Genomic DNA, 475,001 nt, shown 5'->3' on the forward strand with positions numbered 1-475,001 from the left:
CAGAAAATCATATCTGTTGTGCCTCTGGAGGTTCGGAAACCACATTGAGATTCAGGCAAAATTCTCTCTGAGATAACTTGGAGCCGGTTTAATAGAATTCTTGCAAGAATTTTACCTGCAGTTGGCAAAAGCGATATACCAGGGTAGTTCCCACATAGACTACAATCGCCTTTCTTGAAGATAGTGATGATGGTAGCATTCTTCAAGTCGTCAGGTACTTCTTGAGTTTCCCAAATCAACAGGATGAGTGTGAAAAGTCTAGTCTTCAAGGGTATACCTCCATTTTGTATCAGTTTCAAAGGGATGTTATAAGGACGAGGAGCCTTTCTTGGCTTTAGTTGATTGAGTGCTTCGTTAAAGTCTCTGTATGCGGGTGGAACTGCCATCCATAGTTGTTGGGACTGCTGAGGTACATTATGAACAAAGTCCTCAGCGACACTGTAGGCACGATTTAGAAGCGCAGAGAAATGTTCCTTCCATCGCTCTAAAATTTCTCCATTAACAGTTAAAATGATGGAGTTGTCAGCAGTCTTCAGTGACCCCATGAAGATAGAATTGGACCATATATCTACTTTATGCCGGCATAGAAATTTTGCAGGTTACGGGCATCAGATAGTCTTTGCAGTTATTCTTGATTTCCCTGATTTGTGCCTAACATTTTCCTTCAAGTTCCAAGGAATGTGGTCTTTACATTGGAAGACAGATCTTGAAGATAGAATAGATGGCTTCCCATTTGGCATCGATCAGACACTTTCTTCATTATATTTTCATGAAACCAGTTTTGCCTTTTTTCCTCACAAAACATATTGTTTCTTCAGCTGACTCAGTGATGACCTTCTGAAGCGTGGCCCACTCCTAGTTTGTACTATCACTGCTGACTAGCCAGTTTGAGACTGCATTTCTGTAATTTGTAGCAATGGATTCAATTTGAAGTTAAGAAATACCAAATTTCTTTCTGGGCAGGTTGTGGATGGATCTTTTTGGTTTGCGACTGATTGAGATTCTCAACCAGCAAAAAAGGAGCTTATGATGTGTCCAGCAGTCATCAATGTTTCTTGCGGTCCTTGTAACAAGGACATCTTTTTATTACATTGCCTGGTGATGATATAGTCAAGGATGTGCCAGTGCTTTGAGCGAGGATGCATCCAAGTGGCCTTGTAGCGATTAGGCAGGCGGAACTGAATACTAGTAATAAAGAGTTCATTTTCAGCACATGAACCAAGGAGTAGCAGACCATTGGCATTACAGTTGCCAAGTCCATGTTTTTCCATCACATTGCCCCATAATTGGTGATCTTTACCAACTCTGGCATTGAAATCGCCAAGTAGTAAGAGCTTGTCTCTTGGTGGTACTTTGGTGATGGTAGTGCTCAGCAGGTTGTACAAATTGGTCTTTAGCTTCTACATCAACATCCAAAGTGGGAGCATATGTAGAGATGATTGTCATAGATTTAGCTCCAGAGAGTGGGATTTGGAGAGTCATGAGTCTTTCGTTGACAGCAGTTGAGTTAGCTGATAATCATTCATCAATGTGGTCTTCACAGCGAATCCAACAACATGAATGTAGTGTTCTCCTTCATCTTTTCCCTTCCAGAAGATTGTGTAACCTGAGCTGAACTCTGTAAGTTTACCTTCGCTGGACAGCCTGGTTTCACTAAGGCAGCAATACCAATGTTCACTCGTCACGGGTGACAAGCGCTTTTCTTTTTTCAGGTCTGTTATTGTCTTTCAAATCAAGTAGGATTCGAACATTCCAGGTTACTAAAATCAAAGTTTTCTTAATTTTTGTATTTCGAGCGCATAAGGAGTGACCCACTGGGTGCGGCTTCCCAGCCGGCTGAGAGTGCGACTACCTATGTTTAGCCCACATTTTCTAGGGCCTTCCCCATTCACGGTGGGCAGCGGTGATCCTAAATAGGCCTGCCCTAACACAAATGCAGGACCGAATTCCTGAGTAGTCACGGGGTCTCAGAAAGACGACCATCACACTAGTGGCTTCCAGTTTTGCCCGAAAACCTGCCTCTACCATCGGCGTTGGATTTGAGTTGAAGGGGGTGACAGCAGGAAAAAGTGCCACAAGCAGGATTTTGATTAAGGTGGATCGCAGTTCGCAAGGAAGTGACCCACAGACTAAGATCTCAGAAATATACCCTGCGGCAAAAATGAAATGCGATGTGCAGGTTCTAGTACCACAACTGCAATGGACTGCCGCAGGTTCGAAATACCATTGAGTTGCACCTTCACAGCCAGTCTATCTGGCATGGCCTCATCCGCCTCTACGACTGTTGAGAACCACAAAAGGGAGGTTCCTCCGTACATTTTGCCATCGGGCCTAAAACACAGATGATGGGTTCCATTGTCATTTCCTACACTGAGGAGACCATCATCCACCCAAAACCATTGGCCCCTACGAGGTATTGAGTTATTTACCGCCGCTCAACACTCAGCGTTAACAATTTTTACAGCTGGTTGCCAAACCAGCTAACCCTCCTCCTTTTCCATTACGGACTTAGGTCTGGACAATGGTGGAGTTTAAAAGTGACTAGTAGTACATTAAAAACAGTATGTCCTCGAGACTCGCTGGTGATTATGTTGACATATTCATATCATTCTTAAATGTTAAGGTGTTGTGTTTCTTAAACGTAGCTAGTAGAGCTGGTGGAACTCCTCTCAAGTTGAGATAGAGAAGGTTCCCAGAAGTGTTGAATAGAGGACTACGGAGAACCTGAGGAAATGTATGGTGTTGAATGGCATTAGCAGACGTGCGATTTTTCATCGTTCTTCCTGATCTCCCAATCAGCCCGCCTGGTGGCCATGATCGTTAAGGCGCTGAAGTCTAAAACGGTCTAACACCGAGGTTAGCCGGTTCGAGTCCCGCTGGTCGAAAAAATTTTCACCATCAGAATGTTGGCCGGCAGGGTAGGGGAGGTGGTGGTATACAATTTCTAATCACTAGATTGCGTGCCAAAAGCCTGGATTAAATTCCAAACCTCTCCGCAGTGCTCATATGGAGTGAGGGCATATGACGCTGTTGATGGTGATTCGTCCGTCGGGTGGGGACGTTAAGCCTTGAGCAGACCCCTTGGTGCTATTCGACAGGAGTAGGCTATGTGCCGGCACCGGGTTTCACCCTCTCCCTACTATCATATATCACGTCATTCATTTCATCTCCCATTAACTCCTCTGATGAGGTTGACGTCAGGAAGGGCATCCGGTCATAAAAAACCGCCACGACAAATTCATCTCACCTCATACCCGACCCCGTAGGGAAACGGGACAAGGGTTGGACAAACTTCCTGATCTCCCGATCATCGGGACGAATCTCCTGATTTTCAGAGCAGTATCAGTAATTTTCGTATTATTTTAAACTCCTGCGAATTTCCTCATATCGATATATGGCTTGAGTATGGCTGGTCGATAGTAGTTCTAATAATGATACCAGATGGCAGTACGGGGCACAGTGGCCAGTCATGTGCTCCTCTTTGGTATATAATACCGTCATTCTCTTTACAAGCGAGTAACCTAACCTCAGAAGTAGCACGCCATAGTCGTCTACTCGGGCCAGGACCTGCAGAAGTGCTCGTGTTGTGTCTTAACATTTGTTTTGGCCAAAATGTTTAAAAAGAAATATGATGCCGTGTTTAAAAGTGCTTATAGGGAAGAGTTTCCGTGTTTGAGTGAATCCAGGAAGGGACCAACGTTCACAATCTGTACTATATGTAGGTGTGATTTTTTAGCTGTGCATGGCGGGAAGTGCGATATACTCAAGCATATGCAAACAAAAAACATAAGGAGAGTATCCAGTGTGTGGAATGAAACCAGAAACTGAACTCTTCATGTAAAAACCAAGATGTAAATCCCGTGACGAATGCCGAGGTGTTATTTACGTCATTTATCGTAGAACATAACCTGCCTGTAAATTGTACCGATCACGCGGGACCTTTGTTTCGCAAAATATTTCCTGATTTGGAAATCGCTAAACGATATGGGTGTGCTAGAATGCAAACAGCGGCTATCATTACAGAAATGTGCTTGGAAGAAAGGGCGAAAACTGTATCACATTTGCAGGTGAAAGCATTTTCTGTTGCAGCTGATGGTAGCAATAAAAGCGATTTGAAAATATATCCCATTGTTGTAACATTTTTTAGGCCTAAATCAATGAAATTCCGAGTTGTCTACTATCTGTGCCTAATTTATAAGGGGATGCTACTAGAACTAACATTTACAATCTTTTGCTCTCAACTTTTTGGGAATTCTGCATTCCATTAAAAACTGCCTAGCTCTTGGTGCTGATAATACTCCAGTAATGGTAGGATTAAAGAATGGTGTGGCAGGATGTTTGAAGCCGGAAAATAGTAACATAATCATCGTAGGTTTTTCTTGTCACCTAATTAATCTTGCTGCAGAGAAGGTTGCGGCGTGCTTGCCCGTAAATGTAGATGAAAGTATAATTGATATATTTTATTATCTGGAAAGGAGTTCAAATAGGAAAGAAAAGTTCAGAGAATTTCAGACTTTAAACAACACAGAGATCAGGAAAATTCTGAAGCACGTGCCTACTCGATTGTTATAACTAAGAAGGGGTTTAGACAAGATTTTGCTGCAGTAGGACCCTTTGGTTACTTTATTCAGGACCGGGTGAGTTGGTCATGTGGTTAGGGGCGCGCAGCTGTGAGCTCACATCTGGGAGATAGTGGGTTCGAATCCCACTGTCGGCAGCCCTGAAGATGGTTTTCCGTGGTTTCCCATTTTCACACCAGGCAAATGCTGGGGCTGTACCTTAATTAAGGCCACGGCCGCTTTCTTCCCATTCCTAGACCTTTCGTGTCCCATCGTCGCCATAAGACCTATCTGTGTCGGTGCGACGTAAAGCAAATAGCAAAGAAAGAACCTTTATTCAGGAGCGAAATTGTGAATAAGGATTCTCAGATGGGAATTTGAAAACTTACAATATTCCTAAGCACAGTTTAAGTGCAGATGTTTGTCTTAAAATGTGAAGGATTGTCATAACATTTCACCACACTCCTCAGTTAAAAGGAAAATCCAGTCATCAGTTTCACTAAAAAAAAGTGAAACTATTGATGACACTAAGAGCCATGCATTGTCACATGAAGAACGACTGTTCATGTGCCTTTCATCGAAGTTACATAAATTTTTTGCCTTTTTCTCTCGAGTTTTATGGATATCTTTGAGAATCCAAACGTCAACCACTGGGCACAATTCTTCCAATCATCAATCACTACTGATCTGCATTTAGGGCAGATTCCCTATCTGTTGTTTTCCTAGCCTTTCTTAAATGATTGCAAAGAAATTGGAAAATTATTGAATATTTCCCTTGGTAAGTTATTCCAATCCCTAGCTCCCCTTCCAATAAATGAATATTTGCCCCAATTTTTCCTCTTGAATTCCAACTTTATCTTCATATTGTGATCTTTCTTACTTTTAAAGACACCACTCAAACTTATTCATCTACTGATATACTCCCACGCTATCTCTCGTCTGACAGCTCGGAACATACCACTTAATCGAGTAGCTCGTCTCCTTTCTCCCAAATCTTCCCAGCCCAAACTTTGCAACATTTTTTGTAATGCTACTCTTTTGTTGGTAATCACTCAGAAAAAATCGAGCTGCTTTTCTTTGGATTTTTTCCAGTTCTTGAATCAAGTAATCCTGGTGAGGGTCCCATACACTGGAACCATTCTCTAGATGGGGTCTTACCAGAGACTTATATGCCCTCTCCTTTACATCCTTACTACCACCCCTAAATACCCTCATAACCATGTGCAGAGATCTGTACCCTTTATTAACAATCATATTCATGTGATTACCCCAATTAAGGTCTTTTCTTATATTAACACCTAGGTACTTACGATGATCCAACGCAGTAATTAAAATTGAGAGGACTTTTCCTTTTTGTGAAACTCACAACATGACTTTTAACCCCGTTTATCATCATACCATTGTCCACCGTCCATCTCACAACACTATCGAGGTCACCCTGCATCCGCTCACAATCTTGTAAATTATTTATTACTCTGTACAGAATAACATCATCTGCAAACAGCCTTATATCTGATTCCACTCCTTTACACATATCATTGATATATATATATATATATAAGAAAACATAAAGGTCCAATAATACTGCCTTGAGGAATTCCCCTCTTAATTATTACAGGGTCAGATAAAGCTTCACCTACTCTACTTCTCTGAGTTCTATTTTCTAGAAATACAGCCACCCATTCAGTCACTCTTTTTTCTAATCCAATTGCACTCACTTTTGCCAGTAGTCTTCCATGATCTACCGTGTCAAGTGCGTTAGATAGATCAATCTCAATACAGTCCATTTGGCCTCCTGAATCCAGGATATCTGCTATATCTTGCTGAAATCCTACAAGCTGAGCTTCAGTCGAATAACCTTTTCTAAAAAAACTGCCTTCTGTCAAACCAGTTATTAATTTCACAAACATGTCTAATATAATCAGAAAGAATGCTTTCCCAAAGCTTACATACAGTGCATGTCAAACTGACTGGCCTGTAATTTTCAGCTTTATGTCTATCACCCTTTCCTTTATACACAGGGGCTACTATAGCAACTCTCCATTCATTTGGTATAGCTCCTTCAACCAAACCAATGTAGCTCTTCAGTCAAGTATGCCACACATCCACTTATTGAAGTCAGTTTTGGAGGAACTGTTGAAGAATGTGATGGCGAGGTTTGTGAAACCACATGTTATTATAAGCTCCTCCTCTCTCCTTGATGTAGATTATCATACTCCAGCAAATCAAAACGACGATTGTGATCCGATGATAGGGAACTCTGCGTTTGTTTTAGTGAACACTTTTGAAGTCTGAAGAAAATTGCATATTCTTTAAGTCTGTTAGAAAGTGTTTCTCTTCAACATGTGACTAAATTGGACACAAATTTCCGTTCAAAGATGAAGTTTATTTAATGCAGAAGATGCAAATATTTCTGCTATAAGTAAGGGATCATTTTCTAGCCTTAGATTTTTTATTAACAAGATTCCGAACGTTCTGACTAGTGAAGCGGAACATTTAGTTAAAGAAACTGATATTCTGCACTCCCAGTTCTGTAATTTTCAGCTCGAAGGAACAGACCTGGTAAAAGGAAGAATTGATGTTCACTGGGCATTGGTAGGTCAGATGAAATCAGCTGATGGTGTACTTAAATAAGGTGATGCTATTTTATCAATTCCACATAGCAATGCAGAATGTGAAAGGATTTTTAGCATAGTCACAAAGACAAAAACACAGTTCAGATCCTTGCTGTCTGAACAAACTTTGGAGAAAGTTTTAACCTCAAAATCAGTTCAGCAAGAAAAGTGCTTTGAGCAAAAATTTAGTTCCGAGTTTCTGAAGAGGGCTAATTCAGCTATGGGTGTGTTGAACAACAATTAGGGGGCTGTCACACAGGCTCGATCGAACGACTGCGATCAACCGACTAAGAAAACAAACCTACAGAGGGCAGTGGCACCAGTCACACAGCATCGATCGTCAGCGATCAACTACGAGCGATGAAGATCGACTGGTTTGTGAAAACAAACGTGTCCGTTTTTCAGTCGCAGTCGTTCGATGATGGCGGACGCAACATAGTCATCTGTTGATGAAATCGAAACATTAATTTGCTTAGGGGGCTGTCACACAGGCTCGATCGAACGACTGCGATCAACCGACTAAGAAAACAAACCTACAGAGGGCAGTGGCACCAGTCACACAGCATCGATCGTCAGCGATCAACTACGAGCGATGAAGATCGACTGGTTTGTGAAAACAAACGTGTCCGTTTTTCAGTCGCAGTCGTTCGATGATGGCGGACGCAACATAGTCATCATCTGTTGATGAAATCGAAACATTAATTTGCTTAGTGTATGAAAACAAAGTGGTGTATAATCCTAGACTCCCTGGATATAGTAATAGGGAGACCGTGAATTTTGTATGGCATTCTATAGCGTCGAGAACTGGGACAAAAACTGGTAAGTAATTATTATATTTTTACGATTATCTTATGAATAGTGTTATCTTAGATTATTTATTGATAAAATATATTATACGGAATTGATTGGTAAAAAAAGTTATACTAGGAGAACTAGTAATTATCATTCTTGTAACTTAATTGAAGAAATGTTTGGAAAACATAAGCAGTGCTTTCCTAACCTCCATCTCGTACCGGTACCTAATGAAATGAATAGGCCTACCATTGTTCGCTTTAATGACAAATAAGTGTAGGCCTATGCCATAAGTAGGTCTAACATGTATATTTTCTTTGTCACAATATTCTGATTCATTGTTTCAGGAAAAAGTTGTGCCAAAACAAGGCAAATTCTGAAGGCTGGATATCGAACTTGGAGAGATAACATCCTCCCTCTCCTCCCAGGTTCTGCTGTACAGAAAACATAAAATGGGTCTACTTCAATGCTCTCAACTTTCTGGAACTCTTCATTGCTGGAAAAAGGTACAATTCTGTAATATTTATTTTTAAAAGTAGGCCTACACTACAGACCAGTGTTATAGTTGTGAAAGAGTGAGGGGAAGATTCAGTCTGTAGGCCATAAGTTCCACCCATCTGTTCATTAATTTATCAGATATAACTGAAAGTAATATAATATAATCCAACCTAACAATCATCTTACTAAAATAATTATTGAAAGTAACAATTTCTTAAGCAGAAGGCTTGTGTCCAGACTAAAATATAGCTCCAATTTAGAAGAATTGCATTAATATGTTGTTCATTTTTTTCAGTTCTGTAACAAACACATCTATGGAAGTGGCACCTGATGTGTGAGAGCCTTTTCACCAAGCTGAAATAGAGGAGGAGGAAGCAGAAATAATTTGTGTTGGAGGGGTCTTACTCCTACAGATCAGAAATTACTGAAGGGACTTCAACTTCCAGTCCAGTGGCTTCTGCTTCCACAAACAGCTCTGCCAGCAGTTAAAAATAAAAGAAACAGAAATGTGAAAGTGACAGTGACAGTGATGTGTTAAGTGAATATTTAGAAAAGATACTGAAAACTGAAAAGAAAATGTAATCAGTGTTATTTTTAGTGTCTTTGTGATGACGTGGAAAGAATGAGTGTACTAGGTCGAAGGGTTTTCAAAGTTAAAATTCAGGAAGTGTTGTATACAGTGTTAGATCAAGAAAGAATCAAATAAAATTTATGTTCTTGAGAAATGTTCTACTTTTTTAATTAAATCAGTTTTTGTTATACTTATCTATCAATATTTATTTGAATCCTCAGTGAGTTATGTGTATTAACACCTGATGGGAAAGAACCTTAACTCCAATTTTTTAAAATTATTAGCATTATTACAACATCTTAATTTGTATATTTTATGTGGTAGAACATGTATGGTTTACAAGGAAAGGAGTATTTTGAAATACATGTAGTAGGTCCCTTCTGTGTGTATGTAGTAAGCAGTTCTACAGCACAGGTGGTCTGAAACCAGACCGGCGTATTGATAGTTCTGTCCAAGAGCTGACTTCCTTCTTTTGGTACCTATACTGTTGATCACAACTGCAAACTCATTGCATTAGGTATGTACAGCACAGGTGGTCTGAAACCAGACCAGTGTAAAGACATGAGTAGTTTTGTCCAGGAGCTAACTGTCTTCTTACAGAATACTGTTGAACACAACTGCAAGCTCATTGCATTGGGTTTACTGCATCTATATTCAATGTTGCCTACTATACTGCCATCCTGGAAGAATACACATCCTAAATACCTATTTGAAATTATCTACCTGTTCCAATTTTGTATTCTCAACCTGACATTCAGTTCTACTACTCGTTCCTACTGCCATCACTTTAGAATTGAAACGACTAATTTTCATGTCATATTCATTGCATCCTTTTTGAAGTTGCAAGATATTAGATTGCACAGTTTCAATAGACCAAGTCGTTTGCATAGGACAAAATTCTTACTAGAGTTATACCTGACAGAATCCCTCCCTGCCACCTTATACCTTTGTAACTTAGGTAGCCTTTATCTCCTCATTCCAAGTACTCTCCTGCCATTGGTACCTGTCTGCACCAGCAATCGCTACTTTCATATCTGTTACCGTACTTATAATTTATTAATAACATATAGGCCTACAGGGGGCATCAAGGTAGACCGATTATTTTATTTCTTGTGCTGTAGATCCATATAAACAATGAAAAACAAAGATTTGTAACTATTTTGACAGGTGTTTCTACCAAACTTTTGTAGATTTTAATCTACAACATAAAAATCTGTATTTTGTGGGATGTGATATTAAGGGGATATGATGGCAGAACATGTACATATTTATAAAAAGTATATCCATATGACAGTTACATGCTTGTAACAAAAGGTTGAGTAGATTAATTACCCCGTAAGTCAATCCAAGATCTTAAAAGACCCATACACCCTACTCTGTCAAACATTAATTTATATAATTGGTATTTACAAACAGTTTTGACAGGCAATGTAAGATATAGCAAAATTAAATCATTTACCACCTGAGCAACAGGCCTAAATAACACTCTTCACTTCTAAAAATAGAAGGCAAGGTGCTTGTTATTAGCACCTATTATTTTTTGCAGTGTTTGGTTCTCATTTTGGGTTAAATTGAAGGCAAAGTTTTCATTTTCCTTGAACTGATTCATAAGGAAAGTATTTCAGGATGGATAGATAGGCTTGGTAGTGTTCATATCAGTAAAGAAGTTACATATGAACAATACACAGAAAGGCAAAATCAACATTGAGGTAAGAAAGAGAGTCCTACCAGACCTTTGCGGAAAAAGTTGTTACTCTGTACCAAGGAGTAACTTGGATGGAAGTGCAGGATTTATATTAATTGGTTTATTATTGTCAAGTGAGCAATTAGAGCAGCTTGCCAGTGCGAAGTTTGGGGGGACAGTACTTTATGCTTAGTGATGAGGGTAATAAACAAGACCTTGTGTGTAATTTACATGTAGTTGTGACAAGTATCAGTCTATTACACTGCCAACTTATTAGAACAATATTCCAGAAGCTTTTCCTATAGTTATTAAGCTAGTGTAGAGCACTAGCCTCACCTGAACTCCTCAAGAAATGTACACATATGTGAATACACAGAACCCCAAAGAGAATTTACTTTGGAAGAGATGTCCATAGACAACCTTTCTTCACAGCCATTTGGTAAAATTAGCTGCTTTTGAAGCTGCTGTAGTCTTCAATTATATAAATTAAGACAGGATTGTCATTCTTGCAAAGTTTGGATATGGACCTGGATTCTTTGCACAAAACACAGTAGGCCTACAGAAATTCAGCAACATCTTTGTCATGAAAGCAATATGATACTATTCTGAACATGGCACAATAACAAAGAAGACGAGAGGCAACAAGAGATTTGCAGAGGATCATGAGGGAGAGAAACAGTGTAAGGAACTCCAATACTTTTATCATTTTCACAATATTCAGAGCATATGTGCATTTTTTTTCTTTCAAAATTATTTACAGGATTGTAATGAAACTTGACACATTATTTCTACATTAGGTAATGTAAATTTTGACTGGAAGCATTTCTTGATATGTCTATTGTTTTGGTAGGTGGGATCTCACCAAGTGGTATGGAAAAAAAAAGCTGTTAACCTCCATCTAATAAACACCTCAAAATATCATTTGAAAAGACAGTAATTATGCTCCAAGATCCAGCATCATTAAAACAAATAAGCATAAATGGTATTAGTCTTATATTTGAAGTACAATGAGCCACTGTTGTGAGGCTTTTGTTGGAACTTTCACCCTGTCAAGAATTCTGGCTGTAGTGCTCTATGAATGGCATCACATATAATAGGAACAAATCCACTGATGTATTGTGAGCAATTCTAAATCTGTATGAGTCACCAATGTCCAGAAACCTGTAGGCCTAAATAAATATATTTCCACTGGTCATTGTAGCACCTTCAAATTATGAATTCAAATTGATGTAGCTACATAACCGTTTTCAGTCCTTTTTTATCAATACTTTATTAGAATCCTACAGAATGCAAAGAAATGTACCTGCCACTAATCCTTTATTTGATATATTTTGCCACGGACATACAGTAGTTGTTTCGGAGGTGGACATCACTTCTGACTTTAAACCTAAAAAAATCGTTGTGAATATTGAATTTAACGATAGTGTCAGCCTTTCCTCAGAACATATACTTTTCCTGTAATTTGTTTGCCTGATATTTATTAGTGACTACATTTTTTCCTCTAATTCCTTATACCGTAATTATTGATGAACATTCGGTACTAGTTCCTGAATTTTTCTTCGTCATTCCACAACGAAGGCACACTTTGGTGGAATTCTCCATGGCTCTTTACCTTGTCCACTGCGATCGTCTGGTTCTTTCCTTTCTCCTAATATATTCATAGGTTAGAATCATATTTCCACCCGAATTATCGCTTTCACAACACATTCTTTTTCTTCCGTGAATATGAATACGTCTGTAGCCTGTACGGTACTGGGCGGGAATATCAGCTGTTTCCGTGCAGTCGATCCCTCTCGATCGATGAGCAGTGTGACAAGGTAAATGAATTTAGTCGTTAGTACTCGATGCCAGTTGGTCGCTCTTGATCGTTCGATGCCCTGTGTGACAGCGGGCTAATTAGTCGTAATGTGATCACCATGTTGAAGGATGAGAAGTCACATGTTCTTACATTTCAGGTACGTCCAGTATTTAATAAAATATTCACATATAAATGATGAAATATATATGTAGGCCAAACAGAATTGTTAATGTATTGAGTTATGAAGAATTAGTACATGTTCTGCCGTCAGTGATGTGTCGTAATACGTCACGATTCGCTACCAAATTTCTTCTGATTTTTTTTACTTTTGAAAGTTGGCATGTCTGCATTAGGAAAGAAGTCTAAAAAGAGAACATAAAGAATTAGGTAGAAGCCTTCGAGCATACAAATAGATAGAGGGGGCGCTGCCAGCAGAACGTGGCGCCAAGATACAAATCAGCTGATGTTGGGCACGTATCGTAAATTGCGCGGGCCATCGGTGTAAGCGGGGAGATTTCAAGGATTCATTGTCGACAAACTAGACCTTTTCTATGCAATTTTGATGTGTTACAAACATAAAAAAACACGTATTTTCGTTTATGTGATAAGTGAATTACACCAGTCTGAAAGAATATAGCAAAAATAGTCACTTCTTGCTCTGCTTATAATTGCAGTCAGAGATTTGAAAAGGGGAGTAAGATATTTTTTCACGGGTAAAGATTAAAATCTGTAACTGAAAAGACACTGTCTTGATTTCGTACAGTATCTAGGCTGCCAGGGAAAACGAGTATAAGTCAGAAAATGACTTGTACTCTTCTCCCATACATAGATATTAACATGTTTACTTGTACCGTTGGGACCAAATGAAATATTAGGCCTTGGTACATATAGTTTAGTTATGACTTATAACTACATCGTGGACATATCTTACTTTGAACTTTTTTGACATAATCGTTTTACTTGGTAGCCTAAATTTATTTCTGGACCTCACAGCACAGTCGTAAGTCGAGCACCCTGACTACGCGGCTGAGCCGGATTTCCGGACATAGAAAGTTCTAATTCCGGTGCTGACTGGCCATCCTTAGAGTAGTGGTTTTCCAATACTCCTTCCAGGAAAATACCAGGATGGTACCTTGTTTAAAGCCCCCCCCCACCAACCTACCTGAATCCTAGACCTTAAAAACTAGTTACACACACTAGGTTATCAGACAAATTCAACAAACACCTGAGGATGAGGGGATGATGGCCAATATGTCCCAAGCCACTCAAATGAAGTAACATCATCATTTATTTAATGTAAGGTATAAATGTTTGGGGAGGGGGAATAATATTGGGTTATTGTGGGATACATTGCTGGATATCACCCTCTAAGCATAACTGATTATGTTATTAACTTATTTCAGTTTCCCTTCAGACCCCAAATTGCTGAAGAAATGGGTCATGAATATGAACATAGAGGGTTTTCAACCATCAAAATTTAGTAAACTTTGTTCAAAGCATTTTGAACCTAGCTGCTTCGACAAAGAGAGGTTTGGCCATCCATTTCCACTGAAAGGATCAGTTCCAACTGTTTTTGAATTTCCAGAACACCTGAACAAACATTCCAGGCATCGTAAGCCACCTAAAAGTCGAAACACCCCTTGCACTTCATCTTTACTTCCAGTAATTGAAAGTAATGATAACTGAGCAGCATGCTCCATCCACTGAAAACATTCCCAATACTAGTTCTAACATTCCTGGCAAATCTAAAAAAAAAGTATTACATTGGTGATTTTGAAGAAAGTGACATGAATTCCCCCAAAAAGGCAAAGAGATGTCTCTTCAATGCACACAGCACAATTTGTTCTCAAAACCTACTGAAACTAAAAACAAGAATTAAGAAAATAAATAATTAATTAAATTCATTGGTGGCTCATTTACAGAAGGAACTAATGATAAATGAAAATGCTGCAGCAATGTTAAAATTCAGTAAAACTCTTTTATATTCAGTACATTTGTTTATTTTTCCAGATGTGTGCCACATGCTGAAATTGGTGAGGAATTCTTTGGCTTCTTTTGGCACAATTTTTAACAGTGAAGGTAATGCCATAAAATGGACATATGTAGAAAAACTAGTGGAAATACAACTAGAAGAGGGATTAACACTTGCTACTAAGATTCGTAGTGCCATATTAATTGGGAATCGGAAAAGATGAAAGTCAAATTAGCAGCCCAAACTTTGAGTAACAGTGTGGTTCAGTTACTCAGGTATTTGAAAAATTCAGGGTATGATTTATTTGAAGACTGTGAAGCTACAGCTGAATTTGTAGACATTTTTAATAACTTATTTGACAGTTTGAACAGCAGGAATATATTACAAAAGGGATTTAAGTGTGCATTCTCTCCCAAAACAGAGGTTTTTATAAAGGATTTCCTCAGCAAGGCAGAATCATACATCATGCAGCTATTAAAATCAAGTTCTTTAGACTCTTCTGTTCTTCACTCAAGAAAGAAGACTGGATTTCTTGGATTTTTGGTGTGCATTAGAAGTTGCCTTGGCCTCTATAAGTATTTAGTCCTCAGTGAGCAGCATAAATTGAAATACCTGTTATTGTACAAATTCAGTCAGGACCACTTGGAGGTACTGTTCTCTGCCATTAGAAGGAGAGGTGGTGAAATCAATAACCCTACTGCTGCTCAGTTTAAAGCTGCGTACCAAAGATTGCTGGTTCGCCAAGAGGTTAAAGGAGCAGATTCAAGCAACTGCATTGCCTTGGATCAAATTAATATATTGAGTGCATCTAGCTCCGAGCCCAGTTCAGATTTACAGTGTCATGCAATTCTCGCAGTATCACAGGATAGGGTTGCAGATATCCCACTAATTCCAGGTTTTGATCATGACTACTGTACTCATCCAGCATTTGAACAGTTGTCCCCATATGTGAGTGATGTGACATACCGGTATATTGCTGGATTTGGAATGCACTATGCTTGAGTGCTCTGAGGAGTGCCACAGAGAACTACACAGACTACGCTTTAATCAAGGAGAAGATGTACTCTGGAGATGAGGGATTAATCGTGCCCTCCTAAGATGTGATAGTGTTGTGTAAGGTGACTGAAAGTGCACTCAGAAATATTAATGTACTAAGGAGCAAAGAAGTTTGTTGAGGTCAGTGAATGGAACCTTGTTTTATTGTATAAAGGACCATTTACTTGAGCAAGAACTTGCACAGAGCCATGAAATTGACTTGGTTAAGTTAATTGTGAAGTATTATGTCAATTCCAGAATGCGACATGAATGTGCTAAGGAAAAAGAGAAAAGAGACATGAAAAAAAGTAAGAAGTGTATTGAACAAATAGATATTGTTCAATCATCAGTGATTTAGGACAGTATTGTGAAGACATGCAGTTCTGTGGTTTTCAAAACATTCCTGATCAGCAGCCTGGAGAAGAATGGTGAATAACTTACATGTAAATATTTGTTTCCTGCGTTCTATCAGCCATTTGGGTATTAACTGTCTGCAGCTGTTTTGGTGACTTGTAGCCTACATGACTTCCTGTCTTTCATCATATTGTACATTTTGAGGATAGTTTTGTGAATGTTACATCTAATTAGGCTTAACTAGCCTACCTCAGTTATAGTTTGATATAGCCTGAGTATTTAGAACAGCTGAACAACATTTGGTGTGTGTGTGTGCTTTTTCATATCTGATAGTGGCTGATAACCTAGATGTTAGGCCCTGTAAAACAATAATTATCATCATGCCTAAATGTACATCTGCAAACTAAATGTGAAGGTCTGTGAATAAGTGTGATGATGGTGATAGCTGTTTTTTTAAATAACAGAACCTTGAGGTTATCACCTGCATTATTGGTAATTTCAAACTTTCTTTGACCCTAATTATTATAGGTGCAGAGGGGACGATTGCGTTATTATCGGTCACGTTTCTTGATTTATAATGCTTAACCAGCATTAAATCGGCCTTATTAGAAATGCAGGTTATTGGTATGTTTGTTGAGTTTATTATTTGCAGCACTGTGAAAATATTTTTAAAATAACTATTTCAGACGAATATTACGGAGAAGAATTAAACTTGTGAAATTAGGAGAACTAAAATAGTTTAACAACGTGAGACCTATTCGCATCACCGTATCGCTTAACTGATACATAAACACATCAGAATATCACACATATAAAATGATACTTAACATTTTTCATACAAAAAAGGAATGGAAATATTCCTAGGGGATTGCATTTATCACCATCTTCAATAGTTTAAATCAATTAATCATAAGGAGCACGCTTAAATCGGGATTTAAAAACACTCCGCAATGCTCTTCTTATGGAAGACCGCCTTGTTTTGCCCTACATCAGCTGATCACTCAGAGCTTGATGTTGGTGCCACGCTTGGCCGGTAGAAACATACGGAGCGCCCTCTCTATCTATTTCTATGCTCGAAGGTAGAAGCTAGAAACAAAAGAATATTAAGTTTAATTGATATAAATATATAAGTACGCGCACCCCTGCTGGCCCCATTGTATGGGTGAATGCACTAGAGAAACTACTGTCAATATCAAAGGGTAAGAAGGGTCCACCTATCAATATACTGCTGCTCCCTCTCAACAATCAGTCTGGTGTTGGTATCCGTACCAAGTGCATGCAACTTACGAAGAACATAGGGACATTCACTTCAAAACAAATTTAAAAGTCACTACAACTGATGAAAAGGAATACCTATTCAAATTACGAATGTTCCCCTTAAAGCTACATAAGTCATTACCCATATTACTGAACAAACATAAATTATCAATCAAGTTGCTCGTCTACACAGATAAGGAATCCAACTCTCAGATCAACTCAAGAACATTGGCTACTGTAGGAATGACGAAATAGTTTGGCATCAACCACAGCAGTTTTGATGTGTTATTTAGTTTCAAGTTTGAATATGTTGTTCGAACCTCATCAATGTTTAAATTAAGATTGTAAATTGTGTCATACCCGAGTGTTTATATTATTATTGATTATATGTGTGCTTATGACTTCCATTGGAGCATGGCTGAAGATGACCCAATATAGATGGGTCGAAACTAGTCCTAGTTTTATAAGACAATATACTGTACATTCTAATGGTATTGAAGATGTGGACCCTTCCTACCCTTTAATAGTGATCAATTGTCAATACGGACCATAATGAAATTCATAACTTATGACTAGTGAAACTATGCGAGGACTGCCAATAACTGGACTGCTGCAGTAAACATCAACTATTGGGAAGGAAGGAGGGAAGTGTTGCTGAGGGACGAGTAGACTGGGAAAAAACAATCTTCCTGTTTCTATTTGCTGGAAAAATATTTTGTTGATTCCTTCAAAAAGAATACTAAATTTATCAGTTATTTCATTGAGATTATAATTAGGGTTGATCTTCTGATCAATATGAATATAGATATTTTCATAAATATTCATATTCATTGATTGCCTTTATTAATCATACATAAAATTGCCAAGTCTTGGTTTATAGATGAAAAAGAATGATTAAAGTCTGACATATGAACACTTATGGCTCACTTAATTTTACTTATGACTTTGGAGCAATCCTGCCTTTTACAAAACACATCTTTCTGTATTTCTTTGACATCAAGAACAAAGTTTTCTAAGGACTTGTAAGTTAAAATAATATCGAACTTCTAATGCAAACCTTGGACTATCACTGAAAAACAATGTTTTATATAATTATAGATTATAATTTTCATGTGAGATTTTTTGTTTTTTTATCTTTCAAATATTTTTGGAAATTGTTCATGATCTTCATAAAGCTGAAGATGCCCTATGCACACAACCATTGAGAACCTGTGAATAGCCATTGGCAAACATCAGAGAGATTGGGTTCATTATTTCCCCCTATTCCTCTTGGCATACCGGTGTGCAGTGGACGAGGCAAAGTGATGCACACCAGCAAGGACATTGTTTGGAAGATTTAGTGTTTGACCTACACAAGGGATCATCCTGCCCTGATCGACCAATACTGCCTAGATCTGGCAAGAAAACTGGAGGATGTATACGCCACTGTCTCGAAGAGATAGAGTATAAAAAGCGAATGAATGAAGGCACAATACGACCAACAAGCAGAAGCAACCAGTTATCATGAGAATGACCTAATTTGGCTGTATAATAAGGAAGAGAGACTTATTTCCCAAGCTACAGAACGTGTGTGTGAAGGCCCTTACCATGTTTTGAAGAGAATAAATGACATCATCAATCACATACAATGGAGCTCAAGATGCAAGTTGAAGGTGGTGCATCTGGACTGATTGCGCCTTACCAAGGAACAGCTGAAGAGAATAACTGGTCGGAATGATCAGCTTTTGAACGGGAGCAGTGTTACATGATCATGCAATTGTCAGTCCTCTGGAAGCCCTCCTCCGGTATTTCTTGGAAGAAGTGAGTGAATCAGTATGGGGAGGTTACGGCCAGCTTGAAGACATAATAAGACAGCCAGTGCTTCTATTGTGGTTTTTGTCTGGTGTCTTAGTGAATTTTCTGGAAGGCAAAACTAGAACGCTCCAATTTTGACTGCACCCCGAAAATACTAGAACTTCCATCACTGGATATATAAAAGCAATGATGTTGTGGCAAGTGTTGACTAGTCAGTTATGAGTCATGATCCAGAAGTCCAGAGTGTGGAGCGGTAATGTGAATTGGTTGTGTAAGTTATAGATCTTGCCTGGATTTAACACAAGTGTGTAGTGCACAGTTGTGCATTGTGATAGCCAGCGGATGGAGATTCAAATCTGTCTACATGGAACTTCTGTGTAAAGTGTCTGCTCAGTAGCGTAGCCACGATTTCACTTTGGGGATGGGGGGGGGGCACTCATGGAGAATTTTATTTTGATAGGTGTCCAAATTTCCAGAGTTTAGGTGGTGTAGAAAACATAAAAAGGAAATTCTTGTCCTTAGATCCAAGTAAAAGTGGCGGATTCCGGAAGCTAATAGTAATCTTCTTATTCTCCTCTTCCCCCGCTTTTCCCACATCTATGGGGTCGCGGGTGCGAACTGTGCCGCACATGTGGATTTGGCCCTGTTTTAGGCCGGATATCCTTCCCGACGCCAACACTATATGGATGGATGTAATCACTGTTGTGTGTTTCTTTGGTGGTTGGTAGTGTAGTACGTTGTCTGAATATGAAGAGGAAAGTGTTGGGACAAACGCCTAGTCCCCGAGCCAGAAGAATTAATCAGACGCGATTGAAATCCCCAACTCGGCCAAGAATCGAACCCGGGACCCTCTGAACCAAAGACCTCAACAATGATCATTCAGCCAATGAGTCGGACTCCGGAAGCTAATATTAATATTGTAATGGAATTACAATTATTACTCCGTGGGGTACAAGTACTCTGCATTATATTTATGCGCCGTGACCATTGTCTGCATCTCTACGAAAACAAATATCGGAAGGAATGATCTTTCTTAATGGCTAATGGTGAGACATCTAGCGGTCAACTCAGAACTTGAGTGGAGAGCTCACTAAGCGGTGCTGCTATCTGGTCGCGACAAGTGAAGTATGAGGTCGACAATTAAATCTTAGCAGCAGTTGTTTGGATTTTGGCATTCTTGTGGATGAATGGAAATAAGACGCTTGCTTCTGGAGCGTTTTCTTGTATAATATTGTCAAGAAGAAGGAAGAATGATCGTGGGACTAGATCCGGGGTGATGTTTTCCCAATCTGGGCGTTAGGCCTGAAGAATTTGAGTTATTTTTTGATATTGATTTTGATTCATGCTATCGTCCGACCTTGTAAGTTAATCTAACCGTTTCTGTACTGTTAACCTACCGAAAGGTGAGTGCTGTAATCACGCTATGGGACGTGGACACCTTTAAATGTAAGGATATGTAAGAAAGTCTACAGTTGATTTTGAACTTTTCGTGGTTGTTTAAAATTTAAAAATTGAGAATCGGGTCTTATTCAATCTACCTTATTTTCATACCCTCGGGGTTTCAATTTTAATATATGGATGATATTATTTTTTCCTTTAATTCAGTTATTTCTAATTTTCATATCTGTAAAGGTATATTTACGTTGAAGAGCTCTCAACTAACCTATCATGTAAGTAGTCTCTGAATAAGCTTATATTGCTTGAATTTCATTTCCTTAATGTCATAATAATTATATTAATTATTTGAAATATTTTCAAGACATCTTGGCCAAGTATAAGAAAGAAAAGTGTTTTCAGGGAAGGCTTATCTAATGAATTACTCGGTTTTCAAATTCTCATTTGATTTCGGTGGTCGTCATCTGTTTCTCTTCGATGTCATAGAATGCACACGTGACATTTTGCCTTGCAATGTTGAAACTGACATTTGAAGGTCAGATGATTATTATTATTATTAATGGTTTTGACTGTCATCTGATTTTGGGGAATGAGCTTGACTGCACGCAGATGTGTTACTGCTGAGATTGATTTATTTTATTTGAGCTGAGTTACCGCCCCTTGGGTGATATTGGAGTAGTTTGTTCTACTTCTGACTTTATTGCATGTTCTTGAATTATTATTGATTCGATATTTGAAATTGTGTGATTTCTGCGGGTTATGACCTTTTGCGGGGCAATTTATTTAACCGAGATACTTCATCAGAAGGTTCTTCACTGTTCAATTCCTCAGAAATCTTGAGATTTTCAGATTGTAACGATTTAATTTAATCTAAATTAACCTTCAACTTACAATTATTAATTTTTCTGTGGTCTTTTCGTTTTCTTTTAAGAGGTTGACGGCAGAAGTTCAATATTCCTTATTCTTTTAATTAATCTAAAAAGGTCGGAAGTTATAAATTATTTGGATAATTAAAGTTTGTTTCTCAAAATTATTGACGAATTATTATTTCAGCCAAGTTTAATTAATTAAGCTTAATTTAAGTTGATTCACAAGACCTCTTGTGTTCAGTGCTTCCACAATCGGCGACGTTCTTTTCTCTGGATTATGGTATGTTTTTCTGGTTTTATGTTAATTTAGTATCTTATCTGAAGACGTGCCAACACTCTTGCTTTGTATATCTTGTGTTGTGGGAAATATACGTTATATATAAAATGCATAATAAAAGTACATTTGTTAAAACTCCTAGGGTGTCTGGACTCCTTGGATGACAACCCCCTCCCGGCTACCTCTGTTACTCCCATTCCAACATAATTGCAGCATTTCATATATTCCGAGTACAAGTGAAATGAATGCAAGAATAAACAGTGTGAGTAAAGATGCAATATTCTGGTTTAAAATAAATACGGTAATGTTATTATAATAATGGTCATGTGATAAGCAATAAAGAAGTGACATTTTATACAAATAATGCGGCAAAGAAATACACACACAAACACACACGTTGAATACAGGTTTCTCGCCCTACTTGTCCAGGGCTAGATGATGAAGCGAAGAGAATGATGGCCCACCATGACTCGTTTTAAAAGTTCAATCCCTAACTGATCTAGAGAAATGTAAAATTCTTCTGTTATGTTAGATGAGTATACCAAACCAAATTTCAACATAAATGAAATTACACAAAAAACTAACATCAATACAGTCATCCCTGCCCTAAAAAAAATGGTTACCTTAAAGGCCGGTCTCCACTGATTAACATTTAACAACATGTTAAATGTTAAAAATGTTAAATGTTAACTGGTGACACCATCAACATGTTAAATGTAAAATGTTGAACGCTGTTTCATTTAACATTGTGTCCACATTTAATGAACATGTTAAACTTGACCTTCTTTGTTTGTATATAGGTAGTTCATCATATCAAATTTCCGGTAATTCATTTAGGCGGTGTCTAGTATTTTCAAACAAAGACAATGGACTCAGATGAAGAGGATTTGTTATTGCCACTGTTGCTTCTTGTTATGATTTACAAATGCACTCTTATTAGACACATTTCATCCCCTCATCCTGCTCACTGCTTCAAAAGCAAACCACTTTGAAGAATAAACTTCGTCCGCTCCCGCCCCCCCCCCCCCGGCCGCCTTCCGATTTTTCTGTTGTTTTTTTTCTTTTGCAATACTCGACTGTACTGGGAGCGGAGGGACGCTAGTTTCTTTTTTTTTTTCGATGCACTCGCAGGAATAATTCTAGATAATTTAGAGTTCCTGGAAACTGTCGGCTTTCTTCGCTTTATCTCTGTATTCCTTTGATGAGACATACCACAAACAAGGCCTTTCTATTATGTCATTTATTAAGTATAAAATATTTTTTCTCCACTCCATTTCTGACTATAAATTTTAGTATAGTGCAGAGAGAACGATACGCGTGTGCGTACCGGTACTGTATTTGTAGCTTATAACAAAGAGAATGAGTGTTGCGGAGTGTTGTAACTATAATCCTACTTCACGAGAAGCACTTCGTTTGCGTCGTTTGGTTATCTGTTGACATGGAAATGGCAAGGAAGTTGCCGAAGCTGTCCCAACATCTCACGAACAAGTAATTGACTTGACATGTTTTCCACTTGGAGCGGAAAACACGCCAACATGTTAAAAGTGTTAACCTCAACATTCTGAGTTAACATGCAAAGTCAATTGGAAGACACAATCACAATATACATGTCAATTGTAACATGTTAAATTTAACATGTTGGTGTTAAATGTTAATCAGTGGAGACCGGCCTTAAGATAATCAATAAACAAAACATGACACGCGACAGAGAAACATCAAATGACACATCTAGTTCCACCCCTACCCCACAACAGCAACTCTCCCTACCCCTCCTACCCTTCCCCACACAGCAGTTAGTATGAGCCCAAGACGGACACGAAGCAGTATACAACGGGCTCGCATATCAAACACAACTCAACCACACCAATAACAGTAAGTACATATTCAAATTAGCACACACATTCCTTAGACATTCCTCCAACATAAAATATCACTCACAGCTCAATTTTATCTGCCACAGATGATTATAACATGACTGCACAACTTCAGATGGGAAAGGAGCCACCACTTTGAATCCAATGCCACTCAAATTTTACAGATGTCACAGGACAACATGATTCAATTTTAACATAAAACTACAAGATTCAACACACAGCAGAGCTGAATTAACACATTTTATCTTAATTGTATCCATACACCTGGCACTCTTTTTAAACTTGAAAGTGCTTTATTCAATATATATACTTGAAGACAAAATCTTTTTTATACATATAATGTGATAATTTTATAAGCAAATCATATCATTCAAGCTCCAAAAACATCAACCAAGTGTACAACTACGAAAATAAGACTTGAACACAGAACTTAACCGATGAACTGAATAACATGCAAGACACGAACATTCATGTGCATGAAGTGTTCCTATATGTATTGTTTTTATCTTACATACTTATAAGCTAGTTTTTAGTGGAGATAGTGTTTTACAAACTAATTTTAAGACTTAAAGCATATCATATAGGCATACAATTGCATTGTCACACATAGAGACACACACGCCAGTTCCCGTTTTGACATGCCCCATTTGGACGAGACCAAATAGTTGTTATCATATGGCATTTCCCAGACAATGTAATCTTAATCATACCTTCATGATCTATATGTATATGTGAATGTATTGTTCAGCTGAAGATGACCCTATGCTATGTAGGGGGTCAAAACCGGTACTGTAGCATAATAAGCGCAATAAATAAGTACTGATAGGTGAAAGTCCTTTCCTATTTCTAATTGTGTAGTTCGTTAATACGGATATGAAGATCATAGATTACGATAAAGAATTCATCGGGATTGGAGTCTTCAGTAGCAAAAGAACATGAAAGTCATTTCGAGGAAGTAAACCTTGCAAGGCAGAGTATTTCAGTCCAGGTACTACTCTCAATCTCATGTACTCTGCCTATTTCAGATGGCTGACCAAGAAGAGGAAGAAAGCCAAAATTTGAAAATCAAACGCAACAACGCGAGAGAAACTGAATGCATTTCGTTCGATTTGGAACAGACATTGCCACTCCCGAGAATACCGAAAAATATAGTGTTTTATAAACGCCAACTTTGGTTGTATACCTACGGTATTCATGATTCTAAGGACAAAGGATTTCGTTACGTGAGGGTGGAAGGAGATACTGGAAGAGGAGCCAAGAAATTGGATCGTGTTTAAGAAAACACATACTCGCTCATGTATCACCAGAAACAACACATTTGATACTTTGGTCAGATTCATGTGGCGGCCAGAATCGAAATATAAAAATAACTTTCTTGCTGAAAACGATTTTAGAAGAACATCCTAGCCTACTGACTATCATAAAACGCTTTCTAGATCCTGGCCACAGTTTCCTGAAAAAATGACTCGGACTTTGGTGATATTGAGTCTGCTTTGAGGTTCCAGCAACGTCTCTGTGTGCCAGAAAATTAAATTAAAATAATGAAGTCTTGCAGAAAGAGAAATCCTTTACAAGTCCTTCAGATGGTAAAGGAAGATTTTGTAGGTACGTCAGCAATAGAAGGCGCAATCACCAACAGGAAGAAAAGCATTGAGGGTGAAAAGGTAAACTGGTTACTGTTCAAGGAAATCCAGCACAGGAAATCAGAGCCTCTGTCAGTTTTTGTGAAAAGTGATCTAAGGCAGGACACCTACATGGAAATAAACATTGGGAAAAGGACTGACTATTATAATTTGTATCATTCAGTTATGAAATCAATCAATACTGATCTGCATTTAGGGCAGTCACCCAGGTGACAGATTCCCTGTTTGTTGGAATAACTTACCAAGGGAGATGTTCAATAAATTTGCAATTTCTTTGAAATAATTTAGGAAAAGGCTAGGAAAACAACAAATCTCTAACTCCCCTTCCTATAAATGAATATTTGCCAAAGTTTGTCCTCTTGAATTCCAACTTTATCTTCATATTGTGATCCTTCCTACTTTTTTAAACGTCACTCAGACTTATTGGGTACTTGATTCCCCTGCATACTAATTTTTGTCAGCTGTAAATTGCGCCCAGACTGTCTTAACACACACACACTCAGAAATACGACGATCAATACGACGAAGAAAGTTGAAAATCCGCAACTTATATACCCTCAGGGAAGGTTCGAGAGGATTCTGGACTAATCCGGACGCACCATCTCAATTTTATTGGCAAATTCAAAAGATAAACTCAAGAAGCCTGTGATAGGCTGAAAAATAATTACAGAAAATTCCTAATTGGTTAGATTCAAAACTAGCGGAAAAAGAGAGAAGTGTTGCAAACCTAAAATTACATAAATAACCAAATGAAAGTTGAGAAAACCTATAAACACAACATTTCTTTCAATAAAAATTGTTCTTCCTTGCACCAGATTGCGTGATCTCAGTTTTGTAATGACATCTATGGAGAAAAGTTCAAACTCCTTGAAGTAAACAAACACAAAGCAAATAAATTCAGTCAGTTTAGGCAACTTCACAATAACACAATTACTCAATACTTCCATAGTGACATCTGATTAATGTCCCAAATTTCTGTAGTAGCAATTTCACGTTTTCGTCGATAGAGGAGTTCATAAAGGCGCTTCTTTTGAATTTGCGGGTTGAGGTGTACCTCCCAGGACAATAACTATTGCTGGATTTCTCGTTTGTTATAGTCTATGTATCATCAACATAATGTAACGTGACCTAAGATCCGAAAATGTTCCAAGTGATCCAAGTATATATTGGCTAGAATGCCTGAGGCCGGGGCTCCCACGGGGAGGCCTTCTGTTGGTATATTTTGTTGTTAAAAGAAAAATAGTTATGATTAAGCACAAATTTCAGGATAGTCATAAAATCCTCTATGTCCAGTACACTAATGCGTTTATGTTCTAATAGGTTCGTTTTAATGATCTTGATAGTTTCTTCTATGGAGATGTTGGTATACATGTCTTTGATGTCGAAAGAACATGTAACATAAGAAGGAGCTAGTTTGAAATCCTTAATTGTCTTGCAAATATCAATCACACTTTTAATATAAATTTTAGTGTGAAAAACATCATTTTGTGTTAAAAACTTGTGAATAAACTGAGAAGTGTCGGCCTCCGGATCCCAAGACAGCGGGTTCAAACCCGGCAGAGGTAGTCGGATTTTTGAAGGGCGGAAAAAAGTCCATTCGACACTCCATGTCGTACGATGTCGGCATGTAAAAGATCTCTGGTGACACATTTGGTGTTTACCCGACAAAATTCATTAAATCTCAGCCATAGACGCCCAAGAGAGTTTCGGTTTACCCGGTCTGCCATCTAGTGGGGGCCTAGAGTAAAACGGAACGTCGAAATTGACGAGCAGACAGCCAGATGGCGTCAAATTGAAATGTCTGCACACGGTAGCTGAGGCCATACGATTATTATTATTATTATTATTATTATTATTATTATTATTATTATTATTATTATTATTATTATTATTATTATTATTATTATTATTATTATTAACTGAGAAGTTTTATAAGTGGGGATCTTGTGAAAATTGATTATGGGTCTAATGGGTACGTCCTTTTTTGAAGCTTGGGCATGGCCTTTGCCCTTGGGAGTCCTGGGTTCATATTTACAAGTTTTTGTGCTTCCTGATCATTTAGAAGGAAAGATATTTGCTTGAGTATTCCTTTCAAACTTCTTTGTGTTCGTGTGGTAGGATCTTTATCTATGACCTTGAACTTATTATTATTGGAGAATGTTTTGGACTTTTCAATGTATTCAGTTTTATTTAATGTGACTACTATTCCTCCTTTGTCTGCTTTTGTTATGATTATATTACCTTGTCTGATTTACCGTAGTATTATCATGGGCCATCTTTAATCCATTAATTAGGGAAGGATTTTTTCTTTGCTTCGTATCTCAAATCGTTTTGGACTTCAGCTTGGAGAGTCTGTATAGCCACTTCAGTTTCTGTTAATGTTAGGATTAAATCCTTACCTTTGTTGATGCTGTGCCAATTAAAATTTGGGCCTCTACTTAACACTTGTAATTCCTGTTCTGTGAAGGCTGCTTCTGACAAGTTTTTAACTGGGGGTGGATGTCTTTCTTGGTTAAAGATTAATTTACACTGTGGCTTGCTTTCTCTTTTGGGATCATTACTTTTAAGGTCCTCTAAATTCTTATTAAGAGTTAATTGTTTCTTTTCCATTAAAGTATTTACTTTATCCCTACTGTGTTTTAGAAAGGAGTCCCATTCTAGCGGCAATAAGGCTGCTGAAGCTGAGAGGTGTGCTAAATATAATTCACGATTAAGGAAATGTTTCTTTTTGTCATGAATTTATTTCTCTTTTTATCCAAATCTGATTAACCATTTTTTGTTGCATATTGATTCTGAACGTGCATTATTCTTTTGGGTCCCTTTTAGAAATCTTGGTACCAAGTCATTTTTTGAGACATTCTTTGAGAAACATTATATCTTTGCGCTATTTCCTGCCTAGTTAGCATTTGTATTACAAAGTATCTACTTATGTCCATATCGATATGACAATCAAAGAAACATTTTTTATCCACCTAATCGATACTTTATTTGCCTTTGGCAATTTTTTATAAAATTATTAACAGTACATGTTTCGACTGCTTTGCAGTCATCATCAGCTGTATTTACATAAGCTTAGATGTAAATAAGGTAAAAATAAGCTACTTAAGGTATCTTTGCACATAATTTTTATATGATTTTTATCATACCTAAGTCTGCGTATTGGGTTTTTCATGTGTAGATATTACCAGAATATATAGATGTCATAGGCCTATGTAAGAGAGATTGGGTTAATTTTTAGTTTGAAAAGTTTCATTGCAGAGGCAAGGGATAGCTTGGATAAATGTTGTATGTCCTGCATTGCTCTAGTAGCTTGAATTACCCTTTCTTTGATGTGGGTAGTGAAAAATTTTAAAATTTATTGACATTTACTAGTTGAAACGTGTATCTGTACATTATCTCCTCCTACCAATCTTCATCCTTTGCTGTGAAATGTATCTGTACATTATCTCCTCTTACCAATCTTCATCCTTTGCTGTGAAATTCAAGGGACTCTGTTTTCTAGAGGTTAATTTCCAATTCATTGGTCATTGTGCACGTTGTAAGATGTTAAAAGATATTCCAGTTCTTCTTTGATGTAGAAGGGCCATCCACATATGTATAAATATTTACTTTTGTGGAACTGGCAATGCAACTTATATCTGCTGTAACCATATTTTAAAAAATGCAGCTTAGAGGATTCCCCTGTAGAACCAGATTGATTGCTGAATTAGTTGTGATAGAATAACACTATCACAGGGCAAGTTGGGCATGCGGTTAGAGTCGCACAATTGTGAGCTTGCATCCGGTATATAATGGGATCGAACCCCACTGTCTGCAGCCCGGAAGATGGTTTTCCGTGATTTTCCATTTTCACACCAAGCAAATTCTGGGGCTGTACCTTAATTAAGGCCATGGCTGCTTCCTTTCCACTCCTAGGCCTTCCCTATCCCATTGTCGCCATAAGATCTATCTGTAACGGGCGAGTTGGCCATGCGGTTAGGGGCGCACGGCTGTGAGCTTGGATCCGGGAGATTGTGGGCTTGAATCCCACTGTCGGCAGCCCTGAAGATGGTTTCCCATTTTCATACCAGGCAAATGCTGGGGCTGCACCTTAATTAAGGCCACGACCGCTTCCTTCCAACTCCTAGGCCTTTCCTATCCCATCATCGCCATAAGACCTATCTGTGTCGGTGCGACGTAAAGCCACTTGCAAAAAAACTGTATCGGTACGACATAAAGCAAATAGTAAAAAAATAACACCGTCATCAATTACTACATTATTATTTTGTAGTATGTTGGTAGGCTAACTACACTGACTGACAGAGCAAATGCAACACCAAGAAGGAGTGGTCAGAACTTTATGCCAATTGCAGGGTAGACTGACGACACTGAGGTATGCTCATGATGTGAAATGCGCCGCTGTGCTGCGCACGTAGCGAACGATAAATGGGACACGGCGTTGGCGAATGGCCCACTTCGTACCGTGATTTCTCAGCCGACAGTCATTGTAGAACGTGTTGTCGTGTGCCACAGGACACGTGTATAGCTAAGAATGCCAGGCCGCCGTCAACGGAGGCATTTCCAGCAGACAGACGACTTTACGAGGGGTATGGTGATCGGGCTGAGAAGGGCAGGTTGGTCGCTTCGTCAAATCGCAGCCGATACCCATAGGGATGTGTGCACGGTGCAGCGCCTGTGGCGAAGATGGTTGGCGCAGGGACATGTGGCACGAGCGAGGGGTCCAGGCGCAGCCCGAGTGACGTCAGCACGCGAGGATCGGCGCATCCGCCGCCAAGCGGTGGCAGCCCCGCACGCCACGTCAACCGCAATTCTTCAGCATGTGCAAGACACCCTGGCTGTTCCAATATCGACCAGAACAATTTCCCGTCGATTGGTTGAAGGAGGCCTGCACTCCCGGCGTCCGCTCAGAAGACTACCATTGACTCCATAGCATAGACGTGCACGCCTGGCATGGTGCCGGGCTAGAGCGACTTGGATGAGGGAATGGCGGAACGTCGTGTTCTCCGATGAGTCACGCTTCTGTTCTGTCAGTGATAGTCACCGCAGACGAGTGTGGCGTCGGCGTGGAGAAAGGTCAAATCCGGCAGTAACTGTGGAGCGCCCTACCGCTAGACAACGCGGCATCATGGTTTGGGGCGCTATTGCGTATGATTCCACGTCACCTCTAGTGCGTATTCAAGGCACGTTAAATGCCCACCGCTACGTGCAGCATGTGCTGCGGCCGGTGGCACTCCCGTACCTTCAGGGGTTGCCCAATGCTCTGTTTCAGCAGGATAATGCCCGCCCACACACTGCTCGCATCTCCCAACAGGCTCTACGAGGTGTACAGATGCTTCCGTGGCCAGCGTACTCTCCGGATCTCTCACCAATCGAACACGTGTGGGATCTCATTGGACGCCGTTTGCAAACTCTGCCCCAGCCTCGTACGGACGACCAACTGTGGCAAATGGTTGATAGAGAATGGAGAACCATCCCTCAGGACACCATCCGCACTCTTATTGACTCTGTACCTCGACGTGTTTCTGCGTGCATCGCCGCTCGCGGTGGTCCTACATCCTACTGAGTCGATGCCGTGCGCATTGTGTAACCTGCATATCGGTTTGAAATAAACATCAATTATTCGTCCGTGCCGTCTCTGTTTTTTCCCCAACTTTCATCCCTTTCGAACCACTCCTCCTTGGTGTTGCATTTGCTCTGTCAGTCAGTGTATTTTAGTAATTACTGGCATGTGGTTCTTTCCTAAATGTATTGTTGTCTGTTAATACTATCAAATGTTTTGTAAAGTCTGTGAATACTGTATAGCTTTCCTTTAGCATGTCTCAAGTCATCAGAGATGTAGTCTCTCGGAATGCCGCTACATCCAGTAAACTGGCAACTTTTTCCTTGTAGAAAGATCTAGTCCTTATTTGTCAATAGTAATGCTACCGGCAACAGTAGATTATGTGTATTCGTTTGTTTCACTTTTACTTTTTTATTCTTTTCAGGAAGAGCTGAACTGAAGATCATAAGAAATGATCATGCATACTGTGTCCCTAGTCCACGCAAAATGAAAAGAATGTATGACAATGAAATGAAAGAAAATGCCAATTTAAAGGAAAAAGTGAAATGCCTTCAACAGAGCATTAATAGAAAGAGGAGTAAAATAATTAATTACCAGCAGCTAATTTTAGGACTTAATTATCGCGAGGAGATAAGAAGATTTCCTTTGACGCTACATTTTTATTCCTCACGAGCCTATCAGTACCTGTTAAACTTCCTCATCCAAGGACTCTCCGTCGTTGGGCATCAGTTCTGGATGGTAATTTTAGTGAAAATTACACAGGAGGTAGAGGGAAGTGGCAATAAAGAATCTTGTGTGGGACGGTAATCAAATTTGTGGTTATGTAAGTTAAGGGCAGGGTTTTATTGGAAATGATGACTGTCCTTTGGCCGGGGAAGTCCTTTTTTTTTACGGTTACGGCTTTAAATCGTAACTGGAAGATACGTGTTAGTCATTGCCTTGTAGATGGCACACAGCTTCTATGAAAGCTAATTTAACAGAGCAGTATCTCATGAAATTGCATGAAACAGGAGTCAGTATAGTAAGTGTAGTCTGTGCTGGAACACCTACAAATAAATCTGTTATGCAGAAATTAGGTGTAACTTTTTCTGGTGATAATGTACCGTGCTGGTTCCATCACCCACCTTTTCGGCAGAGAAAAGTGCATTGTTTTTTTGATGCTGCATATATGTTAAAGTGAATGCGGAACTTGCTGGCTGAAAGGGAAGTTCTTGTTGACGGCACTATTCAAGGAGGTGACGATAAGATTAAATGGGAGTATTTTTGTAGTCTAGTTACTCTCCAGACATTTAGCAGGTCAGTGGGTTGTGCTATGTCTTTCTGTAATGCATTAGGGTTTCAGGAATTTGCAGGATGTGAACCCACTGTTAAATGTATTAAGATTATTGATTTAATATTTGATATCTTGAATTCCTGTCATCCAAAGCGTAAAGGCACAAAATCTCCTATTTCCAGAAAGAACAGAATAACTATCTGCAATCAAATTAAGAATATTAATTATCTACAACACCCGAAACTTTCAGATGGAACACTTGTTTGCAACTCAAATCGGAAAATGCTGATTCATGGGCTCATTGTTGATCTTGTGGCTGTTAAGGAGCTGGCTGAGGCATATGTTTGGAATGATGACCCTATTATGAAATATGTTCTGACGTGTAGGTTGAGCGAAGATCATTTGGAATTTTTTTTTCTTTACGCTCTAGAGGTAGGAACAGGAATAATCCAAATACTTTGCAGTTTAGGTCGGCGTATAGGAAATGTTTGATTGCATGTGTGCAGCCATCTGAAAGTGCAAATTGTGAACTTTTTGACTGTAATGTCCTTGTCCCTACCAGTGGTATCAGTTCTCTTCAGAATACAATTGACAACCGATTTATGTTAAATGCACTGGAACATGACTATTTTAGTCGTAACTATGATTCAATTAGTATATATGTTGATAATGTAGTTGAGTACATTGCAGGGAGTATAGTTCGTCAGGCATCTAAGAAGTTGAAATGTTTACAATGTTTGGAGGTTCTATTGGCTAATAGCAGTACATACAGAATTAGATTAGCAGCAGAAAAGAACGTGGATGGTTCTCTTATGAATCCATCTCAAGATGTAGTAAAACTATGTAAAATTGCTGAGAAAGGTTTTAGAAATAATTATGAACTACTGGGAAAGCATGAAAGGAAAGTAATGTTAAAACTTCAGACTGAGGTGTTAAGTTTGTTGTCAAATTGTCCATTTTTCGAATTTGATCAAATTTCACTGCAGTGGAACCAGGTGAGGTATCTCATTATGCCTCGCTCATTAAATTAATTTTGTATCAGTATTTTACCTGCAGACTGCATCATATTTGTAGAAGCAGATCTGAGAAGGAAGGAAGGAAGGAAGGAAGGAAGGAAGGAAGGAAGGAAGGAAGGAAGGAAGGAAGGAAGGAAGGAAGGAAGGAAGGAAGGAAGTGAGACAGATATTTACAAAATTAATATTATTTGAAGTGCAGTAGCTTGGCCTGTACCATGTGAAATGAGATAGATTTCCTTTTTCTGTAATATCTTCCATGCTCTTCCAGTCTTTGTCAAAATACAGGCAAAGTTTATTAATTCTTTATGAAATAAACCGGTACCAGTCACAAGTTCTACAGAGGGATCCAAAAAAATGTAGACACTTTATGATAGTTAATATCTTTGGAACAAAATGACATATCATTGTGATTCTTGCACAGTAGCGTAGTCTATTGTATTCTCAACAAATGATGATCACGTGAATGGCACAGCAATCTTGGCGTGCATTTTCCAGCAGATGACAGTGCGGCAATGAATGAAGTAAGATTGTCGTTTGAACAACGCAAAGCCATGTTGAAATGGTACTGGAAGTACGAAAACATGATGGAAGTACAGCGGCAATGGCGTGATGTGAACGGAACTCGGCCACCAACACGTACAGCAATTTATCGTATTCGGGATAAAATTGAAACCGACGACACTGTTCAGGATGTGCATAAGAAAAGGTCTGGCTGAACAAAAACATCAACAAATCCAGCTTCCAGCGCTGCTGTGTTGCAACATTTTACCAGGTCACCTCAAAAATCTGTGAAGTGGAAAGAGTATGCTCCATGCTATGAACGAGGACGACCCGGATCGAAGGATGGAGTACTGCGAATGGTTTGAAGGCATGCTTCGCGAGGATGAACGGTTTGCAGGGATGATTGTCTGGTCAGACGAGTCATAATTCAAACTGAACGGTACTGTAAACCGCCACAACTGCGTGTACTGCGCTCCTGAAAATCCTCACGTTCACGTGGACAACATATTAATCTACCTGCTGTTAATGTGTGGTATGGTCCATAACCGCGCGGTTCGATTGGCCTGTTCTTCTTTCAAGGTACTGTAACTGGTGAGGTGTATCTTCATATGCTACGAACATCAATTTTGCCTGCCTTCCAAGAGGTGTTTGGAAATGAAAGATATTACCTACAACAAGATGGCGCTCCGCCTCACTACCACAGAGATGTCAGAGCCTACTTGGAGTGTTGAGTACTCACCACGGCCTTCAGATCTTACACATTTTGACTTCTACGTATGGGGGGTGTTGAAAAATGAAGTTTATTGACAGAAGCCGGCTACACTGAACGAGCTATGAGAAGCCATCGAGGCATCCTGTGTGGCTATCACACCGGCAACGCTGACAGCCACAGTTCGGTCAGCAGTTCAGCGGCATCAACGTTGTTTGGCTGGTAATGGGGGTCACTTTGAACATGCAAAATAAACTTCCCTCCGTGCAAGGATTGTAAGGTGTGTCATTTCGTTCATTAATATTGAATATCAAAGAGTGTCTACATATTTCTGGACCCCTCACTCTGAAAATGAAATGAAATGGCATATGGCTTTTAATGCCAGGATGTGTCCGAGGACTTCGGCTCGCCAGGTGCAGGTCTTTTGATTTAACTCCTGTAGGCGACCTCCGCGTCCTGATGATGAAATGATGATGAAGACGATACATACACCCAGTCCCCGTGCCAGGGGAATTAACCAATTATGGTTAAAATTCCCGACCGAGCGGAATCGAACACGGGACCCATGATCAAAGGCCAGCACGCTAACCATTTAGCCATAGAGCCGGACACTCTGTAAAGATTTGCTCAAAGTCTTCGAAATACATAGGGGTGTAAATCATTTAAGAAAACTTGTGGCTGGTAACAGATTTTATTATGTTATAAGAATAAATTCTTGGACGAGGCCTTTCCTAAAAACATGGTTATGTTTAACATTAACATTATTTCTTTTCTGAAATACTTTGAATCAATAATAGCTCCATCTATTCAGTAGAGTGAATGTGTTCAGTTTTCATGCACCTTTATAACAGAGACTGTCATGTTTTTGCTCAATTTCATCTTTAAATCTGTAGTTTCTTAAACCATACACATCAACACAGTACCTGTTCATTTCCTTGACTGAAATGTGTGTGAAATTAGAAACTGCTCTAGATTTCTAACAGTCAAACTTTGAGATTCAGCTGATTGAGAAACCGATTGCGTGTTTTCTTTGCAACTCTCTTAGCACTTTCATGCACTTTTATCGGTAATGTTCTGTGACTACTTTGGGATGTTTCTGTTATTCCAACGACTTGATGTTCACACTTAAATTATTGTTGCCTTTCAGAGTTATAAGTAGTAGTGATGGGCAGTCTGAGACTAGGTCTCGAAATTTCTAGAGATTTCTCGAGACTAGCGCAGGCCAAGACCAACTACAATATCTCAGACCTTAAACGACCTATCGAAACTGTCCAGTATGGCGGATATCGGCGTGTTAGCATGAGTTTATTTTGATTGTGGAAGTTGTGTTGTTGCTCAATAATTACGTGGAATTTGAATATTATAAAGCGTAAATTTTATATTTTATATTATTATATATTTATAGCCTCAAAGAAGCTATGGAGCCTCTTTCAGTGCCGCAAGAAGCTGTTTATTCTTAAAAAGCTTATTTATTTAAGCAATTTACGTGGTGATTAGGTTATTGTTCTAGTGTTCTTCACTAAAAGTGTTTTTCTATATTTTCAGTTAACTGTGCAGTATGTGTATAGTTTAATACGATGGGTCGTATGTGCTGTGTGCCTGGATGTAAATCCAATTATAAGGGTAGTGAACAAGTTTCAGTGTTCAGATTTCCGAAAGACCCAGTATTAAGGCAAAAATGGGTTAGGTGCATTCACAGGGAAAACTTCGAACCAAATGATAATAGTGTTGTGTGTATTAATAATTTTGATCCTAAATGTATTGTTAGGGAAGACCTTATACCCATAGAAGGTGGTGATCCAGTTCGAGTGCCACGCAAAGTTCCAAAGTTAACTACGATGCCTATCCTAGTATTTTCCCCAATCAGCCGACATACCTGACTACAAAAGTAAGCCAGTCCCGGAAAGATCCGGAAATTCGTAAGCAAGAGGTACGATTGAGAGATGAAAACAATTTTCAACAGTGGTGCAAAAATGATATAATTGATAATTTCCAGTGTTTTACAACTGAGGTGCGTAAGCGAAACCTAACCCCATTTCTTGTAAGTGAAAATGAGGATTATGTTCTCTTTTATAAATTACAAGAGGATGATGTGTCATCAATTCCGGTAAGTTTTAAAGTGACGAGTTCTTTAGATGTTCAAGTGTACCATAGGAACATCACTATACCTAATCAACAGTTCAGATGGATTTTGGAGAGTGAAGGACAGGAAGGCTTGAAATGCAACAGATGGAGCAAGTTTGATTCATTGGTAAGTCACCTTGGACATTTTTCATATTCTAGTGTTACTGTTAGTGAAAGACTAATTATGTTAATAAATTTTGTAAAAGATGCTCTCAGAGTGGACAGTGACTCCAACAAACTGAAGGTTAATAAAATAAAATTTGTACTAGAGCAATTGGAATTATGTGAAACAAATCAGGTGCGTTATTCCGCAGAATTGTTAGTATGGGCTGCAACTATTTCATTTTCATTCCCTGGTGCATATCATTTCCTCAGATTTACAAATGTGATGACTTTGCCTCACCCTGTGTACTTGAGGAAATTTTTGACTAAAATAGGTCCAAACTGTCCAGGCACTGGGCCTTCACAGAAAGCATTCTTGCAAGAAAAAGTAAAACTTCTTAAGGAACATGAAAAAGTAGTAACAGTGATGTTGGATGAGATTTATGTAAATTCTAAGTTCTCGTATAAGGCTGGTAGGATTTATGGAGTGGCTGAAAACTGTTCGCAAGTAGACCGAGCAAGTACCATGCAGGTTTTCATGTACTCTTCCTTATCTTCTGTTGTAAAGGATGTGATAGGTCTTTTCCCTGTGAAGAACATGAATGCTGACACCCTTTTAAATCTAACTAATGAAGTTATAAAAGTGATGCACGAAGTAGGACTTGATGTTGTTTGCTTAATATGTGACAATCATAGGACCAACAGGAAAATGTTTGAACTTTTATGTGGCGGTTCCCTAAAACCGTATATACCTAACCCGTTCGATTCATCAAAGAGCATATTTCTTTTGTTTGATAATGTACATTTATTGAAGTGTATTAGGAACAATTGGTTAAATAGACCTGATGAGACCTTTAACATCCCTAATGTTCAGGAAATATTTGATGCGATTGCTGGCATATCGAATATTACTGACGGTGCAGTTAACTGTGAATACACCACTGTTGCAGCCAAGTTTTCCGATTTCAAGGACTTATTTCATTCTGAAAAAAGTATGTTACTGAAGTTGGCACCAAATTTATGCAGGAAAGCCCTATATCCATCTTCCATAGAGAGGCAGAATGTTACACTAGCAGTTAATATTTTCAATCTAAAGAATATCGCTGCACTGGAAATGCTAAAAAATCAAGGGGTGGAGATTTCAATTGGGACTGTACAGTTTTTGAAAGTCATTTGTAAGTGGTGGAATATTTGCAATGTGCAGCACCCAATGAAAGGGACATATACTCGAACTGATGATGCCTATCCTATCAGTGGCCCTGATGATCTGAAGATTTCATTTCTAGAGAGTTTTAAACTTTTTCTTGATATCTGGCACATATCAGTCACCGATGGCAAACTGACCCAGGAAACTTATATTGCCTTGACCCATACGCTTGCAGCAATGGTTGGGTTGTGTAGGTACCTCTTCAGTAAATATGATTTTTCATACGTACTTACTGCCAAATTGCAAAATGATGGATTGGAAGGAAGGTTTAGTGCCTACAGACGGTTAAGTGGATGTACCTACAATGTATCAGTAGAGCAGATTTTAGAATCTGAGAGGAAACTTAAAGTACTGGGTATACTGAAACTTAAGTCTGCACAGCTTGGAGAGTTTTCTTTGAAAGATTTCTCATTGGCCATTAATAAAGGTGCAAAGGTAGAAAACAACATTGAAAACTTAGAAACTTTGGAAACAGCCCTAGGAGATTTGGACAGTATTGTAATTACTCCAGAGACACGCAACATTTTGGTTTGTATTGCAAGCTACACTACTTTTAAAGTTACTGAAAGATTAGGTAGTAAATGTTCTGATTGTTTGCAAGCGTTGCAGTCAGAAGAAGAAATGAGTGAACTTTGTGATGAAGATTTATATTCCTACTTTACTCTGATAAACCGTGGTGGACTGAAGTGCCCCTCACCCGTTCTTGTATTTCTGTGTTCTCAGATGTTCAGACTGTTCCAGGTTCTGATTAGTGAAGTTTATGAACTGGACTTTTTAAAATTAGACAGTCAGCAGTATGGTTTGTTAACCTTAGGCATGCAGCTAAGTGAGTGCATAATTAGTAACTGGGATGATGTCTGCAAATGTGGTACCCCATTAAAATATCTTATTAAGAAGTGCATCAAAATTATCTCTAACATTTTTATAAACAATTATATTCAAGTCTTAGAAGAAAACAGTGCTTCTAAAGACATAGCCAGGAAACTAGCAAGCCAAAAATCGAAAAGGAAAGTTGATGACCCTAATGAACTGAAACTGCAGATACGCAAACAGATGAAACTAAGCAGCAAGTAGTTGCATGCTCCAGTAATAAGGTAAATATTAAGTTATCTCTATTTTTCTGTGTTTATTATTATTATTATTATTATTATTATTATTATTATTATTGAAATTTTGTATGAGAAATGCATTTGTTTGAATGGGTTTTTTTTACATAATGGGCTGTGAGTACTTGTGATGTTGCATGGTATTTAATGTAAGGTTAATAATGCTATTTGTTGACCTATTTATCTTATTTGAAGTCCGAAGTTTCATATGTGAAAATATTTTATGATGTGTCTGTTTCAACCTGACGTTTATAAAGTAATTCTCCCACTGAAATTACAATTGGATTTACAATAGAATTACGCGATAACGCTACTTTTGGTGTATAATTATTCACATTTTGAGTTAGTTACTTGCATTTCATGACGTTCGACTTGTGATGTTTCCTTTAGTTAGCTAGGAATGAACACGCCTAACCTACTCCTCAGCCTCTCACGTCGCCCACCGATGTCCGCCATATTTTTTCTGTGTTACGGTCTGATGTAATTGTAGTTGGTCTTGCGCAGGCACAATTTCTCGCGAGAAATTTCGAGAGATCTCGAGAGCGTTTTCCCCGCATTGTGCGGCGAGCAGCATGTCGTTAGGCCTACAGGTGTCGGAGCTGAACGTTGTTCTCCATTTCGTAAACACGTGTCAACAAGCGACTAGGGCGTTCATTTCTACCGAGGTCTATTTTGACGCAGTATAACATAATTATAAAGGATACACATTCTGGCATTGTATAAACTGGTAGGTAAACGAATGAGTGGGTTAAATACAGAACCTTGCAACTACTGTAGATACACGTTCCTGAATACTAGAGGCGTGCATTATTCGAACTCGAAACAAGGCAAGATGCGCCTTGCTGCATATGCAACCACCATTACGCATGAGTGAAATATGTAATCTAAAATGCTTCATTTTGCTCCAGTTCTTTCGACAGGTAGATTTACATCGTTATCAGACCCCACATTCAATAACACGTGACCAATGCTTGTGTTTACCGATATTTTGGTGACAAAGGAAATAATTCCTTACAATGTTATAGAGTATTCCCGACATAATTAGGTACTTCCATGTATGATGGCGCAATGTGAAACTGTACTTGTTGTACGCGACAACTTGAAGACGATGTCCCAAACGCAACGTAAGTCGTGGATGTCGGTTATTTTGAAGAGATGTCACATAGTACAGGCCTCTGTGTTGCTTGTTCAAAAGAAGTAAAATACGTCGGCAGAAAAATTTCTGGGATGATCCGACACTTAAAAACATATTTTATACATGAGGAGGAACAGTCAAAGAACATCTCTGGCCCGGTCTGAATCACAAGAAGCTACCCTGCCGACGATTGTGAGGCATCCAGGTAGGTTTACATCCTAATAACAGTTATTAACACATTATGCGGGTCATTCCGCTAAGACGTCCGCCTGAAATTACTCGTGAACTGTTTAAGGTACTGGCATTCTGTCTTCACTTTCGTTAATGGTATTAAGGAGCTCATAGTTCAACATGCAGTGCTTTCCTAGGCTTTTGACAGAATTTATTGTCACACACGTTTCCATATGAGAACTGCTGATGATAACTATCAAGCTTACACTCGTAGTTACTGGGACGTCGCACAGCCCGCAGCACACGAGAATCGGTCCCGAGGGAAAAGAATTGGAGCAAAATCGGGCATTTTAGATTACACGTTCCACTCATGTGTAATGGGGGTTGCATAAGTAGCAAAGCACATCTTCCACGTCGCAAGTTCGAATAACACACGCCTCTAGTATCCAAGTAGGTGTACATCCTACCTACAATTATTCACAAATTATGCAGGGTTATTCAGCTAAGATGGTCACCCCAAATATTAAGATACGGACATTAGTTTTTCACTTTCGTTAATGGTATTAAGAGGTTCATAGTTGAACATGCAGTACTTTTCCAAGCTTTTGACAAAATTTATTCGCTCACACGTTTTCATATGAGAACGTAATTTCACGCAATAACTGCCAATGATATACTATCAAGTTTACAGTCGTAGTTACTTGCACTACAGGAGGATCGGTCTCGAGATCTGTGACGTCAGTCTCGAGATTCTCGCGATAGCGTTGCCCATCACTAATACGAAGTATTATGCTGAGGATAAGTGGCCTCCCCAGACTTTCTTTGCAGGATTTAATTGGTTTTTGAATATATAGGGAGGTCGGTAACAAAGTGAACCCGGTGCATGAGCATTATAAATATTGGAATACTGATAAATAATACCATATTCCTCACTGTTGTCAATTTAGCAGCTGCCAGAGTTAGCAAATCAATCACCTCATGGGCAAATTCAAATGGACTTTAGGAGACGGTGTTGGTAAATCTGCACAAGGTTAAGACCAGCTCGACAGCACCAATTGATGAATCGATGCCGACTGGACGGCGGTCGAACACTAACTAGGTTTGCGTTACAGTGTGAGTTCATGTTCACTACTGCTTAATGAACATTTCCTATTGCCCCTCAGGTACCGATCAGCATCGAACACACCATGGATTCAGCTGGTGTCACTTTAGCATACTTGCTATGATGCAATACTGTCCGCTCAGAGTTTCATAGTCTAATTCCTCCCCTGGCGAATTTTTTTTCTTCAATTGGTGCTTTCAAGCAGTATCAAGTCACGTGCAGATTCATCAATACTGCCTCATATAGCCCATTTGAATTTGTTAGCGAAGTGTCCTTCAACAGCTGATAAAAAGAAGTGAGATACTAAATTATTTTTTTCAAAATATTTATCAGGTTGACCAACACTCAAATGCTCATATTCCCGGTTCATGTTGTTTTCGACCACCCTGTGGTGTCTCCTGTATTTATAAAACCAAACAAAACCAAACCCCACGGCACTACAGCCCTTGAAGGGCCTTGGCCTACCAAGCGACCGCTGCTCAGCCCGAAGGCCTGCAGATTACGAGGGGTCGTGTGGTCAGCACAACGAATCCTCTCGGCCGTTATTCTTGGCTTTCTAGACCGGGGCCGCTATCTCACCGTCAGATAGCTCCTCAATTCTAATCACGTAGGCTGAGTGGACCTCGAACCAGCCCTCAGGTCCAGGTAAAAATCCCTGACCTGGCCGGGAATCGAACCCGGGGCCTCCGGGTGAGAGGCAGGCACGTTACCCCTACACCACGGGCCGGCTCCTGTATTTACATCCTGTAGGAATTACCTGGCAGCAGTATAAAGTCTTATCAGAATGCTTGCAGGGAATGAAAAACATTGCACCCATGAGGAGCTGAATAACTGGCTACTGTACGTCTCTGTCACTACCTGACTTTTTCCTCTTTTTTCGATTGCCCTTATGTCACACCGACACAGATAGGTCTAACGGCGACGATGGGATAGGAAAGGGCTAGTAGTGGGAAGGAAGCGGCCGTGGCCTTAATTAACGTATGTCCCCACCATTTGCCTGGTGTTAAAATTGGAAACCAGAGAAAAAACATCTTGTGGGCTGCCAGCAGTATGGTTTGAACCCACTACTTCCCGAATGCAAGCTCACAGCTGCGCTCTTCTAACCACACGGCCAACTTGCTCAGTCTCGTTTTCTTTTTCCTATTGCCTGTATTAGGTTCACTTATTAAAACAAGAGCAGAAATTTCAAGCAGCCTGGACACCAGGCACCTCATTGCCACAATGTGGTTATCCAATTGCAGTCCAAAAGACTCAAGTGTTCTCCCTAGGACCATTTTAGTGGGCGCACCGCCCTGCCGTTTCTACAGATCGCCCGGCTAACATAACCTAGATACACGCTAATTACGTAACATTAATACATATTTAAATCATTGCGTGCTTCAAATTAAACTGTAAAACTGTTCATTTAAATAATAAATCTTCATTATTGTTAGCATAGTTGCATCAATTACTCAGAGTTTAAATGTTTAGCTTGACTATATCGTAGTATCATGCGCGGGCGGTGTTTGGATTATGTGGAATCGCATGAGAGCACTCGATTCCTCATGACGTATGGCACTCCACATGCCCCGGTGTTTGATTATGAACGAGCTGTAGAACGCTAGAACATCTTGTTCGAGATAATAACACAAAAATAGTTTACCTGTCTGATATTACTGTTAATGCCCTATGTGGATCAGTGGTAGAGGTACCGGGTTCGAACCCGGCAGAGGTCGTCGGATTTTTGACGGGCGACCCTCCATGTCGTATGATGTCAAGATGTAAAAGATATCTGGTGACATATTTGGTATTTACCCGACAAAATTCACTAAAATTCGACCTTAACACCGAAGAGAGATTCTGTTTACTCTTCCATCTAGTAGGCCTAGAGTACCGGTACGGAACGTCGAAATTGAAGAGCAAGCAGCCATATGGCATCGAATTAATATGTTTGCACACAGTATCTGATGCCGTATTATTATTATTAATAATGCCCTGAGAGGAATAAAACGAAATGTTTTCTTATTCATTTTTACGCAGTTTTCCCCGCCCGGCTACTCATTCCTGCCATCCGGCTGACGAAAATTTCTGGGGAGAACACTGACTGTTACCTCAAAGCTAGGTGTAACCGAAAACATGCCTGTTTGATTGAAATCTTGCCTTTACTTGATTTTCTAGCAAAGAATCATGTTTAAAATCGAAGTAACTTCACAGGTTGAAAGTCCTTAATGAACTGAAAATAATGCTATACATTAATGTTTTTTTCAAATATTTTTGGGAGAAAATATGATTTGAATGTTCGCTCCCCGTGTGCATTTAACAGTTGGTTATTGGCAAGTGTAATGTAATTTTTGTTTGTAATTTTTAGAGTATGTATATTTGATACTTTCATGTTTGCTGTAATATTTTCATTTTATGTAAATACTGTATTGCTGAATGTACTTAATGCCAGTGTATTCCGATTGCTTTTGTAATTAATTATAATGTATATAGATTGAACCCATGACCTTTGTGCCCTAAGAACATTATGCATAAATTGACAATTTAATTAGAAGTTCGATTCTTGATGGCATGGATTTGACACGTGACGAGGGGGTGATTACCTTCGGTCCCACGCTCTGGGATACGTGATGTCAGCCGCACGTGTCAACGGCCAAGAAAATTTCTATAAATTTCTGACTTAATTAAACTGTAATTACAAGAGTTTTGAAAGTGTCTACATACTCGCTACATTTCTGGCGGTAGTATTCATGGACATTTAACATTTATACGGGTTCGATTTGTGGGATAATTGACCTCCTAATTACAGTTTAATTAAGTCAGAAAATTTATAGAAATTTTCTTGGCGGCAAAGGGAGATGCCCGGGTGTTTGGTTGTGTTCGTGGTGGTGGTGGTTGAGGTGGGCTCAGCCGAGCCTGCCTCGTGTGGGTGGCGTGTTGAGGCTGGGTTGGGCCGATAGATGTTTCTGTGTTGCTATCGGCTTGGGTACTTGGTTTACGTACCCCGCCTTTCTGAGCCTTGCGGCTGGGGTCTTGACTCCATGAGGAGATAGTTTTCTTGAGTGGAAATAATTGTATCAGATAGGATGGTTAAGGTACCGAATAAATTTGTAAAGAAAGTAATTCGTGTGCGGAAAGAAATTGCAGTCCATCGTGTGCGCTCAACATACAAGTGAAGGGTATTTTTTATGCCTTATTTCCAGGAAACCTGAAGAAATAAAATGATCTGTAAAGCCAGAAATATAAAAATGGCTAAATAAAAATGCCAGGGTCGCAGGTGAGCCTTACGATGAATACTGGTGTAACTACATAAGGTATGCGACTTTCCATCTTACTACCTATTATATCTTGTTCCATGATCTCTAAATGTGTATCTGAACGGGGACATACGACGCAGTGGTCACCCCTATGTGTTTTTTTTTTTTTTTGTAAATGTTAGAATACGACTAAAAGTGTCATTTGATTTATTTTCCACTTGGATAAATTTTTCAAGTCTTGCGAGTGCCGTATAATGTAAAAAGTTATTGAATAGGGTTTCGAAGTGATATCACGTCCAATCTAGATCGTCATTTCCGTGTGTGTGTACTGCCTATATTTTGTGATGTCAAATTAAGATGTTCATTCGACGTAACATTTTTCTGTCTGTAATTTTGACGTAAATAATATAGAAATCCATGGTTACTCATATTCAATCGAGTGGAAGCTCGCTGTCGGGTGAGAATCTAGTGTGATGAATTTGGTCACGGAGAGAAACGGTTTTTTTTCTAGGCCCATTTTAAACTGTGTCTGACTGGCAATAAAAAGATCTAGTAGAATTTTTCAGTCGTTTTCGTAAAAAGCCAGTTATTAAATACGATATCATTTTATGCGAAGTATTCATTATTAATGCATTGTGCGATATTAGACGTCGGGATTTCTAGTAAGGATTTTATTCCGGTTCTTTTGTCGATGATATTTGTGAATGGGGAAATAGAGGTTAGTGGTCGTGTGAGTTGAGATGAGATTTGTGAAAGAGGGTGTAGACCTGTCAATGAAGCTGGGACTTATGAAAGCCCGAGGAATATGTTGGGAATGGAAAGCAATATATAGAAATCCATAGCGGTATTAATTTGCGACGCGTATAATTATTGTGGGCATCTTGAAGTATAATCTATGTGCATTTTATTGGTCAGGAATATCGTATTTTGTAATTAGTCTTTTGCGAAGTTAAACGTTTCATTCTTTGAGGTCAGTCAGGCGTGATGAACAGATGTTCCATATCGAGATTGACAGGCAGGGAAGGGTCGTTTGTAGCTGAGACAGCCAGCGGATCGAAAGGGAAACGGGTTGTAGCGGGACATGTAGTGGTTTACGTGTAGGATTGAGATTTCATTCGTGGCGACGGAGATAAATAATTATGAAATCTAGTTGAAATGTCCATCCGGGAATAACGTGCGAGTTGTTGGATACTGTGAATTTGTTTAATTGGGGACGTAATGAACATTTGAAACCACGAACTTAGAGTATAAAGAGTACTAGTAACCAAATTCAGGGTTGCCCAAAATATAGAGCGATGGTAGTGATGATTGGTTTGTCTGTGAGGGGTGCGCAAACTTTCTATATGTTATGACGAGATATGACATCGTAATTATATGGCGAGTTGCTTTTGGTTTGTACGTAGATTATTAGGATATCCAAGTGTTAATAATGGCTAGGATTAGATTAGATTTAAAGTGTGAGATCATGAGACAAGATATATAAACTGGACATGAATGATGTAATTCTTTTCCAGATAATGGGAAGCAACAGATAAACATCGATAGGATTTAATTTTTTTTTTTTTTTGCTATGGGCTTTACGTCGCACCGATTTAAAAAATTGTGTGATCACAATTGCGTAGGAATTTGTGAAGAAACCAGAGTCCGCGGAGATAGAATTTTGTTCTTTAAGATTTCATTAAATCATTTAAATTTATTTAATTATTAAATTCAGTGAAACCGCATTTTGAAATAACTTTAATCAAGCGAATAACTTGGAGATGCATTCTGGAAATTTTAGTTTGTTTTCTGGGGAACATTTAAATGGTAAAGTAACAATTAAGGGGACATATCCGAAGGAAATGGATTTTACTGCCAAAAAGTTTGTGAGCATTGTTATTGTTGTAATTATTTAACTTTGATTAAGCAGTGAATGTGCTGGGAATAGTAAAGTGGAAACTTGGTCTTCAAACGAGGTCATTTAATTGTGTTTAGCCTTCAGCTTAGAAACTTGGATGGTTGAGGAGTCATCAACCTCAGTGACTTAGATTAGGGCCATATGCCACTGTAGCATCATTTTCCTTGCGGTCATCATCCACAATGACTTTAAAGTAACAGACGTTTACATGTCGGTCCATGACATAAACGCAGGTCACATCGATTCAATTAAGGGTCCATGTTGTATAACCTCTGTGTGGCACACACCGATTGGACGGCCTTAATTATACCCAGAGTCCAGAGTTCGTGTTACGAGGGCTGGACCATAACGAATCACTATGATGGTACAGGTGGTCTCACATGGAAGCCGAATTTAAGGATTTCCAGACTTTCTTTTCTTTAATAAAAAAAAAAAGAGACAATGGTTTCTATTAAGAATGCCCATCAGGCAGACACGTCAAAGGCTCACCAGTGTTCTAACCTTATATGCAATAAAATGATTGTGGTGTCCGGTGGACACGTGTAATTTCAGCAATACCGTTGACATATCAGAATGCTTCAGAATTTCCTGAATAAAATTGGAATCTTTTAAACAGACCTTTCATTCAAAGTAGATAGATTAGAATTACTGAACCCTACCTTTACCTCAGCACAGTGGCGGCTCCTGGTTGTAAAGTATGGTGAAGAGCTATTACCCGTTCGGTTTTTCCCTTGGACTCAGCGAGGGATTCCACCTCTCCTGGAGCTTCAGACTCTGGGTCGGGGGATAAAACTGGGGAGGATGACCAGTACCTCGCCCAGGCGGCCTCACCTGCTATGCTGAACAGAAGCCTTGGTGGGGGATGGGAAGATTGGAAGGGATAGACAAGGAAGAGGGAAGGAAGCAGCCATGGCCTTAAGTTAGGTACCATCCCGACATTTGCCTGGAGGAGAAGTGGGAAACCACTGAAAACCACTTCCAGGATGGCTGAGGTGGGAATCGAGCCCACCTCTACTCAGTTGATCTCCCGAGGCTGAGTGGACCCCGTTCCAGCCCTCGTACCATTTTTCAAATTTCGTGGCAGAGCCGGGAATCGAACCCCGGCCTCCCGGGTGGCAGCTAATCACACTAACCACTACACCACAGAGGAGGACAAGATTTAGGAACTACGTGTTGTTTTTGGTTGTTTTGTAGTCGTACCTCGTACCTGTGACTGGCGGAGGGTCCAGCACGTGACCACGATTTATTGAATTTAATGTTTCGTCATGACCACGAAAAGCTAGTTCTTGCTTACTTAAATAGAGCACTGCATCAATTCCCAACTGAAGGAAAAGCTATTTAAATGTACATTTTCACTGAACTGTACAATTACAATATACTGTCTGGCATTTCCCTTCAGGACATCAGAGATCGTATTTTGGTTTGTTTCCAATGTCTTGAAATCTAGCTGCCGTATTTTATGTTCTGCAGAGTCTGAGTGCTTATGTAAAGAACGTGTTATGTTCAAAAGGGCTGAAAATCCTTCTTTATTCTAAACGTTATTTTTATTGATAAAAGGCAAGCAGGCCCAACAAAACAACTTCTGTAGAGCTGGAGAGGAGCACAACCATGGAAAGTCCTTAAACCACGATCGTTTGAAACTAAGATTGTAAGATTTACCGGAATGTTTCACTTCTTTTGTAGCACAAATTTGCAGTGATTCAGTAGGGCGATCAAAACGTAAAACTTCATTCTGATCTTCGTTTCTCCAATGTGAAAATGGTGTTTCTAATAAAATACACACTATGTCATAAACAGGATACATGTTTAAATAAAACAGCACAACACTACGAATGAACCACGAGGCGTAAGTACTCGTACATCACACAGGATGACGCAGCGAAGACAAAATATTTCGATCTTCCCGCAACTTCACTTGTACATTTCGCAGCGAGTCGAGTACGCGGGTGACGTCACGGTTGTCATGACAACCGCCAAGGCCAGGCGGCACTTGGGAGGTAAAGCCAGCTGCTGAATCTCTCGTCTTCACACAAGCTCACGCGCCGTACTGTGGGTGACCAACAGCCGGCGCTTTCGTGAGTTTCCCTGGTTCTCATCAAGTAATGCAATCTCTTGGTGCTCCAAACGCCGTACAAAAAACATTTTCTTTCCGTAAAACCAACAAATGTCATAAGAAAAGTAAATTTTTTTAAAAAAAATTCTGATAAAAAACAAATGGTGAAGTGGCACTTCACCTACTTCACCTGAAAAGCCGCCCCTGCCTCATCAAGTGACGAAGAACCCGATACGACGCAAGAGACAGATCTCATGAACTTTGCTGATAGGTAACAAAGTTAGGTATCCCTAAATATAGACCAAAAGGGTTCAATATATATATATATATATTATATTGTTAATGGCCCTGTAAAAACACACACCAATCAAAAATGTTCAGTGGATACCAGATTCTGTTGCTTTCAAGTAAAACCGATATCATATTGCTTCATGTGAAACTTAGAATAATAAGCACAATGAAAACATACTCAATAACTTCGGATCCAGTGTGAAAATGAAAACACTTGATATGTAACTAAATCCCACAAATTAAAGACAGTTTTTAATGCATCCACAAGTCAATAGCATGTTTGTCCTCTACGAACCCTGCGGCACTCTTAAATACAGCGAGACATGTTCAGTACCAAATTATTGAACTTTTCTTGGGGCAAACAATCCCACCTCTTGATGGCAGCATGTTTTAGGACCTGAATCGTTAGTTGTGGATGTTGATGGTTTGAAATTGCCACTCTAAGAAGAGTCCATGCATGCTCTATGCAGTTCATGTCCAGGGAAGATGCTGACCAGTTCATTCTGCCAATCACATATCCTTCCAACTATGTTCACAGCTGCTGCACGGTGTGGATAAGCGTTATTGTCTGATAGAGTAAATACATCTCCTGCAATCTCTGCAAGATGACTTGCTATGGGTCGGATTGTACACATCAGCCTCACGTTGAAACCACTGGTGAAACAATGCCTGTCCATGATAGCGCCTAACCTCCAAGATGTTGGTGACATTCTACCGAGAACGATTCATTGTAACGTTCGTTTCTTGCCCTCCACACACACGGGGGAGTATCATGAAGGTGTAAACCAATCCCCACTTCATCAGTGAATCACGTTCCGGATCATTGATTTTGTGCCCAAGTCTGATGTGCTCTAGCCCATCGAATGCAATCCACTGTGTGGAGGATTCCTGAGGGGGTTATCTTGACTAGTTCCCCACCATGGAGTCTTCTGTACACAGTTTGGGTACTCACAATAACTCTTTTGTTATCTCAAAGCTCGTGCCACAGAGTAGCAGCTGTGTGTATAGGGTGTTTCCGTGCTGAAATTCATATATATTGTTCTTGAGGTGGTGGCGTTTTTGCATGAATGGCCTACGCAATGCCCATCTGTTACTGAATGGGGTCTTGGGAACTTTTTCCACAACTTGGAACCAACACTTTGATTCATGTCAACAATGTTATCGTCAGCTTATCTAGTGTGTTGATGCGATCTGCCGTAGACAGTGTAGGATGAGGTATTTCAGTTCATAGAAGCGAGTCACACTGACAAGTTTGCCTGTACACCACTTCAGTTCTAGTGTACTGGATTTGTTTACCAATTCTAAGTCAAATGCCCGTAGCTGTGAAGAAGGCAGGGCTACCATGATTTAAACAATGTACGTAATAACAATTATGTTGGCTGATGCAGGTCTTTTAACTTGATGCCTGTTAGGCAATTTGCGTGTCTGCGAGAACGGGGCCTTACCTATGATGAATTCTAATGCTGAAGACGGCACACACAAGCCCATGCCCCGAATCACGGGAATTAACTATTGAAGGTTTACACCCCGGCCCATCTGCGAATCAAACGCGGACCCTTTGGACCATGCTAACTATTTAGTCATGGAGCTGGACAATGTACTTTATAAATATTTAAATCCATTGCCAGTCACAATTTTTACTGAATCTTCACAATGCATTTCAGAGTCTAACCATAAATACAGCATAATCAATGTTACATTGGTAGGCAAACGGCAAATATCCTTAACATTTTTTGAAGAGTATACTATGATTTTTTCTTTATGTAGTAAGCAATTTTGTATTGTTACTGCCTTTCTAAAAATATATCATAGACTTTAGTGATTTCCTAATGAAGAAAATTGTGTACTGTTCATTTTTCCTGCACCTTGTGTCCTTGATTCATTACGATGCCCATTTGTTTTTGACCCTTAAAATACTGATAAGCCTGTGCTTGTGGGTAGGTTGTCAGCTGTTTCACATTGTCAGAATCAGGATTAAAGTTGATAACCTTCGTTCAGTAGGTTCCAGTCATTTTAACACGGTTGTAATTCACATTTTATTTTGAAATAAGTTCACGGTCCAACTAACACCTGACTTGGAACCATTTTGCAATATGAATATCTGTATATGAAGCAAGCAAATATCTTCCTCTTTCTGAAAAGTACTTTTTGCTTGAACATTGACTGTCTCTGTGACATTCTGTATGTAAAACTAGCAGTATCTCGTTGAAGTACTAGATAGGTGTACCAAATAAAACTGCATCTCTTTATTAATAATATTTATACATAAATGCAGACAGATGTATCAGTTGTAAGAACACAAGCTGACTGACTCACTTCCTCCTGAATACATTACATTAAAAAAGCATATTGATCAACACAGAAAATCTAAAAATTTCACAAGACTCTAAATCTCATGATTTTAAGATTACCAAGCTACAGTTTCATTGAAAATCTTGCATGTCACTGGCTTAAGATTTGAATGGCAGCTGCAAAGGTGAGTGAAAAACTGTTATGTCATAACTGAGCCAACGGGCAATGCTCAAAATGAGCAGCATGTCCCTAGTCCCTACAATAAACTGTAACGGTACACAGCTGTAAAATATGAAATTATGTTACAATTATGGCCATCAGTCTGATGACTTCTGCTTAAGTGGTTTGATATTTGCAATTAACTAGAGTAAGTAGTAGGAAGGAAAGTCATAATGTATTAGTAGATTATTATAAAGGCACCATGCTTTCACTGGGGATGAAATAGGAAAAAATGCTAATCCATTACATGATGTTATGTGGTCTCTGGAGAGGCCAGAAGCAGGCAGGACTTTCTAGTTTATGCTCATGAGCGACTTGTGCATCTGCGTATGATGAAGGTACGGAGAGGATGAAACCCGGTGCTGGCACTTATCTTACTCCTATCAAGGCGTCTGTGCAAGCCTGACATCCCCATCCAACTGATGAAATGAAATGGCGTATGGCTTTTAGTGCCGGGATGTGTTCGAGGACTTCAGCTCGCCAGGTGCAGGTCTTTTTATTTGACTCCCGTAGGTGACCTGCACGTCACGTCATGATGAGGCTGAAGTGATGATGGAGACGACACATACACCCAGTCCCCGTGCCAGGGGAATTAACCAATTACGGTTAAAATTCCCGACCCTGCCGGGAATCGAACCCGGGACCCCTGTGACCAAAGGCCAGCACGCTAACCATTTAGCCATGGAGCCGGACTCCAACAGATGAATCACCATCAGCAGAATCATATGCCCTCACTCCAAATAGAAACTGCCCTAAATGCAAATTAATGGTGACTGAAATTCAGGTCTCCACAGCTAGCACACCAGTAGTTGGATTGGTTCGTTATGATCTATATTGCATTGCAATAAATGTACCAAAAAGAACTACAGATGAAGGCATTTTTGTTCATGGCTCAAAATTGTTTTACATTGATTTAACATGGTATACGTCATGGTACCTCGGACGTATTTACAGTATGTACTATACGCCAATATCTGAGATACACTGAGAATCTAACCCTAGGTCAGGTTTGATATTTGTCCGATAGGCATTTGTCTTGTCCATCAGTTCAACATCATCACTTGTAAGGTTGGTGGTATATAGACAGCACGCGTAGGACCCTGGTAAGCACGGAAAGAGTACACATTTCTGCTACTGACCATATTCAAATTGTGCCACAGATGTGAAAGTGTGTGTCGCTAGTGTTGGAGTGAGAGTGATTTCTCCAAAATTTTAAGAAGTTTCGGGGAGAAATAAACTGTTGCTGGTCGACAAAGTGAAACAACTCGCTGGAAGAAACAGTATTTGTTACTTTCGGCATGTCATATGCCCATGGTACTGCTACCTTATTCCATCCGGATCTTCAGAGATGCACTGGAGTGAAGGCGTTAGATCGCCCAGGTGACAGCTTCCCTATGAATAGTATACCTAGCCATTTTTTCAATGTTTTCAAAGAATTTGGAAATTTATTGAACATTTCCCTTTTGCCCAAGTCCTAATGTGCCGTACTATTCACAACTTTGAATGTATGAGCGACAGAAGGTTGCCTTTGTAATAAACCACCTAAATGATGACCAGGCAATTTATAATGTTTTAAAAGATAGGCCTATGTCTGTTTAAGAGATTTAAATGGCCATGCTCGTAGAGGCGCGCAGCTGTGAGCTGGCATCCGGGAGATAGCGGGTTCGAATCCCACTGTCGGCAGCCCTGAAGATGGTTTTCCGTGGTTTCCCATTTTCACACCAGGCAAATGCTAGGGCTGTACCTTAATTAAGGCCATGGCCACTTCCAACTCCAAGGCCTATCCTATCCCATCGTCACCATAAGACCTATCTGTGTCAGTGCGACGTAAGCCAACAGCAAAAAAAAAAAAAAAATATATATATATATATATATATAAAACCATTTTTCTGGAGAACTTTTAAAATGAACATGAAACAGCAGTTTTACTTGCAAAGAAGGAAGTACATTCCTTATTTTGTAAAATAAAAATACATTTATGAGTCGGTTATTGATAGGCACAACGAGTTATAAAGAGGAGTCCTCTTTCTAACTCATTGGACTGGCCTAATGTACATTTAATACCAGGAATAGGTTTATTGCATCTAATGTACATTTAGTGTATGTATTTCGTACTTTCAGCGATTTCTGTTCTATTATTCTCATTCTCCATGTGTTGTAATGCTGAATGACAGTGTAGGCCTAATCTGATTCCTTTCGTAATTGTGGAACTGTACTGGAAATTTGTTGATTTCTCTTCTTTGTTCAATACGTAATTATGTATGCACTTGCAGAATACATTATGCTCTTTTGAGTACTTTCGTAATGAAGAAAATGTGACTATTTTTCGTGCACTTTGTATTCTCAATCACCAACGAGTTGCAGCTCGATTGCCACGCCCACTTGTTTTAATCACTAATAGTATGGCAGACGCGGCGTTCAAGATGATTCAAATATGGCAGTCGAATAGCCACTCTATAGTCCTCTTTCTAGCTCGTTGGTTATTCCAATCCCTAACTCCCCTTCCCATAAATGAATATTAGCCCCAATTTGTCCTCTTGAATTCCAACTTCATATTGTGAACTTTCCTACTTTTAAAGACACCACTCAAACTTATTCGTCTACTGATGTCATTCCATGCCATCTCTCCACTCACAGCTCAGAACATACCACTTAAAGAATAATACTAGATTATAAATTCCACATATTCAATACAAAGAATAATATTCCACCTATTCAATGCATTTCGGTATGAACCATAACATGAGATTTGTAACATGTAACATACCACTTAGTCGAGCAGCTCGTCTTCTTTCTCCCAAGTCTTCCCAGCCCAAACTTTGCAATATTTTTGTAACGCTACTTTTTTGTCAGAAATCACCCAGAACAAATCGAGCTGCTTTTCTTTGGATTTTGTCCAGTTCTTGAATCAAGTAATCCTGGTGAGAGCCCCATATACTGGAACCGTACTCTAGCTGGGGTCTACCAGAGACTTATATGCCCTCTCCTTTACATCCTTATTACAACCCCTAAAATACCCTCATAACCATGTGCAGAGATCTGTACCCTTTATTTATAATCATATTCATGTCATTACCCCAATGAAGATCTTTCTTTATACTAACACCTAGGTATTTACAATGATCCCCAAAAGGAACTTTCACACCATCAACACAGTAATTAAAACTGAGAGAACTTTTCCTATTTGTGAAACTCACAACCTGACTTTTAACCCCGTTTATCATCAAACGATTGTCTACTGTCCATTTCACAACATTATCGATGTAATTTTGCAGTAGCTCACAATCTTATAATTTATTACTGTGTACAGAATAACATTGTCTGCAAAAGCCTGATCTCTGATTCCACTTCTTTACACATATCATTGATATATATAACAAAACATAAAGGTCCAATAATACTACCTTGAGGAATTCCCCTCTTAATTATTACAGGGTTAGATAAAGCTTTGCCTACTCTAATTCTTTGAGATCTATTTTCTAAAAATTTAGCCACCCATTCAGTCACTCTTTTGTCAAGTCCAATTGCATTCATTTTTGCCAGTAATCTCCCATGATCTACCCTCATCTTAGATATGGCAATCACGATACAGTCCATTTGACCTCCTGAATCCAGGATATCTGTTATATCTTGCTGGAATCCTACAAGTTGAGCTTCAGTGGAATAACATTTCCTAAACCCAAACTGCCTTCTATCAAACCAGTTAATTTTACAAACACTTCTAATATAATCAGAAAGAATGCTTTCCCAAAGTTTACATACATTGCATGTCAAACTGACTGGCCTGTAATTATCAGCTTTATATCTATCACCCTTTCCTTTATACACAGGGGTTACTATAGCAACTCTTCATTCATTTGGTAAAGTTCTTTCATGCAAACAATAATCAAATAAGTACTTCAGATATGGTACTATATCCCAACCCATTGTCTTTAGTATATCCCCCAAAACCTTCCAGCTGCTTTTCTAGTTTTCAACTTTTCTATCTTACTGTAAATGTCATTGTTGTCATAGGTAAATTTCAATACTTCTTTAGTATTAGTCACCTCTATCTGGACATTATCCTTGTAACCAACAATCTTTACATACTGCTGACTTAATACTTCTGCCTTTTGCAGATTCTTGTTAATGAATAAGGATCGGAATTGATACGAACGAACAAAGAAGTCCTCTATATGAACATATACTTAGATATACGGAATCATTAGAAAGGAAGCAAACGAGCTTAGCAATAAAACAAACAAGTATGACATCTCTAAGTCACAGTTAGCACACCGCTCCTCGCGAGACAATAACAGAGACGACACGCCCTTGACTCACCTCTCCCCGCCGAACCGCGCTAGCAAGCAGGCTATAACACACTGCTACTATACCAGATCGAGGACGGAGGAAACAGAGCCACACCCAAGATAGTGGGAAGACGTGAATCCAGACAGGGGTAAGTTAGAATTTTTGAAAACACTACCCTCCTTTTATCATAAGAGATCATTCTCAATGCAACACTTTCGGTAAAAGCATTTTTAATCAGTGGCGGTGGGCTCTCAGGAGCACGTGAACACCCAGTTTTATTACATATTTACGCATTCATTCTTTTCTTTCGACCTGATTTCGACAATCGATCGAAAGCATTCGACAATCGACTTATATCGAAGCTCCGTTACACCGACAGTTGTTCGTTTTGACTGACAGTGCAGCGAGCACACTGGATAATGAGCTATTGTGCTGAAGACTATACGCATGCGCAAAGCAGATGACGTCATGGTTTTCTGCACTGATATTCCCATTAGCGAGGAGCACAGTAAGGTACGTGCCTTGTCGTCTAGAGCCACCCTCAACCCAGTGGCAGTATTACAGTTGACCACAAGGGTCCGTCACCTCCCCTATTATGGTTAGCCACAGCCTCCCAGGAGCTACTATTGCATTACATAACCGGCAGATTTTGCTAGTACCCTAATTCTGAATAGGCATTTTGGTGTCTGTTCAGACTCTTTTCCAGAAAGAGAACTGAATATAATGGCGCATATGTATCCCTGCCTAAATAAGACACAGCTGAAGACTGAACTAGAAGTATAATAAAATTCTTCCGGGCTGTTATGCCGTGGTCCACTCCTCTCGCTTCTCCCAGACGTTTCGACTACTGCTGCGGTAGTCATCTTCTGTGGCGTCGTGTAGATACGCTCTCCTGTATCCCGCTGGCGACTGCAAAAGTTGTTTGGGAAGCAGCTGTATTTATATGTAAGTGTGTGGTCTCCAATTGGTTCGCGCTGTGCAAACCGACATCTGATTGACTATCTGAAAGCACGACCTCCGATTGGGTCGCGCCGAACAGCTTGACGTTTGGTTGGCTATCTGAACACACGACGCGACCCAATCGGAGGTCGTGCTTTCAGATAGTCAATCAGATGTCGGTTTGCACAGCGCGAACCAATTGGAGACCACACACTTACATATAAATACAGCTGCTTCCCAAACAACTTTTGCAGTCGCCAGCGGGATACAGGAGAGCGTATCTACACGACGCCACAGAAGATGACTACCGCAGCAGTAGTCGAAACGTCTGGGAGAAGCGAGAGGAGTGGACCACGGCATAACAGCCCGGAAGAATTTTATTATATTGACACCGGCCGTGAAAGCCTTCATACATTAATGACCCACCTCTACGGGGAGGATATTTATCGTTTAAGTCGTCAATTTGAAACGCTTCGCAAGAAGAAATCCCATCTACTGTGCTCTCTTACATTTTTACTCCGCTGCCGCGACACATGTGTTATTCCACAATTTCTTCGACAGAAGAGACTTTTTTCAACTCCTTCGGCACACAGAATTTATAACAGGACTGAACAAGCCCTTCTTAGGGAACGTATTCATTTTACTCGTAAAGAACTGGCCCTCAATGATGAACGGCTTTTATCACTACATTTGACGACAGGCAACTCGATGCACTGGAGTGACTGGGACCGAATTGACAGGATTACTTACAACACCATGGAACATCAGGAGAAGAAGGATACGCTACGGCAGAAGAAAAAGTACCAACGCGTAAGTGGCAATATGAGGACGAGGGATCCGATCGACAGAGTGGACACTGCTCGGACAGTCGTTAATTTATCTAACCGTTCTTTAACAGAAGATGAAACTACTGTTCTTGCAAAAGGAGGCAATTTTGCTGTTACACCGGCGACCATCCCAATAGAAGATATTATTTCCAACATAGAATCAGGAATACGTCAGTTGCCGCCAGAGGTTTCCGAGGAAATACGTCACGACTGTTCCAAGATACTCTGCAAGGCCAAGTTACCTAAACGTAATCTTAGCAAGAAGGAGGGGCTTGCTCTAAAGGATTTAAAAGCCGACGAAAGTATTATCATATTAGCAGCTGACAAAGGTAATGCTACTGTTATCTTGAACACCATGGATTATGAACATAAGATCAAAGAACTTCTTGATCCATCGATCTACAAAAAACTTCCCCGTGACCCGACTATGAGTATCCTGCGCAAGACCAATACTCTCATTAAGAAATCTTCTATTTCACCAGAAGAACAGAAGAAGCTGAAGAAATCAGAAGCCTTGTGTCCAAGACTATATGGTCTTCCTAAGGTCCATAAGCCAGACGTCCCTCTTCGTCCCATCGTTAGTACCATTGGCTCTCCAACGTATGAAGTCGCAAAATATTTAAGCAATTTACTGAAACCTTACGTAGGGACTAAGGACTCGCACATCAAAGACTCGGCCCATTTCATAAACAGATTGCGACACTTGCGAGTACAACCGGGAGATATACTTGTTAGTTTTGACGTCGTCTCGCTGTTCACTATGGTACCAATCAAGGATACTCTTGAACATATTCAACATCTCTTTGCAGAGGAGACAATAGTTTTATTTGAACATGTACTTACGACGACATTTTTCCAATGGAAACATGAATTTTATGAACAGACAGACGGTGTTGCCATGGGAAGCCCACTTAGCCCTGTTATTGCTAATTTTTATATGGAGTTCTTTGAAGAGGAAGCCCTGCAGACTGCTGTAAATAAACCCAGCTGTTGGTTCCGCTTTGTTGATGACACTTTTGTAATATGGGGACATGGAGAGGAGGCACTTGACGGTTTTCTTACCCATCTGAACAGTATTCATCCTCGTATACAATTCACTGTGGAGAAGGAAAAGGATGGAGAATTAGCTTTCCTGGACGTGCTGGTGAAGAGGAAGAATGATGGATCCCTAGGGCATCAAGTATACCGAAAACCAACACACACAGACCGATATTTAAACAAAAATTCGAATCACCATCCTGGGCAGAAGCGCGCCATGATGAAGACTTTGGTGGATCGCGCCCTTCGTGTCTGTGAACCAGAGTACATCGAGAAGGAACTACGGCATCTTGATCTAGCCTTACAAACTAATGGCTACACGGTACAAGAGGTCAGGAGAGCACTCCACCCCAGAAGACAGCCAGCGAATAGTAAGCGAGAAGAACCCAGGAAGAAAGGTATCGCTTATTTGCCGTATATACGGGACGTCACGGATCGTATTGGAAGGCTCCTTGAACGTCACGAAGTTAAAACCATTTTTCAGCCGACCCAACAGCTACGGAACATGGTACGTTCTGCCAAAGATCCACGTGACCCTTTAACATCTACTGGGGTCTATAGGATACCTTGCAGCTGTGGAGCTGTTTATATTGGCACGACTGGCAGAAGTGTCAATACTCGCCTGACGGAGCACAAAAGGAATTGTCGCTTGGGACAATACGACAAATCAGCAGTAGCGGAGCATGCACTGCTTGACGGAAATCATGAGATCCGTTACGAGGATACTGACATACTGGCCACAACATCCCACTTTCACGCCCGTCTCTACAGGGAAGCAATCGAAATACATAAACATCCAGATAACTTTAATAGAAAGGAGGAAGGACTGAAACTCAGCAAGGCCTGGTACACCCCTTTATATAACGTACGGCCGAAGTTTACTAAGATCAGGGACATTACAGTCAACCAACCAGAGGATCCATTGCTCGACACGACCCAATCGGAGGTCGTGCACTCCGAGATCCAATCAGACGACAGACTTCTCGGAGCGACCCAGTCAGAATCCATGCCCGGCGCGAACCAATCAGAGGTCGTGTGTTCAGATAGCCAACCAAACGTCAAGCTGTTCGGCGCGACCCAATCGGAGGTCGTGCTTTCAGATAGTCAATCAGATGTCGGTTTGCACAGCGCGAACCAATTGGAGACCACACACTTACATATAAATACAGCTGCTTCCCAAACAACTTTTGCAGTCGCCAGCGGGATACAGGAGAGCGTATCTACACGACGCCACAGAAGATGACTACCGCAGCAGTAGTCGAAACGTCTGGGAGAAGCGAGAGGAGTGGACCACGGCATAACAGCCCGGAAGAATTTTATTATATTGACACCGGCCGTGAAAGCCTTCATACATTAATGACCCACCTCTACGGGGAGGATATTTATCGTTTAAGTCGTCAATTTGAAACGCTTCGCAAGAAGAAATCCCATCTACTGTGCTCTCTTACATTTTTACTCCGCTGCCGCGACACATGTGTTATTCCACAATTTCTTCGACAGAAGAGACTTTTTTCAACTCCTTCGGCACACAGAATTTATAACAGGACTGAACAAGCCCTTCTTAGGGAACGTATTCATTTTACTCGTAAAGAACTGGCCCTCAATGATGAACGGCTTTTATCACTACATTTGACGACAGGCAACTCGATGCACTGGAGTGACTGGGACCGAATTGACAGGATTACTTACAACACCATGGAACATCAGGAGAAGAAGGATACGCTACGGCAGAAGAAAAAGTACCAACGCGTAAGTGGCAATATGAGGACGAGGGATCCGATCGACAGAGTGGACACTGCTCGGACAGTCGTTAATTTATCTAACCGTTCTTTAACAGAAGATGAAACTACTGTTCTTGCAAAAGGAGGCAATTTTGCTGTTACACCGGCGACCATCCCAATAGAAGATATTATTTCCAACATAGAATCAGGAATACGTCAGTTGCCGCCAGAGGTTTCCGAGGAAATACGTCACGACTGTTCCAAGATACTCTGCAAGGCCAAGTTACCTAAACGTAATCTTAGCAAGAAGGAGGGGCTTGCTCTAAAGGATTTAAAAGCCGACGAAAGTATTATCATATTAGCAGCTGACAAAGGTAATGCTACTGTTATCTTGAACACCATGGATTATGAACATAAGATCAAAGAACTTCTTGATCCATCGATCTACAAAAAACTTCCCCGTGACCCGACTATGAGTATCCTGCGCAAGACCAATACTCTCATTAAGAAATCTTCTATTTCACCAGAAGAACAGAAGAAGCTGAAGAAATCAGAAGCCTTGTGTCCAAGACTATATGGTCTTCCTAAGGTCCATAAGCCAGACGTCCCTCTTCGTCCCATCGTTAGTACCATTGGCTCTCCAACGTATGAAGTCGCAAAATATTTAAGCAATTTACTGAAACCTTACGTAGGGACTAAGGACTCGCACATCAAAGACTCGGCCCATTTCATAAACAGATTGCGACACTTGCGAGTACAACCGGGAGATATACTTGTTAGTTTTGACGTCGTCTCGCTGTTCACTATGGTACCAATCAAGGATACTCTTGAACATATTCAACATCTCTTTGCAGAGGAGACAATAGTTTTATTTGAACATGTACTTACGACGACATTTTTCCAATGGAAACATGAATTTTATGAACAGACAGACGGTGTTGCCATGGGAAGCCCACTTAGCCCTGTTATTGCTAATTTTTATATGGAGTTCTTTGAAGAGGAAGCCCTGCAGACTGCTGTAAATAAACCCAGCTGTTGGTTCCGCTTTGTTGATGACACTTTTGTAATATGGGGACATGGAGAGGAGGCACTTGACGGTTTTCTTACCCATCTGAACAGTATTCATCCTCGTATACAATTCACTGTGGAGAAGGAAAAGGATGGAGAATTAGCTTTCCTGGACGTGCTGGTGAAGAGGAAGAATGATGGATCCCTAGGGCATCAAGTATACCGAAAACCAACACACACAGACCGATATTTAAACAAAAATTCGAATCACCATCCTGGGCAGAAGCGCGCCATGATGAAGACTTTGGTGGATCGCGCCCTTCGTGTCTGTGAACCAGAGTACATCGAGAAGGAACTACGGCATCTTGATCTAGCCTTACAAACTAATGGCTACACGGTACAAGAGGTCAGGAGAGCACTCCACCCCAGAAGACAGCCAGCGAATAGTAAGCGAGAAGAACCCAGGAAGAAAGGTATCGCTTATTTGCCGTATATACGGGACGTCACGGATCGTATTGGAAGGCTCCTTGAACGTCACGAAGTTAAAACCATTTTTCAGCCGACCCAACAGCTACGGAACATGGTACGTTCTGCCAAAGATCCACGTGACCCTTTAACATCTACTGGGGTCTATAGGATACCTTGCAGCTGTGGAGCTGTTTATATTGGCACGACTGGCAGAAGTGTCAATACTCGCCTGACGGAGCACAAAAGGAATTGTCGCTTGGGACAATACGACAAATCAGCAGTAGCGGAGCATGCACTGCTTGACGGAAATCATGAGATCCGTTACGAGGATACTGACATACTGGCCACAACATCCCACTTTCACGCCCGTCTCTACAGGGAAGCAATCGAAATACATAAACATCCAGATAACTTTAATAGAAAGGAGGAAGGACTGAAACTCAGCAAGGCCTGGTACACCCCTTTATATAACGTACGGCCGAAGTTTACTAAGATCAGGGACATTACAGTCAACCAACCAGAGGATCCATTGCTCGACACGACCCAATCGGAGGTCGTGCACTCCGAGATCCAATCAGACGACAGACTTCTCGGAGCGACCCAGTCAGAATCCATGCCCGGCGCGAACCAATCAGAGGTCGTGTGTTCAGATAGCCAACCAAACGTCAAGCTGTTCGGCGCGACCCAATCGGAGGTCGTGCTTTCAGATAGTCAATCAGATGTCGGTTTGCACAGCGCGAACCAATTGGAGACCACACACTTACATATAAATACAGCTGCTTCCCAAACAACTTTTGCAGTCGCCAGCGGGATACAGGAGAGCGTATCTACACGACGCCACAGAAGATGACTACCGCAGCAGTAGTCGAAACGTCTGGGAGAAGCGAGAGGAGTGGACCACGGCATAACAGCCCGGAAGAATTTTATTATATTGACACCGGCCGTGAAAGCCTTCATACATTAATGACCCACCTCTACGGGGAGGATATTTATCGTTTAAGTCGTCAATTTGAAACGCTTCGCAAGAAGAAATCCCATCTACTGTGCTCTCTTACATTTTTACTCCGCTGCCGCGACACATGTGTTATTCCACAATTTCTTCGACAGAAGAGACTTTTTTCAACTCCTTCGGCACACAGAATTTATAACAGGACTGAACAAGCCCTTCTTAGGGAACGTATTCATTTTACTCGTAAAGAACTGGCCCTCAATGATGAACGGCTTTTATCACTACATTTGACGACAGGCAACTCGATGCACTGGAGTGACTGGGACCGAATTGACAGGATTACTTACAACACCATGGAACATCAGGAGAAGAAGGATACGCTACGGCAGAAGAAAAAGTACCAACGCGTAAGTGGCAATATGAGGACGAGGGATCCGATCGACAGAGTGGACACTGCTCGGACAGTCGTTAATTTATCTAACCGTTCTTTAACAGAAGATGAAACTACTGTTCTTGCAAAAGGAGGCAATTTTGCTGTTACACCGGCGACCATCCCAATAGAAGATATTATTTCCAACATAGAATCAGGAATACGTCAGTTGCCGCCAGAGGTTTCCGAGGAAATACGTCACGACTGTTCCAAGATACTCTGCAAGGCCAAGTTACCTAAACGTAATCTTAGCAAGAAGGAGGGGCTTGCTCTAAAGGATTTAAAAGCCGACGAAAGTATTATCATATTAGCAGCTGACAAAGGTAATGCTACTGTTATCTTGAACACCATGGATTATGAACATAAGATCAAAGAACTTCTTGATCCATCGATCTACAAAAAACTTCCCCGTGACCCGACTATGAGTATCCTGCGCAAGACCAATACTCTCATTAAGAAATCTTCTATTTCACCAGAAGAACAGAAGAAGCTGAAGAAATCAGAAGCCTTGTGTCCAAGACTATATGGTCTTCCTAAGGTCCATAAGCCAGACGTCCCTCTTCGTCCCATCGTTAGTACCATTGGCTCTCCAACGTATGAAGTCGCAAAATATTTAAGCAATTTACTGAAACCTTACGTAGGGACTAAGGACTCGCACATCAAAGACTCGGCCCATTTCATAAACAGATTGCGACACTTGCGAGTACAACCGGGAGATATACTTGTTAGTTTTGACGTCGTCTCGCTGTTCACTATGGTACCAATCAAGGATACTCTTGAACATATTCAACATCTCTTTGCAGAGGAGACAATAGTTTTATTTGAACATGTACTTACGACGACATTTTTCCAATGGAAACATGAATTTTATGAACAGACAGACGGTGTTGCCATGGGAAGCCCACTTAGCCCTGTTATTGCTAATTTTTATATGGAGTTCTTTGAAGAGGAAGCCCTGCAGACTGCTGTAAATAAACCCAGCTGTTGGTTCCGCTTTGTTGATGACACTTTTGTAATATGGGGACATGGAGAGGAGGCACTTGACGGTTTTCTTACCCATCTGAACAGTATTCATCCTCGTATACAATTCACTGTGGAGAAGGAAAAGGATGGAGAATTAGCTTTCCTGGACGTGCTGGTGAAGAGGAAGAATGATGGATCCCTAGGGCATCAAGTATACCGAAAACCAACACACACAGACCGATATTTAAACAAAAATTCGAATCACCATCCTGGGCAGAAGCGCGCCATGATGAAGACTTTGGTGGATCGCGCCCTTCGTGTCTGTGAACCAGAGTACATCGAGAAGGAACTACGGCATCTTGATCTAGCCTTACAAACTAATGGCTACACGGTACAAGAGGTCAGGAGAGCACTCCACCCCAGAAGACAGCCAGCGAATAGTAAGCGAGAAGAACCCAGGAAGAAAGGTATCGCTTATTTGCCGTATATACGGGACGTCACGGATCGTATTGGAAGGCTCCTTGAACGTCACGAAGTTAAAACCATTTTTCAGCCGACCCAACAGCTACGGAACATGGTACGTTCTGCCAAAGATCCACGTGACCCTTTAACATCTACTGGGGTCTATAGGATACCTTGCAGCTGTGGAGCTGTTTATATTGGCACGACTGGCAGAAGTGTCAATACTCGCCTGACGGAGCACAAAAGGAATTGTCGCTTGGGACAATACGACAAATCAGCAGTAGCGGAGCATGCACTGCTTGACGGAAATCATGAGATCCGTTACGAGGATACTGACATACTGGCCACAACATCCCACTTTCACGCCCGTCTCTACAGGGAAGCAATCGAAATACATAAACATCCAGATAACTTTAATAGAAAGGAGGAAGGACTGAAACTCAGCAAGGCCTGGTACACCCCTTTATATAACGTACGGCCGAAGTTTACTAAGATCAGGGACATTACAGTCAACCAACCAGAGGATCCATTGCTCGACACGACCCAATCGGAGGTCGTGCACTCCGAGATCCAATCAGACGACAGACTTCTCGGAGCGACCCAGTCAGAATCCATGCCCGGCGCGAACCAATCAGAGGTCGTGTGTTCAGATAGCCAACCAAACGTCAAGCTGTTCGGCGCGACCCAATCGGAGGTCGTGCTTTCAGATAGTCAATCAGATGTCGGTTTGCACAGCGCGAACCAATTGGAGACCACACACTTACATATAAATACAGCTGCTTCCCAAACAACTTTTGCAGTCGCCAGCGGGATACAGGAGAGCGTATCTACACGACGCCACAGAAGATGACTACCGCAGCAGTAGTCGAAACGTCTGGGAGAAGCGAGAGGAGTGGACCACGGCATAACAGCCCGGAAGAATTTTATTATATTGACACCGGCCGTGAAAGCCTTCATACATTAATGACCCACCTCTACGGGGAGGATATTTATCGTTTAAGTCGTCAATTTGAAACGCTTCGCAAGAAGAAATCCCATCTACTGTGCTCTCTTACATTTTTACTCCGCTGCCGCGACACATGTGTTATTCCACAATTTCTTCGACAGAAGAGACTTTTTTCAACTCCTTCGGCACACAGAATTTATAACAGGACTGAACAAGCCCTTCTTAGGGAACGTATTCATTTTACTCGTAAAGAACTGGCCCTCAATGATGAACGGCTTTTATCACTACATTTGACGACAGGCAACTCGATGCACTGGAGTGACTGGGACCGAATTGACAGGATTACTTACAACACCATGGAACATCAGGAGAAGAAGGATACGCTACGGCAGAAGAAAAAGTACCAACGCGTAAGTGGCAATATGAGGACGAGGGATCCGATCGACAGAGTGGACACTGCTCGGACAGTCGTTAATTTATCTAACCGTTCTTTAACAGAAGATGAAACTACTGTTCTTGCAAAAGGAGGCAATTTTGCTGTTACACCGGCGACCATCCCAATAGAAGATATTATTTCCAACATAGAATCAGGAATACGTCAGTTGCCGCCAGAGGTTTCCGAGGAAATACGTCACGACTGTTCCAAGATACTCTGCAAGGCCAAGTTACCTAAACGTAATCTTAGCAAGAAGGAGGGGCTTGCTCTAAAGGATTTAAAAGCCGACGAAAGTATTATCATATTAGCAGCTGACAAAGGTAATGCTACTGTTATCTTGAACACCATGGATTATGAACATAAGATCAAAGAACTTCTTGATCCATCGATCTACAAAAAACTTCCCCGTGACCCGACTATGAGTATCCTGCGCAAGACCAATACTCTCATTAAGAAATCTTCTATTTCACCAGAAGAACAGAAGAAGCTGAAGAAATCAGAAGCCTTGTGTCCAAGACTATATGGTCTTCCTAAGGTCCATAAGCCAGACGTCCCTCTTCGTCCCATCGTTAGTACCATTGGCTCTCCAACGTATGAAGTCGCAAAATATTTAAGCAATTTACTGAAACCTTACGTAGGGACTAAGGACTCGCACATCAAAGACTCGGCCCATTTCATAAACAGATTGCGACACTTGCGAGTACAACCGGGAGATATACTTGTTAGTTTTGACGTCGTCTCGCTGTTCACTATGGTACCAATCAAGGATACTCTTGAACATATTCAACATCTCTTTGCAGAGGAGACAATAGTTTTATTTGAACATGTACTTACGACGACATTTTTCCAATGGAAACATGAATTTTATGAACAGACAGACGGTGTTGCCATGGGAAGCCCACTTAGCCCTGTTATTGCTAATTTTTATATGGAGTTCTTTGAAGAGGAAGCCCTGCAGACTGCTGTAAATAAACCCAGCTGTTGGTTCCGCTTTGTTGATGACACTTTTGTAATATGGGGACATGGAGAGGAGGCACTTGACGGTTTTCTTACCCATCTGAACAGTATTCATCCTCGTATACAATTCACTGTGGAGAAGGAAAAGGATGGAGAATTAGCTTTCCTGGACGTGCTGGTGAAGAGGAAGAATGATGGATCCCTAGGGCATCAAGTATACCGAAAACCAACACACACAGACCGATATTTAAACAAAAATTCGAATCACCATCCTGGGCAGAAGCGCGCCATGATGAAGACTTTGGTGGATCGCGCCCTTCGTGTCTGTGAACCAGAGTACATCGAGAAGGAACTACGGCATCTTGATCTAGCCTTACAAACTAATGGCTACACGGTACAAGAGGTCAGGAGAGCACTCCACCCCAGAAGACAGCCAGCGAATAGTAAGCGAGAAGAACCCAGGAAGAAAGGTATCGCTTATTTGCCGTATATACGGGACGTCACGGATCGTATTGGAAGGCTCCTTGAACGTCACGAAGTTAAAACCATTTTTCAGCCGACCCAACAGCTACGGAACATGGTACGTTCTGCCAAAGATCCACGTGACCCTTTAACATCTACTGGGGTCTATAGGATACCTTGCAGCTGTGGAGCTGTTTATATTGGCACGACTGGCAGAAGTGTCAATACTCGCCTGACGGAGCACAAAAGGAATTGTCGCTTGGGACAATACGACAAATCAGCAGTAGCGGAGCATGCACTGCTTGACGGAAATCATGAGATCCGTTACGAGGATACTGACATACTGGCCACAACATCCCACTTTCACGCCCGTCTCTACAGGGAAGCAATCGAAATACATAAACATCCAGATAACTTTAATAGAAAGGAGGAAGGACTGAAACTCAGCAAGGCCTGGTACACCCCTTTATATAACGTACGGCCGAAGTTTACTAAGATCAGGGACATTACAGTCAACCAACCAGAGGATCCATTGCTCGACACGACCCAATCGGAGGTCGTGCACTCCGAGATCCAATCAGACGACAGACTTCTCGGAGCGACCCAGTCAGAATCCATGCCCGGCGCGAACCAATCAGAGGTCGTGTGTTCAGATAGCCAACCAAACGTCAAGCTGTTCGGCGCGACCCAATCGGAGGTCGTGCTTTCAGATAGTCAATCAGATGTCGGTTTGCACAGCGCGAACCAATTGGAGACCACACACTTACATATAAATACAGCTGCTTCCCAAACAACTTTTGCAGTCGCCAGCGGGATACAGGAGAGCGTATCTACACGACGCCACAGAAGATGACTACCGCAGCAGTAGTCGAAACGTCTGGGAGAAGCGAGAGGAGTGGACCACGGCATAACAGCCCGGAAGAATTTTATTATATTGACACCGGCCGTGAAAGCCTTCATACATTAATGACCCACCTCTACGGGGAGGATATTTATCGTTTAAGTCGTCAATTTGAAACGCTTCGCAAGAAGAAATCCCATCTACTGTGCTCTCTTACATTTTTACTCCGCTGCCGCGACACATGTGTTATTCCACAATTTCTTCGACAGAAGAGACTTTTTTCAACTCCTTCGGCACACAGAATTTATAACAGGACTGAACAAGCCCTTCTTAGGGAACGTATTCATTTTACTCGTAAAGAACTGGCCCTCAATGATGAACGGCTTTTATCACTACATTTGACGACAGGCAACTCGATGCACTGGAGTGACTGGGACCGAATTGACAGGATTACTTACAACACCATGGAACATCAGGAGAAGAAGGATACGCTACGGCAGAAGAAAAAGTACCAACGCGTAAGTGGCAATATGAGGACGAGGGATCCGATCGACAGAGTGGACACTGCTCGGACAGTCGTTAATTTATCTAACCGTTCTTTAACAGAAGATGAAACTACTGTTCTTGCAAAAGGAGGCAATTTTGCTGTTACACCGGCGACCATCCCAATAGAAGATATTATTTCCAACATAGAATCAGGAATACGTCAGTTGCCGCCAGAGGTTTCCGAGGAAATACGTCACGACTGTTCCAAGATACTCTGCAAGGCCAAGTTACCTAAACGTAATCTTAGCAAGAAGGAGGGGCTTGCTCTAAAGGATTTAAAAGCCGACGAAAGTATTATCATATTAGCAGCTGACAAAGGTAATGCTACTGTTATCTTGAACACCATGGATTATGAACATAAGATCAAAGAACTTCTTGATCCATCGATCTACAAAAAACTTCCCCGTGACCCGACTATGAGTATCCTGCGCAAGACCAATACTCTCATTAAGAAATCTTCTATTTCACCAGAAGAACAGAAGAAGCTGAAGAAATCAGAAGCCTTGTGTCCAAGACTATATGGTCTTCCTAAGGTCCATAAGCCAGACGTCCCTCTTCGTCCCATCGTTAGTACCATTGGCTCTCCAACGTATGAAGTCGCAAAATATTTAAGCAATTTACTGAAACCTTACGTAGGGACTAAGGACTCGCACATCAAAGACTCGGCCCATTTCATAAACAGATTGCGACACTTGCGAGTACAACCGGGAGATATACTTGTTAGTTTTGACGTCGTCTCGCTGTTCACTATGGTACCAATCAAGGATACTCTTGAACATATTCAACATCTCTTTGCAGAGGAGACAATAGTTTTATTTGAACATGTACTTACGACGACATTTTTCCAATGGAAACATGAATTTTATGAACAGACAGACGGTGTTGCCATGGGAAGCCCACTTAGCCCTGTTATTGCTAATTTTTATATGGAGTTCTTTGAAGAGGAAGCCCTGCAGACTGCTGTAAATAAACCCAGCTGTTGGTTCCGCTTTGTTGATGACACTTTTGTAATATGGGGACATGGAGAGGAGGCACTTGACGGTTTTCTTACCCATCTGAACAGTATTCATCCTCGTATACAATTCACTGTGGAGAAGGAAAAGGATGGAGAATTAGCTTTCCTGGACGTGCTGGTGAAGAGGAAGAATGATGGATCCCTAGGGCATCAAGTATACCGAAAACCAACACACACAGACCGATATTTAAACAAAAATTCGAATCACCATCCTGGGCAGAAGCGCGCCATGATGAAGACTTTGGTGGATCGCGCCCTTCGTGTCTGTGAACCAGAGTACATCGAGAAGGAACTACGGCATCTTGATCTAGCCTTACAAACTAATGGCTACACGGTACAAGAGGTCAGGAGAGCACTCCACCCCAGAAGACAGCCAGCGAATAGTAAGCGAGAAGAACCCAGGAAGAAAGGTATCGCTTATTTGCCGTATATACGGGACGTCACGGATCGTATTGGAAGGCTCCTTGAACGTCACGAAGTTAAAACCATTTTTCAGCCGACCCAACAGCTACGGAACATGGTACGTTCTGCCAAAGATCCACGTGACCCTTTAACATCTACTGGGGTCTATAGGATACCTTGCAGCTGTGGAGCTGTTTATATTGGCACGACTGGCAGAAGTGTCAATACTCGCCTGACGGAGCACAAAAGGAATTGTCGCTTGGGACAATACGACAAATCAGCAGTAGCGGAGCATGCACTGCTTGACGGAAATCATGAGATCCGTTACGAGGATACTGACATACTGGCCACAACATCCCACTTTCACGCCCGTCTCTACAGGGAAGCAATCGAAATACATAAACATCCAGATAACTTTAATAGAAAGGAGGAAGGACTGAAACTCAGCAAGGCCTGGTACACCCCTTTATATAACGTACGGCCGAAGTTTACTAAGATCAGGGACATTACAGTCAACCAACCAGAGGATCCATTGCTCGACACGACCCAATCGGAGGTCGTGCACTCCGAGATCCAATCAGACGACAGACTTCTCGGAGCGACCCAGTCAGAATCCATGCCCGGCGCGAACCAATCAGAGGTCGTGTGTTCAGATAGCCAACCAAACGTCAAGCTGTTCGGCGCGACCCAATCGGAGGTCGTGCTTTCAGATAGTCAATCAGATGTCGGTTTGCACAGCGCGAACCAATTGGAGACCACACACTTACATATAAATACAGCTGCTTCCCAAACAACTTTTGCAGTCGCCAGCGGGATACAGGAGAGCGTATCTACACGACGCCACAGAAGATGACTACCGCAGCAGTAGTCGAAACGTCTGGGAGAAGCGAGAGGAGTGGACCACGGCATAACAGCCCGGAAGAATTTTATTATATTGACACCGGCCGTGAAAGCCTTCATACATTAATGAACTAGAAGTATTGTATATGAGAAATGGCTTTCAGAAAGATGATGGGGCCATTCCCATGTTGCAGTTTCTGCTTGACAATGAACTAGATAGGGACACATTTCCACAAGTATGCGAATTACTCCGAATTGTTCTCACAACCCCAATTACGACAGAGGAGCCTGAGAGGTGTTTTTCTACTTTCAATACGAATTAAAACGTTTCTGAGGAACACCATGACTGGAGAACGACTGTCAGCGCAGGCTATTCTTGCTATTGAGAAGAGATTTGTCAACAACATCAGTGACTTCAATCGTAAAGTGATTGAGAAATTTGCGCGATTGAAAGACAGAAGGATTGCTTTCCTGTACAAATAATCAGCATTTACGTGAGTTGCTAATCTAAATCCTATCATTTAAATAAGCATGATCTAGTATTGTTGGTTGTACTGCATGCTAAATTGTTCAGAGTAGTAGCTATAATTTGCAAAATGAGAATAATTACCATGTGATACAGTAGAACCCTAACTAACCGAGATAATGTGGAGACTATTGGGGTCAATTCGGAAATAATTATTTTAAAAAAATTACCGGTAAATGCGGTACACGTTCCTTCTATGCTTCTCGTCATACCCAGGTGAACTTCGTGCTGTTTAAAAACCAGGAATAGTGCTCGCATCCTTCAGTGTTCGCAGTGCAGTAAAGCTATTATGAATTTTGCTATTGTTCTACACTAAGACAGCCGGCCCGCGGTGTAGGGGTAATATGCCTGCCTCTTACCCGGAGGCCCCGGGTTCGATTCCCGGCCAGGTCAGGGATTTTAACCTGGATCTGAGGGCTGGTTCGAGGTCCACTCAGTCTACGTGATTACAATTGAGGAGCTATCTGACGGTGAGATGGCGGTCAAAAAAGCCAAGAATAACGGCCGAGAGTATTCGTCGTGCTAACCACACGACACCTCGTAATCTGCAGACCACCGGGCTGAGCAGCAGTTACTTGGTAGGCCATGAGGTTTGGTTTGGTTCTACACTAACACCCAGGTGAAATTCGTGCTGTTTAAAAACCAAGAATAGTGCTCGCATCCTTCAATAATCTCAGTGTAGTAAAGTTATTGTGAATTTTACTTTTGTTCTACACTAACAAATTAGTCTCGTATAAAATGTATCCTCGGTTACAGGGGTTCTACCAAAGTATTTGTGAAGAAGGAACCGTACAAGGAACTGTTAGTGAAATGATTTATGTACCTATGTTACTCTTTTGCTGATTTGAGACATGAACAGAAATGTTGTGAACCTCCTAAAAATTTTGTCACGAGCCGCCACTGTTTTTAATTATTCCCACTTATTTTCTGCCGGTTGCAGATCATGTTGCAAGCTACCCAATTATATGATCTATGGATATAATAACCATTTAACACATCCCAACAGTGAGATGCAAGGACATTCTGGAATCTACCCTTTAGCAATAAGAAAAACTCAAGCTAATCAGCTTTTTCCACAAGCCTTCAAGCACAATATCAATGGGACTAAAAAAAAAGAAGATTTTAACTGATCGACGGGATGTCGACATATGATTTTATGAATATTTTAGTTAAGAATGTATTTTAATTATACTTCAATAACATCTTAAGTAGTTGGCTGGTGAAAAGGCAACCAGTTTTTTCAAATACGCTTCCGAACAGAAGCAATCAAAGACACTTAAAGACATTTTTATCTTCTTATAGGAGGAAGAAGATTTAACAATATTTTAGTTCAGAACTAGTTATTAATCTTTTAAGCATTCTTCCCCCCCCCCCCCCACTACCATCCTACCCCAATAGACAAAAATTTAAGTTTCCCATGTAAAGTATAAAGTCTACCACGACAACATATAATGTGCTTATTTTTACCTTATTTACACCTACGCTTATGTAAATATAGCTGATGATGACTGCAAAGCAGTCAAAACATGTATTGTTAATGAAAATGAAAAATTGCCAAAGGCAAATAAAGTATCAATTAGGTGGATAAAAAATATTTCTTTGTTAGATTGTCATATCGATACGGACATGAAGTGGATAGTTTGTAATACTTTGCTCTAACAAAAGAATTCGTCATAGATAATTTATTCCTGAAACATGATTTCTGAAACACATGAGTGTGTTCTTACATATTAGCTCACACTTCACTTCTCATTCCGAACACAAAGTTAAATTTTTTTTTAACGAAACGGATTTTGAGTTTTTTTGACATTCCAGTCATGGGAGCTGCATTATGGGCAGGCAAGTGGTGATGAATGGCAAATGGTATATCTTGAACTGGATAATTACAATCTTGTGGTTCTATGTCAGTCCAGTTCACACTTACTCCTTCACCGGTTTCTTCAAATACTGACGTACTGCCAATAACATCCTGTCACCTGCATCAAGTTGAGCATCACTCCTGTTTTTAGAATTTCCCATCACTTCCCAAGCACCTTGTACTTTGCTGTCACTTTCAGGAATAATTTCCTTTTTGGAATTAACACTATAATCAGTCACCATCAGTACTGTCACAAAGATCTTTGAAAATAAAGTGCTCGATTTCAGAATCATCAACAAAGCGGGCTGCCATCTTGATTCTAAGAACATATGAAAGTACTGTACATGCACCTCTACAGCTAAATAAACTTCTCCAGATCAATGCTTGTTTTTCAAGGACTTTCTAAAGTGAAGATAAAAGTACCAGTATTCAGCTGGTATCTATATTAGTGCCATCTGGTGTCCAATTATAAACCTACAGCAGAAGAGACACTGTCTCTCAAAGACAATTGCACTTGACAAAAAAGTGCACCGTCTTCCAGAAAGACAGTCCGCAGTTCTAGGGTTAAGATACCTGAAGCAGCAGAAAGGAAAGATCCTTCCTAAGAGAAGCTGGGACCTCACCAACCTGCTCCAAAAAGCATTCTTACTTATCTAGAAGAATAAAAAATCAAACAGACTGAAAGTACAAAATGCAAACATTCCTGTGCTATTGGTGAGCTGCAATCAGCTGAAGGCAATGTTCATATTATCTCTGATAGAGGTTGCATGATGTGAGGCCACAGGGTTACAAGATTAGGAGAAAATAAAAATGTAGTTGAAACAGGCATGGCTGCTCCACCAGTTAGTACTTGCAGCCACCGAGCAAATTGTTGCACTGTTTGGGTCATATGATTTCCCATTTTAACACCAGGCAAATGCTCGAGCTGCACCTTAATTTAGGCCACAGTCTTCTCCTTCCCACTCCCAGCTCTTTCCTATCTCATTGTCACCATATCACGTATCTGTATTAGTGTGACATAAAGCAAATAGTTAAAAATAACGTCAACTTTTCTCCAGTAATAGGGCTATAAAAAGAACCTCAAAGAAATTCTTCCACCTTTTTTCTGACACCTAGTTTGCGATCCCTATACAACGCACCCAGCCTGTTATAAACAAGCTTTCTATTATGTTTTAGTGCTGGACAACAGCTACTGGTAAATACCCATTTTAAATCAATTACCACTGAACATCAAAACAGTTCCAATTTAAAAAAAAAGCAACTGATCTAACAAATCCAGGTTTACAACCAACCACAAAAGTTGTGATGTAAAAATGGAATAAGAATTTTAAGAATTTTATACACATTCGACAGATATCTAACATCTTGGAATATCTAAGATACATACTGGAAACAGAGTAGTACAACTTGTGTTAGATTTTAACAGTAAAACAGTTATAAGCTATAAATTTAATTTTTGTTCCATACTGAAGTGCAATTATAAAAATAAATTGACAAATATAACAAGTAAAAGATTTTTGTAATATCATTTACTTGATATATTGTATTGAAAAGGTGGACCTTGTCAATTTATTCTTACAGTGGAAACAGTATCATAATGGTACAAAGGGAACAATCTCTGGAAAATAAAGATTTCAAAATGGAAGGATTTTTCTCGATATAACACTCATTTTAATCTTATAAACAACATATTAGTTTGTTCACACAATAACACAAAGCATCCTTATTAAAATAATTAATGGAGTTCTTTGATTATAAGAGAACATTTATTTTTCAAGTTCAACTTGTGTTACGAATCTCACAGTGTAAACTAAAGTTCATAACGGTATAAAACTGAAATTAAATTATTTATTCACAGGCTATACTATGAGATGATATTAACCGAAAGCTTAACTTCTCTGCATAAACAATGCATTTATGGAAAGCCATCATCGTCATCTTCAGCCATTTCCTTAGCAAGTTCCATATCTTGCTGCTCCCGCTCTCTGCGTTCTTCGGCTGATTCCAGGTCTTTACCATATGACTTGGGAGGATAGCGCATGGCTTTCACACTTTGATTATGAAGGTCCAGGCAAAATGAAATACGCTGATGAAATGCCAATTGTGGTTCACGAGTGCAATAGATATCTGTGGTCTCTTTACTTCGCATGTATCCTCGTTCAGGATCAAGAGTAGCTTCAATAACACCATCACGAATTGCCTTGGCAACAATAAATTCAGCATCTTCAGGAGAATCAAGTCCTAACTTCCGAGCAATGTCAGCCGGTGCAATGCGAGAGTATGACAAGCCAACAGAACGAATTGCAGTCTTGATGACATTATGTCGCAAACGTAAAATGAGGGTGAAAGTGTGATCAGATCGAAATTGTGGGCCAAAGTTTTCAAGCACTTCTCCAAATCGTTGCAGATTACCCATACGGACTGCCTGTGTAAGCTGGAAGTAGGGAGCCAAGGACCTCCGAAGCGCAGCTTGTCTGAAAACTTGTCGTTCTGGTATATCACCCAACAGAAGTTCAACAGTAACTGCCAACTTCTGAACAGTTTGTCTAAAACCCACAGCTGCATTTTGAGGAGCTTTGCGCATAGCTTGTACTAGGTGTTTATGTGCTGCTGAATACTCTAACCGAGCTGCTTTGATACGGCCAAGGTAATAGAAGAATCTGGCCCATTCATTGTTACTTGCTGTTTCAGGAAACACTGACTTAGACACTAACTTATCTGCTTGGTCATACAGACTATAATGTAGGTAATTTCTGAGCAGACAATTAATTAGCACAGCTTGTCCTTCAAAGTCATTACGCAATGTAGCTGTGCGCAACCTAGAGTGGAGAAAGCCTCTTATTTTCTCCAGTTGATTTGTGAGCTCATAACAACGAGAATGATAGAAATAACATTTAGCTGCTATAAGATCTAATGTGCGGCGATTATGAACAGTCACTTTCTGCATGAGTAGGTCAGAACACTGAACAGCTTCATTGTATTTGTGGCTATCAATTAATTTCAGAAGTAGTAATAAGTGGATGTATGCAGCCACTTCTGGCAGGAGAGGAGCAGTTGAACTCTTACCGGTACGAACACGATGGGAACTGGAACCATCTGTCTCCATGGGTTCATCAACAAATACCAGCAACGACTCCTTCTCTGGTGCCGAGTGAGAGCAAAACCATGAAATAACACCCCTCAAGACATTCGCATTTAGTTTCCTCCGTGTATTTGGCAGCGAACGTAACACTCTTAGAATGAATCTGGGCTCTTTGCTTTGAACAGCCTTTTCAATTTGCCTTGCATGTTCCCGGATATCCTGGATGCTGAGAAGGTCTGCATCTTTCTTGGCATCTCCAGTATCTCCGTCTCCTGAAGGACTGTCAGCATTTTTCATTTCCACATCCACACTCTGCTCTGCTAAAGCAACCATTTCTTCTTCTTGTAATTAAACTCCAATTCCTAATTATTTGCAGTCTGAAACAAAAATAAAAATATTCAGAATATGCAGTCTGAAGCATAATACACAATAAAGGAAAAGTGAAAATGAAATAACAAAACTAGATTTTCCTTGCAGTATTTTCTTTTTGGCATTCCACCACAAACTTGTGCAGTCACTGCATTTTAACAATAATACTCATTTGGACCAATAAGGAATGGCCAATTACTATTTTACTATTTAACATTTAATTTTCAAGATAAGCAAGTAATATCTATCAAGTAACTTTTTACCACAATATACTGATGCTATAAAAAATAGTGCAGGGAAGACGATGGTCATCTTGCCATTAACCAACAACAGCTTGCTTCATTACTGCCCAATTAGAAGTTAATAATCTAGTATCATTTATCTTAAGGGTACAGCACTGTCAACCACTCCACTCTGAGTGGGTATATTAACATTATGTCTACAATGGGAACTAAATTGTAATTTAAAAAGAATGGGTTTAGGCATTTTTCATTCATTCTGTTTTAAACTGTTGTCACACTCCAAATTCTAAAGAGTGGGTCATACAACAGCTAACAAAACCAATGAATGCCAGTGAGTGAAGATAAATTTCAATTTAAACAAATGAGGAGGTACCAAGAGTGACAGAAAAATTGGCCTATATTTCTGAGGGAACTCCATCAAAGCAGAAACCAGAAATGCCACATGATGTTATTCAGTCATATCTAAAGTACAGCCCTGGTTTCAAAACTGTAATGTTTAACAAATCATATGATGAAACTCCTCAGCAAGAGACTGATATCACATTCTGAAAACTATTTTTCTAGAGTGAATTGGTCACAAGAGAATGGATTAGTTTGTTCATTCATATCAACCACCACAAAGTTTTCAAAAACTAGTTTTCTGGAGTGATTTGGCCACAGGAATGATTTAGTTTGCTCACTCGTGTCAACTATTACAAGACCAAGGCAGGAGCATCACCAAATTGTATTAGATGCATCCAAGATCAAAATATGAGGTACTCTTTAATGCCAGTTACTCAAACTGGATCATTCTGTACTCTTTCCAGTACTTAAGCCATGCTTAAGACATTATATACACCACAATAAATAATTCAAAACGTGTAACATTCAACATTTAATCTAACAACTTGAAGTTACTAAGATTTAACAATAGCAGGAACAGGTCAAATACAGGTATCCTTTATATATCTAATTGGTTCTATGAAATTGTAAATTAAGCTGTATTTAGAATGAGTGAGATAGACATACAGATTTCTTCAGGACAAAAATGAAAACCTATCACCCGAAAGCAAAATAAATTTTAAGGAATGAATGAAATGAAAGTGCATTGTGTAGTACAGTGCAACAATAAGAGGGTTGGTACAAAAAGAAAAAAAGTAGGTAGGTTATTGAGCAACTAAGCACTTACCCCATCCCTAGACTGTACTCTGTATTATTTATTTGATTTTCACTGTAATATGTGCAGCTCTCTCTCTCTCTCTCTTTCTTTGTGGATGTTTATGTTGTACTGGGTCTAATCCATTTAAATTTTAATCTCTCTTTCCACTAAGATAATTTATTAACTTGATTTCAAAATTAATTATGGAAGCCATCCGTTTAACTGATACTGGAGGCTTGCCATGTTAGGGAAAACCATGACTTTTTCTATAAAGCCCAGACAGTTCAAATATGGGTTCAAAACCCCATTCAAATCACGTTCAGTTTTTATGCTGAAATCGCACAGCTCATCCGAATATTTGTCATGAGGAAGCAGCCACCCAGCAGACATCAGTGAGGTGATTAAAGAGAGTAAAGTTCCATTGCTCCCATCCTCATCCAGGCAACCTGCGACTTAGCAGTTATCATTTTAAGAGATTAAACTATAAAATTATCATTTATCAGCCCTGCATCCCAAGAACAATTGTGAAAGATGTCCCTTCAACACAGAGCAGGCCTGGGCAACATGTCAATCGCAGCACTGATGGATTGCCCCAATTCATGGCACAATCAAGCTCGGTGAGGGGAATTTGTACGTTACCAGGATAAGGCGTGGCCTTCATTCATTGAGCATGAAATATACAACATGTTGCATCAGAAAGCATCTGTAGTGAATGTTATAGTACTTAGTTTTTTCACTTTTCATTAAAGAGAAAGATACCCTGCCTCCCGAACTTAAATACAATAAAGTTCAGTAAAAGAACAGAGGGGTGGAGACAGTCAAGTCTTTCCCAGCAGATTAAAAAGAAAGAAAAAAGACAATTACTCCAACTACATCCACAAGCAGATCTTAAATTTCCTTTCATTTTCCTAACATGTTAACTCTGCAGTAAATTCTTCAGGCTGTTGTGATGGCAAAGAGTATCATACAAATTTTTTTTTTGAGGCATGAACCTATTCATCTTAGGAACTGAATTGAAGGGAAAGAAAGGAAACTACAATTTTTTAAGGTCAAATTGCACGGATTCTAAAATTAAGCCTTTTAGGGCACTAATTGCAAAGTTAGTATAAAACATTCTGTTAAGCCTGAATTGCTTACATTGCATTCATATGTTTTAAGGGGAAAGGGGATGAATTCAATAACATTTTCAGAATTAATGTGCACTTTGTTTTTAAAAATCACAATTTCACATGTAGGCCTATATACAAAAATAATACAAGTCATATTTTGTGAAAAAGCAGGCTACATTTTGAGATGTTTCAGAGTTTCACAAAGAGTAAAAGTCCTCTCAGTTTTAATCACTGCATTGATGCGGTGAGTGTTCGTGGGAGATCATTGTAACATTGTATATTATTATGCTCAAAGCCACTCTTAAGATATGTGTGATAAAGGAGACAGCTATTTAATTCAGACAAATAAAGAAATACGAAAACATACCAAAACCGTTGTAGTTTTAGTGTGCTTAGGTGATACAGTACGTCAGTTCACAGAGACAAGAAAGGTTAAAGACTGCCTCTACTTTTCATAACAAAGTTTAAGGATAGATTGCTCATGAACAGCTGAGCTCGACACTTGCATTTGTCTTCATATCACTGTTGTCAGTTTTAACTTTTGAGCAGAGTCGTATCGCATAGTGAGCAAAATGTCACGAAAAAATGTCTGTTTTGGACAAAATCAAAACCCTTCTGGCAAAAAAAGGGATGTCTCCAAATGTAGAATCTCACGTTTGAAAGTGAATTAAATGAACTCGTGGAAAGAATGGAGTGGTACAGGGAAGAGCAGTCAGGAGGTAAAAACTTTATGAGGCTGATGAAGCCCTTAATCTATGGTTTTCTACAGTAACTTAAGATGTTTGTATCAGCAGCCCAACATTGAAATTAAAATCTGAGGAACTTGCAAAGAAAATGGGTGGCTCATTCGAAAGGGAGGCATGATATCAGGTTCAAGAAAGCTCATGGAGAAAATGCGAGCGCTGGTTTGACTGGAGCTCAACAGTTGAAAGCGAGCGGAATCCTGGAATTGCTCAAGAGTTACAGTCTGGAAGATACTTACAATCAAGACGAGACTGGATTATTTTACCGAGTCACTCCAGATGGGCTGTTAGCCTACAAATATGAACAATTCGCTAGTTCACAGAAAGCCATGGATCGTGTCACTGTATTATGTTGCTGCAATGCAACGGAAGGAGACATATGAAAGCTTTCGGTTATTTGTAAAGCTGCAAAGACACGCAACATTAAAAAATTTCAAGTAAGCAATCTGCGGGTTATGTACCACAGAATAAGAATGCATGGATGACATCAATTTTCTCGAAGTGGTTAGAGGACTGGGATTCTGAACTACAGAGAGGTTCTATAAAAATCTTGCTCCTCATGCGAAAAAGCCAAGAGAGGAGACTGCAGGTAGGTGAGAACACTGATTTTGGTTCAGCATCAGCAGAGCAAGCAGTGCTAATCATGAAAATGTGACACCAGAGGGAGCGTAAGATCCGGATCCAGCTCCTCGAATCTTCGTTAGTTCAGTCTAGGTTGAGGATTTGATGACCTGTAGATCAATATCCAGTGAAATTTTCTTTAAAAATAGCAGGAAAACTCTTGCTCAAAGATGTCTGTCATTCATAAAAGGAAAGTGGGCCCTATTTTTTCGACCTACTAACTGGTATTATACAGCATATTTCTGAGAATACCTGCAAATTATTATTGCCTGGCTCTGGATAGTGTTAGGTAATTTGAGTAATAAACAGTATCGGCATGAGATGATTAGTGATATTTGAACCTGTCTCTTTTCAGTTTTGACTATTATAAAATAAGATTATGATACAGGAGGCAAAATATTAATTAGCAGTGGGCCGTGGGAGGCCTTCCCCGGCTCTTCGTATTTGATTCAGCCTGGCCAGGCTCTAATGTTATGTGTAACTTCATATTTGAAACTGTGTTCCTGTATATGCATATACATTTATGTATCCATTTCTAGCTTGCCTTCCTTCACTAAATAAAGTATCATTCTTGATTATTAAGTATGGCTCCACCAGAGGAAGCGGATCTCTCCCACTCTGGAGCACTTCTTCTCTAAACTCATCCCCCTTCTCGTACCTCCATGTCTTTGGGCCAATTCCCCTACCCCTCTCGGGGGATCCAATCACTCATCATTCACCCGGCACGCGACCTTGCCCTTGTGGCAAGGTGACGGCTGACCGAACTGAGAGAGAACACTCTGCTCCTTGTGCTTGAAGGTGACACTCTACGGGCTGGTCCCGTGTGGAGGTTGAACTAGGTTCCACTGACATGGAAGTAAGAATCGAAATAACTGGAGTCCTCCAATATCTCATTAAGTAAGAAAGGGTATGAGGTGGTTGGATCTTCGTTTAAATGAAAGTCAAGGTATTAGATTTGCACAAAATTCATTTATAACTCTCTTTGTAAAGGTCTAGTTCATGTGATTATACAGAGCTAATGCTTCCTACTTCTTGTACTGTATTTTACTCCTCCCGTGGTAGTTTGTTTGAGGAGGCATGTTGTACCCCTTGTATGGGGATATTTAAATTGTAAGCTTGAGTATGAATTGTAAAGCCACCGGTAATGGTATTTGAGCTTACGTATGATGAAGTGACAAGGTCCTATGCACCCTCGTGTAATGCCAAGTAAGGTGTGTATTAGGTTGCATCTGTTGGAAACTAGATCAGTTTCTTGCTGTATTGAGCTGTTTAAATGTTGTTGTTATAAGTTTGTGATTACCTACACTGTAGTACTTTACTAGATTGTCAGCCACGTTATTTTCTTGATATACCTGGTGGTAATTGTATTCAATTGTATTGAATAGGTTGATCCTAATAAATTTTGGTAATATCTTAAACTGATGTAATGCAGTTATCGAAACAAAGCAAATTTAAACTATTTATATAACAAAGTTTTGGTACTATGATTCAAGTGCTTATCTGTCCAGCTCCATAGGTCCACCACTTCCTTCTCGTTCACTATGCTTGCCAATGGTGGCACAAGCAGTATGCTAAGAGAGTTGGATATAAGGAAGTAAAGGAGGTGACTAATACTAGCAAAGTACTGAAATATATATATATAAAATAAGAGTTTTGTCTGTACATTGCTCAGAATTTGAAAAGAATGGTATTTATGTATCGGTCATGTCCACAGTACCAAGGAAATGCACTTTTTACTTTTCCGTAATTTCTGTCTGTCTGTCTGTCTGTATGTATGTATGTATGTATGTATGTATGTATGTATGTATGTATGTATGTACACGCATCACTAGAAAACGGCTAGAGAGAATTTAATGACTCCAGGCCATAAATAATTTTATTCACGCTGATTGAAATGGTAGTTTAGGGGAAGGCCTAAAATTTAATTCTTAAATATTTACATTATTAGTGGTTCTATCTCATTGAAAATTGGTATGCGAAGTCGGAGAATGAGCCACTACAATCTGGGCTATAAATTATTTCATTCACGCTGAATGAAATGATAGTATACTGGAAGGCCTAAAATCTAATTCTCAAATATGTATATTATTAGTGGTCGTATCAATAAATACTACAAAACCGAAGTTCTATAGAATTAAATTTCCGACCATTTATGTCTTATACATTTTTACCGTACCAGCTATAATGCAGATATTCATGAATTTGTATTTTTGTTGCTAAGTCCATATCAACGCCGAGCTACGAAAAAATGGGTTAACAGAATTTAATGAAAATCAGTATACAGAGTTGGAGAATAAGAAACTACAGTCTAATCTATAAACAATTTTATTCACCCTGGATGAAATTGTAGTTTAGGGGAAGGCGCCTAAAATGTAATTTTTAAATATCTATGTTATTGGTCCTATCGAAAAGTACTACATAACAAAAGTTATAGAGAATACAATTTCCGGTCATTTATGTTTTATTCAGTTTTAATGTACCGATTATGAAAAGAGTGGTATTTCAGAGTCTGAAGGTAACTAAATGTGAAGTCCTACAATATCGAAAGCGTGTAACATTGATCAACAATAACATTACATTGACCATTGTTTGTTGTGATGTTCTGTATGTCTTATGCTGCCTCTCAACTCCAATAGATGGGATTACTGCTGCGTACCGAGTACAGTATAATAGCCTGCCTGAATATTGACGGGAAATAGCAGGGCAGTTAGAAAACTTTCTTCTTTAGCATGCCATTCCTCTGGTTCATACATTTTCTGATACAGCTGGTACATAACACACTGGTTCATCATAGTATTCCAGCTATTCAATCCCTACTCTGACGCGCTGTTTTGAATGAGCAGTGGGCATACTTAAGGCAGAGGCACAGTTAGTAGAGTTGCAGTAGCCCTGGTCTAGAATAACAATTAGGGCTATTCCAAATTATAGCACCACAATTCACTAAATAACTAAAAATTCAATCCTGAGTTTCTTAAGAAAAGCTTCTTCGTCTTCATTTTTATTAAATTCTACATTCATTTAATTCCAAATTAGCAGTGAAGAGGGGGTTTCTCCTCTGGCTTGAGGGAAAATTTGCCTCCAAGTCAGATAGATTTTTCCAACGCCAGTGCACTGAATTGACACTTTCCGACTAATCGGTACTCCCAAGAAACATAGGGCATAGTTTTTGCCCTGGGAGTCCACTATTCGAGCCCCTCCACGCCGAAAAGGGACGAAGAGTGTTCACGGTTCACGGGAGTCTGCGGCTTGGTCATTCCAGCTCTGGAACTTTGGACTGTTAGATTGACAGCTTAGTCCTGTTCGTTAAAAGTGAGAAAATGTGTGGTTTTTCCTTTAATCGAGTATTTCATATGAAAGTATGGTATGCACTAGCCTTGCGTCTTGGGTGGTGTGCTAAGTCCCAACTGACGAGCCTAACTTAGCACACGAGGGCGAAACGCAGGCAACCAAGAATGAGTTAGCTGGAAAATTTATAATGTCCAATAACGGACCATTATATGGGTATTATAAATTTACTCATTCAGGACAAATATTCTAGGTTCCCTATGGGAATCAACATCTACATCATTTGATGGCCAGGCAGGCATCTATTTTTGGAAATGAGACATGGCTCTCATAGTGCATTGGCACTGCTGGTGGCTTCAAATAGCCTATGCAGTGGCCTCCATGGTATGCACTAGCCTTGCGTCTTGGGTGGTGTGCTAAGTCCCAACTGACGAGCCTAACTTAGCACACGAGGGCGAGCGAAACGCAGGCAACCAAGAATGAGTTAGCTGGAAAATTTATAATGTCCAATAACGGACCATTATATTGGTAGTATTGCTTTTAATCGCGCCATTCCTACTGACGTCATTGTAATGTATGTTCATTTCAGTTGGGAAAACCACTAAGACAGTCTTTTTGAGGATGTAAAAAGGCAAGTGGAGAGTGAGTGTCTGCCATTACAGTGAAAATTTCCTAACTCAGTCTTCATATGAGAAGAGATGTTTGGTGACTTCCCCGTCATGTTTCTAGGGTAACGTTAAGAGCTATACAATTTCATACATCTAGAATTCTGTATATAATGTTGGATTTCTGTAGCGAAGCACGGGTACATCAGCTAGTTTACCTATATTTGTACAGATATTAACCAAAAAAATTCAAAAGCATCAGGAATTGATAAGATTTCTGGAGATATTCTAAAGGTAATGGGTTGGAATATAGTACCACTTCTGAAGTACTTATTTCATTACTGTTTGCATGAAAGAACTACACCAAATGAATGGAGAGTTATCTGGAGCACTGCAGAGTAAGTGAGGAACAAAAAAGCAAACGTTTTCACATTGGATAATGTTGTAATGTATGTTATCAAAGCTGTAAGCATTCATCATTAAATACTACCTGATCTACAAACATAAAATTTTTAATATTTGAAACAGGACATTATTTTGATGTATATATTCGGGGCTTACAGCAACAAGCCAATTGGTAAAACATCTGCTGCATCTAAATGCACTGGCTAGAAGAAGTATTAAGATACAAACTGCTACGGCGTTCCCCGCTCTAGGTGATGTGCACTATTACCGCCTGAATAGGGTGTGAGAAATGGGCAAGGGCTACCCACTCCAGGACGGAGTGGGCTAAAGAAGCAAGTCCAACAAATCAGGATGGCATCCATCCAACATTGGTACACGTAAGAGTCAAAGTCGAGAACTTGCTGATGTACTGAATAACTGGCACATAGACATTGCCTGCATCCAAGAAACTTACACAGAAAAAAAATTTTACATTCCAACAAGCCATTGAAAAATTCCACACTGAACTTCACTAAGCTAGTGGTTCTTGATAAATCAACCATTGCTGTTGCACACACACACCTGCATCTGCTCCAGCATCCACAAAGAAGATATTTTGGTTAGTAGGCGTTTAATGGTGGTCAAGAGTCGTGCATATTGTAATTTTCATCAAATTCAGTGCTTTCTGATGAACCAGAATCTAACCAGTCAGTCTTCAAGTTTTTCAGTCAGTAATTTTGTTACCGAGCGAGTTGACTATACAGTTCAGGGTCATAGCTGTCAGTTTGCATAACTGTGTTTTTTGAAACAACAGAAATATACAAAAAAAAACATTTAAATTATAAAAAGAGTCCACAAACGAATAACCAGAAGATCAAACAGTCATTTCTTTCTCGCAAGAGGCACAGGATTAATGTTTGTTATAATGCAATCTGAGAACTGACAGTATCCTAAAAATAGCAAGGTATCAAAAATCAGAGCTAAGAAAATATTCCTAATGTTATTCTAACAAGCTACTCATAACTTGGTACAGCATAAGATGCCTATCTGTTCAATTCCCTTAATACAGTGTTATAACAAAATAAAATAAAAAAAGCTATATTATCCGTGATCGAAGGTTTATAGAAATCAATGCACATTAACAATCCTAAAGGAAACAACCAGCCCATAGACTACTACGACCAAGAATACACAGTGCTGTATCTATTTCTGGAAGTGTTTAATGTCCAGATGAAGCAGTTCAGGATGGCAGTTTCAATAAACAGGCAAATGTTGGAGGCTGTACCTTAAATGAACTTTTTCCGACAAGAATTACAGATGGCAGAGCACCGTAGGGACTCAAGTGTTGAATCAGAGGGAAAACGAGGCACAGGCTGAAGCAATTGAACTAGCCACTTGTTATGCTGCAAATACACTGTGTGTTCATGTTTGTTTTGGCTTCAATCCTGTTTGCTGTTTCTTAACAAGACTGTTCATGTCTTGCATTATGCCTTGCACAAATTGTACTCTTCTTAACAATAGTCTTATTTTCATGAAGAGTCAGAGCAGCGAATGTCAGTGAGGTGATTACAGAAAGTGAAGTTCCACTGCTCCCATTCCTCATCCGGGCAACTTGAGAGGACGGTTTGAAAAGTTCTCGGAATCATCACTAGATGGCAGTGCTAGAGCAACGAGGTTCCCGCGTAATAATCGCACATCCTTTGTGAGTGAACACGTGGCGCGTCAGTGCTCTAGCTGCAGGAGTGTGGTAGTGATGACTCTTTGTTGTTGTTCCCGCGTAGTGATTTGTGACAATGGAAAAAACTGAGATTCGAGCAGTACTTCGTAAAGAAAGGTATGAAAGCAAAGGAAATTCATGCAAAGAAAGGTATGAAAGCAAAGGAAATTCATGCCGACTTTCAGAACACACTGGGGGACTCTGCTCCTTCATTTTCAACTGTTGCCAAGTGGACCAGCGAGTTTAAATTTGGTCGGGAGAGCTTGGATGATGATCCGCGTAGTGGACGGTCAGAAAGTGTTACGACCCCAGAATTTATCGCAAAGTGCATAAAATGGTCATGGAGGATCCTCGACTGAAAGTGCGGGAGATTGCTGAAACTGTAGGGATGTCTTCTGAACGGGTATATTATATTTTAACCGAAGAATTGGGTATGAAAAAATTATCCCCAAGATGGGTGGCACGGCTCTTGAATTGTACAATAAACACACCAGACTGGAAATGTCCGAACAAAGTCTGGCCCGTTTTCAGTGCAACCAACAAGATTTTTTGCGCTGGTTTGTGACTACAGATGAAATTTGGGTCCACTTCTATACCCCAGAGACAAAACAGCAGTCAAAGCAGTGGAAACATGCTGATTCACCACCACCAAAGAAAGCAAAGGCAGTGTGTTCAGCCGGAAAGGTCATGGCCTCAGTTTTCTGGGATGTAAAAGGCATTCTGCTGATAGATTTTCTTTACTGGCCAAACAATTACGGGACAATACTATGCAAACCTCCTAGACCAACTACAGGAAAAGATACGCGAAACAAGGCCTGGTTTGGCAAGGAAAAAGGTCATCTTTCATCAGGACAACGCTCCGCCGCACACAAGTGTTATTGCCATACCAAAACTTCATGAACTGAGGTACGAATTGTTGCCACATCTACCTTATTCACCTGATTTGGCCCCATCAGACTTTCATATATTCCCCAAGCTGAAAATTTTCGTCGGTGGACGGAGATTTTCTACAAGGGAAGAACTGACAGCCGAATTGGAGAGGTATTTTGCAGGCCTGGAGGAATCTCATTTTTGAGATGGGATCAAGGCATTGGAACATCGCTGGACCAAATGCATTAGTCTACAGGGAGACTATGTTGAAAAATAAAAGCAGTTCCACCGAGGTAAGATACTTAATTCTAGTACATTCCGAGAACTTTTCAAACCACCTACGTAGTTATCATTTTAAGAGATTAAACAATTTCTTCTTATGATAAATACCGTGCTCTTATTTTACAAGGAAACTTTGCATCATTCTGCCGCTGCCCAACTTCTGGCTTTCTCAACCGGAATGTGGCAAGCCATGTGAAAGGTGACAAAACATCCCAGCGGTTGACTACTTTAGAGAATTGTACCGGAACATGCATGGGACTGTTGCTTATGTATTACTGTGTATATACTTAGCTTGTGTGTTAAGTACTGTAATCAATTCGAGAATAAAGTATTCGGTTGAACAGCAAATTTATTTGGTGAACTGTTCCGTAAAAAAATAAATTAAAAAAAACATGTAAAGAACAACAGAAGATGTATTTGTGTTTGGATATTTTACCTGTAAATATCCTGACTCTAGGATTCCTACAAAATCTCGAGTTACGAAGTTGATGGAAAAGTGATGTACAACAGGTTCAGTTTGTGATGTACAGAGGAAGCAGAAAAAAAATATATTTTTAACCGTTCATCCAGCCGTTGAGCAGACACCTTGGTGCTATTTGACAGGAGTAGGCTAAGTGCAGACATCGGGTTTACCTCTCCCTTTCTACTGTCGTGTATCACGTCAATCATTTCATCTCATTTACTCATATGATGAGGTTGACGTCAGAAAGGGCATAAAGACTCACTACAGAGATTCATCTCGCTTCATACAGGACCCCGTAGAGAACCGGAGCAAGTGTTGGACATGTACACATACAACTATCACTAATTGCTGGAAAATACATCAGTTAAAATAATTTTTGTGATGTAATTTACATGACATTGACACAAAATCAAATAAAGACATCGGTCCCTCTCCCTAAACCGGGGTAATATAACGAGATGTGTGTTTATGGGCTAGAAGACAGCAGGAATTGTGAGCGCCACTATTAATTCATTATGGGTACCTCGAATGAACCTGTAAAACGAGTACAGATACGTAAAACACGTACTTTAAAACAGGAGGTGGACGCACAGACTGGGAGCTCAGAACAGTATAGGTGGGGAAGTTGGCGCCGTAGGTCAAGTGTCGCAGTAGCTCACGTGACAAGCGGGCGGGAAGATATGTGATAGTGGGCAGTGCTCGAGGTAGGAGGTTCAAATCCCACTTAATAATTTCCTTTAACAGCCAGTTGCCGGGGATGTGGTAAGGTTACATACTTGATAGCTTCCAAGGACCGATTTGTTTTATTTTGTTTATTTGGCCCTGTAAAAGCCGTATTGTTGCACTGTGTATAATGCTGAGTTGGACGAGGATGAGGAGATGATGGTCTGTGGCCAGTTAGCTACGGCCGGATGCCCTACGTCATACATGTCTGAAGCTTTGTAGACCACAGGTAGGGCAAAGTATGCCCCATTGGAACGATAACAACATGCGATGGCAGGTGAGTATGTAAATGCGCAAACTCCTCTCCTTCGAAACAATTCACAACACAAAGTTTGTTCACTGCCTCGAGATGTATTCCAGCGCCAAGTATGTGGATATATTACTTACCTATGGAGAGCTCGACAGAATGCATACCAGGCACAACACCTGTACCAAGAACGCTATCCGGATAGACGACAATCAACGGGCATGACATTTCGGAGTATGGAAAGAAGCCTGCGGTATACTGCATCCCTGGGAAGAACACGGCCTGTTCGAGATCATCCCTGACAATGAAGAGGTCGTGTTTGACGTTATCCAGCGTAACCCTTATACTAGCACACAGGATATGAACATCAGCTGAGCGTCTGTTATGCGGATACTGCATACCCACCAGTTTTATCCGTACCATTTGCACTTACACCAGGAGCTCTATGGTCATGATTTCGATGCCTGGGTGGCGTTCTGACAATGGATCCTACAGCATGTTGACATTGAACCTGCTTTTCTAGCGACTCTCTTATTTACGGACGAAGCACGATTCAACAAGAATGGAACCGTTAATCGCCATAATATGCATTACTGGAGTGTGGATAATCCCCATTGGGTGCGACAGACAGCTTTTCAGGTACAGTGGGGCGTGAATGTATGGTGTGGAATCATGGGTGATCACCTCATCGGTCCCCATTTCTTTGAGGGCCATCAGACCAACCAACGCTATCTGTGATGTCTCCATCTGACCAAACAACACTATCTGCAGTGCCTCCAAGATGAATTACCACCATTTTTGGAACGTGTGCCACTCCTTGACCGCTGCAGGATGTGGTTTCAACATGACGGAGCTCCACTGCACATGGCGGTGGTCGTCCAGAACCATCTCCATGTGACGTATCCTGATAAATGGATAGGAAGGGGAAGACCTGTCCTTTGGCCCACCAGATTGCCCAATCTTATTCCCCTGGATTTTTTTCTGTGGGGTCATGTAAAACAACTGGTGTATGCACAGGAGCCGGCCAGTCCTTGTCACCTTAGAGAGCTCTTCACCGAGACATGCCAATCCATTTCGCCGGAGATGTTGCAACAGGCCAGATGGTCCTTGCAACATCGCATGCAGCTCTGAATCGACCACAGAGGTCGCCAGTTCAAGCAGGGGCTGAATTAAGTGATGTGGATAACTGCAATCCTGTCACGTTTCCTTGCCTCTATCAATCCAGCTCCATACCAACGGCCCTTTTCAGGACCAAATAAACAAATCGGTCTGTGAAAAATACCGGCATTAATTAGGCCTATACAACCTTCCCACATCCCAGGCAAATGGCTTTAAAAAAAAAATACTTTCAGGGGACTTGAACCTTCTAACCCTCCAACATCGTCAACTATCACACATCCTACCGCGCGCTAGCCATGTGAGCTACTGCAACACTTAACCTATGGCGCCCACTTCCCAGCCTATACAGTACCATGCTCCCGGTCAGTGCATCCACCTCCTGTTTTAAAGTTCGTGTTCTGTGTATCAGTACTCGTTTTATGGGTTCATTCGAGGTACCCATCATGAATTAATAGTGGCGCTCACGATTCCTGCCCTCTTCTAGCCCGTAAACACACATCATGTTATATTACCCCGGTTTAGGGAGAAGGACCAATGTCTTTCAGAATTGTAGTAAATGTGAAGGAATACATAAAACTGGATCACAAGGGGCTGGGTGACCACCCGGTAAAAAGACATAGCGCCGGTCGTGTTTGAGCTCCTGTCAAGTACTTTAGAAGGCCAATGCTCTGCCAACTAAGCAATTTCGGAAATGTTTCCTAAGAGACATACTGTTCAATAATGTTAGAAAATGCAGTGGAATGCTGCATTCATGCTTTGAATTTTGTATGTTCCCAGTTTCATGCTTGAAACTAACAAAGATAAAATACTGCTCCAGTTTAACAGATATGCATTTGGAAAGTTTCTTTAGACTGGCCATCATAGCACACAACTGAGTTTGGAAACCTAGTAGATGTGAAAACACAATTTTACTGCCACACTGAAGGTGGTGCCCACCTGTCCGTGTAATTTCTTAAAACGTGTCAACCGGAAGGCTATCAAAAAAATAAAAAAATAAAAAGAAATGCTGGCAAGGTCTGGTATAGATCAAGAAACTTAGAAAGAAGTGACCCGAACAGACTAAATACATACTATCTATATAAAATAAGAGTTTTGTCTGTACATTGCTCAGAATTTAAAAAGGATGGTATTTCTGTATCGGTCGTGTCCATAAGAACAAGGAAATACAATTTTTACTTTTCCGTAATTTCTGTCTGTCTGTATGTACACACATCACTAGAAAACGGCTAAAGAGAATTTAATGAAAATCGGTATGCAGTAGGGGAATAAATCACTACAATCTAGGCCGTAAATAATTTTATTCACGCTGATAGAAATGGTAGCTTAGGAGAAGGCCTAAAATTTAATTTTCAAATATTTATGTTATTAGTGGTCCTATCTTAATGAAAATGGGTATGCAAAGTCGGGAAATAAGTCGCTATAATCTAGGCTATAAATAATTTTATTAACATTGAGTGAAATTGTAGTTTACGAGAAGGCCTAAACATTTTTTATTCTCAAATATTTATGTTATTAGCAGTCCTATCTTAATGAAAATTGGTATGCAAAGTTGGAGAATGGGCCACTACAATCTAGGCTATAAATAATACGCTGAGTGAATTGGTAGTTCAGGGGAAGGCCTAAAATTTAATTCTTAAATATTTATGTTATTAGTGGTCCTGTCGATAAATACTGCATAACTAAAGTTATATAGTATTAAATTTCCGATCATTTATGTCTTATACATTTTACCGTACCGGCAATGACAACAGAGATATTCATGAATTTGGAATTTTGTTGCTTATCGGTATGTAAAGTTGGGGAATAAGGAACTACTATCTATACCAGGGATGGCAAACCTTTACCAACAAGTGTGCCATTTTAAGTCTGGTTTATTATTCTCAACTGTTGACTGTGCCACTTGCTATTTTCCAATAAGGAATGTCTACAACCTACAACAACACCCTCCCCCCCTCCCGCAACTTCCTTTCTAAATTTCCGATTATGTTTCATTATATGTTATTTATTAACTTACTGATTCATTTATTTATTAGATACATCTCTTGTAAACGCATTTGATTGCATGTCCCGTTGTCGTATTTTGCAAATACTGCAAAAAATACAATTTTATGTATGTAAGTTCCGAGAATACCCAATATTATTTGTAAAAAAATAATAAGCTCCCTCTGTAACACACTTCGTCATTAAATATTATCACCGGGTAAGTTGGCCGCGCGGTCAGAGTTTACATCCGGGAGATAGTGGGTTCCAGCCCCACTGTCGGCAGCCCTGAAGATGGTTTTCCGTGGTTTCCCATTTTCACATCAGGAAAAATGCTGAGGCTATACCGCAATTAAGGCCACGGCGGTTTCCTTCCCACTTGTAAGCCTTTCCTATCCCATCGTCGCCATAAGACCTATCTGTGTCGGTGTGACGTAAAACAAATTATTTTAAAAATTAGATATATATTACGTTCATGTGGCGTGCCACCGAAATCGTGTTCGCGTGTCACCTAGTGACACGCGTGTCATAGGTTCGCCATCCCTGATCTATACTATAAATAATTTTATAAGACACCCTAATATCACAGAGTCGAAAGAAAACTAAATGTGAGGGCCTACAATATAGAAAGCTCATGAAATTGATCAACAATAACATTACATTGACCACTGTTTGTTGTGATATGCTTTCTGCCTTCTGTTGCCACTCATTTCCGATAGATGGGATTACTGTTGCGTACCGAGTATTTTTTTAAAATTTGCTTTACGTCGCACCGACGCAGATAGGTCTTAATGGCGACGATGGGATAGGAATGGGCTGGGAGTGGGAAGAAAGCGGCCGTGACTTTGATTAAGGTTTAGCCCCGGCATTTGCCTGGTGTGAAAATAGGAAACCACAGAAATCCATCTTCAGGACAGCCACCAGTGGGGTCCGAATCCACTATTTCCTGGATGCAAGCTCACAGCTGCGCGCAGCTAACCGCACGGCCTACTCACCCGGTCGTACCGAGTATAACAGCCTGCCTGAATATTGGCGGGAAGTAGCTGGGGAGTTAGATAACTTTCTTCTTTAGCATGTCATTCCTGTTGTTCATAAATTTTTTGATACTGCTGATACGTAACACATTGGTTCATCATAACATTCGAGCTATTCAATCTACTCTGTGGCACTGATTGGAATGAGCAGTGTGCTCACATACATAAACAACGGCAGAGGAGTGCTCACGGCTGTCTGCGGCCTGGTCATTCCAGCACTGGGACTTTGGACTGTTATATCAGCACCGTAGTACTGTTCGTTAAAAGTGAGAAAATGCGCGGTTTTTCATTTGATCGAGTATTATTATGATAGCACTGCTTTTAATCGCTACATTCCTACTGACGTTTATCGTAATGGCCTATGTTGACTTCAGTTAGGAAACCACAAAGACAGTCTTTCTGAGAATCCCGTAGCGAAGCACGGGTACATCGGCTAGTACATTCATAAAGAACAAGGCTACTAGACTGAACTGTTACCAGTTTACCAAAAAAGACCTGAAGGCATTAGGATCACCAAATCTACTTGACCGGAATGAAATCAGAAAATTCACACACACACAGGGTTTCGAGGAAGAAGAGATGACTACACAACATACATGGTCAGAGCAACGAAAACAGATCCAATCATTGTGCATGAAGGAATACTAGGCCAACAGGAAGGCTAGAAAGTGTTGATTTTGTGTGGTCCTAAGCGACCCACTCGTGAAGGAGAAGAAGATCAAGAAACTTTAGACATATAGTACCGAAATATTTTTCATCAAACTATATTGCCTGTAATAACAGCAGTACAATATCCATCTCATCCCTTGTTAACAGCATACCTTTATATAATTCTATTAATATTAATTACACTGCTCATTTGTGACCACCACTACCACCACCACATAACGGACATGACTCAACAATTCAAGTGTACCGTTATTGCCGAGATCACTTATTGGACACATCAACTGTGTTGCTAGAGGAACGAGTTGTGACATATCTCATAGTACTCAATGAAATGCATAGTTAAGAGGTATTTAGCATTTCCAAAGTGACAAAGCTTTCGGTAGGGATCTGTAAGTAACAAAGTAAGTGGGATAACATTAGATATAGCCGGGCTGAGTGGCTCAAGACGATTGAGGCACTGGCCATCTGACCCCAATGTGGCAGGTTCGATCCTGGCTCACTCCGGTGGTATTTGAAGGTGCTCAAATACGTCAGCCTCGTGTTGGTAGATTTACTGGCACGTAAAAGATCTCCTGCGAGACTAAATTCCAACACATAGGTGTCTCCGAAAACTGCAAAAGCACTATCAAAAGGGTACAGGAAAATCCACCTATTGAGACCTTATTGAAGTGCTCATTTAATTAATCAGTCATTTATTCGAATGTACAGAGAATATTTCATTTTATTAAGTACTAGTATCTGGCAGGAAACATCTACATTCAACAGCACATGTCGCAATTGCTGCAGGGAGCACGAACTCTGGTTTGTTTGCTCACCAGCTAAGTTTGGAAGGTGGAATTTCGACACGACGCACACAAAGCCGAGCAAGGGAACAACAGAACTCCAACGGACAACATTTCGGATGCCCGGGTGAGAGGCTAGGGTCGCTTATAAGAGATGTTTGAAGTAAGCATCAGGTACGTGATGTGTTGAGCCAATGAAACTATAGAGCCACCGTCGATATGGCGAGGCATGGGTCTAGGGAAGAGGTGGCCCCAGTTGAGGATACAACGGCGTCTTCGAGGACAAGTTAATAAAAACGATGACCGCATCAGTTAGTTACCCCATTATTCAGCGAGATTCTGTGCAGGTAACATCATAAGAAGACGTTTTTGTTTACGCAAGTGATCGTGTGGGGAATTGTAAATTTTTGTTGGAAGACGCACAGTCCGCATTTAATCTATTCAAGTTTTCTAATACTGGGAGAATGGCATTTCACTTACGATTACCAAAGGGAGAGAACAGTTCCATTTAATCATTTCAAAATGCATAGTAGCCTGCCTGTGTAAATAGTTTTCCGACGGCATAAACTTTACAATTTCCAGTCCAGCTGTTGATATAATGGGAAATATGTGACCTAGTTACGGGAGTAGATAAGAGAAGCGGTTCCACTACTGAATGGGAACTGGTTTCACGGTCAGTGGAATTTACCCCCGGCTGTAGGATTCTAGTAACCGGCAGGTTGATCTTGACCTAGTTTCTACATCGTGAACGAGGGGATATTTTAGATGACATCCGGAAGCAGAAGCAGCAACGGACAATACGACATCACCTTTCTACACCTCGATGGAGACAAAAGGACTGATCCAAGTCTTTTCTGAAGGCAGCAGCATCATCGATATGGCTGGCTAAACATGCGGCCATAAGTCAACGAAACAGATGAGTACAGAGTTTTTAATATAATTATGTGAGAGTGAAAGTGTTTAATGTTGCAGAAGGGGATAGGTTAGTTTGATATTTAATTTCTGTAGATGTAGCTTTGTTTGGAAGGACTACTTCCCATTTAAATTAAATGATAGGAAGCTTGTTAATGTAAATATAAATTGTAACATAAATGTGGACCGTTTGCATGAGGTCGCAGCTTGCTTTCTTACATTTCATTCTGATTTATTTAGCTGAGTGGTTAGCGTCACTTCTTTACGAGTCAGTTTCTTATTTTAGCCAGATATATATATATTGATTTGTTTGCTTTGATGTTTGAGACACAGTGTACGTCTCGGGGCTTAATTGTAATTGTAAATAAGGATTCAAATTAAAGTCAGGAAGGACTAGATTAGTGTATTATTAATGGGAGCTCATAGTATACGGAAATATGGCATCACGTTTTCTGGGATTTATTGCATGTGTGAATGAGAGTGTGTAAGATGGTGAAGTGTGGATCAACGAAGTTGTTAGCATCATCTTCACGAGTATATCTAGGTGGTAAATCAGTAATTGGTTCACGAGTTTCACGAACGCTGTTTCGTATTTCGAGTTCCGAATATTAGAATAAAATTTCTGTAAAATTTATAATTATTATTAATACGAGTTTCTCGCAATGTACGATTGAGATATTTCAGTAACTCTCCGATGTTCAGACATGACCGATTGTCAATGTGGCAATTTCGTAGTTTCAGTTTACCATATTTATCACAGAGTTGGCCACTTTATTATTCATGTTTACTTGGAGCGCGAGTGCTTTGATTTGTGACTCAGCGCAGTCTTGTTTCTTTTCATGCGAGCGAATGTTAGACGACGTCCTTCATATTTCTTCAGTTTTACGCAACTTTAGGACATGAGATATTATTTGTGTGATTTTGAGTAAGAGGACGCGTTCCTCATCTGAAAGGCCTGCATTTTCTTGATTGTGTGACTTGTCTCGGGTAGACTGTTGAGCAGCGTGTGTAAAGGGTTGGACCCTGTGGTTTTGGTATTGCTGCTTTATTTTGGGAGACGTGGATCTCCACTTTGAGTCATTCTGCTGTGTGTTAGCGAGGGTGATATGTTTGTCTACCAAGGAGAGTTTTATTTGAGCAGCCTATACTTCGTGATTTTACTGTTTCTGTCCATGTCTCTACGGTTGTGGCAGTCGACGAGAGTTTTATATCGCGACGTATGTTTCGGATTTTCTTTTATGATATAACCACGCTGAGGAATATTTGTGTCATGTCATCTCTTCCAGGTTACAACGTTGAAATAGGCCTTGAAAGGTAAAGCCTACTCTGTCATTTTTTAAATTGATTTTGTGTCATGTAATTATTTTTCAGGAACCTGTGTTGAATAGGAAGTGTTGCTTAATGTGTAACTATGTTTCCTTTTATTTTCGTTGAGGCTTTGAGTGGATGCGAGTTGCGTGAATGCCGCATGCTTTCCTTGGTGAGCCCTGGAAAATATGTTTTTGTTTCTTTGAATGTATATATTGCCATTTACATGTTTTTGATTTGTGTGGTTCCGATCAACATTGTTTGTTGTGCTCATGAGATTGCTCATGACTCGAGATGTATATTTTGTGCATACAATGTTTTACCACTCAGCGTGTTATATAGTGTACAGTTAGGTTAGTTTTGTCCCGCCTCCCCCTTTTAAGGATGAGATCACGTCTTTCTTAAGGTTAGGGACCCCACTGCAATGTTAAGTGTGCAGAAATGGGGAACGTACTCATCTACAGTTCAAAGTGTTAACAAAAAGTAAAACCAGGAGCGTGGTGCGAGCACGCAAGCCCATGTGTTAAAATTAAGGAAACTTCAAGATTTGATTTGATATGTTAAGTATGTGTGTCGGCATACACTGTAAATTTGTAATATTTTCTGATTCTCAAGATGGACTTTATCCAGCTGAAGGAAAAAAAAAAAACAATCTAAGTCATGTAATATCTGGAACATTTGATACTTTGCTATTTTTTAAAAATATTTATTTTAAAAATTTTTAATAAACAGATTTTCCTCCAAAACTGATGTCATGCTTCGCCTTGCTTTATTTGTAGTTCTAAATTGAGCTCACCATGTCCGTATTTAGTTATATGTTCCCATCAAGATCCAGGGTGTATGTATATTTAGGGCATTATTTTTATCATAATTCGGACTGAGCACGCCTGGGATCGGCTGACTAGTCTGGGGCAAATTACCTTGATGGTAGAAATGGGGACACTATGCAATCTTCCTCTACCCTTTGATAGTGATCAATTGTCAATACGAACCATAATGAAATTCATAACTTATGAGCTGTACAAGTAGTTAGCATAGATTCAGTAAATAATACACTAGAGGTAGCGGCGGTGCAACCGTCTGCGAGAGAATCACTGTAGCGAGCGGAGCATGTTGAAATCTCAGCTGTACTCATCAATGGAAATAGGGGACTTTTAAACCTGTCTGGATATAGATATGGTTTAAAATTTTTACATGTAAACATTCTCAGATACTACAGTATGTACTTGCGATGCTCCTCTCCAGAAAAAAAAAGAGCCCAAGAAGCATAAGTACAGGAGAAAAGTGTGATAAAAAGAGGACGGTATTCGGGTTCAGTCAAATAACACAAAATCAATTTACTGTTCATAATAAGTCTTCTAACAGCATACGTTTTGAAGATTGGCATGTATACTTCGCTATCATTTGAGTAAATGACCAGGACTTTGGAATAATTTTGCCCAACAACCAAAAATGACCTCTCGCATACGAAGCGAATGAGCGAGTTCAGACCTAAAAGCATTGGCAAGATTTTGGGGGTAAAGTAGACAAAATATTTTCATCGCCAGTCTAGATGCTGGCTTTCTGAACTCAAATTGGCAGGTTCGAGCCTGGCTCAGTCCGGTGATATTTAAAGGTGCTCAAATATGTCAGTCTTTTGTAGATAGATTTACTGGCACATGAAAGATCTCCCATGGGAAAAAATTCCAACACCTCAGCGTCTCCGAAAACCGTGTAAGTACTTAGTGGGACCTAAAGACAATATTATTATTGTTATTATCAATGTTCTCTAAATGTGATTACAAGTGGAAATATGGCACTCAGTTATGGTTTCAGCCTATTATGGAGTTTCAATTTAGCTTTTCCTGAAATGTATGATTTGCTTTAAGACTTTTAACTTGTAAAATCATCTCCGTTAATGGAAAGAGTGTGGTAAATTATATGATTAAAGAAAACTGAAAAAATACAACATATTTTACAATTTGCTTTACACAGACAGGCCTTACGGCGACGATGGGATAGGAAAGGATTAGGAGAGGGAAGCACCCGTGGGCTTAATTAAGCTACAGCCCCAGCATTTGCCTGGTGTGAAAACGGGAAACCACGGAAAACCGGGGCTGCCGATTGTGGGGTTTGAACCCACTATTTTCCGAAAGCAAACTTAAGCTGCACGGCCCCAACTTGCTCCGTCAATAATTTATTATGCTTGTATATAGTCCTCTATGACATTTAAAAGAATAATAATATTGAAGAAAGTAAAGGAGTCACATGATGTTGTACATCTTGTCTCTAAATTGTAAAATCTGATAAGATATGAATGGGGACTGCTACATGTATTGTACAAAGGGAAAGCAACAACCTGTATTTACAGAAAATATACTCAATAGTTTTTAATACTATAAATACACACAAAAAATGAAAAACTGAGCACAATTCCAGGCTATCATGCATCTTTTCTTACTTGTAGCAATTTGCTTTACCAACACAGATAGGTTTTACGCCGACTGTGGGACAGGAAAGGGCAAGGAGTGAGAAGGAAACGACTGTGGCCTTAATTAAGGTACAGCCCAAGCATTTGCCTGAAGTAAAAATTGGAAACGATCTTCAGGGCTGCTGACAGTGGGGTTCAAACTCACTATCCCCTGAATTCAAGCTAACAGCTATGTGACCTAAAGCCTGCAGCCACTCGCTCGGTATCATACACATTTTTCTGGATATTTGCTTTCAAAGGTATGGCTATTCAGTGGAAGGAAAATGTCATCACTTATGTTTCCTAAAACATTAATTTCAGTCTTCAAGGTACGATCCAAAGAATTTCATTCACGCCGACAGGGGAATCAGTTGCGAAGTCAGCCCAAATAGGCCAATTCACATGACAATAAGTGTCACGCAAAATATTTTATACGCACAGAAATTAATTTCAAAGAAACATAGGCTACCTGAGAAATGATATCTCATTACCCTTTAAGAACCTCTCTATGCAGACATAAGCTGCACAGGAGACGCATTTTCCTTCAGAGAAGTAAATTCTTTAATTAATCAGGAAGCTCCAGTACCGTAGTGACAGTGCCAAACATCGCTCAACTTCGCACGCGACTGCAGCGCCAGTGCTACCTCCAGTGTATTATTTACTAACTGTATGGTGGTTAGTAGGATGAAAAGCAAATAACATTACTGACACTAGATATAATATAAAAGATATTGACATAAAAGTAATATAATATTTAACGGAGAAATGATCTATTATAAGCCCCCATATGTTAATCCATTTTAAGTTATACACATTTCATACATAACCTACAAGAACTGACGAGTTAACAGATTTAATGTTATTTGAGAATGAATACGAAAGTTATAATTTACTATTATCATCAATAATATTATATTCAGATGTAGATTCCATCTGCAGTAGAAGTCAATAATAACAGATCAAAAATATTCACCACAAATACTAAAGTTATCTGCCCATCTAACCTGTAAATAGCAAGAACCATCCAGACGTCCGCCAACTGAATATCTACAACATGCTAACCTCCAGTGAATTAAAGAAATAATATTCAGGAATGTCAAGACGTTAACAAACTGTATTATACAGGTTTAGAGTAGACAAACGGAGTAATAATTAGATCGTTGAACAGAAGCGCAATACCGAATATTTTCTTGCCGGAATTGCATAGGAACATACTATAACAACTCACCATGAATTCTCTCAGATATACTCTACTTCGGTTTTTCACTTAACAGCTTTGAACCCGGATAAAATGCGATGAAAGACGGTAATAAAAAACACAAACATCCAGTACATAGGACAAAACATCAAATGTGCAGCGTAACCTCCAAAGAAAATAATTACTTGTTACCTTAAGCGGCAGAGAATAAAACCGTTGCCTACACTATATCAAATCAAGACCGACTACAATATATCAGACCTTAATGTTACTATCGATTGGGAGGAAAATGGCGACTTCGTGGGCGAGCTTTTGAGACATGTGGTTGGTTCATATCTGTGTTTACATTCTGTTAAGAGTGTTATTTTGATCCAGTTATTGAAGTATAAAGTATATGTTAGGTAAAATAGTAATCTATAACGGTTTATCAGTATGGTGTTTTGCTAGAAGTTTATTTGATGGTATTTTTAATGTATAATAGTGTTTATATTGCCGTGCTGTAACATAGCACAAAATGGGTCGTTCCTGCTGCGTTCGTGGTTGTAGATCTAATTATACCGTTGCTGAAGCTTTTAAATTCCCTGAAGATAGATCTCTACAGGAGAAATGAATAAGGAATATTCACCGGGAAAATTTGGAAGTCAAAGACCAAACTATCGTAGGCTATGTGTGTAACCAAAATTTGTGGTTAGGGAAGATCTTTTTCCAACCGATAATGGTGAGCCTATTCGTTTTTGTTTTCTTATTCAGTCGGAGTAATTTCATGTAAGTTGACGATAAGTATTAGTTTCTATGTAGAATATCAGTGTGTGAGTGTATTTATATGGGTCAGTGGTCACTAAGATCTGTAATTATACGCAGTCATGTGAGAATATGTTTGTTTTGATCGTGTTGTGAACCAGATTTAAATCGAACTATGGCAATACCTCTCATACATCTATTCTTAAGTTCGCTAAGGAATGAAACATTAAGAGAGAAGTGAATTAGGAACATACATCGTGAATATTTCTACAAAACAGTAGTGTGCATATGTCATCAGACAGTAAGTCTGAGATTAGGGAAAACTATTTTTCTAATTCTAAATGGTGGACCTATTCGTATTCCTCTACAAAAAAAAATCATTTAAATAGTGATAATTGATATGGTGTGTGTGTGTGCTTCAAAGTGTCGTGTGATTTAGATGCAATTGTATTTTGAAAGAATCTGTGCTTGCCTGCGGGAACATTTGGCTAGATCTTGGTGTATAACAAAACTTATAGTGTGACAGACGGAGCAATCTGTACACTGTTACACAGAAGAAATAGTGACTTGCAGGGATAGTGGTGATTATTGTTTTAAGAGGAAGTACAACTAGGCAACCATCCTCTATATAACACTAATCACAGAGAAAGAATGGAAGGGGTCGACACTTCGAAAAATGAAGGTATCGGCCGAAGGAAGACAAGGGGCACGAAGGGCATGAAAATGAAAGACTCCCTAGGAATCCATACGTAATACCGTTGGGGTCTGAAAAGAACAAGTGTTGACCAAGGGAGGTCGGATAGGATAGATGAAAGTGAGGAGCCTGGCACAAGTAAGTGGACGCAATGCAAACACTCAGCTGAGGGCCTCGTGGTCGCCAACCCACGCTCCAAAGGTCAGAGCCCCTGGGGCCTCCTTTTAGTCGCCTCTTACAATAGGCAGGGGATACCGTGGATGTTATTCTACCGCCCCCACCAACAGGGGGACTTGCAGGGATTGGCTTTGTTTGTAACTCAGGGGTTTTATTATACCAATACCTTCCGATTCATGCTGTGGATATCTATTATCTAACAGTCTACACCAAATTGTAGCTCGTCCATGTAGGTTAAAGACATCATTGTTTAGAGTCAATAGAGTTGTTTTACTCATGTTCTTCAGTGGGGAAAATCCTATTATATTTTTCGTGCCTGAACGCTTCATTGCTAAGTTTACCATCATGGTTGGAAGTGCTACTATATCATATGTCAACATACGATTTAAGAGTTTCCAGTAAGGAAGGCTTAACATCACCGGGGCTGTTCATTGAGCTGGCGTAATCATTTCGGGTGTACTTCATTTTCATCGAGTGCTGAACATTAGAAATTGTCCACCACTTCGAAACTAAGGCAACACGTTATGTTTCATAGTTCTTATGAGAGTGAATAAATTGAGGAATTTCGAACCTTAAATTATTTTTAAACATTCCAAATGATGTAATAAATATCATTTTAACAGTTTTATAATGTATTTCCATCTATCCAGCGAAGTGTAATCTAAGAGAAAACGTTATTTGACTAAGGGCCTGTACTACGACAGCCAGATAAAAGTGCGGTATAAATTTATTTGCCAGTTTGGACATTTATCTGGAAGTTCGGTTGAAACCGCGTACTACGACTTTCGTTTATGTGCAATCTGGGAAAATATTCTCGAGTATAGCTATGCCGAAGTTGGAGAGGCTGTTAACGCTCTTATCTGGGACTTAGCTCTCATCGGGGACGCTACCGTAAAGAATCAAGATGGCTACTCATGAAGATTAATCTACATCTGCATGATGCTGTGCGAAATTAAGTTGTTACAATGTAATTTATGTATATATTTATGAAGTATGTCATTCTTCCTGTCCAGCTATCACAGAATTCTAAAAGATTTCCCAAGCTAGAAAGTTGTTGCTACCGAGTATATCAGTAGTACACACGCAGTTCATCGCAACCTTCATGGGTATCCGTGGTCGTTAGGGCAGCAAAGTTTGCTGATAAGCATTTTTTCGTGGGTTCGAGTCCCAATAGTTTAACATTTTTTTACCTTGTAAATTGTAGTCGGTTGGGTACTAGAGGCGATAGCACACATTTCCTAATCATTAAAATGCGTGTCAAAAAGTGTGGGTTCTATTCCAAATCTATCCGCGACGCACATATGGAGTAAAGGTATACGACGTTGTTCATGGCGATTCGTCCGTCGAATGAGGATGTTAAGGAGGTTATATTTCTTTTACTTCATAACAACTTGCTACAAAAGTATTTACGCTAAAGTGAGATAAATGCTTGCCAGTTACTATTCCCACGTTGTATTGAAAAGAAAGAAACTAACTACTTTTTTTTTTTGCTAGGGGCTTTACGTCGCACCGACACAGATAGGTCTTATGGCGACGATGAGATAGGAAAGGCCTAGGAGTTGGAAGGAAGCGGCCGTGGCCTTAATTAAGGTACAGCCCCAGCATTTGCCTGGTGTGAAAATGGGAAACCACGGAAAACCATTTTCAGGGCTGCCGATAGTGGGATTCGAACCTACTATCTCCCGGATGCAAGCTCACAGCCGCGCGCCTCTACGCGCACGGCCAACTCGCCCGGTAACTACTTATTCAATGAGCAAACAATTTTTGAATTAATAATAAAATTAATGATCCCACGCTGCATCAATGGCATTAATTGCGAATATAAACTTTACTTTCGACGTAACGCGCAGCCTCGTAAATAGTACTAGACAAAAAAGATACATAACCTGAATCTTAACTTTTGCGTCCAGGTTACATTTATTTTCTATAACAGTTTCAGTTTCGTTATACAGTTAATTAATTTTAACATTTCTTCGTATGTGTATATTTCAGTCCTAATTCTGTTTTTGACCTGGACTTCCACATTATAGCTTAATAAAAGTCTGATATTGGACTATAGTAATACAATTTCAAAAGGAATAGAGCTAAACAAGCGAAAACACAAGGGAACACGTGTACCACCGCGCTAAATTTCACTATATTTTCAGTAACCTTATTACCAACCCAATAAAAATGTTACTACATCTTCCGCATTACAATGCCGTAGTTAAAATCCGTTGGTAGTACGCAAGAAAATATTTAACTTCTAGTTTGCAAAACTGCAGCCTACGTATCTGGCTGTTTATCTGACAGTCGTAGTACAGGCCCTAAGTGAAATTTCGAAATAATCAGCTTGTTGTTCTCTTTTGCTGTGGGGTTGTCCATCTATTCTAGCACAATATGTGTGATTCTAGTTGTTTATATATGATAAGTACTTGCTCGCGAAGCGTTTCATCGGTGCAACAGTGATTTTCCCTATGATGTTACATTTATCATGTTAAATTATCTACCACCGTTTGCAAAATATGTACGTGATCTTTTCGTAATTTCTGGCTGATTGAACCAGATATTGTGTAGCACTTTCAATGGTGTCAACACAATAATTTAATGTGACGCCGGGCTGAGTGGCTCAGACGGTTGAAGCTCTGGCCTTCTGACTCCAACTTGGCGGGTTTGATTCCGGCTCAGTACGGTAGTATTTGAAGGTGCTCAAATACGTCAGCCTCGTGTCGGTAAATTTACTGGCAGGTAAAACAACTCCTGCGGCACTAAATTCCGACATCTCCGAAAATCGTGAGTTGGTTTATCGTCGAAATGAAGTTATTGCGTGCTACTCTAACCTTCATCAGTCGGCAGCTACTGCGCCCACGACGTCCACCATCTTGGTTTTGATATTACGGTCTGATATATTGTAGTCGGTCTTGAACAAATACAGTAGAAACAAAACGCGACACTCAGCGAGATATCGAGGGACAGCTATTAGAGCTCTCTCTCTCTCTCTCCAGCGGGTAGACCTGAGAACTACTGATTCTGTCATAAGAGCACGTGTATTTGTGTGTGACATTTTTGGTGTTATTTGTGTGTTTTCAGTGAGTTGACATAATTAAATAGTAGCGTGTGTCATTCCCTAATATCTCCTCTCAACATGAGGGGAATGGAATGTGCTGTGTTTGGCTGCCGTAACTATGAAATAGAGAAGAATGCGCGGTCTTTCTTTCGCTACCCTCGTGACAAGAAAATGTAAGTAATATTGTGTTTGCATATATATTCTTCCAGTGACAAAGATATTTTTATAGTACTTCATAATCTTCCGACCTGCACGACCCATATTTTAACTGACTTAAAATATAATACGCATATCTTATTTTATAGTGCAGCAGTTAACCTTCAATACCGATGTGTTGTTGTAGGTGTGATCTGTGGGTTTTGAAATGTCACAGAAGTGATTTGGATAAGGTGTACAAGAAAGAAGGGACGTTACACTTATATAAAAATTATAAGATCTATTCAGATCACTTCCAGGCCAGCGACTTTAAAAATCCTCGACTATACAGCCAAGGGTATGTTTCACTTTTACTCTAATTGTACGTAAATATTCCTCAAAGCATCACTATCGACAACATTTTCATACTTTCCTTTCTTTTATCCCTCTTCTCAGATTAAAGCCAGGATTTTATAGATTTTCTTTCTGTTAGTAGGCTTCACGTTAAGAAAATTGTCCAGCTTTTAAATGTTAATTCATTGCATCATGTGTGTAAGGAAAGTGCCAATATTTTTATTGACAAGTGTCTTAATGTGATGATACAATGTTTTTAAATGAGAAAAAAGACAAATCTAACCATAAAAGTTCAGGCAGGAATGCTAAAGTAAAAAAAGTAATGCATAAATGAAAGCAAGCCGTTTCACAGCAGTCCACTTCACATCTTGTTTATATCTCTAACCTCAGTCTTTAAATAATAACCTTTTAAATAATTCTTCATTCATTTATCCAGAATTGCTTTAGCAAATTCGAAGTTAATATCACAATGATAATTTCATTCTAGACGTAATTTATTTATCCATTTTCGTATATGCATTTCCATTGATATTTGAATTTAGCGCGACTTTTCAGGTCAAGTCACTAGGAGCGCCACCGTCGAATTGTCTCCTCTTTTTAACAAGGCTAAATCCGTAAGTGTCGCGTATTGTCTCTACTGTATTTGGCTATAATACAAGGCCTTGAAATACACTCATGGAAATGGGTGGCATCCCAGTTCACCATTCAGCCGCTAGGATCGCGTTCTTGTCCCCTTGTATTCGCATGGCCGTATATGTCAATAAGTAAGTTATATCCTAAATAAAAAGAATTGAATGTTTTTGCGAGTATTGCCAGTACTTTACTTATAGCGCGGTGCTGCATTGGCTTGGATATGTCATTGAAGTTTCAAAACATTCCTTTTGAGGGGCTTCTTACCAAGTTTCAAAACTTTCTCTGTTCTACTTGAGTGGCTCCAAGCAATGTTGTCTAATTAAGGTCTCAGAAATTTTCATAGTAGAAAAAAAAGGTGGTTTGTCATCTTTACACTATCTACACTTAATTGCACTGTTGAACATGTCTTTCGAAAAAAAATGTACATCTTTTAGTAAACTCTCTTCGGGGCAAGTACTGCGTAGCGGAGGTGACAAATTCCGTCGTTCACTGTAGAAGTGCCACAGACGATGATTTTCGGTACCTGAGGGCTCCTCAATCTTGAAAACGAACAAGACACAATGTTGGACTTTGAGTAGCTGGAGAAGAGATTTCTAAACAGCCCTTACAGTCTGTTTGTTCTTTTGCCACACGAACCATAATGTCATTTTATTCCGTTTGGCATCGTAGGTAGCTGAAGAAGAGCTCGATGTCATCGCTGTTTAGGTTCCTCGTCAATGCATACTGCAAATGTATGCTTATGAGGTATTTTACGCAGGCCACAGTGGATTGGGTAGTCAAGATCTATGCCTGATACATTTCCCTCATGAATATTTTTTACTTTCTCTGAATGCATTTGAATTTTCTTAATATACGACAGAAAATCAATAATTAACCAACTGAGGCGTTCATCTTCAGTACTTAAAGATGCTTGTTTGTTCTCATTCCTGCAAAATGTACCATGTGAGGTGTTGCAGACGTCATGCGCATCGAACAATTTCATAAAATACCGGTACTCCATGATACAAATGGTTTATTTTAAACTGTATTTAATGCTCTCGGGACAAACTACCTCCATACTTTTGAAACCAGAGATTGTTTCAGGGGAAAATACAATATTTTTATCTCTTGCTACATTCATTTTCTCCAAATTTGTGGGGAAAATTATTTTTCTGGCTGGGTTCCTAATTTAAAATTTCTGAGTTTGAAGGGGCCTCTCAAACGATCGCCGATCACGGTAGCATTGTTTACAAAAAATGTCCAGTGACAAATTTCTGGGATCGCCCGATTCTTATGACGTAACTTGGATCAAAACATAGGAACAGAGGCCTAATTTCATCAGCTTGAAGTCGTATCTCATGCGTAATACTTCCCTTGTATAATGTTTCGAACACTGAACATTCACTGGAAACTTGTGAAACGAAATTCCACTACCTTTAAATTCTCGTGTATAAACCATGACAGGAACTGCGAATGCTTAACATCAGACGAATATTTAATACCTCTCAGTTAATAAACACGTTTAAAGGCGCGAACCTGGTAGACAGGGTGCAAGAAAGCGACCCTAGCGGCCCGGCATTGAACTTTAGTATGACCACTTCGATAGCGTTTTACGGGCCCTTGTATTATAACGTAGGCAACGAATAAAACACTTCGCTTATAACACCACTGACTTTGTTTATAGGAAGGGGAGTAAAGAGATTGGAATAACCAAATACAGTAGAGAGTCTCTACTGTATTTGGAATAACTTACCAAGGGAGATGTTCAATAAATTTCCAATTTCTTTGCAATCATTTAAGAAAAGCCTAGAAAAACAACAGACAGGGAATCTGCCACCTGGACGACTGCCCTAAATGCAGATCCGTAATGATTGATTGATTGATTGTTGATTGATTGATTGATTGATTGATTGATTGATTGATTGATTGATTGAAGATTTGATGATACTTGTTGTATAAAGGGGCCTAACATCTAGGTCATCGGCCCGATTGAAGGTTTGAAGTAAAGATGGTGTAATAAAATATCCCAAAATAATAATAGACATAATTAAAAAATTGAAATCACAACAAGAAGTTATAGGATAAACAATTTTAAATAATTGTTTAAAAAGAGGACAGACTTTCTTGTGTTAATGATCTTAAATCACATACTACTTGTTTGAAAAATTCACTTCGATATTTTTGGACGAAGATTCTGGTAATGCTGATTCCTTTTATTTCCCTTATGTTGCATGCACTCAGACACGTCATACCGCAACGAAGGAATACTACAATGCTAAGATTGCGAAGGAAGTGGCAGTGGTCTTCATTAAGGTGCAGTAGCTCGCATTTGTGAGGAAAGCAACGGGGAAACTACATCAATCCTCATTTCCCTAGTACGCCTCTTCAGTGATGCCTAGGCCATCTATGACAGCTGACCAGGACTGTCGACAGTGGGATTCGAACTCATTGCTGTATATCCCGAATGCAAGATAACAGGTTTATGCTGCGAACCACGTAGCCAACTCGCTCATTGGTAGTGGTGATGTAGGACTGAAAGTCCTCATACTACTCTGTATCGTGGGCAGAGGGGATGAGGTGATTAGGAAATTCAAAACATTGTAGGTGTAGCGTTGGACAGCAGACGTCTTGTATCATCGTTGTCCTCCATACATTTATTTTCAAAATGCCGGGAAAATGCGCTTCAATTGTATTATTGGTTTTTCTTCCTACCAGCTACTCTGTACGGTTTTCGGAGAAGCTGAGGTGTTTGAGTTTTGTCCCGCTGGAGTTCCCTTACAGGCCGATAGATCTATTGACACAAGCGTGGCGTATTTGTGCACCTTCAAATACCAAGTATGCTAACTTGGGTTCTGAAAGCCAGCGCTCTACCGTCTGAGCCATACGTCAGGCAGTATACCGTTCATCGTGTTTCGCTGTTTGGTCAGTTACTACAAGAAAATAAAAGTATGCCTGCTGCACATATGCTGGATTGCGTTATAAGCCCAGGCAACTTCATTCTGCTAATCGCCAAACACTGTGTACTATAGTAAAAAAAAAAAACTTTTTTAGAATATGACATATCCTTTGTGTTTTCTCAACAATTAATGCATAATTTATCCAGTTAATGTACACGTTCTAATTTATTAAAATTAGCGCACTGTAAGCGGAGGAAACCATATGGATGGCGATTAAACTAAAGCATTGCTATTACGCCTTGGCACCACCCACAGGACTGTAACAGCCATGTTAGCCACTCTGTAGTCCTCTTTAGCTGGTTGGGTAGCACGTAATAACTTCATTTCAACGACAATCGTCGCCTAATAATAATAATAATAATAATAATAATAATAATAATAATAATAATAATAATAATAATAATAATAATAATATTTCTTCGAGGGAATGTGGAAAATCTTCAATAAGACGCTTATGACGGCTCGCACTTCACAAGCGTATGGGACTCTAACCCAATATAAACCACACAACTTTCTCCCACGACATAGGCTATGTCGCCGACCCGGAACTTCCCTCGCATTACTTCAGAAAGTTGTCGTGCATGAAGCTTCTTTTTCTCCCTTCATTTCAATTTAATCTAATTCATAGGCATCTAAATCTCTGTTATTTTGACGCAATTTACTTCCCACATACACTGCACTTGATCCTCAGATTCCTGACTTTGCATCATAACATGTACGATGTTACAGTACAGTAGCGGCAATAAAGGGGGCGAGGGATGCCCCCCGACCACTTTGTGGAGAAAAATGACATTTTTATTCCATTTTAGCCACACAAAACAAAACATTGTAAAAAAGGTAATGGCATGTAAACCCCGTGGTCTGTTACATAACTAATTTTAAATATCGTTAAATATTAAAAATACTTCTTTCTTTCTTTCTTTCTTTCTTTCTTTCTTTCTTTCTTTCTTTCTTTCTGTATTTCTTAATCCGTTTAACCTTCAGGGTTGGTTTTTCCCCTCGGACTAAGCGAGGGATCCCACCTCTACCGCCTCAACGACAGTATCCTGGAGTGTGAGACTTTGGGTTGGGGTATACAAGTGGGCGGCCTCACCTACTAGGCTGAACAGGGACCTTGTGAGGAAATGAGAAGACTGGAAAGGATAGAAGGGGAAGAGGGAAGGAAGCGGCCGTGGCCTTAAATTAAGTACCTTCCCGGCATTTGCAGGAGAAGAAGTGGGACACCACGGAAAAGCACTTCGAGGATGGCTGAAGTCGGAATCGAACCCAGTTTAAAAATTAGTAGGAATACGCAGAACCTAGACGTCTCCGATCTTTTCCTTCCTTCTGTCATGATATTTCTCATATAACTTTTCCCACTTGTTCTTTCCTGTTTCTGCTCTTGTATTTTCCTTTGTTTATGTCATTTATGTAAATATGTGTTATATAGTATTGTACAGCTTTTATTGTGTATATTCGTGTACTTTGTAAATACTTGTAAATATATATATGCATTAGCCCTGGCACATTATTGTTATAAATCTTTAAACATTAAAGAACGGCTGAGTTGTAACATCGGAAACAGCTACGCGAAAGAATGTTCTAATCTCTACTGCTCCGTGCAAGTATGAGGGAGACAGCGAGAGAGGGGAACAAGGTAAAGTGACGTCAGCGCCACATGTTTTCCACCTCCCCTATGGAAAAGTCCAAAAATTATTTTGTAACTTCTAAACGGGTTAACACATAAAAATGAGACATACACCAACGTGAAGCCCATATTTCAAATGCATAATAACAAAAGTTTGAGATCAATCCATCCATTCGTTTAGAAGATATGACAAGTAGACGTTTATCCTACGTAACCACTCATCTGTCACTTGACAGTGGCGGCACGTGATGATAAAAATGGGTGGGGCACATTCAACATATTAAGAACACTGGGAATCAATTAAATCAATTAAATTAACTTTACCTTTTTATTTATTGTATATCAGCTCGATTCTCCTGTCTTTGGCAGTAGCAAATTCTCCAGTTACTCGATTATTGAAGTCCGGTATGGAATGTTCCATCTTCTTCTCGATCGATTACATCGCCAGTGCATTCAACCTCTCATTCCCCATGGAACTTCGCAAAAATGTCTTTGTTCTTTACAGAGTGAATGACCGTTCAGATTCAACAGTAGTCATTGGTATGGTGACAATTACTTTTAAAAGAATCATACACTCGGAAAATGTTCGTGTCATTCTATTTTCATAGAAAAATTGCAAAAGAGGCAAAGCACCGAATGCACAGCAAAGATCTTCACGACTGTACAACACTTCTAATTCGGTTCGCAATTTTGGACCGTTTATCGCAGGATACAGCTTCAGGGTCGTCTGGAAGTCATGCTCAGGGAATGAATTGCAGTACTGAGGGAAAGTTATCTATGAAAAAACGCTTAGATGCACACAGACGATTAGTGAACTAAAATCTATCATTGATGCTACTTATAATAACATCACAAACTTCCACGGCTGCCAGCATATTGCTTGAACTGTTTGCATGATCATCGCGATGTCGTTTTCTCAGTGGGTCTTCCGTTTCGTAAATTTGGCGAACATTGGCTATCGCATTAACAAAATTTGTGACAAACTGTCTCATCTTCACAGCATCAATGTCTCTTTTCTGAATGCAATAAAAGAATATTGCAACATGTGGCATAATTTTGTGATAGAAATTAAGCCAGTAGGTGAACTGAGGATCATTCAGAGTTCGAACAAATCCAGTAGCTTCAGTGGAAGATTCCCTGTCACTTGTTTCATGATCTCTGATATCTTCAAAACATTTTAGCAAATTATCACGATGTTCATAAACAGTGTTTACAGTGCGATGTTGAAAATACCATCGTGTAGGTGGAACACTGCCTAACTTCTTATGAACTGACTCGATCGTGTAATCCATTCTTTTCGGAGATCTTGAAAAAGCAGTCCCTATACCTTGCAAGTCCTGAAAAAATATTCTGCTGTGCGGGGATGAAGATGTCCCTTTCTGAAAAATTAGATTGCCTTGATGAGCGTAGCAGTGAATATAATCTGCGTTGGGATATTTTTCTTTGACAAAACTCTGAACTCCGCCCTTCTGACCGCTCATAAATGATGCTCCATCATATGTTTGACAGACTAATTTTTCAGGGAATTTTTCTACTCCAATTTCACGCAACTGTTCAAGAATTGTTGCTGCTACACCACCGGCACTTCTATCACTGATCCCAAAATAACCCCAGAACCTTTCAAACAATTTCCCTTCGATCTGGTACCTCAAAATTATCGATAAAAGTGATCTGCATGAATTGTTTGCAGTTTAATCAGCCTGGATGGATAAAAAGTCTACATCTCCTATTTCTGATACCATATGTTTCCTACAAACAGCCAACATTGCTTCCAAAAGTTCATTTCGAACGGCCTTGGATGTTCCCTTAAACACACTTGAATTTTCTAAGTGGTTCTTCAAAACATTGTCAAGAGCAGCGGTGTAATTAATCATTTCTTTAAAAACACCATGGTTATCTGAATCCTCTTTCTCGTCATGACCACGCAAGGCCAACTCAAATTCCCAACAAAATCTAATAGCATCAATGATACGCGACAAATTATATCTATTTTTGTCTACAAGCTCGTTGTGCTTTCGGATAGACACCCTATATCCATAATCGAGTTGCAACCTGATGTCAGCCTTCCCCAATACGATAAAACTCATTTCATTACCTAAATGAGTTTTCGACAAACGATGTTTCTTGCTCTTTTCTGGTAGATGTTTTAAGTCTTTCACTCCAGTTTTTGTCCATGTTTCTTCTCCGCCGAATAATATACACGGGAAGGAAAACAGCGAATCACTTATTGGACAACCACACAGCCATTCCCACTTTTCGTGCACGTTCTTATTAAAACTATGATTGTAGGTTCTATTTTTATCTTTGAACACTTGATTTATGCTCAGCTCTGCTCTTGGTCGGCCCATTTCTTTAGCTAATAATCTGTTTTCGTAATTAAGAGATTTTGTTTGTAAGTAGCTCACTTAATTCATTTTAAAAACACTTATGCTCGCACAGGAATACACTCAGATACATCACACTAATCTTCACACAATTTTCAGACATACAATGAACATCGACACCGATGGACACGATTAATCTAACAGACGTACTAGGTAAGCACAGGTTTGTTACAAACACTACTTTTGCGCGCGTTAATAATACGTATGCCGACAAGAAAGTGCAGCTGGGTGCTATCTAGTAGGCTGTAGGAGAAGTAAGTTCAAAATACGAACTAAGCTGAAGTGTCACGTCGTAGAAATACTGTGACCTGGTCAATGGAATTTGCCACAACCCCCTTCACCTACTGATGTGCGCGAGTGATGCCTGGAATCAGGGTACTCGACTCTTTCGAGTCCAGGCTCGGGCATGACGTCACACGTTCGCTCTCTCGCCCGCTCTTGGATGGATGGAGCATATGTACAAGTGGTCGCCGAGGTTTTATGGGATTGCGATAGATCGGTACGATATAAACATTCTTATGAGTGAGCAAAATAAATAATCTGAATTTGATGATGACTTGCGAAAGATAATACTACAACTACATACGCATAATAAAGCATGAAAATATCCGTTCACGGCGTCTCTCACCCACTCCACTTGGCAGGTTCGATACTGGTTTAGTCCGGTGGTATTTGAAGGTGCTCAGATATGTCAGCCTCGTGTCGGTAGAATTGCTGGAACATGAAATAACTCCTGGGTGACTAAATTCCGGCACCTTGGCATCTCCGAAAACCATAAAAATGTACGTAGTTGAATGGAAAACTCATAACATTATTATTATTATTATTATTATTATTATTATTATTATTATTATTATTATTATTATTATTATTGAAATTCACTGTCACGGTGTCCGGCTCTATGGCTAAATGGTTAGAGCGTTGGCCTTTGGTCACAGGAGTCCCGGGTTCGATCCCGGCAGGGTCGGGAATTTTAACCATCATTGGTTAATTTCCCTGGCACGGGGGCTGGGTGTATGTGTTGCTTCATCATCATTTCATCCTCATCACGACGCGCAGGTCGCCTATGGAAGTCAAATCAAAAGACCTGCACCTGGCGAGCCGAACCCGTCCTGGGATCTCCCGGCACTAAAAGCCATAAGCCATTTCATTATTTTCACTGTCACGGTATGCCTACAATCGTCCGAGGGGACAGGTGAATAGTTTATACTTACATCATACTTTCGGCAGATATAATGTAGGGTATTACGATTAGGCGTCCGGAATGTGATGTATGCAGTGGCGGCCGGTCAATACGTGCTACCGGGCTCCAGCACGTAGCTTGGAACTGTAAGGAATATTATTTATGTACAGTACAATTACCCTGGTGCCTTTTCGTTGTTTTGAGTACGATATGAATTTGTGTTTTGTGAAAATCAGGACGAGATCTGTCGAACACCTAGCGCCGTTCTCCCGGGGAACAAAGCTCGTGCTCATGTGAAGTGAGCCCTTGCCTGTAGCCTGAAGGAAGCAATACGCAGGCGCAGCCAAGCTTGCAACACTCCCCCTAGCCGGCGGAGTATACCGTAAACCGGGATCAACTTTCACTGATCCCGTCTATAGTTACTTCCTCTCCCGCAAGGGGGTAGAAGTACTCGATGTCTCCTGCTACCTTGATGTTGAACGTGGTAAGCGAGTCTGCCACTAGAGAGTAGCATCGTCTGGGGTCGAAAGTAAAGCGTAAGTGGAGGCAATCTCTCTCACACATGCTTATTAAAATATCCATCTTCCTTTTGTGTCAAAAATAAGGAATTCGTAGGTGAGTCAAAGAATATTTGACTGACCCTAAATGTTATCCCGCATTACAATGTAATTTACTCTGGTGAAATGAAATAGCGTATGGCTTTTAGTGCCGGAAGTATCCGAGGACATGTTCGACTCGCCAGATGCAAGTATTTTGATTTGACTCCCGTACGCGACCTGCGAGTCGTGATGAGGATGAAATGATGATGAAGACAACACATACACCCGATGATTGTTAAAATTCCAGACCCTGCCGGGAATCGAACCCGGGATCCCTGTGACCAAAGGCCAGCGCGCTAACCATTTAGCCATGGAGCCGGACATTTATTCTGGTAATAGGGGAGGTCTCAATGAATCAGTTGGCAGCTCTTTCAGTTGCTTTGTGCGGTTTTAAATCTCGCGGTTATATTACTGGTGCGTGTTTTTTCTGTCATTGTATTAGTGCTAAAGTTTATACGGAAATTTATCATTATTTATCCACTGCAGTATATCATCATCATCATCATCTGTTTACCCTCCAGGTTCGGTTTTTCCCTCGGACTGAGCGAGGGATCCCACCTCTACTGCCTCAAGGGCAGTGTCCTGGAGCTTCAGACTCTTGGTCGGGGATACAACTGGGGAGTATGGCCAGTACCTCGCCCAGGCGGCCTCACCTGCTATGCTGAACAGGGGCCTTGTGGAGGGAGGGGAAGATTGGAAGGGACAGGCAAGGAAGAGGGAAGGAAGCGGCCGTGGCCTTAAGTTAGGTACCATCCCGGCATTCGCCTGGAGGAGAAGTGGGAAACCACGGAAAACCACTTCCAGGATGGCTGAGGTGGGAATCGAACCCACCTCTACTCAGTTGATCTCCCGAGGCTGAGTGGACCCCGTTCCAGCCCTGGTACCACTTTTCAAATTTCGTGGCAGAGCCGGGAATCGAACCCGGGCCTCCGGGGGTGGCAGCTAATCACGCTAACCACTACACCATAGAGGCGGACCACTGCAGTATATATAAAGTGAAATTAAATTAGTGTTCTTAGTGAGGATCTATATTCCCACGATTCTATTTGCACTGATGTAAGTTGCGCCATTAGGTTAGCAAAAACAATATTTCTCGAATGAATTATTTATCTCGTAGACAGTTGTCGAAGTATTCATCTGCTTCCAAATTAATGTTGTTTTTGTTTGTTCTGAGTTATAAATTGTGAGAAAAGTTGTATTATTATTATTATTATTATTATTATTATTATTATTATTAAAAAGTTTGAAGTATGCGTTGTTCATCATGGCAATATGCAGATTTAAAACAGCGTATTTAGCTTGTTTTTTGTAGCACGTAGGACGATTTTTTCACGAGCCGCCACTGGATGTATGTACACGAAGCAAATCATCAGACAGAACGTCATTCTGTTCTCGGTGTTACCTTGGACCGGACTTTATCATTCAAACAACATCTTTTGAACTTGTCGAAGAAATTGAAAACCCGAAACAATATTATTCAGAAGCTAACTGGTACTTGGGGATCTACTGCAAACATCCTACGCTCTTCAGCCTTAGCACTGGTTTTCTCTGCTGCTGACTACTGTGCTCCAGTGTGGATTAATAGTCCGTATACAAAGTATATTGACCCACAATTGAATACCAGCATGTGTCTTATTTCTGGCAACATCAGATCAGCTCCAATTCACTGGCTCCCACTGTTGTCAGGAATAATGCCACCTGACTTACGAAGATCGAGAGCTCTTGTTCGAGAGTACAACAAGATCTGCAAGAATCCTCTGCTACCTGTTCTAAATGACATAACAGCTCTTAGTCTCAAAAGACTGAAATCACGACATCCACCCCTTTGTGATGCTGCTCTGAAGACGTCCACCAACTTCAATGCTTTGGAGGAGTGGAAAAGCCGCTGGAATAACTCTCCCGACGTGCCCCTGCATAACATCTTCAGAGGGGAAAATATTGTAAATGGATCCCAACTGCCACGTGCAACTTGGTCCAGACTGAACAGGATCAGGACAGGTCATGGAAGGTGCAGGGATTCTCTCTACAAGTGGAACTTTGTAAGATCTCCAGAATGTGATTGTGGAGCCCCTCGCCAGACTATTCCCCACACTGTAAGCGAGTGTCAACTACGGGCTTATCCAGGTAGTTTGGAAGACTTCCTATCTCCAACAGTGGAAGCACTACAGTGGATTGATAAGCTGGACATTCAGATATAAGAGATAACACTAATACCTGAAGTGAATCAATGTTTTGTGTTTTTGTGTATATATTGTATATTATGTATACAATTTCCTTGCCATACGCTAATAATAATAATAATAATAATAATAATAATAATAATAATAATAATAATAATAATAATAATAATAATAATAATAATTAACGCAATGAACAAAATACACCCTCCGTTTTGACGTTTATCATTGCAACACATGACTGTGCAAAAGGAACCAAACCGAGTGTAGTCTTTAGAAGTTGAGCGAAGGTCGAAAAATAGCGGCGGGATGTAAGCAGTACTTTTTTTGCTATTTTGCTTAACGTCGCACCGACACAGATATGTCTTATGGCGACGATGGGATAGGAAAGGTCTAGGAAGTGGAAGGAAGCGGCCGTGGCCTCAATTAAGGTACAGACCCGGCATTTGCCTGGTGTGAAAATGGGAAACCACGGAAAACCATCTTCAGGGCTGCTGACAGTGGGACTCGAACCCACTATCTCCCTATTTCTGGATTCTGGCCGCACTTAAGCGACTGCAGCTATCGAGCTCGGTGTGGCGTTAATTAAGGTACAGCCCCGGCATTTGCCTGGTGTGAAAATGGGAACTCACGGAAAGCCATCTTCAGGGCTGCCGACAGTGGGATTCGGATCCACTATCTCCTGGATGCAAGCTCACAGCCGCGCGCCCCTAACCGTACTGTGTGTTTCTGTGGTGCTTTGTAGTGTAGTGTGAATATGAAGAGGAGAGTGTTGGGACGGGCAGGAGAATTAATCAGAAGCGATTAAAATCCCCGAACCGGCCGGGAATCGAACCCGGGGCCCTCTGATCCGAAGGCTAGTACTCAGACCATTCAGCCAACGAGTTGGATAATAGCAATAAGTGATACTACAGCGCATGTATGTTTCTGAACGTCCTACTCATGTATCTTTGCAATAAATTCGCTGGCAGTAATATTGTCATCATTTCGCACAATATTATTGCACGTTTTCCTACAAGGACGTCGCGGGAAAAATATTTCATAGCTATCAACAAATCCCTGGTGGCTACTTCTGGGCTGCACAGTAATAAAAGTAATAATACTAATAATAATAACAACAATAATAATAGAACGCTGCCGTTATCGAAATTAGAAAAGATACCCACCACAGTGTGGAAATTGTCCCCATCCTACGCTCATCTTCGGTCCTACATGTCTACCTTTCAAGTCGACGGTTTGTTAGTTAAGTCATAAATGATTTGCCTATGATGATAATTATTGTCGTAACAATCAAATTATTGACGACCGATGACTCAATAAAACCAATCATCAGCAGCAAACAAATTTCAATCCACATCACAAAAATATTCTGTGCGTGACAAAGAATGCCGTGCAATCCAGGACAATAGATTATAGTTCTAAGACATGTCCACAGATATCGAAACTAGTATGCTTGGACAGTAGATATAGTCAGGGATTCGGCGGCCTCCTCCTCCCGCAGGAAATTTGAATTTTGGTGGGAGATTTGAATTTTGGCGCGAGATTTGAATTTGTAAACAAAGCCACGTGCTTTTTGACAGCTGTCATCGTCAACAACGCATCGCTAACCTCACTGCCGCCATCTTGACGGGCCTGTACCACAGTGCTGCCAACTAAACCTCACTAGCGCGAGATTTGAATTGGTAAACAAAGCTACGTGCTTTTCGAGAGCCACGTGCTTTTTGGCAGCTATCTTTTAAACAACAACGCATCGCTAACCTCAATGCTGCTATCTTGACGGGCCTAAACCACAGTGCTGCCAACTAAACCTCACTAGCGCGAGATTTGAATTGGTAAACAAAGCCAAGTGCTTTTTTGACAGCTGTCATCCACCATCTTGCATACAAACCTCAGTGCTGCACTACTTACGGCACTGGTGGTAATTCAAAATCCACGTGCTTTTTTGACAGCTGTCATCCGCCATCTTGCATCGCAAACCTCAGTGCTGCACTCTTTTCCACTTACCTTTGAAAAGTGGTGGTGGCAATTTCCACGTGCTCTTGTTTGGAAACAAACCCACGTGCTTTTTTGACAGCAGCCATATTTAATCAACAGGGCATCATGCTGCCCTCTATAGCTACTTACCTTTGAAATGTGGTGGCGGGCAATTTGAAAAATTCTATGTGCTTTTTTGACAAGCAGCCGACTTTAGTCAACAGAGCATCGCGCTGCCCTATTTAGCTACTTACCTTTGAAGTGTGGTGGTGGTAATTTCTACGTGACAGCTCTCATCTGCCATCTTGCATCGCTTACCTTTGTGCTGTACAGCTGTCATCCTCCATCTTGCATCGCTAACCTCAGTGCTGCCCTCTTTAGCTACTACCTTTGAAATGTGGTGGCGGATAATTTGAAAAATTCCGTCAGCTGTTATCCGCCATCTTGCATCGCTTACCTCAGTGCTGCTATCTTTATGATACTAAACCTTATCGTGGTGGTGCTAGGAAATTTAAAATCTACATGCTTTTTTGACAGCTGTCATCCGCCATCTTGCAACGCTTACGTCAGTGCCGCTATCTTTACGGTACTAAACCTTATCATGGTGGTGGTGGGAAATTTAAAATCTACATTTTTTTGACAGCTGTCATCTTTAATCATGAGAGCACCGAGCTGCTATCTTGCGGGTAATTTGAAAAAATTTCCGTCAGCTGTCATCCGCCATCTTTAATCAACAAAGCGTCGTGCTACTATCTCTAGCTACATACATTTAACATGTGGTGGCGGCAATTTTAAATTTTATCCAGCTGCCCTCTTTATTCAACTGAGTACCGTGCTGCTATCTTTAGCTACTACTTTTGAATTGTGGTGGCGGATAATTTGAAAAAAAAAATCCGTTAGCTATCATCATTAAATATTAGTGCATTCGCGAACCTAACCTCTCATCTACTATCTTGAAGAAGACTATACGACAAGATGTCCTTTCCGATGCTAATTAGCGCAAGATGGCGGCGGCTGTTATGGCTACCTCCTCCACCTCACCTCCTCCTCTACCTCCTCCGCTTCCTCTACCTCCTCCTCATCGTCTGTCAAGGCATAGCTTTATCGAACATGCATCGCCAAGGCAAGAGTGTGGAGCGTTAACATAATTGTGCATGTTTAGACTTGTAGATTACAAAAGAAACAAAACAAGACTAGAAACGAACACTGCACTCGATATTGTTAACTTCAACATGTGATTAGAACATTGATTGATGTGTTCAAAACACTAAATAAGTGAGCAAGACTAGAATCGAACACGATACAACATGTGTTTAGAACATGTCAGGGGATACCTTTGTTCTGAGAAGATTAGATTGAAACATAACAAGGCTAGAATCGAACACTGCACTCGATGTTGTTAACTTCAACATGTGATTAGAACATTGATTGATGTGTACAGACTAAATCGAACACTGTACAACATGTGTTTAGAACATGTTAGGGGCTACTTTGTTTTAATAAAATCAGATTCAAACATAACAAGACTAGAATCGAACACTGCACTCGATGTTGCTAACTTCAAAATGTGATTAGAACATTGTTTGATGTGTTCAGATCACTAAATAAGTGATTAAGACTGGAACAGAACACGGTACTCGATACAACTTGTGTTTAGAACAGGTCAGGGGATACCTTTGTTCTAAGAAAATCAGATTGAAACATAACAAAACTGGAATCGAACACTGCACTCGATTTTGTTAACATCAACATGTCATTAGAACATTGCTTGATGTGTTCAGGACACTACATAAGTGATCAAGACTGGAATCGAACAGTGTACTTAATACAACATGTGTTTAGAACATGTCAGGGGATACCTTTGTTCTAAGAAGATTAGATTGAAACATAACAAAACTAGAATCGAACACTGTACTCGATGTTGTTAACCTCAACATGTGATCAGAACATTGTTTGATGAGTTCAGATCACTAAATAAGTGATTAAGACTAGAATCGAACATTGTACTCGATACAACATGTGATTAGAACATTGTTTGATGTATTCAGAGCAAAAGTACAACTTCAATGATTTGCCTAGTGTAAAAATCAAAAACACACTGTGCATATATCGCGTAGCTAACTCGCTTAGTAAACGATACAACTTCAATGATTTGCCTAGTACGAAAATCAAATACACACTGTACACATATCGCGTAGCTATCTCGCTCAGTAAACGATACAGCAAAGTACAACTTCAATAATTTGCCTAGTATGAAAATCAAAAACACACTATGCACATATTGCGTAGCTACCTCGCTCAGTAAACGATATAGCAACACTTTAATGATTTGCCAAGTGCGAAATTTAAAAAACCATACCGCGTAAATAACTCGCTTAGTAAACGATATAGCAACACTTTAAATAATTTGCCTTGTCTTGTGCGAAAATCAAAAACCATACTGCGTAGCTAACTCGCTCGCCGCACTGCTAAGACGCTCAGTAATTGCAAATACTCTAGAACAGTAATAGACGTTACGTAAAAATAAAAACCATACTGCGTAGCCAACTCGCTCGGTCACTCCCTTAGTAATTGCAAAAACATCACAACACGACTAGAACACTGATATTCGCATACACGTTTCTCTTTTTTTTCGAAACACACACGGACAGGAATGTTGCGAGATACTACACCTGACATACTTACATGTTTAAAAAAGGGAGGATAAAAAATCATAAATTATTTGCAGGCATGTTGTCTCCTCCAAGCTGTAAGAGCAAATGGAAGCAGTACTGTGAGTTTCTGTTTGCTTAGAACGTGAATGGAAGTGGCATGTTATCTCAGAAAAATATACGCATGACCTTGTTCCTGCATACACGCAAGTTAGACACAATGATGGATACCGCGATTCAAATCCTGGCAACTCATGCCGTCAGGAAGGGCATCCGGCCAGGTCCTTATGTTTTATACAATTACACGTTGCCAGGAAGACTGACGATCTCGCAGGAAAGGGCTAGCAGCGGCTAGCCACCCCCTAGCATTTGCTATTTTCAGGGCTACCGACAGTAGGGGTTCGAACCCGCTATCTCCCGAAAAGTAACAGAAGTAGCGAGAATGATTGCGGGTACAAGATGTTGATGGTGATTCATCTGTCGGATGGGGACGTTAAGCCTTGTGCAGCTTCATCGACAGGAGTAGCCTATGTGCCGACACCGGGTTTTACCCTCTAAAAACCGTGTAAGTAGTTGTAAAGACGATAATTCTCGCTGAGGAACTTCCATTGTAAAAGTTTGTGTCAGGAAGCTCATCTGGGTGTATAGTCGAACATATACAGCATAAGCTGTGATCCTCGGTTACTAAGCTGGGTCAACAGCTACGGTATCCCCTGCCTGTTATCTTGGAGGGCGTAAACGGGGCGTTGAGCTGAGTTGAAGAATTAGTCATCAAGCATTGAGCTGAGCAAACATATACGGGATTATCTCCTGCCTGTTAGCGACTTCTTACGACTAGACTGAGCTAGGGTGAGAACAACACGAGACGCCGAGGTGTCGGAATTTAGTCCCCCCTTAAGAGTTCTGCTGTGTACGACTAAACTGAGCTAGGATCGAACCTAGAGACGCCAAAGTGCTAGAATTTTGTCCCTCTGAAGTTCTACTAAGCACCTTTAGACTAAGCCAAAATCGAACCTAGAGACCCCGAGGTGCTAGAATTTTGTCTCTAGAAGTTCTACTTAGCACCTTCAGACTGAGCCAGGATCGAACTTGCTGTTTTCGGAGACGCCGAGGTGTTGGAATTTAGGAGTTCTGCCATTATATCATTTCTCAGCCATGATTCAACTCCTATTACAATATCTGGTAAGTATATATCTATTAAATTACTTAATTCTATTCCTTTCTTTACAATACTTCTACAGTTGAGCACAAACAGTTTTATGTCATCCCTACTTGATTTCCAGTTCCCTGTTCCCTTAACACCGCTGCCTAGCGCAGCCTGTTTCCCTGAATGTACCTCTCTATAACCCTTCTAAACAAATTTCCTAACTTATATGTACCACTGCGGTTTAAGTGAAGGCCATCTGAGCGCAGATCCCTATCTCCTACCCACCCATTAGGATCTAGAAATTTCACTCCCAGTTTCCCACATACCCACTGCATAGTCTCATTTAAATCCCCAATCACCTTCCAGTCAGTATCCCTCCTACACAGTATTCCACTGATAACAATCTCCGCTTCCTTAAACTTCATCCGTGCTGCATTTACCACATCCCACACATCCCCAGCGTAGAGAGAGCTTGTGGCAGAATAGTTGAAAGAGTGAAAGATAATGAGACTCAATGGAGGAATGAGAGGGTAAATAAAGCATAGAAATTATGGAATAGAGAAAAAATGGAAGAAAGCATCAGGAAGATAAAAGAATGTGCAAACGAATGAAAGTGGGAAAAACAGCTGGGTTGGATAAATTGTGTCATTACTACACAAAACTGAAGTCTGTTTCAGCCGTAGCTCCTCCAAGGTCAAGTAGGAGTGAATTTTGACAACTGCAAAAATATGGGGAAGCTCCTTTATTAATAGAAAAATGGCAATCAGCTTCAAGGTTTCTGAATAATCCAATTCAAGATACATTTTGTAAATTCAAAACAAATAGTAGCCACCTTGGAGGGAGTAAATGACGTGATCACTTAACAATATTCAGAACTGTGATAAAGGAAAGATATACATTTTTTCAAAACCTTTTTATCAGAAGACAAGCGGAATATTTTAGTGATAAAGAGCTGGAAACATTTTAACAACTGTTCAAATGAATAGAAATAGTTTTTTATAATAGGCTAACTATAAGTAAATCCATTTCCATCTCATTTTACTAACCCATTTAACCAATACATTGTTTTTAATTCATTTTAATTTAATTTATAGTCACATAGTATTTAAGAAGAACAAGGTATCTGATTATGATGTACTTAAAAAGATAAACACTTAGTGAATCACTTAAGCAATGTAAACAGCTAAAGGTGTTCTAAAAAAGAACAAAACATGTACTGTGTGTAAGTAATTAATTTGGTAAAATGCAAATATAAGTATCAAAAAGGTGGAAGTTTTTTATTGTTATTAAGTCTTTGTAAATAGGATTTGATACGGAAAATGAAGCTGATTTCTTGCAAAGATCCAGGTAAGCCGGAGCAGAAGGCCCATACAATGTTGTCCCAAAATGGGAAAGAAACAAACAAAATGAATGGAGGCTAAGGCAACCACTGCAGAAAATTACATAACATCCCTAACTGGCCTAAATGGTCCACGAAGCAGTGGCTAATCATCCACTAGGTGACTAAGTTAAGAAAGTTAAGCTCCCAAAAAGGATTCACAAAATTTAAATGTTCACAGAAATTTAGTTACCAAAACAAAGTTGAGAGGAAGTTAACAAGGGTACCTTCGCCCGTGCTTCCTTAGATTTCACAAACCCATCTGGTGAAGTAAGGAAAGCGAAAAAGGCGTCCTACATGTTGTTAAAGTCGCAGCGGAGATCCTACATGCTTAATTTAGGAAGAAAAGAACATTTTAGTCAGTTACATACTAAAAGAGAATGTAGAAATCTTTCCTAACATATAATTATATGGTTGGTATCCATCCTACCTTCTCAATCCATCTCCAATTCAGCCTTTCTCCCACCTCCTAGGTCCGTACTCCTTCACAGCACCAACACAAGTAACACTGCCGCTCCCTGAATGATTTATTTAGCTGAGTGGTTAGCGTCATTTCTTTTACGAGTCAGTTTCTTATTTTAGCCTCATATATATTTTTGAATTGTTTTGCTTTGCTGTTTGAGATGCAGTGCATGTCTCGGGGCTTAAATGTAAATAAGGATTCAAATTAAAGTCAGGAAGGACTAGATTAGAGTATTATTAATGCGAGCTCAAAGCGTATGGAAATATGCCGTCACTTTTTTAAATTTATTACATGATGTATGAATGAGTGTGTGTGAGACGGTGGAGTTCGGTTCCACAAATTTTGACAGCGTCATCGTCACGACTATTTTGTATATCAAGATTGTAAATTAGTAATTGATTCACGAGTTCCACGAATGCAGTTTTGCATTTCGAGTTCTGAATATTAGAATAAATTTTCTGTAAAATTTATAATAATTATTATTTTATTACTATTATCAATGCGAGTTTCTCGAGTTGCAAGATTGAGATATTTCAGTAACTTTCCAATGTTCAGACATGATCGATTGTCTATGTGGCAATTTCTTAGTTTCAGTTTATCATATTTATTACAGAGTTGGCCACTTTATTATTCATGTTTAACTTTGAGCGTGAGTGCTTTGATTTGTGACCAGCGTGGTCTTGTTTTCCTTTCATGCGAGTGTATGTTAGACATCATTTTATATACTTCTCCAGATTCGGCAACTTTAGGACATGATATATTATTTAGTGTGATTTTGAGTAAGAGGACGCGTCCCTCAACTGAAAGGCCTACATTTTTCTTGATTGTGTGACTAGCCTCGGGTAGACTGTTAATAGCGTGTGTAAAGGGTTGGACCCTGTGGTTTTGATGTTTGCTGCATTCATTTTGGGAGATGTGAATCTCTGCTTTGAGTCATTCCACCGTGTGTTGGCGAGGGCGATATGTGCGTCTACCGAGGAGAGTTGATTTTAGCGGCCTATACTTTGTGATGATTTTATTGGTTTTTGTCCATGTCACTACATGTTGCAGTAGAGGAGATTTTTATATCGCAACGTTCATTTGGTTTTTCTTTCAGGATATAACCACGCTGAGGAATATTTTGTGTCATGTAATATTTTTTAGGATACAACGTTAAATTATATGTTGAAAGTTAAAGCCTACTCTGTTATTTTTTAAATTTGTGTCACATAATTTATTTAAGGAACCTGCGTTGAGTAGGAAGTGTTGCTTAAAGTGTAATGTGTTTCCTTATATTTTCCATCGAGGCCTTGAATGAATGAGAGTTGCGTGAATGCCGCATGCTTTAGTTTCTTTGAATGTGTATATTTGCCATTTATGTGACTTTGATTTTGTGTGGTTCCGATCCACATTGTTTGTTGTACTCATGAGACTGCTCATGATTCGGGGTGTATATATTTGTGCGTAGGATGTTTTACCACTCAGCATGTTATATTTTGTACAGTTAGATTAGTTTTTGTCTCCCCTTTTTGCGCATTAAATCATATCTTTTCTCAAGGTTAGGGACCCCCACTGCAATGTCAAATGTGCAGGAAAGGGGAACGTACTCATCTAGAATTCAAAGTGTTAACAAAAAGTAAAGCCAGGAGGGTGGTGCGAGCACGCAAGCCCAAGGTATAAAATTAATGAAACTTCAAGATTTGATTTGATATGTTAAGTATGTGTGTCGGCATACACTGTACGTTTGTAATATATTTTTGATTCTCAAGATTGACTTTATCAAGCTGAACGAAATTTGAGTTATGCAAAAATTTGGATCATTTAGTTATATGTTCCCCATCAAATCCAGGGTGTATGTAATTTTAGGGCAATTTTTTAATCACAGTTCAAACTGAGCACCCTTGGGAGCGGCTGACTAGTCTGGGGCAAATTACCTGCCGTCTGCAGTCTTACAACTTGAGCCTGCTTGCGGATTTCTTCATTACGGACTCTGTCTCTCCCTGTTTTAGCGATCATGCTACGGACAAATCTCATTTCTGCTGCCTGGATTCTACTAACATCTTTATTTCTCACGGTCCATGTTTCGCAACCATAGGTCAGGATTGGTACGTAAGAGGTTTCATATACGACTCTCTTACATTTTGTTGGTATTTTCTTGTTCCATATTGTACCGGTAAAAGATTATATTTTAAAGTAAGCAAGTATATAGTTCTCAGGGCAAAAACTGGGTGACTAGTAGCTAGGGCTCGGTACAGGAGGTAGGGTCCTATCTACAAGAAAACTTTGACTTTAACTGAACATGAGTTTATTCATATAAGACATGAAATTGCACATCACATCCTGGTAGATATAAGTTGTCTTCCACATAGTCCTATAATATGGCTCGGATTCTCCAGTTCACAAAGCCGGGCAGGTTGGAACATGTTCCAGAAGATTCCAGGGACTCCGTACAGAAGCGGCTGGACTGTCTGGGTTGGTAGAAGGTAGAGATGCCTCGAACTTTCGAGGCCCAGGTTGAACCCCAATAATCCTGGTGATGTTGCAGATAATCATTTACTACCTCAGTCCAATGTGACTGAGAGGGTTGATGTCTCCAAGGTCACTCGCAGTACTGATAAATCTGAGTTCATAAAAACCTTGGGTGATTAACCTATTAGTGAAGTCACTGGTTATATTCGTCAAGACTTTCAAAATTTAACACTCGTAAAATGATATGTCTCTGTATACGAGGATTATGAATACTTTCAAAGTTCACCACTAGCAAAAGTCTTCGTCTCTGAATAAATACTGGCAAAAATAACACAAGTCCTTTCTCATGAAACTATGACCAAATTTAAAGTTCGTCACTGGCGAAGGTACAAGCCTTTGAATGAACACGGACGAAAAACATAAGTCCATCCACATGAAAATATGAATAGATTTAAAGTTCATCACTGGTGAAATTTATAAAGTTTTGAATCAACACTGGCGAATGTACAAGTCTTTGAGTGAACATGTACGAAAAACACAAGTCCATCCACATGAATAAATTTACAGTCTATCACTGGCAAAATTTATAAGTCTTTGAATCAACACTGGCGAATGTACAAGTCTTTGAGTGAACATGTACGAAAACACAAGTCCATCCACATGAATAAATTTACAGTCTATCATTGGCGAAATTTATAACTTTTTGAATAAACACAGGTGAAATCCTAAATTTATGTTTTAAAGACGTTGAATGAAGTTAGAGTTCATCACCGGCAAAGTTTATAAGTCTTTGATCCAGTACCAGCAAAATCACAAATTTATGCTTACGGGAACTTAAAGCACATTCGGAGATCATCACTAGCAAAGTTTATAAATCACTGTTTATTAGAGGAATGAGTCTCTTAACACTCGCAAATATTGCAGGTTCAATTTATGAAGAATTCGTTCTTTAACACACGTAAATAATACAAGTCCAATTATGAATTTAGCACACGTAAATAATACAAGTCTATTTCATGAATAATTGGAAAAGTTCCAGTCTCGAACACCCGTAAATATTGTAAGTTCAATTATGAAGACTTAGAAAATGTTCTTTAACACTCGAAATATTGCAAGTCCACTTGAGAATACTTGGAAGAATTCGTTCTCCTACACTCGAAGAAAATACAAGTTCACTTTATGAATACTTATAAAATTAGAGAGTTCCTCGTCGGGACTGTCACAACACGACGAAAGTAGCAGCGAGTGTATCCACGCTGACTACTCAGCTATAACTGAGTGAACAGGCTACAGTGGGCCCTCCTTTTATTCGATCCGGGGCGTCTACATCACAATACGGCTTGACTGAATATCTCCTAAATCCCAGAATGGATTTACTTGAAACTCGAGCATTGCGACGTTCAGGTGATCCCAAACAAGATGACATATCGCGCAAGCCGCTAGTATAATTATTACGGGAGTTACAAAATTTTCCCCGTCGAACAATCTGGAAGATGTGACGTGGAATCTAGAATATACGAGTCCAGGCTGGGAACACGTGGTGTGACGGGCGGGCGGTCTAGCTAGCCCCTGTGGCTACGTCACAGCTCACAGCTGTGCTTCACTCGCTTGCTTGCCCCGCTGACGGTAAACAAACCAGGCGTGTTCAGAACATTACGCCTGATAATTAAATGTCATTTATACTCAAAAAATACTCATGTACAGGTCGTAACCGGTACAATATTATGTCTTTAACTATTTTGTAGAAGTTGGTACCTGTCTGAATTCTGTGGGAAATTTCCTTGTCTATAGAACCAGTATCAGAGATAACACTTCCAAGATATTTGAATTGATGGTTCATCTGTAGCTGTTTCCCCTCCATTTCAATGTGTCCCACTGGTTGTCCGTATCTTTTCATGACCATAACCTCACTTTTCTCTTGGCTGGAGATGAGTCCATATTCTTTAGCAGCTACTGTCCAGGAGTTTATTTGTTCTTGAAGGTCTTCTTTACAATCTACCCACAAGCATACATTGTCAGCGAACAAGATAACTTTCATTTTCTTACCTCCAGTGGTTTGGTGAACTTTCCTCTGAATCTCATTCATCACAGTGATGAAAAGAAGAGGAGACAAAACACCACCCTGTCTTAACCCAGATTTTATATCAAATGTTTCAGTCATTTCTACAGGTGTTTTGACTTTACTGCAGGTATCTTCATACAAATTCTTGATCCTCTGTGTCATGTCATCCTGTATTCCAACTTTCTTCAGTGTTTTCCACACCTTCTCTCTGTTCACAGCATAAAATGCTTTCTTGATATCCAGAAAGGATAACCACAAATCTTGGCTGTGTTCGTAGTATTTTTCCATTAACTGACGAACGGTAAAGATTAAATCAGTTGTTGCTCTCCCCTTCCTGAATCCATACTGTTCTTCTAAGAGGTTCTCTTCAATAAGGGGTCTGATCTTATTCTCCATAATTATTTCATAAAGTTTACCAACTTGAGATGTTAAAGTGATGCCTCTATAGTTGAAACATTTCTTCCTATCCTATCTCCTTTCTTGCAAATTGGAATTATGATGCCTGTTTTCCAATCAACTGGTCGCCCTCTTGGTCTTTTATGTTCAAGTTTTAGATCATACATTTGTTTCGGTAATCTGTTATCTCCCATCTCAGTCGCTGCGCTGTTATTTTATCCTCAAACATTTTATAATAAGACAGAAACATGCTGTGAATCTCTGCTTTTAAATCACGTCATATTGGATCAGGTACCAATGAATACCTATAAAAGAACTAAAGACTAATTTTTGCGCTGGTATTGATGGCATCACTGATGCAATTTTAAAGAAATGTACTAAAAATATTATTTATCCATTAACTCATTTATGTAATAGCTCACTTCTTACTGGAACTTTTCCTGAAATATTATATCTCTCTGAAGTCATTCTAGTACATGAAAAATGATGAGTTGGATAACTACTTACTTTTATTATTATTTACATTTTATGGCCTTCATTGGACCACTCTAGCCAACTTTATACAAAGAATTTTTCAGTTTCCTGTTAGCCCAGTACTTTTTCATTCTCTCTGATCTTATCCTTCTTTCTTCATCGGAAATCACCCCTCCTATTGTCTGTTTGTTGATTCTGATTTGCAGTCTGGTTTGCTTGTCTGTGAGTTTCTTGATTTTGTCAGTTTTGTTTCTTAGGTCTTCCACTGTAATTTGTAGTTCATCCATATCTTCCTTGATTTCTGTAATCCACTTAATGTTGCACTTACTATCCCATAATTTTTCTACTATTCTCCTGATGATCCTGTTCTCTGGTGTCCTGGTTAGATGTCCAAAAAATGAAATGTGTTTCTTCCTGATTGTGCTCATTACTGGTTCTATTTCCTTGTAGACTGTTTCATTAGAAGCTACTCTCCAGTGTCCATCTTTTTGTATGTTTTGTTGATGCACGTTCTAATGATTCTTCTCTCTATCTTGAGTATTTTGTGTATTTGTGCAGTGTTAGTTGTTTTGAAGATGGTTTCGCTTGCGTATGTTATTTCTGGTTGAGTGACTGTTTTGTAATGTTTCAGTTTTGTTGCTATTGACAGGCCCTTTTTGTTGTAGGTATTCTTGGTGACAGTTTGGTCAGTTTATTTATTCTGTTATGCCATGCTGGCTTTTCATTGAGGATATATGTTATGATTTCTCCGAGATATTTAAATTTATCTACAATTTTGATTTCTTGGTTTCCTATGGCAATTATGTTTATGAGTGGTGGGTCAGTAAACATGATTACTGTCTTTTCAAAAGATATGCCAAGACCAATTTTCTGTGCTATTTCCTGTAGTGATATAACTTGTTGTCTGGTTTCCTGAATATTGTTGGTCAAGAGAGCAAGGTCATTGGCAAATCCTAGTCAATTTAAACTTATGTTGTCTTTGGGTCTTCCAATTCGGATGTTCTTTGGGTTACTCTTGTACCATTCGCTCATTATATATTCCAGGGCACAGTTGAACAGCAGTGGTGACAAGCAATCTCCTTGTCTTAAGCCTGTTTTTATGATAAATGGCCCAGAGAATTCCCCTCTGAACTTGACTTTTGATTTAGTGTTGGTTAAGGTGAGTTCTATCAATTTGATTAATTTTGGATGGAACCCGAAATTTCTTAAAATTTTCAACATTGAAGGTCTATGGATACAGTCGTAAGCTTTTTTCAAGTCCATGAAGGTTATTGCAAGAGGTTTGTTTTGCTTCTTGTAATATGGTATGGCTAATTTTAAAGTGATGATTTGTTCTGCACAGCTTCTCCAAGGTCTGAATCCTCCTTGGTATTCACCTAATTCTTCCTCTAGTTGCTCTCTGATCCTCCTGTATAGGATTCTGGAGAAAATATTGTATGTGCAATCTAAGAGAGAGATACCTCTGTATTTATCTGGATTGCTTTTATCCTCTTTTTTGTGGAGTGGGTGGATTATGGCTGTGGTCCAATGTTCGGGGAACTTTTCTGTTTTCCAGATTTTTGTTAGGGCCATGTGTAAAGATGTTCGAACTGTACCACTGGCATATTTCCACATTTCTGCGAAAACTTGGTCTTCTCCGCATGCCTTATAATTTTTCAACTCTTTGAGCGCTGTTTCCACCTCTTGGATTGTTGGGGGGGTTTATGAGTTCAGGCAGCGTTTTCATGGGCGTGTCTGTATTAATTGCTAAAAGTTCCTGGGGTTCTTCACAATTCAAAAGTTTGATGAATGCTTTTGCCATAATTTCGGCATTTTCCTTGTCATTATGTGTCATTTTTCCATCCTCACTTTTCAGCATTGATGTGGGAGGGGCAAATTTTTGTACTTGTCTTCCAAACGTTTTGTAAAAGTCTCTGGAATTGGTTTTGTCGTAGTTTTCTTCTATTGAGTTGATTAGATCTTTCTGAGATTGTCTCTTGGTTTGCCTGATAATTTGTGTGAACTTTTTCCTGATATTTTTGAGGTTGGTTGCATTTTCTTCTGTTTTGTGTGTTTGAAAATTTAACCATGCCTGATGTCTTTCTTCATGAATTTTGTCACATTCTGAGGTTCACCAGGCATGTCTTTTACGTGTGTTCAATGGGGCTACATTTTCAGCTTGTTACCTGAGAATTGGAACCAGTCCTTTTAAGTTATCTGTCAGTTTTATGTTTTGTGTGACTTCTCTATATTTATCATTCCTAATTAATTGGTGTGGATCAAAGTTCCTCTTTCGTTTATTGCGTTTTGGTTTCTTTGTTAGTGGTGTGAACTTAATTTTGATTTTGACTATGTGATGATCTGAACCTATATCTACTCCTCTTAATACTTTAACATTGTAGATTTCTCTGTGGAAGGTTTTGTCCATAAATACGTGATCCAGCTGCCATTCCCCTTTTCTTCAATCAGGATGTTTCCAAGTTTTACTACTTACTTTACTTTATCAACTGGCATTTGAAAAATAGTTGAAAAGGTAATGTATAACTGACTAGTAAGTTTTACAAAAATAAATAATATACTATCAAATTCACAGCATGAATTCAGGACTGGGATGTCAACACAGACAGCCATTTATGAATGTATTAATATCATATTAAAATTCATTGATAACAAAATAAATGTAACTGGCACATTCATGGATTTGTCAAAGGCTTTTGAAATTGTAAATCACAAAATCCTTCTTGCAAAACTACATCAATAAGTATGGTATTAGTGGGCAAGCTAATAAATAGATTGCATTGTTTCTGGTTAGGCGGAAACAAATTGTCAGCTTAAAATACAAGAGTAAACACTCCACTAAATGAGCAGTTATCTGTCGAGGCCAGCATCAAATTTGGAATTACACATGGGTCAGTCCTGGGCCCCCTTCATTTTTCTTTACTATAATGACAAAATGCAGAATACTGATTCATGTGAGAAGATTTTATTTGTGGATGATATCACACTTTTAATAAAAGGTAAAACAAATCAGGCTCTCTGCAGAAGTCCGCTGATGCTGTTGCAGAACAATTATCCAATTGATCTTGAAACAATCGTCTAATAATAAATTATGGAAAAACATAAGCACTTAATTTCCATAGCACTCAGAACAGGAAACCTGCAACTATAGATATAAATTTAAATGATCACCAAATAGAAAACAACATAAAAACAAAATTTGTAGGGATTTGGATTCAGCATGGTCTCAAGTGGAATAAACGCATACAGTGTTTAAATTCAAAACTGAGCACAATGTGTTTTGCTTTATGCATTTTAAAATCTTGCACAACCAAGACAACATTTAAAAAATGCTTACTTTGCTTATTTCCATTTCCACACTTAATAAATGGAGTAATATTTTAGGGGTATGTTGCCAGATGTTTTAAGTACTTTCAGGATTCAAAAGAGGACACTTAGAATTATGATGAATGTTAAAACTAGAGATTCCTGCAGACCTCTATTCAAAACTTTAAACATCCTCCCATTACCCTGTATCTGTATCTTTGAAAGTATTCTTTTTTTTATATTTTTTTAAGAATTTAATGAATAAAGACAGTTCCCTAAAAAAGAATAGCTGGATTCATGACCATAACACAAGGCACAAACAAAACATTCATATCTTACATGCAAACACAAGCACATATCAAAATGGAACGTTTCTCATAGGAATTAAATTATATAATAGACTACCACAGGACATAAAATTTGCCCCTAAAATAAAAACATTTGAAAGACTATTAAAGATATATCTGGCATACCACTGTTTTCATTCTGTGGAGGAATATTTAAATAGGTTGTAAAGTTTATTCAATGATTTAATTACAAGAATATATAATATGTACATCAAGATATGTTATACGGAATTATTTATTTTTTCATAATGGTTTACTTGTTTTGTTTTATGCTCGACGATGCCAAAATATATATTATATGACAGAAAACTGAATCTTAATGAGGCTCATTATAGTTCAAGTTTCATTATGATACAGGTTCTCCACCAATCAGAGTTCAGATTTTCATTATGATACGTGATGATTATGATACAACTGTTTGACCAACAAAGACAGTGGAAATGACCATCAACAGAGAAGGAACAAGCTCAAATATATTTCTGGAAGGAGTAAAAATCGAATCAGCTTCCCACTTAAAGTACCTCGGAAGCAGAATCTTGAAAGACAACACTATTAGGCAGGAAATACTCAGCAGGACACAGAAAGCATCAAACTTCTACAGTCAAGTTAGAAATCTTCTCTGGGACTGGAAAAATACCACAAAAAGCGAAAACAACCATGTACCACACTTACTTCGTTCCAATCCCAATGTACGGTTTAGAGACAAAACGAAGACTTCAGTAGAATCCAAGCAACTGAAATGAGATTCATTAGAATCATGAACCAAACTACCAGAAAGGACAAGATCAGAAATGAAGTGAATAGGAAAGTAGCTGGTATTGAGGTTCCCATTACCAGTGTCATAAAGAAATGCAGACTTCAGTGGCATGGGCACATAATGAGAATGAACAGGGAAAGAACTGCCAGAAAATACTGTAACCTTAAACTCATAGGAAGAAGACCAAAAAAAAAAAAAAAAAAAAACCACCACGCTGGATAGAGACTAAGATCAGATGTGGAGGAGAGAGGACACAAATAGAAGGATGTACTGGAAGAGAAAATGTATGAAGACAGAAAGAGATGGCGAGCACTTGTACACCACACCCGTGAAACTGGAGTTGGGAAATGATGATGATGATGATGATGATGATGATGATTATGATAAAACTCTTTGACCAATTAGGTAAGGATAGCATCGCAGCTGCGCTTAACGCACTAGCTTCGCACTTGTTTCCAAAATCAAACACGTCGGACACACATATTAACATCAATGCACCTTCTACTTCCAATATTCCATAATCACACGCTTGTTTTATAAACATACTTGTGTCTTAATTATTGCCATTATAGGCTTGTTGCATAATGTACTATTATATTATAGCTTTAAGATGTATCCAATATCAAAATGTACTTTGTATACATGCATTTAATCTCATGGAGGAATAAATATACTACTATACTGTATCGTCCATTATGTTATTTTGAGAAAATAGCTCCCATGCCTGGTTGCATCGCGCATTTCTATCTACGAAATGTCAATGTAAAATTTGTCACAAATGAAACATAATAATTGCTTTTACTTAAATGAAGTGAAAAATCTGCGGTAAATTAAGAAATACCGTCATTATTAGAGAAATATGAATGCATACTTAAGGTCTGCAGACCGGACTCCTTTATGTTGTATTCCGCTGCTGGTGCCGTCTTTTGTTAATTTCTTGAGGTCCAGGGCTAGCACCGAGGAATGGGATAATTGCTTTTACTTAAATGAAGTGAAAATCTGCGGTAACTTAAGAAATACCGTCGTTATTAGAGAAATACATAAGGCTTGTTGACAGGACTCCTTTATGTCGTATTCCGCTGCTGGTGCCGTCTTTTGTTAATTTCTTGAGGTCCAGGGCTAGCACTGAGGAATGGGAGCGCTATGTCTCTGGATTCTTGTTATCTTTGTCCATATGACTAGTGGCCAGTTCAAACAGCAAAATGGGGGTCAACAGCATTCACGATGTTATTTCGTTCTTCAATGAGGCAAATGACCATGTTATAGTGATGTGGATGGAACTCTATGGAAAAACAACTAAGGACGCATTCAACAACTTGGTGCTGCACATTACAGAGAAATATCTTATGTACCACAAAAAAGTATTATTGTTGAAAGAAAAATAGCACGATCCCTGGACCAATAAATATTTTTCATTTTTGTTTGAATGAAAATAGCATGATCACTGGACCAGTAAATCACCAGTCTACAGAATTCTTCTTATGTACATTGGCCATAGCTTTTTGTCGCCTATTAAATCTTGCATATCGTGATACACTTCAGGAAATTATGCCATTGACAACTGAAGCAATGAAACGAAAGCAAAGAACTTCAGTGAACACAGACATCACACACAAAATTGTTGAAAGTGTAAGACAAACAAAAGACATGTGTGTTACTGTGAGCGTAGCACCAAAGGTATTTGTAAAGTAGTAAAGTAGGTGTATATAATATTCTCCAAAAATAAAATATTTCTTCATTTACCACAGATTTTAGACTTCAACTGTGTAAAAGCAATTATTATGTTCCATTTGTGACTAATTTTACAGTGACATTTCATAGATAGGAATGCGCGACGTAACCCCCATGCCTGTAAAGAGGTATGAATATTTCCAGCCTCCCCTTTAGGTCCTGGTAAATGAATGACCCTATTTCACCCCTAGTAAGATCACATTTATTAGCACAATGAATATTTCAAAGGGTTTCACCATCTCCTATTTCTGAGTACTCTGATTCTTCAATCTCCGTCACATGAGCACTTTAACTTTATCATCTTCTACGTGTTCTTCTTCTCAATCTACACTCATTCTGGGTGGAGGCGGTAGAATAACACTCACTGTAGCCCCTGCCTGTTGTAAGAGGTGACTAAAAGGGGTCCCAGGGGCTCTCTACTTGGAAATGTGAGTTGGCGACCATGGGCCCTTTAGCTGAGTCCTGGCATTGCTTCTACTTACTTGTGCCAGGATCCTCACTTTTATCTATCCTATTCGACCTCTCCTGGTCAACACCTGTTCTTTTCCAACCATGATGCTATTAGGTTCCAAGGACTAGGGAGTCTTTCTATTCATGCCCTTCGTGGCCCTTGTCTTTCTTTGGCCGATATCTTTATTTTTTTAAGTGTCGGACCCCTTCAATTTTTTCCCTCTGATTGGTGGTAACAGAGTATGCTTGCCCAGTTGTACTTACTCTTAAAACAGTAATAACCATCATCACCTTCTCAATCTACAGTCAGCTCAGTATCTTCATCAGGTTCACCTTCACTTCCATCAAAATGAAGCTGACAAGCAAAAACTTGCGCCCTTAACAAAGTCATTCTGATCAAATTCATTTTCCACACTTTATTAATTCTTTCCTCTTTGCTGCTATCCATTATGTTAGTAAATGGAAAAGACCCAGACAAAATCATACTATGCACTGAATCGAACACATGAAAGACAGTCAAACTCACACGGAAAGATCACAGCAAGAGTTGCGCGCAGAGATTAATTCTACATTGAAGATGAGACCCAACAATAACACTTACCACAGAGACTGAGTCTGAGGTAAAAATAAGCAATAAAACAAGCACACTTGCGAGTTGGTCAAGTTCACACTTCCCTACAAACAAAATAAGCAAATTGTGGAGATTTTCTCTGCGGTGCACTATCTTCCTGGTTAAAAACACAGAATATATACTTTTAAGGGAAAGAACAAACATGCAAAACTGTACAGCACACCGAAAGCTTATAATTTCATAAAAGGAAGTCTTTAACAGTCCTGTTTGATTATACTGCCTCGTTTTATCACCGCCATGTTTTGCAGATGTCACAGCAACAAAAATTCGGCCAATGATATGTCGTCTTGCCATAGTCTTATCAATCACAATCAAACCATCCATATGACTGATTTTGTTTTCTTCTTTGGTTGTCATCTTCATTTTTATCTTGGGATCCTAAACTGATAATGTCTTCATCACTTAATTCATACTGTTCATCGTCTTTCATCCATTCATTAACATTGGTGTTCATCACTTCTTCTGTAACTGGTTGTTGGTTAGTGTTTGTGTTGTGCACTCACTCAGTCTGATACCAATTAGAAGTCAATGGCTGGACTTGAGCCATGAAACAATGGAATTGTTTGGCGCCGATGGAAACATGATCATCATTTAATTTTTTTTTTCTTGGTTGGTCTCAGATAACAAGGAACCTTGGTAGGTCGAGACACAGATAATGTGAAACTCTACTGTAATTATGGTTGCAGAGAACACAATATGAGAGATAGGCTTCATATCAGGAGGATATCATTTCTGCTAATTTCACAAATAATAGAACCTACTTTGATAAGTAAATGGGATATACAATTCACCTATAGTATTTACTTTCCAAAAGAGTAAAGAAATTTTTTTAAACACATATAATAAAATGCATTTATTTAAGATGATTCATTTCATTCTTCATTACAACTTTATTTACTCTTAACAATAATAGTGTGGTATATCCACATTGTACTTCCGGGTATTTACATCAAATCTTATATTAAATACAGTTCTACAACAAAAATATATGCAATACTTTGTACATGAAACTGCAGGGGTTGGTTTGCACCAGGGTTGCCAGGTATCCCGAGTTTCCTGGTGAAAACCTGACTCCCGATTAAAGCCAGTCGAGATTAATAAAACTCCTGATTACCCCATAGAAAATATTTCACATACTCTGCTTTTAATTGTTTGTCCATTAGAAGAATATTTCACATAATTTAGTCCTTTCTTTGAATGCCCATTACAAGCTAATCGATGGTGATATAAAAACTGTGCTCACAATACAGTACTCCCTCAAGCTCTACAACATGAATTGAAGCATGTTACGTAATTTGTTTCCCACTCAATAGCTTTTGCAAACCAGTAAGGTAGGATGTAGTATTTGATTTTATTTTGAAATGATATATTTTAGGTTGTATGTATTATTGCACATTTTCAGAAAATATCTAGATATCATATAATTGTAATTTGACGAAGTTAATGTCTTACATTATTCAGAGCATTAGAAATGAGTTTCTACACTGACCTTGGCTGGCGATGATACTGCATATGTTGGCAACACTCCAGCCGACCCAAGTGGGATGCAATGCTGTTAAAGTGATGGTTGGGGGGAGATGGTCATTAGCTCGAGAGTCTTAAGATGCTTACTATAAAGGAGCAAATGTTTTTGGTGGAGTGGGTTTTCCAATAAGGTGACAAATTAAACCTGAGTACCTGAAAAGAATTTGGAGCTGTGGCGCCGTATTCAATACTCCAAGGAGCAGTAAACCGCCAATTGTAACGGAAGAGAAACTTTTGGATATTTCTCACAGGCTCTTGAAATTCAGTTTAAATTCATATGGAAATTGGCATAGCAGACTGGTGTATCTGTCTTCACAGCGCACAAAACAGCACGAAAGAAGCTAAATCTTTACCTATACATTTTCTGTCATTCAGGAGTTGAAGTTAGCAGATGCAGAGATGAAGATTCTTTTACTGGGAGTGATCCCTAAGGTTTGTTAATCATCATGTGTTCCAATTAACTGGTTACAAAAACAGTCAAAATACCCAACTCTGGACATCTTAAAAGTCACATACAAATCGTGAAACAACTTTGTTCTCATAAGATTGGCATGTGGATATCAATCTTATGTATACAAATTATTGGGCCTATGTTTTTTAACAGCATAATAGATTCAGAAGTTTACCGTAATGAAATCTTGCACCTGTTCATTGCGGAATTGAATGAAACAGGAAACATGGGCCCCATTCTTCCACATGACGGAGCTACAGCTCATATTTCCAATCGCTCCATGTAATTTTTAAGTGATATATTCAGGGAACAAATAATTTGATGACGGCTCTGGCCACCACTTAGTCCCGATTTGTCACCTCCTGACTTTTTTTTCCAGGGGTGCTGCCAAGTCCTCAGTTTACCAGTCTACTCCCAGAACAAATGAGGAATTAAACGTAGCCATAACAAATTTTGTGAACTGTGTGCTTGTGAAACATCAATTAAAGTTTTTGATAATGAGTGAAAACATGCTGCCGTATGCTTGGAACTTCGTTGTAAACATTTTCAACATCTGCTGTGAACCTGGTAAGTGTACAACAATCATTAGGCTTGCAATTCACTCCTTTTAAAGTTGCTTTGTTAGCAGTCTATCTTTGTTACAGAACCGTTGTGCTTATAATCTCTCTTGTGATTCACCGTGTTCTCTCAAGCTGTCCACTCACATCTGACCCTGAGCAGACACTGCTGCCACTTGAACTGTGCACTCAGAAAGGCCGCAACTGAACTGCTTGATGCGGAGAGCCTTCTAACACACTGTATAAGGGTTATATATAGGTTTTGTAAAGTCAATTTTGTGTAGAAAAAAATCCTGATTTCAATCATAAAAACCTGGAAAGCCTGGTTTACATGTTGACTATTTTGCAAAAACTGTCTTAAAAGCAGAGATTTTTAAAATCAGAGAGTGCATCAATTTCAGTCTTCAAAGTTATGCAAAATATTATACACAAAGATTAACTTGCTGCAAGACATTATCTATGACAGAAATAATATAATCAGTGGAAATTTGGACACTATGCCAAACTGAACATTTAAAAATACAGTATTAACTAGTTTTTGTATCTTAAATATTCTATCTGATGTTTTGTGTATGCATACTCTTAAAATCAAGGTAAACATACAACACATTACCAAAAAATAATGTGATATTCATAGCGTACACTTATAAACATTTGTAAATGAAAGTTCAATTCTTACAAGTTACATACAATATTAAATATGGCACGACATACTTCAACTCATGTCATATCTTGGCCTTGAACTTTCTGTGAAGTGAAGTCTTCAATGTGCATTTCAGTTGTATCTATGAAAACAAAGATCATAATGTATAAATAGCAAGAAACCAGCAAGAAATAAAATACCTTCTAAAATAATGCACATATGCATGTTGCATATGAGCAATTAAGGCTAAAGGCAACATGCTGAAACTTGATTTGGGCAGTGATGATGAGACTTGGGTAATCGAGTATTCAAGTGGGTATGGGTTACTGTTACGAAGGTTACTGGAAGTGAAAATACCTGGGTACCTGTTAAATCAGGAATGGAAATCAGAAAAACTGTTAAACAAGGAATCAGTCACACTCGATGATAAGTTGCATCCATGTATTCCCAACAATGCATTTCATTTCCTTCCCTCCTGTAATATGGCTTCTCTCGCTAAACATAGATCTCTGTACCTAGAGAATGTCAATTTACTTGTTTTTTACATACAAATCGAGTTCTCCAAAAGCATAAATTGAGGGTTATATTTTGTGTAGGGCCTATTTCTTAATTTAAAATATATATGTAGTATGATTTTAAACAACACCCAGGAGACTGGAGTGGAACATTGATGATGATGATGATGATGATGATGATGATGATGATGATGATGATGATGATGATGATGATGTATAATTTTAGTAAAATTAATCTGGCTTGTTTACAGTGTGTTTAGAAATAGTCAACTCAACTTCTCAACAGTTTCATAAACTTGTTGGAATCTTTAAGAATTGGCCCATAATGGTTTATTTTTGTTGACAAAAAATGTAATGTGCAGCTATCAGATTTAAGTGCAGGTCTAAATAATAAAATTTTGAGTAGAACTTATCCTGAAGACTAAATACATAGTCTATAATTAAAATGCAATTATTCCAACTCATTCACGGGGGACGATGACGATAACACATACTTATTCCCGATTAGGAAATTCCCCCTTTTCAAACTTGTGGACACCCAGGAGAGAAATATAAACAAAGTATTTTATATTGGTATTCATATGTCAATTATAGGTCATAGACATTACATAGGGTGCAATTTATTTTAGAATAAATTTTACTCTGTCACTTTTTGAGTTAATATACAAATGTCAAAATAAGTGGTATTTACTTATCATCATCATTATCATAGATCGCAAAACTGTAATGAACAACTACCCATGTAATGCAAGAATCAGGTCCCCAGGTAACATGGATACCGCTTCTGGGGCCGATGACTTAGATGTTAGGCCCCTCTAAACAACAAGCATTGATACCGCTTCTTAATCCCGAGTACCAAGGTGTTATCTGAACGTACTGGGTAACATTCAGGTACCCAAGTACCCAGGTATCACTAACCATAGATCCTGGATATTGATAACTTGAGTGCTCCAAGTCAAGATAAGGGATCACAGGCATGTGTCCTGAACAAAGTTTGGAAGTACATGAGGCAGTCAGCTCACCAGACTACGAATCAGTCGCACTTGTATTATGACACAGTTAAAATGCTAGAGCTCATCAGGAAGAATAGGCACTAATGTACTGTTTAAATTGGGTACAATGTCTGTAGTCTCATACTCTGGCCACAGTAAAACTCACAAGAGAACTGTACTTTACAATAAAATAAAATTTACAAGCCAATCTCTTAATAGTAAACAGCATGGTAATAGTCGTAGGAACACAATTTTACCACTGTTTCAAAAAACAAAACAAGAGTTTGGGCCCAAAATTTAACAAACTATGGAAAGGAAAACTCCATTTAAACTTATGGTTGATGCTAGAAATTTAGGAAAATTCATTAAAAAAACCAAGTGAAAAGACAGTTGATGAGAGTGTTTATTCCTCATGTTTAAGATGACACATTACTGCAACTAGATTTGTGGAGTGGACAGATTGATTAAGACATTTTTAATAACTCCAAAATAAAGATGATTTTAAACAATAAAATGTGATGGAATAATGAATTAATTTATCAATTTCAATAGTTTGCATGAACATGAGAATGTGTCAGTACAGAATTTTTACTTTCAAACGTATAATATCAACATGAACTCCCTACTGGCATTAATCCTGGTAGTGATGCAATTTTTGTATATGGGAACTGCATCATTACTGTAGCCCAACTTATTTCTAAGCTTAATAAGAGGAAATGCTCCATGCAAGTCCATTGAAATTATCCTCTTCAGTGTATCATTCCCAAGAGGCATTAGTGGGAAGCCAAGAATGGGTAGTTAAGATGCCGGGGATGTGTATCTGCACATCCGCTTCTCAGAATACACCATAAATATGAAAAAGTGTCAAGAAAGGTGGAATTTGGACCCAAGGGCCTTGGTGTGTTAATCTATCTTTAGGAGATTTGGACTTGCCTAATTATATAAGACAGATTAGTTTATTCTGATGAAATAGGTAACATCACAATATGGGTGAGTGATTACCAAATATCTGGTACGATATCTGGTTTATTTAATAAGTCAATATGAGGAGATTTACCTATCATGTTTAGGTAAACCGTGTTTGCGTTTCATTTTCTTATTGTGTAAACTCTGTAATTTCTTAACATTATGCCATTTTTATTATTATTTCAAGTTTTAATCAGGTTATGGTGGCTTATAAGCATGATGTTCGAATTTCAAAATGTCTGATATCTTCATGTAATTTAGTCTTGTGACCTAATTTTTCCATTGTGATTTATTATTTACTCCATTAGGATTACTTTTGATTTTATTCCTTTCCGCAAATTTTTCCTTTTATTGACGTTACTGGCAAAGGTGATTGTAAGGAGACGACTGTTATAATAGCTTCTTGGGAAAAGTTCATTTATCCAGTCTGCCCTAGGGCAAGAAAATTATAACTGGGAAGAGACTGCAGATTGAATCAGACAAGCTGGTGAGAACGTGCTTGGAAGATCATCGGTTAAGGTGAAAGACAACAAAGAGACCTGGTGGTGACAACCTGAACTGCACGAGAAAATCAAAGCCAAAAAAAGAAGCAAAGAAAATATGGGATACATCTAGAAGGGATGAGTAGCAGAACCTGTATAGAGGCGCAAAGAAGCCCGAAAAGCTGTGGTACTAACAAACCACAATGCTTATTCTGATATGAGCACAAAACAGAGCAAGGATAGAAGAAGATATTTGGAATTATGAAATGGAGAGAGAAAAGTTCAAGGGATTTGTACCAGTCAAAACAGAAAAAGGATAAACATGGTCAACTCCTGACGAAGGAACTGGACATCTTACAAAGATGGAAGGAGTATTTCCAGAAACTGACGAAAAAGAGTTTGAGAGGACAGACCGAACAGTCATGCCAAAGCTCGAAAAACTTGTGAACATAGTGGACAGAAATTAAATGAATCAGGCATTATCAAAAATAAAGAAGGGGAAATCTGTTGGCCCTGACAACATACCCACTGAAGGGAAACCTTCGGCAATATTGGAGTACATTTCCTTGTGCAGTAGCTACAGAGGGATCAGGCTGATGAGCCACACAATGAACGTGTTCAAGAAAGTCCTTAAAAGAAGGATCAGGAATGAAGTTATAAGTGAAGAACATTTTAGCTTCATGTCTGGACGAGGAATGATGACAAATGCTATCTTTAGCCTGTGTCAGATGGTGGAACGTTACTGCGAAGGACGGAAAGTGCTGCATATGTGTTCATCGACTTGGAGAAAGCATATGGCAGGGTTCTACGACAGGAGATATGGCACTTCTTGTGGGATAAAAGAGTGCCAAAGAAGTGCAACAGGGTAATCCAAGATATGTACACTACCAGCAGTACATATGTAAGGTGCAGGACTGGAGAAACAAAAAGTTTCAGAGTAGAAGTCCGACTCCATTAGGATCCACTACTTTGTGCCATCCTTATGGACTCAAAATCAGAAGGGACCCAATCAAAAGCCCATGGACTATGATGTATTCAGCTGACATTGTATTGTGTGCTGAATCATCTGGAGGAATGGATAATCATTGGAAAAATGGAGTTCTGCACCAGAGAGTAGAGGCATGAGACTGAGTAAGATAAAAACTGAATACATGCCATGTGGAGAAACTGGACTGGTACATCTCCAAGAGAAAGTTGTGCCAGTGACAGAAACCTTCAGCTATCTGGGCTCAATGGTGCACAATGTTGGTGAAATAGGTTTTGAGATCAGCAGAAGAGTCCAGTCTGGAGAGCGGCTATGGGAGACCTGAGTGACAAGAGCATACTACCAAACCTCTAGGGTTTTGTTTATAAGAGTATGATTCGTCCTGACTTTACTGAAAAATCATAAGTTGTCACCCTGACTTGACATATTATGGTTTGGGAACAGTGCCAATGACAAACGCCTCTGAAAGAAAGCTGGAGGTGGCAGAAATGAAAATGTTGCAATGGACACGCAGCGTGTCAAGGAAGACACGATACAAGAGTCAAGACTAAGATTGTTTGGCCATGTCATGACGAGAGGAAGTGATTTTGTGGGAAGACTTTTAGATATGCCTTTTCCCGGGAACAGAAGAAGAGGTAGGCCACATAGGAGATCGAAGGTCACCGTCATCTTGGATCTCAAAGAACTGGAGTTGAAGGACCTAGTATTCAATAGAAATGAATGGAGGAAACAGATCCACATCAGCGACCCTGTGTGTCAGCAGGACTAATCCTGTTCGAGAAGAAGAGGTGAGAAAGTTTACAGTAAATGTTAAATTCATTACGCATTACACTTTAGTAAAAACGTATTTCCAATACTGAATAATCATATTTTCTCCCTTGTTTTAACCTTGTTATTTATTATTTCCAAAAAAATTGAGGTGATTCATGAACATTCATTTTTGGTTTGATGTATTTTCATATTGTTCATGGCATTGAATTATGTATATCCTTGCCTTTACTCCTTCCGTTCCAGTCTTGGGACTTGATTGTTGCCTCTTTCTGTTGTGATGGCTTTATCTATTGTGTGGGGGCGTGGCAATGATTTATCTGATGTGATACTATTAGTTTAAATCCATATAATTTGGGGTATTTAAATCTAACTTATGATTTTAGGTCTTTTAATAAATCATTTTCTGATTTTATTCATGTTATCCTGCTAGTTTGGATTTAATGAATTCTGATACAAGACAAAAGTCATTCAAGTTAAAATTCTATCCAGAGCATTCAAACAAAATTGGTGAATGGTTTGAAAGGAATTTTTACTGAAAATCAAAGAAAGATACTCACAAACCAGCGAAAACGTGTTAATTGGACTGATGAAGACATATCTGCGGATTTTACTTTAAGATATCTAGGGAAGAAAACTTACAATTATATGAGACAAAAACTGCATTACCCTCTGCCTGGACTTTTACCGCTGGAAAAATGACTTCAAAATTGACATGTGAAAGGGGAGTGGAATGCTGTAAGATACTCTGCATATGACGAAGATTGCTGCTGCCACGTATAAAGACCACGAGAAAATTGCAGTCCTCCAGTTTGACGAAATGCGCGTTAAAAGTCCTTTCGAATAGGACCCCTTGAAGGATGAAATTATAGGCCACAGTTCACAATTGCAAGCTGTGATGGTGAGAGGACTGTTCAAGAATTGGAAGGAAGTAATCTATGCTGATTTTGATAAAAAGATGACAAAAGACATACTAGACAATTTGATTTCTCATCTTTTGGTAATGGGATAGGAAGTAATGGCATGTGTCTGTGAGATGGGCACAGCAAGTCAAGGCTTGTGGAAAGCATATGGAAGCAATGAAACAAAAACATGGTTTTTTAACCAAAGGATGTCAGAAAAAGTGTACTTCTTTGCAGATACCCCTCACTTGTTGAAACTAATTAGGAACTGGTTTCTCGACACCAGCTTCGAATTTTCTGATGGTAAAGTTGTCTCGAAGGAACCTGTGAAAGCCCTGGTTAAGAATGACAGCCACAAAATTAAAGTCAGTCATCTAAACTGTAGGGGCACAGAAAGGATGAACGTAAGAAAAACTGCAGAATTAATGTCACATAGTGTAGCTACAGCATTATGTCATCTCAAATTAGGAGATGATGCAACTGTTGCTGAAAGCACGAGTAAATTCATTGAAATTATTAATAATTGGTACGATCTCATGAATTCTTACAGTCCGGCAATTTCTGAAGTCCCTAGCAAAAATGTGTATGGTCTTCAGTTAAAACAAGACAAAATTTTAGACAAAATGTGTGGTCTTATTACCAGTATGACCTGCAAGGGGAAAAATGTTAAGCATGTGTTCCAGAAAGCTATCCTTGTGACTATCTCCTCCTTGAAATATCCGACCTCAGAAGTTCAGAATCTAGGAATGAAGTACATTTTAATCCAATGACTAAACCAAGATTCACTGGAGAATTTGTTTTCCCAGATCCGTTCTTGAGGAGGATTATCCAACCACCCTACACTGCTGAACGCTCTTTATTGTCTTCGGATGATTATTCTCAGAAATAATGCCAGTAAAATGCAGAAACACAAGAACACGCAAACAGAAACCTCTGATGAATATCTCTCATCACAAATCCTGAGGAAATGCGGAATAACATGCCATGAATTAGAATATTCTCCTGCTGAAGGCTATTTTGAAGAAGGCAAATATGACACTGTTTGAACATTTGCCAGTGAAACTGACACTGAAATGAAGGTCGAAGGTTTGAATTACATTGCAGGTTGGATGGCTAAAAAACACGAAAGCACACTTAGGTTCCCAAACAGACATAGGAGGAACATACGACAATACGTATTGTTCAGGTACCTGGATTCAAAGTCTGTCATACGGTGGTCTTACAGAGCCGACAGCTGAGTGGTCACAAACTGTATGAGATATGGAGAAACGTTCTACCAAGGACTTACAGTCCGAAGAGGGTTGGGAGTAATACAGAACCTAGTTTCTTTAATATGTGCAAGTGATCTTAATTTAAGTAGTGATCTGGTAGCCACACTTGTAAAAATGAGGACATATGCTCGTATCAAATTTTTAAACTAACGTGAGGAAAAAGGAACAAAGTGGAAGCAAACGTCTCAACATTATGGAGGAAAAAGTCAAGAAGATAAAGAAAATGAAGAAACTTACCAGTTAAGGTAAGATTCACTTTATCATAATAGAACTGTCTGTTCGTTCTTTTGTTCGCTTGCTTGTTTATTGGTCATATGTAATGCTTTGTTTTGTTTAACTCAGAATACTTTATTGGATTTCAGTAGCGTAGTGTGGCCAATAAAATCCTATTAGCAATAACCACAGTCTTGTGACACGATTAGCTCTTGTATTGTACATTATTGTGTTTGTTATCTACTATTTACAGTCAGTTTGAGCAGGTATAGGGGGCACACGAGCTAATAATTGTATGGTTAATATCTATCACAATCATTAAATTCCTTTGGAAAGCACTCCCACGATCAGAGAGCAGGTATCTGTGTGACATCACGCTCGAATTACAGATGACCGCAAGCCAGCCGTTGTGGGTAACCTGTTATATACCTACCTTGTGCCAGAGCCACTTTCAAGACAATGAAAAAACTTAAATTGCAATGATGCTCTCAATTTAAAATTAGGCAACAAATGGTAAAATGTTACATTTGGTCAACATTACTTTATGGGGGTACCAAGCTCGATAGCTACAGTCACTTATTGGGAGATAGTGGGTTCGAACCTCACTGTTGGCAGCTCTGCAGATGGTTTACTGTGGTTTCCCATTTTCACACCAGCCAAATACCAGGGCTGTACTTTAATTAAGGCCACGGCTGCTTCTTTCCCACTTCTGGTCCTTTCCTATCCCATCGTTGTCATAAGACCTATCAGTGTCGGTGCAACATAAGGCAATTTGTAAAAGAAATTATTTTTTTATGGGGTTGAATACTGGCCTCTAATGCATGCAGATCACAATTAAATGGCTGGAAGCTCTTGAAATATGGCTGCACAGAAGAATGATGAAAATCTCTTGGGTTCAACATGTCACCAACAAAGGATTATTGACAAGAGTGAACAGTAAAAGAGAACTCCTGGCAGTCATTAAATGAAGGAAGATTGCCTACTTGGGCCATGTGCTGAATGGTGAGAAATACAATTTGTTACAACTTGTACTGAAAGGAAAAATCCTCAGACAATGGAGTAGAGGGAAGAGACGAATGACCTATCTCAACAACATCAAAGCATGGACAGGAACAACAAAATTTGAATAGCTGTAATGCATCGCAGAAAATCAAGATGCACTAGCTGTAGAGATAGCCAAACTCTGGAAGACTGGGCAAGCCACACAGAAAAAGAAGAAGAAATTTCATTGGAGAAGGCATATAGGAGATGCAGTCAGAAAGGAATTTCGGTCACTACACATAATACGGATGTTAAAAGGTGCAAGCAGGGGAATAAGATCTCAAATGGGATATGTTTCAGGGGTGTGGTACCCATATAAAGATTATTTGATACAAGAACTGAAGCAAGGTACAGAGATAAGCAGCTAGGTATGTATTATAATAATAAATGTTATTGATTTTTATGTCCCATTAAATACTGTTACGGTTTTCAGAGATGCCAAGGTGCCAGAATTTTGTCCCGCACGGGTTCTTTTACATGCCAGTACACCTACCGACATGAGGCTGTCTTTTTTAACGCCTTCAAATACAACTGGATTGAGCCTGGATCGAACCTGACAACTTGGGCTCAGAAGTCCAGCGCTCTACTCTCTGAGCTACTCAGTCCAGATAGGTATGTATGAGAGAACACAGAACCAATAGTAGTGTCAGGAGCATGCTAAGGAAACTTGGGTGGAAAAGTTGATCAGGAAGGTAGAATGAGATACTGGTAAGAAAATGTAAGAACTTGGTAAGAGACCACTGTATGAGTAATTTTAGATTTTGTCATGGTTTATGTAAAAATGTACAGCATACAGGGTGTATCAGAACTATACCGACAAAAAAAATCAGGAATGCTCTTCGTGTTCTGTTAAGAACAATAGTGCAATCAGACTGGCGGAGAAAATGAGGTTACTTTGTTACTTCCAGGCGTGCAATTCAAACCAACAAACTTGCCATCTTTGCTATGCCAGAGAGCCATCCACTGCCTGTTGCTGTGCATCAGAGGAGGGAAGAAGGGAAGGGAAAGATAGAGGTGATGCTCGGTGCAAATGCAAAAGGTTATTGTTCCTTTCGCATAGTCGCTTCCCAGCCCCAGTGGGCAGTATACAGTTCGTTGTGCACAAATTGACTTCTATGCGAACCCCCTAGAAAGGGAAGATGAACTTGTACCAAAAATACAGGCAGCTTTCCAGGCCGTTCACGATACACTACACATTCTGAACAGAGTCCTAAGGTCACTACTACACCGTTAGGAACTGTGCACCGAAGTAGGAGGGGGGTGGGGGCATATTGAACATCTACTGTAATCAAACCATTGGGAGTATTGTTTCCTTTTTTCAGCATTTCATTCGATTTACAATGTTGTGAGTGAAGGAATACACAATCATAGGGTGGCACTACTGCATCTTCGAACATGTTAAATAATAATAATAATAATAATAATAATAATAATAATAATAATAATAATAATAATAATAATAATAATAATAATAATAATAATAATAATTAAAAAAAAGAACATTACTGCGACCAACAGACAAGAGGGAAAACGATCTGGTGCGTTCCTTGACTGACAAGTGTGTCTTAATTACATTATGTTCCTATACTGTGTGTGCAGATATGTCTGTTTAATAAACAAACTGTGGATATTGCCTGTAAGAGACAAGGACAATCCTGCGTGAGTCGAACGAGGATACTTGTGCATACATGCAGAGCATTATCTTCTGTCTCCATCATACACCCCACTTTCCCTCCCTACCCTTCTCTTCCTTGAAGCATGGCAGCAGCTTGTGCTCTGACATAGCAAATATGGTGAGTTTGACAATTTGAATTGCGCACCCGGAAGTAACAAAGTAACCTGATTTTCTCGAAAAGAAACATTTTCTCCACCTATCAGTTGCTTATCATAACACGAAGAGCATCCCTGATTTTCTTGTTGGTATAGTTCTGATACACCCTGTATATTTTACATTAATTTGTTTCACTATCATTTCTGCTTTTATAATTCATGATTTTGCCAATTGGGAAAATGCATACATACATACATACATACATACATACATACATACATACATACATACATACATACATAGATACATACATACATACATACATACATACATACATACATACATACATACATACATACATACATACATATCCCCCGTCGTTCCATCTATACGATGGGTTGGCGAATTAAGCCCCTCCACCAACTTCTGTCTTTGTACTTTTCTCCTTCTTCAATGTTGTCCCAGTCCCCTCCTTGTTGCTGAATGTCGTTTTTCGCCATGTCTGTATATCGCATTCTTGGCCGCTTTCTTGGTCTTGAATATTTTAACTGCAGATCATACATTTTTCTGGGTATACGATCAGGATCCATCCATTGCATGTGACCATACCATTTGAGTCTACGCAGAGTTATGTTAACCTCAATTCTGCCAACCTCAGCCATGTCTGATGTTCTCATTGCGAATTTTATCTCGTCTTGTTTTGCCAACCAACGCTCGGACGAATCTCATTTCAGCTGCCTGAATCCTTGCTTCATCCTTTTTCCTCATAATCCAGGTCTCACTCCCATATGTCAAAATTGGCATGTAATAAGTCAGATAAATTGCTTGCTTGCATTTCAATGATACTTTAGCTGTTACTGTCCATGCATTGATCTGATCCTGAAGCTCCTTCTTGGAATCTCCACATATACTGATGTCATCAGCAAATAGCATGACTTTCATTTTGTTGTCACCAACGTTTTGGCATTCTTGTTGCTGAATCTCATTCATCATGGAAAAGAAGAGAAGAGGTGACAGAACTCCACCTTGACTTAGGCCCGTAGTTATTCTAAAGGGTTCCGTCATTCGTGATGGTGTTTTGACGCAACTACTGATGTCTTCATATAAATTCTCATTTCCTTTTATTATGCCATTATTGATTCCACCACTGTTTCTCAGCACTTCCCAGTCTTTGTCCCTGCTTACAGTATCAAAGGCCTTTTTGATATCCAGGAAGGCCAGCTAAAGGACCTTATTATGTTCATATTACTTCTGCATTAGCTGACGCAGTCCAAATATTGGATCAACTGTTGATATGCCTTTCCAGAATCCGTATTGTTCCTCTGATAACTTTAATTCTATCAATGGTCTTATTTTCCTTTCTAAAATCCTTACATACAGCTTTCCCACTTGGAAAGTTAATTTAATTCCTCTATAATTGGAACATTTCTTCCTGTCACATTTCTTAAAGAGTGGAATGATGATACCTTTTTTCCAATCTGCTGGTATCTGCCCATCCTTCCATATCTTGTGAAAAAGTCTATACATCCACTGCTTTCCTGCATCACCCATACCTTATCATTTCACCACACACTTAATCAATACCTGGAGATTTTCCTGTTTTGATGTATTTCCATGCGTATATCATTCCATGTCAGATCTGTTATAGTGTCTTCCATCATTCCATCATTAACTAATCTATCTAATGGAATGTTTGTGATATCATTCACATTGAACAGCTTATCAAAATAATTATTCCATTCTTCTTTGATCTCTCTGTCATCTGTAATGAGATACCCACTATCACTAGTCAGATACAGTAATTAGCCTGTTCTTTGTCCCTCCTATTCTTCATCATTCAATACAACATTTTTCTGTTGCCATCTACATCTTCATTTAGTTTATCACTCCATTCATTCAACCATTTTTCTCTTTCTGCTCTGACAACCTGCTTAGATTCTATTTTCGCCAAATTATAGAGTTCTTTGTTCTTATCTGTTTGACTTTTGAAATATTTTCTGTAGGCATTGTTCTTTTTAAGGACTCTGTCTCTTGTTTTATCATTCCACCACGGTGTCTCTTTCCATTTGCTTTTGCCATTTGTTCTTCCATACGTCTCCTCTGTTGTCTTGACCAAGCATTCCTTGAAATTTTTCCATTCTTCTTCAACTGTTGCAGTGTCTTTTTTTGGTATTCGCTGTTGGATTTTTTCTTGATATTCTGTGGCCTTCTCTTTATCCTTCAATTTCCATACCTTTAATTTCTTGTCCTGTATGATTCTTATTTCCTTCAACTTTTTATACCTGAAACAACTAACAAGAAGCCTATGATCACTGTCAAGAGACACACTTGGGATCACTTTTGTACTCTGTGGTGGGACAGAGAACTGGAACTAAGCATTGTGTGTTGTGAAAGTAATTATTGAGTTTGGAAATGTAAATTACTATTTACCCTTTATTTGAAAATTATTGATTATAGTGTTTCTTATTATGTGTACCATTTTATTTTTGGACAGAATGAACAGTGCAAGATGCAAGAAGTATTTTGGAGTGAGTTTTGTATTCAAATTTTATGTAACTAGAAAGAAATGTAATTTAGGGAAACCTCAAGAATGGAACTTATGAACTTTATTGTTAACATTGCAAGAGTGATTAAGTGATCTGTATATCAAGAACTGTATATTTGTAACATTTGAAAAATTTTGTAAGGTGCTTTAATTTTGAAGCATCCTATACCGCACGTGCGGTTACTGCTATTGAAACAGGTGTCGCAATAGGAATATTCGAGAAATTGCTAACTATCTTAATATGACCATATATGGTCATGCAATTGGATTGGCCAAAATAACGGGCTTTTAAATTGGCGAAAAGAACGAGAATCTAGTGGAATTTGTATTCTATTGGTTAATTGTGATCGGGCCATTTGCGGTCTTCTGTCGGCTTTCGGAGTATGATGCGAGTTCTTGGCGTCATTCCATCCGACCGCTGGAGCGAGCACTTGTGCTCGAGGGCTCCCCTCGGGAACCCTTCCCCTTCTTGGGGAGCTATTTCTATGCTACTTCCATGTTTTCTGATTACGTTTGATTTTATTTAATTATTTCTGAGTTTTGGTACTTTCTCGTCTAATGTAATTTTCAATGTTTTAATTTCAACGTGTCTGAGTTTGCCCTAGATTCCCGTTGTTTTTAATTTCAATTCTTTCACCCGCACACACTGTAATTCTGCATAATCCTACGATGTTAAAACTTGTGTTTCACTAAGTTACTTATGAATCTCGATTATGTCTTGATTTTGGTTTCGTGTATCTGTATCCTTTGTTAAATTTTTTTTAACATCCTTGGTTTTAATATGTTATGCAACTGCTAATCTGTAATTCTTTTATTTGTTTCCTTTGAAGTTGTATTTTGTTAATTTTAATATAGTTAAGCTCAAGGGTGATTCTTGAGAACCTTCTCTTCTCCATAACGTCATGCTATCCTGTGGACCTCAACAGGGCTCCTGCACGTTCCACATTCCTGTCCTTAGTCGTCGTTTATTAGGCCTGTAAGTTTTCCTTCACATATGGTTTGATTTTGCGTATTTATTATCTCCCGTCATGTTTCCAGGTGTTGATGTGTAATCACCACCGCTACTGTGTCATTTTACTATTTTCCTATTCATATTATTAAGGGTCAATATTATTATTTCCACGTTCATTTTTATCTATATTATTTATTATTTTTTGGGTTCAGATTTATTATTATTATTATTATTATTATTATTATTATTATTATTATTATTATTATTATTATTATTTTCATATTATTATTATTTTTATTTGTGTAGGCATTATTATCTCGAACCAACGCTACAACTTTCACATCCAGCAACATTTCTGGTATATGTTTATCTACCATATAATCAATGATGGACTCCTGTTGCCCATTCCATCCATATTTGGTGATTTTGTGACTTTTCTGTTTGTGATACCAGGTATTACCAATAACTATGTTATTTCTCAGACAGAAATCTAGGAGTCTGCTTCCCTCAGTGTTCCTTGGTCCCCATCCATGTGTGCCCATGATGCTCTCATAACTGTGCCTATCAGACCCTACTTGGGCATTCATGTCACCAATAACAATGGTTCCTTCACCTCTAACTTGCTCTTCCAAGGATTCTTCAAATAGGTCTTTCTCTGAACTATCACAACCTACTTGCAGGGCATAGCACTGAATGATACTAATGTTCTGGGTAGAGTTTTATTTTAGATTGACTTGGGATAATCCTGTCATATTTGAAGTTTATGTCTATTACATGCTGTTAATTGAATGGTCCATTATAACACTCACTCTTAGCTGAAATTCCTCCCGACCAATATAGATGGTAACCTTCTCCGAGTTCTTTTGACCCTTATCCCTTCCACTTGGTTTCACTCAGTCCTAGTATATTAATATTCCCAATTTTCATCAAATCAACACACACTTCTATTTTCCCTGTCAAAGTAATGATATTCAGAGTTGCTACTCTGATTGTGGTCGTTGTCTTGTAGGTTTTAGTTCTCTTGCTGGATCTTGATGGAGCATCGAGCGTTGAGCTCTCATTAATATCAATACCAGGAGAACTTGCGTCCTTATTGAGTTTGTTTAAACACTCTGAGGCTTCTTTTGGTTTTGAAAGCAATTGAAATTTCTCTCTTCCACTGACTTGCTAGGACTAACGTTTCAGTTGATTTTCTGACAAGGGTTGTCTCCTTAGCCTTTGGCAGTCTGCTGCCTCACTGCAAGGCAACAGCTGATGAGTTTATGTGTCATTTCCTATACAAAGGTCTCATCTAACCTTCTAAGGGAAAACTCCTACCCCCGTAACTGTTGGTTTTCCCCTAGTTTGTCGGGTTTGGTATCGGCCGCCCAACCTTCGGCCAGACAGTCGCAGGTAGTACCGTCTACTGTCACATATGTTAGCAGAGTCTTTATTGACCTGACCTGAAGGGAAAATACTCCTTTTGCAAAATAAATATTTTTGACTTGACTGATTGAACGACTGATTTAGGGTCATGGGCCAATAATGCAATCAATCACATTACTTATGAGCCACATGTTTCAAGAGTATATATTGTCCAATATGTCATATAGCAAGCAGTTTACTTTGGATATTTCTTATTTTTTGTGCAAAGTTCATTTCAAATTGATCAGTAGTTCAAAAACCTACATCCATAGTTTTAAGAGCAGATTTTTAATACCAACACTGGTTTTAAAATTTGTAAGTCTACTATGGCTTTATTAAAATTGAAGAATCTGTTTTGAATTTCTTGTAGTTTGTTTCTGATGATAGAATTTCCATTTGCCAAAGCTTGTAAGGTATATCTCTGGGCAGATTCATCTTCTTCTTCTTATTATTATTCTTATAGCACATTTCCCACATCCTAGTGGGGTCATAGGAGTGCACTATTGCATGAAATAAATTTAATGGTTAAAAGCCCATACTGACAATGTTAAATATATTTAAGAGAAATTTCACCTTTTCAATACCTTAAAAAATGTATTTACTTATTAAAATACAATTGAATTATAGTGGAATATGTTTCGTCCCTTCTTTTGGGACATCTTCAGCCACTTATTGGATAAATATCACTCCAAAACACAAAAGACATATATCAAGTTCAAATTTAACACAGTTCGATGCTCAGTCCAATCATAAATATTTTGTAATGCTGATGTTGGTATTTTCCATTAAAATCTTTGGAAGCAAAGTCTTGATAGTAGTAAACAGTCAAAAGGTCCCATGAGGGGCTATGGAGTTAATACAATTTCACAATTTACAGTAGCTGACAAAACTGTGCCTTTAAAAACAATGATGTTATATAATGTTCTAGGATGAACAATATGTTAATTGTGGCTGATTTTTATAAAATAGTCCATAGTAAAAAAATCCAGTTTTTAGTATTGAAGATAGTCCTTACAAGCTGCGGTTGTAAAATTGGAACAATTTCAAATTAATACAGCAGAAAGTTCCTAGAAGTTAAGCTGAAAAATGACAAAATAATTCTCTAGAGAATATTCTTGAAGTAAGATGGTAAAAGAACTATTACGCTGATGGAAGATGACAGCCAGATACCCTTCCTGACGTCAACCATATGAGGAGGGATGTATTTGCCACTGTGCATCACTCTAGTGGATAGTCGTGTAATGTGTTGTATGAAGATGAGAGTATTGGAGTGAACACAAAGTCAGAGGAATTAACCGTATGCGATTAAAAATCCCAACCCAGTTCAAAGTTCAAATTGGAACCTTCCGAACCGAAAGCCTCAAAGAGCTAGATTTATGTTTTATCAACATGAAATTTAAGATTGTACGAAGTGTACAGACTAGTTCTTACATTTCTTAAAATATAATGAATATTACTGAAGTTGATAAGTGGAAGAAATTATGACAAAGGACCCCTTAGTCATTTAAGTCAATGCCTTCATTGTTTTAATTATTGTGAGGCAATGGAGGAACACATTTTAGACTGTTACATGGTGATGATGCCTTTGCTGGCGAGCCCTAGTGTTAACAGTGCACTGTGTCTTCTGGTCTGGGCTAGAGCAATTTTCTTACTTTCATTGATCTGTCTCAGTCTTATCCTTGGCTTTAACAATATGAAAGTGACTGAGGTATGAGCGATGCTAGTAATGCCTATCCTTATGCAGCGAGTCCATGCTATGAATAGTGTGAAAATGTTGCTCATAGGGTCAGTTGGTGCATGCATTTCAGTGGTCTTGGCAGACTGATAAGTAATAGCAACTTCTGCCTCAGCAAGGAAAGCAACAGAAACTACCTCACTCCTCATTTCCGTAGTAGGCCTCTTCAGTGATGCCTAGGCCATCTATGACAGCTTAAGGCTGATTCTCCACGAGCAGGTAAAACGCCGCTGTTCGCCCGCCTGACCGCTCAAACTTTTTGCCTATTCTACACGAGCGGTTGAATTGACGCCTGTAAACAGCGCCAAAAACGCCGGCGACACGCGCAGCCATTCTCCACCAGCGATAAACCCGCCATACATGGATGTCGTTGTTGGTTGTGTTGTCGGAGCTCTTCAACTACAGTTATTAGCAATATTAAAAAGTAAACCTGGTAAGAAAAGACGTTGATGGACTCACCCTGCGTTATCGAATCGACTCACCAATCGACAATTTCATTTAAAGTTGTGCGAACAAAGGAACTATCCGGAAATGTTTTTCCAATATTTTAGAATGTCAGTTGCTTCATTCGATGAGCTTTTTGAACTTATTAAGTTGCGTATTACTAAATGAGTGAAGTGGTGGTTTAGGGGAAGTCCTGAAATTTAATTCTCAAATATTTATATTTTTAGTGGTCTTATCAAAAAATATTACATAAATCAAGTTATATGTAATTAAATTTCCGATCATTTATGTCTCTTACATGTTTACCGTACCGGCTATGACAACAGAGACATTCATGAATTTATATTTTTGTTGCTAAGTCCATATCAACGCCGAACCAGAGAAAATGGGTTAACAGAATATGATGAAAATCGGTACATAGAGTCGGGGAATAAGAAACTACAGTCTAGGAAAAGGCACCTAACATGTATTTTTTAATACCTACAATAAGGTATTGGTCCTATCAAAAAGTACTGCTTAAAAAAGTTAGAGATAATGCAATTTCCGATCATTTATGTTTTATTGCCAAAGACCGTAGCCGTGTTGAAACACCGGATCCCGTGAGATCTCCGAAGTTAAGAAACATTGGGCGTGGTCAAGATTGGGATGGGTTGCCACACTGGATCCCGTGAGATCTCCGAAGTTAAGCAACATTGGGCGTGGTCAAGCTTGGGATGGGTTGCTACACGCTGTTGGTGGGGGGTAAGGGAATGGAGGAGCGGAAAAGAACTGGCCACTCCACCGCACGTAAACCCCGGCTCAGGCACACCTCTGCGGAGGTTCGGGCCTGCCTTCGAGCAGAATACACCCTTACCTTTATGTTTTATTCAGTTTCACCACATCGACGTCCGACTCGTTGGCTGAACGGTCAGCGTACTGGCCTTCGGTTCAGAAGGTCCCGGGTTCGATTCACGGCCGGGTCGGGGATTTTAACCTTAATTGGTTAATTCCAATGGCACGGGGGCTGGGTGCATGTGTTGTCCCCATCATCATTTCATCCTCATCACGACGCGCAGGTCGCCTACGGGAGTCAAATAGAAACATCTGGCGAGCCAAACCCGTCCTGGAATATCCCGGCACTAAAAGCCATACGACATTTCATTTTTACCACACCGACTATGATAAGAGTGGTATTTCAGAGTCGGAAGAAAACTAAATGTGAAGGCCTACTATATCGAAAGCGCATAACATTCATCAACAATAACATTATATTAACCATTGTTTGTTGTGATGTTCTTTGCCTCTTATGCTGCCGCTTAACTCTGATATATGGGATTACTGCTGCGTACAGAGTATAACAGCCTGACTGAATATTGGCGGGAAATAGCTGGGAAGTTAGAAAACGTTCATCTTTAGTATTCCATTCCTCTGGTTCATACATTTCCTGATACTGCTAGTACGTAACACATTGGTTCATCATAGTATTCCAGCTATGCGATCCCTACTCTGACGCGCTGTTTTGAATGAGCAGTGTGCACATTTAAGGCAGAGGCTCACTTAGTAGTAGTAGTAGTAGTAGTAGTAGTAGTAGTAGTAGTAGTAGTAGTAGTAGTAGTAGTAGTATGACCTGGTCTAGAAATTTAGGTCTACTCCAAATTATAGCACCACAATTCACTAAATAATTCAAAATTCAATCCTAAAAAGAGCCGTGTCTTAAGAAAAGCTTCTTCCGCTTCACTTTTATTAAATCTATGTTCATTTTATTCCAAATTAGCCGTGAAGAGGGGCTTTCTCCTCTGGCTTTGAGAAAGAATTTGCCTCCAAGTCAGATAGTTTCTTACCCCGCTAGTGTAGTGAATTGAGATTTTCCGATTCCTTGTTTATTGCTAGGAAACAGAGTAGTAGTTTTTGCCCTGGGACTCTCCACTATTCGACCCTGCCCCCCCCCCCCCCCCGCCCGCCCCGAAAAAAAAAAAGACGAAGAGTGTTCACGGATCACGATTGTCTGCGGCTTGGTCACTCCAGCTCTGAACATTTGGATTGTTAGATCGCAAGCGTAGTACTGTTCATTAAAAGTGAAACAATGCGTGGTTTTTCATTTGATCGAGTATTTCAAATCAAAAGATTGCTTTTAATCGTGTCATTCCTACTGACATCATTGTAATGACCTATGTTCATTTCAGTCGGGAAAATGACTAATACAGTCTTTCTAAGGATGTAAAAAAGGCAGGTGGAGATTGAGTGTCTGCCATTATAATGCTCCCCAACTTGATTTTGATTGACGGTAGGCAAGCGGGCCTATCGTTATAATGGATATTTCCTAATACAGCCTTCATATTAGAAAAGACGTTCGGTAACTTCCCCGTCGCGTTTCTAGGGTAACGTTAGGAGCTCTGGAACTTAATACAATCTTGCTCACAACATGTACAATACCCAACCGAGAATTCTGTATACAATGTAGAATTCCGTAGCGAAGCACAGGTACATCAGCTAGTAAAGAATATACTACACTTCAGGCAATTCCTATCGTGCAACAGAAGCGGGTAAACTGCTCACTGCCGCCACGTGGAGTATGATTCGCTGTTCTACCGCTAGCGGGAATAACGCCTCTGCTGGCGTTAGACCCGCCTGCCCGCTCATGAACGCGTCCACCCGCGGCGTGCAAACCGCCCGTGTAGACAACTCAACATATACCTCATAGTTCTGTTCCGCAAGCGGGTTTGTAGCGGGCGAACAGCGGCGTTTTACCTGCTCGTGGAGAATCAGCCTAATGGTGGAGCTGTTGAGGATCCAACCAGCCTTCGGGATGAGGGCTGAACATACCCACGGTGATTATGTAAAATTTGGATTAATGTCTGTTGTTGTTGTTTGAGTCATCAGTCCATAGAATGGTTTGATGCAGCCCTCCATGCCACCCTACCATGTGCCAACCTTTTCATTTCTACGTAACTACTGCATCCTACATCTACTCTAATCTGCTTGTTATATTCATACCTTGGTCTACCCCTACCGTTCTTACCACCTACACTTCCTTCAAAAACCAACTGAGCAAGTTCTGGGTGTCTTCAGATGTGTCCTATCATTCTGTCTCTTCTTCTCGTCAAATTTAGCCAATTTACAAGTAACAACTCTCATTATTGTTCCGTATTGAAGATGACGTTAGGCATAGATATCAAGGATAATTTAATAAAAAACCACCTATTCAATACTTTCCACGTTTAATGTGGTTATTCTCTACATGATTTTATGTAGACTTATTTGGTCAGGTACATGTTTCACCCATTATTTTGGGCATCTTCAGCCTGTAAACAACCTTTAGGTCAAGGTTTGGGACCTTTTAAACCAATATAAACATACCAATATATACACTATATACAATATATACATTATATACAATATATACAAACATAAGTTAATACAGTTAAGTTTTTTTTTTTTTGGTCCTAATCTATCTAATATGAAAAATGTCCAAAACTAAAATGGATCTTCTTTTCGGTAAAGAGGATTGCATATCGGGGTTTATGTGACCCCTATATCATATTAAGTTCTTGACGTACCGTGTCTCGTGACAGGATGTGTCGTCAACAATAAGTGGAGATTTGAACTGATTGTTGCTTGTAGGTTGGTCAAGATTGAAAATATAAATTTAAATTAAATGTGTTTTAACTTGGCAGTTCTATTCTGGTTAACTTAAAATGTTCAAAAATAAAAATAAAATGAAACGGATCTTCTTTTTTTAAAATCATAAGTCTTGAGAAAGGGTGATATTAAAACTGGGGCTTATTTGACCCACGATTTTCATTTTCATGTTCTTGACGTAACTAATATTTAAATGTGTTGTCATGCACAAGTGGAGATTTAAAAGCCGATTGTTGTAGGTAGACTGGTCAAGAACGTTGTGAATGAAACTGTTAGCGTCTTGACTTTGGGTCTCATGTAACGTCAAGGAATTGACAAGAGTACAATATTAAGCTGTTTCATAGTTTTAGGCTGCTGCTTAATTGAGAAGAAACTCCTAGACACTTGATACAGTCTTGTGTGAAAATTGTTCCCGTTGATGTGTTGCTTGGTCTTTGGGAGGGATCTTAAGAATATCTGTAATGAAGTAGAAAAAAATTTTTGAATTAAAAATTTAGAGCACGCGTTGTGATAAAATGTATTAAATTAACACCTCTTAACTGTAAAATGACTTACTTGTTCAATTAATACTAGATGGACCTGTCTGTTCCGGCAGCGCCTGTCTTATCACCATTTCTACTCCTGGTGTTGTACTGGTGCGGTAATGGAGGGGCGGGGCATGGAGGGAGAGTGGGCGTAGGCTGGTCTATGGGCGTGTGTGCTGTTGCTGGAGGGGAGTTTCTAGAAGCAATATGGGCGGGTTTAACTTTTGGCATGGTGGATGAAGCATTTGAGTGTGGAGATTTAAATAATTGAGGGATTTTGTTTTGATCTGAATTCACGATATTAATTAATCTAGGTGTTAATTCGTACAAAGGATTTTTAATTTCATTGACGTCGTTGAGATTTTTATTTTTATTGTAGGTTTGGTCTAAAAAGATGTGTAAGTTTTCCAGTTCATTCATTAATTTCCCTTTACCTATGCTTCTAATGATGGTAAGATCTTTCTCTATGGATGTAAAGTGATGGCCCGTTTCTCTCATATGCTGGCTCATCGCTGAGTACTTATTGTGTTTTTGAGTGTTATAATGTTCCAGATATCTCGTGTTAAAGCTCCGGCCAGTCTGTCCGATATAAGAAAAATCACATTGTGTACATGTTAGTTTATATATGCCGGACCTTGAATAATGGTTGCTATTGTGATTGACCTTGTTGTGGTTAAAAAATATGTTTCGATTGGTGTTAACTGTCCTGAAGGCTATATTGACATTGTGCTTCTTTAAAGTATTTGCGATCTGATGGACGGCTGGGTTGTTATATGTAAATGTGGCGAAACTAGTTTTTTTAGGTTTTTCTGGGATGAGGTTAGTGGACAATTTAATTTTGATTTTATTAATCAAACGGTTGACCATATCTATTTTAAACCCGTTGAGTTGAGCAAGATTCCTTATGTACTTCAGTTCAATTTTTAAATTGTTGGGAGAAAGAGGAATTTTTAAAGCTCTATAAATTAAATTATAGAAAGAGGCTTGTTTTTGGGACTTGGGGTGTAGGGATGAATTCATAATAGTTAAGGGAGAGTGTATAGGTTTCCTGTATATTCGAAAATCGAAGGTATTATGTCCGCGTGTAATAGTTAAGTCCAAAAAGTTTAATGAGTTCCTAACCTCATCCTCTTTAGTAAACTTAACATTGGGGTCAATTTTGTTTAGTGACTCCAAGATCTCGTCACTATTAGTGACATTTTTTTCGAAAATTATGAAAGTATCGTCTACAAATCTCAGCCATAAACATACGCCTTTTATTTGTGTTATAATTTTTGTGTGTTCTATTGTGTAAATATAAATGTCTGCTAAGATGCCAGAAAGAGGGTCGCCCATCGCTAAGCCTTTTTGTTGGTAAAACTTTCCATTGAAAGAGAAAAAGTTGTTGCTTAAGACAAAATTTAATATCTTCATGAATTCTTCAATTTCCATCTTACTAAGGCCGCTGTGTTTATTGATATTATCACTGATGATTCTTACAGTTTCTTTGGTAGGGATGTTTGGGTACATATTTATGACGTCATAGGAGCACATTGAGTGATTGGGTCGCAGCTTAAACTTGTTTAAAATTTCGCAAAAAGTGAATGAATTTTTTAAAGGATGTTTATTATTGAATACGTAATGTTTTTTTAGAAAGCCGTGAATGAATTTTGATACTTTATAGGTGGGGCTGTTTCTACAGTTTATGATAGGGCGTATTGGAATGTCCTTCTTATGAATCTTTGGTAAGGCTCTGGCTGTCGGAATACTAGGGTTCATGTTAAAAAGTTTTTGTTGTTCTTGTTCATTGAAAAGAAAGTTAGAACTTCTTATTAGAGTTTTTAGATTTCGCTGAATTCTCGTGGTTGGATCTTTGTTGACTATTGTGTATATTTTGTCCTTAAAAACGTCTTCTGTTTTTTGAATGTATGTGTTTTGATCTAGGAGAACTGTGGATCCTCCTTTGTCTGCTTTTGTGACAATAATGTTGTTGTCGTCTATTTTCTTTTTTACGTTCTGGATCAATTTTTTGTGGTCGAAATTTGAATATGCGTTTATTTCTTCCGTTAGTTTTGGTAGTTTCTTTTTTACCTCAAATCTGGTATCATTTTGTGTTTCTAAAGGGAGTTTAGAAATGTTAGCCTCGATCTCAGCTACTGTGTTGATAATATCCGTTTCTTTTTTCTTGCTAGGCCAGTTATGTTTTAAGCCTTTATTCAAGATCCCCATTTCTTCTTCAGAGAACTGTACGTCTGTCAAATTAACTACTGTGGGTGTATTGTTCTGTGAGGGAGCCGCTTTTTGCGTGTCTGAACTACGTTTTGGTAACCGTGATTGGGATGATTTTAATTGAGATAGTTTCTTGTCGAGAATAACTTGCTTCCTATCCAATAAAGCAATCAATTTATTGTCCACATGTAGTTGGAAAGAGTTCCATTCTAACGGATGTAAAGCCTGAGCTAACGCTAAATGAACTCTATATAACTGCATATTTAAAAGTGACTTCTTTTTATATGACGCTTTAATTTCATTTCTTAACCAAATGTCGTTGACCTTGTTTTGAACTCTAATCAAACTTTGGTTAGATATGTTTTTTCGCTGTGTAGGCTTCAAAAATTTTGGGATCAATTTTAGTTCTAGACACTGTTTTAGAAAGGCTATGTCTTTAGTTAGTTTACAAATCTTGACCTTAAGGTTGAAGTACCTATTTAAACGGTATTTTGCCTGGTTGGCTACCAAATTACAAGTAACAACTCTCATTATTGTTCCGTATTGAAGATGACGTTAGGCATAGATATCAAGGATAATTTAATAAAAAAACACCTATTCAATACTTTCCACGTTTAATGTGGTTATTCTCTACATGATTTTATGTAGACTTATTTGGTCAGGTACATGTTTCACCCATTATTTTGGGCATCTTCAGCCTGTAAACAACCTTTAGGTCAAGGTTTGGGACCTTTTTAACCAATATAAACATACCAATATATACACTATATACAATATATACATTATATACAATATATACAAACATAAGTTAATACAGTTAAGTTTTTTTTTATGGTCCTAATCTATCTAATATGAAAATAGGAATTAGATATGCAATCCTCTTTACCGAAAAGAAGATCCATTTTAGTTTTGGACATTTTTCATATTAGATAGATTAGGACCAAAAAACAACACAAAAAAAAACTTAACTGTATTAACTTATGTTTGTATATATTGTATATAATGTATATATTGTATATAGTGTATATATTGGTATGTTTATATTGGTTAAAAAGGTCCCAAACCTTGACCTAAAGGTTGTTCACAGGCTGAAGATGCCCAAAATAATGGGTGAAACATGTACCTGACCAAATAAGTCTACATAAAATCATGTAGAGAATAACCACATTAAACGTGGAAAGTATTGAATAGGTGTTTTTTTATTAAATTATCCTTGATATCTATGCCTAAATTTAGCCAAATCAATCTCCTCTCACCAATTCGATTCAGTATCTCTTCATTCGTGATTCGATCTATCCATCTCACCTTCAGCATTTTTCTTTAACACCACATTTCAAAAGCTACTATTCTCTTTCTTTCTGAGCTAGTTATCGTCCATGTTTCACTTCCATACAATGCCATGCTCCACACGAAACTCTTCAAAAACATCTTTCTAATTCCTATATTAATGTTTGAAGTGAGCTAATTTCTTTTCTTAAGAAAGCTCTTCCTTGCTTGTGCTAGTCTGCATTTTATGTCCTCCTTACTTCTGCCATCATTAGTTATTTTACTACCCAAGTAACAATATTCATCTACTTCCTTTAAGACTTCATTTCCTAATATAATATTTCCTGCATCACCTGCCTTCGTTCGACTGCACTCCATTACTTTTGTTTTGGACTTATTTATTTTCCTGTTGTACTCCTTACCCAAGACTTCGTCCATACCATTCAGCAGTTTCTGAAGATCTTCTGCAGTCTCAGATAAAATAACAATATCATTGGCAAATCTCAAAGTTTTGATTGTGATTCCCTTTCCAAATTCCTCTTTGATTTCCTTTACTGCCTGTTCTATGTAAACACTGAAAAGGAACAAACTGCAACTTTGCCTCACTCCTTTCTGGATTGCTACTTCTTTTCCAAAGCCCTCGATTCTTATCACTGCAGACTGATTTTTATACAAATTGTAAATAATTCTTCGTCGGCTTCTCGCTGTGTTGGTTAAATAAATAAATAAATAAATAAATAGATAAATAGATAAATAAATAAATAAATAAATAAATAAATAAATAAATAAATAAATAAATAAATAAATAAATAGAACATCGGTGCTTTCCTTCAGATGCAAGAATAGGGGATACTCAATGATTAACTTCCACGCTCCTACCAATGACTCTAACAGGAAAAACCCAGAAATGACAAACCAGTACTGGGATGCCCTTGAAGAAACCCTTGATAAAGTACCAAATCATCATACGACTATATTGTTAGGAGATTTCAATGCCCAGATCGGTAGAGAACAGAAATACCGGAAGATTGTCGGAAGGTATCCTGCCCATAAGAGAACCAACAAAAATGGGGAACGCTTAATCAGTGTCTGCACCAAGTATGGATTACTTTTGATGTCTACAGCTTTCAAACACCTTCCCAGAAAGGCAATGACATGGCGATGCCCAAATAGCATGATGGGTGAATTCCAAATTGACCACGTAGCAATAGACAAGCTGCACCACAGGGATATTATGAATGTCAAAGTGATACGAGGAGCCAACATTGACTCTGATCACTACCTGTCTCTGGTTAAAACGAACCTGAAACCACTAATAAAGACCACGGGTATGTTAGCAAAAAACACGAAGATCCCTAGGTTTGATATCACCAAACTCAAAGAAGACAGCACTAGTTACCAAGAGAGGCTGATTCATAATACCAACAGGATTAACACATCTACAAAATGGGATCAACTTAGGGATGCCATAACAGTAGCGGCTCAGGAAACAATCCCCAATAGACCTAAAGGGAACAAGCATCCGTGGTGGTCCAGCGAATGTGATAAAGCTATAGAAGCTAGGCGGCTAGCGTGGATCAAATGGAATGTACATAAGAACGAAGCTAATTTACAAGCCTTCATTGCACAGAGGAAAACTACGTCGAGCATCATAAGAGGGGCCAAGAGGAAGCACAACCAGGAACTGATTAAGCAAGCAGAGGAGGATTTTGTAAGGAACAACTCTAGAGATCTATACAAGGGCCTCAAGCAACAAACAACCCAATTCGTTTCCCCTGCTTTACATCTCCAGAGACCAGATGGATCGCTGTGTCTTAATGACAGCGATTGTACCAAGACCCTAGCTAACTACTTCAAAGGACTCTTAAATGCAGAAGAACCTATTGAACGTCTCCAAGTTACAGAACCAACTAACCCCAATACTGAGTTTATCCCTCCTCCAACGTATGAAGAAGTCAGAGATGTAATTAAATTACTCAAGAACAATAAAGCTTCTGGAGAAGACGGGATAGTAGCAGAAATGCTAAAACATGCCGGAGAACACACCTTCAGGAGCATACATAAAGTAATTCTGGACATATGGACTAGTGAGAGGCTCCCAGATGATTGGACGTCAGCCATTATCCATCCAATCCACAAGAAGGGAAGCAAAACAGATCCCAGTAACTACAGAGGAATATCACTCCTTGCTGTTACCTATAAGATATTTTCCAAGATTCTGGAACGCCATGTCACAAGACAGTTGGATAAAGAGTTAGGAGAATATCAAGCAGGGTTCAGAGCATCGAGGTCCTGTACCGAGCAGATACAAAATCTGAAGACCATCCTTCAATACAGCAAATCAAGAGCTCGACAATGGGTAGCTATATTTGTCGACTTCCAGAAAGCATACGACTCAGTAGATAGAATTACTCTTTACAATACATTAAGAGAACTAGGACTTAACGACAAGATCAACAGGCTGGTGCAAGCAACCTTGCACAATACCACAGCCAGAGTAAAGTTTAGAGGACAACTCTCGGAGAGTTTCGCCATTAAAACAGGGGTGAGACAAGGAGATGGCATCTCATGTATATTATTTAACTGCGTTCTGGAAAAGATAATTAGAGAGTGGATGAGATTCCTTCCAGAGAACACTGGATTACGGATGGGGATTAAAGCAGACAACCTGAGGATACCATGCCTAGCCTTTGCAGACGATCTGACTTTATTGGCAAATGACATACAGGAGGCTACTACTCAGCTCCAAACACTGCACTCAATAGCGGCTAAAACGGGTCTTTTGATCAACATAGGAAAGACCGAGTTTGTTACTAACATCAAAGATGCCCCTGGAAAGATGAGAGTCAGTGATAATATCTACATCAAGAGAGTCAAAAGTGTAAAGTACCTTGGGGAATGGTTCTCAGAGGACCTCAGTGAAACAATGGCTCTTGAACACAGGAGACTCAAACTAGATAAGGCTTACCATGCCTGTAGAAAGCTGTATGCTTCAAAAAATCTGTCGATGAATGTCAAACTAAGACACTACAATGCAGTAATCAGACCGTCAGTCCTCTATGCAGCAGAGTGTCTATATTTAACTAAGAAGACCCCACTAAGAGCCCTCGAGGTACAAGAAAGAAAGTTCCTGAGACGGATAGTGGGACCAAGAATTTTACCAGATGGAAGCCGATGGTATCAACCAAATCGTGAGCTATATAAACACCAAGAAAATCTCATAGATGCCATCAGAAGAAGGCGACTGGCTTTTTACGGACACCTATCCAGAATGGACTCAAATAGATTATCTCATAGGATCTTCAAGGCTGCTAACAAGGGCAAAGCTACTGGGTTCGTGTGGATGAAGCAAGTGGAGAAGGACCTTTCAGAACTCCACATAAATCAAAACGACATAGCTGATCGGAGTAACTATAATACAACTCTTAAAACTAAATCCTTTGTAACATCCCTCACAGAAGTTACCCACAGACCAAAAGACGAGACCAGGAAATGGTCTGAGGAACGTAAGATTGAATTTAGCCGGAAAATGAAGGACTACTGGGCCATCAGGAAAGCTCGAGGTACCAACAAGAAAACAGCTGCCAAACCAGCCGCTAAGAACACCAATTGTGGCAAACAACGACGATGACTTCAAGAAACAGCTAAAACACAAGCACCGTGGTCCATAGATGGCCCTAACGAATTAAAAAAAAAAAAAAAATAAATTAATCAACAATATCGAATGCCTTTTATAGATCTATGAATGCCAGATACGTGGGCTTGTCCTCCTTCATTCGATCCTCTAAGATCAGATGTAAAGTCAGGATTGCTTCACGTGTTCCTACATTTCTTCTGAAGCCAAATTGATCTTCTCCCAACTCAGCTTCAACTTGTTTTTCCATTCTTCTGAAAATAATACGTGTTAAAATTTTGCAGGCATGAGATACTAAACTAATGGTGCGGTAGTTTTCACACCTGTCAGCACCAGCTTTCTTGGGAATAGATATAACAACATTCTGCTGAAAATCGGATGGGACTTCTCCTGTCTCATACATCTTACACACTAAATGGAATAACCTTGCCATGCTGGCTTCTCCTAAAAAAAAAAAAAGCAAAGTCACCTCCGTACAGGCCATGAAGGCCCTTGGAGGAGTGGAAGGTACAGGCTTCCACCATTGTTAACCTCGGCACGTGATGGGGTAGAGTGGTTAGCTCTACGCCCGGCCGCCTTCGCCCCCAGGAATTAACCTGATACTCAGTTTTGGTGTAGGCTGAGTGAACCTCAGGGCCAATGCACCTCCGGAAGTGGAAATCTCTTTTCTTAAATTTTACGACTTCCTGACGGGGATTCGAACCCACGTCCTTCCGGGCGGACCGAGCACGCCTTTACCGCTTCGGCCAGGCAGCCCCTGGTTTCAGTCAGTAATTCAGAGGGAATGTCATCGATTCCAGGTGCCTTGTTCCTATTTAGGTCACTCACAGTTCTCTCAAAGCCTGACCTCAAAATTGGGTCTTCCATTTCATCAGCATCAACAGCCTCTTCTTGTTCCAGAACCAAATTATCTACACCTTACCTTGATACAACTGTTGGATATGCTCCTGCCATCTTTCTGCTTTGTCTTCTTTCCCTAGAAGTGGCTTTCCATCTGAGCTCTTAATATTCATAGACCTAGATTTCCTTTCTCCAAAGGTTTCCTCGATTTTCCTGTATGCAGCATCTACCTTTCCCAGGACCATACAACCTTCGACATCCTTGCACTTCTCCTTCAGCCATTCTTCCTTAGCTACCTTGCACTTTCTATCCACTTCATTCTTTAATCGCCTGTATTCTTTTTTGCCCTCTTCATTTCTAGCATTCTTGTATTTTCGTCGTTCATCAATCAGGTCTAGTATCGCCTGAGTTATCCACTGATTCTTAGTTGATATTTTCTTCCTTCCTATCATTTCTTCAGCAGACCTACTGACTTCATCTTTCATGACTATCCACTCTACCTCTATTGCGTTTCCTTCAGCCTTTTCATTTAGCCCTTTTGCAACTTGTTCCTTGAAACAATCCCTCACACTCTTTTCTTCCAACTTGTCTAGATCCCATCTTTTTGCATTCTTTCCTTTCTTCAAATTCTTCAACTTCAGATGGCATTTCATGACCAACAAGTTGTGGTAAGAGTCCACGTCTTCTCCTGGGAAAGTTTTGCTATCCAACACCTGGTTTCTGAATCTCTGCTTAATCATAATGAAGTCTATTTGATACCTTCCAGTGTCTCCAGGTCTCTTCCACGTATACAACCGTCGTTTGGGGTGTTTGAACCAAGTATTAGCAAGGACTAAATTATGATCAGTGCAGAATTCAACCAGCCGACTTCCTCTTTCGTTCCTTTGTCCCAATCCAAATTCTCCTACTGTATTACCTTATCTTCCTTGGCCTACCACTGCATTCCAGTCTCCCGTCACAATTAGATTCTCGTCACCTTTTACATATTGTATTATATCTTCTATTTTCTTATATTCATATATTCTTTTGATTTCCTCATCATCCGCATATAGACCTGCACTATTGTGGTGGGCATTGGTTTGGTGTCTATCTTGACGACAATAATTCTTTCACTATGCTGGTCATAGTAGCTTACCCGCTGCCCTATTTTCTTATTCATTATTAAACGAACTTCTGCATTTCCCCTGTTTGATTTTGTGTTGATAATTCGGTAGTCACCTGACCAAAAATCCTGTTCTTCCTGCCAACGTACTTCACTTATACCAACTACATCTAACTTTAGTCTATCCATCTCCCTTTTCAGATTCTCTAACCTACCACAACAATTCAAACTTCTAACATTCCAAGCTCTGACTCGCAGAATGTCAGTATCCATCTTCCTGATGATCACCCCCTCTCGTGTGGTCCCCACCCAGAGATCCGAATGGGGGACTAGTTTACCTCCAGAATATTTTACCCGGGAGGAAGCCATCATCAGTACATCATTCATACAGAGAGAGCTGCATGTCCTCGGGAGTTAGTTACGGCTGTAGTTTCCCGTTGCTTTCAGCCGTGTAGCAGTATCAACACAGCTACGCCATGTTGAGTATTATTACAAGGCCGTATCAGTCAATCATCTAGACTGCCGCCCTTGCGACTACCGAAAGGCTGCTACCCCCCTTTCGATGAATCATTCCTTAGTCTGGTCTCTCAACAGATACCCATCCGATATGGTTGCACCTGTGGCTCAGCTATCTGTTTCATTGGGACACGCAAGCCTCCCCACCGCGGCAAGTCATATGGTTCAAGGGGGAGGTTTAATGTCTAATATAAAGTATTCTGTATATACCTACTTTGGTATGAATTCTATTTAATAAATGGTATTTTGGAAGTTTGAAAGAAGTTCATTAGTTTTTTCAAATATTATTCAAGACAGATGCTGTCATGTAAGTAATACACCTAGTCTGAAACAGGCTAGTCTGGCCATAAATAATGTTATATATACTGCTGCAACTACAGTCGAACCTCAATATCTCGAACCTCCATTACTTGAATTTTCAGTATCTCGAAGTAACTTATATTCCGCGGCAGTTTGCGCTATTCTTCATATGTATTTATTTCTCTATTACTCGAAATTTGGTTACACAAATTTCTTGATTTCTTGAAGCAAACGTTTCCTCCCTTGAAGCAAAAAAATACTCTGTAACTCGAATTTTGTGCAACATTAACTGTGCAATACGGCATTTGCAGTTTCTGAGGAACATTAACAAGTAAAGAAAGGTTTACAGTGATGCTGGGAGCTAATATGACGGAAACCGAAAAACTAAAACTTCTGATGACTGCAAAATCGGCGAAACCTCGCTTCTTCTCGGGTGTGAATTAATTACCGGTCACGTATGAAAGCAACCCCTGAAGTTGAAGATGACAAGCTCCATTTACAAATCTCAGCTGCCTGGTGTTGACGAGAAGTTTCAACGAGAAGGAGGAAAGATTAACAGTAACAAACAGAAGACACCAACAGATTTTTTTTCCAAAGGTGTTAACGGAGGTATCTTTCTTGTTTCACTACTCTATGTACTGTATCCTGTCTTTAAAAATAGTTACTATAATAAGGGTTATAATTATGATGACGTAAAATAGAGTTTGCTTGCATATTCTTAAATACTGTTAAAAATAATGTATTCAGTATAAGCCCGTAGATACATATGATTCAGTTATGTGCTATACATGCTCAGAGATAGTATTCTCTATAACTCGAAATAAAATTCAGCTCCTGAGGTGTTTCGAGATATCGAGGTTCCACTGCACTACTAAGTGAAATACATACAGAATGGAAAAGAGGGCCATGCATCAACTGCATTATACATGATATTCATGGGAATGCTGACTACAGCAGTCTTAAAAGCTTTCTTTTGCAGAGCAAAGCCATCTCTGTACAGCTCATGAAGGCCCTTGGAGAAGTGGAAGGTAAAGGCTCACACTATTCGCAACCTTGGCACATAGTGGTATAGATTGGTTAGCTCTATGCCTGGCAGCCTTCGCCCTCAGGGCCAAGTGCCACTCCATAAATGGAAATCTAAATTCTTAAATTATTGACTTCCGGATGGGAAATTGAACCCACATCCTTCCAGGTGAATCAAGCACGCCTTTACAGCCTGGGCCAGGCAACCCCTAAAGGCTCTTTTTTGGCTGTCAATATGAGTATGTCTTTTTGCAGACCATTTCCTCAAGCACTGACCACAATTTGTAATACAAAGGATTGAGACCTGGACTCCCGAGAGCTAATCAGTAACAAAAGAGAAGTTAGAAAAATTTGCTAGCAACCATTATTGAGTGGTCTACGCCTTGTGTGCTGGAGTAGAGTCCAGTTGAAAACTCCAATTCTGCCCCATGAACGAAGTTTGATTCAAGGGTTTTACAACAGAACATAGCACTGGGCTTTTTACACTTAAGCAGATGTTTTGAATGCTCAGGTAAGAAAGTTAGCAGGAGCAAAATATGTCAGATGTTACAACTCCTTCCTTGCTAAAGTGAATGTCTGAAACACCATTGTAAGAAACACCCCAATGGGACCACCTGCCAAGTTGTAACTACATCTGGGGCATAACACGGTCATTTTGACAATTTAAATATTCTTTAATTACGAAAACTTTCTAATAAATAAATAGAACTTTCCAACAACTAGTGATCTTAGCAAGTGCCCAATGCTATGACAAAGCACTTTCAGACCAAAGTCACTTCTTAGCACCCTGCACATTGTCATTGTTAGACTTGAAATGTTCATCTTCCTTGCTATTTACCTTTTCTTTTTGAACATGATTTCAGCAAATTCTTTGCATCAGGGAACTAATAACTTATGGTATTCTAGCAGACTTTGGATAGTTTGAACAACGGCAGTCAGACACACTTCCAGTTTCACCAATGTTGGATGGTTTGAATCAAACATTCCACTAATGCCAAGCTTCTTCAGGATATCAAAGATGTTTTCTTACCATATGCAGCACCACGATCATGACACAATTTAAAGTTAAAAACTTCATTATTGTTCCGTATTGAATAGAGAAATAAGATGTACAATATTATAGGTTAGGATCCACCTTTCAATACTCCGTAATAAGATGGTAAAAAGTAGTTACAACCTGTTTAATGGGACCGGTTTCAACACATTTTAAGTGTCATCATCAGCCAATTTGCGAAGATCTTAAAACAACTAGCACATTGAATACAGGCAAAAAATTAACATTGTATCATAACGTAGCAATTCAGTAAATGTTCAAAACACAATTATACTTTTTACCATCTTATTACGGAGTATTGAAAGGTGGATCCTAACCTATAATATTGTACATCTCATGACACAATTGTCATAATCACCCGACTTCATGAAAACGAAATTCTGGACGCAACAGAATCACTTTGGATGTCACTGCCAACTGTTTATGGAAGAGGTTCTCCTATACGCCACCAGATTGTGTCGAGGTAAATATGAAGGAACTTCGTGGACAGTTTGTAACAGTATTTATGGCCAGATTGGGTAGATTTTATGAATACTGACTTTTACAGTGAAACCTCGTTAGTGTATTCCTCATTAACAAATTTTGCCACTTAGTTCATCGTAAATTCGAAGTACCGATTCTCATCGTATTAAATCTATATAAAAATACCTCGCTTACCGTGTCACGAATTTTAAAGATTGTTGCATAGCATGATCACATTTTTTCTAGCCCTGAAAATGTTATTTGTCTTTCCTTGTGGAAGGAACGTGATTTCCAACTCGGGTAAGAGCCAGTGTCACAGCTGCGTGATTACGGAGAAAGGCCTTGAATTTCTGAACTCCACAGAATAAGCTGCACCTTCGGGCAGCAAGCCGTTAGCCTCAAGAATGTTCAGTTTTGCTTGCTGGTTAGCAGTGAGATTGCTAAATAACACAGTGAACCTGTTTGGGCTTGTATTTTACATTCCATTCAGAAGTTAGATGAAGTTTTTTATATTTTCTTTACTTATTTAATGTATTTTATTTAGTAAAGTTAATTTATTTTGTGTTGAATGGTACAGTGAAGAGTAGCGAATATTTGTTGCATGATACGGTAGCCTACACCTGGATTAGGAACATAATTGTATGAAACTAGTGGGGTGCATATTTGTCTTGTGATAAACTAGTTATGGATATGGAAAAAGTTGTGAAATTCCTAATTAAAGAAGACAAAATTAAAATCTGCCAGAAAGTGGACTAACGATAAGATATCTATTAGGTTCAACCTTTTCAATACTAATTAGGTACGTGTTTATGTTACAAATACCTTTTATTCAACTTTGGGACCGGTTTTGACATATATAATGTCATCATCAGCCATAAAAAGATCTGTCGACATATATAATGTCATCATCAGCCATAAAAAGATCTGTCAAAACCGGTCCCAAAGTTGAATAAAAGGTATTTGTAACATAAACACGTACCTAATTAGTATTGAAAAGGTTGAACCTAATAGATATCTTATCGTTAATCTCAATTCAATACGGAAACATTAATGAAGTTCATATCTTTAAATAAAGAAAGTGGACTGGCATTCGCATCTTTAAGCATGGAGAGGTCGCGAACGTTGAAACTCGCGCCTTTGAGTTTCAACTCGATCACTCAGGTAGGTCGAAGTTTTGTTTTGTCAGATTCAAAATGGCGGTCAGTCATTCCTCGCAGTTGCACATGGTCGAGTATAACCTCCAATTCATTGTCTAAGAGTGTGACAAGAAAATAATATTTAATAACCCACTGGTCTGAAATAAAAGGCTTCTACTTACATTTGTTTTTGAAAAAGTGTGATCTGCAATTATATTTTGATATTTTTATTGGCTCCCATGCACATGTTTTCATATTTGTTGTCTGGTGTTTTTCACACCTTTCAGTGCACTGGTTATTATAGTATACGCCCCAGAGGAAGAGGTTTTCATATTTGTTCTCTTGTGTTTTTCAAACCTTTTAATACTTTCCTTTCATCTTTAGAAATAGTTGATATAGTTTTCACTGTAGGCTACCTGTGAATACATGACATAAAAAGCCTTCAGATTGGTGTTTCCATATCCCTGTTGGATAGTTTTCATTATAGTGGTATGTTTTATCGCGTAACACTTTCTTTTTCCTTGACCCCTGCAGAAACGTCTTAGCGAGGTTTTACTGTAGATAATAGGAGAAAAATTATTGAATGAGGAGTATGAACGAAAGCAAGTTACCAAAGTTACTAATGAATTACAGATGGAACAACCTCCAATAACTTGGAAAGAGGCAGAAAATGCCATAAAGAAAATTAAAAGTGGAAAGTCAGTGGGAGCAGATGAACTAACAGCAGATATGATTAAGGCAGCTGGAATTCCTGGAATACAGTGGCTACACTGAACACTGGGAGTTATATGGAAAGAGAACAAGTTGCCAGATGACTGGAAAAAGGAATTATAATACCACTGTTTAAAAAAGGAAGTAGAAGGAAGTGCACCAATTATAGAAGCATCACCCTTCTGTCACATTGCCTTAATGGAGAAGATTATGGAAAACAGATTGAGAGAAATAATGGAAGCCCAATTTGAAGAGGAACAACATGGATTTAGAAGAAATAGAGGAACCAAGGATCTAATTTTTTCACTCAGGCAGTTCATGGAAACGTTTTGGAAGAAAGGGAAGAACTTGATAATAGCAATTTTTGGATTTGTAAAAAGCATTTGACAATGCGGAGATAGGAAAAATATGGGAATGTTTAGAAAAACATAACATCCCAGAAGGACTAATTTAAAATTTTTTAGATGTTGTATGATGGGTGTGAAAGTAGTGTGCAAATAGGAGATGGAAGATCTTCACGGGTTTAAAAATAAGAAGAGGTGTCGAACAAGGGAGTTTCTTTCCCCATTGCTCTTTATTTCACTCATGAGCACTATTCTAAAGGAACTCAAAGTAACAGATAATGAAGATATCAATGCATTTGTTTTTGCTGATAATGCCATTTGGGGAGAAACTGAGAGGGATATTCAGAGGAGACTGGATCTTTGGAACACCAAGTGAGCAAGAGCAAAACAGTGGTAATGAAAGTTAACAGGACAAATACACCCTGTGATCTTACCCATGAGGGAGAGAAGACTGAATGTGTGAATATCTTTAAATATCTGAGGAGTACAATATCAAATGATGGAAGTACCAAGAATGAAGTGTTGAACAGGGTGCAAAAAGGATTCAGCTTCTCCCATCAAGTACGGAACATAGTATGTGACAAGGGAGTTCCTTGGAGGGCTACACAGACCATGTTTAAAACTTATCTTCTGCCCATTGTAACATACAGTCTGTAGAGTTGCATCATACATGAAAAAGAAGAAAGTCAACTGCAAGCTTGTGAAATAAAGTTCCTTAGATTAACTGTACAGAAAACATGGAAAGACAGAAATAGGAATGATCAGATATGAAAAGACCTGCAGGTTAGCCTGATATGGAAGAAAGGCTGAGTGTTGCAAGGCTGAAGTGGCTAGAACACATTAGGTGGATGCAGCCGACTCAAATTCCAAGGCAGTATTTTGAGAAGATCGTTCTGGGACGAAGAACAATTGGACGCCCTGGTTATACAAAATCAGAGAAGACTTAGAGAAGAGAGGAGAAACATGGGATGCCCTAGAGAGAGAGAGAGAGAGAGAGAGAGAGAGAGAGAAGAAGCATACCAAGACCATAACAAATGGAAGCATATCATTCTAAAACATCCTATCCAGCTCACTGGAAGGAATTCATGATGATGATGATGATGATGATGATGATGATGAAAGGAGGAGAGTATCACAAAAGGGTGGTTGATGATTTTTTAGGATAATATTCAGTATAAATGTGCATAAATCACAATCACTGTTACATAAATGAAATTCTTCTACTATACAACAGTTAATATTATAGTATTCATAAATTACCTGAAGCTTTCTACAGGCTGCTGTACTAAGTCAGACTTTTTTCCTTCCAATAGCTGAGTAAATTATGAAATTATACAGGTTCATATTTTTGAGGATAATAGAATGAAGATAATTTTTAGAAGGAATAAATAATTCAAGATATTCTACTTACCCATGTGACTTGGTTCAACTGTAACTGCTGTAGAATCACAGACTGTTGATGCTGGACTTGGTTGCAAGAAACTACTGAAATGTTCTTCTATTGATCCAGACTAATAAGAAACAGATCATCATACATTACTCAACAGATAATATGAATAAATAAAGCAGGATACATGGTCAAGAAGAATCTCTTTTTTGATAAAAGCACATTTCTTTAACAGAAAAATAGTTTACTTAAAATTTGCCTGTGCATACTGCTTATAGTTGTCAATATTTTTAAAATATTACTAATCTGATGGACTTTGAATCAAGATTTTTCAGTGTATGTATTACCATGCAAAACTTTAACAGTGTAGTTACAGCCTTAATGTTTCCAAGGGTAGCTGTACTTACTGAGTGAGAAAATGATACTCTTCACATATTAGCTGGCCATACACGGAGAGGAATTGTGACAGACGAGGCCTTTTGTGACGCGTTCCGACAGGCTAGGACTGCTCGTTAGTGAGCGAGATCAATTCAAGGCGTTATCTGCTACAGGCAAGACCTGCTGTCAGCGCCTCAACGGAAAGACCTCACCCCACAGATCAAGCCTCTTGTAAGGAGAGCATGGAGTGGACAAAGGCATTGCTAGGGACATTTATTGAAATGTACAAAGAGCGGCCATGTCTCTGACAATTAAAACATGAGGTGTCGCAGTGTCGCAATCAAGCATTCTTCATTATCCTCCTTTCCTCCTCCTTCAGCTTAGAAGCTACAATATCCACAGTAAATACGCTTTCAACTAGACTGTTCTCCAGTAATAGCTACGCAAAACAAGTCAATTTTTTACTAGTGGCTTTACGTCTCACCGACACAGATAGGTCTTATGGCAATGATAGAATAGGGAAGGGCTAGGAGTTGGAAGGAAGCAGCCCTGACCTTAATTAGGGTACAGCCCCAGCATTTGCCTGGTGTGAAAATGGAAAACCACGGAAAACCATCTTCATGGCTGCCGATAGTGGGATTCGAACCCACTATCTCCCAGACGCAAGCACACAGCTGCGCGCCCCTAACCGCACAGCTAACTCGCCCGGTAAACAAGTCATTATGTATGTGTTGTGTATGTTTGGTATTCAGCCCGAAGGCTGGTTTGATCCTCCACAGTTATGCCAACAGTTATCATAGATAGCCTAGGCATCACTGAAGAAGCGTACTAGGAAAATGAGGAGTGAGATAGCTTCCCGTTGCTTTCCTCACTGAGCCAGAAGTTGCTCGCATATCAGTCTGCCAAGCCCAATGAAATGCAGGCACCAGCTGACACACAGATAGGTCCTATGGCGACGATAGGATAGGAAAGGCCTAGGAGTTGGAAGGAAGTGGCAGTGGCCTTAATTAAGGTACATCCCCAGCATTTGCCTGGTGTGAAAATAGGAAACCACGGAAAACCATATTCAGGGCTGCCGACAGTGGGATTCAAACCCACTATCTCCTGGATGCAAGCTCACAGCCGCGTGCCACTGACCGCACGGCCAATTCGCCCGGTACATGCTTACCTAACAGCATATCATAATCGCTGTGGACCATTTGTAAATAATTCTTGTAATTGTCCGGTTAATTTTCTCTCAGGTGACTCATGTGACTAAAGTTGTCTCGCTCTCCTATCCATGATTTCATCCACTTCGATCGATTTTTCTGATTGCATGATTTAACATATAGCAAAATGCACGTTCTAACAGCCGCAACAGCATTTTTTTCCCCTCTGGACAATGTCTGCTTTGATGTCCATCGCAGAGTTCTAAGTAAGGCAGACCTGACCGGCAAGGATTTCAAACTAGTTTGAAAGGCCAGCGGATGAGGCTTGGCCTTCCGAGAACAAAGGGATCATTCCATTAATGGGAGGGTCTGGAATGTTGACAGATTATGTTGCACAACACGACAGGCTTGGTGTCACAGTTGATGGCGAGCAGCAGGCCGGGTCTCTGAAGGTCACACCTGGCAGGCGGCCTGTCGAATCTGGCCCCAAAGCGAGGCCTGCGAAAAAATCTGTCCGTGTATGGCCAGCTATTGCAAGGCTGTTCAAAAGACTATGAATGAATGAACTGAATACTCTTTTCTCCCAGACATGGATAACCACCAACTAGGGAGAGTTGTATTCATTTACTGTAATCATATACAGTACATTACATGCAGTTAGTTCTGTAAGTATTAGAAAATACTGAACATGTTCCAATTAACAAAATGTCCCTAGAAATATTTACTATGACAGTACATATCCCATGCATGTTATTTGGACATATCTTTAAAAGATGGACTATCTTAACATTCTGAGGTATTTCATGGGCATTAACTAAGTTATATAGCCAAGGAATTCTGCTCATTAATTACATATATTTTTTTCTGTTTGCGCTTTCTTTAGATTCCCCCCTCCCCCCTTCCCGCATATTCCTTTGATAATGTTATATGATTTTGCTGTTCTCATTCGTTTATTATTGAATACTCCCAATAACCACCATATTATTCCTCTCATTTCCCTTTTTGAGTCCTTATTACCATCTTTTCACTTATTTTACAAAATTCTATTAGTGTTCTCTAGCTATTACATTCTGTCCTTACTGTTTGTCTTTTGACGTCCTTCAGTCTTCGGAACTACCTTCTTTCATAATCTCCTGTCATCTCATACCCAGCAGCACCCCCTCCCTATGTTGTCTAGTAGCTTCTTCACCCCATCCACTCAGTAGCCCTCATTTTAAAGTTTCATTTGGTGCTGTAATGCCTAGAATTTCATCTCCTGCCCATGTTTTCATTCTTAACTAATACTTAGCTATTTACTTCAAAAGTCCAGAAGACTATCTTGGGTGTTATATTTGCTCTGTCACTGAAAAAAAAAAAAAAAAAAATATAATAATAATGCTGTTTCTAAATCGTATGTTCCATAATGAATACTCCACATTTCTTTCCAAAGTATCCTCAGTTATAGCCCAGTAACAATCTGCATATCACCAGTGTCTTAAAAATGCAAAAGAAGGCTATTCGCATAATTGCAAATATTCTTCAAAAGAGACACTGTGAACCTCTATTTACTGATTTTTTCATTCAAACTACTCTATTTGTGTACAAACTATTATGCCAGATAAAGAACAAGTCTATTAATGTTTTAACCAATAGGAACATTATATATTCATAAAATACTACACATTTGTATCAGATCACTTAACTCAAGTATAAATTGGCAGAACTCAGAAATCTTACACAATCTTATGAATTTCACTTTTTAATACACAGGATGTACATTTCGAAACCTAAAGAAATGCCTTTGCAAATAGTCGTTGATGAATCCATGGTATTCCATTAACAAGCATTGGGAAGCTGACTGGCTTGACCTCAAGTGATTGCAGTATTCTTTAATGAACCATATTTCAAGGTACAGGACAAAGCTTTGTAAAATGATTGTTGCATATAAGTTTTGGGAAAGCATTATTTCTGATTATATTAGACATATATTTTCAAAATTAATGACTTGTTCGATAGAGGGCAATTCGTGTTTAGGAAAGGTTATTCCACTGAAGCTCAACTAGTAGGATTCCAGCAAGATATAGCAGATATCTTATATTCAGGAGATCAAATGGACGTGATTGACCTTTCTAAGGCATTTGATAGGGAAAATCATGGGAGGCTGCTGGAAAAAATGAGTGCAATTGGACTAGACAAAAGAGTGACTGAATAGGTGGCTACATTTCTAGAAAATAGAACTCAGAGAATTAGAGTAGGTGAAGCATTATCTGATCCTGTTATCATTAACAGAGGAATTCCTCAAGGCAGTATTATTGGACCTTTATATTTTCTTATATATATAATTATGATATGAGTAAAGAACTGGAATCAGAGATATGGTTTTTTGCTTATTATGTTATACTATCAGTATCAACCATATTCAATCGATTTTGCGATGTGGCCTCTTTAAGTCCGAAGCAAGGTAGGTTTTCATGAGATCTCTGCATATCGGATGGTCTTGAGCAGTGTTCTGCCAACTGATCCCAGTAATCTTCCGGATGTCTTTATTCCATCTGTCTAGTGGTTTTCCCTTTCGTCTCAGATGATCTTTCGGACTCCACTCAAGCACAAGCTTTGTCCACCTACCATCATTTCTCTGAGCAACACGGCCTGCCCACTGCCATTTTAGGGTAGCCACCCTTTCTAACATGTCACTGACCTTTGTGACTGACCTGATGTAATCTGCTCTCTTTCTGTCTATCTTCGTGAAGCCTAGCATAAACCGTTCCATAGCTCTTTGGGCTGTTCTGAGTTTTTGCTTAACAAACTTGCTCAATGTTCAGGTTTCACAATCATAAGTCAGTACAGGGAGAACACTATGCTCAAAGACTAACTTCATTAAATGGGTTGGCATGTTGGATTTCAAGATTGAAGAATTTCTTCCTTAGGCTTGCCATCCTAGTTTGATATGTCGGAAGATATCTGGTCTTAAGTCCCCTTTCATGTTTAAAAGCTGGCCAAGATAGACATACTCACTGACCTGTTCTAGTGTGAAGTTTTTCACATGTAGCTTTCCTGCTGGGGCCCATCTTTTTAGCATTACTTTGGTTTGAGAAAGGCTCATGGATAGTCCCACATTTTGACAGGCTGACACAAGATCTTGTATTAGAGTTTGTAGTTCATCGGTGTCATTGGCCAAAAGTGTAATATCGCCTGCAAACCTTAAATTGTTCAGCCTTTTCCCATTGATTTTGATTCCTGTACCTTGCCAGTTGATTTTTGACATGGCCATTTCTAATACTGCTGAGAACAGCTTGGGAGATATGGGGTCGCCTTGCTTTACACCTCTTTGAATGGGAAAATCCGTGGTTGGCACACTGACAGTCACGAAGGCTGAAGAGGTTTTGTAGATATGCTGGAGTATTTTTATGTAGGCAGCATCGACGCATATTCAGCTAAGGCTTGCATAACAGCAGTGTGGCTCATTGAGTCAAAAGCCTTTTCAAAGTCCACAAAGGCTAGACAGAGCAGCATCTGATAATCATTACTTCTGCTGATAACTTCACGAAGGGTGAGTATGTGGTTGATTGTTCCAAAACCTCGGCAGAAACCTGCTTGTCCAACTGGCTGGGCAAAATCAAGCGTTGAACTGATTCGATTTGTCAGTATCTTGGTGAAAACCTTGTATAGGACAGAGAGCAAGCTAACAGGATGATAGTTTCTGATGTCATGTATGTTCTATTTTTTGTGCAGGAGAATTATCATAGCTCTATTCCAAGACGGAGGGATGAATGCATTGCGTAGACAAGCCGTGAATATTTTTTCCAAGTGGCTTAAAATTTCATCACCAGCAAGTTTGAGAACACTAACTGAAAGGTTTTTCAAGGTTATGAATTTCATAATTTGTTCCGTATTGAATTAAGATTACATATAATTTTACAAAGACCAGTATTTTAATGCTAACTATAACCTTAACGAAATAACGGAAATGTCCAATATTTTATTTGATTTATTCATTACCTATTTCAGGAAAAACAATTTAGCGGATCAAAAATCTTTAAGTTAATTAAAGGTCCTTCGTCGATCCAATCACCACCATTCAGCCCCGCCTTAAACCACTTCCCAACTCCCTGCCCCTCTCTTCACACGCCACCCGTTCCTCCGGGTTGCTCCTCCCATCACCAGCTTTCCTCCCCTCCTATTCCTTGCCATTTCCATTACTCTAGTTGCACACTACCAGTCAAGTCGTTCACGTAGCATGCAAGGTGAGTACTCACTCTTTTTCTTCGTTTTTCGCCATTCTTTTCTTTAAAAATTCTCACGTTAATTCTTTTCATCATCAGCTTCTATTGGTTCCAACTTGGATTGGGAATCCTCATATCACAGGAAGAATCCGTTATATCATAAGCAGTCACATGGTTTTGCCTACATTTATTTTCTGTATCAGAAGTATTGGACCTTAAGCAAGACAGACACCCTCTGCGCCAATGCTCAACATGCAAACATTCAGGTGCATTTGAAACATAGAATTCAATAGAAGCATCTGGACTTTGTATTCAGACCGGCATTTTATACTTTTAACGTGCAATTTTAATCATCAATGTAGAAAATCGTTGTGATACTATTCTTACAGTCTAATTGCAATATATGTAAACCTGAAAACATTTTATTTTTCATTGATCAGTACAACATAATCTTATCTATCAACATTTCATCCACTCCACCATTTTATATGTATATTACCATACCACATACACAGTTCATTCGTCTAATTTTTATTCCACAATGTAATTTTGTCTTAGGACTTCGGCAAAACAAAGATCTTATTTTAGGCTGATGACGACCTACTTAGGGTCAAAACTAGTCCCTTGATAACATATTGTAATGTATTTATAGACATTGCCATTATTGTACTGTATTGAGTAGGTGGAATAAACTTCGTAAAATTATATGTAACTGAAAGGTTATCGCTATCTGCAACCGATTCCTTTTTCATACTGTTTATAGCATGTCTGACCTCAGATGGGAGAACTTTTGGGACTTGGGAAATGTTGGATAAATCAGGTAAAGATAGGTTATCAACCTTTTCGTACAACTTGCTACAAAAGTTTCTGATGAACTGAAGTTCTTCCCTATCAGTAATTCGGCCGTTGTCCCCATCTAATGCAATTATTTACTTCTTGCTGATCTGTAGCTCTTTTTAGCAGACTTTAAACTTGTTATACTATATAGAGTAATAAGTAAGTTACAAGATTGTGAGCAACTGCAAAAAGACCTCATCAATACTAAGAGATGAACAGCAGGCAATGGTATGATGATAAACGGGGTTAAAAGTCAGGTTGTGAGATTCACTAACATGAAAAGTCCCCACAGTTTTAATTACTACATTGATGGGGCAAAAGTTCCTTACGGGGATTACTGTAAGTACCTAGGTGTTAATGTAAGGAAAGAGCATCATTGGGGTAATCACATAAATGGGATTGTAAATAAAGGTTACATATTTCTTTGCATGGTTATGAAGGTATTTCGGGGTTGCAGTAAAGATGTAAAGGAGAGGGCATATAAGTCTCTGGTAAGACCCCAACTAGAGAATAGCTGGCTATACACAGACAGATCTTTTCGCAGGCCTCGCCTTTGGGGCCAGATCCGACAGACCGCCTGCCAGGCGGGACCTTCAGAGACCCGGCCTGCTGCTCGCCATCAACTGAGACACCAAGCCTGTCGTGTTGTGCAACATAATCTGTCAACATTCCAGACCCTCCCGTTAATGGCATGATCCCTTTGTTCTCAGCAGGCCAAGCCTCATCTGCTGGTCTTTCAAACTAGTTTGAAATCCTTGGCGGTCGGATCTGCCGTACTTAGAACTGTGCGATGGACATCGAAGCAGACAGTGTAATGAGGAAGAAAAAAAATGCTGTTGCAGCTGATGGAATGTGCATTTTGTTATACCAGTATGTTAAATCATGCAAACAGAAAAATCATTCGAAGTGGATGAAATCATGGATAGGAGAGCGAGACAGCTTTAGTCACATGAGTCTGATACAACACCTGAGAGGAAATGAACGGGACGATTACAAGAATTATTTGCGAATGGACCACAGCAATTACGGTATGCTGTTAGGTAAGCATGTACCGGGCGAGTTGGCCGTGCGGTCAGGGGCACGCGGCTGTGAGCTTGCATCCGGGAGATAGTGGGTTCAAATCCCACTGTCGGCAGCCCTGAAGATGGTTTTCCGTGGTTTACCATTTTCACACCAGGCAAATGCTGGGGGTGTACCTTAATTAATTAAGGCCACGGCCACTTTCTTCCAACTCCTAGGCCTTTTCTATCCTATCGTCGCCATAAGACCTATTTGTGTCGGTGCGACGTAAAGAAAAAAAAAAAAAGCAAGCATGAATGGATTTTTCTCGTTATTACGTTAAATGTTTTATCTGTTTCAGTCTCATCCTTGGCTTTGACAATATGAAAGTGACTGAGGTATGAGCGATGCTAGTAATGCCATTCCTTATGCAGCCAGTCCCTGGTATGAATGGTATGAAAATATTACTCACAGGGTCAGCTGGTGCGTGCATTTCAGTGGGCTTGGTAGACTAATATGCGAGCAACTTCTGACTCGGTGAGGAAAGCAACGGGAATCTACCTTACTCCTCACTTCCCTAGTACGCTTCTTCAGTGATGCCTAGGCTATGACAGCTATTGGCATAGCTGTGGAGGATCAAACCAACCTTCGAGCTGAATACCAAACATACACAACACATACACAATGACTTTTTTACCGAGCGAGTTAGCCGTGCGCTTGGGGCGCGCTGTTGTGAGCTTGCATCAGGGAGTAGTGGGTTCGAATCCCACTGTCGGCCGCCCTGGAAATGGTTCTCTGTGGTTTCCCATTTTCACTCAAGGCAAATGCTGGGGCTGTACACTAATTAAGGCCACGGCCGTTTCCTTCCAACTCCTAGCCCTTCCCTAACCCATCGTCGCCATAAGACCTGTCTGTGTCGGTGCGGCGTAAAGCCACTAGTAAAAAAATTACTTGTTTTGCGTAGCTATTACTGGAGAACAGTCTAATTGAAAGCCTAATTACTGTGGATATTGTAGCTTCTAAGCTGAAGAAGGAAGAAAGAAGAACACTGATAAACGCTTGATGAAATGAAATGAAATGGCGTGTGGCTTTTAGTGCCGAGAGTGTCCGAGGACATGTTCGGCTCGTCAGGTGCAGCTCTTTCTATTTGACTCCCTTAGGCGACCTGCGCGTCATGAGGAGGATGAAATGATGATGAAGACGACACATACACCCAGCCCCCGTGCCAGAGAAATTAACCAATGATAGGTAAAATTCCGGACCCTGCCGGGAATCGAACCCGGGACCTGTGTGGCCAAAGGCCAGCACGCGAACCATTTAGCTATGGAAACGCTTGATTGCGACACTGTGACATATCATGTTTTAATAGTCAGAGAGACGGCCGCTCTTTGTACATTTCAATAAATTTCTCTAGCAGTACCTTTGTCCACTCCATGCTTTCCTTACAAGAGGCTTGATCTGTGAGGCGAGGTCTTTCCGTTGAGGCGCTGACAACAGGTCTCGCCTGTAGCAGATGATGCCTCGAACTGATCTCGCTCACTAACGAGCAGTCGTAGCCTTCACAATTAAGTATTTATTTTCCACCTAGTCGATACAATGATTGCTTAAGGCAATTTTTAATGGTCAAAAGTGGTACATGTTTCGTATATTATCAACATCTTCAGCCACATAACACTGTTTAGATGAAAAATGTATAAAATTGACAAAGTAATGCTTTAGAGGAAGTGTCCTTAAAATTAACATAAGATTGACAATTAAAAATTGCCTTAAGCAATCATTGTATCGACTAGGTGGAAAATAAATACTTAATTGTGAATCTATTGAAGTGCGATACGGACCATGAAGCTGATTTTATGTAATCAGTCCTAGCCTGTCGGAACGCGTCACAAAAGGCCTCGCCTGTCACAATTCCTTTCCGTGTATGGCCAGCTAATGGTTCCAGTGAGTGGGATCCTCACCAGGATTTCTTGATTCGAGAACTAGAAGAAATCCAAAGAAAAGCAGCTTGATTTGTTCTCAGTGATTTCCAAAAACAGAGTAGTTTTAAGACAATGTTGCAAAGTTTGGGCTGGGAAGACTTGGGAGAAAGGAGACGAGCTGCTCGACTAAGTGGCCGAACTGTCAGTGGGAGAGATGGCGCAGTAGATGAATAAGTTTGAGTTGTGTTTTTAAAAAATAGGAAAGATCACAATATGAAGATAAAGTTGGAATTCAAAGAGGACAAATTGGGGCAAATATTTGTTTATAGGAAGAGGAGTTAGGAATTGGAATGTTATTTTTCCAACTTCTTTGCAATTATTTAAGGAAAAACTAGGTAAACAACAGATATGGAATCTGCCACCTGGGCGACTGCCATAAATGCAGATCAGTGGTAAATGATTGATGATTGATTGATGACTAATCAAGACAAGGCCATCTTAGTAACATCCCTTGTAGAGATGGTTATATATCTATCTGTCTGGTCAAACTGAGAAAGATGTGTCTGAATTTCCTTCTTTCCTTTTTTGTGGTACCTTGTACTAAGAGATGTATCCTTGCCTCTGAAACTCAGCCTTCCTTTCTAGCATTTCTTCTCCAGTTGAAAAATGAAGCTTGCACGAGCTTGTTAAAAAAAAAATAACTGAACTTTGAAAATGCAAACTCATAGCAATTTACAGTAAGTCACGCCATGTAGTGGTTACTTTCCTAAGTATCTAGCAATTGGTCACACATTTCAGAAACAATTAGTTATCGCTCTGCAACTGTTAATTTGAGGGTGTGTAGAGTGTAAGCTGCGACTGCCAAGATGTCTGAATGTTATGAACAGCATATTATCAACATTCACTTCTGCTTCAAACTGGGGAAAACATTAACAGAGATACAAAGTGGTGGGATTTCTTTTTGTCAGAATTGAAGAAAGCGCAGCAGATGAGGTCAAATATGGAAGTGTTGTTGACAGGCTTCTTTTCTTCTTCTTCTTTTTTTTTTTTTTTTTTACATTAATGGTGTTATACATCATGAATTCCTACCTGAGGGTCAAACAGTGAATCACTGATATCTCAAAGATTTGAGGTGTTTGAAAGAAAATGTCAGGAGAAAAAGAACAGACCCATAGAGAAATAACTCTTGGAGCCTCCATTATGACAATGCACCAGCTCGTGTATTGCCGCTCATTTGTGAATTTTTCAAGAAAACAAATACAACAGGCTTCCCCATCCACCCCTCACCTGACAGATTATTTCCTTTTCCCCAGACTAAACTAAAATTCACTCCGAAAGGATGATTTCAGTCATGTGTGAAGAGATCAAACCAAAATTTCAGGTGGAACTGCTTGCAATCCCTCAAACTGCCTACTAAGATTGCTTCCTTAAGTAAAAATGGCATTGGGAGCGATATATTAATATAGAAGGGGAGTACTTCAAAGGAGAACCTAAATTCAGTTATGTTCTGGACAGGCCTCGTATTTCCTGCACATCAAGAGACGCACGAGGATAACCTTGAAATAATTTGTTTCAAGTGTCAGTCCTTTCTCTCTAGCTCTTCTATATACTGAACACTGAAATAAAGCATCTAATCAGCAGCAGAAATCAATGCTTACCTCCTTTGGAAGCGGTTCAACGACCACTTTGTTGATGCTAGGTTGTGGGTATTTCCCTTGAACTGAACCATCAGAAGAGACAGTAAGTTCTATGTTGCTGCCATTCTGCGAAGAGAGCTCAAGATTATCTGAAACAACATAATAGTGAAGCCAAAGGTGCCATCATATATTTGCATCATAAAAGTGTTGTTTTTAAAATTATGGTATACTGCATCCAGTGATCATATCCACAGAAAAGGAATATAACATCTGAGCTGCAATTTGGGTGCCAATATTTTCAACTACTGCATATAATTCACAATAGTACACACTATCATCGAATTTCTTCAAAAATTAATTTTATATACTTTCCTTCCCGCACAACGCTCCCCACACAATTGATTTCACAGTGCTCTCTGTGCTACTACCAGCAATCACAAAGCCGTCTGTTGTTGTGAATACACACTACGTAATTTTCAGAATAAGCAGGATTCTCAAGTAAAAACAATTTATTAGTTTAGATAATTCAACATGGATTTTAAAGTTTCTGGATTTCAAACATTTACAATGTTGTAGAATTAACAAAACTTCAAATTCATATAAAAATCAATGTCTGAATTCAAAGAAGCCTTTCTAGATTAATAGAATTTTGTAGAATTGTCTCAAATTCAGGAATAGTGGATTTGCATCAAATTTACCCTCAGTCCAGTAAATATGTTTTATGTCTCACAAGTTGATTTTTAAAACAATTTTTTTCAGAGAAACCGAGGTGCCGAATTTTTGTCCTAGAGTTCTTTCACATGTCAGTAAATCTACCAGCACAAGGTTGATGTATTTGAACATTTATTGTCTGAGCCACTCAGCCTGACTCGTCAAGTGGGCTTCTGCTAAGATAAAAAAGCTTTGACTCTTTAAGGGATGCACCAAGGCAGAGATGGGTGAAAGTGGTGGTGTCAGCAGGGCATCAGAGGGCTTTACTACTGTAGTCTTGGTAATCTGTAACCTCCAGGACAGTACTTTACTTCAAATTCTAGAAAATCTCTCCTAGTCATATTTTAAGAAATTCATGTTCATTCAGTAAGCAGAGAGGAAGTATCATTCTCGTAATTTTCTGGAGAAAGCAGTTGAAAACAGTGACATTCCCTTGCATTTCTCCTCCGGAGAATGGATATTTCGATGTACGCGCGCTGCTCAATATGGGTTACTTCCATCCCGCACAACGCTCCCCACACAATTGATTTCACAGTGCTCTCTGTGCTACTACCAGCAATCACAAAGCCGTCTGTTGTTGTGAATACACACTACGCCTGCATAGCTTCCACGCGACAAATAGCAGTTTGTGATCTGCTCACATATCTGAAAAAAAAAAAAAAGTTGCAATGTCTTTTTCCCCAACCCTCATACTAACACATTACAGCTCATATTCTATGGAAAGACTGTCTATTGAGGTATCAGACTGTCTCCTCCAGCAGTGCTCTAGCCAATCGAAACCAATATTTATCAGCTTGATTTTTTTATCTTTTTATTATAAGTTGCTTCACATCGTGCCGACACAGATAGGTCTTATGGCGACGATGGTATAGGAAGGGGCTAGGAGTGGGAAGGAAGCGGCCGTTGGCCTTAATTAAGGTACAGCCCCAGCATTTGCCTGGTGTGAAAACGGGGAAACCACAGAAAACCATCTTCAGGGCTGCCGACAGTGGGGTTCGAACCCACTATCTCCTGAATACTGGATACTGGTCGCACTTAAGTGACTGCAGCTATCGAGCTTGGTCAGCTTGATTTTATGTCTGTTGTTTCATTATAAGCTACTATACAAATAAGTAGCCACGTTATAGTAAAGGGTGAGTATTGTTCAAAATAAATAAAATAAATTCTAGATTACAGTAGCAGGGGACTTTGATGCGAGTATCCTAAATTTTAAATAACTTTAACCATTAAGACTAGATCATCATCATCATCATCATTTTTATATTTCAGCAAACCAGGAATGGTTGTAAATGAACCTCCTCTAGTTTGTTCTATCCAAGCATACCTGATATTCCAGATTTTGTCGCCATTTGTCACCTATTTTGGTCTAGCTTCTCTGTTCTCGTGCTTTTTCAAATGTCTCTAGGTCTTTCTCATGGCCTTTGGTCTGGAAAAAACCAATAATAGACATTCATGGGGTTCTAACTTATGCTATTCCCTTCATATTACCATACTCCTTTGGTCTGTCCAGTTTTACTGGCTCAAATCTTACCCAAACATAGTTATAGTCAGTTTTGTAGCTTCTCCTGGAAATTTATAATTGTTAGGATCCTCATTCTGTCAAAACTAATTTATGAATAAAATTTATAAAGTACCTGAAAAAGAAACTTATAATTCTCCTAGTGATTTCTTTTTCAGGTAGTTTATAAATATATTTATTCATTAATTAGTTTCTGCTGAAGTGCCTACAGTTATAAATTAACTAAGTCAAAACTGAAAAGAAATGGCTTCAGATATCACAAATGTCTTCTGGAAATAAGGAAAAAGAAACAGTTATTTGAAATCAATTATTGTCATTCGAAAGTAATAAGGAAAATTTCTTCATAGATCTAAGTTATAAAAACACATTTTGACTTAGTTTGAAGGAAAAAGGAATGTAGTGCTTAAAGGTTGGCCATCTGTTCACAGACAATTTTAACTTTAATGTAAACCTTCTGATCATTCACAATGGAGGACAGCAAAATGTGTAAAAACAGGAAGAGTGATAATCTAAAGCTATTTGTACTGCTCAAAAGTATCTAGACACCTACTCGAAACTGTTCTCTAAGTTTTCCTCAGATATACTGCCCAGTAGCATAAACAAGAGTTGGGGCAAAAGTCATTACAACTATTTCTTTCTTGCGGATATGTGAGCGGATCACAAACTCCTATTTGTCACGTGGAAGCTATGAAGGCAAAGTGTGTATTCACAACAGATGGCTCTGTGATTGCTGGTGGTAGCACAGAGAGCACTGTGAAATCAGTTGTGCCTTTTGAGCAGTACAAATCAGTGCATGCGGTACCCACTGCGATGAGATTTTCCACAGTTGCAGCTCTGTCCGCAATATCCTGTAAATGGTGTGTTTCTCGATGCCACTTGCCCGCTCTAACTCCAGTAGTGTCCATCTTGTCTTCCTCCTAGAGCTGCTCATTGATGCGAGATTGAAGTAACCCGTGTTGAGCAGCGCGCATACATAAAAATAGCTGTTCTCCAGGGGAGGAAAGCAAGGGAACGTCACGGTGAATTGGAGGAAGCCTTTGGGAATAATGCCTTCCCATATCATACAGTAGCATGGTGGGTAGGAAAGTTTCAGCAACAACATGTGTCAACCGGTGATTAGCAATGCTCAGGAGACCTGTCAGTGTGCGGACCGGCGTGGCATGTGGCGTCATTGAACAGCTCTTGGAGGAAGACAAGATGGATGCTACTGGAGTTAGAGAGGGCAAGTGGCATCGAGAAAAGCACCATCCACAGGATATTGTGGACAGAGCTGCAACTGCAGGAAGTGATAACCGTCCTGTTGCCAGCATGCTAGGTGGTCAGAGCATGTTGGATATCACATCCACCGTCGAACTTCCGTCAGTGCATGATGTGATTTTCCACAGTTGCAGCTCTGTCCACAATATCATGTGAATGGTGTGTTTCTTGATTCCACTTGTTCGCCCTAACTCCAGCAGCGTCCATCTTGTCTTCCTCCAAGAGCTGCGCAATGATGCCACGTGCCACATCGGTCTGCACATTGACAGGTCGTCCCAAGCATTGCTGATCACAAGTTGCCACATGTCCTTGCTGAAACTTTCCTACACACCATGCTGCTGTACGGTATGGGAAGGCATTATTCCCAAGAGCTTGCACCAATTCACTGTGACATTCCCTCCCATTTCTTCCCCGGAGAACGGATATTTTGATGTATGCGCGATGCTCAATATGGGTTACTTCCATCTCGCACAACACTCGCCACGCAATTGATTTCACGGTGTTCTCTGTTCTACTACCAGCAATCACAAAGCCATCTGTAGTGTTATATACACACTATGCCTGCATAGCTTCCATGCGACAAATAGCAGTTTGTGATCGGCTCACTTATCTGCAAGAAAAAAATTGTTATAAAGACTTTTGCCCCCAACCCTCGTATTAATACATTACAGCTCACATTCTATGGAAAGACTGTCTACCAAGGTATCAGAATGTCTCCTCCAGCAGTGCTGTAGAAAAAGTAGTTAGTGATGTGGGTCGTTAAGGTCTTGACCGAACTTGCTGTTGTAGTTCATCCCAGAGGTGTTGGATAGGATGTTGGATGTTGGGACTCTGGGCTGGCCAATCAATTTTAGGAACTTTACTATACAGAAATCACTTGGGAATAAACCCTGCTCAACATTATCATTTACAAAACACATGGGGACCATCTCTGAACTGGGCTTCTACTATACACAACAAGCAGACTTTTGATTGGAGAAAATAAGAGTAAATGTAACTGGTGAATGTGAAAATCGAAGGTGAATTCTGTATTCTGAATGGTTCTCTTTGGTGGTTGCACCATTTCCTGTTTCTTGGTCTTACCAAGAGGTAGGATCCGTACCTTTGATCGTCTGACCATCTTAGAGAGCGGTCTCAGGGTAAGCACTGTTTCTACGTTTATTTTGGTTTTTAACTTCATTCAAATGAGATAATTTATCTTTTTCTTACGCAGGAGTTTGCCCTCGAGTTTCACGTTCACCGCTAAATTTGTCGAAATGACTTAGCTTCTCAGCTAAGATCATATACTACTTGTCTGGAGGCAATACCCTTTTTCTTAATCTTTGTATTAAGTTGTAATTATCCCTTGGGTTTGCCCCACGGTATTTCTGGGTCACCTTGCATAAGTACGGAAAATCTGTACACATTAGCTGAAGCGTTTCAGATAATGATGCAAGTTAACTGTATCTCTGTGTTTAGTTTTATTGGTTAGAAAAGTATTACGGTCACAAAATGTGGCCAGTGAATTCATTTCTTCTTCTCTATATCATTAGGATCAGTTCCCTCTTCCCTTGAATTTTCTGCAGGACATTTTGTTTGTTCTCTTATCAATTCATTTAATCCATAGAATTTGTTTCTAGGCCATCATCTCAAAAGGTTGAAGTTGTTCCCAGTCCTGATCTCTGATTGCCAAAATTCATTTCCATACAATAGCACACTCCATACAAAAGCCATCACAAATTTCTTTCTACTCATAATTCCAAAATCTAAATTTGCACTGATCAAAATATTTATCTTATTATTAAATGCCTGGGTGGCAAGTACCATTCTCCTTCTGATCTGTTTGCTAGTCCTCATTTTAGTATCATCGGATTAGGGTTCTTGTAGGTTTGAAATTAGTGATAAATTTCTTTTAGCGCACTGCATATGTCTGCAGGCAAGCTTAATAACTCTTTAACTTCCCTTTGTAAAGGTCTTTCCATTTTGAGTTTCTGATTTTGTTTCTTTTAAAAAAATAAATGTTGTAATTCAAGAGCAATTACCCTCTCCGTTCTCTTTCATAGCAAAGAGCTACGTTTCATTACCTCTCAGGGTTCCACGCCGCTTTCCACATCCATTCTGTAGTTGTCACGTTTCCTAACATGTTTGTTTACATTTTGTGCTGCGATGCTTTTGTTGTATTTAAGATTTTTTTACTAACAAGGGAATGGATTTTGGTGTAAAAATCTTATCTGGTTGCAATTTAGTACACAATATTCCTACAAAGTTGTACAATGACGTAGTGAAAACCGCACGGGCCACTTTCAATTTTGAACGCCGAAAACCTGCTGGGCGATGGCATTAGCGAGGTGGGAAGAGGTAAAGCTGACCTTGAATCCTATCAGCACACGATGGCTTGCGGCAACCAGGCAGCGACCTGCCATGCTGCGTTGCATTCCCCACCTTAAACTTTCCCCTCACTCTTCTACCCTCTTGATTAGATTTGATGTTTTGCGCTTGGCTATACTGTAAATAAATAAGCCGACCTTTCTCTTTTTTCCTCTTTTATTCTTTGTAATCCTTGCAATAGTGAATGTTTACAAAAAAGTGGACATTGCAAAGAGACTGCTTGCACCACACACACCTTGCAACACTTTCTTTTGTACACATATCTCGCAAGTATTTCGGATAGCACCATCCTTTCAACAAGATTAAACAGAGTTCACAAAGTAAGCGGGTTTGTTTCAACATAAACAGATTTGTACCAACTATACCTCCACAGGTTATGAAACTGCAGAGAACATAGTTAGTTGTGGGTCAATGATTGGGTTTTAGAAATATTGTTGCACAAATGATTGTTAATATCAAAACTGCATAATATAATCACGTCATAAAATAAACTAACAAATTGTTTCCATATCTAGAAACCAAGCAAATCTAATGGCTGAATCATTCCAGTAGTTCCCTGAGGAATAGTTTTAATAATAATAGTTTTGTTGGCTGGTTTTGACGCTAATATATTTGCTTTACTTCGTGCTGTCCATGAATCCAAGAGTAAAACACTGCCGTCTGGTACATTTTGAAAATAAACGTCTTGTAACCACTTTTGAAGGAACTTTTTAGTTAACTTCCCGGACGGTGAAGGCAAAACAAATAAATTATCTGCTGTAAACAAACTTTTTTTTTTTTTTTTTTTTTTTAACAACACGGCCAAATTCACCATCTTTGTCTTTTAACACAATTAACAGTTTAGGTAACAGTTCTCCATCAGCAGAAATTACAGGCTGAATTGTATAGCTGTGTGTTAATGAGTTCAATGATTGCGCTTCAGCGAAAATGTTTTTCTTCCCCATTAAATGTAGCATATGTTGAACTCTTCGTTAAACCCGCTTTGGTCTGTGTCAAAAACACACTTTGGAGAGTGAGTGTTTATTAATTCGAATACCTCTCCTACAAAAATTGTTGCATTCGACGCAAGGTCAAACTGATCGGTTGTGTAACTTTTGGTACACAAATTTTGTAACTTTGTAACTTTGAATTTATTTTTAAACTTTCGTAACCAAAAAATTGAGGCGCAGAAGGCATTGTCATGAACACGCCAAACATTCTTCAGGGCCCATTTTCTAATGTGTACTGTACCAGGAACACTGGTCCAGCATTAGAGTTTAAGTATTTCAAACTTAAAATACGCGCCGCCGCCAACAGAGCAGCTGGCAACAACCAGCATGTTGCGAGTGACGTAGGCCGAGTTGCATAGGAGCCAGCCCCGGCTCGCCAAGGCTGTTGCATCATCGATAAAACCTTCCAAACCTTCTATCATAAATAACTTGTATAGGAATTAAAATACAAATATAATAATAACATCACCATATACACCATTTTAATATCTCCAATACCACCAAATTTCGTTAAAATCCACCTCGGATTAAGGAAGATATTGAAAGAAATGTAACAGCTGCAATCTCCGCGACTTTGCTATAAAAGAGAAGCGAAAATTCAACATGACACAGTCTTGTCCCACAGTCGAACCAGGACGGTTAGCTGATGGAAGTTTGGGACGCGATGTGACAGTATGGAATCGAAGTCTACAGCCAACTGTACAAAATTACGGTGAGAAATGATCGAAACATTTCAATAGTCTTGCAAACTTAGAATCTTGAACAGTGCATTAGGACTTTTATTTTCTCCGGTGGTAAAAATCTCAAAGTGACTGAAATATTTCTGCAGATTGTGAACTTAGAATACTGAACAGTGCTTTAGGACTTGTATTCAAAATGATTGAAATATTTCTGCTGATAGTGGACTTAGAACATTGAACAGTGCATTAACTCATTGGGCCCGAGCCACAGAACCGTTCCGGGCTTCATCTCGGTGGACCAAACGCCGGACCACGGAACTGTTCCGTTGTCTCATTTTACTATGTAATTCAACTTCTCCTCAAGAGATGGCAGAGTGAGTTGCATTTGTGATTTGTGTAGGGACTCTTTCTTTGCAATGTTATATGCTCTTTGCTAATATATATAGATAGTGTGCTTGGTAATATTAGTTTGAAGTGGGCTATCTCTAGCTTTGAGATTCGCTTGTAAACAAGATGGCTGCCAGTATAGAACTGATATTTACCGATATATAACCCCTTTTAGGAAGTAATGATGATTAGGAATGCAATTTTTTCAGTGAAATTAGTAGTAATATTAGTACTAGTGTGAGCAACGCTCTTGAAGAACAAATAGATGTGGAAATCATAGAGGACGTGCAAAGAGAAGACTATGTTACAGCTCAGCAGGCGGACTGAGTACGGTCCCATGATGCTAATAAAATAAAATGTTTTACTGTAATCCTTGTTCCGCAGTTTGTGGTATGAAAGCCTTTTGTTTTCATGTATATTTAAATCTTTAATGGTCTTGTAAGTAAGAAATTTCTCATGATATGAAGAGACACTATATTTCCTCCAAAATAATCCCAGCGCCAATGCAGTTTCAATCCAACAAATATGCAGGGCTCAATGGGTTAAGACTTGTATTTTTCAAGTGAAATTTGAATGTTAGGAAACATCAAAACTTCACGTCTGAATTAACTTGTAATCTCAAGGTATCTTTAGATGAACCCAGGACCATTAATGAATGTAACTAACAGTGCTACTTCTTGTCATATAACAGTGCGTGTGAATGGAACTAATTTCATATGTAAAGTATTTAACTTCTTCTACAAAAGTGAAGTAATTACCATTCACAGTACCATCACAGTGCTAAATAAACTTTGTAAATACATGCAAAGCAATCATAAAGCAGTAGAACTCTATACAAATAATTGTGTTACATTCTTCAAACGCTAAAAGCTTAAGTGAACTATTTGTGAACAATATCATAATTTGTGCCAAGTGTCACGTACGTTAAAAATAATGCGGGTTCGATTCCGTTGACATTTGGCCCCATGAAAGTTAATTTTTTTATTTGCTCAAGTGACCAGTTTCTTTGCCTTAACCCATTTGTGTCGATTTCATTGACATTCGATATGGAATCTTTGCATTTATTTTCTTATCCTTTCATGGGAATGATTAAAGTGAGTTCAGAAATTACACCTCAGACTAATACGTCCAATATGTACAAGGGCTTAAATGCGTATATTTGTGCTATCTTTCGGAGTAAGTGATCTTGGCGTCCGGCTCCATGGCTAAATGGTTAGCGTGCTGGCCTTTGGTCACAGGGGTCTCGGGTTCGATTCTCGGCAGGGTCGGAAATTTTAACCATCATTGGTTAATTTCGCCGGCACGGGGACTGGGTGTATGTGTCGTCTCCATCATCATTTCATCCTCATTTCATCCTCATCATGATGCACAGGTCACTTATGGGCGTCAAATCAAAAGACCTTCATCTGGCAAGCCGAACATGTCCTCGGACACTTCCGGCACTAAAAGCCATACGCCATGTCATTTCATTTCAGTGATCTTGGTGAACCAAACTTCCAGACCTCCAAGATCTTCAAGAATTTCAAGAATTTCTAGAACTTCTAGAGCCTCCCTTGTTGGAGTGGATGTGGTTCCATGATGCCGAGAGCAGATCCATAGTGAGGACGAGAGGAGTAACAGAGCAACACGGTACATCGCCAGCCACATGACAGAGAAAGGTCATGCCCAATCCGTGATCTACTGGACTGAGGTGATATGAACTTGAATTTTCATAATAAAACAAACAGTTTAAAAATTTTTTTTAGAACTTCATTCAAAGCAAATCCTCTCACTCTCTGTACCATTCCCATTTAATATGCCGTACACGCCTTACGTACCATCTCATGCTCTTCAAGCTTAAAGTACGGGCATTCCCTGTTACAGTACATCATGGACGTTTTTGTTGTTGTTCAGCCTAGCCATTTTAAATTCTTCAAATGTTTCTTTGGTGATGAATTTCAGTTTTTCAGCCTGATTCTACTTGCAGCTTCCATCTAGAAAGGTCCAAATTGTGCCATAGCTTTTTTAATTTGTTTAGCCAATAATCAACCGCCTTCATTTTGTATGCGATGCTTACTGCAGGTGTTGTGGTAGCATCTTTTTCACTATCAGTGTCGGATATTGCAAATTCATCGTTTTTAAAAACATTGTTATTGTCAGGCAAACCTAACATCTCCTTATGTTCAATGGCAACCTGCACATCACCAACCTTTTCTGCAATAAGCACTGTAAACAAGGATCATGATTCAGTCTTGGCGTACGTCTACTTTTGCCATGTGAAATATAAACAAAGCTTTTACTTACGGTACAGTTCAAAAACCAATTCTCTTTCACCAGGTGTTATTTGGCTTTCATAGTGATCACTTTCAGCAAAATGGGTTGGTAGACAAACTACCACATTCCAGGGATTAAAATTTGGAAGGAGTTCCAATTTAACATCGTCGTCGTCAATTTCTTACATTTGTAAATAATATGACTGTAAAAAAAATGTTTTGAAAATTAATTGTTGTCTGTGCCAGTAAAATGAAAAAAACAAACAAAATAAAATTGTCAGTTACATGGCTTGATCACGGAACGATTAGGGACCTGTTCAGTCGAAAAGTCACGTTTGTTTTACATAGTCCTACCGAACTGACAAGAGAGTGAAGGGATGAGGGGATGTGGAAAGTAGGGAATGCAACGTGGCACAGTAGGTCGCTGCCTAGTTGCCGTGAGCCATTGTGTGCTGTTAGGATTCAACATAGCTTTACCTCTCCCCACCTCCTCACTAATGCCGTCGCCCGGCAGATTTTGACGTTCAATATTGGCATTCAAAGTTGAAAGTGGCCCATGCAGTTTTCACTACAAAATTGTACAACTTTGTAGGAAATTGTGTATAAATTTCAACGAGATTAGAATTTTACACCGAAATCTGTTCCCTTGTAAGCTTTAAATTTCATTCTTTATTATTATTTGTGTAATCAGCCAATAACGGTTACAGAAAACTCTATACATTACCAAATATAGACCAGTTGAGTGGTGCAGCAGGTTAAGTGCTCACCTGTGTGCTCAATGTTGTGCAATGAGATTTAATGCACTGTTGGAATTAAAGAGATGAATTAAAGAACATCTTTACAGGGAGAATTCTGCCATCTAATAAGACCGATAGCTGGATGGATATTAAACACATCATCATCATTATTATTATTATTATTATTGTTATTATTGTTATTGTGGAATGAAGAATGCAAACAGGCAATAGAAAGACGACACCAAGCTTGGATAAACCATCAAGCCCCCAAATGTCAGAAGAAAGGGTTTTGTTCCAATGTTGATTTTGGGTGTGTTTTCTTTTTGCCGACATTTCATGATGTAATACCAATATAAATGGTCCGTTATTAGCATTATAAATTTTCCAGCTAACTCGTTCCTGATTGCCAGTATTTTGCCCCAGTGTGCTAAGTTGGGCTCATCAGTTGTTAAATAGCACACCCACCAAGACCCAATGGCTAGTGCATACCGTGGAGGCCATTGCATATGTAGGCTACTTTGAATCACCGGCAGTGCCAATGCAGTCAACATTTATATCATCTGATGGCCAGGCAGGCATCAATTTTTTTTAAAGAGACATAGTCTGTTTTAGTGCATTGGCACTGCCGGTGGCTCAAAGTAGCCTATGCAGTGGCCTCCACGGTATGCAATAGCCACTTTACAAAGGTGAAAAAATTAGTGTATCCTCCAAATTCAATACATCATATATTCCATCATTAGATGGAGTAATCAAATTCTGGCATGTTTCGGCTCGTTTGAGCAATCTTCAGTGAAAAGGGGAGGGGGGGTGTTTTGAAATAATTTACATAATACAAGCTAAAAAATGCCAAAAAAAACATAATGAAGGAACAAATGAAAAAACAAAAGAGAGCCTAGACGGAAACAAAATTAGCACAATATACAATATTTACATCATCAAGTGGAGCAAAAAACAACTCACTGAGCTCGATAGCTGCAGTCGCTGAAATGCGGCCAGTATCCAGTATTCGGGAGATAGTAGGTTCGAACCCCACTGTCGGCAGCTCTGAAAATGGTTTTCCGTGGTTTCTCATTTTCACACCAGGCAAATGCTGGGGCTGTACTTTAATTAAGTCCACGGCCGCTTCCTTCCCACTCCTAGCCCTTTCCTGTCCCATCGTCGCCATAAGACCTATCTGTGTCGGTGCGACGTAAAGCAACCAGCTGCTAAAAAAACAACTCATTGCAACAAAATTCAGTGAAACAGGGGTTAATACAAAACATAATACAAACTTAAAAATGTGTTAACCTAAGAAGAAAAATGAAAACAAATGATACAGATGGAAATGAACAATAAGTTCACTTAGTGAGGTTGCGGACCTCTTAGTTTACAAAATATTGGTTTTGTAACAATACAAAACAGGATGAAATCACTGTCAAAAATTCAGGCAGAAAATGTATCTTAATAAACCCCATCACATCGAACTGGCTTGGTTTCCCAAACTTTTTCGCTCCCGCTCCCCTCATAGCCAATTCAATGTGATGGGGTTTCTACTAAGATAGATTTTCTGCCTGAATTTTCAACAGTAATTTCATCCCGTTTTGTATTGTTACAAAACCAGTATTTTGTAAACTAAGAGGTTCGCAACCTCACTATGTGCACTTATTGTTCATTTCCATCTGTATCCTTTGTTTTCATTTCTTTTCTTCTTAGGTTAACACATTTTTAAGTTTCTATTATGTTTTGTATTAACCCCTGTTCCACTGAATTTTGTCGCAGTGAGTTTTTTTTGCTCCACATGATGATGTAAATATTGTATACTGTGCTAATTTTGTTTCCGTCTAGGCTCTCTTTTGTTTTTTTTATTAGTTCCTTCATTATGCTTTTTTTCGCATTTTTTTAGCTTGTATTGTGTAAATTATTTAACCCCCGCCCTTTTTTCGTTGAAGATAGCTCAAATGAGCCGAAACATGTCTGAGTTTGATTACTCAGTCTAATGATGGAATACATGATGTATTCAATTAGGAGGATACACTCAGTTTTTCACCTTTGCAAAGTGAAAACCGTCAATACGGAATGATTCTAATATCTTGTAATGCACTAGCCATGTGTCTTGGTGGGTATGCTATTTACCAACTGCTTTCAAACCTACAACAAGCCTCGGATGGAAGAATCAATTAAATACCGGACATGACAGCTCTTCTCATACCGTCTGAATTTATGATGGCCAAAAGCCTGATGCTCATTGGAGATACCAGAAGACACAAAACCCTCCCAAGAAGGAGCAACTGAAAATTGGTACATTCAATATCCTAACTCCTACCAACAAATATGAAGAACTTGTGGATTTTAGAGAGGCGTAAGCTCAAGATATTGGGGTTGAGTGAGACAAAATGGAAAGGATATGGGAAGAAGCCCTTGAGAAATGGATATGTGCTGTACTGGAGTGGGAACAATAATGAATCCAAAAATGGAGTTGGCTTCCTCCTTCATAAAGATATACACACACAGACAGATGTCAAATATGTGAGCGATAGGATCATCCAGATGAGACTAAGTGTTGGTAATGCACATCATACTCTCCTAAAAGTATATGCACCGCAGACAGGATGTACCACAGAAGAGAAAGAGCAATTCCTCATTGAACTTGAGGAACAAATAACAGAGCAGAACACAATCATTATGGGTGATCTGAATGCCCAAGTTGGTAAAGAAAGACTAGGCTGTGAAAACATCGTTGGCCCCCATGGCTATGGTAACAGAAACTCTGAAGGAGAGAACTTGATTGATTTCTGTGTGCGAAACAACTTAACCATACAGAACACATGGTATCAAAAGAAGGACAGCCATAAAATAATGAGATACAGCTGGGATGGAAAGCTCAAGACTATGATCGACTTCATCATCACTGATAGAAAAGCGGGTCAGTATATTACAGATGTTTAAGTCATACCCAGTGAGTGCCTAGATAGCGACCATTGGCTATTAATCGCTGACCTAAAAGATGTTCATGTGCCCAAAATTAAACAAAAGAAAATGCCAAAGATTAAGACATGGCTGTTGAAGGACATGGAGAAGAAAGGAAGCTATGAAGCAAGGATAACAGCTAAATTACCCAAAACTGAGAAACGGGGAGTAGAAGAAGAATGGTCCTTATTCAAAGAAACCCTTGTAAAAGAAGCCAGAGAAATTTGTGGAAAAACAAGTGCCACACCAAAAGAGAAGGAAACACCTTGGTGGAATGATCAAGTAAAGACAGCAGTAAAAGATAGAAATATACTGAAAAGAAAATTAGACCTCAAAAAACAGATGATAGACGAAATGAATTGGAAATTGAACATCTAGCACAGGAATACCAGAAAAAGAAACTGGCAGTAAAAAGACTGATCCAGGAAGAAAAGGAAAAGTGCTGGGATGACTTTACTACAAGGATAGAGGAAGACTGTTAAGGAAGTAGGAAACTACTATACAAAATAGTAAACAGTAAAAGAAATGAATATATAAACATCCTTACACTGTAAACAGATGATGGTAGCTTAATACAAACAGAGGAAGGGATCAGGGATGAAATGAAAAAGTACTTCAACATGCTATTAAATGGAGATGGGGGCAACACCACCACCAATGATTGTAGTGTAGATGAAGCCAAAAACAACAAATACCCATTAACATGGCTTGAGGTAGAAACAGCACTAAAGAGCATGCAAAATGGTAAGTCCCCAGACTTTGATGATCTCAGCTCAGACATGATAAAGGCAGCTGGAATATCAGGCTTGAATTCGCTATATAGTGTGTTATCAGTGATTTGGGAAAGAAACAAAATTCCAGAAGAATGGAGTAAAGGACTCATTATTCCACTGTTCAAAAAGAGCAACCGACGGAAATGTGGAAATTACAGAGGCATCATGCTGTTGCCACACTCACTGAAGCTGCTGGAAAAGATCATAGAAATGAAACTTAGGAAGATAGTGGAACTTTTGCTTGAGGAAGAACAACATGGGTTCAGGAAAGGTCGAAGTACTGTGGATCTTATCTTTGCAATAAAAATGCTGACAGAAAAGTACTGGGAATACGGAAGAAATCTTGTGATTGCATTTGTGGACATTGAAAAAGCATATGATAGTGTTCCTCGAAACACGATATGGGAATGTCTGGAAGACCTAAGGTGCCAAAGTACTTAATTGACAAAGTCAAGATGGTATACCTGAAGTGCTACAGCTGTGTCCAGATAGGCAACAGACGATCAAAATGGTTTGAAACAAAGAGAGGTGTCCAACAAGGAAGTGCTCTGTCACCACTCCTGTTTGTAATAGTGATGGACATGGTCATCAAATCTAACAAGAAAATGGACAGTGAACCAAACGCCCTAGTATATTTGCTGATCATGTGCTTTTATGGGCAGAGACAGAAGCTGAAGTTCAGTAGAAACTTAATGAATGGAACAACACATTCAAAAATTTTGGACTAAAGATGAGCAAAACAAAGACAGTGGAAATGACCATCAGCAGGAAAGAAACAAGCTCAAATATATTTCTGGAAGGAGCTAAAATCGAATCAACTTCCCACTTCAAGTACCTCGGAAGCACAATCTCAAAAGACAACACTGTTACACAGGAAATACTCAGCAGGACACAGAAAGCATCAAACTTCTACAGCCAAGTCAGAAACCTTCTCTGGGACTGCAAAATACCACAAAAAGTGAAAACAATCATATACCACACTTACTTCGTACCAATCCTCACATACGGTTTAGAGACATGTACCCTACTACACAAAGACTTCAGTAGAATCCAAGCAACTGAAATGAGATTCATTAGAACCATGAACCAAACCACCAGAAAGGACAAGATCAGAAATGAAGTGAATAGGAAAGTAGCTGGTATTGAGGTTCCTATTACCAGTGTCATAAAGAAATGCACACTTCAGTGGTATGGGCACATAATGAGAATAAACAGGGAAAGACCGCCAGAAAATGTTTGAGCTTAATCTCGTAGGAAGAAGACCACAGGGAAGACCAAGAAAACATTGGTTAGAGACTGTAAGATCAGATGTGGAGCAGAGGGGACACACGTGGGAGGATGTACTGGAACAGAAGATATATGAAGACAGAAGGAGATGGAGAGCGCTTGTACACCACACCAGGTAAACTGGAGTTAGGAAATGATGATGATGATGATGATGATGAGCCCAACTTAGCACACTGGAGCGAAACGCTGGCAACCATGACTGAGTTAGCTGGAAAATGTATAATGTCCAATAACGGACCATTTATATTGGTATTATAAATGTACTCATTCGGGACAAATATTTCAGGTTCCCTATGGGAATCAACATCTATATCATCTGATGGCCAACCAGGCATCAATTTTTGGTAATGAGACAAAGTCTCTCATGGTGCATTGGCACTGCCGGTGGCTCAAAGTAGCCTAGACAGTGGCCTCCACGGTATGCACTAGCCATGCGTCTTGGTGGGTGTGCTATTTACCAACTTACGAGCCCAACTTAGCACACTGGGGCAAAACGCTGGCAACCAGGAATGACTTAGCTGGAAAATTTATAATGTCTAATAACGGACCATTTATATCAGTATTATAAATTTACTCATTTGGGACAAATATTTCAGGTTCCCTATGGGAATCAACATCTATATCATTCCATGATGAAATCAAGAGCCATATTGAAAAGCAGTGGAGATAATCCATCGCCTTGTCTGAGGTCAGTTTTTATTGAAAAAGTTTATAACACTTCTCCCCTGAACTTTACCTTGGTATTTGTGACAGTTGAAATTAGTTTGATGATTTTTATTAATATGGAATGAAGACCACATGATCATCACACAATACAAATTGTAAGCATCTTAAAAACACCTTAGAAAGGATATAAGAGAATTTCGAGAAAAAACAATTGTGAGATTATTACAAAACTTTCGGCAAATATCTTCAAAAACATGAACCCCAGCATTAATGCTGAGAGATAAATCAGGAATGTTAGCCCGTAGTAACCAAGAAAATGCAGAGATCCTCACAGAGACATTCAACACACTTCTAAATTGCTATGACTGACTAGAATCATCACAAGTAAACACTGACACACCCATTTTAACCACCCCTGATCTAACAGATCCTCCAACCATTCTCAAAATGTAAATCACAATTAAAGAACTAAAACATTACAAGGCATTTGGTGAAGACCCAGTCTTTGCAGAAATCAGGAAAAAACGCCTGAAAACCTGCGATGATAAATCTCCATCAACACTAGTACATCACGGAGAAAATTCTGGAGCACTGGACCACAAGAATAATTCATCCACAGTTTAAAAGCAAGATTAACCAACCCAGATAATTACAGAGGAATAACCCATATGGATGGCACATACATAATTTTCTCTCGCATAATTTACAACAGGATAAAAAACACTCTGGAACCACAACTTGGAGAATACCAAGGAGTATTTTGTCCATACAGAAGCTGCCCAGACCAAATTCTCAGCCTGAAACTAATAATGGAATATGACAAGTGCAGAAATAAACAGCTCTTTATCTCATTCATAGACTTCAAAACATCATATGATATTATCCATAGATAATTGGCCAATGCAAAAATCTGTGCTATTGAAAAATTATTTAAAGGAATTTTCCAAATTTGTTAATGCTCTGGACTTTCAAGCTCTCAGGAAAAAGGAAGACTGATATTGATTGATACTGATAAGATTATCAGTCATCTAGAAATTTAATTATTGAAATGTAATTTATGTTCATGCATTTGTAAGAAAATGTACTGTAAGTGCATGTAGTACTCATGTAGTGGAGCATGCAGAGAGTATGTACAGTTTAAAAAAAAATCTGCAGACCCACACTTTTAAAAATCTTCAGATCATATAGCCTTCATTCCAAATTAATAAAAATCATCAAACTAACTTTAACTGATACAAATTCCAAGACAAAGTTCAGAGGAGAGGTGTCAAAAGCTTTAACTGGCCTCAGACAAGGTGATGGATTACCTCCACTGCTTTTCAATATGGCTCTCAATTACATCATGAAACTTTGGCAAAAGAAAAACCCATCTAAAATCAAAAGTGGAGCAAAACCCTCAATAAGAAAAAAAACTGCCTGGGATATGCAGACGATTTAGTTCTCTCAGCCGTTGACTTGGAAGAAGTTCATGTCTGGATCACCAATAGCCAAAAATTTTCCCTAAAAATAGGATTACAAATATCTTTTGAGAAAACTGAGATCATGCCCATGAAACCCCTGAGCATAAATAAAGTCTTGCATAAATGATTTTAAAAAATTAACAGAGTTCCATAATTCAAATATCTTGGAGAAATCACCACTTACAGCTTAAATGAGAAAGAAACATAGGTAAACAGAACTAACAAAATGAAAAAAGCCCAATTTCTAACCTGGTCAACGTATAATAAGAAATGCTTCTCAATAGACACTAAGATCCAACACTGTTCCAAATTAAAAATGAAACAAGAACTGATCAGCTCCTCAAAACCAAAAGAAGAATCATCAGAACGTGCATAAAAAATACCAGGTCGAAGGAGTCTGGAAAATCCTTCTTAATTAACAGTCTTTCGAGAGATTGATCCAATCACCAGCACAATGAAAAAGAATCTTGTATTCCTTTCACATCTTGGACTGCCAGGAAATCGCTTTGATGACAACTAGTGGTGAGAAATCTTGGAAAGAAGACAGGAGGGCAATGAATCCACAAAATTCAGCAAGACCTCAAAGCAGTTGGATGTGAAATAGCAGATGCAGAGAAGAAAAATACAATTAACACCTTTCTTAAGACACAAATTTTCAGCAGAAATGACACACAGAAGGGCTATAGCGTCTTGAGATGAATCAAGAAAATTACGATTGTAATGAATGAAAAGTACTGGGCAGATCACAAGAACCAAAAAGTACAACCTTCAAAGAGAAAGTGAACGTGGAATGACTCAAGTGGTCCAATGTGGCCAATAATAATAATAATAATAATAATAATAATAATAATAATAATAATAATAATAATAATAATGTACTCAGACATTGTCGTCAACGAGCACTGAGTCCATTCTCAAGAAAAATAGTGCTGCACTAAGAAGGCAAGAAGAGCATTTACATGCCACTGCCAAGTGTTCTGTAGCAGAGAACTACCATTGTAGCTGTGGGTTAGAATTGTACATTGGTATGTATTCTCCATCATGGTGTACAGAGTCGAGTTCCAGACAAAGACAAAATACACCATGAAAAAATAGAAGGCATTTGAAATGTGGGTCTATCATTACATGATTCAAATCAGCTGGCCAAACAGAATAAAAAATAAGTGAATATTAACAGGGATAAACAAAGAAAAAGAATTCGGTAGTACTATTAAGACCAAGAAATTCTCCTACTTTGGTCGTATCATGAAGTACCCAGAAACCTGCAGCGTCCTGCAAATCAATATACAAGAAAAGATCAAAGGTCTTGGGAGACCCAGCATATCTTGGTTGAGAACCTGAGATGGTGGTTCAGACAAAACAACCATCTTGGTAATCCGCACATCCATCAACAGAACTATGATAGCCAATGTTCAATAAAGAAGAAGAAGAAGAAGAAGAAGAAGAAGAAGAAGAAGAAGAAGAAGAAGAAGAAGAAGAAGAAGAAGAAGAAGAAGAAGAAATTCCAATAACTAAACCAAAATGACCTGGGGAAGCTCTGCTGGACAGTTCTAGTTAATTCCATTTCCACGGTAAAAGTGATATTCTATATAACATTCAGGACTTTTTGAACAGACAATCTGAAAAACTACATGGTCATTATTCCTTAGTGATCAGGAAGATAATGAAGAAGACTATTGAAATGACAAGGAATGACCGCTCAAAGAATAACAGAAAAAGGAATCTTAACAGAAGGAGTTGAGCAGCATGTCACATAGTGAGAATGGATCCCATGAAGTGAACATGGGTGATAACGGAATGGTTCCCCAGAGAGGAGAATAAGGAGGCAGGAGACACTCTTCTACCAGATGGTCCGATGTCCTTGAAACAGGCTGCAGTACCAATTTGGATAAGGACTTCATGTGACAGAGGAATGTGAAAGAAGTTGGGGGAGGTTTTGTCCTGGGAGGGGATTCAATGGGCTAGAACAGAACAAATGTCCAAATTAAAGACAAAAAGAGCACAAAAATTAAAATAATGGGAACATGTTTAATGAAACTGATATAGATGTATAGACTATAAGCCTAATGTTTTATAGGGCTAGAAACAAAGGCTTTGTATTAAGGGCCTGAGATAAAATAAAACCAGTGCCATTGGTGCATTTTATTTTTAGCACGTTAGAAGCATTACCGGTATTGTACTGTATTGTAATTGCCGTGATTAATTGCATGGTTTAGCTTTGAACCATTAAACTAGCAGACAGAGATCATTAATTTAATTACCTAATTAACAGTGTTTATATCAATAAATTATCTGGATACAGCTAAGCTATTGGCTTTATGCCAAGTCACGTGTAGGAAAACTGATGGAGCATGACATCATGCTTTCATGTACAATTAATTATCCTGATATATACACACGACTAACGAATAGATCAGATTGTTTAAAATGAATGAGCGGGTCACGTAGCTGTGAGCTTGCATTTGGGAGATAGTAGATTTGAACCCCACTGTCGGCAGCCCTGAAAAGGGTTTCCCATGGTTTCCTATTTTCACACTAGGCAAAACCTGGGGCTGAACCTTAATTAAGTCCACAGTAACCTACCTTCCAAGTCCTAACCCTCTACAATCCCCCTGTCGACATAAGACCTTTCTATGTCGACGGAACTTAAAACAAATAGCAAAATTAAATTCCATATCCTCCATAAATAAAGGTATTTAAGTCCTGCTTATTTAATTTCAAATGTATCTGATGATTAGTGTACTGTATTACACAATCCACGATGGTCACCCATCTTCTGTGTGGAGATGACACTAGAAGAAGAAGAAAAAGAATTGCAGAAATGTATTTAGTATTACACATAGAATGGCTTTTTTATCTTCCCAATTGACAAGGGTTTTGACCCGAACAGTCGCCGTGTTGCTCTGAAAAAGATTCCGCATAAGTACTACCAGAAGCTGTGAGAACCCCATTTCTAGAAGAATGGTCCAGAGAGGTGTCCATTTCACTGAATCAAATGCCTTGGTGTAATCAACAAAGCACAGAAAGGTCACAACATTGAACTCTATCGCCTTTTCCACAATCTGACAGACATTCAGAATTTGCTCCTGAGCGCCTTTTCCTTTGAAAAAGTCACATTGCTCTTCAGCTATTTCAGGAAGGAAGTTTTTCAGCCTATTGTGAAGGATATGGAGAAGAATCTTGCTTGCATGAGAGATGAGAGCCACTGTTCTGTAGTTGGAACATTCAGTCAGCGAAGTGACCACCAGAATGATCTAGGATAAATACAATGCAGTGACCACACCTCTCAGCAATTGCTGGAATTAATATTTAACCTGTAGTTGTCTTTCTGATTATTATCATCACCATCATTAACATCATCCTCATTAACATTCTTATTACTATAGTTCGGTTTGGATATCGTCAAGATTCTTGAGAATAATTTGAAATCCTTTCCTAAATTCAAAATAAGAGTGTAGTACATTCATTCAACGTGGAAATGGCTATTGGATCCTAAACAATGAACATAATCACCATTGTTAAGGAGGGTTTTACAGCTACTGATGAAATAATTATTAACACACATTTCCATGAGTTTGGACCTTGGCTAAATGATCAGTGTAGTGGTCTTTGGTTCAGAGGACTCTGGGTTTTATTTCCGGCCAGGTCGGGGATTTTAACTACATCTGGTTAATTTCTCTAGCTCGGGGTCTGGGTGTTTGTGTTCATCTTAATACATATCTTAATTTACATACAACACATCACACTACAAACCATCACAGAAAAACGCAATAGTGAAAACATTCCTCCACTTGGGTTTGGCGTCGAGAAAGGCATCATTTTGTAAATCTGGGCTAAATCAATTCAAAGTGCCGATCCCAAGTAATTGGGAAAAGGCAAAGATAAAGATGATTTCTGTGAGTTCAGATGTCTACAGTTTTGAGATAATTTACATTTTAATTTCTTGCTTAACTGAATGTTAACAAGACTGAGCACCATTTCTTTCAGCTGGATAATGCTAATGTATGTATATCACAGCAATTGCTTGCTCTTTTAAATGAGTTTTTTGAGAGAAAGATTACTCAAGGACTCTGGCCATTACAATCTCCTGAACTGACTCCACTAGATTAATTCATCTGGTGTGCAGCAAAATCTGCATAATATGAAAATAATCAGAAACAACTGATGGACTTCAACTGAATATTTGATTATGTATGCAAAAAGCATTTGTGAAAGTCTTAGCCAATATTTGTAAACAGGTTGAACTATGCCTTGAACAATATCAGCAACACTTCCAGCATCTCTTATTACCGTGGTAAGTACACAAATTAAATCTTGTTTTGTTACAAGCATCAGTTCATGCTAAGATCATAAACTGTTGTTACCAGTGCACTCTCAAGCGCGGAGCTGAAGCGGAGAAACTTCCAAGGCACACTGTATAATAGTAGTACTCAACCATAGATGTTATTTCCCCTCTCTCAATAATAATTACTATTATTCTTGACTGTTTTAACATGAAAGAAATTTAACCCTTGGATTTGTACAGGTATTCAACATGTTAAGGCGGCAGGTACAGTACATATATAATACGGAGATAAATCAATGAACTGTCAGAAACTTCCAGCATAGTCAGTTTAAATAGCAAAGTTTTAACATGTTACCAATCACTGAAACAAACTTACGGGACCATGTGATCTACTGTAAATAGCTTCTAAAGTGATGGCTGCAGGCAGGGTCAGTGTAAAGAATGGTTTAGAATATTATTTTTGAAAGTAGTTCTTGGAGCCAGTTTCTGCCTTAAAACTGGTTACAAGAAAGTAACAAATAAACCATCCTTTATCTGACCTGTGGCACAATTAATCATTGATAAAATACTGACAATTTAAAAGGTTTTGGACTTCTAATAGGTTCTATGAAAAAGTTTGTAGCAATTTTGATTCATTATACTTTTTTTTTTAGGAATGTTCCTACAGTCATAATAGAAACTATACTCTAAAAACAGTTCAGAATCAGTGATATCTGAAGATGAATATGGGTGCTTACCCATTCCATCTTCCATGTACCGGAAAGTATCGAGATTGATATCAGCGGACGCCAAAGCAGTGGTGAAAATATCGCCAGTACTTGGTGTTGAGGAGCTGGGCACTATCATTACGGATGAACCCATGAGCTCTCTGCCAGGTTCAGTAGCTGCAACAATGTTAAACATTGTTGACACCATGCTCGAATGTAATCGTGAGAGACACTTCCAGAATGTGAAGGTATTAGTAAAATAGAAATAATTAAATGCAAATAATGTTGTTAATCAGAGAAGAACTGAGATAAAGCCTATGCTGACAATTCCTAGGTAAAATTTTAAGTGGAATAAAACTCTACAGTAGAATCCAATCTCCCACCAAGATTCCAACCAACACTTCTGTGACACAACATTCACTCTCTCTCTCTCTCTCTCTCTCTCTCTCTCTGCTTAAACGATACACTCATAAACTTAATGTTTAATCACAGTACTAAAATAGGTGCTCTTATATAACATAAATACCACGAGAAAACACAAACTGCTATTTCAGAGAAGATTATTTTAATACTGATCTCCACAAAATCAACCACATTTTAAAACAAGCATTCAATCTTCTCTCCTCCTCAGCCCACACTCATCATCTTACAAACAGCCACCCAGTCACCGTCAGGTGTCCACCAAACCTCAAAAGCAATCAACATGAACCACATCAACCTCCCACCCCTTCTGGTGTTTTCCATTGTGAATACAACTACAGTAGGACCTTCATCCACACATACCATGCATTACTTTCACCAGTAACATCATCAACAAATTTGACCCCATACAAATTAGCCATGACTGCACTTCATCCAACATCAGTGCAAACATTGTCCAGCTCTCCCCATTGGCTTAACTGAAGTCCAGCTCCCCCACACTGGCTTAACTACAAACACCCTTGCTAAATTAATATCTTTCAGTCCATAATTACACCCACCACCATCGAACCATATTTGACAACTGTTTCGCAGTTCAAGTCCTTGAACATTTACCTCCGTCTTCCAGCCCTCTTCACCTTCGAGATTCCGTAGTTGGACCATCAACTAGTGCTCAGGTGTAGGGAAACACCCAGTCTTAACATTAGATAACAGCCCCTCTTTTTTCAATTCTCTTGTCTTGCCTATCTCCTCCCTCCCCCTACTCGCAACAGCATCTACCTGTCAACAATGACCACTAAAATTTTTATTCTATCCCCCAGTGATGGAGGCTCCAGCCAAAATTTTTTCGACCCCTGCATTTATTTTATGTGTACTTTATCATGTATGCTTACATAGTAAGTCACTACCCTCCATTGGTTTCCTATACATTACATACAGGATGTAACAATGTTTTACTTTTTTATTACAATTGGCTTAACATCGCACCGACACAGATAGGTCTTATGGCGACAATGGGATAGGATTAGCTCAGCACGGATTAGCTTGACAAGTTTAGATGGAGCGGCAGAATTTTCTAGTGCTCTGGCGGTGATTCAAGAAGATGGACGCCATGCCAATTATGGAAAAGAGCAAGAATAGAGTGGTTACTAGAAGGAAGGAAAGACTCCATGGCTCAGACGGCAGCGCTTCGGCCTCTCACCGCTGGATACCGTGGTTCAAATCCAGGTCACTCCATGTGAGATTTGTCCTGGACAAAGCGGAGGCGGGACAGGTTTTTCTCCGGGTACTCCGGTTTTCCCTTTCATCTTTTATTCCAGCAACACTCTCCATTCTCATTTCATAGCATCTATCAGTCATTAATAAATCACTTTGGGAGTGGCGACACCATCGTACTAACAGCCTATATCTCCTTCATTCATTCTATCCCTGACCCGATCAATGACTGGAAAACAGGTTATAGGTTTTCATTTTCAGTAGAAGGAAGGTACCAGAAGATAAGGACTGTGATTCTTCTAATCCCACAGGGACACAAAATAGCCCAACGAATTCAGCTGGTCATCCTGCTAGAGGTTGACCAGGGTGGGGAGAATGTTGGAAATTGATAGACACTACGAGAGAACCTTCTTTGGACTGTGTTATGTGTTATATCTTTGTTTCATATCATTGTGTCACAAGTGTTGTATCTTAGGTTCTTGGATTTTTGATAATAATAAAAGAGGAACGAGTTACTAGTTATGTTTTCTTGACTGCTCTCCCAATATCATGACAGAGGTATTTTCCATGCAACTCTTTGCTTGTTGCAACCAATGAAATTTATCGGCGCACGCGTATAGAACATTGATTGACTACGTAATCACAAATAAAGATGGTGGCAGGTACATCACAGATGTAAAGGTCATCCCTAGTGAAAGCATGGACAGTGACCACAGATTGTTGGTAGTAGACTTCAAACATAAGGCAAATGAAACGCAGAAACTTATTACGAAAAAACCAAGGGTTAAAACTTGGAAGTTGCAAGAAGTCCAAATAAAGGAAGAATGCAAACTAAGGATTCAACAGAGTTTGCCGAAGTAACCAGCGTTAACGAAGAATGGAAGGCCTTCAAAGACACCTTTGTGGGAGAAGCCAAAAACCTATGTGGAGTTACAAGTTCTATCAAAAGAAAAAAGGAGACACCATGGTGGAATGATAGAGTGAAAACAGCGGTGAAAGAAACCAAATAAAGAAGGCACTGGACAAGGAAAAACAAAAACAGGGACAAGAACGAAATGAACAAGAAATACAAAGACTCCAAGGAGTATACAGGAACAAGAAACTTGCTGTAAAGAACATTGTAAAGGAAGAAAAAGAGAAGAAATGGAATGAGTTTGCAGACAAACTGGAAGAGGACAGTAGAGGAAATATGAAATTGCTATACAGAGTAGTGAAAAACAAGCGAAGGGATCAAGAGACCTTAAAAGCAATAGAACGTGATGATGGAACTCTGGCACAAGAAGAGGGAGAAATTAAACAAGAACTCAAGATCTATTTCGAAAAGCTGCTGAATGGAGATACAGAAAACATAACAACGGATAGAGGAGAGCCAAGTCGAGGAACCACAACTGAACCACCAATTACATGGCTTGAGGTTGAAAATGCGCTCAAGAGCATGAAGAAAGGAAAGGCAGTGGGCATAGATGAACTAAGTGCAGATATGCTGAAAGCAGCGGGAGTTGCAGGAATCCAATGGCTCTATAGACTGCTCAACAAGATATGGGAGGAAAATACTATTCCTGAGGACTGGAAGATGGGCATCATTGTACCTCTGTTCAAGAAAGGAAGCTGACGAAAATGTACTAATTACCGTGGTATCACACTACTGTCTCATGTCCTGAAAATATTGGAAAAAATAATAGAGACCAGAATCAGAGATATTGTTGAACCAATTTTGGAAGAAGAGCAGTATGGTTTCAGACCAGGAAGGTCAACTACAGACCTTATATTTGCAATTAGGATGCTAATGGAAAAATACTGGGAGAAGAACAAGCCTTTATTTCTAATATTTTTGGACATTGAGAAAGCATACGATAGTGTACCAAGGGAAAAAATTTGGCAATGCATGAAAGAACTTCAAGTGTGAGACAGCCTCATAGACAAAGTGAAAATGTTGTATAGTGGGAACAGAAGCTGTATTCAAGTAGGATGTGGTTTGTCGGACTGGTTTGAAACAAAGAGAGGAGTGCAGCAGGGCAGCTCATTGTCACCACTTCTATTTATTATTGTAATGGATGTAGTAATGAAATCTATTAAAAGGAAAGAACATGGAGATATCAAAGCCTTCATTTTTGCAGATGATGTTGCGATCTGGAGTGACTCAGAAGAGGAATTGGGAGAGGGAATACAAAGCTGGAATGAGGAGTTTAAGAAATATGGTTTAAACATCAGCAAGACCAAGACGGTGGTGATGAAAGTGTATGGGGAAGGAGCAGAACCAATAGTCAGGTTAAATGAAGCTCAACTGGACAGCGTTCCAGTTTTCAAATACTTGGGTAGCGTTATATCAAATGACAACCTAGCAAAACATGAGGTGAACAATCGAATCAATAAGGCAACACAATTTTACCACCAGGTAAGACACCTGCTGTGGGATGAGCAAATACCCATGAAAACAAAAATTACATTGTACAAGTCCTATTATACACCAATTCTTACATACAGTCTTGAAACCACAACAGTGACCAATAGAGATAATTCCAAACTTCAGGCAGCTGAAATGAAATTCCTACGCACTATGATCCAGAAAACCAGGAAAGACAAGATTAGGAATGAGAAAATTAGAGAAGAAGTAGGAATAGATGATTCTCTCCTCATTAAGATTCAGATATCAAGAATGAAGTGGTTTGGTCACATGAAGAGGATGCCAGTAAACAGAACTGCAAGGAAGGAATTTGACAGAAAGGTAGAAGGAAGACGACCCGTGGGAAGGCCACGAAGGAAATGGATAGATTTAGTTAAGGGCGATGTACTGCTGAGAGGTCATGATTGGGACAAGTTGGTGGAGGAAGAATGGTACAAGGATAGGATGAGATGGAGGAGGCTCATAAACCACACCCGGGAAACTGGAGATGGTTTACGATGATGATGATAGGATGATGATGATGACACGCCAGAAGTCAAGTCAGGTGCCGTCTTCTTACATGTTACAAAAATATGGTTAAATATGAGCATAACTTGCACACAGATAAGAATATCGCTTTTGGTTGAAATGAAATCTCATAATATTATCGAGAGTAAAACAACACATCACCGTACGAGAAATTTGATTTTAGTGTTGCTATGGTCAGTGTAATCCAAACAGCATTGGCGAAGGGAAAATGAAATTTTAGTACTGTGTGACTGAATGAGTTGTACGGGCCATATATATGTAGTTTGCATTCTGGATATCATAGGTTCAAAATGCACCATTTGCAACCCTGATGATTGTTTTCCGTAGTTTGCCCATTTTTACACCAGGCAAATATTAGGGCTGTTATTATGGCCATGGCTCTTCCTTCTCAGTCCTTGCCTTTTCCTATCTTGTACTTGCTGAAATCTTTTCTGAATGAGCGCGATGAGCATCTGGAAAAAAAAAAAAACAACACACACACCTACTTTGCAGTGTCACTATTGACAGCTCAAAACATACTACATACAAGAAATGAATTTCATTATTAACTGTATTGACAACCTTGAACAAGTGTTGAAGTTTGTTTTTTTTTTTTAGGAAAAATTTCATCTCTGCAATACCATAAGGTACATATCACATAGACGAGCATCTCCTCTCCTTCCTCCCAAGTCTTCCCAGCCCAAAGTTTGCAAAAAATTTTTGTAACACTACTCCTTCATCGGAAATCACCCAGAACAAATCGTGCTGCTTTCCTTTGGTTCTTTACTAATTCTCAGATCAAGTAGTCTTGACATGGGTCCCATACACTGGAACCATACTCTAATTGAGGTCTTACCTGAGACATATGTGCCCTTTCCTTTACATCCTTACTACAGCTGCTAACCACTCTCAACCATTTGAAGAGATCTGTAAAAACCTTTCTTAACAATATTGTTTATATGATTACCCCAATGAAGATCATTCCTTATATTAACACCTAGGTACATACACTGTATACAGACCAATGGAATGCAATTCAATCCATCAATACAGTAATTAAAACTGAGAGGACCTTTCCTCTTGGTGAAACTTACAACTGAACTTTTCATCCCATATACCATCATACCATTATCAGCTGTCCATCTCACAACATTGTCTAGGTTCCACTGCAGTTGCTCACAATCCTGCCACTCATTCACCACACTATACAGCATAACATCATATCCACAAACAGCCTTATCTGTCTTTCCAGTTCTTTACTCATATCATTTACACACACAAGAAAACATAAAGGCCCAATACTACTGCCGTGTGGGTCCCCACTCTTGAATTATTACAGGACATTTCACCTACTCTAATTCTCTGAGTTCTATTTTCTAGAAATTTAGCTGTTTTATCTAGTCCAATAACCCTCATTTTTGTCAATAATCTCCCCTTATGTACCCTATCAAAAGTCTTGGATAGGTCTATAGCAATACAGTCCCATTTGACTTCCTGAATTTAGAATATCTGCTATGCTATATCTAGCTGGAATACTACAGGTTCAGCTTTACTGGAATAACCTTTCCTAAACCCAAACTGCCTTCTCTCAAACCAAAATAATAACACATTTTACCAACGTATTTTGGCACATTTCTTGCAGCATTTTTACCTGTCAGCTCAAGTGTAACAGCTATCAAGTATATTGGACCTGCCTCCAAATTTCTGTTTAAGTCATAGATACATTTGGAAGAACACAAGGCTTATTAACGAACAGTTCTATTTCCTGAAATTTAATTTAAAAAAAGGAGTTTTAATTTTTAAGACACTATAGTAAAGAGTGTTTTAACTGATATTGTGTCCTTTACTTCAATCTTATACAGTTCACTGCTGAGTAGAAAAGCGTTCAGGTAAGAGGCTGATACATTTTCTGCTAGTTTGTTAGAATATGATCACATTATTGAGGAAGTAATAAACATGCTTAACAATTCCACTAAAGACAGCACCTATACACAGAGTAGTGTATAAGGGGCGGTCAAATGAATACCGAACACCCACCAAAACATGCATTCCGTAAAGCAAATAACATTATTATAATATGCATTCCGCGCAAAAGGTAGCAACAATGTTATGTATCGATACTGCCCCATCACTGTGGTAAGAGAACTGCATAGTGAGAACTAACAGGTGCATGCACTTGTTGGGTTAATAGAGCAAAGCCGGGCTGAGTGGCTCAGACGGTTAAGGCGCTGGCCTTCTAACCTCAACTTGGCAGGTTCGATCCTGGCTCAGTCCGGTGGTATTTGAAGGTGCTCAAATACGACAGCCTCGTGTCCGTAAAAGAACTCCTGCAGGACTAAATTCTGGCACCTCGGCGTCTCCGAAGACCGTAGAAGTAGTTAGTGGGACGTAAAGCAAATAACATTATTATTATTATTATTATTATTATTATTATTATTATTATTATTATTATTAATAGAGCAAACGCCTGAAAAGCCTTACATCTGATATGTTTTTGACATTTTTTGACACTTGTTGGGTTACGTTTTTGTTGGTGTGCGTACTGGTCTAGTGTGTTCATCCAGCTGTAGAAATGGAGGCAAGCAAAGAAGAGCAGAAGAGTGTGGTTCGTTTTCTGGTGGCAGAGGGTGCTGGAGTACGCGAAACTCATTGTTGCATGTTTGCTGCATATAGCAAACACTGCATGTCCATGACGAGTGTGCCTGAGTGGCATAGGAGATTCTGAGAAGGGCAAGATGACGTGTGCCCAAGAAAGGGCCATTAAGCAATTACTTCTGATGTGATAGGGCGGACTGATGGTTTTATCCGGGAAAACCGACTAATCACGGAGGAAGAAATTCGTATTCAGAATGGCATTAACCATGGCTCCTTGTATGCCATTATCAAAGATAACTTGCATTTCCGCTAAATTTGCTCGCCGAGGGTTCCACGTCAACTGATGGAGGGACAAAAGATTGATAGAATGTCATCATATCTGAGTCACCTGCAGCAGTTACACGAGGAAGAGTATGCGTTCCTGTTCTGTATTGTCACGGGGGATTAAACATAGTGCCACCATTTCGAGCCTGAGAGTTTTTTTTTTTTGCTAGAGGCTTTACGTCGCGCCGACACAGATAGGTCTTATGGCGACGATGGGATAGGAAAGGCCTAGGAGTTGGAAGGAAGGGGCCGTGGCCTTAATTAAGGTACAGCCCCAGCATTTGCCTGGTGTGAAAATGGGAAACCACGGAAAACCATTTTCAGGGTTGCCGATATTGGGATTCGAACCTACTATCTCCCGGATGCGAGCCTGAGAGTAAACAACAAAGCCAACAATGGAAACTTCGCATTTCTTTCCCGCCAAAGAAATCCAAAGGTGTTCACACAAGTTTTGGTAAAATCATGATGACCATCTTCTTTGACTGCAGGGGCCCTCTTCTTGTCGACTTCCTCAAGCATGGAACAACAATTAATGTGCAACACTATGAAGACACTTTGCAGAAATTGCAATGTGCTATAAAGTCAAAACGCCCTGGAATGCTGTCAGATGGAATCATCCTGTTGCATGATAATTCTCGCCCCCATACTTCCAATCTGGCGAAGGCCACGTTTCAGTGATTCGGTTGGGAAACACTTCAACATCCTCTGTACAGCCCAGGATCTTTCACCTTGTGATTTTCACATTTTTGGTGACCTGATGAAAGACAGTCGTGGACATTGGTTTCATTCGGACAAGGAAGTGCAAGAGTGGGTGCAGTTATGGATCCGTCAATGACCTACCTCTTTCTATAAGAAATAAACTGACAAGATACAATACAATTCAGTACAATATATCAAGTAAATGATATTAGATCAGTCTTGGGACTAGTTTCAGCCACTTAGAGGCAATCTTCAGCCAAATAAAATTTAAACAGATTATGTGATAACTAAAACATATATATATATCAGACAAAGACAATGTTGCAGGAATAATTATAACATTAAAATACATATAATAACAAAAATTACAGTTATGATCTTCCTGTCATAATATGATGTCTTTAAGATAGGACCTCAGGCAAAGAAGTAAATCTCTAATGTCTGATGCAGAACAAGTACTGACTTGCTGGAGGAAGCAGGCAGGCCATGTCAAGGTTTGCATTGCCTGCTTCCTACAGCAAGTCAGTGCTTGTTTCTATCCGTTCCTTTGTTTACATGGCCTACCTGCTTCCTCCAGCAAGTCAGTACTTCTTCTACATCAGACATTAGAGATTTACTTCTTTGCCTGAGATTCTTAAGTCAACTTAAAGACATCATATTATGACAAGAAGATCACAACCATAATTTTTGTTATTACTATTCATTTATATCTTAACTACCTCTTTCTACAAAACTGGAATTGATCGTCTTGTCTCCAAGTGGGATAAATGTATTAACGCCTTTGGTAATTACTTTTGAATAAAACCATTCCATGGTCACGTTGTAGCGGGTGTTCAGTTTTCATTTGACTGCCTCTTATATTAGCCCAAATAAAAGAAGGCTTCACACATAAGATGACTCTGAATTCTTGAAAGGTATTCATAAGAAAAAAAATAATGACTGTAACTACAAAATATTAAATCTCTTATAACTAAGTTTTAGTTTAATATTAAATACTGTATTGTGATCTTTCCCCAGTTTTATTATGTAAAATGCTAATGAGTGATAAATTTATCAGTGTAATCTGCAGGTAGGCACTGAGTAATAGTAGTGTGATATTATAAACACAGCATTATTTGTTTACAACACCACAGGCTTGCCTTAAATTCAGTTTGTTAAGAAGGAAGCCATACTTTCCAGTGTCGACTCACTTAAATATAAATATTACACTACAACACATCTGTAAAAAAAACCCCACAGGATTAAACAAGGAATAAATCAATTCTGTCTACCTATTTATTCCTTGTTTAATGAGGGTTTTTTTTTTCTTTTTTTTTTTTTTTCAGGTGTGTTATAGTGTAACATTTATATTTAACTTGTGTGTTTGACAGACCAAAAAGCTTGTTAAGTTACATTAAATTCAGTTATCAGAACTTTTAACTCATGTGCGACCTCCAATGCCTACATTCTAATAACTTTCCAATTTTTTTTTATATAACCCCCGTTTTGTTTCTCCAGCACAAATTCAGTAACAAGTCTACCAATTTTCCTCTCTTTGGTTGTCTAAATGCTTCTCTTGATGTGCTGGCATTCTTTAACTTCTCTTTATTGTTCTGGCATATTGTACGTTATACTCAGAAATACCAAACTCTTTTGCATCCCTTACATTATTAGTACATTTTACCTTGCATAAAACCCACAATTTGAATTTTATATCATAGCTTTTCCTTCCTCCTTTGTTTAGTTGAAGTGACAAAGATGCTCCCCTTGCCATATAACTGGAAATGACTGGAATAGTGACCAAAACTAAATGCAATGACGCCAAGCCAAGTAACAATGTATATCTCTTATTCTAACCCTCTGTAAGGGTTTAGTGGCATCTGACAACCTGTCTCCAGGAGTCTCTGTTCTGGATATGGTCAACTGCTTATTAAAGGTTCTCTCCAGTGAGTCTCCTGAGCTGTTCCACCCAAAACTAAATGCAATGACGCCAAGCCAAGTAACAATGTATATCTCTTATTCTAACCCTCTGTAAGGGTTTAGTGGCATCTGACAACCTGTCTCCAGGAGTCTCTGTTCTGGATATGGTCAACTGCTTATTAAAGGTTCTCTCCAGTGAGTCTCCTGAGCTGTTCCACCCATCTCAATGGACCACATCCTCTGGGCCTTTGGCCAGCGACTTTCCCTTCAGTTATTGTCTTCTCCCCTCCTTCAGATCTTCTGATAATGTGATCAAAGTATCTGAGTCGTTGCTGGTTGATAAATGTCAACCTTATTTTGATCTCAAGCTGCTTCAGAACTGACTCGTAGATTCAGTGTGCCGTCCGAGATATCTAAAATATTCTTCTGTAGCACTACATTTCCCATGAGTTGATACTGCAACAGTCTGTCATCTTTAAAATCCAGGTTTCTGCTGCGTAGGTAGCAATGGAAAAGATTAATGTCCACACAAGCATAAGTTTCGTCCTTATAGTGATGGAGGTGTCTTTCAATATGTGGGTAAGCTTTGCTGCTGAATTCTTCATCATTGCTACATGCCTGCAAATTTCAGGTTTGCAGTCCCGAGTGTCAGTGACAACAGATCCAAGGTACTCAAAGCAGATGACCACTCTGTAGCTAGCAACCCTCGCAAAGTCAGGCAAGTTGTTGTTAGGGAAATTTACAATCATTACTTTGGTCTTGATAGTATTGATCAAAGTTCATTAACTCTGCTATGTTTATCTATCTTCTGCATGATAGTCTCTAGCTCGTGCTGATCTTTTGTAATTATCAAAGAGTCATCTGCGCATTGAAGATTACTAATTTCTCTGTCCCCAACTACACTGTTGTCATTCTGGTCTTCAAGTACCTCCCTCATGATGTGCTTACTGTAGATGCTGAACAAGAGAGGGGGGGGGGGGGGAGAATACTGCCCAGTCTCACACTAGCAGTAGCTGAGAAGACAATTGAGATGGTATCATTGACTCGTACTGTTGCCGTGTTCCAAAAGTACAGTTTCTGGATCAACTGCATAAGATTCTATACCACAAAACTATGGTCTAATGCATTATTAGTTATTAGTAAAAGTTCTTGTAAAGTATGGAAGTTGCAACTTCCTGTTCCACAAAATAATGTACAACACTAATAAACTATTAATAAAAAGTTATAAGTATTATCATAGAAATGTATATAGCGGAACAGCTGTTTGACAAGCGATGCCACAGTTTAAATTAGATTATATACACCTCCAAGGTATTATATTTGTATTCCAGGATCATTAACATTCCCACAGTGTAGTCTGTTGTTTCTAGCAGGCATATTAGATTTAAATTATCATTTATTTATCAAAATTCAAATGTGATATTCCACATTGAGACAAATCGAAATCCCTGCTATGACACAGTACCAATATCAGTCAAAAGTCCTTCCATTTAAATTGCACTCAACCTAAACTATTCACTGTACTCAAATATGAGTTAAAAAGGAAATTTATTCTTTCTTTATATAAAAACCAAAACCAAACCCCATGGCGCAACAGCCCCAAAGGGCCATCGCCTACCACGTGACCACTGCTCAGCCCGAAGGCCTGCAAATTAGGTGGTGTCGTGTGGTCAGCATGACAAATCTTCTTGGCCGCTATTCTTGGCTTATGAGGACGGTTTGAAAAGTTCTCGGAATCACCGCTAGATGTCATTGCTAGAGCAACGAGGTTCCCGCGCAATAATCACACATCCTTTGTGAGTGAACACGTGGCGCGTCAGTGCTCTAGCTGCAGGAGTGTGGTAGTGACGACTCTTTGTTGTTGTTCCCGTGTAGTGATTTGTGACAATGGAAAAAACTGAGATTTGAGCAGTGATTAAATACTTAGTAAAGAAAGATATGAAAGCAAAGGAAATTCATGCCGACTTTCCGAACATACTGGGGGACTCTGCTCCTTCATTTTCAACTGTTGCCAAGTGGACCAGCTAGTTTAAATTTGGTCGGGAGAGCTTGGATGATGATCCGCGTAGTGGACGGCCAAAAAGTGTTACGACCCCAGAATTTATCGCAAAAGTGCATAAAATAGTCACGGAGGATCGTCGACTGAAAATGCACGAGATTGCTGAAGCTGTAGGGATGTCTTCTGAACGGGTATATTATATTTTAACCGAAGAATTGGGTATGAACAAATTATCCGCAAGATGGGTGCCGCGGCTCTTGACATTTGACAATAAATGCACCAGATTGGAAATGTCCGAACAAAGTCTGGCCCGTTTTCAGTGCAACCAACAAGATTTTTTGCGCCAGTTTGTGACTACAGATGAAACTTGGGTCCACTACTATACCCCAGAGACAAAACAGCAGTCAAAGCAGTGGAAACATGCTGATTCACCACCACCAAAGAAAGCAAAGGCAGTGCGTTCGGACGGAAAGGTCATGGCCTCATTTTTCTGGGATGCAAAAGGCATTCTGCTGATAGATTATCTTCCTACTGGCCAAAAAATTATGGGGCAATATTATGCAAACCTCCTAGACCAACTACAGGAAAAGATATGGAAAACAAGGCCTGGTTTGTCAAGGAAAAAGGTCATCTTTCATCAGGACAATGCTCTGCCGCACACAAGTGTTATTGTCATGGCAAAACTTCATGAACTGGGGTACGAATTGTTGGCACATCCACCTTATTCACCTGATTTGGCACCATCAGACTTTCATCTATTCCCCAAGCTGACAATTTTCCTCGGTGGACGGAGATTTTCTACAAGGGAAGAAATGACAGCCGAATTGGAGAGGTATTTTGCAGGCCTGGAGGAATCCCATTTTCGAGATGGGATCAAGGCATTGGAACATCGCTGGACCAAATGCATTAATCTACAGGGAGACTATGTTGAAAAATAAAAGCAGTTCCACCGAGGTAAGATACTTAATTCTAGTACATTCCGAGAACTTTTCAAAGCACCTATGTAACAGACTGGGGCTGCCATCTCACAGTCATATAGCTCCTCAACTGTAATCACGTAGGCTGAGCGGACCTCAAACCACCCTCAGATCCAGGTAAAAATCCCTGACCTGGCTGGGAATCAAATCCGGGGCCTCCGGGTAAGAGGCAGACATGCTACCGCTACACCGCAGGGCCGGCTCTTTCTTTATATACATGCTAATTGTCATTATCATTACTACTACTATTAGACCACATATTTCATTCCTGTATTTCCTTGAATTACACACAAATGTATTAAAATTGCACTAGTATTTGATGTTATTAATGCTTCTAGAAAAATCTATACAAGTTACAGCAGAATGACTAATACTTCTGTGGAACAGAACAATGAAAATTCACTTGCACAGTTGTAGGTATGGTGTAATAAGGTACGAGAGTACAAGAAAGTTTTCATCGTCATCATGAATTCCTTCCAGCGAGCCGGGTAGGATGTTTAAGAACGATGTGCCTCCATTTATTACGGTCATGATATGCTTCTTTTTTTCTCTAGGGCAACCCATGTTTCTCCTCTCTTCTCTAGGTTCTCTCTTATCTGATCTAACCACCTTTTTCTAGGGCGTCCAATTGGTCTTCGTCCTGGAACGATCTTTTCAAAATACTTCCTTGGTGTTTGAGTCACCTGCATCCGCTTAACGTGTCCTAGCCACTTCAACCTTGCAACACTCAGCCTTTCTTCCATGGTCAGGTTGACCTGCAGGTCTCCTTGTATCTGATCATTCCTAACCCTCTCCTTCCTTGTTTTGTGTACAGCTGATCTAAGGAACTTTATTTCAACAGCTTGCAGTTGACTTTCTACTCTTTTATGCATGACACAACTCTCCAGACTACACGTCATGAAGGGCATGAGAGATGTCTTAAACAGGGTCTGTTTAGCCCTCTGAAGAACTCTCTTGTCCCATACTATGTTCCGTACTTGATGGAAGAAGTTGGATCCTTTTTGCACCCTGTTCCACACTTCGTTCTTGGCACTTCTGTCAATTGATATTGTGCCCCGTGGTAGCACGGTCAGCATATTACTTTCCCAGCGGCTCAATTTCTTCTCAGGGTATCCCACGTCTCTCGTAAAATCTGTGATCTTACATTTGGTCGCGCTTAACGTGAGCTCTGAAGAGTATCAGTCCATCGCAGACGTATCACCGAAGTATTAATTCGTATGAGAGAGTACCGACTACCGAAAACCTCGAAAAAATTCTTAGCATTCGTCAATCCATTCAATTGCTTAGGCCTACTTAACTTAACAACTAACTTATGAGCTAAGCGTTCAGAGAAAGAATTCATTACACAGACACATTCTAGAAAAATAATATATTAGTATTTATTGAAATAAAATATCAGCCTCCGAAAAATTAATGTGAATTTGGGTAGTAGTATCTTGATATCATATACGCATAATAGTTCAGAGTCAGCGCTGGCTCGAAATAAAAGAAATGTAATTTGAATTTCAGACTATTTACACACTCACATACTCATATTTATGTTTTTGTTCATTCATATTCAATATTTCTACTTTATGTTCCATATTTATAATTATTTTGATATTATTATTCTGAAATGAGATCAAAATGACCCTTAATATGTACACTTGATCACTGAGCAATCACAGACTTGCTTAAAATACTTCTTTAGCTTGACGTAAATACAGTCATGTTAATTGTATTATCTATTCTAAACACATTCAAGTCAATTACTTCTGAATCAAAACATATAGTTCATCATAATGAAGCGTAATAATAATAATTAAATAGATTAAAATCAGTGCAAATATAAAACCGAGCATATCTTTGGGTATATGCCTCTGAAATAAACCCTAGCTTGAGTATGAACTCATAAAATTGCTCTCCTAAGTTGGCATTCATAAATCTGAACTCTGATTATATAGTCCTTCTTCTTTAATACGCTTGAATAACAGCTTATGGGCTAAGGCAATACCTTCCTAGTGTCTGTGAGACACGGCTCCTAACCTACCATTTCCCTACTCATTATATTTTCTAAGAACGTCGCCTCAAAATAATTTTCTGTTTTAAAAGAAATAAATCTCCTAACTACCTATTTACGTAGTTTCCGATCCACACACACATCTACCTCAGGCTCAATGTGCCTTCCTTTCCTCACATTATCCAATATTTCTTATCCTTACGGGCTACTAAATTCATATGGTCAGTTAGGATGAAAGTAACACGCATTCATGTTTCGAAGTATGTCACCACATCAAAGGATATCATAATTACACTTGGTCATGAGCGCATTTAAATAACATATCAATGAACTCTCGTATTTAATACACAACCTCTACAACTGTCAGATAAATACTGTCACGAATCTCAATTCTACTATGGTACATATCAATCTTACCTCAAATAGGTCATCCGCGCAATGTACTCTCTTTCACATACTCTTTTTATTTCAACACGGCATCTCTCCTCATATTAACGTAACATAGCGTTTCCTCAGCAAATAGCAATTCATATCAAACACCGAAGCACAGAAATAAATATCCGCGTTTCAATATTCCTTACTAGACTCCGTCAAATAATCACATTACAACTTCATTTCAATGTACTACTACATTTGCATACTCTTTACCATAAACATATCGCCGATTACTTTTATACCGCTACACTAAGCATCTCAGAATTGCCTTTATATAAAACGCATTTCAATAACCTCGCATATTATAACATAAGACAGAGTTCAATGCCCTCATTCAACAGACCAAAGAGTACGTAACACAAATACAATCATATCTGCCGCGCGGGTCAGACGTGACGTAACCATTGTACAATTAAAACGAGATCTATTTAAGTTCCAACAACGTGTGCTAACTCATTGCTATCAGATCTTAGAAAAACACTTCTTTCATTTACTCATGCCACTTTATACTATTTCTGACCAAGTACGGTAGCGCGTATATAATGTAATATAGATCTTATTCTACACTGCCATCTTATATCAAAGACTTAAATATCTCACACTTCACTTGAATAATTCGCTCACATTCATAATTAAGTAGTTAATATCTCCAATTAATCGACACATGCCAAAGTTAGAGTGCGGATGCAGATCAAAAAGAAACTATGTAACTAGAAAAAAATGTAAGGACTTAGCTCGTTAGATGTTATATGTGTGTGGTCCAGTAGTCGCTCCAGTGCTTGGATGTGGTTAGACCCGCGGTTGAGATCCGGGTCTGGTCATCCTCCGTCCACGCGTTTGGAATCTGCTCCTGGTGGGTTGCGATTCTCGCTCGTCATGGTCTGGACATCAGGTTGGACATTGCCTTCCACGTCATCGGCTGGTCGTTTGGTTGGCCGTTGCCTTCCTCTGCCGTAGGTCGGTCATCTGGTTAGGATGTACCTTTCCCCAGTTCGGTCCATCTTGTAGATTTAGCAAACGTCATGACTTCAGTTCTGTAGGCAGCAAAGATATACATTTCGACGAAGAATTCAGTCATAATAAATTCCATTTTTATAATTTTATTTCTCAGTTGATATACTCTTCTTTGTTCTTTGGGATGAAGTTTTTGCTTTGGTCGGAATTAAGTTCTCCGTATATGCGAATTTATGTATCAGCCTTTCTCTGTAGAACTCCAAATTCACTCTCGTTCTTCTTAAATTGAGCAGGAATAATCTTCTTCCCGATTGAAATTGTCGCTCCTCTTTTACAGTTGGTCCCCCTTTGCCAAAACGTGGGATGGTTGCTTACGGGACCCTGTTAAGATGTAGATCTCCGTATTTTTTATTTTTTTTTTATTCCCCGGTTCCTCTTATATCGTCCGGGGGTGAATTATTTCGTCAGTTTCTGAACGACGATTGTAAATCTTTGTTATCCTCTTCTTAATCCTTATATTATCTCCCGATACGAAGCTCGACTTGCAGTTGTGTCCCTCCTTTACCGATGCAAATTTTTAAGAGTGAAGTTTTTTTTTCAAAACAATACAGCTGACCCTCTACTGTCCCGTAGTGCCTTCCAAAATGGTCCATTCCGTGACGTACATCGCCTTCTATAACATCACATTACCGAGAAGTTCATTGTATCTGATAGATCGCATGGGCCATACCTCCCTACGCTGCCATTTTGCAATCGGTGTACGAGATGCGAACGGGCACAATATGTACTCCCCAGATATTTAAAGGTATTCACATATTCAATATCCTCTCCCTTGAAGGTGAGGTTACAAGGTGTATTTGTCCTGCTAACTTTCATTACCACCGGGCTGAGTGGCTCAGATGATTGAGGCGCTGGCCTTCTGAGCCCAAACTTGGCAGGTTCGATTCTGGCTCTGGCCGGTGGTATTTGAAGGTGCTCAAATACATCAGCCTTGTGTCGGTCGATTTACTGGCACATTAACGAACTCCTGCGGGACTAAATACTGGCACCTCGGCATCTCCGAAAACCGTAAAAGTAGTTTGTGAGACGTAAAGCCAATAACATTATTATTAACTTTCATTACCACTGTTTTGCTCTTGCTCAGAGTTAACTTATATTCTTTAAACTTGGTGTACCAAAGATCCAGTCTCCTCTGAACATCTCTCTCAGTTGCTCCCCAAATGGCAACATCATCAGCAAAAACAATGCAATAAGAAAGTTTTGAGGAGCAGAATTCTACTAATAACTATTAGTTATTACACTTGTAATGTATTAGACCATACTTTTGTGGAACATAGCCCATGTCTTGGTGTCACCATTTCAATGAGAATGGTCCACAATTTCAACCATTTCACCCTGTCAAAGTAATTATGTAATCCAAGAAACACATGTACATCCTGACATTGAACACTCTGGTCTTGTCCACGAGCTGCTGGAGGTTAAGAATGTGCTTACAAGTTACTTGGTGTGGAATGAACCCAGTTTGTCCTATGGAGAAAAAGTGAGGGATAAGAAAGTTATCTCAAGTGAAAGTTTGGATAGCAACCACAGCCTTATAGTAGGGGATCTAAATTGCACAGTTAAAGCTATGCCTGTAATAAAGATTGCCAAAGATTAAAGAATGGAAACTGAAAAATGAAGAAATCAAGAGGGATTTTCAAAATTTGATAGCGACTAAATTGCCAAAATATGAGACCGATAATGTTGATGAAGAGTGGAATGCATTTAGAACAACAATAGTTAACTGTGCTATAGAGGTATGTGGCAAAACGAAAGGTAAAATCTAAGAGAAAGAAACAAGTTGGTGGAATGATAGAGTAAAGCATACAATTAAAGAAACAAACCTTGCAAAGAAAAACAAAGATGTTGAGAAACAAAATCAGGCTCAGGGAATTGTACCAAAGGACAATGAAAAATTAGGGAGACTGGAACAGGAATACAGGAATAAGAAACTACAGCTAAAATGAGTAGTGAAAGAAGAAAAGGAGAAGAGCTGGGAACTGTTCACCCAAAGAATTGAGGAAGATAGTAAAGGAAATCAGAAAATGCTATACGGGTTAATGAAAAATAAAACATCAAATAGGGAAGAAATGAAAGCTATTGAAACGGAGGATGGGATCATTATCAGACTTATTATTATTAATTACACACAGTCGTATCAGCACACTAATTTTAATTCAAAACCAGTTTTTGGACTCTAAGGTCCATCATCAGTGTTAAAATTATTCAAAACATTTAATTCTACATGAGTGTGTCATCAAAATGAGTTAAAGTAAGTTTAAAAAAGTTAAAATGGAGCCCTGTTGAAAAAACAGTGGTAAAAGGATGGAGCGGCATCACTGTTCCAGATCTTCTGACACAGCTTTTGAAAAATGTCATTATATCATTACTGGGTTCACCCACATTCTTCAGTACTTCAGTGGTTATTCCATCTGTGTCGGGGCTTTACGGTTGCATACCTCCTTTACTGCGAGTTCTCTCTCTCTTCTAAGAACTGATGGTTCAAAGTTTTCTTAATTTCCTTTTGGCATGCATTCTGGTTTATCATACCGTATGCAGTACCTTCGCCACACTTTGGCGATGCTTTTCGCATCAGTGATAATATTTTCTTGGCTGTCCCTGATAACCTGTGTCCTGGGAATGAATTCTTGAGCAAAGTATTTCACTTTATTACATACACTACCTGATCTAAAGTATCCAGACACCTATCTGAAATTGCACTTAGACTTGACCGTATCACATTCCCTATTATTGGACATCAATAGGGTGTGGGTCCACCCTTCGCCTTTATGACGGCTTTAACTCTGCTGGAGACACTTTCAATGTCGGTGAAGGAATGGCAGCCCATTCTTCCTCAAGAGCTGAAACCAGAGCAGGTAGTGAAGTTGGACCCTGGGGTCTGGAGCAAAGTCAACTTTCTAACTCATCCCAAAGGTGTTCCATTAGGATAGGGTCAGGTCTCTGGGCAGGCCAGTCCATTTCAGGAATGTTATTGTCCACAAACCATTGCCTCACACACACAGCTACACGACAGGGTGCAATGTCATGCTGATATAAACAACCATGGTCTCTGAACTGGTCTTCTACTGTATGCAGTACAAAATGGTTTAAAATATGTCCATATCCTTCCACATTTAGAGTTTTCGTAAGTGCAATAAAGGGACCACACTCTAACCATGAAAAACACCCCATACCATAACACCACCTCGTCTGTACTTCACTGATGACACTACACAATTGCCGGTAACGTTCTCCAGGCGTTCGCCAAACCCAAACCCTTCCATCAGATTGCCACAGTGTATAGCATGATTCATCACTCCAAATAACTCATTTACAGTCATCCACTGTCCAGTAGCATCATTCTTTACACCACCTCAAGCTGGAAAATTTATAATTTCCAATAACAGATAATTCATATGGAATTATGAATTTACGCATTCAGGACAAATATTTCAGGTTCTGTATGGTCAAGGGTTATGAACTTCATGTTGTTGGTCCGTTTTGAACTGAGATAACATATAAATTATACACAGGAGAGTTTTCCACCTATCCAATATTAAGTTGTATTTACAATGTTATTTACATTACATGGGACTAGTTTCATCCCTACTTGGGGTCATCATCAGCCATATTAAACATACACAAAATTTGATGAAATACTAAAACATGTTTCTAAGCAGTAGAAATCTTATGAATATATAATTAACAATATGAAGTGTGGTTGAAATGGGCAAGGGCTATGGCGCTCAAAATGCTGCAAATGAAATTGAAATATTACGTGTGACATAGGTAAGCATTAAATAATACAAATACACTAAACATGTTGAAAAGTCTGGAATAAAAGTACAAATGAGGTGCTTTGTGTTGTAGGTTAAAAATTTCAGTATGATTTAGACCAGGGCCTCTCATGGTGTATGCGCTTGGTGCATGCACTGTGCACGGTGCAAAAGACAACTCCCTTGGTTGACCAGAGTGCAGACCCCCCACTCCTCGATTTGGAGCAATAGCGCTTACTCTCTCTTTCCTCACGCCTGTCTCGCTCGCTCCCCCTGTCTCCCTCTACCACACTTGCTCCGTAGCGCTCTAAATCCGAGCTGATTTGAGCCGAGCTTAGCCGAGTCGCCTAGAGACGAAGCGTTGGTCCGAGCTGAACCGAGTGGGACCGATGCACAGTGCACGGAGCTCTTGCGCCTCGATTTGCGCGCGTGAGATTTTGGGCGTTTGAGAGGCCCTGATTTAGACTCATGGAATTGAGTAGGTCCTGGTAATACATATGAATCATCTAATGGCCTGCATGAATTTTCGTAAGAGAGACCAAGTGGTAGCCTACAATATTACAACATGATCTTTTGTGTTGAAGTGGTTGCAACCTTTCCAGGGAGTTTCTGATAAGCCAAAAAAGTTGATCTTGAGCTGTATCAGTTATCGTTTTATGATGAGAAGCTTCCCTGTCTGAAGCAATCCTATGACATTCCATGTTGTGATGACCTTGTCATTGCAACTGTCTGCAATTGTTGGAACAGTAGCAGATTTGCCATGCATGGCATGACTGTACACCATTGAATGTTCGGTCACACCAGTGCCGCTCGGTACTTAGATTGTACGGCATAACAGTATAGTTCCACTCTGCACGATGTTATCATGGGATATCATTAATCCTTAATGTGGTGGTTTCCTGCTTCCTACTACATCCTATGCCGTTGACCAACTGATTTTGATTCATCTGCCTCCAGGGGTGATTTCTCACTTCAAGGGCATCCTCATGCACATCCACCCTTATTAGGCAGTAGGCATTTGAATGTATGTGGTGACTCCCATGAAAAAAGCCAGTACAGCTGGGGAATGATGCAAACAGATCTGCACAAAGATAGTATTTTAAAATATATTTAAATGTAAAGAACAAACGATTATCACCATGCTATTTACCATACAAAAATCAACTTGTATAAATTTTTATTGTAATAGACATGGCCTAGGTGGACCAGTTCCCTTGCTTGATGAAGAACATGACTTAGAGAGCACATATAGCAGCTGAGGCTTTCATAGCCAGCGTTATAAGTCACATCTTTATTTTCTGGGCTTGTAAGCCGTGGTCCAGGAGCTTCGCAGCCATCGAAGTCAGTTGGAAAATGCAGTCTTCGGTGAAATGTCGGGACAATCATATGCTCCTGAACCACAGCCTACAAACCTGGAAAATACAGACATGATTTAGAGTTTACAGTTTACCATAACAAAAAGTCTTTATGAAGAAATAATTTTGTTTTAACTAGAGCTGGGAATGGAGCTGTTGCTCCTATGATTGCAATCGGTAGTGCGAGTGCAGCGCTCCCTCCGGTATTCTCCAGTAGTCAACTGTTGCTTGGAAACCAATCGGAGGTTTCGGAGGGCGAGCGGAGGACGGAGCAACAGTACTGAATGTGTGCTCGCTTGCACTTCCAGTAGTGGAGCGCAACAGATGTGGTAGCGACGTAGTAAATACTGCTTTATAAGTATGAAGAAGGCGAATATATGAAATATATACATTCGCATTTATCGTTAACGTTTAATAATATATATATATATATATATATATATATATATCCGATAAAAGCCCATGCAAATAGAATAGACCTTTTTCATTATATTACCTTTGAAGTGTAATATATATGATAGACTATAAGAGCTCTCGTACGTCCCCGCGGTGTTGGGGCCAACACGCCCGCCTATCGCGCGGCGGCCCCGGGTTCGATTCCGGGCCGGTGTTTTATTTTAATTGTAGTGAATACTATTCCAGTCCTGCGGACTGGGTGTTTGTGACGTCCTTAATCTTCCTTTCCTCACACACAACATTCCACAGTACCGCCATTCCAATTACACGCAGGTTCATACAATATGGTGCCTGTAGGGGCAAAAGATCCGCATGGGTCGACGCCCCGAACAAATAGCATTTTGAAGAAAATAACCAGTGTTGAAAAACAACGCGAGAAGCGGGACTCGATTCAGTAAACCAGCGCTTTCAGAGCTTGAACGCTAACCACTCGCCCACCGCCGTTTCGTGCTCGTGAACCCAAAGCACCGGTACATATTCGACGCGAAAGGTTATCTTGCGATTTTCTCGAGAACGTGATCCGAACGTCATGGTCTCCCCTTTTAAGTGTATTGTACCTGTATTCAGTCTGTGCGTATTAAATTTGCGTCTATATTTCCTCTGTTTGTTGTGTTGTGTAGGTAATGCAAAGTATATTAGAAAATAATTGTGGTATTGGTTTGATATTTAATCCCGTTTTTAGATGGTATTCGTGTTTTAGAATATTTAAAGGCATTTAATAAATTTGTCCAGAAATTTGTACCACAAATGCCACGAAGGCCGTCTGATGCATGGCATTTCTTTGAAATTACCGATGATAAACATTAGCAAAATGCACAATTTGCGGCCGCAATTACGCGACGGGTGGTAGTCGGCTTCAGCAGAAGAAAACAACATTGCTGTATTAAGCGAAACAGTTATGTTGTGAGAAAAGGGCATTGAATATACGGGTGAAATACCTTTACGTTGTCATGCCGCTACAGTACATTCAATCGGTAGTTTACTCGGTATAACCGGATGATGACGTCACAACAACTGCACCGCTCCGTCCCAGCCACTAGCCAGCGCTCTACCGTCTGAACTACTCAGCCCGGTACAGCATATAAACAATTCCAATCACTTCATTCTCTTCAGTAATAAATGATCTTTCTTTCTTTCTTTCTTTCTTAATCTGCTTACCCTCCAGGGTTGGTTTTTCCCTCGGACTCATCGAGGGATCCCACCTCTACCGCCTCAAGGGCAGTGTCCTGGAGCTTCAGACTCTGGGTCGTGGGATACAACTGGGGAGGATGACCAGTACCTCGCCAGGCGGCCTCACCTGCTATGCTGAACAGGGGCCTTACGGGGGGATGGGAAGATCGGAAGGGATAGACAAGGAAGAGGGAAGGAAGCGGCCATGGCCTTAACTTAGGTATCATCCCGGCATTTGCCTGGAGGCGAACTGGGAAACCACGTCCAGGACGGCTGAGGTGGGAATCGAACCCACCTCTACTCAGTTGACCTCCCGAGGCTGAGCGGACCCCGTTCCAGCCCTCGTACCAATTTTCACATTTCGTGGCAGACCCGGGAATCGAACCCGGGCCTCCGGGGGGTGGCAGCTAATCACACTAACCACTACACCACAGAGGCGGACGCAAACTGAATTTCAACAGATCAAAATCTGTTATTCACAGCGAAACAAAATAATGAGGCAATCTTGAAACGTCTGCAGCATTTGAATGACAAACGTAGAAAGACACATGCATCTGTGGAATTGATACTGAAGCCTAAATTGTAATTCCGCCCAAGATCACCATTACTACATTGTTCACATTAAAGTATTTGAATTTTCCGCCAGTGAATTCAATCGGAGGACTATCGGAGGTCTCCAGAGGAAGAGCGAAAACAATTGCTCCGCTCCGCTCCTACCGTTCTCAGCTCTAGGCAGTCTGTCTTCGTCTTAGCTATGTCATGTTCCACAGTTTCATCTGAGATTGCATCGGTTCGTCATTGGACGTAGAGCTGGGAACGGATCAGTTGCTCCTATGATTGCAATCGGTAGTGCGAGTGCAGCGCTCCCTCCGGTATTCTTTGGTAGTAAACTGATGCTTGGAAACCAATAGCTGGTTCGGTCGGCGAGCGGAGGGCGAGCTGAGGACGGAGGAACAGTATTGAATGCGTGCTTCCTTGCCGTTCCATCCGTGGTGCGCAACGGATGTGGTAGCGACATGGTAAATACTGCTTTATACGTATGACGAAGGCGAATATATGAAATACATACATTCTCATTTATCGTTCGTGTTTCATTTGTCGATTACTTTTGTAACAATTTGATTTACGTCATGCCGTCTTATGGCGACGATATGATAGGAACGATTAAGGAGGGCAATTTCTAGACGTGAAAATGGAAAACGACGTAAAACCATCTTCAGGGCTGCCGACAGTGGGGTCCGAACCCACTTTCAACCGGGAGATAGTGGGTTCGAATCCCACTGTCGGCAGCCCTGAAGTTGGTTTTCCGTGCTTTCCCATTTTCACACCAGGCATATGCTGGGGATGTACCTTAGTTAAGGCCACGGGCGCTTCCTTCCCATTCCCAGACCTTCCCTATCCCATCGTCGCCATAAGACCTATCTGTGTCGGTGCGACGTAAAGCAAAACAGAAAAGTATCCCCGACCGAAAGTCTCACGCTCCAGGACACTGTCCTTGAGGCGGTATAGGTGGAATCCTCTCTGCGAACGAGGGAACACCCAACCCTGGAGGGTAAATTGATAGAAAGATTATTATTATTATTATTATTATTATTATTATTATTATTATTATTATTATTATTATTATTATTATTATTGTACTCCCATATCCACTTCTGTGGTTTTCTGCGACGTTAAGGTGCCGGTATTTTGTCCCACAGGAGTTCTTTCATGTGCCGGTACACCTGCCGACATGCGACTCTCGTATGTCAGCATCTTCAAGTACCGCCGAGCAAAGTCGGAATTGAAACCGCAGACTTGAGCTCAGAACGCCAGAGCTCTACCGTCTGAACAACTCAGCCCGGTACAGGATACAACCAATACCAATCAGTTCGTACTCTTCATTAAAAAATGAAATGGCGTATGGCTTTTAGTACCGGGAGTGTCCGAGGACAAGTTCGGCTCACCAGATGCAGGTCTTTTGATTTGACACCCTTGGGCGACCTAGCGTCATGATGAGGATGAAATGATTATGAAGACGACACATACAGCCAGCTCCAGTACCAGCGAAAATAACCGATTAAAATTAAAATTCCCGATCCTGCTGGGAATCGAACTTGGGACCCCTGGGACCAAAGGCCAGCACGATAACCATTTAGTCATGGAGCCGGATGTACTCTTCCGTCATAAATGAGCTACACGTATAACACAATGTAAGAGCATCGTATATAATACATGTTTACATGCACTGGAATATACTTATTGCTTAAACTGTTTTACTATTAATAATATTGTAAATGCATTTGCAATGGTATTATACGTGCCAATATTCAATCTACAGTATTCTATCCACCTGCACCTATTGCAAACTGAATGTCAGCAGATCAAAATCTGTTGTTCATAGCGTAACAAATAATGCGGCTATCTTGAAACGACTACAGCATTTGAATGACAAACGTGGGGGAACACATGCATCTGTGGAATTAATAATTAAATTTAAATTGTAATTCCTCCTAAGATCACCGTTACAACATTGCCCACATTAAAGCATTTGAATTTTCCGCCCGTGAATTCAATCGGAGGACTACCGGAGGTCTCCGGAGGACGAGCGAAAACAACTGCTCCGCTCCGCTCCTACCGTTCCCAGCTCCAGTTTTAACATCGTCACCCAATAATTTTGATTACAACTAATTATACCATAATATGCAAATCAAACATCTTAAGATGACTAGAGAAAACCAGAAGGTGAATGATCATATGGTTTTAAGTGATCTGTTGGAAGCACATTGATCATTGTAAGAATCACATCTTGCTAACATTTGAAATATGACCCAGTTCCTCCACATAAGGATCAATGAACTCAATAGTTTCTTCCAAAATTCAGCTAAGAATACTTAAGGAGATTCTATGTATGTATACCTGGGAGTGAAACATGGAATTAATACAATGTGTTATCTTGTGCATCATCCAGAATAGTGAAATGCCTGACCTGATGCACTTGGGTGAATAGAATATATTCCAGTCTGAGGATCCAGTTCTCCAACTACTTCCATCATTTCTTGTACCATACTGCTATCACTTGTAATGTTCCCCTGTCGCTCCACTACTTGGTCACCAATCTCCACAGTTTCCTGGACACAAGGAAACTCAAACTGTATAAAATGATGATTCAAGTATACATTCAGTAACAAATCCTATGACTATAACAACTCAATTAATTTTTGTCCACCTTAAAACATGAAAAGAAATATTGCACAGTATTCCCACAATGCCAAACTATATATGGTTTATCTGTGTAATGACAACAATGATGACGATATGGTATGTGGCCTCTGGAGAGGCCTGGGGCAGGTCTTTCCACTTTGACTGTGAGGATGGGGACCTTAGACAAATTCTAATGCCAAAGAAGGGACAATCACCCAGCCCCCATGCCAGAGGAATGAAAGTTAAAATTGCCAACCCGGCCGAGAATCAAACCCAGGACCCCTACAGCCATGGAGCCAGACGCACTAAAAGAGTGAAAAGTATAGAGATGACTTTCAAAATATGTCATGGACCTTACAAATCCAAGTCCATCTTCATTCAAGCCAAATTAAAGCATATTGTACAGTGCTCAGAAGGAAGAATCTCCATATGATGGATACCCTGATAAGAGTGACAGATCCAGTCACTGATAATACTTAGAAACATTTTAGGTTCATAGAAATCACTACAGGAGTAACTAAAAAACAGGAGTTTCACTTTCAAGTATGAAGGAATGAAAAAGAAGCATGGGGTGGGAAGTAGTCTCTCTAATTACCAGTAATTCATTCATATCTACTGATTATGTAGATCAAAGAATGCTGTACAAATTTGCCTTTCTATCTGTTATGATCCTTCATTATGAAAAACATATACAAAACAGATGCAAGAAGAAGCCACTTCTTTAGCACCAACACCCAGCAAACAGGTCAACCAGCCAAGATGAGTGGCTCAGACACTTGAGGCACAGGCCTTCTGACACCAACGTGGCAGGTTCAATCCTGGCTCAGTCCGGCGGTATTTGAAGGTGCTCAAATATGTCAGCCTTGTGTCGGTAGATTTACTGGCACATAAAAGAACTCCTGCAGGACTGAATTCTGGCACTTTGGTGTCTCCAAAAACTGCAAAAATAGTTAGTGGGAAATAAAGCAAATAACATTATTATTAAACAGGTCTACCTGCAACGACAAAAGTTGTCTTCTGAACAACACTCAACAACAAAACTCCCAAACGCACTCCAGAAAACTACTTCATTGTTGCCAGTGATCTTGATAGGCAAATCAGACTTAGAAGAAGAACAAAGAGGTCAGTGATTCCTCGATTATGTAGAAACACACAATCTGGTCAATGCAATACCTTGTTCAAAAAGTGGAATTCACATTTAATTTAAAATTACATTTACAATGGCACAAAGGTAACACAAACCGACTACATACTCTACAGGCAATAACATCTTGAAGACCTGCTAGACATAACAGTTGTGCCATACGAAACAGTCGCAACACAACACTAACCAATCACCTGTAAGTTACACGGCAAACCACCGAAAACCATACATGGGGCACGAGAAGGGCCAACGAGAATTAAATGGTAACACTTCAAAGAGGGGGAGGCTGACATTACAGAACAAATAATTTTTTTTTTTTTTTTTTTTGCTACTTGCTTTACGTCGCACCGACACAGATAGGTCTTATGGCGACGATAGGACAGGAAGGGGCTAGGAGTGGGAAGGAAGCGGCCGTGGCCTTAATTAAAGTACAGCCCCAGCATTTGCCTGGTGTGAAAATGGGAAACCACGGAAAACCATTTTCAGGGCTGCCGACAGTGGGGTTTGAACCTACTATCTCCCGAATACTGGATACTGGCCGCACTTAAGCGACTGCAACTATCGAGCTCGGTACAGAACAAATAACTGCTAATTCATTACCGAAGTCAAAGGAAGCTAGATGAATGTGAAACAGGTTACTTACAAAACTGTATGTGTCATTCATGGAACAAAACAGAATGATAACTGCAAAGATATGGTACACAAGAAGAAACATTATAATGAACAGTTCTCAATGATGAAAACACTGACTTGTTAGAACACCTACAAAATGGCCCATAGCAAAAACTTTATGACATAGGCGTGAAGTAGAAAATGAGGTTTTACTGACTCACTGAAAATACTGGAAAAAAAGAGCACATACACTGGTGGCCATAATTCTGGAAACTTTTAATTTTTTTTTCCAACTATTTGTATTCACACAAAAGATACTAAAAAAATAAAGTATTATTAAGTATTCTTATAAAAATACATTTTTTTAACTTGAGTGTGAAAATACATGTAATTTTCAGTAGGTGTTTATGTGATATCTTTTGCGTTCACTTTGTAGGAAGTTACAGTCAGTACCTCGTTGGATAACCTTAATTTTAAGCACAGCATCAATTCTGCGGGGCATCCAGTCCCCAAGATGTTGCAGATCTTCCTTGCTAATGATCCAAAACCAGTTGTTAACAATGGCTTTGATCAACTGAGTTTTGTTGATGGATTTGTTTGTGACACTAACATTTTCAACTTTGACCAGAGATTTTCAATCGGATTAGGTTCCAGGCTATTCCAAGACCATTTAAAAACCTTTATGTTCTTATCCTTAAACTACTGCATAACACGTTTGGCAGTATGACATGGTGCACCATCCTGTTGAAATACTGTATCATCTCCATTTGGGCTCAAGTCAGCAATGGATAGCAAGAGCTTCTTCTCCAGAATCTCCTGTTTATATTTACTGGCATTCAGGTTCCCATCTATAAAATGTAGCCATCCTACTCCATTTCTGGACATGCAACCCCAGATCATGACAGAAATAGGGTGTTTCATAGTTGTGGTGAGGCACTCGGGATTCAGTGATTCTCCTTATTGTTCCAAAGATAGATATATTAGTCTCATCACTCCAAATTACTTTCCTCCAGTCAACAATAGCCGGATCTATGATTTTTACATCAATTCACACTATTTTCATGTTGGCTTTTGTTGAGAATTTTTTTTTTTCTTTTTCTAGGCGATCTTGCTTTTAGGACATATTTGAATAATTTTCTTCCTACATTTCTTGCAGAAACGTCAATTCCACAACACTGTAGAACTTCCTGGATCAAGATTTTCTGCGATCTCTCAGTGATAACCTGCACATCTCCCTCACATCCTCGAACTTACTGTGGGTTTTCTACCAGTTCTTGGAGCTGATTTGCAAGATTTGGTAGATTCATAGCTTTAGAACTCCGGACGCTGTAGCATCAATCTTTATATTGGTATATTGGTATTACAAATTTACTTATTCGGGACACGTATTTCAGGTTCCCTGTGGGAATCAACATTTATATCATCTGATGGCCAGGCAGGCATCAATTTTTGGTAATGAGGCAAAGTCTCACATAGTGCATGGGCACTGCTGGTGGCTCCAAATAGCATTACCAATCTTTCTGGCAATCTTCTTGTATGTATACCCTTCTTCATGAAGAGTGATTCCCTTCCCTCATTTAGTAGGTGACCAGTCCTTTCTTAAAATCTCTTTGAGATATTTCTAACTGAAATTAATTGATCAATATTAACTAGATGAAAGCATAATGCAGAATGACAAAATAAATTCTCAACACTGCTGAAATTGCCACCAGAAGTCAACAATATACTAAATATGTACAAGAATATGAACATACCAACATTTTCAACTATGGGGCACAGGGAGATTACATGAATGAACCAGTAACAACAATAACACCAATATAAATGTTCCGTTATTGGACGTTATAAATTTTCCAGCTAACTCATTCCTGGTTGCCAGCGTTTTGCCCCAGTGTGCTAAGTCGGGCTCATCAGTTCATAAATAGCACACACACCAAGATGCATGGCTAGTGCATACCGCGGAAGCCACTGCGTAGGCTATTTGGAGCCACCAGCAGTGCCCATGCACTATGAGAGACTTTGCCTCATTACCAAAAATTGATGCCTGCCTGGCCATCAGATGATATAAATGTTGATTCCCACAGGGAACCTGAAATACGTGTCCCGAATAAGTAAATTTGTAATACCAATATAAATGCTCCGTTATTGGACATTATAAATTCATGTCAGTGGATAGTAAAATTCATCAACATACATTTTTCTCTTTTACTATGGGAATTATTTGTAAATATCATGAACTTAAGGTCGAATTTACCTTTCCAGTTAATAACAGGGTTTTAAATTTTGCTCACCTGCTAAGGAACACATATAAACTGAGAATATAGTACAAATGCAAAAACTTCCCAGAATTATGGCCACCAGTGCATATTATTCATATATTTCTACCAATTGTTCATTACAATTTAGGGATGGTGAATGGATAAAGGGAATGGACCCATGTACATCAAGCTGCCTTCCTTCCCACATCATTTACAGTAGTATAATTACTGCAATTATATGACACTACTGGCTTATAAAACAATCACCATATTTGCATAATTATTCACAGGTACCAAATCAAAAGACCTGCATCTGGAGAGCCGAACTTGTCCTCGGACACTCCTGGCATTAAAAGCCATACACCATTTCATTTTTACTATTCTCACTATAAATGTACATGGGAATAGCCTACCACTATTTCTTCTCATCTTTGTGAACTTCTTTCATTCTATTACAAAAAGACCTGTACCAACTGAAACCCAGCGCTCTTCTCCTACACTGACAATGTCATGCTAACTGCTGGAAACAAACTTGATCTTCGATTCCAAACCAAAGAATGAAATGATCAATTGATGCAATGTGGGCTGAAACTCAACAAAAAGTATTTCGAATTTATGACTTCAGACTTGCAAGAAAGAGAACAATCTGAGTTGATGGTGAAGACCTGCTGCAAGTGTGAAGTTTAAATAACTTGGATCTACAATTGCTGACAATGTCCAACAAAGAGGTGAACATAAGAATTAGTTCAACCTGGATCAAATGGCAAACAATGGCAGCTGTCACCTGTAGTTGTTTCATGAAAGACCATCTGAAATTATTGCATCATTGGCTGTCCTGTTGCACTCTATGATACTGAACATAAATAAACAGTTAAAGTGACAGAATATCGACTAAGTGTCATGGAGAAAAAGATGCCGAGATAATCACCAGTGTACCTAGAGTGGATCGTGTTTACAACATACAGTAGACATATTTACCTTTAATATAAGACATTTTAGCCCTGAGAGCACAATTTTACTTTTTTTTTTAAAGAATACATCTAATACAGCAGAAGTCTGTTACAGCGAGAATTCATAATGGCGATAAATTTACTAGCTATAATGGATTGTCGTTATATCAGATTTTTTGTAACGGTTGGGAAAAACCCATACACATTAAAATCGGTATGAAATGTCAATCAGTTTTTCAACACTTACGTTTTCGCGGGCGATATCCACATTACGGGTTACTCGTTTGTTATTTTTCGAAATCCGATACTATATGAAAGTGTAGGTTTAATTTAATTCCGAAAAAATTATAGTATCACTCCAGAGGCCTCTGCGGCAAACGTTCCACTTTTCTTCTTCAAACAGCGTCACCTAACTTAACCGTATATGTATCACGAAAACACATTTCAAGCACACGTAGAGAAATGACAATCTCCTCACTACAAATTTACATGGAAACAGCCTTTCCAAAATTTAAGTAGACGCAAGAAAATATAAATTATCCTCTGAAATCAGTGATGTACTCTGCCATATCTTGAGATGTATCACATTCTTACTTCATTTCAGTGTATAACCTTCAAATGAAGCGATCGTATACTTCAGCCTTTATTTCTAATGAGTTAACTGCTATCAGCCACGTTATTTACGCATTTATTACGAAAACATGTTATCCTCTTTCATTTTGAATTTTCTTTTAGAGAACAGCAGTCGACAGGTGTTACTAATTAACTCCGACATCGCCTCTGAATGTTGACAAGAGAGCTCGCAAGTGTACATGCAAGAAAACAATATGGTACCGAAGATGATCGACCACATTTTGTGACAAATATTTCCGTTTACTTATTCAAGCAGCGTCGCCTAACCTAACTTGGGCTTCTGATAAGTTCACCTGCATACACCCCAGCGTCAGTGGGTAGGGTCTGACACATCCCACTCTGATGAGTCTAGTGTCAGACCTAAGACGAAATGCTGGTTAACAGAGCAAACGCCTGAAAATCCTTACATCTGTTCTGTGTTTGTAACCTAACTTAACCGAACTACAGTATATGTATCATGAAAAACAGAAGCGAGAAAATATAAAATAACCTCTGAAACCAGTGATGAGCTCTCCCATATCTTGAAGTGTACCGCATTCTTCAATTTCAGAGTAGAGTATTAAAATTAAGCAATCATTCTTAGCCTTTATTTCTAATGAGTTAACAACTGCTATCGACCACGTTATTTACGTGTTTGTTACGAAACTTGTTCTCTTCTTTCATTTATAATTTTCTTTATGGAAGAGTAGTTGAGGGGTATTACTAATCAACTCTGACATCGCCTTCGAATGTCGACGAGAGATCTTGCAAGTGCACATGGCGAGAAAACGATACCGTACAGAAGATGATCGATTGCATTTTGTGGCAAACATTTCAGTTTTCTTGTTCAAACAGCCTCACCTAACCTGTGTGCGATATGTATCACGAAAACATATTTCAAGCGCTAATAACCTTCTCACTATAAATTTACATGATAATAACTTTTCCAATATTTGACCAGACGCGAGAAAATATATAACTAACCTCTGAAATCAATGATGCACTCTGCCATATCTTGAGGCGTATCCCATTCTTACTTAATTGCAATATTTTGCATTAAGATTAAGCGATTGTTTACTTCAGCCTTTATTTTTAACAGGTTAACAACTGCTATTGGACACGTTATTTACTCATTTTATTACGAAAACATGTTCTTCTCTTTCATTTCCATTTTTCTTTTCAGAACAGCAGTCGACGGGTGTTACTGACTGACTCCGACATAGCCTTCGAATGTTGACGAGAGAGCTCGGTAGTGGACATAGCCAGGAAACTATACCGAAGATGATCTTCATATGCAATATAATCGCTGGCTGCATAAACATAGGTAATGGAAAACGCTTAATCGCCCGTAATAACGGATGTGTCAATGATAGGGCTCTCGCTGTAATCAAAGGATAATACACAGTTTAATATAGGAATTTTGAAAGGAAAGACAAAAACTGATGTTATAACACAGTTCTCGTTATATGCCATACTTGCTATAGCAGTCTTCTACTGTAGCTTACATTAAAATTTTAACTACATTAATCACTCAGAGAAAGGTTATTTAAATAAAAACTAAGAGGGTGAATAAGACAACAAGACTAATAACGTAATAAGACATGAATGAAATATACAAAAAAAATATTCTAAAGGAATTATTTGGATAGATGATAAGTTTATAGATTAGAAATTTTTTCCTTTCAAATTGAGCGATCACCACCTATTCTTTCATTTCTTTTTAATTATGGTTTTAGACGATCAAAAGATGGTCCAATGGAAGCGAAGTACAACTTTAATAAATATATATACCTGTGAAGGCAACTGTTCAGAGCTTGCAGTGATTATGTTACTATCTGACTCTTCAACAAGCTCCTCTGCTTCCCCTGCAAGAAAACAAAAATAATGTGAACATTTTATTTTTGTCTCCTTTTCTTTTGGAATCGATAAAGGGAAGAAGACCATAAGCTAGATGGAGTAATTCATGTGTCTTAGGATAGTTTTGAAACAGGATGTACTAAGCATGCCGTACTAAGCATGCAAGGCATGCTTATGCTTGCATGCTTATGAACAAAGAATGTGGAAGAATATAGTATGGAAGAATCTTTTACTGTATACTATAAAGTGAAATGAAATGTAGTCAAACTGAAGACAGATCAAAAGGAAATAAAATAATAGAAAATGAAAAATACAGGAATAAAGTAAATATTTGTACTTAGGCAGTAAAATAACCAGTGACAGCAAAAGGAATGATACAGAAAGTATTATAGCGACAGGCTTGAAAGCATTTCTGAAGAGGAATTATTATAATGTTAATTGTTTTACGTACAACTAACTACTTTTACGGTTTCCAGAAATGCCGAGGTGCTGGAATTTAGTCCTGCAGAAGTTCTTTTATGTGCCAGTAAATCTACCGATACGAATCTGATGTATTTGAGCACCTTCAAATACTACTGAACTGAGCCAGGATTAAACCTGCCAAGTTGGGGTCAGAAGGCCAGCACCTTAACCATCTGAGCCACTTAGCCCAACAGATGAGAAATTTATACATTTCAAACACAGATACACGAGTATCAGAAGATATTTCTGAAGACATTTGTGTGCAAAGAGGATTTCTGTAGATGTCAGAAATTGATAATTGCACAAAAAAAAAAATTACAAGTAGAGGTTTCTGGTGAGAATGCTTAAGGTGAGATGGATACACTGGATCATCAATGAAAAGATGTTTCATTCAAAATGGTGAGGGAACAATATGACAAAATTTGACCAGATAGTACGATGGGGTACATACTGAGGCATCCAGAAATCATTCACATAGAGACATATGGATTTGGAGGTAAACAAGTGTCACCAAGCTCGATAGCTGCAGTCGCTTAAGTGTGGCCAGTATCCAGTATTCGGAAGATAGTAGGTTCGAACCCCACAGTCGGCAGCCCTGAAAATGGTTTTCCGTGGTTTCCCATTTTCACACCAGGCAAATGCTGGGGCTGTACCTCACCAACTCCCACCCCCTAATTACTCTTTCCCATGTTAACCCAATTGCTGCAAGACCTGCAGTTTAGATACACTGTTGTGCAAAACTTAAGGACAAGATAGAAAAGGCAACATAACATATCAAATACTTGGTAGAAATGAATGAAAGTACAGCAACATGTTGCCAGAAGTCTCCCACAAATGCATAGACACCTGGTGTGAGGTCAGCATGACTATAGCGCCAAATAGGTCTGGCCCCACAAAACGAGGCATTTGAAGGAACGGGACAAGACAGTGTGAGTCAATTAGTGAGCTATTACGGTGCACTGTGGTGGTGGTGGGGTTATTCATGACAACATGGCCCGGAGACAACATATGGATGACTTCACATGGGGAAGAATCGCCGAGAAACTTGAAGAAGGACGAAGTATGACGAGTGTAGCCCAGGAGTTTGATATTGCTCACAGCTTTGTTTCACGTGTATGCAGAGCATTCTGAACCACAGGCACTGCTGTCCGAAGGAGAGGGGGTCAACCACAGTCAACTACAGCAACAGGTAAGAAGAAACTCACGTCAAAGAGCGGGTGCAATTGTAACCACATTTATCAGGACTGCAAGGCACCCAATCTCATGCTCCACAGTGGCACGGCGACTGCATGGTGGTGGTCTGTTTGTCCGACGACCATTACATGGTGTTCTGTTGACACCTGCACATCAGCAGCACCGTTTGCGATGATGCCAAGAGAATCAGGTCTGAACCGACGAGGAGCGGGGTCGCGTGCTCTTCTCAGATGAGAGCAGATTCAGTCTGAGTAGTGATTCCAGATGTACCCTCATCTGGCAAGAGGTAGGAACACGTAATGCACCCAGGAACATTGTCGAACGTGATCATTTTGGTACACCAAGTGTTATGATGTGGGGAGGCATAATATTGCATGGGCATACCGACTTCCAAGGATACACGTCAACATTATTGTGACAGTGTACTCCTTCCCCATGTGCGTCTTTTCAGGGGTACATTCGGCCCTAACTTCATTTTTATGAATGGCAATGCACGACCATATTAAACAGCTCTTGGAACGAGAGGATATTTGGCGAATGGACTGGCCTGCCCGTTCCTCCAACTTAAAGCCCGTCGAGCACGTGTGAGACATGTTGGGCAGACGTATTGCAGCATGTCTACATGCACCAATGACCATCCACCAGTTGTCAACCGTGCTGGTGGAGGAATGGAACGCCCTACCACAAGAACTCTTTACCAATCTTGTGGCCAGGATGGGAAAACATTGTAGAGCATGCATCGCTGTCTGTGGTGATCACACATCCTTTTAACAACCATGTCTCTTCATTTGTGATGTCCACGGGATCATCATGAGTTGCAGTGACTTAATTATAATTTATTGTCTCTGTATAAAAGTGTCATTTCTGTTCTTCTCATCGCATATTCCTTTTAGTTGCCTACTGTACCATACTGTAGCAGTTCTTCCTATTTATGGTTCAAATTTCATCAAGCTATGTTACTTAGCAGTGACACAACATGTGAAAGTTACTTTCGTCCTTAAGTTTTGCACAGCAGTATATATCCAGCACCATACTCACCAGCAGAACCATCAACGAGTCTTACCCTATAAAAGTTCATCATGACTCTACTTCATTCAAAATAATTTATCAGCTTCAATACAGACTGCCCAGCTTTCTATATTGGATTATCTACCAACGCTCCAGCCACAAAACATGTGACCACAGAAGTTGAAGGGTAGCAAGCCTGCTTCTTAATGGGAGGCACCGGGTTTGATTCCGAGCCAGGTCAGAGATTTTTACCTGGATCTCAGGGCCATTTTGGGGTCCGTTTAGCTTACATGAGAACAACTGAGGAGCTATCTGATGGTGAGATAGAAGAACCAGTGTAGAAAGCCAAGAATAATGACCGAATATATTTGTTGTGCCGACCACGTATACCTTGTAATCTGCAGACCTTTGGGGCTGAACAGGGGTTGCTTGATAGGCTAAGGCCCATCAGGACTGTAGTTCTATGGGGGTGGGGAAAATAGTGCCTGCAAAACCAGAACATGGATTTACCTCTCCCCCATTTATACCCAGCACCATCAAACCACATTTGATGATTGTTTACAGTTGAAGTCCTTAAACATTTACCCCCATCTTCCCACCCTCTTGTGCTTAGAGATTCCAAAAGTGGAGTTCAACTGGTGCTCAGGTTAATGCATGGAATAATGATGTAACAGTGTGTGCAGAAGCAAAATAAAAGGTGCAAACAGCCAAATTGCTTAAAAAATGATGGAACGAAATCAAGCTTTCTTGAGAAACTAAATCAAACTTTCAGACTCTTAAGAATGAAAATACCACCATCTGCATATCCTGATGATACTGAATACGCAGTACCTAAATCAGCCGTACTCTCCAACTATGAGGAGTCTGTAGGACTCAAGAGGAAGTAAATTTCATATACAGTACTCGTATGTCTACAGTTTTATATTTGGGCAGTATCGATCATTATCATCTGCCTTCTACCTCCATACTGACTGGATAGAGACATGTAGGCCAGTGGTGCAAGGTGCCAGGAAGTGCTGGAAGGAGCCCTTCCACCCATATTTTTTGAGATAAAATATTTGCTTTACTTGCTTTGGATGCCAAACAATTTGAAGATCCACCGGGAAACATGGAAATGTTTGCAGTGTGAAAATTCATATCACTGCAAACTGATGCTAGTACGACCACAGCATGGAAACAAGACACTAGTGAACAAGGAATACTGAGCATACTGGTGGGGTGCACAATCATAGCTTTGTCAGAAGAAATTGGAAGTCCTAGATAAGGCAGCAGGGAATGAGGAAGTGGTTTGAAAACTTGACCCATGTATATATTGGATGCCTCACCTAAAAGCTGTTAATGTGCCTCTTCTCTGGTATTGTGGAAGATATGTTCAATTTCGTTTTTGTAATGTGTAGGTAGAGTCAGCCCAACAAGGAATGCTCGTCAGGTATGTCGTGCAACATCCAGGGTCAATGGAAAACATTGTTTTGGTTTTCACTTAAAATGAAATGTTGTTTAAGGCTATACTCCAGAGATAAAAAATCGATATTTTGGTCATTTTGGTGAATTTTTTATGACTGAAATTGAAAGGAGTGAGTTACTTCTTTCTTGTCACAAAGTTATTCCGTTTAATTCAAACAATTTATCACTTTAATAATGCTTTGCTTGCCAGTCTGCACACAGCAGACATTGGCGTGGCATCTGCTGAACTACTCTGTTAGGTAATGATGTCATTGTCATGTTTCCATTTAATCAAATACGCCTGTTCGTTGCAACTACACATCCATGGGATGGGCCAAAGGCCTCTCCCCCCCCTCCCATTATATTTATACAGAATCCAACTGTAAGATCTACTATATTTCTGAATGAATTTATAAAGCCTGTTGTTGTTTGAGTCATCAGTCCATAGACTGGTTTGATGCAGCCCTCCATGCCACCCTATCCTGTGCTAACCTTTTCATTTCTACGTAACTATTGCATCCTACATCTGCTCTAATCTGTCTGTCATATTCATACCTTGGTCTACCCCTACCGTTCTTGCCACCTACACTTCCTTCAAAAACCAACTGAACAAGTCCTGGGTGTCTTAAGATGTGTCCTATCATTCTATCTCTTCTTCTCGTCAAATTTAGCCAAATCGATCTCCTCTCACCAATTCGATTCAGTATCTCTTCATTCGTGATTCGATCTATCCATCTCACCTTCAGCATTCTTCTATAACACCACATTTCAAAAGCTTCTATTCTCTTTCTTTCTGAGCTAGTTATCGTCCATGTTTCACTTCCATACAATGCCACGCTCCACACAAAAGTCTTCAAAAACATCTTTCTAATTCCGATATCAATGTTTGAAGTGAGCAAATTTCTTTTCTTAAGAAAGCTCTTCCTTGCTTGTGCTAGTCTGCATTTTATGTCCTCCTTACTTCTGCCATCGTTGGTTATTTTACTACCCAAGTAACAATATTCATCTACTTCCTTTAAGACTTCGTTTCCTAATCTAATATTTCCTATATCACCTGCCTTCGTTCGACTGCACTCCATTACTTTTGTTTTGGACTTATTTATTTTCATCTTGTACTCCTTACCTAAGACTTCATCCATACCATTCAGCAACTTCTCGAGATCTTCTGCAGTCTCAGATAAAATAACAATATCATCGGCAAATCTCAAGGTTTTGATTTCCTCTCCTTGGACTGTGATTCCATTTCCAAATTTCTCTTTGATTTCCTTTACTGCCTGTTCTATGTAAACATTGAAAAGGAGAGGGGACAAACTGCAGCCTTGCCTCACTCCTTTCTGGATTGTTGCTTCTTTTTCAAAGCCCTCGATTCTTATCACTGCAGACTGATTTTTATACAGGTTGTAGATAATTCTTCGTTCTCGGTATCTGATCCCTATCATCTTCAGAATTATAAATAGCCTGGTCCAATCAACATTATCGAATGCCTTTTCTAGATCTACGAATGCCATGTACGTGGGCTTGTCCTTCTTGATTCGATCCTCTAAGATCAGACGTAAAGTCAGGATTGCTTCACGTGTTCCTACATTTCTTCTGAAGCCAAATTGATCTTCCCCCAACTCAGCTTCAACTTGTTTTTCCATTCTTCTGTAAATAATACGTGTTAAAATTTTGCAGGCATGAGATACTAAACTAATAGTGCGGTAGTTTTCACACCTGTCAGCACCGGCTTTCTTGGGAATAGGTATAACAACATTCTGCCGAAAATCGGATGGGACTTCTCCTGTCTCATACATCTTGCACACTAAATGAAATAACCTTACCATGCTGGTTTCTCCTAAGGCAGTCAGTAATTCAGAGGGAATATCATCAATTCCAGGTGCCTTGTTCCTATTTAGGTCACTCACAGCTCTGTCAAACTCTGACCTCAAAATTGGGTCTCCCATTTCATCAGCATCAACAGCCTCTTCATGTTCCAGAACGAAATTATCTACATCGTTACCTTGATACAACTGTTGGATATGCTCCTGCCATCTTTCTGCTTTGTCTTCTTTCCCTAGAAGTGGCTTTCCATCTGAGCTCTTAATATTCATGCACCTAGATTTCCTTTCTCCAAAGGTTTCCTTGATTTTCCTGTATGCAGCATCTACCTTTCCCAGGACCATACAGCCTTCGACATCCTTGCACTTCTCCTTCAGCCATTCTTCCTTAGCTACCTTGCACTTTCTATCCACTTGATTCTTTAATCGCCTGTATTCTTTTCTGCCCTCTTCATTTCTAGCATTCTTGTATTTTCGTCGTTCATCAATCAGGTCTAGTATCTCCTGAGTTATCCACTGATTCTTAGTTGATCTTTTCTTCCTTCCTAACATTTCTTCAGCAGCCCTACTGACTTCATTTTTCATGACTCTCCACTCTTCCTCTACTGTGTTTCTTTCAGCCTTTTCATTTAGTCCTTGTGCAACATGTTCCTTGAAACGATCCATCACACTCTTTTCTTTCAACTTGTCTAGATCCCATCTTTTTGCATTCTTTCCTTTCTTCAATTTCTTCAACTTCAGATGGCATTTCATGACCAACAAGTTGTGGTCAGAGTCCACGTCTGCTCCTGGGAAAGTTTTGCAATCCAACACCTGGTTTCTGAATCTCTGCCTAATCATAATGAAGTCTATTTGATACCTTCCAGTGTCTCCAGGTCTCGTCCATGTATACAGCCGTCGTTTGTGGTGTTTGAACCAAGTATTGGCGAGGACTAAATTATGGTCAGTGCAGAATTCAACCAGCCGACTTCCTCTTTCGTTCCTTTGTCCCAATCCAAATTCTCCTACTGTGCTACCTTCTCTTCCTTGGCCTACCACTGCGTTCCAGTCTCCCATCACAATTAGATTCTCGTCACCTTTGACATATTGTATTAAATCTTCTATCTCCTCATATATTCTTTCAATTTCTTCATCATCCGCTGAACTAGTAGGCATATAGACCTGCACTATTGTGGTGGGCATTGGTTTGGTGTCTATCTTGGCGACAATAATTCTTTCACTATGCTGGTCGTAGTAGCTTATCCGCTGCCCTATTTTCTTATTCATTATTAAACCAACTCCTGCATTACCCCTGTTTGATTTCGTGTTGATAATTCGGTAGTCGCCTGACCAAAAATCCTGTTCTTCCTGCCAACGTACTTCACTTATACCAACTACATCTAACTTTAGCCTATCCATCTCCCTTTTCAGATTCTCTAACCTACCACAACGATTCAAACTCCTAACATTCCACGCTCCGACTCGCAGAATGTCAGTATCCATCTTCCTGATGATCGCCCCCTCTCGTGTAGTCCCCACCCGGAGATCCGAATGGGGGACTAGTTTACCTCCGGAATATTTTACCCGGGAGGAAGCCATCATCAGTACATCTTTCATACAGAGAGAGCTGCATGTCCTCGGGAGGTGGTTACGGCTGTAGTTTCCCGTTGCTTTCAGCCGTGTAGCAGTATCAACACAGCTAAGCCATGTTGAGTATTATTACAAGGCCGTATCAGTCAATCATCTAGACTGCCGCCCTTGCAACAACCGAAAGGCTGCTACCCCCCTTTCGATGAACCATTCGTTAGTCTGGTCTCTCAACAGATACCCATCCGATATGGTTGCACCTGCGGCTCGGCTATCTGCATCATTGGGACACGCAAGCCTCCCCACCGCGGCAAGGTCACATGGTTCGCAGAGGAGCCTGTTACGGACTAATATTTCAGTATTCAACTGTCATTGAGCAACATTGTATGATTGTATTGGTATTCCTGATGGTACTACAATAGTGTCAACAACTATAAGTTTTGTTCTTATATGTTTAATATTTTTTGTGAGTTCTGTGGTGGTAGCCAGTGTGTTTACTTTTGTGAAGTATGCTTTTAATGTCATCGTGATGATACACAATACAAATGAAATCAGCCGACAAAAATTGAACCAACACACCGATTAAGTTTATAGTAAAATATTTCATCATACAAAATGATACGAGATAAATATACTACTAAGTTCTTATTATCGCGATGTTAGAAAATACGGAAGAAATCGGCCGACAAGAATCTCACTTTAAATACACCAATAAAAGCTAGAATAATATACACAGGTGCTAACACAAAAGGTTTCAAGTAAAATCTATAAAATTTACTAAAATTCAGAAACCTTATTTTCATACCTGAATCAAACAGGTAGAGGCTCGATGCCCTCCATATCACTGCCATCACTACCGTCACTTTCATTGTCATTGTCGTCCAGAATGTCTGAGATTTTGGATAATGTTTTATACCCGGTGTTTTTGTCCAGCACTTTATTAAGTTTTGAAGCAATTCCCGCAGCAATTTCGCCACGACTGTTGCTAAGACTAGTTTCCACCCGGTTGATTAAGGAAGTGGAATCAACCATTTCTTCACCAATTTTCTTCAACGATGTGATTGTTGCTGTCAATACGGCGAAATTTGATTTTATGAATGCCAAGTTACCTTCAATGTTTGGTTCAGATAGCATGTCCTGGGCAATTTTTATTGCTGCTTCTTCACTGTCAAAACTCTGCACTATTTCCTTCACTAACTTGCAGTTTTCGCAATAATACATACACGCGTTTAACCACGTGCCCCAGCGTCTTGTGACAGGTTGTGGAGGTAATGCAATGTCTAGAGCTTCAGCTTTGAAACGTGCGACACACGAGGTTGTTTTTAAGAAAACTTCCTTAACGTTCGCTGTAAGCCTGTCTACACTGGGGTAAAGAGCCCTTACTTCTTCACAAACTCTGTGCAGTCCATGGGCAAGGCATGTATCATGGACCATTTTAGAATAGAGTGCCTTCAATGAATTAGTTGCTCGTACCATATACGGTGCAGCATCAGTTAAAAATAAAAGTACATCGTCATGTTTGACGTCCTCAGGCCACAGGAGAAACATAGCACTATCAAACAGTTTTGATATGGTAGAATAATTGGTCTTTTCTAACACTTTGGTAGTCAATAAATATATTTCACCTGGTGTATGCACTTCTATAGTACCGACCACAACTTTGGCTATATAACGCCCCATATCATCTGAAGTTTCATCGATTGACACCCATATCTACTTCCCGTGAGTTTCAGATCTTATTTTGTTTAATGCGTCTTCTTACACTGCAGCAAATAATTCTTACATAAAGTTGATTCATCTGGTATTTCTTGATTCGTATGTTTCTTAAAAAATCCATGTAATATCGGGTTGTTGAGTTTATACAGTGGCATGTTTGCAGATACAAATACATCACACAATTCTTTACTGAACTGTGAGGACTTGTCGGAAATCGAAGCAACTGAAGGCAGTAAGCGCTAAATTGCAGGTTTACTTGAAACATGCTGAAGAGCACGAATGTGTTTATCACGACCGATATGTTGCATTACAGTAAATCTTCTTTCAGCAGCTAGTTTAGTTCTACACAGTTTGTAAAACAATATGCTTCCACCGGTAGAAAACACATTGTCACCAAATTCAGATACTAATTGTTTTAAATGCACTGACACACTTGGTTTTATTTTGGGCATTTTGAAAGTGGCAATGAACTAATATCTTTCGCCGTGAACTATGTGGAACTGAGACAAGAATATCCACCCCTTCCCCTTTCTAACCTGCCACAGCTGAACTTGGCCAACAGAGCAGGTAACATTCCATTCCGCTAATAACTGGTTTGCAAACGAAAACAAGAGCATCTGTATACCTACCCCCATAACCTTCTGCATCCAAGATATACTTTTTACTACTAACAGCAATACTGAAATAATTTATTTCAATACTTTAAATGATCTTGTATCAGCTACTAGCTTGTTCTTAACTCTGAAACGTAACTCCCTTATATAAAGCTGTGACATGACTAAATTGGAGAAAAAAGAACAACAAAATCTTAAAAGGCCCATTTCTCTAAAATATGACCAAAAATTGCCTGCTGCCATTTCTTGATGGATACAGTACTTTTGTATCCATCTCTTGGCACAGGCCAGAGTAGAGCGTAGCTTCCACCGAAGTTCCAGTCTCATCCATGGCTGTGACAATATGGAAGCTGCTGGGGTATGGGTGGTGCTGAGTAATGACATTCAGAGCACGACTAGTGCATCTGAGTGTTATGAAAGGTGTTGCTCATAGGGTCAGTCATGTTGCAATAACACTTTCTGACCCAGTGAGGAAAGCAATGGCAAACTACCTCACTCCTCGTCTTGCCTAGTATGCCTCATTTTGGTGCTGCCATTGGTTTTTGAGTTTCCTTATAACCGCATAAGCTTTGGTGCTGCTACTTGAGGATCCAACCAGTCTCTGGGCTGATGACCTAACAGACAGACACCGGGCGAGCTGGCCGTGCGCGTTGAGGCGCGCGGCTGTGAGCTTGCACCCGGGAGATAGTAGGTTCGAATCCCACTATCGGCAGCCCTGAAGATGGTTTTCCGTGGTTTCCCATTTTCACACCAGGCAAATGCTGGGGCTGTACCTTAATTAAGGCCACGGCCGCTTCCTTCCAACTCCTAGGCCTTTCCTATCACATCGTCGCCATAAGACCTATCTGTGTCGGAGCGACGTAAAGCCCCTAGCAAAAAAAAAAAAAAAAACCAACAGACAGACACATGACCAAAAAATCTACCAAACTTATAAAAAAGGCTCTTCAAATGGAGCAATAGCAAACAATGCAAAATGATGCAAAATAAAAATTACATATTTGAAGACGAGGTGGCCCGGCCGGAGTTTCTATGTACTTCAGCACTGTTTTAGACAGCTCAGTAAAAAGATGACATGTCATCAACATCCGGGACCTACTGATGAGTATTCCTTGTTTAGGCTGACTCTACTTACATATTACAAAAGCAAATCTGAAAATATCTTCTGAAAACCAGAGAAAATGCATCTGACGACGCTTAGGTGAGACACCCGGTATACGTGGCGGAAAGCAATATTTTTTTATTTATTTATTTATTTATTTATTTATTTATTTATTTATTTATTTACTTATTTTGTGTATGGCATTGTTAAAAACAGCAATAAGTATACCATACTTGTTTTTGTAGTCATTCTCATATTTCATCTATATGCTGGTCTTAAATTGGTAAGAATATAACTTCAAGTTTCTTATAAAGTTAATAAAAGAGTGAGAAATTAATAATACAAACTCAGGTTGTGAGTTGATATGGCGATTGCCAGCTCAGTGAAATCTTCGACCCTCTGCTGGACAGTAACCTCAGTGGAGGTGAAATGGAAGAAAGGCTATATGTGACTAAGCTATGGAAAGAGTACCAAAACATAGCTTTAGTTCCCTCTCTTATGACAAATTTAATTATTACAAGTGACAAACCATGGAAACTTCTTAATAATGACATAAGTGTGCAGAGTAAAGGTATTAAAGCAATTAATTATGCATCATTTCAATGAAAATAAGTATGATCCAGTTCCATTGTTAGCTTTCAAGGATATCACAGATTATGAAAATTGTTCTGGTGGCCTAGTTTGTTATTTTCTGAAGGAAAAAGCTTCCAGTCACACTAGCTCTGACAACTGAAACAGATTGCACAAATCTCAGAAATTGCATCAAGTAACACAATCACATAATGTCGAAAACAATTTAGACCTATTCAGTTCAGGGAAACACGAACTGAATCGTGTTTAAGTGTGTCTCACCACTGATGTAGGCACAAGGGATGTGTCACATCCTTCATGATGAAACTTAGCTTGAAACTTTTGGTGACTTTGTTACCAGAAGACCACAATTTATCCTCTTGAATTCCAATGTTACCTTCATATTACTATAGTTCCTACTTTTTAAAACTCGACTAGTAGCTACAGGTTAGACTGTACAGCCCTCACTGGGTACACACCAGCAGCAGAGCGGCAAGCAGAAAACCGTGAGTGAAGGTCAATAATACAAGCTGATGGCTCGCCAGTGAGGCAGGAATGTCCAGCTGTGTCGGGTTACTACCTGGCCACATAGCTTCGATTTCATGACCCTGAAGTTGAAAGAGGCAGCTAATATTTTGCATGTGGTCTTCTCGTAGTACATTACTTATGTTAAAAAAATTTGGGTTCAATACGAAGGGTGTGATACTTCCCTTGTGAGTAGATATTCTGTAAGAAACCTTCATTCGATGCACTGTTTATTATAATTTCTGCCAAAAAGGTATTGAATCCTCATTCTTACCTTGCATTTGTGCAGAGCAACCTTTTTTTTTTTTTGTACTCCTCACCAAATACTACTAGAATTTTAAGCTATCTGCATAAATGCTGTAAGGTTAGGTCAATAACTATCTTTAAAAGGAAAGAGAATGAATAAAAGTGGAAGAGAAAAAAATCCTCTGGAATAGAGCTGATAAAGCAAAGCAAACTTACCAAGTGTAACAACCTTCTCAGCAGGCAGTTCTTCCATCTCTTCCTCCAAGCCAAGCTGCTGGTCCACTTCGCTCACTTCCATATGAATCTTCTCATCAACTTCATTATTTTCAGATTCTTCCATTTCCGTTATTACACATTCCTTTTCCTCTGTTTCCACTTCTGTCCAGTCTGTACTCCCTTCGTCAACTGTGGAAATAAAATAACCAAGTTTAGAATCTATGATCTGATGGAAAAAATACAAATTCAAGGATAACACAAAATGCTGTATAACATATCCAGTAACAGCAACAAATGAATGAGTTATAAAAAATATATTTATACTAAACTCAAAATAGGCTAGTGTAGAACTCATTACATGAATGATCGGTGGTGGTGGTGGCGGTGGCAGCAGTGGCAGCAGTTTGGGTCTTCGGTCCATAGACTAGTTTGATGCAGCTTCCATGTCATTTCTAAGTAATTACTGCATCCTACATCTATGTAGGTGCTTTGAAAAGTTCTCGGAATGTACTAGAATTATCTTACCTTGGTGGAACTGCTTTTATTTTTCAACATAGTCTCCCTGTAGACTAATGCATTTGGTCCAGCAATGTTCCAATGCCTTGATCCCATCTCGAAAATGAGATTCCTCCAGGCCTGCAAAATACCTCTCCAATTCGGCTGTCAGTTCTTCCCTTGTAGAAAATCTCCGTCCACCGAGGAAAATTTTCAGCTTGGGGAATAGATGAAAATCTGATGGTGCCAAATCAGGTGAATAAGGTGGATGTGGCAACAATTCGTACCTCAGTTCATGAAGTTTTGCCATGGCAATAACACTTGTGTGCGGCAGAGCATTGTCCTGATGAAAGATGACCTTTTTCCTTGCCAAACCAGGCCTTGTTTCGCGTATCTTTTCCTGTAGTTGATCTAGGAGGTTTGCATAGTATTGCCCCGTAGTTGTTTGGCCAGTAGGAAGATAATCTATCAACAAAATGCCTTTTGCATCCCAGAAAACTGAGGCCATGACCTTTCCGGCCGAACGCACTGCCTTTGCTTTCTTTGGTGGTGGTGAATCAGCATGTTTCCACTGCTTTGACTGCTGTTTTGTCTCTGGGGTATAGTAGTGGACCCAAGTTTCATCTGTAGTCACAAACCGGCGCAAAAATCTTGTTGGTTACTCTGAAAACGGGCCAGACTTTGTTCGGACATTTCCAATCTGGTGAGTTTATTGTCCAATGTCAAGAGCCGCGGCACCCATCTTACGGAAAAAATTTCATACCAATATAAATGGTCCATTATTGGACATTATAAATTTTCCAGCTAACTCATTCCTGGTTGCCAGCGTTTTGCTCCCGTGTGCTAGGTTGGGCTCATCAGTTGGTACCAAGCACACCTACCAAGATGCATGGCTAGTGCATACCGTGGAGGCCACTGCGTAGGCTAATTGTAGCCACTGGCAGTGCCAATGCACTATGAGAGACTTTGTCCCACTACCAAAAATTGATGCCTACTTGGCCATCAGATGATATAGATGTTCTGAAATATTTGTTCCGGAACAAATATTTCAGAACATCTATATCATAATTTTTTCATACCCAATTCTTCGGTTAAAATATAATATACCCATTCAGAAGACATCCCTACAGCTTCAGCAATCTCCCGCACTTTCAGTCAACGATCCTCCATGACCATTTTATGCACTTTTGCGATAAATTCTGGGGTCGTACACTTTTTGGCCGTCCACTACGCGAATCATCATCCAAGCCCTCCCGACCAAATTTAAACTCGCTGGTCCACTTGGCAACAGTTGAAAATGAAGGAGCAAAGTCCCCCAGTGTGTTCTGAAAGTCAGTATGAATTTCCTTTGCTTTCATATCTTTCTTTACAAAGTATTTAATCACTGCTCGAATCTCAGTTTTTTCCATTGTCACAAATCACTACGCGGGAACAACAACAAAGAGTCGTCACTACCACACTCCCGCAGCTAGAGCACTGACGCGCCACGTGTTTACTCACAAAGAATGTGTGATTATTGCACGGGAACCTTGTTGTTCTAGCACTGACATCTAGCGGTGATTCCAAGAACTTTTCAAACCGTCCTCGTACTCTAATCCATTTCTCATATACTCCTACCATTCTTACCACCTACACTTTCCTAAAACACATGAACATGATGATGATGATGATGATGATGATGATGATTCCTTACAGAGTTCTACAGAGAGCAAAGTCCTAATTTACACACCTATTTGCCAGAATGTAAGCACATGGAATATTCATGTTGTCCACAATTGCCCTGAAATTGTTTTTCATTATCGTATAGTCAATTGTTTCAAACAGAAAAATGCTAATTTTTTTTCCTTAATTACTTCCTTTATGTCTTTGCAACTGTACAAAAAGGTTACCATCCACAACCAAAAAATCACCACTGATCTGCACTTAAGGTGGTCATATACACAATTTTTCTGAAATTTCACATTTTAAAATTTTTATTCCAAATCGTAGGAAATTTCTTCTAGTTTTAGAAAATGTCTGGTTCATAAATATATCATTAATATTTCATGTCGAAATAAATTATTTACTGTGAGAGGGCGTGACCGTTCTGACTGACAGCTGTCATGTCTTGCGTATCAGTAGATCTATAAAATTCCTTTCGAGCCTAAATTGAATTTCTCTTTAAATTCCCACTGGTTTCCATCAAGTAGCATATCGTCCTTCACTTGTTTCATATTAGTGCATGCGCATCCCACCAGAATGCAACAACTGTCTACTCCTGATATGCTTGCTAAGTGTCTGCATGGCAAGATACAAAATAATAATGAGTTGTTCAATGGCACCATTTGGCTGCAGTGTCCGAAAACCTCCTATGCTGGTCTCATCACATTAAAACTAGCTGTAATGGATGCTGTTTGTCACTTTAATTGTGGAAGACGAATAGAGCTTCAGGTTATGAAAAGAATGAACATAATTCCTGGAAAGTACATGGTAAACTCAGTGAAACATTCAGACCAACTTCGTATTTCAACATGTGCCAGAAAGTCTACTCCAGAAGGGAAGACAAGAAGGAGGTACCTCAGAGTCTGGACAAAGATAAAGGAAGACCATACAGCTTCCAGGGAAGGACTTTGTATGTCCCAGGAGGTTTCTGATGTGATAAAAACAGCATGTGAGTGAAAACATACTACGTAAACTTTAAATGCGATTTACTCATTACTTCATTTTCTGACATTTGAAGTCATTCAAAAGGCTGTAACTTTTGTCACGGAAATGGTATCTGCATGATTTTTATTTTAAACTAAAGCTAATACATGTATCTACGTTCCCTAGCACTGAGAAAATGATATCCATAAAAATACAATTTTAACAACTTTTTAAACAATTTTATTAAACAAAATTTGAAGAAACTTAAATTGTAATATAACTTTAAAACCCTTACAAGTGACTGATTCAAACAAAAGTGGTAGGGAACATTCCCCATGTAATGTACTGTAGATTGCTTTTCTTCAAAGTTCATGGATTTTTGGTTTTAAAATGTGAGAGATAGACGACTTTAAGTACCCCAGTGTAAATAGCAACATATACATTTTTTATAAACAATTAACATAAAAATAGCATAAAATGAACTTCAGATCTCTTCGTTTGATCATGATAAAACAACAGAAGAATTTAACATTGCTAGAGATTATTCCTTAAAAAAATTATTTCTAGTGTATATGACCACCTTAAGAGAGTTGTCGCCCAGGTGGCAGACTCCCTATCAATTGTTTACCTAGTCTTTTTCTCAAGCCATTTCAAATATTTTGGAAATCCTCTTCGTATAAATAAATATTCATTCCCAATCTGCCCTCTTAAAGCCCACCTTTGCCTTAATATTGTCCAGCTCCAAGGCTTAATGGTTAGTGTGCTTGCCTTTGGTCACAGGAGTCCCGGGTTCGATTCCCGGCAGGATCGGGAGTTTTAACCATCATTGGTTAATTTCCTTGGCATGGGGACTGGGTGTATGTGTCGTCTTCTTGATCATTTCATCCTCATCACGACGTGCAGGTTGCCTACGGGCGTCAAAACAAAAGACCTGCACCTGGCGAGCCGACATGTCCTTGGAAACTCTCAGCACTAAAAGCCATACACCATTTCATTTTTTAAAACGTTAATATTATAGTCTTTCCTACTTTTAACAACTCCATTCAAGCTTTAGATAGATGCTTTCATGGTCCGTATTGATACATATGATAATCTTTTGAGATTTTGCCGAGCCAAAGAAAACAAAGAGAAATTCTTTACATTTTGCAGAGACTTTGCTCCGTGTCTTCAGTAGAGAAAACACGCCTGTCCCTAAAGTTCTCTAATGATGACAGTTTGAACTTGAAAGTACTTGACTCTTCATCTACTGTAAGTGATATTCTCGTTCATCACCAGATAGCTCGCTGTGCGCTAGCCTTCCGAGTGGGAAGTGACGATGCCATCTTAGCTCAAAAATATTTCCTGTTCAATACATCCGTTTATTGTTTAATAGACACCAAAGTTATCAGATTAATGAAAAATAATGGGGGATGAATATGCTAGAAGAAATAAATAAATTAATAAATTAATAAAATTAAGTGAAACGAAAGGCTGACAGAGACAAAAGAATAGAATAAAGATGAACATGAAAAGTGAGTAAAAAAAAGGAAAAAGTGTGCAGGATTTGGGGGTGGGAGGTAATAAGGACATACTGCAACAAAGTTGAAGAAACAAGAGTAAAAAGAAGTAAGAATTAACACAGTAACAGGTACACACAAATGATGAGGTATGACAGATTGAGTGAACCATCTAGTAAGAGGAGAGTATGAATTTGGAAATAATGGCAGCGAAGGAAGGGGAAGTTTGATAAATCCGTTTGTTGTTACACACCGTAAATCTTTAATGGCTGGCAACCACATTTTGGTTAACTGATAGCCAGTGTTATTGTTGAAATTAGTAGAAATTTTACATACATCCACCGCTTCCCATATGATCGTAGAAATGTAGTGTTTGGTGTAGATAAGATTTCGAACACGTTGGCACATGACAGCATGACCCGATGATAGGGCATGCTCAGCTATTGCTGACTAGTCTCGCTGGTTGAAACAGATATTTCTTTGGTGTTCATTGATACGAGTACCAATGGACTGGCATGTTTGGCCAATGTATACCTTGCTGCAAGTACAGGGAATTTTGTATACCCCAGGGCAGTGGCGGTTTCTGGTATAGCGCAATGGAGCAATGAACCTCCAGTTTATATCAAATTGTACTCAACTACGTCATTTTCATAACTCCCTTGTCAATCTCGAAGCTCTTGCTAAGTCCCTCTATCCGTAATATACTCGTAATGGCTTTCAATTCATGTGAGCTGCGCAAGGTCTGTGGCTGGATACTTGTCTGGAATGAACCCCCTTGCAAAGGCGATCTCTCCGTCCGTACATAGGCGAAGGGAGTGGCGAGGTGCGGGGGGGACGAAAGCCAGCACTAAGGCAAGACCAGGATATCGCAGAAACGGATCTCTGTTCTTTACGCATGCGCAATAGGCCACTGTCTCAAGACTAGCTAGTCGTGTTGTTGGGGTCGAGGTATGTGCCTGCCATCTGTTGGCCTTATGGGAATTTGACTAGGCAACAGAGAATAGTGCACGTAACTAGCGCTAGTGTTGAAAAGCATCGTTACTACCAAAAGTCACATTAAACTGTCAAATTCCAATTAATATCTTGTCCCAAATATATCATTACTCACTAAACATCTATTAATTTGCCTTCTTTGGAATAATTACCTTTTGGAGAGAAACTTAACTCAAAAATCATTGAGGCAAAGAATAGCGGCAAGGTAATACCAATGAAAACTTTTAAATATAGTTGCTACTATTCTCATGACATCGGAAGCAGAAAGGTGTTTCTCTACCCTGAAGAGAATAAAGATTTTCTAGCGCAGCACAATGACCGAGGATAGAATTATTGCTCTTGCTATGTTGTCAATTGAAAGGAACTTTGTTCGAGACTCTGCGGACTTCAATGAAGCAGTTACAGTATTTCTTATTTTGCATGTGGTAAAACTCGGCATGTAGGCCTACTGTATTTTCTGCTCCTCCCGTATTTGATCACATTTCTAGAACTTATGTCATCTTAGTTTAGGAGGTTACGGCCCACGATGGAAGAGGTTGGGGGGGAGGCAATTTTTTCTTCTTTTGAACCCCCAGTGAAGAAAGTCACGCGCTGCCACTGCCCCAGGGTGTAATAGTGGGGATAATTTGTCCTTGCCTTTAGCTAAACTGCGACCAATTTTTTGACGCTGCCAAAACACAGATTTCATATTGTGCTTGCAGAGGATCTTGGCAATTTGGGCTGTGGTATTGTGGATACAAGGAAAGTACGCAGTTCTCTTCATTTTTTAATTCTCTATGGTTTGCTTAGTCATTCCTCCAGGATGCAGGTCTCTATAAATTTTTACATCGTTGTAATCAAAGACACTTGAATAAGACTCTGAGTGTGTCGATCAGCTCTTAGATAGTTGATGGCTCACAAATATGTTTTGCGCTCATGGTGAGTGTTGTGAGAATACCTTGTGTTTGTGCCAGATGGTGGTGAGAATCTGCATAGAGATAGCAACTGGTGTGAGTAGGATTATAATAGATGCTGAGCCCTAGGGAGCTGTCTAGTTTCTTTCTCACTAGAATATGCAAGGAAGGAATGCATCCGTCTGACTCCATCTCCATAGTGTTTATGATAATGTTATTGGTTTTTATGTCTCACTAACTACTTTTATGGTTTTCGGAGAGGCCAAGAGATCAAGAACACGCGACCAGATGTACTGCACACTGTCAACTTCCAATGCGGGATAATCAATATAACAAGTCTACCAGAAGCAGAATGTGAGTTAAAGAGAAAGAAAAGTAGAATATTATACATTGTAAAAGCGAAAAAAATGACTAATTACAGTATAACAAGTATCATAAGAAACATTTCAAAGCATTTTACTTGACATTTAAAGATAATCTTTGTCAGCACCGCTGTATTCGCCTGCAGAACTTGAAGCCTCATCACTGGGCTCCAAACTGCATCATTTTCCATCCTGTCCATTGCATTTGAAATGCTGCATTTTTAAAGAATTACATGATGAGACCCTCAGGAATGCAATCCCATGCATCTTTAATCCAAAAACATAGTGATAACATCTGTCTCCTTATTTTGCCTGTAGGTGTCATGTTGCAATTAGTTCTATATATGACGTGACATTTTTGAGGTTACGATTACTCACTTTTGACTACATCTTCTGATGGTAAAGGTTGTGGTGCTTCCCGCTTACTCATCACATACGTATGCAAATGGCAGCATCTTTTCTAGTCTACATGAATACTGTTTTTGCAAGTAATTCAGCGTGAATGAGATATGTCATGGTAAATTCGTGCCAACTGTGTAATCTTGTGATTATTCGGAAATAAAAAATGCACAATTTCCTGACTTTCTTAACGAGATTCGTGTTTTCTGCACAAAAAATTAAGTTACAAGTAATAAATTTTATTATTGGTCCGTATTGAATTTCTGTATAATCATAAAATATTCAAATTTATTTTTTAAAAAACTGTTCCACCTTTTCAATACATTACATTATTTCGAACATTATGACTTATACATTATAAATCATAATCCTTACTGGGACATGTTTCGCCCTGTATTACGGGCATCATCAGCCTGTACCTCGTCCTCAAAATCATAAATCATCGGGATCCTGATTGTCTATTACTAAGCTTCCTTATTATATTAAACATGAGAAATATAAGTTAAAATGTACATTTCTCTTTGTCAATCTTAATTAACTAGTGAAATATTAGTACTACTTGATTTTAAAAATCACTTAAAAATGGATGCTAAATGCTCAGTAGAAAACTTGTTTGAAACACATTAAAACATTTCTTTAGATGGTAAGCCCTGTTCTGGTTTCTAAGTCATTGTCCCTTAGGGAATATCGTTCACAATCACACGTCTTATACAATTAAAAGACCAAATAAATAGCACATTAATAATCATTCACTGGATTCAGAATCTGATTAAAATGTCTGAGTGTTGTCTGCAGTAAATATTTAGACTATCTTTGATGTCTGACTACATATTTTAACACATAAATTTTCAAGGCTATTTTAAGTTGATTTTGGAATTGAAGATAGATTATTAAAATCAATCAAAGGCATTTATATTGACAATTGGGCTTCAGTGAAAATTGATGGTAGAATGAGTTCTTGGTTCAAGGTATTTACAGGGGTTAGACAAGGCTGTAATGTTTCACCTTTGCTGTTTGTAGTTTACATGGATCATCTGCTGAAAGGTATAAAATGGCAGGGAGGGATTCAGTTGGGTAGAAATGTAGTAAGCAGTCTGGCCTATGCTGACGACTTGGTCTTAATGGCAGACTGTGCTGAAAGCCTGCAGTCTAATATCTTGGAACTTGAAAATAGGTGCAATGAGTATGGTATGAAAATTAGCCTCTCGAAGACTAAATTGATATCCGTAGGTAAGAAATTCAACAGAATTGAATGTCAGATTGGTGATACAAAGCTAGAAGAGGTAGTTTATTTTAAGTATTTAGGTTGTGTGTTCTCCCAGGATGGTAATACAGTAAATGGATTGAATCAAGGTGTAGTAAAGATAATGCAGTGGCTCGCAGTTGTGATCAACAGTATTCTGTCAAAAAAAGTCAGCTCCCAGACGAAACTATCTTTACATCGGTCTGTTTTCAGACCAACTTTGCTTTACAGGAGCAAAAACTGGGTGGACTCAGGATATCTTATTCATAAGTTAGAAGTAACAGACATGAAAGTAGCGAGAATGATTACTGGTACAAACAGGTGGGTACAATGGCAGGAGAGTACGGTACTCAGAATGAGGAGATAACGGCTAATTTAGGAATGAACTCGATGGATGAAGCTGTACGCATAAACCGGCTTCGGCGGTGGGGTCATGTGAGGCGAATGGAGGAGGATAGGTTACTTAGGAGAATAATGGACTCTGTTATGGAGGGTAAGAGAAGTAGAGGGAGACCAAGACGATGATGGTTAGACTCAGTTTCTAACGATTTAAAGGTAAGAGGTATAGAACTAAATGAGGCCACAGCACTAGTTGCAAACAGAGGATAGTGGCAACGTTTGTTAACTCACAGAGGCTTGCAGACTGAACGCTGAAAGGCATAACGGTCTATAATGATAATGTATGTATGTATATATGAATATTTTAAGATTAAAATTAAGTTTCCAAAAATTTTGCATTTATCGTTAGTACAAAAGTTTTTCATCCCTAACTATATCCCAACCTATTGCCTTTCGTATATCACCAGAAATCTTATCAACTCCGGCTACTTTTCTAGCTTTCAACCTTTGTATCTTTTTGTAAATGACTTAGTCATAGGTAAATTTTAGTATTTTGCTAGTATTAATTACTTCCTCTACCAGGACTTCATCCTTACTGAGCGATTAGCTGCATGATTTGGGTCACATAGCTGTCAGCTTGCATTTGGGAGACAGTGGGTTCGAACTCCACTGTTGGCAGCCCTGAAGTTCGTTTTCCTTTTTTTTTTTTTTTTTTTGCAAGTTGCTTTACGTCGCACCGACACAGATAGGTCTTACGGCAACCATGGGACAGGAAAGTGCTAGGAGTGGGAAGGAAGCATTCGTGGCCCAGCATTTGCCTGGTGTGAAAATGGGAAACCATGGAAAACCATCTTCAGGGCTGCCGACAGTGGGGTTCGAACCTACTAACTCCCAAATACTGGATACTGGCGTTTTTCCATTTTTCACACCAGGCAAATACTGGGGCCGTACCTTAATCAACACCACGGCCACTTCCTTCCCGGGCTGATAACCTTCGATGTTAGGCCCCTTTAAACAACAAGCATCATCATCATCATCACCACCACCACTTCCTTCCCACTCCTATCCCATCATCACCATAAGACCTATTAGTGCGGTGTTAAGCAAATTAAAAAAAACAATTACAACTTTATTCTTATGTCCAACTATCTCAACATACTAATATATAAGTCTAGTATTAGGAGAAGGTTACAAACTCTTTAAAGAAGTATTAATGATTCAGAAGGAAAGAATAAAACTCACAATTTTCACAATTTCTGATTTCACAAGAGTTTTTGTGTTGTGATGGTAGTATTCCTTATTCCTTAAATACTCCTATATATTTTGTCAGGGTTAAATATTTATATCTAAAAGCCAAAATATAACAGTAACACATGTGATAGCTTTTTTTTTTTCTATTTCTCCAGCATAAGTTTCTTAATTTACTCTAGAACATAGAGGTCAAGAATTTAAAATTTTTGATAGATCACTGAAGTATGCAGTTCTAAAAATAGCAAATATAACAATTTAAATAATGTACATGAAATGGCGTATGGCTTTTAGTGCTGGGAGTGTCCGAAGACATGTTCGGCCCGTAGGTGACCTGCGTGATGAGGATGAAATGATGATGAAGACGACGCATACACCCAGCCCCCGAGCCAGTGAAATTAACCAATGATGGTTAAAATTCCTGACCCGGCCAGGAATCAAACCTGGGACCCCTATGACCAAAGGCTAGCACACTAACCATTTAGCCATGGCGCCGGACTAAATCGTTTAAAATTAAAGGTACTTCCAACTAATAAAATGTATGCAACTGAGTCCAAAGGAATCAGAAAATTTCAAATGCAATTTTGACTTTAAAAGATATTAATGGTTATGAATTTCATTTTTTTGGTCCGTATTGAACTGAGAATAATATATAAGTAATAATAATAACAACGTAAACGTTTCCACCTTTTCAATACTAAAATATATTCACAAAATTATAAATTACACAGTACTAGTTTCGACCCATCTAGGGGTCATCATCAGCCGTATTGGAGCAAAGATCACTTTTGGCGAAATCCTAAGAAAATGTTATTTTAAAGACTAACAAGTGAAATGAGATGTTATTATGGTAATAGTTAATAATACAAGGAATATATATACTAAGAGGTTTTTAACAAAGAATAAAGTATAAATGGGGTGTTGTAAAAATTATAATCATGGAAATCAGTAAGTTCTTGTATTGAAATGACATATATAAAATTATATATGGCTTAGAATCCGAACACTAGAATCCGAATCAAATCAAAAAATCAACTTTCTAGATTTAACCATCACTAGAAACTCAGATTCTTTCAGTTATAAAATTTTCAGAAAACCCACTCAAACAGCCTCCACCATTCGCCAAGATTCAGTGCACCCCCAGTCCCACAAACGAGCCACATACAACAGCCTAGTTCACCGAGCCTTCAGCATACCTATGTCCAATAAAGATCTAAAAAACGAACTCAACACAATCCGCGGAATCGCAAAATTCAACGGCTTCAGCAATCATTTTATAGAAAGGATAATCAATAAACACAAACATCGCCCAAAAACTACCCTCAAAAAAGAAATAACCAAACCTCTAACATTTTCCACCTTCACGTTCAACAATGATATCTACAAGTTAACCAACATCTTTAAGAAACAAGGCATTAAAATAGCCTTCAAAACCAACAATAAGAACATGAACGTTTTATACAATACTTCACACATCAACAAGACCAGCAGTTTTTTAAAATCAGGAGTTTATAGGATCAAATGTACCACCTGTAAAAAAACCTACATCGGGCAAACCGGGAGAAACTTCATTATCAGATACCACGAGCACACTAACGCAATAAAATACAACAGGTTTTCAGCCATCGGCCAACACATGCAAGATTATAACCATAATTTCACCAATATTGAACAAGACATGGACATCCTCGTATTAGCAAACAAGGGCCCTTTACTCAACATAATGGAAAATTACTACATACACCTAGACCAATACTTTAATGCCAGTCACAATCTCAATGAAATCTCAGAGAAACCCAACATACTCTTCGATCTATTTATCACTTTCCTCAGAAACAATAATGCAGCCAACCTAAACTCAATCCTAAATTTAATCAAAGGTACTTTTCCAAGACAATTACACTTTCTCCCGCACCCTTCAGCCCCACCTTAAGCCCTCTTCCTAAGCCATATATAATTTTATATATGTCATGTCAATACAAGAATTTACTGATTTCCATGATTATAATTTTTACAACACCCCATTTATACTTTATTCTTTGATAAAAACCTCTTAGTATGTATATTCCTTGTATTATTAACTATTACCATAATAACATCTTATTTCACTTGTTATTCTTTAAAATAACATTTTCTTAGGATTTCGCCAAAAGTGATCTTTGCTCCAATACGGCTGATGATGACCCCTAGATGGGTCGAAACTAGTACCGTGTAATTTATAATTTTGTGAATATATTTTAATATTGAAAAGGTGGAAACGTTTACGTTGTTATTATTATTACTTATATATTATTTAAAAGATATATATTCTTTACACACTGTTATGCTCTTAACCACTTAACATGGAGTGCCGTACACTGCACGCAGACTCCCCAACACTCTCTGCCGCGGAGTGACGAGCATTGCACGCACCTAGCAGCTTCTGATTTGTGCTTCTATCTAGCGAACATTTCTTGAACTATTATTAATGTAGTAAGATATACCTACAGATGAAGCATCAATCTTTAATTTGATACATATATCTACCAACTTTTGATCGATTACATATAATATATCACGTCTGAAAAACCAAGTTCTAAGGTTGACATCATGGCAGCTAAACGTTTTCTTGTGATCGCCAATTCGAAAATTAACCATGTTTTACCGAATGATGATATGGAAAGTTTAGTTTCGGTAAGCAAAGAATAGGATACAGAATTTGAGAGTGAAAGTAGTGATCGTGACATTGATGTTGCTTTTGATACACAGGAAAAAAAATCAGCTGTAATGTTATTGATGGTGGGTTTGGATGAGAAGACATGGATAAATATAGAGGGTAAAGGGAAATGCTCAACGTCGCATGCGATCACACAGTATGTTATTTCCGTTCCGATCGAGAGTAAAGGAATGTGTACCGGTTACTGTGGAGGAAACGTATGTAGTTTTTGCATTGTGTGTGTTAATGAGCATAGTACAGAAACCTGTATTGAGATCTTATTTCTCAAAAAATCTGAGTACTAGCTACTTCTATATTTGGTTCAGCCATATCTCTTGTTCAATTTGAAAGCTCAGAAGATTCCTCCACTTCACTGATCTCGGATAATTCCAGTAAATTATGTTGTTTGTGTGTTTATGCACTAATAAAAAACTGAACATTTTGGTAAAATCCATTGAACCGCTTGTCATTTACGTTCGATTAACTAAAAGCCAGCACTCATAGCATGCTTGGTGCTATACTCCTCCCGCAGCGCAGGGTAGCCAGGTAGTGAAAGTCATCCCACGCTGAGAGGTTAAGAGCAGAGTTTTCGAATTTCTGTCAATTAAGTAAGCACCTCCACTATCCTCTATTTCACTATCAGCAACTAGCTCTGCGGCCTCATTTAATTCCTCACCTCTTATCTCTAAGACTTTACAAACTGAGTCTACCCACTGTCATCTTTGTTTCCCCTTGCCTCTTTTACTCTCCATGCCCACGTCCATTATTTTCCTATGAAACCTATCCTCCTCTATTCACCTCACATGACACCACTACCAAAGTTCATTTAGAAGTATAATTTATTCCGCCAAGAACATCGCCTTTATCTCCTCATTCTGAGTACATCCTGCCATTCTTCCAAGAGGTATGTACCAGCAAACAATATCACTACTTTAATCTCTGTTACTTCCAACTTATGAATATCTTGAGTTTACCCAATTTTCACTCCCACATTGCAGAGTTGGTTTGGAAACAGAGCAAACAGAGCAAAGTTAAGGAAATTTTGTCTGCGAGTTTACTTCCCCCTTACAGAAAATTTTCGATATCAATTGCAAACTCATTTTGCGTCCGTCCCGCCTTGGGTCCCCGGACTCTCACGGTAAGCGCTACGTTATTGCCTTTCAATTAATTTAAATTCAATGTTGTGTTTTGGCCTTTTCTGATCCTATGTAACTTTCGGTGGTAAGGTAATTTGATTTTGCATAACGGAGTTTCCCTCTAGATGTCCACATTCACCTATTTTAAGTTTCCAGTGACTGTGCTTTGGTGAACAGTCGTACCGGTGTTGTGCTTTCGGAGGTAACCTTTATTGTTCTAAATTTTGTGACTTAAAGTTTGTTTGTTGGTATAACCTATTTTTTGAAGAGATGTGATATCCAATTGTCTGGTAAAGTTTTGTAATCAAATCCTACGATCAGAAGACCTATAATTTTCTATGTTTGTATGTATTTTTGGTTTAGGTTACTTAAGTTTTTTTCTTACATTGTTTAGCTGGCTGCTTTTCTTTTTGGTTTAATAGAGTTTATTTAAATAGCATTTGATTCAGGTGTTTTAAACTGTCACCTACTATTGTTATTTGTCTGCTTTGTTTTGATTTTGTAAACTTTTTTATTTTGATAATAATTAATAGTTTGAGGGTGATTATCGAGAACCTTTTCTTCCCCATAACGTCATACTTTCCCACAGACCTCAATAAGGCTCCTTCCACGTCCTTCCGTAGTTGTCGTTTGTTAGACCTGCAAGTTATGTTTACCTCACATATGGTTTGATTTTGCATATTCTGGTAAGTTAACCGTCTCATTTCCCTGTATTATTATTATTATTATTATTATTATTATTATTATTATTATTATTATTATTATTATTATTATTTACGTCTTGGCAGTGACAAGATCAGTAAGTCTGTTGTGCATGAAATGATCGAAGATTTCGTTGGTAATCACCCGTATATTGACATGGAAAGTGAGTATAAGTAATATTTAATATCCGTGCTTTCAACATTTAATAGGATAAACTACGGTAGTGGGTGAAAAGTTCAAGATATTGACATTGTGTGTTAGTGAAAATGCGTTTTTAGGTTACCTAGTTCTAGTTTCATCATAGAAAATGAAATGATCGAAGATTTCGTTGGTAATCACCCGGATATTGACATGGAAAGTGAGTGTAATATTTAATATCCGTGCTTTCAATATTTAATAGGATAAACTACGGTAGTGGGTGAAAAGTTCAAGACATTGACATTGTGTGTTAGTGAAAATGCGTTTAAAGGTTACCTAGTTTCGTCTTAGAAAATAACAGAGAATAGATATATCTCTGCGACCTGAGTCACGGCCAGCTGGACTCCCTACTCACGGCACGATGTCGGGAGCTGGAATCCAGTGCGACTCTGTGGATTTGAATCCAGCATCTATGGAACATGGCCACAATAACATGGACGTGGAGCGCACGCATGATACATGCAATAGAAGTATTGAGCAGAATGCGAAAACGAATCTGAGGCTTGATATCACTCAACAAATTATGGAGGATATGCTAAAAGAGGAAGAACAACTGGAAATCGCCAGGGGCCTGTTGAAAAGTATTCTTGCAATTCAGCAGAAAAATATGAAGATTGAAATTCAGCAAGGTTTAAGGAAATTGGAGGAAGCCCTAGATGCGGGATCTACGCACAGAAAAGCCTGGAAAGCAACTAGAGCATTAAAGCAAAAGGATTTGACCGATCAAGAGAAAGTAGAACAGAGCACCGCAAACAGAAACGTAGAACAGAATAACTGGGAAATAGCGTTATCCAAGAAGAAGAAAAAGAAGAGGGAACAGAGGCAGAAGAAGGCAGATGAAGATGAAGGTACTCAACCTGAACCAGTACCGGTATCTGAAACTGTTAAAAAGAACGAGCAACGGAAACGTTCAACTATAAGAAGCCGCCCAGAAGCCGTACTTATTAAACCGATGTTGTGAAGGATATCCGCAGCAAGGTGAACCCAGAAGACAGTGGCGCCAGTGTTAGATCGATCAGGAAAACTATGTCTGGAGCAGTTCTTCTTGAATTTAATAAGGCCACGGAAAAGGAGAATAGAGACAATTTTAATAAATCACTTAAAGGCGCTCTTGGACATGATGGCGAAGTAAAGGTTTTGACGCCTAGAACTACATTGGAAATTCGGGATATGGACAGTGCCACCACTGTTTCCGACGTAGAGAAGGCTGTAAGACGTGAATTAGAAAATCTTAATCAAGAATTGAAGGTCTCAATCACAAATCCGAACAGCAGGGGACAAAAACTCGCCATCGTGGAGATGGAAGATAGCGAGGCACGAAAGCTCTTAGACATAGGCAAAATTAAACTAGGCTGGCTATACTGCAGAGTAAGACGGTGGGCCGTAGTTCCTCGGTGCTTTAGATGTCTGTCATATGGGCATCAAGCACGAAACTGTCAAGGATTGGACAGAAGTAAACTCTGCTTTAAGTGCGGAGAAGCTGGTCACAAGGCAGTAGGATGCAAAACGAATCCACGATGCATAATTTGCACAGATATGGGCGGTGAAGAGCCAAAACGACATCATGCTCTTGGCTCAGGCAAGTGTATTGTGTTTCGTGAAGCACTAGAAAAGGCCAAAAAGCAGTGGTGAATGGTACAGATCCTTCAAGCCAATATAAACAGGAGTCTAACTGCCAATGATCTATTGACGCAGATAATCTATGAGATAGGAGCAGACATCTTGATTCTCAGCGAACAATATCAAGACAGAGAACAACCAGGCTGGTTTTCAGACAATCTAGGGACAGCTGCGATATGGGTACCACACCTTGGAAAATACTCAGTCACAAATCAAGGATGCGGAGATGGGTTCGTCTGGGTCCAAGTTGAGAAAGTAATTTTTGTCAGCTGTTATTTTACCCCGAACGAGGCTATTTCTGACTTCCAGACAAAACTAGATGGGCTTGAAGATACTCTGCAAGGGATGAACACTAACCTAGTTGTTGCTGGTGATTTGAATGCTCAAGCAGTTGAATGGAACATGCCTCAAACAGATTCTAGAGGGCGGCGTACAATGGAGATGGTCGCGAGATTGGGATTAATGGTTATCAACGTTGGTAATGTGACAACCTTTCGGCGACCAGGGTGTCAGGGAACCATACCAGATGTAACCTTTGCTTCTGAAGACATTGCGTCTAGGATAACTGAATGGCGAGTAATTGAAGAATATACTGGAAGCGATCATCAGTATATCACTTTTCGTGTACTTCAAGAGACTCCGAATCTAAGGATTACCACGCCCAAGTCAGAAAGATGGAACATAGCCACTATGGACAGAGAAAAATTTCATGAAGTAATACAGAATGGAATGGATTGTATGACGGATACATGTCACGGAGGCAAAAGAAGCATTATTGCTAATAAATGTGTGGAACACACCATGAGACTCCTTCAGCAAGCATGCGACGCATCAATGACCAGAATCAAACAACGGAGAGGCAAGCGTCCAGCATATTGGTGGAATGAAGAAACTGCTGAGTTGAGGAAACAATGCCTGCGACTCAGACGAAGGACACAAAGAGCACGACATAACGACGCAGCTCTCTCAGTAGAGTATAAGACTATGAAGAAAAGACTGCGAAATACAATTAAAAAGAGTAAAGCCAACAAGTGGTGGGAAATGTCCAAGGAAGTGGATGAAAATCCATGGGGATTAGGATATAAAATTGTCATGAAGAAATTCGGGATGCTACCAAGCCCTATCATGGATCCACGCACCATGGAAGAAATAGTACACACATATTCCCTGATCATGCAGAGAGGATTGATGATGAGGCCGAGAAAGAACTAGACAACGTACTACCTTTTACAATTGAAGAATTGATAACAGCAATTAATTCCCTTAGAAATAAGAAAGCCCCTGGTCCAGATGGTATTCCAGCAGAAGTACTAAAGGTGGCAGCCGAATTATGTCCTCAACTGCTGTTGAGAATGTATAATCATTGTTTGAAAGCGGGAATTTTTAGCTTTCGTTGGAAGATAGCTAGATTGGTTCTGATCAGTAAAGGGAAAACTGGGGGTTACAGACCTCTATGTATGCTGGACACTGCCGGGAAAGGTTTAGAGAAGCTCCTACAACCGAGAATACTAGCAGCAGTCCGATTAGCTGACGACCTATCCGACCAACAACATGGATTTCGCAGAGGTCACTCAACGCTAGATGCCGTGAAGGAAGTGGTGAAGACAGCAGAACGAGCTCAAACGGGTAATCATTATTCTAGGAAACTGACGCTTCTTGTGACTCTAGATGTTAAAAATGCCTTCAACTTGGCAAGATGGAGTGATATTTTGGAAGCTCTAGAAGAAACTTTCAAGCTACCAGAATATCTCATGTATATACTGCGAGACTATTTGAAAGACCGTACATTGTTATACGACACGGAAGACGGTCAGAGAAGAAAACGGCTCACAGCTGGTGCAACGCAAGGCACAATTCTCGGACCACACCTTTGGAACATCATGTATGATGATTTATTACGGCTGGAGATGCCAGAAGATGTAAAACTTGTGGGTTATGCTGATGATGTGGCTGCTGTGATAGTAACCCGTAACCTAGAGCTGGCTCAATTTAAATTGAATCAGGTGATGCGACGTGTCAAAGAATGGATGATAAATCACAAGTTAGAACTCGCAGATCACAAAACGGAAATTGTCCTCCTAACGAGGAAAAGGATTAATACTGTTGTACCGATGCAGATCGGACAGATAGCCATCGAAACAACTAGGAGCACAAAATATCTTGGTGTAACGCTTGATACTAAGATTACATATTGGGACCACATCCAACGGGTAACAGATAAGGCAGCGAAAACCATGACTGCACTGAGCAGACTCATGGGAAATATCAAGGGACTGATATCTAGTAAAAGGCGGCTTCTCATGTCGATTGTTCAATCGATACTGCTATACGGTTCGGAAATTTGGGCTGAATCGTTAACAATTGTGAAATATCGGAGAAGAATTGCGGCTGTACAACGGAGAGCAGCTTTACGAATTGCTTGCGCATATCGCACAGTATCAGAACCCGCAATTCTAGTAGTAGCAGCAGTAGCTCCCATTGACTTGTTGGCCTTTGAAAGATAATATTATTATTATTATTATTATTATTATTATTATTATTATTATTATTATTAAGCGCTACATTATTGCCTTTCAATTAATTTAAATTCAATGTTGTGTTTTGGCCTTTTCTGATCCTATGTAACTTTCGGTGGTAAGGTAATTTGATTTTGCATAACGGAGTTTCCCTCTAGATGTCCACATTCACCTATTTTAAGTTTCCAGTGACTGTGCTTTGGTGAACAGTCGTACCGGTGTTGTGCTTTCGGAGGTAACCTTTATTGTTCTAAATTTTGTGACTTAAAGTTTGTTTGTTGGTATAACCTATTTTTTGAAGAGATGTGATATCCAATTGTCTGGTAAAGTTTTGTAACCAAATCCTACGGTCAGAAGACCTATAATTTTCTATGTTTGTATGTATTTTTGGTTTAAGATACTTAAGTTTTTTCTTACATTGTTTAGCTGGCTGCTTTTCTTTTTGGCGTGCATATACTGCGGTGATATCGATGATGTATTACATACTTTCTTTGTGTGTGTTCATTGGCTGCCGCAAAGAAGATGCTTAGAAGTTATGCAGAGAGAAATGACGCCAGAAGGGATCGTGTCAGTAATGCTACGAAGTCAAGAATCTTGGGACCAGGTGGCAATTTACGTAGAGAATATTCTGCGTCAGAAGAAGAAGGACCTGGATGATTACGACAGACAGTAAAGCAGAAGAAGGAAGATGAAGCACAAGATGCATTAAGCACGACATCCGTCCTGAAGTAATGCGAGAGCGGTTTCCGGGGCGGAGATAAACGTCGTGGGAAAAGGGAGTGTGGTTTTTAGTGGGTAAGAATCTCCACACACTTGTTGAGTGCGGGCCCTCACAAGCGTCTTATGAAAGATTTTCCACACTCCCTCGCAAAAAAAAAAAATAATTATTATTATTATTATTATTATTATTATTATTATTATTATTATTATTATTATTATTATTATTATTATTATTATTATTATTATTATTATTATTATTATTATTATTATTATTATTATTATTATTATTATTATTATTATTATTATTATTATTATTATTATTATTATTATTATTATTATTATTATTATTATTATTATTATTATTATTATTATTATTATTATTATTATTATTATTATTATTATTATTATTATTATTATTATTATTATTATTATTATTATTATTATTATTATTATTATTATTATTATTATTATTATTATTATTATTATTATTATTATTATTATTATTATTATTATTATTATTATTATTATTATTATTATTATTATTATTATTATTATTATTATTATTATTATTATTATTATTATTATTATTATTATTATTATTATTATTATTATTATTATTATTATTATTATTATTATTATTATTATTATTATTATTTGTAGACACGCTCACCAAAAGGTGCTACAGCGAGCTTTCAGCACAGTCTGTCATTCAAACCAAGTTGTCAGTACAAGCCAAATCGCTTACTCCATTTCCACTCAACTGAATCCTTCCCTGCCATTTTATAACTTCCAGTAAATTATTCATGTAAACTATAACAAGAAGCTTTGTCTGCTACCTGTAACTACTTTGAACCAAGAACTCATTTTACCGTCAATTTCACTGTGGCTGGATTATCAACAGAAATGCCTTTGATTGCCTGTAATAAAATACCCCTGATCCCATAATCTCTCAGTATGGCTAATATCTTTTCTCTTGGTACTCAGGTCATAGGCCTTCTCTAGACCTATGACACTTTAGCATAATTGTCTAGTCCTCTTGTAGCATTTTTCAATTACTTGACACAAACTGAAAACCATTCATCTGCAGAAATATTACAAGAATATCGAAGAAAGTAATGATTCAATCTTACTTTTGTCTGTGCTTGAAGAAGAAATTCCATCGTTAAGGATGCCTGATGCTTGCAGAATTTCAGCTAGTACAGAGTTCTTATTCAGCTGCTCCTGACTCAGATCCAGTACTATAACGTTTCCCTAAAGCATGAAATACATATGATGTAAATAAAGCATAACTTTACACATTCATAAAGGTTTCAGGCACATATGTATTTCAACCAACACCACTTGTACATGAATCTCACTTGGTGAATATAAGACTTAGAGTAATAGGATGCATTACACATTGCATCAGAACAATGAAAAGTAACTACAGAGTGCAAAGAGAAAGACTTGGGAGATAAATAGTGTAGGACACATTATAAGGAATTAATTTTCAGTTTTTGTTTTATACTTTTTATTTTCCATCTCCGTATAGAAAGTATCATCAAGGCCAAGTGTGATAATCTCTCAAAAGTAACACTCATGAGGAACAACACAGACATTTTTGTCCTTCATGCGGTGCATGTTGCTACTAAAGAACAGTTCTATACTAGAGGTCGTACGGCAGCGTACATGGAACCTGGAACAACTTACATCAGGGATGGCCACATACGTCCATAAAAACATTTAAAAAAATCAATACCTATTGTCTCAAAGCACAGATGAAAAAATCTATCGAATTGCCATACGGCTAAACAATGTCACAAAAGTCAATATCTACAAGCCATCAAGCATTTTATGGTCACAGTGAGTTTTACCAATTGCAGAACACCCTGCAGTTTATGTAGGAGATTTTAACAGTCACCATGAACTCTGGAAGTGTTCTAAAACCACAGTATTGTGGACTTTGGCTAATAAAGTGGTGCGAAGATAATAACCTTCATCTAGTCTCTGACACTAAAGACTGTGACCAACGTTGCGCACAAATCAGTGAAGCCGCAGAAATCCTTATCATGCAATGTTTTTTAATTTTGACCTTGTCATTATTTGAAAATTTTATGTAAAACAGCTGTTTGTGAAAACAAAAGGAACATTTAAAGACTGAAGAGCTTATGCAAAACATTTATCTTTTGAGAATTTATGTGTATTAGAAAATGTTAATTAGAATAAGGTTTGTAGGACTCTCGACAAAGATATTACTAAAGAATATATTGAAAGTTGGTTTTTTTAATTTTAATTATTCTAACTGATGGGTCTGTTGCAACTTGCATTCAAAATTGATAACCAACTTTTGTGTCAGCTTGTACTGACACGTGGAGGTTTCGATAACAAAATTGCTATGTTTCGTAATCAAATCCTCTAGAACTTGTCCATATATGGAAGTATATTTTAACTGGTCGGAATGACAACCTTTCTAATTGGTGAAAATGGAGATCTAGGGAAATTCTGTGTTTTCACTGGTCTACTTGTGATCGCACGATTTCTGGCCTCCGCCGACTTCGTGCGTGCGATGCGTGTGTTCTGCGTCTTTTCCATCTGACCATCCTTGCGAGCACACGCGCTCGGGGTTTACCCCGTCTGGGGGTCCCCGGTCTCTCACGGTAAGCGTTATTTCTATTGTGTTTGATTTTATTTAATTCAATCTTGTGTTTTGGCCTTTTCTCATTTAACATAACTTTCCATGGTAATGTAAGATTTTGCGCGTCAGAGTTTCCTCTAGATTCCCGCATTCACCAAGTTTGCTTTTCTGAATGACTACTTCAACAGACAGTTATAGCATCTTGTTTATGGCAACTCTCTTTGCTTGTTCTGAATTGTGTAACCTAACGTAAATTTAACTGTTACTGAGTTCACCTTACTGCAATTCTGTATCAACTTTTATGTTAATGTTTAATCCGTATCGTCGGAAGATTACCATTTGCGTTTTATAAATTTATTTAAATATCCTTTATTTAAAATGTGCTTTATGGTCATCGGCTATGTCATTTGTTTGTTTTGTTTTATTTGAATTTGTATCTTTTCCTTTGTTAATCTTTTAATACGTTTGAGCTTAAGGGTGGTCGCCACACGTTTCTCTTTCCTCACAAGATACGATCTCATGGCCTCATTAGGGTTCCTTCCATGTTCCACATTCCTTCCGTAGTTGCAGTTTGTTAGACCTGTAAGTTAAAAGTTGTCGCAACGTGAACTTGGTGTAAATTGATTTTAATTTGTTAATTCAATTTCTGATTTTTCAAATTTCATATTTCTATTTTTTTTTGTTTTATTATTATTATTACTATTATTATTTTATGTAGACGCGAAATGCTGCTACAAAGACCAAGGAACCAATTGGTCAGCTGCATAGGGAAGAGATTCAAATCCTGATTTGTGTTTCGTCAGCTCCTATATACATGAAAAACTCTCGGACACTTCATGAAAAGTGATGGGCTAGATTTCCCTCATAGTCAGCCCAGACTAGTAATGCTCAAAATAGGTGCCACTGTTCCGATCATACGATCTATGCCACATACCCAATGGAATACTCAGAAAGCCGATTGGTCTGCTTTCTCTGAAAAGCTGGTTAAATACATTCCAAAAAGCACTACAGTTATCAACATCAGGTTATGAACAGCAGATCACAACCTCAATGCCAAGTGCCAATAAGGGAAATTGAATAATACACCGGAATATTTAGTACAAGCTGTAGTGCTTGGCTCTGCTCAGGTATTTCTTTTTTAAATGTTTACTTTTACAATTTGTATTACCTGTTTGAAGTGACTTTTTCTTTATTGTGATATTGATTAGTTTATGAATTCTTTTGTAGATTTAGAAATATTGTTATGAGTATAATTTTTAGTTTTAATTTGAGATTATTTAGTTTTACGTTAAACTGTTCCCTTGTGGCATTCCAGATTGTCTGGGAAGTAGTTGGTCCTTTCAAACAAATAATAAAAGTAAGTTATAACTGTATGCATTTACGTGCCACGCTATTGATGATGTACACGATTCCAACTGTCACTGGTACTGTCACCAATCAGCCTAGGAATCACAAAAACTATGGAATCAACTCCCCTTTCGGTCATTTTAGATATTTTATTCTTCACCCCTTCTGAACCTCCATGCTGAACTTGGACTTAAACGCCATACAGAGCGTCACAATTATTCATCTCTGCGACCCTGTAAACTATGGATTCAACACTAATGTAAACCGCTTTGTATAATTTCTGCATGTCATCCCCTCCCCTGGGGGTGCTAGGGATGTCTTACCCGCACGGTATTCTTTCTAGATAGTAAGTCAAAGTTTGCTTGAGAGCTATGCTGGAATATACACACATACATTAGTAATCTTGGTTGTTTTAGACATTTTTTCATCCCTTCCCAACCCCCATGTGAATGGGGCTGATCTTGGACTTAAAACGATATCCAGAATGTCACTATCCTTCTCAGTGACACCAAAAACTATGTATTTCACATTAATATGGGTTGTTTTCTATTATTTTTATATTTCATCCCCTTTTACATCCATCGGGTGAGTTGGCCATGCGGTTAGAGGCACGCGGCTGTGAGCTTGCATCCGGAAGATAGTGAGTTCGAACTCCGCTGTCGGCAGCCCCGAAGCTGGTTTTCCGTGGTTTTCCATTTTCACACCAGGCAAATGCTGGGGCTGTACCTTAATTAAGGCCATGGCCGCTTCCTTCCCATTCCTAGGCCCCTCCTATCCCATCGTCGCCATAAGACCTATCTGTGACGGTGCAATGTAAAGCAAATAGCAAAACATTTTTACAACAATAATCTCTGCCATTTTGGACATACTTTTTCACCTCTTCTCACCCCCATGCCGATGGGGCTGAACTTGGACTTAAACGACATGCGGAATATCACTGTTCATCTCACTGACCCCGAAAACCATGGATTCAAGACAATTTTCGATTATTTTTATATGCCACCCATTCCCCACCTCCACTTCAGGGGGTGGCTTAACCCCAGAGTGCTTTTTTTCTTCTTTTTTTTCTTCTTCTTCTCAGACAGTAAGTTATCTCAGGCGGGCGGGCAGGCGGGCAGGCGGGCATTCTGCTTTATATGTACAGACTGTCAACAATATGGCACCTTTAGGTGTTGAAGATAAAATTTCTTCCAGTACTCTCAACATAACGATGATAACCAAGGATGACATAAACAAAGCCCTTTCCAGTATTCGGGTTGACACAGCTTCCAGCCCAGACAAGGCAACTGTTCAAGTTTGGAAACACCTAGAAAATGTATTACTTTACTGAGGACTGCAATGAATCGATTTGGCACTGTTCCTGAAGAATTAAGGAAAAGGGTGAACAATGTTGATTTTCAAGGTTGGAGATACAAATGACTTCAAAACTGGAAGCCCATAACAACTTTCTCTATCATCAGAAGAATAGAGCAAGTTTTGGACAAAATCTTCCAGAGTTATACTGATTATCCATCACGTCACAAGGGTTTTGTTTCCTCACTGGATATCGACATAAACATCTTACTGATCAACAGTTTTCTCAAAACAGCTTAGTCATTGGAGTGAAACTACTGTATCGTATTTTTAGATATTGCCAAGGCCTTTGATTCAATATGTCACAAGCACACTCAAATGTCTCTTAATTCATGCAAAATGTCCGACAATCTTAGAACACTAGTGGGAAACTTACGGACTGAAAATTGCATTCAAATTGAAACTGGCCTAAACAAGACAAAAGCCATATCGCTGAAGAAAGGAGTTCTTCAAGGTAGTCCATCATCCCTCTGCCTGTTCTACTTGGCAACCAAAAACACTCTAAAAGAAATTTCAGATCATTAAAACTCCAAATGGCTTCTCTTTAACTGATGGCTTGAGTAAAATATTGTGTGTATGGCCTCTGCTGACGATATAACATTAATAACAGTAGATGTGCTCAGCACAGGTAGACTTAACCCACAAGGTGAACGTTCTTTCGCAGCATTTGGTCTCAGGATTTATCCAACCAGAAGTAAACTCATTTGCATTGCAGACAGATCTCATTCACCTGCCTATAGTATAATGCATACCTGCCAACTTTTGAAAAGAGAAATCCGGAAGATCCTTAAGCGGAAAGTTTTTAACAACACGCGCATGCGTAACAGCCTTGAGACATAATGAAAAAGGATGGCAAGGAGCGGGGGGAGGATTACAAATAATACTAATACAAGTCAAATACAGTAGAACCTCGATGCATCGTTCCCGGAAATATCGTTTTCCCGTATTCATCGTTGAATTTATTGTTCCAAAAACTATTCCATATAAACCAATGTTAAATATCCCCGCATCTATCGTTTCTCGACTATCGTTTTATCGCATCGATCGTCGAAAAATTATTTGTCCTCGGTCACAATTTTCCTGCATTGATCGATCGTACATAAGAAAAATATACGTAACATTTTTTTAAAATTTACAGGGACTGCTCAGCAGCAACCTGTTACGCGAGAATGTACGAGCGATTCGGAGTTGCTAGTCTTGAACAAGGACCTTTTAGGCTCGGAGTTGCTAGTCTTGAACAAGGATCTTTTAGGCTGGAGTGCTGTGCGCAGGTTATTCACGCGCAACCTCACTACGAGCCTTCTGGTGCCAACGCTTCCCTTTGACCCACTAACCGACCTCTAGAAGTATTCTTATTTACAAAAATTAAAACGTACACAGCGTAAAACTCAAATTTGCCTCCATTTTCTGTGCTGGTATAGGCTGGCTAGGGCTGCCAACTTCGTTGCAAAAAAAAAAAGGGAAAAAAGGGAAAAAAAAAAAAAAAAAACCGAGCTCGATAGCCGCTTAAGTGCGGCCAGTATCCAGTATTCGGGAGATAGTAGGTTCGAACCCCACTGTCAGCAGCCCTGGAAATGGTTTTCCGTGGTTTCTCATTTTCACACCAGGCAAATGCTGGGGCTGTGCCTTAATTAAGGCCATGGCCGCTTCCTTCCAACTCTTAGCTCTTCCTTGTCCCATCGTCGCCATAAGACCTATCTGTGTCGGTGCGACGTAAAGCAACTAGCAAAAAAAAAAAAAAAAAAAAAAAAAAAAAAAAAAAAAAAAAAAAAAAAAAAAAAGAAAGAAAAAATAAAAAAATTAAAAAAAAAAGAGGGAAAATCCCACAGTGAGCCAGATTGGTTTTAATTACTTACAGGGTGATTAATAGCGTCGTACCTTGTGGAGTGTGTGGGATGCTACAGGCCTATTGACCACTTTGTTGCCCTATGCCCAATAGTCTTGTTACAAGCCGGATCTAACCAATAATCTTTTATCATAGCCTAGTCTTGTAACTAGTTCCTAAGTTGGCAGCTTCACACAAGCCGCTGTGGCATCATTCGAGACGCGCAGCGTTGAATTTCTAACCTCTATGACATCGTTTGAGCTGAGCTGCGGGAGCTGCAACGTGTTGGGTATCTAATCTATCGTTCACAAAGGGTCTACGGAATCTTTTTCTAAATACAGGTTATTGTTGTAAAATCCACATATATATTTATTTAATTTGCAATAAGAGAACTGAACCTAAAGGTTTTCAATTATTACAAAATGTGTAAAGAAACGTGAAACGAAACAACGTAAAAGTAACGCTTTGTATTTTCACCTCATAGGCCTATATCATGGTTGCAATATTTTGATACCGTTATGTATAGTATGAGCTATATGGTTAGCACGTGTTGGCCTTTGGTTCAAGGGGTCTCGATTGGGTCGAGGATTTTAACTTTCCTTGGTTAATTCCAATGGTTCAGGGCTGTCTGTTTGCTGAATTAAACATTAGAATTCATCTTAGGTAGGGCCACATTTTCATATGCGCGTAGATCGCCTATCACACGACAACTTGAAAGACCTGCACCTGCCTGCGGAGGCCAAGCGCCATTATTGTTCTAATAATAATAATAATAATAATAATAATAATAATAATAATAATAATAATAATAATAATAATAATATATTTACACAACAAAAAATGTCCATATTTTATTATGTTGTTTTCCCCCTATTTTTTATGTTGCCCGCATTTACAGTTTTCCCACATCCGTCATCATTTTCCCCCTGCCCCCTGAAAAACAATGCATCTTGATGAGTGATCATCTGTTTTACACCTAACACTGGGAACACTTTCCGTGATCATATAAAACAAGGAAATTAACCAGAATACCTCACGAAAAGACTGATAATATTGTTTCTTAGTAACTCGTTACAAACACCACTAAAAATACTAAATCGCTTAGAAATTTGTCACACAATTCCACGAGTTTCAGAACTACCGCCAATGTTACACACGCACACAAACAAAGCCTTTCAGTTGCTACGAAGCACGATGCAGTTACTAAAGTTGTTTTATATAAATTCACAGCCTGCTACTTTTCATGGATTTCTTTTCTTCAAAATCGCAGCCTGCTACTTGTTTGGGAACATCTGATCGAATGAAGTAGCAGTTGAGGTCGAACAGATGACAAAAGCATGGTGATAATGGATAATGTGATTTTCGATACATTTACCGGTTGAATTTCAAACATCGCATCTCGTATTACCAGCTACTATCGAAAGTCAAACAAATCCTATTTGACCGCAGAAAGCGAAACCAAGCGCGGATATTCAAAATCCGTACAAATGTAAAACACACTCAAAATCTGTACATTTTACGGAAAAACCGGAATACTTGGCAGGTATGATAATGACAGATAGACCCATCATAAAATCATTGACGGATAGCGAAGAGTGCATGAAGTATTTGGGTGTGAATTTTAATGACGAGGTAATTTTTGATGTGGCAACAATAATGACTAACCTAAATAATAATAACCTGGCATTAAATAATTATGATCATTGGGGACACAAATGTGTTTGAAAAACAGTTCCTATGGAGTTATTGTCAGAGCGATGACTTAAATGCCATATGCATACCTGCCAACTTTACAAAAGCAAAAATCAGGAGATTTTGATATGAAAATTATGAAAAATCGGGAGATAAAATTGGTCAAATTGCTTATTCTACATGTCTTGCGCAATACAGGAGTACTATGGTATATATTATAATACTTATTGTCTCAAAACCCGACTGTTGCTATACGAGGCTACAAGGCTAAAAATGACACATCCCTATTCCCTCACAGGAAGTATGAGAGTGAGATGATCGGTCTCTGATAAGCCTTCTGAAAATAGTATGTACTCATGCTCTACACGTGTGAATCAATCATGCACTTATATACCAACCATTACTTAGCAAATGCATAGATTAATATAATGCATCACACGCCCGCGCGATTATGCTAAGCACAATGCTGTTGTTATCAAGTAAAATTCGCGAGAATTGTCTCCAAATAGCTCCTAAAATCTCTAAAAAAAAGGTCACTAGTCGCTATCTTTGAAATTCCGTCACTAAATTACGAAAAAATTGCTCCAATTCTAGCGACTAGTCTCTACAATCGACTAGACTGATTTGACAATTAAAAATAGGAAAGAATTTCCACCAATCAATACTTGTTTTTTTATTGCTTATATTAAGCTACAGGACCGGTTTCGACCCCATATACAAGGTCATCTTCAGCTGAACCATGAATACATATTTATATGATGAAGCTTTGATTAAATTGCATTGTCAAAGGAATGTTATATGATGATGTGCATTTAGTCACATACAAGTGGGGCATGTCTTATCGTGAATTGGCATATATGTCAGTATGTACAATATTGCAACTGTATGTCTAAAATATTATGTTGAGGTCCTAAAATGAGTGTATAAAACATATCTTCACTTAAACTGACTTATATATATGTACAGGATAAAATACAATATATAAAAAACATTTCGTGCACATGAACATTCATATCTTGCTTGTTGGTCAATTCATCAACTCTCGTATTTAAGTCTCATTTACATTTGTACACTCAGCTGCTGTTCTTGGAGTTTAAAAGATATGGTTGTAAAATTGCATGAGTAAAAGATTATAGATTACGATAGACTGATTTGAACGAACACAAACATAGGACGCGAGAAGAAGAGATTGACAATCAATATATGAGTCGCGATATACAGGTTTCAATAAACATCGCACATTTGCGCGCATTTCTCGTATTAACAAACGTCGATAATTTCATTTGAAAGCGGCCAATGAGCGAAGGACTTCCGACCAATAGCGTACAAAGCTGAAATGGCGAGATTTGAAAAAAAATGTTTGGAGTTCACCAAAAAAATAAGCTAAAATCGGGAGAAATAATAGAATAATCGGGAGGCGGGAAAAACTGTTCAAAATCGGAAGTCTCCCGCCTAAATCGGGAAAGTTGGCAGGTATGCATATGTATTGGGGCAGGATTACATCGTGCACATTTATTCACAATTAAATTACTGGTATTTTTTTTTGTTTTCCTTGATTAGGAGAAGCCAGTATAGCCAGAATATTTAACCAAAGAAACATCTTAATCAGGTCCTGAGAAAATGGAGTTGGGAGTGACCTCCGAGTGCATAATGTCACAAGCCACACCTCCTGGAAGAGGAGCACATGTGACGTTGCCTGGCTTGCTTCTCCTACATTCTCAGGGATGGCCAAAATATACGCCCAAACATTACCTGTTTTCCTTTCCACCCCGAATTCTTATAATCACGAGTGTACAGAACGGAGTCCGGTTATCTTTGATCAAATAGTGTAGTTATATAAAACATCCAGCTTTCTTTGTTGGTATCTCTAAAACAAGAAATTCCAACAAATGTAAAGTGACGTTTGCAATTCAATTAACTTTTTATAGCTGATAAATGCTTCAAATATTTTGTATATTTCAAGTTTTATACTTTCACTGTATTTATCTGCTATCAAGCTTATCAAACACTGTAAACCTTGCACTAATAACCCAACTCTCGTATTTAAGTCTCATTTACATTTGTACACTCAGCTGCTGTTCTTGGAGTTTAAAAAATATGGTTGTAAAATTGCATGAGTAAAAGATACATAAACACAGTGAGGATGTCATACAACCTCACTGCAGTCAGATTGATTCCCGGTAGAACATTCAAAACAACCTGTTGCCGCCAAAATGGCTGCAACAAGACAGAAACACTTGGACATGTGCTGGGATTCTGCCGGAGTACTGACCTAATGCGCAACCATGGCCACCACCATGTAAGAACGTTGATTGGTCAATCCATGAGACAACGTAGGTGGGAGGTGCATGAGGAGGTTCACTGCATCTCTGCCGATTACTCTAATTGGAGGCTGACATCAAAGCCATCAACAGAAAGGACAGTAAAGCAATGGTCTTAGATCCCCCATTCGCTCTGAAACAGACTCAAATCAGGCTCGGGATATGGACCTAGAAAAGCAAGCTATTTATGTTCCATGCTTGCCTTACCTGTCAGTAAAGTATAGAATACGTATCGATCGGTGGATTGTCAGAGGCCTGCTATTCAGAGCAAGAGGCACCCTTCCTAGGCAGACATGACCTTACTGCAAAATTTGAAAGTTCCATTCTGTGAAAAAAAAAAAAAAAAAAAAAAAAGTAATACAGATACTGAGGGTCTCTCTATGAATCATTCATTTCCATCTATACCTGAGAACGTGATTAACACCCCACTAACCCTGGAAAAAACGAAGATAACAGCATTAACAGTTAAATTTACACTTTTTAATTTTTTTTAAACTCCACTGAAATTGTAACCTGATTGTACAGTATTCCGGATCTGAATGACCACCCTCAATAGAGGACAGATGAATTATTTCTTTAATAAATCTCTCTCTTTACATAACATTTATTTCTTTAATAAATCTCTCTCTCTTTACATAACATTCTCCTCTAATTACAAATCCTCCTGATCTTGTTGATCAAAGTAAGCTACAGATGGGTTGAAAATTCCTTTATGAAGGAAGATATTTGTCTGCCTCTTAGTCCACTTTCTTGATACTGGATCAAGGATGAGAAGGGATGAATTTATATGACACGTGTTTACGGTCAGATGTCCTTCCAGAGGCCAACCTCAGATGAGGAACAAATAAAGTTAAAATGAATGATGGTGAATGAAATTGGGAAGGAGGTGGAAGGAATCTGCTGTGGCCTATGAATTAGAACTGTACCGGCATTTGCCTGGAAATTAAAAAGTCAAAACTACGGAAAAATATTCTCAGGACAGCCAACAGCAGAGTTCGAACCCAATCATCTTCTAAATGCAGAGTTTTGATTCAGAGCTGAAGTGCATTAACAAGCACAGCCATGCCACTCGGTCTCATATGAAGGAAGATAACCAAGAAAAATCAAATTATTGCTTCATAAGATCATAGAGATAGTCAAAACACTGTATGTAATACTTTCATATGTTACAGCTTCATTTCTCTCAATGCTTCAAAGGTAAAAGCAATAAACATGTATACTCAATAACAGGCTTTATATTTGAGTATTAATGTAGATGGCTTTTGATGTAATTCATATATAGCTTCGTTTTTGCTTTGATTTTTGGTAGGGGTTCAACATCGCACATAGGTTTTTGGCGAAGGTACGACAGAAAAGGGTTGAAAGTACAGCCCCATCTTCCAAATGCAAGCTCACAGCTATATAGGCCATACCATGCAGCCAACTTCCTCGGTCAACCATACTTCTTCTGTTTTCTTTTCGTTCTTCATCCATGCTTCTAACAAAGACAATGATTAGAATTTCTAGTTACTGTACTGTACTATCTTTACTGTAGCTCCTTTTAACACTATCAGAGCATAAAACATTGTTAATAATAAATCTAATCTCAACAACTAAAAATAGAAAGGAGAAAAGGAGGAAAATTAAGACATAAGACATGATAATTTTTAGATTTAAAAAGGAAAAACAAGCTAATAAGGAACAAAGTTCCTAAATTAATGTACCTGGGTGGATGACACAGGCATATTCAAACTTGGCTGGGCTGTAGATTTTTGTAGAGCTACAGTGCTAAGTGATGACTGACTCAGGTTAGATGACAAGGATTTTCCCATGATGACCTTTCCAAGAACTTCCTATAATCACAAGAAGTTATTCACCACAGCATTCATACAATATTAGATTCAAAAGCGGTGAGCTCATAAGGTCACAGACACAAGATCGTGTACCTTCAGAATACACCTAGATATTTGATTTTTACTTCTTAATGAATTATACACAAGTTTTAAGCTCATAAGGAGGGTTATAGTACTTTGACTAATACTTTTAAGTTGTGAAATCTGACTTCAGGATAGTGTAAATTCATATTTTACATCCGCTCCTGCCCATGGGACTGTAGAGCAGACGTTTAAGTACATGGTCTCCAAATGTGCCATGGAATGAGACCTACTGTAATGAGAGAGCCTCGGTCACAAGCAGACTTTGGCTAAAAAGGGTAGCAATTAGCTCCCTGGAAGAAGAAGCTACACAGTTATGATTTGTATTTTTGAATGTGTGTGATTGTTGAGAAAATAATTACAACCATACCAATGACTACTGTGAAAAGTGAATAAATAGAATAAAGACGTTCTTGAGAACTGCAATGGCAACTGATTCATTAAATGCCTTGGTTTTATTGAAAAGAGAATGATCCATGGAATTCCAGATTTCAATAACCTAGTATTCAAAGTATTTGCCACAACTAAAGAAAGACATATAATCATTCGTTACAAGGTAAGCCTATGTATGTTCTGATATACTGCAGTTTAAAGTTTATATTTGCAAGTGCGAATATGCAGATAGTTTAGATTTATATTATCCATGTCTGTATTTAAACCATAATGTGATCCTCCTATATGAAACTTCAAGAGCTGCCACTGGTTAAATTATAAATATGGAATAATATAATCTTAAACTTTTCCACACAAATTCCATGGGTTTAACACCGTACTTTTTATCTTTATCTTTCTTTTCTTCCAAACTAAAATGTATTCTTTAACACCACTCCAACTCTGCAAGGTAGCAAATGATGAATTAATTTGTGTTTATCTGTTTTTAAATACAGCTTTTCCCAAAAATGGTATAACTCTGTGAGGTAGCAAAAGTTTTTGCAGAAGTCACCAGTAATACACACAAGCGGTTAGGTTGTGTTTATACTGAGCCTTAAGACTAGACAGTTTAAAATGCTGAAAACACTTTGTCAGGAGAATATCTAATATGTACACCATATTTCAGTTTCATAGCAATGTAGCACTCTACAATTCCTTGACTGAATGGTCAACGTTGAAGCCTTCGGTTCACAGGGTCCTGGATTTGATTCCCAGCCAGGTCAGCGATTTTAATTGCGTCTGATTAATTCTTCTGGCTCAGGGACTGGGTGTGTGCATTTTCCCCAACACTCTCCTCTTCATATTCACACAACACAACACACCACACTACCAACCACCATAGAAACACACAATAATGAATACATCCCTCCACATAGGGTTGGCATCCAGTCATAAAATAGGGCTAAATCCACATGTGCCACAGTTCGCACTTGCAAACCCATAGGTGCGGGAAAAGCAGTGGAAGAAGAAGAGAAAGAAGTGATGTAGCACTCTGGATTTTACCCACTTTCTATTAACCTTTATTTTTTGCCAGAATTATAAACATATGATCTTGGACATGAGATAACTCACTAATCACTTTCACCATAACCACAGGCATGGTAAATAAGAAAACACTTATTTTGAAAGTATAATGCATAACACAAGGTGTCCCTGGCCTGTCAAATGGGAAATGTAGTAAGCATTTTGGACTATGCCAACAACTTGATCTTAATGGCAGACTGTGCTGAAAGCCTGCAATCTAATATTTTGGAGCTTGAAAAGAGGTGCAGTGAGTAGGATATGAAAATTAGCATTTCCAAGACTGAAGTGATGTCAGTAAGGAAGAAACCCAAGAAGAGTGAATGGTAGGTAAAGAATACAAAATTGAAACAGGTGGATCATTTCAAGTTCTTAAGATATATATTCTCTTAGGATGATAGTATACTAAGAGAAAGGGATCAACATGTAGCAAAGATAATACAGTGAGCTCGCAATTGTGATCAATAGTGTTCTGTAAGAAAGAAGTGAGTTCTTAGGCGAAAGTATGTTTACATCAGTCTGTTTTCAGACCGACTTTACTGTGTGGCAGTGAAAGCTGGATGGATTCAGGATATCTTATTCACAAGTTGCAAGTAACAGAAATGAAAGTAGCAAGAATGATTACTGGTAGAGAAAGGTGGGAATAATGTCACAAGGGTATTCAGAAGAGGAGATAAAGACTAAATTAGGAATTAACTCGAGAGATGAAGCTGTACGCATAAACAGACTTTGTGAAATAAGGTAAATTTTTTTTTGCTAGGGGCTTTACGTTGCACCGACACAGATAGGTCTTATGGCGACGATGGGATAGGAAAGGCCTAGGAGTTGGAAGGAAGTGGCCGTGGCCTTAATTAAGGTACAGCCCCAGCATTTGCCTGGTGTGAAAATGGGAAACCACGGAAAACCATCTTCAGGGCTGCCGATAGTGAAATAAGGTAAAATGGGTCCACCTATTCATATTACAAATACAGGGTGGCGCACGAATAGCTGACACTATTGAAAAGCAAATATAAAATGCAACTTAAGTACTATGTAGTAAAATTTTGCGCACACCTTACATGTTTCATGGAAATAACTGTAGAGGTGACAATGCTGCTTTGTCTCTGAATGCCTGTATTTCAGTGAGCTTTCTGTCATCGGCCGACTCTCCGTTCAGCAGCGCGCCAAGAGAGTTACCTTTCATTGCGAATCATAAAGTGTTACAGCGAGACAAAGAAAATTTCGAGCTGTATTTCAGACTAGGAGGGCACTAGCAAGGAATGCCATCCTTCACTTATACAGAAAATTTGAAGAACAAGGCAGTGTGAAGGAAGAAAAGCGACCACGTGCACCAGCAGTTCAGTCTCCTGAAAACATCGCTATGCTGAGGGTCGCCATGCAGCCCACACAAGTCAACACGGGGAACTTCAAGGGAAAGTGGAATATCGCGCCGTTCAGTTCACAAAATGACTGTTCTACATAAGCTAACAGATCTTCACAGGCAGAAGAGTTTGCAGTACACCTTATGGACTCATGATAAAGATGAAGTACTGTTTAACACTTGATTCTCTGATGAAGCCTATTTTCATCTCAATGGGGCAGTTAATAAACAAAATGTGTGGTTTTGGGCTACAGAAAAACCAGACTCTATTAATGAAAACACCACGTATGGGGAAAAAGTGAGCTATTTTACCCTAGTATACTATGTAAAATAGGGTTCCAAACTGCTTTGGATATTCAATAATAATAATAATAATAATAATAATAATAATAATAATAATAATAATAATAATAATAATAATAATAATAATAATGATGATGATGATGATGATTATGATGATGATGATGATGATGATAATGATGATGATGATAATAATAATAATAATAATAATAATAATAATAATAATAATAATAATAATGATAATGATAATAATAATAATAATAATAATAATAATAATAATAATAATAATAATACACAGCAATACAAAGACATGCTGGAGAATAAATTCATGCTTCAATTTCTCACTACAGAACTCCCTATTCATACACAGTGGTTTATGCAAGATGGTGCAACACCTCTAACAGCTAACGATGTTCTTGAGTTTTTGAGGGGAGTATTTGATGATCGTGTAATGTCTCATCCTTACTCACAGTACAACAATAATGGCAGATTCTTCTGGCCTCCTTTAACCCTAGATTTAAAGCCTTGTAATTTCTTTTTATGGGGCTATTTGAAAGAAAAACTCTTTGCTTCAAGACCTCAAAGCCGCATGGAAATGCGTGCTTTGATTGTGCAGCTATGCAGTGAAATTCATGAAGACCTGCGCTGCAAAGTCTTCAGAAACATGCGTATCTGTCTCGAAGAGGTTGTCCGCCGCACTGGAGGCCACAATGAACATGTGATATAGTGAAATGTATTTCCAGGGTCCTAGCTACCTGTGCCTATAATTTCATTAGTGTTCTGTGAAAAGTTGTTGTTCTAAAATTGAATGTGTCAACTATTCGTGCACCACCCTGTATAACTACAGTAAATCCGTGAAAATCTGTTTTATTCTATATCATATATTAATGTCTTAATTCTATATTATATTTTAATTAATTAATGAGAATAAAACCGATTTTTGCGAATATAGTTATATTTGTAATTCATATAATGTACTGAATGGGTGAACCCCATTTTACCTCATTTCACATACAACAACTGTCAAAACGGATCATAATGAAGTTTATATCATATGATAAATAGACTTCAGTGGTGGGGTCATTTGAAGCAAATGGAGGAGTATAGATTACCAAGGAGACCAATGGACTCCACCATGGAGAGTAAGAAAGGTAGAGGGAGAACAAGGTGATGATGGTTATACACAGTTTTTAATGATGTAATGAGAAGAGGTGTGGAGCTAAATGAGGCCACAGAGCAAGTTGCAAAAAGATGATTTTTTTTTTACGTCATTCCGACTCAAAACAGAAGATTGTGGAGATGCACAGTTAATTCACAGAGGCTTCAGACAGAATGCTAAAAGGCATAAAGGGCTATAATAAAGATCATATGTATGTAATAGATAACACAAAAAAATGTTGCTATAAGGAATGTAATAATAATCACTTAACTATATTTTAATAAAATACTAGTGATGATTTAAGAATACCTTTCCACTATGAGATAAGGTGACACCTCTACTGAATCCAGGACCAGAACCTTTCTGTACCACGATGACATTGGGTTTCCCACCCAAAGGTCTGCTCATGTTTGAGCTCTGTGTTGAGATCTGAAGAGTCTGCAGAGGTTTCGACACACTCTTTGATATCACAGTAGTAGACACAGGTCGAAGACTACATGAAACTGTGGACGATGATGAAAGGGAGCCTGTACTCACAGTCATTACTCGAGGAGCTGAGCCTGTAAACAAATGTACAAAGATTGTTTTTAAAAAGTTTAAAATAATCTTCTTATTATATAGAATAACAGTTGTGGTACCCATTGTAGACAGGACAGTCAGTTAGCATGTGCATGATTACATTTTTGTCCGCCCCTCATATTGTTCCCCTGATTCTGAGGCACGTAAATGGGCATGTTTCTCCCTGTCAATAGCTTGTCGTAGCACACTCGCTTCCTTTGCTCTCTGTGGCCCTTTGCAGTTTCATATTCTTTTTTTTTTTCCATTATTGCTGATCTTGATTTGATTTCTTCCTTCTGGTATAAAAGAAGGCCAGGTACCAGGTTAATTTTAAAAGAAAATCCTGAAAAATGTTGAAAGCCATTAAAGCGTTGCTGGAACTATCTCTATAGCAACTCTGTTTACAGTCTATGGAGTCAGTTACTGGCTATTGGACTTAAACTTTCACACAACTGCCACTGATATTTCCCTTATTTTTCACTGTGCTGCAAAAAAGTATAGAACAAAATTCTAAATAAATGTTACCATGAGATATTTTCATGTAAAATCAGCCACAAAAGAGATAGATTGAATTTTAAGCTTTAGGTCCCTTCTGAAACATCCCCTCCTGCTAAAATGTTTTGAACAGCTTATAGCTAAGATCCTACTTGACCTTATTTTAAACTGAAATACCATGTTTCATTAAAATCCACCCAGCCATTTTCCCGAGATGCTGTAACAGATACAGACAAATATTAAACTGAATTCGACATAGGTCATTACAATGATTTCAATATTCTAGTCAAAAGAGAATATTAACCGATTGGAATGTTGTGATTAAAAGCAATGCTATCATATGAAATGCTTGATGAAATGAAAGCTGGCACAGTTTCTCACTTTTCACGAACAGTACTAAACTGCCGTTCTAACAATGACAATTTTCAGAGCTGAAATGACCTGGCTAAAGACAGCAGTGAACACTGCTCTGCCATTTTCCATTAAGTGTGAGCATTACCCATTTCAACAGCTGGAATACTATGATGATCCAGCATGTCACGTACCAGTGGTTATGAGAACATGTATGAACCTGAGGAATGGCAAACTAAAAAAAAAAAGAAAGTTACCTAACTCTCCAGCTATTTCTCACCGATATTCAGGCAGGCCGTTCAATTCCTCGGGTAGGAAACTTCCTTATGCAGAATGCAGCATTAAAGCCATCTATCAGAGAGGAGTGGCAGCAGAAAAAGACAAAGCACATCACAACAAACAATAGTCGATATAGTGTTATTAACGTAATGATGTACTGTTATTGTTGAACAATTTTATGGGCTATGGATATTGCAAGCTTTCACATTTATTTTCTGACTTGCAATATTAGGGCATGTAATGTAAAGGGAGTCCTTCTTCCTCCTTTCATGATTCCCTTTTGTCTTATTTTTCATATGATCATACCTTCACACGATTTTTTCTCGTTTCACAATTTTCCTTGTTGATATCGAATGATGAACAAGCAGTTCTTCACCTTAAGAAAATCACGACAAAAACCACCACCACTGCCAGTTAAAACAATTGAACAGTATTTCCATGCTAGCGATGCTCAGCATCGACATAGACTAACGAAAAAGACTAAATTCATAAATGTGTCTGTTTTCATAACTGGTGAAGTAAAATCACAGCTGCGCGACCCTAACCACACTGCCAACTCGCTCGGTGAATAAAATTTTAAGCCTTCCCTAGAATTACCATTTCACCAAGCGTGAATAAAATTATATATAGCCTGTACTGTAGTGTATTATTCCCCGAATTAACATACTGATTTTCATTACATTTTTGTTCAGCTATTTTTCTCGTTGATCGGCGCTGATATGGACAATGCATCGAAAGTCTAAATTCATGAATATATCTTTTATCATAGCCAGTACAATAAAACTGTATAACACATAAATGATCAAAAATTGTATTCTCTCTAATTTTTGTTATGTATCATTTATTGATAGGACCACTAATAACATACATTTTTGAGAACTACATTTTAGGCCTTCCCCTAATTTACCATTTCACCCAGCAAGAGTACAATTATTTATAGCCTAGACTGTAGTCCCCTACTTCATATATATTTTCATTTAAATCTCTTCATACATTTTCTTGTGATGCGCGTACATATATACAGAACCAGACATGACAGAAAATGGAAAATTGCATTTCCTTCTTACTGCGGACACGACTGATACAAGAAATACCATTCTTTTTTAATTCTGAGCAATATACAGACAAAACTCTTATTTTATATACGAAGGCCATCCAGAAAGTGGTACCCGTTTGCGCAATAAAGACACAGGAATAAATATTAACAAATATACACACTTCTATTGGAAAGAGCATACTTTACACTACTTCTCCACATAATCTCCAAGCAAATTTAGGCATTTGTCATAACGTGGGACGAGTTTTTGTATTCCAGCATCATAGACCTCCGCTGCCAGCATATTGAGATATGTAGTCACGGCTCGTTTAAGTTCTTCATCCCTGTCAAATCCTTTTCCCGCCAGAAAGTCTTTAAGCTTCGTAAAGAGATGAAAATCTGATGGGGCCAAGTCTGGGCTATACGGGGGATGGTCAAAGGTTTCCCACTTGAATTGCTGCAAAAGTTGTTGTGTTATCGGAAAGAGAATGACGCCTGTAGACAATAGACCTCGCCGTCGATTTTGTATTGCCTGCCATAATTTCTTTAATGTTTCACAATACGCATTAGCATTAATTGTGTCTCCACGGGCTATAAAATCAATGAACAGTAGACCTCGGCGATCCCAGAAAACGGTTGCCATGAGTTTCCTGATGGACAGAACTGTCTTGAATTTTTTTTGGTTTGGTTGGTGAATGAGCATGATGCCACTCCACTCACTGTCGTTTACTCTCAGGTGATGCATAAGAAACCCAAGTTTCATCCCCAGTAATGATGCGAGTCAGGAAAGAGTCTCCTTCATCGCAATAACGTCCCAGAAACGTCAGTGCTGCAGCCATACGCTTGGTTTTGTACTCCTCTGTAAGCATGCGAGGGACCCACCTTGCACAGATTTTTGATTAATGCAGATGGTCTTTGACAATTTCATTAACAATTGTTCAAGACACATTAGGAAAATGTTCACAGAGTTCTTCAATTGTGACGCGCCGATCGTTCCTCACGCATTCGTCTACTGCGCTCAGCAGTTGGTCTGTAATGATAGATGGTCTCCCTGAATGCTCCTCATCGTGTGTATTCCCCCTCCCCAGGTTGAAGGTGCGACACCAGCGCCGAACAGACGACTCGTCCATCACATTGTCTCCATACACCTCCGTTAATTGGCGATGAATATCACAAGGTCGAACGTTTTGTCCATTAAGAAATTTAATCACGGCCCTCACTTCACAACTGGCGGGGTTCTCAATTTGTTTAAACATTTTAAACGATCACAGACACAACACAGGCAATGCTAGCGTCACGCAACCTCGCACAGAGCAGGCAGACAAGCCACTGACACGGTCTGACCTTGCCCAGCGGCTACCCGAGTCATCAGCGCTTCATGCGGTGCTAACGGGTACTACTTTCCGGATGGCCCTCGTATATAGAAAAATGGTATCTTAATGCAGGACTATGCATCAGTCCAATGATTCAGGACTCTGTCAGGATGCTAGAGAGGTGATATCCAAAATCTGATCCTGTACAGCAAAGTTCGCCTGGAGACAGTGATGTAAGGATAATTCAGCCTACAAACTCACTTGCACCTTGCAAAATATTCAAACTACCATTAATCATAACTGCAAACTCACTGCATTAGAATTCCTCCACCTTGATTAATTTTACCCACATTATTCTCTTATCTTGGGAGACACTATGGTCTTATTTAGTATTAAAAACTTCATTATTTGTCCGTATTGACTCAAGATTTTACAATGCTTAGTAAAGCTAAAGGTTCCGCCTATTCAATACGTTAAGAAGTAAGTATAAATAACCACCTAATCGATACTTTATTAATGCCTCAGGCAAAATTGAATAAAATTAAAACTTACAGGACATGTTTCGACCACTTAGTGGTCCTCTTCAGCTGTATAAATAAAGAACTGAAAAGAAAAACATTGACAATAAGCACAAATAAAAGTTCTTTGGAGACTCCTTTGATAAAAATGGAGGTCGTCAGAATAGGTCATCTTGCCTTTCGTTCTTGTTTGGAAAAGATGTTTATTCTGCGCTGTCTAGAGGGTCTGTCTTTGAGCGCGACCTGGTGAAGTAACGATGTGATACAGTTTGACAGTTCATGGAAAGCTCTGGAGAGAAGGGAAGTAGAGTTTCATCGTCATCTAAAATAACATGTGAGGGAGGAGGGAGATTGGGCTGTGCTTCTGCGATGTCGTGTTTGATTATATCTCTTGTTCGTCTAGTCTGTTTCATGTCTACCCATTCTAAGTATTTGCTAATATTCTCATATAAGATGTTTTTATGCTCGTTGTTTTCGTTGAGATTCTCTTCACCGTTTTCCAATTTATCAAGAACGATGTGGATGTTTTCCAGGTTGTTCATAAGATTACCTTTATTAATCATACAGATAATTTGAAGGTCCTGTTTTATATTGGTGAATTTGTGGTTGGACTCTTTCATATGGGATCCCATGGCAGAGAATCTATTGTATCTTTCAGCATTGACGTGTTCTTGATATCTAATTGAGAAGTTCCTTCCAGATTGTCCCACGTAAGTTTTTTTACATTGAGCACAAGTCAGCTTATAAATACCCGATTCCTGGAATTCGTCATCTTTAAGTTTATTAGCTTTATTATGACTAAAGAACCTATGTTTCGTGTTGTTGTTTGTAGAGAAGGCTACCTTGGTATTGTGTTTCTTGAATAAGTTGGTGATTTCGTAAATCTTCGGGTTATTAAAGGTGAATTTTACATATCCTTTTTCTTTTTCTGAATGCTGTTTAAGTTTAATTTGTTGTTGGTATTTGCATTTAGTGATGATTTTATTGATGAATTTCAAACTGAAACCATTATGTAGAGCCTGTTGACGAATGAAAGAAAGTTCCTTTTTTCTGTCTGTTTCTGTTAGCGGAATTTCAAAGGCTCTGTTGACGAAACTATAATAAGCTGATTTCTTTTGCGAGATGGGATGTAAAGAATCACTTTTGATTGTAGTCGGGGTAAAAGTGGGTTTCCTGTATATTTTAAATTGGAAATGGTTGTCTTTACGAATTGTTTGGATATCCAGAAAATTGAGTATGCCTTTCTCTTCTTCTTCAGCTGTAAATTTTATGTTTGGGTCTAAATTATTCAAAGTATTAAGGATACTGTGACTATCATTTATTTCCTTGTTAATTATGGCATAGGTATCATCAACATATCGAAGCCAGAGATCGAGTCCTTTAATGTGACCTACTATCTGAGTGTGTTCCAAAAAGTCGAGGTAAATGTTAGCTAAAATTCCAGAAGCCGGCGCTCCCATTGGAAGTCCATCTTGCTGATATATTTTATTATTAAAAGAGAAGAAATTGTGGTTCAAAACGAATTCCAAGATAGTAATGAAGTTTTCTATTTCAGGTATACTGATACGTTTGTGAAATAATAAATTCGTCTTTATAATCTCAATGGTGTTCTTAATAGGAATGTTCGTGTACATGTCCTTGATGTCGAAGGAACTTGTTACATGAGATGAAGTTAACTTGAAATCTTTAATAGCAATGCAGTGATGTAGTGATAACGAAAGCTGATAAAGGTGGAACAGTAGTAATATTAAATGAAAGCGAATACATCAATAAAACAGAAACTTTTTTCACTAACAACAAATTTAAGGTAATTGAGAAAGACCCCACCCTAAAAATTCAAAAGAATTTGAAAGGGATACTGAAGCAAAGCTCCTTCCTTTTTAACGACCAAGATATTCAAAAACTCATTAATATGAATCCAGGACTTCCTAAAGCAAGAGCTATGCCTAAATTACATAAAAAGGATGCACCTATGAGACCTATAATTAATTTTCGGAGAAGCCCCACATACAAAATATCCCAATTTATTCATAGGTTCTTAACTCATAACTACGTATTTTATACCAAATCTTCGATAAAAAACTCCAAAGAGTTCTGCATTGCTATTAAAGATTTCAAGTTAACTTCATCTCATGTAACAAGTTCCTTCGACATCAAGGACATGTACACGAACATTCCTATTAAGAACACCATTGAGATTATAAAGACGAATTTATTATTTCACAAACGTATCAGTATACCTGAAATAGAAAACTTCATTACTATCTTGGAATTCGTTTTGAACCACAATTTCTTCTCTTTTAATAATAAAATATATCAGCAAGATGGACTTCCAATGGGAGCGCCGGCTTCTGGAATTTTAGCTAACATTTACCTCGACTTTTTGGAACACACTCAGATAGTAGGTCACATTAAAGGACTCGATCTCTGGCTTCGATATGTTGATGATACCTATGCCATAATTAACAAGGAAATAAATGATAGTCACAGTATCCTTAATACTTTGAATAATTTAGACCCAAACATAAAATTTACAGCTGAAGAAGAAGAGAAAGGCATACTCAATTTTCTGGATATCCAAACAATTCGTAAAGACAACCATTTCCAATTTAAAATATACAGGAAACCCACTTTTACCCCGACTACAATCAAAAGTGATTCTTTACATCCCATCTCGCAAAAGAAATCAGCTTATTATAGTTTCGTCAACAGAGCCTTTGAAATTCCGCTAACAGAAACAGACAGAAAAAAGGAACTTTCTTTCATTCGTCAACAGGCTCTACATAATGGTTTCAGTTTGAAATTCATCAATAAAATCATCACTAAATGCAAATACCAACAACAAATTAAACTTAAACAGCATTCAGAAAAAGAAAAAGGATATGTAAAATTCACCTTTAATAACCCGAAGATTTACGAAATCACCAACTTATTCAAGAAACACAATACCAAGGTAGCCTTCTCTACAAACAACAACACGAAACATAGGTTCTTTAGTCATAATAAAGCTAATAAACTTAAAGATGACGAATTCCAGGAATCGGGTATTTATAAGCTGACTTGTGCTCAATGTAAAAAAACTTACGTGGGACAATCTGGAAGGAACTTCTCAATTAGATATCAAGAACACGTCAATGCTGAAAGATACAATAGATTCTCTGCCATGGGATCCCATATGAAAGAGTCCAACCACAAATTCACCAATATAAAACAGGACCTTCAAATTATCTGTATGATTAATAAAGGTAATCTTATGAACAACCTGGAAAACATCCACATCGTTCTTGATAAATTGGAAAACGGTGAAGAGAATCTCAACGAAAACAACGAGCATAAAAACATCTTATATGAGAATATTAGCAAATACTTAGAATGGGTAGACATGAAACAGACTAGACGAACAAGAGATATAATCAAACACGACATCGCAGAAGCACAGCCCAATCTCCCTCCTCCCTCACATGTTATTTTAGATGACGATGAAACTCTACTTCCCTTCTCTCCAGAGCTTTCCATGAACTGTCAAACTGTATCACATCGTTACTTCACCAGGTCGCGCTCAAAGACAGACCCTCTAGACAGCGCAGAATAAACATCTTTTCCAAACAAGAACGAAAGGCAAGATGACCTATTCTGACGACCTCCATTTTTATCAAAGGAGTCTCCAAAGAACTTTTATTTGTGCTTATTGTCAATGTTTTTCTTTTCAGTTCTTTATTTGTACAGCTGAAGAGGACCACTAAGTGGTCGAAACATGTCCTGTAAGTTTTAATTTTATTCAATTTTGCCTGAGGCATTAATAAAGTATCGATTAGGTGGTTATTTATACTTACTTCTTGATTAAACATCGATACGGTCATGAAATGGACAACTTGTAATATTCAATACGTTATCGTAATGGTCTATTTAGAACATCACATATTTATTTAACTTTTCATAAAATACATCTTTGGGACCGGTTTCGGCAATCCACTATGCCATCATCAGCCATTGAGTTTTTTATAGCAAGGAACATTCAAAAATTTAAAAATATGCAATAGCAAGTCCTATTCTTACATGAAAAACATTAAAAATATAGCTAAATAGCATAGGCCCATTGTACTATACAAATAACATGTCTTTTTTTGAAAAATACAATATTATTTAGTGCATCTAAAATTATTTTTTATATATAATTGGAAAAGTCTATGATTTGGTGTAGCTTATGTACAATAGAATCATGTAAAATTGATAAAAGAATATATTTTTGCCATTTAAACCACAGTTTTAAAACAACAAGTCCTATTTTACATGGAAAATATTAAAATTGGCTAGTTAGTATTAACCCTTTTTTTTTATACAAGTAACATGTCTTTTTAAAAAATATAGTATTATTTGGTGCGTCTAGAATTGTTTTTAGGTGCTTAAAAAGACTATGGTTTGATATAGTTGATACACAGGAAATTTTCTATAAAATTAATGAATGATTCTATAAAAACCTCTGTCATTTTTTAAGCACAGTTTCTTACTTCCTCATAATATGCGACTTGTACTGTTTCAGATAATAAATACAGGTTCTTCTTCCTTAAAACTTATTGACACAACAGTCTGTTTGACTATGTAAGGAGTAGCAGATTCTGATGTGTTTTTCCTTGTTTGAGTATTTGAACCTTGCTTCTAGTATTTTCCAATGTAAATAACTGTGTGGCTGAGGCCGAAACTATGGTTAAAATCTTGAATATTATTTTATGTGCCAGATGGAAATGGGTCGTAAATAGTGTATTTATTATCTAAAACAGTACAAGTCGCATATTATGAGGAACTAAGAAACTGTGCTTAAAAAATGACAGAGGTTTTTATAGAATCATTCATCAATTTTATAGAAAATTTCCTGTGTATCAACTATATCAAACCATAGTCTTTTTAAGCACCTAAAAACAATTCTAGACGCACCAAATAATACTATATTTTTAAAAAAGACGTTACTTGTATTTTAAAAAAAGGGTTAATACTAACTAGCCAATTTTAATATTTTCCATGTAAAATAGGACTTCTTGTTTTAAAACTGTGGTTTAAATGGCAAAAATAGATTCTTTTATCAATTTTACATGATTCTATTGAACATAAGCTACACCAAATCATAGACTTTTCCAATTATATATAAAAAATAATTTTAGATGCACTAAATAATATTGTATTTTTCAAAAAAAAGACATGTTATTTGTATAGTACAATGGGCCTATGCTATTTAGCTATATTTTTAATGTTTTTCATGTAAGAATAGGACTTGCTATTGCATATTTTTAAATTTTTGAATGTTCCTTGCTATAAAAAAATCAATGGCTGATGATGGCATAGTGGATTGCCGAAACCGGTCCCAAAGATGTATTTTATGAAAAGTTAAATAAATATGTGATGTTCTAAATAGACCATTACAATAACGTATTGAATAGGTGGAACCTTTAGCTTTACTAAGCATTGTAAAATCTTGAGTCAATACGGACAAAAAATGAAGTTTTTAATACTAAATAAGTCTGCCTACCAAGCAAAACGAAGAGCCTATCTTTATAAGAGCTTACGTATTAAAATAGGGAAATTGAGCAAGGATATTAACTTTATTAAAAGGTGTATTGCAAACAAATTAACTCCAAAATTTCTAAAGAACAGGAAGTATGTTTCAACACATCAAAGAAAGGTACAGGAAAAAACCAACAAACTTTGGCTTCAAAATGAATTGAAATTTCTACACAAGAAAAAATCTTTTTAAATAACCGATTATATGAAACTCATCTCGAAGTAACTAAATTATTACCAGCTGCACAGTGGAATATTTTCCAAAATACAGTACAAAATGCATTAAATAAAATACTTTCCCAAAAAGAAAACACGCTAGATAGAAAGTTCCAGACTCTTCTCAATGAAACCAACTCGAACAAAGCGCCATCTAGAAACACATCCTTATATAATATACAAACTCAAAGTCTACCTCAAAATCTAGCCCAATTTCATCAGCCATTTGTGAACCTATCAAAAGTTAACTTCGACCAAGAAGAAATAATAATGCTCACCAAACGACCTAAACATAATTGGCCTAATTACAACATCGCCAATAAGGTTAAACAACTAATTATCGAAACAGAATCAGCCATCAGTAAAATACCTACAGACATTCAAAACGAAGTTAGGTATGAAGCTAAAAAACAAATTAAAAACATCTTTAGCACACCAGCTATAGATTTTAACACAACGCAGCTTGAAAATAGGAAAAAGATCTGTCAACTTAAAAACAAAATAAAAAATTCAAATGTTGTCATCACAAAAGCAGATAAAGGTAACGCCACTGTTGTTTTAGACCAAACAGATTACATTACAAAAACACAGAATTTCTTTACAGACAAAACCTTCACAATCATAGATAAAGATCCAACGCAATCTATTCAAAGACAACTTAAACAAATTCTTAAAAATACAACATGCCTCTTTACTGACAGCAAAAAGAACAAATTAATTAATACGAACCCCAGTCTACCAACAGTAAAAGCACAACCTAAAATACACAAAAATGGTGTTCCTATACGCCCCATAATAAACTTCAGACCTAGCCCTCTGTACAAAACAGCGCAGTTTATACAACAATTTTTAAGCAAGCATTATACATTTCAAGCTAAGAAATCAATAAGAAATACTTCAGAACTAATTAAGCAACTAGAAAATTTCAAATTACAGGCACATCATACCATGCATTCATTCGATATCACCAATATGTACGCCAACATCAAACCTGAAAAAGTTATACCAATCGTTCTAAAAAATTTGCGCACTCACAGCAAACTTAGTCAACTTGAAATAGACGATTTCATACTAATCTTGAAGTTCCTAACTAACAATAATTATTTCATTTTCAACAAAGTAATTTATAAACAGGACGGACTAGCAATGGGTTCGCCGGCATCAGGTATCTTAGCTAACATTTATATAGATTTTCTGGAACACACTAAAATCATAAATAATAAGACATTCAATAATATAGCCTTCTGGGCCAGATTTATAGATGATACATTTATAATAATGGATCAACGCACTACCGACGCCCCTTCCACCTTAATACATCTCAACAACATCGATAATGACATAAAATTCACAATAGAATCTGAAAGCAATAAAACCCTAAATTTTTTAGATCTAACCATTACCAGGCGCCCATCCTCTTTTGAATATAAAATCTACAGAAAACCGACACATACAGCCACGACCATCAAACACGATTCTGAACATCCTCCTAGTCATAAAAGAGCTACATACAATAATTTAATACAGAGAGCATTTAATGTACCCATGTCCAATATAGAACGTAAAAAAGAACTCAACACTATACGCAAAATCGCATCTTATAATGGCTACAACAAATGTTTTATAGAACGCATAATAAATAAATTTAAACATCAACCCAATACTAAATTACAAAAGAAACACCCAAAACAAAAACATATGCTACTTTTACTTTTAACTCTGACATTTTCCGTTTAACCAATATTTTTAAAAAAAGAAATGTCAATATTGCCTTCAAAACCAATAATAGAAATTTAGATATTTTTTACAACTCCAAATCGGTTAATATACAAAACCCGTTCGATAGATCAGGTGTATATAGGTTTCATTGCAACGACTGTACCAGTGTTTACCTTGGACAGACTGGGAGATCATTTAATATCGGATACAATGAACATGTCAATGCCATAAAATATAGAAAATTTTCGGCAATAGGTCAGCACATACAGGAATACAAACACAATTTTTACGGTATCAACAAGGACTTGGACATCATCGAAACAATAAATAAAGGCCCACTCCTAGACCTAACAGAGCAATGTTACATTACTTTAGATCAATATTACAATCCCAATTACAATCTAAATGATATTTCGGAAAAACCTACAATTTTATTTGACATGCTTATTTCACTGATTAACAGTTTAAAAATTCCTAAAAATCAATCAGTATATAAAATATTACGTAGCGCGCTAGCCTACTATCCCCGGCAAAGCCCACGCCCCCCTGACACACAGGCACACGCGAACGCAACCTCTCCTGCGTCCCCAACCTTACAGCTGAGCCGGCTGGTTGGCGTTTGACATTCAGCAGTTGTTCCTCACTCTCTCTGCACGCTGTTACATTCAACCTGAGGTGAGTTTCATATCTTCAATTCTTTTCTATAGTACCGCGTATCGTTCTCAATAACTCATACTCATTTCACTATTTCCTTTTTTAGGTCCGTACTGGTTCGAGATTAACACTATTTACGGCCCATTTCCATCTGGCACATAAAATAATATTCAAGATCTTAACCATAGTTTCGGCCTCAGCCACACAGTTATTTACATTGGAAAATACTAGAAGCAAGGTTCAAATACTCAAACAAGGAAAAACACATCAGAATCTGCTACTCCTTACATAGTCAAACAGACTGTTGTGTCAATAAGTCTTAAGGAAGAAGAACCTGTATTTATTATCTAAAACAGTACAAGTCACATATTATGAAGAACTAAGAAACTGTGCTTAAAAAATGACAGAGGTTTTTATAGAATCATTCATCAATTTTATAGAAAATTTCCTGTGTATCAACTATATCAAACCATAGTCTTTTTTTTTTTTTGCTAGTTGCTTTACGTCGCACCGACACAGATAGGTCTTATGGCGACGCTGGGACAGGAAATGGCTAGGAGTGGGAAGGAAGCGGCCGTGGCCTTAATTAAGGTACAGCCCCAGCATTTGCCTGTTGTGAAAATGGGAAACCACGGAAAACCATTTTCAGGGCCGCCGATAGTGGGGTTCGAACCTACTATCTCCCGAATACTGGATACTGGCCGCAATTAAGCGACTGCAGCTATCGAGCTCGGTCATAGTCTTTTTAAGCACCTAAAAAAAAAAACAATTCTAGACGCACCAAATAATACTATATTTTTTAAAAAGACATGTTACTTGTATAACATAAAAAAAAGAAGGTTAATACTAACTAGCCAATTTTAATATTTTCCATGTAAAATAGGACTTGTTGTTTTAAAACTGTGGTTTAAATGGCAAAAATAGATTCTTTTATCAATTTTACATGATTCTATTGTACATAAGCTACACCAAATCATAGACTTTTCCAATTATATATAAAAAATAATTTTAGATGCACTAAATAATATTGTATTTTTCAAAAAAAGACATGTTATTTGTATAGTACAATGGGCCTATGCTATTTAGCTATATTTTTAATGTTTTTCATGTAAGAATAGGACTTGCTATTGCATATTTTTAAATTTTTGAATGTTCCTTGCTATAAAAAACTCAATGGCTGATGATGGCATAGTGGATTGCCGAAACCGGTCCCAAAGATGTATTTTATGAAAAGTTAAATAAATATGTGATGTTCTAAATAGACCATTACGATAACGTATTGAATAGGTGGAACCTTTAGCTTTACTAAGCATTGTAAAAACACTATGGTCTGTCTAAGTTGAAATAATAAGATCTTCTTCATGGGCTTTTCCTCAATTTACTGGAATTGGCAATTGATGTGGATTCTGTCCAGTTTTACAGTTGGATGTCCTTCCTGATCCCAACCCTATGGGGAGGGATCTACTTGTTATCGCATTTCTATGGTGGTTGGTAGTGTGATGTATAGGTGAAGAGAAGAGTCCCCCAGTTAGAGGAATTAACCATTCGCAGTTAAAATTTCAAGCCTGACCAGGAAAAAAATCCAGGGCCCTCTGAACCAAAGGCCAGTACCCTGACCATTCAGCCAAGGAAATGGACAAGTTGAAATGATCAGGTCACCAGTTCCAATTTCCTGTGTGCAGTCTGGCATTTAGTCTTCGTATGTCATATTTTTATTTTCCCTGATCTTTCCCCAGTTACTTAGGGTTGGAATTGTTTAAGTGGATTAAACCCAGTTTTATGGCTGGATGACTTTCCTGATACAAATGCTATTTGGAGGAATGAATTCCATATTGTGTGTTACTGTGGTGGTTGATAGCACGGTGTGTTGTTTGTAACACGGGCTAAACATGCTGAGATCTGTATGAAGAGAATGTCTCGTGATGCAAGTCTCCAGTCTTTATGGCATTATAGACGCCAAGATCTGTTATAATGCTGAATATGGCATCTGATCCTGTAGCAGAAGAGATGGTTGCTGTAAGGATAGAATTCGGTGTTTGATGAAAAATTGATGAAAAAAACTAAGAATGTGGTGTAAAAACTGGCTTCCTAAAATAAATTACTCTCACATTTCACTTTTGAAGGAGTCAGGGGTTACTGTTCCTAAGGTAAAGAGGTGACTGAAGTACCAGAGAGTAGGAACGAATACATCATCAGAAGAAGTTCCCATTTCCTTGGACTTGTGAATTTCATTCTGTTTGCACCAAAATGCAAGCTGGATATTATGAATTTTCTTCAGTACAAGTCTCTTTATCTATTTAAGGAAAACACGTCTGACAAAATGTGACCAAATTTTCATATGCATCATTTATGGCACATTAACCATAATAACTGTTGTATCATTTGTAGAATTTTAGGTAGGAATTTATGAATTCTTCCCAAAATACATGCTCAGATATTTCTCTTATCACATATCAATGAAATACTCCAGAAGCACTGTCATTCATGTGAAACTTGCCTAAAGATGTGCAGACTTGTTGAAACTTGTATCATGTTCCTTTAGTATTGGTTTCTTGCCCAGAACGTAAAACCAGATACCTGCTCCGTTGCATCATGGTACCCCATGAGACCACCAGTCGTCACCAAACTTCACATGATAGAATTGGTATCATATACATGTTTCCTGAGAAAGTCTCTTGATACAAATCTTGACATGTGAGGCCCGGGTAAGTGAGGATGTGTACGGAGATGAGCAGAAACATCTGGCCCCCAAACTAAAGGAACTGACGTGGCTGAAGTCCATGGCTTGCCCGGAAATCAAACCGGGAGCACTCTGAACCAAAGGCCACTACACTGACAATTCAGGCAAGGATCAGGACTTCTTTGATTATATCATCAAACACAAATACTGAATTTCTCTCCCCTACTGACATCACATTAGTCATACCTTTATGTCATATCTTTCTTTTCCCTGATAACGCTTTTAATGCTCTGTGCTTAATGCTCCTTTAATTATTATCAGTACTAAGCAGTATTGGAATGCTGCAATTTTCCCTTGAAAACAAAATCCTTAATTGCCCAAAATGAATCTACTAGCATGAGTTTCTTGAACTTAAATATGAACTAACTGTGCCAGGGTTCAATTCTGCTTCCTTGAGCAGAGCAGGTGAATATGCCAGTCAACAAAAGATCAAAGACACCTTAGTGACAGTTTAAGCTGTCAGGCAAGCATTTGGTGAAAGAATCAATATGATAAATGTGTGTCACTCACAGAATATTCTAATCAGCCCCACAGAACATAATACAATTAAGCTTGTCCAGTGATTCAAGGCAGAGAAAGATGAGTGAAACACAATATGCCAATTGTGTACATGTACATGATGTGGTGATATCTGCTAGAAGTAACGAGGCACTTACAACTGCCTTGAGGGAGTTGAAAGATGTGGCTGGGTCCTTGGGCTTGGAGATAAGTGAGGCTAAATCTAAATATATGGTAACAGAGAGAAATGGAAGGAACACTGAAAAACTCCAAGTGGATGGTTACACCTTTGAAGCAGTAGATAGCTTCACATATCTTGGCTCAGTAATAACATCAGAAAATAAAGTTGAGACAGATATTGTAAATCGAATTAAGGCTGCCAACAGATCCTACAGGGCACTGAATCCCCTTCTGAGAAGTAAAAACTTAAGCAGGAAATTAAAACTGACTCTCTACAAAACAATAATTAAACCAGTGCTTATGTATGGGAGTGAGGCATGGGTATTGACTGAGGCCACAGAGAGGAGATTAAATGTGTGGGAAAGGAAAGTACTGAGGAAGATATTTGGACCGGTGAAGGAAGGAGATTTATGGAGAATCAGAACAAATGAAGAAATAAGATTATTGTATAAGGAGCCGGACTTGGTGACATCAATCAAAATGAGACGAATTGGATGGCTGGGGCATGTACAACGGATGGAGGAGGGAAGACTTCCAAGGAAAGCACTGACAGGACACCCTGGGGGCAGGAGAAGGAGAGGTCGGCCCCGGATGAGATGGCTGGAGGATGTGAAGACTGATCTGAGGACCGTTGGAGTCAGGAGGTGGCGTAGGCGTGCTGAAGACCGGGACGACTGGAGAGCTGTGGTCAAGGAGGCCAAGGTCCTTAAAGGACCGTAGAGCCATGGAGTAAGTAAGTAAGTAAGTACATGAAACTTGAGGATTAAAACATACTTTCCAACAAAAAGAAAGACACAGGTTTCTGTGAGATAGGAATGGTGTTATTGGATTAAGAAATAAGTAAGGTTTTCATATTTACATAATAACTAGCAGTGAATATTTGAGAGAGTTGTCATATTTTGTGGTTGTTTTAGTACTTACTGTATACACATGGTGCTTTGTAGGTTCTTTAATGACCGAACATGGCATGAACCACAGTATCAAGTTTATTTCAGAATGATTGTTAATACTTCTCCCTTTCACATCATTCATTTGTCAATGGGCCTGCTGAGTCGGAAGAACTTCTTCCTTGTTTGTTTGTTTGTTTGTTTATCTGTTACATTGTTTGAAATTCCTTCATACTGCAAATAAATACAGTACACTGTTTGATTAGAGCCAAGGAAATATCAGAACATCAACAGCTAAATTTTACGTAAACTTATTATGCAAACATTTTGAACAACTGACTCTTCTGAGGCTTGCTTAAAGATGGACAAAGTTGTGGGCATAAACCAGTTATCGTGGTGGGGTCATGTAAGATGGATAGAGGAGGATAGGTTACCTAGGAGAATACCGGTAATAGACTCAAATATGGAGAGGAAGAGAAGCAGAGGGAGACCAAGACAACAGGTCAATGACCTTTACTTTCATCCCACCGCGATTGGGAGGTGGCGGTGTTAGAATGAAGAAGTATACAATGAAACGAATGAAGTGTAAGGAAGATCTGGGTAGGATGGGAGAGGTGGTTTTGGTGGCAGCAGTGATAACTGTGCTACTGGTTATAGGGGGTGTGGAATTAAACCCCGGCCCAAATACTAGTGGCAACAACAGCTGGGATGATGCAGAAGTGATCAAGGAGGTAGAGAAAGAAGCCTGCCCATTTGAGCAGATTAAAGAGATGATAAAAGACCAATCTAAAGAGTTAAAAAATATGAGGAAATCGATACAAAAAAATACAGAAGAATCAATGACCAAGGTGGGAAGCAATGAGAAAGAAATTGTGATGCTAAGAGAGAAAGTAAAGAATTTGGAAGAGGATGTGTCAAAACTGAAGAAAGAAGCAGAAACTAGCAGTAAGGAATGTATGAAGAAATGTACACTGACTGAGCAAATGTCATGGGATAGCGGAGCACTGATGCGCAAGTGTGTTGTCTGTGCACCACATGTCCCCTGTGCCAGCGGCAGTTGTATAGGAGACCTTGTAAGCAGTGGCTGTGCATGTGACAGGTGTAACATGGAACGTCGTCGTGAGCTGACACCATTCGAACGGGGTACAGTGGTCAGTGCCCGACGGATGGGAAGTGCAATTTCGGAAGTGGTGCGGGAATTCGGCTTCACACGATCAACCGTGTCCAGGGTGTATCGTGAGTGGTTGAATGCGGGTGTTACCATCCACAACAGACGAACGACTGGCCATCCAACCACCCTCGATGACCGTGACCGGCAACATCTGAGACGGATGGTCAATAGTGACAGACGGACAACCGTGCAACAAATCACGGCTCAATTCAACAAAGGCCGTGCTAGACATGTCTCCCGGCGGACAATCCATAGGAACATGGGTTCTATGGGGTATGGGAGCCGGCGCCACTGTTAACCCAATGTCATCGGGCACAACGACGCGCATTTGTCGCCAGTCACCAGGGATGGACACTGGAACAATGGCGTAACATGATATGGTCTATCTGAGCTACTCTTTTAATTGGGTATTCAATTAATTCCAACACTCTGTCAATATTGTCTTCCCTCAAGGCAACTTCCCAGCCACACCTAATTGATTGTAGCTAGTTTTCTATAAGAGCATCCAATTCCCGTTTTGCGTTACCTGTCCATTTATATTTAATGTAACTTCTACCCAGCAATACTGAAATATTTTATTTCAACATTTATATTATCTTGTATCAACTAGTAGCTTGTTCTTAACTCTGAGAGACGTAGCTCTATCATATAAAGCTGTGACATGACTAAACTGGAAGGAAATGACGTTAAAAGGCCAATTTCTCTAAAATATGACCAAAAAATCTACCAAACTTTAAAAAAAAAAGTGCAAAAAGATGCAAAATAAAAATGACATATTTGAAGACGGGTGGCCCGGCCAGAGTTTGTATGTACTTCAGCATTGTTTTGGACAGCTCAGTAAAAATACGACATGTAATCAACATCCGGGCCCTAGTCATAAATAATTAGCAGTTTAAAAAACCTTACAAACAGCAAAGGAAACAAATGATGTAGAATTATCTTAATTGTTTTCCTTCAAAACAAAGTAGTTAACCGTGCCCACAACTCACACAGTACGAAACTTTACTCTTGATGTCTTAAGATATACAGTATTTTTGCAAATGAATTTAAAAGCTTGTTTTAAAAGCTTTATAGACAGGATTAATTTTTGGCAGCCTTCATAAATTTGAAGCCCCGATGCCAGCCAGGTGCATTTCACACCAGCCTAAATACAATCCTGTATATAAAAGGGCTCCTCCTCCTCCTCACTGTACTTTCTTACTTTTCTATTTTGCATTATATGGCTCAAAATATAAATATAACCATGCAACTGATATAGCAAAGTGCAGCAATTGTACAGACATACAAATCCAAGAATTGAGCTGTGAAAACTATTGTAAGCATAAATAGTATGAAAGTTAATTTGGTAACAGTTTTATCTTACCTACAATAAGTGCTGCCATCTATCTCATCCAATATAAAATTCTTGAATTACAAAAATTGTATTAATCAAGAGAAGTTGTAGATGTTAAACAGACCTCACGAGTAGCCCTAATATATATACTTGCATTGGTAATCATCATTTAGTACAGTCTCCAGCCATGGGCACCCATATGACAGTTTCTAGAGGGGGGGCCCAGACCTGGGGGTACATAGTAATTTTAATATTTTGGAAGACAAATGGCAATTTGTATTCTGCGGTAGAATAACCCACGGTATCCGCTGCCTGTTGGTGGTGGACGGTACTACTGCTTTTACGTAATACTGACCTTAAAATAATTTTCTTGAAAGGAAAACACCTGACTACGCTAGATTTTTGCCTTTCCCTGAGAGCTAGAGGGGGGCCGCGGCCCCACCTTGCCCCCGGGTATGGGTGCCCTTGTCTCCAGCCACTGACCAGATCTGTTGCACTGGTAATCACTAGGGTTCGAAATGTTAAGGAAATGTCATTTTTTTCCTCGTCATCTGTTTGGACTATTTGTTGGAATTAAGGCATGAATTGGAAATTTCCGAGCTTATTTAGCCTTATTTCATAGGACATATAAATGCATATTTTATCATTTCTTATTGTTTTGGACCAAGCTCGATAGCTGTAGTCGCTTAAGTGCGGCCAGTATCCAGTAATCGGGAGATAGTGGCTTCGATCCCCACTGTCGGCAGCCCTGAAGATGGTTTTCTGTGGTTTCCCATTTTCACACCATACAAATGCCGGGACGGTACCTTAATTAAGGCCACAGCCGCTTCCTTCCAATTCCTAGGCCTTTCCTATCCCATCGTCACCCTAAGACATATCTGTGTCGGTGCGACGTAAAGCAAATTGAAAAAAAAAATTGTTTTGGTCATTTTAGTTGTTTAAGGTTATATTTTGATTATATTTTGCACAGAAAAATGTAATGTACTTTGCATGTGATATCTGATGTTGCACATTTGTGGCGTCAAAAGAAGAACAGTCGACGCTTTTGGTATCTCATCTGAGTATTCATTACTAATTTTAGAATAATTTCCTTTAGAGCAAGATTTCCAGTGTGAGTGTTTATGCCCGTAGGAATGTCACCCTTGTTAAGAGACGAGGAAATACTACAAGGGCTTCTGTCTTAGCACTTGTGTTTCACGGCCATTTCACACAGTGCCTAAATTAGCTTTCTCCCCTCACCTCTCTACAAAATGTAAAAAGAGATAATTTTCACGGATTCATAGTTACATTAGCAGTAACAGAGCTGACATAAGGATACCTGTAGAAGGTGTAGTGAAAGTGTTATATCAAGGAATTGCGTTAAAGAGCTAGGGAATGATTGCTTCTCTACAGAAGGAAAAATCCTTTTCTGCAAAGTGTGTGAAGTAAGTGCTATAAAGCATTTTAATATCCAGCAAGCATAGTGACACTGCCAGACTCAAAAATGCTGAGATGAATGAGGAATAAAAAGTATGTATTTTTTATTTTCCTTCAGTGGTTAGCAGAAGTACCGATATGGTCTCTGTCACCACTGCGAAAGACTGCCATAATAATTATAACATCTTCGGTTTTGACCAGAGCTTCAAGATCGATAATGAATTTATGATAAAGACAAGTGGAATTAAGTTAAAAGAATTACTAAGGAAATTAACTGAAGTAGTGGAGTAAGACTGTATAATGAATTGTATTTTTAATATGAAAGAACTGATGTCAAAAATTATTTGTTGGAAGTGCGTATGTTTGGTCATATTTTCAATGTTTAGGGTCATACTTAACTATTTTTATGAACATATTTGCCTGTATATTTAGACATTTTTAGGTCCTAAACATCCCAACCCTAGTAATCACTCGGTCAATTTGTAACGTTAGCTATTGATAATTTGTTATTTTAAGGGTCCAACATCGAGGATATCAACCAATTTGCTACTGAGCGAATGTAGTTTATTCTATAATTAATTAATGAATTTACTTTCAATCTGTAAGAATTTTTACTGTACTGTTACATTTTTCAGACAACTGTAGCCATTATTTTATATTTTGGTTGTTAAATAAGAAAGAAATATGGACATGAACAGGGAGAGGGAAGTCTTCTCTAATTCTCTTCTTAATTTTTTTTTTTTAGCACTTTCATAATTTTAACTAGTATTTAAATATTAACTTACTAGATGGCACAGTTCTAGTTACAATAGATACACTAGATGTTGTTGTGTTCACTACATATACAGGTGACTGACTACTGGAGCTGAAACTTGGCTTTGGGAGTATTTTTGCAGTACTGCTAATGCTTGTCACAGGTAAAAGTTTCACACCAGCTGGAACAAAAAGAAAATATTCTGACTTATTACCAATAAAATAATTCAACCATTTTCAGAATAAATCATGGAATCTAACATGTAATATCTGTCTAAAAGTGACATATTTAATTATACTCAAAACACTCATAGTACAATCAATCAATCAATCAATCAATCAATCAATCAATCAATCAATCAATCAATCAATCAATCAATCAATCAATCAATCAATCGATCGATCGATCAATCAATCAATCATCTGCATTTAGGGCTGCCACCCAGGTGGCAGATTCCCTATCAACTGTTTACCTAGCATTTTCTTCAATGTTTTCAAAGAACTTGAAAATTTGTTGAACATTTCCCTTGATAATTTATTTCAGTCCCTTACTCCTCATCCTGTAAATGAATATTTTCCCCAATCTGTCCTCTTGAATTCCAAATTTATCTTCATGGTATGATCTTTCCTACTTTTAAAAGCCCCACTCCAGCTTATTTGTCTACTAATGTCATTCCACACCATCTCTCTACTTACAGTTCGAAAGATACCACATAGACGACATCTTGTCTCCTAACTCCCAATTCTTCCCAACCCAAAGTTTGCAACATTTTCATAACACTACTCCTTTGTCGGAAATCACCCAGAACAAATTGCGCTGCTTTCCTTTGGATCTCTTCCCGTTCTTGTATAAAGTAGTCCTGGTTGTGAGTCCAATACACTGGAAACATACTTTAACTGGGGTCTTACCAGTGACTTATAAACCCTATCCTTTATATCCTTACTACAACCCCTAAATACTCCCATAACCATGTGAAGAGATCTGTAACCTTTCTTAACAACCTTGTTAATATGATTACCCCAGTGAAGATCATTCTTTATATTAAAACCTACGTACTTACATTAATAATACCAATTCACAACAACAGTCATTTTACAAATCACCACATTTAAATTATCAACAAAGGCAGATAAGTCATAGAAAGAAATGAATAAGTGACAAATGAGGTTCTATCCAGAAGGTTAGGAACATGAACAGAAACACACATTAGGATAAACACAATTAGAAGTCAGAATGCAAAGAGGAAACAAGGATAAACATGAAAATACAAAAGAAAATGGAAGAGGTAACAGGATCTTCTTGCGTCTACCTGGCAAACTTATCCCACACTTCCCACATCAAGACTAAAGATCAATCAAGATGTCACTCAATGAATGCTGATGCCTGCCCCACTGATGAAGATGAGAAGTAGAAAGGAGCTTGCCAGAGACAATTTATGCAAAGGCGGGAATGTATGAAGCTACAGAGATTATTATCCTTGTCCTTTAGTGTTTTCATACTTATCCAGATACTTGCTGATGTACCTGTGCTTCGCCACATAATTCTACATTGTATACAGAATACTAGGTTTGGTAGTATACACGTTGTGAACAAGATTGTATTAAATTGCATAGCTCTTGACGTTACTCTAGAAACGTAACGAGGAAGTCACCAAACATATTTTTTAAAATTGTTTTATTTCTTTTGCTAGTGGCTTTTCGTTGCACCGACACAGATACGTCTTATGATGTAGATGTTGATTCCCATTGGGAACCTGAAATATTCGTACTGAATGAGTAAATTTATAATACCAATATAATGGTCCATTATTGGACATTATAAATTTTCCAGCTAACTCATTCTCGGTTGCCTGCGTTTCGCCCTCGTGTGCTAAGTTAGGCTCGTCAGTTGGAACTTAGCACACCACCCAAGACGCAAGGCTAGTGCATACCGTGGAGGCCACTGCATACGCTATTTGAAGCCACCAGCAGTGCCAATGCACTATGAGAGCTATGTCTCATTTCCAAAAATAGATGCCTGCCTAGCCATCAAACTGACGAGCCTAACTTAGCACACGAGGGCGAAACGCAGGCAACCAAGAATGAGTTAGCTGGAAAATTCATAATGTCCAATAACGGACCATTATATTGGTATTATGATACGTCTTATGGCGACGATGGGATAGGAAAGGCCTAGGAGTTGGAAGGAAGCGGCCGAAGCCTTAATTAAGGTACAGCCCCAGCATTTGCTTGATGTGAAAATGGGAAACCACGGAAAACCATCTTCATGGCTGCCGACAGTGGTATTCGAACCCACTATCTTTCGGATGCAAGTTCACAGCCGCGCGCCCCTGTTCGCACGGGCAACTCGCCCGGTAAACGTCTTTTCTCAATTATGAAGACTGGGTCAGGGAATTTTCATTGTAATGGTAGGCCTGCTTGCCTACCATCAGTCACAGTCAGGTTGGGGAGTTTTCATTATAATTAGACCTGGGATTTTAGGCTCTTAAAAAAATTAGTTTTAGGCGCCTAAAATAGGCTTTTAAAACAAGTAAATAGGCTTTTAAAAGAGAAAATAGGCACTTAAAATATGTTTTAAAAATGTGTGGATGGGCAGGAAATGGACTTCAAAATATTACAATATACACTTAAACTGTAACGTGATACTTTTTTACTTTAACAAACGTGGTATCCCTATTCTTAACCGAAATAACTGCAAAATTAAGATAGAATAAAAAAAGACATTTATCAAAAACAATATAAGAAGTCATGTGTCAAAAGGAGTTATGGATTACATGATATGTCATTAATAGTGCTGATCTAAAACCTTAATACTAAATTCACTGTACACAATTACAGCACTGTAGGCATCCAATAACGGTGTAAACGCGAATGGAGTATGTGTTTATTATTTGTGAGGAACATTCCTACAGTACTTTCATTCGTAGTTTGCTTTACAGTAGATAACAGTAATCTTCTCCAAATTTTCCACAGTCAGGCTGTGTATTTTGTCTGTTCAGATCATTTTGAAAGCAGAAGAAGAGTGCTCAACACTCACAGATGTTAGAGGGGCATAGGAAAATTTACCTACATTTTTCAATGGAGCTTCCTCGATTACAGAAAATTGCTGTTTGAGACTGTTTCTTTTTTTCCTCCGTATTTGTAATGGTGACTGGAAGAAATGAAAAAAACTGCCTGAATATACGCATGTCTCTCTGAACCCTGGAACAATCATTTAACAGCTCTTTGACAGACGACACACATGCAGAGTTGTCCGTTAAAGGCAAATTGTCTATCACAGTCATGATTTCCTCAAGATGTTCTGCATAATACAGGGCAGTTTAAAGATAAAAATTTCATTGTTCCGTATTGAAATTATTAACATTAAAAATTAAATAATTGAAGTTCAACCAATTCAATACATAAAAGAAAGAAATGTAGTAATTATATTCTTATTTAAATGGGACCGGTTTCGACCCTAGTCCAGGTCATCGTCAGCCGTAAAAACAAGTAGGCGAAATCACACAATGTTTATGAATATTGGAGAAATGGGTCAGTTTCACACTCTGTCAGGCACAAAGTCACAACACTATCAAATAATATATGAAGATTATAAATAAACTTGAAGTCGCAGACGAATAGATTTGTAGAAGCAAACCGCCAGTTCCCGGTGATCAGCGCGGCTCATTCAAGGTCATGCACTGCGGTCTCGAACGCCAAAGTAGAGTGGAGAATGTCTTGAAGGTCCAATATTTGTCTCGGTTGCGGGAAGTTAAGTACGTATATAAAAAATATACGACGCAAATCAGTATAATTGAATGAGAACTTGTGCTCCTGCTAAGTTCTTGGAAAACAGTTGACTTGAAAAAACAATTGTAAAGAGAAAAAAATGTAGTAAAAAGCGCAATATCGGAAAACTAATGAAAACTTATATGCACAGTGCGCTATTTTTTAAATTGAAAAAATTTATTAGGACATGATTGAGGTAGTCGAAGTTGGCGCAAGACAAGAGTTAAAATTTGAAAGAGGAGAACCGAAATGAAGGTCGATTGGGTTTTTTTTTTTTTTTTTAATAGAGAAGGTAAAATAAATTAACAGAGGAAGAGTGATAGTGAAAAAAGAGAAAAAAATAAAAGAGACTGAAGTTAGATGGTATTGAGGAAGGATAAGATAGGGAAAATGAAGGAGGGGTAGTTTAGGGTGGGTTAGGAGGGTGGGTTATTGGAGGTAGAAAATGTGGGTGGGAACTTTGTAAGGCATGGAAAATACAATTGGGGTTTTGGAATTTAGAATTTTTGAGAAGAAGAATTAGGAAGTCAAAAAGGATATTGGGTTTTTCAGAAATGTCGTTTAAATTGAAATTAGGGTTGAAGTACTGGTCAAGGTGGATAAAGCAATTTTCAGTAACGTTTAAGAGGGGGCCTTTGTTAATGATTTTAAGTACATTCATGTCATTGTTAATACTGGTGAAACTATGCTTGGAGTCTTGTATGTGCTGTCCTATGGCAGAGAATCTGTTGTATTTAATGGCGTTGACATGTTCAGAGTACCTGATACTAAAGTTGCGGCCAGTTTGTCCGACGTAGGAGGAATTGCAGTTGTTGCATTTGAATCTGTATACACCAGATTTAGAAAAAGCATTAGACTTATTTAGAGATTTAGAGTTGTGTAAGATATCAAGATTTCTATTGTTAGTTCTAAAAGAAATTTTCATGTTATGTTTTTTAAAAATATTAGTTATTTTATAAGCATCCTGAGTGAAAGTGAAGGTGGAAAAAGCAGCTGGTTTTATTGTGTCTTTAGATAAAGTGGTTTTTGGATGGTGTTTGAATTTGTTGATGATGCGGCTAATGAAGGAGTTGTTAAAGCCATTAAATTTAGCAATGTTGCGGATGGTGTTTAATTCATTATTTAAATCTTTTTTGGACACTACAATAAGACAAGATTCTTCGCACCCCCAAGCTCATAAACGTGCTACTTATAACAGCTTAATTTTTCGTGCCTTCAACACCCCTATGTCCAAAAAAGATTTATATAATGAATTAAACACCATCCGCAACATTCATTGATAACCACACTGGTTTTCATCCAACTTCCTCTCAACGACTGATCGCACCCTCCCTTCCAAGATGCCAGTGAATACTCTGCCTGGTATACTAATCAATGAGATACCTCGATAGTTGTTGAAATCCTTCCTATTCCCTTGCTTATAGATAGGTGCAATTACTGCTTTTGTCCAATCTGAAGGTACCTTACCTACACTCCATGCTAATCTTACTACTCTATGAAGCCATTTCATCCCTGCCTTCCCACTATACTTCACCATTTCAGGTCTAATTTAATCTATTCCTGCTGCCTTATGACAATGGAGTTTATTTACCATCCTTTCCACTTCCTCAAGCGTAATTTCACCAACATAATTTTCCTCCTCCTCATGAACTAGGCTGTTTGCAACACCACCAGAATAATTTCCTTTTACATCGAGAAGATGTTCAAAATATTCCCTCCACCTCTCCAGTGATTCCCTGGGATCTATTATGAGTTCACTTGAATTACTCAAGACACTGTTCATTTCCTTCTTCCCTCCCTTCCTAAGATTCTTTATTACTGTCCAGAAAGGTTTCCCTGGTGCTTGACCTAGCCTTTCCAGGTTATTACCAAAATCTTCCCACGACTTCTTTTTGGATTCTACAACTATTTGTGTCGCTCTGTTTCTTTCATTTACGTACAAATCCCTGTGTGCCTCGGCCCTTGTTTGGAGCCATTTCTGATAAGCCTTCTTTTTACGTTTTCAAGCTGCTCTCACTTCATCATTCCACCAAGATGTTCGCCTTTTCCCATCTTTACACACAGTTGTTCCTAGGCATTCCCTTGCTGTTTCTACTACACCATCCCTGTATGCCAGCCATTCACTTTCTATATCCTGAACCTGCTTACTGTCTACTGTTCGAAACTTCTCACTAATCATATCCATGTACTTCTGTCTAATTTCCTCGTCCTGGAGATTTTCTACCCTTATTCGTTTGCAGACAGATTTCACCTTCTCTACCCTAGGCCTAGATGAACTTAGTTCACTACAAATCAGATAGTGGTCTGTATCATTGAAAAATCTCCGGAAAACTCGTACATTCCTAACAGATTTCCTGAATTCGAAGTCGGTTAATAGTCTTATGCTTGAAGAATGTATTTGTAACTGCTAAACCCATACTAGCACAGAAGTCCAGCAAACGCTTCCCATTCCCATTAGCTTCCATATCTTCACCACATTTACCAATCACCCTTTCGTATTCTTCAGTTCTATTCCCAACTCTCGCATTGAAATCACCCATTAGCACTGTTCTATCCACGATGTCACTCAATGCTTCATAAAACTTGTCAACTTCATCCTCATCAGCACCCTCACAGGGTGAATACACAGACACAACTCTAGTCCTAATTCCTCCAACTGACAAATCTACCCACATCATATGCTCATGTACGTGCCTAACAGAAACTATGTTGCGTGCAATGGTATTGCTGATAAAGAGCCCTACCCCAGATTCTGCCCTTCCCTTTCTAACACCCGTCACGTACACTTTATAATCTCCTATCTGTTCCTTGTTATATCCCCTTACCCGAATATCACTCCTAGCACATCCAGATACATCCTCTTTGCTGACTCAGCCAATTCTACTTTCTTTCATAAGCCCCATTAATATTGATAGCTCCCCATCGAATTCCACTTTGTTCGCCAAGTTGTTTCCAAGGAGTCCCTCGCCTGTCAAATGTGAATGGGACTCCGTTACTCCCACAGGTCCGAGGCTTGCTTAAAATGTTCTGAGCTCGGTAAATTCATGAAGCAGGATGCTACCCTACTTGCACATAGTCCAAGTGAGGATCTCTCCTCTAACGGATTATAGTCCTAGCCGCCTGAGCACAAAGAGGGCCACGACTCTGAATATGTCCGAGATGCCCACTCCCATTCCATAGCAACTGGTATCCCGACTCTCAGAATCACTTACTAGGCCACTCAGCCAATGCCCATGGTTCACGATCTAGGACGTGACTACAGTAACCCACACCATGAACCATAAGCAACGAGCAAAAAAATTAAAAATTTAAATTTGATTGGTGTAAATAAATTGAAAGGTAACTCCTATGCAGTCACTGGTCATTAATTTTGCTGTGCCATTTCCTGTTGCACCATCAGTGCAGGCTACATTCGGGAAGCACATCACAGGGGAGATTCAGCCTTCATTCTCTGTCTTCGAGATCATGTAGAGCGTACGGGTTGTCCAGGAGCTCTGTGCTCCATGGGAGCTCTGGCTTCCCTTGGTGTAAGCAATCTTATATTTCCTAATGTAACTTCATTTTATTTTATTTCAAGTTTTAATGTGTCACAGGAGTTTACCCGTCAATTTTTCTATCAGAAATCAATTGTAATTTACGATGGTGTAAAGAGGTTTTACATCCATCTTCACACTGACATGAGGCAAGCTTTTTTCTAACAGTTTTGGTACCTTTAGATTAAATTTCTCAATAAGCTCCTTAGTAAGTCTGATTCATTTTAAATTATTTTCCGATGACCTGCATTTGATTTTTTGGTGAAGGTGGTTGCTTCACATTTTCAACTTGTAACTTTCTTCGAATATCGACCCACTCTGCATAGTGGACCTATTTGCCTTTACATTTAATTTCAAAAGTATTTTCCTTCAAGACTAGTATCGGCAAGAATGTAACACTGCAACTTATTTTCATAAGAATTTGTTTTTTTTGTGTGTTTATGTTACCACTAGTGTTCCTTATTTCCTTTTCTTTGATGTGTTTTATACAGACATGCCAACTTTCCAAAGTAATAAAATCAGGGGAAATTGTCAGCGAATTACAACGTATTACAACACATCACCGATGGTAGAACATACACTAATTCATTATAATTCAATACATTAACAACTCTATTTGGCCTACATATATATTTTTCATTATTTATATATGAGTACTAATTACTGGACATACCTGAACGGGAACATGTGACTTCTCATCCTTCAACATGCTGAACACATTACGACTAATTGTTGTTCAACACACCCGTAGCTAAATTAGCCCTCTTCAGAAACTCAGAACTGTTCTGTTGGAAAGGATCTAAGCTACAGGTCTGGCACTACTGCCATCACACTGTACAGTGCATTTAAGTCTCCCGTTGAGGGCCAAGTCAATGAATATTGTATTTTCACGACCACATTGTAATCGAAACCGACTTTCAACCTATTAGGTCGTGTTATGTACATTTAGATCCTTTCCAACAGCACAAAGATGGCCTAGGCCATAATAGCTCAATTGGTAGAGCAACTGACGCAAAATCGGGAGGTTGTGGGTTCGGATCCCACTGGTGTCCGGTTGGCCATTTTTGTTCTGTACTTAACATCTCTTCAACACGAACTAAATGTACGTAACAAGACCTAATAGGTTGAAAGTCGGTTTTGAGTACAATGCGAACGTGAAAATTCAATATTCAAGACACATCTGCACTTAGACTGTGCTTAGCAATTTTGTAAGTCTTCAAAGTTCCCATCTGAGAATCCTTGCTCACAATTTCACTCCTGAATAAAGTAACCAAAGGGTCCCACTGCAGCAAAATCCTATCCTTAGTGATAACCATCTAGTAGGCACATGCTTCAGAATTTTCCTGATCTCTGTGTTGTGTAAAGTCTGATATTCTCTGAACTTTTCTTTCCTCCTTGCACTCCTTTCCAGATAATAAAAGACACCAATTATACTTTCATCTACATTTACAGGCAAGCACGCCGCACCCTTCTCTGCAGCAAGATTAATTAGGTGACAAGAGCAGCATACAGGATGGGCGAGAAGTCCCCGTACCCCTGTAACTGTTTAGTGCCAAATGTTATTTAGGTTATGTTATGTATTAAGTGTCCAATATATCTCTATGTTCCCCCATCATGCTGTAAACACAGTTCTATATGCCTCCATGTTCTTTTAGACATATTTCTGAGCATGTCTGATGTTTTAGTGCGAAATGCACCCTCAACAGCATTGCATAGTTCTTCATTTGTAGCACAACGACATGCAGATACATGACTCCCCATAACGAGTTGTCAGGTGTGGTGAGGTCAAGACTTCTTGGTGGCCATTTCAAGCGAGCTGGTGTTGCTAGTGAACCACAACCTATCCACCGTCCTGGGAAATGTTCATTTAAGAACTCGCGCACTGCAACCGTATGCATTCCATGAGGCCCCTTTCCTCAAGCTGGGGTATTAACTATTTTTGTAACATGTGTAAATAATTTGTGCCATTCACAGTCCCCTCAAAAAAGTGTGGTCCAAGTATATATTGTGATGTCATCACTGCCCATATCATTACGTGAGGCAGATTCCTTTTCAGCTGAACTCTGTAATGAGGATTCTCTTTGGCCCACACGACAACATTTCTAACATGTGAGCTGTGATAAATAGCATATTCATCCGAAAACATAACCTTGGCAGGGCTCACTGCATTTAGGAATTTAGTTAACAAAGCATGACATGCTAAAACGCAGTCAGTCCGGTCCCTATACGGTAACTCATTTATGAATGTCGGTCGAAAAGGTCTGAACTTAAGGTCTTTTTTTTTTTTTTTGACATGATAGTGTATAGGCTTTTGGGCTTATGCCATGTCAAGAAAATAAGGTGAAATTCTTAAAATTCTTAACGTTTCGCAGAAAACTGTGCTCTGCGTCCTCAGAAGAAATCTTGACTGTCCACGGGAAAGGCTTCACTTTTAATTTCGGAACGTTATAATAGAAGTGGAAATGGTACGTTCATTCGCCACCAGATGGCCCCCAGGACATGACACAACGCTAGCGTTCGAAGGGGAAGATGACTGAACCATCACAATCAGACTAAGCGGTTCACATATCGTGTTTGTGTAACATATGGCAGGTGTAAGACATAGAGATAAGCCTGGAATGAAACAAAGTAACCGTGCATTGTTGCCCTCGGTATACTGAGTTCCGAAGCAAGTTTAAGCGTTGACTACATAGGAGATCATGGAATCGAAGCACAGACTACAGCACGTTTCTTCTCATATCTTCTTCCTTCCACTCCGGAGCCTGTCATTAACATTGCCCGAGACAAAAGCACGCCTGTCCCAATCGCTAAATGTTGCTTTTTGTGGTGGAGCTTTATTAAATCTTTCCTGGAATGCTCCCATAATCTGTCCCATTGTCTGCCCTGTGTGTTGTCACCCGTGCACTCACAGACTTACCATTATCCGCTCCTCAGTAGTGTAACTCTTATCACTCACATCTGCCATGGCTTCACACTAACACTAGACTGCGACAATATGTATTCCAACACTTGATTCCAACAATTAATAAGAAGTAATATAGTTACCAACCTGCATAAATAACATAGCATATGTAGCATTTGATAATAAACAGTTACACGGGTACAGGGACTTCTCACCCACCCTGTCCAATGATTATGTTACTATTTTCCTGCTTCCAACATCCTGCCACACCATTCTTTAATCCCACCATTACTGGAGCATTATCAGCACCAAGAGCTAGGCAGTTTTTTAATGGAATGTGGAATTCCTGAAAAGTTGAGAGCAAAAGATAGGCAATGTTAGCTTCAGTAGCATCCCCTTCTAAATTAGGTACAAAGAGTAGATAACTCTAAAAAATGTTACAACAATAGGATATATTTTCAAGTCACTTTTATTGCTACCATCAGTAGCAATAGACAATGCATTCACCTGCAAATGTGATAAAAATTTTGCCCTTTCTTCCATACACAATTTCTGTAATGATAGCTGTTGTTTTCATTCTAGCACACCCATATCGTTTAGCGATTTCCGAATCAGGAAACATTTTGCGAAACAAAGACTCCATGTGGTCGGCACAATTTACAGGCAGGTTATGTTCTACAATAAATAACGTATTCGTCACAGGATTTACATCTTGGTTTTCACATGTAAGGTTCAGTTTCTGGTTCCTTTCTACACACTGGACACTCTCCTTATGTTTTTCATTTGCACACGTTTTGTTTTTTTAAACATCATAATTGTTCCGTATTGAACTGAGAATCACAATACTAAAAAGAAAGTATAAACATTCCACCTTTTCAATGCACTGTTTTAAGTACCAATATTAAGTTACTGGTACAACATGTTAACTTTGGGACCGGTTTCGACACATTTAAAGTGTCATCATCAGCCGATTAAGAGAACAGGGCAAGAGGACTAAATCATAAACAATTATAAACACACATAACAAATATAAGACGTCATTCACAGTCAAAAGGATGTACGTAGAAATATAAACACTTTTTATGAAGAAGTAAAATCATTTGAAGTTCATTTGTAACGTGACAGTCTTGTATATTCCTGCTGTGCTGTAATCGTGTAAAAAGATGTTGAACTGATGGTAAATAACGTATTGATGGTAAATACCTCGATAGCTATTGCAATCCTTCTTCTTCCTTGTTCCCTTGCTTATAAACAGGTGCAGTTACTCCTTTTGTCCAATTAGAAGGTAACTTAGCTTTCATACAAACCTTAATACTCTATGAAGCTTCACATTATATTTTAACATTTCAGATCTAATCGCAACTTCATAACTTCAGAGTGAAAACATGTCGGAAAGGCATGGTAACTTACATGTACTATTGGCATCCTGCTTTATATGTACAGTGGGCTTTGGAGCTTGTAGTGCTGTTTTGAGTTGCACACCAGGCAAGCCTGAACTCCCCACCAACTGATTGGGAGTTACTGGTATGACGATGGAACCAGCTCGCGGCCGAGGTTTCTGAGAAAGTTGAACAGTCTTTGGGCGAATTTTGGGGCTTCCATTCTGAGAAGTAATGTATGCTGCAGTAGGAACTCCTCCAATGGAAACTGAAATAATTTAATACAAACTGCTTAGAAATAAACAAAAGAATTTTTAAAATCATCTTCAATAACAGAATTTCTCTTATAAGTAAAATCTGAAACAATAACCGTAACACAGTACTTGTAACACAGTACCCAGTCAAGAACCTTTGCAGGCAAGAACAGGTTTTAATATCACGACTGAGGACACTCAAAGCTAACCCACAGTTATCTTCTAAGAAAAGAGCCACACCCCATCTGCAATGCATGCAACTCTCCATTGACAATCAAACATATTATCAATGAATGTCAACTGTACATGCCTTTGCTGGCGGGACCTAGTGTTTACACTGCACTAAGTCTTCTGGTATGGGCTAGAGCAATTTTGCTGCTTTCATTGATCTGTCTCTGTCTTATTGTTGGCTTTGACAATATGAAAGTGACTAAGGTATGCCATTCCTTACGCAGCCAGTCCCTGCTATGAATGGTGTGAAACTGTTGCTCATAGGGTCGGTTGGTGCATGCATTTCGTTGGGCTTGACAGACTGATATGTAATAGCAACTTCTGGCCCAGTGAGGAAAGCAACGGGAAACTACCTCACTCCTCATTTCCCTAGTACGCCTCTTCAGTAATGCATAGGCCATCTATGACAGCTCATGGTGGAACTGTTGAGGATCCAACCAGCCTTCGGGCTCATGACTAAACATACATACGTCAACTGTACAACCAACAGCGAAAGTACCACAGTATTCCTAATGAGCTCCAAAAGGCACTAGACTCTTCTTCACTATGACCCCAAATTATTAAATTCTTTAAAGATTCTTGTTTATAATATTACCATATATATAGGTAATTTCTTTGCAGGTTGTATGTTCAATGAAAGTCTTCTGTTTATGTAAAATTGTAAACTGTTTTGATATTTTCACATTTAATGTAAGTTGGAATATGACCAATCAAGTTAAAGCAACTATAAACATTCAAAATAAAAATTTTTAAAAACTATATACAACTTTAGAATCAATTTACTGATTACTTTTCATCAGGAATTTGGGTTCAATAGGAACAAGGAAACAAGGATCACTTGAACTAAAATCCACTTAATGACTTGGTCAAATCAAAAGAGTGCGTGTTATCCCTACAAATCTCCAAGTATCATCGTGAAAAACTAAGTAAGAAAGAAGTCCATAAGTCTTCAGAGGACATTTTCTGGGTAACATGAAGCAAACACAATATTGTGGGATAAATCTATAGAAAAAATGAACAAAACAAAAAAAAAAGAAACACTTTCTACGAGAAACACAATGATAGATCAGTGTGGGAAGAGGGAGCAACAGAAAGAGGAGATGAGGACAAACATGAAAATACAAAAGGACAAGAGCAATCTCCACACTGTCAAGCACAGCTGCCCCTCTTCTTTAATTACTCCCTTTTCCCACGACGTTCAGTCATTGATTTTTCTTATTAAGTTCTGTGCAGTTGCTTGTTGATTATATATCGCAGCAGCCTCAAAAGATGCATTCAAGGAACCATAGAGTAGCTTCTGCTGCCATTTCCACACAATACTTACAACTGCTGAGAAATCTACAAAGAGAATAAACTATGAGAACAAGCATTCAATGCCTGACCAAATGGCGTCAGACCAGGTTTCAGCTGGCCCTTTCAGGTTAAATAGAAAGCAGTATAATAAATTAGATGGAGAAGAGATGAAATTACAAGTAACTAATCTCATATCTGTTCTATATTGAAGATAACAATAAGTAAAATTCTTTCAAGAATAAAATTTTCTGTGTCCACCTATTCAATACAATTATATTCTGTAGTGATTAAATCCTACATGAATTACATATACTAATTAGGAACATGTTTCGCCCTAGTTTTGGGCATCTTCAGCCTAATAATAATTGACCAAGGCATAAATTGGAACTTCTCGAACTGTATGGATGAATCATTCGGTTGATAGTGGTTTTTTTTTTGCTAGGGGCTTTACGTCGCACCGACACAGATAGGTCTTATGGCACGATGGGATAGGAAAGGCCTAGGAGTTGGAAGGAAGCGGCCGTGGCCTTAATTAAGGTACAGCCCCAGCATTTGCCTGGTGTGAAAATGGGAAACCACGGAAAACCATCTTCAAGGCTGCCGACAGTGAGATTCGAACCCACTATCTCCCGGATGCGAGCTCTCAGCTGCACGCCTCTACGCGCACGGCCAACTCGCCCGGTGATTGATAGTTTATACAACTGTGTTCATTCAAAGATGGTTATGGTCACCTATGTCGTAAGTACACAGCTACAAAACCGGAACCGTGGTATAATGTCGATCTTGTTGGGCTTAGATTTCCCATAAGAAAGAAGCATGGGTAGACGGTAATATTTTAGAGGTTAAAAATGTGTATGTTGGAACATATTGTCAATATAATTTATTAGTCAGGTGCTCATCAATAAAATGTTCCTTGGAATTTTGTGCCATTCTTGTCGGATTAATGTTCACGTTGGTACATTGTTCTACCTTTGGGAGGATTTATGAGTATTGTCTGTAACTGAATAACAGAAAAAAAGGAATTTAGAATGATGAATGTAGAGCCCACATGTATTGTAAAGATGAAAGTGTTATACCCCATAAATGTGGACGAACTTACTTGTTCAGTCAGATGTTAGTTGGATCCACTTGTTCCGGTTGTATCTGAACGACTAACCTTATTATTTCTAGTGAAGTACTGATGCGGTAACGGAGGGGTCGAGCGTAGAGGGGAGAGGGGAGTGAGTGTTAACTTGTGCGCCTGTGTTATTGCTAGAGAGGCATTACTCGACTTGATGATTCATCCATACGGTTGGAGAAGTTCCAATTTACGCTTTGGTCAATTTCTAGTCAATGTGAACACATTTATATAAACTATCAACCTAATGATTCATCCATACAGTTGGATAAGTTCCAATTTATGCTTTGGACAATTTCTAGTCATTGTATGATAATTTTAATTGCTTCCTTGTCACAAATTCTGGGTTTTAATTAATGTACACATTGTAAATCTATGTAAATATCACCTAAAGCACAACCTTTTGTAAAAAAAAAAAATTTAAGCATAAGACTATTGTATTTAGTTTTAAGTTCTAATATTTAATTGGTTTAAAGACTTGACCTTAAGATTATTATTATGCTGAAGATGCCCAAAACTAGGGCAAAACATTTCCTAATTAGTATATGTAATTCATGTAGGATTTAATCACTACACAATATAATTGTATTGAATAGGCGGACACGGCAAATTTTATTCTTGAAAGAATTTTACTTATTACTTAAAGAGATGAAGCGTTAGGAGAAGATACCAACAGTGAAGATAGCTACTTTGAAAATGAAATACAACAGTTCTTCATGCCAAATGACTTGCACTGACTTCTGTTGATTTCAAGAAGACCTGTAACTCAATCGAGTGATTCAGTCTTTTGATACCTTCAAGGAAATAGGTGGGGCCAACAAGACTCATTCCATCACCGAACAAATGCTGACCAACATCTAATCACAAGTGAAATTCATGGGGGAAATATCAAGATCCTCTGAAATTAAGAATGGTGTTTGGCAAGGCAATGGGCACTCACCCATTTCTTTTCAAATGTATTTTTGAAAACATATCTATGAATAGAGAAACAGACTACCCAATAATGGAATTAGGCTGGGCACTGGATCCAAAATCATGTACATCAACTGCCTTGCTTTTGAAGATGATGTAGTTCTAATGGCAGATGACTTCAACATTGCATGTCTCCAGGTTGAAACATTACAAGAAGTAGCTGAAGCTGCAGATACTATCTGCGTCTGAAAAGAAGTCGCTGCAGCTTGTAGGTATAGCATGAGTAACTACACCACAGCAGTACGTCATGAAGCCTTAAATGCTGCAGAACGCTTGGCCCTTGCTCATCATGGTGAGACAGAGAGGATAAAAATAAAAGTGAGTAAATTTCTAAGGAGGATCCTTGGCCCAGGGCATAATTCTGAGGATGAATACTGCCTGTGGTCAAATGAAGAGCTGTTCTCTAAATTTGGAAAGCTATCACTTGTTATAAGGAAGTGCTGTCTTATGTTTTACAGTCATCTGTCTTGACAGCCTAATACCAGAATATCTCAAAGAATTCTTGATGACTTGGAAATTCCCTACTCCATGGGCAATTGCAATGAAGGAGGATCTGACCAGTGTGTCAGAGACACTGGTTCGAGAAAGAAGTAAGTTCAGGACCTGGGACATGGGTTAAAGGATCTTCTGGAAAGAGTGAGAAGACAGCCTTGTGCAAAGTAATCTGAAGAGCGAAGAACTGCATTCTCTACCAATATGAAGGAGTACTGAAAATCCAGAAAGGCTAAGTGTCAACTGTGGCTGTACGAGGCCGATACGATACAACAACAACAATGGGTTTGATCTCACGAAGTTTACAATGGCGAGTCTGGATAATTATTGCTAGATTGTCAGCTAAGGTAAGTCAACACAGAAAACACAGTACATGGACTCCCAAAACCCAAGTCTGGGATCACTTGTAACCAAACATCATAAAAATTAATCACTTAGAACTGAAGGGATTGCAATGGTATGATCACATGAAAAGAATGGTTTCTGACTGAACTCGTCGAGCATACTTTGACTACGGTGTTCCTGGGAAGAGACCAAGAATAAGACCTCATGATGTTTGGGACAAGTACATTTTCAAGAACTTGAAATTACATATGAAACTGGCGTTGCATATATGAACAACATCTGTGGATGGACAGGACAAACTGGAGGATACTTGTACATAACTATACCCGGCTTGCTGGAGAGTGAAGAAAGATGATGATGATGATGATGAGAGGGGTTGGGGTGAGGCTTAGCAACATCTAGGCTCTAGGTCACGTGTATCGTGAGTGTGCGGATACTTTTGATTTAATAGTATAAACTGTATGTTATAAACAGGTGACACCTTGACAGTCAACCATGGAAGGTCCTTTAAGGAATACTCCACTGGCTGAACCAAGAGTTCAGAGAAGGCAGCATTCAGATACGATGGGCTGCCACTTAAAAGATACCGTGAAGTCGGACGCACGGAATACCCCAGTACCACATACACGAAGGAGACAAAATCAAGAATCAAACCAAAGCAGATAACCTACTTCTCTACATATAATATAAAATCACTCGTGCAAACAGGTAAACTAAAAGTAATCACCGACATAATGGTCCAACACAAAATTCTTATCATGGGATTATAGGAAATGAGAAACACTGACCAGGATGCTTTGGAATCTCAAGGGTACAGACTTTGTAAAGGTCTACCTTATACCAAGGTATACCTAGGAAGAGAGTGATGAAGAATGTCCCACAATTTGGAACAGGATTTTTGGTCAGCCTTAAAATAATGAATTCAGTTCAAGAATTCAAATCACAGTCTTTATGACTCTCAACGCTTGCCTTAAAGGCATCTAATAAAATCTATACTATAATAAATGCCCATGCTCCCACTAACGAATAAAAACAAATCTTCAAAAGACCATGAGGAAACAGAATAATTTTGGGACCTATTGGACCAGACCCTAGATAACATCCCTAAACACACTGTAAAATTATTAATAGGCGACTTCAGTGCTCAACTAGGCAGAGAAAGAAAATACCGTGACATCATCGGAAAATGGCCAGCACACAAGAAAGCAAATAAAAATGGAGAGAGACTAGTTGACCTGTGTAGAAACCATAACTTAATCTTAAAATCTATGTTTTAAGAGAAAACCTCAAAAACTCAAAACATGGAAACACCCTGACTACACTAAGGGAGAATGGCAACTGGATCACATCTGCATGGACAAATACCACCACAAAAAGATCTATAATGTCAAAGTTCTCTGAGGAATAGACACAGGTTCAGATCACTACGTAGTTAAAATTAAACTCATTCCTCAGGGGGACAACAAAAGAAAGCCCCTAAAACTAAGAGAAAAATAGATCCAACCCAGCTGATCATCAATGAAAATTAAGAAAAAACAACTGAAAAATAAAAATCACAGATAAACTTGAAGATTTAGTACACAACCTTAAACAAATTGTAGAAGACCTGGCTCCAATTAAACCACATAAAAAACGTTAGTGGTGGAACAGCGAATGTGATGAAACAGTGGAGAAAAGACAGCGGGCATGGCTATTACATCATCCCAAAAATCAGAAATATCCTATCAAAATCTAGAAAAGAAACTACCCAAGTCTTAAGAATAAAAATACAGCATCATAAGGACACACTGCAATTAATTGAAGAATTCAATAAATCTCAATCAAGGAACCGCTACAAAACCTTCAGGAAACAACTCCCGAAAATATGAACCCCTGACCCTACTAATGAAGGATGGAAATGGTAAGCTGGCTCATAACAATAAAGACAATGCAGAAATTCTGGTTAAATATTTCAACAAGCTTCTAAATTGTGAGGAACCTACAGAACTCCTTCATTTGGACACCAACACTCCAATAAAAAAACCACCACAGAACATCTATCCCCCTGCAATAAAGAAAGTCTACCAAGCACTGAATATTTATTTATTTACACTGTTTATCCCCACATTGGAGCACCAAAATCAACCTTATACAATAAAATCTTCAAAAAATAAGTTCATTTGTTAACACTGAATGAATTAAAAAACTACAAAGCGCCAGGAGATCAGACCTTTGAGGAAATCTGGAAATATGTAGGAAGATCAGCAAAAGTTGACCTCCATCAACAACTTGTCTCGATCTGGATTTCTACCAGGACACTGGACAGCCCTCATTCAGCCACTGCACAAAAAAGGAGACAAAACCGACCCTAATAACTACAGGGAAATCTCGCTCCTAGACATAACATACAAAATCCTTTCAATAATCATCCTTAATAGGATAAGTTTACAACTTGAGAAATAACTTGTGTATGGCTAGTGGTATATTCCCCAACAGCTGGAAACAAGCTGATATCTCACCTATTTTCAAATCTGGTAACAAATACGATATCTCATCATACCGCCCAATATCTACCGTCCCAATACTATCCTCTGTCCTTGAAAGAATAATCCACCGCCGACTCCTCCTTTTCATACAGCTGTACCTATCTGAAGAACAACACGGATTCACTTCCGGAAAGTCATGCCTCACTAACCTCACAGTTCTCAAACACCACATCATTTCAGCAATAGAAAATAAATCTCAGCTAGATACAATCTATATAGATCTGGCCAAGGCATTCGACTCAGTGGATCATGCAATTTTTTTTCGTAAGCTCGCTACCAGATTTAATATCCATGGACCCATCTTGTCATTGATAACAAGTTTCCTCTCCGGCAGAAAACAAGGAGTGGTACTCCCTGAATCCGCCTCATCGTGGTTATCTGTGTTATCAGGTGTATCTCAGGGCAGTATTCTAGTACCCCTACTCTTTGTTCTCTATATCGGTGACATAATTCTCTGCACCCAAAATAATCAGTGTTCCCTCCTCTTGTACGCCGACAACCTGAAAATCCTAAGAGAAGTGTCTACGCCTGATGACTGTGATGGATTACAGACTGTTCTCAATTCATGTGGTGACTGATTTAAGAAATGGAATCTTTCTCCCAATGTTAAGAAGTGCCATACAATCTCCTTTTCATCGCTAAAGCAAGGAATGAACACTGCCTATACTGTCCAGGGAAATACATTGCAATCGGCTTCTCAGGTAAGAGACCTAGGTGTTATAATAGACTGTAAACTAACCTCCTCAGCTGATATTAAGTCTATAAAATCACGTGCTATGCATACCGTAAACATTATTAACAGGTTCACTGAAATTAATCATATTGTATGTATGTTTAGTCCTCAGCCCGAAGGCTGGTTGGATCCTCAACAGCTATCAACTTAAAATTATATTTTGTCTCGTATGTTCTCCCCATTATTGACTTTTGTTCCCCTATTTGGTCTTCATCTGCAATCACAAACATATTTCAACTAAATAGTATTTTTAACTTTTTCACTTTCATTGTTAAGAATCGCAATCCTGTTTTTAAGAACAAGACTAAACCTGACATTTTGAACTACCTGGGTAACCTGATCTGAGAAGCCATTTACAATTCTCCGATCTATGTTACCTCCATAAAATAATTAATGGCTACACCAAATGTAATACTCTTCCAGCATACTTCCCTATACACGTTCCTCCCCACCCAACACGCAACCGGCGCACTCATCATGTGTTCCGTTCGCGCCTAACCTTACAACAACGCCCTATCTTCCACCGTCTCCCTACTCTTGGTAACTCACAACCTGATATTGACATATTTACACCTTTAGCATCCTTCAAACAAAAAAATTAAAAGATTCCTTTGATGTCCTCTCCAGGTTTCCATTTTCTTCCGTCCATCCAACCTTCGACCTATTTTCTTCCTAATTTCTGTAACCTACACTTGCCAGTTATCGTTGTCATTGTTGTTACGTTGTTATTGTTAATTTATTGTTGATACTTAGTATTGTTGTTTATACCTTCGTTATCTTTTATAATTATTTAACCTTATTATCATTATTATTATTATTATTATTATTATTATTATTATTGTAAAATGGCCCTTTATAGGCTGTATTTAATAAATAAATAAATAAATAAATAAATAAATAAATAAATAAATAAATAAATAAATAAATAAATAAATAACATAAATAACATAAATAAAAAGAACTAGGAGAATATCAAGGAGGTTTCAAATTCTGGAGGAGCTGTCCCGATCAATATGTGAGTCTTAAGTTGTTCATGGTTGATGACGATGATGATGACGATGCTTGTTGTTTAAAGGGGCCTAACATCTAGGTCATCAGCCACTAATGGTACGAAATGAGACGAAATGGAATGACAAATTAAAAGTCCAAAATCCTCCACTGACCAGAATTCAAAACGTGAGGACAAAGAATGAATGGATGGAAAAATCAGTGGATCCATCCCGCAAGGTTTCGCATTCACAGAAACTGATGTGAAACAATAGTATTACTGACCAAAGGACATAATACTGAATTGATGATGATTTTAGTCTAAACGGATCCAAAATCCAAGTCATCGGCCCCTCAAAATGGTACTTATTGCTAGGAAAGTAGAACCATGGTATTTGTCATGTTACGGTACTAATCAAAAGTAGCATAGACTCGCGGCATTCCACACAGTATGGTACTACTCACAGGTAATGAAATTCGCACATGGAATATTGACCTATGGTGTTTCTAACATTGCGGCGCCATTTACAGGCAACACAAACCTATGGCGTTCATCACATACGTGTACTAACCACAGGGACCCACAATATCCCGTGGTGTTCCTCATACAGTGGGTACTAATCATAGGCAAGCCAGAACCATGGTGTTGCTCACCCATGTTGTTGCTCCTAAAGTGGTACTAATCACAGGTCTGTAGAAGCTGGCGATGCATTCTGTTGCAACTAATCACAAACCTATTTGGTACCTAACATAGTGGTACTACGCGCAAGTAAAAGTAACCCATGGTGTTCCCCACTTGGTGCTACTAATCACAAGTAGTTTCATGGTTCTAATACAATCTTCCCTTGGTTACCCCTTTTAGTCGACTCTTAGACAGGGGATACCGTGGGTGTATTCTTCATCTGCGTCCCCCACCCCACCCACAGGGGGTTAGTTCTTAATTGATTATAACAGGAGAAGAAACAGAGATATGGTGCTAACATTTGTAAATTTCAAGAAAGCTTATGATTGCATCCATAGAGAATCCCTGTTTAAAATTTGTAAGACACCTTGGACTACATCCCAAATTAATAATCATGATAAAACTGACTCTCATTAACACTAAATCAAAAGTGAAGTTTAGGGGTGAAATATCAGAGTCATTTGAAATTAAAACTGGACTACGGCAGGGAGATGGGCTCTCACCACTATTATTTAATTGTGCTCTGGAAATGGTAATGAGGGAATGGTTTAGGAAATGTCCCCCAAAAATGAAGATTGGCTGAAAAATCAAAACAAATTGCCTGGTAGTGGGTTTTGGCAACAATTTACCATTACTAGCAGCTGACATAAAAGAAGCAAAAACCCAGATATCAGAACTTCAAAACATTGCAAATAAAATTGGCCTCAAAATATAATTTGAAAAAACAGAAATAATGCCCCAAAAACCAACACAACTAAAAGAAGTTACCATAAACGGTAATAAAATCAAAACAGTAACTCAATTTAAATATCTTGGAGAAGTAATAACACATAACCTAAATGAAAAAAATCTCAATCCAAACAAGAACAAATAGATTATAGCTCATTCCATGTTAAGAAAGCAGTATTGCTCTTATGACAACAGGTTTGCCATATCGAACGGCTCTGCTCAACACCATCACGGGAAAACGGTGGCACATAAATTTGTGAAATTCAGTATTTGAGTTAAAGACAAAAAGCGGAAGAAACTAAGCTACAAATTATTATTATTATTATTATTATTATTATTATTATTATTATTATTATTATTATTATTATTATGTACTAAAGGGGACGGGGTTAACAAGGGCTATTTTTGGTTTGCACAGAATCAGAGGTAAACTACGGCACATAAAAAACCTCAGCACTGGAGAGTAATACAAATTGGGGAAGAAAATAGACAAATAATTTTTATGCGCTCGAGGGGTGACGGATGCATTAAATTGCATTTAATAAATTTCTCCATTCAATAAATACCAGAAAACTGACGCAACATATACATACTGTACATGACTCTACAAGAGATCAAAGTATTAATGTTAAAGAGAGAAATCACACACGTAGGCTTATCGCATAACTCTCACTCAACACACACGCAACAAATAAATACTGTAGATGACTTCACAACAGAAGTGAGCTTCCACCGGTTCACAGAGTGAGGGACTACATGAGGTTTGTACCAGAGCAAGACAGAAGAATGAAAATGAAGGAAGGCAACGAAGCGATGGCTGTTCCTGCCATTGTGCTTCCTCCCTACGAATATATTTATGAAAAATAAAATGTTATGTATTTATTTAACAACTCACAGGCATAAATGCCTCATCCTTTTCATCTATCTTTCATAATACATTACATAGTACAGTATAATATCCCTTATTCACGAGGAATTATGGGTGTCTAAGAGGGGATGTGTTCGCTCCTTTAGGTCCATAAGAGCAATACTGTTTTCTTAACATGGAATGAGCTATAGCTAAAGCACAAAAATTAACATGGGATGTCTACAAAAAGAAATGTCTATCAATAAATGCAAAAATATAACGCTACAACACAGTTATAAAACCGGAAGCTATGTACGCAGCAGAAACACTTTTTCACCTGAATAAACAATCAAAGAATGACAGACTTCAGACAATTGAAAGGAGGATTGGAAGAACCTGCATCAACAAAAAATACCAGAAAGATGGACAGTGGCGGATAATACTTAACAAAGGCGTGTACAAAGAGCTAGAACCCATTACAGATACTATGCATACGAGGAGACTGGGACATATCATGAGGATGCAGGATTCAAGACTTCTGATTGGATTTGTTTATTTATCACCAACAGAGTTATTAATTCTCCAATTACAGATGATTACATTCAAATAATAACAATAATAACAGCACTTACTACTACTACTAATTATAACTAAGCAATACATAATAATACCCCCCAAGGAAGAAAAAAAGACATGAAAACAGATAAGTGTTTATACATTTGAAATGACCGAAGGAAGGAAGTAGAAGTTTCAGTGACCAAATGCGCAGAACAAGATACAAGGAACACTCTGTCTATGAAGCATCCATAAGATGTCTGCGAATTTCACTAGCTGATGAGTGAAATACACTGACTGACAGAGCAAATGCAACACCAAGAAGGAGTGGTTCGAAAGGGATGAAAGTTGGGGAAAAAACAGAGACGGCACGGACGAATAATTGATGTTTATTTCAAACCGATATGCAGGTTACACAATGCGCACGGCATCGACTCAGTAGGATGTAGGACCACCGCGAGCGGCGATGCAGTACAGAGTCAATAAGAGTAAGGATGGTGTCCTGAGGGATGGTTCTCCATTCTCTGTCAACCATTTGCCACAGTTGGTCGTCCGTACGAGACTGGGGCAGAGTTTGCAAACGGCGTCCAATGAGATTCCACACGTGTTCAATTGGTGAGAGATCCGGAGAGTACGCTGGCCACGGAAGCATCTGTACACCTCGTAGAGCCTGTTGGGAGATGCGAGCAGTGTGTGGGCGGGCATTATCCTGCTGAAACAGAGCATTGGGCAGCCCCTGAAGGTACGGGAGTGCCACCGGCCGCAGCACATGCTGCACGTAGCGGTGGGCATTTAACGTGCCTTGAATACGCACTAGAGGTGACGTGGAATCATACGCAATAGCGCCCCAAACCATGATGCCACGTTGTCTAGCGGTAGGGCGCTCCACAGTTACTGCCGGATTTGACCTTTCTCCACGCCGACGCCACACTCGTCTGCGGTGACTATCACTGACAGAACAGAAGCGTGACTCATCGGAGAACACGACGTTCCGCCATTCCCTCATCCAAGTCGCTCTAGCCCGGCACCATGCCAGGCGTGCACGTCTATGCTGTGGAGTCAATGGTAGTCTTCTGAACGGACGCCGGGAGTGCAGGCCTCCTTCAACCAATCGACGGGAAATTGTTCTGGTCGATATTGGAACAGCCAGGGTGTCTTGCACATGCTGAAGAATGGCGGTTGACGTGGCGTGCGGGGCTGCCACCGCTTGGCAGCGGATGCGCCGATCCCCGCGTGCTGACGTCACTCGGGCTGCGCCTGGACCCATCGCACGTGCCACATGTCCCTGCGCCAACCATCTTCGCCACAGGCGCAGCACCGTGGACACATCCCTATGGGTATCGGCTGCGATTTGACATAGCGACCAACCTGCCCTTCTCAGCCCGATCACCATACCCCTCGTAAAGTCGTCTGTCTGCTGGAAATGCCTCCGTTGACGGCGGCCTGGCATTCTTAGCTATACACGTGTCCTGTGGCACACGACAACACGTTCTACAATGACTGTCGGCTGAGAAATCACGGTACGAAGTGGGCCATTCGCCAACGCCGTGTCCCATTTATCGTTCGCTACGTGCGCAGCACAGCGGCGCATTTCACATCATGAGCATACCTCAGTGACGTCAGTCTACCCTGCAATTGGCATGAAGTTCTGACCACTCCTTCTTGGTGTTGCATTTGCTCTGTCAGTCAGTGTACATCCACCATCCCACTAATTTCGTTCAGGGACCTTAGAGCCTGCATAAACCAAGAGTTCCTGAGTGATACCATTCTGCACCTGGGTATGGAAAGGTGACAGCCTGTCTGGTGTTGCAGGAAGGAACATGAATTGGTAACAACTGGAGTAAAATAGGACAATCATGGAAATTACCGATACATTTGTGTATGAAACGTGCGTTGACATACCTGCGCTTAGTTCTAAGAGATTCATTACGCATGTTTGTACAAAACAAATCATAACCTATCGATGACAGCTTGATACCCAAACACTTTTTACTGAACCATTTTGAGAATTTTTTTTTTGCTTTACGTCGCACCGACACAAATAGGTCTTATGGCAACGATGGGACAGGAAAGGCCTAGGAGTGGGAAGGAAGCAGCCGTGGCCTTAATTAAGGTACAGCCCTAGCATTTGCCTGGTGTGAAAATGGGAAACCACGGAAAACCATTTTCAGGGCTGCCGACAGTGGGGTTCAAACCTACTATCTTCCGAATACTGGATCCGCACTTAAGCGACTGCAGCTATCGAGCTCGGTTTTTGAGACTCTGATCTGTACTCACTCTTAGGCATTAACTAAGTATTGTTGTGAAGGGATCCACACTTCAGAGCAGTACTCTAGACTAGATCGTATAAGCAAGAAATACAGGGTTTTCAACAGGACAACAGATTTAAAACCCTTGCAATTTCTTTTGAGGAAGCCTAAAATGCTACCAAGATTGTTAATTTTATTAACACGCTTCACTTCTTGATCCTTTATACTATAATTGAATACATTAACTTGTGATTTTCTCGTGAAGGATATTGCACTGCACTTTGAAATATTTAGGGTTAAATGCCACTTTTTGCACCAATCTCTAATATTATTTATATCAGACTGTAACAATTCACAGTCACTCATCTTTTCAAGGTCATCAGCATAGAGCAGGTAGTTGCTCAAATGGATTTGTGATGGCATATCATCAACAAATAAAAGGAAACACAACGGTCCCAGTAGTGAACCTTGTGGAACACCAGACATAGGCTGATAAGGACAAGAAATGATACCCTCGTATTTTTCTGAATACCTCCTGTCATAGCATTTAAACCATTCTAGCAAGCTTCCATGAATGCCATATGCTGACAACTTAGTCAGAAGAACATCATGCTGCACAGAGTCGAAAGCTTTGGAAAAGTCTGTGTACACAGCATCAACCTGCTTGCAATTGCCCAGAATGCTAGATACGAAGTGGGAGTACACAGCAATATTAGTGGTAGTTGAGCGTTTCTGGACAAAACCATGCTGGTTAATATTAATTAAACCACTGAATGCACTGTACAAGGCCTTGTACACAGCTCCTTCCGCTACTTTGGAAATGGGTGAAAGAAGAACTACTGGTCTGTAATTGATAAATAAAGATCTGTCACCTTTCTTGAAGACTGGAATAAAATATCCTTTCTTCCATTCAGACGGGAAATTGCCTGTACGAAGAGACCAGTCGATTATCGTGGCTAGCTCCTCAGCACTCTCACATAACACAATTCCTGGAATGAAATCTGGACCACAGGACTTCTTCGTATCCATCGACTTCAAGATGTTGCAGACTTCCAATGCCTAAGTTACCACTGATGATAAGTTAATTTCCCTGAAATGTTCAGTGTGAGAATTACAGGGAACACTGGGTGGATGAAATTTTTTTAAAGTGTCACCAAAATTATCCAGACTTTCTTTCAGTGACGTAATTTCCTTGTCTTCACTAATCATCATATAGGGTAGCTACTGAGATTTTGATCTGCAATTAATAAATTTCCAAAATCCTTGTGGATGTCTGATATCTTCCTTAACAGAACTGACATAATCCCTGTACTTTCTCTGCAGCATTTATGTGTATTCCTTTCTTAGCGCTGCAAATTTGATGTAATCTGAGGGAAGTGAAGACCTCGCAGCTTGTTTCCTTGCTCTTTCCTTTGACCGCATTTTGTCTGTAAGTTCGGAATCATACCAAGAGGGAAGATGCCTAGTCTTCATTATTCGGGAAAGTACGGTGTCCTTAAGAGCGCTGTGCAGTAAATCATAAAACAAGTCAACTGCGGCATAAAGAGTTGGACAGGATTCGAGCAAGTTCCACGGACAGTGGGATAAGAAATTTCATAGATGAGGAAAGTCTGCTTTTGTCCATACGAATAATGATTTTGTAGTTTGTGGTAAACGAGGAACGCGGGAAATATGAAGTCTAAGCTCAAGCGCAGAATGATCTGATTGTGTTAACTGTTCTGTTTCTTCACACATGGTATAATAAATGACTTTTTCAGACAGGAAAGCAAGAAGCAGGAAGTTATTTTGCAGTGTTGGAAAACTGCAAACTTGGTGACCTCTAAAAGAAAGCAGGCTTTCTCGTTGACATGGGTGAGGATAGCATTAATAAATCCCGAATCGTCTGAAGCCCAGGATAATTGGCTTATATTGAAATCACTGCACACCATAATAGTGTCATTTTGTTTTGCTATGCGATTGATTCGCGCTAGGGTTTCTCGGAAGTCTGTGAGCCATACTTTCACTTCATCCAGGGGGCAGGTAACAGCAGACAGTGTACAGTGCTCGGTCAGAGGATGGGGTGACTTTCCGAACAACACATTCCCAGTTTCCCGTTCGGTCGGCTCGTTGCACTGGACTGTAAGCAGAGTTCACTGCTTGGTTGAAGGAGCTATACCAAATGAATGGAGAGCTGCTATAGTAGCCCCTGTGTATCAAGGAAACGGTGATAGACATAAAGCCGAAAATTACAGGCCAGTAAATTTGACATGCATTGCATGTAAGCTTTGGGAAAGCATTCTTTCTGATTATATTAGACATGTTTGCAAAATTAATAACTGGTTCGATAGAAGGCAGTTCGATTTTACGAAAGGTTATTCCACTGAAGCTCAACTTGTAGGATTCCAGCAAGATATAGCAGATATCCTGGATTCAGGAGGTCAAATGGACTGTATCGCGAATGACCTGTCTAAAGCCTTTGATAGGGTGGATCGTGGGAGACTACTGGCAAAAATGAGTGCAATGGAACTAGACAAAAGAGTGACTCAATGGGTTTCTATATTTCCAGAAAATAGATCTCAGAGAATTAGAGAAGGCGAAGCTTTATCTGACCCTGTAATAATTAAGAGGGGAATTCCTCAAGGCAGTATTATTGGACCTTTATGTTTTCTTACATATATAAATGATATGAGTAAACAAGTGGAATCAGAGGGCTTTTTGTGGATGATGTTAATCTGTACAGAGTAATAATAAGTTACAAGATTGTGAGCATCTGCAAAATGACCTCGATAATGTTGTGAGATGGACAGCAGGCAATGGTATGTTGATAAACGGGATTAAAAGTCAGGTTGTGAGTTTCACAAATAGGAAAAGTCCTCTCAGTTTTAATTACTGCGTTGATTGGGTGAAAGTTCCTTTTGGAGATCATTGTAAGTACTTGGGTGTTAATATAAGGAAAGATCTTCATTGAGGTAATCACATAAATTGGATTGTATATAAAGGGTACAGATCTCTGCACATGGTTATGAGAGTGTTTAGGGGTTGTAGTAAGGATGTAAAGGAGAGGGCATATAAGTCTCTGGTAAGACCCCAAATAGAGTATGGTTCCAGTGTATGGGACCCTTACCAGGATACTTGATTCAAGAACTGGAAAAAATCCAAAGAAAAGCAGCTCGTTTGTTCTGGGTGATTTCCGACAAAAGAGTAGCGTTACAAAAATGTTGCAGAGTTGGGGCTGGGAAGAATTGAGAGAAAGAAGACGAGCTGCTCGACTAAGTGTTATGTGATATAGATGTCGATTCCCATAGGGAATCAGAAAAATTTGTTCCGAATGAGTAAATTTATAATACCAATATAAATGGTCGATTATTGGACATTATAAATTTTCCAGCTAACTCATTCCTGGTTGCCAGCGTTTCGCCCCCGTGTGCTAGGCTGGGCTCATTAGTTGGTACCTAGCACACCTACCAAGACGCTGGCCAGTGCATACCGTGGAGGCCACTGTGTAGGCAAATTGTAGCCTCCGGCAGTGCCAATGCACTATGAGGGACTTTGTCTCATTATCAAAAATCGATGCCTGCTTGGCCATCAGATTATATAGATGTTGATTCCGATAGGGAATCTGAAATATTTGTTCCAAATGAGTAAATTTATAATACTAATATAAATGGTCCATTATTGGACACTGTAAATTTTCCAGCTAACTCATTCCTGGTTGCCAGGAATATATTTCAGATTCCCTAAGGGAATCAACATCTATATCATCTGATGGCCAAACAGGCATCGATTTTTGATAAGGTCTCTCATAGTGCATTAGCACTGCCAGTGGCTACATTTTGCCTACGCAGTGGCCTCCATGGTATGCACTGGCCAGCGTCTTGGTAGGTGTGCTAGGTACCAACTGATCGGCCCAGCCTAGCACTCGGGGGCGAAACGCCGGCAACCAGGAATGAGTTAGCTGGAAAATTTATAATGTCCAATAACGGATCATTTATATTGGTATTATAAATTTACTCATTCGGAACAAATATTTCAGATTCCGTATGGGAATCAACATCTATATCATCTTATGGCCAAGCAGGCATCGATTTTTGATAATGAGACAAAGTCTCTCATAGTGCATTGGCACTGCCGGTGGCTACAATTTGCCTATGCAGTGGCCTCTACGGTATGCATTGGCCAGCGTCTTGGTAGATGTATTAGGTACCAACTGATGAGCCCAGCCTAGCACACGGGGGCAAAACGCTGGCAACCAGGAATGAGTTAGCTGGAAAATTTATAATGTCCAATAATGGACCATTTATATTGGTATTATAAGTGTTTTGTTCCGAGCTGTCAGTGGAGAGATGGCATGGAATGACATTAGTAGATGAATAAGTTTGAGTGGCGTCTTTAAAGGAGGAAAGATAACAATATGAAGATAAAGATGGAATTCAAGAGGAAAAATTGGGGCAAATATTCATTAATAGGAAGGGGAATTAGGGATTGGAACAACTTACCAAGGGAGATGTTCAATAAATTTCTAATTTCTTTGAAATCATTTAAGAAAAGGCTAGGAAAACAACAGATAGGGAATCTGCCACCTGGGCGACTGCCCTACATGCAGATCAGTATTGACTGATTGATTGAAAACTCCACCTCCCTAGTTCTCACAAGTAATGATATTTTGCCTATCTAGGCAGGAAAAAACATGATTATCGTGCAGTATTTCACTATTGTCGAGTGAAGAGTCGAGCCAGGACTCCGCTAAAAGCACGCAGTCATAATGCACGTCACTCAGAGCGACGTTAAATTCCACAAGTGATTTCTTAAGACTACAGCCATTCTGATAATAGATGCTAAGGCTGGTATTTACCTCTGGTCCTGGGTTCAGTTGGACATCGCCGGCAACTGCTAGTAGTAGAATACGCAGCATCAGGCAGGCGGTAGATGTGTCACTGACCGAAGGCTTGTGCTTTACACGCTGACTGGACGTCATTCGGTGCTGCCTGCCATTAATACACAACACGTGCGTGCTTATGTGCAGCTTATTATTGAAGAGTATATCTTCTCAACAAGTTATACCGCACATAATATCAAAGTATATGCTAGTTGGTTCAATTTCATTCACACGTAACCGCGATAAAAGCACAACTAGAACAACACAATCTCGTCTCAAAAAGTACCACAAGAGGTTGTAAATGGATCAGAGAAGTAAGAGAGGATCTGAAGGAAATAGGCCTTACAACAGAAGACACCACAAATAAGATAAAATTGAATATAAAACTCAAGAATACAAACCTCTGCTTTACCCTTACGCAAAACAAACCCACAACATGCATATTTTCAGCCGAGGAAAGGGCACAAAGATCGGAGAGTCTGAAGAAGTACTGGGAGCATCGTAAAGCCCAAACAATCCCATCAAAGAGACCTGAATGATGGAGTGACTAAGGTGATCCTATGCGGTCATAAAACAAGAAGAAGAAGAAGAAGCAGCTTCATAACTGTCCGTATTGACAGTGGTTACATGAAACAAAGTACAGTCCACCTGTTCAATACAAATATTAATACCAACTACAAATACATTTTATAAAAATCTGTTATATTGTCATTAAACATTAAATCACAATACTAGTTTCAACCCTTTGGGTCATCTTCAGCCATTAGTCAAATTGGTAAATGAAAAACAGTGAAGAAGAAAGAGATAAATAGCTTTCCTTCTTTTCTTTTCCAATATCTTTTCTGAACGAACATATGTGATCTGTATGGACATTTTCAAATATCTACAGGGTCACAGCTTTCATTGCTTTAATTCATAGATATCCCCCTCTCTTAATTTCTTAAGCATACTAACCATTGTCACAACAGGTTATAGTATTAATCAAGGACAAGATTAATTCCACAACATACCACAGGGTGCTATTAATGTAACAACATAATTCTTCGACACCATTTATATGGAGTTCATGCCATTTAATATGGTTAATTGTAACCGATCATTTAAACCAAAAAACAACATTAATCTTCTTTATCTTCCCTCAAAATTGTTATTGTGTATTATTCTGTGTCTTATGGCAAATCTACTATGTCCTGTAATAAATTCCGTGGAATCCAATTTTACCCGATTAACCAAATTCTATATCAGATTAAATAAATAAAAATATCTTCGTGACTGATGGACAGAAAAGATATTTCATCATGGACGCTTCTTTTTTTGAAGTGTTTCTTTTTAAGATGTACTGTGTTTCAATGTTTATGATTTACCAATTTGACTCATGGCTGAAGATGACCCAAAGGGTTGAAACTAGCATCATGATTTAATGTTTAATGACAATATAACAGATATTTATAAAATTTAGTTGTAATGGGCATTAATATTTGTATAGAACAGGTTTACTTTGTTTCATGTAGTATAAATTTTGTTCTGGAAATTATAATATGATTCTCCAAGACAATTTTGTATGTAAATCTCTTACAAACCTGTAGTGGCAGTGAGGTTGTTTCCATTACCGGGGTTTGTAGATATTGTAACAATGTTGCTGACAGTACTGGTTCCTGGGTGAGAAGATGCAACAGAGCTAGATATGTGATTATTGCTGTTGTTGATAATAAGCGACGTAGCTCGAGGCTGACTGACTGTAGTAGAAGAACATGTGGTTGAAACAGTCTTCACAACAGGAACACTTAGTGAGCGCTGTAGTATGCTGGGAGGACTCGCTGTAGCTGGACTCTGCACTATGATCACCTACAAAAAGATATATTACAATTGGTTTCATCAACACAACTTCATGAGTAAACAGGTATTTTCTTAATAAGGCTGGATAACAAATCTCTATTCTTTTTTTTTTTGCTAGGGGCTTTACGTCGCACCGACACAGATAGGTCTTATGGCGACGATGGGATAGGAAAGGTCTAGGAGTTGGAAGGAAGCGGCCGTGGCCTTAATTAAGGTACAGCCCCAGCATTTGCCTGGTGTGAAAATGGGAAACCACGGAAAACCATCTTCAGGGCTGCCGATAGTGGGACTCGAACCTACTATCTCCCGGATGCAAGCTCACAGCCGCGCGCCTCTACGCGCACGGCCAACTCGCCCGGTGAATCTCTATTCTAACATAATATAGCATATAAAATGTCACTATAGTAAATGAAAATTAGTAGCTCATGGGAAAGTGATATGTGGGTATCCGTATAGCTTATTACTGGCAGGAACAACATGACATGACATTACATATTGAGGTGGTGAAGGCAGTAGGAGAGGTAGGGAAACAGTGGCTCTATAATGTGTTAAAGGAGAGATAGACCCCTGAAAAGTGGAAGAAGGGGATCATACCCATCTTCAAGAAGGGGAATCAGAAAGCATTTTAAAAACTATAAGGGAGTGACATTGATATGTCACTGTGCAAAGATGTTTGAGTAGATTCTGGAGAATAGAATCAAAAATGGGGTGGAAGAAAAGCTAAGAGAAGAACAGTATGGCTTCAGATCAGAAAGACAACTGCAAGAGCATCATTACGAGTGAGGTAAGTACCTACTGAAGTCCTTCTTGGACTTTGAGAAAGCATATGATTGTGTGTACAGAAACAAGGTGTTGAGAAGCAGATAACAGAAAGAGTGAGGGAGATGTACCATGGGAATGTCAGTTGTGTGAAAATAGAAGAGAGAACAGACTGGTTTGGGGAAAAAAATGGATTAAGACAAGGAAGTGCTTTGTCACTTTTGCTCTTCATTGTAATAATATTATTCGTCTTCTTCCTGATATGTTTCTGCTTATGCAGGTCACTCACAGAGCCTCTTCCGATCTTCTCTTTTTCCCCTCACAGTCTATCGTTCATCACTGTCTCCCATTGCAGTCCTCTCCGATTTATGTTATCTTCCAACTGACCCCTCCATCTTGTTCATGGTCTTCCAATTGGTCTTCTACCAGATTCTACCCATTTCAGAGCTCTTCCTGGTAATCTTTCTTGTCCGATTCTTTTGAAGTGGCCAAACCATTTTAGCCTATTTCTCTCCATAGTTTCTTTTAGGGGGTTGATCTGTAGTGTGTTTCATATTGTTTCATTTCTTATCTTGTCCCTCCACATTTTACCCAAGATCTCTTGCAGGAAAAAGCACACCTCTGTTGCTTGTAATCTACTCACATCTTTTTTTGTCCAACATTAAGAATCATAGGTCAATACTGGCAAATAATATGATTTATTTATCATGATTTGTGCTTTGGTAGGTAATTTCCAATTTCTAATTATGTCTGATACACAGTAATAAAGTTTTGAGCCATTTCCTATCCTCTCTGAAATTTCTTCCTTGATGTTTCCTTTCCCATTTAGCTTACTTCCTAGGTATTTAAAAACATCTACTTCTTTAAGAATGTTTCCATTACACCTAACATCCTTCATTTTTCTGTTTTCTCTACTGATTTTCATTACCTCACTTTTAGTTAAACTTATTTCTATGCTTGCTTCTTCAATTAATGACAAAAGTGACAAGGAAAATTGAGGAAGACAAAAATTAAAGTGATGATATTTCCAGATGACTTGTTAATCTGGACAAAACCGAGCTCGATAGCTGCAGTCGCTTAAGTGCGGCCAGTATCCAGTATTCGGGAGATAGTGGGTTCGAACCCCACTGTCGGCAGCCCTGAAAATGGTTTTCCGTGGTTTCCCATTTTCACACCAGGCAAATGCTGGGGCTGTACCTTAATTAAGGCCATGGCCACTTCCTTCCCAGTCCTCGCCCTTTCCTGTCCCATCGTCGCCATAAGACCTATCTGTGTCGGTGCGACGTAAAGCCAATAAAAAAAATAAAAAATAAAAATTTTTTTTAAAAATATCTGGAGTAAAAAGGAAGAGAATATCCAGGAAAAGTCAGATGCATGGGAAGATGAGGTGGAATAATATGGAATGAAATTTAATGCCAAAAAGAGCAAGATCGTGATCACAACTAGAAAGAAGGAGACCTATGGGAGGGATATTGCTTGGAGGGGAACAACTTAAGAAGGTACAGAGTTTCAAGTACCTGGGAAGTATCACAAAGGAAAGTGAAAGAAATGATAAGGAAATAATAGAGCATAGAAAACATGCAGGAGCATTCCTGAAAAGTGTCAGAAGCCTGGTTTGGAGCAAGGATTTCTCCCAGAGAAGCAAAAGAGTGATATACAGGACGTACTGTGAACCTATGCTGATGAATGCAGCAGAAACTTGGGTAATGAAGCAGAGAGACATGACTAGGATACAGGAAAGTGAAATTTAATTTCTGAGAAACAGGATACGAGTGACAAGAATAGATAAGATGGGGACTGAGAAGGTTAGAGATATAGTATAAGAAGAGCCATTGCAGAACACGATAGAGGCATCTAGATTTAGATGTTCTGGACACATGAAGAGAATGACAGGGGAAAGGATAACCAGGAGGATGCACAAAATGGAGATAACAGGAAAACGACCTCAAGGAAGACCACATGACAGGTGGATAAAAGGAGTGCAAGAGTGAGTGCAGAGAAGAGGAGGAGACTGGGCAAGAGTGAAGAGGGAGAAGTGGTGGGAAGACAAGAGGAGATGAAGGGGCTTATGCTCCGAGCAGATCTGGCCATCACCTGGAAACTGCATATGATGATGATGATGATGATGATGACATAATATTTCTGCTTATTGTTGTTCATCTTTACCTTATCATAAAATTAACTCGTGTTGGAGGGAAAACTCTGACAGTATAGCCAGATTGCTTTCTAGGCTTTTCACATGCCCTCTCCTTTCTAATTTCCACCTGAAGGCTGATGCAGTCACTTGGAAAACACCTAGTACCCTCGTCAGCCGGCTGACCGGTTCGGCCCCAGGCAGTGTTAACAGCTGTCAATCAAGACTCTCAGAAGAACATTTACAAACCTTTGACCATGACAGACGACAGATTGTTTGCTGACTGAATGCACTCTTCCATGCTATTGCAGAACGACTTAGCAGGAATGTCTCCACTGGCCATGTGTGCTGGCAGCAGTGGTCACCAGAAGGTACATTCACAGGATGACTGGGCTCCAGATGGCCCAGTGACACCACCGAGAGGGAGGACCGTCATACTCAACATATAGCTGTGGCGCAGTGGACTACATCACAGCAGCAATTAGAGCGGCAGTTGGCACCACAGTGACGCAGCGAACTGTTCGAAATCGGTTACTTGCAGGACAGCTACCAGGTAGACACCCTGCGGCATGCATTCCACTTACCCCAAACCACCGTCGTCTGCGACTTCAGTGGCGTCAAGCGAGAGCTCATTGGAGGATGAAGCGGAGGTCCGTTGCGTTTTCTGCCAAAATCTGGTTCTGCCTTGGTGCCAGTAATGGCTGTGTGTTGGTTAGAAGGAGGCCAGGCGAACGCCTGCATTCCACCTGCCTGCGGCATCGACACACTGGACCTACACCGGGAGCTCTGGTCTGGGGGAGCAATTTCCTAAGACACTAGGAGCACTCTCGTGGTTATCCCTCGCACGCTGACCGCAGATGTGTACGTCCACCTGGTAATAATAATAATGGTGTGTTGCCTCCGGAGAGGCCTGGTGCAGGTCTTACGATTTGACACCATATAGGCGACCTGCGCGTCTGTGAGGATGGGGCCCTACCTAGGATGATTTCTAATGCTGAAGACAAAACACACACCCAGCCCCCGAGCCATCAGAATTAACCAATTAAGGTTAAAAGCCACGACCCTGTCGGGAATCAAACCCGGGACCCCTGGATCTAAGGCCAGCATACTAACCATTTAGCCACGGAGACGGTCGTATGCCTGGTGATTCGACTTGTTGTGCTGATATTAATGAACAGCATTCCTGGTGGTATTTTCCAACAGGATAATCCATGCCCACATGTCGCTGTTGTAACCCAACTTGCTCTACAGAGTGTCGACATGTTGCCTTGGGCTGCTTGATCCCCTGTTATGTCCCCAATCGAGCATGTATGGGACATCATTGGACAACTCCAGCATCATCCACAACCGGCATTAACTGTCCCTGTATTGACCGACCAAGTGCAACAGGCATGGAACTCCATCCCACAAGCTGACATCCGGCACCTGTATGACACAATGTATGCACGTTTGCACTCCTGCATTCAACAGTCTGGCGATTACACCGGTTATTAATGGACCAGTATGGCACATTTGCGACAAATTTTCTCGTGCAGATATTAAACCGTAGTCTTAAACCTTTAATCAATTACAGTAAATATATTACTTCGACACGTACAGAATTTCTTAACATGATTTATTTACTTTTTGTTTTCTTTATGAAGATTCCTTTACTCAATTGTGTTACTTTATTAAATAAATGACATAGAGTACTGAGGTTTAAAAAAGACAATACCCAGAAAATAGTAGTAACCAGGCGGTGTCTTGCACAAAACAAAGTACCTGGGCACGCCTGGGCTCCACTACACCACTGGTTAGGGCCACACAGCTGTAAGCTTGCATCTGGGAAATAGTGGGTTCGAATCCCACTGTCGGCAGCCCTGAAGATGGTTTTCTGAGGTTTCCCATTTTCACACCAGGCAAATGTTGAGGCTGTACCTTAATTAAGGCCACGGCTGCTTCCTTCCCACTCCTAGCCCTTTCCTCTCCCATCGTCATCATTAGACCTATCTGTGTCGGTGCGACGCAAAGCAAGTTCTAAAAAAAAATCTGAAGTTGGGTTTTGTCAGGATGTTGGTGGGGGTGTCTGGAGAAAAGGTTCGCATGCGAACAACGGTGGAGAGCTGGGCTGCTTCAGTACGCCATGAGTGAGCAAGAGATGTACACGTCTGTTGCGCAACATATCATTATCAAATTTCTCCCAAAAGAAGTCACCAAACCTTCCGAAGTTTTGAGAAAGCTCCGCGCACAGTTTGGGTAAGAAACACTTTCACGGAGTCAAGTGTATGAGTGAGCTAAAAAATTTGTGGCAGGAAGAGAAGCTGTGGAAAATGAATCTCATGAAAGGAGACTGCGGACAAGCATCACTGCAGACAACATTGTTACCATTAGTGACATTATTGGTAAAGATAGTCGAATAACAATTTTGCATATTGTTTTAGCCGTAGGAATAAGTTACGGAAGTGTTCAACTCCATTTCAGAAAATTGTTTGTCAGGTGGGTTCCTCGTCTCCTCAACCTGGAACAAAAAACTTTATGCCAGGAAGTTTGTCAGAATCTCCTGTGTCACTACGAGGAGGAAGGAGAGGATTTCTTGCATTGTATTGTGACTTGTGATGAAACTTGGGTGCATCATTACACCCCAGAGTCACAGCAAACAAGCATGGAGTGGCGGCGAAGAGATGAAGCAGGTCCAGTCGAGGCTGCTGGAAAGGTGCTTGCAACCATTTTCTGAAGCTCTGCGAGTGTTTTGCTGGTGGATTTTCTTCAGGAACAAAGGACAATTAATGCAGCATATTACTGTCGCCTTTTGGATAAAGCAAAAACTGCGTATCACAACAAGCGACCGGCAACCAATCCAAAACGCTATTCTTCTCCATGACAATGCAAGGCCGCATACTGCCGCTTTAACGCGGAAAAAACTGGAGGAAATTCACTGGATACCTCTGGAACACCCTCCGTACAATCCAGATTTATCGTCCTGCGACTACCATTTGTTTGGACCACTCAGACAAGACCTATGAGGACAGCGGTTCGATGATGATGCCAGCGTAGAAGAGTTTGTCCACAACTGGCTCCACACATGCCCTCTTCTTCCTATCAGGACAGTATCAAAAACTTACCAATCCAATGGAGAAAATACGTATCGAAGGCAGGACACTATGTAGAAAAGTGATCTCTTATATGTGTATTTTTTTTGGTTGGTGCAATATATTTTAAAAAATAATTCCCGTTTATATTTGATTTGCCCTCGTATAATAGCATGTGAAACACACCTTTTGTGCTGTTGGTGTTGAGGTACTAGAAGTATTTGTAGTAGACGTGACTGTGCATGTAGTCACTGTGGCTCGATTTGAAGCTGATGTTAAAGTTATCTTTAGAGGAGCTACAGCAAGTGGAAATGATACGGTTCTTGATGTTTGCTGCTGCAAAGGCAACTGTTGCTGCTGGAGTTGCTGGTGAGGCTGCTGTAGAGGGATAGCTGGTACCTAAAATCGCAATAAATAAAACATGTATATTCAATAAATAAAACATGTATATTCCTTCCCTTAAGATTAGTTTTCCTTCAATAAACACAAATGACATAGAGTGTACAAATTTACAAATTGAAATAAAAACCTTTGGAGGAGGTTGACCAGATGATACATTTTGACCAGAGTTTGAATCATTGGAGGAAGAACGCCGCCGTTTACGACCCCTTTCCTCTTCCTCTTCTTTTTTCACTTGAACAGACATACCAGATGATAATACAACTGTGCCTGATGAAGGGCTGGCAGATCTCTGAGGAGTTTTGGTCGCTTCAGGAACACTGGGCTCACATGGTGGTGATTCGTCACCAGATACTGTACAGAAACATGATAAAAATGTTATTCATTTAGATCCAGATTTAGTCCACATAAAAATTGGTGCCCATCAGGTATACTAAGAATTAAATTTTCTACAAAATGTTCCCATGTATTTTCTTCCTTTCTCTTACATCGTCCCAGGAAAAAGAAGGGAAAAAAGGTCATTCTGTGTTTTGGTGCATTCTTCATCTGATAAAATCCAAAATAACGAATAAACTGTTGTTGCAGGATGCAGAATTCAATTTCCTATATAAATGTCTATCCACACATATTTTCACACACACATTTTCAGGTGGGTTTTGGAACAAAAAAGGAGGAAGGCATACACAAAGAGTAACTGAAAGGGTGGAAAATGGAGACATAATCATAAGGCTAATAACCTACAGTTCCTGACTATCAAGTCGTCATTTCGCCACTTCTAGCTGGCACAGTGCTTGAGGAAATGTTGCTTATCTTGCACATTAGCTCTACTCCAACACTAAGATCAACTCAAGGTAGTAATATCTAACAGCCATCTGGCTAGCCCATTATGCAGTACATCAACTTCAGCTCCAGGAAACTACTAAGTTAACATATTAGGCAGCTCATTCTTATCCTCCTCATCTGACTGTTTCTACACTGTAAAAAATTTGATCATTCAGATCTTGTAGAATCCATGCCCAGGTGGGTTGAGTTAGTTTGGTGACATATTGTCAAACAATGTCATACTATGTTCTTGAGAGTACAGTCACTATATCAGATTTCTAAACTATAACCTAAGGTTCCGGAGCATCTTAATTTTTTAATATACTGTACTAGTTTCTACCTGCAGCTTCACCCACATAGTTATATTTTTCAAAATTTAGAAAACAATGAAAATGTACGCCAATCAACGAGAGGAGAATGCGGGGACAGTACTTTGGAATGATTAACAACATTCTGACTTAGGTACTGGAAAGAAACAAACAGCTGTCAAATCAAGTCTGCAGAGGTAGGAACATGAAAATGAACACAATGGGATAAATACACTCACAGGTCAGTGTCGGAAGAAGTAGCAATAGGAAGAGGAGACAAGGACAAACATGAAAAAATAAGGACAATCTCACTATCTTGAAGTACTTCCATCTTAAAGTAGATAAGCTCTTTTCCATCAATCCCATTTCTTCTACATACAGATCTTTTCAGTTCCTAGTGAGCTCATTTTTGCTTCCCAGTTTCATCAAGTGGGCAGGCAACAACACTCATTGAGGGGTCATCTTGATAGAACTTCAGTTTTGATGGACTAAGTGTGGGATAGTTATTTAATATCCTGACAGTTTGAACCCTATTGTACAAGAGTCTTTTAATTATTGGTCCTTGACACAAATATAGGAAACTAAATTATTGAAGAAGTGGTGAATGAACTTAACGAACTGTTTGTAGCAGCAGGATTTCCTAAACAGATGGTATAATAGCTTTGAAAGTTCCACATTACATTTGTTTAGGTGACACTCAAGTTCGAATCTCGTCCTTCCAAACATGGCACAGTTAAACAGTAAATGGTCCACCATTTGTGAAGAACCACAAAAACACAAGTAATCGCCTGCAATGTCAATTTTGAAGTGTTCAAAGTAGCACTTAGATTTTTCACGGTCGGAGAAAAACTGAGTGAGAATGAATAAGTAATAATAATAATGTTATTTCCTCTAAGTCCCACTAACTACTTTTATGGTTTTTGGAGACGCCAAGGTGCTGGAATTTTGTCCCGCAGGAGTTCTTTTACGTGCAAGTAAATCTGCTGACACGAGGCTGACGTATTCGAGAACCTTCAAATACCACTGGACTGAGCCACGATCGAACCTGCCAAGTTGGAGTCAGAAGGCCAGCGCCTCAACCGCCTGAGCCACTCAGCCCGGCGAAAGAATTCGGCCCACTAATGTTTTGCACTGGAGTCGGCTATATATATCGGGAAAAAATATTCTCTTGTGACAGACCCTTCTGTACTTGATGTCCAGAGGTTGTTCCACTGTCTTATTAGATGTGTTTTGATTTGGGCTTCTGCATAGTTTGGGGGGCGATTTGTTGTAGATGATTTCTATGTTGGATGAGGAGGCTGCTTTTGCAAGGATGTCTGCCTTTTCATTTCCAGGAGAACCGGAGTGTCCTCAGATCCAGGAAAGACAGACGTAGGGGCACTGTTGTGCTCTAGATCTTATAGTAGCAGCTATTGGATTGACATTGTGCTTGTCATTGATTGTGTTCAGTGGAATAAGAAGAAAGTGGGATAAACACAGGAGAAGAAGAGATCAAAAGTATAACGATTAATACAAGTGGTAAAAGACTAGAAACACAGAACTCTTCCCACACTGACTTGTCGTAGTGTTCATCCTATTATGTGTTCCTTTTGATGTTCCTACTGTACCTTGACTTGACTTGCACTTGTTTACAAGGACCGCAAGAAACGCCAATGACTGCTGGACAGATCATAAACTCCTTTCTTGCCGGCTGAGAATCTCAATTTGTCGCAAATCAAAAAGATCTATCAATAACCTTCCCAGAAAGAAATTTGATACTTCTAAACTTCAAATTGAATCCATTGCTACAGATTACAGAAATGCAATCTCAAACAAACTGGCTAGTCATCCAGTCAGCAGTAATAGTATAAATCAGGAATGGGCCATGCTTCAGAAGGTCATCACTGAGTCAGCTGAGGAAACAATTGGTTTTGTGAGGGAAAAAAGACAAGACTGGTTTCATGAAAATAATGAAGAAATGAAATGTCTTATCAATGCCAAACAGGAAGCCCATCTATCCTATCTTCAAGGTCTGTCTTCCAATGTGAAGAATTCACATTTCTTGGAACTTAAAGGAAAATGTCAGGCACAAATTAGGGTAATCAAGAATAACTGGTGACAACAAAAAGCTGAAGAACTGCAAAAACTATCTGATGCCCGTGACCTGGAAAACTTCTATGCTGGCATAAAGGAGACAGATGGTCCAATTCGATCTTCATTGGGCTCATTGAAGACTCTGACAACTCCATCATTTTAACTGATAATGGGGAAATTTTAGAGCGTTAGAAGGAACATTTCTCTGTGCTTCTAAATCGTGTCTGCAATATTGCTGACAACTTTCTTCATAATGTCCCTCAGCAGCCCCAACAACCATGGATTACAGTTCCACCTACATGCAGAGATTTCACCAAAGCACTCAATCAACTAAAACCAAGAAAGGCTCCTGGTCCTGATAACATCCCTCTGGAACTGATACAAAACTGAGTTATACCCTTGAAGACTAGACTTTTCACACTCATCCTCTTGATTTGGGACACTCGAGAAGTACCTGACGACTTGAAGAATGCTACCATCACTATATTCAAGAAAGGCAATCGTAGTGTATGTGGGAACTACCGTGGTATATCGCTTTTGTCAACTGGAGGTAAAATTCTCACAAGAATTCTATTAAACCGGCTCCAAGTTATCTCAGAGAGGATTTTGCCCGAGTCTCAATGTGGTTTCCGAACCTCCAGAGGCACAACATATATGATCTTCTGTGCTAGACAACTCCAGGAAAAATGCAGAGAGAAACAGCAGCCTCTGTATTTATTTTCTACTAGCTGATCTACCCGTACTTCACTACGGAATTCTACATTGTATACAGAATTCTAGGTTAGGTAGTGTACATGTTGTGAGTAAGATAGTAATAAATTGCATAGCTCTTAACATTACCCTAGAAATGCGACGGGGGAGTGACAAAACGTCCTTTTTTATGTGAAGACTGGGAAGTGAACCTCTGCCATTATTCCGTTTACTGTTCACACTGATCAATCCAATCAGCGCATAAGAGTAGGGATCGAATTGCTGGAATACTACTACGAACCAGCGTGTTAGGTACCAGTAGTATCAGAAAATGTATGAACCAGAGGAATGTTATGCTAGAGAAGAAAGTTATCTAACTGCCCTGCTATTTCCCTCCGATATTCAGGCAGGCTGTTGTAATTGGTACGCAGAAGTAATCCCAACTATCGGAGATTAGTGGCAATAGAGACAAAGAACATCACAAATTCACAACAATCAATGGTCAACATAATGTTATTGTTGATCAAGTTTATGAGCTTTCGATATTGTAGGCCTTCACATTTAGTTTTCTTCCGACTCTTACATACCACTCTTATCATAGTCGGTACGGTAAAACTGCATAAAACATAAATGATCGAAAATTGTATTCTCTATAAATTATGTTATGTGGTAGTTTTCGATAGGACTGATAACATAGGTATTAAAGAATTAAATTTTAGGTGCCTTCCCCTAAACTACCATTTCATCCAGGGTGAATACAATTGCTTACAGCTTCAACTATAGTTTCTTATTCTCTGACTCTATATACTGATTTTCATTAAATTCTGTTTACCCATTTTCTCTTGGCTAGGTACTGACATGGACTTAGCAACAAAAATACAAATTCACAAATATCTGTGTTATCATAGCTGGCACGATAAAAATGTACAGAACATAAATGATCAGAAATTTAATTCTATTTAACTTTAGTTATGCAGTATTTATTGATAGGACCACTAATAACAGAAATATTTGAGAATTAAATTTTAGGCCTTCCCCTAAGCCACCATTTCGCTCCGCGTGAATAAAATGATTTTTAGCCAAGATTGTAGTGGCTCATTTCCCGACTTTACATACCGATTTTCATTAAATTCTCTTCAGCTTTTTTCTCGTGATGCGTGTACATACACACAAACAGACAGAAATTACGGAAAAGGAAAAAGTGCATTTCCTTGTTAGTGTGGAAAAGACCGATACAGATATGCCATTCTTTTTAAATTCTGTGCAATGTACAGACAAAACTCTTATTTTATATATATATAAATGATCTGGAAAAAGCCTTTGATTCAGTACCAAGATTTGCTATGTGGAAAGCATTGAGATATTTTGGATGTCCTGAACGTTATGTGGAATTGGTTCAAGCTCTTCATGATGGCATGTCTGGACAGGTTGTTCATGATAACTCAGCATCAGATTCGTTCCCAATCACTCATGGATTGAAACAAGGCTGTGTGCTTGCTCTTACACACTTTGCACAGTACAAAGCTGCCATGCTGCATGAAACATCTGCAAACAACTTAGGCATGGAAATTAAATTTCGTTTTGATGGAGACCTCTTCAATCTGGCAAGACTTCACTCACAAAGACGTACTCTGGTTACCCGGGTGACAGAACTGCAGTATGCCAATAACACTGCATCTCCTCCTCTAACACCTGCAGAACTACAACAGTCAGTCGACTGCTATAAAACTGCATGTGATCGCTTTGGTCTTGCCATTAATGTTACAAGATATTAGATATTAATGTGAAAAAAATGAAGGTACTTGCACAACCTGCCCCAGGATGAACTCTTGCTGAGTTCAGTATCTCCATCTTAGATACAACACTGGAACAGGTTGATCACTTTTCATATCTTGGAAGCATCTGGTCTAAATGATGTACCTGCGAACAAGACGTTGATAAAAGAATTGGGGCTGCTCATGCAGCTTTCGGATGGTTAATGAACAGAGTCTTCATGAATAACGACCTAAAACTGCATACCAAACTCATGGTGTATAAAGCTGTTGTCATTTCCATGCTGCTGTATGGCTGTGAAACTTGGACACTCAATCGCTGTGATATCAAAAAATTTGAGCGCTTCCACCCACAGTAAATGAGATTCATCTTGAATATTAAGCGGGAGGACTATGTGACCAACACGGCAGTTCTCGACAAAGCACAGCTAAATAGCATTGAGGCAACAAACATCGCTCATCAACTGAGATGGTTAGGCCATGCTCACCGCATAGGTGATACCAGGCTTCCCAGCCAAATTCTTTATGGTGAACTTTGCTCCCGCAGTAGACCTCACGGAGCCCCTCTTAAGCGTTTTAAGGACCAGCTGAAACACATCACGAAGACAACTGGTATAGATATACAGACATGGGAAGAACGTGCTGTGAACTGTTCACTGTGGCGGAACACTACATCCACCGCTGTCAACTTGTTTGAAAGAGAACACCGCAGACATCAAGAGGCCAAGCGACAAGCAAGAAAACTCCATGAATTGCAACCCCACCCTCCTCCATCCATTCAGTGTGATTTGTGTGGGGGTTTGTTTTATGCCAGGATTGGTCTGTTTAGTCATCGCAAACACATCCATAAACTGAGTTGAACTGGTCAATGTATGCAGGAAGAAGTTATATATACTCGGATCGAGTTACAGCCGATGACTACGACAATATTTCATGCCAAGACAGGGCTACTAAGTCATATAAAGCATATTCACAAATCATTGCGAGTGTAAAAACGTTGACTGCTGAAGAATATGTTTACTCGGATACGAGTTGCAGCCAACAACCTAGAACACATTAACGCTAAAAAACATAATAAATACTCAGCTATGAGTATCCATATGTCAAAATATAATCACTACTTTTCATCAATAGATCAAACTTGCCAGCACGCCAGTCAGCAAGGGGTCCAGCGTGTGTATGTGTGAATGAGTACTCACGTACATAGTTTTCAACATTACATTACTTCACTTTTGGCAATTGGCCTAATCTTTTTCCCCTTTCCTTTTTTAGACTCGTTTTTTCTACATGCATCAACAATTTGCCTAAACATCTTTTATCAGCACACCCGAAGTTCTTTCACCATTACACTTCAAGAATCTTCTCCAAAGAATTGTTTTGAGACGAGTTCTCCCCTGGTTCTACTGTACTCTTAGCAACTATACAGCAAATCATTCCCTCGAAACATTCCACTACATCTTTTTCAAAATTGTCCAATATTATAATTATGTAGCTACTATCCTCGAACACCAAAAACTAGAGTTTCATTACGAGACAATTTTATGAAAATCAGCCACAACAAACGTATATTATTCATTTTAGAACAATCTTATGTATTTTTCAAGGACACAGTTCTGACAACTATTGTAAACTGTGTTAACATTATCACTCTATAGAGCGTTCCAACCTTAAATTGCAGTACAGCGTAGATGGAGTGCGCTGTTGCGAAATCGACTCGTGAAGATCACGCTCGAGTGTGACTCAAACAGGGCGTCACAGCGCCACATTTTTCGTTTGTAATTTGGTAATTTTTAGTTCATTCATTCATAAATTGATATTTGTAGGATGGTAAAATAAATACAACATACCTTAATGACTGTCGTAGCTCTCAGACATTGGACGTACACCTTCTATCATTTCTGCAAGGCCTGATGTTCCCGCTTTGGATTAACCGGGTTCGGGAGATGAACTTGAGGATGATCTGGACAATGAAGAAAGTCTTATTAAAAACTGTTCATCGTCGACATTGTCCTGTAATTCGTCTGCTTTCCACAAATCTCTTTCATTTTTCTTACTTCGTTCACGTAATTTGCCCAACTGTCCACCATAATGTTCTTATACTCAGCGGTTATTAAATTTTCCAAATCATTTTTCTTGAACGATATGCTATGATATCGGATGTAGTTTTTCACCTGGGACCACTCCATCTCAATAGGGTTTAACTCGCAGTGATAAGGCGGGATACGTAGAATCTGCCGACCTGCCGCTTTTGCCATTTCATCTATTCTCTGCTTATCATACAGAGCCCTATGCTGAGAAGCGATGTCCAACAATTCTCGCTTGAGCATCCCGTCTTCAAAAGATATTTGTTTTTTACGTAACCACTGTACGATGTCATCTTTTCGCCAAGAAGCCACCGGCAAAGGTTCCAACTTATGGGAATGATAAGCGGCATTATCTAGCACGATCATGGCACCTTTGGGCGTGTTCGGCAACAATTGTTCCAAAAACCACTTCTCATAAATTTCACCAGTCATTTCCTCGTGGGCGTCCGCCGTGTTCTTATGGCATAAAAATGTTAGTTCAGCATTTGGAACAAAACCATGTTCATTATATGCGTGGACTAAGGCGAATCGCGGTCCTTGGCTTTTCGGTGGCCTGGCCTAAGTCCCGAACTCACCCCTGGCAGCCTGCCGTGCACTTTTCACTGTTGTATACTTCCATTTTTTTGTCACTGTCTGCCCAATATTTACACACGATTCATCTGAGTAAATTATAGCTTTATTTTGTGCCCTCAAACGCTTTATCTCCCTGAGATATCTGTGCCTCCAATTAATCATTTCATTGGTTTCAATGAAAGCTGCTTTTATTACACCGTCTTAAGTAACGGAAGCGATACAACGTAGTTTTGGAAAATTGTGGCAAAGAATCTTCTCCATTTATCCGACTAAAAATCACGTTCAATGTCGGTGGTATGTTAGCAAATAAAAGAGAGTGAACCAGCCGACGCAATCCACTTTGCACAATTTCATCATATTCAATTTTCCTTGCATTTTTCTGCCGTCCTTCTCATTTTCGCTTTTTTTTTTTTTTTTGGCGGGAGTTCGCAAAGGACCATGTGTGTGTTCTTTCGGAACAACCTGTAGCTTTAGCTGTTTCAATGACTGTGCTACTCACATTCATAGTCTTAAAAAAATAATCCAGCACACTCATTATAATATTGTGTTCTTTTCCCCTGAGTTTACCTACAGAACGTTTCTTTTTAATTTGACAATCCATTGTACATCCTTCTTCACTTTTTCTTCGAACTAAGAACCCCCTGCACGAGCACGAGCTCGCGACTACACAGACTACACAAATACAATAAACACAATCCACTTGTCCTCAAGAACTATACATTTATCACTGATCTTTATTTAATCAATCTTATAATACTGATTAAATGAACACCACTGCACATGACAGTCTGTATATTTAAATGCTCACTGTTTGGGAGATCCCTACCAGCCAGCCAGCCGAGTCACTCGTGAAACGTAAACAAACGAGACGTTCTCCCTGTCATAAATTAAGAGATAAGTGAGATAAGAATTTAAGGTCTGATTTAAAAATAACATCCATATCTGAAGACCGTTCGCTTCACTTTAACCACGTCATGCCAAGTCAATAGCAAAGACTTTTTCTTCGAACTAAGATCCCCACGCATGAACTCATCAACCACACAAACGAAATACACTTTCCCTCAAGAATTGTACATATGTCACTGATATGTCTTTAATCACTATTATACATACTACTGACAAAATGAGTACTGCACTGCATGCAACTGTCTGGAAATGTTAAAAGCGCCTGTTTGGGAGATCACTACCGGTACTTCAGCCAGCCAGACACCCACCCAGCCGAGTCATGTTTGAAACCAAGATTCAGGGAGACATTCTTCCTGTCACAAATTAAGAACTAAACAACATAAGAACTTCAGGATTGTTTTAAAAATAACTTCCATATCTGAAGTTCATTTGCCTCGCTTTGACCACCCATGCAAATTTAATAGGAAAGACCAGCGATTGAATTTTTCGTGCCTGCATATAAAAATCTCTGAATATGAGTGAAAATAAACGCACATACTGCATTTTGTTATCATTTAAAGTTTAAGATATACTTATCTACATCGAGCTGAAATGTTTCTTTACCAGCAGTGAAAAAATTAGGAAAATAATTAATATGAAATAGGAGTTATGACATGATAAGTTATATGCAATGAAGATTTTGCATTTGGCGTAACTTTCCATTATATTACCATTTTCACACTAAATTATTTTTTTACATTTATTTTTGTTAACGGCATGAAATGCGCCTTGAAATTCTGTACATAACACGATATACACCCATTTTAACCGATAACATTCTGATTTACGGATATTTGGCAAACCGGCTGCATTAGAGTAGGACAGCGCTATCTGCAAAACATGGGAGAAGGAAAGAGACGGAATTATCCCATTACTGCTGTAATGCATTTTAAGGTCAGAACGCTCTATATATGGGCTCATTTGACTGTTCACTATTATCAAGATTTTGTTCCTAAGACTTTTAATGGAAAATACTCTACCTATATTGAAAAACAGTTGTAATTAGACAGAGTATCACACTGTCATTCGATTTTAACTTAATGTATATTTTTGTGTTTTGGAATAATACTTATTCGATAAGTAGCTGAAGACGTCCCAGAAGAAGGGATGAAACATGTTCCACTATATTTCAATTGTATTTTAATAGGTAAATATACATTTAATAGTACTAAAAAGGTTGAATTTCTCTCAAATATACTTATACTCACACTAGTATGTTCAAGACTTACGTTTGAAATAACTGCTCACTCAACCATGATTACTACATTTACACAGATGACATTTCACAAACCTAATATTACTGAATCTGACAAAGTGGGATGCACATTCATTGTCTACAAGAACAAGAGCAAAGTGTTTTCAGCCCAGTTATACCATCTGTTTAAAAAATTCTGCTGCTACAAACAGTTCATAAGTTCATTCAATATATCATCAATAATTAATTTCCTAATTTTGTGTCATAGACCATAATAAATTAACTGATCAAAACCACAAGCCTAATATATGCACATAAAATAGGGTTCAAACTATTAGGATATTCAATAAAAAATAAATACGACATGCAAGAGACACCATAGATGTATTTTACCATCTCCACCCATGGGGAGATAGCCTAATTGTTATCCCAGATCATACTCTAACTGTATGTGAAATTGAATCCAGATATATCAAGTTGTTCAAATGTTATAGCTCCACAATCCAAATACATTTTCACATTTATTAAATTAGTAGGGATATAGCAGTCAAGTATGAAACGTACAAGAAAAATCTTTCCTACTACCATTCTCAAAATAATATACTTACTGCTTTGCTTTACAGTGTGCGCTGGAGGAGGCAATTTTGCATTTTCTGCAGCAGCAATATTAGCCACATTATTTGCAAGTGGTGTAAATGCTGTCTGGGGTACTAATCGAGGCATCAATGGTACCAATCTCCGTCCTTCTATTGCCCAATCTGTAGAAGTATTTGGACCTGCAATACTAAACAAAGAAATGGCATATAAATATGGTATAATTCACTCATCTGAAAGGTGCATACAGGAAGAAAACTGAACATTTCCTATAAATAGCATAAAATTTGCATATTATAAAAAATAATAAATCTGTTTTGGACTCTTCAAACTTGTATTGTAATATAATCAATAAGGAGGAAAAATGTGTTTCTCAAGGCTGGTTTTTGTTGTTGGTGTTTGAATCATCAGTCCATGGACTGGTTTGATCCAGCTCTTCATGCCATCCTATCTTGTGCTAATCTTTTCATTTGTATGTTTACATCATACATCTGCTCCAATCTGCTTGTCATATTCATACCTTTGCCTACCCCTACCGTTCTTACCCTCCCCACACTTCCCGCAATAACCTAGTGAACAAGTCTTAAGCTGTCTTATCATTCTATCTCTTCTTCTGTCTGGCTCCATGGCTAAATGGTTAGCGTGTTGGCCTGTGGTCAACCGGGTTCGATTCCTGGCAGGGTCGGGAATTTTAACCATCATTGGTTAATTTCGCTGACACGGGGGCTGGGTATATGTGTTGTCTTCATCATCATTTCATCCTCATCACAACGTGCAGGTCACCTACAGGCGTCAAATCAAAAGACCTGCATCTGGTGAACATCTCCTCGGACACTCCCGGCACTAAAAGCCATACGCCATTTCATTTCTTCTCGTCAAATTTAGCCAATGATGTAGATGTTGATTTCCATAAGGAACCTAAAATATTTGTCCCAACTGACGAGCCTAACTTAGCACACGAGGGCGAAACGCAGGCAACCAAGAATGAGTTAGCTGGAAAATTTATAATGTCCAATAACGGACTATTATAGTGGTATTATAAATTTAGCCAAATCGATCTGCTCTCACCAATTCGATTCAGTATCTCTTCATTCATGATTCGATCTACACATCTCACCTTCAGCATTCTTCTGTAACACCACATTTCCAAAGCTTCCATTCTCTTTCCTTCTGAGCTACCTATCATCCACGTTTTACTTCCATACAAAGTCATGCTCCATACAAAAGTCTCAAAAACATCCTCCTGATTCCTATATCAATGTAAGAAGTGAGCATATTTCTTTTCTTAAGAAATTCCTTCCTTGCTTGCGCTAGTCTGCATTTGATGTCCTCCTTACTTCTGCCATCGTTACTTATTGTACTACCCAAGTAACAATATTCATCTACTTTCTTTCATTTCCTAATCTAATATTTTCTGCATCACCTGATTTCAATCGACTGCACTCCATTACTTTTGTTTTGGACTTAGTCCCGTTAATCCGAATGTCCAGTTAATCCGACCTGAAATATTCATTTTTTTAAAATTCTCCTTATTGAAATGAAAGTACATAGTATAGAATGAAGATTTACTTGCATTTTATTGGTCATATTTAATGTAAACATAATTACACATCATAAACCATCAATCACTGAATGTATAATATAAATATTTATAATAGTTTATTTAAATCCGCCTTGATCAATACACTCATTAAATGAAAGAAACATTATTAATTAAACCATACATGTTTCGGGAAATCTCAACCATTCCCTTCATCAGTGGTTAGATCAAAGTATAACACAATATGACACAATCTTTTGTTTTACAATTTGAAGGAGTATTGTGTCCCAATACATCATATCAGAGAGTAAAGAGAACTTACGAAATAATATAAAAATGATCAATACATACAATTTTGGTTGAACTGAATGAGAACACTATACAAATTTAGGATCTTCAAGTTTTTCTTCTTTTCTTCTTCTTTTTGTTCCTTAAATGATTATATGCTAGCCTAAACAGTGGGTTATCTTCTGTACTTTTCTCATTTAAACTTGATTCAGAATTACATTTTTGTGTAAGGTAAATTTCTAAATTTTCCAAAACATTCATCAGTTTTCCCTTTTTGGTCGAATGTAATAATTTCATGTCATTGGAAATGTCTGTAAATTTATGATTCATTTCAACCATATGTTCTCCCATTGCCAAATATCTTTTATGTTTGACCGCATTAACGTGTTCTTTGTACCTTATAGCCAAACTTCTTCTGGACTGTCCTATGTATCGTTGTTTACAAGTTTGGCATGTTAATTTGTAAATTCCTGATTTACTCCTGTGGGAGAAAATTTAGAAATTTACCTTACACAAAAATGTAATTCTGAATCAAGTTTAAATGAGATAAGTACAGAAGATAACCCACTGTTTAGGCTAGCATATAATCATTTAAGGAACAAAAAGAAGAAGAAAAGAAGAAAAACTTGAAGATCCTAAATTTGTATAGTGTTCTCATTCAGTTCAACCAAAATTGTATGTATTGATCATTTTTATATTATTTCATAAGTTCTCTTTACTCTTTGATATGATGTATTGGGACACAATACTCCTTCAAATTGTAAAACAAAAGATTGTGTCATATTGTGTTATTCTTTGATCTAACCACTGATGAAGGGAATGGTTGAGATTTCCCGAAACATGTATGGTTTAATTAATAATGTTTCTTTCATTTAATGAGTGTATTGATCAAGGTGGATTTAAATAAACTATAATAAATAGTTATATTATACATTCAGACCAGTCAATACGGACCAAACACAATATTAACCTATCATGGTTAAGTTTATTAACATCAATCACTGGTCGTTTATCTTTACAGAGCCTGTTAGTTTCTTCTGCCGTAGTGATTGGAACCTACTTGAAGATGCAGTGTTAAACCACTACCAATGAGAGAGTGGCAGAACTAGTAAATAAACATCACAAGCAGCTCTTCGCATCCCGGGCACAATGCAAAAGTGTAACCCGTTACCATATTTTAGCAGTTTTAGGAGACAAGTTTTAACCTAGTTTTAGTCGTTTTCTCCTCTATGGGTTCTTAACTACCCTACTGTAATTTTATACAGTATTTTATTAATGTACCTGCTAAAGAATGGACATTTCAAATTACAGTATGTACTGTACTGTATTGTAGAAACTATTTACCTCAGACGGTTGAGGCGCTGGCCTTCTGACCCCAGCTTGGCAGGTTAAATCCTGGCTCAGTCCGGTGGCATTTGAAGGTGCTCAAATATGTCAGCCTCGTGTCTGTAGATTTACTGCCACGTAAAAGAACTCCTGTGGGAGAAAATCCCGGCACCTTGGAGTCTCCAGAAACCGTAAAAGTAGTTAGCGGGACGTAAAAATTATAACATTATTAGAAAATATTTTACGGTTAATCCAAAAATGTCATAATCCGAACAGACTCTGGTCCGAATTAGTTTGGATTAACGAGACTCTACTGTATTTACTTTCATCCTGTACTCCTTCCCCAAGACTCTGTCCATACCATTCAGTAATTTCATCAGATTTTCTGCAGTCTCATATAATAGAATAGTTCATTTCTTTTATATATGTATTCTTTATCATTTACCTGGTTAAGTGTGAGAGAGGGCCACGAGCCCTAACTTCGCCACCACTTACGTCAAACAAACAAACAAACAAACAAACAAACAAACAAACAAATAAATAAATAAATAAATAAATAAATAAATAAATAAATAAATAAATAAATAAATAAATAAATAAATAAATAAATAAATAAATAAATCATCAGTAAAACTCAGGGTTTTTATTTCCTCTCCTTGAACTGTGATCAGCTATCTCTTTGATTACCTTTACCGTCTGTTCTGTACCGGGTGGTTCACCAGCCCCCTGTGATTTACTTTTATGCATCCCACTAATTTTACTGCAATTCTGAAATACGTCGGTCCCTCCCCCTAAACTAGGGTAATATAACGAGATGTGTCTCTAGGGGCTACAGGCTATTAATTTATTATGGGTACCTTGAATGAAACCGTGAAACGAGCACAGATACGAAGAACACGTACCTTACAAAAGGAGGTGCACACGCAGCTCAGCGGCAGGGATTATATAGGTTGGAAACGGTGTGCTACTTGTCAAGCCTCGAAATAGATCACTTGTGGGAGTTGTGATAGTGGACAGTGCTCGAAGGTTCAAATTCCATGCAAGGATTTTTAAATTTTTTTATTTTGCCAAGAATGGCCTGGGATGTGGTAAGGTTGCATACTGGATAGCTTCAACAGACTGATATGTTTATTTGGCCCTGAAAAGGATCATTGGTATCTTGGCCTATGGTATGGAGCTGGGTTGGAAGAGGCTAGGAAACATGCGACAGGATTTCAGTTACCTACATCTTTTAACGCAGCACCTGCTCGAAATGACGACCTGCGTGGTTGATACAGAGCTGCGCGCGATGTTATAATGACCATCTGGCACGTTGCAATATCTCTGGTGTAACAGATCGGCATGCCTCGGTGATGAGCTGTCTAAGGTGACCAGGACTGCTTGGCTCCTGTGCATACACCAGTTGTTTTACATGGTCCCACAAAAAAAAAAAAAAAAAAAAAAAAAAAAAATATCCAGGGGCATAAGATCAGGCAATTTGATGGGCCAGGGGACAGGTCCTCCTCTTCCTATATATTTATCAGAATACATTGCATGGAGATGATTCTGGACAACTACCGCCACGTGCGGTGGAGCTCCGTGATGTTCAAACCACACCCTGCAGTGGTCAAGGAGTGGCACATGTTCCAAGATCAGTGGTAGATCATTTTGGAGAAACCACACATAGCGTTCTCTCATCAGAGGTCCCTCAAAGAAATGGGGACCAATGAGGTTATCACACACAATGCCACACGATATGTTCACACGCCACTATACCTGGAAAGCTACCTGTTGTACCCAATGGGGATTATCCACACTCCAGTAATGCATATTATGTTGATTAACGGTTCCATTGTTGTGGAACTGCACTTCATCCGTAAATAAGATGGTCACTAAAAAGGCAGGATTAGTGTCAACAATTGGGTTTACGTCGCACTGACACAGACAGGTCTTATGGTGATGATGAGAAAGGAAAGAGCTAGTAGTGGGAAGGAAGCAGCCGTGGCCTTAATTAAGGTATGGCCCCAGCATTTGCCTGGTGTGAAAATGGGAAACCACGGAAAACCATATTCAGGGCTGCCGACAGTGAAGTTCGAACCCACTATCTCCTGAATACTGGATACTGGCCGCACTTAAGCGACTGCAGCTATCGAGCTCAGTGGGATTATCGTCCACATGCTGTAAGGTCCATTGGCAGAAAGCCACCCGTGCTTTGAAATCATGACCATGGAGCTCCTGGTGTAAATGCAAATAGTACAGGTGAAACTGCTGGGTATGCAATATCCGCATAATGGACGCCCAGCTGATGTTCGTCTCCTGCACTATGGCCCATGTGCTCGCGTGAGGGTTATGCTGGACGTTGTCTAACACAACCTCTTCATTGTGGGCAGACAGCACAAGATGATCTCAAACAGGCCCTGTCCTTCCCAGGGTCGCAGTAGTCCGCAGACGTCTTTCCACACTCTGAAATATCATGCCTGTTGGTTGTCGTCTATCCGGATAGAATTTTTTAATAAATTTTCAGCAGTAGGACAACACATGCACGATTACAATCGCAAGTTTACTGACATAAGCAAGATATGGGAATCCTCAAAGTTATGAATAAAGGACCCCTCTTTAACATAGCAGAAAACTGATTTATACATTTGGACCAATATTTTAATCCAAATTACAATCTGAATGACATTTCCAAGAAATAGAATATTTTATTTGACCTGCTCATTCGTATTTTTAGAAAAACAAAATCAAACAGTCAAGGTCCGATTTTTCGTTCTATTCACAGTACTTTACTTGGGCAATCGTCTGTATTCCCGCATCCCTGCTTTGACCCCTTGACCCCCTTCCTTCCTCTCTTCTCTCTTCCTCCCCGCACCTCCTCCTCAAGGCTCCGTTAAAACCTCACCCACTCCACTGTCACGCTTCATATCCAGCTTCGCTCAACACGTTGCAGCACGAGATGATTCCCATACAACTTAGGTCATTTAAGTATATTCTTCCCCCTAACATAACTCTTTCTATCTTAGCTGTCATTTATCCAGGTCAACTGTACAGTCCACACTGAACTGCGAAATCCAACCAGCTTTAATTACTATTATGTATTTAAACCTCCATGCGCAACAATCATTATCTTTCAAGATTCTTAAAACAGAAGAGCCTTTCTAACATCATGCATCGCATTCATGTATACTGAATATATGAATATCTTGAGAGGACAACTTGACTTCAGCTCAGTTGAACCTAACCTTGAAGAGAAAGCAGCATATTTAAGGAGCCAGCCTTTATTGAACTTCTACGCATCATCTTTGACCAGCATTTTAAGGATCTCCATCGGAAGCAACTTTTTAATGTAGTGCAGTGAATCTCTTGAACCTTACTTTAATTCTTACATGGTATGTACATATCATTTTTATGTCATTGACACTGCACTGTGTCTTAAATTGCTTGAACTTTCAACAGTATTTTATTTTATGTAACCAGTCTTAACTTCAATTCTATGAGTTGCGCATACAGCTTTTTAAGACCTTTCTGTCTATACATTGTTTATTTTCTTCGATATATTTGTGTTGATTTGCTTTAAGGCTGATGATGACCTACAGTTAAGTTGAAACTAATCCCTGAAGGTAAATGTAATGTAAAACATTGTACACTTTGTATTGAAAAGGTAGACCTTAATAATAAAATATTTAAATACTATTGTTGCATTCTTTATACAAACATGGTGCCTGGTATGCATTCTGTCTAGTTTCGCCATAGATGAGTAACATATCCACGTACTCAATGTTGGAATACATCTCCAAGCAGTGAATAACCTTTGTGTTGCGTTGTGACTTGCCTCGAAGGAGGGGAGTTCATGCAGCTACAAATCTACTTGCTATTGCATGTTGATATTGTTTCAATAGGGCACACACTTTCCTCTACCAGTGGTCTACGAAGTTTGGAATGTATACAACGTAGCTAATTGGTTTCCTGTGTCCTAGCCAAAGATCATCTCCTCCTTATCCTTGTCCAATCCAGTTCAATATCCTATCCCACAATACATACGGCCCATTACAGGGCCAAATAAATCAGTCTGTGGAAGCAACCACGTATGTAACCTTACCACATCCCAGGCCATTGGCAGGAAAAAAAAAAAAAAAAAGCACGTGGGATTTGAACCTTCGAGCATCGTCCTCTATCACAACTCCAAACGCACCTCTGTCAAGTGAGCTATTGCAAGGCTTGACATGCAGCACGCAGTTTCCAGCACATACAATACCTGCTCCTGGCCTGTGTGTGCACATGCTGTTGTAAGGTACGTGTTCTTTGTATCTGTGATCATTTTACAGGTTCATTAAAGGTACCCATAATGAATTAATAGTGGTGTTCACGATTCCTGCTGTCCTCTAGCCTGTAAAGATACATCTCGTTATATTAACCCAGTTTAGGGGGAGGGACCAATATATTTCAAAACTGTAGTAAAAGTGGCAGGATGCATAAAACTAAATCACAAGGGGCTGTTGAACCAAATGGTATAAGCACTGAAAAGAAGGTGGGGCAAACTGGAGCCTTACCTCACTCCTTTCTGGATTGCTGCTTCCTTTTCAAAGCCCTTGATTCTTATCACTGCAGACTGATTTTTATACAGACTGAAGGTAATTATTCATTCTTGGAATTTGATCTTGATCACCTTCAGAACCCCTTGGACTAATCAACATTATCGAATGCCTTTTCTAGATCTATGAACACCATGTACATGGGCTTTCCTTCTTAATTCGGTTGCTTAAGATTAGACAAAGTCAAGATTGCTTCATGTATTCCTAAATTTCTTCTGAAGCCAAATTGATCTCCCAACTCAGTTTCAACTTGTCTTTCCATTCTTCTGCAAATAATACGAATTAAAATTTTACAGGCATGAGATATAAAATTAATGGTGCAGTAGTTTTCATACTTTTCAATACCATCTTTCTTGGAAATAGGTATAGCAACATTCTGCTGAAAATCAGATGGCACTTCTCCTGTATCATACATCTTACACACTAAATAGAAGAATAACCTTGCCATGCTGGTTTCACTTAAGGCTGTCAATAATTCGGAGGAAATGTCATCAACTCCAGGTGCCCTGTTCCTATTTAGGTCTCTTACAGCTGTGTCCAATTCTGACCACAATTCCATCAATTTACTACAGCCTCTTCTTGTTTCACAACCTTAGTATCTGCTACTTTCCTTTAATACAATTGTTTAATATGTTCCTCCCATCTTTCTACCTTGTCTTCTTTCCATAGAAGTGGTTTTCCATCTGAGCTCTTAATATTCATACACCTACATAGTTTTCTTTCCTCCAAAGGTTTCCTTGATTTTCCTGTATGCAGCATTTGCCTTCCCTACAACCATACAACATTCAATATCCTTGAACTTCTCTTTCAGCCATTCTTCCTTAGTTGTCCTGCACTTTCTATGCACTTCATTCTTTCATCATCCGTATTCTTTTCTGCCCCCCCCCCCACTCTTTTTTTGCATCCTTGTACTTTGGTCGTTCATCAATCAGGTCTAGTATCTCCTGAGTTATCCACAGATTCTTAGTTGATATATGAGAGTCATACTGAAATAATTAAGGAGCAAAAGTTTAAAAAAATCCGAATTCATCAATACAGTCCAATCAAGTCATTTCTTCTTCTTCTTCTTCTTTTATGACCACATAGGATCACTTTAGTCAGTCCGTCGTTCAGGTCTCTTTGAAGGGATTGTTCGGGCTTTGCGGTCCTCCCAGTACTTCTTCAGACGCTCTGATCTTTGTGCCCTTTCCTCAGTTGAAAATGTGCATGTTGTTGGTTTGTTTTGTGTAAGGGTAAAGCAGAGGTTTGTATTCTTGAGTTTTGTATTCAATTTTATCTTATTTGTGGTGTCTTCTGTTGTAAGGCCTATTTTCTTCAGATCCTCTCTTACTTCTCTGATCCATTTACATCCTGTTGTGGTATTTTTTGAGACGAGATTGTATTGTACTAGTTGTTTCAGAAGTCTCAAATCCTGCATCCTCATGATGTGTCCAAAGAATCCCAATCTCCTCTTACGCATAGTATCTGTAATGGGTTCTAGCTCTTTGTACACGACTTTGTTAGGTATTAACCGTCACTGTCCATCTTTCTGGTATTTTTTGTTGATGCAGGTTCTTCCAATCCTCCTTTCAATTTTCTGAAGTCTGTCAGTCTTTGATTGTTTATTCAGGTAAAAGAGTGTTTCTGCTGCATATGTAGCTTCCGGTTTTTGTATTTATTGATAGACATCTTTTTTGTAGATATCCCATGCTAATTTTTGTGCTTTAGCTAATCTATTTGTTCTTGTTTGGATTGAGATTTTTTCATTTAAGTTATGTGTTATTACTTCTCCAAGATATTTAAACTGAGTTACTATTTTGATTTTATTACCATTTATGGTGACTTCTTTTAGCTGTGTTGGTTTTTGGGGCATAATTTCTGTTTTTTCAAATGATATTTTCAAGCCAATTTTATTTGCAATGTTTTGAAGTTCTGATATCTGGGTTTTTGCTTCTTTTATGTCCACTCCTAGTAATGCTAAATCGTCAGCAAAACCCAGGCAATTTGTTTTGATTTTTCGGCCAATCTTTATTTTGGGGGGACATTTTCTAAACCATTCCCTCATTACAATTTCTAGAGCACAGTTAAATAATAGTGGTGAGAGCCCATCTCCCAGCCATAGTCCAGTTTTAATTTGAAATGTCTCTGATGTTTCACCCCTAAACTTCACTTTTGATTTGGTATTGGTGAGAGTCAATTTTATCATGTTTATTAATTTGGGGTGTAGTCCAAGGTGTCTTAAAATTTTAAACAGAGATTCTCTATGGATGCAATCATAAGCTTTCTTGAAATCTACAAATGTTATCACCATATCTCTGTTTCTTCTCCTGTTATAGTCCATTATCAACTTAAGACTCATGATCTGATCAGGACAGCTCCTCCAGTGTCTGAAACCTCCTTGATATTCTCCTAGTTCTTTCTCAAGTTGTAAACTTATCCTATTAAGGATGATTATTGAAAATATTTTGTATGTTATGTCTAGGAGCGAGATTCCCCTGTAGTTATTAGGGTCGGTTTTGTCCCCTTTTTTGTGCAGTGGATGAATGAGGGCTGTTGTCCAGTGTTCTGGTAGTTGTTCTTTAATCCAGATAGAGACAAGTTGATGGAGGGCAACTTTTGCTGATGTTCCTGCATATTTCCAGATTTCCGCAAAGGTCTGATCTTCTCCTGGTGCATTGTAGTTTTTTAATTTATTCAGAGCTTGGTAGACTTCCTTTATTGTGGGGGGATTGATGTTCTCTGGTGATGTTTTTATCAGGGTGTTGGTGTCCAAATGAAGGAGTTCTGTAGGTTCCTCACAATTTAAAAGCTTGTTGAAATAGGTATTTAGCCAGAATTTCTGCATTGTCTTTATTGTTATGGGCCAGCTTACCATCTTCATCCTTCATCAGTAGGGTCGGGGGTTCATATTTTTGGAGCTGCTTTCTGAAGGTTTTGTAGTAGTCCCTTGATTGAGTTTTATTGAACTGTTCTTCAATTAACTGCAGGGTGTCCTTATGATGTTGTCTTTTTATTCTTCTTAAGACTTGGGTAGTTTCTTTTCTCTGTTTTACTAGCTTTTGATAGGATATTTCTGTCTTTTGGGACTGATGTAATAGCCATGCCTGATGTCTTTTCTCCACTGTTTCATCACATTCACTGTTCCACCATTGGTGTTTTTTACGTGGTTTAATTGGAGCCAGGTCTTCTGCAATTTGTTTAAGGTTGTGTACTAAGTCTTCAAGTTTATCTGTGATTTTTATTTTTTCAGTTGCTTTCTGGTAATTTTTGTTGTTGATTAGCTGGGTAGGATCTATTTTTCTTTTAGTTTTAAGGGCTTGCTTTTGTTGTGTCCTCTGGGGAGTGAGTTTAATTTTAATTACGTAGGGATCTGAACCTGTATCTATTCCTCGGAGGACTTTGAGGTTATAGATCTCTTTGTGGTGGTATTTGTCCATGCAAACGTGATCCAGTTGCCATTCTCCTTTAGTGTAGTCAGGGTGTTTCCATGTTTTGAGTTTTTGAGGTTTCCTCTTAAAACATGTAGATTTTGAGATTAAATTATGGTTTCTACACAGGTCAACTAGTCTCTCTCCATTTTTATTTGTTTTCTTGTGTGCTGGCCATTTTCCGATAATGTAACGGTATTTTCTTTCCCTGACTAGTTGAGTGCTGAAGTTGCCTATTAATAATTCTATATGGTGTTTGGGGATGTTATCTATGGTCTGGTCCAATAGGTCCCAAAATTCTCTTGTTTCCTCCTGGTCTTTTGAGGAGTTGTTTTTATCATTAGTGGGAGCATGGGCATTTATTATAGTATAGATTTTATTGGATGCCTTTAAGGTGAGCGTTGAGAGTCGTGGAGACTGTGATTTGAATTCTTGAACTGAGTTTATTATTTTAAGGCTGACCAAAAATCCTGTTTCAAATTGTGGGACATTCTTCATCACTCTCCAAGGCATCCTGGTCAGTGTTTCTAATTTCCTGTAATCCCATGATAAGAATTTTGTGTTGGTCCATTATGTCGGTGATTACTTTTAGTTTACCGGTTTGCATGAGTGAGTTTATGTTGTGTGCAGAGAAGTATGTTATCTGCTTTGGTTTGATTCTTGATTGAGGTGGCAGCCCACCGTATCCGAATGCTGTCTTCTCTGAACTCTTGGTTCAGCCGGTGGAGTATTCCTTAAAAGACCTTCCATGGTTGACTGTCAAGGTGTCACCTGTGTGGGACTAGGTCCCGAATTACAACTCTGGATGTGATCCAGTGAGGTGATAATGAGGCCGCTCCTCTGGAGTACAGACGCCTTGTGCAGCCGCCCCTAACCTGGAGAATGGACGCTGCATAATGGATTCCAGTGGCATTTCCTCCACTGTGAGGACCATCACCCCACCCAAAGGGGCTCATTCGCCCGAAGCCGTTAGCCCCCTTAGGGAGTCAGGTTATTTCCTGCCGCCCAACACTCGGCGTTGGCAGTTTTACAGCTGGGTGCCAGAGCAGCAAACCCTCCTCCTTTCCTATTCCGGACTTGGGACCGGACAATGGCAGAGTTCAAGTTCATTGTGCATGTTTTTGAATGTCTTGATTCTGTGGATCTTGTTTTTTAAATCCGCTACTGTGATTTTTTAGTTCCTTCATATCTTCTTTGATTTCTGAAATCCACTTAATATTACTCTTACTCTTCCACAATTTTTCTATTATTATCCTGCTGATTCTATTTTTTGGTGTTCTAATTAGGTGACCAAAGAACGAGATTTTTTTTTGATAGTGCTCATTACTGGTTCTATTTCTTTGCAGACTGTTTCGTTAGAAACTAGTCTCCAGTGTCCATTTTCTTGGTATTTTTTGTTTATACATGTTGTAATTATACTTCTATTTTGAGTATTCTGTCTATTGCTGCAGTATTAGCTGTTTTGAAAATGGTTTCACTAGCGTATGTTATTTCTGGTTGTATGACTGTTTTATAATGCTTTAATTTTGTGGCTATTAAGAAGACTCTTTTGTTGTATGAGTTCTTGGTGACATACTGAGCTTTGGTTAATTTGTTTCTTATATTATGCCATGTTTGATTTTCGTTAAGGTTGTATGTTATAATTTCACCTAAGTATTTAAATTTATCTACAATTTTGATTTCCTGTTCTCCTACTTCGATTTTCCTTGCGAGTGGTGGGTTGGTTAACACGATTTCTGTTTTCTCAAAGGATATTTTGAGGACAATTTTTTGTGCTATTTTCTGTAGTGATTTAATTTGTTGTTGAGTTTCCTGAACATTGTTAGATAGGAGAGCAAGGTCATCAGCACACAATCTACAGAATTTTACAGTGAGGTACTTGTGCACTGTCAACTTTGATCATAGGAACAAAGACAGTTCGTACAAATTGGCTAAGAGTGATGTTTCAATTTGTCAACGTGCAGTCTTACTAAACAAGAAATTCCTGTTGCAGAAATTTACCATAGGCTTCAGTGTGCATGGGCACTAGCAGTGTTAGGAGATTGGTAAAGCATCCAAGGTCAGCCTCACAGCAGATGCACTTGAACTGCCTCCAAGGAACACAGAGGTGACAGCTCTGTGTCACTGTGGATACAACAGCAGCAAAGTTGTAGATCGCAGAGTAGTGCAGGAAATGACTGCTAACTTGGAATAATGAAACTTTTATAACTAGTGGGTCCCAAATTTTTTGATGAAAAACATCAATTTTCAGTGAGAAAACACTGTTCAATACCTTCTTCAGAGACACTGAAATGAAGGAGATGTTGCAACAGATATGAAGGCTGGTTCCTTCATCATGAATCAGAAATTTGCAGAGCCTGGAATGGCACGATATTATCAGTGATACAAAGAAGACAGGTAAAGAAAGCTTTAAGACAATTCACACCACACATCATGACTGATAAAGATATGACAGGAGAGATGATGATGATTCACACATACAATAATTATCAATGATAAGGATATTCTTGTCAGATGATTAATCCTAATCAATAATCAGTTGGTGGGAAGAAAACCAAGAACATTCCTTATAAAGATAACACCCTTATAACACAAAACAACATTCTTCAGAAACTGTGCAGGACAACTTGGGGATCTACTTTAAGCACTCGACGAAATTCTTCCCTTGATCTGGTTTATTCCAGTGCAGAGTATTGTTCTTCTGTATGGCATAATAGCCCTTATACTACCCAATATGTTGATACACAGCTGAACAATAGCATGCGCCTTATCTCGGGCACAATCAGATCCCTGCCAATTTATTGGCTCCCGCTGCTCTCGGGAATAATGCCACCTGAATTGAGCAGATCGAACGCCTTCTTACGAGAGTACTGCAAAATCTGCAAAAACCCCCAACTATCGGTACAAGAAGACATCCCTGCACTCAATCTTCAAAGGTTGAAGTCGCCATCTACCTCTGTGTGATGCTGCTGACATGACTCTCAATAACTTTAACGCTGTGAAAGTTTGGAAAGACCACTGGGAATCTTCAACAGACCTGTCCCTTCACAACATGTTTTCTGGTGCGCAAATTGCTAGTGGATTTTATCTACCACACAGGCAGTGGGTCACTCTTAACAGGGTTCGGTCAGGCCATGGAAGTTTCAAGTGCCTTTGGTTGTGGTACCATACACAACCATTAACCCGACTCAAGGGAGATAGGGCCACCTTCCCTATTCTCCACTTGAGTAACTCCTGCCTGGCGCATCCACGTTGCGGGGGTGGGCATTCTCTACTCCAGTAGACTGGTGTAAAAGGATGGCTAAGTTCAGGTGGGGACCCAGGTATAACGTGGAACCCATGCCCAGGGTTACGGGTGAAGGGCTTAACGGCGGATCCAGCAGAGAAGGAGACCTTCGGAATGGTGGAAAAGGCGGATGAGGCAACCCATCCTCACTGGGGTTAATTAGTTGAGGACATAAGATGGGGTAGACAGGATTCCTTAGTCGTGGTGAAGACAACCTCTCTAGGAGTAGGATGCTCCAAAATCAATGTCCCCAGCCAGTGGATAGGGTTGAGCGTGGGGTTAACAGCCTCACCTTGTTAAAAAAGCATTGTTCAGAAGACTTCTACGAGAAAACCAGACGGAAATCAAAGATGGCAAAAGCATAAGAAAAGGACACGAGTAAGGAAAGCGGATATAAACATGGCGACGTGGAATGTAAGAACAATGTTGAAACCGGGAAAAATGCAAAAAATAGTAAGTGAAACTAAAAGATTTGGATACGACTTAGTAGCGATTCAGGAAATAAGATGGAAAGGGCAAGGATGTATTGAAAAGAAAGATTATAACATCTATTACAGTGAGCCGGAAGAAAGAATAGGGCAGTTCTGTGCGAGATTTATAGTAAATGGGAAACTGAAGAAGAGTATAATAGGATTTGAACCTATCTCAGATAGAATATGTTAAGTTTCGAATTAAGGGGAAGTTTAGGAACATAACTGTTTTATCAGCACATGCACCAATTGAAGATGTGGCTAGGGGCTTTACGTCGCACCGACACAGATAGGTCTTATGGCGACGATAGGAGAGGAAAGGCCTAGGAGTTGGAAGGAAGCGGCCGTGGCCTTAATTAAGGTACAGCCCCAGCATTTGCCTGGTGTGAAAATGGGAAACCACGGAAAACCATCTTCAGGGCTGCCGATAGTGGGATTCGAACCTACTATCTCCCGGATACAAGCTCACAGCCGCGCGCCTCTACGCGCATGGCCAACTCGCCCGGTACCAATTGAAGATGGGGATGAGGAAAGGAAGGAACAATTTTATGATGAGTTAGTACAAACTGTTGAAGAGGGACCAAGACATGACATGATTATTATTTTAGGAGATTTTAATGCCAAAGTGGGAAAGGAAGAGAGTATGAGATCAATAGCAGGGAAATATACACTACATGAAGAATCAAATGAGAATGGTTTTCATTTGGGACAGTTTGCAACTACGAGTGGTCTTATAATTAAAAGCACCTGCTTTGAACATAAGAAAATACATAAAACGTGGAAGATGCCAGGAAGCACAGTGGTAAATCAAATAGATCCTGTACTAGTGACTGCGAGGCATGCGGCGTGCATTATTGACGTAAGGACATGCAGAAGGCCAAACTATGATTCTGATCATTATTTAGTAAACGCAATACTGAGACAAAAATTGGCAACAGGACAGAGGAGACAGCCTATGGAAAGAAGGAAATGGAATTTGGAAAAACTACAACAACCAGAAGGAAAACAAGAATTCCAGTCAAAAATGAACAATACTTTACAGACAATTGGACAAGTATCTGGAATAGAGGAAAGGTGGGCAAAAGTTCAAAGGTGCATACAAAATGTGGTACAAGAAACACTGGTTATAGTTAAAGAAACATTTGATTTGATACAGAGTGTGATGAAGCGATTGGAAGGAAGAATGCAGCAAGAGCAAAAATTTACAGAGAGATACACAGTCAAATAGGGAAAAGTACGAGAAATGTAGACGTGAAGCTAATAACATGTGTAAGAGGAAGAAAAGAGAGATGCTTAAGAAGAAACTAGACAGTATAGAGACACAAAGGTTACAGTAGAGGACAAAGGAATTCTATAATGAAATTAATTATTTCAGGAATGGGTATAAGCCCAGATTGAATGGCTGTAAGAATAAAGAAGGTAAGCTACTACAGGATGAAGAGGAAATAAGTGAAAGATGGACCGAATACTTCCGAGAGCTCCTTAACAAGGAAAGAAAAGAGGTAGAAGAAAGTGAAAGGCATATGGAGCAGATTGGGCCAGAACAATGGATAAATGCCCCCACATTGAAAGATGTAGAAAATGCTATTGCAAAATTAAATAACCATAAAGCAGCAGGAGAAGACGGAATAAGGACGATAAGGACGAATGCTGAAATACAGAGCATAATACACCAGGAGGATATAGTTAGATTTATTAAGGCACAGAGACTGTGATGGCTTGGCCATGTGAATAGAATGGAGGAAGATCGAATGCCAAGAAAAGCAGTTAAATCCCAAATAGACAAAAGACGGCGACAAGGAATGCCCCGTAATAGATGGAGTGATGAAGTTGAAGCCGACCTGTGGCCAAAGAACATTCGTCCATGGAGACCAGCTGCTCAAGATCGAAGTAGATAGCAAACTATCATAGAAGAGGCCAAGGCTCACACAGGGCTGTAGTGCCGGGTAAGTAAGTATGTAAGTTTCAGGTACTCGCTCTATAAGTGGAACTGCATGATGTAATCGGAATGCAACTGTGGTGCCCAACGGCAAACCATCGCTCACATTGCCGGCAGCTGCAAGATACATGCTTACTCGGGTAGGTGGGCTGATTTCTTGATTCCATCAGAGGCAATGTTAGAGTGGACGATAAGGACGAATGCTGAAATACCAAAGTCATGATCGTGGACCGTACAAAAGACAACACCGATTTTGTGGAAAGTAGCTCAATATGGCATTATCAACCATTCCAAATACATAGCAGTCATTCATTAATTACCAACATACGAGATTATGAACATGAAATCTGCTGATGTATTGTGATGGCATGGAGCTCAATGGTGAAATTAAGCAACCTATGGAAAGACACTGCAATTGCCAATAACACCAAAATCAGACTTTTCTAAACATTCATCTTTCCTACTGTCACCTACGAAGGTAAAGCATGGACCATTAAGAAGGCAGACTGCCACCACCTTGATGCCATGGAAATATGGTGCAATAGACGGCTGCTTCAAATACCCTAGACAGTGTGTCGTACTAATGAATCAATATTGTGACAGCTTAGCATCGAGACGACACTGTTGACCACAGTGAACTGCAGTACATCAGGTACTTTGACCACATAGCTAGAAAACCAGATGCATTGGTGAAGCTCTCTAGTAGAGGGAAAAGTTGATGGTTGTTGATCAAGAGGACGAGCACCAACTTAAGGAGTGAACCACATGATGGGTATGATCAGACAGAACATCATGAATCCATCCATCTCAGTCAAGGATCCATATACGATGACTTGCTCTATGATACCACCATAACCTTTCAGAGGGTTAAAGAAAGAAAGAAAGAAGGAAAGAAAGAAACAGATGTTATCAATAAACGATCAGAGTTATTCATGATGACTATGAACAAGGAAAATTTACAACTCTTGCTGTAGGAGCACTCATTTGGAGTCTAGAATGCATACCATCTCTTACAATATATGTTTCACAGCTTTAACAAACATACTCTAAGATGACTAAAGCACTTTTATAACCAAGGTACTTACTTTTCAGCAATTGTAGCCAGCTTCTCATCATTGACAGCTCTTCTAATTTCAGCTCTGTGCCTTTCCATTGAGATGTTCAGTATGGATGCAAGATCCTGAAGTAGCTTGCGTTTTTCTTTACTCAGTTCTCCTTGTGCCCGCAATGCTGATACCAAACTGCCATATGCCTCCAATTCTGAAGTCACGAGAGAAGCAAAGTGGAATATAAAAAACATTTAACTCAAGCTTATTTTTGCAAGTATATTGAACCCAACTGGTTCATTTCATTGGCATATGAAGAACATGTTATGAAAAAATAATATATGGGAAAGTATAGTTCGTATTGAAGCAGGATGTATGTGGAAATCCGGCAAGCTGAATCATGTCCTCATAGTTACAAGTGTAGAGGACTAGCGGATGTTGCATCATAGAGGGTACTGGAATTTTCCATTTGGTAGAGAGAGAAAATTGAGACAAGATAAGACAAAGCTAATGAGATCTACTGGCGGAAATTTTTAACCGATGAATCACAAGGCAGCACACAAATGAGTAGGTGGGATGGTAGCAGTAGTAACAATATGATAACACTGTGAAGGAAGGTTGGAATCCAGAAGAAATTATTATAAAATGTGAATAAGACTCTTATAATCATGTATAAAATAAATTAAAATATCCTGACAGCTTGCGAAGTCAAATATGCGATAACCAGAGACAAGAAGTATGGTGCAATTAATAGGGCAATCCTTGATGTGTGTACTAGAGGTACCCGGGCTGCATGATGCCACGCGCTGATCATGAGCTCACCCTGAACACTGAATTTGAACGGGTTGGACGTGTTTCTACGATCGTCGCTAAGGAAACGTGGAGTTAACATTGAGCATTTCTGTAGGCAGAAACAATAACTGTAACATTGGGAAAAACTAACTTAATCCGCAGAGATTTTCGCATAAAGGAATATTAATGGTTGATTTTCACAAATTAATACGTATAGTTGTGTGAAGTACTCAGCCATTTGTTATGCAAGCATGTGGAATTTAATAAGTAATGGAGTCGCAAGTCAAATTAGAACTTGTAATTAACATTAACTAATAGATTCTTGTGGAAAATAGGCTACAGACTGAACTGTTACGTGGACGGAATCGTGGGAGGGATTACTTCATTGTGTTTCTTTAAGTTGTGTGATAATTGATACTGTATGTTTTCTATGCTCAGTGTATTTCATCTTGTGCGTGACGTGATTTACAAACTGTACCGTGGATCAGAATGTTTCCGGACGGTGTACATCACAAGAAGAACCATGGAAGGGAGCTCTAAGACTGTCATATTTTCAATGTCATTATGGTGTGAGTGCAGCATCGATGGGCCGACCCGAGGACTGAAATGGTGCATTGCTGAATCATGGAATGACGCGGACAGGATGAGTACATCTGATTTTATTTAATCCATAAACAATCACTTCTGGCTGATAAAATGAATTTGTACATAGTCATTTCTTGCATGTAATAGTTACAGTTATTTGAGTAAATTATGTAGCAGGGGTCAGCTAGATTAGTATAAGTTATTTTGTGGTACTAATGCCTTGGGGGTGTTTATTTCTGTGTATTTAATTTTTGTGTGATGGTGTTGATTTTATCTTTGGAATACATTCTTGAGCGTGTGTTGAAATAATCTTCTACCAACAATATATCAGCGTATGTTAATTTAATAGGGATAAAGATTAGATGGCATTATGTACATATAAAGTAGTTTATGGGAGCATGTTAGTTATATGGCATGTTGCATGAGTATTTTTGTTCTTCGAGAAAGACCCATCAGTGTTGTGCTACGGACTCAAAACAGTGAACATCAGTGAATATTACAGTTTATATTTGAAGTCATCGTATGGGGATAAGTTATTTGATTTTGGTTGAGATAACAATCTGTGCTGTGAGGTAGTTCATGTTTTTCGACGTTTCTTTATTGCGTTTATTTTGAGATTTGTTGAAATACGATATATTTTAAACATTCAGAACGGCAGTGAGGGAAGAAAATACGTGAGAGATATAAGATGAGATATTATGAAACTTATAATAGAAGGCAAGAAATTACGTATTCCAGATCATTGGTTTTGCGGAATATTATGTTAATCCTGGTGAGATTTGAACCAGTCAATGTTGTTAAGAGAGCCTGAGAGGCCAGATTAGAAGGCATTTTGAAGAAGACTGAATACGTACTTGCCTTGTCATGGAAAAAGCATGAGAAACGCTGACATATGTGTTACGCCAAGATAGCGCTGAAAGGGATATGTTTACTTTCAAGTTACAAGCCTCCCAGTAGAGTAGGTAAGATCAATTTGGGTGATGTGGGGTGATTGATATTGACGTTTGTTTTTTTGAGGTTATCTATTTTCTTGTTAAGATTGTCTAGTTTCCTAGCGGCGATGAATGTGAAAGATTATATCCTGTTGAGATAGGGTCATTGAAGATTAAATATAATGCATATTTATACAGTTCCAATTGATTAAGTAGAACAACAGCACATGTTTAATTGATTGATTATGGATTAAATTAAAATTATACTCGTTCAGTTCGTGTTTGGTTCACAGCAGTAAAGAGTGGGGATGATTCAGCAGAAATGATGATTTAATTTAATTGGTTTAACTGGATTTAATTTAATTTGGTTTAATTTAATATGATTTATTTTGATTTAATAAAGTTTAATTCAATTTGTAAACGGTAACACAGATCAACTTTATTTCTGGAACAATGGTGTTAATCATTTTTAATAATGAAACCCAATAAGAGGATAAACAAAATGAAATGATATGTAATGATTATGTCGGTAAATTACTTTATTATAACCCAGCTGTAAGGATGGACCCTAAAATTATGTAAACCAACTTCAAACCACTTGAGGTATATTTTCCCTAGGATTTCAAGATCTTGAGTTTCTGTCTTATTTCTCTAAATTTAGGTAAGTTTCTTTTTATCTCCTTCAAAATCCAACTGTTACAGACACATCCTTAGGCTACTTTCTTGCAGGATATCCTCCTAGAACTAACTTAAGACATACCACTTCAACTGTGTCAAAGATTGTGGTTTAATCAAGACAGCCCTGTTACACTGAGGAAGGACTATGCAGCATCATTTGAACTCAACTTGGCCAGACAACTGGATTGCTACTGATGGTTCAATACCATTTCTTGTCAGATCTTCTGAGTTAAATTGCCTCAACTTTCTTCTATGGGGTCATCTGAAGTCTATTGTGCGTGAAAACAACCAACCATACTTCATTTATGACTTAACAGGGTGCATTCATGATCAGACTGTTTCAGTTAGCCTAACAAAGAAATGCTGCTGAATGTGCCGACGAGATTGATCCGATGCCTTGAGATGTGTATTGCTGCTAATGAGGGCAACTTCAAACAGTTACTGTAGATCAGCCAATAACATGTAGCCTACTTTGCTGGGACACATGTTTGACTGGTGTATTTTATTGATGATGATTATTTTTTTTTATTATCACTTTTATTATTGTCATTATTATTGACATCAGCAGGGCCTCTCACAAGTGTTAAACAACACTTTCAACATCTCAATATGGTAAAGTCTTGTGGTGACACCACATAATTCTTATCCACTGTGTCATCGGGCCTTCTGCTCCATTACGTTTAATTGTGATCACTCTTGGGATTGCTTGAGTGGGTTCAGTATCTTCTTTTTCTTCTTGTGTTTGGCCTATTTTCTCATTTAACATTAATTTAATTTACTGTAGGCCTTGTAGTATGAGCTTCTGCTCCTATTTGTTTAGAATCCTTCTGCTCCAAGTTTTGAATTTGTTGCTTTGCTGTGGAATAAGGGCAGCGAGCATCATGGGTGTAAAAGCTCGTTAGCTTTGAAGGTTTCTTTTCCCTTCTAGGAATTATTTAAGAAGGTGCCTCATATTTTTGGCTATCAGTGTCTTGAAAGTTAGGAGTTCGATCTTCCAGTAGGACACTAATTATTCCAAGTCTATCAAATTGGAAGCTCACTCTCCCTGGTTGTAAAAAAGTACCAAAGAATTGTACTTACTAGGCAAAGGCTAGTAAGCCTTGGGAATTGGGAGCATATTCTCCCCTGATAACTTTGAAGGTCAGTGAGCTCGACCTCGCTCATGTGATTACTTATATCATATTACATTACTTATATCATCTTATATTACTATTAAGAATGATTCTCTACATCCCAGCATTCAAAAAAGAACAGTGTACTACATCTATCGTGCACTTCATTTACCTCTTTCACGTAATGAGTTGCATAAGGAATTACAGTTCATACCCAATTTAGCTAGTGTTAATGGATTTAACATCAATACCATCAATAAAATAATTGGAAACATTTGTAAGAAACAAAGTTCCAAATTAATTCCGGAATTATGTAAAAAAAAAAACAAATTTGCAACTTTTACTTATAATACTTATAATAATCCTGGCATCTATAAAATAACAAACTTGTTCAAAAAACAAGATTTTCAAATAGATTTTTTTGACCAGTAATACTAATTGCCAATTATACTTTAATCATAGTTCTGGAAATTTCAAAAGTGATTGATTCTCTGGCTCAGGCATTTATATGCTTACCTGTAACCAATGTGAAGCTACCTACGTTTGTCAGACAGGTTGTAGCTTCACTACTCGGTACCTTGTGCTTGTTAACACAAAAAAGCACTGTAAATTTTCTTCTATTAAGAATGTTTCTCTACATCCCAGCGTACAAAAAAGAGCAGTGTTATGAATATCTAGGAAAACTTGTTCTGTTTTTGGATCAATTTTATAACAATAACTTTAATCTGAACAATATTCCAGAAAATATAAGTCCATTTTGTTCTAATACTATTTTTCCTAAAATCACTAGGCACTAGAAAAGCTGGATTTTTCATAACTAAAAAACCTACTTTATATATTTCTCTTAGGAGCGCCATTCCCCCTCTCGCTACTCCTCCATCCCCAACCTTGCCAGACTAAGCCCCTACGCGAGGCATAACACACAGATATAATACCAGACAAGCAACAGCGGCCGCCACAATTGGCTAAGTCACTTGAGCGGCATCAGCCGTAAGGAGCAACAAGAGGGTAAGTGTAATACCTATTCCCCTGCTAACATTTTTAGAACATTGTTACAGTCTACCTTTTCCTTATTTTTTAATTTCTTCTTCTTCCAGACATCCGTTTTTGAATTCCAAAGCAGTCTAAGTTAACTGCATTAGTCCAATGTGGCTGTTTTTCCTTCGACTTGGAGGAGTCCCCCACCCCCTCCTCAATTAGGATCAATTGTCATCTCCACAAGTATATACTGTATGTGTTGTCAGCAAGAATATCATGAATAATGGGTTCATATTAACCAAATGCAAGGACAATTTTACCTTAGGGAAAGGTTTTTTTTTTTTAAAGTGTATTTTAAAGTAACATGAAGAAACAGATGACGATTATCTGTTCTCAAGATTCTGATCATTAGTTCTTAGTACCAATTTTTATTTCAAGTGCATGCTTGTTAAGTTTCAGGAATTTTAAATGTTTTTAACTATTCTGTATTATCTGTTAATGTCTATTATGTCAATTTTAATCTAAATTATTAACAAGCAGCTGAAGATCTCTTATGAGATGAAACATGTACTGCTAATTTTAATAACGTAATTTAATCACCATGTGTGATTAGAATTGTATTGAAAAGGTGGAAATCCTAGTCTTTTATTCTAGAATAAGTGTTATGTTCCAAGCTGTTAGTGGAGATGAATAACATTGAATGGTGTTTTTAAAAGTAGAAAAGATCACAAAATGAGGAAGAAGTTGGAACTCAAGTCAGGGCAAATATTTGTTTATAAGAAGATGAGTTAGGGATTAGTATAATTTACCAAACAAGATATTTGATAAATTTCTAACTTCTTTGAAATAATTTAACAACCAGGTAAATAACTGATAGGGAACCTGCCAGTTGGGTGACAATTGCCTTAAATGCAGATCAAGGTGATGACGATGATGAGCTAGTTGTACTCAGATTGGTTTTCAGTGATGATGGGATAGAAAAGGGCTAGGACTCGGAAGAAAGTCATGACCACGGCCCCCATTAAGGTTCAACTTCAACATTTGCCTAGTGTGGAAATGAGAAAAAATGAAGAACCCTCTTCAGGGCTGCCGATGGTGGGATTCAAACCCATAATCTGTAAATGCAAGCTAAAAGTAACGTGGCCCATACCGCATAACCAACACACTCGATACCCAGCTTTCTACACTGGCTTAACTACCAATACTCTAACCACACAATTATGTTGCCACTGCAGTACATGCAAAATCCATAACATGGATCTTTGTGTCCTTCAAACTAGCTCCAACAAACCACAGTCCTTAAAAGTTGACACCCCCCTCCTTTTTCCCATTCTCTTGTCCTTAGAGATTCCAAAGTTAGACATCAACAAATAGCATAATATAATAATAGTAGAAACTCCTGCGAGAAACTGGCAACACCGCTTCTGCGTGCCATCTAGAGGTTTGAGGAGATAACTATACTTGCTACTGCAGTCAGCTGTATATGTTTGAAGTGTCACATTTGTAATTCAGATAGATAGTCTATGTCCTTGTTATGTATCACCATTTTGGAAATGGCAGGAAGAGACGTTATTTGAGCTATGTACGAGTGTTTTATTTACAAAAGACAAAGTGATCTCAAGTCATTTTATAGATTTCCTAAAGACAAATTGCTTTGAGTGTACCTATCAATGTTTACATGCCTATATTTTTTTCTATTTATGTGAACATACTTTTAAACATTGTTATGATTAAACCTATGTATTTAATCAATATTCAGGTGTACTCAGTGGGTTATGAAGAACAGAAGGGCAGATTTAGTTGAAATTCTGAGGACCAAAGAACCAGAACATTTAATAAAGGCTATTTAATGTGCTCGGACCACTTCACTGAAAAAGATTACAGAAACAAAAATCTCTTAAGCTAACAGTATATATATATTACTTTCTTGTGGTATTTCTGCACTGAAACTATTGTGGCCAGAATTACACTATGATTATGCTTTCCATTATTTGCTAACAAGCAGAACCACATAGGAATGCTTTGAAAACATGTTTTTCAATCATTAGATCAAAAGAAGGTAACAATCTAATCCCAGATGCAACAAAATTTTGCAGTGCCATAAGAGGTGTAATCATAAATCAATTGCTTTGTGTTTCTGATGACAGTAATTGTGAATCTGATGTTGCAAACTTTCTAGTGACTTATGTTGATGTGTTGAAGGGCAATTTTGAAGCTAAAGTCACTAAAGTGTGGGCTAAGTCATCAGGTAAATGATTATGACTATGATGTAATGCAGGAAAATGCAGACCATTAGTCTATGGCATGGGCTGGGCATGTAGCAAGTTTCCCCATGCTAAGTGCAGGGATGTATTGTCATCTTATGATAATGATTATACCACGGGAAATTTGCACATAGAAATGAAGGAGTAACTTATGATCATTATAAAATTATGTTTCCAAATATGAGGGGGAAAGTTGCCTGGCAAAATATCATGAACATTTGAAAATAGATTTTGACAGCTTTTTGGATAGCACACATGGAATTAGAAGCAAATTAACTGACAGGTTTCTTCATCAATGAATGAACGTAGTGAAGGTAGGCCTATATGTAACAGCTGTATAAATTACTGACTGACAAGTATTTCAAAGTCCTTATTAAGGCACATGTGAATAGAATCAGTGATTCAACAGAGCAAAATCTTGCCAGTAAAAATATCAAAATAAAAAAGATAGGCTATTGCATGTGTGATTTGCTCATCGAGATGTTATCAGACTGTAATAATAACATGATGATCGAATGTTTTAATTTAATAATACATTTGTTTTATTCTTATCATGGTACTTTCAAATCAACATCCTCCTTCTTCCTTTACTGTATTATGTTACAAGAACAACTCAAAGGTCCTAAAATCTGTATTTCTTTGGGTTTCGAAGTCGATATGCATAGTGTTTAAATAGCTTGTCGTGTTAGTGTTCTCCTTGAGGCGCTAGATGGCAGCACTACACAATGTCACCTCTACTCTGCATGGTAAGTGAGGAGAGTTTCCGCTATTATCATATTGTAAGCTATTTGACATCAACAGGTACTCAGGTCTGAGGAGGCTATCAGCCTTAACCTTACATAACTGATCCTTTTTATCCCATTCTCTTGTCTCATCTGTCTCCCCTCCCTCTTTACCTCACTACAGCATCCACTTGTCAACAGTGATCACCACCAGCCTTATTCTATACACATACTTATGAATTTGGGTGTTGACACTAGGGAAAAGGGCAAGTAAAGAAATGAAAATTTTGACAAAATACTGGTTGTTCCCACTTGGGGAGCATGATTAGCTCATTGGCTTAGCTGTTGGCTTTCCACTCGGAAGGATGAGGTTCAAATCCCAGTTGATATTTTCATCTCAAGAATCATATGGCATCATGAAGGGCATCCAGTCTCAAATCTCTGGCCAAAACCAAAATAAGCCTGGGTGGCTCCAGCGACCCCAGGAATAATTGGAACAAGCTAAAGAAAGTTTAGGCAGACTCCGCCAGAGTGAGGGAATAACGCTAGGGAGAAGAACTGGTTGTTCCCACTCCTTTAAATGGCTATGAAATATGTTACAATAAGAAGAGATGCCAGTGAATCTAGACAGTAGAGATGAGATTTCAAACATGTGTAAAAGGATGCACTTGAATGATATGAATAAAAACTACAGAATAAGACCAGATCTCAATGTATGTTTGAATGCATGGAAGAATAACAGACAAAATAGAGGGAATATTTAAACAAAATGAGACAAAAGAGACTTCCCGAGCAAGATAAAGAAAAAACAAAATTTAGTTCTTTTTATTTAAATTGTCTTATTATAGCCTCAGGAGGACTATCAGTGATGATAGTCTTTCGGACCACTTCTTGGTTTAAGTACAGTAAAATCACATACTATGGTCATACAGATAATAGGCTACTTGCTTCTTCTGAGCTTTAGTGATGAAATTCAGTGGAGATGGGTGCAACTTCCCAAAGCAGTTTAATTTGTTCCTTTTCTAACTACCTATAGGTAAATCACTTTGTGTATCAATGATGTGCCCTATGCACCCATGTTATGAGTTCATGAAAAATCATTCCTACTAGGCCTATATACAGCTGCCGAAGTTTGATTGAAGACTGTTCATTCTTTTAGATTTTGCTTGGTGTACATTATGAACTAATGATTTAAAAGATACAATATGCTTTACTTTGCAATGACACAGGTAGGTCTTATACCTTAATTATGACACAGCTCCAGCATTTGCCTGATGTGAAAATGAGAAACCACAGAAAACCATCTTCAGAGCTGCCGACAGTGGGATTCGAACCCACTACTGCCTAAATACAAGCTGATAGCTATGTGACTCAAAGCGTGCGGCCACTTGCTGGGTGATTTAAAACATACTAGATACTACTGATCATGGTACTCGGACACCAAGATCCGGCAGGGGAGTAACTGAGGTATCCCAGGTCATCAGCAAGTGAAAACCTCAGAAGTTTGGAGAAGGGATTAAGATAGGGACATGGAATACAAGAACAATGCTAAAAACAGGAAGACTAGAAGAACTCAAATGAATTATGGATGAAAATAAAATAGATATCATGGGATTATGTGAAACTAGATGGCCTGGCAAAGGTGATTTCCACAGTGACCCATTCAGAATTGTGTACAGTGGAAATGAAAATGGTGGACAATATGGAGTAGCTGTAATATTAGGAAAGAAGTGGGCAAACAACGTGCTAAACACATATCATGTCGATGATAGAATAATGATGGTGAAAATAGCTACCAAACCAACAGATATGGTAATAATACAGGTATACTTCCCTACTACTGGACATGACGACGATGAAGTTGAGGAAATGTATAATAAAATAGAAGATATAATTAAACTAAACAAAGACAAAGATAACATAATCATAATGGGAGACTTCAATGCTGTGGTTGGCAGCAATATTACTAAAAAAGTTGCTGGCAGATTCGGTCTAGGACGAACAAATGATAGAGGAGAACGTATGATGGACTTCTGTGAAGAACAGGACATGATCATAATGAACACTGTATTTGATATGCCTAATAGAAGACGTTACACATGGAAGGATTTCGGAGATAATAACAGATACCAAATTGACTACATTCTAGTTAAGAGAAGGTATAGAAATCAGGTAACGTCATGCCATAGCTATCCTGGCTTAGACATCAACAGTAACCATGTCCCAGTATTAGCAAAATGTCGAATTAGGCTGAAGAAGTTTAGGAAACCAAGAAGCAAGAAATGGAATCTAGAAAAGTTAAATGATCCATTAACACAAGTAGCATTCGAAGAAAAAACAGACACGATCATGTACAACAACTGCAACGAAACAGATTGGGACGCTGTCAAAGCTTCACTTACAACGGCAGCAGATGAAGTGCTAGGAAAAAAGACGCTTGAACCCAGGAAGAACTGGATGACTGAAGAAATACTAAATCTCATTCAGGAAAGAAACAAAGAACACCGGAAAAATACTCCAGAAGGAATGATAAACTATAAGAAACTAAAAAACTTAGTTACACAGAAGTGCCAAGAGGCGAAAGAAAGATGGATGGATGACATTTGTAAAAGCATAGAACATAATATGAAGATCGGAAATGTTGACAGAGCATACAATCAAGTAAAAAGAACACAATTCAAGGCTAAAATGAAATCCAGTGTAATAAAAGATACGGAAGGAAGTCTGTTAATAGAAGATGAGGAGGTAATGAAGAGATGGAAAGAGATTTTGGAGGATCTATATAATGGAGAAGAAATTGACAATGTAGATGAGTACATCATAAAACAAGACCAGGTTTCACAAGATGAACTCGGTCCTCCCATAGTGAGAAGTGAATTCGAAACAGCACTGCAACAGCTGAAAAAGAACAAGGCTCCTGGACCAGACAAACTGCCTGCTGAACTGTGGAAAAACTCTGGAAAAAGGACGAAGGATGAACTCTTCAAAATGACCAGGTACTACTATGAAAACGGAGATATGCCAGAGGATTTTGTAGAAAGCAAAGCAGTACTTCTGCACAAAAAAGGAGATTCAACAGAATGCTCCAATTACAGAATACTAAGTCTTGTTTCACATGCAGCAAAAATATTCACATGCATATTAAAAAACAGAATCAAAATGAAAATTGAGCAGAATCTAGATGATGATCAGTTTGGGTTCAGGAAAGGAGTAGGAACGAGAGAAGCTATTATAGCACTTAAAACCATCTTGGAGAGAAGACTGGAGCTTAACAGAAATACATATATAGCTTTTGTAGACCTGGAAAAAGCTTTTGACAATGTTCAGTGGAAAAGACTGTTCAAAATTATGAAGGACATTCATTTGAACTGGAAAGACAGGAAAGCAATACTTAACCTCTACATCAATCAAAGAATAAACATCGAAAGTAATGATAAAGTATGCAAGGTGAGAATTAGGAAAGGAGTAAGACAGGGGTGTTCCTTATCACCATTTCTATTTAATCTGTACATTGAAGAGGCCATGAAAATTTTTAAATCCAAAACACCTGGCATTAAAATAAATGGAACAACTGTACACTGTATTAGATTTACCGACGATATTGCACTTCTGGCTGACAATGAGAAGAACATGCAGATCATGCTCAACAAATTAACAGCCATCTTAAAAGATTTCCAACTTAACATTAATGTAAATAAAACTAATGTTATGGTTGTAAGCAAATCTAAAATGAAGCCAGAGGCACAGCTCAGAATTGGAAATATTTTAATAAAACAGGTGCACAAGTTCTGCTACTTAGGATCAGTTATTACCGATGACAATAGATGCACTGTGGAAATAAAAAGAAGGATTTCCCTGTGTAAGAAAGCCTTTGAGGAGAAGAAGCAGCTCTTAACTAATAAATCCTTAAATACTGAACAAAAGAAATTATTTATCAAAACGTTCATAGATTCCGCAGCATGGTGGATAGCAAGTTGCTATGAAGAAGCGGCTCCTCTAAGCCTGGGGACAAGAAAGTCAAAACCTTGGTTCGACAAACAATGTTATGAGGCAAGGAGAAGTACATTAGAAAAATTGAACAGGGCAAGAGAAATAAGGAACAGGGAAAACTTGGAAGAGTACCGGCTACAGAGAGTTCAGTACAAAGAGCTCCTGAAGAGAAAAAAGATTCACTACATAGAAGAACAACAGAAAAGGATCATAGAAGAAGCTAAATTGGATCCATACAAGGCTCTACGGCCGAAAACGAGCAAAATACATTCTAAGATCGATATGGAAACATGGAAATCACACCTCAACAAAACAATTGCTTTGAGAGATACGAGACCAACACTCAGATGTCCAGATCACAGAGAACCATCAAATTTAATAACGGAAAATGAAATCGTTCAGGCCATCAAGGAAGGAAGACCCAATAGAACACCAGGACCAGATGGAGTCAGAAATGAGCATCTAAAAGAGACAGTGAGGGAATTGTTACCGGTATGGAGTGCCTTACTGAACAAATGCCTCGAAACTGGAAGGGTCCCAACAGATTGGAGGAAGGCAACAATCCGAATGCTATATAAGGGGAAAGGAGACGCAGATGACCCGAATTCCTACAGAGGGATCGCGATGGAACAAACAGGTTTGAAACTTCTGACAAGGATCTTAACGAAGAGAGTGATGAATGAATTGGATGCACTGTTACCAGAGGAGCAATTTGGATTCAGACGGAAAAGATCTACAACTATGGCATTGGAGAATTTACTGAATCATATTCGTATCACCCTAGAAATGCCACGAGGCAAATTATTTGTGGCATTCATTGACTACTCCAAGGCATTTGATTGGGTAAACAGAAGGTTACTCATAGATAAGCTGGAGAAGTTAATCGGAACATCTAATGTCACAACACTCATATCAAACCTGTTGGCTGAGAATTATATACAGGTGGACGATGGCATTGGGTCGTCAGATTGGATGCCACAGACTATAGGAGTTCTTCAAGGTGATCCACTTAGCCCTATATTATTTAACGCTTTCACCTCTGATGTAGTGTCAGAGATAAAGGAAAATACAGACTCAGAAATGTTCCTGTATGCTGATGACATGGCAATTGCGGCTGAAGACATAACAGAACTACAACGTGCGATGAACTTGCTAGTGGACTGGGCTAACAGGAATGAAATGAAAATAAATGAGGATAAGACTGAACTAGTCGTATTCAGGAAAGGAGGTAAACTAAAGGAAACAGAGCACATATGGTGTAATAATGTCCGCCTTCGCAGAGTTAGCAGTTTCAGATACCTAGGTGTAACCTTGCAGACCACATGCAGCAGTTTCAGGATCCATATAAGAGCTAGAATTATTGCAGCTCTGAAAGCGATGAATGACATCGAGAATATCACACAAATTGCAGTGGATACAGCCATGGTGCTTTTTCGAGTAAAAGTGCTACCAGTGTTAACCTATGGGCTTGAGATCATAGGGGAATTCCTGAGTTTGAAGCAATTAAACGACCTGGAAAAGATAAAATCCAGATATCTGAAGCGAGTCCTCAGTGTTTCAAAGACTACAAGATCTCGACTTGTATATGAACTCGCGAGAGAAACTTTCCTGATTGAGGACCTGAGATACAATCTTGTTTTACCAGGAGGCGCAGCATACGATAACCTGTTGCATAAACTTAGAGAAAAAAAGAGGGACATTTGGGAAGACTTCTACTCAACGGAGGCCATGACGAATCGAAAATGGATGGAAACGGGCTACCAACTGAGACACATAGTTACGAGATTGGCTGTACACGGATTCCATTTCAAGATGTGTAAAAACAAAGTTTTTCACGAACCGAACATAAACTGTGTGTGTAGGCTATGTGACCAAGTATGTGAAAGATATCATATCCAGAAGTGTTCCTCGAGGTCCTGCTCGATTAGTGAATTTATTAAGGACTAACACTTTTGCAGAGCGCATTAGACGCCACGCTGTCTTATCTAATTGTGAACCTCTATGCACATTGTGCGCAATAAAAATTTATTATTAAAACGTTCATTTGGAGTGTGCTGCTATACGGCTGTGAAGGATGGACTCTCTTGAAGGAGGACGTGAAACGACTAGAGGCAGTGGAAATGTGGCTTTGGAGGAAGATGACAAGAACTAGCTGGATTGAGAAGAAAACTAATGAAGCAGTGCTTAGAGAAATAAACACCCAGAGACATTTAATAACAACGATAAAAAGGAGAAAAGCGTCAGTTTTTGGTCACATTCTCCGGCATAATAACTTCATAAAGAACTTGTTTGAAGGCAAGGTGATGGGAAAGAAAGGCAGAGGGAAACCAAGGAAGAAGATCATTGAAGAGGTAGTTGAGATGATGGGATGCCAAGGTTATGGAGAGATGAAAAGGATCGCAGAGAGAAGAGATCAATGGTTGCAGCGACAAGGCGAAGCCTTTAGTTAATGATGATGACGATGTGGATATATCGATAGGCTTATGAAAACAAAGACAGTGAATCTAAAAAGAAAATGGGCGAAATTTTAAAAAAAGAAATAAACGGAAATAGGAGAAAGTACATAAATTTACTTAGAGAGAACAACAGAGTAACAAAGATTCCCAAGAGTACCGTAATTGAAAAAGTTCAAACAAAAAGTGGTCTTATAACAGACCTACATATTAAGAACAATATACTTACCCAATCTCCGCAATATTCTCTTACATTCGTCGCGGGACATATCGAGGATCATTGGCCACATAGTGTCTGGAAAAGATTTTTTAACCATTTGTACAGAACATTTTAACCTAGACAAATATAGAAATCTAAAACTTGTCATGCGCCAAACACTTAATCTTCGTTATTTTATGGAGTAAACAGTTTTTCTCATAAATATTTAAATTTTAAAAAATTATCTCACCCATCTCTGAATTAGAAAACTGTCCAAGTACGAAAATGTAAAATCCACAAATGTCAAGTTTACTTCAGGAGACATAACGCATCTGTCAAGAACAAAAGAACACTTGACAGGAGAACCAATCTATACCATGGTAACATGATTAGAATTACATTAATAAAATTCCAGTAAAGGAGGTGATTGCGTGAATTTTTTGTTGTCTTGGTGAAAATATTTTTATTTTATTTTATTTTGTACTGTTAATTACAAATTATTTCTAAAATAATGTAATACTCGCATCTTGATAATTTAAGCAGACGAGGTTGGTCAACTTTTCTGTTGATGTAGGACGCGTGTTGTTTACTATCCAAATGTGAAGTGTTCGCGCCAAGCTTAGAACGACCGATGAAATCAGAAACAGCTTATATATTAGTCTGCTCTCAGTAAAATCACGTCAGTAGCGATGATATTACAACCCAGTCTCTGCGGTGAAAGTTATCCAGTTGACATTTAAGATATTTTTTTTGGAAGTAATTTGTTTGGCGCACTTTCGTGATCACTGCCAGCGTTAATGGGTTCCAAAATACCTACCCTTGAAGATCTTCGAAAAAGAGAGTATGAAGTACAGGTACTTGATCATTCTGTACAGGATATCGCTGATGGAGGTAAGAAATATTTCTAATGACAATGCCACCAGGTGTATGGTAAGTTAATTTTACTTTCATACCCTCCTCCACCCACATCGATTTTGAATCTGACAGTCGGTTCTTATTTCTACCGATCTTTTCTTTTTCTGTTTCTCATCCAGTAGTCTCGCTGATAGGCATTGCTTTTTTTTTTTTTTTTCATTCATTACCTAATACATCTCATATATAAGCCTACCTGTTTAATCACTGATAAACCTGTAAGTTGTTAATAGCCAATTAATGGTATTAACAAACTGTCTTCCTAATTTCATATCTCACTTCTGTCAATTTTCAGGGCTCGGCCTTATGTAACAAAAGTCTAACTTGTAGGATTCATCAATTAAAAGATTACTAAGTAATATGAAATCAAGAAAAGTGTACCACACATAGGCTAAACTTTGAACTCACAAACTAAAATTTTTGCAGTTGAAGGTTGTAAAAGAAAAATAGGCAGAACTTCAGCATTGTCCCTCAAGTTGAAGTTCAATCTTATACATCTTACCTTGTAGTACATGGAGGAGAGAGAGAAGTGTTCATTGGCAATGGCTTGGGATGCAGCAACCCATCCCAGGAATGTTTCTTACTTTTTATACCGATTTTCTTTGTGTCCATTAAGAAAGAACTCTTGCCACGAAGTGTAGTGTAGTGTGAACCACGTAGTGAAAGAAGCTAACATTCATTAAATGCACTATGCTATATATAGCAAAATATCTGAAATGGTGCTAGATTTTTGTAGGCTCTTCATGAAGCTCTTTGCTATGCACCTCTTACATGTCAGACCAATGGGTTTTGCCACTATCCAGGATGTACACAAATCAAGAATTAATATACACACCTTAGAGTTTTTAGTCAACAGTAGGTGTGTGGAAGTAAAGCGAATTGAAGTAAATCAACATGCGCAGCTCGCTTTACCAGTCTTGGCTTAGGAAGAATTTTATTGTTATTGCCACTCGCCAACCCACTTCTATAAGTATGTTTACTTTTATAGCAAAATATTACAAAACAAGCAACATTTTCCAAGTAGCCATCAGAACGAACACTGCTCATCATCGCAAACAGGCTTTGGCCGGATCTGCTATTGAGGGGCAAAGTTTTACGACCGCACGCCCTTACTGACACCAGCAGATTTAAGAGGCCTCTTGTAGTTGACTGTATGTATCAAACACTGCTATTGGCTGAAAATAATTCAGTGTGGCATCATTCCCAGAACTCAACCCAGATAATTTTTTCACCCAACTGGGGAGCAATAAAAATTCCTGAACAGTTAGAAGAATAGTATGACATGAATTACTGTGTTATGCTCCCTTCAAGAGGTTCTGTGCTAAGCACTCCTGACATGTTAAGCCAATTAGTTTTGTCACTATTCACAACTTGTGTAGACCAATAGGCTAATGAAAGAGTGCTTCAGAAACAGGTGGTAGCATTGTCGGATGAAGGGAGTAAGGTCCTGACAAGAAGAGGGCATCGTCTTATGTGCCCAGTGCAGCTTGCTCTCACGTTGCTAGTTGGGCGACAGTTCTGAAGTTCTACCTCTGCCACCTGGGCGACTGCCCTAAATGCAGATCAGTAGTGATTGATTGATCTCTGGCCATTATTATTTTCTTCTCCTATTCCATGTCTACCCATCATGATTTCTCTTCTTTCATTTTCACTACCAATTTTCGCATTTAATCTCCCATCAACATCACAATGTCCTTCTTCTTTATCCCTGCCAGTGTATATATAAGTTTATCATAAAATTCATCTTTTTCTTCCTCTTCTGCTACCTCTGTTGGTGCATACCACTGCACTATGGTCACAGGTCTAACTTTGGTTCTTATTCATACAGTAATTATCCTGTGTGATACAGGGGTTCATTCCATTATGCAATTTTTTGGTTTCTTTGTAAGACACCCACTCCACTTGAATGTTGATCATTTGCTTCTCTTCCAGAGTAAATGAAGACACGACCCTCTTCTGTCCTAACCTCTTTGTAGCCTGTCTATCTTGTTTTACTCCAATTCGTGCCCTGTATTTAATTGCAAAAGTCGTTTCCATAAAATCCGGCCAACATAAATTTTGTCTGGTTTCTAATGAGTTTGATTCACGAGTGCGAGTTATCAGCGTACAAGCACCCTAAGTCCAGTGGAGGGGCTGCTTCCTGTCTGTGCTAGACTACAGAATTTTTTTGTAGGGGTTATCTCCCTTAGCCTTTAAAGCTGCCTCTTTACCACAAGGCAGTGGTTTCGTCTTTGTTTATTCCCAAGAAGAAGGGCTGCCTCCTCCCCCAGCTTTGCTGTACCAAAGGACTCCTTCTCCACCATTCCTGCCGTTGAGGTCTTGACTAGAGCCCCGTTAGCTGTCACTTTGTAGGGTTCTTGTAGGGCCTTAACAGCGACCGTAGTGGTCATGAGGCATACACAGTCCCCACCATTGCCAACCTCCCACACCGTGGGCAAGGGGTTGGCATTTGGGAGGCCAAGAACCCCTCAATATGCACATATTATAACTTGGTGCCACTAAAACACAGTCCTTGAGGATTTTACATATTTTTTCTTTTCTTTTTTTTTTTCTGGCAGTGTACACTGACATAGCAAATGTCATGGGATAGTCACCTAATAGCGTGTGGGGCCTCCTCTGGCCCTGCGAACTGCAGTGAGACGCCGTGGAAGTGAGTCGACAAGTCCCTGGTATGTAATATAGATAAGAAAAGGTTCCACCTTATCAACTTATAAATTAACTTATAAATAAAATTGGTATTGATAAGGTGGAACCTTTTCTTATCTATATTACATGTTAACTATCAATACGGAAAATGAAACTAATTAATCAAGAAGTCCCTGGTAGTCCTCCGGGCACAGGTGACACCAAATCGTTTGCAGAGCGGCCGCCAATGCTGGTCCGTTCATGAGTGCAGGATCCATGGCACAGAGCCTGTTTTCCAGGACATCCCAGATATGCTCGATGGGGTTCATATCGAGGCTCCGGGTGGCCATGGCAGTCGTTGGACCTCCATTGCATGTTCCTGGAACCATTCCCGGGCGACGTGGAAGCGATATGGCGGCGCGTTATCATTTTGAAACACTGCAGAACCGTCTGGGTGCTGGAAGGCCAAAAATGGGTGGAGATTGTTTCCGAGCAGCTCAACATACCGCGTACCATTCAAAGTCTCTTCCAGAACAACTAGGGGCCCATTCCATACCAGGAAAATGCACCCCAGACCATAACAGAGACACCAGCACCCTGAACAACACCTTCGAGGCAGGCAGGATCTATCGCTTCATGTGGTCTGCGCCATACACGGTGCCTCCCATCGGCATGGTGCAGTTGAAATTGTGATTCATCCGACCATATCACGTTTCGCCATTGTTCCAGTGTCCATCCCTGGTGACTGGCGACAAATGCGTGTCGTTGTGCCCGATGACGTTGGGTTAACAGTGGCACCCATGTGCGACGCCGGCTCCCATACCCCATAGAAACCATGTTCCTACGGATTGTCCACTGGAAGACGTGTCTAGCACGGCCTGTGTTGAATTGAGCCGTGATTTGTTACACGGTTGCCCGTCTGTCACTATTGACAAACCATCTCAGATGTCGCCGGTCACGGTCATCGAGGGTGGCTGGACGGCCGGTTGTTCGTCTGTTGTGGACGGTGACACCCGCATTCAACCATCCACAATACACCCTGGACACGGTTGATCGTGTGAAGCCGAATTCCCGCACCACTTCCGAAATCGCACTTCCCATCAGTCGGGCAGCGACCACCATACCCCGTTCGAACGGTGTCAGCTCACGACGACGTTTCATGTTACACCTGTCACATGCACAGCCACTGCTCACAAGGTCTCTATACAACTGCCTGGCACAGGGGGCGTGTGGTGCGCAGACAACACACCTGCGCATCAGTGCTCTGCTATCCCATGACATTTGCTCAGTCAGTGTATATAGATTAAGAAAGTTGTAAAATAGTGTTACACACTAATACTTTGAAAGATTAACGTAGATTTCATTTGTTTGCATACGAAAATAGACGAGTTTTAGAAGCCCATCTAACATTCTGAAGCAGACATTTAGAAATATTCCTGTAAACTGTAGTCATCCTTCTTCAGAGTTCAATTGTAACAGGTTGTGTTTTAAAAACAACTGATTTTAGGAACTAACAAGCCATTCATATACATGGTTTATCATCAGTCCGGTACCTACAAAAGCGTTAATGTAAAGTGTGCACTCATCAGAAGTACATATATTCCTTAGTGATTCAGTTGCTCTTAGTCCCTCCATCATTATCTCGCAAAACTCAACCCTTTGATCCAAATATTCTTCAGTCAGTCTTTTATGTATTACAAGTTTATAACGAGGAAACTTCTGTACTTTGAGAATTGTATGGTACTGATTGAACTCATCAAAATTACAGTGTAAGAAAACGCTTTGCAAAGTAAAATCATTGAATTAGCAGAAACATATCCTACGACTTCAGTTGTAGTGACTTCATGCATATGCAGAGCCTTTCTTAAGCAGCTGATCCTGTTTGTTTAAATTTCTCAACTAAGTCACATACACTGGCAGGAAATGTAGTCCACCAAGAAGGAGTTGTGCTATATAAACGAAATTTGGGAGGCGTATTTGCACATGCGAAAGATGACGCGTATTCATACTTGCGCGCTAGTTGACAAAGAGGGTTGCTAGCAGTGCCACTATGACTTTGCAAAGAAAGTTTGCTTTCAATACACGCTGTACACTTTGTGAGCATTACTCATCGTCCTATGTTGATGTTGTGAGGTAGGTGTGAGCCATATAGGCCTTTAAGGAGACGAAGAACGCAGTATCAACTGCTTACTGAATTTTAAATGGCCGTGTAGGAGGACAATGAGAAGGTGGATGTTCTTTCTGCGATATTGCAGAAAGACTTGGCAGGGATGTATCCACAGTGCCTCGGCATTGGCAACAATGTTCCATCCATCAGAGCTTCAGTTGGCACCATAGTGACACAATAAACTGTAACAAATCGATTAATCGAGAGAGAGCTCCGAGCCAGACATCCTGTAGCATTCATGCCACCAATTCCTAATCACTGCCATCTGTGGTTTGAGTGGTGTCAATTTAGAGCTCATTGGAGGGTGGAGTGGAGATCTGTTGTGTTCTCAGATAAGAGCCGTTTCTGTCTTAGTGCCAGTGGTGACCATAGGTTGATAAGGAGGAGGCCAGGCAAGCCCTTGGAACCAAGCTGTCTGCAGTGTTGACACACTGGACTTACACCAGGAGTTTATGGTCTGTGGAGCAATTTTCTTTGACAGCAGTAGCACTCATCATAATCCCAAGAACCTGGACAGTGAATTTGTACATCAGACTGGTGATTGTACTGCCATTCATTCACAATATTCAAGAGGTTGTTTTCCAACAGCATAACGCTTGTCCTCATATTGTTGCTGTCACCCAATGTGCTCTACAGAGTGTTGATCAGATGCCTTGGCCTGCAAGATCACCAGACCCTTTGCCCATTGAACACGTATCCAAATCCAGCATCATCCATTACCAGCATTAACCACTGCCGATTTGACTAATTGCTACAGGCATGGAACTCCATCCAAAAAATGACAGACAGCACCTGTATGACACACTGCATGCATGTATGTTTGCATGCTTGCATTCAAAATTGTGGCGGCTACAGCAGTTATTAATGTACCACTATGTTGCATGTCTTCTCGAGCATAGCTGGACCCTGTGACCTGAAAACGTTCCTCAACTGATAGACAGTTGCATAGACCTAATCTAAATTGCATTCCTGTAAACTAATGTCCTTTTGGTGCTGGGATTTCAGTATCTGTCATTGTATCTGAGCATGACTTAAATTTCTTCCGGGAGCTCTGTCATTAATATGCAGTCTGTCTTACACGTTGATTTGTAGACTTTTAAATGAAAATAATTGCAACTTTGTCATGCAAAGTGTACATCGCGATCCTCTTGCTAGAGTATTTCAATAGGTACGAAATTCTGACTTAATCCTACAAAGTTGTTAAGCTAATGACTGTTTATGAGAAAGATAAACAAAATAAAACTTCTCTATTTAAACAGCATTTCTGGGGTGTTTCTTTTAGTGGTTTAACGTCACACAAACATATCGAATGTTTTCGGCAACACAAGGATGGGAAATGGATAGGATTGGGAAAGTAGCAACAGCTGTGGCCGTGAGATACAGTCCCAGTATTTGCCTGGTATTAAAATGGAAATCCATCTTAACAGGGCTTTCGACAATGGGATTCAAACCCACCATCTCCCAAGTACAAGTTCACAGCTATGAGACCCTAACCACGCAGCCTTTGTGTTAATATTTTTTCAACGATCTTAAATATTTTATAAAAAATCAATTAGTTTAATAAATAAAAATGTTTCAGACAAAAATTGCTTGCCTTTTTTGTGTAAAACCTGAATCTGATAAAATAAATATTTGTGTTCCCATTTTAAAAAAATTAGCTGACCTTGAAAACTTTCTCTACATAAAATGTAACTAATATCATTTTGCCCTCCACAAATATAGAAACGTTTGCCGTAAATTTTTTAGAAAACGTGTGATTCATTTAATCATTTGTTCTGATTAAGATATTTTAAGTATATTGTCTTTTGTGATATGAGCATAAAATCATTAAATCTGTTTCTTTTTTCTAAACTTGTTTTAGTCAAATCAATTGTACATGATAACATTATCACTGCAATGAATATGCTCCAAGGTGTCTTAAGCAAGAAGGATAAACATAATGTGGAAAAAATTAAACGAGCAACTGCATCCTTGCTACAAGAATATGAAGTGGCTGCAACTAACAAACATGGGGAGATTGAGGTATTGTATGAGCTTATTAGAAATAGAATGATTTATTCTTGTGAAGTAAGATGTACATACAATAAACAGTGTCATTTATAAATTAATACTATCTTACTGTACATTCTATTACTTGAACAGAAAAACTTAACAAAACACTCCCTAGCATAAATCACACTATTTGGAAAGATGTATTATATAAATCTGTTTATAGCCAACGCCAGGGATCCACCAGCCCTCCTCCAGAAATATATTTACTCGTATAACATAATAGAAATGGTAACACTGATACAAATCGTTTTGACATTTCCCTTACCGCTGGTATAGCCGCTGCCATTGGCTGAAATTTATGTGTAATGTCACTCCCAGGATTCAACACAGATAGATGCCACTGTGAACACAGCAGAATAAAAACTTATAAACCAATGTCATGAGTTACGAATTTCATTATGGTCCGTATTGACAACTGATCACTATCAAAGGGTGGAGAAGGTGGACCCCTCTCTACCCTTTGATAGTCATAAACCAATGGTGATAAATGTTTTAACCCCTTATGCCTCAATCTGGCCCCACAGTATAGGGGTAGCACGCCTCTTACCCGGAGGTCCCGGGTTCGATTTCTGGCCAGGTCAGGGATTTTTATTTGGTTCTGAGGGCTCGTTCTAGGTCCACTCAGCCTATATGATTACAATTGAGGAGCTATCTGACAGTGAGATGGTAGTCCCGGTCTAGAAAGCCAAGAATAATGGCTTAGAGAATTCATCTTGCCTTCGGGCTGAGCTGTGGTTGCCTGGAAGGCAATGGCCCTTTGAGCCTGTTGCGCCATAGGGTTTGTTTGAGCTTATGCCTCGAGGGAAAACAGTTTTCTAACCCCATTGCTGAAAATAAACCAATGGTGATAAATTCTTACACTTAAACGTATATAGTGTAAAGAAATCACTGGTAAAAATCTTCACCTTGCAACCAGTATATATATTTCCTCATTTGTTAACAGTTGCTAGAAACTAAGTACATCCCTCAAGGCTGGGGAGCACTTTGTTAAGTCTTACCTGTTTGAACTGTGTAAAGAGTAACTGAGTGATATCATCTTTAGCTTCTCATAAAGCTGTATTTCCAATGCATGTGAGATTTTTAAAATGAAAAATCAAATCCTTTTGGGTTGGATTCTATGTAGGAATAGAAGTCCTATAGCTACGATCACAATATTAATAGTTGTGTAAAATTGCCATGTCTTGCATTCTTTAAAGTATAATGCAATCTTTGAACTAAACTATCTAACAAATACTAGTTTGATTCATATGCATAGATATATCTCCTCATCCTCTCTCCCTCCCCCTCCCCCTCCCCCTCCCACTGAGTCCCCTTGCAAGGTCGGTGGGTAACATGCACTTCTTCCATGCATCAGGCATTTGCTTTGGCCAACAGCTTCAAGTGGCAATATGTGTGCTTGCCTTTAATGATGTCTATAAATTCTATAAATGCATACAATATCTTACTGATTCAGTGTCCGACTCCGTGGCTGAATAGTTAACATACGGACATTGATCCAAGGTGTCCCAGCTTCAATTTCAAAATTTTTACTGTTATTAGTTAATTCCTCTGGCTCGGGGGTTGGGTGCTTGTGCTGCCTTCAGCATTAGAATTAACTCTTGTAGAGCCCCATCCTCACAGAAGCGCAGGTTGCCTATACCACCGGACGGAGCTAGGATCGAACCTGCCAAGTTGGGGTCAGAAGGCTAGCACCTCAACCATCTGAGCCACTCAGCCTGGTGGTGGCGTTTTTTTTTTTTTTTTCTTATTTTGTCTCTCCTTGTTTTCTGAATCACAGTTCTTAAGAACTTCATTTCCACTGCTTGTAGTTTGTTGGTATTCCTGTTGTTTGGATGCAGATTTATAGACTACGTGGTAACAGGTACAAAGAAGCTCGTATAGAGTATTAATTTCGGTCGTAATGGAACTTGTTTATCTCAGGAAGTTTTCTCACAAGATGATAAAACTGTACTTTACTAGTGATTTCTGCAGATGTTTGGCTATCTGTTGTTACTACCCTGCTAAGATAATGGAACTGATGTACTTTTTCCAACTTTGATCGATTTAGAGTGATGTCAGTATGGGTGTTTTGTTGACTAAAAGGCAACACTGCCGTTTTGGACGTACTTACCTTGAATTTTGAAACTTATTTTATGAAGTCCTCTTTGCTCTCCGCTCTAGACCGGGCGAGTTGGCCATGCGCGTAGAGGCGCGCAGCTGTGAGCTTGCATCCGGGAGATAGTAGGTTCGAATCCCACTATCGGCAGCCCTAAAAATGGTTTTCCATGTTTTCCCATTTTCACACCAGGCAAATGCTGGGGCTGTACCTTAATTTAAGGCCACGGCCACTTCCTTCCAACTCCTAAGCCTTTCCTATCCCATCATCGCCATAAGACCTATCTGTGTCGGTGCGACGTAAAGCCCCTAACAAAAAAAAATAAAAAATCTCCGCTCTAGCATAGAATGAAGCTGTTGCGTTACCATGGCACACCTGTCACTCCTTATGTCCTTTTGGTCCTGTGTCAGGTTCTCGGTTAAATGTTTTTGAGCAGATTTTTCTCATCCCCAATTCATTGGTCAAAAACTGATGAACGGCATTGTGACTCAAATTCATTCCTGCCTTGATCATTCTGTCAACCCATGATCTGAACGCACAAGATCTCGGACTCTGTTGACATTTGCATCGGTTCTTGAAACTGAAGGCCTTCCGCTGTGAGGTTCATCTTCAATCGACTCTCTTCCCTCTGCAAATGCCTTAAACCACCAAAACACCTGGGCCCTTGACCAAACACTGTTTCGGTAGACCTGCCAAAGTTTTGCAAAAAATTTTGTTGCACTGTTTCCCAGTCTGAAGCAAAACCTGCTTTGGTTAAACAATCTGTATGGACAACTAACATGACCTTAGCGAGTTCCACGTGCACTGATGGTGTATTACATGTTCACCTGCCTCCCCTCCAAGTCCTCCATCACCAGTGTTGCCTGATCGAACACTACCAGCCTCATTACTTTATTTTCACATCTTGTACAACATACCACTGGTCTGGTGTAGATGTGTGCTCAGTTTTTCTCAGTTTCTTTTCTGATACTCCAAAATCTTATTCCTCATTTGGTAGATATGCCCAAGAACAAGGGGAGTAATATTCAGTGAAGTTGTAGAGATCTTAAAACATAAATTTATCTTCAAGTCTTTTCATTTTGTTGAATTGTTAAACTTTTACATTCTTTGTTTTTATTATACACTGTCTGACAAAAAAATTGAAGCACCCAGGAAGGGAGGAGGAAACTAAATGAAACTTCACATGTTGAGAGGGTATGTGATGTCATTTCAGTGATTACAAAATCAAGTCAATTTTACAAAGTACTTGGCAGAACGAGCCCACCTATCAGTTTTTGGGCCACGGGAGTACATCAGCATCACAAGGACAGTTCATATAGGGACACGTGTGTAGACGAGCATTGTCCCATTGAAAAATGGCACCACGATACTGTTGCATGAAAGGTAAGGTCACAGGATGTCTGTGACATAACATTGTGCTGTCAGAGTTTCCTCAATCACTACCAGCTGTGACCTGAAGTCATACCCGATGGCTCCCCACACCATGACACCAGAAATAACACTGCTGTGCCTCTCCAAAACAGTTGAATAATGGGACGTCTCGCTAGGTCGCCGCCATACTCGCAGAATATGGTCATTCGGGCTAGTTCAGAACCGCACATTGCTGAACACAATGCAACACCATTCATCAGCAGTCCACGCTTCTCGGTCACAGCGCTCCTCCAAAAGTGGCCATTTGTGTTGTGGTTTAACGGCTGCCTATGCATGAAATGGTAATTTCCTAGTCCAGCTCCTGTTAGTCTCCAACCAATGGTGCGGGATGACACAGTACATGCACGGAGTACATTACTTGTTCTCGGAAGGTAGACACAGATGTGATGTGGTTATGATGTGCTTGGTGCACAATACGGTGATTCTCCCTTGTGGTGGTCAGACGTCGACCGGAACCTTGACAACGTTTCCATGCAGTCCAACGTCGGATCACTGTCACATCCAAATGCTGCACAAATCTGGATATTGCACGATTCAATTAGCTGGCCAAATGGAGACCCACAAAGAAGGCACTTTCAAACTCTGTCAGGTGATAAGAATGTTGTCGCTTACAAGTACGCAGAATCTTCGTGCCCTCCACAGCAATCACTCAACATGTGAAGCTGTTCATGGCCCTTATATGCCCTACCAGGCCTGGTAACAACACTAATGCATTCTGTGACAGATAGAACGGCCACCAGGGAATTGCAACTAATCATTTACTTACCTGCCGATGGTGTATACATGTACAAAATTACATTGATGCCTGACCATTTCTTCTAGGTGCTTTGGGTTTTTTTTGTCAGGCAGTGGAGTATGGCAGGTTGTCAGAGTCCTTAAAACTACAATGACACCTCAGAAAGATAGCATGTTTTACTGTTGACTAAATTTATTAAATTACTGTTAACAGGGTAGAAGTTCACTCATGTTCGAGTTTGCCACTTCACACAGTTTACACTTACGAATGGTCGAACAGCCCTCTGGTGGGTCTAACTTCTGCTCTCTATCACAGCCTCTCACAACGCAGTGTCATTACCAGAGCAGTTCACTTCATAACTCAACACACTTATCGTTATCAAGGCCATTTTACTCCTCGCAGACTCTTTGGGTCATGATTGTCTATCTTCCTCGGGCCCACGGTCCAAGCAAACATGTTTTGAATACAAATTTTAGAATTTTGGGATGCTAGAAATATCAGTTTTACAAAAGAAATACGACATTGAAATTGAAACTATTTACTGCCCCAATACCATACGTAACCTATAGGTTACAGTGGGTCTTAATGTTTGTGATGGAAAAGTATGGAATATTTTCTTTGTACAATGTTGGATACTTTAAAATGCACTAAAGTTAAACATCAGTTCTCTATATTCAAATACCTCAAAATAAATGGAGAAAAATAACCTTTCATACAAAATTATTACAAATTTAGGTTGAATGAGTCAACACACTAAAAGTACATGAGTCAAATCATAACTCCTGGGAAACTTTGTAGCAGTTCCGATTTTCATTCATACACAGAAACACCTTACAAGTGGAACACACGACCCTATATTTTGGACTGTCACACCCTGGCAGACGGCAGCGGGAAGGTTTCACATTTTCCGGGATTTCTTTTTGTTTCATCTTTCTCTTCCATCTCAACTTGTGACTGTGAATTCATTAGTGAGTGAGTCACTTCTACTTGAAAGGCCAAAAAGTCAAGTTTCTCCCTCTTGGGCGTGTTTTCTGCAGCTTCGGCTCATCTATGTTCTATCCACGAAGCAGCCAGAACAAAATCAATCAGATGGAATATCAATCTTATGGTTCATTTCTTTATATGAGCAAGAATTTGATATATTGCTGTAACTCGATCTAAAAAATCCACTCCTACCATATTTTCATCGTATGAGAGGACAATCTGAGGGCAATCTACAAAAAATATTCTTTTGTTTTCCTGCACCAGTGACGACACTGACTCACTGGCACAGCCCCTACTTCATTGGAAGCTAAAATGACAGGCTTGTTGGGATGCCATTTAACAATGGCTACTTGACCGTCATCTGTCACTAACATATCATAGATTCCTCTTCCTGCTCTTCTCATTTCAGAATCAGTCCAAAGCTCATCAGTCGGTATCCTGATTTTTTGCAAAGTTCCTGTGCCTTGTACTTCACACTTAGAATGTAGAATATCCAGCAGATGAACTGAAGTGAAAAATCTGTCCATGTACAGTATACTGCTGAGCCAGGTGGTAGAGACCTACATAATCGAAATACCACTTTTGCACCAATATCCAGATTGTGAAATGCAGCATCATTCAGAATACTATCTCCCTTTCCTTCATACAAAAAAAAGTTAACTGGTAGCCCATCTGGAGCAGCACAGACAAAATTTTTCAGGCCACATGGATTTGGCTTTCCTCTGACAAACTGACACATAACTACCTGCCCCCAGAATGGTACTATATGTTCATCAATGGAATGTTTGTCACTGCTGAATGTTTTTTTGATCTGTAGTTTCCAATTCCAATACTTGTCACTCAAATTTTCATTTGCATCCACTTCTGTGTCATCTGCAAGTTACAGGTTGCTCCTTATCTTGAAATATCTTGCTTTTAATATTTTGTCCACAATATGTGGGACTCAGGTCTTCCTGGCCCAATGCATTCGTATACGGGGATATTTCAAATAAGACTAAATAATGGTGGCAGCAAAAAAGTTCCTCATCTCTTCTGCTGTGGCTTCCAAATGAATCCCTTTGTCACGTAGGTATCTGCGGTGTAAACTCTATCAATGTGGCAAATATGTTGCTTCCAACATATCTATAGAATCTTGAGAGAGGAGGGAGTATTTTTGGCTCTTGTACAGGTTCTGGTAGAGGTGCTGGGGGAAATGGTTCAAATACATCAGACCTCTTCCAGATTCCCTCGTACTGGATTTCTCCTTTGCCTCTTCTTCATCCTCCTCCTCATCATGTGTCCCATCGGGGAGTACAGGAAGTAAAGTGACAAAAGTTCTTTCATCCTTATCATCAGAAAGGTCTGACATATCGGACACGTCCCCATTTACAATTTCCAGAATCACATTGGAATCAAGGCATTAAAAACAAGAAACACACATTGTATAAAATATTACTTCAAGTGAGACCCACTGTAGCCTATAGGTTACGTCATTACAAGATATGCCACTGTTCGTTACACTTTGCAGATTCCAGAGGTGCCAACTATTACGGGTTGTCTGCAATTATAACGGATTTCACCTCACGATTACAGCATTACTGTCAAAGGGGAAATTTTTACGGAAAAGCGACATTATCATGAAAGTCATTTTCTACGGAAAAAAGAAATAAAGAAGGAAATATGTTCAATCCTTTCCAGCTTTTCTGATAAATCCTCCTCGTTTCATTGCTTATGATTTGGCAACTCTGCTTATTTGATTGTAAGCGTTGTGAAATTCATTGTGTGAATGAAGAGTTTCTCTGCTCTTTTCCAGTACAAATCCTTAAGTAATGTTGTACTTACAGAATTGAGGGTCACATTAAGCACATGTACACTGGAATTGTTTATGGTTCAGAAGACGAAAATGTCATCACAGAGGGAAGGATGTTTCAAGAATACCTACACTGAAAAGCATCTGCTGGATGCGAAACAAGTTACAAAGAATGTTTTATCACTGAATTAACAAGTAGTGTGCAAATGTTATTGTGTAATATGATATACTTAAGACTAGATTGTGTCGGGAAGAAAAGGGGGTATCAATATCGAGTAGGGAGTACATGCTTTGGATGTAAACTCTCACATTTTCTGAGGGGCGGAGGGTGATTACTGATAACCCACTTCAGAGGTTGGCACCTCTGCGATTCCTATAAAATTATTCATGAATTACGTATTAGTGAACTTGTAGAATCATTACTACTCTTTTTTAGAATACTAGAACTATTATTATTACTGGAAAAGTGTACTTACTTTCACTGTGATGCGATTTCTGCCAATAACCTCTGGACTCCATTTTGTAAACATTCATTGTGACCAACTGTGGCAAGATGTGTCTGAAAATCAGCGTAGCCGATGCCGCACTCTCTGAGATGGTATTGGAAACATTAGTAGCGGCCTGCACTGCTTGGCGACCAAGATAAAAAACTGGGAACCTATGTAACCTATAGGTTACGTGGGGCCCAAGGAGGCTATAGAGAGAATGATTACTTGGTTGTACTTCCTCTTAAAACAAAATTCCCTGCCACCTCCACTCATGACTGTCTTGTAACTCACTCAAGAGTTTCCCCACCTTTGCTCTTATAGGCCAGTGGATGTTTCTTGCACTTTCCACTTCCAGATCATTTTGGGTGCCATTTTATTGTTGGCCAGCTTCTTCTAAAGAGCTCCCTTATTGTTTTGCTCACTGCTGACCCTGCGCACCTTTGTTGCTGGTGCACCAGCATTGTAGCCTTCTGCTGGCCTCCCTATACTCTTGACTTCCTTTGTCACAATAGCATGTTTGTATGTCTTACAGTAATAGGAAGTAGGGATGTGGCCACCCCATCACCCAGTGGGAAACCACTGCAATCAGCTTTCAGAGTATTAGTGGGAAAATCATAATGTTTGTAGGGTATAGAGGAAATGCCTACTCCCAGCCCTGAGCAACTAGGATGAAATAAGGCAGAAAGCCTTCATCACAATTTCATAAAATCATCCTTCATCTCTCATCTTCACCTTTGTAAATAACATTTAGAATTGTAACTCGAGGTTGGCTGAATGCCGTAAAATAACAGCCAGAGAACATCTTGAGGCAAACACATTTCACTATCTCATTTTTCATCATATCATAATTATTTCATTTATCACCTTTCCAGATCACATCTGGAATTGCAAATCCTGACCACGGTCAGACTCTTGATCATTGATCAGACAATCAACCTAATATGGGAAATCTTCTATTGAAAGAATCCACTGGTTTGGACAGCTATATAATCTTCCAAACGAAGACACCATTCGGATACGGTGGGGTGTCAGATAGAGGATTGTGGCGAGTCAGAGTGCCCAGAGACATAATGATCAATCATGCAGATTAATCAAACTAAGAGTGTACTTAAGTTCAATAAACCAGGAAATTTTTTTTATTTGGCAGCATTAAATATCAATTCATTGATGAAGGTTGGTAAGTTGAAACATCCAATAGATAATCACAGCTCTTCAAGAATTACGTAATACTGATTAGAACCCAATTGAATCGAGAGGGTATCGTCCCTATAAAGGACCTCCAGGTGAAATAGTCTAAAAGAATGTTCCTCAATTTGGAGTTCGCTTCTTGGTACACAATAGAATTCTAGACTCCATTATTGGTTTTTCCTCAAATTCATCAAGAGTAGCATTATTAATGATTAAAGTGGAAAACAAGATCTATACATTGATAAATGTTCATGTTCCAACAAATAAAAACAATAGAACTAACAAAGAGGGAACAGATCAATTTTGGGATGAACTTGACCAATTAGTAACAAATATACCTGACATTAAAATTCTTCTTGGGGATTTTAATGCAAAGATTGGACGTGAGAGAAAATTTTGTGTTGTGGTGGGACGATGGCCAGCACATAAATTAATGAACAAGAACAGCGAACGGTTAATTGAATTTTGTATTAACCATGGACTAATTTTAGAAACAACAAGGTTTAAAAGAAAACCACATAAATTAATGACTTGGAAAAGTCCAAATGTTAAATTGGGTGAATCCCAGATAGATCATGTGGCCATGGATTGTAAATTTCATGAAGAAATTTATAATGTTAAGTTTCTCTGTGGTTTCGATGTTGATTCAGACCATTACATCTCCAAGATTAAATTTTAATTAACTCCTAAAAGGAAAAATAAACTGCATAACCTTAATAGGAAAAGATTGGATGATCCTAGTTATGTCATTAACAATCGAACACACTTAGAGAAATCCACAAAATTTTAAAGTGATATCTTGGGAACCACTATTAACAAATTAAAAACCATAGCAGTGGAAGTTGCTCCCATTAAAAACGAAAAAGAAATATGCTTGGTAGAATGAAGAGTGTGATACAGCAATACTATACCGGCATAAAGCCTGGTTGAATAATCAGCAACAAAAACAGAAAGCTCTAGAGAAGAACTAATCAATGCTAGACGATTAACGGCTAAAGAAATCAGGTGAGTTAAAAGAAGTTATCAGAAGGAAACATTAAAACCTGTTGATGAAGCTTTCAATCAAAATAAAGCGAGAGACTATTATAGGACATTTAAACAATATCAAAAAATTTACACTCCCCCCTACTTTCTTGAAGAAAGGTAAGAAGGGAAAGGTGGCCCATAATGATTATGGCAATGCAGTCATTTTGATTGAATACTTCAAAACATTACTTAATAATGATGAACCTAAAAATTATTTTGAATTTGATCCCTTTCCCAGAAATAAAACACCTTTGGAGAAGATCATACCACTGGTTTACGATGAAGTAGGCCTAAGTGCAGATATTGATTCACTGAAATATTTTAAAGCAGCAGAATAAAATCAACCAGTAGCAGAACTCTGGAAGAATGCGAATATACAGACTATTCAGAATGTACATAAACATCTCATTGACATTTGGAATACAGAAAAATTACCTGAAGAATAGAATGTTGCAATTATACACCCAATCCATGAAAAAGGTGATATATCAGATCCTAGTAACTATCGGGGAATTTCTTTGCTAGATATCACCTATAAATTTTTTTGTAAGATTGTATATTCCAGAATCCATGACCAGCATGATAGTGAATTGGATGAATATCAGGGTGGTTTTTGTCCAGGACAAAGTTGTCCAGATCAGATTATCAGTCTCAAATGGGTCGTAAAACATCAACACATTAGAAGCAAAAATTTAGTGATCACTTTCGTTGATTTTCAAAAGACTTATGATACTATCCATCGTGAATCATTACTACATATCCTTACTGAATTTGGTCTACATCGGAAACTTGTTAACCTTATTGCGGTCACTATGAGAAATACAAAGTCTAACGTTAGGTTCAGAAATGAAATCCTGAACCATTTCAAATTCATACTGGTCTTCGACAGGGAGATGGATTATCCCCATTGATGTTTGTGTGCTAGAAAAAATTATGCGTGAATGGAGTAAGGTATGTCCTCCAACTGTTGAGATTTGAAGAAATATTCGACTAAATTGTCTTGCGTTTGCTGATGATCTGACGCTATTACCTATTAGCAAATAGTATAGAAGAAGCAAAATTACAAGTAGAGGAACTAGGAAGATTAGCAGCAAAGGTTGGATTGAAAATATCTTTTGAGAAAATGGAAATGATGCCATCCTTTTAAAGTGCTTGCTTGATGATGCTTGTTGTATTAAGGGGCCTAACATTGAAGGTCACCGGCTCCCTTTTAAAGTTGACACTCCACATATTATATTAAATAATACTCAGAAAATAAAAGGCGGGACCTAGTGTTTACAGTGCACTGTGTCTTCTGATATAGGCTAGAGCAATTTTGTTACTTTCATTGACCTGCCTCAGTCTTAACCTTTGCTTTGACAGTATGAAAATTTCTGAGGTATGAGCAATGCTAGTACTAACATTCTTTATGCAGCCAATCCTCACTATGAATGGTGTGAAAATGTTGCTCATAGGGTCAGATGATCAGATGATGCATGCATTTCAGTGGGCTTGGCAGACTGATATGTAATAGCAACTTCTGGCTCGGTGAGAAAAGCAACAGGAAACTACCTCACTCCTCATTTCCCTAGTACGCCTCTTCACTATTGCCTAGGCCATCTATGTCAGCTGATGGCGGAGCTGTTGAGGATCCAACAAGCCTTAGGGCTGAGAACCGAACATACATACATACATACAAATAAATTTAAATATCTTTGGTGAAATTGTTGCTTGGAATGCTAATGAAAAAGCATCCATAGGTAATAGAACTGTAAAATTGAGACGAGCACAACAAATTACATGGCCAGGTTACAAAAAACAACCTATTTCATTTAATGCTGAAATTTGCCATTATAACTCAGTCATCAAGCCAGAAGCAATTTATGGAAGTGGAACATTATTCAGACTTAATACCGAAGCAACAACAGACAAACTGCAGAAAGTGGATATAAGAATTCTCCAGACAATTATAAATAAAAAGCACAGGTTGATGGCCAGTGGAGACTTTTACCCAATTCAGTAATTTACAAGGAAAGTGAATCAATTATTGACAGGATGACAAAATGGAGGATTGCATTTTTTGGACACCTATACCATTTGCCATGTTTTAGACTCCTAAAACAGCTTTTTGATTTCTTTTGGAATAGTAAAACAAAAAAACACTTGGTTTAAAGAAATTGAAAATTACTACAGAACAAATTGAAAATAGAGAAGAGAAGAAGATTCTAAACAACAAATATACAAAACTATCACTTAAAACATCAAAATGTAAGCAGTATATCAGCAGAAGAATTTGCTGCAAGATCGTCTAGAATGAAGAAGTGTTGGGAAAAGGAGAAATGATCAAGTTTTAAGAAATGAACTTATTTTTTGTTGTACTTACTTTTTTGAAGATTTTATTGTATAAGGTTGATTTTGTGCTCCAAAGTGGGCGTAATAAGTGTTAATAAATAAATAAATAAAAAGGAAGTAGCACTCAGTACAGTTCCTCCTCTCGTGGAAATGATGTAAAAGGCTAACATTATCTACTTAGAAAACCTTATATAATGACAGTAGGAGTTGCATCACTTGGTTGAAACTCTGAATAGATAAGAGATGGCAATGGGTGACAGAAAATTGCAGTTACTCATTTGATCACATTTTGTGCCATAGCACTTTTTCTGACTAGGGACCTGAATTGTTTTTGAACTTTGTGTGAAACTTATTTAGTTGTACTTCCTCTTAAAACAAAAATTACCACCTAATCTATAAAATATTTTGAACTTTGTCAAATATAAGAGATCACTTCATCAACTGAAATGAAATGGTTGATAATTACAGCTCAAATTTCTATGACATTATTATCTTGATCTCTTTCTAGAAACTTCAGTTAAATTAAACAGTTTTCTAGTTTTTTTAAAATTATGATGACATTGTTTTCATTCGTTATATAAATGTATACTATCTGCATCTCGCGAGAAGTCGCGGCAGCTTGTAGGTACGGCACAAATAACAGATACTACACTAAGCTACACACATTAGTTGTGATCAACAAAGCGAACTCTCTGAATGAGATGCGTGTTCATTATTAAACTGTTGATTATGCAGTACTTACAGTAAATGGGTAACTAAAGCACAATTGCACCACCAATTTAAAACACATTAGCACCGTAGTTCACAATGATCTCCGCATACAGAACCAATGTTTCTTGTCAGGCCTTGAGACTTGAGGTTGACGCATGCGCAATAGCTATGCTTACCCTCTGCATGCATTACCCCACATTCACGCAACTTCTCGTCAGATTACCATGGTGTTTTTTTACTGTATTTTATCATTAAGATATATATACAGTATATAAGTTGTATAAAAGCATATTTTTGATTGTGTTATAGTAGATTTAGCCACTCTTTAAGTATTCTTGACATGTTTTGTGGTGATAATGCCTAGTCATTTCATTTATGCTCAGTTGTTTTGGATTTTATTTTCTTAACAAATATTTTGTGGTTAAATAAAGTTTGAATGTCGCAGGTTTCAAGAGTAGTAGTCAAAATGGAAAATACAAAAGAATGTTAAGAATATAGCCAGTTTGCTGCTGGTCTTCTAAGTAAATTTTCGTGTGCATCATATTTTCAAGTTTTAATGTCATATTTTGGTATTGTTTAGGGCATAAGTGCATGCATATTTCCAGATTTTTTTAGTTCAAAAAAAAACCAAACCCTAATAATTTTCCTATAACTTTTCATGAATTCTAAAGTAATAATTCACATTTGCTGCTATGTACAGGCTCTTGTGCAGAAGACTTTTGCAATTCCTGACCATGTCATTTTACCTGAAGATGCAGCACAAAGTAGGCAATACACCCAAGATGAGGTTGATAAGATCGATGAGGAGATAGAAAACTTGAAGAAGAAGGCCAAACGGGTAAGGTTTCTTATAATTTTGTTACAACATTTTATCTACTTTTTGAAAACAAGCAATGATGCCCAGAATTCAACCCACTTACTTGTCATTTTAAAATGTGTGTTCATTTTGCCTGCAGAACTTGCTCATGAAGACTTATCTTCAAAGAGAGCGGGAAACTCTTCAAGATATTGAGAACTGGGTGTCTCTAGTCAATAAAATAGAATCTCGCCATTTGGACAGGTTAGCTCTTATTCGTTGTGATGAGGAAATCAAGCTTCTAGGGGAAGAAGTCTCAGAGATACAGGAACTTTCTGGGAACATAAATACAAATGATTAATATATTATAGAAGACTTTGAAGATACTTGAGACTAAAAATGAATATCATGAAGATTATCACGACCTGGTTTTAAGCTTTAATTTAACCATTTCTGTTGCCATTATTGCTTTCACGGCCTGTACTTATAGACATGATATAGGCTTTTGGGCTCACGCCGTGTCAAGAAGGTGAAATTCTTTATGTTTCGCAGAGAACTTACTCTACTTCTTCAGAAGAAAATCTTGACTGTTCACGAGAAAGGCTTCTCAAACAATGAGGTTTAAATTTAGACGTTAAAATAGAAGTAGAAGTGGTACGTTCATTTGTCACCAGATGGCTTACCGGACGTAGTACAGCGCTAGCATTCGAAGTGGAAGCTGACGGAACCATCAGAATCAGTCTGAGAGTGTCACACAACATAACAGGTGTACACACAAATAAAAGTATGACATTGACACAGGCCTGGAATGAAACATCTGGCGATGAGGAACGTATGAATTTGGAGAACACCTAAATGAAATAACAGTAGTGAAGGGACAGGGAAGGGAACTACCTGCGTAAATCCTTAACGGCTGGCAACCCCATATTACTTAATTGATAGCCAGTTGAAATTGTTAGGATTTCTACGCATTTCCACAGCTTCCTGTATAATCCTGGACCTGTTGTGTTTCGTGTGGGTAAGAGCTTGAGCATCTTGGAACACGATATCATGACCCGACGATAGAGCGTGCTTAGCTATTCCAGGTTTGTCTTGCTGGTTCAGACGAATATTTTGTTCATGTTCCTTGATACGACTACCAATAGACCGGCATGTTTGCCCAACGTATACCTTTCGTATACCCTAGGGTGTAAAAGTGGCGACAATTTGTCCTTGGTTTTACTCAGACTGTGAGCAAATTTAGTGACTCTGCCAAACACGGTTTTTATATTGTGTTTGCGGAGGACCTTGGCAATTTGATCTGTGGTGTTGCGAATGTAAGGCAGGTAGGTAGTTCCCTTCACTTCTTCCTTCTGTGAGCTTTGCTTGGCATTTCTCTGGGATGTAGGGCTCTATGAATCTGCAAATCGCTGTAACCATTACCCTTGAACATGACTTTGAGTGTGTCCATCTCCACCTGGATATTTCATGGCTCATAAATTTGTCTCGCCCTCTTGGTGAGTGATATAGATGTTGATTCCCATAGGGAGTCTGAAATCTGAAATATTTGTCCTGAATGAGTAAATTTGTAATACCAATATAAATGGTCCGTTATTGGACATTATAAATTTTCCAGCTAACTCATTCTTGGTTGCCAGCGTTTCGCCCTAGTGTGCTAGGGTGGGCTCATCAGTTGGTACCTAGCAAACCTACCAATACGCTGGCTAGTGCATACCGTGGAGGCCACTGCGTAGGCTAACTGGAGCCACCGGCAGTGCCAATGCACTTTTGTCTCATTACCAAAAATTGATGCCTGCTTGGCCATCAGATGATATAGATGACAAAGTCTCTTAGTGCATTGGCACTGCCGGTGGCTCCAGTTAGCCTACGCAGTGGCCTCCACGGTATGCACTAGCCAGCGTATTGGTAGGTGTGCTAGGTACCAACTGATGAGCCCACCCTAGCACACGAGGGCGAAACGCTGGCAACCAAGAATGAGTTAGCTGGAAAATTTATAATCTCTTGGTGAGTGTCGTGAAAATGTCTTGTTTTTGTGCTGGATGGTAGTGAGAATCTGCATGAAGATAGCGATTTGTGTGGGTAAGCTTACGATAGACGATATGTCCTAAGGAGCTGTTCAGTTTCTTTCTTACTAGAACATCCAAGAAAGGAAGGCATCCGTCCGACTCCATCTCCATAGTGAATTTTATTGAAGGATGTGGCTGATTTAGGTGGTTTAGAAATATTTAATGTTACTCAGGACCTTCTGTCCACACCACAAATGTATCATCAACATACCTCCACCAAATCGTAGGTTTGACGGGCGCTGAAGCAATAGCTTCCTCCTCAAAATGCTCCATAAAGAAATTAGCCACAATGGGCGAAAGTGGACTTCCCATAGCCACTCCGTCTCTTTGTTCGTAAAATGTTCTAGTAAGAAAGAAACCGGAGGGCTCCTTAGGACATACCGCCTATCGTAAGCCCTACATTTCAAGGATTATGAAGGAAGCTGTGGAAATGCGTAGAAATCCTAAGAATTTCAACAGGGACGCTGGCTATCAATTAAGTAGTGCATGGTTGCCATCCATTAAGGATTTAATTAGGTAGTTCCATTCCCTTTCCCTTCACTATTGTTATTTCGTTTCAGTGTTTTCCAAATTCGTACATTCCTCATCGCCAGATGTTTCATTCCAGGCTTGTGTCGATGTCATACTTTCATATGTGTGTACCCCTGTTATGTTGTGTGACCCTCTCAGACTGATTCTGATGGTTCCGTCAGCTTCCGCTTCAAATGCTGGCGCTGTTCCGCGTCCGGTGAGCCATGTGGTGACGAATGAATGTACCACTTCCACTTCAATTATAACGTCTAAATTCAAACCTCATTGTTTGAGAAGTCTTTCTCGTGAACAGTCAAGATTTTCTTCTGAAGGCGCAGAGAAAAACTCTCTGCGAAACTTGAAAGATTTTCACCTTACTTTCTTGATATGGCATGAGCCCAAAAGCCTATATCATGACCATTTCTGCATCAGATACATAGAAATGTTTTAAATATTGGTGTTTACTTATGTTATTTTTTTATGATCACTATGTGTCCACTTTATTGCTGTATGAACAGCTGTGGAATCTATTGTCAAATATTGAGAAAAGCTCCTGATTTATGGTGGTATTTCACTTAAAGTCTTGGTTCAGTTACAGGCAATCTTAACAGTACATATGAACTGAGGGCATATGATTTATCAACAACTAGTTAGCTGTGTGTTGGGGCCAGCAAACCTTTATTTCTATCAACAGGAATTTGTTTTCAGCATATTACAGTTATCTATTCCAGAGGTCAGCCTCTTGAACTGATATGCTAAATTTCCTGTTTTAGACAGAAATCCTTGATTTAAAAAAAAAACAATCCCTCAATTCCAATATTTATTGATTTACTAGGAAATTTAAATTACCTGTGCTTCGCCATGGTATTCTACATTGTATATGAGTATCGAAGTAAATTTATGTATACGCAGTTAATACGATTTTTAAAAATTGCATATCTTTTAGCGTTACCTGAAAGCAGTATGGGGTGGTTTCCATACTTTGTTTCCTACGTAATGTGCAAGTTGCGGAGTTGTGATGATAACGTCAGGTCGCCTTGCCTACTTCTGGTCACAATCGATTTGGGGATATTTTGTTATAATGGTAGGCCCCCTTTCCTACTTTCAGACACATTCTAGTTGAGGAATTTTCATTATAATGGCAGACACCTTCCCTACAGCCAGTCATAATTGAGTTGTGCTGTTATCATTATAATGGAAGGCCGCCTTTTCCTAATGCCAGTCAGCTTACTGCCAGTCATACTCGAGTTGGTGAGTTTCAACTATAACAGCAGGCCACTTTGCTTAATGCCAGTCACGATTTAGATGGTTGTTTATAACAGCAGGCACAGTTGCCTACTGTCAGACACAGTCAGGCAGGGGAGTTTTGAACAAAATTGCATGCTACCTTGCCTTCTACCAGTCAAATTAAGAAGGGAATTATTCATTACAACGGTAGGCCCTACTTAATAACGCCAGATATACAGGAATTGGAGAAGGTCCCCATTTTTACTGCCAGTCAAAGTTGATGTGGTGAGAATTTATTACAATTGCATACCTGCCAACTTTTACGGTTTATCTGTAAAATTGATGGAAATTCCAGCATTTTACGATTTTACGGATGGTCGGTGTCATTTTACGACTTTGCGTACAAAAATTTGAAACATTAACATTTGATAATCACTCCACTTCCGTACAATCGATTGTTTGCATGGGTCAAAGGCAAGTGACAGCTACAAACATAGCATTTAGCACACATATTGCCACATAGCTGTCCAATGTTCTTGCCGAATTTAATGATTCTATCTTTACCATAAGTGTGGCCAACTATGATATATACATGTAAAAAGTACAAAATTTACGTACAATCGAGAAATAAAGGCAAATCTAACTTATAAGCGATAGAGATACGACAAAAAGCCATAGGACCAAAGTTGAAGATCACTCCAAATTGAACTGAGATTGTGCCATCCGTTTCGTGATATGACTTACTGTTTAGCCAACAAATACCTCGAAACGAAGGTCTCCACTCCATCTTTCGGTACTTTCTGGGGGTAAAACGTAAAAATATTAAATACCTTGAAATATTTCCGTCGGTTACTTGTTAAAAGCTATCATTTTGCCAAATTTCAATTTTCTGTCTCGTCTGGCAAATTGTGCCGCCATCATGTTTTGGGAGAGTGGGTTAAATATGAGGACTTTCAAGAAACTTTTAAGCCCATGAAACCTATATGTTACCGCTTTGAATAAATATATCTGGCTGCGTTCATATGCTGAGCCTGAAATTTGAAACTCCCCAGTGTTCCCCCCTCAGGGAATTTTGAGAATGTTCAATTTTTCTATGGATCCTGAGGTCATCAGCTCCTCTGGTACCGAGTTTCAATTTTCTAAGATACGCGGAAGTGCCTATTTAATTCACGTCTATTTTCATTTTTATACCTTTATATATATATATATATATAGAGATCACTCCAGACCGGCTTGTATTTATTAACATAGATGACAGATAAGCATGGGCACGTTTATAGGTACAGACCTTCATTTCGAGATTTACTGCTCTTAAACAGTACATCATATCGACAACTGGATTGTGCCATCAGATGCCTTTTGTTGTTCTATGTGGTTGATCCTATGACATTTTCTTGTATCTCCCATATATATGGGTAAGATTGAGTTAGAAACTTTTAATAGGGTGACATTAGGGTACATTTTTAACACTTTACATTATTTTTCACATACTTATGTGGAAGCTAGAATAATGAAATTCGACTTGCATATGGCCGTTGGCCGTGTCAATATGCATGCCAGATTTGATGACTCTATCTTTCCTATAAGTGTGCCAAAGTATAAAATATGCATGTAAAAAGAACAAAATTTACGTAAATTCAAGAAATGCTGCTCTTTCTAATGTATATGGGATGGAGATACGACAGAATGTCACAGGACCAGTGTTGCAGATTTCTTCATGCTGAGTACGATTGTGCCATCCGTTTTGTGATACAGCTTACCGTTTAGCTACCATATACCTCGAAATGAAGGTCTGCACCGTCATTAAAATTACCCCTCCATATTATATGTTTCGGGGGTAAAAAGTAAAAAATTTAAACATCTTAAAATTTTTCTGTCGGTTACAAGTTAAAACCTATAATTTTGCCAAATTTCAATTTTCTATCTAGTTTGGCAGATTGTGTTGCCATCTTCATTTGGGGGTGAGGGGGAGGAGGGTAATTATGAGGACTTTTAGGAAACTTTTAAGCCCACGAAACCTATATGTTATCATTCAATAAATATATCCGGCTGCGTTCATATGCTGGACCCGAAATTTGAAACCCTCCAGTGTGGCCCCCTTAGGGTCTTTTGAGAATGTTCGATTTTTCTAGGGATCCTGAGGTCATCAGCTTGTTTGGTACCAAGTTTCAAGTTTCTAAGATGCCTGGAAGTGTCTTATTAATTCACGTCTATTTTCATTTTTATACCTTTATATAAGATCACTCCAGACCGACTTGCATTTATTAATATAGATTGATTGATTGATTGAAATTTTTTTTTTTTTTTTTTTTTTGCCATTGGCTTTACATCTTTTACTTTAGGTCTTATGGCAATGATGGGATAGGAAAGGCCTAGAAGTTAAAGGAAGCTGCTATGGCCTTAATTAATGTACAGCCCCAGCATTTGCCTGGTGTGAAAATGGGAAACCACGTAAAACCATCTTCAGGGCTTCCGACAGTGAGATTCGAACCCACTATCTTCCGGATGAAAGCTCACAGCCACATGCCCCCAACTGTACGGCCAACTCGCCCGGTGATTTATTTTATTATTTTCATAAAGAGAGGAACTTATTTGAAACTCTTATGATCTTGTATTCAGGAAACCAGAATATTCCATTTTAGATATTTTCATGCGACAAAAACTTTCCAGTCTGTCAAACGCAAAATTTAAATTTAAATTATAACACTATAAACATACCTGTGAAAAATACACACTATTATACAAAGAATGGCATGTTTCCTTCTACACGAACATCCTCACATTCTATCAAATCACTTAAATCATGCATATATATGTACAGTATTATTTACGTTGTGTAAACTTGTCAATGATGTTGAGTTATGTGATAATGTGAACAAGTGAAAAGGTAAATCCACAGCCTGTTTCCAGTCATTCAACCGGGTCAGGAATGGAATGAATGAAGCCCTCATCTAGCGGCGAGGATAGGAAATGTGCCGGATGCCTAAGCCTGTCGCACTCCTGTGGGGCAGTGATAAATGACTGACAGATGAAATGGAGAGTGTTGCTGGAATAACAGGGAAAACCGGAGTACCCAGAGCAAAACCTGTCCTGCCTCCGCTTTGTCAAACGCAAATGTCACATGGAGTGACTGGGATTTGAACCACAGTATCCAGCGGTGAGAGGCCAGCGCTCTGAACCCTGAGCCATGGAGGCTCAGTATGAACAAGTATTAACAAACAATGATATTATAAGAACTCAACCGTCATTTACATAATGAAAATATATTTGTACTTACATGGACTGCTGAAGCTTAGTTCGTTGTTAGTTTGTTATATATATATTGTTTAGAAATGTAGAAACATTTATTTAAATTCTGTTTATACCCTCTAATAATTGGAAGTTAGAACTTATCTAAATGAAGTGCTCCAGTAGTGCTTCCTCTGTCACCGTTAGTTCAACAAGGAGTGCAGGGTGTGTAATGCTCTGTCAAGGGTGTCAGGCCAGCCAGCTAGTTTGTCAGTAACTTGTCATGCTCCGGTGATGTCAATGGCTACTTTGAATTGTACTTTTGGCCTTTGTTGTTGTTGTTGTTGTTGTTGTTGTTGTTGTTGTTGTTGTTGTTGTTGTTGTTGTTGTTGTTGTTGTTGTTGTTGTTGTTGTTGTTGTTATTATTATTATTATTATTACAGAAATGTTATTTGATACAATCTGATGATGTTCTTTCTAGAAAGAAACATGCCAGTCTTTGTTTAATAGTGTGTTTGTTATAGTGTTTGGCAGAGTGAAAAGCTTTAAAGCTACATAAACTGAATCGACACTGAAAAGTACGATTTCCTTCTTAACAAATTCCCACTTTCAGAAAGCAAATAGGAATTTTGCTTCCACAAACAAATAACGTGACAATGAAAGAATGTCAACTTTTCTTCGTAGGCACCAGGGAGACTTTGTGAAAAAGATGATGATGATGATGATGGTGATGATGAAGTTTGTTCTCTGAAGGGGCCTTTGTCAAAAAGATGTACGCCTTCATATGCAAATCTATTTCTTAAAAAAAAGTTTGTTATTCACCCACGGTTTGCAGTAAAACCATCATTTTTCAGTTCTTTTTTTACAGTCTCTGATGAATTTAGTTAGCACATTTCAGTCGATACACCACAATCTACTTCACGTATTTATAAAGTCGTTATTCTATTTCAGAAAACTGGGCACAATGCCCTTGGAAAGCTCTACATTTACTGTTACTTTTTAATAATATTTCCTTCTTCCTCCAGTTACAGATACGTGATTCATCACTATCATATTGTCTTCTGGCAGCACAGTTCCCATGATTTTAACTTTCATCACAACTTTTTACGTTTCTCACTCACAGTAAATAACCACACACGCTTCCTTGAATTCTTTGCTCGCTTGTTAAGTCTGAAGCTTCTTCACTGAGAAGTTGAAAGATGGCACACCACGTGGTTCCTGTAATGTGAAAGTAAGTGAAAGAGTGAGATTCCAATCGTTTCCAAGTCGTGTGACTTGTAACCACTGTTGCCATATTGACACGTATTTGGAACAGTCTAGTATGATACCTTGATATGAAATGCTTCAATATGACCTCAATTGGATCTTCAGAAGCAGTATTTTTTGCAAAAATGAGTGTGAGTGGTCTTCAGGATTTGATGGCATCATTCTGCTGCTGCTGCTGCATTATAGATAACCATATTCTGGATTTAAATAGGGTTGTTTGATTTGAAATGTAAAACCCAATTACTATACAGAATAACAGGACTATAGCGGACAACATTTATTAATGTAAGATACATTCTGCATGTACAGAAAAAATAGTATTGTTTGTCATTAATTGCCCTGCTTCAGGTAATGCATTATTGTGTCACTTTCTTCAAATATTTATTGACCACAATATTTTTGGATGGCAAGTCTATCAGTTTCTGATTCCAAAGTTAGCAGATAAGAGACTGATGGCTTGCAATATTTTGCAGTACCTCATAAAGAGGGATTGTCTCTATGTCAGATATGCCATCTTCACCTTCCTGTTCATCACATTTAGAATCTGGTTAATTTCTGCAGCCACTTTGTCCCAATATTCCCCATCATTGAAGCATAAAATTTGTTCATTTATTGCAGAAATAGTATCTTCAATACTATGGTCTGGAGTATCCACATTATCTAAAGGTTCAAAGTCGGATGACTTGATGTGTAAATTATTAATGGTTCTATATTTAAAATGTCACAATCACAATAACTCGGGCATTTCCAACTCGAGCACTTAGTGCTGCGGTGCACCAGCACTGCACTCAACAGCACCGTTCCCCTCCTTCCCCACCTACCCCGCGCAGTGGTCGGTGCATGTGTGCGTAAGAGACAGTACATTAATTCTCATTCTCTGTGTGTGTGTGTCATTCTCAGTAGAATCTGTTCGATAGAACAGACAGTGGAGCAGTTGGTTTCACCTTCGTTAAAACTGTCGTTTAATCCTTCATGGGTGGATTCATATTTTGTTCTCAATACCGAAGGGAAAGCTCACTATTTAATTTGTCATGTCATTTTAAGCGTAAAGTCTTCAACCGTGCGACGACACTACCACAATAAACATGTTTCCACCTATGATGACATTGTTGGCGCAGCAAGAACCGAGCAAATTGCTAAGTTAAAATCGAAATTGCTAAGTTCTTCAGATACACGTTATAACTTATTCATTAGGAATTGTTTTACATGCAATTTAGGAGATTTGTTTTTGTTTTTGGTTTTGTATTACTAAGAACTGTTTAGAATTAGAATTAGATGTGCTGCTAAGAAAAAACACCGGGCGAGTTAGGGGCACTTAGCTGTAAGCTTGCATCCGGGAGATACTGGGTTCGAACCCCACTGTCGGCAGCGCTGAAGATGGTTTTCCATGGTTTCCTATTTTCAAACCAAGAAAATGCTGGGGCTGTTCCTTAATTAAGGCCACGGCCGCTTCCTTATCATTCATAGCCTGTTCCTATCCCATCATCGCCATAACTTATTGCAAATAAAAAAGAACGGACAAAGATAATTATTTTAATTATTTTATCTCCCTGTCCCACAGATACTTGAACCCAATACTTTAGAAGGCGCAGTTCGAGCACGTTATGGGCTATTGTCGCTCTGAAAATGGCAAAAAACAGATGTTCCCAATTCTGAATTTAAATAAATGGAGAACTAGGACTTCTCTGTCTGATGCGGACTTAGAGACTGTACTTAGAATTTCTACTGCCAAATCGATTGTACCTATTATTGGTAAATTAGTTGCCGCAAAACGATGTCAGTAATCGACTTAAACGCTAAATGTACATTAAGGCAAACACAAAGTATGTACAGAATAAATTGTGTGCTTATGTGTTCACAGAACTGTCATAAATAATATTGTTTTCATAAGCTGCGCGCTGACTTGACGACCTGTGGTTCTGTCTCTTGTCACTTCCCCTCCTTCCCCCACCACCTCAACAGTGCTATAGCACAGCACCGGGGCTGCTGACGGGACCGGCCAGGGCCGTGGGAGCACCTCAATTGGAATCCCTTGCTATAACTGCTCACAATCTGCAGAACTCTTGTTTTCCATTTGGCAATGATGTCTTCATTTACTTCACACGTTTGACACAAACTGCTTGTAGAGAAATTAACTACACCAAAATCAGAAGCAAGTTTGAGGGTGTTTTCCTAACAACATTGGTCCGCATACGTGAAATCCTTTAGCTTGGGCTCGATTGAACCACTTGAAAGCTGCAGTGTTCACTTCGTCGTATGGCTGGCTGGCTAGCACAACTTTTTATATCTTTATTTGCATTTTCATCATATTCCTTTAGGTAATGGTCATGATTTGTTGCAATATCATTTTGCAATCTCCCACTTTTTTTTTTTTTTTTTTCCCCCACTACAGAAATGTGTTCTTCCAGTGAAATAACCTCCACTTTTCTCTTGCGAATACTCGCTATGACAATGCATTCACTGCTCTCTAGTAACACTGAGAACCAGACATTTCAAGAATAGAGCATGGAGGGGTGTACAGTGATGTAGAATACTGCACTGAATATTTTCAGTTTTCTGATAGTCTGAAAGGGGATATGTGATCAAAGTTCATGGTTGTTAGTTGGGGGAAAGGATAGTCTTTTAAAAGTAGGTGAAAATATATGGGTCTTATGAGAACAACTTTCCGAGCCAGATGCATGTTCGGGAATAAGAAAGTCATCTGGAGAAGCTTTTCTTTTCATTAATCCTGAGAAACACATGCCAATGTCAACAACTACAGTGTGGTGCTGACTTTACATTTCTATTGCTACACATCGTACAGTGACCACATTTCTCAACAAACAGCCGGTGAATTCCACGATTTGTAGTAGCACCATTTGTGATTCTGATACTCTCATGGTACTGAAGAAGCAAACCCTCTGCATTTCTCATTTGGATAGACCAACAATAGCATCAAATGGAGTATAACTTCTTTGCTTACGTTCTGCTGCATGAATATGAGCAGCCCAAGTACAACCAACCTTCTGAATTGATGATTTGTTAAAAAAATCTTTATAAATCGCATAAGCATTCCCGAATGCAATGTCTGTTAGTCTCCAAAAATAATTAGTGCAACCAGTTCGTCAATCTCTTTCCAGTTCCATTCAGTGCACATACAGTAGCCCATGAATAATGTTCATATTACCCATGTATTAAATGTAGCCTGCAATAGCCTCAAGACACAGAATTTCTAATGTGGAACCTTCATGTGTTTTCCTTTTCACAATAAACTTTCCACGAGTGATAAGTCAAACCTTTGCTAGATACTGCATGCCTGGGCTCTACTTTTTAGAGCTTTTCTATCCATTATATTGTTGGGTTGATAAATGCTTTGTTCAAAAAATTGTGTTTGTACTGTAAAAACCAAGTAAGGAGGAACAAAATAATCTGATATTGAAACATTCATGCATGAAATCCAAAAGCGTATAAAACAGAAGATGGGAAGATACATAGCAAAGGCCCGGCTGTTTGTTGATGATATGCTACCTAGGTATAGTGATATTTGGGAGAAAATTAAATGAAAGTACAAAAACAAGTTAATGTATAGAATCAGGTGACCGAGCTCGATAGCTGCAGTCGCTTAAGTGCGGCCAGTATCCAGTATTCAGAAGATAGTGGGTTCGAACCCCACTGTCGGCAGCTCTGAAGATGGTTTTCCGTGGTTTGCCATTTTCACACCAGGCAAATGCTGGGGCTGTACCTTAAGTAAGGCCACGGCCGCTTCCTTCCCAGTCCTAGCCCTTTCCTGTCCCATCGTCGCCATAAGACATATCTATGTCGGCGTGGCTTAAAGCCAATAGCAAAAAAAAAAGATTTAAAAAAATCAGGTGATAGAAGAGTTTGGATTGAGAATAAGCATAGAGAAATGTAAAACAGTCATGATGATAAGAGGTAGGTTGGAAGGAAGGGAGAAGATAACATAAATAGAAAACCAATAGAAGTTGTGCAAAGTTTCAAATATTTGGGAAGTGTAATCATGGAAGATAACGAAAGAGATTGGAAAGAGATGTCAACAATCAGAATATGAGGGGTGTACTGTGAATCCAAGAAGTTGCAAGGAAATATAAAGTCTATATTCCACCTATGATGTACTATTATTGACATATGCAACACGTATATGAACAACAACAAAACTAATGAGGGTAGAGTTTGGGTGGCTGAGATGAAATTCTTTAGAGGTATCATAGGAAAGAAAAGATGGATTCAAAAATGAAATTAGTTTTTAAATCTCCAGGACAAGATAGAAACAGACAAGCTGAAATGCTAGGCCTATGGACACATTATGTGGATGGGAGGAAACTGAGTTCCAAAAGAAGGTATTTACAGAGAAACCAACAGGAAAGAGACTATAAGGAAGGTCTCAAAAGAGATGGATGGATGCAGTGGAAGAGAGCATAGAGAAGTGATGAGGAAAGATAGAAGAAATATTGGAATTAGGAAAGGAGTAGTGGAAAGAGACAATGGCGGAGGTCCTTTATTCATAAACAGATCCAGGGGAGAACTGGAAAAGGGGACTGAAGAAGAAGATGAATGTAGGGTAAGCCTCTCCTCTTGTCTGACTATTCCAAAACCCAAGGTTTCCTTAGTAAAAGCCTCTGTTGTTGTTATTGTTGTTGTTGTTGTTGATATTATTAATATTATTATGGTATTATTTTTAATTAGCATAATTCAAAAATGAAGTACATATTATACCCATCTAGGATATGGCCAAGACAATAGCTTTCCAGAGTGTGGTATTGTTCTTGTCTGTAGCAAGGAAGAGATATGCAAAAGAAAAATTAATTAAAAATAAAAGGATTATGGGTAGTCCTTCAGCAGAAATTTTATTAAATAAGACATGAAAATCCTGACTTAATGACTGTGGAGAATGATCTTTAACTAAAAAAGAACTAAACATTATACAATAAATATATTTTTGACACAAATGAGGTAATTTAAGAAATATTTCCTAAATTTTAAAAAATTACCAAAGTAGTTTTCTTCTCTGAAAAGTTATCCAATTATTATATTTTAATATTCAATTGTCATGTAATAGAAATTGGGTAAAAATTAAAGAGGAAACTCTACTGAGTTTTTATCTATATAAAAGTTATGGAGAATACAATTTCCGATCATTTATGTTTTATTCAGTTTTACCGTACCGACTATGATAAGTGTGGTATTTCAGACTCGGAAGAAAACTAAATGTGAAGGGCTACAATATCGAAAGTGCATAACATTGATCAACAATAACATTACATTGTCCATTGTTTGTTGTGATGTTTTTTATCTCTTATGCTGCCACTCAACTCCGATAGATGGGATTACTGTTACGTACCAAGTATAACAGCCTGACTGAATATTGGTGGGAAATAGCTGGAGAGTTAAAAAACTTTCTTCTTTAGTATGCCATTCTTCTTGTTCATACATTTTCTGATACTGCTGGTATGTAACACACTGGTTCATCATACTATTCCAGTTATTTGATCCCTACTACGACGCACTGTTTTGAATGAACAGTGTGCACAATTAAGACAGAGGCTCACTTAGTAGTAGTAGTAGTAGTAGTAGTAGTATTATAACCTGGTCTAGAATTACAATTTGGGCCTATTCCAAATTATAACACCAAAATGCACTAAATAACTCAAAATTCAACTCTGAAATGAGCCATTTCATAAGATCTTCCTCTTCACTTTTACTAAATTCTATATTCATTGTATTCCAGGTGAGCAGTCAAGAGGGGGTTTCTCCTCTGGCTTGGAGAAAAAAATTGCCTCGAAGTCGGAGAGATTTCCCCCCGCCAGTGTCGAGAATTGAGATCGTCCAACTCGTGGGGTATTCCTAGGAAACAGATTAGTAGAAGGGCATAGTTTTTGGCCTGGGATTCTTCACCTTTTGCCCCCCTCCCCCTCAAAATAAGTGTGTTCACGGCTCACGGCTGTCTGCGGCCTGGTCATTTCAGCTCTAAAATTTTGGACTGTTAGATCAGCAGCGTACTACTGTTCGTTAAAAATGAGAGAATGTCTGGTTTTTCATTTGATCGAGTATTTCGTATGATAGCATTGCTTTCAATCACGACATTCCCACTGCCATCATTGTAATGACTTATGTTGATTTCCGTTGGTAAAACCACTTAGGCAGTCTTTCTGAGGATGTAAAAAGGCAGGTGGTGAGTGAGAGTCTGCCATTATAATGAAAATTCCCCAACTTGATTGTGACTGAAGGTAGGCAAGAGGGCCTACCATTACAATGAACATTCCCTAACCCAGTCTTCACATTAAAAAAGTTAGGTGAGTTCCCTGCCGCGTTTCTAGGGTAGCGTTAAGAGCTATTCAGTTAATACAATCTCACGACGTGTACACTATCCAACCTAGAATTCTGTATGCAGTGTATAACTCCGTAGCGAAGCACGAGTACATCAGCTAGTTTACATATAAATTCATGACAGATTGGAGTGACCATACATTGCTAACTTGCTATGGCTCAAGCATTACATTCAAGAGACGAGTGGGTTCGAACCCCACTGTTGTATACAATAACAAATCATTTACTTTAACAAATCACCATTTTATTCATACAACTCAACACCATCTTCAAAACTACAACCAAGGAAACTACATAACAACATAGAACGAAACACTGTCTTTCTTCTGCTGGAAATCGATTACTCGCACAAGGTATAACTTGCGTTCTCCACATTCTCCCACCTTGCAAAAGCCAGTTTTGCAAGACATCCACAAACTGAAATGAACTTTCTGAAAATTATATAGCCTTACACTGCATTTATAGATGTGAGCCACCATAAGTCTAGTTTCTTGAGTGGTCAAACGGCTCTACCACAGCAAGTCTTGAATTCACTCCTGTTTTCACTCCCGGAGTCACTACTGGTAACATCTTCGTGAATTACTGCTGCACCTGGAGAACCACAGTGAGTCTTGAAGTCACTCCTTTTTTCAGTTCTGGGGTCACTGCTGGGAACATCTTTGTTGATTGCTGCCTCTGCTCTTCAGTATTGTGAAGCATTGGTGTAATCCTTCGTCTCAAGACAGTTTATTTCTAGAGGATAAAGTCTTTGTACTGGATGATGCAAGACATCAGTTGCTGTCTTAATCTTAACCAGACGAGTCACATTGTCTCTTCCAGGTAATAGCTCCACCACTCTTTCTGAGAACCAGTCGATTTGCTTCTTCCCGTCGCTCTCCACCAACATGTCTCCAACTTGGGGGATCCCCATTGCTTTTGGCTCCGTGATCGGAAAAATCCCAAGTATTCTGTTTGAAGCTATTTCCAAGGCTCTCTCGAACAGCTTGTAGATAACACCATCTGTCATTCAAACTGCAGGATTGATCTTGAACTAAGTCGGTTACAGCATTACCCTCTAGAGTCTGTAGGAACATGGAGGGGTGTAGTGGCTTGAGTTCATCTTCTTCAGAAACAAGAGTTAGAGGTCAGTTGTTCATCAGCTTCTCACAATTGCACAAAAGAGTACACATTTCTTCATAATTTAGTACAAACTTTGCCCAGATTACGACGTAGCAAATCCTTTAAAATCTGAATAAGTCCATACCAGAATCCTACCCACCAGACTGCCGTGGGAGGGTTCCGCTTCCACGTTATTTTCAGAAGACTGCATGTCTTCTCTATTTCAGTCCAATCCAGTTGTTCCGGGGCTCTACGAAGTCCTGTGAAATTCGCCCCATTGCCAGAATAAATGGTATTCACTCTTCCTCTTCTTGCTACAAATCTGCGTAGAGCTACTAAGTGAAGTGATCAACTCCAGATGTACAACTCTATAAACCCCACAAGTGAAAATAACAATCCATCCCTTTTCTGCACCTTGTAGAAATACAGGGCCTGCTAGGTCTGTACCAGTGATCTGGAAAGTACTCGATCCCTTGCTTCGATCGTGTGGTATTAGAGGGAAAGGTACTTTAAAGCTTTAGCAGAGTTACAATGACAGATCACACATCACAAGTAATAAAAATCATAGCGAATCCATATTGAAAATAATCTTATGATAAATGTAAGAAATCTATTTCTCTTCCACCTATTCAATACAACTCAATATGTTAGAGTTAAATCCTCATTAAAATAAGAATTGGTACATGTTTTGCCCTTTCCTATGGGGCATCATCAGCCATATCATTACCTTAAACCATATCAGGTACCTGGTTAAAATTGATCTAAAAATCTGCTACAAAATTGAATACATAAAAAAACCTCACTTAAAAAAGCCATCATTATGAGTAACTTGATTTAGGTACAAGTGAAAATTAACAATAATGATGGCCTTGAGCCATGGTCAATGTTGAATATGAAAGAAAGTTTTAAAATGTTATTACAAAATGATGAAAGTGAGTATAGAACAATATAAATGATTATATTACAAACTAATAAGGAAATGCTCCTTCTAAATTATCTAATAGACAATAAAAGCCCTCTGTATGATCAAATAATAATTTTGTTTAATAAGTTAAATCTTCAAGACAAACAATTTTTTGAAGTTTTTAAGACAATATGAATAAGCACTCCCACTAAGCCAATAAACATATCACGCCCCTCCTCTTCTCCGAATGCACACAACTCCTCCCCTTGCGCTAACTGCAAGCACATGGCCCTGCCTTCTCAAGTCCACTCCCCTCCACCAAGACGACACATTAACAAGACAACATTCTAACAATATTAAAGCTAAATGTTAACACCACAGACTCAAAGTTTACGTGTAAATCCTCCTTTCTTTTTTATTTTTTCAACCTAATTAATTATGAATTTCTCCTTCCTTTTAGGGCTTGTATACAATGGACAACTTAACATTAATAACTTATACCACAGTTTGACAGCCCCTTTCAACTAATAAACTAACATCTGGACACTCTAACAACAGAAGCACACCATCAACATAGAATATTGTTCAACAGAAGAAGATAATCAGTGACACTTCAGCAGTCCTCATTAAGTTGTTAATTAACTATTCAACATAGGTTCTCGAGTAGAATTACAACATGAAAGCAACGTCTTTCTGTGCTAGGCACACTATCAACACAGAATATTGCTCAATGGAAGAAGATGGTCTAATGACATTTCAACAGCCTCATTAAGTTGTTCTCTAATAAATTATTCAACATAGGTGCTCAAGTAGAGGATGGTTGCCTAGTTGTACTTCCTCTTTAAAAAATAATCACCACCATCATCAAGTAGAACTACGACATAAATACAATGTCTTTCTGGGCTAGTTACAAACTAAAAAAATTAGAACTTATTCGCTACTTTTGAATAAAAGTACACATGCCAAGGTTCAGTATTACAAAAAATGGCACAGTGTTGGAATGCATTTCCTTATTAGTTTGTATATAATCATTTGTATTGTTCTATACCAACTTTCATCATTTTGTAACAATATTTTAAAACTTTCATTCATATTCAACATTGACCATGGCTCAAGGCCATCAATATTGTTAATTTTCACTTGTACCTAAATAAAATTACTCATATAATGATGGCTTTTTTAAATGAAGTTTTTTTATGTATTCAGTTTTGTAGTAGATTTTAGATCAATTTTAACCAGGTACCTGATATGGTTTGAGGTAATGACACGGATGATGATGCCCCATAGGAAAGGGCGAAACATGTACCAATTCTTATTTTAATGAGGATTTAACTCTGACTTTAACATATTGAGTTGTATGGAATAGGTGGAAGAGAAAGAAATTTCTTACATTTAAATATAAGATCACACATCTCCGAACAACTGCTGCCACCGTTCTTCTTCCTCTAAGAATCCAAACCCTTTGGCACAACAAAACAAGTAGCGTGTGTGTCCCAGTATGATTACAATGATAGTGTTCAATCATCCTTTCAACCATATTCTGGAGTGTCATCAGAATCAACAACTCTTGATTTCATGCGAAGAATTCCTTCGTTATCTGTGAACACCTGCAGATTCTTCAATTGTTCCTTTCTTTCTTCTTCATAAAGAGTTTCACTCTGGATAAGAAAGAACAGCTTCTTCTCAGCATAGAGAAATTCTTCGCTACCAATTTCTGTAGATACACGATCCCTATGATTGCATTGTCTGAATCTCAAAATCCAAACAATAGTCCTAACAATTTTATTGTATTCCTGTCAGTTAATTCTTTCACCACTGATGTTACATCATACACTGATTTTTGCACCATGGAGGGGCACTTCAAGAACAAAGTCAGGTTTATCAACACTCCCGTAATGATTGTATTGTGTACTCATATAACCCTGGAGGTGGAATCAGGCCTCATCCAAGAATATTAAATGTGCATCTATTTGCCCATTGTATAAATTTCCCAGACTCCATTCATGGAAAGTGCACCTACATACTTGGTTACCTGGTTCAAGAGCATGTGCCACAGTTATTTTATATGGCTTTAAGTGTAATAATTTAGTGGCCTTTTGCCCACACTCACATAAAATTCGCACTTGTTGAGCAAGACAATGAAATTATTTTTTGGAGAATTTTCCAAATGACTACTAGGAATGTCTACACTCGGGAATCTTTCTTGAAACTGTCCCTGAACGTCACGAACTGAGTAGTTTAATATATATGAATCAGATATAACGATACGCTGTGGCATTGAAAATGCCCAAGCCATTATATCCTTTACGACTAATTACCAAATTAAGACGAGAACAAAACATACACGCTTGGGAACAGCTTAAATACAACTGTGTCATCGGACACGTGAAGAAGGTCAGCTAGCAGGGATGCGTACATGCACACAAAACAAAGGCTAGTTTGATGGAACAAAACCAGGTGATGGCATACCACGCTAACCCTTTCCTGTGTGCAGCGAATGAGTGAGGGCTTGCGCATAGAATAAACACTGTTAACGCTGGAGTAAAGCATATCTGATCTCTAGGGCTCGGAAGTTGAGGGAAAATCCTTTTTTTTTTCTCTTGTGTCTGAAGACGAGGTCCAACATAATGTATGTTCATTCTGGATCATTGTAGGCCAAAAAATGGTGGGTTTTATTTGTGCTTTTTTTGTGGTTTCGGCTTATTGGTCCTTTTCTTAAACTTTTTTAGGTCTTAATGACTCTTTTTGCAATTTCTCCTTCTTTTGACTACATTTCTACTGCCCATTCTCAATTGGAGTCATCATTAGTTCATCCATCACCTCTTAAACATCTTTTCTCTAGTAAATACATATATTTGAACCATATCTGACAAGAGTGAAAATGAAATGAAAAAATGAAACTTGCTTGAAAAACCAGAGGCATCAAATTATGTGCAAAATAAGTGAAATATTAAAAAGAGAAAATTTTGATGTGAGTATTTTTAAAGAGGAAAATCTCGCTTGCTTCAAGTATGAACACGTAACATTAGTTGATGCGGAGAGAAGTTTCTTCATGTTTCACAACGTGCTGTCTGAAAACCAACGATCCTTTACATCTAAGAATCGGGAGATGGCTTGTGTATCTTTGTTGATGGACCACCATGCCATCATCGATGATTCCTGGCAACTGCATGGATAGAGTGTCTATATGTTTCTGAATTCTGTCAATCCTTTCCATTCTTGCAGTGACATATTCATTGTATTTGTGATGAAATCTGTCTATCTGAGTGCTGGCCACCCTCATCTGTGTGTTCCTTTCTCTTTCCAAGCACAGTAATTTTTCCAAGGAATCAGACCATCACATAATATGTCCAAAATATGACAGTTGTAATCTTTCAATAAATGCCTCTAGAGGCATATCTGGATTGATCCATTTGTTTTCTTGGCCATGCAAAGTATAGGCTACCTAAAATTAATGAACGCAGGTTTTCATGGCTCATTGTCATTTATTAAAAATAAATAAATATTATATCTCTTCTGTTTTGTTGATACTCGTTAATATAAAGTGGCTTTAATCCAGAAATAATATTAATTTTAATAAATACGGTGTACCTAAAATTCTTTGTCAACACCATAGCTCAAATGCTTCAAAGTGCATTCTACCTCACTTTTTTATGGTCTATCTTTCATAACCATATGAAACTATGGGAACCGTTCTGACTTTGATGTGCACCAACACATCCAGGCATTTGATTCTTACCTAGGCCTTTAACTGTTGCCCTGCCAAGTGTTAACCTTCGGCAAATTTCTGGACTGCTAGAGCCATACGACTGTTGATTGTTTCCAGCAGACAGAAATTATCCACCACTTTGATAACTTCCTTATTTAACTTGATATCTGATGGTGAACACATCATTTGAATCTTCATCTTGCCAACATGAAGGTACAGTGCCGTGCTTGCACTCTCTCCTTTAACTTTCATTATGACGTACGATATTGTAATTGAATACTGTATGTACTGTATTGCATAAATTGTTAAATTTAGAGACGTCTTTTGGTATGTACTGTTAATATTTTTGTAGAAGTATATAAAATTTGCAATAAAATGTATAGAAATTTTGTTATCTGTGTTGATAATGAATTTTCTGGACAATAACATTCAGACCCAGTCCCATTCAAGCCAGATAAACAGGTTTTACTCTAATGGAAAATGTTTGAGAGTACACCATTGATCTATTCAAATATTTCCAGTTATATCTGAGCATTTGGAAAAGTATGTTAATAATATTTCTCTGTATTGTGAGCCCATTATTATATTACTCACTTCCAGTATGATACAGTGGGGAAAATGAGACCATTTTCTTTAAATGTGGAGTATTTCACTTTTTATTTATACTATCTCAGGGCAGATTAAAAACAATTAACATTATATAAAAATGGTATTACATTATGATGTGCAATATAACTAAAATGAATTATTCTGCAAAAGAGCACAAATTGTTTCTAGAGGGTTAAAAGAATTCAAGTGTTTCATAAGCGTACAGATAACATGTAGACATAAGTAAATAAAGAGTTCCTTATTTTATGTATATATATTTTAAACTGTTAATATAGTGTTGCTTTTAATCGTAATTTTCATATATATTATATGTGTGTATGAGATAATGTACAGTTGGAAATTCTTGTATAAATGTGTAGCTATCTTTATAAATAAAATTAAAACTTTATCCATACACTTCACACTTTTGCCTCTTACTTTGTTTTTATCTTGACTAGATATTAAAAAAAATGAAAGAGGGTTCAGTTCAATTTGTCTGTCTGTCTGTCTGTCTGTCTGTCTGGATAGACGGACGGCCATCACAAGAAAACAACTGGACAGATTTTCTGGTAACTCAGTATGTAAGTTGCCGGAGAGTGTAGTAGGCTATATATTATTTGATTTGTACAAAGCGGCTTAGCAGTATTAACCCTCAAGCAGGTGCACAATCCTATGCTACCGAGGTAACTATTAATGAGGTAAATTTTTATTAAATTAATTTTAGTAAAATAAACTTCTATTAGCCTATAACTCTCTGTTTCCACAGCTTTGGCTGACCTTTATAGGAATCTTAGGAATTTTAGCTCTCCGCACAATCTAAGACTTAAGGAAAAATGCTATGTTTTAACAAGAAAATTCTTCTCTTCTATCTGATTGTCCTCATTTGTATGAGAGATGATTTGCGCATTGATTTCTGCTATATCCTTCAGAGCATAGAATACGACCAATGACTCACATCATGTCATGCAAAAGACAGAATACGCATCTCTCACCGTGTCAACTCCTCTGGCTTGCCCGTGGTACACCCTACAGTGACTATATGTACAGTGTGGCCAGGTCCAGTCCAGCCGCCATGTTTTAGCCAAGTACTCGATCAGCTGATAGATGCAGGAGAGTGATGTTATTATTGTTCCAGTAATGAACAGATTAGGTCAATGTTTTAAGATGTTATTTATTTTGCTTATGCTCTGTGCATATAGGCCTATCAGGATTTGTTGTATTCAGTGTCTGACTACCTGACGTAAGACTTGAAAATTTTAGATTTATACGTGGTATAGGCCTACAAGTCACAATTATTGAAGAGATTAGATATTCTGTATTGATAGCTAGGCCTATAATAACATTTATATTATAATGCATGTGGCACAAAATAGTATAGTCATTGTCTTGAATAATGTATGTGATGTCTGTAAAGTTAGTCTACATTAAAATTTTAAAAAATACCATTACCATATTCCAGGTTAAATGGTTTTACATATCAGAATATACAACGAAGTATCATCAAACTATACATAGAAATGAATTTTTTTATATATGTCTTAACACACGCAGAAGACAGAAAATAAGTTAACCGATGGGTAGACAAAATTGTATTACTTAGCTCTATATTTATGATAACATAATTTAACACAGTATACTGTACCATTTTACTCGTGGTACTAAAAGAAATAATAACGAAAACCTGCTACTCTTTAGTGGTGAAAAAAAGCAACTGCCATGGTCCCCGGGTTGTGTATAGTGCTCCTTCAATGATGGCTATGGTTTGATGCCCAAAATGCGGAATTAAAATATATTATTATCACTATACAACAGGCCTATATTTTGAGAAAATACTATTTGTTGCTCGGTGAAAACAAGCGGTTATCCTGATCCCGGAGTACTTGAATTCAGGACTCAATTATCGACCAACCGCAGTTCGATTCCCGTAATGTGCGACTAATTCTGCCGGTTCGGTTAGTACTGGTAAATATCCACTGTATTTTAAACATTCTGTTTGCTACTATCGCTTTCGCTAATACGTTGTTATTACTGTTATCATTACCGTTTTCTTTTTCTACCGCTCTTCCCACAACTGTGGGGTTGTGGCTGGGAACTGCATCACACTTGTGGATTTGGTCCTGTTTAACGCCCGGCTGCCCATCCTGATGCAAATCCTATATGGAGGGATGTAATCAGTATTGCGTGTTTCTGTGGTGATTTATAGTGTGGTGTGTTGTCTGAATATGAAGAGGAGAGTATTGGGACAAACACAAGCATCCAGGCTAGGCGGCACTTATAACCACGTCCTTGAAGAGATGAATAGCCATAAAAGTTTGAATTTGAGAATATATCAATCATAATATCTCATATGGTGAAAATGAATGAGACTTACAGTAAATGATAAGGAATGACTTTTCCTGTAACTTTTGTTATGTACAGGTTTTAGATAAAACATATATTTTTGGGATAGCGTATTTGGAAATTTGTGAATAATAATATAATTGTGAAAAATCTGTTATTTTTCCTTACACGGTAAAATCGCACAAAACGTAAAAGATCGAAAATTATATTCTAAACAACTTTTGTTACGTGCAGATTTTTGATACGGTAAATATTAACGGAGAAATCTGACATTACCAGGCGAGTTGGCCGTGCGGTTAGGGATGCACGGCTGTGAGCTTGCATCAGTTTAAGATATTACCAAAATTTATTAGGATCAACCTGTTCAATACAATTGAGTTTCCAAAGTTAGGATTTACATCTTATTACACTAAAATTACACTAAAATATTCACTTATCCACAAAATAACATATGGGACATATCTACCATATAATAATAACTTTACCTTTATTAAATGACTTATAACCGCTGCCCTCAAAATCTCGCAAGCTATGTAATAAATATTTAATTAGAATAATAATCATAGTATATGTTTTTTAATGTATAATTCTTGAAATATATACTTAAATAGGTGTATTTACTATAAGTGTATATATGATAATAAATACATTTCAATGCGGACCAAACATGAAATTTGTATCGTAATGTGAGCTTGCATCCGGGAGATAGTGGGTTCGAATCCCACTGTCAGTAGCCCTGAAGATGGTTTTCCATGGTTTCTCATTTTCCCACCAGGAAAATGCTGGGGCTGTACCTTAATTGAGGCCACGGACGCTTCTTTCTATCTCCTAGGCCTTTCATATCTCATCATTGCCATAAGACCTATCTGTGTTGGTGCGACGTAATGCCACTAGCAAAAAAATCTGACATTTACTGTCTTGGCCTCCATAAAATTACTAACTCATTTTCTTATTATTGTTACCATTATAATGCATGAGACAACTCTACTTGTTACTGGGAGCATCTTAAAATGCTACTTTCAGAGTTGAAAACAAGCAATTGTCCAGTTTCATTCCTTTCCGGATCTGTTTCTGCACCCATAAGCCTAACATCCTGGCATAATTTTCTTCAAACTCAGACCTCAGAAATACGTAAATTCACACACAATTCGAACTAATAATACTAAATAATCGTCCTTGTTTAATAAAAACATATTTTTGGTTGTATTAAGGTTAAAACAGGTAGCCTGTATTTCGCTGAAATTGCATAAAGAGTGATCTTACCCTGTGCGGAAGACATACGTTTAAATCAGCTGACGGGACATTTGGCTAAAACATGGCGGAGCCAATCAGAATGAATGAAGCACTCGTTGGCCACACTGTACATATAGTCACTGTAGTGCACCCTGGATAACGGGGCACAGCTGCAGTTAAGTAGTCTAAACATCAGCCTGCTGGACCAAAAGCTCTCTTTGAGGATATCCCAGCAATTTAGAGCAAACACTTCAATATATATGTGGGGTTTCCAGCAAGAACCCCACTAGTCAGAAAATCACAATTACAGGAAAACGAGAAAAAACTGCATATCTTCGTCCCATAAATAGCTTCTTTTTTTTTTCTAAATATTCTGTAGGCATCAGGGATGTTATCAGAACTCATTGAGTGATACTAAATTATATTCTCTGGGCCTGAAGAAGGAAAATGGATTGGACTAGTGGGGTTTTTGCAGAATTCGGTACACCACCACTAAGATAATGCCTAATAATATTATACTTATATACCATATACTGTAAATATAAATGATTATTTATTAAATAAAGAAGAGGAAAATGTGATATACAGCATACAATGACAACTCAAAACATTAATTTTCACATCCATCACTATTGTCATCATTGTTTCGTGATCACAACTGGTTGTAGGTACATCCACTGATGCAGCTGTGCCAAAGAGTCTTGAGTAGTACTCTTTGCTTGCAGGATTTGCGAGGTATTCGGCAAGTTTTAATATGTCCTTAGCCTTCATAGGTTTCACTGCAGGAGGGGATGGGAAAGCTCCTGGTAAGTTGATTGTGTCAGGAGTTTTGAACTTCGGATCTGTGATGATGTGACGGCTCCAAGGACCCCGGTAAATTTGTCGCAACTATACAGCTTTATGTTTGAAGTCACACTGCGTAGATCGAACACCCTGAAGCCTGAATGCTGGCTTTGATTTTTTACAAAACAAACTGTCAGTTGTTGTTTTTTAATCCTTGAAATCATGGTGGGTAAATATCTCCAAACCAAATAGAGATGGATGCCTTCGGGCCTTCAGAATCCTTTCATCCCAGTCTTCAGGAAGTTCAGCGGTGGTAGTCTTCCTGCGTTGAGCAGAAATAAGTGAACAGTCCTGGTCGTTTGGTAGGTAGCTATGATCACGAACGGGGAAAAAAGTATGTAACCCTTATAAAAAGTTTGAATATGTGCACTACACAGAAGAGGAAGTAAACCATTGTTTTATTTTTATTTTGCCGAGGACAGCTGTCACTTATTAAAACCAGCTCATCCGTTAAATCGGAATGTGGGATGCTATTTATGAAATGTAGCAGCATTAGATAACCTCATTGGACCATTTGTGTCCATATTAACGTAAAACCTTGGAGAACAGGAGTACAACCTAGAGGAACGCGGGCAGTTGTAAACAAAAGTGTAGCTTATCAGTGGTTTATTGGGAGTTGGGCAGAGCGCTCTCACAGCACCTGCCTGAAGCACCACTGACCAGTGGTGTTCTCGCTAGCAACAGTCCAGACTTGTGGGGTTTTTGCCGAATCGCCGTATGTTTAGAGGCTAATACAGTACGACTTGAGGTGTTTTTGACAGAATCAGTTGTGTAATCATGTGCGTAATGCTGAACACTACAAGATGGCACCTATAACTTCTTTTTTTTTTTTTTTTTTTTTTTTTACTAGTGGGGTTCTTGCCGGCAACCCCTCATATATCTTTTCCAAGATTATACCTAGTTTATCAGGATCAGTTAAAATTTGCAGAATCGTGCATAATTAAAAAATAGCAGAAATGTCTGCATTATCACTTTCAGGCCCAGTGGTGAAATCAATGGAAAATCACCTTACTCATCATTCCTTGTACACCTCATTTATGGTGCCACCATCAGCCTTTGTGGTTTCTCTAGAACTGTATAACATTTGGTGGTGCTATTTAAGGATCCAACCAACCTCTGGGATGAAGAGTCAACAGGTGGACAGAACGACAAGAACGTGCCCGAAATGTCTTCTATTATGGTGCGTTGAAACAGTAGCAAAATAAAGGTGGAGGTAATATAACTTGCATGACCAGACCCATGGCATACTTTGTACACTAAGATGACATTACCCCAGTTTATTTTATTTCACCACTGTTCACATGGAGGTATAACAACACAGTTTATCACTATGCTACTATGCTCAGTGGTTAAGGGGACCAAAATTAGAAATGTCAAATTTCTCCATAAATATTAGCTGCATCGAAAATTGTACATCTTAAAATTTGTGTAAAATATTAATTCTAAATTTTTATGTTTCATGTGTTAACTGAGCACAGTGGCAGTTACAAATGAACAACTTCAAAGGCTTCCATGAAGAACAGTGGTTGAATGATTTAAAGACAGCAAGCTGCCAAGAAAAGAATGCAGCAATTCTGGGCTACAAAAAAAGACTTCCAAAAATGTGACACAGTTATTTAATGTGGTCATTATTGGCCCTAAATGGAAAAGAGATTATAAGAACTTTTAAAATACAGTGCTACAGTCACATGTGTTATACTGCTCCACACAAACTTATGTCTGGTGAAAAATCTATATCTTCTACATTACTGGTTATTTATCTGTGCATTGTTTATTCTGTTTCTAAGTGATCGGCTAATGATGACCCGGAATTTGGGATCGAAACTGGTACCGTTTATGATCAGCTAGTGATGTAACCTTACATTACTAAATAACAAAAATTAAGGTTATGATCTTTTTGTCACATTATGATGTCTTTAAGTTGACTTAGGACCTCAGGCAAAGAAGTAAATCTCTAATGTCAGCTTACTATAAGCTTAACATTACAACACTGTCATATACAAATTCACACAAACTTTTAGTATTTCAAAATTGTACACATCAATCAATCAATCAATACTGATCTGCATTTAGGGCAGTCGCCCAGGTGGCAGATTCCCTATCTGTTGCTTTCCTAGTCTTTTCCGAAATGATTTCAAAGAAATTGGAAATTTATTGAACATCTCCCTTGGTAAGTTATTCCAATCCCTAACTCCCCTTCCTATAAATGAATATTTGCCCCAGTTTGTCCTCTTGAATTCCAACTTTATCTTCATATTGTGATCTGTCCTACTTTTATAAACGCCATTCAAACTTATTCATCTACTAATGTCATTCCACGCCATCTCTCCGCTGACAGCTCGGAACATACCACTTATGATATACTAACAATTTGTTGGTTATTTTGATCCACCTTTTCAATACAAATTACAGTTTGTGTTGCTAAGTTGTAATGTTACAACACTAATTTACCGGGACATGTTTCGCTTTTATTCACAAGCATCATCAGCCTATACTATTGCCTCAAGGTTTGTCATTTTTGGGTTGTTGTTACAAATTTCATTACATTGAATGTAAATCTGATTTCAGTGATAATATTTAAAACAAAAATAATATACACATTAAAAATTATGACAATATGATTTGAAATGTTAAAATGGATTAACTCTTAATTCTAAAACACATTGACGTCCAAAACACAGTTTTTAATTTGGCTAAAAATTGTTTGCAATGTTAAAATAAAATTGATTCAACTATAATTTGGCATTAAAATTTGAGTCATAAATATAAATATAAATATTGGATGTTAATATAAAGGAGCCATAATTTCTGAAGTGCGTTGGTTTCTAGAATACAGTAACATTTCAGTATTGAGAATTATAGTTAAGAATTGTGCTCTCTAAATAATGTTATTTAAAAAGACTGTAATTTTGCATTATGCGTGATTAGTCATGATGATAATTTAGAATTGAAGTCTTGAGTTCATTGGAAAATGGCTTCTAGATTTGATGAGGCTTGCTGCTGCAGTTTGGCAGTTTGATCAGAGGAAGCATTGACATATTTAATTCTTGTTTGTAGCGACCAGACTCTCCGTTGGAAGTTGATTGTTTTGATGTAAGTTATGGTTAAAAGGGGCTTCAATCCAAATTTTGAGTACTGGTATCTGATTATGTTTCTTTCGATTTATGGAATGAAAGAAACATCTGGAACAAATGGAAATGAACTTAAGTAATATTGTGTGTGTGTGTGCGTGCGTGTGTGTGTGTGTGTTTTTTGTGCTTATAATGTGAGTGTTGATGTTGTATTATCACTTACCCCTTTGTCTGCTGCTACAGAATCTTGTGGGCCTTATTGCGTTACTGTGACTATTGTCTGTTGTGGCTCTACTCCTTGTGTTGTACATATGAAAGAGCTGTTGTGAAGGGCGGGTAGGGGGTTGAGGGGAAGATATGTTGGACGGGGTGTTTGCTATTGACGTGCTACGTGGTGGGGAATTCTTATTTGTTGTCGAGGTGGGGGTAGAGGACGATCCTGCAGGCGGGGCGTTAAGCTTTGGCGTGTTATGTGGAGGGGGACTTTTTTGCGTTGCCGAAATGGTTTCAGTTGTGAGTGTATTTAGATTGAATATTTTAAAGAATTTACTTTTATCTGATTTGAGATTTCGTAATAATGTTGGCAACTGCTCTATTAACGGACTTTTTATTTCGACCGTGTCATTCAAGTTTTTTTCCTTTATTGAAGTATTGATCCAAATAAATATATATGTTTTCGAATTCTGTCATTAGCTTCCCCTTTTCGATTCTTTTGATTATTGTAAGGTCTTTATCTATTGAGGTGTAATGATGGCCGGTTTCTTTCATATGATTACTCATTGCGGAGTATTTATTGTGTTTTAAGGCATTAAAATGTTCCATGTATCTGGTTAGGAAACTGCATCCAGTTTGGCCAACATATGAAGATTTACACTGTGCGCATGTTAGTCTGTATATTCCGGAACCTTGAAATTTGTTATTGTAGGCATTTACTGTGTTATGATTAAAAAATAAGTTTTTGTTAGTGTTATTTGTTTTAAAGGCTATTTGCATATCTCGTTTTTTGAGTGGGTTTGCTATTTGGTGAATCTTTGAACTGGTGTAAGTCAAGGTTGCGTATTTGGATTTTTTAGTCTTTTCCGGTGTGAGGTTTGTGGCTATTTTGAGCTTTACTTTGTTGATGATTCGATTTACTATGTCTGCTTTATATCCATTGGCTAGTGCTAGTTCTTTTATAAAATTTATTTCTTTTGTAAAATTCGCGGGTGATAAGGGTATTTTGTAGGCTCTGTAGACCATACTGTAAAAGGTTGCTTGTTTGTGGGATTTGGGGTGGAGTGAGTCATTTCTTATTGTTATTGGCGTGTGTGTTGGTTTTCTGTATATCTGATAATCAAATCTGGATTTTAAGCGTGTTACAGTAACATCTAAATAATTCAATGAGTTGTTTTTTTCGTCTTCTTTGGTAAATTTTACGTATTTATCGATGTTGTTTAAAAATTCAAGGATTTTTTCGCTGTTATTTTTTCGGTTGTCTGTTATTTCAAATGTATCGTCAACAAATCTCAGCCAAAGACAGATTCCTTCTATGTTTGGTTTAATTATGGTATGTTCTATGTTATCCATATAAATACCCGCTAATATTCCCGAGCTGGGGTCACCCATGGCTAAACTTAATTGGTGGTAAATTTTATTGTTAAAGGTGAAATAGTTATTATTTAGTACGAATTTAAGTAGTATAATAAATTCATCTACTTCTAGCTTACTTAAGTTGCTATATTTGGAAAGGTTTGAGTTAATAATTTCGATCGTTTCTTTAATGGGGATATTTGAATACATATTGGAAGTGTCAAACGAGCTCATTCTATGGTGGAGTTGTAAGTTGAAGTTTTTTAATCTTTCGCAAAATTCAATTGAGTTTTTAATTGAGGAGTTACTGTGGAACTTATAATGCTTTTTGAGGAATTAATGTATAAATTTTGATATTTTATATGTTGGGCTATTTCTGCTGTTTATAATTGGTCGAATGGGTGTATTGTTTTTGTGTACTTTAGGTAGTGCCTTTGCCTTGGGTAATGTTGGGTTCATGTTGACCATTTTTTGTTCTTGCTCATTAAATAAACAAATTGAATTTTTAAGGATTGTTTTTAGATTCCTTTGAATTCTAGAGATCGGGTCTTTATTTACTATAGTGTAAGATTCATTAGAAAAGAATTCTTCGGTTTTTTTGATGTAGTCACTTTTATTTACTAGGACTATTGTTTCGCCTTTATCTGCTTTATGTCCATTGGCTAGTGCTAGTTCTTTTATAAAATTTATTTCTTTTGTAAAATTCGCGGGTGATAAGGGTATTTTGTAGGCTCACATTATAAGCACAACACACACACACAATATTACTTAAGTTCATTTCCATTTGTTCCAGATGCTTCTTCCATTCCATAAATCGAAAGAAACATAATCAGATACCAGTACTCAAAATTTGGATTGAAGCCCCTTTTAACCATAACTTACATCAAAACAATCAACTTCCAACGGAGAGTCTGGTCGCCACAAACAAGAATTAAATATGTCAATGCTTCCTCTGATCAAACTGCCAAACTGCAGCAGCAAGCCTCATCAAATCTAGAAGCCATTTTCCAACGAACTCAAGACTTCAATTCTAAATTATCATCATTACTAATCACGCATAATGCAAAATTACAGTCTTTTTAAATAACATTATTCAGAGAGCACAATTCTTAAATATAATTCTCAATACTGAAATGTTACTGTATTCTAGAAACCAACGCACTTCAGAAATTATGGCTCCTTTATATTAACATCCAATATTTATATTTATATTTATGACTCAAATTTTAATGCCAAATTATAGTTGAATCAATTTTATTTTAACATTGCAAACAATTTTTAGCCAAATTAAAAACTGTGTTTTGGACGTCAATGTGTTTTAGAATTAAGAGTTAACCCATTTTAACATTTCAAATCATATTGTCATAATTTTTAATGTGTAGGGGAACATGGGGCACAATGAAACACAAAAGTTATTTTTGTTACAAAATACCATCCAGATACATATTTTTATTTTAAACTTGAGTTGTCTGTTTAGTGCCATTTCAGTACAATCTCGTAACACCATTATTTGTAAATTTCAATCAGAGCATACCATAAATAAACATGAAAAACGAAAGCATTGCACTTGTTTCATTGTACCCCATATCTGGGGCACATTGAAACACTGTCTGGGGCACAATGAAACATCATTAGCAAATGAATATATAACATTGAAATGAATAATTATAAGCATTTAAACATGTTATGTATAAGAACTGAAGTTATATAGGAGACCAAACAAAATATAACACGTCCTGGAAAGAAAAAAATCCATTTACACTAAAAAAGAAAAAAACTAAAATTACTGAAAACAGATTCATCATTTCAAGTTTACAAGTGAAAAGTCAATGCCAAAAGACAAATAGCAATTTTGTCTTTTCGTCTGGCCAAATGCTAATGGTTTTGGTAGAATAATTTTGATTTGGCTCTCCGTAACTGAAGCGCGATCTTCGATTTCTGGTTTCACAAATCTGTTCATCATTTTATTGCTTTTCCTAAGAAATACGACATCGTACTCTCCTCTTGCATCCTTTGGTCCCATTACTTGACCAACGTAAAACACATCTTTTTTCCCACTAATTGCAAATTTTACAAGAACATAGTCTCCTTCTACAGGCTCTTTTTCTAAATTTTCAAAATCTTCCGGGTTGATTGATTCCATCATTTCATTTATAAAGTCTTCTTCATTACCAGAATCATCTAAAATCATTTCAGTGTCATGTTCATCATCTTCGGAGTCAACTACCTTCCTTTTGAACAGAGTTTTTCTTGCATTTTTTGCTTTTGAAGATCTCTTCCTTTCAATAATAGCATTTTTTCCGGTGTGCTTGTTGCGATAATACTTCTGCGCTTTCGCTGAGCATTCTTCTGTTTCCTTTCACCAGCTTTTGGGAATCCCTTGAATTCTCTTGGACTTAGAAAAGTCTTTGTAGTGTGACAGAGCGTTGATGAAACTGTGCTTGATCTTGATGGAACTGGTGAACATTCATTCGTCTGTGTCCGACTCCTTGTTATTTTCTCTGGTGCATAATTATGGGGAGAACTATCCAAGATCAAAGAGACTGTAGACCTGGTTTCACTTCTAGTTTCATTTGTTGAAGCCCCTGCTTCTCCTGCTTGACTATCAGAGCCATTCTCCAACCTTGAAGAATCTGCAGTAAGACTACCAGTTTCTTGCAGTAGGCCTATAGGTCTGTCAGTTACAAAACTACAGAGAAAATCATCATCCGTAAAAACACGTCGGTCAAATGGAAAAATTCCACATTTTTTTGAAACCAGACATGATATTTGATGGAGTCAATGCCCTCTGGTGGGCTAAAGTTACAATTCCAGCAATGTCGTATATGGATAACGTTTTTCCAGGGTGCTGCATCATCCAACTATCCACTGCAGCATTATAGAAGGACTTAAATGATTTATAAACTGCAACATCAAGGGGCTGCAGTTTGTTCGTGCAGTGCGGAGGAAAAGTCAATATAGTCACTCCATTATTCCTAGCTAGCTCAATAACTTCAATTGAGAGATGACTGTCATGGTTGTCGAATAGGAGCAACGTTGGAGACTCCTTTGAGCTCTTGGTGTGGTGAATGAAGTGTTTCATAACTTCAACGAAAAGCTCACTTGTCATCCATCCAGATGGTGTACATGTCCCAGAGTTCCCGTTGGAGCATCTTTTAGCATGTGACCCTTGAAATGGACCCGAGGGAATATCATCAGTGGTGGAATCGTATTTCCAGAGGCACTTATAATGCAACATGTTGTCACAGTTGTGCCCTTTTCTGCACTGGTGCATTTACTAACTTGTTTCACTCCCTTCTCGACTATTACCCTCTGAGGCCTTTGGACTATTGATGTAGCAGTCTCATCGAGATTGAAAATTCTAGTCCCATCTGTAAACTCGGGGTGTTTGGACAAGATATTCATCAAATTGTCATAAAATTCGTCAACATTCACTCTGTTAAATGAAGTCGCACGAGACAAGCTGCAACCCTCTGGAGTCCGCGAGCTGAGTTGTGGATTTCGTCGCATGAAATTTAAATACCAGTCAATTCCTGCCAGTTTATTCTCTTCCCAAGACTGTGGACATGGAATTGAATTAATATTTGCCATTTCCTACGCCAACTGTCTACAGTCTTTTGGCGTCAGGCCATAAAACATCTTAGAAGACATTAATAAATACGTTTTTAATTCTACCTCTTGATAGTTTGTGAACACTCTCCTACACTCGTAATTCGGTCTCATAGCAATCACTTCTCCCACATTTCCATTCTTCGTCTTTTTCACATACCTAGAAAGAGTAGGATATTTCAGACCCTTTTCTTTTGCTGCTTTGCGAATACTCATTCCTTGTTGCACCAATAGCACAGCTTGTCGCATGTCATCCTCAGAGAAGCTTCCGTTTTCCTTTGCCGGTTTCTGACCATTATTGGTGTGTTCTGTAAACAATAAGGGTAACAGCAGAGTTATTATGTTGAGCAGCCTAACCTAATTTTCTATAGGCTATAAATGACTGATATGAAAATGATTCAAGAAATTCCATTGGTATTATATGGAATACAATTTTATAAGTAATTGATTAGCTTTAAAGTGTAAACACATTTATATTAGAGAGCAAAACAGGAAAGAACGTCCCTTTGCCCAAAGGAAGTGATGGGAGATCGGTCATGGGGTACAATGAAACGTTTCATTGTGCCCCACGAGCATCTCTTTCATTCATACGAATCTAGTCTACAAAATCATAATAATTAATTGCTGTTACTCACCAGTATGGAAGCTGAAGCAGCACAGTTTAAAATGTACACATTTGAATAATGAAAAATTTAACACAGACTGAACAATATCAAAATGTTCACAACCTTTAAAAATTACTTCAGGTACGCCAAAACAGTAAATAACATGCCACTAGAAAACAAAGATGAGCAGCCATATTGAAATGGGTATAAGGAATCAGGTAGCAGCTAAGGTGTACACCGCACGGAAGTCATATTTCTACACCTAAATTCAAAGAATTTAATGCTATTGTTTCATTGTGCCCCATCCTCCCCTATATTATTTTTGTTTTAAATATTGTAATCACTGAAATCAGATTTACATTCAATGTAATGAAATTTGTAACAACAACCCAAAAATGACAAACCTTGAGGCAATAGTATAGGCTGATGATGCTTGTGAATAAAAGCGAAACATGTCCCGGTAAATTAGTGTTGTAACATTACAACTTAGCAACACAAACTGTAATTTGTATTGAAAAGGTGGATCAAAATAACCAACAAATTGTTAGTATATCATAGCATAGTTCAATACGGGTCTAATAATGAGATTAGTTACATGTAACATACCACTTAAATTTAAACCTAGGAATTTCATTTTTGTCCGTATTGAACTGAGAAAGGATGATAGGAAAACTTAAAACGGTCCACCTTTTCAATACAAAAATGTTATAGTTTATTTATAACATGTATTTGTACTTGGAACTAGTTTCAACGCTGATTTGCGTCATCATCAGCCAAAATGTGGGAATAGGCAAGCATTTAGGCATTTATATTACACAAGGCGTTACATTAAACAATACACATCTTACAAGGAGATAAAAACAGGGACGAGTATAGAAACAAATGAATCGTTGAGAAAACAAAAGTTATACATATTAAAATAACCTTAACCACACATCTTGCAGTGCGAAAGTGTTCTTCTTGAATGATTCCTGAATATAAAACACACGTGCACATATTTCTGAAGAGCCAGCAGGCAGGACAAAGTAAAGTGAAACCTTAAGAGTTCTCATTTTTCTATGTTCTGACTAACTAATGAAGTCTCCCTTGAGTTCCTGATAAACATACAAAACAGGAAATTCTCCTTCACTCTCAACAATAGCTATAAAGACCAACGGTAAAATTTCATTTTAAATATTGTGCAGAGACGTGAAAGCATGATTTTGAACATGATATAACTCCTTCATATAACCCAGTTTTTTACACAAGGTGTTACATTAAATAATACACATCTTACAAGAACAAGGTTGCTATACCATTCAGAAATGGAACCCGTGGACGAATCACCTAATACGACGACTCAGATTATCACCGATGAAGTCGTCAATGCCACAGCCTGTCCACATTGTGGTAAACACTATAAAGGGAAACAAGGAGTGAGCATCCACATAAGCCGATCTCATCCACAAGAACATAGAACTGCACTGTTAGCTAAGCAGCCCGAATGGAAATCAGCAAGAAGTGGTCGTGCACCCCTTTCAAATGATAGTGATATTCTGTCTCCAGGCAATATCAACGAAAGCACGCCAGACATAACGTATCACAGTGCATTTACACAAAATCAAAACACACAGACACACAATGAAACGATGGAAAAATTCAAGGTGGAATTCCAGAATATCGGTAATGACGATGACTTCTGTAATCATGTCAATGAATTCATGGAATTCTTATCTAAAGCCGTGCATCAGCTTCCCGGTCCAAAACACCCGGCAGTTAAATTTTATGAGATACGGCGGAGAAAAAAGTTACTGAATAATCAACGAAAATTTTCGCAATCAAGCAATCCGGAAAGGGCGACCAAGAGAGATAGAGTAAAACGCCGTGAGAAGTATGAATACCAAAAAACTCAATTCTTATACTACAACCAGAGACGAAAAGCAATACGTGCGGCAATCAGTGACACCAAAGAGGTCTGTAAGGTAGATATAAATAAAATACACAACTACTTTTCCTCTCGAGTCTCAATCCCAAATGATTTGGAAGACCAACATATACTTCACACACATCTGAAGCAGAATGTGTAGAATTAGATGATACAATGAATACGGTCATTTCTAAACAAGAAGTAGAGTATGCAATCAACAAAATAGCCGTCGACACATCCCCTGGCCCAGACCATATATTGATGAGGGCACTTAAACATGACACGTGCTGTGAAATTATAGCATTGATTGCAACAACCATGTTGAAAAGAACTCTGGTGCCCGAGATTCTTAAGAGAGCTAGAACCGTGCTTATCCATAAGGGAGGAGACCCCATGGATCTAGATAGCTGGAGACCAATAATCATCTATTCACTAGTGAGAAGAGTAATAGAGCGCATATTAGATTCACGACTACGTAGCTATGTGAGCTTTAATGAAAATCAACGTGGTTTCACAAACTCTGCCGGCACTCATATCAACACTTCCATCCTGGAATCTATTCTGACATCAGCTAAACACCAAAAGGTCGACTGTAACCTGGTCTTCCTGGATATCACTAAGGCCTTTGACAACGTGGGGCATAAACACTTGAAGAATGCCCTCTCCTCCCTCGCCATACCGTCAAAACTATCTGATCTAATAATGGCACTACAAACTAATAATACTACTCAAATTGAATCCCATCACAAGAAGACCAAACCAATTGTTCTCAATAAAGGTATAATGCAGGGTTCTCCCTTATCGCCAGCGCTTTACAACATTGCAACTGACCACATTTTAGAAGAACTTTCATCAACAGAGTTCCAGGAAGAACATGGATATTGTATAATGCCGGGCCTTCCTAACGTAACTATTCTAGGCTTCGCTGATGATACGTTGATTGTAGCAAAAAACGAGACTTCAGCTAGAAAGATCACCGAAATGGCTATCAAGAGATTCGAAGAAATTGGCCTAACGATCAATGTCAACAAATCTAAATCCATTTCCATAGTAAAAGGAAGTCCTAACTACAAATCTCTAACATTGGATGGTTACAATGAAATTGCATCTATAACTCCTGCAGAGACAATCCGCTACCTTGGAGTAAACTATCACAGTGCTACCATATTTGATGCTAAATTAACGATGGAAAAACTTAAGACTAAACTAGACGCATTAGCATCAACTCCACTATTGCAACCACACCAGAAATTTAATGTGCTATCAACCTACATATGCCCATCTTTGATCTACAAATTTCACACTACACCTTTACATCGTATACCTGCGAGTTTCCTAATTGATACTGACAAACTTATCAAAAGCACTTTGAAAGAAGTTCTTCAACTTCCAATAGATACACCAGACAGCATGTTATACTCCGACAAAAAGTATAAAGGACTCGGTCTTTTCAAGTGTGGTTGGGAGGCTTATCTACAGCACATAAACGCATGCCAAGTTCTCCATCGATCCAACAATATACACATCAATCATACCAGAGACCTCCATACAGAAACAAAGAAGTGCTTCGAAAAACTTGGCCTACTCTTGAATACTGAACGCGAATCAGTCAAAGTCTCGCTCCTGCGACAACAACTCCGTGAGAAAGAATTCGATGCCTGGTGTGCCTTACCACAAAAAGGTAAGGGTGTTATACTGTATAAGGAATACACTCCAGCAAATCAGTGGGTAAGAAAGCCCGAAGGTTTAACCAGCAGCGACTGGAGAAATGCCATAAAACTGACAGCAAATGTAGTTCCAGTTCGTGCATTACCTGGCAGGTCCCAAGACAATAACCACTGTCGGCGTTGCCACAGTGAGATTGAAACACTTGGTCACGTCTTGGGTTCCTGTCCATTTAGTGACGCCCTGAGGAATTCACGACATCATCGAATAAGATCTATGATTGCTGAAGCCCTGAGAGAAAAGCACTATACAGTGCACGAGGAGGTACATGGATTGTCTCAGACAGGGTCAAACCGGCGGATTGACATGATAGCTATATCACCGGGCTCAAGTAAAGGGTTCATAATAGACCCCACAATTAGAACCGAAGCATCATCCACTCAACCACATGATGTACACAAGGAGAAATGTGATATATATGAACCCACAATTCCATACTATGCCGAGAAATATCATCTGGACTCCATAGATGTTTTAGGATTGATGATAGGAGCAAGAGGCACCATTACTCACACATTTCACAACTTTTGCAAGAAATTTAATTTGCATAACCAATTCATTAAGGACATTGGGTTAGCAGCCCTGAAAGGATCGTTAGCAATAGTAAAAAATCATTTATACTCCTAGCTATATCTTTGTCCTATGAGGAATTTATCATTGATTTCATAACTATTGACTGATACAATTTTTATTATTTAGGCTTTACTGTAGTATATCTATTTATAGACACATTTTAAACGGCCCTTGCAATTACTAATCAAAATTTTTATGTAAGCTTTGTCTTTTTGGCAGCCTCCGAATGGAGGAAGCAGAAATAAATGCATTTCAAAATTAAAAAAACCTGAAAAAGAAACAACTTAATTAAACTAGAATGGCATGTTTTGTTCTTGAAAGAACATTATCGGATTATATCAAATCACACTCAGATATTTAGAAATGTATAAACATTTATGTACAAGTACTTAGGAACTTGAAATCTGTAACTTATGAAGTTCTCTTTTTCAAATATAATACTGTTACCATATGTTTTATTTTTCAGGTTGTTTATAAATTTATTGCTCAAAATTAATTTCAGCAGACTGAAGAACCTAACAGTTATAAATTAACCGAGTCAAAATTGAAAAGAGATCACTTCAGATATTACAAAAAAAAATCATGGCCTGCATAGAACTTACAAGGTCTACAAACAGATATATTTTTCATTCTGAACATGATACTTTTGAACTCACATGTTCTGCACCAAACTGCAAATAGGAGACGGTGAAAAGAACTTTCAGTGCCTCCGTGGCTTGGGCGGCAACACACCGGCCTCTCACCGCTGGGTCCTCTGGTTCATCCCGGTCACTCCATGTGAGATTTGTGCTGGATAAAGCGGAGGCGAGACAGGTTTTTCTCCGGATACTCTAGTTTTCCCTGTCATCTTTCATTCCAGCAACACTCTCCCATATAATTTCATTTCATCTTTCAGTCATCAATCATTTCCCCAGAGGAGTGCGATGTGTGGGATGTGTCAGACCCTACCCATACTGCGTCACTCCACACTGAAGTCATGTAAACGCAGCCAATGTACAGAACTTCAGAACACAATCCATAAAATGAACGTTTCATTCATTTCCACACGCCTCGCTTCAGTGATTTTTGAAGGGTAAGTTTCCCTTTCATGTAAATTTTCATGGGAAAATGTATCAGAAAAGGAGCTATGGATGTTTCCAAGGTCGATTTTACACACCTCGTTGTTTGAGTGGCTATCCATTACAAAGCTATACAGGAGCTCAGGCAAAGGTTTGAATGGTGGGAACTGCACCTTCTCCCATGGGCCTCATCCTTCTATTTGAGAACAATAATTTTGGCACTTGTAGTTCATGGTTTCCATGCCTACAAGTCATCTGCCTGTTGGTCATATCAAGACTATATACAAGTGTAAGTGAACTTTGACTTTTCAGGACATTATAGTTATTCCTCTAGTCTCCAACTGCTCTTTGGATATTGAGATGCCATTGGTATGCAGAATTACTATGATTTTTTTGGTATATTGCCATGGAAGCCTTAATTGGCCAGAACAGGATATTAAAATGCCAAGTGCTAAGATGTCAGCCATACCACTGCACCAATAATAGTTAGAGAAATGACACAGCCAATGAAAATGAAAAATTGATGAAGAGGTTTTAGGAACAAAGAGCAATATTGTACTTGAATAACTAGTTAACTTACCTGAGTGTAACAGGAGGTTTTGTTTCTTCTTTAAGTTATTTCACACTCTGTACAAAATAGAGTGGGTCTTTTCAGCTCAACATAGGCCTGTGAATATTTCTTAGATTGACAAAGTACCAGGTGTCCACAATTAAAGTTATGGTATACAGCACAGGCTGTAATGATCGTAGGAGTCTGAAATTTCATAGATATGCTAACTAAGCAATGCGATCATAAATTATACTTTTAAAAATATTAGTTCAAAGTTTTGTCACCAGGTGAAAATATGACGCTTTAAGCAGTCAGAACGTGGAATATTAAGTAACTCTGACGTCAAAATGTTCTTCCGGTAGGATTGCGCTGTGTCAGTTCCTTGGTTGTGCTTGGTGACACACGATTCCTTTTGTGAAGTGAATCCTCCTAACATGAGAAAGTTGAACTTTTCCATGTGAATAATGCCTGTTGGGAAGAGAGACCATGCACTACTAGTGAACGTGTTTTATCAGAATGGCAGCAATAGCAACGCTGCATTGCGGTAATATCGCCGACAAAAACAGCAGAGAAGAAGTCCCATGACAAGTAATGGGATGAAAAAATGATTAAGAAATTCAAGGGAACAGGTGAATTAGGTGTCGCACCAGGGAGAGGACGGCAGTAGCAGACTGTGCAGCACATTCTCCCAATTCTGTAACCAGTGCTCGAGTGTATTTTACACTGGTACCCCTTCAAACTTTATACTGTTCACAAATTGAAACCCCAAGATGTTGCACAACGCCGTAACTTTGCCCTTCGGTTTCTGGTGAGCATGGAAGTGGACAGCTTGTTGCCGGGGAATTTCCTGTGGATTGATGAGGTGAATTTTACTCTGGAGGGTACAGTGAATCCACAGAACTGTTGCATATGGGGTTCAATTCCTTCAAATGTGCAGGAACAAACATTGCATTCAGCTTACATGACTGGTGTGGTTTTACAAGCTCCTTCATTCTCGGTCCGTATTTCTTTGAGGAGATGCCCCTCATGGGTCTGTTAGGTGTACAGTGACACGTGCACGTTATAGGGACCTCCTTGTGCAACACATGATTCCAGCTTTACAGGAACACAACTGTGTCCACATTGTTATTTTCATGCAAGATGGGGCAACACAGTACATCGCTTGCCAGGTGAAAGAATTGCTTTGAGAAACCGTCAGTAATGACCGAATTATCTCTAGGTATTTTTCAGATGCGTGGCCTTCGAGGTCCCCTGACCTAAATTCATGTAACTTCTGGTTGTGGGGAGATTTGAAAAATCATGTCCATCAGAGACATATCCGGTCTCTGCCTGATCTAAAGGCTAGCATAAGGCTACATGTCACTCTGATTTCACCCGATATCCTGCGGGCAACTGTCGACCATGCCGTCTTACGGATGCAGCATTTTGCTGAGTTTGGAGGCCACATCGAACAGTGTTTATAACAATAAATGCTAATGAACCTCCTGGAACCACCGCTATCATGTGTTTGATCTTTCCTGCCTCTTTTTCTGTGACCCCCCTACCATTGCTTATAGCGCCATATTTTGGCCTGGTGGCAAATCTTGGAACTAATCATTTTTGTGGCATAATTCACGAGCGCATTGCTTAGTTAGCATACCTAAGAAATTTCAGACTCCTACGATCATTACAGCCTGTGCTGTACCACGCTGAATAGCATAACTTTAATTGTGGACACCTGATACTACAAGTCATATACAGGCTGATAGGAACGTTTGATCCTACGTGGACCAAAGGTGGGTCAATTTGTGCCCCTTCTTTTTTAGAACTATTACCATGACGTATAAGAACAAGTGTGAGGACTCCTCGAGTTCAAGCGTGCCCCGCGTGACAGCGCTAGAGCGAGCAAGCTCCACAGTACCGATCAGCTGATCTTAGGAATGATGCCAGAGGAAACGTATTACTCTGTAACTGATAACTATATACACTGTCTTTTTAAAAATCAAATTTGAGATCACAATTAGAATACCACGGCAGGGTACAATGGAGAAAATCATACCTGGAATTAAGAGCTATGGCCTTCATCACATGTTGCGGAAAGCACAGGTTACTGGAGTGTTCATATACAGATAAATAGCACACAACTCTGAGCGTATTAAAGCAAACACCCATGAACTATTTAAAGGTATAACTCTACTTACCAACTTAATTTATCGGTCACTGGACTATCGAAGGATTGCATGAAGATTTGGCGGATGTTCGAGATTGTAAACCTCGTATTTCCTTCGTTCTGAAGGAAACTCAGCACTTCAGATAATTAAACAAGTCTGGGGATTATATCTATAAGTAAATGCCTGTTTATTTCTAACCTTCTTTTCCAGCAAATTAATTCACGATTTTGCTAAATTGAGACTGGATGGAGCTCAAATTAAATTTCGATTAGCACTTTTTAGGCGCCTTTTGAACAATAATAATGTTTTTTCGGCTTCAGAAAGTACACTAGAATGGCCCAAATTCTGATCAACATAAGACTGACCTTGCTCCACTCCATTTGTCAATCTTCTTTCTTTTTTTTCCTGATGGTGTCTAGGTTATTTTTTCCTTTTGGGAGTTTCACAGGACTTAATCTCACTTGAATGGTATTTCAGCAAATTAGAAAAAAACCTGAGGCACTGCTGCTGGATGTAATTTCCGTGTCACACGAGAGATATCCATTTTTCACCATTCACTATAAAATTATCTGATTTTACTATCGAATCATCAGAGAAATGAACATGACAAATTCTGCTATTACGTGTTAATTCAGTATCCTTCCGTGGCATAGCTCTGGCCCATTTTTCAAATTGATTTCTATCCTTCAGGGAGGAAAAAGAAATCTCATATCATCAACTACTCTACCATAGCGACTTACAGCCAGGCACAAAACAGTACGGCATGCTGAACTATTAAATTAATCAAGCCATATAAGATACATGCTTGAAGTACACAACACACAGCGAACTGAGCTTACGCCGGAATAAGTGGTTCAGACGGTTGCTGGAACTACTGGAGCACGTGTTGGATATAATCGCTTGCAGTGCTTGCAGTCGCAGGAACACAAACTTCAATGCTATAATGGCTGAGTCCTCACACTTGGTCTTATATTCGTCATGCTATTTCTATTATATTATAGAATATGTTCAGATGATGGAGTTCTCATTTTGTATCAGAAATAGAAAGTTAACTATTCAGTAAATTTTGAAGTGGTCACGAAATAGCCCTCCCTTGGTCCAACTTGTAACTATTTTTTTTCTTTGAAGTTATAAAGGTATGTTACAACAATGGCCCTTATTGTTCGAAATTGCAAACACATGTTGTAACAATGGACTTGTTTTGAAACCAACATTATATTACAATGCTTCATGGATTGAATACTCATTTTCTAAACAGTGTTATTCTTTCTGTCTCTGATTGTGATTTGATTCAGAAATATGTGCAGATAATTATATAACATGGAAAGAGAGTCAGAAGCAGTTTTAGAACCTTGCGAGGAAGAAAATTGTGATATTTTTAATGAGTGTGTTAGTGAAACTGAAGATTGAAGGCATGGACTGTGATTACGATAATGGTGCTGATGATGATGATACAGAACTGAATTTTACTGTATACACTTCAAGTGAACTTTGTCAGGTCAGGTCACGAAAGACTGCTACCGTAGGCGACAGTAGACGGTACTGCCTGCGACTGTCTGGCCGAGGGTTGGGCGGCCGATACCAAACCCGACAAACTAGGGGAAAACCAACAGCTACGGGTGGAGGAGTTTTCCCTTAGAAGGTTAGATGAAACCTTTGTGTAGGAAATGACACATAAGCTCATCAGCTGTTGCCTTGCAGTGAGGCAGGGGACTGAGACAACCCCTGACAGAAAATCCTCTGAAATGTTAGGCCTAGCAAGTCAGTGGAAGAGAGAAATTTTAATTGCTTTCAGAACCAAAAGAAGCCTCGGGTGTTAAACAAACCCAATAAGGACGCCAATTCTCCTGGTATTGATATTAATGACAGCTCAACGCTCCATCAAAATCCAGCAAGAGAACTAAAATCTACAAGACAACGACCACAATCAGAGTAGCAACTCTGAATATCATTACTTTGACAGGGAAAACAGAAGTGTGTGTTGATTTGATGAAAATGAGGAATATTAATATACTAGGACTGAGTGAAACCAATTGGAAGGGACAAGGGTCAAAAGAACTCTGAGAAGGTTACCATCTATATTGGTCGGGAGGAAGTTCAGCTAAGAATGGAGTAAGTGTTATAATGGACCATTCAATGAAACAGCATGTAACAGACATAAATTTCAAATCTGACAGGATTATCCAAGTCAATCTAAAATTAAACCCTACTCAGAACATTAGTATCATTCAGTGCTATGTCCCAGAAGTAGGTTATGATAGTTCAGAGAAAGACCTATTTGAAGAATCCTTGGAAGAGCAAGTCAGAGGTGAAGGAACCATTGTTATTGGTGACATGAATGCGCAAGTAGGGTCTGATAGGCAAGGTTATGAGAGCATCATGGGCACACATGGATGGGGACCAAGGAACACTGAGGGAAGCAGACTCTTAGATTTCTGTCTGAGAAATAACATAGTTACTGTCTCATAAAGAAAAGTCACAAAATCACCAGATATGGATGGAATGGGCAACAGGAGTCCATCTTTGATTATATTATGGTAGATAATCATATACAAGAAATTTTTTTCCTTTTCTATTTTGCTTTACGTCGCACCAACACAGATAGGTCATATGGCGACGATGGGGCGGGAAAGGCCTAGGAATGGGAAGGAAGCGGCCGTGGCCCTAGTTAATTTACTACATTAAAAAACACGATACGCCTGTAGACTTCCATTTAAAAAGAAGTTAAAGAGATTACACGGTAATCGTTAACAGTCGTTGTATTGTTATTGATTATTATCGCTCCTCATATTCAAATATTGCATTGTTGGCTACAGTCGTGAACAAAGGGTGTAGTGTAGTCAAGTAAATATAAATAAAAATCAGCTGACCTTGTATTCCATTCATTTGTACTTCTGAGTAGGTAGTTAGTATCCGTAATTTATATTTCGCTCCCCCGATCTTTCAGTATTTATGAGCGGTTAGCTAATAATAATAAAGTTCATATATCCCAGTAATTGCAGTTCAAGTCCCTGGAGTAGTAGTAGTAGTAGTAGTAGTAGTAGTTTTGATAGAAATATTTGAGAAATTATTGTAGACAACCTCGTATTTTTCAGCAGGCCTAATTAAGGACACTTTTTTTTTCTCCGTCCCGTGGAGTAGGGAAAATAATAGTAATCCACCAGCTGTAATAATCACATAACCACATTTCAGTAGAATTGTAGTGAAGATAACGTATAATATATTAGATAGTATCTTGCCAGTTATATTCGTGTTTTTCTTCGTGTACGGCAAACCTTTTGATACTTAAGCATTTAACCAAACGCAGTGTAGTGTAGTGTAGATATATTGTAGTATAGATACAGTACATTTAGATAGTGCCGTATCTTGCCTGCTATATTCGTGTGTTATCTTTCGTGTGTATCTATTAGACCGTAATACTAATAATAATTTGTCTAAGCATTTAGCTTCGTTGGTAATCTTTGAGTACATTAGTTCTTGCAAATTTCATTTCTGTTGTGCTTAGTAGTGACATACGGTACGGTACCGGTATCGTAATTAGGATACGTCTGAAAGTAGTTTAAAAATTACTGTAGTGTACTGTACAGTAGTATACGAGTAATATCCTATTAGAATTGAGTGTGCTTATTTTATTATTGTAAAATATTTGTGTAGTACTGGTGTAGTAGAGGTATCCGTAGGAACTCTTACTAAAATACTGTTGTTGTAATTAGGATAGGCTTAATTGCAGTTTGGAATTATGTAGTTCTTGTGTATTACTTTCGATATTCAGTAATTAACAGCAGTTTTTATCCTGTTAGGGGTTGTAGAATTAAAAAAAATAGAGCACGACTAAGTAGTATTGTAGTGTAGTCGTATATTAATTACCTTATTGTTGTGTACTATCCCAGACAATATATCCCTCCGTTCATTTATTTTTTTTGCAAATAAGTTATTTTATTTTTTAATTTAATTTTTTTCCCCCTAAAGAATGGCTAAGGAGCGCGAGTGTACTTATTGTGGGTGTGGTGAGGCATTGAGGGGTATGAGGGAGGAGTTGGAAAGTTTGAGGGAGATAATTAGGATTCTCACAGAAGATAGGACTCCCTCAAACAATGTACAGGTTACAGTAGGTGTACAAGAGGGAGGGGAAGGAAAGGGAGGAGTTGTAGAAGACAGGTGGTCTAATGTTCTAAGGGGAAGGAGATTGCAGACTAAGGGCTCTATTCAGGATCAGAATTCAGGACAGGTGTCTGTGCGAAATCGGTACGAGTCACTCCAGGTAGAACAACAGAGGGAAGAAGAGGGACAGGGAACTGTTGCTGAGATGCGTGGAAGTAGGAGGAAGGGAAAAGGTAGGAAAGGGAAATGTAGAGTAGAGGATAGGAAAAGACAGGTGGAACAGGGTCATGGGAAGGAGAAAAGGGAGGAGGAAGTACCTTCTGCAGCAGTGAGAGAAGATAGGGCTGACCAGGAGGGGAGGGGATCAGATGAGTTGGGGAGGGTCGAGGCTCTGGTCATGGGGGATTCCATCGTTAGACACGTGGGGAAAGTGTGTGGAGGAAAAGGAACCAGGGTAGAATGTTATCCAGGAATTAGGTTGAGGCAGATGTTGAGGAAAGTAGAAGAGAGGGAGGAGGGGAAGGAGAAGGTGGTAGTGTTTCATGTTGGTACCAACAACGTAAGGCAAGCTGATATAAGTACCAAAATAGTTGGAGATGTGTGGGATCTGGTAAATGCAGCACGGGTGAAGTTTAAGAAAGCGGAGATTGTTATTAGTGGAATACTGTGTAGGAGGGATACTGACTGGAGGGCGATTGGGGATTTAAATGAGACTATGGAGTGGGTATGTGGGAAACTGGGAGTGAAATTTCTAGATCCTAATGGGTGGGTAGGAGATAGGGATCTGCGCTCAGATGGCCTTCATTTAAACCGCAGTGGTACATATAAGTTAGGAAATTTGTTTGGAAGGGTAATAGGGAGGTACATTCAGAGAAACGGGATGGCCTAGGGAGCGGTGATAAGGGAACAGGGAACTGGAAATCAAGTAGGGATGACATAAAATTGTTAGTGTTGAACTGTAGAAGTATTGTAAAGAAAGGAATAGAATTAAGTAATTTAATAGATATATATTTACCAGATATTGTAATAGGAGTTGAATCATGGCTGAGAAATGATATAATGGATGCAGAAATTTTCTCACTGCACTGGAGTGTGTATCGTAGAGATAGGATAGGAATGGTAGGAGGGGGAGTCTTCATTCTGGTGAAAGAAGAATTTGTAAGCTATGAAAAAGTTAAAGATGAGACACATGAAATTCTAGGTGTAAGGCTCATTTCTAAAGATAATAGGCAACTTGATATATTTGGAGTGTACAGATCGGGAAAGGGTAGCACTGACGCGGATTCGGAATTATTTGATAGGATAGTCAGCTATGTGGGAAACAACATGGAAAGAAATGTGATTGTAGCGGGAGATCTGAATTTGCCAGATGTCAATTGGGAAGGAAATGCGAACGACAGGAAGCATGACCAACAAATGGCAAATAAGTTAATATGGGAAGGACAGCTGATTCAGAAAGTGATGGAACCAACCAGAGGGAAAAATATCCTGGATGTCGTGCTGATAAAACCAGATGAGCTCTATAGGGAAACTGAAGTAATAGATGGTATTAGTGATCATGAAGCTGTTTTTGTGGTAGTTAAAAATAAATGTGATAGAAAGGAAGGTCTTAAAAGTAGGACTGTTAGGCAGTACCATATGGCTGATAAAGCAGGCATGAGGCAGTTTCTAAAAAGTAACTATGATCGGTGGAAAACGGTAAACAGACTCTAGGATGGGTTTAAAGAAATTGTTGAGGAATGCGAAAACAGGTTTGTACCTTTAAGGGTGGTAAGGAATGGTAAAGACCCACCTTATTATAATAGAGAAATAAAGAGACTAAGAAGGAGGTGCAGACTGGAAAGAAATAGAGTTAGAAATGGCTGCGGAAGTAAGGAGAAATTGAAGGAACTTACTAGAAAATTGAATCTAGCAAAGAAGGCAGCTAAGGATAACATGATGGCAAGCATAATTGGCAGTCATACAAATTTTTACTGCCCTAAATGCAGATCAGTATTGATTGATTGATAAGCTACAGCCCCAGCATTTACCTGGTGTGAAGATGGGAAACCATCTTCAGAGCTGCCGACAGTGGGGTTCGAACCTATCTCCCGGATGCGAGCTCACAGCTGCGCGCTCCTAACCGCTCGGCCAACTTGCCCGGTTACAAGAAATGTTGCTGGATGTGAAAGTGATTCCAAGTGTGTCTTTTGACTTTGATCATAGGCTCCTTCTTAGTTGCTTCAGGTTAAAAAGTTGAAGGAAATAAGAACCATCCAGGACAGGAAATTGAAGAATAAAGAGAAGGCCACAGAATATCAGGAAAAAATCCAGCAGCGAATACCAAAAAGCAGACACTGGAACAGTTGAAGAAGAATGGAAAAATTTCAAGGAATGCTTGGTCAAGACAATAGAGGAGATGTGTGGAAGGACAAATGGGAAAAGGAAATGGAAAGAGACACCATAGTGGAATGATAAAAATACAAGAGACACAGTCCCTAAAAAGAACAATGCCTACAGAATATATTTCAAAAGTCAAACAGATAAGGACAAAGAAATCTATGAGTTGGTGAAAGAAGACTCTAAGCAGGTTGTCAGAGCAGAAAGAGGAAAATGGTTGAATGAATGGAGTGATAAACTAAATGAAAATGTAGATGGCTACAGAAAAATGTTGTATGGAATGATGAAGAATAGGAGGAGGGACAAGGAACAGATTAATAATAATTTTGTGTGGCTTTCTCTAGCCGTTGTAAGGCAGACCCTCCGATGAGGGTGGGCGGCATCTGCCATGTGTAGGTAACTACGTGTTTTGTGTGGTGTGTGAGTTGCAGGGATGTTGGGGACAGCACAAACACCCAGCCCCCGGGCCATTGGAATTAACCTAAAATCCCGACCCGGCTGGGAATCAAACCCAGGACCCTCTGAACCGAAGGCCAGTACACTGACCATTCAGCCAACGAGTCGGACAACAGACTAATTATCTGACTAGTGATAGTGGGTATCTCATTACAGATGACAGAGTGATCAAAGAAGAATGGAAGAATTATTCTGATAAGCTGTTAAATGTGAATGATATCACAAACATTCCATTAGATAGATTAGTTAATGATGGAAGGATGGAAGACACTATAACAGATCTGACATGGAATGATATAGAATATGCATGGAAATACATCAAAACAGGAAAATCTCCAGGCATTGATGAAGTGTGTGGTGAAATGATCAGGTCTATGGGTGATGTAGGAAAGCAGTGGATGTATAGACTTTTTCACAAGATATGGAAGGATGGGCAGATACCAGCAGATTGGAAAAAAGGTATCATCATTCCACTCTTTAAGAAAGGTGACGGGAAGAAATGTTCCAATTACAGAGGAATTACATTAACTTTCCAAGTGGGAAAACTGTATGAAAGGATTTTAGAAAGGAAAATAAGACCATTGATAGAATTAAAGTTCCGGAAAGGCAGATCAACAGTTGATCTAATATTTGGACTGCATGGAGAAGTATTATGAACATAATAAGGCCCTTTAGCTGGCCTTCCTGGATATCAAAAAAGCTTTTAATGCTGTAAGCAGGGACAAAGTCTGGGAAGTGCTGAGAAACAGTGGAATCAATAATGACATAATAAAACGAATTGAGAATTTATATGACGACATCAGTAGTTGCGTCAAAACACCATCAGGAATGACGGAACCCTTTAGAATAACTATGGGCCTAAGACAAGGTGAGTTCTGTCACCTCTTCTCTTCATTACTGTGATGAATGGGATTCAACAAGTATGCCAAAACATTGGTAACAACAAAATGAAAGTCATGCTATTTGCTGATGACATCTGTATATGTGGAGATTCCAAGGAGGAACTTCAGGACCAGATCAATGCATGGACAGTAACAGCTAAAGGGAATGACCTAAGATTCAGTCAGGAAAAAAGTGAAGAGTTGGTTATGCAGAGAAATGGTCAACCTGAAGGTTACATTGAAATAGAGAGTAAACAACTCAAGATGTCCAACAAATTCAAATATCTAGCAAGCATGATATCAGCGACAGGCTCCATTGAAGAGGAACTTACCAGCAGGATTCAAGCTAGAGGAACATTCTATAGAGTTGTCCTAGACCTAATATGGAACCCAAAAGTACGATTGAAATGCAAGCGAGCAATTTATCTGACTTATTACAAGCCAATATTGACATATGGGAGTGAGACCTGGACCATGAGGAAAAAGAATGAAGCAAGGATTCGGGCAGCTGAAATGAGATTCGTCCGAGCGATGATTGGCAAAACAAGATGAGATAAAATTCGTAATGAGAACATCAAGGACATGGCTCAGGTTGGCAGAATGCAGGATAACATAACTCTGCGTAGACTCAAATGGTATGGTCATATGTGAAGGATGGATCCTGATCGCATACCCAGAAAAATGTATGATCTCCAGTTAAAATATTCAAGACCCAGAGGGCGGCCAAGAATGCGATATACAGACGTGGTGAAAAATGACATTCAGCAATGAGGAGGGGACTGGGACAACATTGAAGAAGGAGAAAAGTACAAAGACAGAAGTTGGTGGAGGGCTTCATTTGCCGACCCATCGTATAGATGGAACGACGTGGGATATATATGTATGTATGTATGTATGTACAGTACACTTCAAGTGACAGCGAATCTAATAGGAATATTAGTGATAACAACAATAGTGCAAGTGTAAGAATTGTGAAGTATGTGGCTAAAAGTGGAAGAGTTTATGTGCCTAATCCGCCCCATCCCACGCAAAGAACTTTTGCAAATATAATACGTAGAAAGCCTGGACTGAAGGAGTAACCTCTACACAAGAATCTTTTGGAAAGTTCTTTACTGATGAAGTTGTGTCTAAAACTGTGCAACACACGAACGAGGGAGCAGAGAGAAAGAGTGTCAAAGAAACAAGTCCAACTGAATTCCTCACATTCATAGGTATTTTCATTTTGATGGTTGCAAATAATGACAACAACCTACATTACCATGACTTCAAGAGCTTGGAAGGTCAGTAAACATAGCCAGCATGATTCGGAACAGATTTTGTGATCTTCTGTCATCAGATTTGATGATAAGAACACAAGGCAGGTACGAAGATTCAATGACAAATTACGAGAAATATTTCAACTTTTGAATGACATATTTCAAAGTACTGTACGGCTGGTAAAAACTCCACCATAGATGAAATGCTTTCCCTGTTTCAAGGTAGATGCCCATTTGAAGTCTTTTTGAAAGAAAAACTGGGTAAATATGGGATCCTCATCAGACTTCTTGCTGACTGTGAGTATCAATTCGTTTATAGTACGGAAGTTCATGCTGGCGAACAAGAAGGAACAACTCCTGAATCAAGAGGCCCTAGAGAACTTCTCAAAAGGCTTGTTGCTCCAATAAAGGACACAGGTAGGAATTTGACTACTGACTGGTTCTAAACATCAGTCAAACTTGCTGGAGATCTGTACGAGTGTAAAATTACTTTAGTTGGCACCATGAAAAATAATAGCAAACATATTCCTGAAGAACTGAAAACTGTAACTGGAAGAGAATTGCACTCAAGCAAATTTGCATTCACTGACCCTGCATCTGGAAAACCACCTATCATATTAATGTCGTATATTCCTAAACCTAAGAAGAAGCTAATCATGCTGTCATCACAACATCAGGATGCCAACGTTTCTGAAGATGGAAAAAAGTTAGATATACATTTATTCTATAACTTGACCAAAGGCTCTGTTGACACCATTGATCAAATGGCCAGGAAGTATAAGAGAGGCACCCATCGTTGGCCGCTATCAGTATTTTACACCCTAATTGATATTGCATCCATAAATTCTTATATACTGTTCATTATGAATTTCCCAGACTGGTACAAAAAGAAAACAAACAGGTGGTGCTTTTTAACTCATCAAACCAAATGTGGAACATTGTGCTGCAAATATAACTGAACTGCAAAACAATATCATCATGACAATGGAAGCCATCCTCAAGAAGAAAATCACCAAAACAGTAGCAGCCATCGGGGAAAGGAAGGTGCCATAAATGTAGCAAAGAGTGTTGTACCAAGAGTGTAAACAAATTAGCAAAAACAACCATTGTTTGTGGAAAATACAACTTGTATGTTTGTGGAAAACACAGTCAAAAAAGACAATCATATTATGCTATCAGTGTTTGAGTGAGGTGGATGAATCTGAATGAAGATGTGAATGATATGTAAGAATTTGTTCAAGTGTTAACCTTCATAAATTAATTTAAAATATGTATTTACATTATGTATTTGTTTCTTATTATACCATAGTTCTTACTTAATTCACTTAATAAAGAATTAAATACTTATGCAAAAATTGTAAATACAACCATATGGGTAAAATATAATGGTGGACAATATTTAGCCCTCCCCTGGTCCAGTGTGTCACCAAAAAAAATGCCTGGTCCACCTAGGGTTAATAGGATAAATACAATGACAGGTCAGCATCAGAAGAGGGAGCAACAGAAAAGGAGACAAGAACAAACATGAATTTGCAAAAAGATAACGATAATCTCATACTCTGCCATCTTCAAGTGGATAGACTATCCCCTCATCAATTCCATTCTTACATTTACTTCTTCTTAGTCCCAATGACCATGTTTCTGCTTCCCAGCTTCAACAAGTCAAAAAAAAAAATTTGCAATACCTTGAACATCACCAATGTATGTAGTAGCATTTCATTTCTTCTTTGCTCTTGTATACTACATGCATGTAGCAGGTGTGTGGCAAATGAAAAGCGAACTTGATTGTGTACAGTGCATGGGTTGCTGCTGGCTTATGGAACAGATTATGTTGAAAGCATTGGATCAATAAGGGCTCAGATTAACACTGGGTCATTATACCATTATGATTAAAGTTTCAAATTTGTGCTAAATCATGCCAAGTGCTACTTGGACATACAAAATTTTGTAAGTTAATTTGTATCATTGGAGGAGGGATAAATAAAAAATATTAAATACGAGTCCTATACAAAATGCATTCATCTGTCATGAAGAATTAGAACAGAAGATTCTGGCACATGAACTTAAAAGACATGAAGATTTTGTCGCACAGGATTCAATTAATTTGAAAGCTAGGATATTGCCAACCACAACAGAACTGCCAATGGAGAAAATGGACAAAAGTTCAAAAGCCAGGGTAGGGTTTTGTATGTGAACAATGGTCTGTGGCAAAGAACCACATTAGCACAGCACCAATTCAATGTGTATAATTTGCAGTTCCAGAATTATATCAGCAATGGAAAAAATTTCTTTTTTACTTAGACAAATTTGAAACTTCACTAATACTGTAAAATACTACAGAAAATAAAGCTAATAAATGTACCATGATCGATTCCACAAGACATTAGGAAATCATCTGCTACAGTTGTATGTGTTAGCCGATGGAAAGAATCTCACATAGTAGTGTTTTAATGGAGAAAACAGATGTCCGAAGTGAAGTTCTCATTAAAAAAAAGTGTGTTTACTTGGCAAGAAAATAGTTGACTGGGTGAAAACTGTGTAGGGCCAAAGGCATAGTTTGTGTTAAGCACGTTGGAATATAAGCAAATGCAAATAATAATTTAGTTACAGTATTATTCCTAGAAGTATGGCAACCGAGCTTGATAGCTGCAGTCGCTTAAGTGCGGCCAGTATTTGGGAGATAGTGGGTTCGAACCCCATTGTTGGCAGCCCTGAAGATGGTTTTCCGTGGTTTTCCCATTTTCACACCAAGCAAATGCTGGGGCTGTACCTTAATTAAGGCCACGGACGCTTCCTTCCCACTCCTAGCCCTTTCCTATCCCATCGTTGCCATAAGACATATCTGTGTCGGTGCGACGTAAAGCAGCTTGCAAAAAAAAAAAAAGTATGGCGTGCTAGATGTGGTATTACACTAACTTTTCTAAGACCTATAGTACCAGGTTGGTCAAGGGACTTGATGTGTTGACTCCTACAGGTAAACCAAATAAACTTTGTGGCTTTGTTAGAATGGATTTGATCAGCTTGGGATCATATCTCAAACGAGTCTATAAATCCAGGCTTTCAAGATGGTTTAATCTCGGAGGAATCTAGTGAAAGTTCTGATGACACACTGAATGATAGCTCTAGTAACAGTGATTCATTTACATTGCGAGTGCAGAGAATGACTGCTACTGTGCTGCACCCGTAATATTAAGAGTGCCTGGTAAATGTTAATTTTATTGTAATGTACTGGAGCGATGAAAACCTACTCGCTCTCCAACCAGACACACAGGGGTGTGACGGGATTATTTGATCCCCTCTGTTTATATATGGCCAAGCACCATAATAGGACGAGTCTGTACAACTAACTTTCAGTTCAAGGGGCAGCTTATTCTAAGTAACGGTAGATCTTATTAGGTAGAAAGAAATTCAGCGGAGGGTAAGAATGTCTTAAATGGATTTTTAACAGCAAGCAAGACCAAGATGTTAAGTGTTCTGTTTTCAGTTAATCCAAGACGGTTTTTTGATATGAATTTTTTTAAATGATTCCCTCATCAATAAGGACAAATGCCGAGACGAACACAAATTAATGCTATCAAGATAACCATTATTAAGGAAACCTGT

The 475,001-nt window shown here is 38.9% G+C and overlaps 3 protein-coding genes and 1 long non-coding RNA gene across 7 annotated transcripts; 2 read left to right on the top strand and 2 right to left on the bottom strand.

Moving 5' to 3' along the window:
• The first annotated feature begins 7,858 nt into the window (after positions 1 to 7,858).
• LOC137501474 (uncharacterized) lies at positions 7,859 to 9,157 on the top strand. Its single transcript, XR_011018560.1, has 3 exons — positions 7,859 to 7,993; positions 8,314 to 8,472; positions 8,760 to 9,157. It is a non-coding gene; the product is annotated as an uncharacterized lncRNA (long non-coding RNA).
• A 65,396-nt stretch (positions 9,158 to 74,553) lies between these two features.
• Rpn3 (regulatory particle non-ATPase 3) lies at positions 74,554 to 100,401 on the bottom strand. Its single transcript, XM_067150728.2, has 2 exons — positions 100,267 to 100,401; positions 74,554 to 76,364 (listed from the first exon to the last, which is right to left on the bottom strand). Exon 2 carries the CDS (start codon positions 76,318 to 76,320, stop codon positions 74,821 to 74,823), a length of 1,500 nt encoding a protein of 499 aa, XP_067006829.1. The 5' UTR covers positions 76,321 to 76,364; positions 100,267 to 100,401; the 3' UTR covers positions 74,554 to 74,820.
• A 37,588-nt stretch (positions 100,402 to 137,989) lies between these two features.
• On the bottom strand, positions 137,990 to 399,170 carry LOC136877339 (BRCA2-interacting transcriptional repressor EMSY). 3 transcript variants are annotated; one of them, XM_067151291.2, is made up of 19 exons: positions 399,093 to 399,170; positions 398,873 to 398,938; positions 384,177 to 384,351; positions 366,279 to 366,454; positions 355,339 to 355,562; positions 354,996 to 355,208; positions 348,593 to 348,857; positions 328,178 to 328,414; positions 316,597 to 316,746; positions 295,204 to 295,454; positions 290,414 to 290,542; positions 278,689 to 278,809; positions 257,879 to 258,067; positions 245,337 to 245,410; positions 237,755 to 237,896; positions 211,594 to 211,740; positions 188,562 to 188,689; positions 177,445 to 177,544; positions 137,990 to 140,451 (listed from the first exon to the last, which is right to left on the bottom strand). In XM_067151291.2, exons 1-19 carry the CDS (start codon positions 399,094 to 399,096, stop codon positions 140,387 to 140,389), a joined length of 2,856 nt encoding a protein of 951 aa, XP_067007392.1. In that variant the 5' UTR covers positions 399,097 to 399,170; the 3' UTR covers positions 137,990 to 140,386. The 3 variants fall into 3 exon arrangements, with proteins under 3 accessions (XP_067007392.1, XP_067007391.1, XP_067007393.1); XM_067151290.2 differs by lacking the exon at positions 399,093 to 399,170 and having other exon boundaries at positions 398,873 to 398,989; XM_067151292.2 differs by lacking the exons at positions 211,594 to 211,740; positions 399,093 to 399,170 and having other exon boundaries at positions 398,873 to 398,989.
• Positions 399,171 to 399,484: 314 nt separating this feature from the next.
• On the top strand, positions 399,485 to 451,212 carry Mis12. Of its 2 annotated transcripts, none has more exons than XM_068228508.1 (4): positions 399,485 to 399,733; positions 406,408 to 406,568; positions 420,078 to 420,215; positions 450,943 to 451,212. In XM_068228508.1, exons 1-4 carry the CDS (start codon positions 399,640 to 399,642, stop codon positions 450,976 to 450,978), a joined length of 429 nt encoding a protein of 142 aa, XP_068084609.1. In that variant the 5' UTR covers positions 399,485 to 399,639; the 3' UTR covers positions 450,979 to 451,212. The 2 variants fall into 2 exon arrangements, with proteins under 2 accessions (XP_068084609.1, XP_067006830.2); XM_067150729.2 differs by lacking the exon at positions 450,943 to 451,212 and adding an exon at positions 420,334 to 420,745.
• The last annotated feature ends 23,789 nt before the right edge of the window (positions 451,213 to 475,001 follow it).

This window comes from Anabrus simplex, chromosome 7 (assembly GCF_040414725.1).
Source record: "Anabrus simplex isolate iqAnaSimp1 chromosome 7, ASM4041472v1, whole genome shotgun sequence".
NCBI lineage: Eukaryota > Metazoa > Arthropoda > Insecta > Orthoptera > Tettigoniidae > Anabrus > Anabrus simplex.

Coding starts and splice junctions, on each gene's coding strand:
- Rpn3 (XM_067150728.2), bottom strand. CDS start 76,320: ATGGTTGCTTTAGCAGAGCAGAGTGTGGATGTGGAAATGAAAAATGCT.
- LOC136877339 (XM_067151290.2), bottom strand. CDS start 398,960: ATGGTTAAAAAATCTTTTCCAGACACTATGTGGCCAATGATCCTCGAT. Junction 366,455..384,176: donor CTGGCTACAATTGCTGAAAA/GTAAGTACCTTG, acceptor TTCTTTGTTTAG/TATTGCAGGTCCAAATACTT. Junction 278,810..290,413: donor TGCCTGTGTCATCCACCCAG/GTACATTAATTT, acceptor TTCATGCTTTAG/GGAAACGTTATAGTACTGGA.
- Mis12 (XM_067150729.2), top strand. CDS start 399,640: ATGGGTTCCAAAATACCTACCCTTGAAGATCTTCGAAAAAGAGAGTAT. Junction 406,569..420,077: donor ACAAACATGGGGAGATTGAG/GTATTGTATGAG, acceptor TGCTATGTACAG/GCTCTTGTGCAGAAGACTTT. Junction 420,216..420,333: donor TGAAGAAGAAGGCCAAACGG/GTAAGGTTTCTT, acceptor TTTTGCCTGCAG/AACTTGCTCATGAAGACTTA.